We start from the raw sequence: 576,716 nt of genomic DNA, 5'->3' as shown, positions 1-576,716 counted from the left end.
AATCCTTAATTTGTTGGTTGAAATATTTGGGACTGTACGTTTATGGCATACAAGTGAATCATGGACTGTGGGAAAAAAAACAAAAACAAAAAAACAAAAAAAGTGTTTTAAATGTGGTGCTGCAGGAGGATACTGGAAATGATGACTGACAGGATAAGAAATGAGGAGATTCTCCGCAAAATCAGCTTAGGAAGGAATATGCAGGAAACATCGACAATCAGAAGCGACAGAGAGATAGGATTTGCATAAGACATCAGGGAGTAACTTCATTCGTACTAGAGGGATCTGTAGAGGTTAAAAACTACAGGAGAACACAAAAATAATCGAGGTCGTTGGGTTTAAGCGCTGCTTCGAGATGAAGCGGTTGCCACAGGGTAAGAAGTCTTGGCAAGCGGCATCAGACAATCAGAATAATAATCATCCATAAAAAATAATGAGAATCGGATGAGATCTTTAGTCTTCTACTCCTCCCGAACAGACCATGAAGGCGCAACGGTATCGCCCGGCCGCGGTGTCATCCTCAGCCGCAGGCGTCACTGGATGCGGATATGAAGGGGCGTGTGGTCAGCACAACCCTCCCCCGGCCGTATATCAGTTTCCGACACCGATGAATGCTCTTATACCATATGTGAATAAAAACAGGCGCAGGATCACTTTGTAAGTGAAAATAAATTAAACGACTGGTTAAGCTTTCGGTATCCATTCTGTGTTTTCACAGGACAGAAACCAAACGGCGCCTTGTCGAATCGGAGACTTCAACGCTTCATCAGAGCAGCGGCTCTTACGAGATAGACGCCAGAGTGACGGGACACTCGGTAGGCTCTCGCAACGCGTTATAAATAGCTCGAGTTGTGCCGGAGCCACTGGTAAGTGGTTCCCGACTTGGGACGCAAGAGCGCGACAGGTGAGTCGTGTTGCGACACGCGAGGCGCTGTCCGGTGATGGATGAGCCGGCCGCAGCCGCGGCTCGCTGACGGCTGGCTGCTCGGCACCTGCGCGCGGCGATACGGCGGCGTGTCACGGGCTCCGTGTCCGAAGTGCGCCTAGCCACACGCACTCGCCAGCCCCGAGTGATACTGTGTGACGCCATTCGAGTTAGAGTCAAAGAGGAGTTCTCTCCGTCTGTGTAAACACCTCCACCTCTATCACAGCATTTTCTCAGACAGGGACTGTGCGGCCGGTCCCGGCGGAGGTTCGAGTCCTCCCTCGGGCATGGCTGTGTGTGTCTGCCCTTAGGATAATTTAGGTTAAGTAGTGTGTAAGCTTAGGGACTGGTGACCTTAGCAGTTAAGTGCCATAAGATTTCACACACAGAGCATTTTCTGCCACATCGTGTACAGGCTAGGTTTGCTGCACTTCGTTTCTGTTTTTCCATTTCCGTCAGGAACAGCTGAAGAGCCCGGCTCAACAACCAGCCAACTCCAACTTTTGATCTGTCTGGTTCTTTTTGCTGTAAGCTACCACAAGTGCTCTAATGCCGGAGGAAGAACAGTAGGCGCAACACAGACAGCTCTTGGAGCTGTCTGTTTCTTGCAGCGGCAATGCTATAGCAGTCATAGACAGTGTTCATCTTCAAATGGTGATGACATCCAGGCAGATCCAGGAACGTCAAATGCTAGCTAGAACAACAACTCCACGCCTACTACGAAAAGAAAGAAGCGCCACAGAAGGGAAGCACCATGGAAAGATTAGGGTCTAATGCCTTGTCGACAACGAAGTCATTAGAGACGGATCACAAGCTCGGATTAGGGAAGGATGGAGAAAAATAACTTTATCTTAGAACTCTTCCATCTGGTCCATGTTTGCATAGAAAATAACCATTGTTATTTGTTCACTTTATTATTTTCCCAAACTAGTTTTGGCGACAAATATCACCACAATATGTGGGGTTTTTAATCTAAAACATGCAGAAAATGGCATAGTTATACAAAGACCGTGACACATTATTACATTTTTACTATTCGTTTTCTGAAATATAGTTTTCTATGGATTGTATTGTATTTCATTGTATGTTAACCGGGGGCCTAGAAACGACGGAGAGGCTCCGTCTCCGTCGCAGCCGCAGTAGTCCACAACCCCACGACGACCACCGCAGTCCACCCCTACGCCGCCCCACACCGAACCACTCTTTCAGGGTTATTGTGCGGTTCGGCCCCGGCGGACCTCCCCCTCTCCCCCCAAGGAACGTCTCACACCAGACGAGTGTAACCCCTATGTTTGCGTGCTATAGTAATGGTGGTGTACGAGTACGTAGAGAACTTGTTTGTGCAGCAGTCGCCGACATAGTGTAGCTGAGGCGGAATAAGGGGAACCAGCCCGCATTCGCCGAGGCAGATGGAAAATCGCATAAAAACAATCCACAGACTGGCCGGCTCACCGGACCTCGACACAAGTCCGCCGGGCGGATTCGTGTCGGGGACCAGGCGCTCCTGCCCAATCCGGAAAGCCGTGCATTAGACCGCACGGCTAACCGGACGGGCTTTCTGTCGATACTTTCGTACTACTTGAAAAAAGAGACAGCATTGGTCGTATATTTTTTTCTATTGCAAAATCGATTTTCTGTCACAGAGTGACCATCTTCAGTGCTATATTGTATAACAAATTGGGATGCACTGTTGTCACTAAGCTTACGGCGATCACATAGAGTCTATGTGACTGCCGTAAGCTTAGTGACAACAGTGCATCCCAATTTGTTATACAATATAGCACTGAAGATGGTCACTCTGTGACAGAAAATCGATTTTGCAATAGAAAAAAATATACGACCAATGCTGTCTCTTTTTTCAAGTATACCTGTTACCTGGTCGTAGTGCACAAGACAACATGGAGTCGCCAATCAATAACTTTCGTACTACCTTAGATATTGCGTGTTATAGCATGTTTTGGAGAAGTGTAAGGGATCCGTGATCCCATGAACATAGATGCTACTATCTGACACCCAGGTCGATAGTAGACAGGAGTCGATTGTCGAGTGCTGCAGTAGGCAGTGAGACTAGTTGTAAGTAGGCTGTTTATGTTTTCTTATTGGCAACGTTACGTAGCGCTCTGTATGAAAATCACTGGCTGTGCTGTGTGCAGTCTGTGGCTAGTTTGCATTGTTGTCTGCCATTGTAGTGTTGAGCAGCGGCAGCTGGATGTGAACAGCGCGTAGCGTTGCGCAGTTGGAAGTGAGCCGCCAGCAGTGGTGGATGTGTGGAAGGAAATGGCGGAGTTTTGAAATTACATATATTATGACTTTTGATGATATTAAGGTAAATACATTGTTTGTTCTCTATTAAAATCTTTCATTTGCTAACTATCCCTATCAGTAGTTAGTGCCTTCTGTAGTTTGAATCTTTTTTTTAGCTGACAGTAGTGGCGCTCGCTGTATTGCAGTAGTTCGAGTAATGAAGATTTTTGTGAGGTAAGTGATTTGTGAAAGGTATAGGTTAATGTTAGTCAGGGCCATTCTTTTGTAGGGATTTTTGAAAGTCAGATTGCGTTGCGCTAAAAATATTGTGTGTCACTTTAGTGAATGTTTGAGTACGTTCAGTTTTGCTCAGCTGTTTGAAAAGCAAATAGTGTAAGAGGTTTATCAGCACAGTCGTGTATAATTGTTCTAAGGGGACGTTTCATAGTGTCGAATGAGACGAGTGTCCAGTGCTGAGTAGTACGGGAGAGTGTCGAGTGAGAAGTAGTGCGGGAGAGACGGGCAAGAATGGTGGTCGAGTAAATTCACCGGAGTATGACGAGTGAGCACGTCCCCCTGATCGTCGTGGGGTTGACCCTCACTAATACCGATTCGCGAGTGATATGAAACCAAAACTGACAAGCGCCGAATTACGTGTTTCGCGTCAACCGCGTCGGCCAGCAACAACCATGGATTGCAGTGAGAATTGTTGTGAATGTTAACCATCAGCATTGCGTGTGACGAAGTACCTAAAATCAACAACTAATAAAAGACGTAACCGTAATTAAATGTGTAAGGAGAAGGTAGCAACTGCCTCAGTATTTGTGTGTTAGTAGAAAATATACAGTTTGTACATCGCAACTTTTGTGGTCCTTAATAATAGACAAACTTTCAATCATTCCACTATTTCAGTTGCATAACAGCCGCACTCGGTTGAAATACCCCCGAAACCACAGCAGAAAAACCGATAGCCTTTCATCCATTAAGCACACGGTCATATAATCATAATAATTAACTGTTTGGCGGCTTCGATAAATTACACAAAATCCAATAAGGAAATTTAAACGGGGGTGTTTCAGAAGGAAATCGGCTGGGCCCTTCAAAAGGAATCAAACCGCCATTTGCCTTAAGCGGTTTAGTAAAATCACGGAAGGCCTAAATCAGGACCGGCGGATGCGGGTTTGAACTATCGTACTCCCGAATGCGAGTCCAGTGTCGCGGAAGAGGAATGTATTAAAAAGACACATGCCAAGTGGTCGTCAACACACAAGTCCAGCTGGTGTTGTAGTAGTTGTTCTGTTACAGAGCCTGACTGTAAGTGCAAAGCGAAATGTTTTACCAAGGTGGTGGCTAATACTAAAACATAGTTAACACAGCACTTCAGTGCAGTAGAGGACAGAAACAAACAAGTTACATATTTAGGCGGAGTTTTGAGTTTTACTCTTATACAAAGACGTACCCCTAAAACCGGCAACGAACAAAATCGAGCTTACGCATGCAAGTGTAAAATAAAGCAAGGTGACTGTGAGGCTAAGGCGTGTAAATGGGATTTCTTTCCTTTGGACGGTGCGGGTTAAGGGAGCACTGAAAGAATAACCAAAAACCTACAAGACATAAGCCCGTTTGCTGTGAGCAACTGTGAAAAGCACAACAATAGTCCAAGCAAAATACCTGGCAATGATCTACAGACTATTGATGACAATATAACTAGCTTCGCCAAACAAAGTTCTCAATACAGGCGCGAAAGAAACGAAGAGAAATGCAATCTCTCACCGAAATAAAATTTGTCAAAAATGCTTAGGCTGTACTTGGAAAAATATAAAGGGACTGTCTATGAAAATAAGTTATTTAGGTTAGGTTAGGTTAGTCATTTCTCTGAGTACCACAACCTATCGTTTGGAGTGCCAAGAACTGGCAACTGCCGTTTGGACAATCAGATCACAGGGGAAAAAGATTCTGCTACTGTCAAGAATCTCAGGACTGAACTAGAGTTGCATACGCGGAAAAGTAAGGAACTTTACTCAGATTTTCAAGACAACACAAAGCAGGCTAAGGATATGAAAACACTGAAACGCTCTCTTTTGATTTTGAGTAAAATCTGCCACTGCCGGTAATAGCGAGTGGAGATATACACTCCTGGAAATTGAAATAAGAACACCGTGAATTCATTGTCCCAGGAAGGGGAAACTTTATTGACACATTCCTGGGGTCAGATACATCACATGATCACACTGACAGAACCACAGGCACATAGACACAGGCAACAGAGCATGCACAATGTCGGCACTAGTACAGTGTATATCCACCTTTCGCAGCAATGCAGGCTGCTATTCTCCCATGGAGACGATCGTAGAGATGCTTGATGTAGTCCTGTGGAACGGCTTGCCATGCCATTTCCACCTGGCGCCTCAGTTGGACCAGCGTTCGTGCTGGACGTGCAGACCGCGTGAGACGACGCTTCATCCAGTCCCAAACATGCTCAATGGGGGACAGATCCGGAGATCTTGCTGGCCAGGGTAGTTGACTTACACCTTCTAGAGCACGTTGGGTGGCACGGGATACATGCGGACGTGCATTGTCCTGTTGGAACAGCAAGTTCCCTTGCCGGTCTAGGAATGGTAGAACGATGGGTTCGATGACGGTTTGGATGTACCGTGCACTATTCAGTGTCCCCTCGACGATCACCAGTGGTGTACGGCCAGTGTAGGAGATCGCTCCCCACACCATGATGCCGGGTGTTGGCCCTGTGTGCCTCGGTCGTATGCAGTCCTGATTGTGGCGCTCACCTGCACGGCGCCAAACACGCATACGACCATCATTGGCACCAAGGCAGAAGCGACTCTCATCGCTGAAGACGACACGTCTCCATTCGTCCCTCCATTCACGCCTGTCGCGACACCACTGGAGGCGGGCTGCACGATGTTGGGGCGTGAGCGGAAGACGGCCTAACGGTGTGCGGGACCGTAGCCCAGCTTCATGGAGACGGTTGCGAATGGTCCTCGCCGATACCCCAGGAGCAGCAGTGTCCCTAATTTGCTGGGAAGTGGCGGTGCGGTCCCCTACGGCACTGCGTAGGATCCTACGGTCTTGGCGTGCATCTGTGCGTCGCTGCGGTCCGGTCCCAGGTCGACGGGCACGTGCACCTTCCGCCGACCACTGGCGACAACATCGATGTACTGTGGAGACCTCACGCCCCACGTGTTGAGCAATTCGGCGGTACGTCCACCCGGCCTCCCGCATACCCACTATACGCCCTCGCTCAAAGTCCGTCAACTGCACATACGGTTCACGTCCACGCTGTCGCGGCATGCTACCAGTGTTAAAGACTGCGATGGAGCTCCGTATGCCACGGCAAACTGGCTGACACTGACGGCGGCGGTGCACAAATGCTGCGCAGCTAGCGCCATTCGACGGCCAACACCGCGGTTCCTGGTGTGTCCGCTGTGCCGTGCGTGTGATCATTGCTTGTACAGACCTCTTGCAGTGTCCGGAGCAAGTATGGTGGGTCTGACACACCGGTGTCAATGTGTTCTTTTTTCCATTTCCAGGAGTGTATTTTACAAAAGACAGTTGTGGTTGTATAACTTTTGTATACAGTCTGGAAAGACAGGCAAATTATTTCGTTGTATCTATGCCGGCCGGAGTAGCCGAGCGGTTCTAGGCGCTGCAGTCTGGAACCGGGTGACCGCTACGGTCGCAGGTTCGAATCCTGCCTCGGGCATGGATGTGTGTGATGTCTTTCGGTTAGTTAGGTTTAAGTAGTTCTAAGTTCTACGGGACTGATGACCTCAGAAGTTAAGTCCCATAGTGATCAGAGCTATTTGAACCATCACGTTGTATCTACGATGGAACTAGTGGTAGGAAGAGTCAAAGTGAAGTAATTAGCATGCTTAATCATATTTTACAAAGTGAGGTAAGTGATGACATGACAGTATTGTATCTGTTCTCTGATAACAGTTCGGCACAGAACAAGAAGCTCGGTATTTTTCATTTTCTGGATATACTTGTCAAAAGACTTGGGAGATTGGAGCAAATAATACACTGGTATCCTCAGTACAGACACAGTCTCCCCCCCCCCCCCTACGACCGGAACTTTGATATAATCTTGAAGGAAAAACGAAATCGAGAGAGTATATATTTGCCACAAGATTATCTTACCCTGATACAGATTGCGAACAGTAAGTTCATTGCTTATGATGTAACTCGAACACACTACACAACTCACTTATAACTCATCCTCAAATCGATGGTCAGTCTTCGTGAAAGTTCAACGTTGACTGTGTCCAAATGCGGATATGTTGAGTATAACAGTAATGGTCTGTCGTGCAGTGTCAATGGGAGTACAACGACAAGGGATGCCTTTGTTTTAGAGAAAGCAGGAGCTATTCTTTCCTTACCAGACGCATCAAGTGCCCTACATCGCAATGTCTTAAACTTCAATGCAAATAAGGTGAAGGATGTTAAAGATATAGCTTCGAAATATGTTCAACCTGAATGTTTGTGGTTGTACAACCACGTAGTATCATTGGTGATGATGTTGGTGCTGAATAATGTCAGACTTCCTATGAACGTCGTTTCCTTGATTATTATATATATCTTATTGCATTGTAACGACATTTAGTCTCACTTAGTCTCACTGTAAGTCTCCTGTTTAACAAACTATCTCACTTTGATAACTCAGGTAAATAGTGCTGGTTATTGCATTCTCCACCGTAAACAAAACTTACTGGGGCATCAAATAGGACAGTTCTAGCGGATGTGCGAATAAACTGAGAGGAGTCCAGTAACACAACCCGTACCATCTCCACTTCAGTGTGTACGTTACTACCGCTTCTAGCTAGTGAACGTAGATAATCCTTACTTTTTCAACATATAATTATTTTAGAGGCTTTTACTGCCTCCTGAAATTTTTATATTCTGGAGCTGTCTGGCTCTCCAATTGTAGTACTTTAATTTGGTCATACAACGAAAGAGACTTCTAGATCGCATTATTTTTTAATTAATTTCCTTCACTGGGATTAGAGACAATTCCCATTCTTGAGATGCCGTGCTGCCTTAAATTCTAGGCACAAAATCTGTTTCACCGTGGATAATTTTCTTCTTTCACGCTTGTGCTCGATATCCTTAAACACTGGATGAAGGGCAACGGGAAGATTCCAAATTCCTAGAGCTCCAGAAAGCGTTTGTCACAGTGCCACTCGGCAGTCTGTTAACAAAGGTTCGAGCACACGGAATAGGTCCTCAAATTTGTGAGTGGCTCGAAGACTTGTTACATAACAGAACCCAGAAAGTTGGCGTGTGCGGTGAGCGTTCATCGGAGACAAAGGTAGAGTCAATCGTGCCCCAGCAAACTATGACTAGACCGCTGTCTTTGTCTGTAAACACTAACGGCCTGCCAGATAGAGTGAGAAGCAGCCTGCGACTGTTTGCTGGTGACGCTGCAGTGTACGGAACAGTACGTTTTAAGTGATTGAAGGTGGATACAGGATAACTTTGACAGAATTTCTGTCAATACGATGAATGGCAGTTTGCTCTAAATGTGGAAATATATAAATTAATGAAGACGAATAGAATAAATAATCCTATAATATTCAAATACAATATTAGTATTCCGCTGCTGGACACAGTCGCGTCGATTAACTAAGCTCACTGTAAACCGATGCCTCTTCTTTAGTCTTTTTCTTCTCCTTGTTTATCCTGGCTTCTTGAGATCTCTTGTGAGAGACACGATACAACAAGTTCCATAGTAGTGTAGGACAATCAATGAAGTTACACAACAGTTAATAATTTAACTTTTGAAACTGTCGGTTTATTGACATTTATGGAAAGAAAAACACTCTCATACTCTCATGCTGTCAGCAAACTTCTTGTAACATTTTGTGTGGGTAATTGGCCTTACTACGTCGCAAATCGTTCTAATGAATTAATTAAGCTGCTTTATAGTGTTGCTGGGCAACGTAATCAACAAGGTGATACAAGTCTCAATTAAAACTGGATCTCGATATTTGGAATAAACGTTGAGTTCATTTTTTTTTTTTTTTTGTCAAAAGCAGCACTTGTCTCAAAATTAATTTCCAACTTCGTGCATTAAGTCCAAACGCATTTGCAAATTTTATACGCGATTTACTGGACAGCTCGATCACGCACTGGCGTGTAACGTATTTGAAATCGAGCACGCAGATTTCGGTTTTCCCTAATGGGCTAAACGACTCTTTTGTTATAACGTGATGTGTCTATTTCATGTAAAGTTTAAATGTAACTAGATTTACTCTCCATTCGGGTGAAGATCACAAAATAAAATTCACCACATAGATCAACGAACTGTACACGCCCACTTTTAGCACTCTAAGTAATAACTCGTCTCAGAATAAAAATCGCACATAAATTCACACTTTTTTCTTATGCATACAAAATTCAAAACAGATTTATATTAAAAAAATATAATATGGCATGTAGTTACTTATTAAACATTTCCTATTCTGAATAAACTTCAAGAACTTATATTTCATGATCAATAAAATTTTATCGCCTGAGAGAAATTACTAGTTTACTAAAACGGATTCAGATTACAGTAAACTCGTGTCTTGGCGATGACGTAACGAATCGACACTTGCTCGAATGAACGAAATACCTATACTGAAAAATACTGCATGTTGAGTAATTTACTGACTTCTATAAGAAAAAATTGGTGTCCTTTGCATCGCCACAACTGGAAAAAAAGTAATCATCCATAGAGGAAACATGCAGGCATCATTTAATACCGTGTAATTCCGCCTCTGGACTTAATAACGGCCTGGATTCATTTAGGAAACGAGTCCACAAGATTGTGCAGGTACGTCGCATCTAAGTTAAGGAACTCGGTGACGGTTTGATCGCGAAATTACTCCAAATTCGCCGGTATGCTGATGTCGGCGATGTACGCGCTGTTCCAACATGTTCCACACACTTTCTATAGGTTTTAGGTCGTGTGATTTTGCACGCCAGTCGTTATGTAAAAGGGCAGGGAAGTGTTTAGAAAACCGTTCGTATGTTCTTCCAGGCGTATGAACTTCGCTGTTGTCTTCGTGTGCCTGTATAGGCAATGGCCTCTTGCGAGATGACCGACTCCAGATGTTAATTGCAAGCAGTCGCCGTCGCTAACATGCTGGAATGGACCTTCATTCACTGCCCGCCAGTGAGTCCTGTTGGGTGTGAAAGCGATTTTGATTCACAGGCCGTGAAACGCATCTGCAATACCTCTGTCAAGATCTTTTTCCGATCACATTTCTGACGTCGTCTTTTTTATGACCACGTCTGTTGCACCACTGCGTGTAGTCCCTCTGAACAGTTCGCGGCGAAACATCAGCAAATCTAGCAACTTCACACAGCGTATGGCTATGGGCACGGCCGAACACGATTGCTCCTCTTACCTACTCTGTCACTTCCTTTCGTGTACCCATGTTTACGAAAAATGTCCGCTTGAAAATAAATTGTCTGCCTGATCGCTACTGCCTTTCATTCACGTACAGGCGTGAACACGCGCTTCAGGGCGTTACTCGATCGGTGCGTCGTCTATAGAGACTCGACGATTAATCTGTGCATGTGCACTGAGTTGACTAAGCTTTTATAAATTAAAACTTCCGGGCTAAGAGGCCGTGTTCGAACAGTAGAAATTCTTCCTCCTGACGTTTCGTTGCCAACTGCTGACAACATCCTACTATGTGAGCCAACGACTGGCTGCTAAGCCGTGGAGGTCCCGTTTACATAGGGGGGGGCCACTACTCGTCACGTGCTGTCGACAGTGAAACTATCTCTGACTAACGTCGTTACTCTCGATCAAAGGTAATCGATTGTCACATCGGTGGTACAATGTCGACCACCATATCTTATATAACTTTAAGCCTTCTTGTTTCCTGTTGAAATTATTGTGATGTTTATAAATCTCTATGAGTGGCCAAGCAAGTGGTCCCGACAGTCGGGATACCAGTTACTTTGGAATAAGGCTGGGCATCTCGGACATATTCTGAGTCGTGGTCACCTTTGTGCTCATACGGCAAAGACTACCAAATCCACCGGTTAGTCCCTCAGCCGTTAGGGGTAAAACCCAATGGGACTCGGGGCAAGTAAGGCTAGCAACCTGCTTCCCTGGTACTTTAAATATGATGCTGGCAACAATCAGAACAAAATGCCTCGGACCTTTGGAGGTGACGGAGTCCCACCTCTAACTGACAAACCAGGGACTCCTAAGATACGACTTGGCAAGCAAATGGTAATGAGATGGGGAGCTATTAATATCAATGGGGGCTACTCTGGGAAGAAGGTAGAGCTGGCAGAGTCTGCAAGAAAGATGGGGCTGGACGTTTTAGCTGTTAGTGACATTCGGGTAAGGGGAGAGAAAGAAGAGGAAGTGGGAGAATACAAGGTCTACCTGTCAGGAGTCAAAGCAGGAATAGCACAATGGGGTGTAGGGCTTTACATCAGGAAAGAAATGGAACCCAGCGTAGTTGCAATGAGGTATGTAAACGAACGACTGATGTGGATAGATTTGACAGTGTCTAGCAAGAAAATTAGGATTGTGTCAGTATATTCGCATTGTGAAGGGACAGATCAAGATAAGATGGATAGTTTTTATGAGGCACTCAGTGATGTAGTTGTTAGAGTAAAGGACAAGGACAGTGTTCTGCTCATGGGTGATTTTAACGCCAGGATTGGAAATCGAACAAAAGGGTATGAAAAGGTTATGGGTAAATTTGGAGAGGATATGGAGGCCAACAGAAACGGGAAACAACTCTTGGATTTCTGTGCCAGTATGGGCTTAGTAATCACAAACTCCTTTTTAAAACATAAGAACATTCACCGGTATACTTGGGAAGGCAGGGGAACCAGATCTGTCATTGACTATATAATAACAGATCAGGAATTCAGGAAGGCTGTGAGGGACACACGTGTATTCAGGGGATTCTTTGATGACACTGATCATTATTTAATCTGCAGTGAAATTGGGATTGTGAGGCCGAAAGTGCAGGAGGTCAGGTCCATATGTAGGAGGATAAGAGTGGAGAAACTTCAGGATAAGGAAATCAGGCACAAGTACATAACAGCGATCTCAGAAAGGTACCAGTTAGTTGAATGTAGTCAATTACAGTCATTGGAAAAGGAATGGACAAGGTACAGGAACACAGTACTAGAAGTGGCTAAAGAATGTCTTGGAACAGTAGTGTGTAAAAGTAGGATGAAGCAAACAGCTTGGTGGAATGATACAGTCAAGGCAGCCTGTAAAAGGAAAAAGAAGGCGTATCAAAAATGGCTACATACCAGAACCCAGGTAGACAGAGAAAGTTATGTTGAAGAAAGAAACAAAGCTAAACAGATAATTGCAGCATCCAAGAAGAAATCGTGGGAAGACTTTGGAAACAGGTTGGAGACTATGGGTCAAGCTGCTGGAAAACCATTCTGGAGTGTAATTAGCAGTCTTCGAAAGGGAGGTAAGAAGGAAATGACAAGTATTTTGGACAGGTTAGGAAAACTGCTGGTGAATCCTGTGGATGCCTTGGGCAGATGGAGGGAGTATTTTGAAGAGTTGCTCAATGTAGGTGAAAATGCGATCAGTAATGTTTCAGATTTCGAGGTAGAATGGGATAGGAATGATGATAGAAATAGGATCACATTTAAGGAAGTGGAAAAAATGGTCAATAGATTGCAGTGCAATAAAGCGGCTGGGGTGGATGAAATTAAGTCGGAACTCATCAAATACAGTGGAATGTCAGGTCTTAAATGGCTACACAGGATAACTGAAATGGCCTGGGAGTCGGGGCAGGTTCCATCAGACTAGACAAAAGCAGTAATCACACCAATCTTTAAACATGGAAACAGAAAAGATTGTAACAGCCAGAAAGGTTTCTCTTTAATCAGCGTTGTGGGTAAAATCTTCTCAGGTATTGTTGAAAGGAAAGTGCGAGTATTAGTTGAGGACCAATTGGATGAAAATCAGTGTGGGTTTAGGCCTCTTAGAGGTTGTCAGGACCAGATCTTTAGCTTACGGCAAGTAATGGAGAAGTGTTATGAGTGGAACAGGGAACTGTATCTATGCTTTATAGATCTAGAAAAGGCATATGACCGGGTTCCTACGGGGATGTTATTGTCTGTTCTACAAGATTATGGAATAGGAGGCAAACTTTTGCAAGCAATTAAAGGTCTTTACATGGATAGTCAGGCAGCAGTTAGAGTTGACGGTAAATTGAGTTCATGGTTCAGAGTAGTTTCAGGGATAAGACAAGGCTGCAACCTGTCTCCACTGCTGTTCATATTATTTATGGATCATATGTTGAAAACAATAGACTGGCTGGGTGAGATTAAGATATGTGAACACAAAATAAGCAGTCTTGCATATGCGGATGACTTAGTTGTGATGGCAGATTCGATTGAAAGTTTGCAAAGTAATATTTCAGAGCTAGATCAAAAATGTAAGGACTATGGTATGAAGATTAGCATCTCCAAAACGAAAGTAATGTCAGTGGGAAAGAAATATAAACGGATTGAGTGCCAAATAGGAGGAACAAAGTTAGAACAGGTGGACGGTTTCAAGTACTTAGGATGCATATTCTCACAGGGTGGCAACATAGTGAAAGAACTGGAAGCGAGGTGTAGCAAAGCTAATGCAGTGAGCGCTCAGCTACGATCTACTCTCTTCTGCAAGAAGGAAGTCAGTACCAAGACTAAGTTATCTGTGCACCGTTCAATCTTTCGACCAACTTTGTTGTATGGGAGCGAAAGCTGGGTGGATTCAGGTTACCTTATCAACAAGGTTGAGGTTACGGATATGAAAGTAGCTAGGATGATTGCAGGTACTAGTAGATGGGAACAATGGCAGGAGGGTGTCCACAATGAGGAAATCAAAGAAAAACTGGGAATGAACTCTATAGATGTAGCAGTCAGGGCGAACAGGCTTAGATGGTGGGGTCATGTTACACGCATGGGAGAAACAAGGTTACCCAAGAGACTCATGGATTCAGCAGTAGAGGGTAGGAGGAGTCGGGGCATACCGAGGAGAAGGTACCTGGATTCGGTTAAGAATGATTTTGAAGTAATAGGTTTAACATCAGAAGAGGCACCAATGTTAGCACTGAATAGGGGATCATGGAGGAACTGTATAAGGGGGGCTATGCTCCAGACTGAACGCTGAAAGGCATAATCAGTCTTAAATGATGATGATGAAATGATGATGATGATGATAAATCTCTACGGCACATAAGTGTATAAAATGCGACGCCTTAGCTAGTACGCTCGTTTCACTGAATTTTATTTCATGGTTACCGTCTTGAAAAACATGTTCTGCTGCAGCCAAGTTTTCGATGTGTCCCAGACGGCAGTTCCTTTTGTGTTCGATTAGACGGTATTAACACTTCTTTTCGTTGTTCCAATATAAACCCTCCCACAACTACACGGAATGTTATACAACCCAGGTTTTGCAAAATAGTGCCATGCGCCTTTCGCCATTCGCTAATCTTCTCGGTGGGTCTGAAGATTGTTTCAGCTAGAAACTTGGCCGGAACTTTGGCAATATGATCCGTAATATTGTGGATAGATGGAAGAAAAACTTTCCCAGCGGACGCTTATTGACTAATTTTTTCCGGTGAGCTTACTAGGCGTAACGTTGCAAAGCAATTTGTGTAACGATCACGTGTGGCCGGTAGTAGGGAAAGCGTAAGATCGATCGGTTTATCGGGAGAATTGTAGGAAATTATAGCCTACCTATAAAGAGGATCGCTCACAGAACACTTGAGTGACCCATTCTTGAGTACTGTTTGTCTGGGACGATTAAAGGAAGACATCGAAGCAATCCACATGCTCGTTTCTAGATTTGAAACCAGTATGTTCGATGAAAGTGCGAGTATTGCGGAAATTCTAAGTGAAGTCAAGTAGCAATTTCTGGAGGGAAGAAGATGTTCCTTGTGCGAAATGCTATTGAGAAAGTATAGAGGACCGACATTTGCGATGGACTGTGGAATGATACTATTGGCACCAACTACACATCTCCCGTAAGGGCCGCGAGGACAAGAGAAATCAGGACTCGTACTAGTGCATATAGACAGTCATCCTTCCTTCGCCCCATCTGCGAGTGTAACAGAAAAGGGAATGACTTGCAGTAGCACTATAAGGTGCCTTGTGCGGCGTGTGAGTGCGTAAGTGTACGAGGTGTGCGGAAAAAGTAATGAGATTGACAACACTGCCAGCGATCTGACAACGCTGAGTTTTTCTGCATGTGTAGAAGACTGTGTTCATTCCTCCCAGATGCTCAGTCCGTACTGCCATCACGTGATTTTTGAGATCATCGGTGTAGTTGTGTTTTTATTGTGTGTTACGAAAAATGGAAAAATGGAATTTAGAGTAACATTATGCTATCAAACTTGAGAAATCCACTGAGATCAGACCGACGTCAACAGTAAGGATGATAACTGACCTGTTAAATACTTCAACCCTACATCACATTTTGGCCAAAGGTTTGCGCATGCTAAATGTTTGTTGTTAAATAGTACTGATAATCCTCACAATTGATCAGAAGGGCAATCGAAGAAATGTGTACGTTGATCTTTTTGAGAGGATTGCCACGAATGGTTCTGCTGAGTGATCACAGGTGATGAATCCTGGATTTTTTAGTATAATTCTGAGACAAAGCGAAGAAGTGAGGATTGGCACACTGAGATGTCTCCTAGACTGATGAAAGCTCGAGTGAGCAAATCAAAGATCGAAATAGTGCTGATTTCCTTTTTGACAGTAGGTGTAAACGTGCATAAATAATTTTTTCCTCCAGGACATACCGTCAACCAAGTGTTTTACAAAGATGTCCTTGTAAGGCTCCCTTGAAAGGCTCAGGAAAAGGATGAATCGCGCTAGACCGGACATTGCATACAAGAGGATTGTGTTTATTGTGTATTGAACCAGGGACCTAGAAACGATGAAGAGGCTTCGTCCCGCCGTAGCCCACAGTCGTCCACAACCCCACAACAGGCCACAGCAGTCCACCCACCCCATACACCAGAGGATGCTTCTACACGACGTTGCCAAATATCGCACGGCCACTTCCACCACGGAATTTTCACCTCAGAGGCATTCCTGTTGTTCCACAGACCCCTTTTTATCTGATCTGAATCCTTGTCACTTCTTCCTTTTCCCGAAACTGAAAAATATCTTAAAAGGACGTCGTTTTCGGACATTGTAGAATATTCAAAAGAATATGCCAGACATATTAAAGGTCCTATCAGTTGAAGCCCTTCAGTGCTGCTACCAAGACTGAGAACGACTCCGCCAGTGTATACCTGTCGAAGGGAACAACTTTGAAGGAGAAAAATGGTTATTTGGTAGATAAGAAAATCAGTCTCATTACTTTTCTCGCACACCTTGTGTATGTAAGCTGCTTTCCTTTCTGACATGCTAAACAAGACTATGAGTTCGTGGGCTGTTGCTCTAACGCCGGTTGAAAACCAGTTGCGAAACATCGTCAACCAAGTTCAAAGTCCTCACTACTATTAACCGCCCCATGCCAGTTCAGGACATGTCCGTTACTCACATGCAATGAAGCACAGCACTAAAGGTTTCGGCTACTGGTAGCCTTATGTGGCGGGAAATGTTCAGCATCCCATCTTCTCGCATCACATCCTGCTGCTTCTTAAGCAATGTAAATGCCGGCTCGCTTGTTGTTGGTGTACGTGTTCATTATGGCTCCGGCGTGGTGCTCCACACGACAGAAAGTGCAGATGAGCACAACAATTACAGCATTCCAAAGCGATAGTTCACTAGCACAAAACTGCGGTGCTATATACATCCTAGCATGTTCGCTTACTGTACAAACTTCAAAGTGCTCGTCACTGATTGTCTGTTGTTTCATGGCTGTAGCTGCACAACGGTACATTTTCGACGAAAGGTTGTTTGGAAAATTTTGCTGAATTCTCAGTGAAGTCCATTACCCTGCTCTGGCTATATTATCAGGTGCTTTTTTTCCATCCTGTATATTATGTCAAACGTAGGAAATACAGTGTAAAAAACGAATCATCATGAAGGAATTACCCGAATGGGATGGAAAAGCGGTAGATGTGATGCACGAAATTATTAAAATTTCAGAGAAACTGGATCATTTATCCAAGAGAAAGAGCTTCACAAATTTAGCAAGTCAAAACGTAATGCTCCGCCTCTGTCTCTTACGCAAGCAATTATTCGGTTTGGCACTGATAGACAGAGTTGTTGTAGCCCTTCTGAGGGATATCGTGCCAAATTCTCTCCAGCTGGCGCGTTACATCGTCATAATCCCGCGCTGGTTGGAGGGGCACGCCCATAATGCTCCAAAAGATCTCAATTGGGAGAGATCCGGCGCACTTGCTCGCCAAGGTATGGTGTGGCAGTCGCGAAGACAAGCACTATAATTACATTAAATATATTCGCTATTGTGAATATGGACAACCATCAGTTGCAGAATGAAATAACCACCGTAAAAAATTATGCCGGCAAACGACTCGAACCCGTATTTTCCGCTTATCGGTAGCGGTCGCCTTACCATTTTTTTTTCTTTGTTGATCTCATTTTGTTTTACATTGTTTGTTGAATTTGTTCGGGGCGGACGTCCGATGACACCCGTTCCGGTTGGGTCTTTGTGAACTTCTATTATCTCACTTTCAGAAAAGAATTCCTCGGTTTTCCTAATGTAGTTGTCTTCATATGTAAGGACAGCTGTATTACCATTATCTGCGCGAATGACCATTGTCTTTTCTTTTTGTAACTTTGTATAAAGATTTTTCAAGATACGACTCTCGTGACTGACGGCAGTAGAAGAGTTATACCGACTAGATAAAGCTTTATTAACTTTAACGGCTGTGTTGGCAAATTCTAGTTTTATCATCTTAGCAGCGTCATACGCCATTTTTGTTTCAACTATGACTCTTGTACAGGTCCCATCATTAGGTTCAAATGGGGCTTAACATCTGAGGTCATCAGTCCCCTAGAACTTAGAACTAATTAAACCTAACTAACCTAAGGACATCACACACATTCATGCCCGAGGCAAGATTCGAACCTGCGACCGTAGCGGTCGCGCGGTTCCAGACTCAAGCGCCTAGAACCGCTCGGCCACTATGGCCGGCTCCAACGCCACCCTTAGTTTTTACAACATTAACCTTCTGATGCTTTAGCAGTGTACCTAACTTTTTGTTATGCCTCTTTTCTATTCTTTCAAAATTAATCCTTACTCTGTTACAATTTTTTTGCCAAACAAATTGAAACCGAGTATTAGACAGTTCGTTACTTAATTGCAAATGTAAATCGCAAACTTCCTTACTTAACAAGTCTTTATGTTTATACGATTCACGTAATTTGGCCCTAATCCACTTCAACTCACTTTTGGCTTGAATTGACAAGGTGAGGACTGACCGCTGTTTAATTTTCGCTTTCGCATACTTCTGTGTGACACCTGCTGCAAGACACTGTTTATTGGATGTAATATTCATTACTTCAGTACAGCATTTCTGCTTCAGTTTACAGAGCCTTTTGACTCTGTCGTAAGCGAGACATGGCACTAGTTTCACCAGCTGCGACATAGTCGCGAATAGAAAGTGATCCGAGTACTGCCAAATGTTTTTTTTTTTTAATTCAATTCTTTGATCACAATATGAAGTCCTTCTACGATGACCAGTTTTAGTCAGTAATGACCATCCTCAGAGCTACAATATAAAAATATACACCTAGTGGGCAGTCTATCTTTGGCTATCTGTGCATTGCTCACGCCATCCTCACGCATGACCGTGAGTATCAGAATTCATTTCGTTATCATTCCCGGCACCCTTAGAGCACAGCGGTTTGTTGAAAATATTCTACTCCCCTTTTTGTTGCCCTTCATGTCAAGCCATCTTGGGCTTACACTCCAACAAGATAATGCCCACCCGCCCTACCTCGGCCAGCAAGATCGCCGGATCTCACACCAGTTGTGAACGTTTGGAGCGTCATAGCCACGGCTCCAAGCCAGCTCGGGGTTTTGACGGTCTAACGCGCCACATCGACAGAATTTGGCGCAATAGTCTTCAGAAGGACATCCAACAACTCTGTCGATGCTGAGTAGACGCTTGCTTAAGGGCCAGAGGTGGACCAATGCGGTATTGACTTGCCCCTTTTGTGAATCTCTTTCTCTTGAATAAGTCATCCATTCGTTTGTCTGTACATACACATCTCATCATCTCATGTATCGATTAACATCCCGTCCAGATAATTCCTCCCTGGTGCGCCGTCTCTAGTGGCTTTATAATAGCTGAGACCTTCAATCCCATCTTTCTTCTTCGTTTGTAGCTTTCCATTTGAGCCATAAGCATTTCAAATTTTCTTTGCAAAATTTCGCACGTCTTTCAGTCGGTAACCACGAAGTACTCGTAGAGAATAAGCAAAGATCAGATATAATATTGGCAGATTACTATAGATTATGTTTGAAAAGAATTGCTAAAGGTTATCACTTTCGTGTCACATCCCAGCGATATCCCCTCAAACCTTTTATGAGATTCATGAAAAATCTGATCAATAACAAATGAATTTGATCGTTGTCTAATACATTCAGCAAATTATCTATCTCTCATGACAGATATTACCTAAATAAGCAATAAATTTAAATGTTTCGTTTGATGCTGAAATTCGGTCTGTTCATTTGAGCAGATTCCCCTGTTCATAGTGAGGAGATAGTTGATGACGTGTTATATCCTGGTCCACTACATTTTGCTTTAGCCACTAGAAACAGCTCATGAAGTTTCATTGCTGGCCAATACACTGCTGGCCGTTGTGCTCGCTGTCCATACTGAATGCTGTCAAATCAGCAATTAATATTCACTGTGGGGCCCGTCAAACTGACAAGCGCACAATACTCCGCTAATTTTAATCACTTTATGCTTGCAAAACGCTATGTATTGTTGAGAGTGCCGGGTTTGCGCATGGTAATCCAGTTTCAGATCTCTTTAACTCGTCACGTGTTGAGACGTATTTGACAACTTACTCTACATCACATATTACCGGCACAGTAACCTGATTCTGTACATCGTAAAGAACTACTTAACAGACCATGAGCAATTCTACCCATTGAAAACAAAATTTATTGGCTAAATGAAGTGTGCACCTCACTTTGATAAAGGTAGTCAGCTCTTTTGGAGAATATTTATCAAAATTTTCTCAAAATATACTTAAAATCAAAACAAACCTAAGTTGTTGTTGTTGTTGTTGTTGTTGTTGTGGTCTTCAGTCCTGAGACTGGTCTGATGCAGCTCCCCATGCGACACCATCATGTGCAAGCTTCTTCATCTCCCAGTACCTACTGCAACCTACCTCCTTCTGAATCTACATAGTGTATTCGTCTCTTGGTCTCCCTCTACGATTTTTACCCTCCACGCTGCCCTCCAATACTAAATTGGTGATCCCTTGATGCCTCAGAACATGTCCTACTAACCGATCCCTTCTTCTAGTCAAGTTGTACCACAAATTTCTCTTCTCCCCAGTTCTATTCAATTCCTCCTCATTAGTTATGTGATCTATCCATCTAATCTTCAGCATTTTTCTATAGCACCACATTTCAAAAGCTTCTATCCTCTTCTTCTCCAAACTATTCATCGTCCATGTTTCACTTCCGTATATGGCTACACTCCATACAAATACTTCCAGACTTGACTTCCTGATACTTAAATCTATACTCGATTTTAACAAATTTCTCTTCTTCAGAAACGCTTTCCTTGCCATTTCCAGTATACATTTTATATCCTCTCTACTTCGACCATCATCAGTTATTTTGCTCCCCAAATAGCAAAACTCCTTTACTACTTTAAATGTCTCATTTCCTAATCTAATTTCCTCAGCATCTCCCGATTTAATTCGACTACATTCCATTATTCCTCTTTTTGCTTTTGTTGATGTTCATCTTATATCCTCCTATCAAGACACTGTCAATTCCGTTGAACTGCTCTTCCAAGTCGTTTGCAGTCTCTGACATAAATACAATGTCATCGGAGAACCTCAAAGTTCTTATTTCTTCTCCGTGGATTTTAATACCTACTCCGAATTTTTCTTTTGTTTCCTTTACTGCTTGCTCAATAAACAGATTGAATAACAACGGGGAGAGGCTACAGCCCTGTTTCTCTCCCTTCCCAATTACTGCTTCCCTATCATGTCCCTCCTCTCTTATAACTGCCATCTGGTTTCTGTACTAATTGTAAATAGCCTTTCGCTCCCTATATTTTAACCCGTCCATCCTCCATAATTTCAAAGAGAGTATTCCAGTCAACATTGGCAAAATCTTTCTCCAGGTCTGCAAATGCTAGAAACGTAGGTTTGCCTTTCCTTAATCTACCTTCTGAGGTAAGTCGTAGGATCAGTATTTCCTCACGTGTTCCAATATTTCTACGGAATCCAAACTGATCCTCCCCAAGGTCGGTTTCTACCTATTTTCGCATTCTTCTGCGAATAATTCGCATTATTATTTTGCAGCCGTGACTTATTAAACTGATAGTTGGTAATTTTCACGTCTGTCAACACCTGCTTTCTTTGGGATTTGAATTATTATATTCTTCTTGAAGTCTGAGGGTATTTCACCTGTCTCATACATCTTGCTCACCAGATGGTAGAGCTTTGTCAGGTCTGGCTCTCCCAAGGCTGTCAGTAGTTATAATGGAATTTTGTCTACTCCCGGGGCCTTATTTTCACTCATGTCTTTCAGTGCTCCGTCAGACTCTTCACGCAGTATCATATCTCCCATTTCATCTTCATATACATCCTCTTCCAGTTCCATAATATTGTCCTCAAGTCACTCTGTCATAGTGTACAATACAGTCGATTTTATACCGAACACGCGGAATTGACCGAGAGGTTTGTTGTTTACGATTGCAAGTAGGCAGTGCTCTAAGTCACACACAGACAAGCAGTTGTATGCCAGTCTAACGCAGGATATGTCACACAACTGATGCATCCCGACAGAACAACGGAAAAAATGATCAAATGACCTACAGTGACATGTCCCTCTCTCTCTCTCTAGAATGATCAGTCTACCATTAAATCCTACCTCGTTACAACTCCATCTCAATCGATCACTCAATCCGCTCTCTGTCATTATTTAACGCAGATGCAAGTAAGTTTATAGGCAGATGGTTCTCTTTTTTCCAGGAAAGCATCAAAGACAGCAGTCAACTCTCGCATGACACTATTACCTCATACATTAGAATGTTGCCTCGACGAAAAATAAAAGATTGTTTCCCCGGTTCCCGGTACTTCCCTCTCAACGTTTTCCTGTATTTTTCTTGCGGTTATATACTCGATCTAATGTACAAGAATTGTTCTGCACCAATCAGAATACATGCAAGTATTCCCTCAATTTCAGCCGGCCGCGGTGGCCGAGCGGTTCTAGGCACTTCAGATCGGAACCGCGCAACTGCTACGGTCGCAGGTTCGAAACCTGCTTCGGACATGGATGTGTGTGATGTCCTTAGGTTAGTTATTTTTAAGTAGTTCTAAGTTCCACGTGACTGATGACCTCAGAAGTTAAGTCCCATAGTGCTCAGAGCCATTTGAACCATTTTTGAACTCCTACAATTTCTCCGAATTTCTGCATGAAAATGCAACACTATCAGCGACCTGTTTGTGCCGCTGTAGACTCAATACCGCTTTTTATGCAGGGTCATGATAACATAGGAGTTATGATCGTGTTTTTAATAGCGCAGTCCTTACGCGAAATGTATATTGTGGCTGTCGAATCTCTATGTGGTCAGCTTCAGATGTCGTTTCTCAATTGTGTTACTTGAAAAGAACATCATGTTCCCTCCATGGATTCCGAGTTGTCCTACTTGGCGAGTATAATCCGACTGCCGAAAACAAAAATTACTCGCCATGCAAAGTGACTCTCATGATCAATTTAATTAATTAGCCTATCAAATTGAAATCAGTGACGTACCGCCGGGTGGATGGAAGAGATGGCTAGGGCACCACGGAATGATTCTTGACAAGTGTTTCTTTTTTTTCCGTTGTGGCGATATCTTGTAACGAAATTTCAGTCTCCCACCTACACAGGGCGATATGGGCTCTCACAATTTATTTCGTAAACGCTGGTATGATATAGCATTGCACTGATAAAACGGGACCTGTCATAGTGTACAATACAGTCGAAATTTATTTTTCGTTCTTTTACACAGGGTGGGCATGTCTCTTCTGATCATTTGTAATCGGTGGCGGTGAACTTCGCTGGACGTCACAAAATAATGAAATGCGATTTCACGCGGACGTAAAAATGTACCGATTTTGCTCATAAAACTAAAAGAAAAGGGACTTTGCCTATTTTAGTGGAAAGAGAACATATATTATGGTCACAATCGTGTTTTTCTCTTTTAATACACTACTGGCCATTAAAACTGCTATACCAAGAAGAAATGCAGATGATAAACGGGTATTCATTGGACAAATATATTATACTACAACTGACAAGTGATTACATTTTCACGCAATTTGGGTGCATAGATCCTGAGAAATCAGTACCCAGAACCACCACCTTTGGCCGTAATAACGGCCTTGATACGCCTGGACATTGAGTCAATCAGAGCTTGGATGGCGTGTACAGCTGCCCATGCAGCTTCATCACGATACCACAGTCCATCAAGAGTAGTGACTGGCGTATTGTGACAAGCCAGTTGCTCAGCCACCATTGACCAGATGTTTACAATTGGTGAGAGATCTGGAGAATGTGCTGTCCAGGGCAGCAGTCAAACATCTTCTGTATCCAGAAAGGACTGTACAGGACCTGCAACATGCGGTCCTGCATTATCCTGCTGAAATGTAGGGTTTCGCAGGGATCGAATGAAGGGTAGACCCACGGGTCGTAACAGTTCTGAAGTGTAACGTTCACTGTTCAAAGTACCGTCAATGCGAACAAGAGATGACCGAGACGTGTAACCAATGGCACCCCATACCATCACGCCGGGTGATACGCCAGTACGGCGATGACGAATACACGCATTCAATGTACTTTCACCTCGATGTCGCCAAACATGGGTGCGACCATCGTGATGCTGTAAACATAACCTGGATTCATCCGAAAAAATGACGTTTTGCCATTCGTGCACCCAGGTTCGTCGTTGAATACACCATCGCAGGCGCTCCTGTCTCTGATGCAGCGTCAAGGGTAACCGCAGCCATGTGCTCCGACCCGATAGTCCATGCTGCTGCAGACGTCATCGAACTGTTCGTGCAGATGGTTGTTGTCTTGCAAACGGCCCCATCTGTTGATTCAGGGATCGAGACGTGGGTGCAGTATCCATTACAGCCATGCGAATAAGATGCCTGTCATCTGGACTGCTTGTGATACTAGGCCGTTGGGATCCAGCACGGCGTTCCGTATTACCCTCCTGAACCCACCGGTTCCATATTCTGCTAACAGTCATTGGATCTCCATCAACGCCAGCAGCAATGTCGCGATACGATAAACCGCAATCGCGATAGGCTACAATCCGACCTTTATCAAAGTCGGAAACGTGATGGTACGCATTTCTCGTTTCCCCAGGCAACGCCGGTCAACTGCTGTTTGTGCATGAGAAATCGTTTGGAAACTTTCCTCATGTCAGCTCGTTGTAGGTGTCGCCACCGGCGCCAACCTTGTGTGAATGCTCTGAAAAGCTAATCATTTGTATATCACAGCACTTCTTCCTGTCGGTTAAATTTCGCGTCTGTAGCACGTCTTCTTCATAGTGTAGCAATTTTAATGGCCAGTAGTGTACTTGCTTTATAATAGGAATCGAGTTGACATTAAATAATCCAGTGCAGAATGATGGTCTGCGGCCGGCGAACTCCCTAACAGGCCACGGCTCTCTCTCTGTCGGGACAGTATTCATATATCACGATGCTGAGGGATGCCAGTGTGTGGATGCCCTCGCTTTATGCAACAGACCTGTTTCACTCGCAGTGGGGGCTCTGTCGGTATATTTTAGACAAACAAGTTGTACTTTATTGTGTTAGCATAGGAACATTGCCTCAAGATGGTGGAAAGCCGAATGCGGGCAGTGGCCTTAGAGGGGTAGTAGTGGAGGTGTGAGGCGCTCAGAAAAGCATCTGTCCGTTTCAGCCGGCCGGTGTGGCCGAGCGGTTCTAGGCGCTTCAGTCTGGAAACGCTCGACCGCTACGGTCGCAAGTTCGAATCCTGCCTCGGGCATGGATGTGTGTGATGTCCTTAGGTTAGTTAGGTTTAAGTAGTTCTAAGTTCTAGGGGACTGATGACCTCAGATGTTAAGTCCTGTAGTGCTCAGAGCCATTTGAACCATTTTTTCTGTCCGTTTCAAGAACCCTGTGTCACCACTGTAGGAGGGTGAAAGGTGTGGGGGTGGAAGGAGGGAGGAAGAGGGCCTCGATTTTCGGCAGTTTGTGAAGGCCTATTGAGGAGAATGCACATTCAACTACTGCAGCCTTTGCAGTCTTTTAGGACGACGATTTTCTCCATTACATGTGCTGCATTATGACCCATTCATTACGAGTGCTGGTTTTTTCACAACAATCTCGAAGTGAATTTAAAACTGTGACGCATTTTTTCCCCATCAGTTGTGGGATCATGTATTGGCTTCGATTGCCTGTGCTGTAGGATGGTTTTTGAGCAGGCATCTAAAGCGAACTCTGACGTTAAACAATGACCGATACTGCATGCTGACAGGTAACACACTTTTTAAACTCCTCTCCATCCAACTCCAGCATCTTGTCAACTGAATGTATTTCCTGCCAAACGAATAAAGATAGTACCTTACACACCAGCCTTTTTCCCACCAGCTTGTAGGTGTAGGGTTAAGTTTGAGTGTGTCTGTCGCTAGTTTCGAGTGGTATTGCGAAATTTTTTCCCAGCAAGATAATACCAGTTGTATCGCATCGTCAGTTTTTGTGTTGTATTGCGATTTTATGCCATCCTAGCGTAGCACTATGTATATGGTTGTGTAAGTAGGCCCGATATTTGTGATTAATTGCGTAATTAGGATCGATCTTTGCGTCAGCTTCGCGACCAAAATAAATAAAGTACACTAATCTAACATTCCTCTCCCCCATCTGGACAATTTCCATGTGTTACTGGGTGTACTCGGGCTTTCCATCCAGTAGAATCAGGCTTCCAATCGCACAAAGGGCACAGCCATTTCTAATTTCCCATCAGTTCATAGCTCCTCTGGTGGTTTAATTTTGTTAGGGGGGGGGGGGGGGGGGGTACACTTTGGTTCCACCCAGGAGGATCTGGGTTTAAGTCCTGGAAAGGGTACTGCCAATTTTAATTTTCCGTCAATTCCCTAGTGGGGGGGGGGGGGCGGGAGGGGGATGTCAGCACAGCCCTGGGACAAAGAAATACCCGCCAAAATTCGAAATTCCCGCCAAACTTCAAAATTTCCGCCAATAGGGTAGGTTGGGGGAGGGGGAGAAGTGAGGGAGGTGTGTGGACGGGGAGGGGGAGGGGCTGGGGCACACAAGCAGGCTGAGAAAACACATGACGTCATCTGAGGGTGGCGGCGGGCGTGGTTGGTGCAGGGGTGGGTGGGGTCAGGTGTGATTAATTGATCAATTTAATTAAATTTCAAATTAGTTTGATATCAAAATTGTGCTTGTAACCCTATTGCCCTACTACGTATGTGTATTTTTGTCAAATCTTACATTTTTCATGCTTCTAACCCGTGTTTTGTCACAATTTCTACTTTACCTTTTCTCGTGCAGGGAAGAATTTTAGCTACATCACAGTCAGATCATTTTATTTAAGGCCATTAACTAATAAAGCGTTGTGCGTGACTTAGTGGATTTGATATTGAGCCCCTAATGCGGGTGATCTCACCTGGACCGCAGTCAACGATCTTTCAGTTCTCCGGATAGGGGGATATGAGCAGACAGTTTTAAAAATACGTTTGAATCAACTCATTATATGTTGAGAGCCATACTGGAGATTTCACACAGGAAAAACACGACAACCCGTGTTCTCTTATAGTTATTGTGAACAATTCCTTACTGGATGAATCAACGGCAAGTTATAGTTACGCGCAAAGACAAAGAAGAGTCATGAACTGGGTTCCATGTGGTTGTGGAATTTTGTCATGCGACATTGGGTAAACGTACCTAAATTCCTGGTATTAAAGATTGTAAACGAAAAAGCAAAACATATATTCAATCTGTAAATTGTGTATTCTGATGTAAGAGACCAATACATTGTTCTACTAAACCATGGCAAAGAGTATTTAAAAAATTAAAAACTATTAAAGTTGTAATACGTAGTAAACAAAGCGGGCATGCTACTTAACTTCGTTATAGCATACCTAATTCTCTGACACTTTATACTTGACTTCATGATAATGTGCCTCATTACGTAATAATTATTTTGCACTGTTGAAGTTCACGTAATGCACCCTTCATTCATATTCAGAATCGATGTCATTGTCATTAGCATGCACACAAATACTGTAGCATGAGTTGACCAGAACCATCGCAGACAAAAACAACACCGAATCCAAGCACTTTTATTATTTCCACACCCGTAGTTCTCTTTACAGATGGTACAAATATCACCATTCAAAATGTCTCCGAGCACTATGGGACTTCTGAGGTCATCAGTCCCCTAGAACTTAAAACTACTTAAACCTACCTAACCTAAGGACATCACACACATCCATGCCCGAGGCACGATTCGAGCCTGCAACCGTAGCGCTCGCACAGTTCCAGACTGTAGCGCCTAGAACCGCTCGGTCACACCGGCCGGCTATCACCATTCCTTTTTTTTTTTTTTTACTTTTTTATCCCTTAGACACTGATTTAACTGTGCTATAATGGTTATGGATTACTCGGTTAATGATCAGGTCGAACCTTATTCCCTGTATTTAGACTATGAAATTAACTAACTTCCATTTCACTCATAAGGAAAAACGGTGTACCCATTTCCCTACGGTCCCATTGTCTGTGTCACCATCACTACGGTCTAGATAGCGTTTTAAAGTACTGTGTTATGCTTTGTATATCTACCACTTTTGCCGGCCGCGGTGGTCTCGCGGTTCTAGGCGCTCAGTCCGGAACCGCGCGACTGCTACGGTCGCAGGTTCGAATCCTGCCTCGGGCATGGATGTGTGTGATGTCCTTAGGTTAGTTAGGTTTAAGTAGTTCTAAGTTCTAGGGGACTGATGACCTAAGATGTTAAGTCCCATAGTGCTCAGAGCCATTTCAACCATCTACCACTTTTCCACCAAAATATTCTGAAGTGCTCCACGAAAATCATCAGTGGTGTGGTATTATCTTCTCTTGCTCACATAACCCATTTTTGGCTTGTCTTTCGCTCATTTGGTTAGAGATGGAGCCATTGTTCCATTGTTTCTGAAATGAGCAGAAAATTTTAAGAGTTGTTCTCGTTTTCCTGAGCTAATGATTCAGTAATAAGGAATTTAAATATATCATGATGCGTAAGATTATAATTATGTTCCATTGGTAACACAGTTGCATATTTCTGACTAATTACTTGAGCAGCTTACCTTGATGAATTTGTACTACAGGATCAGCGCACAGCGTTTGGTCCCGCCCGGAATGTATTTCCAGTGTGAGGACACTTCAATCATTTCTTGACGACAGTTGAAACTGTGCGTAGAAAACCTGCCTTACTTAAGGAGAAGACTGTGTCTGCTATTACGAAATAAATTATGTCACGGAGTTAGGTAGATTTACCCTATTACTGCCTCCCACATGCATTTCCCTGCCAGACCACGTCGATATAAATCATAGGAATTGGATATTATACTCAGTCTTTACGAAAGTTGTTCTTCATGCTCATCATACGTAAAAGGTGGAGATAAAACTGTCATCAGCTAGAAGATTGATCTGAACGCCTGATTGTTTTACATGGCATGAGGAGTTTGTATGCTCTTGGCCTCCTCCGACCTTTGAACTGAGGCACCTGTCTCTAATACGGAAACCCACGACATTTTTCACATTGGCGAGTGTGACCATAAGGGAAATGAGTGACGAGTGACAGATAAAACTGTTTCAAAACTGAACTCCAGACTTTCGCCGCTGAGCCACTGAGCAACCGAGCACACTCTATTAGCAAAAAGAAGAGGGGGAATGATAATACTCTAACAATAAGTCAAACAATGCACGACACAGAAATTACCCGAATAGGACGGAAATCAGTAGATGCATTTACATGTGCAGACAAACAAATGATTACAATTTCAGAAAAATTTGGATGATTTACTCAAGATAGAGAGAGAGCTTCATAAACTGAGTAAGTGCATAACGTGTTGGTCCACATAAAGCCTTTAAACAAGCATTTATTAGTCTTGATACTGATTAATAGTTTTGTTGGATGCCCTCCTGTGGGATATCCTGCGAAATTCTGTTCAACTGGTGCACAAGATCGTCAAAATCCAGAGATGATTGAAGAGACCTGCACATAATTCTCCAAAATTTCTCAGTTGGGGAGAGATCCAATGATCTTAGTGGCCAAAGTAGGCTTTGCGAAGCACGAAGGCAAGCAGTAGAAACTGTCACCCTCTGCAGGTGGGCATTATCTTGCTGGAAACTGAGCTCAGGTTGGCAGCATATCATCGGCGTACCGGTGAGCTGTAAGGGTTCCGTGGATAACAACCAGACTGGTCCTCACCATAACGTCTCCAGACAAGTCTTCAGTCGGTAATCTCTCAGACTGGGGGAGAACTGTCTTCAGGAATGAGACCAGCTTCGAGCTGGTCCCCGATAATCGGCGGAGACGTGTCTGGAGACGCCACAGACAGCGCTGAAATACCAACCTGACTATCACCCACCATACCACCTGAAAACCAGGAGTGATGGTCTGGGGTGCCACTTCTTTTCATTGAAGCACCCCTCTGGTTGTCATCCGCGACACCCTTACAGCACTGCAGTACGTCGACGATATTGTACACCCCGTTTTGTTGCCCTACATGGCAGTTCATCTTGTGCTTATATTTCAGCAAGATAATGTCCGTCCGCACATGGCGAGAGTTTCTAATGCTTGTCTTCGTAGTTGCAACACCCAGCCTTGGCCAGCAATTAAGAATGTTTGGAATATTACAGACAGGGCCGTCCCGCCATCTCGGGACTCTGACCGTCCAACGCGTCAATTGGACAGAATTTGGCACGATATCCCTCGGGAGGAGATACAACATCTCTATCAGTCGGTCCCTAGCCGAATAACTGCCTTCATAAGAGCCGGAACTGGTCCAATTTGTGAAGCTCTTCCTCTTGAATAAAACACCCAGTTTTTTATGAAATTGTAATCATTTGTTTGTCAGTACATGTACATCACATCTCCCGATTCCACGCCCATTCCTTAGTGGAGCGTCGTATTTTTCGTTTTTTTTTTGTGTTAGTGTATTAATTCTGAAACATCGCCATAGATAAATTCATGAATTACTGTGCTGGTTAACCTCTTACGTTATTTGATTTTCAAACATCTGAGCAAAACTGAACGTACTCAGATATTTCTCTCTTTACTTATTCTGATCATTACTAAACTGACACCCAATTTTTTTTCGGCGCAACGCAATCTGACTTTCAATAATCCCTACAAAAGAATGGCCCTGACTAACAATAACCTATACCTTTCATGAACCACACTTACCTCACAAAAATCTTCGTTACTCAAACTACTGCAATACAGCCTGCGCCAATACTGCCAGCTGAATAAACGATTCTAACTACTGAAGGCACTAACTATTGATAGGCATAGTTAGCAAATGAAAGATTTTGATAGAGAATAAACAGTATATATATATATATATATATATATATATATCAGTTTATGATATCCAGTATTACAAATTTACTCTTTCTGATGGACACACGTCCAGATTGTCCGCTCTCAAAATTCTGCCATCTCTCTCCCCACATCCATCACTGCTGGCGGCTCACCTCCAACTGCGCAACGCTACGCGCTGTTCACATCCAACTGCCCAACACTACAAAAGCGAATATTCTAACAATGCAAACCAGCCACATACTGCACCCAGCACAGTCAGTGATTTTCATACAGAGCACTACGTGGCGTTACCAACATAAAAACCTAAACAGCCTACTTACAATTCTACCAAAAATATCTTCCGTCATACACCGTTGACTTGCGAAGTGTAATTGTAGATGTGAGTACTTACAGATTCGTAACGGTAGCAGATTAAGTGGCTCCATCAGAAACTGATAGTCTATACAACTTCTGACTCACAGCAACAGGGGAGCAGTTCTCTTGTTGCGCATCCAGTTGGTCAGTACTATGCCGCCGACACACTGAGTGCCCAGTCTCGCAATTACACAGGCTTCCTATAAGAGTTTATCGTTGTATTTATGCATTCTAAAACAGGTAGCCACAATAGCAAAGCACTGCCTATTTTGCTAGACACCGTTATCTCCTTTGAGACATTGCTTCTCCGGCAGGACGGACGGGAGCATAACTTTCGCGTTATCGCAAATATCCAGTACTTTCCAAAAGAGGCCTGCTACCGAGTAGCACGCTAATGCGCCGTACACAGCAAAGCCTCGAAGCGTGCCTGGGCTGCGCTTCTGCATTCCTGGCGCCGTCTCATTACCGCCACGAACCTGTCTCTTTATACTCTTCCAGCGACGAACGTCGGCAGGCGGCTCTCCGCGAGGAACTATCAATATTCTCTTCATAACCGCTCCTGCAAGACTAGTTTTCCTCCTCATTATAAGGCTCGTTTGCACGCTTATTACAAGCTGAGGCTGCTTGAAATTGCCCGGTCTTCGGAGTGGCTGTATTCCCCTCGGTTCACTATCGGTTTCGGATGGTTAACCGCGATACGATACACCGCATTAATTGTGGTAAGAGGACGAGCATATTAGGGATGGCATTACCACCTCATTACCGTCCATCTGTACTCAATAGAGAATTTATTGCATTCCTGGCGTCAGTGAAGAGCTTTAGCATCCCTGAAGAATTATCTCCACTATTCGTCGCTCATGTTTGCTAAGGGAAATCACTGCTTATTAGCTTCTCCTTTTATTGTCATTTGAAAATGTCTTTCACTGCTAGTATGTCGAAGGGGTCGATATTTTTATAGGTGTTGAGTGTGAGTGCTTAAATGATTTGACTTTTTTGAAACTCTACCTGTTAACCTGCATGTATTGCAGTCAAATCTAGATAACAGAGACTTCAAGGAAACAGACAATTTTCATTATTCCCAATTTCACAGCTGTCATGGAACATCAGCCCTCACGCAAGGCAGACAGAAGTAGTGTAGCGCAGGAATGGAAAGCTTAACAAACACGCCAAAAACTAAGGTGATAAAGGATAGCAGAAAGGAGACCAGGAATTTGCTCAACATGAAAATTGCGACCGATACTGTAGAGAAAAAAGTGGAAGTATTCTTCTGTCTGAAAAGTAGGACGTGAAACAACGGCCGACGGGAGAAAGACATCAGAAGCTTATTAGCACAGACGAAGAAAACTTTTTCAATAAACGTACATTGTCTCATAATCAACATGAAACACTCACAAGGGGATGAGGAAGCGAAATGAAACTTCACGGGTTGAGAGGGTATGTGTGGTTATTTCTGTGATTACAAAATCGAGTCCAGTTAAAAAATCTGGCACTATAATCCCACTATAATCCCACTATAATCCCCCTGTTCTTGCCTGGTTCATGCAATAATTTCTTTGGGGAAGGTGTTATAAAGCCACTGTATCTTCTCGTAGGACTGTGGTAACTGGTTCTTCGTATCCTTCATACGGTCACTGAGATGGAATTGGCGTCCAGCTGACCCCACACGTATCCTGTCGGGGACAGATCTGGCTAAATTATTGGCCACGGGGCGCCTCAGCATCACGCAGCCACTCACAGACCCACGCGACATGGATGGACGAGAATTGTCATGTTGAAAAGTTGCCTCAGTCACAGCCAGCCGTGAACTGAAGTCATACCCAATCGCTCCACACACCGTGACGCCAGGAGTAATACCGCCACTCCAGAACATTCTAAGAAAGGGACCTCTTTCCAAGTCGTCACGATTGCCTGTCAACATACCTATCGATCATGGTCATCTGAGATAGTGCAGAACTGCGATTCATTTCTGAACACAATGCGACACCATTGATCAGCAGTCCACGCTTCCTAGTCACGGCACCACTACAAAAGCAACTTTCTTTGTGTGGCGTTCACGCCAGACTACACAAAGGACAATAATTTCCTAGTTCGGCTGCTGCTAGTCTAATGGTGCAGGATGACACGGAATATTTCAGGGCGTCCGTTATATGTTCTCGGATGGCAAGCGCAGATGTGAAGTAGTTACAATACGAGGGGCGTTTGAAAATCTGTGCAAAATCGGAGAGATGGCACCAACGGCGCGTATCGTGGTCATGTTTAATTAGTAACATCTTTGGAAAGAACGCACACCAAGTTTCAGCCATACTGGTCTATTTCTTTGTGTTTGGCATTCGTGTGAATCAACGAAGTCGAGTGATTGTCAAAAAATGGACGAAAAAGAATTTAGTGCGGTGATTAACCATTATTTATGAAATGCAAAACGCCTCGGGAGACTAAAGAGAAGATTGATAAACATTATGGTGACTTTCTGCCTTCGATTATAACAGTTTATAAGTGGTTTCAAAATTTTCAGAGTGGCCTTATGGGCACAAACGATGCTGAACGTTCTGGACGCCCTGTGGAGGTTACGACTCCATAAATCATTGATAAAATCCATGATATGGTGATGGATGACAGAAGAGTTCAGGTGCGTGACATTTCTAGTCCTGTGGGCATCTCGAATGAACGGGTATATAATATTTTGTGTAAACATTTGGACATGAGAAATCTCTCCGTAAGATGGGTTCCGCGATTGCTCACGCGTGACCAAAAACGGAATCGTGTGAAGTGTTGCAAGGATTATTTGTAGCTGTTCAGGAAGAATCCGCAGGACTTTAAGCGTCGTTTTGTCCCTGTGGATGAAACATGGGTACATTACTATACTGCTGAGACCAAACAACAATCTAAACAATGGTTTACCAAGGGAGAATCTGCACCAAAAAAGGCGAAGACCTTCCTTCGGCCGGAAAGGTTATGGCGATTGTCTTTTGGGATTCGCAAGGGATAATCCTCATCGTCTATGTGGAACAGGATAAAACTATTACAGGTGCATATTATTCATCGTTATTGGACTTTTTGAAAACCGAGCTGCAAGAAAAACGCCGGCGATTGGACCGCAAAAAAGTCCATTTCCATCACGACAATGTACCAGCACATATCTCAGCAATTGTGGTCGCAAAATTAATGAAAATAGGTTTCCAACTCGTTTCACATCCCCCTATAATCCAGACTTGGCTACTTCGGACTACTATTTGTTCCTCAATTTAAAGAAATGGCTGGCGGGCTAAAGATTTTATTCAAACTAGGAGGTGCCTGCAGCAACTAATAGTTATTTTGCAGACTTGGACAATTCCTATTATTCGGAAGAGATCAACAAATTAGAACAGCGTTGGACAAAGTGTATAAGTCTAAAAGGAGACTGTCGAAAAATAAAAAAGGTTTACCCCAAACACGTAAGCAGTTTTTTTTATTTTTGCACGGACTTTTCAAACGCCCCTCGTATGCTTGGTGCACAATACAACAGTTCTCCTTTGTGATGGTCACCCGTGGCCGACTGGAACCTGCGAACTCATTTTTATGTCCTGCGGTATAGACTACGGTGGAGTATGAACTTTCAGGTATCTAAAAGTGAAAAGTTGGTCACTACATAAATTTTCAAGTTGATTTCATTCGAAAGAGAATGTTGGATTTTACATGATATAGGAGTTAAATACAAGGAGGTGACAAACGTCATGGGATGGCGATTCACACATATAGAGGTGGTGATAGTATCGCGTACACAAGGTATAAAAGGGCAGTGCATTGGCAGAGGTGTCATTTGTACTGAGGTGATTCATGAGAAAAGATTTTCGACATGATTATGGCCGCACGACGGGAATTAACAGACTTTGGACGCGCAGTGGCAGGTTGAGCTAGACGCATTGGACATTCCGTTTCGAAAATCATTAAGGAATTCAATGTTCCAACAAACACAGTGTCAAGAGTGTGCCGAGAACAAATTTCAAGCATTACTTCTCACCACCTGCAATGCAGTAACACTTGGCCTTCACACAACGACCCAAAGCAGTGGCGTTGTCAGTGCTAACAGATAAGCAACAGATCGTGAAATAAGAGCAGAAACCAACGCAGGACCTACGATGAATTTGGCGTTAATGGGCAATGGCAGCAGACGAGTGACTTTGCTAAAGGCACGACATCGCCTACAGCACCTCCCCTGGGCTTGTGGCCACATCAGCTGGAACGTAGACTACTTGATGGTAGGGTTCGAGTGTGGCACAGACCCCACGAAGCAATGGACTCAAGTTGTCAACAAGACACTGTGTAAGCTGGTGGTGGCTCCATAATGGTGTGGGCTGCGTTTGCATGAAATGGATTGGGTCCTCTGGTCCAACTGAACCAATCAATGACTGGAAATGGTTATGTGCGGCTACTTGCAGACCATTTGTAACTATTCATGGGCTTCATGTTCCCAAACAATTTTTGTGGATGACAATGCGCCATGTCACCGGGTCACAACTGTTCGTGATTAGTTTGGAAGGCATTCTGGACAATTCGAACGAATGATGTGGCCGCCGCGATCACCCAACATGAATCCCATTGGAAATTTATGTAAAATAATCGAGACGTCAGTTCGTGCTCAAAATCCTACGCCCGCTACACTTCTGCAATTTTGGACGGCTACAGAGGCGCTACGGCTCAATATTTCTGCAGGGGAATCAAACAGCTTGTTGAGTTCGTTGCACGTCGAATTGCTGCACTACGCCGAGAAAAATGAGGACTGACAGGATATTAGGAGTTATCCGATGACTTCTGTCACCTCAGTGTGCGATTACAATTCTCATTGTGGAACTGTAATTTTGTGCTTACAGTATGTTGAAGAATATATTGATTGTAAATGACTTGGTGAACAGTCATTTCTAATCCTTTCACCTCGTTCATTAATATTTCGCCTAAACACAAAGTACACAGGCTGCTGCCATCCTGCCAAACTTAGTCTGGACAAATAGAGCCAGAAATAAATCAATCCGATTAATAGAACAATTTGCTATGAAATAAGGAAGGGCGCAGATAGTGTGATATGGCATAAAAACGGTTCAAATGGCTCTGAGCACTATGCGACTTAACTTCTGAGGTCATCAGTCTCCTAGAACTTAGAACTAATTAAACCTAACTAACCTAAGGACACCTCACACATCCATGCCCGAGGCAGGATTCGAACCTGCGACCGTAACGGTCGCGCGGTTCCAGACTGCAGCGCCTAGAAACGCACGGCCACTCCGGGATATGGCACAAACCTTACTCTTGTTAATTAGTCAGACATCAGACAAGGTAAGGCTACATCGGCTACTCTTGGTGAACATTGGATTCCTAAATGCGATAGCATTGAGTCACATTGTGGTATTCATTTTACGTACGAGCAGTGTGGAATGAGGCTGAATGATTCCTACGCATGTGCTTAATTATTTCAGTTACTGCGAAATGATGAACACAGACTACGGGAGGCGATCCCATTTCAGCGTTGATTGCTGTTGCGTGAAGCTAACACAGACTAGTAGTACCTACTGCTTTCATGAAGATGTTTGCATTCTTCATTATATTTTATAGTGAGGTCCGCTGGCCATTAATCAAACATTGTGCTTAATTGTATGAAAATGTGTGCTGTGTATTTGATTTTAAAGTTTTTTTTCGAATGAGACAGCCTTAATAACCTTTTCATGGTCATTAAAATTTTCTTTATGCACATCTGTTTAATAACAGCTCTTCTTCTCAGAGTAATTGACGCTTAATAACAAAGACACGCACCTATTACTCTTCCCAATGGGAAGACTTCGTACACGTACGTATCATTGACGGGAATGTAAATGATAAAAGCTGCAGTGCTCTGTAATAGGTAGAACAGCCACCAAAGCATATTAGTGCTGCTCGCGTTGAGTGTTGTTACCAAGTCTGGTAGGATACATAAGGGCCGCGGATAACGTCTGACGTTGAGTGATCACTGTGAAGGGCACGGAGATACTGTGCACTTGTATGAGACAGCGCTATCAGTATATTGTGCCTCACTATGGCCTCCTTATGGGGGGGGGCTGGTCGAATGGTGGAATATCCAGATTTGTGGGGTATTTAGACGTGACAATACCCTAATGCTGGACTGCAAGGATGCATGAGGTCAGTCGCTATGTCATTTACTTCACAAGGTAACACAGAATTCGCCACAGTAAATTAACTTTTTCCTCATAACACTCCTTATAATAAAGTAATGTTATCAAAGCAGTCCGTTGTTCAAATATGATTCCAGTACAAAGCAAGTCCCATGACTCCAAGATACCAAAACTTCTTGAAACAGATGAATAAATGATGAGAAAGTAAAAAAGCTAACAACAGGAATAGAAAACTTCAGATGTAAATAAAGGAAAATATTGTGGCTGGGTCCGACACCACATGCTTCTCTTTCCTTGGTTTCATAATAAGACAGTACCCCACAGAACTATCTCTACAATCACTCGGATCAGACTGAGTCACGGCAGCTTCCCTTCTCATTTGTAGCACCTGGAACCAAGAAATTCGCTCTTGTGACTGCAATAATTCAGACATTGGAAAAATGAATCATTTAATCTTCTCTTGTTCCAAGTTTTCCAGCGTCATGGAGACCAATTCCTCGCAGAACTAAGAAATGGTTGCATTCTCTTTAAATATTACTCTTGCTTTGCTAAAGAAAGATGAGGCAGTTCTTAGATGTCTGATAAGATTTATTTTGGTTAGCATTTTTAAAATCTGAGCACGAACTATAGAGAAGATATAATGAGCATTTTGTTTAGTAGTCAATTATATACTTGTTTGTATCTCAAAGAGTAGTGACTGTACAAACGTAACTGCAAACATTTTTTGTAAAGAAACATTTAATTATTACTTCTGTGCGTAGAAATTGAGAACTTTTCTTTTGCTAATAGAGAAGAAATATGTTGTAGTTTTTAAAATAGCCGCTTTTTGTTATTGTTGGTAGCTAAATATTGTAATTGTTGAAGGCTGAATGGTCTAACTATTGATGGCGACCAAAGTAACAAAAAAATCGCAGCGCCATCTCGCGTCAGTCCAAAACAGTTTCGAGCCTGGATTAACAAAAAAAAAAAAAAAGAGCAAAATTAAGATGATGGTTTTAATGCTTCTCGTGTTCTACTTATTTTCCCCCCTCCCAAAAAAAAAAAATGAGTGTTCGTACAACCATATGAAACTGTCCGAAAAGTCCAATGCAGATCATGTCGTGAAACCGTTTACCAGCTACGTGAATTTCTGCATTTTGTAGTTTTGTGGTAGGTTCGCATTGACAACTCCATTTATCGTCACCTGTGACGCTTTTTCTAGAAAAAAGTGAGTCGACGTGAAAGGGACAAACATTGCACATACTTTTCTCTTCTTAAAAACATCCTGGAGAATGTCTTGAACACTCGATTTAGAGATGTTGCTCCACTGCGATGCATGACACAACAGCGTTGACACGCTACGGGTAACTCACAACTGAGTGGCTAAATGCACATCTGTTCTTTACAGTTGCTCGTTGAAGCTGCCACCGCGGTACTATGCTAACGTCGCTTGCATGCCACGAGTAAAACCAGTCTCGGAACTTTTTGCCAGATGGTGTAAGCAGGAGACTGCTGCTGATTACCATGCTCTGTGTTCTCTCTTCGCATTTCAACCTAAATCCGACGGCACACTTAATGTGCTTTCGAAAGTAAACGCTGAGCGTACCGAGTTTTTGACCTGAAATGGAAAAATCATACTGGGGAGTCTTTCCGAATGTGCAAAGCAATATCTAACATCAGATGGTCTGAACGCTCGTTCGAACATAGACCAATGAGATGGAAGAACGCCACCTACGTTACACAACGCCATCTCTCTTAGCAACAGAGTCGAACGATGCTATATTGGCTTTCAGTTGAAGCCCATATTTGGTGGCTTTTATATGAATATACGCCGTTTCAAAGCACCAGAAAATTGAGGATCTCTCGAAAAATAGTCGTTAATTACACGATTTGTTGCAGAATAATTGTGGGAATCGTCATATTGGCAGGTAAAGAACGTTCGATTTCCAACCTGCGTGTTGAATTGAATTGAACTGGACTGGATTTGTTTGCCTGTGGACAACTGTTGTGCTGTATAAGACATCGTCGTTTGTTACATAATTATACAGTTGGTTATACAAATTAAACAAAAGGTAGATACATAATTCTACAGATGGTTATACAAATGATTACATAAAAGGTTAACATATATAGATATTATTACATAAGTACTGCATATCATGTTCTTACCCACAATTAGTTTTGTTACACCAGTTGCAGAGACAAATTTTGTTGTATGTCATAAGTTACAGTTTTGTTAGTTCACAATCACGTTTGTAATAGAAGAGTATAATTTTTTGTTACATAAAAGAGTATCATATTTTTCATTATATAAAAGAACATCGTATTTTTTCATCATGTATAAATTAATTTGTACTATAGAATACTTTCTCTTGCAGTCATGTCTCTCCCATCATGTTAAATTTATTTCCATGCAATTCCTTTGTTCCATATGATATAGTGTTAAAAATGTTTTGCCAGCATGTACAAAATTATTTTGGATTTTACTCAAACACATCCAAGGAATGTCTAATAAGTTTCTGTTTCTGGTTTCATATGAGTGCACATCTGACCTGCTTTCATACATGTGGGCATTCTATTTGGCTTGCATAAGTGCTCTGAGTGCGTGTAGTACTTTGAGTAATATCTGCAAGAGGTTAATTAGCTCAAACCAAAAATACATCTGATGGCTTTCTTCTGCCAGAGGATGACATCTTTTGCCCCAGCAGAGTTTCCCCAAAGAAGTGTTCCATAATGGAAACGTGTATGGAAAAAGGCATAGGATGCCATAAGCATGCACTCCTTAGTGTCACAATTCTTAAGTTTCCTAAGGAGATGTAAAAGTATTGCCAACTTAGTTCACAGCTCTTCTGCGTGGTTATTCCATCATAATTTAGTATCCAGATATGTGCCTAAAATTTTAATGAATGTCTGGGTTCACTATGTGATGTGATAAAAGTTGTGTCATCAGCATACATTACAGATTTAAATGGTAACTAGTTGGACAGTTCATTCACATACACAATAAATAAGCAAAGTTCCAGTACAGATTCTTGTGGGACTCCCTATTTCATCTTCAGGAGGCCATATTTGTTATTTGAATTTAAAACTACCATTTGGTTTCTGTTTGTCAAATAAGTTTTCAGCAATATTAGTTCTACATCAGTTATTCCATATTTTTCAAGTTTTTCAATTAAAATGCTATGTGGGACAGTGTCAAATGTCTTGGCTAAATCTGCCAAAGTTGCATAGGTGTGTTTTCTGTTTTCAAAACCATGTAATATTGATAATACAACTTCCTGAATTGCCTTTATCATATCCTATCCCACTTCGGAGTCCATATTGGGCCCTATTTAGGAGGTTGTAAGACTAAACAAAATCATTTAATTGGTCTCTCATTAACATTTTAATAATTTTGGATATTATCGGTACTATTGTAATGGGTCTATAATTTTGGGGTGAATTTCTGTCTTCTTTTTTGAATATGGGCAAGACAATTGTCAGTTTAAGGCAGTCTGAAAATGTTCCTTCCATAAACATCCTATTGATGGTAAGACAGTGGATTGCATATAGTGTCTCTTATTTTCTTTATGATAAAATTAGAAAAATCATCGACACCCTCAGTTCTGGAGATGTTCAATGATTTGACTACATTCAGTATATCCCTAGGATAAATAGTCTGCTGGCAACTCTGTTTCAGACAAACTGGGAAGTCTATCGTCATTGTCCTTTAAATTTCTTTCATCTGTCATAGTTAATTCCCAAGAATTTATGAAACTATTATTTAGTTCATCTGCACTTAAAGGGACATGTAAATTTTCTGTAATTAACCCTGTTTCTGCTTTAATGATTTTCCAAGCTGCTTTACATTTGTTACCGGCCTGTGATATATAGTTGTCATTTGCTTTTTTCTTTGTTTTCTGTACAGCGTTTTTAATTTGGCATATGAATTTCTACACTCATTATTCGAGCATGATTTTTCATAGTAAATTCTTAACGGAATTCCTAAATTATTTAAGTAAGGTGTATATCAGTCAGTTACATTTCTTTTCTGTTTTCTCCTTGCATTGAGTCTATTGTGTTTAATGATGAGGGGACAATATTCATTAAAGATAGTGGTAATGGATCTAAGAAATAATCAAAGGGATCACTTAAAGACCTATTCTCCATGACAGTATTCCATCAATCAATGGTCCAGTGTCTTTGTGTGAGATTTGTTAGATTTGATGGATTTATCTGCCTCGCTGTCCAGGGTTCTATAGGTTGAGCATGATTTTGTTCTGAACCCCATTAATTTTAGGAAACTTCTATCATGGTCAGAGAGTATTGGTTTAACAAAGATTTAAGACTACATCATCTTTGCCAATGTTTGATATAACATTATCTAGACAGGTGTTCTGCCTCGTAGGCTTATATTTAAGGCAACTGTAACTGTATGACTCGAGGATATCTAACAGTAATCTACTTTTAGAATTTTCCACCATCACATTTATATTAATTGCACCAAATATTAAAATTTTATGATTCTTATATCTAAATAAGTACATTAAGAGATTATCTACATATTGGACCACAATTTTGGCACCAGTTTTGGGCACACAGTACATAGATACTACAACGATCTTGCTTTCAGGGAAGTGAATGGCAGCAATTTCAATTTCTCCTTCATGCACTAAATCCTTGAGACCTATAATCTTAACTATATGTTTGAGATCACTTTTCATTAGTATTGATAGTCCTCCATTTTCCATAACTGATCTAAAGTAGCCAGTTAAAAATTTAAAATGAATAGGAGAATACATCTTGGATTCATGTTCTTTAAGCCAGTGCTCATTTAGGCACAGAATATCACAGTGCAAGTGTTCTAAGACAGGTTCAATCTCATATAGTATATTTCTCTTTGTGTGTATGTTTATATGAAAGAAGGACAGATGATCACAGTTTTCTTTTGACTGTAGCACAAGTTTCTCACAATCTAACTTTGTAGTTAATAGTGCTGGCTGAAGGTTAATAGGCCTAGACCAAGACATCTAAGAACAAGTCTTGGTCATCACTGCAAGTTTCCCTGTTGGAGATATTTATGTTCAAGACTGTGGACTGTGTTCTGGGATTTTAACTTATCACTTAAAACTTATTCAAAAGCCTGGCATAAAGTTGTTTTACCAGAGTAATGAAAGTGCTGTGTATGTTTTGTCTAATAGTCCCTTTTAAAAGTGCTTGCATTAATTACTGTCACATTATTAAAATGATCACAGATTTAGTTGTATCTAATATTAGTTTTTGATACTTCTTTGTTTACACATGAAACTTCAATCAAGTCATGTCGATGTGGTATGTTCACCATGATGCTCTTTGTGTGTGTGTGCTTCTAGCTAGGTGTTCTCTTGAGGGCAGAAGTTGCATCAGATGCTTGATTTTTGCTAACATCATTTGATCCTCCAATTACAACAACAAAATCTTTAGTAGACAATTGAGGGAAGTCAGTTTTATCCACGACATTGCACAGTGACACTCTAGGTTTCGTAAGCCCCTCCACTTCAAACTCGGTTGAGTCATTCAACACTGAACTTAGTATATTGGACACACCACTACCGTGGCTGTCTGAGAGAATCTTAATTTTGTGCTTGTTTACAGACTTTGACGCACTACTTTTTAAATTCAGAGAACTGGATTCTTGCGTTTCGTTTGTTTTGCAGTTGTTTCCATTGTCTGTTGATACTTTTGATTCGTTGTTTTCAGATTTAGTTAAATCTTCAAATCTGTTTGTTAAAGGGGGAAAGTTGCTTTCATAATCTTTTATCTTCCTTGGAATGTTCTTTTCTCAAAACATATTCCCTTGGCATAACATCGTTGCATGTTTGAACAGCTGTTTCACTGTTAAAAGTACGTTTGTTATACCTGATATTACAATTAGCAACATTAACCTGTTCCTTAAGTTTCGCGTTCTCTAACTGGAGAGCCTTAATATCCTCTTGTAACACTGAAAGTACGTCGTTTCAGTGGGACAGTTCAAATGTGTGTGAAATCTTATGGGTCTTAACTGCTAAGGTCATCGGTCCCTAAGCTTACACACTACTTAATCTAAATTATCCTAAGGACCAACACACACACCCATCCCCGAGGGAGGACTCAAACCTTCGCCGGAACCAGTCGCAGTGGGACATTGAGGATGTGTCAAAAACGCATTGTTCTTGGTAGAAGTTGTTATAATGAAATGTCAATTAATATCAGATCTACGGTTAAAGCTATCAGGAGACAGTAAGATGCAAATTATGATTGCAAATCATTCGTAGTCGATCTACTGTAGTGAGCAGAGACGGAGAATTATAAGTTAACAAGTGATTTGTTGCTGGTTCGCATCTCAGTAGATCCATTTTTTTTTCTCCTTCACTTTCTGTAATAGGTTCTGATACTTTCTTATTAATTTAATAAAAGTTAATTCTGTAATATATGAATATTATGTAAATATAAAGAGTGAGTTTGTTCAATTGGCTACATCTACAAGACATCTTACACTACCTGTAATAAAATATTTTGTACTTTATTGTATCAAGTGCTGTATTTCACTTGTTGTAAAGATTCTGCTACTGAAATGGAAGAGTGATCAAGTGAGACTGACGAAATTCTTATCTTACAGGAAGCACTATTATAAATTTATATCGTACTATTGGTAATGGAATTTTTGTAAACCGATGTCCTTATTGACTTAACATGGTACTTTTCTTTGTGCCTTATAACTTTTACATGGATTAAAACACAGTGGAATTATAGACGTTGGCAGCGAGCGGGCATTGATTTAAATCAATGGGCAAATTTGTACTGGACTGAGATTCGAATTCGGGTATCCTTCTTATTAGGCAGATGCGCTGGCCATTGCACCATCCAGACACAGGGGCCAGCGCAACTGCACGGTCTATCCTTAGGTGCCCCCATCAGGCCCAAATCCTCAACTTATCCACACACTACTGATTTAGTGCCCCTTGCTCATTATTCTCATTAATCGTGACATTTCGCCAATTTCCGCAAGAGTTCGAGCCTGGTGTGCATCTACATTTTTCCTTTTTCTATTAGGCATATGCTTTGATCTTTTTTCCTATTTTGTTTATTTTTTAATACTGAGTACGGAAGGAAGGAACAAACACAAATAAAGACTTCTAGAACTTGTCACATGCGGCGTCGATATTCCGCTAGCGCTGCAGCCTACTAACTTTTTCTTTTTTTTCCCTTTTTTTATGAAGGAGCACAGTCAGCGGCAGGCGGGAGGAGGCAAGACGGGCAGGGGTCGAATTCTGAGGCCTGGCCACGACGTCTCACCCCTCTCACCACCATGGATGCACCGTCACAATGTTTTGTTTTTATGACTTTAAAATCAACAATATAACGAAGTCATACGCCAAAAATTATGGCATCATGTGAACTAAAATAGCCGCCTTTCCTGCTGGGAACACCTTATCGAAGCAGGAACCAGTAAGAGGCGGTCGTCATTTCAACTGTCATGACCAGGTGTCAGTCATCGAAGTGTCCGGAACCGCAGCAAAAAGTCATAGACTGTTTCTGTTGCCGTGTGGCGATCTTGGAAACATAACGTTTGCAATTCAGCTTGTCCTCATACCCGGCACACCCGAGATTGGCGGTGGGTCCAAGAACGACGACCCCAAATAGTTAGCAAAAAGATTCCAGTATTGGGTTTCGTTTGTTAAGACCATCAACTCGTTCATCATGTATTGCCACAAATCGAGCAGATCCTTTTCGCCGTCGAGTTACATATAATGTATCGCCCTTCCCTTTACCTAACTGACCGCATGCATCCCGGTCATCGGGAAATAGACGGCGGCGGGATGAAGGAGGTCCATGGGCACAATCGAAACAAACGGGCGGCGTAGGAGGAAAGCCGACATCTGGAGGATGAGCTTCCAGCAATCGCGTGCAGGGCCACAGTTCAACCTTTGTTCGTCAGTGTCTATCGTCGCGCATGGGATCGTCATTGAAGGGAATGGGGTGGAGCCTTCGTCGGGTCGGAAATTTGCCGACCGCACAATAGAGGACAGGAAACCCGCGTCCAGACGACCCTGGGATATCGTCGTACAATGTCGTAGCCGGATTCCAGCGTTGGAGGACACTACAATAAAACTTTCCTGTAGGAAGCCGTGTTTCCGGTATAACTATCAGCATGTAGCTGTGATCCACGAAGAACGTTCTAATATGAGATAGCGGGGGCGACAAATGTCCAATACATACCTGTGTGGGACCATCTCTGCTATCAGGGTAACAGTAAGATTACCTGTTAGTGAAAGCCCTAGTCACCGCACTGAGCGAAGGTAGAGTTCCAGCGCTCTGTGCTTGACGTGACTTAGTCCAACATCTCCTTTGTGGGAGGGTAGAGTAGAGGAACAAAACGGATCATGAAAAAGGCACCAGCGTTCACCACGTGTCTGAACACTGCCTGTATCCTGGAAGCCATCGTGTTTGTCATGCAAAATACGCGGGCGTAATGGTTAAGCCATGTACACACGGACGTACCGAGCTCTTCGCATGAGATCCAACGATCTAAGTTTGTTGAGGTGAGCCTGTGTTCGGATACGTAAAAGCCGCCGTTGGCTGTATTTGTTGATGGAACGATATCCCTAAATATTGGTCATTGGGACCTTTGTCAAGGGTACATCCAGTTCCGCAGGCATACTTTGTCTCACCTCCATGTAGCGTGATTTCTGTATCATTCTACCCGCCACCGACCCATACTGTTGGAGCCAGGAAAGCGAAGTACGCATTTCGTCATCAGTCTGTGCTAACAACATCACATCATCGGCATACACGCCATGTCGAAAGGTCACGGAGTGGAGGTTAAATCCTTCCAAGCGTCGCCGCAGTCCGTGAACAGCTGGTTCGAGGACAATGGCGAATAACATGGCTGAGGCGGACCGATAGTAATTTACCATAATCCTCGCGAGCGCCCCATGGACAAACGAAGCACAACAGATCTCGTTACGCGCGGGATACCGATGTGTTCCATAACTGCACGCAGGAATCCATGAGCGACGCGATCGAAAGCATGGTCAAAATCCAGGACAAGAGCGCCGTGGTGTCGACATGTTTGCAACAGTGCCACTACGTCTCTATATGTGCTCAAAGTCGTAAACACTTAGCGTTGCGTACGCAGCTCGTGGTCGTGCGGTAGCGTTCTCGCTTCCCACGCCCGGGTTCCCGGGTTCGATTTCCGGCGGGGTCAGGGATTTTCTCTGCCTCGTGATGACTGGGTGTTGTGTGATGTCCTTAGGTTAGTTAGGTTTAAGTAGTTCTAAGTTCTAGGGGACTGATGACCATAGATGTAAAGTCCCATAGTGCTCAGAGCCATTTGAACCATTTTGAACTTAGCGTTGCCTCCGAGGCACGTTTTATCAGTGTGAATGGCCGCCGTTACCGTAGTTTTGAGCCTCTCGGGGATTATGCGTGTTAACAGGCTGCAGTCGGTGTTTATCATTGTGAATGGGCGAAAATTAAGCAGGCTACGGCCTCCGCCGGATTTGGTACCGGAATCAAGAGGCTCTCATTAAATTCAAATGGTACTTGAATAGCAGGATTCAGGAGTTCTCAGTACACCCTGACCCACGTTGGGCCCATAAGATCAAAAATTCATTTGTAAAATTGGCCTGGCGTCTCGTTGGCAGCACTGCGCAATATAGCCTCTCGTAGTTCTTCGAAAGTCACCTTCGACAAGAGCATAGCATCATCTTGTGGATTCTTAGAGGCGGGTAGGTCGGATAGAACTTGCCGAACTCCATCATCCTTTTTGTAATCTCGCTCGTAGGGAAGTGTATATGATTGTGTGAACCTCGGACGATATCCATTTGTGTTTCGGCGCATCATCAGTCCTTCGTCTCGACATCTTTAATGAGCTGCCTCTTGCGTCGTCTCTTGTATTGAATGAATGGTGGAAGGAAGGTCGTTTTTCATCAATATCATCACTTGTCCTGGCCCCTACCCGCATACACAGGAGTCGTGCCATGGTGATACGTAGCACGTGTGCTTTGACATAGTCTTCTGCCGGTTATAGTACCGGCGAGGACTGTTGCACAGCCAGATTACGGAGTGCGAAGTATTAGAAATCAGTGGTCGCGGTATACCAGCGCGCTCTATCACGTCCATAGCTTGGTAATGTACGGCATAACAAAGGTTTGACATACCTGTCCCCGCACTGCTAGACCCGTGGTCTAGGGGGCCGGCACGATAGCTCAGCGTGTTCGGTCAGAAGGTTACCTGCCCTCTGTAATAAAAAAAACTGAGTTAATCAATCAACAATGACTGACCCACGTCTTACGACGTCCGCCCCGAGCAGATGCAACGAACAAAAGTGAACAAAATGAGATTATATATATATATATATATATATATATATATATATATATATAAAGGGGGTAGCGTCTTTAATTCATAATCAAAACGTCCTCGGTCACGGGTTCAAACCCGCCATCGCATACATTTTGTTACCAATGGAGGCTGAAAACTTCCAGCACAAAAAGTCGCCCTCATTCTGCCAACGGCTTTGTCAAAAAGGGCGGAGGAGCGGACAGGGGGGAAACTGCACGTAAAGGCGGAATAATCAGCAATGATCAACGGCATGCGGATGCAGAAGGCAATGGAAACCACTGCATTAAAGACACATAGGGTTTATCCACAGGACATGTGGCCTGTAACTGAAAAACTGTCATGGTGATCTCTCCATTGGCAAAAGATTCCGGAATAGTCCCCCATTCGGATCTCGGGGAGGGGCCTGCCAATGGGGAGGTGACTATGAGAAAAATCGTGAATAATCAACCAAAGGATAACGTACTACGAGTCGGGGCGTGGAATGTCAGAAGAAAATCTGAAAAGGGAAACGCAAAGGCTCAATCTAGATATATAAGAGGTTAGTGAAGTAAAATGGAAAGTAGACAAGGGTTTCTAGTCAGATGAATATAGAGTGATATCAACGGCAGCGGAAAATGGCATAACAGGAGTAGGGTTCGTTATGAATAGGAAGGTAGGGCAGAGGGTGTGTTACTGTGAACAGTTCAGTGGTAGCGTTATTGTTATCAGAAGCGACAGCAAACCAACACCGACAACGAGAGTACAGGTATACATACCAACGTCGCAAGCTGAAGATGAAGAGAGAGAGAAAGTATATGAGGATATTGAAAGGCTGATACAATATCCAAAGGGAGATGAAAATCTAATAGTCATGGGGGACTGGAATGCAGTTGTAGAGAAAGGAGTAGAGGAAAAGTTTACAGGAGAATACGGGCATGGGACAATAATGAGAGAGGAGAAAGATTATTTGATTTTGGTAATTATAAACCACTAACACCGAATACTCTGTTCAAGAAGAGGAGAAGGTATAGTTGGGAAAGGCCGGGTGATACAAGAACATTTCAGTTAGATTACATCATGGTCAGACAAAGATTCCTAAATCAGGTTCTGGATTGTAAGATGTACCCAGGAGCAGATATAGACTCAGATCACAATGTAGTAGTGATAAAGAGGAGGCTGAGTTTAAGTGATTACTCAGGAAGAATACATACGAAAAAAGTGGGATACGAAAGTAATTAGGAATGACGAGACACACTTGAAGTTCTTTAAAGCTGCAGATACAGCAATAAATAATAGTCCACTAGGCAGTACAGTTGAAGAGGAATGGACATCTCTAGAAAGGGCAATCACAAAAGCTGGAAGGAAATACAGGTACAAAGAAGATAACTGTACAGAAACCATGGGTAACAGAAGAAATACTTCAGCTAATCGATGAAAGAAGGAAGTACAAAAATGTTCAGGGAAATTCAGGAATCCAAAAATACAAGCCGCTGAGAGTGAAATAAATAGGAAATGCAGAGAAGCTAAGAAGAAATGGCTTCATGAAAAACACGAAGAAATCAAAAAAGAAATGATAGTCGGAAGGACTGACTCAGCATATAGTAAGGTCAAAACAATCTTCGGTGAAATTAAAAGTAAGGGTGGTGACATTCAAAGTACAATCGGAATTCCACTTTTAAATGCAGAGGAGAGAGCAGATAGGTGGTAAGAGAACATTGAAGGCCTCTATGAGGGGGAAGATCTGTCTGATGTCATAGAAGAAGAAACAGGAGTCGATTTAGAAGAGATAGGGTATCCAATACTAAAATCAGAATTTAAAAGAGCTTTAGAGGAATTAAGATCAAATAAGGCAGAAAGGATCGATAACACCCATCAAAATTTCTAAAATCATTAGGAGAAGTGGCAACAAAACGGTTATTCAAGTTGGTGTGTAGAATGTACGAGTCTGGCGATGTACCGTCTGACTTTCGGAAAAATATCATCCACACAGTTCCGAAGTCTTCAAGAGCTGACAAGCGTGGTAATTATCGCACTGTCAGCTTAACAGCTGATGCATCCAAGTTGCTAACAATAATAATATACAAAAGGATGGAACATAAAATTGAGGATGTGTTAGATGACGATCAGTTTGGTTTTAGGAAAAGCAAAGGCGCCAGAGAAGCAATTCTGACGTTGCGGTTGATAATGGAAGCAAGACTAAAGAAAAATCAATACACGTTCGTAGGATTTGTCAACCTGGAAAAAGGGTTCGACAATGTAAAATGGTGCAAAATGTTCGAAATTCTGAGAAAAATTGAAGTAAGCTGTAGGGAGAGGCGGATAATATACAACGTGAGAGGGCGTAATAAGAATGGACGACGAACAACGAAATGCTCGAAATAATAAGGGTCTAAGACAGGGATGTACTCTTTCGCCCCTACAGTTCAATCTATACATCGAAGAAACAGTGCTGGAAATAAATAAAAAAGGTTCAGGAGTGGAATTAAAATTCAAGGTGAAAGGGTATCAACGATACGATTTGTTGATGACATTGCTATCCTGAGTGAAAGTGAAGAAGAATTTCATGATCTGCTCAACGGAATGATCAGTCTAATGAGTACAGAGTGTGCATTGAGAGTAATTCGTGGAATGATGAAGGTAATGAGAAGTAGCAGAAATGAGGACAGCGAGAAACTAAACATCACAATGGATGGTCACGAAGTAGTTGATGTTAAGGAATTCTGCTACCTAGGCAGCAAAATCACCCAAGACGGACGGAGCAAGGAGGACATCAAAAGCAAACTAGAACTGGCAAAAAGGGCATTCCTGGTCAAGACAAGTCTACTATCATCAAACATAGGCCTTAATTTGGGGAAGAAATTTCTAAGAATACACGTTTATTGCACAGAATTGTATGGCAGTGAAACATGGACTGTGAGAAAACCGGAACAGAAGAGACTCGAAGCATTTGAGATGTGGTGCTACAGACGAATGTTGAAAATGAGGTGGACTGATATGGTAAGGCATGAGGAGGTTCTGCGCGGAATCGGAGAATAGTAAAATGTGTAAAGCGTTGACAAGGAGGAGGGACAGGATGATAGAACATCTGTTAAGACATCAGGGACGGACTTCCATGGTACTAGAAGGAGCTGTAGAGGGTAAAATCTGTAGAGGAAGACAGAGATTGGAATACATCCAGCAGGTAACTGAGATGAAGAGGCTGGCACAAGAGAGAAATTCGTGGCGGGCCGCATCAAGCCAGTCAGAAGACATGACTCAAAAAGAAATCACACTGAAGTGCGGAACAGTAGGTGGGTAAACGCCGTTGGCATTTGATCCACGTGGACTCAGCTTCGCGTCAGCAATTTAACTCATCAAGAAGGGCCACATTGAGACACCAGGGACCACTACTGCGTCGGACGCCTTATCAGGGAAGGGTGAAAGAACACACGTACGCTAGGTGATCCGTGAAGGCTGTCGACCACATCTCAGCGTCGATAGCTGCCGACCCCAGGTCGCATGTGACGTAAACTATCCAAACGGCTCACGGGTTGGTTAGTAAAGTAGGTGTATTCCTGTCGATCGCCGTATTGTATGACCCATGTGTCCAACAAAGCCAAGTCCGCTACAAGCGCCTGAAGTGCTGGGCCCGTGATATAGTTCGGCATCTGGTCGGATAGTCTCCGCTTACTACCAAGTGGTCCGTATTGCCCTGGAAGAGCACTGCTATGTCTTCGAACCGAGCGATGTGGCGCAGTGGTTAGCACACTGGCCTCGCATTCGAGAGGACGACGGTTCAATCCCGTCTCCAGCCATTCTGATTTACGTTTTCCGTGATTTCCCTAAATCGTTTCAGGCAAATGCCGGGGTGGTTCCTTTGAAAGGGCACGGCCGATTTCCTTCCCCATCCTTCCCTAACCCGAGCTTGCGCTCCGTCTCTAATGACCTCGTTGTCGACGGGACGTTAAACACCACTAACCTAACCTATGTCTTCGACGTAAAAGGTGCGGTGTTCTCTACGTCTGTCAGCTTCGGAAGAAACCTACAAGTTCACCAGACAAATTGTGGATGCGACCCCTCGGGCCGAGGAGGATACATCAGTTGCCATAATCCTTTTTCTGGGCCCACATCTCGAGGCAGGGCGTAGGCGTCATAGCCATAGGCAGCTAGACGGAGTCCTGGACGAAGTTCTTGAAGGAATACAACATTCAGATCCACAGTTCGTAACGTATCCTGCAGCAAACGGGTTTTGAGAGCAGAAGTAATTCCGTTGACAAGGATCGTGGCGAGGCGGTATGCCTGTTCCCTCAAGTCGCGGGGACTAGCTTTGGTATTACAGGCGGACAGTATTCGCAGTGTGGAGCATCTTGAAGGCGAAGAGATAGGAAGCGACGGGTGTAGGTTATACCGGCCTAGGCGTCTGTCGCCGTCAACGTGGACGTGGCCAACGGCATGGTTCAAACGGCTCTGATGCGCACTATGGGACTTTGGGACTTACTTTCTTTTTTTTCCTTTTTTTTCACTATGGGTCTTAACTTCTAAGGTCATCAGTCCCCTAGAACTTAGAACTACTTAAACCTAACCAACCTAAGGACTTCACACACATCCATACCCGAGGCAGGATTCGAACCTGCGACTGTAGCGGTCGCGCGGCTCCAGACGGCATTGCTGGCATTCCGTAAGTACATTGAAGTACATGGCCTTCCTGTATACATCCGGAGCAGGTCCTCGGTTGTCCGTCGTAAATAATTATCGCCCGGCAACCAGCCATCGTGAGATATGAAGGTATATGGCGGCGCAACTCAATGCTCACCAGTCGCATCCCGTTAAGGACAAGGCTAAGTTTCGAAGTTCTATTTTTCGGCCTTACGGCCGAGGACTGTGCCGTAGGGTGGAAGAGCATGGGTGACAAAATCCGCTGGGACTGCAAATGGTAGCTCAAACAAGCGCACATTTTGTATTCTCGGTCCAGTGCGTTGAAGTGTTACCACATCCACGTTTCCGTCAGAACGGCAGAATCGGTAACCTGCGGCGAAGAAGTTTGTCGCAGGCCTTATTGTCAGCGCCAGCCTGAGTGGCCGAGCGGTTCTAGGCGCTACAATCTGGAAACGCGTGACCGCTACGGTCGCAGGTTCGAATTCTGACTCGGGCATGGATGTGTGTGAAGTCCTTAGGTTAGTTAGGTTTAAGTAGTTCTAAGTTCTAGGGGACTGATGACCTCAGAAGTTAAGTCCCAAAGTGCTCAGAGCCATTTGAACCAACCATATCGTCAGCGAACTTCAGACATATGTAATGCTGCTGCCATAGAGACATGGATACCCAGCAGCTCCTTCGGGTCAATGTTTCACGTCTCGTAAAAATCTCTCAAATTGGTGGGTCTTGAGTCTGGAGTACGTTGCGTCACACTGCGTTCCGAAACGAAACAGCCATCGGATGTCAGAAACGTAGCTATGACACTCGGCACTAGCGCAGTGGCACGGTAAACAACAACAGACCCGGGAATGCGACACGGAGCGGCCGGGACGCACCGCACTGCCCTACATCCTAAGGACGATTGCAGAGATCACTGACTGTCCACGCCTTAATTATGTACATGTGGTGTCTGTTCTTTCGGTCATGTCCGACAGAACAGACACCTTATGTATTTTCATGGATATTGAAGCTTTTATTTATGCATCCGTTTCAGTAGAACTAATGTAGGAACACGACGCCCGTCCGTTACGTAAACAATGTGATTTGTGAAACATAAGCAGCCGATAACTGCCGCTGGAGCGCGCTGCGACCACATATCCCACGTTGAGGCATAAGTACCGTATGCACAAGCCCCTTCGTTTCTGAGCCGTCAGCATCCTGGCGAACTCAGCACGTTCAGCGTCGACGTTCATATACACGGTCCTTGGGTGGACGTCTTAAGCCGTGTGAAAATCTTGTACTGGTTGCCCTCCGTTCTTCAAATCGACACTCATTGCGTCCTCTATCACGACAGTAGCCAGTTCTCGGCTTCACACTTCAGAATCACCCGCTCTCGTCTTTGCGATTTAGGAGGAGTGTTCATGAAAAACACACACTGTTTAAAAGATGCACCAGATCCACAGTTTTGTAGATACGACAGCAAAATTTTGTGCCATGCCTCACATGAAATTAACACATTTATTAGTAAGTTTCTTTGATCATATTTATTTAACTTTTTTATGAAATTTAAAATTTCATTTTTGATAAATAATGTGTGTACCTTTTTCTCAGAAACTATTCGAAAGATTCTTACAAAATTTCTCTGTTTAATCTCTGTGCCTATTGTTAGCTTCTCTCATGAAGTATTTTCAGTATATCGAATAAGAGGATTTTAATAATTTTTAATTGCTATTTTTAAGCATAACAAAATTCGTGCAAAATACCGAGCACTTTGCCCTTTACTCAGCTTACACTTAGATTTTCAAAATTTACTCTTGAGACATTTGTTGGCTTTACAGAAATAAGTGAACGGAATTCATAATTCTTGTCTTCATAGAATCTGAGATATAAGTGCATATACTTTATCAAATGCAATTTTCAGGAAATTCAATTTCAAGGTGAACCTAACGTTTTTTCTTACGTCACCCATTCAGAAGGCCGCTGATTTGTACTCAGGGTCCTCTTTCCCTTCACGGCGTCTCTTCTTGTTTTTTGTTTCCTGTCTTCTTCCGTTTTCCAGGTCCTCAACTGACGTTTCAGCCGCAGAGGCTGAGATGTCTAGAAAGAAATTTCCTATCTTAAAGGTCTCTAATACCTTCACCCTCCCAACGTTCACATCACTGTATACAAGAACTGCATCCTTACTTGTTTCACAAACAAAGCAGCTGGTCTGTTATTGTATCTAACACACGGAACAGTGTCGCAAATGATCTATAAAACCAAAGAGTATATATCACGACCTTCTAGATGCACCCCATGCAGCCGGCAAGGGTGGCCGAGCAGTTCTAGGCGCTACAGTCTGGAACCGCGAGACCGCTGCGGTCGCAGGTTCGAATCCTGCCTCGGGCATGGATGTGTGTGATGTCCTTAGGTTAGTTAGGTTTAAGTAGTTCTAAGTTCTAGGGGACTGATGACCTGAGCAGTTAAGTCCCATAGTGCTCAGAGCCATTTGCCGGCCACCCTGTGCAAGTTTGCTTGAAAGTAATCCAAGGGATCGTCGCTCACCGAGTTCCTAGATAACGGAACGCAGCGTATGAAGTCTTCCGAAGTAAGAGTGATTTTAGGTGTGCCGCAGGGGAGTGTCATGGGACCGTTGCTATTCACAATATACATAAATGACCTGGTGGATGACATCGGAAGTTCACTGAGGCTTTTTGCAGATGATGCTGTGGTGTATCGAGAGGTGGTAACAATGGAAAATTGTACTGAAATGCAGGAGGATCTGCAGCGAATTGACGCATGGTGCAGGGAATGGCAATTGAATCTCAATGTAGACAAGTGTAATGTGCTGCGAATACATAGAAAGATAGATCCCTTATCATTTAGCTACAATATAGCAGGTCAGCAACTGGAAGCAGTTAATTCCATAAATTATCTGGGAGGACGCAATAGAAGTGATTTAAAATGGAATGATCATATAAAGTTTATCGTCGGTAAAGCAGATGCCAGACTGAGATTCATTGGAAGAATCCTAAGGAAATGCAATCCGAAAACAAAGGAAGTAGGTTACAGTACGCTTGTTCGCCCACTGCTTGAATACTGCTTAGCAGTGTGGGATCCGTAGCAGATAGGGTTGATAGAAGAGATAGAGAAGATCCAACGGAGAGCAGCGCGCTTCGTAACAGGATCATTTAGTAATCGCGAAAGCGTTACGGAGATGATAGATAAACTCCAGTGGAAGACTCTACAGGAGAGACGCTCAGTAGCTCGGTACGGGCTTTTGTTAAAGTTTCGATAACATACCTTCACCGAAGAGTCAAGCAGTATATTGCTCCCTCCTACGTATATCTCGCGAAGAGACTATGAGGATAAAATCAGAGAGATTAGAGCCCACTCAGAAGCATACCGACAATCCTTCTTTCCACGAACAATACGAGACTGGAATAGAAGGGAGAACCGATAGAGGTACTCAGGGTACCCTCCGCCACACACCGTCAGGTGGCTTGCGGAATATTGATGTAGATGTAGATGTAGTAATGTTGCTTCAAAATGTGGGCGCATAACGCATTTAATTATTTTTCAGGCACTTCGGATCCAATTTCATCATTGAAAATTTTTTTGTGGTATGGTCTTATGGGGCCAAACAGCTGAGGTCATCGGTCTCTAAGCTTACACACTAGTTAATCTAAGTTAAACTAACTGACGCTAAGGGCAACACACACACACCCATGCCCGAGGAAGGACTCGAACCTCCGACGGGGAGAGCCGCACGGACCGTGACAAGGTATCCGAGACTTGAAACTTTGGAAACTTACTGTCCACGAGTTCTACTAATAAATGAAAAATGAAAATCGACGTTTTTGGTCAGGTTCATGAACGTCCCACCTAAACAGTCGTGTGCTGTGTGGAGTGTTTTCTCGTAACAGGAGATCACGACGATAGGGCGGTAGTCTCTTTGCAGCGGTAGCAGGCGTGGCACACTGGCAGACGCGCAGGTTGTGTGTGCCCGTTGCACGACCCTCGGAGAGGGCAGATTACTCACGGAGAGCGCCTATCCATTGCAGCTGCTCGGCTTTCTCGCCGTTAGCGTCCGCTCCCGTAAGGCCGCGTGGGGCGCCGCGTAATTGTGGGGGCCGTGTGTGGCAGCGCTACCGCCGCTGCGGCCGCTTCCTTTCACCGCCTCCGAGCGCAGGCAGCGCTCTTTTTACGAATATGGCCGTAATGCGTCACCTTAATGGAGAATATCTGTCCGTAGCGCCTGCCGGGCTGCGTGGGCCTAATGATTATTTAAAAGGGCCACCACAAGGCACGGCGTGGCGTGTACTCCGGCCAGAGCGTTGCTCTCTAGCAGCGGAACACTTGGTCCAGGTGCTGGCCTGCAACTCGCAGTCTGACAAGTCGACTACCTCCTCCCCTCCTTACCCCCCCCCCCTGGGGCACACCACACACACACACACACACACACACACACACACATACACTCAGGGCGCGGGATACGGGACGGACTCACGAATTCCTTACTTTGTCTTCAGGAAAACCAAAACCAACGTAGGAGCGAAAAGTTCCTAATGGCTGTAAAAAGGCGCACTTCACTCCCTTTTGCAAGAAGAACTGTAGAACAGAAGCGAAAAGGAGGTAGAGAAGATCCAAACAAGATCGGCGCGTTTCGTCACAGAGTTATTTGGTAAGCGTGATAGCGTTACAGAGATGTTTAGCAAACTCAAGTGGCAGACTCTGCAAGAGAGGCGCTCTGCATCGCGGTGTAGCTTGCTGTCCAGGTTTCGAGAAGCCGCGTTTCTGGTTGAGGTATCGAATATATTGCTTCCCCCTACTTATACCTCCAGAGGAGATCACGAATGTAAAATTAGAGAGGTTCGAGCGCCCACGGAGGCTTTCCGACAGTCGTTCTTCCTGCGAACCATACGGGAGTGGAACAGGAAATGGAGGTAGTGCAGTGGCACGTAAAGTGCCCTCCGCCACACACCGTTGGGTAGCTTGCGTAGTATAAATTTAGATTAGATGTAGAAAACCATAGCAGTCGTAAAATTTTGGAACATGATTTATGCCTGCGTATTGTGACATTTCTAGAGACCGAAAATCTCCACTGTAGGCTTCCGAAGATAACGATCGCGTGAAACCAGCTCGCTCTGTCGACAACAACACCCAGGAGACAGTAGATACCGGAGCCCAGGTTGCTACCTTGTTCCTTGACTTCCGGAAGGCTTTCGATATGAACAATATATGCGAGCGTTCATAACGTCAGATCAACTGTGGAGTGGATTTTAAGAGTTTCTAGGAAACACAAGACAGCATGAGAGAAATCTTCAGACATTAAAGTAGCTTCGGGCATAGCCCAATGCAGTGTTATTGAACTAATACTTTCCACAGTATATGTAAATAACGTAGTGGATAACCTTGGAAATTCCATGAGGCTTTCCGCAGATGATGCTGTTATATAAAGAGAAGTCGCAACATTATAAAATTGAAGCCAAGAAGATCTACCGACGATGGACGTTTGGTGCTGGGATTGGCAGCTGACCCTCAATGTAAGCAAATGTAACTTATTGCTTATAAATAGGCAGGAAGGCCCATTATTGTGTGGCAAGGAAAGCGTTTCTGAAGAAGAGGAAATCGAGTATAGATTTAAGTGTCAGGAAGTCATTTCTGAAAGTATTTGTATGGAGTGTAGCCATGTATGGAAGTGAAACATGGACGATAAATAGTTTGGACAAGAAGAGAACAGAAGCTTTCGAAATGTGGCGCTACAGAAGAATGCTGAAGATAATATGGGTAGATCACATAACTAATGAGGAGGTATTGAATAGAATAGGGGAGGAGTTTGTGGCACAACTTGACAAGAAGAAGGGACCGGTTGGTAGGGCATGTTCTGAGGCAACAAGGGATCACAAATTTAGCATTGGAGGGCAGCGTGGAGGGTAAAAATCATAGAGGGAGACCAAGAGATGAATACACTAAGCAGATTCAGAAGAACGTAGGTTGCAATAAGTACTGGGAGATGAAGAAGCTGGCACAGGATAGAGTAGCATGGAGAGCTGCATCAAACCAGTCTCAGGACTGAAGACCACAACAACAACACGTTTGGGGAACAATCACGCGAAACAGTCTTTCATAAAATATCTACGAGCATGCGCATGTAGCGGCTTCAAGTGTAACAACCATATAAAACCATTCACAGGTAACGCAGATGCCAGACTGAGATTCATTGGAAGAATCTTCATGAAATGTAATCAACCGAAAAAGGACGTATCTTACAAAACACTAGTTCGACTAATATTTAAATATTGCTCATCACTCTGTCATACGTACCATTTACGATTGATTAGAAAACACAGAAGACCGAAAGAAGAACAACGAGTTTCGTTAGAGTTTCATTTGGTAAGGACGACACTGTTGCGGGTGTGCCGAAATCAGCACCAATGTCAGTCAGAAGCTGCAGGCGTGGCGTTGTGCATCATGGTGCGGTTACATGTTAAATTTTCGAGAGCATACATTCCTACAATATCAACAAATATATCGCTTTCTCGAACATATACCTTGCGGAAAGACCATGGAGATTAATTTAGAGACATTCGGACACTCACGGAGGGACATTAGCAGTCGTTCTTATCGCGAACCATACGCGACTGTGACAGGTCAAGTGGAAGTGATAGTGGCACACAAAGCTTGCTCCGCCACATCCCGTAAGGTACATATATAGATGTAGTCATAGAGAGCCAGCTACGACTAGGGTCAAGGTGAAAGCATGAAAACTTATTGGTATCTATTACTTTTATCTCGATAAGGATACTTTTTTGCTTTATGCTTCCCACGCCAGTTCTTTATACCAGTCATCGTATCGATTTCTCCTAGTATTCATTTATGACACTTCTGTTCTTTAACCGAAATTTTGTCCAAATGTCTCAGTTTCAGCACTTTCAACAAATGAACGTCTGAGAACAAAGTCAACACACGAATTACCGGTGTGTGTGTGTGCGAGCTGCCTTGCGAGTGTAGGAAACATTTCTGACGCTACACCAACCATGGCAACGTTTCGTTTAAAGCTTGTTCTCTTGGATTCCCGCCAGTTTTCACGCCTCGACTTAGATGACTGATTTTGTACAGTTGCTTAAAACAGATTAAGTGCAGATATTGTGATGATTCGGCTACACAGGCCATATACACTACTGGACATTACAATTGCTACACTAAGAGAAATGCAGATGATAAATGGGTATTCATTGGACAAATATATTATACTAGAACTGACATGTGATTACATTTTCACGCAGTCTGGGTGCATAGATCCTGAGAAATTAGTACCCAGAACAACCACCTTTGGCCGTAATAACGGCCTTGATACGCCTGGGCATTGAGTCAAACACAGCTTGAATGGCGTGTACAGGTACAGCTGCCCATTCAGCTTCAAAACGATACCACAGTTCCTCAAGAGTGGTGACTGGCGTATTGTGACGAGCCAGTTGCTCGGCCACCATTGACCAGACGTTTTCAGTTGGTGAGAGATCTGGAGAATGTGCTGGCGAGGGCAGCAGTGGAACTTTTTCTGTATCCAGAAAGGCCCGTACAGGACCTGCAACATGCGGTCCTGCATTATCCTGCTGAAATGTAGGGTTTCGCAGGGATCGAATGAACGGTAGAACCACGGGTCGTAACACATCTGAAATGTAACGTCCACTGTTCAAAGTGCCGGCAATGCGAACAAGAGCTGACCGAGATGTGTAACCAAAGGCACCCTATACAATCACACCGGGTGATACGCCAGTACGGCGATGACGAATACACGCTTCCAATATGCGTTCACCGCGATGTCGCCAAACACGGATGCGACCATCATGAGGCTATAAACATAAACTGGGTTCATCCGAAAAAATGACGTTTTGCCATTCGTGCACCCAGGTTCGTCATTGAGTACACCACCGCAGGCGCTCCTGTCTGTGATGGAGCGTGAAGGGTAACTGCAGCCATGGTCTCCGAACTGATAATCCATGCTGCTGCAAACGTCGTCGAACTGTTCGTTCAGATGTTTGTTGTCTTGCAAACGTCCCCATCTGTTAACTCAGGGATCGAGACGTGGCTGCACGTTCCTTTACAGCCATGCGGGTAAGATGCCTGTCATCTCGACTGCTAGTGATACGAGCCGCTGGGATCCAGCACGGCGTTCCGTATTATCCTCCTGAACCCAACGATTCCATATTCTGCTAAGAATCATTGGATCTCGACCAACGCGAGCAGCAGTGTCGCTATACGATAAACCGCAATCGCGATAGGCTACAATCCGACCTTTATCAAAGTCGGAAACGTGATGGTACGCATTTCTCCTCCTTACATGAGGCATCACAACAACGTTTCACCAGGCAACGCCGGTCAACTGCTGTTTGTGTATGAGAAATCGGTTGGAAACTTTCCTCATGTCAGCACGTTGTAGGTGTCGCCACCTGCGCCCACCTTGTGTGATTGCTCTTAAAAGCTAATCGTTTGCATATCACAGCATCTTCTTGCTGTCTGTTAAATTTCGCGTTTGTAGCACGTCATCTTCGTGGTGTAGCAATTTTAATGGCCAATAGTGTAGGTGCCTTTCTATTTCTTCCTGCAAGGTTGTAAGCCTAGAGCGACGACGTAAAAATATTGACTGAGCGATGGAATTCAAGCTGTATGTTAGGAATTATCTTTGTATTATATTGCTTGAAAATTGCCACACCGTCCTGTTATTCAGCCAGACAGGGAATGGAGAACCTGTTGTAAGGCCGTCAGCACACGGACCGTGCAGTCGAACGTTAACGTTGAGCACGCCGAGTTTCTGATGTCATAGCGTGGAAAAAACACGCTGCGGTGTCTTTCTGAATGTATAGAGCAATTCAAGCGTGACAGAGGTTCTTAGCATGCTTCTAAACGTACACCAATAGGATGGAAGAAAGCTACCTACTTCACAGGCACGCCATCTCTTTTCAGTGAAAAGTCGGTAAATGCCACACTGGCATTTGGTGTGTTTCACATTATAATTTATCTCCAACGAAAATATGCCGTTTCAAAGCCGTATCAAATTGAACTCTGGAAAACCTGTGTGTTATTGGTACGATTCGTTGTGATAAAATTAGAAAAAATGGCGCTGAGCACTATGGGACTTAATATCTGAGGTCATCAGTCCCCTAGAACTTAGAACTACTTAGACCTAACTAACCTTAGGACATCACACATATCCATGCCCGAGGCAGGGTTGGAACCTGCGACCGTAGCGGTCGCGCGGTTCCAGACTAAAGCGCCTACAATGTGATAAAAGGAGAGGGAACTTCATATTGGTGTTTAAATAATTTCCGAATTGTAGCTTGTGTGTTATGAAACTATCGCGTTTCAAGGCAAAGGCACAATGAAGACCCATCAAAAACACATTTTTCTTTGTGCAATTTGCTATAATTAAAGTCAGTTATAAGTACATTTACTTTTATAGCCTTTGAATATAATATCAGAGAAGCCATGGTTCCTTTTTCTGAAAGTTCAGTGTAGCGTCATGAACAGACGCAGAGTCACAAGGTGTGGATGGCGTGTTGCAGGTTGCTGTCTCACTACTTCAAAATTTTCTTTACTCCACTTTGCGTTTTCTAATAGGTTCTGAAAGTTTCTTATTAATAATACAAGTACATTTTATAGTGTGTGTGTGTGGGTGTATGTGTGTGTGTGTGTGTGTGTGTGTGTGTGTGTGTGTGTGTGTGAGTGAGTGTGTGTGTGTGTGTGTGTGTGTGTGTGTGTGTGTGTTCGATTGACTTTATCTACAAGACAGCTTCCACTACTTTCAGTAGGTTATTTTGCACTTTTCGTTTAGTTTTGTATTGCACATATTCTAAAATTTCTGCTACTGAATAAAAACAGTTATCAAATAAGAATGACATTAGGATTTTGCTAAAAAATGAGAATGATTACCTCATGTGGAAGACTGTTGTAAATTTGTTTCGTAGTTTTTGCAATGGAATTTTTGTAAGCTGATGACCTTACTCGCTGTATATGGAACTTCCCTTCTTCCATATAACATGTTCATGGAAAACGAAATTTTTGTTTATGTATACTACAGAAAGAGCAACAGACTAGCACATGGACAAGGGAGGAACTGTACGTTTCAATAGACCAGAAGAAGCAGTTCTACATCTGTCCATTTAATAAATAACCTCTGTGATTTGCGGACCAGATACAGCCGACAACTGCCGCTGGAAAGCGCTGCGGTCGCTGAGATACGCCTACGATAATCACCAGTCGCATCGTTTCTTTGTGTTCAGTAGCATGATGAACACGGCACGCTCAACTTCGACGTTCGAATGCATGCTTCGTGTGTTGATGACTTAAGCGGCGTGAGTAGTTACGGCAATCTGACAATCAGCCGACCAGCAAAGAACGTCCGGAAATCATGGGAGATTAATTTTTGACCAGTCTGATGTGGCAATAGGTGATAGTAAAAGAAAAGCCAAAGTTTCAAATTTCTGCATTAAACAAATCGTTCATACACGACAATATAAGGCCAGGATGGATTGTCATGAAGGCCACAAAACGGGACATACAATATCGTCGGCGTACCGCTGTACTGCAAGAATGCGGTGAATGACAACCAAACAGCGCCCAGTTAGGAAGCGAAATTTCAGCCCAGACAGTCATCCTGGCTGTTGGGCAGTATGGTGGGCGACAGATAAGATAGAATCTCACCGCTGTCTACGGGGTCTCCAGGCACGTTTTCGGTCTGGAATCTCACTGACTGGAGTCTAATTGTTTTCAGTGATGAGTCCCGCTTCGCACAGGAATGAGATAGAAACCTGACCGTCGCCCACCATACGGCCAAAAAAACCAGGAGTGATGGTCTGGAGCGCTGTTTCATTTCATAGCAGGACCTCTTTGGTTATCATCCGCGCCAACCTTACAGCCAAGCGGTACGTCGACAATATTCTATGCCCTTTTTGGTGCTCTTCATGTAAAGCTATCCTGCGCTTACATTTCATCAAGAGGCAGGAGCTTCTACTGGTGGTCTTTGTGCATGCCAAACCCTACCTGGGCCAGCAAGGTCGTCGGATCTCTCCCCAACTGAGAATTTTTGGAGCACTATGGCAGGGTCCTCCGACCAGCTCGTGTTTTTGACGGTTTTTTTTTTTTTTGGTCATCAGTCTACTGACTGGTTTGATGCGGCCCGCCACGAATTCCTTTCCTCTGCTAACCTTGAAACGTCCCCTTTGAACAATTATACAAGACTGTGCTTAAACTGACACACAATATTTTTGGCGCAACGCAATCTGACTTTCAAAAATCCCTACAAAAGAATGGCCCTGACTAACATTAACCTATACCTTTCACAAATCACTTACCTCACCAAAAATCTTCGTTACTCGAACTACTGTAATACAGCGAGCGCCACTACTGCCAGCTAAATAAAAGATTCAAACTACTGAAGGCACTAACTACTGATAGGCATAGTTAGCAAATGAAATATTTTGATAGAGAACAAACAATGTATTTACCTTAATAGTGTTGAAAAATCATAATATACATAGCAGTTCATGACATCCAGTATTACAAATTTCAAAACTCCGCCATTTCTCTCCCCACATCCACCACTGCTGGCGGCTCACCTCCAACTGCGCAACGCTACGCGCTGTTCACATCCAGCTGCCCAACACTACAATGGCAGACAACAATGCAAACGAGCCACAGACTGCACATAGCATAGCCAGTGATTTTCATACAGAGCGCTACGTAACGTTACCAATAAGAAAACATAAACAGCCTACTTACAACCTCTTCATCTCAGAGTAGCGCTTGCAACCTACGTCCTCAATTATTTGCTTGACGTATCCCAATCTCTGTCTTCCTCTACAGTTTTTGCCCTCTACCGCTCCTTCTAGTACCGTAGAAGTCATTCCCTCATGTCTTAGCAGATGTCCTATCATCCTGTCCCGTCTCCTTATCAGCGTTTTCCACTTATTCCTTTCCTCTCCGATTCTGCGTAGAACCTCCTCATACCTTACCTTATCAGTCCACCTAATTTTCAACATTCGTCTGTAGCACCACATCTCAAATGCTTCGATTCTCTTCTGTTCCGGTGTTCCCACAGTCCATGTTTCACTACCATACAATGCTGTACTCCAGACGTACATCCTCAGAAATTTCTTCCTCAAATTAAGGCCGGAATTTGATATTAGTAGACTTCTCTTGGCCAGAAATGCCTTTTTTTGCCAGAGCGAGTCTGCTTTTGATGTCCTCCTTGCTCCGTCCGTCATTGGTTATTTTACTGCCTAGGTAGCAGAATTCCTTAAATTCATTGACTTCGTGACCATCAATCCTGATGTTAAGTTTCTCGCTGTTCTCATTTCTACTACTTCTCATTACCTTCGTCTTTCTCCGATTTACTCTCAAACCATACTGTGTACTCATTAGACTGTTCATTCCGTTCAGCAGATCATTTAATTCTTCTTCACTTTCACTCAGGATAGCAATGTCATCAGCGAATCGTATCATTGATATCCTTTCACCTTGTATTTTAATTCCACTCCTGAACCTTTCTTTTATTTCCTCATTGCTTCTTCGATGTACAGATTGGAAAGTAGAGGCAAAGGCTACAGCCTTGTCTTACACCCTTCTTAATACGAGCACTTCGTTCTTGATCGTCCACTCTTATTATTCCCTCTTGGTTGTTGTACATATTGTATATGACCCGTCTCTCCCTATAGCTTACCTCTACTTTTTTCAGAATCTCGAACAGCTTGCACCATTTTATACTGCCGAACGCTTTTTCCAGGTCGACAAATCCTATGAAAGTGTCTTGATTTTTCTTTAGCCTTGCTTCCATTATTAGCCGTAACGTAAGAATTGCCTCCCTCGTCCCTTTACTTTTCCTAAAGCCAAACTGATCGTCACCTAGCGCATGCTCAATTTTCTTTTCCGTTCTTCTGTATATTATTCTTGTAAGCAGCTTCGATGCATGAGCTGTTAAGCTGATTGTGCGATAATTCTCGCACTTGTCAGCTCTTGCCGTCTTCGGAATTGTGTGGATGATGCTTTTCCGAAAGTCAGATGGTATATCGCCAGACTCATATATTCCACACACCAATGTGAATAGTCGTTTTGTTGCCACTTCCCCCAATGATTTCAGAAATTCTGATGGAATGTTATCTATCCCTTCTGCCTTATTTGACCGTAAGTCCTCCAAATCTCTTTTAAATTCCGATTCTAATACTGGATCCCCTGTCTCTTCTAAATCGACTCCAGTTTCTTCTTCTATCACATCAGACAAATCTTCACCCTCATCGAGGCTTTCAATGTATTCTTTCCACCTATCTGCTCTCTCCTCTGCATTTAACAGTGGAATTCCCGTTGCACTCGTAATGTTACCACCGTTGCTTTTAATGTCACCAAAGTTTGTTTTGACTTTCCTGTATGCTGAGTCTGTCCTTCCGACAATCATATCTTTTTCGATGTCTTCACATTTTTCCTGCAGCCATTTCGTCTTAGCTTCCCTGCACTTCCTATTTATTTTATTCCTCAGTGACTTGTATTTCTGTATTCCTGATTTTCCCGGAACATGTTTGTACTTCCTCCTTTCATCAATCAACTGAAGTATTTCTTCTGTAACCCAAGGTTTATTCGCAGCTACCTTCTTTGTACCTATGTTTCCTTCCCAACTTCTGTGATGGCCCTTTTTAGAGATGTCCATTCCTCTTCAACTGTACTGCCTACTGCGCTATTCCTTATTGCTATATCTATAGCGTTAGAGAACTTCAAACGTATCTCGTCATTCCTTAGTACTTCCGTATCCCACTTCTTTGCGTATTGATTCTTCCTGACTAATGTGTTGAACTTCAGCCTACTCTTCATCGCTACTATATTGTGATCTGAGTCTATATCTGCTCCTGGGAACGCCTTACAACCCAGTATCTGATTTCGGAATCTCTGTCTGACCATGATGTAATCTAATTGAAATCTTCCCGTATCTCCCGGCCTTTTCCAAGTATATCTCCTCCTCTTGTGATTCTTGAACAGGGTATTCGCTCTTACTAGCTGAAACTTGTTACAGAACTCAATTAGTCTTTCTCCTCTTTCATTCCTTGTCCCAAGCCCATATTCTCCCGTAACCTTTTCTTCTACTCCTTCCCCTACAACTGCATTCCAGTCGCCCATGACTATTAGATTTTCGCCCCCCTTTACATACTGCATTACCCTTTCAATATCCTCATACACTTTCTCTATCTGTTCATCTTTAGCTTGCGACGTCGGCATGTATACCTGAACTATCGTTGTCAGTGTTGGTCTGCTGTCGATTCTGATTAGAACAACCCGGTCACTGAACTGTTCACAGTAACACACCCTCTGCCCTACCTTCTCATTCATAACGAATCCTACACCTGTTATACCGTTTTCTGCTGCTGTTGATATTACCCGATACTCATCTGACCAGAAATCCTTGTCTTCCTTCCACTTCACTTCACTGACCCCTACTATATCTAGATTGAGCCTTTGCATTTCCCTTTTCAGATTTTCTAGTTTCCCTACCACGTTCAAGCATCTGACATTCCATGCCCCGACTCGTACAACGTTATCCTTTCGTTGATTATTCAATCTTTTTCTCATGGTAACCTCCTCTTTGGCAGTCCCCTTCCGGAGATGCGAATGGGGGACTATTCCAGAATCTTTTGCCAGTGGAGAGATCATCATGACACTTCTTCAATTACAGGCCACATGTCCTGTGGATACACGTTACGTGTCTTTAATGCAGTGGTTTCTATTGCCTTCTGCATCCTCATGTCGTTGATCATTGCTGATTCTTCCGCCTTTAGGGGCAATTTCCCACCACTAGGACAAGAGAGTGCCCTGAACCTCTATCCGCTCCTCCGCCCTCTTTGACAAGGCCGTTGGCAGAATGAGACTGACTTCTTATGCCGGAAGTCTTCGGCCGCCAATGCTGATTATTTATCAAAATTTAGACAGTGGCGGGGATCGAACCCGGGACGGAAGACGTTTTGATTATGAATCAAAGACGCTACCCCTAGACCACAGGTACAATAACGATATAACGCGCTAATTGGACAGAAGTTTGTACGATACCCCTCAGGAGGACATCCAACAACTCTATCAATCAATGCTTGCATAAGTCGGCACAAGCATTTCGGCAACTGCACGACTTGTAGGGTGTTCGAGGAGTGCTGTGATGAGTGTCTTCAAAATATGGCGAAATCGAGGCGAAGCTGCATCCTGACGTCGTGGGGTTGTGCGGCCACGCCTTATTAGGGATGTTGGACGACATAGACTAGGCACGCTGGTAAAACTAACACCTGACTTTTATGATGGACAGAGTGCAAGTGTGTCTGAACACACAGTACACCGATCACTCCTAACGATGGGCCTCCACAGCTGAAGACCCAAGGATGTGCCAATTTTAAGAGCATGATATTGGCAGCTATGACTGAAATGCCCAGGTGACCATCGGCAATGGACGTTGGCGCAGTGACAGAACACTGCATGGCATGAAGAACCCCAAAACCTTCTTCATCCTGCTGATGAGCGGGCGCGAATCCGTCCTCTTTCAAGGAACCCGTACTGCCGGGATGGGGCAAACTGTTGGAGGCTCCATTATGCACTGGGGAACATTCACGTGGGCATCCATAGATCCAGTGGATTCATACCCCATTTATAGACGTATCAATCCTCTACTTTTTAATGGCCAACAACTCTACAAAACTTCTCTTCCTATCAACATAAATAATAGGAACGATCCTGTCCATTTCATCAAATTCCTGATTTGGAGTTTGAATAGGACTTGAGATCAACTTACTTTCATTTATTCCGCTTCTAAGGAGAAATAAAAATATAATGATAAATGAATCATCAATTAAATATTTTATTGTCGAAGCAATAGCATCAACAATACTATTATTTTCAGTTTTGTTGATTCAAATGAAGTATCCAATGCGTGCAAGGCACCTTGATGGCCAAAGCGCATCGTGCACTCGTTGCAGACCACGTATACTCCTTCATGACGATCATGTTTTCCCGACGGCAGTGGCATTTTTCACCAAGATAATTTGCCATGTCGCAAGGCCAGGAGTATGATCGTGCGGTTGGAGGAACACAGACCGCAACCCGATAGAACACATGTGGGATCTGATTGAATGTAGCGTCAGAGCTCATCGCCCCCCTTCCCGAAATTTACGGGAACTAGGTGACGTGCGTGTTGGTGTAGTACCAACTTCCTCCAACAACTTACCGAGGCCTGATTGTTTCCGTGCCGCTACGCGTTGCCACTTATGCGTTTTACCGGCTATTAGGTAGATGTTCTGGGTGATCAGTGTACCTAAGTGTAGGAAACAGGGTGGCATTCGAAGTAGCTTCCAGTCGTCTCGGTAAGTATAAATATAAGTCGTGTATGATTTTCAGGGGAACGTTCTGCCATACATTTTGAAAAATAGTGGCAAGTTCAGGCAACGATGATGAAGGTGGATCCCGCACCCTTCTCTCCGAAGTGCACCACAAAGGCGCCATAACACTGAGATCTGGTGACTGATATTGCCAGGTCAGAAGCGACAATTCATCCTCACGCTCACAGAATCAGTCCTGGACTATGTGAGCTGTATGAACAGGGGCCCTGTCGTCTCAGTACAAAGTAGCAATAGTGGTGAATAAATATTCTGCCATTGGTTGGACCTGATCAATCAAAATGGTCACACAAACCTTGGCAGCAATTCGACCTTGCAGAATAGCCATGGGGCCCATAGAACGCCACGGAATGGTTGCCCAAATTCGGATGGATAAAATTGTACTCGCTACAGCTCGTATAAAAGGCGTAGAAGTGGATATTCCTCCCACGCTACATCCGTGAATGGAACGGGACGAAACATTAATACATGGTACTGTTGTGAGGTGTACTACTACCGATAGTGGTGCGCTCACCTCACATGTCGCTGGTTCTCTGGAACTTTGGGAGCTGGGCGTGCCTAAGCCTGGCAGAGACTCCGGATTGTGGATCTTTTGCGCAATTTTGGGGAAAATATTTTTTTGGGAGCACATCTGGGGAAAGGGACTTGCCGAGAAAATGTTTGGGGAAGAAAGTTCCGGTACTGTCGATATCCGGGAAGTATATTATCTGCCTTGTCTTACGATTAATATCATCTCTGATATTGATGAGATTGACAGGAAGTGCAGAATGGCTAAGCAGGGATGGCTAGAGGACAAATGTAAGGATGTAGAGGCTTATCTCACTAGGGGTAAGGTAGATACTGCCTACAGGAAAATTAAAGAGACCTTTGGAGATAAGAGAACCACTTGTATGAACATCAAGATCTCAGATGGAAACCCAGTCCTAAGCAAAGAAGGGAAAGCAGAAAGGTGGAAGGAATATATAGAGGGTCTATACAAAGGCGATGTACTTGAGGTCAATATTATGGAAATGGAAGAGGATGTAGATGAAGATGAAATGGGAGATACGATACTGCGTGAAGAGTTTGACAGAGCACTGAAAGACCTGAGTCGAAACAAGGCCCCCGGAGTAGACAACATTCCAGTAGAACTACTGACGGCCTTGGGAGAGCCAGTCCTGACGAAACTCTACCATCTGGTGAGCAAGATGTATGAAACAGGCGAAATACCCTCAGACTTCAAGAAGAATATAGTCATTCCAATCCCAAAGAAAGCAGGTGTTGACAGATGTGAAAATTACCGAACAATCAGTTTAATAAGCCACAGCTGCAAAATACTAACACGAATTCTTTACAGACGAATGGAAAAACTAGTAGAAGCCGACCTCGGGGAAGATCAGTTTGGATTCCGTAGTAATACTGGAACACGTGAGGCAATACTGACCTTACGACGTAACTTAGAAGAAAGATTAAGGAAAGGCAAACCTACGTTTCTAGCATTTGTAGACTTAGAGAAAGCTTTTGACAATGTTGACTGGAATACTCTCTTTCAAATTCTAAAGGTGGCAGGGGTAAAATACAGGGAGCGAAAGGCTATTTACAATTTGTACAGAAACCAGATGGCAGTTATAAGAGTCGAGGGGCATGAGAGGGAAGCAGCGGTTGGGAAGGGAGTGAGACAGGGTTGTAGCCTCTCCCCAATGTTGTTCAATTTGTATATTGAGCAAGTAGTAAAGGAAACAAAAGAAAAATTTGGAGTAGGTATTAAAATCCATGGAGAAGAAATAAAAACTTTGAGGTTCGCCGATGACATTGTAATTCTGTCAGAGACAGCAAAGGACTTGGAAGAGCAGTTGAACGGAATGGACAGTGTCTTGAAAGGAGGATATAAGATGAACATCAACAAAAGCAAAACGAGGATAATGGAATGTAGTCGAATCAAGTCGGGTGATGCTGAGGGTATTAGATTAGGAAATGAGACACTTAAAGTAGTCAAGGAGTTTTGCTATTTGGGGAGCAAAATAACTGATGATGGTCGAAATAGAGAGGATATAAAATGTAGACTGGCAATGGTAAGGAAAGCGTTTCTGAAGAAGAGAAATTTGTTAACATCGAGTATGGATTTAAGTGTCAGGAAGTCATTTCTGAAAGTATTTGTATGGAGTGTAGCCATGTATGGAAGTGAAACACGGACGGTAAATAGTTTGGACAAGAAGAGAATAGAAGCTTTTGAAATGTGGTGCTACATAAGAATGCAGAAGATCAGATGGGTAGATCACATAACTAATGAGGAAGTATTGAAAAGGATTGGGGAGAAGAGAAGTTTGTGGCACAACCTGACCAGAAGAAGGGATCGGTTGGTAGGACATGTTCTGAGGCATCAAGGGATCACCAATTTAGTATTGGAAGGCAGCGTGGAGGGTAAAAATCGTAGGGGAGACCAAGAGATGAATACACTAAGCAGATTCAGAAGGATGTAGGTTGCAGTAGGTACTGGGAGATGAAGAAGCTTGCACAGGATAGAGTAGCATGGAGAGCTGCATCAAACCAGTCTCAGGACTGAAGACAACAACAACAACAACTGATATTTTAGTTCAGACAACACATACGTAGTTCTCTAGATATTTACAAAATGTCACACTCCCTCTTCACATCAATCGATATCCCGTTCCCTTTGTGGGAGACGTTAGGCTCATCGCTGTCATACTTCACCGTGGCATCACTGGGACGTGTACATGCCAAGTTTCGACCATTAGGGATGTCTATCGTCCTTCATTGTCGTATCGTGTTCTTAGGAGCCGCCATATTGCATTAAGTCGTTTTATTTGAAGCTTGTAATCGATGGATTTTATATTAAAAGATATGTCCTGTGAATATACGCTGTTTCCTGTACCGAGGATATCTCGGATAAGCGTCGGTATTCGTATGATGTGTTATAATTAAATGTAAGGTAATGAGAGATCAGCTTTTATGAGCCCTTCAGGCGTGTAAGTGAAAAGCACATCACGGATTTTACGTGTTTACAACAGGACAGGGAATAGAGATGTTGAGTTGCTAAGTTAGGTATACGAATAGGTGGTACGCTAATCGTGAATCAAAAATATGAAAATAGGACGAAGAAAGATATTGTGGCACCTCCAAAGCAAGGTTTTTTTTATTTTTCCGATCAGGTTATATGTTTTTGTTTACAAATTAGAAATTTCAGTTTATGTACTATAATTTTTTGTTATGTACGATAATTTTACGGCGCTGAACACACAATTCCACCTCTTCAAACTGCAGTTCTGATAATAAATAGTAGTCCCTGGAAATGGTAGATTTAAAATACCTGTGTAGAAGTTGCCGAAATGGTATCATTTCAGGGAGTCTTTCTTGTTGGCATGGGGGAGTTTCAAAAACAAAATCTCAAAACGCTGATTTAACGGGCCTTTCGTGCGAGGCTAGATCAGTCGCTGTTGTGGTTGCTCGTGAGACGTTAGCATACGGTCGAGTCACACCAAAAACTATGTGAACAGTTGGCAGATGTTGATAAAATAGCCCGCATCTCGTGGTCGTGCGGTAGCGTTCTCGCTTCCCACGCCCGGGTTCCCGGGTTCGGTTCCCGGCGGGGTCAGGGATTTTCTCTGCCTCGTGATGGCTGGGTGTTGTGTGCTGTCTTTAGGTTAGTTAGGTTTAAGTAGTTCTGCGTTCTAGGGGACTTATGACCACAGCAGTTGAGTCCCATAGTGCTCAGAGCCATTTGAACCATTTGATAAAATATGAATCTGGAAGTTTTCCGTCGAATCGTAAGGCAACAGCAAGTCGTTATTGGTTTCGTTAGCGAGGGCAGTGCGTAATTACGTACGAAATCAGTGAATAAATTGTCCGGACAATTTTAAGGGTACCGTGAACTGCTATGCGTGGTAGTTTAATTTGGAAGAGCAGTACAGCAATGGCAAACTTCAGTGTGAATGTGGAACGAAATTAAACTGCTAATATGAGCATGATTGGGTCTAACAATTGTTTGGAAGTGTGTTACAAACTCAGCAAATAAAGTAAAAGGTGTGAAGTGTTTTTACAACTTACGGAGTGTTTCCTTTTCAAAGCAACTCTAATAGTCGCAAAGACAAGAAATCAGTTTCCTCTGTGTTAATCATCTCTTACCAGTGTCCGATTGTCGCTAAGAAATCTGTTTCAATTAAGAGTCAGAAAAATACTGTGGGAGGGAAATTACACAATAAATAGTTATATCCGTCGGACATGTCAAAGTGATTCACGGAGTATAGGTTTAGATGTAGATTAACGAAATGAAATGTTGAAATGTGTGTGAATTCCTAAAGGACCAAACTGCTGAGGTCATCGGTCCCTAAACTTACACATTACTTAAACTAACTTATGCTAAGAACAACACACACACACACACACACACACACACACACACACACACACACATGCCCGAGGGAGGAGACGAACCTCCGGCGGGAGAGGACGCGCAATCAGTGACATGGCGACCCTAACCGCGCGGCCACTCCGCGCAGCGTAGATTAACGTTCTGATCGATAAAGACCATAGGTGCCTGAAGCTGTTCATGGTCGACATAGCTGTGTAAAGACAGATCACAACATTATAACCTAATTTGAAATGCAGGGAGACCGGAATTTTTAGTCATCGCCGAAATCAGTCATAATCCTTTCAGTGCCTGTCCTTAGCGGCATATGGTGGAACAACAATCAAAATCTTGTTTTTGGGAAGTCAGTAGCCAGACTGATTAACTAAAAGACTCACGTGGCAGAGTAACTCATCCACGAAGGAGATCGCTTATACAGCTACTGATGACACACACCGACTTCACACGGGTAGCACTTTGTACCTATGGTCAGATGATTTGTCTGGCGTTGCAATAATTTTGTTTATTGGTCATTGCATAAAGCAAAATTCAGATCACATTATTAGGTAACTGAATATCATTACATTCATAAAGGAAACGATTTAAGCAGGACCCCACCGACGAAGTTCTCAGAAGACACGAATGTTATCTGTTCCCTATTTAATTCGCTTTCGGAGTGAAATTTTATGTCTGTAGCGGGAGCTGCAAGCTACCATGCTGCCCAATCTACCCGACTGCAGTCGTACGTCCTGCATTGGTTTCTATGGTTATTTCACCCGTTGTTGCTTGTATATCAGCACCGATAACTCTACGCTAATGTCGCTGCTCTCGTTCATTAAGAGAAGACCAGTGGTCAGTGTGTGGGCCATGGTGAGAGGTAATGCCTGAAATGTAGTATTCTCGGCATCTAGGAATGCTGAATTTCCTAACGATTTCCTACATGGAATGTCCCATGTGTCTAGCTCCAATTACCATCCCGCGATCAGAGTCTGTTGATTCCCGTCGTGTGGCCACAATCATGTCGGAAGCCTTTTCACATGAATCACGTGAGTACAAATGACACCTCCGCCAAGGCACTGTCCTTTTATACCTTGTGTATGTGATAGTAGCACCGCCTGTATATGTGCATATCGCTATCCCATGACTTTTGTCTTCCTCAGTGTATTTGTAGTAGATAGAAGAAGACTGTCCAACTGACTGTTAATTGCTATTAGGCAGTCTAGGATCCTTACCAGGTTGGTTAAATGAGAAGAGTCAGAGATATGTGCACTTCATAGCAGGTTTATGTGTCAGCTTGAGAGTGTCACAGAAGATCTGTACAATCTCTACTGAAAGACATTTCGGAAAGACGTTGTGCATCAGAGACTTACGATTAAAGTTACTAGAGCGTAAACTCCAACGGTATTTAAACACTGCAATATACAGGTGGTACAAAACGTGTTTTGAGTGTCGGTAAAGCTATGTTCACTATCACCCCATTGTTCTACAGGAGTTTCTCCATTTGCCTGACGAAATATAATGCTCTCTGAGACCTGATAAGTATTTAGTACTGTGTGCTGATCTGCACTCTTGTGACCGAGCGAGGTGGCGTGTGGTGTAAGTACTGAACGTATATTCTCAACGAATGGACTTCAAGTTCGGGGTCGGTCACCCAGATGTACGTTTCCATTGATTTAGCAGGTGAATTACGGTGGATGGCAGGAGGGTCACTTTGGAAAGGACAAGGTTCTCGTTATTCCCCATTCCTGTCGTATTCCAGCTTGTGCTCTCTCTCTCTCTCTCTCTCTCTCTCTCTCTCTCTCTCTCTCTCTCTCTACTGACCCCGTCGTCGACTGGAAGTTTAGCCCTAAACATCGCTCTCTCCACCCTTTTTCGCTTTTCTGACACGTCCTGTTATATAAATCTCTGTTAAATTCATCCAATTTTTTTAGGGAGTTCCTCAAAGCCCTTTCTTCTCTATTGCATATGTTGTTGCTATTTCATTTCTTTTCTACTTTTTATATCATAGTCAAATTTTAGAGAATTTTTTCCAAATATTTCCTGCAACTACCACCACTGTGATACGAAAGATCTAGCGTCAGTCTAATCAGGCTAAGCAACATCCACATCAAACCAAACACAATAGGCTCTCCACAGGATTGAAAGGTTCCATCATTCAACTCATGGAAAATATTCACATATTTTGTGCAACATAAATAACAGGTCGCCCTGTCGCTTTGTTTGATAGCTGCTGTAAGCCTATTAAGCGCATGTTTCATCTTCACCTCGTTGATATGCTGACCAGTGGGCAGCAGCCATTGGTTCAGTTTCGTCAGACCAAGTGCCTTTCCTCGCTTTCTGAGTGTCACATTTTCACGCACTCCTACATCTTTTCGATGCGTTTCACAAAGCACAGATGTTTCCATAGCACACGTCTAAGCTTTTTTCATGAGTTTTTTCACCGGATATATTTCTCTCTCTTTTTTCTAGGATACTTCGACTAAAATCGTAAGAAAAGGGAGTATCGTAAATGTTAAACATATTACGCTGTGACTTGTATGCCTTCTGGACCCATCAATAATTACGGTACAGCAAACAAAAGCGTTACTAAAATGGTAATGAAAAACAAATTGATTTCCAGAAATTTACATAACGATAAGACTAATCAGATTACAACCGACGTAAAGAAAACAGTAAGACGAAGAGTCAGATAAGCGATTCATCTGGAATTCTGTTCCTTCTATCTGTATGTCGTCTGACTACAACTACTAAGCTGAAACGACGTATCATCAAATAATCGTCGCTGTTTTTCTGCTTCCATTTCTTTGAAAATTGACGTCTTCCCAGCAATTATTTCTTGACTATCTTATTGAGGCATCGGCCGCTGTGGCCGAGCGGTTCTAGGCTCTCAGTCTGGAAACGCGTGTCCGCTACGGTCGCAGGTTCGAATCTTGCCTAGGGAATGGATGTGTGTGATGTCCTTAGGTTAGTTAGGTTTAAGTAGTTCTAAGTTCTAGGGGACTGATGACCTCAGATGCTAAGTCCAACAGTGCTCAGAACCATTTTAACCATTTCCTGTTCAGGCGTTTAGCTACTAATGATATGGTAGTTTTCCTTTGGTTATAATCAAATGCTAGAAATGGAAATCCCCTTCAAAATACGAGGTCTATTCGGAAAGTAAAGTCCGATCGATCGAGAAATGAAAACCACAGTGAAAATCAAAAATGTTTTATTTGCAATAGTTTGCTACACATTCCAGCTACTGCTCCATACAGTCGCTGCTCCGATTTTGAAATTTGTCGTAGCCTTGTACCATCTTTCCAATACCCTCGTCATAGAAGGCAACCGCCTGTGCCTTCCGCCACTTCTCTAAGTTGGTCTGCAGTTCGTTGTCTGTGCCAAAATGATGTCTTCATAGCCAGAGTTTCATGTGAGCCGAAATGAACATCAGAGGAAACCAAGTCCGGGCTCTATGAGGGGTAACCAAATGGTTGTCATCGAAGACGCTGCAGGGAGCTCTCATTATCCCTGCCGTGTGCGGCGAAGAATTGTCTTGAAGAAGGATATGCCTAAAAGGTATGTTGCGTGGGGTTGCATGAAACAGGCGAAACCTCGCAATGGGCACCCATATGTGGCGGGAGACACTATTGTTCTACGCGTCTATACGTGCTCACTGGATGCTCAAACTGAAAAGGGCAACGTGACGCTATCGACACATATAGTAGAGATCCTGCTCAAACTTCTGTGCAAAGCTTCATCGGATTTTCACTGTCGTTTCCTTTTCGCAACCTATCGGACCTCACTTTCAGAATAGCCCTCGTTTATCGAACTGGGAACTACTTTGGCCGATCCCCAGATGTGTGAGATTTGGCTAATAATGACGGAAATTTACGATAGCCCGTCCTACGCTCTGGGTTATGACGTGGAACTCTAAAGAAAGGAAGAGACAGAAAAACGCACTTTTTTTTTCTCTGCCCAGCCCCAAAAAAAAAAATTAATCTTTATCACCAAATTCATACTAAACTGTCATCTATGTATCACTGTATAATGTTTGATCTACTTTGTGAAACTCACAAGCAATTCGCATTTGGAAATAACTGCATGGTATGAAACTTACTTGCAGATTAAAACTGCCGGACCGACTCTCGAACTCGGGACCTGTCTTTCGCGGACAAATGCTCTACGGATTGAGCTACCCAAGCACGACCCATGACCCATCCTCAAATCTTCACTTCCACAAGTACCTCGTCTTCTACCTTCAAAACTTCAGAGAAGCTCTCGTACTTACCTCACAAGACAACCACTCCAGAAAGAAAGGATACTGCGGCGAGATGGCTTAGCAACAGCATTGGTGATGTTTCTAGAATGAAATTTTTCACTCTGCTCGAGAGTATGCGCTGATATGAAACTTCTTGGTAAATTGAAATCTTTCTTCAAAGCCTGCAAGCCTTCCAAAGTTTCGCAGGGGAGCTTCTGTGAAGTTAGGAAAGTAGGAGACGAGGTGATGGCGGAAGTGAAGCCCTGAGGACGGAGCTTGCACTTTCCCGATAAGGCAAGAGTCTCGAGTTCGAGTGTCGGTCAAGCACGCAGTTTTAATCTGTCAGGGAGTTTCATATCAGTGCACACTCCGCTGCAGACTGATAATTTCATTCTCCCCAAATCCCCAACTATTAAATGTTTTATTTTTCCTTTTCATGTTAGATTTGTACAATTTTATTGCTAGTGCATGCACATTCATTCAAGAAGTAAATTACGTCTTACGCTACTATTCAGATGGTTTTGTTTTCGGCAACAAATACAATCTGCTTAATCAGGTGCGAATAGTGTCACATAATCGAGACCGGCCCAGAGGTATGGCTTTTTAAATGAACCGCGAAAAGGTCGTCAGAAAACCAAGATCAAGTTTTAGCGTCTGTTGTCTAGGAACAACCAGTCAGTGAAGGAGATTTTAATTCAACTCAAAAACTGTCACGCAGCTAACTGGTAGCAGACGGAAGAACGCTGAGTAACTCAACGGTCCGCTGCTCGTTCGCGGTTCGTCAGGGTCGAACGGCCTTTCGGTGCGCGGTTCTTCGCACGGAGGCGCATCTCAGTTAGCTATGCGAGTGAAGGGAAGGCGGTTTTGTAGGTCGAGCGCAGATGGGCGGGAACTGGAGGAGTCGGCCTGTTGATTCGTCCGTAAGAAACGACGCAACCATGACGAAGCCCAGACGCTGCTGAGCGACCAGTAGTCTTAACTAAAGTAGACCCCTTAAGTGAAAGACGCTCTTCAGAGCAGTCGCTCGTAGTACTTAAATGTTGAGGTGCTCGCACAGGAATTCGACTTTTATTCGTACACTATGTGATCAAAATTATCCGGTCACCTGGCTGAAAGTTCGTGGCGCCTCCATCGATAATTCTGGAATTCAATATGGTGTTGGTCCACCCTTAGCCTTGATGACACCTCCCACTTTCGCAGGCATACATTCAATCAGGTGATGGAAGGTTTCTTGGGGAATGGCAGCCCATTCTACACGGAGTGCTGCACTGAGGAGAGGCCGGTGAGGCCTGGCACGAAGTCGAGGATCCAAAACATCCCAAAGGTGTTCTATAGGATTCAGGTCAGGAATCTGTGCTGGCCAGTCCATTACAGGGATGTTATTGTCGTCTAATCACTCTACCACAGGCTGTGCATTGCGAACAGGCGCTCGATCGTGTTGAAAGATGCAATCACCATCCCCGAATTGCTCTTCAACAGTGGGAAGCAAGAAGGTGTTTTAAAACATCAATGCAGGCCTGTGCTTTGATAGCGCCACGTAAAACAACAAGGGATGCAAGCCCCCTCCATGAAAAACACGACCACACCATAACACCACTTCCTCCAAATTTAACTGTTGGCAGTTCACACGCTGGTAGATGACGTTCACCGGGCATTCGTCATACCCACACCCTGCCATCGGATCGCCACATTGTGTACAGTGATTCGTCACTCTACACAACCTTTCCCCACTGTTCAGTCGTCCACTGTTTACGCTCCTTACACCAAGCGAGGCGTCGCTTGGCATTTACCTGCGTGATGTGTGGCCTATGAGCAGCCGCTCGACCTCCACCTAACTTCCGTAGTACTTGCAGTGGATCCTGATGCAATTTGGAATTCCTGTGCGGTAGTCTGGATAGATGTCTGCCTATTACACATTACGACCCTCTTCAACTTTCAGCCGGCCGCGGTGGTCTAGCGGTTCTAGGCGCGCAGTCCGGAACCGCGCGACTGCTACGGTCGCAGGTTCGAATCCTGCCTCGGGCATGGATGTGTGTGATGTTCTTAGGTTAGTTAGGTTTAAGTAGATCTAAGTTCTAGGGGACTGATAACCTCAGATGTTAAGTCCCATAGTGCTCAGAGCCATTTGAACCATTTTTTTTTTTTTTTCAACTTTCAGCGGTCTCTGTCAGTCAACAGACGAGGTCGGCCTGTGCGCTTTTGTGCTGTACGTGTCCCTTCACGTTTCCACTTCACTGTCACATCGCAAGCAGAGGACCTATGGATGTTTAGGAGTGTGAAAATCTCGCATATAGACGTATGACACAAGTGACACCCAGTCATCTGACCACGTTCAAATCCGTGAATTCCACACAGCGCCCCATTCTGCTCTCTTACGATGTCTAATGACAGGTCGCTGGTGCGGAGTGTCTGGCAGTAGGTGGCAGCACAATGCACCTGCTATGAAAAACGTATGTTTTTGGGGGTGTCCGGATACTTTTGATCACACAGTGTATATACGCAGATATATTTTCGTACATAAAAGGCTGAATTTATTTCTTCTGGAACACATGGTTCTAAACACGGTAGTTTAAAACTGTGTGCCGGACCGAGTCTTGAACCTAGGAACTTTGCCTTTCGCGGGCAAGTGCTCTACTGACTGAACTATACAAGCACGACTCACGATTCGCCTTCACAGCCTTACTTCCGTCAGTACTTTATCTCTTATTGTCCAAACTTTACAGAATTCCTTCACACCTTGCGGGACTAGCACTCCTGAATGAAAAGATACTGCCGAAACATGGAGTAGCTATAACCTAGGAGACTGTTTCTGGAATGATTCGTGCTTGGATATCTCAGTCAGTGGAGCATTTGCCCGCGAAAGGCAAGATCGTAGGTTCGAGTCCCAGTCAAGCATACAGATTTAATCCACCAGGAAGTTTCAAATCATCGATCGCTATGCTGCAGATTGCAAGTTCATTCCAGAAATTAAAAATAGTTCGTGTCTCCAGCATTTACCATGGTTTTCTGGAGTAAATGCCATAGTTGGAAATCAGCTTCCAAACTTTCAAAACTAGGACTCTGCTCCCGCGGCAGGTTGCCTGGTATTTGGCTGAATGGCCGTGTTAGAAAAGCGCTACGTAAATGTAGAGCACTTCAACTCAGATTCAAGAGAAGTAAAAACCTAGCTGACAAACAAAAGCTTGTAAGAGGTCCATGACTAAGGAATTTATTGCTAGCGCACTCGAGCTGATGTAATTTCGATTGATTGCTCAAGCGCTGCCTGCGATATGTAAGCTACAATAGAATTGCAGACCAGATAGCAGTGTCGGCTGCAGTACGAGCAGTGTCGGCTGCAGTAGTAGTAGTAGTAGTAGTAGTAGTAGTAGCTGGCAGTCGGGCGTATGGAGTTGTCGGGGGTGGTCGTGGAGAGCGATGGCGGTGCCTGAGCGATGTAGCATAAGGTAAAAGCAGCCGCGCGCATATGTAATTTGTAACAACTGATTTTGCACTATTGTTACATCAATGTTTTTTAAAAAATCTTTTAATAATAATCTTTCTTATAAAAATAACTTTTGACAATCATTCGTTTGAATTTAAAGATTGTACTAATTTCTCCTATCCACGGTCATCCAGATTATCGTAAAGAAAAAACAGTTATTTTCTTTTATACATGACAAATCTAGCGGCTAGCATTGCACTGGGCTGTGCCAGAAAAATTTCTTATAGGAGCAGATATACACGCGTTATCCGGCGACTTCACTGAGGTAAGAATTTTCAATTTGTTCAGAATGATTTTTCAGGGCCTTGATGCAGCATTTCCGACGTCCAGATTTACCAGTTTAGGTTCACAGTCAGTTAATTATTGAAAGGTTATACATGACTCACATTTTCATTGGGAGGTGAGTCACATTTTATTATTCCGAGGTTACGGAAGTAAACTGTTGGGAGGTTACAAGCTGAACGAAGAAAAAATGAGCGTAAGGAGAGCAATGAGAGAAGTGTTCAATGATTTTGAGAGTAAGACATTGTCAACTGACCTGAGTAAAAACCCTAAGAGATTTTCGTCGTATGTAAAATCAGTGCTTGGGTCAAAATCATCTATTCACTCTCTCAGCGACCACACCTGCACCGAAACGGAAGATAATAGAGAGAAGGCCGAAATACTGAATTCGGTCTTCCGAAGCTGTTTCACCGCAGAAGGCCGTGACACTGTCTCTCCTTTCAATCGTCGTACGTACATCGGAATAGCACATATTGAGATAGCTGATCGCTGAATTGAAAAGCAGCTACAATCCCCTAGTAGCGGAAAGGCTTCAGGACCAGATGAGATACCTATAAGAATCTATAAAGATTATGTGAAAGAACTTGCTCCCCTTCTAGCAATAATTTATCGTCGACCGCTTGAGCAGCGAAAGGTACCTAACGAGTGGAAAAAAGCGCAGGTCATTCCCGTTTTTAAGAAAGGCCGTAAGACAAATCCACGCAATTGTAGACCTATATCGTTGACATTAATCTGTTTTAGAATTATGGAACATGTTTTAAGCTCAAGAATTATGACTTTTTGGAAAATGAACATCTCCTCTATAAAAATCAACATGGAATCCGTAAACTGAGATCATGCGAAACTCAGCTTGCTCTGTTCCTCCATGAGATCCACAGCGCAGTGGACAACGGCGCTCGGGTTGATGCCGTGTTCCTTGATTTCAGTAAGGCATTTGACACCGTCCCGCATTGCCATTTAATGAAAAAAATACGAGCTTACGGAGTATCGGAGCAGACCTGAGATTTGATTCAAGACTTTCTTCTAGATAGAACTCGACACGTCGCTCTTAACGGAACTAAATCGACAGATGTAAAGGTAGTAGCCGGAGTACCACAGGGAAATGTGGTAGGACCGTTGCTGTTTCCAATACATATAAATGATCAAGCAGAAAGCGTCGAATGCTCTTTAAGGCTATTCGCAGATGACGCAGTTGTCTATACCAGAGTAGCAACGCCAGATTATAGTAAGAATTTGCAACCGACCTGCAGAGAATTGATGAATGGTGCAGACTCTGGCAGTTGACCCTGAACGTAAATACATGTAACATATTGCGCATACATAGGAAAAGAAATCCCCTACTGTACATCTACGCTATTGATGACAAACAGCTGGACACAGCGTCAGCCGTAAAATATCTAAGCGTAACTATCCAGAGCGACCTTAAGTGGAATGACCGTATAACACAGATAGTGAAAAAAGCAGACACCAGACTCAGATTCATCGGAAGTATCTTAAGAAAATGTAGCTCACCCACGAAAGAGGTGGCTTATAAGGTGCTTGTTCGCTCGATTCTTGAGTGTTATTCATCTATTTGGGATTGCTATCAGGTAGGACTGATAGAGGAGATAGAGAATATCCAACAAAGAGCGGCGCGCTTCGTCACGGGATCGTTTAGCTGGCGAGAGAGCATTACGGAGATGCTAAACAAACTCCACTTGCAGACGTTACAAGAGCGGCATTGTGCATCACGGAGAGATTTACTATTGAAATTTCGGGACAGCACCTTTCAGGAGAAGTTGGACAACATATTACTTCCTCCCAAATACATCTCGCGCATTGACCACTAGGAGAAAATTAGAGAAATTAAAGGCAGTACAGAGGCTTACCGACAATCATTCTTCTCACGCACTATTCGCCAGTGGAACAGGGTTGGAGGGATCAGATAGTAGTATCGAAAGTACATTCCACCACACACGATTAGGTGGCTTGAGGAGTAAGATGTAGCTGCATGGTCCCAGATCCTACTAAGCGTCATTACTAAAACAGCTCACTCGTCCAAGAATGAAAAGAAAAAAGTGAGACCTAGAGACAGCTGACACTTTCATGGATGTACGGGGGCTGGACAAAAATGTGGAAAAACAGCGGGAAATGCATGCTTCAACATAAACGCAGATGCTATCCAAGCCTGCAGGTTGCACTGTTGTATTTGACCACGAACGGCAAGTGTCAGTCGCTGTCAGAAGAGTGACGTCTGTGGCTGATACTGCGTTATGTCGTAGTGAAGTGAATTCAAACGTTGGCGAATTGTTGGTGCTCTTATTGTAGGTGCTTCTGTGACCAAAGTATCCAAAGTGTTTGATGTTACAAGAGGCACTGTATCGAAGATTTGCACGGAATATGGGGAAAGCGGTAAAACATCATCCGTTAAGTCACAACGCAGAGATATGTTGTTGAATGATCGCGATAGACGATCATTGAAGAGAATGGTGACGAAAAATTAAGAGAACGACAGCTGCAAAAGTCACTGCAGAACCGAATGCAGCAGACGCAAACACTGTCAGCACCGAAACAACGCGAAGGGAGTTCCATAAGCTGGGAATTGCAGGGCCAGCAGTCATGCAAATGCCTTTAACAGGAAAACATGGTGCCGAAGCCATAAAGCCAGAGTCATGGAGCAATACAGGAAAATCATTTGGTCGGATGAGTCTTGCTTCACAGTATGCCTGCCGAGTTTACGTCTGGCGTAGGCCGTTCCATGCCTACAATGCAGACTGAATGCTGCCAAGAATGAAACACGGCGGGCGTTTCGTGATGATATGGGCAGATAAAATTGGTTAGGTAGTGTGTATGACTACGGGACTAATTCAAAACCTTGAAGTCGCTGTATAAGCAGCAATTGGAAGCGGAGGACTCGATCATCGGCTCTTTATAGCTCGCGTCGAACAAATGAAGCCTGTCACATAGTTTTTCATATTTGCTGTAAGTGTTCAGATGGAGCTCACTGTCTCGCTGGTGCTAGAGACGACTGTGGGCGTTTGTTGTTGAGCCGAGTGGAAGGACTATACCAGTGACTTCAATAATTCTATGACCACCTTGCTACTTTGCAATGTTTCGTCAAAGGTTGCGGATGGTAGAATCCCCCTAAATTGATCAGGGGTACGCTACACACCAGGGGCGACCACCAGTGTACTTGACTGTGTGTGAAGCGCATAGAAGATATTTTTTCAATAACTTATTTTTCATCCAGTTTGTATAAACTTCGTTGCATAGGGCTTCAAAATATTAATTTATCCGTTTTACTGTACAGTCCTGAAAAAATATAATATTAATTACGGATAAAAGGCAATACCTGTCTGTTCTCCATCCCAACCTGATTCCATCCGATATATGTAGTAACTCTCTACCATTTAAGTCATTTGCTCCACCTTTAATCACTCTAAATCGAAGTCCAGTATGTCAGTTTAGTAACTCTGGGGAAACACGTAATTATATTTTTATGTAAATTGTACTGTATTACTTTTGCAAAATTGAATATAATTTAGTTAATCATTGACTACCGCACTTGATTAATAACAATGCATGTCAGTAGCTAAACTTTTTTTAGGAAAGAGGTCTATAAAAGAAGCTAGAATGGCACAGTATATTGCATGCTAAGAAATTTTATTTTTAATCGCACAGAAACTTACATCAAATTTAAGATCAACAATATTTAAAGTGTTCAAAAATGCTTCAAATGGCTCTGAGCACTATGGGACTTAACTTCTGAGGTCATCAGTCCCCTAGAACTTAGAACTACTTAAACCTAACTAACCTAAGGACATCACACACATCCATGCCCGAGGCAGGATTCGAACCTGCGACCGTAGCGGTCGCGTGGTTCCAGACTGTAGCGCCTAGAACCGCTCGGCCACCCTGGCCGGCCTATTTAAAGTGTACACCCAATTGAATTCATCAGTGCTTTCAGAACTTGGAAGGAGGAGTAGCTTTGACTTTAGACGTAATGTCCGATGCAAACAAACATATCAGCCGGCAAGATAGAGAACGCTGCGCTATTTTCGTGCACTGGGCAAAGAAAATAAAGAGCTGAGGTTCCACACCGGCAAACAAATAATTACAGTTTCAGAAACACTGGATGTAAGGGTGTCGCGGATGACAACCAAAAGGGTCCAGCTAGGACAAGAAATGGCACTCCAAACCATCACTCATGGTTGTCGGCCAGTAGAGCGGGCGACAGTAAGGTGTCTCCAGACACATCTTCGGCCTGGAGTCTCACTGGAGCAGAATCGTCTTCAGTGATGAGTCCCGCTTCGAACTGAGCACCGATGACCGGCAAACAAGCGTCTGGAGACAGCTTGGACAGCGGTGGCTACCAATCCAGCAAACACATGCGATAACAGAACAGAAAGTAAGTGCAGAACGGAAAGTAAGTGTATCTAACGATTATTAAATTGTAAATATACAACTCCAGAAGTATGTAACCTCCCCCTCACTTATCGACCTTAATGACAGTGAAAAATTAAACCTCGTGTACCTAATGGAAATTTGAGAAAAGCAATCGTCACCGAAGTTAATCTGTCGGTAAAGAGGGAGGAAAGGGTTACATCGACATGAAAGGAAAAATGGAAACGAAATTGGTGGAAATTAATTTTGAAAAGGGGTAAAGTTAATAAAGTAAATGTGCGTTCGTTACGTTAACAATTAACTAGCGGTAATTACATATTTGAGATTTGGGGAAAATTACGGTCGCCAGTCCTATGGACAATTACTAAAGTAACTGAAAAAGAAAGGTTATCGCACATATAATTAGCACTAAAAGCGTGGCAACTGAAGGTTGATACGTGTTGTGTGAAAACTGAATGTTTGTCAGAAGTAATAAATTTCGCTACACTCTGACTTAATTTAACAAAAGAATTAATAAAATCGTAAAATTGAAAGTTAATTTAGTGACTGAAATTAATAGTGAGCTTTGTTTCTGTAGCACTACGAAATTAATTTAGTGACTGAAATTAATAGTGAGCTTTGTTTCTGAAGCACTACGAAATTCAATAAAATAAGGTTAGTCTTGGGCAACCTCAACAATCATTTCAAAAGCTACTTGAATCTACGCAATTTAGAAATAAGAGATTTAACTTTGAACTTGAATTAAATGATTCTGAACAATTAACAATAGCAAAATTTAGTACGTACCAAGCTGAGCTGCAGTCACAGGTAAGCTAAAATACGGTAACAAAACTCGCACTCTTAATTTGTGCTTGCGTAGTCTAAATATTGTAGCCAGCTATGAATACCTTAACTGAACTTTGAAATTAAAGCAGTGAAATCGAATGATATAACTTTAATGCTGGCGTTTGAATTTCAACGACACTCGGGTTCATTCCGGAAAAGGAAGGGACCCTGCTTAGTAATGCAATTGGGACAATGAGCAACAAAGGTTCATGCTACGTTGCTGTAATTTAGTGAGATAAATTTAACAGTTTGAAAAGCTGAGGTCTGCCATACAGTTCTAAAACTTTACGTGCTACCAGTCTTCCTTGTTGGTTGATTGAAGGTTTGAAGTCGTCGATCTAGGAGGTGGCGACAGTCACTCATTGTCGGCCGTCGCTGTTGCAGAAGCTGGATGTTGGCGCGCCTTCCCGACACGGTCTCCAGCCGAAGCGGGCTCTTGATGTGTGCCAGCTAACGCTTCCCGTCCGCGACACCGTGTCAGAAACTATCACAGCAATTCGAGCGCAATTACATGCTGTCAAACCCCGAAAGCGCGGCAACTCGCGGGAGCGTCACACAACACACCTGCTCCACTGCACTACTCCAGCCAGACTCTCCTCTGCCCGCGCTCCACGCGACAGAGTCAACACTACCAAAGATCCTAAACACTTTGGTTCTCCACACGACCTATCGATGTATTCGTTCGATAGCATAGTTTTCCCTAAGCCAGACCCACCGTATAAACACAAATAATATTCACAAAACAAACCAATTATACATCGACATAAATGCATATATATACAAATAGTAAAACAATTACAATATACAAAGACACAGAAATGTCATGTCTTTGGGTAACAAAATAAGGAAAAATCTATAGTACAATAGATGGAAATAGGAGAATATGCATTTCTGGCGTTACAAGTATAATAGCTAAACAAATGATTACTTTGCACACGGGAGCTTCAGCATCCAAAATACAGTCGATGTGTTAGTGAGGTGCTAATGAAGACTGTAATATGTATTACACCAACTGAAGATAGGCGAAAGCCCGAACCGCCCAATGGTATACGTAAACATATATAAAAAGTGACTGGTTGCTGTATTCCTTCAAGCATTAGGCTTAAAAATCCTTATATCAGACCTCAGTAATTACCCCAGGTAGCTGAGAATTTCGAGACATTAAGGATAAATGGTAGCAGCGTTAGCAAAAAAGTGCTTCAGTTGGAAGCAGTGCTGAAAAGCTGTGGGATTTACGAAATAGAAAGTCAGCTAAATCTATAAATTAATAACAGTGAGAGCTTCAATGGAAACCTAAGTGATAACCGGAAATACAAGATATGCGGGATGCTAGATAGCGTATTTGCAGCTGTAAAGCCGCGCGAGATTAGCCGAGCGGTCTAGGGCGCTACAGTCATGGACCGTGCGGCTGGTCCCGGCGGAGGTTCGAGTCCTCCCTCGGGCATGGGTGTGTGTTTGTCCTTAGGATAATTTAGGTTAAATAGTGTGTAAGCTTAGGGCCTGATGACCTTAGCAGTTAAGTCCCATAAGTCCCATAGGATTTCACACACATTTGAACATTTTTGCAGCTGTAAACAAGAATCTTAAATCAACTGAGGCACAAATTGAGTCTCAGATTCAGCTGCAAAGCAAACTTCTAACTTTAGAAAAAAGCTTCGTTCCCTGATACGTATGTTTCCCAGGTACACTATAGTAACTGGAGGAGATCTTAATCACGTCACCGTGGTTTGGCAGTGTTTGACAACTTCGTAAATGATAGAATATAAAAAATTCCTTAATAGTCATAAAACCCTTTCTCTTTTATATTTACAATCAAATGTCAAGTTTCTTGCCCACTCCTTGCACTTCTGACATGTTTCCATTAAAAATGATGTAGTGAGTCCATCAACTTGACTTCGTATTTTAAGGAGAAAAAAGCACGCTTTTAAGATATCAGTCCCAGTAATCTATTCCACACGACAATGTTGGTCATAATTCTGATACCACTAATTTGTTACCTGAGTGTACAGCTTTTAGACTTCGCGCGCATATTTTGTTCATCACTCACTCAGTTACATTGCAGCAGCGTAACTCCCGATAGCAAAGTAGTTTTCAGTGAGAGTGAGTAAGAGGTTTGTGTTAACAGAGTGGGCGAACGAACAAGTGATAGGCCACACATCCAGGAGTGGTACGGAATGACGATCAAGTTACAAAGTTTAAAAGTCACAGAACCAGGGCACCAGGAAGTCGTGACTGGTAAGCATCATTACTCGTAGCTATTTGACTATATTTTATACGTTATTGATGGTCACACTGTATAAACACAGACATTTAACCATGCTTTGATGGGCAAAAATGACATAAAATATTTGTGTGTGAGGATCACGAAATTTGTGAGCATAAATACTGTGGACTCCGTGACGTGTGGAAGCTCCGATCTGTCCTGGAGGCGCGCAAGGATAGCCGATGTGCTTAAACGTAACATATTTCGCGTAAACAAGTGAAGAGATCGATTATTGTTCGATTTTTATATTGGCGAAAAATCATAAGAAACATTAACAACCGGAAAATATATAGGAATAATAGTTTCGAGCTAACTGAATTTGAATTAACACATACAACTACCTGTAGGAAAAGTAGATGCCAGGTTGAGATTTACTGGATGAATCTTGAGGAAATGTAATTCACGGAAGAGGTGGCTTAGAAACACTTGTTCGGCTGTTTTTGAGTACTGTTCATCAGTCTGAGACCCTAGGCAGGTAAAAATAACAGCATAAATAGTGAATATACAACAAAGTGCTGCACATTTCTTCAAGGGATCGTTCAATACCCATCAGAGCGTTACGGATAAGCTAGACAAACACCAGGAGCGGTCGCTACTAGAAAGTCTTTCTGTAAGGTTACTGCTGAATCTCCGACAGCGTGCATCCGAAGAACAGTTGTGCAACATATCAGTCTCTCCCACAAATCTCTCGTGAATTGACCAAAACGAAAAAATAAGTGAAATTTGAGATCATACGGAAGTTTGTCAACAGTATTTCCTCCCACCCTCCCACCCACAGTTCGTGAAGGGAAGAGCGGGGGGAGCGAGGAGGAGCGGGTGGGGGGAGGGGGATGGAATTACCTTAAAGTAGCGTGCGGGAATATAGACGTGGACGTACGTTGTATGTCATTGCATAAGCACATAAGAACAGCAGAGAAGTGGATGTATCCAAGAGAAATCAAACGAATAAGATCAAAAGAACGACACAGTGATGAAAGAAAAGTGTGATTTCAAGAGATGGAGGAACATAGCAAGTGAGAAGAAGCGTAAGACAACAGATTTTAGTCAGTTGTCACGGTTTTTTTTTTCATTTTTTTTAACTGTATCCAGCGAACTCGAACTGAAATAAAACTGTCAAAACGATTTACTGTAATCGTCTCGTACTAAAACGCATCTCTGTTTTGCGTTCTCCCTCGTCTTGACCTCGACACCATAATAAGCACAAACTCGTGCTACCACGAACCACCACCTGCGACGCTCCAGCGTCGAATGCAAGTCTCCAGCGGCACGCGGCGCTCTCGCGAGCTGAAGACGACGGCGGCGGCCGAATGCTGCCGAGATGTGCCGACGCGGGCCGAGCGGCCGGCGCCGCGGCTTCAGGCCACTTTCCCCAGCAGATCTGCGCGCCGCGCCACCGGTGCAGGACGTGTCGCCCACAGCCACTGTGCGTCGGCTGCCGCGTGTGACGTGCCGCGAAGTGACGCGCCGGGACTTGACAGTGCCGACCGTCGAATCACAACCCAGGGGTTGCCACAGCTTAAGGCATTTGGTGCTTAGGGTGAGTATATCGCAGCGACTTCTCAGTTCGCTCGCCTTACCGCTTTGTTTACCTTACCGCTCTCTTATGTGCCACGCACTTTCTCCCTCACTTAAGTGAGGTACTCACGTTTCTCTCTGAGTTTCAACAAATGTCAGTGTTTCCGATGCCAAGCAGAAGTAAAACTGCGAATCATTGCTCCAGTGTAGTAGAATTATTTTCTTATTTTGACATGTGGAAGCTGTTTTGCTCCTTAAGTGATGGGTTATTTAATAGGAAAGGCAGATCTAAGGACAGACTGCTTGTAAATCTGATAACTGTCATGTGCGAAAAAAATGAGAACTAATTTCTTCCTGTGTTTTAATTATTACATTTTATCATTTACTCCCTTTCCGCAGTCTTGTTTTGGTTTGGCCTCCATCTGAAGGACAGTGATCGAACCCGAGTGAAAGTCGAATTGTAAAAGACACCGGTATGAAAAATTTTGTTATGATCCAGCAAGACTGAAGTGATTCAAGATTGAAACAATCCCTGCCTCCACCTATAATAAACTATAGAATATATTTCCGAATTTAACCAAATGAAAAGCAATGAGACAAAAATTTTCATTATTGCTATTACAATTTTTAGTTGTAAACCCAATAAACAATTTTTCCCCGACGTCTTTCCATCTTCTTTCAACTCTACAGCTTTCTGTGTTACTTCTCCATAGCTATGAGTCACAACATTGAATACTAGATCTGTAGCGCTACTTTCTTTTAAACCTCTCTGCTTTGCTTTTAGCATAGTGTCCGCTAATTTACCGCATCACTACCCGCACTTTCGTTTCATTAAACGCGGTCAATACACTGATATAATGGCCTTATTTCCCGTTTCCTTGAGTGCGTTAACAATGACACGTATGATCAATTGTTATGACACACTACATCTTATAGTACGCCATCCTACAGCAGTGAGTATGTTCTGCCACTCAGTGCTACAGCTACTAGAGGAGAATCGACGACACTCTCCTTCAAAATTAATTGCTGTCATAGTTCTTTCAGTGACAAAAGAAAACCCGCTGTGTACCGGGAAGTATTTACTCTTGGTTTGTATTGCGTTGTTCCCATTCCGATGACACCCTGTGTACACCGTGGTGATGTAGCAAAGTCGGAACGGGATACGATATGTACGAGTAGTCTAAATGTTTCACCTGATGTCCTTTTCTGCGATACCGTCTGCTGTAATTGATAACTGTGTCTGATATATTTCCCCCATTTAGTCCGTATTGTAGTAGTTAACCGTCTACGCATCGCCCTTAATCGTCGTCTCACATCGTGATTTCTCCAGAACTGCAAGTAAATTTTTAGTATGCACGCTAGTAAAAAACTCTAAGGAAGTGTTTCAGAATTTATGCGTCTGATACAGGAGTTCAAATATTGTGTTGAGGAATCGTAGTATACGTCTTCGATTGTATGGTTATGTAATATGCTGAGGTTAGGCGGTCAAAATGTTGCCCCTCTTCACTAGCAGAGCAGTAACGATGTAAAGAGAGTAAAATAATATGGGTTCTATGACGAGACCCAACTGAACGCGGACTGTGTGAAATGACAGCGACTGGTAGGAGGATTTGAGTAGTCTCTATGAATACTAGATTTTTGTGCTACACGAAATATTAATATCAACTTACAATTCACAGACACCTTTCTCCATCTTGTTGCTCATCCAATATCAGCGCCTCTAAAAATTTCACCCACTCTCTATGTTAACAGCGAGTGGTACAGGAAGCGGGTAGCGTTATTTCACACTGAGGGCAATCTTTTCGCATAAGTAAGTAAATGTCAGCTTCACACCTGGCGGTGGAACAGTTGTAGTACAGTACAAAGAGAGTGACAGGAAGAGAATGTGTACCTGTTTCAGCTATGACACTTGATATCTATGAGCTTGCGAAATCAGATGCTTCGAAAGGTGAACGACCTCATTTCGTTTTCATGCTTCCAGACGTACAGTTCTGATACGTGCAGTCTTCACATGTAAATAGCTCTCGCTGGATTGAGAGTACATCTTGCATTGGCTTTAGAATGGTTGCTGTACACGAAACTAATGGGTCTCACGCTGTCGAAGAGCTGTCGAAGTGTCATTGTGCTGTGGTACTGACATCATTTCAATAGACTTCATCATTGTACGTGCCTGTGTACGTATGATTCAAACTTTTTGAGAAATTGTGTACATAAATTCCAAATGCGATTAAAGGTAAATTGCGTTAAAAATAGAAAAAAAGTGTGTAATGAAACTGATATCAAGTTGTTATATCTCCTTTTCTTACAGCTGAATGCGCTAATAACGAGAGGAAAAACCAGTGGTGATCAAAGTATGTGATGAGAGGTAATAAACGAGAACCACCAGAAGTAATCGTTCACCAATAAATCGAAACTCTTCAAGTGGAAAAACTTTCTTAACTTTCAGTACGCATAAGACTGGAAAAACCAAACGATACCGGCTAATTTGTCAACTTCTCTAACTTAGCCATAGCAGCTGAATTGCAAATGTGCGCGTGTGGTATACCCGTTACTCCCGGTCTATCGAATGATTAGAAAAACGTGCTGCTCGAAGCCGTGAATACTGCTGTTAACTTACGGCACTGTGCAGTTTAGCATACTGAAACGTCACAACGCAGATGGATGCCGACGAAATGACTGTCAAGGGAAGAAAAGGAAGAAAATACAGTACGAAAATGTTATTTTTGTAAGAACTGATTTGTGCTTTTATTCGCTGAGGTATTCTGATTCTCTCACAGATATCTGTATGTCTGTAGATCGAAACTTGTTCTGCCGAGATGCGACAGTTTTAATATAGTTGTATTTTAATGTTTTTAAATAGTATGTAAATTTTGTTGAAAATTACTGTCTTAAATTATTAGCCTCTCAATGGCTCTGTCATAGAAAACTTACCACATCGATACAAAATGTAAGGAAAAATGACGGAAATTATAGAATTTGTGGTGTACGTCCCGTTAGCGTATAGGAAGGATGGTGTGATGTATCACGTCGGAGAGCTGTCATCAACATCAGCTGCGCTGCAGTTAGGGAACAGGAAGGCAGGGCTGGAGTTGTGTGTAATGCACGCCCACCACTGGGAGTCCGTTCCCCCACCTCAATCCCCCGTCCGCCAGTGGGTGTCGACCGCGACTGATGGCAGCGTCGGAGGCGGCTTGTGGCCGGGCGACACTGACCTAGGGCAAGCCGCCGGCGACCCGCGACAGCAGCAGCAGGGGGCGCGGCGCGGCGCAGAGCGAAGCGGCTGCGAGGAGCCGGCACACCGGTGCAGAGGCGGCGGCACTACAGGCTGGTCGGAAAGTCACACACATCATACGTAATCAGGTGTACTCAAGAATCTCGTTTGTAATGGCTACGTGAGACCGCTTGTAATCCGGATTATCGAAAATCAGGATAATCTTGAAATATTTTATGAAACGCTAAAACTCTTACATGTAGCGAAGTATATGGTTGGTTAAAACTCAGCTGAAAGCTCCCGAAAACGACTCACACACGGAAAACATACACTACTGGCCACTAAAATTGCTACACCACGAAGATGACGTGCTACAGACGCGAAATTTAACCGACAGAAAGAAGATGCTGTGATATGAAAATCATTAGCTTTTCAGAGCATTCACACAAGGTTGGCGCCGGTGGCGACACCTACAAAGTGCTGACATGAGGAAAGTTTCCAACCGGTTTCTCATACACAAACAGCAGTTGACCGGCGTTGCCTGGTGAAACGTTGTTGTGATGCCTCGTGTAAGGAGGAGACATGCATACCACCACGTTTCCGACTTAGATTAAGGTCGGATTGTCGCCTAACGCGATTGCAATTTATCATATCGCGACATTACTGCTCGCGATGGTCGAGATACAACGACTGATGGCAGAATATAGAAGCGGTGGGTTCAGGAGGGTAAAACGGAACGCCGTGCTGGATCCCCACGGCCTCGTATCACTAGCAGTCGAGATGAAAGGCATCTTATCCGCATGGCTGTAACGGATTGTGCAATCACATCTCGATCCCTGAGTCAACAGATGGGGACGTTTGCAAGACAACAACCATCTGCACGAACAGTTCGACGCCGTTTGCAGCAGCATGGACTATCGGGTCGGAGACCACGGCTGTGGTTACCCTGCATCACAGACAGGAGCGCCTGCGATGGTGTACTCAACGACGAACCTGGGTGCACAAATGGCAAAACGCCATTTTTTCGGATGAATCCAGGTTCTGTTTACAGCCTCATGATGGTCGCATCCGTGTTTGGCGACATCGCGGTCAACCCACATTGGAAGCGTGTATTCGTCATCGCCATACTGGCGTGTCACCTGGCCTGATGTTATGGGGTGCCATTGGTTACACGTCTCGGTCACCCCTTGTTCCCATTGACGGTACTTTGAACAGTGGACGCTACATTTCAGATGTTTTACGACCCGTGGCTCTACCCTCATTCGATCCCTGCGAAACCCTACATTTCAGCAGTATAATGCACGACCGCATGTTGTAGGTCCTGTACGGGCCTTTCTGGATACAGAATATGTTCCACTGCTGCCCTGGCCAGCACATTCTCCAGATCTCTCACCAACTGAAAATGTCTGGTCAATGGTGGCCGAGCAACTGGATCGTCACAATACGCCAGTACTACCCTTGATGAACTGTGGTATCGTGTTGAAGCTGCATGGGCAGCTGTACGTGTACACGCCATCCAAGCTCAGTTTGACTCAATCCCCTTGCGTATCAAGGCCGTTATTAAGGCCAGAGGTGGTTGTTCTGGGTACTGATTTCTCAGGGTCTATCCACCCAAATTGCGTGAAAATGTAATCACATGTCAGTTCTATATTTGTCCAATGAATACCCGTTTATCATCTGCATTGCTTCTTGGTGTAGCAATTTTAATGGCCAGTAGATTAAGTTATATATAACCTTTTATAGAGAAAATCAACAGACTACGATTAATAATTTATGACAAAGAAACTTGTGAATTTTGGAGAGTGTACTAAAAATAATGCGCAGTTTCAGATAGTACTGTTTTTAATTACGGATAGGATTATATCACAAGTAAAATTTAATATTTCGTTTGTATAGGAATTTTTTTTCATCAGAAATAGTAATTTTCAGATATTCCAGTTTGATTACAGTAATGACAACTTATAAATACATTGATGCTATCATTTACAGTTTTCGTATTTTTATGTCTTCCAGCCATGTTTCTCGGTCCCAGCACACAGTTCACGTACCCACCGCAAACGCCTTACACACATAATCGACACATTTCTCATTTGCACTGACCTCATCATCCGTCGAGACAAGAGAAACAGAACTTTGGAATCCTCAGTAGAATATAAATCCGAAGTCGATTTCTTTGTCAACTACTCATTTTAGACATCTTTGTATTCTTCTGTCGGACCTTTTGGGACTTGATGTTTTCCTCGAACAAACTCCTAGTTCTTCATAAACTGCCCTCTTGCATTTTAGCTTGTCTTGAGCCGAAGGCTCTTTCTAAAGCACTTTTTTTGCTACCCTACAGCTCAGTTTCTCTTCCAAGTTTCCTGGCTTTACATAATCTAAAAGTGTAAATTTTGGCGCTTGAAACGCTTTGGACATCTTTAATAATCCCATTTCTTTATTTCTAATGGCATCCATTGGCTTCCTCGTATTTGCCTCTGTCCAACATTTTTTTCTTCCCAGCCATCTCCCGAAACGAAACAAAAAGGGGAATTTTTACGGAAATTAGACACATGTACCACCTGAGAAACATGGCTGAACTACCGAAGCATGTAATGAATTATTGCATTTAAAAACTACTCACAAGTTTCATTAAATATGATATATCACTAATAAATAGGACTAAATCAAACAATGGAAACTCCTGGTAGAAATATCAACAAAGTATGAAGAGACAGATTTTTACTGAAGGTAAGAAGACACTTTTAAGTTGTAGACAGGCAAAATTAAAAGACACTTACATAAAGCATATGGCCACAACTTTCATCAAATGGTTCAAATGGCTCTGAGCACTATGGGACTTAACATCTATGGTCATCAGTCCCCTAGAACTTAGAACTACTTAAAGCTAACTAAACCTAAGGACAGCACACAACACCCAGCCATCACGAGGCAGAGAAAATCCCTGACCCCGCCGGGAATCGAACCCGGGAACCCGGGCGTGGGAAGCGAGAACGCTACCTCACGACCACGAGATGCGGGCAAACTTTCATCAGTAAAAGAGAACACGCAACATTCATACACAAAGCTTAGCTCAAGCACACAAGATCGCCACCTCCAACATCTTGTGTTTCACCTGCCTCGAGATGACTGGGTGTTTGTGTTGTCCTCATCATTTCATCCTCATTCATGAAAGTGGCGAGACTGGACTGAGCAAAGGTTGGGAATTTGTACGGGCGCTGATAACCACGCAGTTGAGCGCGCAACAAACCAAACATCATCATGCAACTATCAAGTGGGATGCAAGGATGCAAGCAGCAATCTGAAGGGGTCAGGGAAGGGAACGGATAATAGTGTACGGCGGGGGGAGGGGGGGGGAGAAGGAAGGAACACTGTCTGGCGGAGTGTGCAGGAACTAGGATGCCCGAAAGGTGCAGCGTCAGGAGGTTGTGCTTCAGGGTGGTGGGAGGGAGGAGCGAAAAGGAGAGAAGTGGGGAAAGATGGGTGGGTGCCTTGACAGAGGGCGGCAAACAACGAGGGTGGGAGACGAGAATGGGAAGGAGATGATAGGACAGAGGGGGCGTAAACTGTTGATTGGAAGGTGTGGGGACGGTATGCCACCGTACGTTGAGGCCGGGATAATTACGGGAACGGAGAGTGTGTTATAAGGATAACTCCCATCTGCACAGTTCAGAAAAGTTGGTGGTGGAGGGGAATGTCGGAGGATGGGAGGATCGGATGGTTTGATTTCAATGGCTGCTTCACTGCCCGATACATCTGGGTCTGTAACAAATTCTGCAGCCACCCATTAGGCCATCATATGTCGGTACAGTTAATTGAACGTACTGGAGGGGTGGTTATGGAGCCTTTGAAATGGGGGTCTTTTTAAATTAATTGCATGAATATATCTCCTCCTTTTAAACTAACTAAACCCCATTTTTTCACGTTTCTTTCGCTGAAATATGCTGAAACACGCGGAAGGAAGAAAATGACGACAGTTACCGTGCCGTGCAGTGCACAACAGCTGCCGGATAAATGTGAAACCGCAGCAGCGACATGACGTGGACACGGTGCCGTTTGGACGGCTGCTTGACAAGTGCAAAATTGGCGTTACAGTAACCATCGTATAGCTGAGCTTGGATGGCGTGATCGAGATTTAATCCACACTCCTCTCTCAGTACAAACTGCTGTTACTCCTTACATATCCATCCTTGTAAATGTCTAGACGACTCGAAACAATATTCTGAAGGGAAAGAGCATGGAACACCTAGTAACACTACAGCTAGAAAAGAATTGGCCACTGCCATTAGGACAGGTTCCTCTCCAATTTGGTAACTGTTCTAATATCGGAGTCATAAAATTACATCTTTAGGCACCTGTATTGGAAGTTCGGAAAAGTCCCGAAGTAACAAGCTAAAATTTGGTGAAGAAACCAGTAAAGATGAAGGTATCCCGTGAATTGGAACAACACTTGGCATGTACCAGGATCACCAGTAGTTTCAGTAATTAGTAGTTACCTTAATACCACTACGATTGCAAGTGCTATTTATGCTCACGAGTGTAGCAACAAGTCCAATGATTCTGAAATCGGTACAATTTTGGGTACTGGAGTAAATGACGTACTTGAGCGGAAAATATATTTCGCATAATACATACGAGGTGCATTAAAGTTCTAAGGCCTCCGATTTTTTTTCTAATTAACTACTCACCCGAAATCGATGAAACTGGCGTTACTTCTCGACGTAATCGCCCTGCAGACGTACACATGTTTCACAACGCTGACGCCATGATTCCATGGCAGCGGCGAAGGCTTCTTTAGGAGTCTGTTTTGACCACTGGAAAATCGCTGAGGCAAAATAGCAGCACGGCTGGTGAATGTGCGGGCACGGAGAGTGTCTTTCATTGTTGGAAAAAGCCAAAAGTCACTAGGAGCCAGGTCAGGTGAGTAGGGAGCATGAGGAATCACTTCAACGTTGTTATCACGAAGAAACTGTTGCCTAACGTTAGCTCGATGTGCGGGTGCGTTGTCTTGGTGAAACAGCACATGCGCGGCCCTTCGCGGACGTTTTTGTTGCAGTGCAGGAAGGAATTTGTTCTTCAAAACATTTTCGTAGGATGCACCTGTTACCGTAGTGCCCTTTGGAACGCAATGGGTAAGGATTACGCCCTCGCTGTCCCAGAACATGGACACCATAATTTTTTCAGCACTGGCGGTTACCCGAAATTTTTTTGGTGGCGGTGTATCTGTGTGCTTCCATTGAGCTGACTGGCGCTTTGTTTCTGGATTGAAAAATGGCATCCACGTCTCATCCATTGTCACAACCGACGAAAAGAAAGTCCCATTCATTCTGTCGTTGCGCGTCAACATTGCTTGGCAACATGCCACACGGACAGCCATGTGGTCGTCCGTCAGCATTCGTGGCACCCACCTGGATGACACTTTTCGCATTTTCAGGTCGTCATGCAGGATTGTGTGCACACAACCCACAGAAATGCCACCACGAATGTTTGCACGCTGTTCAAGTAAGGAAAACGTCGCCATTTTAAGTAGGTAAAACAGTTGTTATTCTCGCCGCAGGCGGTAAAATTCCATCTGCCGTACGGTGCTGCCATCTCTAGGACGTATTGACAATGAACGCGGCCTCATTTTAAAACAATGCGCATGTTTCTATCTCTTTCCAGTCCGGAGAAAAAAAATCGGAGGCCTTAGAACTTGAATGCACCTCGTATATTGGAAACTGTCAGCCCCAGAGCTTTCTCCGTAATTGCTTGAATCAACAAAATTCAAATATATTATTCTACTTGGCGTTTACGAGAAGATATCAGGCTAGTAAGCCCTAAAATGAATATGTCAATAATTTGAACAACGCTGACGTATCACAACCTCCAATACTGCCTACGTGTTTCATTCGGCATCTCTCGTGCTCGAAGGGTGAGCAGTGCCCGCTCATACGACTACTTTTGGAAATTTGTGGTAAGTTCCTATGGGACCAAAGTGCTGAGGTCATCGGTCCCTAGGCTTACGCACTACTTAACCTAACTTAAACTAACTTACGCTAAGGACAGCACACACTCCCATGCCCGAGGGAGGACTCGAACCTTCCGACAGGGGGAGCCGCGAGAACCGTGATAAGACGCCATAGACCGCACGGCTACCCCGCGCGGCCATACGATTACTGTAGACTCGTTCAGCCATCCCTTGTCAACCAATGAGTTGAACCGATAGTCTCGTAACAGTTTCCAGTCTAGTGTGGTCGAAAGTAATAAGTTTCTTGAATTCGCCTTGAAATTTTCTCTCTCGGAAATTTAGCAGTAGTCTTTGCATGAAGCGCAGAGTCTTTTTTCTAAGGCCGTTTGTGCACGATATTGTTGAGCATTTGTGTCAGGCTCTCGTACTGACTAGATATTCCCGTCACGACTCGTTCAATTGTACTTTTTACACATCCAGTCAAAGAAGTGGAGCACCCTGAAAGGGGAGGAAACGAGAACTCCCGAATCGAGATGTTACATGATGTTGTTTCAGTGATTACAAAATCGAGTCAAATTTACACAGAACTTGGCAGTAGATCCCACTAATCAGCATGATGTTGCACACTCTCAGGCTTCCATGCTTACACTGACTAGGTCGAGAAGGGTGTCATGAAGGCATCATATCCTCTCCTGAGACAAACTCGCTCGCAGGGGTTCTAGCTGGTCTTCGATAACCACGGTACTGGCGCTGGGACGAAACTGACGTCCGAGCTAGTTCCACACATGTTCTATGAGGGACAAATCTGGGAAGCTTGCTGGTTACGTGCGTCCCTCAACATCATACAGACAGTTCAAACACGCACCTGCATTTTCCTGTTGAAAAAGCGCTTGATGATGCTATCACATGAGAAATATCACTTGGGGACGCAGGTGTCCGTGACGTACTGTTGAGACGTCATAGTTCCCTCAGTCATCACCAGTCGTGTCGTGATGGCATACCCGATGCCTGGCCGCACCGTGACGCCAGTCGTAATACCGCTGAGCTCCTCCAAAACGTTGAAAGAATGGACCTCTCCCAAGGTCGCCAGCGACGGTCATCTGTGGTACTGCTGAAACCGCTCAGTGTGACGACTTTCATCATCAGTCCATACCGCGCCGACACAGCAGTACTACAAACACAGACGTTTGTGTTGTGGTGTTAACGGCAACCTGCGCACAGGACGGTAATTCCTTAATTTGGCTGTTGCTACCCTCTGACCAAAGGTGGGGGATGCCGCAGAATTTTTCAGATGATTTATTACTTGTTCTTCGAAAGCAGGCGCAAATGCGAAGGGGTTTATGATGTGCTTGGTTGGTAGAACAGTGATCCTACTTTGTTGTTGGGCGTCGACTACTGGGAGTTTGATGAGTATGTCTGTGCTCACGTTACCATGCAGTCCAACATCGCGACACTGTCAGGTCCGAACGCCCCATAAATCTGGGTATTGGGCGATTCGACCACTCGACTGAACGGAGACCGACAATGAGGCCCCTTTCCAACTCCGACAGTTGCTGATAACGCATCTCCATATCCTTCACAGTGTTTACTCAAAATCTGACTCTTTCTTGCCCCCTTATGTCCCCTACCTGGTCCGGTAACAACAGCAAAATCTAGCAACACTATTGCACACTGGTGACCGTCCTACCTGTCACAGACAACTGCAACTCTGTTGACTTACATAACCGGCGGTAGTTTTTAAGTGTACGAAGCTAGACTGACATCAGACAATGTGAAGTAGTTGCTTTACTTTTTTGTGACATCTTCCAGTAATCCATTTTCGTAATGGTCACTCATTGATTAACAATAACTGTTGAATGCTTGGCTCATAATTTTAAGCTCTAAATGTAGTATGCTGTACTCATTCACCCAGGCAACATGTGCCGAAAATCCATCATCCAGCAGAGCCTTCAGAGATGTGGAACGAGTTACATAATAGCACCCATTGCCGACCGCTTGGCCAAGATATACTGACAGAGAAAGCTGCTACTAGTGGAAGTCTATTCACACTGATAATTATGCAAATTTCTTATGCTTTATATTATGTATACAGAACGAGTTGCGCAACGCAACAACCTTGTTATTTTGTCTATGTTTCTAGTGGTTCGGCAAATGACAATACGGAGAGTTCGTGTAATTTTATTGTCCACAGTCAGCCACACACAAAACGCGACTGGATTTATATCCCGTAACTACCAATGCCATCTGTGAACGAATGCATGAAATGACTAACGTGATATTTCGACTACCTTCCATTTTAAATTTAACAGTGCTGGAGCACATTGCTCTTAATAACCGAAACTTTAATATTATATTTTGAACTTCGGTCGTGAAAGAAGCAATAAAGCAACGCTCGCTGTTTTGTTTTAAATAGCAACGCTCCCTGTTTTGTTTTAAATAGCGTAAAAGTGCCACAGACACTTTCGAAATGATACAATATGTTCACGGTAGTCAAGCAGTGAGTGGTGAAGACGTTTTTAAATGGTAGGCAAGGTTTTGTGATGGTAGAGAGACCGTCGAAGATGATGTACCTCCAGGAACATTATTGATAGTTCGAGTCGAGGGAAATGTTCAAAAAGTGGCTGAAATTCTGGAACTGGTCGTTGCGCATCTACCGAGCTAACTGGAATTTTTAAAACAACTGAGCATCTCATTTAATTTGGGCAAAAAGATGTCGCTTTGTGCACCGCTCACTCACTGATGATCAAGAAGATTGGTGTGTGGAACACATGTTATGTGAATGTGTATTATTAGTTTCTAACATATACATGAGTTAGATAGTTGTTCTTCTTTTATATTTGTTTTAAGGTAGGATGTGATATATGAAATCATTACACATGAATGTTGTCCATCCTGAATAGGTTCTTGTGGGAATTTTTCGTATATTCTACACCTGTTATCCTGGTTTCCCATATGCTAGAGTAAAAGTTCGTTGTGATATGCTACATACAGTTCTATGTTTGGTACGTGAGAATGCATCTGTTGGTTTTATCAAATGATTACTGCAAATTCACTTGTCTAGAATTGACCTTGACTCCTACTCTGTTTTTAATCTGTCTTTTGTATTTGCATGGTTGGTAAGTTGATGATAACCTCGTTATTGTTTATGCATTCAGGCCTGAAGGTTCTGTATTGAAACACCGAAACTGACAGCTATATCATAAATAACACCGAAAGGGCGGCTGCATGTTTCCCATTTTATTACACACACGAAAAGGTCGGCCACTAGGGACTCAGGCTTCGTGGTAACAGGTGATGAAACAAGCTCTTACAAAGCGCCAAAGCAGTGAATGGAAAGCACCGGAATTTTTTCAGTGAGATTTCTACTTGCCGAAATATCCACGGCTGTTACTAAAAATAAAGACGTCAGAAGAAAATACTTAAAACAGGTAAGGCTATCAATTTTAATAAACGATGCGAAGAAATGGGATTGCTACGAAACTGCGAAAATCCTTGCTCAATGTCAAGCAGTGTATGAAAGAACCAAGGAAATTTGGAAGTTCGGTTCAAAAAATTATTTCCGATAGACTCGTACATTACATAAAAAGAAAGACACTTTGATTGAGGAGACAAATTGCTCGTATTTAGAACTAACGGCTGTATTTTACCTGCATTTTAATTTTCAAGTAGATATGGTATGGGACTTAACTAGATGACTGCTTAATTAAGTGTAAAGACGTAATTTATGAAAGGTATGAAAAGAAATTAGTTAAGCTCAGAAGCATTATTCCAGTAGCAAATCATTTAAGGAGGTTGGCTTTCAAAATCTGGTCACAAATGTTAAATATATCACAGATGTTAAATAAAACACAGATGTATTGTACATATATTAGATGTTTATTTCATAACATGTTTGAATCATTATAGGTGAAATTCCCTCCAAAGAAGGTACTGTCAGTGGTACCGAAACCTGGTCGAGATTATTATAATAAACTTGCGCAAGCGGTTCACTGTGTATTTTACTTATTGATAATGCTTTCTTCTTGTTTTTTATCCATTATAAATAGTTGGTGATACCCTACAGCTATAAAAATGTCCTGGTTGTTTAGAAAATAACTTTTGCTGCTGCTAATCACGATTTATTTCTTGCATTATGTGTTTCGGGAAATAGTTCCCATTATCAAGTGTACTTTCCGGCCAATAGAACCTAATACTGGCATAACCCCTGTTAATTATGTTGAAGAAATATCTTCGTGACAGTCTTTTCTTGTGCGTTTGCTGTTTCTAATAATTATTGTGCACGGTAAATTATGTGAGAGATGTATAATATGTTGAGTTCCTTCGTCAGTGGCCTTCAAGAGACCATAAGTAAAATTTTTCAAAATAGATTGTGAACTATATACACTTCGTGATCAAAAGTTAGCGGATACCCCTATGTAATGCGGAGTTGACAACTAGATATCACAAGAGGTGAACTCGCCAGTACAAAAGGAGACGGAGAGCATTATGTTGCCAGTAGAGAAGCACTAACAGTCGGTCGGGGGAGCTCAAAGACTTCGAACTGGAATAGTCATTCAGTGGCACCTGAGTAACGAATATATCAAAATCCCCCTAAAGCTGTCCAAGTTGACTGTTGGTGATGTGACTGTGAAGTAGAAACGCTAAGGAGCAACAACAGCTAAAATAAACCAGGCAAATCTCATGTACTGAAGGACAGGGAGCCGGCCGCTGTGGCTGAGCAGTTCTAGGCGCTTCAGTATGGAACAGCGCTGCTGCTACGGTCGCAGGTTCGAATCCTGTCTCCGACATGGATGTGTGTGATGTCCTTAGGTTAGTTAGGTTTAAGTAGTTCTAAGTGTAGGGGTCTGATGACCTCAGATGTTAAGTTCCATAGCCCCTAGAGCCATCTGAACCATTTTTGAACCGGCAGGGACCGCCGAGCATTGCAGTCGCATGGAATCAGATGGGGGAATCACTTGCGAGATCCAAAATGCTACCAACAGTCCAGGTAACCCAGTGTGGGTAGGGATTTAGAAAGGATGTTCAGTGGTCAAGCAGCTCCTGACATTTCTCCAGTCAGTGCTCGGCGACGCTTGAAGTGGTGTAAATAGCGACGTCACTGGAAATTGGACGATTGAAAACGAATGATTTGGAATGCTGAATAACGTTGTACCCCATCAGGCATTCGCCAAACCCAAGACCATCTATTGGACTGTAGACCTTTACCTGCCATTATGTGTAGTGTCAACAGTGAAGTACGGAAGAGGTGGTGCTAAGGTATGGGGCAAGTGTGCGGTCCCATTATTGCGCATATAAAACCGGGAACTGCGGAAGGTTTAAGAACTGTGAACTGGGAACAGCTTGGGGATAGTGGTTGAATCATTATGACAGTGTAGTCTCGTACTATTTGTTACGCAATGTTATATGGAGAGTAACATTCTTGAAATGGCCTTGCCTGTCCAGAGCCCGACTTGAACCCAACGGAGCACCTATTGGATGAGTCAGAACTTCGACTTCGATCCATACCGCAACGTCCAACAGCGGCTCTTGAGGATGAATCTACTACCATTTCTTCACAAGACATTGGAAGTGTTCCCAGCAGAGTTGAAATCGTCACAAAGGCGAAGGGTGAACACACCCAAAATAATATCCACTAATAGATGTCCGGATAGAGTATAAAGATCCATGGTGAATTACGAATCTGCAGCTGTTTATATCGGGCGTCTCTCCTAAGAGCCGTCAGGCGCATTTTCTCTAGTGTTTCCGCAGATATTTTCAATTTCATTTTTGCATTGTGCAGTTGGAGTCATCTCAAACAGTTACTGATCGTCACATCATTCCTGCGATGCCCAGTGTCAACACGAAGCGTCGGATTCTTTCCCATTACAAATAAAATTATTTTTGAATCAGAATTATACGTGCCCATTGGATAGAGTGCTCCCAAATTAGTCTTATCCAATATTCGTTTTATCGATATGTATTACCAGGGACAGCAAAATACGAAGAATAAATAACAGTCCAACAGCGACGCTGTAGCCCTGGTGCATGACAATAGCAATCAGCGTGGGCCAGGATAGTGCTCACGCTTCTCGAGTACTGGCTATTCCTTCTGTTAACACCTGTCGATAAAATAAATATATCGAACTACACTCATTTGGTACCGTTATATCTAATGGTAACGCAACATTCCCCTTTAAAAATCATTTTGCTTGTAACTGTAAACAAATAAACACTTTCCTTCGGCACTAGGCGTCGCATGTAAGATGTAATAAGAACATTCTTCTGCGCTGACTCCAGCTACACAATACAAAACTAAGTTGCAGACATTTGCCGAAACCGCAGAGCAGGTGCTCCTGACGACTCTTAGGAGAGACACCATGTACCCTACTGGCCATTAAAATTGCTACACCAAGAAGAAATGCAGATGATAAACGGGTATTCATTGGGCAAATATATTATACTAGAACTGACATGTGATTACATTTTCACGCAATTTGGGTGCATAGATCCTGAGAAATCAGTACCCACAACAACCAACTCTGGCCCTAATAACGGCCTTGATACGCCTGGGAATTGAGTCAAACAGAGCTTGGATGGTGTGTACAGGTACAGCTGCCCATGCAGCTTCAACACGATACCACAGTTCATCAAGAGTAGTGACTGGCGTATTGTGACGAGCCAGTTTCTCGGCGACCATTGACCAGACGTTTTCAATTGGTGAGAGATCTGGAGAATGTGCTGGCCAGGGCAGCAGTGGAACATTTTCTGTATCCAGAAAGGCCCGTACAGGACCTGCAACAGGCGGTCGTGCATTATTCTGCTGAAATGTAGGGTTTCGCAGGGATCGAATGAAGGGTAGAGCCACGGGTCGTAACACATCTGAAATGTAGCGTCCACTGTTCAAAGTACCATCAATGGGAACAAGGGGTGACCGAGACGTGTAGCCAATGGCACCCCATACCATCACGCCGGGTGATACGCCAGTATGGCGATGACGAATACACGCTTCCAATGTGGGTTGACGGCGGTGTCGTCAAACACGGATGCGACCATCATGATGCTGTAAACCGAACCTGGATTCATCCGAAAAAATGGCGTTTTGCCATTTGTGCACCCAGGTTCGTCGTTGAGTACACCATCGCAGGCGCTCCTGTGTGTGATGCAGTGTCAAGGGTAACCGCAGCCATGGTCTGAGAAATCAGTACCCACAACAACCAACTCTGGCCCTAATAACGGCCTTGATACGCCTGGGAATTGAGTCAAACAGAGCTTGGATGGTGTGTACAGGTACAGCTGCCCATGCAGCTTCAACACGATACCACAGTTCATCAAGAGTAGTGACTGGCGTATTGTGACGAGCCAGTTTCTCGGCGACCATTGACCAGACGTTTTCAATTGGTGAGAGATCTGGAGAATGTGCTGGCCAGGGCAGCAGTGGAACATTTTCTGTATCCAGAAAGGCCCGTACAGGACCTGCAACAGGCGGTCGTGCATTATTCTGCTGAAATGTAGGGTTTCGCAGGGATCGAATGAAGGGTAGAGCCACGGGTCGTAACACATCTGAAATGTAGCGTCCACTGTTCAAAGTACCATCAATGGGAACAAGGGGTGACCGAGACGTGTAGCCAATGGCACCCCATACCATCACGCCGGGTGATACGCCAGTATGGCGATGACGAATACACGCTTCCAATGTGGGTTGACGGCGGTGTCGTCAAACACGGATGCGACCATCATGATGCTGTAAACCGAACCTGGATTCATCCGAAAAAATGGCGTTTTGCCATTTGTGCACCCAGGTTCGTCGTTGAGTACACCATCGCAGGCGCTCCTGTGTGTGATGCAGTGTCAAGGGTAACCGCAGCCATGGTCTCCGACCCGATAGTCCATGCTGCTGCAAACGCCGTCGAACTGTTCGTGCAGATGGTTGTTGTCTTGCAAACGTTCCCATCTGTTGACTCAGGGATCGAGATGAGATTGCACGATCCGTTACAGCCATGCGGATAAGATGCCTGTCATCTCGTCTGCTAGTGATACGAGGCCGTTGGGATCCGGCACGGCGTTCCGTATCACCCTCCTGAATCCACCGATTCCATATTCTGCTAACAGTCATTGGATCTCGACCAACGCGATCAGCAATGTAGCGATACGAATAACCGCAATAGCGATAGGCTACAATCTGACCTTTATCAAAGTCGGAAACGTGATGGTACGCATTTCTCCTCCTTACACGAGGCATCATAACAGCGTTTCACCAGGCAACGCCGGTCAACTGCTGTTTGTGTATGAGAAATCGGTTGGAAACATTCCTCATGTCAGCACGTTGTAGGTGTCGCCACCGGCGCCAACCTTGTGTGAATGCTCTGAAAAGCTAATCATTTGCGTATCACAGCATCTTCTTCCTGTCAGTTAAATTTCACGTCTGTAGCACATCATCTTCGTGGTGTAGCACTTTTAATGGCCAATAGCGTATATTAAAGTAAAGGCAACAGAATAATTCAGCACATCATACATCGAAAACCACAATACACGAAAAACCGGACTCATACCGTAATACACGAAAAAACGCACTAATTTCCCGGAAAACGCCTTACAACGCTGTAACTGGGAGCAGTAAAAGTTATTTTATAAATAAACCCGTTTGCCATTTTCTCTCGTCGATTCCAAAAATGGCATTCACTACTGCGAAAATAACGACACTGGTAGAGACCCGGTCGCTAAATTACCCCGAATCAGAAATATAACTTTGGCGCCTTCCTTTACGTGGTCCACCTCTGTTGTGGGGAAGCAACGTGCAGTTAATGAGTTTCCGGTACCCTAGGGTAATTACTTGTCGTTTGTAAGTGGAGAGCGCTTAGCCGTGTCCCGTAAGCAGTTCCGGGAATCCGCGGTCCGAAAAAGCTACAGCAACATTCCCTCCCCTCCTCTTACCCCTCCCACCACCTCCCCTAAGTACGTGGTGTCCCAACGGAAAAACTGCAGTCCCACATTACCTTGTAATTTATTCGGGCCTTAATGGTCTTGCAGCTGTGTAAAAAAGTCATTTATTCTCGAAATAAACGGGCGAGTGCGAGAGTGTTTTTCACCTGTAAGTTAGTGTAGTGACACGCACTGCGGGACAGGATTAGCTAACGCAGGCGCTCGCCCGCGGGTCTGGTTTCCATTTATTGCCGGCCTACTGCACCGTAATACTAGCCGATGAGCGAGTGGGCACAGCGCAACGCAACTTTCTCCCGACAGCGCGGCGCGCGCACGACGTCTTCCTCACTATCCGCCGAGAAATTACATCCCAGCCAACGACGGCGGCCGAGCAGCTGTTTCCCCCTAAAGCCTCGCCTAACGCCGCTGTAATGTTGTATTCTCTCGCCGGGGCAGAACAATAAAACTTGTCAAAGGACGGGCGGGCTTTTCAGCTCGTCGCGTACAACTGCACGCTGAACGCCTCTCCGCTTAAATGCGGTGAAACCGCGTTTCTGTACTAACGGCCGAGGCAGCTCTTCTTCTAAGAGCCGTACCGTGCTGTAACTTAGTACCCCATCCTCATATTTTCAATGGACGGTGATTCACAACTGCCATAAGGAACGAGCTCTTCTATTACGTCGTCGTGGAAATGGTTTCTGCTTTGCACAAGTATTCGCATACGCGAGCTGGACACATGCGTTGTGGATGTGGTAGGAGGGTCATAGAAGGCGAGGGAGGTAAGTGCAGTTTATTGCGTCTTGTGAAAACGAAGTGCGCAATTTTGCGTCTGCCAGTCTCTTTGGCTGCATTTAATATTACCCGTAATGGGGTTTCCACTTCACCTATACATCCAGGTCCACTGAATATTTGCCATCTGGTCCATATTTAGAGACTTCTTAAAAGAGCAGTTCACTTATACCGACGAACCAAACCATTACGAAAGCTACCTACCTCACGATGAATGCGTTCCGTTGGCACTGCGAGCACGCGACTTGGTAAGGGAAGTATAAAAGCAGAACAGAGTTGAACGGGGGATCTTTCTAGCGACTATATGTCCCTCGCAAAACTGGGAAGACCAATGACGTAAGACGCTCTCACAAAGGCAGACGCCTGAGAACGAACAACTCAGAAACGACGAATTTAGTCGGCATTTCGTGTGCTACTATCGTCAGCATCTGTGGTAAGTGGTTGAAGGACTGTGAAACCACGAGTACCTAACAAGCTGCTGCATGTCTAGGCCTCATCACAGCTTGCCTGCTCTGTATAGTAGGACAAGTGGTGATAAGTGGCTGACCTGTCGACAGAGTACGGAAGATTAATTTAATTTTAAGTTTGTGATCGGATGCCTTGTCTGTCACCACAGTCATCATGTAAACGAAGTGATCGAAATCTTGTGCTCCTTATCTCTGTGAATCGAGTAAACATTTTTGCGTATCATCGTTTTTTAACTGTTTAAGTCTTTTCTGAAGCAGGGACGTGACCATTCGCCCAAACGAGAGTGGGAAACAGTCTAAAACCCTACTCGGGCTGACCAGAACACCAGATCGTGGGTCAGTAGCACTCACTCTGGTCTATCTGTGGCTGGTTAACCTCCCCATCTCGTTAGCTAATGAACTGTGTGCAAAGCTACACGAGCTGGTGACAGTGAGCTTACATTCCAGTGGTATAATGGTCACAGGGCATGTTGCTTGTAATTGAAAAAATCTCATGACGATCTCTCAACTGGCAAATCGATTCCGAAATAGTCCCCCATTCGGATCTCCTGAAGAGGACTGCCAAAGGGGGAAGTGAGCATGAGAAATAAATGAACTAACCAACGAAAGGATAAAGCTCTACGAGTCGGGGCATGGAATGTGAGAAGTTTGAATGTGCTAGGGAAGCTAGAAAATCTCAAAAAGTGAAATGAAATGGCTCAGTCTAGATTTGGTAGGAGACAGTAATGTGAAATGCAAAGAAGACAAGGATGGTAATACCAACAGCAGCAAAAAATGCTATAAAGGGAGTAGGATTCGTTATGAATAGGAAGAGAGGACAAGTAATGTGTTACTGTGAACGGTTCACTGATAGGGTTGTTCTTATCAGAATCGACAGCAAACCAACGCCGACAACGATAGTTCAGGTATACATGCCGTCGTCTCAAGCTGAAGACATGGAGAAAGTATACGAGGATACTGAAAGTTGTAATACAGTACGTAAAGGGAGATGAAAATCTAATAGTCATGGAGAACTGGATTGCAGTTGTAGGGGAAAGAGTAGAGGAAAAGGTTACAGGAGAATATGGGCTTGGGACAAGGAATGAGAGAGGAGAAAGACTAATTGAGTTCTGTAATAAATTTCAGCTAGCAATAGCGAATACTCTGTTGGAGAATCACAGAAGGGGAAGGTATAATTGGAAAAGGCCGGGTGATATTGGGAGATTTCAGTTAGAATACATCTTGGTCAGGCAGAGATTCCGAAATCAAATACTGGATTGTAAGGCGTATCGAGGTGCAGATATAGACTCAGGTCACAATGTAGTGGTGATGAAGAGTAGGCGGACGTTTGAAAGACTAGTCAGGAAGAATCAATACCTAAATAAGTGGGATACGGAAGAACTAAGGAATGACGAGATACGCTTGAAGTTCTCTAAGGCTACCGATACAGCAATAAGGAGTAGCTGAGTGGGCAGCACAGTTGAAGAGGAATCGACATTTCTAAAAAGGGCGGAATTTAAGACAGCTTTGAAAGACTTAAGATCAAATAAGGCAGAAGGGATAAATTCCACCAGAATTTCTAAAATCATTGGAGGAACTGGCAATAAAACGATTACACACTTTGATGGGTAGAATGTATGAGTCTGGCAATATACCATCTCACTTTCGAAAAGATATCCGCACAATTCCGAAGACTGGAAGTGCTGAAAAGTGCGAGAATTATCGCACAATCAGCTTAATGGTTCATGCATCCAAGTTACTGACAAGAATAATATACAGAAGAATGGAAAAAGAAACTGAGGAGGTGTTAGATGAACACCAGTTTGGCTTTAGGGAAGGCAGAGGCACCAGAGAGGCTATTCTGAAAGTGCGGTTGATAATGGAAGCAAGGCTACAGAAAAATCAAGACACATTCATAGGATTTGTCGACCTGGAAAAAGCATTCGACAACGTAAATTGCTGCAAGATGTTCGAAATTTTGAGAAAAATAGGAGTAAACTGCAGGGAGAGAAGGGTAATACACAATATGTGCAACAGCCAAAAGGAAATAATAAAAGTGGACGACCAAGAACGAAGAGCTCGTATTAAAAAGTGTGTAACACAGTGATGGTCCACAGCTCGTGGTCTTGTACTAGCGTTCTCGCTTCCCGCGCTCGGGGTCCCGGGTTCGATTCCCGGCTGGGCAGGGATTTTCCCTGCCTCGAGATGACTGGGTGTTGTGGTGTCGCCTTCATCATCATCATTCATCCCACCAATCCCATTCAATCACCAGTTTTCTCCTCCAAATGTGAAAATATTATATTGGCAAACACCTACATAAGGAGAAATGATCATCATGACAAAATCTGAGAAAACAGGGCTCGCATAGAAAGATTTAAGTGCTCGTTTTTCCTGCGTGCCATTCGAGAATGGAATGGTAGAGGGACAGCTTGAAGGTGGTTCATTGAACACTCTGGCAGGCACTTTATTGTGAATAGCAGATTAATAACGTAGATGTAGATATAGATAAAGAAGAATTGCCTGATCTGCTAAATGGAATGAACCATCTAATAAGTACAGAATAAGGTCTGAGAGTAAATCAAAAAAAGGCGAAAGTAACGAGAAGAAGCAGAAATGAGAACAGCAAGAAACTTAACATCAGGATTAATGTTCACGAAGTAGATGAAGTTAAGGAAATCTACTATCTAGGCAGTGAAATAACCAATGAAGGACGGAGCAAGGATGACATCAGAAGCAGACTAGCTCTGGCAAAAAGGGCATTCCTGGCCAAGAGAAGTCTACTAGTATCAAACATAGGCCTTAATCTGAGGAAGAAATTTCTGAGAATGTACGTTTGGAGCACAGCATTGTATGGTGGAGAAACATGGACTGTGGGAAAACCGGAACAGAATGGAATTGAAGCATTTGAAATGTGGTGCTATAGACGAATGTCGAGAATTAGGTGAACTGATAAGTTAAGAAATGCGGATGTTGTATGTAGAACCTGAGAGGAAGGGAATATGTGGAAAATTCTGACGAGTAGAAGGGCCAGGATTATAGGACATATGTTAAGAGGAATTCGTGGCGGGCTGCATCAAACCAATCAGAACACTGATGACTCAAAAAAAAAAAAGATTAATACTTCGTTAAGCCATCTGGATTTAAGAGTTTCCTACAATGACTATAAATCACATTTTCAGGATGCGGAAACTGTTTCTTCAGTGTTACTCCTCAGACTGAATTAGCGGTCAGCTCTGAATACCATAAATTAAATACTGATTTTTCCTTGTATTGTTATAAATCATTAAGAACAGTTTCGCTTGTAGTTGCATCTGTAGTGGATATGTGTTAGCGTCATTATAACCAAGAAATTGTCTTACCTGTACAGGTTCTCCACATTTGATGATTCCTTCTATGGCGGAGTAAGTACCGTGGTTATTGGCTCATTTAGTAAGCCAAATATACGAGGATGATCAGAAGGTAAGGCAGAAAAGACTGAGAAGTAGCGTAACGGCTCACGAAAACTGAAAACGGCCGGGAGAACGGTGTGCTGACCACATGGTCCTTCGTATCCGCATTCGGTGACGCCTAGGGGCTAAGAATGACAGGGCGACTAGTCAGTACAATTGGGCCTTCAAGGCTTGTTCGGAAGGTGTTTGTTTTATACAGACTACGAGAGGCTGATCTAGGAGCCACTTAACAACTGCCTCAAATCATGTAAATATTTAACCCATGCCACGATACACCTGAATCAGTCCTTGTCATTCGAGGTGGACATGAGTGGCTGCTCTGACGTTTGCGCATCTCGTTCATCTGCCCTATTTTTCCTGTTACCAAAATCACGCCTTGTATTAAATAATGTTTGCTGCTTCTGTCACGTTTTTTTAAATATTTGTTATCAAATTGCGTTGCGGTAACATGATGCCGTCATCAGGTGCATTAGAGTTAAATGTTCGTTAACCAGAAATACATCAGCATTATTTGGTATGTGTGCTTGTCAGACTATGTACCAAAATTTAATCACTTTTGTTGGTGATTTATTTGTCTGGCACACAGAGCACAGTAATAAACACATTACTTAGATTTTTACATTGTAAACACAACCATTTACACAAACGCTATCTGAAAAAGAAACATTCAGTCAGTTTTCGCACAAACTAAAACAACATCAGTCAGAGACGAGATCCGTGCACTACATCCAAGTTAAGCCAGTTCACGGGACACAACTTTGGAAATTTATACAAGATTGCATTTCGCGAACAAATGAAATAGCCAGCTCAACAGCCCTAATATACAATGATCCTTGTAGTTCGCAACCCTTAACTACTTAGGGCCGTGCTCGGTAACTCTTATTCGGCTTGTAACTGATCAGTGTCTTGACAAATAAAAATCCACAACCTGAACAGCCTGTATTACCTGAGAGTGAACAAAAAGAGTGTGATATCGCTGTTATGATTGCGCCTAACATTAATTTGAAATCAATGCACTTGAATGAGTACCGGTAACGAACTAAAGTACATATAAAAACATAAAAGAAGCTGACATACTACTGGGTGGTGCAAGAAATGATCCAACATTTGTTTCTGTAAAAACTATGTTTATTTCAGCCAAAAGGAATAAATGTAAAATACAATGTGTTAACAATATACCTGAAGATTATGTTCTGCTTTTTACTTGTTCAGTATGACCACCATTACGTCAGGCAAATTGTTCAGTATGAATTCCTATATCCTGAATTACTCGCCGATACATATCCACGGTTATCTCGTTTCGCGCGTAATTTACCAGCAATCGCAGTTGCATCACTGTACGAGGATGTTTAGTGAAAGTCATTTATTTCCCATTGAAGAAAAAATGTCGTGTGACGAGGGCCTCCCGTCGGGTAGACCGTTCGCCTGGTGCAAGTCTTTCGTTTTGACGCCACTTCGGCGATGGGGATGAAATGATGATGATTTAGGACAACACAACACCCAGTCCCTGAGCGGAGAAAACCTCCGACCCAGCCGGTAATCGAACCCGGGCCCTTTGGATTGACATTCTGTCGCGCTGACCACTCAGCTACCGGGGGCGGACCCCATTGAAGAAAATCACATGTATTAAAATCAGGACTGTTCTTGGACCAGTTTTTTTTCCACACGCGAAACTATTAGGAAATCTGTGGGATAAGACATTTGCCTTAGAAGTTTAATGCAGTAAGTCTAAGACAAAATTATCTGTGCAGTTTGGCTCCATCCTGCATAGTGGTTTTCTAATTGAAACCCTTTTGCAATAGCATAAGGAACAGAACTATTACGCAGCATATTGAGATAGCGCTCACTATGTTAAAAAGAAAAAAAGAATGGCTCTGTTACCTATGACTTGAGATTGGGGAACTTATAATAGTTCTTGGAGCGTGATACATCTTTTCACGAAGCACTTTTGAATTCTCGGAAGCCCATGAGCGAACATTTTGCTTATTATCAACTACATCAAGGTGAAAATATGCCTCATCTGAAAACCAAATACTATTCAATAATACGCCTTGATTCACAGCCTATTCAACGATTGTCATTCTTCGATAATTTTGTCCGTCGTTAATTCAGGCAACACTGTTATTTTGTACGAATACAATTGCAAATCATTTCTTAAAAATTCGCTGTACAGTTTGTCTAGAAATTCCAAGCTGTGCTGCTTTTCTCCTGGTTGATTTGCCTGGGCTTCTCAGAAAAAGCTGCTCTGAAAGCTTCGACATTCTGTGGAGGATGAACATTGGCAGGCCGTTCGCGCTTCGTCTCGAGCACTGAACCATCACTACTAAATGTTTCATGATGTCTACACATTTTTTTTTAAATGAGGGCGGCCATCGAGTTTTAAAATATATCCGATTTCATCTGTGTGAAAGCACCGCGCTTCTCATTTCATGAAAAAAATAACAGTTTTAGCGCGCTTTTCAATAGCCATTCTTCCTTTGTCATCCACCTTGGAACAATACACAAACAGTGCATTCGCAAAAAAGAAAGTAATCTCCATGAGCTACTCCCACTTCTGACAACATAACACACACAACCGATAACATAAAAAATTTATGCCAAAACAAATGTTTGATCATTGCGTGCACCACCCTGTACATCCCAATGACTCTTCGCGCTACTGGATTTGTGCAGTGACCACATTCCCCTTTTATGAGGCAGTCAAACTACTATGGTACGCAAAAAACTCCGAGCGTTAACTGTGGAAAGCGAGAATCGGCACGTAGATTTAGACGCCGCTCTATGTACGCTGCCCGGTAAGCGTATCAGTACTGCAGTTTGCCTCTCATAAGGCGCCCATTTGAACTCGTCGAGTGTTTAACCCACGCGGCGTTTCCGCTCTTCGATCGTAAGGACGTACCAAACTTTTTTTTGCTGGCTTCAGGGCCAGCGTTCTCAAAACAGCCCCTAGTTGTGACTGTTTGTCTGTATACATCAGACACTTATGCACACTTTTCATTCTGCCTCATCTATTTACCGAACGAGATAACGAAGTAGTTAAGTCACTGAACTCGCACTCTCCTGGATGGGGTTTACTTTCCCCTCTAGCTATAAAGAATTAGACTTTCTGTGCTTTTCCCTAAGCAGGTGAAGACAAATGCCATAATGATCCATTTGATAAGCTTATGGTTGATTTCCTTCCTCATTCCGAGCTTGTACTCCGTCGCTAATGACTTCATCGTCTAGTGTGCGCTAAAGATTTGCCTTCCTTTTTCTTCAAATTTATATGCAAACTTAACTGTCCCCTTTTTGTGAGGAAGTTTCTGATACGGTCTCGGCCTCAGACATGGTTGCCATTTCCCGGTGACTTTCTTTTCATTTAGCCATCGTTCTGAAATTCTTTGTTACATGTCAACTTTTTCTCACACCTATTTTCTCTGCTGGTCGTTATAACAAGTGAATATCTGGGATCTTTTTCTGTCGTAGTGGCTTCTATGAAGCGTAAAAATACAAAAATATTTAATCTGGTGGTCGTAAACCAATACTGCATTTTACGTTATCTCAGTTCTTATTTTTCAAAGAATAAACCCATATTGCTGGAAATTTAGCATTCTCTTTGTACGTAACATTACGTTGGACGTATCATGATATCACATTACTCGTTATAAGTGCCATACATGAGCTCGTTTATTTCATGAGTCGGGGTTCGAGGATATATGTAGACGTCAACCCTAGGTTTTATTGTTCACGTAATATCTTTCTTACAATAAAATTGAAATTACCTTTCAAATGGCTACTTGCCAACGTACTCGGATAGTGTACTCTGATACGGACGAAATAACTGGAAATTATTAGAATCTTTTGAAATAAACATTTAAACTTTTGTCAAAGTAAGGTAATTCGGCAGTTGTCTTCTGATAATAACGGCTCCTCCGGCCGTATTCAAGCAAATTCCTACTGAATGCCGTAATGGCGGGCAACAATCCAATAATGCGAATACGCTAAAGGCGTTATTCTTTAGCGAACAGCGTGCAGTAATACAGGGCGCGAGATACACTTCCACATGAATGAAAAACATTTGCGTTTAACAGTAGTCAATTTATTTTCATATCAAGCTAAAGGTAATATACTTTAGAGACCTGAGCAGATAATGGCGACCGAATGCGTCGCACAGTGCTCAATAGAAAAATAATGAAGCTCATACTAGACAATTGATATCGCCGCTCTTTTCTTTATAGCGTCTTTGTATACTGACATTCTCTGTTAGACTGTTCGTTATCACCATTTGTCATTGGATCTTTGACCTCACGACACTTTGCGCTTGACGCCTTCCGACAGTCCTTTTTTTGTTGTTGTTGTTGTCATTTATGGTATTCCAAGATACGGTACACCGTAGTAGGGGTGTTTAACCCCACAAAATTTTTTCTCACGTTTTAAGCCACCTGTGTACTGAGTGTGGTTGAAATTGTTCCAGTAATTCCTAGGTTATCCTGTACAAATTCCTTCTTCCGGCCACCATATCCATCACTAGATATTAAATGTCATCGGGACAGTCATCAATCACCCCAACAATTCCAATAGCTATGGATTCGACACCAGTGCAGTCTATCGACAAGACTTTAAAAACAAATCTCCCTTCCTACCTACAAGTGTAGTTCGTTCTTAATTATTTTTATATTGATCACCTTGACGTCCCAAACACATCTATGGGATTCTAGGAGTATCTTACTTCGATAGTGCCTTATTTCAGACGGGAATATATGTAAGACATCTACTAAATTAGGTTTAAATTGCTCCTTACATTCATAACTGTAGAATCCAGGGGTGTAGCATGAGAAAGCTGCACGAAATATTATTCATCCAGGTCTCCGGGCTCTAAGCGTAAAGCTGCTGACGTATATTGGTGGTTTCCGCCCAGTCACACACAGATATATCTTATGTTTTCTCTGCGTTGTTAATTAATGGTGTTCTGTCTCGTCGTTGTTTACATTTGTGTACAATACTTCGACAACTCACCAATCCTATTTCTTTAGGTACTGAGAGTTGTGCTGTTACTATACTCGCTGTCTAGTCGTCAACTAGACTGTGAACTACTGCTGGCCTCGCTTCGCTATTTATATCCGACTTCGGTTCCTGACGGTTGCTAGGCCCTCTGATACTCTTCTGTTTTTCAGTCCGCACTGCTATTCCGTGAAACGCGCACTGCTGCGGCTTCTGGAACCACCCTCCATAGTCGCTGGATACCTCTTGAAACACCGCTCTGATAAGCATGGAATTCACACGCGCAGTATTCCAATACGAGCAATACATTTATTTTTTTGACAACTATAAATAATCTGCGATTTCACGGTTTCCACTTCTTTTAGGTACAGCTCCGTACCTCTACACATACTTTACGTCCTTAAATAGGATGCTTCCGTCTCAGAAAGCTACCCAAGCATGATCCTTTTTTCTCAAGTCTTTACACAGTTGTGTAGATTGTTTTTTGGTTCATCTCATTTTGTATATTCTTTTTTGCTCATCTCATCTCTTCCTTTCATTTGAAGGTTATAATTTTCTACATTTTCGTAGCCCATAACATAGTTTAGTTCTGGAACATTATTTCTTTGCAACTGCAAATTCCTTAACCTGTACTATAAAGGGAGTGGAAGGACTTGACCCATAGAGTGACCATTTCATTTCAATACATTTATTTGCATCATAGATAAATCATTAAGAGAATTACAATCATAAATCAGTTACTAATTTATTTAAGAAACGCCACTCAGGCAAACTTTACAAACTGCTTGTTATAAAGTCACATATGAATAAAATAGACAATAATAAAACTAATTTCATTCCTTTAAGCAGAACCACATACAATAATGATGCAAACGAAACTGGCTCACTAAAACCCAAGCATCACATGGGGCACCTTATGTGGGCCTGTAAGGTACAACACGGCAATCTTTAGACACAGAATATATATCGTTCGATAAGGCCGCGTACATGTAACATTTTTTTTATTTATTCAATTTTTTAAATTTTTTATTTTATTTATTTATTTATTTATTTTTACACTTGCCAGCTGAAGTAAGAAAATTACTATTAAGAAGCGAAGCACACACTTAATAAGAGGCATGAAATATCACATCACAGTCCTTGCAACACTTTGCTGCCTCAAGAGCAATCATTCTTATATTTCACTAATCGTTGGTAGGACTTGAATTACTTAACTTGATGCCAGCTGCTGGATCGATGTGGCGAAGACGCCAGACGTTGCTTAGTCCGATAGTAACAGCGTGTTCCTTCACGGAAGCGAGCACGTGCATAGCTTCACGAGGTTTCCAAGAACCCACACAGCCGGCCCACTGTTACTGACCCCAGTACGATCAAGCGCTAACTGCCGCCCGTACTCAGGCACACCGTGCTCGCTGTCGTCTATCCGACGTCTCGCTAATACGCGCCGTGCCCAACGTTGTTTCCGCCCCCCCCCCCCCCCTCACTCGGTACTGCCCGCTATATCCTCAGCCGGCCCAGGTTCCAAAGACAATCTTCTGCCAGACGGAATTGATAGTGCCTAAGCCAAAGATATCCCTGGCGCCAGTCCCGCCACGGTTTCAAGTTCCTTATGACCTACACGTGTTTAGGCGTTGCTGTGGTGTCACCAATGGCTGCGCAATTTATTCTTTTGTTTTATGGTATGGAGCGTGAGACACATTGCAGAGCTGTAGATCACTAGGGTATCTGTAGCAAAGGCCACAGTATTAACTTTGTGTCAAACACAGGAATAATTTTATTAAGGTTGTATAGCAACTCCTATACTGTATATCTTAACGATCTAGCATCAAAATTGTACATATTAACCGTGTGTAAAAGAACTTATAACAAACTTCCAAAGATGTCTAGAACAAACTATAGAAAAAAGAAAGGGAGATTTGGGCGTGACTTCCCACAGCCGATGAGATCACTAGGGAATGAGCACTGACGGTTTGCGGAAGGATAGGGAACGAACTAGACTATGTTTTTTTTGGTAAGGAATTATCCCTACATTCGCCTTAAGCAATTTAGAGAAATCGTAGAACCCTAAATCTGGTTGGCTGGACGGGAATATGCCAATAATAATCCATTGTCTTACCACAGTGCCACCGCGTTCAACAACAGACGATAGAGATAATACGGAAAATATTTTTATCCTCAAATGATGTCCTAGTATGTCACAAAGCCTTCCACGTCATACTATCATGCAATAAAAAAACGTTAACCACTCATCTTACCGCAGCGGTATCGAATTATGTTCGGAATAACAAGAAACCAAACTGTTTTCCGCATAACGCCAGACTTCTCTCCAGATACTGAGGGTGTGTCAGAAAACAAAGTTTAGGGTCACACCTTTATAACCGCAAGTAAATAATCCGTATGACTTATAGCCGGAAATCATCCGTTCTTTAATTGTTAATGGAAGACTTCAACTTTTCGAGATCAAAAGCCAACAACTGTAGTTTCTAAATAATAATTTAAATTAATTATATTATATAATCTACTGATACCATCGACACAGTAACCTGCTCAATGTAACCTCTGTAGCAGTATGCTACTATGTAAATGGGCTCACATTTGATATTCGTGTACATCTGTGGATTTTGTGTGCTGTCGTGCGAATGGTAACGCATAAAAGGCTCCACACCCTTATCAAAACACTTTTCGTGAGCTATCCAGCCTTTGATGCTGCTTGCCAAGTCGTTGCTAAAATAGGATTAAATGGATCAGCCGAAGAAGCAAGAGAAAAATATTAAAAACATCAATCCACAAAACTTTTAAGCAACTAGAAATAGCAGTAACATTCTGTTCTGACATTAACAGAATTCTAAAAATTCCAAAAAACAAAATCTCATATGGTTATTATGGAATTTCAGGCATAATTCTGAAAATGAGTTCTATCTTAAGAAGTAATGATCTTAGTGATGTACGCAACGCATTGTTTGCACAGGGAATTTTTCCTGGCACATGAAGATATGCAATTGTTAAACCTCTTTGTAAGAAAGATGACAAGAGGGACCGAAATGACTATCGGCCAATTTCTTAACTGACTTTTTTTTTTCAAACCATTCGAAAAAGAAATGTACTAATACTCAAGAGTAATCTCACATTCAAACAGAAGTAATTTAACTAGTGCATCACAGTTTGGATTCTAGAAGGCTGGTTCAGCTGAGAATATTGTTTATATCTTCAGTCACCAAAAATCACAAGCGTTAAATAAGAAAATAGCGTCAATTAGTATTTTTGCGTTATTTTCGAGGTCTTTGAGTAAATCATGTTGAAAGGAAGAAGTGAGGAAGACTGTGTTTAACGCCTTGTCGACATCGAGATCATAAGAGGGGGAGCACAAGCTCGGGTAGTGTCAAGGATGGGGAAGGATGTCGGTCGTGTACTGTCAAAGGAACCCTCGCGGCATTTACCTGGAGCGGTGTAGGGAAATCGTGGAAAAACTGAATTTGGATGGCCGAACGCCGGTTTGAATAGTCGCTTTCCCTAGAGCGAGTTGAATGTACGCAACGCATTGTTTGCACAGGGAATTTTTCCTGGCACATACCTCGTTCGGTATAGATCACGTTACTCTCCTTGAAAAATTTAACTTTAATGGAACTGATGACCTCATACATGTCTGGTTTGAATCACATGGAACAAACAGAATACAAAAAGTTGGGCTGAATGATTCCATGTTGGTAGGGCAGAAACTTTTAGTGACATGATAGAAATCACGAGGCAAGTGATCATCCGCGGCCGTCGTGTAGAACCCTCTTGAAAGTCTGAGACGTTTTAACTGGGCCAAGACAACACATGTGCTGGCTAACGATATTCCTCACACATTATCCATAAAATTTGAGAAGAATAGTCAGAAAATATCGTTCTTGTGAAACACATCTATCTCTTTATTCTCACGAAGTTATGAGTGCTATCGACGTGTGATGTCAAATTGATTCCATATTTTTAGATTTCCAGAAGGCTTTCGACACCGTTCCTCACAAGCGTCTTCCACTCAAATTGCGTGCCTTTGGAGTATCCCGCCAGCTGTGTGACTGGCTTCGTGATTTCCTGTCAAAAAGGTTACAGTTCATAGTAACTGATGGAAAGTCATCGAGTAAAACAGAAGTAAAGTTTAGCGTTCTCCATGGAAGTGTTGTAGGTCTCTGCTGTTTCTCATCTACGTAAACGACATAGAGGACAATCTGAGCAGCTCTCCTGGATTGTTTGCAGATGATGCAATGATTCACCGTCTTGCAAAGGCATTAGATGATCAAAACCAACTGCAAAAAGATTTAGACAAGATAACTGTATGGTGCGGAAATTGGCAATTGACTCTAAATAAGGAAAAATGTGAGGTAATCCACATGAGTACTGAGAGAAATCCGCTAAATTTCGGTTACACAACAAATCACACAACTCTGAGGGCGGCAAATTCAATTAAATACTTAGGGATTATAAGTACGAATAACTTAAATCGGAACGATCACATAGATAATGTTGTATGTAACGCAAACCAAAAATTGCGACTTATTGGCAGAGCACTTAGAAAGGTCTACTAAAGAGATACAGGTCTACTAAAAAGACTGGTTATACCAAACTTGTCCACCCTCTTCTGAAGTACTGCTGTGCGGTGTGGGATCCGTACCAGATGAGACTGACGGAGGACATCGAAAAAGTTCAGAAGAGATGAGCTCGTTTTGTATTGCCGCGAAATAGTGAATTGTCTCGAAATAGTGAAGAGAGTGCCATGGACATGATACGTGAATTGGAGTGCCAATCATTTTTCGTTGCGGCAGGATCTTTTTGTGAAATTTCAATCACGAACTTTCTCATCCTATTGCAAAAATATTGTGTTGACAGTCACCTACATACGTATAAATGGTCATCATGATAAAATCAGGGAAATCAGGGCTCGCACACAGACATTTAATCGCTCGTTTCTCCTGGGCGCCGTTCGAGGGTGGAACGGTAGATAAAAGTTTGAAAGTGGTTCGATGAACCCGATGAACCCTCTGTCAGGCACTTAATTGTGAATTGCACAGTAATCATGTATATGTATATGTAGAAAAATTCATAGATGTACGAAAACTTGGTTTTTAAGTGTATCTGTATGAATAGGAATAAAAAATATATTCATAAATGGTAATATCAGTCATATATAATTACCTACACATTTCTTCTAAAATGAATTGTTCCTCGTCATTTAGATAATAGTTCAAGTTATCTATGAAACATCTAATTAACTAACAAAGATATATCGCGCCTGGTTTACGTCACAGAACAACGTGGACGATGCTTGGCCGTCATTTCCTGTAGCTATATCATCTACAAAGGGTGCAAGATGTGTCACCTCCATATCAGTTGCCATGAAAGCATTTTGCCGGTGTTGTAATGAACAGACAGTAAACGCTTTAATGGTGTGCTTCCGGGTGAACCGCCGAATTGCTGCTTCCATTTACGTGCACGAAATTTCGATGCCCGACCACGTCGTCTTCTTCAGCTACATGCTGTGTTGTTATCGCACATTCTCTGGGCGTTTTACAACTCTGAACATGAAGGAAACGACCGACGAGATCATACCGAATTCCTTCAAATAATGGCAAGTATGCAGTTTATTCGTGAGTGACCCCATCATATTCCAGTCACATTGTTCGTGTTTGTCTCGATGATATCTGTCATGACTGGAGTAAGACTTAGGTAAGTAGATAGGAAACACAAAGTTCCATGGTCAGCTCGATCCCCTGACTTCATTATTATAGTTATTATCATCATCTGCGCGGCCACCTGAAATATTAGGGTACCGGAAATTGGTGTTTTTTATATTAAATTCAAATAGATAAATTGTTACCAAGTTTTAATTTTTTAACCAATGATGTAATCATCCCCGTTATCAACAATCTTTTTCCCTCTAGTATGCAAATCAATAAAAATCTGTTGGTTTTTGAGCAAAATATCAGGAGATGGCGTTTTTGACATCAACCATATTTTCACACTTTTTGCCACGCTCGAAATGTAGCGGCAAAAGTAGGATTAAATGGTTCAGCTGAAGTAGCAAGAGAAGGTATCTAAACTGCCAGTTCACAAAACTTTAAGCAACTAGAAGTAGCGCTAATCTCCGAAATGAATAGAGTTCTAAAAATTCCAAAAAACAAAAGCTCATATGGTGTTGATGGAATTTCAAGCATATTTTTGAAAATTTGTTATAGTTTAATAGGTAATTTTCTTTGTGATACACGTAATGCATTACTGGTACAGGGAATTTTTCCTGGTACATTAAAATATTTAGTCGTTAAACATCTTTGTAAGAAAGGTGACAAGAAGGACAAATGATTAACTGCCAGTTTCCTTACTGAAGGTTTTCTTTTCCAAAACAGTCGAAAAAGGAACGTACTCATACTGAAGACCAATCTCACATTTAAATAGAATAACTTACGTAGTACGTCTCAGTTGGGATTCCAAAAGGACTGCTCGACTTAGAATCCTGTTTATATTCACTCGATCCATTTGTTCACAATAAACATCTACACTCACATTTTGTCTTGGTTCCGTTTAGAGCGACGCGTTGGGTTACACACGCAAATAAATTCTGAATCATTGATGGACATTGCAGAACTATATCAAATGCCTGGCCACCGGTGTGTACGGCGCTCTGTATCTCAAGAACGAACAGAAGAAGCTGAGGTCCGCAAGGACTTTGTTAGCAGGATCCATGTTGTTTTTTGCGAAGGAGATTTTCTTTCTCCAAAGACGTTTTAATGCTTCAGGAAAAAACCACGATCCGTAATTTTACAAGTGACGTCAGCGATACAGGCCCCTACATAGGCCGCTCTGGCTCAAGTCTTTTGTTTACTCTCGTTCCTGTTACGAATTTTTCAAAGGACACAGTTGAATAGTAATAGGGATAGGTCATTCCTTTGTCGTACTCTTATAGCTATTTTAAATTATTTGCTCAGTTCTTCCACAAATTTTGCTTTTTATTATTTTTGTGAGTGTTATCACTGTGCAGTTTGTTGTCTTCTCATGTACTCCAAATTCAGATTGTCTTTCGAATTTTCGCATATATACGTTTAAATTTTTTCTCGGACTTTATGCCACGTCTTGTCTGAGTGAAAACTCTATCTTTCGAAGATGTTCGTCACGATCTTCGTCTGGAGATGACTTACCGTTGGGCCTTGTGAACTTGGGTCTGGAATGACATCATGTGGGAGCGGCATTTGTATGAACAAATTTTATACATGGATACCACCGCAAAAAATCGCAGCGGCTATGTATTTCTATTTGGTTTCTTTTTTTGTGTGAGGATACCGTACTCCAAATTTATAAACTTGTTTCTGATACATCCTGTATTCACACGCAAAAACGGTAAAAACTTAGTCTATAAGTACAACTACTGAAGATTGTTATAGATGTTCGATAGTTTGAAGTTACCAGCAAACTGCGCTTTGCTCTTGACCTCTAGCTATCTCCTCATCTTGTTTCTTTCCTTTCTCCGCAGTCTTGCTTTCACATGGTACATTTCTGATAAGCGACAGCGCTATCTTCATGCCAAGTTAGCGCGAGCATTAACCAGGAGCGGGAAAGCTACTCTCGGAGCAAGTTCTATTCCCGCTAAGGAGTCGCCTGACGCTGAAATGCTGAAGCTGTCGGAGAAGCGGCGGCGACCTCATGCTTTACTTCTGTCGTGGGCTGGGAACGCCAATCAGTGACGTACGAGCTCTGCGCTGCGCTGCGATAGCGCCTATCCGGGGCCATTAGCGAAGGCCATTGTGTGAACAGCACCTGTTCCACGCCCCTACAAGGGCCGTAATGCACTCGATTAGCGATTGCCAGGTGTGCGGATCCGGTGACGTAATAAATGAACCAGAGGTCAGACTGCTGAACCCAGCCGGATCTAACAGCAAGAATTGAGTTGTGTGGGCTCTTAAGCAGCCTGTCCGACATATGTTGTAGCGGCCGCAGACAATAGGGCTAATTGTTGAGCGTACTAGCTGCTGATAGCTGCGTACGTGAAACATAAGAAACATTCTTCGAGCGAAAATCATCGTCTTCTCTGTCTGTATTCCACTACTTACGCCATATTGTGCTTGCTGGACGGTACAGTCTATAACAGATATCCTTCGTTCAGTACATTTCGAATGTCTTCTATATACCGCATTCGACTGATCAACTGCACGTACGAGGTAGGGAACTGACTGACTGCTCCAGTTTTAAGTCATACTATAAATTTATGTAATATTTCAGTTGGATTTCTGTGACACAAAAGTTACACCACTGGCCATTAAAATTGCTACACCACGAAGATGACGTGCTACAGACTCGAAATTTAACCGACAGGAGGAAGATGCTGTGATATACAAATGATTAGCTTTTAAGAGCATTCACACAAGGTTGGCTACACCGACAACGTGCTGACATGAGGAAAGTTTCCAACCGATTTCGCATACACAAACAGCAGTTGACCGGCGTTGCCTGGTGAAACGTTGTTTCGATGCCTCGTGTAAGGAGGAGCAATGCGTACCATCACGTTTCCCACTTTGATAAAGGTTGTATTGTAGCCTATCGCGATTGCGGTTTATCTTATCGTGACATTACTGCTCGTGTTGGTCGAGATCCAATGACTGTTAGCAGAATATGGAATCGGTGGGGTCAGGAGGGTAATACGGAACGCCGTGCCGGATCCCAACGGCCTCGTATCACTAGCAGTCGAGATGACAGGCATCTTATCCGCATGACTCTAACGGATCGTGCAGCCACGTCTCGATCGCTGAGTCAACAAATGGGGACGTTTGCCAGACAACAACCATCTGGACGAACAGTTCGGCGACGTTTGCAGCAGCATGGGCTATCAGCTCGGAGACCATGGCTTCTGTTACCCTTGACGCTGCATCACGGACAGGAGCGCCTGCGATGGTGTACTCAACGACGAACCTGGGTGATCGAACGGCAAAACGTCATTTTTTCGGATGAATCCAGGTTCTTTTTACAGCATCATGATGGTCGCATCCGTGTTTGGTGACATCGCGGAGAACGCACATTGGGAGCGTGTATTCGTCATCGCCATACTGGCGTATCACCCAGCGTGATGGTACGGGGTGCCATTGGTTACATGTCTCTGTCACCTCTTCATGTCATTGACGACACTTCGAACAGTGGACGTTCCATTTCAGATGTGTTATGACCTGTGGCTCTATCCTTCATTCGATCCCTGCGAAACCCTACATTTCAGCAGGATAATGCACCACCGCATGTTGCAGGTCCTGTACGGGCCTTTCTGGAATCAGAAAATGTTCGACTACTGCCCTGGCCAGCACATTCTCCAGATCTCTCACCAGTTGTAGACGTATGGTTAATCGTGGCCGAGCGACTGGCTCATCACAATACGCCAGTCACTACTCTTGATGAACAGTGGTATCGTGTTGAAGTTGCATGGATAGCTGTACCTGTACACGCGATCCAAGCTCTGTTTGAATCAATTCCCAGGCGTATCAAGGCCGTTATTACGTCCAGAGGTGGTTTTTCTGGGTACTGGTTTCTGAGGATCTCTGCACACAAATTGCGTGAAAATGTAATCACATGTCAGTTCTAGTATAATATATTTGTCCAATGAACACCCGTTTATCATCTGCATTCCTTCTTGGTGTAGCAATTTTAACGGCCTTAATTTTACTCATAATTTTTGATTAATTTAATACCAGATAAATAAATTTACTCGTGTAGTTATTCGGGTGTGAATCCAGTTACGAGTGACTGTTCAACAAATAGAGATTAATTTTCAAACTTGATGAAAAGCCCATTGCACTTTCACCTACAGGCTGCCTCATGTACTACTAAGTATCCTCAATTGCCATCAGGCGCCACCCTTGTGTAATCCCAATCCTTCTCCGGAAGGAATGTCTTAAATGTGGTTGTAGCTTGAGCCGTCTCTAAAATTTATAATGAGAAGTAGCTGAAGCAACGTTATGGAATTAAGTTTATTGTTCTGCTGAAGATCACTGCTTCAGAAACGCTTCAAGATCTTCGTAGAACTTATGGTGAGTCTAAAATGTCTAGTGCTGTGTGTTTCAGATGCCATAAAGCTTTCAAAGACGTAAAATAGGGCTGTGAGCTGGAAGGAGGGGCGGGAACCTTCACCACTCTCCTAACTGACATCGCAAATAACTTTGCAGCAGCAATGACGCTTGAGAATTCTCGTGTAACTGTTAGACAACTCGCAAAAACGCCGGAAATTTCAGCGGGAAGTGCCCAAACCATTTTGAAGATCACTGAAGCATTCCATGAGCTTGAGCTCGTTGGAGTCTCAGACTAGTTCAAAATGGCTCTGAGCACTATGCGACTTAACTTCTGAGGTCATCAGTCGCCTAGAACTTAGAACTAATTAATCCTAACTAACCTACGGACATCACAAACATCCATGCCGAGGCAGGATTCGAACCTGCGACCGTAGCGGTCGCTCGGCTCCAGACTGTAGTGCCTAGAACCGCACGGCCACTCCGGCCGGCCTCTCAGACTAGTGATACCTTCTCAAAAACAGAGATGACAGTTGCAACTTATGAAGAAAACGTGTCCAGCATGAAGGGGACAATTGATTGAAAACAATCATCAATGCCGACAAATCTTTGGTCTGTTGTTATGACCCTGAAATGTAAAGTTGGTTCAAAAGGGACGGTCTCGCTCGAAAAAGTGTGCGTCCAGAAACGAGCCAATAAGATCTTAGTGATCATATGTCTTGATTATCGCGGTATGGTACACACACATCAAGTTCTCAGACGTCGGACTGTAAATGCAGAGTACTACAAGAATGTCCTTCAATAACTAGTGAAAGGTCATGTTTCAAAGAAACGGAAGTAGCTCCGCGGAAAGTGGAAACCCACAGCTTCTTGTTGAAGTCTCTGTTACGACGCTTTTAGCCAAGTATGGCATTCCGTAAATGACGCAGTGAAGGATTCAGAGGCGATTTTGAGGCCATTGTCAAAAACTGAATTTGATGATGTCTTTCAAAAGTGGTTGAGAAGATGGGACAAGTGTATTTCTGTCAATGGTGACTATACTGATGGGGAAAATGTTGATTTTTGATTAATTATTTCATAATAAATTGTTTTTGTAGCATCAGTCTAAGTCTTTGTTGAACGAGTCTCGCACACGCCTATCCAGCAGTTTCGTGTGCACTCCAAATAACAGGAATTTCGCAACAGAATGTGATTCCAGTGGATAATTTCCGCAGAATGTGTTACGAATAGAGCTAGTAGTGAACAAGTTAAAACGGCATGCCAGATGCTGCCGTTGTACTGCACGAACAACGAAAATGTAGCAAGCGACAAACTCTTTTTCCTTTCATAATTTTGTATGTGTATGTGTGTGTGTGTTTGTGGGTGTGTGTGTGTGTGTGTGTGTGTGTGTGTGTGTGTGTGTGTGTGTGTGTTTTGCGGGGGGAGGGGGTGCAGGAGGAGGAGGATGGTAACAGCGAGGAAGAGTTTTGTAAAGGATTGTAAATATGCGTAAAGTTTGTTGGAAGGCTCAAAGAGCTCTTATACTCAAATACTGGGGTAACATAGCCTGGATAATTTGCGCGCCGAGAGTTACGCTGTCTCAAGACAGTTTCCAACTGTAATATTTGGCTTATTGTGTTAAACTTTTAACATAAGATTGTTAAGGCTTTCGTGGCCACTTGTTGACAAACTGCCTATTGGCTTCTGTCTCGGGTTCTTCGGCCGACGTTCATCTAATGATTTTTCTGACGTTTCGTCAGCACGAGTGGCTGGCATTGTCAAAGCTTCACCCTCCATTGCCGGCAATGGCAAGGATGCCAGATTAACAAAAGGTTCCTGAAGAGAAGCAGCTGCCCTTCCAGTATTTGTAGGACAATCATAAGTTGCCCTTATAACGTTAGCCAGTGTGGTCTTGCATTGGCAAACAACAGACGTTATAATTATTTCCCCACGATTGTGAAGCTCTTCTTTGTGGTTTAATGATGATTGCATCCCTTGGGTAAAATATGCCTGAAGTAAAACACATACTCGGGTCTCTGGACAGGTACTGATTAGAAGGATGTTGTCATCTGATAAAAAGAAAAGTTATTGTTCGTCGGATAGGAATGTTGAGGAGAGTGAGGTACCATAGTTATGTGTGTAGGCTACAAACCTTAAAAGGAAATGTGAACAAGTTCATTTAGGTGTAGAGAGAACCAGTGAAAAGCAATGAGAAAAAGAGTTAAATTTCTGGTCAGGTGAATAATACAAGGTTACCAAATTCAATTTGGATAATACTGGACTATGTCTAACAATACACGATATAATAGGGTTGCGAGTGAACTTCTATGTATAGTATACCAAATAGTATATCACACTCAGTAAGTGCACAAAGCCGCGACCCACCGCAGAGGTATAAATACACATGCCTATTAGCTCCGCAGATGACGAAGAGATTGGGAAAATGGATGATTAGATAAAAGAAATTAATTCGATAGTGGGAAAAGAAAGAACAGCACAAGAAAATGGGCTGGGGATAAGGAATTAAGGTGAATCCGCTTAGCAAAATTATGCACAGAGCACAATGTAACCATTAGAAACGGTACGTTTAAGAATCATGCAAGGATGTCGTATACTTGCAAGAGGAAGGTTTCAAAGATACCGAAACCAAATTTAATACTGAAAAACATTTTCAGGAGCAGATATGGTCTCTCGCCATAAATTTTTGGTCATGAAATACAGAGAAAAACAGAAGAAATTTCAAAATAGACAAGATAAAGAGGGAATTAGATCTGGATAACAAGAAGCGGGTACAGATCCCGTGTTTCCAAGATAGCGTTACGTAGCGAATAACTGAAACAGGGGAGAGAAATACAGTCTACAAGTAATGGGTAGCGAGATTAAGTAACGAAGGCAGAGGCGAGGAAACGTAATATACACAGTCAACATCCAACCTTGTAAAACAAAGGAGATTATGCTTTATTGATAGAAGGAAAAAATACAAAATACAGAAAATCAAGTAAACATATCTGTAACATGTACAACATCTTTGAAGTGACAGTGTAAACATAACGTTCAATAGAGAAGAATAATTTACTGCCACAAATTCGTGCTCTTTAACTTTAAAGTGTCTTTTTTTAAAATAAAAAAAAACAATCATCAGCTAAAGCCGTAACATAAGCTATATTGACCCTGGCCTGCTGCTGTGAAAAGGCGTATGTGCTTTTGTCTAACATCAGCTATGTAACTAAACAGTTCTTCACCTGAAGGTAATGTTGTGATTCATCGAAACGCGTACTTGCAAAACAAATAAGCTTTATTTGTCTTTATCAACAGTCACAGCCCTGACGAAGCCGTCCTATATGGACGAAATATTCGATAAAGTGATGTTTATAACAAAATAAGCATTTCCAAAAAAAAAAGTAATTGTGTTAGCATCATAACTTATACGTTAGAGGGGTATTTTCAAAATGCATTTGTCTGGCATGTAATTTTATACGTAAGTGAGTCATGCCCAATAAAAATTAAGAGATGAATAGAATAGAAGAAAGTGAAATGAGATGCTTGAAAAGGATTTTGAAAAGAGGATGGGAGGTTCTAGTACATAATAAAGTGGTACTGAATCGAATTGAGGAGAAAATAAATTTATGACACACATACAATAACAGAAGGGATAGATTTATAGCACCAAGGTATAGTCAGTTTGCTAATGAGGGGAAGTTTGTATGTTGGCGTTTGTGGAGATAGATCAAAGTGTGACTGTATTAAGCGTGTGCAAATTAATCTTAGTTGTAGTAGTTACACCAATATGAAGGGAGTTGCACTGGAGAGACCAGCGTGGAGACGTGGTTCTGTCTTCGTACAGAAGACCAAAACATAAATGACGGCCCCCCGTACCTACCAGTGAGTCCTTGTGCCTAGTCAGCTGTCCTCCAAGCCGTCAAGATGACCAATACGAGGCGTTAAGCACTGCGGCCTGAAAGCAGAAAGCTGCTGCAGTTATCGGGTTTAGCACCGTGTGAACCAACGGGGCCCTGCCTATGTATGAGGAGCGGCGTAGCACAGTTCGGTCACGCGTGGGAGTCCGTTACAGGCAGCCCGCCCGTCAGCACGTCCCCGAGACAACGGGGGCTGCCCGGCTGCTCAGCATCCTAACACACACACACTAGCTTCACTTCCAGAAATCTTTTAAAATTTTATCTTCCTGTACGTGAGCGAGTTTATAACATTTGTCGCTAAGCCTCCGTTCTCTATCTTTTTCGTTGTTAGCAAAATGGTGTAGGTCCGGACAATACAGAACTTGGAACAAATAAAATCTTTCACTTTCATCATTTTGGTGACAGAAAATGGAAGCTGTGTGATTAAAATAAGGCTGAAAAGTTTTGAAGATCTGTAAGGTTTATTGACATGCAAAAACAATTCCGATAGCACTTACGGTGAGATTCACCAATTGTAGTGTTCTATGGCTGTGAATTGCGGACTGTCGAAGAGAAAGAGGATAGTTTTGAAATGAGGTCGAGGATAAGAATATTAAACGCGAAATGCACTGAAAGTATGAGGAATGAATAGGTACGTCTAAGCATACGACAAAAATGTTGTGGAAACCTTAAGTATGATGAAATCATCATGTCTGGGACAAGAAGCCTGCAACGAAGAGTCGCCGAAGAAAGATTACAAGGAAGAAAGGCAGACGAAGAAGATGGCTTAGGACTGTTTGATGATATTAAAAATGGACGATAGTACCAGCAAAAGGCAGACCTACATGACGCAGAAAGAGGAGAGCGTCCGTCCATACCTGTCGTAAGACCGATATACCAAACAAAGAAGATTGTTCTGCATAATTGGATATGGGCCCAGATTCTACAACGGACGTCTTATACCTAAATGGATTCCTTAACGTGCTACAATTCCGTTCAGTTCGATAGTAATTTTGTATAATGATTTGTACGACGGTACTGGTTTATACGCGAGTCCACACGGCAACATGAATTTTATGTACAATTTTCGAATCCAGTTGCATTTTCGGGAAAAGAGGTACAAGACATTGGTTGGCATACAATTTCAAATTTCCATGAATGCACACCTTACGGTTTTTCCACATCAGTTAGTACTTTAAGTATTTTGCAGTTTTCATTATACATTTATTTTTCGAGAGCGGAATGGTAGGAATGTTGTTTTCAAGTGTTGTCATATAGGCTAAGGAGGTATTAATAACCTTGGAATCAGTTTGGAAGCTCTTTGTATGTTTTTTCCCTGTCAGACAGAGCAGTACGTTTCAAACAAGACGTCTCCAGCTATCACATTCGAATGAACGCTATTTTTAGAGTTCGGAATCTCAATTGATAAAAATGGAACCCTTATAGGATCACTTTGTTTTCTATCTGTCTGTCTGTGCGATTGTTACGCCCCCTTTCTCTCAGAAACAGATGGAGGCATCGAGTTTAAATTTATGTCACATGCTAAGATCTACGGTCTCTCAGCGTAGTTAAACATTTAAGCTTTTAAGTCAATGCAATAAAAAGACACGGCAATTTTTGGTACTCTCGGACACATTCATCAAAACCTATAGGCTAGTTCCCGTTAATCAACAGTCATGAAAGGTGTCAAGAAGCAAGATTTCATAGCGCAAGTGAAGCAAAAATTCGAAAATTATTAATTTGTAACTATATCACATAAAGAAATACTTTTTGCCATTACAAACTTACATTGCATTCGTAAACTGTCAAAAAACTCAGGAATTGTTGTAGTGATTTTGATTGGTTTTCAGAAATAGGCAGAGAGATTCACGAGGCACGTTTGTGTACATAATTTACTGATATTTCCTGCTAGTTGGTTGATTTACGATGAAGTGCTGCCACATGCCTCTATGAAAACGGTGCCTTTGCCATCTAGCAGTAGTTGTCATAAAGCCAACCGATTATCGCGCCACGCCTGTGCTAACATCGCAGGTCCTTTACGACCTGCTCAATCTACACACAAACATACACTGACAGTCTAGTCCTACGATACGTATAGCATCTGTAATGTTTAAAAGCAATAATAACACAGGTAATTCATGAAAGATTGTACATCCATTGTTTGGGATGAAGTTCCGACGTCGCATAAAGTATCCGTTGAAGCAATCTGCAGAAAAATTCGACATTCGCTTAACAATAATTACCGGCTATATCATTTTCTTTTCTGGAGGTTTCTGTCAAATGTTACCACTAATCGCAACAGCGATGAGATCAGACGATGCCAACGCATTTACAATTGTCAATTCCTCGACATAGCACGTTAATATATCTCCAGAATTAATGAAATGAATTAGAAATTACAATAGCGATTGCAAAGTTACTCTAAAATTTTAAACGTAAAACTAAAACGTTCTCGAAAGCATCGGAACTCCTGTGATCGCTCTCTTGCCAGTATCGATATCGACAACAGGCCAACGTCGTCGATATTCTGAATTCCCTGGATGCATGAACTGTCTACATACATAATTTTGTACTTAACTCTCGGAGTGTGAGTCTTCCCCTCACTTGCCCGGTTTTTTCTTATAGGTTGTCAGGAGTGGTATTACCCTAATGTTTTCATTACAGAATTGCTGTTTATTATTATCAATTATTATTATTTAGTTGCTCACTTTATTCTGCATCACTAAGTTCAGTTAAGCTGTATTTGTTACGTTATATTGCGCAGCGCTGCAGTACCTGCATGTACTGTTGTTATGAATGCGCAGCCTGTCCATTGTTACAGAATCAGCTTTCTTGGAGCTAACTCTGGATTCTTTTTTAATACCATTTACCATTTGCCTGGCAGAACTATGACCTTTTTCACAATCATTGGGTTTTTTGTTGCTTTCTTTTTCTTGGCTATAGGAAAGCATTAAAAAACATGTTGCTTGAAGGAAAGTTATTTTCATTGAGCTAAGATTTAAAAACACACTTTAGTGTCCAGTGAAAATATATTATTAGACTGAACTAAAACTCAGAACCAAGGAAACTAAAGCTGTGTTGGTGTGTGTTCTGCGGTCGTCAGAATACACGTACACGAGAACAAAAAAACATGATTACCAAATATAAACATTTTAGAGAGTTACTGGAAATGTTGTTGCAGAATAGCTGGCGTAAGCAAAGTGTAGCAACTTCACAATGATGAAGGAAGCCGTTCTAAGCAAAGCTGACTTTGATTTACCCAGGATGAATCAGAAGTCGTACGCTTTACTGTACTGTCGCAACGAACGGTATGCCAGCAACTGAATTGAGGTCAGGATCAGCGAACTTCTATTCAGTGCAGTAGTCTGCGAAGGTGTCAACCCCACTACAACGTACTGATGATTTGAATTACGCAATACCAAATATAGGTTCTATGGTTACAAATTAATGTTTAAATTAACATGTACAGTGATGAATATCGTCCGCTTTCAACTCATAAAATGCGGGTCTATTTTTTCCGTATTAACGGGAATATGAAATTCAAATGGTGTTCTAGATTCACAGTTGTTTGTGTTACACTATGTCCAGCAGATGTCAAATTAATAAAATAAATATCGATTGATGGTAGTCTGTTACAAAGTATAATTACTGAAAAAATAAAACTGCACGTAAAACACCTTATTTTATTTGAGTTTTTTTCTAGCTTCTTTTTGTAGACACATTTAGCTTCTTTCGTTTTGGAGAGTTGGCAACACTGGGGAAACACACTCTAACTTCCGCTTCCGCGTCGGTAAGACGCATGCGCGCCAGTGCGCCCGTCACGGACATCGGCTATGCTTGAATTGAAATGGCAGAGGCCAAAGTATTAACAGAATCACTGCCATAACACATGGTGTATTCTGCAAAACATTTCAATAATCCGTGAAAGATTATGTTATTAGGTGTTGGTTTGTTGTTGTTGTGGTCTTCAGTCCAGAGACTGGTTTGATGCAGCTCTCCTTGCTACTCTATCCTGTGCAACCTTCTTCACCTCCGAGTAAGTACTGCAACCTACATCCCTCTGAATCTGTTTAGTGTATTCATCTCTTGGTCTCCCTCTACGATATTTACCCTCCACAGTTCCCTCTAATACTAAATTTGTGATCCCTTGATGCTCCAGAACGTATCCTACCAACCGATCCCTTCTAGTCACGTTGTGCCACAAATTCCTCGTCTCCCAATTCTATTCAGTACCTCCATTAGTTGCGTGATCTACTCATCAAATCTTTAGCATTCTTGTGTAGCATCACGTTTCGAAAATTTCTATTCTTTTCTTTTCTACCTATTTATCGTCCATGTTCCACTTACATACTCTCCATACACTCCATACAAATAATTTCAGAAGGGACTTCCCGACGCTTAAGTATACACCCGATGCTGAATAACATCGGGGAGAGGCTACAACCCTGTCTCACTCCCTTCTCAACCACTGCTTCCCTTTCATGCCCCTCGACTCTTATAACTGCAATCTGGTTCCTGTATAAATTGTAAATAGCCTTTCGCTCCCTGTGTTTTACCCCTGCCACCTTCAGAATTTGAAAGAGAGTATTCCAGTCAACATTGTCAAAAGCTTTCTCTAAGTCTACAAATGCTAGAAACGTAGGTGTGCCTTTCCTTAACCTATCCGCTAAAATAAGTCGTAGGGTCAATTTTACCTCGCGTTTTCCTACATTTCTACAGAATCAAAACTGATCTTCCGTGAGGTCGTCTTCCATCAGCTTTTCCATTCGTCTGTAGACAAATCGTGTTAGTCTTTTGCAAAAGTGACTTATTAAACTGATAGTTCGATAATTTTCACTCCTGTCAACATCTGCTTTTTTGGAATTGGAGTTTTTTCTTTGTGATTAAGTGTTGTGTGACAATAAATTGAAATATGTATTACTTAATACGTATGTCATTGTGAATGAACTTTGCACTCCATTATGGCTGCTGCCAGTCCCTGTAACCAGATGACAAAGTTCCTTTCTGCCCTGGAATACATTAACTGGATCATGTGAGTTTACCTACAGTGACCGTGAGAAGAACTAACGACCAGAAAGAGGTAGCTGTAAGCGGGACACCTATTACTTGATCGCTTCCTCTGATGAAACTATGTACCCGAAGGAAAGGAAGATTCCGGTTTAACGTCCGCCGACAACGAGGCTATTAGAAATGGAGAGTGTACCTAAAGGAAATGTCTCATTTTGCCACAGACATCAACAGGGTTACTTGCATAGTAAGGAGTCCAGACTAAAGCACCTTACGGTGGTGAAATGCAGGAAGACCTGCAGAGGATCGACAATTGGTCCCAGGGCTGATATTCGACCCTCAACGTAAATAAATGTAACAGTTTCAGCGTAACTATGCAGGGGGATCCATTATTGATCGATTGGTGATAAATCATTAAATGGTCAACATTGAATAACATCTAAGAGTAACCTTTCAGAAGGACCTAAAATGGGATAACCACATACAACTTGTAGGAAAAGCAAACGCCGATCTGAGGTTCTATGGAAGAATCCTGAGATTGGAAACATAATTCATCCATGAAATAAATGTCCTACAGAATGCACATACAACCGATTGCTAATAATTTATATATGGCGTCTGTTCTTTCGGACATGCCATCTCCATGACTTTTACCAGCTACGTCCACACTCCGCAAGCCACTTAGTGATATACGGTGGACGAAGCTATCGTTTCGCCCCTTCCCCCCTTTCCCGTTTCCTTTCAAGAATGAGGACACTGTCTGTAAACCTCCGTCTAAGCTCTAATTTATCTGATTTTCCCGTCGTGGCCATACGCAGTGCTATGTTTCCTGACTCAGGTTGGAACTTACACTTCGGAATTTTAACAGCAAACTTCTCTGCGATGCACGGCGCCTTTTCTCTAACGTCTGCCAATGAAGGTTTATGGGTATCTCCGGAACGCCGTTGCGCTTACTAAACGATACCCTGAGGAAGGGACCACTCCTCGTCAGATCTAATATCTTCTACTAATCTTACCTGTTAAGGATCCCAGGCTGACGAGCAATACTTAGTAACCGAGACGCAAAGAAATTAAAGACATTAGCTGCAAGTGAGTATTGATGTATGTCAATGTCCTAAAGAACAGACAGCACATATATATTTAAGGCGATGACAGCCAATGATCCCTTAAGTGCAGATGCACACCAAGATCGAAATCTTAAAAGAATCGGCGAGGTGCCGCGAGTAATGAGGCTAACAAACAGGGGCACTACATCAGTAGTGTGCGGTATAAGTTGAGAATTTTGGTCTGACGGGAGTCGCGCTAGGGTAGTCCACGTGGTTGTGGTGACCACTGTGTCCGGGTGGCGTAGTAGTCAGCGCATCAGGCTAGTAACCATGAGACCTGAGTTAGAATCCGAGTCCAGCACTAGTTTTCAGTTGCCCCACTGACGTAAATCAGTGCGCACTGGCAGTTAATGTCTTTAATTCCTTTGTGTCTCGGTTATTAAGTATTGCTCGTCAACCTGGGGTCCTTAACTGGTAAGATTAGTAGAATAGATAGAATGAAGAATTTATTAAGCGTGAGGGCGTCACGGAAATTCTTATAAACCTTCACTGGCAGACGCTACAGAAAAGGCGTTGTGCATCACAGAGAGCTTTGCTGTTGAAATTCCGTGAGTGTACGTTCCAGGCTCAGACAAGAAACATAGCACTTTCTCCCACATACATCTCGTGACATGGCCACGACGTGAAAAACAAATAAATTAGAGCTTAGACGGAGGCTTACGGACAGTCTCCTTATTCGTGGAAGTAAAAGGAGAAGGAGGGGGGGGGGGGGGGGGGCGGGCGACGAAATAACAGCTCCGTCCACCACATACCACAAGGTAGCTTGCGGAGTGTAGACGTAGCTTTTAAGTCATAGTGATAAAAAACATCAACCATTGGAGACGAGAAATAATGTTTGTCATTAACCGAGCAGTCGGCTCATTGTCAGCGATTTTATCAAATATAACATTCAAGTTACAGGAGATACTTTCTCAATATAGGTTACTGTAAAATTGAATTCGTTCAAAAGTAACTTTGCTCTAAACAGTATTGGTAGTCAGCATGAACGTAACGTACTGGAAGCTCTCACAATCTCGATCAAGATCTTATAGCCTACATATTTGATCACTTTCATAATAAGTCTGCCCTGGAGTATTAATTTTATATTCGGTTGAACCGCTGATGAAGAGCGACATACACGATACGGGTGCTGTTGAAGGCATTATTTCTTGCAGTTTCAGCGCCATGACGTTTATTAGAAACGTCCTACCTGCTAGACGTAAGTTTCTTAAAATTTTTCACGTAAGTCACAGCGAAAATAACATAGCCTGAAACTCCCAGAATTGTTGAGGTCGTCTTTCTTCCCATATTTTCAATATTGACACATCTGTCTTTATATTTCTGAACATAGAAACCTCTGCATACAATACACATTGACCATATGAAAAACGGAACCTGCAATAATAATTATAATAGTAATCATACAATAGCAAGAGTTTTATATTATCTGCCTAAATAGTTATGTTTATCCTCAGCTTATTCAGAGCATTAAGCAATTATTTCTTAATGATTTTGCATGTACGTTCGTCCATATCTCAATACATTTTTCAAATCATGATGTTGTACGTTATGGGCTGCACAATTTTTCAAATCTGAAAATTGTACAGTCTACAATGGACAATGTTTTCATTTTAAATATTCTATCATAACTTTGTTATATAATATATATATATACAGGGTGAGTCACCTAACGTTACCGCTGGATATATTTCGTAAACCACATCCCACGAACCGATTCCACAGACCGAACGTGAGGAGAGGGGCTAGTGTAATTGTTTAATACAAACCATAAAAAAATGCACGGAAGTATGTTTTTTAACACAAACCTACGTTTTTTAAATGGAACCACGTTAGTTTTGTCAGCACATCTGAACATATAAACAAATACGTAATCAGTGCCGTTTGTTGCATTGTAAAATGTTAATTACATCCGGAGATATTATAACCTAAAGTTGACGCTTGAGTACCACTCCTCCGCTGTTCGATCGTGTGTATCGGAAGGCACTGCAACATAAATCGCGTTTCTACAGAATGATCTGCCAACGTTGCTCGAAAATGTCCCACTGGAAACGCGTCGACGTATGTAGTATCAGCATAATGGTGCACCTGCACATTCCGCAATTAACACTAGGCTGACCCTCGACAGGATGTTCGACGGGTGTTTCATAGGACGTGGAGGACGCATAAATTGGCCAGCCCGTTCCGTTCTCCTGATCTTACAAAAAAATGGCTCTGAGCACTATGGGACTCAACATCTTAGGTCATAAGTCCCCTAGAACTTAGAACTACTTAAACCTAACTAACCTAAGGACATCACACACACCCATGCCCGAGGCAGGATTCGAACCTGCGACCGTAGCAGTCCTGCGGTTCCGGACTGCAGCGCTAGAACCTCTAGACCACCGCGGCCGGCCCCTGATCTTACACCTGTGGACTTCTTTCTGTGGGGTACGTTAAAGGAGAATGTGTATCGTGATGTGCCTACAACCCCAGAGGATATGAAACAACGCATTGTGGCAGCCTGCGGCGACATTACACCAGATGTACTGCGGCGTGTACGACATTCATTACGCCAGATATTGCAATTGTGTGCAGCAAATGATGGCTACCACATTGAACATCTATTGGCCTGACATGTCGGGACACACTCTATTCCACTCCGTAATTCAAAACGGAAACCACGTGTGTGCGTGTACCTCACCCCTCATGGTAATGTACATGTGCGTCAGTGAAAAAGACCAATAAAAAGGTGTTAGCATGTAGACGTAATGTGCTGTTCCAGTCTCTTCTGTACCTAAGGTCTATCACCGTTCCCTTTGGATACCTACGTAATTCGGTGCTCTCCGATACACACAATCGAACAGCGGAGGAGTGGTACTCAAGCGTCAACTTTAGGTTACAATATCTCCGGATGTAATTAACATTTTACAATGCAACAAACGGCACTGATTACGTATTTGTTTATATGTTCAGATGTGCTAACAAAACTAACGGGGTTCCATTTAAAAAAACGTAGGTTTGTGTTAAAAAACATACTTCCGTGCATTTTTTTTATGGTTTGTATTAAACAATTACACTAGCCCCTCTCCTCACGTTCGGTCTGTGGAATCGGTTCGTCAGTATTTGATGTGGTTTTCGAAATATATCCAGCGGTAACGTTAGGTGTCTCACCCTGTATATCCTTTCTATCTTTTCTTTCTGTGCTGTACGTTACATGTTTATTCCGTATTTAAGGTGTTTCTTTAAGGCGAGAAGTTCACGTCAAACACACACTATTTAAAAGATGAAGCAGATCCATAATTATGGAGATACAGCAATGAAATTTTGTACCATTCTTTACATGAAACTAACACATTTACTTTTAATTTTATTGGCTTACATATATGTAACTTTTTATGCAATTTAAAAATCTTATTTTCAAAAATAATATATTCTCCTTTTTCTCAGAAATTATTCAAGAGATTTCTACAAAATTTTCTTGTTTAATCTGTTTGCTTTTGGCAAGCATCTCTCATGACGTTTTTTTGAACATATCGAAAAGCAATAATATTTTTGAAATTTTGTATGTATAATATAAAATTCAAACAAATTTCCAAGCACTTTGCCCCATATGTAAGCATATAGAGCAGTTCAAGATTTACTCTTGATGTAACATTTATTGGGTTTATAGAATAAGTGTACAAAATGCCATAATTCTAGCGTTTTTAGATTATGAGAAAAGGGTACGTAAACTCTAAAAAACGAATTCCAGGAAATGCAATTTAAAGTTCAACATAACATTCTTTTTTATGTCACATCCTCAGAAGACCCCATATTTGTAATCAGAGCTCTCTTTCCCTTCAAGGCTTCTCTTCTCATTTCTTGTCTTCTGCCTTCTTGCGTCTATCAGGTCTTCAACTGACTCCTCAGGTGCAGAGAGGCGCTGCAAATCTATTTTCTCAAGAATTTTTCAGTGAAATTTCCTATCTTAAGCTCATTCTCTCTAATACCTTCATCCTCCCTACTTTCCATTATTAAGTACAAGAACTGCATCATAAGTTGCAATTCTGAGAATGTAGCAGATGAAAATGTCTTTTTAAGGCGTCGTTTCCATGTGAGTGAACTTACAGACTCATCTGGATTCTGGATTTTGCCTTGAACACAATCTAGAAGTTCAGGATTCACAGCCTTCTAAATGTATTCCGTGCAGATTTGCTTGAAAGTAATCCATGGAATCGTGGTCACGGAGCTAGTATTGAAGTGTTGCTTCAAAAAGTGGACTTGGTGGGAAGGTCGCGTCAAACATATTATTTTTCACGCATTTCGGCTGTGATTTCATCATTGAAACTTTGAGATCTTATTTTTGATGAGATCGACTAATAATTAGGTAAAAATTGATATTTTTGGTCAATTACATGAAAGTCCCCACTTAGTTTCGGTGAGAATAGATATTTCGAGACCTTGCAAGTATGTACTTAATCATTCTTGAAATTGTCCTGGGTAATAGGACGATCCATCAGTTTTTAATAGAATTACCCATCAGTGTTTCATACTAAGGCAGGGCCATCATTATCTCTGTTTTCCTATTTCAATCGTCATTCCAGATATTATAAAGGCGAGTCGGCGACTGATGCTCAATATCAGTCACATATTTTCTTCGGCTCTTTAAGACATTATCTATGTTGCATTACGCCACGTATTGTCTTCCACCTTCGACCGTTCCATTAAACGAAAGTTTTTCTGCCATCTGAAACTTCAGCTATTTCTTGTTCGTATGGTGCTGCATATTCTGTTCTACACAGATAACAACTACTCTTTATCATAACGTTTCCTAATGTTTCGTTCCCACGATGACGTAAGATCAACTTAGTACTTTTACGTGAGCTTACAAATCCTGTATTGAGCAAACCTGATTTCTCAATAAAGCTTCTGATTAGTCATGTAAACTACAGCCCCTGCGTATCGCTCCAGTATGCTACACGAAAACAAAGATTAAATACAGCACGTAAAGAGGAATTTTTGCAGTCATTATTCCCTTACTCCATACTCGAATGGAAAGGAAAGAAACTCTGATATGTGGTACGATGGAAAGGACCCTCTGCCATGTGCTTCAAAGTTGTTTAGAGTGTAAGGATGTAAATGAAGACGTAAACGATCCTCTAACATTGTGGAAGAGCTGCTTTTTCTGCCGGATTATACCTTCCACAGTCGATAACCTCTCTCAATTATTGCATTTATATTGTGATTGGGTTGTCAGGTTGCTACATGCGTTCCAAAAGCATACTGGTATTATGATTTTGTTTGGGTTAGTATCCTAATGTTGCTCTGATGTGGGTCTGCAGTCCTATCACTGGTAAGCTATCTTTTTCGTTTGAGAACAGCTATTGCAGAGAACCCTCTTGCTCAGATTGGTAGCCAGTGTTGCCAGCTTAGTGGATTATCCACTAAAACTGGTGATTTCTACCCTCCTTTTAGTAGCGAAATATTGCTTCTTGTGGCTGGTGGATTTTATAGTGGTTTAGTGTAATTCAGTTTCAGTTACTGAAAATGCGATCTTTCAACCACTAAGCCATGTATATGTTTCGAAATATGTTATTTCTAATTTATTTGATTTCAGGAATATTTAACTTTTACCACGAAGACAACACTTATTCATTACAATGTGACATCAAACGAACCATCACTCTCGATAGACTACATGTGAGGATTCCCTGTAGAGTGGACAGTATTTAGTAGCACCTAGTTATAGTTCATTTCACGAGCGAAGGCGATTTGGGCAAGTGCAAAATGAGTGCTCGTTTATTTCACTGTTGCTTTGAATAACCACTGAGGGTTTGTTGGCTCACGAAAATGCGCAGAAAAAATAACTCGACTGTTGTCGTTCGTGGTGTGCACTACACAATGGTGATTCTCAGTGTATGGTATTATTTCACGACTTCATAATATATAACTATACCGAAACCATAATATAAGCAAAAGTTATAGGATTCTTGCCTTCAAGACCCACATTTAAAAGATCCGCTTCAAGTTGTTGAAAGTATTGCGAGCCAGGTAGCGAAGTTCAAATTTTGTGGCACAGTTTTAAGGAGTCAGTATGGAGATTTGAATTCTCATGGGATGTCAAAGAAGCATCTACAAAATAAAAAGGTAATCAGCCTTTTTTTGATTGATTAGTCATTCATTGATCGGTTTTACATCTTTGAGCACTTTCTTACTAAGTAAATTGTTGCAGGTTGTAGCTATGCAGCCTAAAATATTTTATAAGTCAGAGTCCATTGGGAATAAAAAAAGGAAGAAACAAGACTTGGTTATTCACAGCCATGCCTAGTAGTATATGTGCAGTCGACCGTTTGGGAGAGGTAATTAATCACAGTCATGAAAAAAATATCGAAAAAAGTTCAGATGCATCGAATTAAGCACACCTCAGTTATAAGAAACGTATTCGCACCGCATTTCACTGACGTTCTAATATAAGATTGCAAAGATCAACCATTTAGCTTATGAACTACTGAATCTACTGATATTGCTGTACATAAAAACTTGGGATTGATTATAGTTGCCGGCCGGTGTGGCCGTGCGGTTCTATGCGCTTCAGTCTGGAACCGCGTGACCGCTACGGTCGCAGGTTCGAATCCTGCCTCGGGCATGGATGTGTGTGATGACCTTAGGTTAGTTAGGTTTAAGTAGTTCTAAGTTCTATGGGACTGATGACCACAGATGTTAAGTCCCATAGTGCTCAGATCCATTTTTTGATTATAGTTTATTACAGTAAATTATGCCAAGAAATAGTATGTACATATCTTGGCCTTGCTGAACTGCACGAGTGTAATGCTGAAGCTATTGTCTCTACTATAAAGAAGACATTACAACGATTCGATTAGCGACTTGAATGTTTAAAGGACATAGGTACAGATAATACCTCTGTCATGGTTGGAGTAAATAACGGAGTATTTACGAAATTTAAAGAAGAGGTACCATACCTGATTTTAGTACATTGCTTGAGCCATTCCTTGAAACTGGTTGTTTCAGCTGCTGCAAAAGAATTTTTACCTGGCACAGGGAGTTTTCCATTAAGGAGACATATGATTGGTTTAGTCGCTCCTCATCCAGACAATCTCTTTTTAAGGAGCTATACAAAACCATCAACTACGGACAGAAACCGGTAAAAATAATTCAGGCGTGCCAGACAAGGTGGTTATCGATAGAATCCGCTGTATCAAGAATATACACGCAAGGGCCAGAGTTAGAAACACATTTTTCTGTAGCTGAAGTGCGCGAAAGGTGTCACATGGCAGAGTTATTGCACGCTATGTATGTGAACGAGATTAGTTATGTGTATGTTTCATTTTTATATCCAATATTCCTTGAAATAAACAGAGTCAATAAAATGTTCGAGTCGAAAGATACAGATCATACCAAAATCTGATGAGTTGAACAACCTGATAGATATGCTTGTCAGCAAAGTTAATTTACCTGAAAATAAAGACGTTATCTGGGATTTCACTTGAAATAAGAGAAAAAGGATTACCACGGGAAGATGAGTAAATGTTTTGTAATCGGTGCATAACATTTATAGGAAGTCTGACTGAAGAAACAAAAAACAGGTTCCCAGAAAATTTGACGTTGATGAAAAAAAAATTCCAGAATAAGTGTTGAACAAGCACTTAATCACAACCAGGAAAATGTAACTGATATAATGGCTCAGTTCAATAAAATTTTAGAGTTTACAGGAACAGACGATGATCACTGGCGATGAATTCATTTGTTGAATTGGAAAGACACCAAAGATACAAAAAAAATTTGGTATGAAGGATTGCATTTCAAAGATGCTAAAGGGAATTCCAGATTTGAGGAATTAGTGACTTTTGTAATTACTCTCCTAACACTGCCTCATTCCAGTGCTGACGTTGAGAGACTATTTAGCAGTATGAATGTCATAAAAAGCAATCAGAGGAACAGAATGAAGTTAAATCTTTTAACTGCCATATTAAGAATACGCTGTGGTTTGAGGTTGGAAGGAAAATGCTGCAACGAATATGAAATCCTAATAAATGTTGTAAAACAAATGGGTACCAAAGAATAGTATCAATCTGAAATCACTGATAATAATGGTGCACACAAAAATGATTCATCTGAAGAAGACGAATTCGTTAAAATAATTAGCTGTTCTTATAGAACTTTTTGTATGTTCCTGACCTTGAATTGCTGATTTATTTATTGTATCTTCATTTAATGATGTTGGATATTTTATTACTTAATAATAAAAGAAACTCATTACAAATATATTTGTTGTTTCCTTAAATATTAATTTTAAAAAAATTTATTGGAATTTTAGCGATTATGAGAGTAGGAGCATTTTTGTTAGTGGTTTTTTCGTGGTTTTTTGCACTTGAAATTAGTGTGGAGCTAACTTCAATTGTTGGCAACACTGTTGGTAGATCCTCTTGACGCTTTTCTGTGTTTGAGATTTAAAATTTGATTTTCAATCCGTCTTATACAAAACACAACTTATTTCTTTTTTTCACCCAGACATGTTTTGAACCTATGTATCGTCTTCTGTGAGTAAATTTTTTTACTGTAGAGTATAATAAAAAATTCATGATCGTTTATCTATTGTATGCTTAAAAATTGTAACAGCTGCATTTAGTTTGGTTTGTTTCGTTTGCTCACCGGAATAATACATTGCTAGTGAACATGTATTTGTGCAGATCGATTCTTTGGATCCTTCCTTGTTGTCTTGACAACATGTCATCTGCAAATTAGTCACAAAGAAAAAATTTGTGCATTTTTGAATACTTTTTCTGGGAAGCGGTTTGGTATGACACTGTTCTTCCATTTTGCGTCCTGTTGTGTATCTCTGAGGGACATCTCTTTCTACTGCTACTGTGTACACTGTTTTCACACAGTTTTTTATATCATTTCACTCCCACCTTTCTTCACACGTGTTTTCCACAAAACATATTTGAGCAAACACTTATGCCACCATACACATTGGGGGATGCTATGTTATTGTCACTGTTCGCTTGTTCGACGTTTGGCTTATGTTTAGCGTCCCCCTAATTTTCCTGATGTGTTCATGAGTGAGTGTGTGTGTGTGAGAGAGAGAGATACAGAGACAGAAACAGAGAGAAGAGAGGTGTTTTTGGATATTTCAGGATATTCTGTTATTATGTTCTATGTGGGTAGGTGTCTTTGTATAGTTCATTGAGTGTTCCAAACAGTGTTTTGTTGCACAGTGTTGTACTATTTTTTTTTCAAGCCATTCCTTCCATATATGATTACCTTTGAAATGTGATAGTTCTCCTCTATTGTGCGTTTTTGATAGAGGCTATTTCTGTCTCCAAGGATCTTAAGATCAGTCAGCGCTGCTTAGATGGTGGTTTTGGTGGTTTTCTTGTGGAAGATGAGCTGCGAAAGTTGAGTATCTACTGTAACTTTTTAATCTGAGGTGATAAAAACATTTCCTATTGAAGTATCGAGTTTGACCTATGTAGACACACTGACGTTAACTGCAGGTTAACATATGGCATCTTTGGAGAATTTGTCTCTGGAGATGCTCTTAGTGTTCTCTACAGTGTCGTCTGCACGGAACGATATTTGTAGTCCTCGTTTCTTCAGCATGTTCCCCATCCTGTAGACGTTTTTGTTACTGTATATTGGTTTGGTAACTATTACATTTCAGATTATCAGCGGTACATCTCACATACCTAGAACTGCTAAATCGATTCTTTGTCTCTGCCACCCTTCAACTACAGGTTTCAGCCAAATGTTAAATCTCTTCGATTTAGTAATGTTCTTTAATAGGAATTTCATTTATCGGCGGAGTGCATTCCATCCTCAATCAATCCGTGGGATTTTCAACAGTCTCTAGCATCACCACATTTCAAAGCCTTCTAATGCCTTAAATTCAATCTTACCCACTGACAGTGCTTCACACCCACATTGGGAGTGCGGCCCACATTGATCATTTTCTCCTGTGAATGTGTCAACTGTTCCTTTTTGCGAAAAGGCTTTCCACCTTGTGAGATCCCTGCTACTATACCTTTTCCGCCCCTCATTCCCCACCCCTCCTCCCCCCCTCCGATCCAGTCGTGGTATGTATGTGCCCAGACAGCCGGCGCCGGCTGCGCCGACGCACATAATCCCTGTCTAGCGGCTCGGCGCCAGGGCTTTCACAGCCTCGTGGCTCTTATCCTTGTCTAGTCGCGGCAGGGGTTGGAGGTACGGGGGAGGGGGCAGTCCTGGAAACCCGCGCAAGGCGTGCCAGAGCGCTCACCTTTACACCCCCGCTGTGGCCACTTCCTGACTCGTAAACCCCATGAAACCGTTTGTTTCTCAAGAAAATTTAGGTTCTCAAATAGAATCAGAGCGTGATGTAAAACTCAATGCCAACACTCTGGATTGCTTTATATGCTCTGGGTCGACAAAAATAAAGTTTGAGTCCCCTTTCAATACACCATGCCACAAATCCAACTTGTTGTTTTCATTAATGTTATATGACGAATTGAATGCCTGCAGCTGAATACAGATGTCTGGTCCCAAAGTTCATATGCGCAATCGGTTTTTTGTTAATAATGATAAGCCAAAACATATATCCACAGCTCAGTATTTATTTCTTAAGCAGTTCACAAAAGACGCTCATAGTCACAACTGACATCGGACATGTTAGTGTATTGTTGCCAACCGACATTTGGTTGGCATTCAAGAAACTTATAGGTCACCGTGATCTACCACAGTGTCAACTCACCTTCAAGTGTCTTTTCGCATCTAGAAAAAATATATTTAAAGTCACTCTCCTCACTTGTTAATGGGCTCTCACGTCATAAAGCGAAGTACGGGGTGGTTATAATTGAGCTTCAGCTACTAGAGCTAGTGTTGAGATAAAACTATTTACCGTGAGGGTATCTAATTTCACTGCACTGCAGGGTTTGGGTTGTTTGTGGGAAGAGACCAAACTGCGAGGTCATCGGTCTCGTCGGATCAGGGAAGGACGGGGAAGGAAGTCGGCCGTGCCCTTTCAGAGGAACCATCCCGGCATTTGCCTGGAGCGATTTAGGGAAATCACGGAAAACCTAAATCAGAATGGCTGGACGCGGGATTGAACCGTCGTCCTTCCGAATGCGAGTCCAGTGCGCTAACCACTGCGCCACCTCGCTCGGTTGCACTGCAGGATTTGCGTTGTTAGTAGTGGTAGTGTCATGATTTCCCGTTAGAAATCAGTACTTGTACGTTGACGTAGGGTTGAAACACAAGCATCAGTGCGCTTTACGTTTGCAGACAGCCAAGGTGGGTCTCGACAAGCTTAGCAGGGCTTTACTCGGAAAGCTGTATCTTCAAAACAACAGAAATAGTGCTAGGTGCTACTCTTTCCGAGTATCGACGCAGTAACGGAATACAGAGAGATCCTCTTCCAGCACTGCGTTAAAGAACATGACTCAGATGTTTGAATTAACTGGTGATTTGGGAATTGCTCCTGGGAGAAGTCGACATTGAATTACGCCACAAATTGCTGAAGAAGTTACTGTTGCACTGTGTAAGTACTGTAACGACAGCTGAACATTCCATGGCACATCATTCGAAAAGTGCTGAGAACAGGTTTAAAACGGTATCTCTTGTGCAGTTCCAGGTTGTCGTCGACGCGTATGGTCGTCACATTGAGTAACATTTGTAACGTGGAACGTAAAAGTGGTGAACTGTTGACAAATGTTACCCTCTCTTGTGGCAACTGAAATGTGTTTTCTTCGATGTTTTATTCATTATTTCTCTTCCGCATTTCCGTAAAAATGTTTCCACAAAGTTCCGCTGCCCTAGGACCACTCGTTTTTAGAGGGGGTCCTCGCGAGTAGTGAAAGTTTAATTATAAAAAGCCTGTATAAACATGTATTTAATAGCAGAATTCAGCTTCCTGATTATATATTCCTGTTTTTATTTCATTTTAAATTTGTTTGATGTACAGGTATATTAACATGGTAGCAACCATATTTGAGTCCGCTATTAGTTCCATGTCTGCCATCTTAGAAAAATTAAATGAATGAATGAAATTTAAAACGACTGGGAACTAGTAAATTGTCTCATCTTAAAGGAATGTTCCTGCTGACACTTAAACTGTCCTTAAGTTTTCCAACTCTGCAATATTTCCGGCGTTAGGGAAAATTTAATATTGTGATTTATACACTCCTGGAAATTGAAATAAGAACACCGTGAATTCATTGTCCCAGGAAGGAGAAACTTTATTGACACATTCCTGGGGTCAGATACATCACATGATCACACTGACAGAACCACAGGCACATAGACACAGGCAACACAGCATGCACAATGTCGGCACTAGTACAGTGTATATCCACCTTTCGCAGCAATGCAGGCTGCTATTCTCCCATGGAGACGATCGTACAGATGCTGGATGTAGTCCTGTGGAACGGCTTGCCATGCCATTTCCACCTGGCGCCTCAGTTGGACCAGCGTTCGTGCTGGACGTGCAGACCGCGTGAGACGACGCTTCATCTAGTCCCAAACATGCTCAATGGGGGACAGATCCGGAGATCTTGCTGGCCAGGGTAGTTGACTTACACCTTCTAGAGCACGTTGGGTGGCACGGGATACATGCGGACGTGCATTGTCCTGTTGGAACAGCAAGTTCCCTTGCCGGTCTAGGAATGGTAGAACGATGGGTTCGATGACGGTTTGGATGTACCGTGCACTATTCAGTGTCCCCTCGACGATCACCAGTGGTGTACGGCCAGTGTAGGAGATCGCTCCCCACACCATGATGCCGGGTGTTGGCCCTGTGTGCCTCGGTCGTATGCAGTCCTGATTGTGGCGCTCACCTGCACGGCGCCAAACACGCATACGACCATCATTGGCACCAAGGCAGAAGCGACTCTCATCGCTGAAGACGACACGTCTCCATTCGTCCCTCCATTCACGCCTGTCGCGACACCACTGGAGGCGGGCTGCACGATGTTGGGGCGTGAGCGGAAGACGGCCTAACGGTGTGCGGGACCGTAGCCCAGCTTCATGGAGACGGTTGCGAATGGTCCTCGCCGATACCCCAGGAGCAACAGTGTCCCTAATTTGCTGGGAAGTGGCGGTGCGGTCCCCTACGGCACTGCGTAGGATCCTACGGTCTTGGCGTGCATCCGTGCGTCGCTGCGGTCCGGTCCCAGGTCGACGGGCACGTGCACCTTCCGCCGACCACTGGCGACAACATCGATGTACTGTGGAGACCTCACGCCCCACGTGTTGAGCAATTCGGCGGTACGTCCACCCGGCCTCCCGCATGCCCACTATACGCCCTCGCTCAAAGTCCGTCAACTGCACATACGGTTCACGTCCACGCTGTCGCGGCATGCTACCAGTGTTAAAGACTGCGATGGAGCTCCGTATGCCACGGCAAACTGGCTGACACTGACGGCGGCGGTGCACAAATGCTGCGCAGCTAGCGCCATTCGACGGCCAACACCGCGGTTCCTGGTGTGTCCGCTGTGCCGTGCGTGTGATCATTGCTTGTACAGCCCTCTCGCAGTGTCCGGAGCAAGTATGGTGGGTCTGACACACCGGTGTCAATGTGTTCTTTTTTCCATTTCCAGGAGTGTATTTTAGTAACATTAATTTATCTGATGCGTTTGATTTACATTTGTGTGTAAGATAATCTTTACAACTCCAGCATCTGAGAATAAATGTTACTTCCCAAAATAGTCTTGTGATTGAATTTTAATATTACACAACAGCTTCCTCTGTTAAGACATGATACAATTTTGGAAATAGTAAAATTAGATGGTCCCCCATCAGACTTGTTATCTTACTGTGTTCTCATTTCGTGACAGCAAAATATGGAGTTACGTTTTAAAGCCATTTCATATTCGAAATAAGCTTTTCTTAAAGGAATCCTAAAATACAATTTTAGATGGGTTGTGTGATATCTATGGAATAATCGAACAATCAGCAGTGTTATGCTGTTGTCATTATTAAGTGTAACGTTAAGGAAAATGGAACTCACTTGGTATAAATTTAGCCTGGGGTCAATAGCAGTGGTGTTAGGTGTAGCGATCGTGATTGCTTTGGTAATCGATTGTGAAATTATGTCACACATTTAGGTTCTGAATGGTTTCCCTATTTCACTCAAGGGATATGGCTGAATGGTTTCTTTGTAAAGGTCGCGACCTGTAATATCCCGCCACTCCAGTGATTTGAAGACAGTCTCGGAGAGTGGCAGCCATGATATTTGTGAAGCCCGGAGTTCCGCTTTCGGCTGCCGCAAGTCCAGGGTTCGCTCAAACACGCCGATGGCACGCTGCAGAAAATAAATGGCCGTCTCGACGATAGGATCGTCAGCTTGTACAATGCCACTGAAACCTTCGAAGCGCAGTTATCTAAATACAACTATTACCTCACTTTCCTGGACTTTCTCATGTATCTCTTACTTCTACCGTGTCAAAATATAACAAGTCAGCAAACCTCACTAGTCATTTCCATGAACATGTTTGCAAGATGTGATCTCCAAACATACAGAACAAATAAGAAATAAAATTAGAACTGTTCATCAAATAAGTTATAAATGAGTCTAGCAGTTTTTAACTTAACGTGCGTTCTTCATTTGAGGCTTCAGGTCGCCTCTGCTGTTGCCTCTGTAAATTCAGCAGCGTGAGATATCCTACCTACAGGATGACTTCCAAGCTTTAGATTACAATGTGAACGTGAACTCCGAAGAAAATGTTACAAACGTGGTTTTCTTTCACACAGAACTCTTAATTAATTAATATATTCTTTACAAATTTTTGACACTGCACAACTTACAATTTTCCAATTCGTTCCAACATGTCAGACCTTCCAAACACAACTAGACATACACTTTAAAGTGTTTTCCCGCAAACTCCTACGGACAGAAAAGGAACAATGATAACATATACAGCAAAGAGAATACACCAATGAAAAAAGAGAGAATACACCAAAGAGAAAATAGTTACTTTACGGCAATCTTTTCTTCAGTTAATTTGAAAGTTTTAACTAACAATAGCAATGACCATAAGTTCGAATGTAATTACATACTAGAAAAATTTCGATATAAATTAAGAATATGAAAAATATCTTTTTTTTGGAAAAAGACCAAATTAATATTATCCATATTCAGTTACTGTTAAAATGTACATTATTGACTTGTTATTCTTGTGGTCTTCAGCCCTGAGACTGGTTTGATGCAGCTCTCCATGCTAATCTACACTGTGCAAGCTCCTTCTTCTCCCAGTGCCTACTGCAACCTACATTCTTCTGAATCTGCTTAGTGTATTCATCTCTTGGTTTCTCTCTACGATTTTTACCCTCCACGCTGCCCTCCAATGCTAAATTTGTGATCCCTTGATGCCTCAGGACATGTCCTACCAACCGATCCCTTCTTCTAGTCAAGTTGTGCCACAAACTTCTCTTCTCCCCAATCCTATTCAATACCTCCTCATTAGTTATGTGATCTACCCACCTAATCTTCAACATTCTTCTGTAGCACCACATTTTGAAAGCTTCTATTCTCTTCTTGTCCAAACTATTATTATTCCTGACACTTAAATCTATCCTCGATGTTAACAAATTTCTCTGGTTCAGAAACGCTTTCCTTGCCATTGCCAGTCTACATTTTATATCCTCTCTACTTCGACCATCATCAGTTATTTTGCTCCCCAAATAGCAAAACTCCTTTACTACTTTAAGTGTCTCATTTCCTTATCTAATTCACTCAGCATCACCCGACCTAATTCGACTACATTCCATTATCCTTGTTTTGCTTTTGTTGATGTTCATCTTATATCCTCCTTTCAAGACACTATCCATTCCGTTCAACAGCTCTTCCAAGTCCTTTGTGTCTCTGACAGAATTACAATGTCATCGGCGAACCTCAAAGTTTTTATTTCTTCTCCCTGGATTTTAATACCTACTCCAAATTTTTCTTTTGTTTCCTTTATTGCTTGCTCAATATACAGATTGAATAACATCGGGGAGAGGCTACAACCCTGTCTCACTCCCTTCCCAACCACTGCTTCCCTTTCATGCCCCTCAACTCTTATAACTGCCATCTGGTTTCTGTACGAATTGTAAATAGCCTTTCGCTCCCTGTATTTTACCCCTGCCACATTTAGAATTTTAAAGAGAGTATTCCAGTCAACATTGTCAAAAGCTTTCTCTAAGTCTACAAATGCTAGAAACGTAGGTTTGCCTTTCCTTAATCTTTCTTCTAAGATAAGTCGTAAGGTCAGTATTGCCTCACGTGTTCCAACATTTTGCCGGAATCCAAACTGATCTTCCCCGAGGTCGGCTTCTACCAGTTTTTCCATTCGTCTGTAAATAATTGGCGTTAGTATTTTGCAGCCGTGGCTTATTAAACTGATAGTTCGGTAATTTTAACATCTGTCAACACCTACTTTCTTTGGGATTGGAATTATTATATTCTTCCTGAAGTCTGAGGGTATTTCGCCTGTCTCGTACATCTTGCTCACCAGATGGCAGAGTTTTGTCAGGACTGGCTCTCCCAAGTCTGTCAGTAGTTCTAATGGAATGTTGTCTACTCCCGGGGCCTTGTTTCGACTCAGGTCTTTCAGTGCTTTGTCAAATTCTTCACGCAGTATCGTATCTCCCATTTCATCTTCATCTACATCCTCTTCCATTTCCATAATATTGTCCTCAAGTACATCGCCCTTGTATAGACCCTCTATATACTCCTTCCACCTTTCTGCTTTCCCCTCTTTGCTTAGAACTGGGTTTCCATCTGAGCTCTTGATATTCATACAAGTGGCTCTCTTTTCTCCAAAGGACTCTTTAATTTTCCTGTAGGCTGCATCTATCTGACCCCTAGAGAGATAAGCCTCTACATCCTTACATTTGTCCTCTAACCATGCCTGCTTAGCCATTTTGCACTTCCTGTCGATCTCATTTTTGAGACGTTTGTATTCCTTTTTCCCTGCTTCATTTACTGCATTTTTATATTTTCTCCTTTCATCAATTAAATTCAATATTTCTTCTGTTACCCAAGGGTTTCTACTAGCCCTCGTCTTTTTACCTATTGATCCTCTGCTGCCTTCACTACTTCATCCCTCAGAGCTACCCATTCGTCTTCTACTGTAATTCTTTCCCCCATTCCTGTCAATTGTTTCCTTATGCTCTCCCTGAAACTCTGTACAACCTCTGGTTCTTTCAGTTTATCCAGGTCCCATCTCCTTAACTTCCCACCTTTTTGCAGTTTCTTCAGTTTTAATCTACAGTTCATAACCAATTGATTGTGGTGAGTCCTCATCTGCCCCTGGAAATGTCTTACAATTTGAAACCTGGTTCGTAAATCTCTGTCTTACCATTATATAATCTATCTGATACCTTTTAGTATCTCAGGGTTCTTCCATGTATTCAACCTTCTTTCATCATTCTTAAACCAAGTGTTAGCTATGATTAAGTTATGCTCTGTGCAAAATTCTACCAGACGGCTTCCTCTTTCATTTCTTAGCCCCAATCCATATTCATCTACCATGTTTCCTTCTCTCCCTTTTCCTACTGTCGAATTCCAGTCACCTATGACTATTAAATTTCCGTCTCCCTTCACTACCTGAATAATTTCTTTTATCTCATCATACGTTTCATCAATTTCTTCGTCATCTGCAGAGCTAGTTGGCATATAAACTTGTACTACTGTAGTAGGCATGGGCTTCGTGTCTATCTTGCCCACTATAATACGTTCACTATGCTGTTTGTAGTAGCTTACCCGCACTCCTATTTTTTACTCCTTATTAAACCTACTCCTGCATTACCCCTATTTGATTTTGTATTTATAACCCTGTGTTCACCTGACCAAAAGTCTTGTTCCTCGTGCCACCGAACTTCACTAATTCCCACTAAATCTAACTTTAACCTATCCATTTCCCCTTTTAAATTTTCTAACCTACCTGCTCGATTAAGGGATCTGACATTCCACGCTCCGATCCGTAGAATGCAAGTTTTGTTTCTCCTGATAACGACGTCCTCTTGAGTAGTCCCCGCCCGGAGATCCGAATGGGGGACTATTTTACCTCCGGAATATTTTACCCAAGAGGACGCCATCGTCACTTAACCATACAGTAAAGCTGCATGCCCTCGGGAAAAATTACGGCTGTAGTTTCCCCTTGCTTTCAGCCGTTCGCAGTACCAGCACAGCAAGGCCGTTTTGGTTATGTTACAAGGCCAGATCAGTCAATCATCCAGACTGTTGCCCCTGCAACTACTGAAAAGGCTGCTGCCCCTCTTTATTGACATAAATACACATAAACATTGTATTTGCGTGACTTAAACTACAAATAACTTGTATAAACGTGAAACTACAAATTGATTGTTGTTGGATTGCATAGTGATTTTATAGCATGCATTGCGTTCTTTACTAAGTACTAACAGTGTCCCACTGACTAGTCCAATTAGAACATGGGCTTCAATTTGGAGTACTGTGTGATTCTGTATTGCAGTTTAGGACGACGCTAGCTTCGTTAACTGATACTGATGTGAGCTCAGCAGCTGTAACGTTCGGGGTCTTCGGTCTCTACTGAGTTTTCGGCCATCGACGTAGGGTCGATCTTGGTTTGCACATAACAGGAAATGTTTGAATGTTCGTGACTAGCATAAAACATATATTCCATAGGAGATTCTTCACAGCGGTAGCAAATTTTATGAAAGTCATGTTAGAAAACACACCTAGATTGTGTTTTCTAACATATTTATTAGAGTATCAATTTCAGTCTACATCATCTGGTTCAAAATGGTTCTAATGGCTCTGACCATTATGGGACTTAACTGCTGAGGTCATCAGTCCCCTAGAACTTAGAACTACTTAAACCTAACTAACCTAAGGACATCACACACAGCCATGCCCGAGGCAGAATTCGAACGTGCGACCGTAGTGGTCGCGCGGTTCCAGACGGTAGCGACTAGAACCGCTTGGCCACTCCGGCCGGTTACATCATCTGGCCATAAAGTATCACTTATCAAAAGAACTTACACTGAGCTGATGAAAGTCACGGGATACCCCATAATATCGTGTCGGACCTCCTTTTACCTGGCTTAATGTAGCAACTCGACGTGGCATGGGCTTAACAAGTCGCTGCTTCCCCTGTAGAAATATTGAGCCACGATGCCTCTATACCCGTCCATAATTACGAAAATGTCAGAATTTTGTGCACAACTCTCTCGATTATATCACATAAATGTTCGATCGGATTCATGTCAAGCGATTTGGGTGGCCTAATCAGTTGCAAGAACTGCCCAGAATGTTCCTCAAATCACTCGCGAACAGTTGTGGCCCGGTGACATAGAGCATTGTCATCCATAAAAATTCTATCCTTATCTGGAAACATCAAGGCCATGAATGGCCGTAAGTGGTCTTCAAATGGTCAACATAACCATTTCCAGTCAATGACAAGTTCAATTTGACCAGAGGACCCAGTCCACTCCACGTAAACAAAGCCCGCGCCATCATGGATCCACCACCATCTTGTACAGTGCCTTCTTGACAACTTGGATCCACGGCTTCATGAGGAATGTGTCACACTCGAACCCTTCCATCGGCTCAAAACAACTGAAACTGGGGATCTTCTGATCAAGTCAGAGTTTTCCAGTCGTCTAGGGTCCAACCGGTACCGTCATGAGCTCAAGAGAGGCGCTGAATGCGATGTCCAGGAAAGTCACTCGCGTCAGTCATCTGCTGCCATAGCCATTAACGGCAAATTTCGTCGTACTGTCCTAACGAATACGTTCGTCGTACGTCCCACATTTATTTCTGTGGTTATTTCACGCAGTGTTACTTGTCTGCTGGCTCTGACAACTCTATGCAAACGCCGCTGCTCTCGCTCATTAAGTGATGGCCGTCAACCACTGTGATGTCCATGGTTAGAGGTAATGCCTGAAATTTGAAATTCTCGGCACACTCTTGACGCTGTGGATCTCAGAATGTTGAATTCCCTAATGATTTCCGAAAATGAATGGTCAATGCGTGCAGCTCCAACTCAAAGTCTGTTAATTCTCGTCATGAAGCCATAATCACATCAGAGACGGTTTCACGTGAATCACTTGAGTACAAAGGACTGCTCCGCCAACGCACTGTCCTTTTATGCCTCGTGTACACGATACTACGACCATCTGTATATGTGCATATCGCTACGAGTTTTGTCATCTCATTGTGTAGTACACCATGATTTTGATGCGACAAATATCACTCAAGTTTACAAATGTAGGCTTAATGTAAAATTTACTTTTAAATTTCTATCTCTGAAATGACTATATGAATAAAATTAAGGGTTGAACGAATTTGTTGGACTTCATTAGGCAGCTTAGTTTGGCAAGACAGTACCTTCTCAAACACTGATTTATGGCAGTTAATCACTGCCAGATGTAATTACCCTGTTATTTGTCATCTTAAGCACAGTAAAGGAAGGGGAGAACGTAAGTGTTACAGGTCCTCATCTATTATGTTGGTAAATGCTGAGTTGAACACAGATTTTAAATGTGATCTGACGTCTTATTTTTGAATTCTAAAGTTTTCAGGGTACGAGGGGATGTTGCTTTCTGATCTATTTTTAAATTCAGTTTCGGCTTCCGAAAATCAAGCCGGCTGCTGTGGCAGAGCGGTTGTAGGCGCTTCAGTCCGGAACCGCGCTGCTGCTACGGTCGCAGGTTCGAATCCTGCCTCGGGCGTGGATGTGTGTGATGTTCTCAGGTTAGTTAGGTTTAAGTAGTTCCAAGTCTATGGGACCTATGACCTCAGATGTTACGTCCCATAGTGCTTAGAGCTGTTTGAACCATCCAAAAGTCAACACTCCACATTTTATATGATTTTCCTTTCTCGGTATTTCTGGGCACACGAAATTAAACTGTGAAGTTAAATTGTGGCTGCTTAATTCTAATTAAACGATTCCCAGCTGAAAGATAAACAGACAGATATTACGTGGAGCGATCAGTAGCACACGCTACCCGTAATGCGCGTGCGCGCGTGCGCGCGTGCACACACACACACACACACACACACACACACACACACACACACACACAATCTAATTCTACATACATGAAACTGATTACAACTATCTTTCCTATACTCTATAGTTACACTTTTGTATTATGATGAACAGCTTTGTGTGTACTGCAACTCATCAAAAACGGGTAAGTAATAGTGATTTTTTTGCATCGGTCCAACTTCAGTGCATCCACTGCGAGTCGCGAATAACATGCCACAATCTTCAAACTACTCCGTGCTTTACATATGAAGTCGCCCTTACGGCAAGGGGACGCTACGTGTTACTGACAGTCAGCGCCAACATCAGAATTCAAGTGTATCGTATTACGCTAATGTTAAAATACTAGCGTTAAATACAGCACTGATATTTACTGGATGCAGGTATTTCGTATCTACAAAACTGCTTACGCTGTTCAGTGTAAAGGTCAGACTGGACGGTGAAAGTTCAAAGAAGACGTCAGCGCTTACTGCTACAGCACACTCGTCTGTACATATGACGCAAAGCTGATACAGTTGAAAGGACGTGATACTAGTCAACAGCATTTCAGAAGTCATGCTTTCCGAAAATAATGTTGTTCTTCTTCTTCCACTGTGCCTTTTCCCGTTTCACTACGGGGTCGCATTGTTATTTCGGTTCTGACGATGACGGTGGTAGCTGGTAGCCGGATACCCTTCATGACGCCACCATCTCCCCTGCCCGGGAGCAAGGAATCTGTGTACCCTGACTCTCTGTGTGTAGCATAGAGCTCATTTTGGAACTTCTCTGAGTGTTTTCGCATAGTGTAACTGAGGCAGAAAGTTGATACCAGCATGGAATTTACCTAGCTGGATGTGGAAAACAGCCTGAAAATCACATCTACTCGAGCCGTCTCGCCATCCCTCGTAGTTAATTAGCAACGCGGATTCGATGCGGGTCTGATTCGTCTGCCCATGTGCCGGAAGCGGCGCGTTAGCGTGCTTGGCTACCCGGACGAGTCCGAAAATAACGTAATTGGAAATTTATTGTTGCCAGCTCATGAATATTTTGGTAGTTCCTTTGTTTTAATTAACAATGAATGCAAACGTTCTTTGATATCTTGCTGTAACATGTGCCTACAGTCATATTTCGAAGCAGAACAAAAATTATGATCTTTATTATTTATGGCCATTATTGTTTATCAACATTTTCATTATTATTTTGCCAGAACTGTACTGCATTTTTAGTTTGTATAACTAATTTATAAAACTTTCTTAGGAACGTATATTTGGGTAACTCTGGTCTTTTCATTTTGGATATCATCTGAGGATGAGCACTGGAGTGAATAAAATTGTGTATCTTCGAGCAGTTTCGTTCTCTTGCTATGTTGGCCAGGTGCAATATTTGTGAGTTTAGTGCTACGTCTGTCAATCTAGAGCAAATATAGGGCAAAGATGGATTTGTTAATATGCTAGACTGGTGTAGATAAGTGCGATTATCGACATGATAGTGTGGTCGACTCGTGACGCAGTCTGAAGAGAAATGTTGTAAAAATATGTGTGACGATGGATGACATACCGTCATGAGAGATGCTGCGACAATATAAAGGGTGACTTAGCTGCCCCTACCTATCTGTTTTATGCAACCTGCGACGCATTCTAAAACCACACGTGATACTTTCATACTCTCTCGCTTACCACGTGCACTACAGAAGAAATGAGTAGCACCTTTATGTGGGCAGTTTAATGTAATCAGATGTTATAATGGGATACGTTTTGCTGGAAGCCACGATTTCCAAGTTATTTAAGAAAAACACATTTGAAGGTCACTTTTGCATGTTTTTCTTGAGTAATTCGAAAAGCACAGCCTCTAGCGAAAACTTATCTCAGTACAAAATTCAATCACACTAAATTTCCTGCAAAAGGAACCTGATCAGTTTTCTTGTAGTAGTTTTAATTTGTACATAGTGCGTGAAAGGATACAAAAATGGTGGATGTAGTATTAGATGTTGCGGGTTGCATAAAACCCGAAAGTAGCGGTAAATGAATCACACTGTACATATTTTCCAACGGCCTTGCCCCAGTGGTAATACCGGTTTCCGCCAGATCACCGAAGTTAAGCGCTGTCGGGCTTGTCTTGCACTTGGATGGGTGACCATCCCATTTGCCGAGCGCCTTTGGCAAGCGGGATGCACTCAGACCTTGTGAGGCAAACTGAGGAGCTCCTTGATTGAGAAGAAGTGGCTCCGGTCTCGTAAACTGACATACGGCCGGCAGAGCGGTGTGCTGACCACTTGCCCCTCCACATCCGCATTCAGTGACGCCTGTGGGCTAAGGATGACACGGCGGCCGGTCGGAATCGTTGAGCCTTCATGGCTTGTTCGGGCGGACTATATGTTACACAATCTCAGTTGCAGTTAGTCACACTTGATAACTAGTTTGATCATATTTAATGATCATCTTACGATCTAGTCAATCGGAAGTGGTGAAAAATCAAATTTCTTTAAAAGCTACATATTTATAAGCCGTAAAATGAAAGGAACAGCAGTACACTTTTGACCACATTCAATCTTCTTTTGTTGCCTTTAGCCCGTATGTATACGTGGGCGGAATGGTTGTTACCTCGTTTGACCTTGTTAGTGTTGGAGGATGACCGGATGCCGGTCCTGTTACCACCCTTCAACGCCTTGTACGGAGTTAGCGAACCTCGAACTGTCTGCGTGTAGTGTCACGCATTTGAAAATGTGCGAACGTTGCCTAAATGTTTGTGAATCGTGCAACAGGCGGTACGTGTGTATCATCACGGTATTCACCTGGATGTGGGTGGCCGCCTAAAGACGACAACCAGAGTGGCAGGCACATCTGCACTCGTCGTTAAGGAGGTAAGCAAGGGTATACATTTTTATAGCCTAATTTTCTATTGGCTTAAAATATTCCTTAGAGAGCCTATTTTTAAGATTCTTTCATATAAAGTGTGCATAAATATTGAAATATCTTAAAACCGCAATTTATTGCATGGTGATCTGAGGCATCGAAGCTGTAGAATGCAGCCGGTGTAATTCTGGAATAGTTACGGACGGAATAGTAGCCCTTTTAGTTTCGGATAGTATCACAGAGGGTGTTAGTATGAACTAAAATGCTATTCTCAACAAGCTTTCTCATCGTAACAAGATTCGATTATGGTAAACAGTTTGAAAGCATGTGCTTGTCTCTCGTCTACTCAACTTGTCATTTCGATTGTTTTTTATATGAAGCAAAATACGAGTCCTTGAAAATGACAAATAAACGTCTTTATACTGATAGAAAAGATTCGACTGGTAAGCGGAAGTGACTTAATCGATATAATTTCGTCAGAATGAGTGTGTTTCGGCATCGGCGAAAAATTTTCAGTCAGGTTTCAATGTAGAAAAATACAGGATGAAATTTTAAAGATTTTTCTCCTTTTTTTCAAAACAACGTTTTTTTCGAATTGGTGACCGAGCGGTTCTAGGCGCTACAGTCTGGAAACGCGCGACCGCTACGGTCGCAGGTTCGAATCCTGCCTCGGCCATGGATGTGTGTGATGTCCTTAGGTTAGACAGGTTTACGTAGTTCTAAGTTCTAGGGCACTGATAACCTCAGTTGTTAAGTCCCATAGCGCTCAGAGCCATTTGAACCATTTTTTTCGAATTGGCAGGATCTATAACACTTGAAATATACAAGCAGTTCCTTGTGAGTCGGCGTCTCTTCTTTTGTAGTACGGAGTATTTTTGCGATTATTTTAATTTAGAATTTGGTGCACATATTTATAACGATTCTTTTGTCGAAAAACGAACTTTTATCTCATAGTGCCACCACTCCGTTAAAAGCCATTTTTTAAAATATCCCTCTATTAGATAGTATCATCAGTTTGAAAGCGATTTTTGAAATTTTGTGCTAAACTGAAAATTGTGACCTTCAGAGCTCCCACCAAGCCTCATTCCGCGAAGGCCTTCCGTCGATTAGTGTCCTCTGGGTGTAATTCTTTTGCTCGAAATTTTAAGGCTGTGCAATTAAAGTATAAAGCCGGTTTTGTAATTCCTTTCTTATTTTATTGAAAAAATCATGAATGTCGGTTTCAAAGTCGAACTTCACTCTGGTCTATCCCTTTAATCTGCTGGTGCGACTACTCGAATTCGGAAGCGGCGTGCTAATACGCGCTACTGTCAGAGAGGGTTGTGATTATATTCAGTGGTATCTGGAAAAATAATGGATACCACGATGTGGTCACATGTGCACTATAGTGCTATTCCTTTCATTTTACATCTTATGACTGTCGCTTTTTAAAGACATTTGACTTTTCACCGGTTGTGATTAATCAGATCTGAAGATGACCACCAAATGTGGTTGAAGCTAATTATCGAGTGAGAGTGTTACAGTAAATATTAGGGGCTGGGAGACGAGTTGTGAGGACGGCAAGGTGGCGCCGCTGAAACGTGTAACAAAAGCAGACGGCGGGGGCGCCTCGCACTGAGGGGAGCGCCGAGACAAAAGCCGAGCGCCGGCCCACTCCAGCGGCCGCGTGTTGTAGCCGTCGCCGCAGCGCGCGGCGCGCGCCTAATTGTAGCGGCAGAGCCAGCGGCCTCGGCGGGCCTTTTAAAACAGGTCCGCCCCGCCCTGCCAGCAAGTGTTTGGCAGGCTGTCGCGCCGTAGCGGTCTGCGGCAGACCGCAGCTATGCAGACGGCCGGCTGGCGCCCCACCGATAACGGGCCGGCCAGACCCCTGCTCAGCCCCGTGTGTGTCCCACGTCTGCCTGCCTGGACGCGACAAGCCTCTCGCCAGTTACCCTGCGCCGCTGGCTGTGGGCGTTCCAAGAGAGGGCATTCGCAGAGTTTAAAAGCTGATCATGCCCAAGAACTACATTTGAAAAGGTGTTCGGATACCCCCTACCAGCCACAATTTTTTTTACTACTAAACTATTTATTTACCGACATGTGAGACCTCATCATCAGGCTATACTGACGTTACAAAAACCTTTGACGTAACAATGGAAAATTGTACTGAAATGCAAGGGGATCTGCAACGAATTGACCCATGGTGCAGGAAATGGCAATTGAATCTCAAAGTACACAAGTGTAATGCGCTGCAAATACATAGAAATAAAGATCCTTTATCATTTAGCTACACTATAGCAGGTCAGCAACTGGAAGCAGTTAAATCCATAAATTATCTGGGACTAGGCATTAGGAGTGATTTAAAATGGAATGACCATATAAAATTAATCGTCGTTAAAGAAGATGCCAGACTGAATGGTTCAAATGGCTCTGAGCACTATGGGACTTAACATCTGAGGTCATCAGTCTCCTAGAACTTAGAACTACTTAACCCTGACTAACCTAAGGGCATCACACACATCGATGCCCGAGGTAGGATTCGAACCTGCGACCGTAGCGGTCGCGCGGTTCCAGACTGAGGCGCCTAGCACCGCTCGGCCACCACGGCCGGCTGCCAGACTGAGATTCATTGAAAGAATCCTAAGGAAATGCAGTCCGAAAACAAAGGAAGTCGGTTACAGTACACTTGTTCGCCCACTGCTTGAATACTGCTCACCAGTGAGGGATCCGTATCAGATGGGGTTGATATAAGAGATAGAGAAGATCCAACGGAAAGCAGCGCGATTAGTTACAGGATCATTTAGTAATCGCGAAAACGTTACGGAGATGATAGATAAACTCCAGTGGAAGACTCTGCAAGAGAGACGCTCAGTAGATCGGTAAGGGCTTTTGAAGTTTCCAGAACATACCTTCACCGAGGAGTCAAGCAGTATATTGCTCCCTCCTACGTATATCTCGCGAAGAGAACATGAGAATAAAATCGGAGAGATTAGAGCCCACACAGAGACATACCGACAATCTTTCTTTCCACGAACAACACGAGACTGGAATAGAAGGGAGAACCGATAGAGGTACTCCAGGTAACCTCCTCCACACACCGTCAGGTGGCTTGCGGAGTATGGATGTAGATATAGATGTACTGTATACAGATAGTAGTTTCCTTACATGACTGCTGTGATCATCCTGTGGATAAGGATAAACTAGTATGCGGCAAAACAGTCACTCACGTTGTCCTTGTGGCTTTGCATTCTTCTTGTGATGTGCTGAGGTATCGCTGTTTCTAAGCGTTTTTGGATTTCTTCACCATTGTTCACAATCTTCACAAGATTGTCTTTATAACACGATAACACAAATCATAACAGCTGTGCAGGAAACAAGATGGCGGTCAAAACAAGGCTAGTTCCGATTTCACTATCGATACGTCGATCCTGGTGCTGTCAGTAACAATATCTTCCGCATGTCTTGCTGTCGTATTACTTACGTTTGTTGGCATAATATATTACAAAATGAAATTCTGTGACAGTTTTATAATACAAATGACAGCGTAAAACCTTTTTATTTTTAGAATTACATAGATATTTCTGGGGTCTATGCTCATATATAACCTCAATGTCATGTACATGCTGTTATTAGAGTACTGAACCGAAATTCGTGAAGAGGCACATCGCAATAAGAATGCCACGCCACAAGAACAGAGTGAGTGTCTGTTTCATGTGAACAACGGACCAATATACAAATACAAAGTGACATCGTCTCATAGTAGGTTAGCCTTCTCCCTCTCTTCACAGAATGACCACAACAGTCATATAAAGAAACTGTAATATCTGTATACGTTTACGTTATACGTTTTTTCAGTGTCACTATAGCTTGATGTTGAGGTATAAAAAAATGGCTCTGAGCACTATGGGACTCAACTGCTGAGGTCATAAGTCCCCTAGAACTTAGAACTAGTTAAACCTAACTAACCTAAGGACATCACAAACATCCATGCCCGAGGCAGGATTCGAACCTGCGACCGTAGCGGTCTTGCGGTTCCAGACTGCAGCGCCTTTAACCGCACGGCCACTTCGGCCGGCAATGAGGTATAATCTCGAAACATGTCGCTAAATAAATAATTTAGCGGTCAGTAAATTTTGTGACTGCTTGCGGTATCCAAAAAATTTCTCATATTTTGGAAGCAATCAGTATGGCTTCAAATTATAACTACGTTTGACGCTAAATACATAAAAATTTATCTCGAAAGACTACCTAGTATTTTTAACATTAACGTTACTGGTATCGTAGGTATCAGCCACTACCTTTGAACTGACTGAAGTATTTAGTGTTTTTAGTTAATATGTAGCTGTATTATCAAAACGTTTTTAGGTTTATTACACTTTCTGCTTCTAATCCACTCATATAGGTATTCCTAATGTTAAATCTTGAATAATGAAACTTCGGGTTAACAGTAATATTACAGACAATAATTGTAAACGGACCCAGTATTCGAGTATGTAAGCAAGCACGTAATCTTACGGATGAAATTGCCTTTAGAGCCACTGTAATCTAAAGAAACACATCAAACAGGTTCAAAGCAAAATTTTGCATTCATAGGGGAGTACAGTGTGATCCAAATTGAAACATGGAGAGATACAACAACATTATATTCACTGGGCTGTTACCAGGTTGGTTTGGTAGATCTCGTAAATTTCCACGAAAGAATGAAATACTTTTGTTGGACCTTCATGGCTGGTAAACTTGATTATTCCAACGTTCTTATAAAGAATTTCAACAATTTACAGCGTGCAGTTCATTGTTGACAGCCGTCTGAATTGGTCAGAGTGTCGACTGCGATTGAAAACGGACAAAATCGAGTTTAGTGCTGTTATGAAACATCTTCACTTAAAGGATTGGACTGCCGCACAAATCAAAATAGAACAGGATGAAGTTCACGCAGACTGACTAAGATTGAAGACTATTAAGACCATTCATATTTGGGTTAATGAATTGAAGCCTGGTCGGACAAGTGCCGAAGACGAATCGGCCTCCGCTCGTCCAACTGAGATCGCCACAAAGGAAACCACTGGCAAAATCAATGATATGTTAATGCATGACCGCCGAATAAAAATTCGTGAGGTTCCTGAGACTGTGGGTATCTCTGCTGAACGAGTGCATAATATCCTGCACAGGAGATTGGCTATGAAGAAGCTGTGTGAGAGGTTTGTGCCGTGATTGCTCACAGTATATCAGAAACGCATCCGGCACATCATTTCAGAACAATATTTGGCGATGTTTAACCGCACTGTGCAAGACTTTTTGTGCAGATTTGTGACTGCTGATGAAATCTGGATCTATCATCACAGTCAAAACAATGGACAAAGTCTGGTGAAAGTGCACTGAAGAAAACAACGACCATTTTGTAAGCTGGTAAAGTGATGGTCCCAGGTGTTTGGGATTCCGAAGGAATAATCCTTGCGGGTTATTTGGAAAAAGGCAGAATCATTATTGGACTCTGATATGCTTCGTTGTTGGATCGTTTGAAACTCGCGTGAGATGAAAAAAAACCATAGTTGGCATGCAGACAAGTGCTCTTTCACCATGATAATGCACCATACAACAGACAAGCAACAACAATGGCGAAAGTGCATGGACGGCGGTTTGAATTGGTTCCTCATCCACTCTATTCACCAGACTTAGCCCCAAAAGACTTCTTCCGGTTCCTTAACTTGAAACTTTAGCTTACTGGGAAGAAATTTTCATCAAATGGGAAAGAGATGATTGCAGTTAAAGAGTATTTTGCAGAATTTCACAGAACCTGTTTTTCCGATGTGGTGGAAAAACTGGAGGATCACTAGACCAATATCACTAGTATATATCCCTCGATTGAGACTATGTCGAGAAGTATGGTGAGTTGTTTACCAAACAAAAAATGTTCTTGCTTTTTTACGAGACGTTTCAAATCACTCTCGTATTCTCACATTCGTTTCCTGATGCGTCTGAAGGAGAATACTTCAGAAATGTGCAGCACCACATCTTAAAAAGAGTATACAATTACTACAATTTTCAGACGACGTGTAATCTGAATCATCATCAAAAACTTCGATTTCATCTTTTATAGGCCCGTCAAGGACTTTGTAAATCATTTTTTCCAAACGTTTCTCGTCTTCACTGCATAATCTGAACATAACAGCAACAGAAAAGCATGTAAAACGTCCGAAACAGAGAGAATTCGAAAATCGCAAAGCAAGAGACAATAACAAAACTTTCAAAAACGTTGAATTGTTCATGTGATACCGTTTCTGTCATCTACGAAGCCTACGGACCTCACAAATTATTCTGGAAGGCATCAAAGTACTTTAGAAACTGCGGAAAATCATCGTAACTGGCGTCACGTAATATTACGTCCGCCGCAAATTTTCATTTCCTGCAAGCGCCTTAGTATTATATCAGCCACACGTTACATGTTAAGGCAGATTACTTTGCTACATAAACGCTAAGCATATTTCAATAGTGTATGCAAAGCTTAGCTGCTTATGTTAGTAATATGAATGTAGATATGAATGTCATATTTTTGGTTCAACGAGATTACATCCTCATACGATTAAATGTAGGGCATAGAACGAGTTGTGAAATAAAGCTAAAAATATACATAAAAATAAAAAATAATTTACTCATATTCCTGTATTGTTACATTGAAACCAAAACTTAAAAGCCTGAAATAAGAAACAAAAGTCAGAACTGGTGAGAAAATCTTACTGGGTAGCAACAAAAAAATGCCATACTAATACTCCTCGAAGTGGAGAAACCGGGAATGAACTTTTATAAATGGTTTATTCAGTTACGATGTCATCCACAACACTTTGCCTACAGAATTCGTAACTTGTCACATTAACTGATTTATTGCATTACATTCAAGATTTCTATTTTTCAGTGTATACTGTCAAAATCGAAGCTTAATAAAACGTGTTTGGATTGGGTTGGTTAAATATAGTGTGGTCCAGAACCAGTATACGATTAGATGAATGTTGGAATCCTCCTTAAACCATCCTCGAATTCGCTAGTAGAAACAGTTTTTAGCAGCCACGACTGCACCAGTGTAATCCTCGTCTCTCCGGTTGGTCTCGTTATTGTGCTGCATGCCGACTAGAACACAGAATTCGTAGCTTTGTGACTGCATGTGGTGCTGTATTGTACCCATAGACTTTGAGAAGTTCCCAATACTGGAAATCACACACTTTTTCTCGAAATTTCACATTTTTTTCCTACTCCTGGCGTAGAAGATGGTGTTTTCTTTTTTCGGTCGATGTGTTGTGGATTAAGTTACATGAACACACCTGCTATATAGTTTTTCTGTTCTTTCGAGTGTACTACTACAGTAGCTCTGTCGCCTAAAACTGGATGCAGAATCTGCAAGCCATCATGGGCATTCCTTCTCCACAGACAAATGGTAAGGCACTGTTGTGATTTCATTATGCATAAGGGGGAGTGGGTGTCCTTATGGGAACTGTGGTCAGATGGCTGCCACGTGTACATAGCTGCATGTTTCTGTGTTGGGATTCGGCGAATCCGTGAACCAGGGTGACAGTCAGGCTCCCTTCTTCCCGCTAAGATCTTAATGAGAAAGCGACAGTGCAGGGATTCAAGTCACTATTTCGGCACGGTTCTACAAAGGTTCATATCAATCTTGACTGCACATCAGCGGCGAAATCAGAACCTTACCAATAAATCAGCATAATTTCCCGTGTACAGGGCGAGAACTAAGAAAACCCCAGAGACATTGTGATCTCAAAGTTGCAGTATCTCTCGCTGTGGTCGGCAATGTTAAACCCGCCGTTTATTCGAGTCAGACAGCGATTGCCAGAAATTCAATAGAATTCTGTAATCAATAAAAGCTACTGCCTAGAGACCAGCAGGAGCTCTTGCTACCCTCCCTCCCCACGCACACCCCCTTGCGTACGAGTATGGTGCTGGCCCGAACCGCCACGCATACGAAAATTCGGTCCACTCTTCGTGGTCTAGTCCTTAGCGTTGCTGCGTCTAGATCCTGGGGCGCCGGATTCTATTACTGGCCGGCTTCGGAATTTTTTCAGCTGGGGGACTGGGAGTCTGTGTTATCCTCATCATTATATCTCGTCATCATCAGCATCGTCGCACAAGTCGACAAAGTGGCTTGGAACAGAAAGAATTGCACTAAGTGACCAAACTATCCTACATCCTGGCCATTAATGCTGTGAGATCATCTCATCAACAAGATAACAAATATGCTGACCTTTGTGGACTTTACAACGCCCACAATAGTGACAATGGACGCAACCTCAAAAGATATGTGCAACAATATACACTCCTGGAAATTGAAATAAGAACACCGTGAATTCATTGTCCCAGGAAGGAGAAACTTTATTGACACATTCCTGGGGTCAGATACATCACATGATCACACTGACAGAACCACAGGCACATAGACACAGGCAACAGAGCATGCACAATGTCGGCACTAGTACAGTGTATATCCACCTTTCGCAGCAATGCAGGCTGCTATTCTCCCATGGAGACGATCGTAGAGATGCTGGATGTAGTCCTGTGGAACGGCTTGCCATGCCATTTCCACCTGGCGCCTCAGTTGGACCAGCGTTTGTGCTGGACGTGCAGACCGCGTGAGACGACGCTTCATCCAGTCCCAAACATGCTCAATGGGGGACAGATCCGGAGATCTTGCTGGCCAGGGTAGTTGACTTACACCTTCTAGAGCACGTTGGGTGGCACGGGATACATGCGGACGTGCATTGTCCTGTTGGAACAGCAAGTTCCCTTGCCGGTCTAGGAATGGTAGAACGATGGGTTCGATGACGGTTTGGATGTACCGTGCACTATTCAGTGTCCCCTCGACGATCACCAGTGGTGTACGGCCAGTGTAGGAGATCGCTCCCCACACCATGATGCCGGGTGTTGGCCCTGTGTGCCTCGGTCGTATGCAGTCCTGATTGTGGCGCTCACCTGCACGGCGCCAAACACGCATACGACCATCATTGGCACCAAGGCAGAAGCGACTCTCATCGCTGAAGACGACACGTCTCCATTCGTCCCTCCATTCACGCCTGTCGCGACACCACTGGAGGCGGGCTGCACGATGTTGGGGCGTGAGCGGAAGACGGCCTAACGGTGTGCGGGACCGTAGCCCAGCTTCATGGAGACGGTTGCGAATGGTCCTCGCCGATACCCCAGGAGCAACAGTGTCCCTAATTTGCTGGGAAGTGGCGGTGCGGTCCCCTACGGCACTGCGTAGGATCCTACGGTCTTGGCGTGCATCCGTGCGTCGCTGCGGTCCGGTCCCAGGTCGACGGGCACGTGCACCTTCCGCCGACCACTGGCGACAACATCGATGTACTGTGGAGACCTCACGCCCCACGTGTTGAGCAATTCGGCGGTACGTCCACCCGGCCTCCCGCATGCCCACTATACGCCCTCGCTCAAAGTCCGTCAACTGCACATACGGTTCACGTCCACGCTGTCGCGACATGCTACCAGTGTTAAAGACTGCGATGGAGCTCCGTATGCCACGGCAAACTGGCTGACACTGACGGCGGCGGTGCACAAATGCTGCGCAGCTAGCGCCATTCGACGGCCAGCACCGCGGTTCCTGGTGTGTCCGCTGTGCCGTGCGTGTGATCATTGCTTGTACAGCCCTCTCGCAGTGTCCGGAGCAAGTATGGTGGGTCTGACACACCGGTGTCAATGTGTTCTTTTTTCCATTTCCAGGAGTGTAGTTCTGCAACTATGCGGGTGCGTGATGCCTTCAGCACACAGAGGGACGGAGCATACCTTGCGGTGTCGCCATGCTCTCTGACTTTGGCTCATGCTACAAGCCCCAGCTGATTTCCGTTCTGGTGACGGGCAACGCTGTGGTAAGCGCCACAAGTGCCCACTGCTTCTGATTCTGACTGGTGCTAGATAAATTTAAATGCACAGAAAACTATCGTTGTCGCTTGTTAACGTACTACCTGTTGTGTCTGCTTTGTACAGTGGCTAAGTGCCATCACAATATTAAACTAGGATGAATATCAATACTACTACGCGCATCCATTAGTGCACGCTGCAGTCAAACATTATTGGATTATTGGCTGAGAGTCTCGTGGTGCTCTGCTCCTTAGGCCCGTATTATAATACACTGTTAGAGTTGTTACACAAATCTTTTACAAAAGCTCTAACTTTATAGAAGACTAGTTGATTACCTGAGATTTTCCACGTAAGTCTTTATTCCAATCTTCTATTAGTCCATCTCCTCCTTCCCCTCTCTCTGTCCATCTCCTTCTCCCCCTTCTCACTGTCAATGTGCTCCTCCCCCATCTGTCCTTCTGCGCCTCCCCCTCTTTCTATCTTCTGCTCCTCACTCCCCTTTGTCCAACCGCTCTTTCCCCCTCTGTTCTTTTACTTCTTCCCCACTCTAATTCCATTACCTCCTCCCCACTCTTTGTAAGACTCCGCCTCCGTCTCTCTCAGTCCATCTCCCTCCCCGTCTGTATACATCCCCTCCTCCGTCTCTCCCTGTTCCCTTCCTCCTCTTTTCTCTCTGTGCCCACTTCCTCATCTACTCTCTCCATCTATCTTTTCCTTTTCCCTTTCTGTGTCCATTTCCTCCTACCCCTGTGTCTATTCATCTCCTTCTCCCTCACATTGTCTTTTCCTTCCCTTTTCCTTGGTTTCCAGTTACCGAGAACTAGGCGTTATTTGTCTGGTGCGTTATAATTTATAGCATCATTAAAAGCGCCTCTGTGATGTTTCTGTGACCCATTTTATTTATAATTTTTAATCACACATTCCACAAAATAATAGGCAGTATTTTTTTCAAATCTTTTTTATCTCCAAGTTTTATTCAGAAAGAATGAATGTCAATCATCCTTTAATGTCATTAAGAAGTATATAGATCAAGAGGAAGCAGAGAAGATTCCATTTATGCTATTATTTGATATTTATTTTATTTTTTCTAACATGACCAAAAGAATTTTCCCTCAAACAACTAATTAAGTTTTTCTTTATTAACGTGATTGCTTTCAAGCAGTTAAACCTTCGTTTGAAAAAGTAGACCTGTTCTGGTCAGTTTGAGACTCCATTGATATTTTTCCACACTCCATTTGGCTACGAAAATTCAGACGAAAATTTTCCATTAAATCACTCTTCTGCTTCAATCATTATCGCAAATTAAGCTTTTCTTAATCACCCTGATTTCTTTCGAGCAATTACATCTTTTCTTACAAAACTAGACTTCATGTTGGTCACTTCAGTGCCCCATTTGCCCATTTCCCGCTCTTCGTTTGGCTACGAAAATTCGGAGAAAAACCAGCTGCGTAATTTCTAGGGAGTTTTGTTTTCCTTCCACTCAAACATTCCACCTCAAAAGGTGTCTACTTCACTTAAAAAGACGCCTCGTATTGCACGCAATAGTACATTATTAACGATAGTGACTTACAGAAACAACGAGCACGGTGGGAGCTTAATTAAGCAAGGGAACTGCGTACGTTACACAGAGATATATAAAACTCGGTCCGTCGCAGGCGAGGACAGAAGGTGGCGCGCTGTTCTCTTGGTCGTCCGGTGCCCATTGAGGCGGTTGCCGAGCTGGCAGTCGCCGCGTTCTTTCAGCCACCGAGAACGCAGTGAGCGCTGAAGGAAATGCGAGAGCCCATCCCAGGATGCTGAAAGCGCGTCCCGCCGCGCCCCACGGACTAATGAATAGAGACAGGCATCCGAACCCGGGCGGCCGCGGTTCCGCGGGGGCGCCCCGGTGCTGAAAGAAGTGCAAACAAGATTACCGCCGCGCGGGACTGCTCTCTCTCTCTCTCTCTCTCTCTCTCTCTCTCTCTCCCCCTCTCCCCCCTTCCCTCCCTCCCTCCCTCCCTCTTTGCCACTCTCTCCGGAGGGAATCTCCGCTGCGATGTCAGTCCGCGCCTTGAAGCTGATCTCTCGCTCTGTCTAACTGGAACTTTTCCTTACTATCCAGTTCAATGGACCAGCTAGCACTTCACAATTCCTTTTCTTTCAGCTACTCACTGAGTGGAAATTCCGTCTGCTTCTGACCCGAGAGAACTCCTCACTACTCCGAAGTCAATTATTAATAGCCCTGTGCTATCTAAATAAAAAGCGACCCGTAAAGAAAGCTATTTTTAAACTGAGCGCATATTTCAGTTTGTTAGGTTGCTGGACCCGAAATTCAAGCGACTGTCATCTGCTGATATTGCGATTTCCGATGGTCATTGTCACTTGGAATTTGTGCACATTGTTATCAGCTAAAATGGAACGATACACGAAGGATCAACGCATCCACATTTTGAAAGTGCATTTCAAGTACGGTGAATGCTATGCAGAGACCATTCGAAGACTTCGTGTAATTTTTGGTAGGCGAAATGCACCTAATATGTCAACATGAAACGTCCCCTTAGAAAATTAAGAATGACAGTGCTGGAAAAACTCTTACGTTATTTGATTTTCAAACAGCTGGGCAAAACTGAAAGTACTCAGACAGTTCTCTCTTTACTTATTCTAACCATTTCTAAACTGACACACAATATTTTAGTGCAACGCAATCTGACTTTTAATAATCCCTACAAAAGATTAGCCCTGGCTAGCAATAACCTATACCCTACATGAATTACTTACGTCATAAAAATCTTCGATACTCGAGCTACTGAAATACAGCGAGAGCCAGTATTGCCAGCTAAATAGCTAAATAATAGATTCTAACTACTGGAGGCACTAACTACTAAGAGGCATATAATTAGCAAATGAAAGATTTTGATAGAGAACAAACAATGTTCAAATGTCATTATATATATATATATATATATATATATATATATATATATATATATATATATATATCTATTTTGACAAATTTCCTTTTTCCGACGGACACACGTCCAGATCGTCGGCTCATATTAACATCTCAAAACTCTGGCATCTCTCTCCCTACATTCACCACTGCTAGCCGCTCACCTCCAACTGCCCAACGCTAAGAGCTGTTCACATCCAACTGCCCAACACTACACTAGCGAATAATCCAACAATGAGTCCAACCAGCCACAGACTGCACACAGCGCAGTCAGCGATTTTAATACAGGGTGCTACGTGGCGTCACCAACATAAAAACCTAAACAGACTACTTACAAACAGTGCAGAGAGTGGTAAGGAAAAGTGAAGATACGGTATCGACAGTGAACATTAAATCAGTAGGATGTCCTTGTCGATCCTTAGAGAGTGTCGCCCTCATCAGTGAGAGCGTCGCTAAGAGTCCAGTGAAGTCGATTTCCCGCCGTTCTCTACGGTCAGCCGTTCCGAGAAGCAGTTCGCATCGAATTTTAACAAAAGATCTGCAGTTGCATCCTTTACGATCCAACTAATAGAGCCGAAGCCGATGGATCATTTGAAGCGTCGAACATTTGCCGATTGCATATTCACAAAACAAGACAGTGATTTTCGTAAGAAAATAATCTTCAGTAGCGGGGAACGCTTCCAGCTTAATGGTTATGTGTGTGAATTCCTAAGGAACCGAACTGCTGGGGTCATCGGCCCCTAGATTTACACACTACTTAAACTAACTTATGCTAAGAACAACGCAAACACCCATGCCCGAGGGAGGATTGGAATCTCCGGCGGGAGAGTTTAATGGTTATGTGAATAAACAAAACTGCCGGATTTGGGGCGCAGAAAATCTTTGCATGATCATTCAGAAGTGTCGAGTCACTTTTTGGCGCGGGTTGTGGCCTGGAGGACTAATGGGCCACATTTTTTTGAAGACGAGACTGGAAAAGCAGTGACAGTGATTGCTGATCGTTATCGCCACTTGACAACACAGTTTTTATGACCGCAGTTGCAAGAATAGGTTGGGGACCACGTTTGTTTCTAACGGGATGGGGCAAACTGGTACACTGCTGTTGAAATAATAAGGTTGCAGAGAGAAAGACTCTCTGCTCGACTCTTCTCTCGTAATGGTGATCAGAACTGGCCACCGAGATCGCGTGACTTTTTTGTGGGGATATGTCAGATCTTGTGTTTTTGCGAACAATTCACGAATCACCTCTCGACTCAAGGTAGAAATCGCACGTATCATGGCTCTAATTCAAGCAGAACTTTGCACTGGAGTCGTTGAAAATTTTGTCCACGGAGTGGATGTGTGCAGACGAGGCCGTGGAGGACATTTGCCTAATATTTTGTTTCGTGTTAATCGTAGTCTTTGTGTTTCACATTGACATAATAGTACAAGCAATTTTCAAATAAATTATGGGTTTCATTATTAAATCAAAAATTGCGTTCTTTATGAGACACCTTGTACGCTCAGGAAGATTCGGAGATCCGAATATAGAACTGGAACTTGTACTCCGCCAACATTTCACACGGCTTCCAATTGGTTGCTAGCAACTTCCATCGATAATCTCCACAACAACGGAATACATAACAAACAGCAGGGGAAAAATCACACGAGAACACCACACCCAAATTTCCACGGAAACAAATGTAATTTATTGACTTCCTCCGCAAATCCGTCTCGTTCACTGAACATCACCGTCTTACCGTCTTGGCTCCACAACCATATTTGAGGTCTCTGCCCACTCTGTACAAGCATCACTCCCCTAGGAAACCAGAATGATTCAGTCAGAAATTCAAGTCCGATCAAACTCCATTAATTTTCCGTATTGCAAGAAATAACGTGCATAATCATAAAGCTCCTCCCGCTCTACGCAAATAGTCCAACGGAGAGCAGCGCGCTTCGTTACAGGATCATTTAGTAATCGCGAAAGCGTTATGGAGATGATAGATAAACTCCAGTGGAAGACTCTGCAGGAGAGACGCTCAGTAGCTCGGTACGGGCTTTTGTTAAAATACCTTCACCGAAGAGTCAAGCAGTATATTGCTCCCTCCTACGTATATCTCGCGAAGAGACCATGAGGATAAAATCAGAGCGATTAGAGCCCACACAGAAGCATACCGACAATCCTTCTTTCCACGAATAATACGAGACTGGAATAGAAGGGAGAACCGATAGAGGTACTCAAGGTACCCTCCGCCACACACCGTCAGGTGGCTTGCGGAGTATGGATGTAGATGTAGATGTAGATAGTTCCCCCCCCTCCCCCTCTCCCTCCCGACTTCTACACGGCTGTCGGCCGACCCCTCGATTTCATGAGCTACAAACCCCTCCATTAAACTGTCATAAAATCTAGCCCTTTCAGTCAGTCATAAACAGGAGGAGAATGTAGGCATCTTCACTGGCCCATTCTTGCTTCCACTTTCCCACCTACAGCACTTCTGTAATGACTGAGAGCACATGATGTTATTCTGAAATGAAGACGCAGGAGAGGAATTCGTGGCTTGCGCCGCATCAAACCATTCAGAAGACGGATAACAAAAGGAAAGATATTGCTTCCTGCGAGGATTTTTAGAAGTTTCCCTGCGATGGTTGTTGGCTAACACTGTTAGGGAGGTTATCTGCTGTCGCGTATTTTTACCTGTGAAGCAGACTATTCTGCATCTTAAACTTAATTAAAAAAATGCAGTAAGTATTTCTTTTAACATATTCTAGAGGCTCTAAATCGTGCGCTGTACAGTGGGAACGATATCGATAGATACGTTTGCATTTCCAGATCCATTCACGTTTTCCTCTTCGAACTTCCCTATCGTTCTGTTGTCAGTACGTGAGTGGAGCTTCGCAGGCTGCTCTGCCAATAGATTGGAGAACTCGCAGTTAATTACGACCAGCGAAGGAAACGTCCCTTTGCTCTAGTTCCCTTCAGTACCGCCAGATATGGGTTTAGGAGAGTAATTATGTGAGGACTTGGATATTGATCTGACCTTTGACGCCTCTGAACGCCACAGTTTCCTTCTGGCAACCTCTTTGTGTTCTGAACTTCCATCTGAAGGAGCAACTGCGGTTCCTGGTAACTGTTGAGTAATAGCCCAGACGGTTGAAAGAAAAAGTACTTCTACAATGCAGTGCTCTGAATGTGGATTCTCGGCAGCGTTTCAGTCATGAAACGTAGTAGCCGCTTTTCCACGTCTGTTTATCAGGCGAGGTTCAACATTATAGCAACATACCGGACTCGCATTCGTTGGGAGTGGGATTGAAATTCCCATGCGACATCCAGGTTGACCTAAATCATATCAGACGAATTTCGAGACAGTTCCCTTGAAAACAACACGGCCGATTTCTTACCTCCATCCGTATCCACTTGTATTCCGTCTCTAATGATCTCGTCTTTGGTGGGACGTAAAACCTTAACCTACCTACCTACCTTCCTTCCTTCCTTCCTTCCTTCCTTCCTTCCTTCCTTACTACAAGTTATTACAGCACCTCATTTCGTAACACTAAAATTATGTATCGTACTTAATTACAATGCTCATAAGTGCGGTACTTTGTAATAGGTTTACAAATTGTGACGAGCGTTAGCTAAACCATTATATTATTGGTAAGGTGGGTGCCAGGTTAAGATTCATTGGGAGAGTCCTTAGAAAATGTAGTCGATCAACAAAGGAGGTGACTTACAAAACACTCGTTAGACCTGTACTTGAGTATTGCTCATCCGTGTGGCATCCGTACCAGGTCGGGTTGACAGAGGAGATAGAGACGATCCAAAGAAGAGCGGCGCGTTTCGTCACAGGGTTATTTGGTAAGCGTGATGGCGTTACGGAGATTTTTAGCAAACTCAAGTGGCAGACTCTGCAAGAGAGGCGCTCTGCATCGCGGTGTATCTTGCTGTGCAGGTTTCGAGAGGGTGCGTTTCTGGATGAGGTATCGCATATATTGCTTCCCACTACTTACACCTCCCGAGGAGATCACGAATGTAAAAATAGAGAGATTCGAGCGCGCACAGATGCTTTCCGCAAATTCTTCCCGCGAACCATATGCGACTGGAACAGGAAAGGGAGGTAATGACAGTGACACGTAAAGTTCCCTCCGCCACACACCCTTGGGTGGCTTGCGGAGTATAAATGTAGATGTAGATGTGATATAGATTATAAACTTGTCTTTGATCTTCAATGCATTTCGTCTTTAGATTGGGTACGGTGGCTACTTTTGGATGTAGAAATAAGTACAGCATTTAGGTCGTGTGGTTATGCACGGATATTATCTTTAGTTTCGTGATCATCGATACTCTGAGACTGAGTATCCACCTAGAACAACTTTAAACCATCGTTCGACCTAGAAGAGCGAACACTTAAGAACACTGGATGTGTTCGTTGCTTACATTTCCTTAAATAAAATCTTTCGAAATTACGATATTAACTTAGCAGATAATTTCTGTGCATTTAAAATATTTCTTTCTATACTACATTGATATACTCTCCATGATTCATTTATTTTACTGTTATTTTACTGTTTGTTCCTCGCAGTCCCTATTTTGAGAAAGTTATTAGCAAAATGCACGAGGACATGCTGAAAATTTATGCCTCCGAATTTTTTTGTGTGAAAACTCATACCTTTTCAAGTAAAATAGTCTTTATTAACATTTAGCATCTTCATTCTTCATGTACAGATTTTTGCTTCTATACATAGTCACCAAAACGACGAACACGTTTCTCTCAACGAAAGACAATTTATTGATACCGTCAACGTAGACTGTTTGATTTCGTTAACAGAGCCACAAACTCGCCTCTGCTTGCACTGCTTCATCTCTATCAAAGTGAGTTTCTGGAAACAGATGAAATCGGATGGGGCCATATCGGCGAACCCAAGGTGTGGTATTGCTGCAGATGTCGCAGCGCCCGTTTGTGGTCTGGCGCTGTCGCCCTGAAAGAGAGGGTGCCCCATGTGCGGACGAACACTTCTAATTCGAAACTCGATTACAGGACGTTGTTTCTCACGCACCGACATAGTTACGTTACACGCCGCCACGCACCACGTACAATTCTCAGTCCTCTAGCGGCAAACGGCTGCGGATATGTAGACATGAAGAATAAAGGTGTAGGATATTAATAACATTTCTTTTATTTAAGGACCTTCGAATTTTCACATTAAAAAAATCGGAGGTATTACTTTTCAGCACTTCCGCGTATATAATTTGGTCCGAAAGATAGAACTCTCATATTACTTTTAAGTTCCAATTTTTTCATATGCGGCCATGGATGCGATCTTTTCAATGTTGCCTTGACTTCGTCTTTCGTCTCTCTTGAGAATACTGGAAAGATCTGACGGAGGTCTTTAGAGAATTCATATTGTTGTTATGCAAATCTCGCATTGTTTCGTATAATGCTTCAACGGATGTTTTATGGGACATGAAAACCTCGTCTCAAACTATCAAAGTGCATTTATGTATCACTTTACCAATATTACTAGCTTAGAAGCAGTACAGGCATTGTAGGTGTCGTCACCAAAAAATTTGAGGAAAGTTTGAGTGTAGAACGAGCAATTCGGCCGGCTTCTAGAAGTGTGACCAGCAGTGCCACAGGAAGGGAAATTTTTACACTAGATTTTACTTTTTCAAGAGATATATCAATTACAAATGTCCTGTCGGTGCCTCTAGGCGAATCTAAAAACATAATAATTACCTTTCGTTGTTGTTCAAAAATGGTTCAAATGGCTCTGAGCACTATGGGACTTAACATCTATGGTCATCAGTCCCCTAGAACTTAGAACTACTTAAACCTAACTAACCTAAGGACATCACACAACACCGAGTCATCACGAGGCAGAGAAAATCCCTGACCCCGCCGGGAATCGAACCCGGGAACCCGGACGCGGGAAGCGAGAACGCTACCGCACGACCACGAGCTGCGGACTTTCGTTGTTGTTGATTGATGACATTATCAGCCGGCCCTTGTGGCAGAGCGGTTCTAGGCGCTACAGTCTGGAACCGCGCGACCGCTACGGTCGCAGGTTCGAATCCTGCCACGGTCATGGATGTGTGTGATGTCCTTAGGTTAGTTAGGTTTAAGTTCTAGGGCACTGATGACCTCAGATGTTAAGTCCCATAGTGCTCATAGCCATTTGACATTATCAAGTATTCAACATTTTTTTTGCTCGTGATTCAAACGCCAGTCATTTTGAGCGGTGTGCAAATGTCGGTAATGATCGTATATTGTTTTTCGCAAATACTCTTCATTGGTTGATGTATTTATGTTGGAATTTATTGATAAAGAACTTCCAAAATGCGTTACAGTATTACGTGATAGATATTTAACCTTAGGTATTTAATCTCTTCACTCTGCTGAATAGAAGCTTCATCAAACCTATTGCAGTTGTTATCTGTATCATCTGACGACAGTTCTTGTCGTTGCAGTATGCCTTTAGCTATGCTTTCGTGATGATTTTGTCAAAGAAGCATAGTGTCAGTAATTGCTCAAAACGAAGTAGTGATACCACATAGATGTGTGAGTGATTTTGCAGTCGGTATATCGCAGCCTCGGATAGCGTGTTTTTTTCTTTTTTTTCAGTGAGAATCGTCTTCTAGTACACCCATGGCTTTAGACGCTCCTTGGAAGGTATTGTAAGTTGCCTGTCACAGCTAGATAGTAATTTTTACAAACTGTGGTAATAGTAATACCTTGTGGATGAGTGACCTGGTGCAAGTCTTTCAACTGGATGCCGCTTCAGGGTCTCCCTAGCCAGGAACAGGTACCTATGGTTTAACGCGGTATCTGAAACACATTTCGTTTCTGGTGAAAGTCCTCATCATTGAGAAATCAATGCTAGGTTAAAATAGAGAGTTAAAAGTTAATAGCCCGACCAGGTTTCGATTCTGCAACCTTTCAGTTTTCAGGTACGCGCTTTACAGCTCCTCCACCAGGCCCAACTCGAGTTCCAATCAAGATTCGCTCATCTCTAGTGATGTAGCAGCTGTATCGCTAGATGGCAATTCCTTAGTTTGCATAACGGCGGTAGACTAATGTTCCTCATATTCAGTCAGTTTCCATGAAGTATTTACGTAAATAGTATGAACAACCTATCTTGTGAATAAATCTATCTATTAGTCAAAAGCCGGCCGCGGTGGCGGAGCGGTTTTAGGCGCTTCAGTCCTGAACCGCGAAACTGCTACGGTCGCAGGTTCGAATCCTGCCTCGGGCATGGATGTGTGTGATGTCCTTAGGTTAGTTAGGTTTAAGTAGTTCTCAGTTCTAGGGGACTGGTGACCTCAGATGTTAAGTCCCATAGTGCTCAGAGCCATTTGAACTATTTTTATTAGTCAAAACCAGACCAAAATCTCTACAGTAGTTCCTGAGAATATTCCGAACATACTGACAGAAGCGAGCGTAGAATTTCTATTTATGTACTCGCTAAGACAAAAGGAAAACGACGCACCATGAAGAAATTATCCGAATGGGACGGAAATCGGTAAATGTGATGTACATGTATAGACAAAAAAATGATTACAATTTCAGCCAATTGGATGATTTATTCAAGATGAAGAGCTTCACAAACTGAGAAAATCAATAAGCAGTGGTCCACCTCTGGATGTTATGTAAGCAGTTATTCGACTTGCATTAACTGATTGACTCACAGAGCTGTTGGATGTCCTCCTGAGTGATATCTTGACAAATTCTGTTCAACTGGCGAGTTAGTTCGTCAATCTCCTGAGCTCGTTGGTGTCCCCGACCCATAACGCTCCACACGTTCTCAATTGCGGAGAGATCAGGTGACCTTGCTGGCCAAGGTAGGGTTTGGTAAACACTAAGACAAGCAATAGAAGCTCTTGCCTTGTGCCGAAGGAAAGTATCTTGCTGAAGTGTAGGCCCAGGATGGCTTGCCATGAAGGGCAACAAAATGGGGCGATGAATATCTTCGGCGTACCGCTATGGCGTAAGGCTGCCGCAGATGACAACCAAATGGGTCCTGCTATGAAGTGAAATAACGACTCAAAACTGGCTGTCGGACTGTATGGCGTGCGGCAGTCAGACTGGATCCCTACGGTGTCCAGTTTCACGCCGGATCGATGATAATCTTGAATCCGGTGCTCTGAGTGCCTCTGACGACTGCTCGGTCCCCACATTCTGGAGTCTCTCTAGGTGGACAGCTTCCTTACGCTGTGTTCTGCCATGGTTCACACATTCCTTCCAGCATCGTCGAATAGCATCATCCCTCCTATTGATATGTCAAACGATTCACCGATTACACCAAGCCGGCCGGTGTGACCGAGCGGTTAAAGGCGCTTCAGTCTGGAACTGTGCGACCTCTACGGTCGCAGGTTCGAATCCTGCCTCGGGCATGGATGTGTATGATGTCCTTAGGTTAGTTAGGTTTAAGTAGTTCTAAGTTCTAGGGGACGGATGACCTCAGCAGTTAAGTCCCATAGTGCTCAGAACCATTTGCACCATTTGATTACACCAACCGGCTCTCTCAAATGCTGACATCTGCGTGCGAGGCACAGTTACTGTCCAGCCGAGTACACACAATGAAATTCGCAATGGCTTTATGCCCTGGTATCGACATGTCCCCTGTTTACCATCCTTGTCAGCGGCACGGTGAAACTCCGCTGCAGCGTCACACATTCAGCAATAGGCCGCCAAAGTTTACTGTTTTCCACTTTTCGTCGATGCCTGTGTGAATATCATTCTGTGACAAATTTTTATAACTCAGTCGTGGTGCTTTGTTTGTTTTTGGCTTAGGGTGTATATAGAGAAGAGGACTGCATTCAAAACAGCTGTGTACAAATCAATTTAAATCGAATTACTGTCAGTTTCAGTTATGAAGCTAGAAACGCTGTACTTGTTATGGATGGATACAACATACTATACGTAATTAACTTTGTTTGTATGGTTGTTCTGGTGGAGAAATATTAATTTAAGTAAGGAATTCAACCGAGTAACTGTTTTTCTGCATACACAGCTCAACCCGTCCTCTAAACGACTAAGGACGAGATGTAAATCTGCTGGTGTCACAGAGTGACAAGCTTCCTCGATGCCCTGTCGTAAGCCCTGTTGTGTTAGATGTCTTCACACTGCCGCACACAAGGCAGGTCGGCATGCACAAACAAGATCCTGACTGCTATGGATATCGACGTGAGATAAACTTAGCCTAAACGTCCAACGAGTACAATGACATGTCGCTGATGCTCGGTAAATGTCGACATGATGCCTGTAAAGTAGCCATGGCTTGTGCAGTGGAATCCCCTGGCCCGCACGGCGTTTAGAAGGCGCATTCAGTGCATATTCAGGGAAATGTGCTCTCGTTTGAACAACTCAGATAAATGAACGTTCTGCCACCATAAAATCCATCTGAACACAGAAAATTATGTAGAGGATGTTTTGTAACCATCAGTGTTCTGAATGGTTTGATGCGAACCGCTATGAATTCTTGTCCTGCGCTATCCCCTCCATCTTAGAATAGCACACTTGCAGCCTATGTCCTCAGTTATTCCTTGCATGTAGTCCTATCTCCTCTTTCACCATCTGCAGCTCCCTCTAGTACCGTGGAAGTTACTCCCTGATGTCTAACACATGTCCTATATTCGTCTCCCTTCTTCTTTCCAGTGTTTTCCATATGTTCCTTTCTTGCCGGCCGAAGTGGCCGTGCGGTTAAAGGCGCTGCAGTCTGGAACCGCAAGGCCGCTACGGTCGCAGGTTCGAATCCTGCCTCGCGCATGGATGTTTGTGATGTCCTTAGGTTAGTTAGGTTTAACTAGTTCTAAGTTCTAGGGGACTAATGACCTCAGCAGTTGAGTCCCATAGTGCTCAGAGCCATTTGAACCATTTTGTTCCTTTCTTCGCCGATTATGAGGAGAACATCCTCATTCCTCACCTTGTCAATCCACATAATTTTTAACATTCTTCTGTAGCACCACACCTCAATCGCTTCGATTCTCTCCTGTTCCGGTTTTCCTACAACCCATGTCTCACCGTACAATGCTGTACTCCAAAAGTACATTCTCGGGAATTTATTCTTCCAATTAAGAAAGATACTAGCAAACTTCTCTTGGCCAGGAATGGGCTTTTTGCCTGAGCTAGTCTGCTTTTTATATCCTCCTTGCTTCTTCTGTCAAGCGTTATTTTGCTTCCAAGGTAGCAAAATTGCGTAACCTCATCTACTTCGTGATCATCAATGTCGAGAATATTTTATTATTCTCATTTCAGCTTCTTCTCATTACTTTCGTCTTTCTTTGGTTTATTCTGCATTAATTATCCTCTTCATTCTATTCAACAGATTCTGCAATTGTTTTTACCCTTTAATGAGGATAGCAATGTCACAAGCTAATCGTGTCACTGATATCATTTCATCCTGAATCGCACTCTTGAACGTTTCTTTTATTCCCGTCATTACTTCTTAACTGTATGGATTGAACAGTAGGCGCAAAAGACTGCATACCTGTATTATACCCTTTTTAATCCGAGAGCTTCGTTCATTGCCCTACAGTCTTATTATTCCATCTTGATTCTTGTTCGTATTGTATAGTACCCATTTTTTCCTATAGCTTGCTCCTATTTACTCAGAATTTCAAATATCTTACACCATTTTCCAGATCGACAAATCCTTGCTTCTAACAACAAGCGCAGGATTGCCTCTCCATTGCCTTTTCATGTGCTACTTGACACAAGAATATAATGTTCCATTCAAAAAGTTATGACTCGTTGCTTACCTCTATCGAAAATAAATGGACTATTTTCGAAACTCTCCAGAAACGCTAACGTCTCTTACGTTTATTTGTCAACAGAAATATTCATTTCCCTTATTTCAGTCCGGAACCGCGCTGCTGCTACAGTCGCAGGTTCGAATCCTGCCTCGGGCATGGATGTGTGTGATCTCGTTAGGCTAGTTAGGTTTAAATAGTTCTAAGTCAAGGGGACTGATGATCTCAGGTGTTAAGTCCCATAGTGATTGGAACCATTTGATACGAACCGTTTCCATTATTATTTTGTAAGTTACAGAGACAAACCTCTTATCTGAAACACCTTATATATGACAGAGGGCGTGAAGACCTATAATTTTGCCCGCTGAAATAAAGGCATAAATAAATAAAGACTTGATAAAACGTTTCGCATCGTATCGCAACAGAGGTGAGCATATCGGCCGTGATATGTGAAAAGTCAGCAGTCCCGTAGTATGGGGGTGTCGCGTCACAACCGACCCTTACTTTGCTGGCGGAGGCTACATGTTCCCGGCGCATGTCTGGCCGAGTGTGCTGAGCCGGACGCGAGCCGATCGCAGCTTGTGTGCATGCTCAGCCGAGCCAAAGCGCGAACGCATACACGCAGAAACGCCTGCAGTTGCTACGTGTAACGCACGGACATACATCATTTACGCTGCATTATAAATTCTATAAAGTACAAACGCGCGAAATGCTAACCGCTTTTGATATAGGCATCTGATAGCAAACATATAACTGCTTTGTTAACTCCTAAAGGTCACGCGATTTTAAATGGAAGTTTGTGGAACATTAAAACAGCGTTACTGCTGAGCTCGGATTTCTGCATTTCAAAAACATAACAGATTCAGCGATGCGAGGACATCTCACTCTCAGAAGGAAATAGTAGTGGAAGGGCTCGGTTCGAAGCCAGTCGACAAAAGCGGTGATGAACTCAGGAGCTTCCACAGCAGTGTTTTGGTCGGAACGGGGAGGACAGTTCGTAATTGCCAGATCATAATACGTTGTATAGTCAGAAATGTGAGTTATGGAGGGCGCGCTAAACATGCTGCTGGTGGCTGTTCGTCGTACAGATTTTTGTGTTCAATTGTTATTTACTTCTCGTGTCAGAAACACTGCATTACGTAGAAGAAACAAGTTATATACGGTATTGAGACCATTATAACTGCATGTTCCAAGTTTTTTTTAATATATGTTGGTGCCATCAGCATACATGATTTGTTCTCTAGTCGTCCGCAGCTCGTGGTCGTGCGGTAGCGTTCTCGCTTCCCACGCCCGGGTTCCCGGGTTCGATTCCCGACGGGGTCAGGGATTTTCTGTGCCTCGTGATGACTGGGTGTTGTGTGATGTCCTTAGGGTAGTTAGGTTTAAGTAGTTCTAAGTTCTAGGGGACTGATGACCATAGATGTTACGTCCCATAGTGCTCAGAGGCATTTGAACCATTGTTCTCTAGTTCGCTACAACTGGTCATACAGTAAGAACATAACTTCCTGTTTACACAGGGTGACAGCAGTCCCATATTCAGAAATTTACTGTCTTCTTTATCGTAATACAATATCAGTAATAATGATGATAAGAAAAAACACTATGAATGTTTTTTAAAATAGGAAAGTACCGTACGTTAACAAGATAAAGTCATCATTATTCCGAAAAATAATGCATATATAAATCTACACCAGATAACAATAAACTGTGAACTGAAACTATACTCGGTTCTATACATACATTTCGGAGTTCTGTTCAACATATGAAGCCCACTGGTTTTGTGTAACTCAGTAGGAGTCCAGTCACCGCGCCCCATGTGGGCTGCGAGTTTTCAGTTTTGTGATATGTAGTATGAACGGAAATTATTATATACACTCAACTTATTGGGCACCCACTGAGTCTGCCTGCACTAACAGTAAACAGAATATCAATTTCGACAAAACGCAATATAAGAAATAATAGAAGAATGCAAACAGCTGTCAAATGTACGTGTATAATTCATTCAGTACCAGTAACACGAAGGGAGCGTTACATGTTCTAACAATGTTAGCAGCTCCCTGTGAGGTATCTTGTAGACAATGTATTTAAATGTGCCTAGCAATCAGAATTCAACAACGCAGTGCGTAGGTACACATCTGCAGCTTCGTTGCATCACAAGTTTAAAGGACAGTAGCATAACATGACGTCGTTATCGTTATTTAGGACACAACACACAAATGTGAAGATTGCGTCCCACAATTTGTGTGTTGTGTGGTAAGTAACGCTAACGCTCATCTTCGCAGCCGCCACCTCCAATCCTTACGATGGATAACATTAGAAAACATGACCTGCTGTTATAACCTCATTAAAATGTGGATGTACTGCCGCTATCTTATGTTTGCTATCTTATTAAATAATTAAACTGGAAAAATTACTAAAATAACAGACGTTTCGGCTGTATTTCAACGGCCATTCTCAAGACATAAAGCCAGTAGGACTTTAATGAGATTGACAACTGCCGCGGGATTTTACCTACTTATATTGGATTATCGATGTCCCTGCATTCACGGTTGTCTAATTGTCTTTTATAACATTAGAAGCCAAGATCGCTTGAAGTGAAATGGTTTATTTCATGTCCGGTTTCGACAGTAACTAGCTGTCATCCTCAGGTTCTCAGATCTCCTCAGATGTCGTCGACCCATCTTCTTTACTAATGAACCTATTTTTTCTCCTGTGCTCCTTATTGATGCTATGGGTATTTTATTTAGCTTCTTTTATATATTTGAAGAACCAGTGTGCAACTGTATTATTATAACTGGATCACGTTCTCAGTATATCGGTGAGACTGCTGCGTAATTATATTTCTGGGATATCTGAGTATTTGAGGATGACAGCTGATTACTGTCGAAACTGCTCATCAAATAAACTATTTCACACCAGGTGATCTCAGCTTCTAATATCATAAATTATAACAATAGATCGCCCCAACGATGTGATTTATTATAAGTCTTTTGCTGCTTTTCTGCGTGTAGAGTAGGTACGGTCTATGTCCCACCATGGAATAGATCGTGCCTCTAATTAGGTTCATTCAGAACAGCTTCTTTCTTCCGCGAATGTCTGGCCTGCGTTCACGACGTAGAATTTTGTCACAATTTCGGTCCAGGCATCAGCGACCTGGAGTGCGTCTGCCGTTGGGTGGGTGGGGTCTCGATTAAATTCTTGCGCACGGCAGGGACTGTACTGATGTAGATCAGACGTCGTTTGTGGTAATCTGCAATTGCGCTTCGTTGACTTGAACTTCAAGCCCCACTTTTGCTGCCCGTAATAACCGGGTCGCCGTGGGAAGCAATTCCTCGGTGTAAGCACGTATCTGGAAGACTTAAATTTCACATGCTCTTTATTGGCTCGTGCTAGCTGAGATGTTTCTGTAAATGTGTCTGTTGTTCTGAGGATACTTTTTTTTCTTACTTTAGCCACACTGAACAGGAGCAAAAAGTATGTCTTCGGAAGGCAAGATCATGCATAAATTATGATCGCACTAAAACAGGTAGTACAAAGGAAATCAGGATTTAATCTGAAAACTTACCTAGCATTTTTGGATCATGGCAAAGCATTTGACAGCCGGTCGGTGTGGCCGAGCGGTTCTAGGCGCTTCAGTCTGGAACCGCGCGACCGCTACTGTCGCAGGTTCGAATCCTGCCTCGGGCATGGATGTGTGTGATGTCCTTAGGTTGGTTAGGTTTCAGTCTAAGTCTAGGGGACTGATGACCTCAGATGTTAAGTCCCATAGTGCTCAAAGCCATTTTTGATAGTGTTTGACAAAATTCTCAGAGATAAATTACGAATAATAACGGAGAAAAGAAGAAACTCTAGAGATCTGATGCAAGTAGCAAAATTCCTGTGAACACCGGCTGGTTTCAGGCCTTCTTCTCACATCTTTATCTTATTCCCAGACTTGTTTCCACATGAGATTCTTCTTACGTCATTTACCTTCAGATTCGGTTTTTATTTGCAGGAATATCACTTGTACTGCACGCCGCTTATATGAGTGGTTACGGCATAGCTTGTACCAATGTAGAGACCTCATCTCTCTGGACTTCTTTAACATATAGTACCTTATACAAGGTCCGGCAGAAAAACCTCCCCTTTAAGGAAAGCTAATAAAAACAAAACCAAATAAGGTAGAACAATTTTATTTATACTAAATAAAAGTACATATTATGCCATTTTAGAAAATACTCTTATGGTCTTAATTTTTAAATAAAACATCCCTTAAATGGCTTCCTGCACTGTCGACACACTGATTGAGTCTTTCCCTGAAGTTATTCATTACTCTTTGAGTCATTTCAGGTGGAATAGCTTCAACCTCTTGCGTAATTGCTTCTTTCAGGGCTCGTAAAGATTGTGGACGTTCTTCATAAACTTTTGCTTGTAAATAGCCCCAAAGAAAGAAATCACAGGGCGTTAAGTCCGGCGATCGTGGGGGCCAGCCGATGTCTCCACGCAACGAGATCACATGTCCAGGAAACATTTCCTTCACCAATGCCAGTGACTGCCGCGCTGTGTGGGCTGTAGCACCATCTTGCTGGAACCACACGTTCTCTATTTCACCAAAAAGCTCCCTTAGTTGCGGTTGGAGAAAGTCGCGGAGCATGGCACAATAGCGTTCACTGTTGACGGTTAAATTCCTGTCATTTTCTTCGAAAAAGTAAGGACCGATCACTCCGGAATTGTAAACAGCACACCATACTGTTACTTTAGGGCTATGAAGTGGTCGTTGATGAAGTTCTTGGGGATTGTGTTCACACCAGTACCTGCAGTTTTGGCTGTTCACTGTTCCGGCAAGGTGAAAGTGTGCTTCATCAGAAAAAATCACAATATCGTTGGGACGAATGTTCCGAAGAAGGTCTTGGCACAAACTTACACGGACACCACAGTCTCGTTCACTCAGTTCCTGCGTAGTTACAAGTTTGTAAGGATGCATTTTAAGATCTCGATGCAAGATTCTTCTCACACTTCGATCAGATATCCGTAATGCTGCCGCATGCTTTTTAGCGGATCGTCGAGGAGATTGTTGAACTGAAGCTCTAACTGCATCAACATTTCCGGGGCCTGTTGCAGTCCGTGGTCGTCCAGGTGGTTTCCTTTTTAATGCGGAACCTGTCTCACGAAAGTTAGCAACCCAAGAATAAATTGTTTTCTTATCGGGAACAGGGTCCCGTCGTCCGAGCGCAAAGCGAACGCGAAAAGCACGTTGAGTATTAATAGGCGATTCGCCATTTTGAATAAAATCTTCCACTACGAAGGCACGATGTTCACCAGACCACGCCATGGCGTACACTGAAAACGGCACGTAGGCAGCTACGTAACGACGCGCCCCCCACCACTCTGCTCCTTCTACTGTCCGCTGCACGTTACTTTGTAATCGGGGAGTTTTTTATGCCGGACCCTGTATATCTGGCTTTGGGACTACGGGAACTCCTTTCGCTTGTGACGGGCTACATGTGAAGAGTTCAAACGGTCTTGAGGATCCAGCCGTCACTCAAAGTGCGGTTTTCGCGGTAGCAGACCACACACACACAGCCAAGCGAGCCTTTCAGTGCTAATCTTGCTGGTACCCTGGACAATGGGACGGTAGGATGTTCGGGGGAGCGTCCTGCGCTTTCAATAGCCAAAGGGCAAACCGGTTGCTGTAGGGGTGAGAATTTCACCTGTTAGCAAACATTCGGTGGTGCTTTCCTCTGACCATTTGCCGATATTCTGCTGTGTTGGCTCATCAGACTGTGTTCCACAATCTAGATATTGGCCACACGTGTGTCTGTAAAATTTACCAAACGCAGGACAAAGTTCACACAAAAATTGCAATAATTTCAGACGTGGAACTTATATTTCAACTCCTTTCCTTATTTCTTAATCTGTTATTCGCTCCCTTCTGATTTTACAGTTTTATGTGTCTGAACACGACTTCAACTGCCACCAGCATTATTCAGTATCTGTGTAGATTGAAAAGGGATAGAACACAACCAGGCACAAAAAAGTACCGGGAGGAACAGACATATTAACACAATGTTATTCGCGAATGATCAAGTTATCATACAAGGTAGCTAAGACAAAATACGTTTGGCATTTCATACACTAAACAAGATCACAAGATAATATCTGACTATATAAATAAAACTAAAACAATGGCCGTTTTAGGTATTCATCAGTATGAAGGAAAATAATCCTCATTGATAAACCGGTAACACACGTAGCCCATTTCTAATATTTTGGATGTGACATATCATTTGATCAAGATATGGATATACAGTAAAAACTAATACTTACCTGTGCATATGTGGCACAGTAAGGAGAACACTTAATGATAAAACAACGAAAGAGACACAACTGAATTTTTATGAAATTATGACAGTTTCCACTATATTGTACTGACGGAAAAAAAATCACAACACCAAGAAGGAGTTGTGACACATAAACGAAAATTGGTAAGCGTTTTTCTACATCCGAAACATTATGTCTCTTCAAATTTTGTGCCAGTCACAAATCAGATTTTCTTTAACGTTCGTAGGTGTTAATTACTTTAAAATAGGCTTTAGTTACCTTTGAGACTGGACATGATGATGCCTTAAAGGTGACAAAGGCGCTGTTATCAACACGTCCTTGACTTTGAATGAGATCGTGTAATAGGACTATGATAAGATGGATGTTCCTGCTGCGATACTGCACGTAATTGCTGGAAGCGGAGGTCACGGGAATACGCTCTCGCAAAATACCGGGCATCGAACGTCCACGTGGCATTACCAACAGGCAACACCATCTTGTTCGGTGTATGGCTCTGGCGCATCGTACTGCATTTGCAACTGCAAATTGAACAGCAGTTGGCACCACCGTGACTCAACGAACTGTTACAAATTGGTCACTTCAGGGACAACATCCATCCACACACCCTGTAGAGTGCATTTCATTGACCCCAAACTACCGTCATTTGCAGCTTCGGTGGTGTCAAGCGAGAGTTCGTTAGAGAGCTGGGTGGGGGTCTGTTGTGTTTTCTGATGAAAGAAGGTTCTGACTCGGTGCTAGAGATGGCCCTGTGTTAGTTATATGGGTTCCAGTTGAGGGCTTGCAGCCAACCTGTCTGCGTGCTACGTATTTGTACCTACGCCTGAAGTTATGGTGTGGGGTGCCATTTCATAAGACAGCAGCAGTAGTCTCGTGGTTATTCCATGCGTCCTGACGGCATTTGTATGTCAGTCTGGTGATTCGACCGGCTGTGCTCCCATTCGTGAACAGCATTCAAGGTTTGTTTTCCAACAGGATAACGCTCGCCCCCATACCGCTGTTGTAACCCAACAAGCTCTACAGGGTGTCAGCATGTTGCCCTGGCTTCTTCGATCACCAGATCTGTCTCCAATCGAGCACATATGGGACTTCATCCCACGACAACTTCAGCGTCATCCGCAACCAGCATTAACAGTCCCTGTGTTGACCGACGAAGTGCAACAGGCATGGAACTGCAGCACACAAACTGACATCCGGCAGCTGTACAACATAATGGGTGCACATTTCCATGCTTGCATTCACCTTTCTGGCTGTTACACACGTTGTTAACGTAGTAGCATTTCACATTTGCAAAGGCTTATCTCGCGCTTGCTTATCCTGCAATCTTGCAATGTGAATCACTTAAATATTTGTTCCCGAAATTTCATTACTCTACATTAATCACTTTTGGTGTTGCCATTTATTTTCCGTCAGTTTACCTGCTAAATTCTGTATGTAGAAATAGCCAAAGTCACAAGATTCAGTTTTTCATTTACTTTACCATGTTCAAATTGTACATAAACATGCATCAGATTCAAGTTTTTCTACGAACAGTGGTAGGACAAACACTGAGAAACAGTGATATTCTAAAAAGTTTGGAAACTAGGAGACGTGGTACTGGAGGAAGTAAAGCTCTGAGGACGGGGCATGAGTCGCGCTTGAGTAGCTCAGATGGTAGAGCACTTGCCCGCGAAAGGCAAAGGTCCCGGTTCGAGTCTCGGTCCGGCACACAGTTTTAATCTGCCAGGAAGTTTCATATCAGCGCACACTCCGCTGCAGAGTGAAAATATCTTTCAGTGATATTCTACTTCCTACGCTGTCACAAGGAAACCACAGGTAGGGGATTGTGGCACCATTGGAAGTAGAGTATGTTCTGCACCGCTCATAGAAAAACTTGACGCTGATATACGTGTATTTAACTTGGTTTACATGCTATTACCAAAAATGCTGTTTTGTCTGTGTGGTATGTATATCCTGGCACGATATGCTCTCTATCATGTAATATGCACTCAGTTTTTGTAACAGACTGTAATTTTAACTTTCAGTCTCAAAGGATGGTTTGAAAATGGATTCAGGTAACTCTAAATTAGTCACATATTAAATAAAAAACTGTATCTTGCAACTTTGGCTTGTTTCTAAATCAGACAAGCAAGTTGATGTCCCGTTATTAACACAGCATGCTAAAAATCATAAAATAGTTTCCATTTTCAGACTGAATCACGTTTATATCTTTAGACCATCGGTTGCGCATCAAACGGTCATCTTGAATTCAACGCGTAGCGCAGAAGTATCACGCACTGTTGAGTACATCTTTCAACTCGTTACGGTATCATTATAATGGAGCGCCGCAGCTGATCAAAGGAAAGCCGCAGTAATGATACTGAGAGTCCTCAGCACGGAAGGACGGCTCTGCGGTCTAGAGAGGAATACGAATGTTGCGAAGCTTACGACTTCGTTTTGCTGCTTAGTCACACTGAAATGAAATACAGCAATTGGCTACATTTGAAATGGTCTGGTATATGCGACACGATCGATGCTGGATGAGCAGCTGGTCGGTAATTTTTCATACATTCTGCACTCCCACCACTGTCGTCTTTTTTCTTAGTCACAAATACGACTTCGTGCTTCACTTGGACCTAGTGCGTCATAATTATCAGGCCACTAAAGGCAACGTCTCGTTGATGTACCCATACTTCTCTGTCTGTCACCATCCGCATCACTTGGTTGAAGTTGCTGCGGCTCGTTCCACTAACACTTTGTAATATGGATGTTCTCGGCCTCTCTTTTGTTTCTTTCCCATAATTTTTCCTTCCAAGATGTTTTTTTATGAAATTGTTAATAATGTTCTTTTTCTTCAATTTCCTTTCAGTCCCGGAAGCTTTTATGGCTCTCCTCCATATCCACCTTTCTATAGATTTTAATTTGATCTTTGCATGTTTCCCTGGATTTCACCCGTCTTTAGTCATTGCAGTCGTTCTTTTAATTTCCACTATATTACTGTTGTCACCTGTTGTCGTACTTCCCTGGTAGCAATATTCATTTACTTGCATTAACATTTTATTTCGAATCTTAAAGTTTGTCTTTATTGGTCTATTCGATTTATCTATCACTTTTGTTTTCGCTTTGTCACTATCCAAGACATCGGACAACATTTTAAACAAACAGTTCTTGTTCTTTTCAGAATTTACTAAGACTGCCATATTTTCAGAAAATGAGTACAGTGATCTTGGTTGCTGTTTATAAATTTTTAATTCTTTAGCGCTGGTGTTCATTGTTTTTATTGCACTTTCTATAAATAATTAAAAAGAGAGAGACTAATCTTGGTCGACATCTTATACTATCCTCTTTCTTAGTGCCATTGACGTCTACTTCTATATTTTGATTTTTGTATAGACTGATTCTCAATCTTTTAACTCTGTGTAGTTCGTGATAGCCCAAAAACAATAGTAGAAAATTTTTTCAGGGTAAATAGTCTTTTGAGTGTCTTAATGATGTCCTCCATCTTCTCTCTACTTCTACTAATCTTTTCATGTCTATATAAACACTATACTCAGTAACCTCAATAACCTGTTCAGAATGTTGTAGTCTCGGTCTGCTGCTACTATCTTTTCCCCTCTGCTGCCCCTCCCAGCCCCAAGTTAACTGTTCCTGAATTCTGTAGCAGATACCCCCTGATAGGTGCTTCCCATAAACTTCTTTCCCCACCTACTCTTTTGAATACTTCTAATTTCTAAACTTTATTTTGCATCTATTTTTAAAAATCGAAATTCCCTTCCGGATGCTTTCATTTTCATACTCTCCGTATTTCCGGTAGTATTTTCACTTCCATAAAATGCTTTTCTTCAAACATGAAGTTTCAGGAACTTTTTCTTCATTTCCATACCAATATCTGACCGAGCGAGGTAGGAGAGTGGTCAGCCCACTGGACTCACATTCGGAAGGATGACGGTTCAAACCCGTGTCCAGCCATTCTGATTCAGGTTTTTCGTGATTTCGCTTCAAATGCCGGTTCCTTTGAAAGGATACGGCCGACTTCCTTCTTCATCTTACCCTAATCTGATGGGACAGATGACCTCACTATTTTGTCCCCCCACCCACCCACCATCCCCGAAATCAACTAACCAGTGTGTGATCCCAGTTGTGCTCTTTTATTAAAGAAAGACTTTTTCGCCTGTGACAGTCTAATTTTGATATCTTCCTTTGTTATCTTACTTCGTACGTAAGAGAATCATTCCATTCCTTACATTTTTGTGTCGTTTCGAATTTTAAATATGAGTGAGTCTTTATTCTCCTTTCCACTACTTTTCATTAACCTTGTCTTTGCTTCGTTGATCCTTAAGTATATTATCTGTCGTTTCCAAGATGTCTAAGTATTCATTACTAGCACGGTGTGAGCTGTAGGAAGTGGCAAGGTGCCGGACTACGATTACTGCAGACATGTTCTTAAACAAATTTATTAACAACAAATTTCTACTCAACATTTACAAAAAACACATTACCCAATAAAAAAGTAACCACTACAATGTCCTTCATTAAATAGTAACCATGATCCATAATTGAAAGCTAATTGCGGTGATAGAGTGATGTCAAATTTAAGCACAAGACAATTACAACGTCATCAATTAAAAGTTTCAGCTGAAACTAGGTAACTAATTGACATTAAAATTTATATCCGAATACCTCTCTTACAAATGCATATACTAAACCCTTAAACAAAATTTATAATGATAAAATGACATCAGTTCAATTTTAAAAACAATCTTCATATGAAATCAGTTTATCAGCACAACTTAAAAGACACAACAACAATCACAGCGGGACCCCTGTCCACAAGTTTAACGCACACCGGTTTCGCTCGTGGCACAATTTAAGATTTACTCAACCACTGTACGGAAGTGCGAGATAATTTTAAAATAAGCTTAGGCGCCGAGCGTCTTCAGATGAACGCCACATAAAGAGACACAAGTTGTTCAGTTACAAAAGTCGATAACTCAAAGATTGATCTGCTGCATTAGAATGGCTAATTCAGTGGCTATACCTCTTTTTGGCGATACATGTTACACATCATTAAGCTGGCCTGAAAAAATCTGAAACATACCACTGGTCTCTCTCTCTCTCTCTCTCTCTCTCTCTCTCTCTCACACACACACACACACACACACACACAACACATGTGGCTCCCACAGAGACAGACTCAACGACAATCCATAAAACATGAACAGATAAAATAAATAGGTCACAAGCTATTGAAAAGTAACACTACTCATCTTCGCTCAAAGCGAACAAGTACTGGTTCATACATGCAACCAGGCTGCGGTGACAGAGTAGTGAAGGATGCACAGACCTTACGGCTTTGCTTTGACCGATAGTCTCTTCCGCACAACAGATACGGGATACGACAGCGCACACGCCGTTCATTGCCAAAACGTTTACAAACACCAGCACAGTGCGACCAGTGAACACTTGAATCCAGAAGAGGTGGTTCTTTCTAAACAAACGGCCCCCAGCCCCAAAGAGACCATGTTATCGCTCCAGGTCCAGATAAGACGTTTTCCGACACAAACACGTGTCTATTCCCAGTACCGGCCCGGCCCGAGATCACCCCGCCGCTTCTTTTATTTTTCGAGTCATCAGTCTTCTGACTGGTTTGATGCCACCCGCCACGAATTCCTCTCCTGTGCCAACCTCTTCATCAGAGTAACACTTGTACCATACGTCCTCAAAAGTTTGCTGGGTGCATTCCAATCTGTGTCTTCCTCTACAGTTTTTACGCTCTATTTTTACGCTCTACAGCTCCCTCTGGTATCATGGAAGTCATTCCCTGATGTCTTAACAAATATCCTATCATTCTGTCTCTTCTCCTTTTCAGTATTTTCCACATATTCCTTTCTTCTCCGATTCTGCGCAGAACCTCCTCATTTCTTACCTTATCAGTCCACCTAATTTTCAGCGTTCACCATATCTCAGATACTTCGATTCTCCACTGTTCTAGTTTTCCCACAGTTCGTGTTTCACTACCGTACATTGCTGTGCTCCAAAGGTACATTCTCAGAAATTTCTTCTTCAAATTCAGACCTATGTTTGGAACTAGTAGACTTCTCTTGGCCAGGAATTCCCTTTTTTCCAGAGCTAGTCTGCTTTTGATGGCCTCGTTGATCCGTCCGTCACTGATTATTTTGATGCGTAGGTAGAATAATTCCTTAACTTCATCTACTTCGTGACCATTAACCCTGATGTTAAGTTTCTCGCTGTTCTCATTTCTGATACTTTTCATTACAGTCGTCTTTCTTCGATTTACTGTCAGTCCATATTCTATACTCATTAGACTATCCATTCCATTCAGCAGATCATGTAATTCTTCTTCATCTGTATCATCATCTACGTTATTACTCTGCTATTCACAATAAAGTCGTGGCAGAGGGTTCAATGAACCATCTTCAAGCTATCCCTCTACCGTTTCAATCTCGAACGGCGCGCAGGAAAAACGAGCACTTAATTTTTCTGTGCGAGAAATGATTTCTCTTATTTTATCGTGATGATCATTTCTCCCTATGTAGGTGGGTGCCAACAGAATGTTTTCACAGTCGGAAGAGAAAACTGGTGATTGAAATTTCATGAGAACATCCCGTCGCAACGAAAACGCCTTTGTTTAATGATTACCACTCCAATTCGCGTATGATGTCTGTGGCACTATCTCCCCTATTTTGCGATAATACAAAACGAGCTGCCCTTCTTTGAACTTCCCCCACCACCCCTCGAGGCGGATCTCACACCACACAGCACTACTCCAGAATAGGGTGGACAAGCGTGGTATAATCAGTCTGTGTAGTAGACTTTTTGCACTTTCTAGGTGTTCTGCCAAAGAATGCCAGTCTTTGGTTTGCTCTACCCACAACATTGTCTAAGTGACCGTTCCAATTTAGGTTATTTGTAATTGTAATCCCTAAGTATTTAGTTGTATTTAGAGCCATCAGATTTGAGTGACTTATCGCGTAATCGAAATTCAGTGGATTTCTTTTAGTACTCTGTTGAATAACTTCACACTTTTCTTTGTTCAGGGTAAATTGCCACTTTTCGCAACACACAGATATCGTATCTAAATCATTTTGAATGTGGTTTTGGTCATCTGATGACTTTACAAGACGGTAAATGACAGCATCATCTGCAAACACTCCAAGACGGCTACTTAGATTGTCTCCTATGTCGTTAATATAGATCAGGAACAATAGAGGGTCTATAACACTTCCTTGGGGAACGCCGGATATTACTTCTGTTTTACTCGATGACTTTCCATCTATTACTACGAACTGTGACCTTTCTGACAGCAAATCACGAATCCAGTCGCACAACTGAGGCGATATTCCATAGGCACGCAGTTTGGTTAGAAGACGCTTGTGAGGAACGGTGTCGAAAGCCTTCTGGAAATCTAAAAATACGGAATCAGTTTGACGTCCCATGCCGATAGCACTCATTACTTCAGGAGCATAAAGAGCTACTTGTGTTTCACAAGAACGATAATTCCTGAATCCGTGCTGACAGGGTATCAATAAATCGTTTTCTTCGAGCTACTTCACAATGTTCGAATACAGTATATGGTCCAAAATCCCACTGCAAATCGACATTAGTGATAGGGGCCTGTAATTCAGCGGATTACTCCTACTTATCTTTTTGGGTATTGGTGTGACTTGAGCAAATTTCCAGTCCTTAGGTACGGATCTTTCTGTGATCGATCGGTTGTATATAATTGCTAAATATGGAGCTATTGAAGCAGCATACTCTGAAAGGAACCTAACTGGTATACAATCGGGATCGGACGCCTTGCCTTTATTAAGTAATTTAAGCTGCTTTACTACACCGAGAATATCTGCTTCTGCGTTTCTCATCTTGGCATTTGTTCTTGACTGGAATTCAGGAATATTTACCTCGTCTTCTTTGGTGAAGAAGTTTCGGAAAACCGTGTTTAATAACTCTGCTTTAATGGCACTGTCAACAGTGGCTTCACCGTTGTTATCTCGTAGTGAAGGTATTGACTGCGTCTTGCCACTGGTGTGGTTTATGTATGACCAGAATCTCTGTGGGTATTCTGCCAGATTCCGAGACAGACTTTTCGTTGTGGAAATTATTAAAATCTTATCGCATTGAAGTACGCGCTATATGTCTAACTCTTGCAAAACTATGCCAATCTTGGGGATTTTGCGTTCATTTAAATTTTACATGCGTTTGTCGTTGCTTCTGCAATAGCGATCTGATCCACTTTCACTCAGGATAGCAATGTGAATAGTGACATTGATACCCTTTCACCTGAATTGTTCTTTTTAGAGATGTCCATTCCTCTTCAACTGTACTGCCTACTGAGCTATTTCTTATTGTTGTATATATAGCCTTTGAGAACTTCAAGAGTATCTCGTCATTCCATAGTACTTCCTTAGCCCACTTCTTTGCGTATTGATTCTTCCTGACTCATCTGTTAAACTTCAGCCTACTCTTCATCGCTAGTACATTGTGATGCGAGTCTGTATCTGCTCCTGGGTACGCCTTAAAATCCAGTATCTGATTTCCGAATCTCTGTCTGACCACGATGTAAGATTTTCATCTCCCTTTACGTATTGTATTATCCTTTCAATATCCTCATATACTTTCTCTGTGTCTCCATCTTCAGCTACCGACATCGACATGTATACCTGAACTGCCGTTGTTGCTGTTGGTTTGCTGTCGATTCTGATAAGAACAAGCTTGTCACAGAACTATTCACAGTAACACACTCACTGCCCTACCTTCTTACTCATAACGGATCGTACTCCCGTTGTACCATTTTCTGATGCTGTTGGTATTACCCTATCCTCACCTTTCTCATTGTCACCTAACTCTTGGCAGTCCCCTCCTGGAGATCCGAATGGGTGACTATTCTGGACTGTTGCCACTTTTTCAAATAACGGCTATATGTCCTGTGGATTCCCATTGCCTCCTGCGTCCTCAGGCCGTTGATCATTGCTGATTCTCCCGCCTTTACGGGCAGTTTCCCACCGCAAGGACAAGAGAGTGCCCCGAACCTCTGTCCACTCCTCCGCCCTCTGTGACAATGTCGTTGGTAGAATGGGGGTGACTTATTATGTCGGAAGTCTTCGGCCGTCAATCTGATTATTAATCAAAATTTAGGTGGTGGCGAGTTTCGAACACGGGGCAGACGATGATTTTGATTACTACACTACTAGCCATTAGAATTGCTACACCACGAAGATGACCTGATACAGACGTGAAATTTAACCGACAGGAAGAAGATGCTGTGATATGCAAATGATTAGCTTTTCAGAGCGTTCACAGAAGGTTGGCGCCGGTGGCGACGCCTACAACGTGCTGAGATGAGGAAAGTTTCCAACAGATTTCTCATACAGAAACAGCAGTTAACCGGCGTTGCCTGGTGAAACGTTGTTGTGATGCCTCGTGTAAGGAGGACAAATGCGCACCATCACGTTTCCGACTTTGATAAAGGTCGGATTGTAGCCTATCGCGATTGCAGTATATCGTATCGCGACATTGCTGCTCGCGTTGTTCGAGATCCAATGACTGTTAGCAGAATATGAAATCGGTAGGTTCAGGAAGGTAATACGGCACGCCGTGCTGGATCCCAACGGCCTCGTATCACTAGCAGTTGAGATGACAGGCATCTTATCCGCATGGCTGTAACGGATCGTGCAGTCACGTCTCGATCCCTGAGTCAACAGATGGGGACTTTTGCAAGACAACAACCATCTGCACAAACAGTTCGACAAAGTTTGCAGCAGCATGGACTATCAGCTCGGAGACCATGGCTGCGGTTACCCTTGACGCTGCATCGCAGACAGGAGCGCCTGCGGTGGTGTACTCAACGACGAACCTGGGTGCACGAATGGCAAAACGTCATTTTTTCGGATGAACCCAGGTTCTGTTTACAGCATCATGACGGACGCATCCGTGTTTGGCGACATCGGGGTAAACGCACATTCGAAGCGTGTATTCGTCATCGCCATACTGACGTATCACCCGGCGTGGTGGTATGGGGTGCCATTGGTTACACGTCTCGGTCACCTCATGTTCGCATTGACGGCATTTTGAACAGTGGACGTTACATTTCAGATGTGTTACGACCCGTGGCTCTACCCTTCATTCGATCCATGCGAAATCCTACATTTTAGCAGGATAATGCACGACCGCATGTTGTAGGTCCTGTACGGGACTTTCTGGATACAGAAAATGTTCGATTGCTGCCCTGGCCAGCACATTCTCCAGATCTCTCACCAATGGAAAACGTCTGGTCAATGGTGGCCGAGCAACGGGCTCGTCACAATACGCCAGTCACTACTCTTGATGAACTGTGGTATCGAGTTGAAGCTGCATGGGCAGCTGTACCTGTACACACCATTCAAGCTCTGTTTGACTCAATGTCCAGGCGTATCAAGGCCGTTATTACGGCCGGAGGTGGTTGTACTGGGTACTGATTTCTCAGGATCTATCCACCTAAATTGCGTGAAAATGTAATCACATGTCAGTTCTAGTACAATATATTTGTCCAATGAATACCCGTTTATCATCTGCATTTCTTCTTGGTGTAGCACTTTTAATGGCCAGTAGTGTAACTGAAGACCCTTGTGCTAGAGCACGGGTTCCGCTGCTCACCCAGAGGCTCTTGGCTGACCAGCAAGCACCAATCCGCGGTCCACGTCTACACAAAAAATTACTCTTTGGCAAAGTGTATCTGTACCACCACTGACTCCAACAAGGTTACAAAAAGAGGACAATATAAAACTACTTTCGGAAGGGTTGCACTCGCGACACACTTACGTCTTGCTACGTGATCTATGTCGTCTATGAATTATACTATTGATGTCTTCTTCCCTTTACTCTTCTTCTTCTTCTTCTTCAGAAACTTTCTTTCGCTTTTCTCATAAGCTGCAAGCCTGTCTCACGCCGTTCTTAATACGAACTTGTTTTCTCAATTTTTTCTGCTTTACTTTGAAGATGTTACAGATTGCTAGCGTGTCCCCGTGATTCAACAAAAATGTTGTAGGGATTGTGAACAGCTTGTCGAACCAGAACCCCATACCAGGCACTGTGTGCCGGGGCACAGTGGGGCTTCACCCAGACAGATCTCTCGTCCCGCTGGTCCTGCGCCACTTCGGCCTCCTCCTCAAGAGCCACCTGTAGCCTGTATCCTGAAGCCTGCAGCCTGACCTTCACGCATGGCGTCCTCCGCGCTGTCAGGCTTGACCGCTCAGCATCTTGACTGGAGTTGGGGACGTCCCTGCTGGAACGTGGAATCGAAAAGCATTTCGCTCCGTCAAGGCATCTCCATTTAGTGCAGTTTCAAATGATGGCCATACCTTTGGCGCCGTAGAGGACAACGCAAAATTTCAGCACTTCTCACGTCGCAGACGCCAGACGTCATAAATTGCCTGCAGTTCGTAAGTTCGCTAACTGGGTGAGGCAGCAGAAAATTTAAAGGCATCCAGACTATTTACTTGTAGATAGGATTCGTTTGACCCAATAAGGAACACTCGTTTTCAATGCCTTCATAGTTTTAGTGAAGCCTTCTTTCAGATTTTTCTTGTGATTATCGATCAGTCTTCTCGGCATTTTCGATCTACGCGTTCGTGAACCGTTGTGATGCACTTTCAGGAAATCGTTCGCAGGTGACTATTCCTGCGTGTTAATTCAAAAAATGTTCAAATGTGTGTGAAATCTTATGGGACTTAACTGCTAAGGTTATCAGTCCCTAAGCTTACACACTACGTAACCTAAATTATCCTAAGGACAAAGACACACACCCATGCCCGAGGGAGGACTCGAACCTCCGCCGGGACCAGCCGCACAGTCTATGACTGCAGCGCCTTAGACCTGCTGAGAATTGCTATCCACTTCCCAGCAAGAAACTGATGATTCATTGCTCCCGAAACGGCCGATCAGTTTTCTATCAGTGGGCAAAAGTCTAGGAGAAGTTAAATTGTCTGTGAGAAATCGCGGAATTGGATCTATCGAGTTTTCTCTTCCCAAAAAAAAAAAAAAAAGTTCAAATGTGTGTGAAATCTTATGGGACTTATCTGCTAAGGTCATCAGTCCCTAAGCTTACACACTACTTAACCTAAACTATCCTAAGGACAAACACACACACCCATGCCGGAGGGAGGACTCGAACCTCCGCCGGGACCAGCCGCACAGTCCATGACTGCAGCGCCTGAGACCGCTCGGCTAATCCCGCGCGGCAAGTTTTCACTTCCATTCTTTTGAAAACGTGTTTTCTTCTGAGTGTTTCATCGATCACTTTGTAATTCTCAAGTTACGTTTCTTTAGTAATACTTTTATCGCAAAAGTTTATATTACGACCGATCGAAGATAACGAGTCTTGAAAAGACGACATTTAGATCGCCTGTTTATGGATTTGTTTAGCTAGCGAGAGAGTGTTGTTATTTCACTCTTAATTGGCAGACACTCCAAGAAACAGGAAACATACCCTTCGACTATCCGCTTAGGGAATTACCAGAATCGTCTTTCAGGGCAGCAAATACGAATATTCTTGAAACTGATACGACAGATGTTGGACAAAAATATGGAAACCCCGCGAGAAATAAATGTTTCAAATGGCTCTAAGGCATGGGTCTTAACATCTGAGGTCATCAGTCCCCTAGACTTAGAACTACTTAAACCTAACTAACCTAAGGACTTTACAGACATCCATGCTCGAGGTAGGATTCGAACCTGCGACCGTAGCAACCGCGTGGTTCCGGACTGAAGTGCCTAGAACCCCTCGACCACAGCGGCCGGCCATCGCGAGAAATGCATGCTTGAAGATAAATGCTGTTGCATTTCACCACGAATAACACCTGTGGGATGTTCTCAATGTTGCAGTTGTCAGTCGGGGTCATAACAGTGTTCTGTGTAGTTGTGAGTACGTTATGTCGCAGCTAAGTGAATTCGAACATGGGCAAGTTGTTGGTGCTGGTAAGGTGGGTTCTTCTGTAACCAAGGTAGCAGAAGTGTTTGCTTTTTCAAGAGGCACCGTATCGAAGATTTATACCGCATACTGGGAAAATCGGAAAAACATCAGATAAGTCACACGCGGACGAAAGTGTATATTGAATGATCATGAGGGACGATCACTGAAGAGGATTGTGAAGAGAAAGTAAAGGACACGGCTGAAAAACTTGGTGCAGAACTGAATGTTGCACTTGCGGACCCCGCCAGCACCAAAACAACAACGTGGAAGTTCCAGAAACAGGGAACTGTAGAGATATTTGGAATTCTAAAACCATTCCTCATAGTCGGAAATGGCTGTAACAGGGAAAGAGTGGTGCCAAAGCCATAAAACCTGGATTATGAAGAATTGGGAGATTAGCATTTGGTCGGATTGGGTTTATTTCATTTTATTTCCAACTTCTGGCCGAATTGATACTCGAAGAATGAAAGATGTCGGTTGCTCTGTGAAGATTTGGGTAGCCACATTCATGGGCTTCGTGGCTTCTCTGCAGCGTCGCATTATTGCAAACTTTATGTGACCATTTTGGCTGATCAGGTCCATCCCATGGAACAGTGTTTGTTGCAGAACGGTAAAGCTGTCTTTCAAGGCTACAGAGCTCCCGTTCACACAGCTCGCATCGTCCACGACTGGTTTTGTCAGCACGAGGACCAAATGTTGCATCTCCGCTTGCCACCACGGCATGCAGAGCACGATATTATGGAGCCTCTGTGGTCTACTTTGGAGAGATGGGTTCGTGATGGCTATCCATATCCACCATCATTACCTGAACTCGCCACTATTTCGCAGGAAGAATGCTATAAGATTCCCGTGACAACCGTCTAGGGGCTACATTTATCCATTCCGAGACTACTGGGAGTCCGTTTTTAACTCCAGTGCATTTCATACATGATATTAGGCGTGGTAATGTTTTGTGACCTTTATCTGTCCATTGCAGATAAAAGTTAGACAAAAACCAGCTCTCACGAAAGAGTACAAGCAGACATTTTCCCCACACTCCCCCGAAGAAAACCCTTTGTCAAGCAATGCACAATGGTTCACAGAGAGTACCTGTATCTGCAGAACTTTGATCCGTTTGGGCCAGTCATTCCAGGTGTGCCCAATGCCATAAACCTTAATGTACTTGAGCGATTAAACGGCTAATAACAGTTTATTTGCAATGCACATTCCCAGAACCTCATACTGTTGATTTATCTTTTGGAAACAAAATTAACAGTTCGTCTGTAATTGTTGTTAACACACCAGCTTTATTTCCTGCACTAAGTAATATGGCTAGGAACTGAACCCTCTGCCAGGCACTTTATTGTGAATAGATGTCGCCAAGTGTAACCTCCCCACAGTAATATAATAATGAGAATGAACCAAGTGTAACCTCCCCACAAAAATATTATTAAAATATGAACCATGTGTAAACTCCCCACGGAAATAATAATAAAAAATTAATTTTAAATATTGTACCCTCGGAACAAAATTGGCTCCCATTTATTATCTCCGTGCAAAAATGCATTCACATTTACCGTACCCACAAAAATTCTTTTCTCATTTAACGTTAAGTTCGAAACAGAAAAATTCCTAAACACCAAAATAATAAAAAAATTCAGTAACCTGGTAAATTTTATGACGACAGCAGCGCTGCGCCTCGGCCCTGTATTCTGAATAAAAAAGCAAAAAATTCTTACCTCAATAAAAACTGCGAATATATCTGCTCTTACATAAAAAAATTTCGGCACAGCTCCGTGCAATGCTGGCCTATGCTTTGTGATTCATGAAAGGAAAGATAATCCATTGAATAAAATCTTTAAATTGAAATGAATGTTTTTTTTTTAAATTACTTTATATTATAAAAATTATTATTGGGCATTTTTTTTAAAGAAATTAGATGACAGTTAACATACATTACTAGATATGCGCAAGGCTGCTTCTTTACCTTCTACAATAATACTCATCCTCCAGAGTCCCGACCAGGGCAGACTGCCGACACGCGCCGACTACCGCCGGCTACTGCCGACTCACGCAGACTACTGTCGACTACTGCCGACTCACGCAGACTACTCAAGACTACTGCAGACTACAGAAGACTAATGCCGACTACTGCCGACTAGCGACAAGCAACAACTAACTACATACTGCTCTCTGGTCAGAGACTCTCCTATGCCTTGCCTATTGCAGGCAGTGCATACATCGCATACCTCTTACAACTTACTGTGGACTACATTTGATGTACCACTACTTACTTGCTGGGCGAGTTAACGAAACATTACTGTAGAACTCCACAAAAACACAAATTTAAAGGGATCGAATTGTTTCAGTTTATGATAACAAGAAGCAGTAATAAAGCAAAACAACCTTGAAAATTAACGTATGATTCAGCACAGTATAAAATTAATAAATTGTCGCCTTACTGCAGCATGTAAAAAATGTTAAGGAGGGGTCGTAACATTTCTGCCATCTCACTGTCACTTAAATTCACGTAAACTATGGTGAGGGACACAACATTGTTTACTTGCTTAAATATGTATTCACATTTCCTTGGTTATAAACCACGTTTGAAGCGCATTGGCTTTCAGGAACATATTCACATCGTTATCTGAGTCGTCGTTATCCACAGCATCCTCAGATTCGTACATGTCGTCCCTGAAAAGCAGTTAACTCCACACGTTACTGCTATTGGCAGCCATGTTTTGGCCATTGTTTAGATGGACACATACTGACGAAGTTGCCATTAGTGAGAATTTCAAAACAGAGATAGAGCTGAAATTTCGCGGTTTATCGTGCAACAATCATCTAATATGAATAAAGCCAGCCGTACACCATGTCTTAGATGCAGTAGCTCCGTCTCTCGTCGACTGTCGCTTACCGGTGTTTACAGTCGATGTCTGCGGTTAAGCTGCAAGTGTATTAACTGTTCAGAAAACTGTTGTTAGAACAATATGCTGCCACGCAATTGTCAGAAGCGCAGGGAAATTAAGTACCTGGCCTTAGTAGCGTGCGCGTGACAGATGTTCGGCAACGGACCGGCAGCCAAGGAGCGTCCACATACCACTCCAGCTATTGCAGAATTGTGTTAAAAATACATACCCGTCAGTCATTGCTTTGTATAACTAGCAGCCCGACGTACTGATCTATGTTGCGCCAGGTCAGATTATTTAAATGATTTTGTTGTAAATACTAAGTGAATTATTTAAAGAACAGATACGGAATTCCAGAATGAGATTTTCACTCTACAGCGGAGTGCGCACTGTTATGAAACTTCCTGGCAGATTAAAACTGTGTGCCGGGCCGAGACTCGAACTCGGGACCTTTGCCTTTCGCGGGCAAGTGCTCTACCACTGAGCTACCCAAGCACGACTCACGCCCCGTCCTCACAGCTTTACTTCTGCCAGTACCTTGGTAGAGCACTTGCCCGCGAAAGGCAAAGGTCCCGAGTTCGAGTCTCGGTCCGGCATACAGTTTTAATCTGCCAGGAAGTTTCAGATACGGAATTATTTGGCGCAGGGGCTGTAACCGATATTTACGGAATGTAGTGTGAATGCGATGTTCCGTATTTCGTTGTTCCTGCTAAAAGTTTGAAGATATCTGAGAGATTATATCGAAGTGTAGTAAATGACTTGATGCTTCATATACAGTCCAACCAGAGTCTAATACATACAGTCGCGACACTTTTTGCGGCAGTAGCTGTTACCGTTTGACAGCAGGAGCGATACTAGCGATGAGAAAGCAGACACATATGCATCGTAAGGACAAAGATTCTTATTAACCATTTTTATACTTAATTAACGAACAAATTATTATATTTGTGCGTTCTATGCATTTGCAAATTTACAAGTTATATGAATATCGTGAAATAAATGTAAAAATAGCAGAATCTCACTAATCCAGCAATGTAAGCTACAACTTATTCTTGAAGAAATACATTCGAATATTGGTATAACTGCAACTTACTCCGATGAAAGCAAGATAATGTTGTTGTTGTGGTCTTCAGTCCGAAGACTTATTTGATGCAACTCTCCATTCTTCTCTATCTTATGCAAGCCTCTTCATCTCCAAATAACTGCGGCAGCCTACATCCTTCTGAATCTGCGTACTGTATTTATCTCTTGGTTTACCTCTTCGATTTTTACCCCAAACACTTAACCTCCAATACTAAATTCGTGATCCCTTGATGCCGCAGAATGTGTCCAATCAACCGATCCCTTACTCTAGTGAGGTTGTCACAAAAATTTCTTTTCTCATCATTTCTGCTCAGTATCTCCTCATTGATTATGTAATCTACTTATCTAATCTTCAGCATTCTTCTATAGCACCACAAAAAGCCTCTAGTCTCATCTAGGCTAAACTGTTTGTCTCCACGCTTCATTTGCACAAATTGTTACACTCCAAACAAATACTTTCAATAAAGATTTCCTAACAGTTAAATCTATATTCCATGTTAACAAATTTCTCTTCTTCAGAAACACTTTTCTTGCCATTTACTGTCTACATTTTGTGTCCTCTATACTCTAGCCATCATCAGTCATTTCACTGCTCAAATAGAAAATCTGATCTACTACTGTTACTGTCTCATTTCCTAATCATTCCCTCATCATTGGCTGATTTAATTCGACAACGTTCCATTATATTTGTCTTGCTTTTTTCGATGTTCATCTTATGTCCTCCTTTCAAGATACTGTTCATTCCGCTCAACTGTTCTTCCAAGCCCTTTGATGTCTCCCGTTTTATTTCTACTCTAAATTTTTCTTTGGTTTCCTTTACTGCTTGCTCAACGCACAATTTGAATAACATCGGGGATAGTCTACAACCCTGTCTCACTCCCTTCTCAACCACTGTTTCCCTTTCATGCCTCTCGACTCTTGTAACTACTTTCTGGTTTCTGTGTAAGTTGCTAATAGTCTTTTGCTCCCTGTATTTTACCCCTTCTACCTTCAGAATTTCAAATAAAGTACTCGAGTCGACATGGTCAAAAGCTTTATCTAAGTCTGCTAACGATGTAAATGTAAGTTTGCCTTTCATTAACCTATCCAGTAAAGTAAGTCGTAGGGTCAGTATCGCTTCGCGTGTTCCTACAGTTCTTAGAAATCCAAACTGAGCTTCCCCGAGGTCGGCTTCTGTCAGTTTTTTCATTCATCAGTAAAGAATTTGTTTTAGTATTTTGCAAAGATGAGTTATAAAACTGACAGTTCGGAAATTTTCACATCTGTCAGCACCTGCTTTCTTTGTAATTGCAATTACTACATTCTTCTTGAAGTCTGAGGTTACTTCGCCCGTCTCATACATCTTGCATAGCAAATGGAAGAATTTTGCCACGGCTGGCTCTCCCACGCTGACTGAATGTTGTCTATTCCCGGGGCTTGTTTTCGACTTAGGTCTTTCACTGCTCTCAAATTCTTCTTACTTTCAAGGTCATATCTCTTCTACAGATGCTCTATATACTCCTTTCACCTTTCAGCTTCCCTTCTTTGGTTATGACTGATTACCCATCTGAGCTCGTGACATTCGTACAGCTGCTTCTCTTTCCAACTGCTTCTCGTTTTTCCAAAGGCCTCTTTAATTTTCCTGTAGGGAGTATCTATCTTTCCTCTAGTGACGTATGCTTCTAAATGTGGTGTCACCGCCAGACACCACACTTGCTAGGTGGTAGCTTAAATCGGCCGCGGTCCATTAGTACATGTTGGACCCGCGTGTCGCCACCGTCAGTACTAGCAGACCTAGCGCCACCACATGGCAGGTCTAGAAAGACGGACTAGGACTCGCCCAGTTGTACGGACGACATTGCTAGCGACTAGACGTACGAGGCCTTCCTCTCATTTGCCGAGAGACAGTTAGAATAGCCTTCAGCTAAGCACATGACTACGACCTAGCAAGGCGCCATTAGCCTTACCTACTTTGAGAGTTATAGTATAAATGTCTCAAGAAGAACGCTGTATTCATCAGAGAATAAAAGTTAAGTATAAAGCAACTACGTACTTTTCTTGCTACCATTCAATAGTTATCCTGTTTCAGACTTCACGATATTCTGGGGGAGCTGATAGCGTGCCTATTCGGCCCTTCTAAATAACACTGTGTCGGCATTTCTGTCGACACATAACACTAAATCCTTACATTCTCCCTCCACCCATCCTCGCTTAGCCATTTTGCACTTCCTGTCAATCGGATATTTTAGAAGTTCGTATTCCCTCTCACCTGCTTCATTTGCCACAGTTTTAAAATTTTCTCTTTTCGTCAATTAAATTCAATATCTGCTGTGTTATCTAATTTCTTCAGTTCGTAACCAATACATTGTGGTCCGAGTCCACATCTGCCCCTGGAAATGTCTCGCAGATTAAAATCTGGTTCCGAAATCTCTGCCTTATCATTACATGATCAATCTGAAACCTTCCGGTGTCTCGAGGTCTCTCCCACGTATACAACTATCCTTCATAATTCTTAAACCAAGTCTTAGCGATGATTAAATTATGTTCCGTACAAAATTCTAGCAGGCGGCTTCCTCTTTCATTCCTTTCCCGCAGTCCATATTCATCTTCTATTTTACCTTCACTTCTTATTCCTACTATCGAATTCCAGTCCCCATCACTATTAAATTTTCGTCTCCCTTAACTATTTGAATAGAATGTTTAATATTCTCTTACATTTCTTCAACATTTCCATCAACTGCGGAGCTAGTTGGCACATAAACTTGTACTCCTGTCGTGGCTGTTAGTTTTGTGTTATCTTGGTTGCAATAATGCGTTTATTACACTGTTCATAGTAGATTACGTGCGTTCCTATTTTCTTATTCATTGTTGAATTTGCTCCTGCATTACCCCTATTTGACTTTGTATGTATAATAATGTATTCACATGACGAGAAGTCCTGTCCCTCCCGCCACTTCAACCTGTCTATTTCCCTTTTTAAATTTTCTAACCTACCTGCGCGATTAAGTGATCTAACATTCCTCGCTCCGATCTGTATAATCCCAATTGTTTCTCCTGATGACTACATCCTCCTGAGTAGTCCTCGACCGGAGATCCGAATTGGGAACTATTTTACCTCCGGAATATTTTACCCAAAAAGATGCCATCGTCATTTAATCAGAAAATAGAGCTACATGTCCTCGGGAGAAATTACGGTTGTACTTTGCTCTCCCTTTCAGCCGTTCGCAGCATCAGCACAGCAATGCCATTTTGGTTGATGTTACAAGGCCAGACCAGTCAATCAACCAGACTGTTGTCCCTACAACTACTGAAAAAGACTGCTGCCCCTCTGCAGGAACCACACGTTTGTCTGACCTCTCAACAGAAACCCCTCTTTTACCGTTGAACGTACGGTACGGTTATGTGCATCAAATGGTTCAAATGGCTCTGAGCACTATGGGACTTAACATCTTAGGTCATCAGTCCCCTAGAACTTAGAACTACTTAAACCTAACTAACCTAAGGACATCACACACATCCATGCCCGAGGCAGGATTCGAACCTGCGACCGTAGCAGTCGCGCGGTTCCGGACTGAGCGCCTAGAACCGCGTGGTTATGTGCATCGCTGAGGCACACAAGCCGCCCCACCGATAACAAGTTTCGTCCATGGGGGGAGCGAGATAATGTAAACACATATGTCATGCAAGAGGAGCACATACTTCTATTGTTGTGTGGTTTTGCGACTTAACTGGTGCTTAAATACATTTCCCATAAGTTTCGTACGTTCCACATCCACTGATCTGGCTGGAAGAATAGGTTGTTCAGTAAATATACACGATCATTCTGCAAAAGAGCCGGTCTTCTGGTTTTTATTGGTAGTTCTTTGTTTTCAAAGGAAAACGGCATGTTTCAGTAAATATATGTACATCACAAGACAATCGTAAATAAACAGTCTGCTAGCGTACTGTTTAAGACCTCACGGAGAGCATAGGAAACTAAGGAAAGGCAAGTGTGGTGTCATTTTTTTTTGTTTTTATAACACTACATACGCTCTATACTGCAAAAACAACTATATTACAAAACAATGTAAATGATACTATTCGCGTTAATGCAATATCGTATTCACAAGTGTAGCTTGCTGCCCGCTTTGCGCTCTGCTGTTGCGAATGTTATGTTCGACTGCAGTGCAATTTTTATTTAAAATGAAGCATATTACGAGGAATAAGTAGAACAGCTATTCCTTGGAACTGATAGAAGCTCTTATGACTCTGAACTTTAGACTTTTCATATGGGAGAGTTTTATTCGACTTGCAGATTGTTCAGATGGTTCTAAGAACTATGGGACTTAACATCTAAGGACATCAGTCCTCTAGACTTACCGCGGCCGGCTTAACTTGCAGTCAGGTACATATTTAGGTCCATAAATTGACACCTTCGATTAAATATCCGTTGCGCGATATTGATGGACGTTTCAGTGGATAGGAAATGGAACATTTTTGGAGTCTCGAGGAACGGAAGTGTGGAACAGACAGGTAGACAGTTAATGATTCTAGCCTCCAAACAACAGAAGCCCCACAACGTGTAGGTCACTCATTTCTCGCCACCCGCCTACACCTGCCGTGACACAGCAGAAGACACCGCCGTACAGCGACGGGTGCAGCATCCAGTGGACGGGATTGTCTCCAAGTCTCCTCTCGCTGGCCAAAAGTTCCACCCGGCGCTGCTGTGAGAGGTGAGGGAACGCCAGCAGCACTGAGATCTGTCCGCCAGACCACGCCAGGCGGCCGGGCATTGTTTCTGTGCGGTGCTGTGCTTGGCGCGCAGCTGGACGGCCGGGCGCAGTGAACTCCCAAAAAGCGACCACGGAGAGCGCCTTCCGGTGGCCGTCCTCCGCTCCCAGCAGACGGGCGCACGTGGTCCTGCCGACTACCGACTGTTGCTTCTCTAGCTGCCCTGAGGGCGCCGTCAGCAGAACAAAGAAAACACTTCGGCGTTCGACGCGGCACAACCCTCGTTATCATCTCTGCGGTAAAGCTGTTTTCTCCTATGTGATTCAAGGCATCCCAATAAATCCACTTGTGGTACCCGACTGGTAGCTACAATAGAATTTAAATTCATTGCACGTCAATTGGAATTCGCCACTGTGTTCCTCGAACCACTCCATTACACTTCTGGCTTTGTGACATGGCGCGTAATCTTGTTGAAAAATGCCACTGAAGCCGGGAACAACATCGTCACGAAGGCGTGCAGAAGATCTGCAACCAGTGTACGACATTCATTGATCGTCATAGTGTCTTGCACGAGGTCCACCACCGCCAGCTTGCCTCCATCCCGTAGTACAGGTATCAAGTAGAAGACGACGGATTCGCGCCCTCCCATTGGCATGATGATGAAGGTATCGGGATTCATCAGACCATGAAACACTCTGCCACTGCACCAGCGTCTGGTGCCGATGGTCACGCTTCCATTTTCAGTCATAGTGTTAACACCGGCTCATGCATGGGTCGTCGGCTACGGAAGCCCATCGTTAGGAGTGGTCGGGGCACTGTATACTCAGATCCACTGTACTCTTTCCAGCGTTAAATTCTGACGTTATTTCCGCCACAGTTCGCCGCCTGTCCTGTTTTACCAGTCTGCCCAGCCTACGACTTCCGACATCTGTAACGAGGAGTGACCACCAAACCTCACGACGTCTGGATGTGATCTCACGTCGGTTTCACCAAGTATTGAAGACACTCACCGCAGCACTCCTCGAACACTCGACAAGTATTTTAGTTTTCGAAATGCTCGTGCCGAGCCTCCGCGCCATTACAATCTGCCCTCGGTCAAACTCAGATCGCACGCCTTCCCTAGTCTACACAATGGTACTACATGCAACGTGCACGTGTCTGATTAGCAGTCATTCCTCGCCACGTGAAGCTGCTATGGCCTTGGCGGGTTTATGTCAACAGTAGGGCCGGCCGCGGTGGCCGAGCGGTTGTAGCCGCTTCAGTCTGGAACCGCGCGACTGCTACGGTCGCAGGTTCGAATCCTGCCGCGGGCGTGGATGTCTGTGATGTCCTCAGGTTAGTTAGGTTTAAGTATTTCTAAGTTCTAGGGGACTGATAACCTCAGATGTTAAGTCCCATAGTGCTCAGAGCTATTTGAACCATTCTCAACAGTAGGTCGGTGGCCATGATATTCTGGATCACCAGTGTATATCTCTGTAAACACTTGTCACCGAAATGGAATAAAAAGAAGATGAATATAATCTCTCTTGGTGTATGACAATCCTGTAGAACGACGATAAATCTAGAAGTGCGTTTTTAACTGACTGAAATAATAGACGGGAGTTATTATAATATTTATGTTCCCTACGTCGCTGAAAATCCTAATCGTTTAAATTATATTACATGTAATAGCAGCAGCAGTTCATATTCAGTAAGAAGCGTGGAACTATATTAGAATAGCGATTTGGAAGGAATGGAGACAGATTTGAAGCTCATCACCGATATTATTCAATGTGTACACGAAGCGGACAGTAAAGTAAACTAAAAGAAGTTTGGAAATGGATTGTAAAAATGTATAAATGTCAATATAAATAGTTATTGGGTTTGGCGAAGACGCTGTATTTCTTTCGGAACGGTAAAGTACTTCGAAGATCAGTTGAGATAAACAGATAACTTCTCGTAAAGACATCATCAGGTTTATATTACTAAAACAAGGGTAATAGATTGTGGTATAATTAAGACAAGGGTTGCTGCGCGAATTACATCAGGAAATGAGACGCTAAAAGGTTTAAGCGATTTTGGATATTTGGGTAGCAAAGTAACTATTTACAGCAGCAGCAAAGAGGATATAAAATCTGACTGACAACTGCAAGAAAACCCTTTCTGAAAAAGGAAATTAGTTAATATAAAATATAAACAGAAGTGCTAGAGAGTCTTTTCTGAAAGCATTTGTTTGACAGAGTTTTCGAAGACTTGCAATCAACCACTCCAGAAGGTACAGACAGCACTGTTTCCAAATTTCTCAGATCATTAGAGGAACTTGCAACCAATCGATTGCACAAGTCAATATTTAGGATTTATAACACTAGACGCATACCAACGGATTCTCAGAAGAATAACATCCGCACAATCCCGAAGGTAGTTATGCTGAAACTGTGGCACTATCATGTTAACAGCTCATGCCTCCCGGTAGCTGACATAGTATACGGAAGTATGGAAAAGAAAATTCAGGACGTTAGGTGACGATTAGTTGAGTGTTAAATATGTTGAAGGCAGCAGAGAGGCAGAGCTGACGTAGCGCTTGGTAGCAAAGGTAGGGCACCCTCATAAGGTCTTTCGACTAAATAGACTGCTGCGAGGAAGAGTTATAGATTTTCTCCCCTACTTTTCGACCTGTGCATCGTAGAAGCAGTGACGAAATAAAAGAAAGGTTAAGGTACAGAATTGAAATTCAATGACAAGACTGGCTGATGGCATTATGATATTCAGTGAAAGTGAGAAAGTATTACAGAAGGGAACGACCTGGCAAGCACAGAATATGGGTTGAGAGTAAACCAAAGAAGAACAAACGAAATGAGAGGTAGTGGAAATGAATTTAACAATAAAAGTATTATCAAAGTATGGATCACGTAGCAGACGACTTGAAAAAAAATCTGCTACATTGGAAGCAAATAAAAGCGCGACGCCCATAAGCAATGAGGATATAAGAGGCAGGCAATAGGACATTCCGCGATAAAAGAATTCAATAATATTAAACAAAGGGCTTAGTCTGAGGATTATTTTTTTGAGAATGTATGTCTGGAGCACTTCGTTGATTGTAAGTCATTCATGGATTAACGACAAAAAAGCAAAAGAAGGGAAATATATCGTCTAAGATTTGGTTTTGCAGAAAGACACCGTAAGTGATGCGCTATTTTAGCGTTACACGAGAGTTAACAGTGACTCTTCCAAACGTATAAACGAGGCAAGTGTAGTTTTATGCATCTAATGAAATGTTGACATGCTCGGCACTATGTTGCAGGAATGCGATTTGGAGATGTGGAGTTCCAAATGTTTGGAATACTCGTTGTGCAACAGCCGGTGCAACAGCCGGCCCCTGTGCCCGAGCGGTTCTAAGCGCTTCAGTCTGGAACCGCGCGACCGCTACGGTCGCAGGTTCGAATCCTGCCTCGGGCATGGCTGTGTGTGATGTCCTTAGGTTAGTTAGGTTTAAGTAGTTCTAAGTTCTAGAGGATTGATGACCTCAAATGTTAAGTCCCATAGTGTTCTGAGACATTTGAACCATCCGGTGCAACATCCCCGATATTCCTTCGGAACTGACGCCATCCTCAACGTTTAAATAATATGAGCAGTATAATGTGCCCTTAGGACCGAGTAAGAGATAGTATCCAACGAACTTGCCGCAGTGCTAACACAGGTTCCCGTCAGATCACCGAAGTTTAGCGCTGTCGGGCTGGTCTTGCACTTGGATGGGTGACCATCGGGTCAGCCGAGAGCTGCTGGCAAGCGAGGTGCACTCAGCCCATGTGAGGCAAACCAAGGAGCTACGTGATTGAGAAGTAGCGGCTCCGGTCTCGTTGTGATGCACTTTCAGGAAATCGTTCGCAGGTGACTATTCCTGCGTGTTAATTCAAAAAATGTTCAAATGTGTGTGAAATCTTATGGGACTTAACTGCTAAGGTTATCAGTCCCTAAGCTTACACACTACGTAACCTAAATTATCCTAAGGACAAAGACACACACCCATGCCCGAGGGAGGACTCGAACCTCCGCCGGGACCAGCCGCACAGTCTATGACTGCAGCGCCTTAGACCTGCTGAGAATTGCTATCCACTTCCCAGCAAGAAACTGATGATTCATTGCTCCCGAAACGGCCGATCAGTTTTCTATCAGTGGGCAAAAGTCTAGGAGAAGTTAAATTGTCTGTGAGAAATCGCGGAATTGGATCTATCGAGTTTTCTCTTCCCAAAAAAAAAAAAAAAGTTCAAATGTGTGTGAAATCTTATGGGACTTATCTGCTAAGGTCATCAGTCCCTAAGCTTACACACTACTTAACCTAAACTATCCTAAGGACAAACACACACACCCATGCCGGAGGGAGGACTCGAACCTCCGCCGGGACCAGCCGCACAGTCCATGACTGCAGCGCCTGAGACCGCTCGGCTAATCCCGCGCGGCAAGTTTTCACTTCCATTCTTTTGAAAACGTGTTTTCTTCTGAGTGTTTCATCGATCACTTTGTAATTCTCAAGTTACGTTTCTTTAGTAATACTTTTATCGCAAAAGTTTATATTACGACCGATCGAAGATAACGAGTCTTGAAAAGACGACATTTAGATCGCCTGTTTACGGATTTGTTTAGCTACGTGATTGAGAAGTAGCGGCTCCGGTCTCGAAAACTGACACGCAGCCGGGAGAGCGGTGTGCTGACCACATGCCCCTCCATATCCGCATCCAGTGACGCCTGTGGGCTGAGGATGACAGGGCAGCCGGTCGGTACCGTTGGGCCTTCCTTGCCTGTTCTGGCGAAGTTTAGTTTTATGTAAGAGATGGTAGCAGTAGCTACCGCAGGATACCTAGACTTCCTTACGTTACTAGCGTGCTTGTTTTGTTCAAATGTAGTAAGATAAACGTCGACAGTTTAATTCAAATTGGCTTCTTCCTTTTTTGCGAACATCAGTATCTCGAACCCAAGTTTTGTTTCTTCAGCACAGTAACGGTAGCTCGCAGACGATTAAAGTGGTTCGTTTGCTGAGTGTGTTGCGGAGGTTTCAGCAATCCGATCGGCGGAAGTGGACCGTGAATGAATTTTCCGCCGGGTTGAACACCAGCGGAACATGATACGCGGGGCTGTAACGGCAGGCGCTGCTCGCAAAATGACGCTCGAATTCGAGTGGCTAACGCGTAAAAACTTTACTTCTGAGACCTCTGAAAACAACCCGTATGGCAACCAACACTGATTCTCGAAGACCGTTGAAAATACCCTCTATAGCAATCAACAAGGAATCCGCAAATAGAGACGTTGTGGAACTCGGCTCATTTTGTTTGCCAGTGAGATCCAGAGCGCAGCACTGACGCCGTTTCCCTGTCTTCCGTCAGGCACTTGATACGGTCACGGACTATTGCTCATTGAACAGAATAGGAGCTTACGGAATATCGGACCAGTTTTGTGATGACGTAAATGTAAAAGTAACTGCAGAAGCGCCCAAAGGAAATTTTGTGAAGTCGTTGGTGCTGGTGGGTAACGTAGTAGGTTCTGTGTTTGTGGATGCTCGTGTCGCGTACAAGGAAATTGCAGCCCAAACAGTCATTATTGAAACGCAGAGAATGACGCTGTGGTCTAACGCGTGGCGTTGGGACTGGTAACTGGCCAATAATGGAAGACAACTCTCTCATACTATGCATGTTGTACTCACCATGAGTTCGGTGGCCAATGTAAATGGTAGCAGGGAGCGAACCTCCTAACACAGGAAAGTAATTGTCGTATTTAGGTGGCGTGCTTGCAGTATTATAAACAGACTTCTCAAAGGTCGATCACTATTATAACATACACGACTGGCAACTCAATAATAATCCACTAATAAAAAGTTATTAAAACATAAAATATTAAAATACTTTTTCACATGGGAATGGTTGGCTTACAGTAGCCATTGTACGTGGAGGTACTGGAGTTCCCAACGTTCCTGGCCTGGAAAGTTTCGTCGACAGAGACATCATCGCCTACCGCACCTATCACATTGCAGAATTAGCCAATAAAGACTTTGGAAAATACGCATATATGTCTACCTCTTCCTTATCCTTGTATACGCGTAATAAAAGAAAAATTTCTGTAAATGAGTCTGTATTTATCTGGATGAAAGGTAAAGGTGTTTGTGAATATGTAAAGTTTGTTGGAGACTGTACTTTGTATTTTCATAAATAAAGTGATCTGTAGCGTAGCTGAGAACCGGACAATGGTACATCTAGAATCTGTCGGCATAGAGCGAGAACAGCATGTTACGTCAGCACACTTACCAGTGCTTCAACTGCACTTCTCGACGGACCTGCTGTATTCTGTGGATGTAGACTGAACTTTAGTATTGATCTTAATGATACTTTTTCACATGGGAATGGTTGGCTTACAGTAGCCATTGTACGTGGAGGTACTGGAGTTCCCAACGTTCCTGGCCTGGAAAGTTTCGTCGACAGAGACATCATCGCCTACCGCACCTATCACATTGCAGAATTAGCCAATAAAGACTTTGGAAAATACGCATATATGTCTACCTCTTCCTTATCCTTGTATACACGTAATAAAAGAAAAATTTCTGTAAATGAGTCTGTATTTATCTGGATGAAAGGTAAAGGTGTTTGTGAATATGTAAAGTTTGTTGGAGACTGACTGGAGTAGAATTGTCTTGAGTGATGAGTTCCAATTCTGAGTCCTGATGGCCAGTGGAGATGTGTCTGGAGATGCCCCAGACAGCGGTGGGATGCAGACTTGACTGTCACCCCCCATGAGGCTCAACTCCACAGATGATGGCCTGGGATGTCATTTCATTTCATAGCAGGATCCATTTTATTGTCATCCGAGGCACTTTCGGCGGTTCGCCGGCGACATTCTACCTCCCATTCTGTTGCCCATAGTGGCAAGCCATTCTGGGCTTACATTTCAGCATGATAATTCCCGTCCGCACACTGAGAGTATTTCTACTACTTATTCTCGTGTTTGGGATACCTTAAGTCGGCCAGCTAGGCCGCTGGACCACTCTCCAGTTGATAACATTTGGAGAATTATGGGCAAGGCCCTCGAATCGGCTTGGGATTTTGATGATCGAACGCGCATGATGGATAGAATTTGGCACGATATCTCTCAGGAGGACATTTAACAACTGTATCAATCAATGGCAAGCCGAATAACTCCTTACTTAATGACCAGATGTGGATCAGCATGTAATTGACTTGCTCAGTTTCTGAAGCTATTTCTCTTGAATAAATCATATATTTTGTTTGTGCATGCACATCACATTTAACGGTCTCCGTTCCTTTCGACCATTCTGTCGTTTTTTTGTCCTAGACCGTGTAACGTTAACAAACTTAAACGTTTGAAACTGGAAATGATTCATGCCCAATGAGGATGGGCCGCACGGAATCGGAGCTGTGAACGGCGAAAGAGAGGCCTCAGCAGCTGCCGGAACAAGAACTCGAGCTCTCTGTGGCACGTCTCAGACGCCGGTAAGAAACTTCGCCTCCGAAGGCGCTGCCAGTGGCCTGCAGAGAAACAGAGCGTCATTGACCGGCGATGGCGTGGGGCGGGAGGATTCACAGGGAGCAACGCAGGCGTCCCCGAAAGCTTCCTGGGCAGCAGACCGCACCAACTGTGTCCGCTGCGTTGTTCCGCCTCTGCCCAAATACCGAGATGCTGGACCACGTTCTGCTTCAAGCATCCCCGTCCCTCCCTAGTAAACACCTAGCTGAGGTTAGAAGCTCCTGCTGCCGTTTTCTCTCCTTATTCGCCAATTTAATAGAGTAATGGAAATAGGAAGATTTATAGCATGGACCATAAGACAGATAATATCAAATTTTTATGACGAGGTAAGGATGTAGAGGCTTAGATCTCTAGGGGTAAGATAGATACTGCCTACAGGAAAATTAAAGAGACCTTTGGAGAAAAAAATAACCACTTGCATGAATATCAAGAGCTCAGATGGAAACCCAGTTCTAAGCAAAGAAGGGAAAGCAGAAAGGTGGAAGGAGTATATAGAGGGTCCATACAAGAGCGATGTTCTTGAGGCCAATATTATGGAAATGGAAGAGGATGTAGATGAAGATGAAATGGGAGATATGATACTGCGTGAAGAGTTTGACAGAACACTGAAAGATCTAAGTAGAAACAAGACCCCGAGAGTAAACAATATTCCATTAGAACTACTACTAGCCTTGGGAGAGCCAGCCATGACAAAACCTACCATCTGGTGAGCAAAATGTATGAGGCACTTGAAATACCCTCAGACTTCAAGAAGAATATAATAATTCCAATCCCAAGGAAAGCGGGTGTCGACAGATCTGAAAATTACCGAACTATCAGTTCAGTCACGGCAGCAAAATACTAACACGAATTCTTTACAGGCGAATGGAAAAGCTAGTAGAGGCCGACCTCGAGGAAGAGCAGTTTGGATTCCGTAGAAATGTTCGAACACATGAGGCAATACTGACCCTACGACTTATCTTAGAAAATAGATTAAGGAAAGGCAAACCTACGTTTCTAGCATTTGTACACTTAGAGAAAGCTTTTGACAATGTTGACTGGAATCCTCTTTTTCAAATTCTGAAGGTGGCAGGGGTAAAATACAGGGAACGAAAGGCTATTTACAATTTGTACAGAAACCAAATGGCAGTTATAAGAGTCGAGGGGCATGGAAGGGAAGCAGTGGTTGGGAAGGGAGTGAGACAGGGTTGTAGCCTATCCCCGATGTTATTCAATCTGTATATTGAGCAAGCAGTAAAGGAAACAAAACAAAAAATCGGAGTAGGAATTAAAATCCATGGAGAGATAATTAAAAATTCGAGGTTCGCCGATGACATTGTAATTCTGTCAGAGACAGCACAGGACCTGGAAGAGCAGCTGAACGGAAGGGACAGTGTCTTGAAAGGAGGATATAAGTTGAACATCAACAAAAGCAAAACGAGGATAAGGGAATGTAGTCGAATTACATCGGATGATGCTGGGTATTAGATTGGGAAATGAGACGCTAAAAATAGTCAATGAGGTTTACTGTTTGGGGAGCAAAATAACTGAGGATGGTCAAGATAGAGGAGATATAAAATGTAGACTGGCAATGGCAAGAAAGCGTTTCTGAAGAAGAGAAATATGTTAACATCGAGTATAGATTTAAGTGTTAGGAAGTTATTTCTGAAAGTAGAAGTATGGAGTGTAGCCACGTATGGAAGTGAAACGTGGACGATAAATAGTTTAAGCAAAAAGAGAATAGAAGCTTTCGAAATGTGGTGCTACAGAAGGATCCTGAAGATTAGATGGGTAGATCACATAACTAACGAGGAGGTATTGAATAGGATTGGGGAGACGAGAAGTTTGTGGCACAGCTTGAATAGAAGGAGGGATCTATTGGTAGGACATGTTCTGAGGCATCAAGGGATCACATTTTAGTATTGAAGGGCAGCGTGGAGGCTAAAAATCGTAGAGGAAGACCAAGACATGAATACGCTAAACATATTCAGAAGGATGTAGGTTGCAGTAGGTACTGGGAGATGAAGAAGCTTGCACAGGATAGAGCACCATGGAGAGCTGCATCAAACCAGTCTCTGGACTGAAGACCACAACAACAACATGACGATGTTCGTCGTACAGCCACCACTAAATGATTAAACTTTTATTCCATTAAAAACTGATCTCAATCGTCAACATTAGTGTAGTACACAGACGGAAAAAAATCACAACACCATTGTGCAGTTGTGCGACATAAACGAAAGTTGGTACGCGTCCTTCAGCATCTGAATGATGATGTCTATTAAAATTTCGCACCAGTCGCATGAAGTGGGGCAACTAGCGCCATTATGAGGATGCAAATCAGGTTTGCTATAAATACATTCTATAATGGACGTGAGACTGGAGATGGTGAGTTGATGTTAGTGAAAAATGCCTTTAAAGCGAAAAAGACGTTATTATCGACACCTCATTGAATTTGAACAAAGTCGTGTAATATAGCTACGAGAAGATGGATCTTTCTTCTGCGATACCGCAGAATGGCTTGACAGGGGTGCATTCACTGTACATGACTGCTGGCAGCGGTAGGCATGAGAATGTCCTGTCGCAAGAAGACCTGTCTCTGGACGGCTAAGTGGCATTACAGAGAGGGAAGGCCATCGTGTTCATTGTATGGCTCTGGTGCATCGTATTACATCTGCAACTGCAATTTGAACAGCAGTTGGCACCACCGTGACTCAACGAACTGTTACAAATCGGTCACTTCAGGAACAACATCGATCCACACACCCTGTAGAGTGCATTTCATTGATCCCAAACTACCGTCATTTGCAGCTTCGGTGGTGTCAAGCGAGAGTTCATTACAGAGCAGGGTGGGTGTCTGTTGTGTTTTCTGATGTAAGAAGGTTCTGACTCGGTGCTAGAGATGGCCCTGTGTTAGTTATATGGGTTCCAGTTGAGGGCTTGCAACCAACTTGTCTGCGTGCTACGTATTTGTACCTACGCCTGGAGTTATCGTGTGGGGTGCCATTTCATAAGACAGCAGCAGTAGTCTCGTGGTTATTCCATGCGTCCTGACGGCATTTGTATGTCAGTCTGGTGACTCGACCTGCTGTGCTGACATTCGTGAACAGCATTCAAGGTTTGTTTTCCAACAGGATAACGCTCGCCCACATACCACTGTTGTAACCCAACAAGCTCTACAGGGTGTCAGCATGTTGCCTTGGCTTTTTCGATCACCAGGCTTGTCTCCAACAGAGCACATATGGGACTTCATCCGACGACAACTCCAACAGCATCATCCACAACCAGCGTTAACCACCCCTGTGTTGACCGACAAGTGCAAGAGGCATGGAACTGCAGCCCACAAGCTGACTTCAAAGACAGCTCCTTGCCAGATGCCCCGAAGCGCGCATTCCACTAACGCCAAACCACCGCCATTTCCAACTTCAGTGGCATCAAGCGAGAACTCACTGAAGGGCAGGGTGGAGGTTTGTTGTGTTTCCTGATTAAAGGTGGGCCTGCATCGGTGCCAGTAATTGCTGTGTATTGGTTATAGGATGCCAGTTGAAGGGCTGTAACCGACCTGTCTGCGTGCTAGACACTTGGAGCTGCGCCTAGAGGTATGGTCTGGGGTGCGATTGCGCATGACAGCAGAAGCAATCGTAGTTACGCCACACGCCCTTATTGTACGTCAATCTGGCGATTCGAGACATGTTGTGCTGCTATTCATGAACAGCATTCGGGGGTTGTTTTCCAACAGGATAATGCCCATCCAAATACCACTATTGTAGCCCAAACGGTCTACAGTGTATCCACATTTTGCCTTGGCCTGTTCAATCACCAGATCCGTCTCCAATCGAGCACATATGGGACATCATCTACCACAGCTCCAGCGTAATCCACAACAAGCAATAATCATCCCTGTACTGACCGACAAAGTGCAACCGGTATGAAACACAGACATCCGACACCTGCACAACACAATGCATGCGCGTTTGCATGCTTCCATTTAACATTCTGGCTCAGTTTCACATTTGCAATGTTTTACTTCAGACCGACTTTAACCTGTGATCTTGCAATGTTAATCACTTTCGTATGTTACATGGACAAATGTATTGTTAAAATTTCATTGCTCTGTATTAAGTATTTTTGGTGTTGTTATTTTTTCCTTCTGTATATGTGGCCCTCAGTGGCACGAATACGCTTTTCTATTCATTGCGGTATGGAACCAAATAGGTTCCCAAATTATCGTATGGAATTTCTTACCATGCCTGGAACACATGCCATGCCAGTTCACGAAAATTCCCGGTTGGAGGCTACTATATGTCTTCTCATCGCATTTTGACGTTCTCTATACGTGACAAATCGAGACAGGGCAGTCCAGTCAAGTAGACATACATTCCTCGACGTATTTGCGGTGTGAACTGCAGCGTGAGTTCTTCCACTATCCTGCTGAAATATGTCATTCTTGCATTATCCTGATGAAATATGCCATTTGGTTTCCTAGTCAAGAAGGGTATGCGGCAGCAAGGTTTGTCATTCTTGCCACATACTGCTGAGCATTCAGTCTCCTTCAGTAATTACCAGAGCAGTACTGTTATCATTTTCAGTGGCTCCACACACCACTGTTTCAGGTATTGCTTCTTTCGTCTGGTCTTTATAAAGTTACCGACAGGATTTACTATTTAATCACTATCTTCAGTTACGAAAAACGACCGGGACCCCCAGTGTCGTGCTACAACAGAAATTTCAAGTCCATGCAATAACAATGCACGCAATTTTACTTTTGTGTGCACAAAAATAAGAAACTGAAATTAAAAGGAAAGTAAATGTTGATAATAATTGGAAGACACCCTTAGATATTACTAGTGATGTAATATTTTATGCTACTGGATTGCGTAGAAACAATGTGGAATAATGATAATAAATAAGCACTCGCAGACCCATAGTTTATATAAGTGTAGTACCGAAATAATAAGTATCTCTACTTTATCCTTTGGAGTAATGACTGCGATGGTTTTGTAAATATCAGTTGTGAAGTAATTATCAACCAAAAGATATGTCATTAAGTGTATTTTAAATAAATTTATGTCGAAATAAGTACGGAAATAGTCATTGAGAAGCTGAATTTCCCAAATTGTCTCTGAAGTTATGTGGTTTGGTGCTGTATACAACGTGATTCTTATTGTCATTTGGTAATCTGGTCGACAAGGTTATGTGACAACAGGGTTTCGTCATTCTTACCACATACTGGTGAGCCTTCAGCCTCCTTCAATAATTACCAAATTCAATTTTTTATATGATAGAGCATTATCTCCACATCCTGTAGATAACGTTCTATTAAACTATTGATTTTGAGGTTGTTCTCACTCATTAGTGTATTAATATTTGTTGATGAGGGAATCTTCATTTTTGCAAGATTTTTACAAAATTTATTTTGACGTGAAGCGTACTTGGAACATCCCAAAATGATTAGTCAAGATCTCTGTTGTTTCCTAAATGCTTATTGCAAGTGAGAGAGTCTGTCACTCCAGACCTGTAGAAGCGTGCAGGGAAACATGCGTGTCCCAACCTTATTGTAGTAACTGATGTACCTCCTTGGGAGATTTTTCTGACTACCGCTGGACTGAAGCGGTCGAAAAGTCCATTTCCTGCTGTAATGTTTGCCATTGTTTGCTCCTATTTTTTTTTTTTTTTTTTCGGGGAGAAAGTCAGAATTGGAAGGGAGTGTAAATGTTGACTTCCCTTCTTTGATGCTGTCTTTTGCAGGACCATCTGCTAGTTTCTTATGCCGAATACCTGAGTGCCCCTTTATGCACGTTAGATGTATGGATTTTTTTTCGTTGTTGGCTTCCGTTATTATTTCCACCAAATCGCAGATACAACAGTTTTCAGTTTTCCACTTTCGATGCTCTAATTGCTCCAAAGCACTTCTACGGTCAGTCAGAATTAGTGTCTTGTTCACTTTTTCGGTTCCAAGCTTAACTGCTTCTTTAATAGCTGTTACTTCTGCTGTGTAAATACTTCTTAATGGCGGTAATAAAAACTTTTTAGCTATCAGCATGCTAGGGAAATAATAAACGGAACCAACTCGCTCATGAGTTTTGGACCCGTCTGCGTACAAATATGCAAAAAAATCTGGCCATTCGCATTCCTGTTAATTTATTACTTCCATATATGCTCTAAGCTGTTCACCCTATCGGTCTGGCAGATAAAAAAATTCAGGTTGGTTAACTGTTGTTCCATATTCTTTACTAAACGCTGGTAACATTCGGTCCTCCCATGTCAAAGAGAACGTAAATCTTAAACATCGGAAGTATTCGTTTGTATTCAGCTAGGTATCCTCTTTCTGCGAACCGCTTAACTTTAACTATAATGAGATGATTATTTACTCTGCCCCAATACTACACAGTCTACGTTTTGTAAGTTATCTGAACTTTTAAAAAATATGCCACACACACATAACAAGGAGCAAAATTACAATTTTGCACATAATAAACATACAATGGCTATTCAGGAAGTAAGGTCCGATTGGGCGCGAAATGAAAACCACATTGAAAATCCGACGAAGCTTTCAACATACGTTTTGGGCAGTGTCTCAAGTATGTCTGTCGATCGTACCACGTTGCTCTTTTCAGTTCTGAGCGCATAAAGATGCCCAGAAAATAGCGTCTCCCGCTAAGAATGGCTGTCTGCAGTGAGATTTCACCTGCTTTCATGCAGCCCACTTAACACAATTGTCACGCATTTCCTTCTTCATGATAATTCTCGGCAGCAAACTGCAGGAGAAACGAAGACGCTCTTGCAGCGCTTTCGGTGTGAAGTCTTTGATCATCCACCATAAAACCCTGACGGGGCTCCCTCTGATTTTCAACTCTGTTCGCACGAATCGCTGGCCATGAGGACAACATTTTGGCACAGACAACGAGCTGCAGACCGGCGTAGAGAATTGGCGGGAAACAAAGACGGCTGGCTTCTATGACTGCGGTACTCGAAAGTTGGTTCAACGCTACAACAAATATCTAACTCGGAGCAGCGAGTGTGTGGAGAAGTAGCTGGAAGATGTACCTACCTAATGCAAATAAAATATTTTTTTTATTTTTCACAGTGGTTTCCGTTTTGCAGCCAGTCGGATCTTGCTTTCCGAATGACCCTTGTATAGAACCTCTTACACAATTCCTCTCCAGACCCACTGTGGACCCGGGACAGCAGCTGGTCAGATATTTATCAAGGAAGATTGCCGAAGAGCCGTACTTATTTGAGAAGTTATTTTATTTTATTTTGACCATTAGTTTCGGCATTTCAGAATGCCATCTTCAGGCCCCAAATGCAGTTCATATTTAAATATTCAGCGATGTCAGTAATGGCATACTGGAGCCATCAGTGTTTGGATATCGTGAATTCATTATTCGAAAACTTGACAACAACTTAGTATACCTGCAGTCCGCACCTACTTGGACTGCAGATGTGCTCAATTATTGTCAATTTTTCGAAGGCAGCACTCGAATAACGAATTCACAATATCCAGACCCTTATGGCTCCAGAGTGCCAATATTAATACATCTGAATACCTATGTATTAAGTGCAATATGGTGCCTGAAGATGGCGTATTGAAATTCCGAAACTGGTAGTCAAAATAAAATACAGCTGTTTGGCTATCTTCCTTGATAAATATTCACGTAACTTATTTTCTGCGCCAGTAACAGATGGAATTACTTGTTAAATTTGCGGAGCATTTGTGTATACATCGAAATACTTCAAACTGAGTTATAAACCATATGGACAAATAGGAGAAGGAAAATATGTTGTGCCTTTGTTTTTTGAAAGTGTGCGTCTTAAATTTATGTCAATTTCTTGAATTAACTGTGACATTACGTCACATGTTGGAGATGATATGACTGCCACAAACAGAAGCGAGACTCAGCACAGCACTGAGCACCACAGAATGCCACTCCGTGTCTCATTTGACCCTAGATTTACATCGCGCAAGTTACTGCTGTCTGAGACATGCTGTTCCCAGTATACGATGCTCGGAAACTCGATATCTCAACCCAGCTTTCAGCAGTCTGGGTAAACAAGCAGCAGCGTTTGCTGACGACACTGTGGTGCACGGCAAGATATCGTCTTCGAGAGATTTAAAGTTTCTGACTGTTGAGATGAATGGCAGCTTGTTCTAAATGTAGAAAAATATAAGTTAATGGAGATGAGAAGGGAAAAATATTCTGCAACGCTCGAATACAGTATTGATGATGTGCTGCTTGACGTAGTCATGTAGATCAAATATGTAGTCGTAACGTTCAGAGTGATACGAAATGAAACGAGCACGCAAGATGATACGTGGATTGTGGGGCACTCAAATGCACGGTTATCAGCGCCTGTAGAAATTCCCTTTCTTTTCAGTGTCCGGTCTCACCACATCCCCCAGTGATGATGAAATGATGAGGACAACACAAACACCCAGTTCCTGGAAGAAGAAAATCCCCGACCCGGCCAGGAAGTAGACCGAGGGCCTCGTGATCCAGAGGCGGCAACGCTAGCCGCTAGACTACGAGCTGCGTACTGATTGGGAGAATTTTAGGAAAGTGTAGCTCATCTATAAGGGAATCCGCTTATAGAACTCAAGTGCGGCCAATTCTTGAGTACTGCTCGAGTGTTGGGATCCCCACTCAGTCATATTAAAGGAAGCTATCGCAATAATTCAAAGGCATGCTGCTACGTTTGTTACTGGTAAGTTCGATCAGCACGCGAGTATTGCGGAGATGCTTTGTGAACTCAAATGGGAATCCCTGGATGGAAGACTACGTTCTTTTCGTGAAACACAGTTGAGAAAATTTAGAGAACCGAAATTTGAAGCCGATTGCAGAACGATTATGCTGTCGCCAACGTACATTTCTGTAAGGACAACGAAGATAACAGAAATCAGGGCCCACAAAGATGCAAATAGGCAGTCGTTTTTCCCTTATCCTGTTTGCGACTGGAACAGGAAGTGAAATGCCTGTAGCGGCCGTCACGAAAATAGCCATCTCAGGGCCATCTCACCATCCTACCGCATTGCCACTTAGTGATGATTTAAGATGTTAGTAAAAATTCCGAAAAAATATTAGACATCTCTATTTTTAGTCTAGAACATGATGGAGTACTTTCCGAAAGAAAATTCTTTGCCAGCTGCAACAAACATAAATAAATAAGTAAAAACCAATATTACAAGAAATTTTGGAGAAAGACATTTGTTTACCTCAACGTGTGGAAAAAACCGAAACACTGACATATTTGGACTGAAAATGATATACGAAAATTCTCAAAGTCTTTTAGATGCGTGTGATACATATTTAATCGAGAAAATATAAAAGAATTCCGAGAAAAAAACAAAATACTGAAAGAGGTGTGGAACTGTTCCGCCTATGTAAAGACAAATGCGTCGTTGATGAGTTTATATTCTGTTGGACCTAGTAGATACCTCCAACGACAACATTGTTAAGGACACTATGAAATTAATTTTGGTGACATCCGCGACATTATTACTGCATTGCGTCACGTATGAAAGCATTTTATTTGCGAGAGATTCCGTGCGTGGCTGCGCAGGAGTACTTGTATGCCGTCACCTGCGTTTTTAGTTCCGACGGCTCAATTTAATACGACCGAGAATATTCCGTATACCCGTTTTTTTTCAGATCTTTCGTCACTGCGCCCACCATCCAGATCGCCGATATACGCTGTACAAAAGTAACTTTAGGTACATTGAGCCTATGATTTCCGTTACAGTTGAGGAAAATATATTTTTGCGTGTGGTTTTGTGAAACCCGAATCGTATCTAAGTAACCAGGACTATTGTCCTCAGAATTTTAGACAAAACTTCGTTCTTACTGCTGCAAAGCCTCCGCATTAAAACTTTTTGTCCACGTCTTTCTGAATCGAAAACCAAGTGAGGGGAGAAGGCAAAGAACGGAGATCTCTGTGCCAGAGTAATGAATTTGTTCACGGAGGTCGCTCTGTATCTTTCTAGCTGTCGGATACTCTCTTCTGTCGTAGTATCGAAGTACAGTTCAACGCACTAATTTTATGTCAAAATCGTCAAACTTCGTCATTTCTGTTTTCATTTATACTCCTACCTAGGAGAATCAAGCCGCGTCCTCAGATCTAGAGATTCTGCCGATGTTACTGCACTGTTAATACGGGATACGGTCAATTCGGAAACACCACAAATTTTTGTTGTCATTTTATGACATTCTGTAAAATTCATATTTTTCCTGGCTCGACTACCGCTTGGTCTTCAGGGGCTGACAGTGGGGTTTCACTGTTGGCCTCATCAGTACCTTAGATATGACAGTTTTAGATTGTTTACGAATGTCCTTACGCCCTTTATGCACACCGACCAGAGTAACACTACACGTAGGCCCCTGCTCCTGCTTTTCCGATACTATCAAACAGGCGTCAATGCACCGTTCCACACGTGAAACACGATATCGGTTGGAAACACAGAACATTCAGCTGGCGCTGCGCTGTTGACACTGTACATGTGGCTACAAGGCTACGAGGCGGGCGAATCAGAGCGCTTAGCACTGGCCGGCTGGAGGGGGCGGGTGTGACCTTGAGGTGTCTAATTTCGTGATGACCACTCTAGTAGAGATACAAAGTGCTTTCCGCCATGCACCGTACGCTGGTTTGCGAAATGTGTATATACATGTGGAACAATAAGGAAAAGAAAAACTTTTTTTTTTTTAATGTCACATTTCAGGACCGCCAGGAGTTGCTGATAAAATAAATCTTAATTAACTACCGGTTTCGATCACCTGATCACACACAGGAATCTTACAATTATTTACTGTAGCTTGTATGATAGTATACAGTCAACAGTAACATACAATGAATTTTTCAACTGTATCATTGTACTTTGCTGTAGACCGTATAGCACATTTTACATTGACGGTAGTGATGCTGGATGGTTTTTATTTTGTGACACAACGGTAAGAACGTTACTATACAGGTTACTATAAATAATAGTATGGTACCTGAACTTGTTCCAAACCGGTAGTTATCAAATATTTATCATTAGCTCCTAGTGCATCTGAAATGCCACTTTTTCTAATATTTACGAAGGAGCAACAGCTGCACGAAATGTATTGAAATCATTGTCTTTTGCAGAAGACTGTGGTTTATAACAATCAAGCCTCTCTAGCGCATATGGTATATTGTCACCAGTACAACTACCCCATGTTCAAACTGCTTCTAATGTCATCACATTAAACGCTGTTTGACCCTTGCAGATTTATTGATTCGCTTGATTTTCATTTAATTGTACATCTGCATCTGTGGTACAATGTCATAGAATATGTCAAAACAAACCCAGAACTTATTAAAAGACAAGAGATGTTGATCTTATAATACTAAGCTTTATAATTTCAGATGTAAGCTGTAATAAAGACAAGAAATATATTTATTAGTTGTAATAACATTTGACATTTGTTACTTATTTGCTGGCTTCACAGAACAACATACTGTTTAATTCTTCATAAAAGATTTCGCAAACCTACGTGATACAGAGCGCACAGACGGTCAAGAATTTCTACAAGAAACAAATGGAGTGATTACTGAATAGAACGGGGTTGAATATGTAATTATCATTGTAATGAAAAAACAGTGATCTGTTTGGGATTTGTACCCAGGTGAATGGATGCTGGATGGAACAAGGAGTTTATGTTCTAGATTACCAGATCTAAAGAAAGACAAAGACAAGGACCTAATAGAAGGTGCACAGGTGACATCCGAAAACTTTCGAGAGTAAAATTGATGGTTTTAACTTGAGAATGTAGTGCCAGGTTGGTTCTTTTGAAGAGTTTAGTGCCGGTTCCTTACCTGCTATTTGTCCTATCTGAGCGGGTAATCCTTTATTCCTTCCTTCTCCTAGCATTCCGTTCCGCCGAGCGGGAAGGGAGACTTCCTGGGGAGCCAGCAGCACAACTCTTACGTGGCCATCGACCGCCGTGTGACTTTCAGTTAGCTTGGTGTACGGCTTGTTCTAACCTAGACTTCATTACAAGCGATTATGCTATGCTTTACGATGAATTGCCACTTTTGCAGTGTCTCCTGATGTGGCATGGGTAGTTCCGTAAAGGTGTTTATGCAACGCTTACGCTTTAACGAATGTGTAATCCCATTTCAGTCATTGCCAGGGGAGTGGTTTGTTGTAGCACTTGTACGGACTTAAAAGAAGCAAACTCAGAGCATGAATCGGCCGAATGGACTTGCTAAGCGATCGAAGATTTTTGTGATAGCGTAATTCATCGTTTAATGTTCCAAAGTTAGATTTAATTCAGAATGGGGACGATCAGCCTTTCTCCTAATATTTTAGCTATGCACATTGCTATTGTTTTCGAATTGGGATGGGTTGTTAATAAAAAGATTTCATAACTGAATACATGTGTACTGTGAAGCTAATGTGCAATGAATACTTTTTCCCTTAATGATAAATTACTCCAAAATATGATTCTACACGAAAGGAGCGAACGAAAATAGGCGTAGTAAGCCAAAATAGTTCAAATGGTCCTGAGCACTATGGGACTTAACATCTGAGGTCATCAGTCCCCTAGAACTTAGAGCTACTTAAACCTAACTAACCTAAGGACATACCCACATCCATGCCCGAGGTAGGATTCGAACCTACGACCGTAGCAGCAGCGTGGTTCCGGACTGAAGCGCCTAGAACCGATAGGCCACTCCGGCCGGCGTAGTAAGCTAATTTACTAATATGTTTATCACCAGAATTTGCAATAATCCTGTAGCGTAAGTAGCTGAACTAAAATTTGCAAATAATTATAGTAGCATTAGTAACTGAACTCAACCGTTTCAGTAGATCTTCAATGTGTTTCTTCCAGTTCAATATCAAATCAGTTCATACAATCAAAAATTTGGAGTATTCTGCCTTAGCTATAGACTCCTGTTCGAACTCGATTTTTATTAATGGTGTTACGCCATTTACTGTACAGAACTGTACACACTGTGTTTTATTAAAATTTAATGAGAGTTCATTTGCAGAGAACCACTTAACAATTTTCTCAAAGACATTATTTACAATTTCCTTAGCTATTTCTTATTTGGTGGGTATGATTACTATACTTGGGCCGAGCCACCACCGGTAACGGGTCTACCCTAGTAAGGGACGTTGTGGAATAAGTGAAATTATATTTAGTCTACTGAAAATCGATAGTTTTTTATTTATTTGGATATTATGTATTTTAATAGAATCACTGCCATATTGTCTCTTTTTTTTTCACGAACAATGCCATATTTAAACAAATATTTTGTTCCTGACAGCTTCACTGACAAAGAGTACAACTGGAAGCGGGAGGCAATATGATAGACTACTCGTGGTGCAGAAGTAGCTGCTGCGACTATTTCTCTATCGTGATGTCATTGTTGTTGTTGGAACGTGATGTAAGTAGTGGTGATTTCATATAGTCACGAGGCAGATATTTCCCGATGACGCGGCTGCTACGATAATTACAGAAACCAAAACAAGTCTCCTATTTACTTCCTCCGTTGTATGCCTCTGAGTCAAAATGATTACCACAGGTAATGTTTATTTGAAAGAAGCTTTTTTTACCGTATCTAATAAAAAGTGTAATAAAGAAGAATACTCGTCTCTAATATGTATTTCGCTAAGTAAGCAGCCGTGGCAGGCACAGGACTCGCATTCGGAAGGAGTGGGGTTCAATTTTGAGTCCTGACATCCATATCTAGGTTTCGTGGTGCTTCCTTAAACAGATTAATGAAACTGCGTGCTGGTTTCTTCGAAAGCATTTCGACTGTTTCCCCTCCCGTGCCTCGTTCAGTCTGAGTTTCAGCTACACTTCAGTTACCATATCTTCCACGGAACTTCGAACTATAATCCTCCCTTCTTTCTCTGCGGCCATGCTGAACATTGTTAAGGTATAAAGTCTTATGTTATGCATTCTTGCTACCTGTTTGACCCTAAGAAACACGCAAACAGTTAACTAACAAAAACGAAACGTTTGTGGTGCTCCAAGCACAGTTATCCAACACAACGAAACAAAAACTGACGATTAAAAATACAGATGGTTAAAATTGCCAATATAGTAATTATATTACGCAAAAGATTAACAGATTTGCCGGCCGAAGTGGCCGAGCGGTTCTAGGCGCTACAGTCAGGAACGGCGTGGCTGCTACGGTCGCAGGTTCGAATCCTGCCTCGGGCATGGATGTGTGTGATGCCCTTAGGTTAGTTAGGTTTAAGTAGTTCTAAGTTCTAGGGGACTGATGACCACAGCAGTTAAGTCCCATAGTGCTCGGAGCCATTTGAACCATTAACAGATTCTCCAATTAGAAATCTTGCAGAAACTGTGCCTAAACAGTCACCTCCTCTTTTTCACTTAAGACTTTTGCTTTTATAAGCCCGATTAAGGTTCAGTTTGAGATATAATACAGTGCCTAATAGTAGGACAGACAGTCTGTTACAGACTGCCGATTACTTAAACATGCAAATCAGGTTATAGTATGTGAGTGAACCAGGTTCTTTTGGAGATAGTAACACAAGTAACATAACTAAACAAAAATTACTAAGCCTCGAAACGAGCCTAAGGCCAAATCAGTGAGTAATATGGTCGAAGCTATTACTAAAATAAAAACTGGAGCATTGCATATCAGATAATATCATTTTGTCTAAACAACACAAATCTGGAGTCTCATTTTTTCTATGTAACATGTTTTTACTGACTTTTAACATATGAGAGAAACGTTATGCATGACATTTAAAAGTAAACCGAAAGTGAAGACTGGATTCATATCCTGATATCTATTTGAATTAATGTGCGTAAAGCATAAGTTATCTAAATCACCTTTACTCTGTTTCGACTTAACTTAGAAAATCAAACAGCTTCTAATTTGACTCACTCGAACAATTACAGATTGTGTGCCCAATATCGATCTTACAGTATGGGAATCGGTGGATCCATGGGAACTGACTCACTTAAGAACATCATCTACGTCCGACTTTTCTCTATCAGGTGAACATTTATATGATTGTACACCTGACATCACTTGCTTGAAAAGATGTATTATAGTTTACATTAACACAATCTATCGTATTACAGACAAGGAAGAACTGTTATTGTGTTTCAATAATTGTAATGAGATCGACAAGAAGAGAAAAATGGCTAAGCAGGGATGGGTAGAGGACAGATGCAAGGATGTAGAGGCGTACATCACTAGGGATAAGATAGATACTACTTACATGAAAATTAGAGAGACCTTTGCAGAAAAGAGAACCACTTGTATGAATATCAAGATCTCAGATGGAAAACCAGTCCTAAGCAAAGAAGGGAAAGCAGAAAGGTGGAAGGAGTACGTAGAGGGTCTATACAAGGGCGATGTACTTGAGGACAGTAGTATGGAAATGGAAGAGAATGTAGATGAAGATGAAATGGGAAATACGATACTGCATGAAGAGTTTGGCAGAGTTCTGAAAGACCTGAGTCGAAACAAGGCCCCGGGAGTAGACAACATTCCATTAGAACTACTGACGGCCTTGTGAGAGCCAGTCCTGACAAAACTCTACCATCTGGTGAGCAAGATGTATGAGACACGCGAAATGCCCTCAGACTTCAAGAAGAATATAATAATTCCAATCCCAAAGAAAGCAGGTGTTGACAGATGTGAAAATTATCGTATTATCAGTTTAATAAGCCACGGCTGCAAAATGCTAACACGAATTCTTTACAGACGAATGGAGAAACTGGTAGAAGCCGACCTCGGGGAAGATCAGTTAGGATTTCGTAGAAATGTTGGATCACGTGAGGAAATACTGCCCTTCGATTTATCTTAGAAGGCAGATTAAGCCAATCCAAACCTACGTTGTTAGCATTTGTAGACTTAGAGAAAGCTTTTGACAATGTTGAGTGGAATACTCTCTTCTAGATTCTGAAGGTGGCAGGGATCAATACAGGGAACGAAAGGCTATTTATAATTTGTACAAAAACCAGATGGCAGTTATAAGAGTCGAGGGGTATGAAAGGGAAGCAGTGGTTGGGAAGGGAGTGAGACAGGGTTGTATCCTATCCCCGATGTTATCCAGTCAGTATATTGAGCAAGCAGTAAAGGAAACAAAAGAAAAATTTGGAGTAGAAATTAAAATCCATGGAGACGAAATAAAAACTTTGAGGTTTGTCGACGACATTGTTATTCTATCATGGACAGCAAAGGACCCGAAACAGCAGTTGAACGAAACGGAGTGTGTCTTGAAAGGAGGATATAAGATGAACATCAGCAAAAGGAAAATGAGGATAATGCAATGTAGTCGAATTAAATCAAGTGATGTTGAGGCAATTAGATCAGGAACTGAGACACTTAAAGTAGTAGATGAATTTTCTATTGGATAGCAAACTAACTGACGATGGTCGAAGTAGAGAGGATATAAAATGTAGAATGGCAATGGCAAGGAAAGCGTTTCTGAAGAAGAGAAAATTGTTAACATCGAGTATAGATTTAAGTGTCAGGAAGTCTTTTCTGAAAGTAGTAGTATGGAATGTAGCCATGTATGGAAGTGAAACATGGGCGATAAATAGTTTAGACAAGAAGAGAATAGAGGCTTCCGAAATTTGGTGATACAGAAGAATGCTGATGATTAGCTGAATAGACCACGTAACTAATGAGGAGGTACTGAACAGAATCTGAGAGAAGAGGAATTTGTGGCACAACTTTGCTAGAAGAAGGGATCGGTTGGTAGGACATATTCTGAGGCATCAAGGGATCGCAATTTAGTATTGAAGGGCATCGTGAAGGATAAAAATCGTAGAGGGAGTCCAAGAAATGAATACACTAAGCAGATTCACAAGGATGTAGGTTGCAGTAGGTACTTGGAGATGAAGTAGTTTTCACAGGATAGGGTAGCATGGAAAGTTGCATCAAAGCAGTCTCTGGACTGAAGACCACAACAACAACAATTATTAAATACGCTGCTTTATTATGACCTGACAGACTTTCAAATGTATGAAATCGAGTTCGATGCGATATGGAAGAAGATAAAGACCTTTGTGATTCGGAATTGATCCCAAATTACCAAAATCAGTTAGTACAACTGGCTGTAGATACAATAACGATAAACTGAGAGTTAGTTACCCTCATGTTCCATGAATCATCTTGCACGATAAATCTTCATGACGTGGAACCAGTCATTTTACATTTATATTTCAAATTAATATGTACATCTATTTGTACTCTACACATCATCATGTGTATACTTTTCTTCCCCCGAACTGAAAACAAGGTGTACAGATTGAGGATTGAGTTGGAAATTTCTACCCGCCATCTTTTACACATTACGAACAAAAAATATCTTCTGCGGAACAGAAGGAGTTGTCAAAGAGAAACTGTTTTAAGTTAAAACTTTTTTTTCTCCATTAAATATATGTAGCAACTTTCTGCTCCATTTTTTCCAGCACTACGGAAGCAACAAGATACACAGTCTCAGTAAATGTATTCGGACATCCCTATGTAATGCGGAACTGATGACTAAATGTGTCGATAGGTAGGCTCACCAGTAGAAAACGAAATGGGGAGCATTAAGTTGCCAGTAGGAAAGCTGTAAAGCAGAATAATTCAGTGACTTCGAACGTGGACTACTCGTTGTGCATCACCTGAGTACAAATCCATCAGTGACATTTCAATCCTTCTAAACCTGCTCATATCGACTGTGGACGATGTGACTGCGAAGTGGACATGCGAAGGAACAACCACAGCTAAACCAGACAAATTAGACCTCACGTTCTGACGGATGGTGGTTGTAAGAAATCGTCTGAAACCAGTGGGAGGAATCTCTCGTGAGTTTCAAATAGCTACCATCAGATCAGCAATGGCTGTGCGTAGGGAGTTAATGTGGTACGTCGGTCGAACAGCTCCTCATAAGCCACGCACCTCTTTTGTCAGTGCTAAGCGACGCTTGAGGTGGTGTAAAGGGCGAAGCCACAGGACAGTGGATGACTGAAAATGAGTAATTTGGAGCGCTGAATCACGCTATACCTTGTGGCGATGCAACGGAAAGATTTGGGTTTGGCGGATGCCTGGAGAACGCTACCTGCCATCAGGAGAAGTGGCAACATCGAAGTGCGGAGGAAGTGGTTGGAGTTACACGGTATGCGGATATTTTTCGTTGGTTAGGGTTTTGTCCCTTGTTGTGCTTACAAAAAAAAATAAATGCGGAAGGATTTTACAGCACTGTGTACTGAGTGCAGTAGAGGAACAATTCGGAGACGATGGTTGTGTCAGCATGACAAAGCAGCCATGGTTAGGCAATGGTTTGTGGACAACAACATTCCTGAAATGGACTGGTCTGCCCAACCTGGACGCTATGGAACACTTAAGGATGTGTTAGGGCGTCGCATTCGTATCATAGCCCGGCACCCAACGTCACTACCTTCTCTGGTTTCGGATCTTGAGTGATAATGGGCTCTCATTCCTCCAGACATTCGGACACTTCGTTGAAAGTCTCCCCAGCTGAGTTCAAGCTGTCATAAAGACGAACGATTGACATTACTCATATTAATGTCCACTAACTTGTGTCCCGATACTTCAAGAAAGGAATTAGGAATAACTCACTGAATTACAGATCCGTATCATTGACCTCAATTTGTAGTAGGATTTAGTGCATATACTGTACTCGAACATTATGAATCATCTTGAAGAAAATGACTTATTGATACATTAACCAACACGGATTCAGAAAATATCGTTCTTGAAGTAATGAGTGCTGTCGACAAGGGATCGATTCCATATTCCTAGATTTCCAGAAGGCTTTTGATACCGTTCCTCACAAGCGACTATTAATCAAATTGCGTGCACATGGAGTATCATCTTAGTTGTGTGACCGTATTCGAGATTTCCTCTCGGAGAGGTCACAGTTCGTAGTGATAGACGGTAAATCATCGAGTAGAACAGAGTGATATCTGTCGTTCCGCAAGATAGTGTAATAGGCTCTCTGCTGTTCCTAATTTACGTAATTGATCTAGGTGATAATCTGAGCAGCCCGCTTAGATTGTTTACAGGTGACGCTGTAATTTACCGCCTAGTAAAATCATCACGCGATCCAGAGAGAATTTTTGTATGGTGCGAAAAGTGGCAATTGGCACTAAACAAGGAAAAGTGCGAGGTGATCCACTTGGGTACTAAAAGAAATCCGATAAATTTTGGGCATACGATAAATCTCACAAATCTAAGGGCTGTCAATTCGACTACATACCTAGGAATTACAATTACGAGCAACTTAAATTGGAAAGACCACGTAGATAATGCTGTGGAGAAGGCGAAAAAAAGACTGCACTTTGTTGGCAGAACACTTAGAAGATGCGACAAACCCACGAAAGAGACAGCCTACATTACACTTGTCCGTCCTCCGCTGGAATATTGCTGCGCGGTATGGGATCCTTACCAGGTAGGATTGACGGAGGACATCGAAAAAGTGCAAAGAAGGGCAGCTCGTTTCGTGTTATCGCGCAGTAGGCGGTCACTGATATGATACGTGAGTTGGGGTGGCTGTCACTGAAACAAAGGCGGTTTTCTTTGCGGCGAAATCTATTTACGAAATTTCAATCGCCAACTTTCTCTTCCGAATATTTTGTTGACACCCACTTACGTAGGGAGAAATGATCATCATTGATCATCATAATAAGATAAATGAAATCAGAGATCGAACGGAAAGATTTAGGTGTTGCTTTTTCCCACGCGCCATTCGAGAGTGTAATGATAGAGAAGTAGTATGAGAATGGTTCGATGAATCCTTTGCCAGGCACTCAAATTTGAACTGCAGAGTAACCATGTAGATCTAGATGTAGATGTAGATATTGATCAGATACCGTAGATTATGTGTTCCACTTGTCATCGTGTTTGTAAAGCTCGTTAACGTCTCTTTGTCCACAGGGCAAAAATTGTACATGTAGCGCAGGATGCTGAACTCAGTATTTTGAGATAAGGGACTGATGAAAATAAGTATTTTTTGATTTATGTAACTTGTTCCTTATAGTAGCTGCTCGAAGTGACCCTGCGTTAAAGTGACGCATAAAATTCTAACACTGTGTCTCAAATACCTCTGCTGTCTGTTGTACAACAGGGAAATATACTCTCACTCTACCAGTCAGTTTCCCTTCCGTTACTGATGGGGTTGCACACATTAACGGCCTCTTGTAACCCATACAAAGAAATCCACCATGGACCCAAGACAGACGATTCTGTATTTTTACGCATTTAACTCTACCAAAGCCGATGCAGAAACATCAACAGGTTACTGACACTGCATCACACAGATTACTGCTTCGAAACTTCGTGCTTTCCTTCCTCATTTAAAAAAGATAAAAGTACAGTTTAGGACTGCACACGTTCTGTACAATTATGGCGTTAAGTGTCGACTGGAAGGACGGTCAAGTGCCCTACGAGAAAATAGACCCACTCCCTGAACGAGATGATGACAACCTGTGTCTTGGTTGGTATCATCCCTATCGCCGTTTTTCGGTTTTACTGTTCTGGTCCGTTACAATGCGTTACAAATTGCCTCTCCATGCATTCTGCTGCATGTTCTGATCGCTCTGTTTTGCTGAGAAATATAGTAACTAGTGCTGGGGTTCTTCAACATTTATATCGATACATTTATAACGATATATTTATATCTCGTTATGTGTTTTCATTGGTACTACATCACTTATAAAATCATGAAAGCATTGTAAAGTGTTACAGGAATAATGAGGCAATCGTTTCAAAGCATTCTTCCGCGGTTTTTTTTTCTGTTTTTCTAACTAAGTGAGAACATGTTCGTAGAGTGAGTCAGCTTATACTGCGTCAATGAAACTAGGCTGCATTCACCGAGCTTCAAAGAACTGGTGCAGAAACAAGTGAAAGCAGACATGCGTGCATAGGTATGTCGAACAATGCACGCGAATCTCGGCCGACAAAGGAATTTTTGATTTGGTAAAATTCACTGCACGTAACCAAAGTACTGGCTCGCGGCACCGAAACAAAAGAACGATGCAATATGCAACGCGAGCCACGACTCACGATGCAGGCAGCGCTTGTGGTTCACTTATCGTTGTATACGGAAAGTGGACTGAAATCAAAACGTCGCTGTGTTAAATTAACAAATAATCATTGACTAGCAGTTTGTTGCAGTTTGGAGAATATTTCTACAGCATAAATTTTTCGTGTTCCACGTAGAAAATTTGGAACGAGTGGAACCGTGACGTTTGTATATTTAATATGTGGACATTATCACTTCGTTTGATTCTCAGTTTTCTTACGTACCGTTTCACGTTACTGTTGCCACTAAAAACTTTCTTATTCTACAGTTCAGCCACGAGTTCCTAATCAGAAAAGTGCGAGGACTGTCTCCAATCATTTTAGCCTCATACAGTAACAAGTAGCTTCCTGTAGGGCTAAAGTGGGTGAATCAGTCGACTGCTGAAGACTCAGGGGCCGTTTTCGCTAACGTTGCAACCGCGGCGCGATAAAGAGAACTGATCGCTAGTCGAAGGAGCAGAGCAACACGTTGTACTCGTAGGTAATCGCCTGATACTTGTTATATCGATGGTCTTCGTTTCTTTTCTCCGTTTGATTAAGGACGCTCTCCCTCGGTACTTCAGTTAGCATGTTTTTCGTCAATCCTCAATGCCACAAGGAGTTTATTCCACCCCATTACACAAGTGGAAATATGGTTTGTATTCTACTCTCTCTATGTGAGTGCTACTTTCATAAACATTTTCGTTCACAGTTTAATCGATAGCCATTCCTTGTCTTTAGATGATGACATCATTGGGTCGTGATTGTCTCTCATATTCTTACCTGAAAAATATTATTGTTGATGGCCAGAGATATAAAAACATTCTGGGTTTAGAGGAAGTAACACAAAAGCATCGACCCCATAATAGTTTCATCCTTCTTACCTTCGTACTCTGCCGCACATCCTTCCAATGTCACACTAACGCACGCTACTCGTCTTATTCCAGGATAACTTTAATACGCTGCTCCTATGCGAATATTGGGTTGTTTGGAGGAGAAGACCAGACAGCTAGGTCTCATCGGATTAGGGAAGGTGAGGAAGGAAGTCGGCCGTGCCCTTTCAAAGGAACCATCCCGGCATTTGCCTGGAGCGATTTAGGGAAATAAATTATGCGAACATTAAAACGATTACCACATAACTTCAGACTTAAAAAAACCTTCTTTTTTAATCCATGTCAGAGTTTCTCACCTCCCTTCGTATTTCTTTTGCTCTCCAAGGTCTTAATTTGGAGTCATCTCCCCATCATTGTATCATTGTCATCTCACTTCCTTTGCCAAACACACTCCAACTAAAAACAAACATTTGTCAAATCCGAATGTACGCTTCACTTCATCGTTTTAACAAGGCTCACTACATATTAAAGTTTAGATTGAAATATCCCCGGAATATTCAGGATTTACTACTTAAGAAAAGATGGCAGCCAGACTCCACTTACCATACGTCAGTTGGACAGCCCCTTATAGACTAAGGACCGGGATCTCTACACGTAGGGACGCCATCGCGATACGTAGTTAGACAAACACTACTACGGAAAAACCCAGACTTTGGAAAATTTTCTCCTCTGCCCAAATTTAGACGATGTTGTGAGTCAACGAGATACGATTGAACTAAAAGACACAATCTAAGGAACCGTTGAATATTGGAAAGCAGAAATTTAGTGCACTCTAAAGTAGCTACTTGTCTTCCATCCATACTCTTTGATTGACTCTAAATCTTCATCAATAAGAATGCTAAACCTGGATGTAAAAATTAGGATTTGTTTATGCAGTCACCAAGGCTCCTGGGTTTGCCTTTCAAAAAAAGACTTTAGTCGACTAAAAAGTGTAGCTAGCCATTACTACTGAACATTATCCACTATGTGGGAGGAGTGAGAGGGATGAAATAATAATTAAGGGAAAAATCTGCTAACATCACAAATATTTCCATTTTTCTTTTTTTTTAGTCAACAGTCTTTTGAGTGGATTGATATGGCACGCCATGTATTCCAGTTTAACTCACGAATAATATCCCGCGGTGTACTGCTGTGGATCCTTTCTTCCCACTGCTCTGGAGACTGTTTGTACATGGCGCAGTGCTAAGAATTTTCAGATTATGGAGAATTTGTGAGCCGTGGAGAATTTGCAGACTTTGCAGGATTTGTGTACAGTGGAAAATTTGTGGACTGTTATGAATTTTTGGACTGTTATGCTTTCGTGGACTGTTCTGAATTTGTGGCCTGTTGTGAATTTGTGGCCTGTTGTGAATTTGTGGACTGTTGTGAATTTGTGAACTGTGGAGAATTTGTGGACTGTGGAGAATTTGTGGACTGTGGAGAATTTGTGGACTGTGGAGAATTTGTGGACTGTGGAGAATTTGGAGAGTGTGTGAAGCGTTCGGGTAGTCTGTGGAGACTTTGAGAAATATATGGGAAGTTTGGGGGTGTTTGGAGAGTTCGAGGAGTGTGTGGAGTGTTTGAACATTGTGTGGAGAGTTTGAAGATTGTATGGAGAGTTTGAAGATTGTGTGGAGAGTTTGAAGATTGTGTGGAGAGTTTGAGGAGTGTTGGATGATACGCCGGGAGGGGGGATGGGGAGGGGGGACTTTGAGGAGTATAGGGATAGTTTTTTTGGTGGTGTATGAGGTGAGTGTGGAGAGTTTGGGGACTTACAAAGACCGTCATGTGTTGCAGGCGGGTGCAGCATGCGCCTGTTCCGCGGCCGGCGCAGCTCGGAGACGCCGTCGCCGCAGCCGCAGCCGCCCCCAGCCGGAGGGCAGCAGAATGGCGCCGACAGCCCGCCCCCAGGCACCGACTTCCAGACCGTCAAGGCGGTGCCCGCGCTCGTTCTCGAGGAAGCTGGCCCCCGCGAGGTCAAGAAGAGTGAGTACACGCGAATAAATGTATTTTTTGCAATTATTGCATATAATGAGAAGTAATATGAATATTTTAAAACAATTTTTTACAGAAGCAATTAATAGATTATTAAGCAAGCAAATATATATATTTTTTTCGAGTTGTTAGCGGAAGACGGCGAAATTTTATTTTGGAAGTTACAGTGTTATCGCTTCCTAACCGAGGGTGACAGGTTTTGCACTTGCTGAAAGGTATTGGTTTGGCCACTCATAGCTCACAAGTAGCCAGTCGTCACAGCTATTTAAGATCCGCTACTCTGAAAAACAACGATGATTTCATAATTCCCCGACAGAAATTGTCACTGTAGAGTTAACAAATATTTCCTATAACCATAAAGGAACAGTTGGAAGTTTTGACAGTAAGTAATGTGCATACTGCACTGCAATAACAGAATCGATTACGGCTGGTTACATCTCTGTTGTATGCATACCACAGTATCTTCAGCGGTTTGCAGACAGGCTACTACATTTCATTTAACAACATCTGCTCACTATTTCACCAACAAGAAAATTTAAATTCTTATTCTTTTTTAAATATTCGATAAGACAATGTGTAACCTATTAATAATTAGGAGACGTGCGGAATTATTGTAGTTATGGAATTTGAGAAGTACTTTTAAACAAATGTTTTCCTTTCTCTTTTTCGCCGTTCGAGCCCAACATCGTACCACTCGTATTACGGTGGGTCGGTATGAGTGAACGTTATTACTTGTAATATAGTTAATTAACTACTGCCCATTACAGTGATAACTGTGAACTATTTTTCCAGTCTATACCCTGAATAGCACATTCAACTTGTGCAGTAGCATTTCCACTCACAGTAAATTTCTGTGTAACTTCGTTAATATTCTCCAGTAAGTTCTTTTTGCGAAGTCACAGCTCACATGACTAGACACGTTGGCGAGCGCACAAACTCTCCTCTTCACGTCTTATTTTCGACACCCAATGTCGACGGAAAGCGTCGATTTGTTTCCCCTTACGTACAAAATTATTTTTAAAGCGGAATTTTACGTGCACATACGATAGAGCGGTTTCAGATTAGTGTAGCGCAATATTCGTCTCATCGGCGTATATTAACAGCGACCTTAAAAAACGAAGAATTATCGGTACTCTAGCAACAACTCGAGTGCTGCTCTGGCCCACTCTGTTTGGTCCTGCCATGCTGAAGCGCTACTCAGTCGTTGCTGGAGTACTGGCTATTCTTCCTGTCTTAATGCGCATCTCAATACATTTCGATAAAATGATTATCACACTTCACTAATTTGGGATCGCTCTATCAAATGGGCACGTAAAATTCTACTTTAAAAATCATTTTGTTCATAATGGAAAACAAACCAGCGCTTTCGTCGACACTGGGCTTCGTATGAAAGTACTGATGAACAGTATTTGTTTGGGGTGCCTCCAGCTACACATTCCAAAAACTTAATTGCAAATACTTGCCAAAACACAAGGGAAAATGCGTCCGACGATTCTTAGAAAGGACACACTGTATACATCTTCTCACGACTCCCGATACAAATGCAGACAAGGGGCAACGAGCTTCAACAAATCCACGTCTCTCAAATACTACAAAAGTAAACGGAATTAAAGTGTACAGAATATTGTCTCGAATCATTTGACAATTAGTTGGTTACACAAACTAATGATTTTACATATATTAATTTCATAAGAGTGGAATTACGATCAGGAATCATTTGGTAATGTTATCAGTAAGTCAGCAAGTATCTCTAGTTTGTCTCCTAACGATCCACAGAAATAAAGTTTCATCACAAGATTTTACAAACATCCAACATGTCTTGTGTTCATCACTACGAAGTTTAAAACCGTTATGTGAAAATAGGTAAAAAGAGCCCCAAAGGTATTTTCGTTACAGTGTGGTTGGCAATATACCAAAACAATAATGGGAACAATTAAGACATATTTCTAATCACCGACGCATCAGAAATAATAATTCAAACCAGGTCAACAATAACTCCATACAGTCTAATTTAAGTAATGGTCGACAGCTATGATGAAATACACTCCTGGAAATGGAAAAAAGAACACATTGACACCGGTGTGTCAGACCCACCATACTTGCTCCGGACACTGCGGGAGGGCTGTACAAGCAATGATCACACGCACGGCACAGCGGACACACCAGGAACCGCGGTGTTGGCCGTCGAATGGCGCTAGCTGCGCAGCATTTGTGCACCGCCGCCGTCAGTGTCAGCCAGTTTGCCGTGGCATACGGAGCTCCATCGCAGTCTTTAACACTGGTAGCATGCCGCGACAGCGTGGACGTGAACCGTATGTGCAGTTGACGGACTTTGAGCGAGGGCGTATAGTGGGCATGCGGGAGGCCGGGTGGACGTACCGCCGAATTGCTCAACACGTGGGGCGTGAGGTCTCCACAGTACATCGATGTTGTCGCCAGTTGTCGGCGGAAGGTGCACGTGCCCGTCTCCCTGGGACCGGACCGCAGCGACGCACGGATGCACGCCAAGACCGCAGGATCCTACGCAGTGCCGTAGGGGACCGCACCGCCACTTCCCAGCTAATTAGGGACACTGTTGCTCCTGGGGTATCGGCGAGGACCATTCGCAACCGTCTCCATGAAGCTTGGCTATGGTCCCGCACGCCGTCAGGCCGTCTTCCGCTCACGCCCCAACATCGTGCAGCCCGCCTCCAGTGGTGTCGCGACAGGCGTGAATGGAGGGACGAATGGAGACGTGTCGTCTTCAGCGATGAGAGTCGCTTCTGCCTTGGTGCCAATGATGGTCGTATGCGTGTTTGGCGCCGTGCAGGTGAGCGCCACAATCAGGACTGCATACGACCGAGGCACACAGGGCCAACACCCGGCATCATGGTGTGGGGAGCGATCTCCTACACTGGCCGTACACCACTGGTGATCGTCGAGGGGACACTGAATAGTGCACGGTACATCCAAACCGTCATCACACCCATCGTTCTACCATTCCTAGACGGGCAAGGGAACTTGCTGTTCCAACAGGACAATGCACGTCCGCATGTATCCCGTGCCACCCAACGTGCTCTAGAAGGTGTAAGTCAACTACCCTGGCCAGCAAGATCTCCGGATCTGTCCCCCATTGAGCATGTTTGGGACTGGATGAAGCGTCGTCTCACGCGGTCTGCACGTCCAGCACGAACGCTGGTCCAACTGAGGCGCCAGGTGGAAATGGCACGGCAAGCCGTTCCACAGGACTACATCCAGCATCTCTACGATCGTCTCCATGGGAGAATAGCAGCCTGCATTGCTGCGAAAGGTGGATATACACTGTACTAGTGCCGACATTGTGCATGCTCTGTTGCCTCTGTCTATGTGCCTGTGGTTCTGTCAGTGTGATCATGTGATGTATCTGACCCCAGGAATGTGTCAATAAAGTTTCCCCTTCCTGGGACAATAAATTCACGGTGTTCTTATTTCAATTTCCAGGAGTATATATACGTTGTTGTTGTGGTCTTCAGTCCTGAGACTGGTTTGATGCAGATCTTCATGCTACTCTATCCAGTGCAAGCTTCTTCATCTCCCAGTACCTACTGCAGCCTACATCCTTCTGAATCTGCTTAGTGTATTCATCTCTTGGCCTCCCTCTACGATTTTTACCCTCCACGCTGCCCTCCAATGCTAAATTTGTGATCCCTTGATGCCTCAGAACATGTCCTACCGACCGATCCCTTCTTCTAGTCAAGTTGTGCCACAAGCTTCTCTTCTCCCCAATTCTATTTAATACCTCCTCATTAGTTATGTGATCTACCCATCTAATCTTCAGCATTCTTCTGTAGCACCACATTTCGGAAGCTTCTATTCTCTTCTTGTCTAAACTATTTATCGTCCACGTTTCACTTCCATACATGGCTACACTCCATACAAATACTTTCAGAAACGACTTCCTGACTTTTGAATCGATACTCGATGTTAACAAATTTTTCTTTTTCAGAAACACTTTCCTTGCCATTGCCAGTCTACATTTTATATCCTCTCTACTTCGACCATCATCAGTTATTTTGCGACACAAATAGCAAAACTCCTTTATTACTTTTAGTGTCTCATTTACTAATCTAATTCCCTCCGCACCACCCGCCTTAAATCGACTACATTCCATTATCCTCGTTTTGCTTTTGTTGATGTTCATCTTATACCCTCCTTTCAAGACGCTGTCCATTCCGTTTAACTGCTCTTCCAAGTCATTTGCTGTCTCTGACAGAATTACAATGTCATCGGCGAACCTCAAAGTTTTTATTTCCTCTCCATGGATTTTAATACCTACTCCGAACTTTTCTTTTTTTTTCCTTTATTGCTTGATCAATATACAGATTGAATAACATCGGGGATAGGCTACAACCCTGTCTCACTCCCTTCCCAACCACTGCTTCCCTTTCATACCCCTCGACTCTTATAACTGCCATCTGGTTTCTGTACAAATTGTAAATAGCCTTTCGCTTCCTGTATTTTACCCCTGCCACCTTTAGAATTTGGAAGAGAGTATTCCAATCAGCACTGTCAAAAGCTTTCTCTAAGTCTACAAATGCTAGAAACGTAGGTTTGCCTATCCTTAATCTTCCTTCTAAGATAAGTCGTAGGGTCCGTATTGTCTCACGTGTTCCAACTTTTCTAAGGAATCCAAACAGTTCTTCCTCGAGGTCAGCCTCTACCAGTTTTTCCATTCGTCTGTAAATAATTCGCGTTAGTATTTTGAAGATGTGACTTATTAAACTGATAGTTCGGTAAATTTCACATCTGTCAACACCTGCTTTCTTTGGGATTGGAATTATTATATTCTTCCTGAAGTCTGAGGGTATTTCGCCTGTCTCGTACATCTTGCTCACCAGATGGTAGAGTTTTGTCCCGGGGCCTTGTTAAGACTCAGGTCTTTCAGTGCTCTGTCAAACTCTTCACGCAATATCGTATCTCCCATTTCATCTTCATTTACATCGTCTTCCATTTCCATAATATTGTCCACAAGTACATCGCCCTTGTATAGACCCTCCATATACTCCTTCCACCTTTCTGCTTTCCCGTCTTCGCTTAGAACTGGGTTTGCATCTGAGCTCTTGATATTCATACAAGTGGCTCTCTTTTCTCCAAAAGTCTCTTTAATTTTCCTGTAGGCTGTATCTATCTTACCCCTAGTGAGATAAGCCTCTACATCCTTACATTTGTCCTCTAGCCATGCCTGCTTAGCCATTTTGCACTTCCTGACGATCTCATTTTTGAGACGTTTGTATTCCTTTTTGCCTGCTTCATTTACTGCATTTTTATATTTTCTCCTTTCATCAATTAAATTCAATATTTCTTCTGTTACCCAAGGGTTCCTACTAGCCCTCGTCTTTTTACCTGTTTGATCCTCTGCTGCTTTCACTATTCCATCCCTCAAATTCTACCCATTCTTCTTCTACTGAATTTCTTTCCCCCATTCCTGTCACTTGTTCCCTTATGCTCTCCCTGAAACTCTGCACAACCTCTGGTTTAGTCAGTTTATCCAGGTCCCATCTCCTTAAATTCCCACCTTTTTGCAGTTTCTTCAGTTTTAATCTACAGTTCATAACCAATAGATTCTGGTGAGAGTCCTCATCTGCCCCTGGAAATGTCTTACAATTTGAAACCTGGTTCGTAAATCTCTGTCTTACCATTATATAATCTATCTGATACCATTTAGTATCTCCAGGGTTCTTCCATGTATTCAATCTCCTTTCATGATTCTTAAACCAAGTGTTAGCTATGATTCAGTTATGCTCTGCGCAAAATTCTACCAGGCGGCTTCCTCTTTCATTTGTTAGCCCCAATCCATATTCACCTACTATGTTTCCTTCTCTCCCTTTTCCTACTCTTGAATTCCAGTCACTCATGACTATTAAATTTTCGTCTCCCTTCACTACCTGAATAATTTCTTTTATCTAATCATACATTTCATCAATTTCTTCGTCATCTGCAGAGCTAGTTGGCATATAAACTTGTACTACTGTAGTAGGCGTGGGCTTCGTGTCTATCTTGGCCACAATAATGCGTTCGCTATGCTGTTTGTAGTAGCTTACCCGTACTCATATTTTTTATTCATTATTAAACCTCCTCCTGCATTAGCCCTATTTGATTTTGTATTTATAACCCTGTATTCATCTGACCAAAAGTCTTGTTCCTCCTGCCACCGAACTTCACTAATTCCCACTATATCTAACTTTAAGCTATCCATTTCCCTTTTTAAATTTTCTAACCTACCTGCCCTCAAAACACGCAGCTAGTATCAGTCGCATAACGAACGAATACACAACCATATCAAATTATTAAAGGAACAAACTGGAGATGTTAGGTCAACTATAGATGTCAGACAGAATGTTCTACAGTAGTAATCTCATATTACTTTAACACTTCCATCAGGTCATTGCAAACTTGGATTTTATTCACGGGAATTCAGGTGCGCCGAAACAGATAAATAGATATGTATCTAAATAAACATGTGAGTCTGAAAATGTGGGACAAAATCGCTCCACATTTGCAAGTCTATAGGACGAGATAATCACAGCCATGATTGAGAAGGTGTCATGAAAGTAATCACAATAAAGAACAACAAAAAATTTAAAGTGAGAAGAAAATTATTTAATATGCAAAAAACCAAAGAAGGAAATGAGATCCCTTTAAATGGATAAGTAAACACGGAAAAGAGCTCACTGTTTGCATTAACACAAAAATTGGTAAAACAGTTCCCAACGGGTAACCATCAAAATAATACAACACTATCTCCTTTCCCCTTAAACTAATTTGACTCTCCAAATAACATACAATCATCATCTACTTTTCCCATCACTTAATTCCCCTCTTCCTTCTTTATCCACTGTCTCATATATATTCTAGCCATATCCAACATATTGTAACTACTTACCACTATCACTGTAACGCAACTCTCCAACCGTCTTAACAAGTGGCCCAGTAGTTAGCACACTGGACTCGCATTCGGGAGGACGACTGTTCAAACCCGCGTCGAACATCCTGAATTAGGTTTTCCGTGATTTCCCTAAATCGCTTCAGGCAAATGTTGGCATAGTTCCTTTGAAAAGACGCGGCCGACTTCCTTCCACATCCTTCCCTAATGTTTGGTCTCTTCCCCTGAATCAATCAACCGTCTAAACATCGTGTTTAATAATACGCAGTGTTTAATAAATAAGCTATTCTGTCTCCTCCCTCCATTCATTGAGGAGAACAAAACTGAAATGTATCAGACAAGGCGTTGGCCACACTTCTGTCACACGTCTTCTATCAAAACCGCCTCAGTTTACGTGATAACAATTTTACCTGACTGCCTGGAGTATTAATGAAATGTTGACATCATATGATACAAAACTCTCACAAAACTAGGTCTGCAAAGTATGGAAAATGAAAAATTTCGATGCTAGTACATGTCGAATTTTCTTAAATGAAACAGAACTACGTGTTTCAACCTGTGGCTACATACCAGCAAGCACAGTGATCGCCAATACGGACAAAACAGCTGCCATTGCTATTTTATTAGTGCAAAATGATGAGACCTTGAAATACACTTAGATGACAAAAGTCATGGGATAGTGATATGCACTGTTACAGATGGCGGTAGTATCGCGTACACATGGCATAAAAGGGCAGTACATCGGCGGAGCTGTCATTTGTGTTCAGGTTATGCTTGTGAAGAGGTTTCAGACGTGATTATGGCCGCACGATGGGAATTAACAAGTACGAACGCGGAATGGTGGCTGGAGTTAGACACCTGAGACATTCCATTTCGGAAATCGTTAGAGGAATCAGTATTCCGCTATCCACAACGTCAAGATTGTGCCGTGAATACCAGATTTGACACATTACCTCTCATCACGGACAACGCAGTGACCGACGGCCTTCACTTAAAGACTGTGTGTATCGGCGTTTGCGTAGAGTTGTCAGTGCTAACAGACAAGCAACATTGCATGCAAGAACCGTAGAAACCAGTACTGGACGTGCAACGAATGTATCCGTTTGGACGGTGCGGTGAAAAGTGACGTTAATGGGCTATGGCAGCAGTCTATGGACGCGAGTGCCTTTGCTAACAGCACGACATTGTCTGCAGCGCCTCTATTGGGCTCGTGTCCATATCAGCTGGACCCTAGATGATTGAAAAATGGTGGCCTGATTAGGTTAGTCCAGTTTTCAGTTGGTAAGAGTTGATGATGGGTTCGAGTGTGGTGCAGACCCTATGAAACCACGAACCCAACTTCTCAACAATGCACTCTGCAGGCTGGTGAATAGTGTGGGCTGGGTTTACATGGAATGGACTGGATCCCCTGGTCGAATTGAACAGATCGTTGACTGGGAACGGTTGTGTTCGGCCACTTGGATACATCATTCATGGACTTCATGATGCCAAACAACGATGTCACATCACTGGGGCACAATTGTTCATGATTTGTTTGAAGGGCATCTTGGGCACTGCGAGGAATCATTTGGCCATCCAGGTCACCCGACATGAACCCTTCCGAACATTGATGTGACGTAATCGAGAGGTCAGTTCGTGCACAACATCCTGCCCCTGCAACACTTTCGCAGTTAAGGACGGCTGTAGAGGCCGCGTGGCTCATAATTTTGCAGGGGATTTCCAACGACTTACTGAGTCTATGCCTCATTGAGTTGCTACACTACGCAGGGCAAAAGGTGGTCACCACTATATTAGAAGGTATCCAATGATTTCTGTCTCCTCACTGTATTTACAATTTATGGTAATCCACTGAAGGAGTACTTTATGTAAAAGGCGAACGAGTCTTGAAGATCAGACATCAAAATTGCATCAAGATAGAGGTCATCTAATTTGTAATCGCGTGTTTTACATGAAAATTGCGAAGTATGTGTCAGTCTGCGTACGGATGTGTGTGTGTGTGTGTGTGTGTGTGTGTGTGTAACTCGATGGCCGCTTGCGAGGAATAACTGAGCACGGACAGCCTCAATGTCAGTAGCGCTGGAGGAGATGACTGCAGCAGAGCAAAGTGACGCTGCTTTAAAGACCGCTTTAAAGGCCGTGAGTCTCGCTTGGCTTGGCCTCCAGCAAGGTCAGCCGGTGCGGACGGTAGCGGCTGGACTGGCGCACACCGCACACAGCAGACGGTAGACAGAAGTCGCTAGGTGGCACTTTGCCATCCCTCCCAGCGCACCAGGACATGAATAATTCGCAGGGAGCGCCCAGACATCGTGCTCGCACGCACCACGCCCTCTCGGAGATCATCGGCGTCGTGCCAGCTGCCGCCACACTTTGTCCTCGGCACGCCTGACGTCGCTCTGACCGCGGTGCCGGTGCTTTGTTGTCTGAGAGGCCACCTCCACAGCGTGGCGTAATCGCCGCGACACCTCGGCATCTCAGGAAACTATGCTTGGATTCGTAACCGCGTGAGGTGCAGGGGTGTGGAAGGGGGTTGTGGGTGGTGGTTGTGAAGAGCAATCTGTCAGTAATTTAGTCACGCTGGTCAGCGATCATTTCTCTCAATGGACGTAATTAGTGCTACAGTATTTCTGCTGAGGTCCTTCTGTTTGTCGTCGCTACTGCTGTCACCCTACAGACGTACTTTACTCCACTACTGGCCATTAAAATTGCTACACCACGAAGATGACGTGCTACAGACGCGAAATTTAACCGACAAGAATAAGATGCTGTGATATGCAAATGATCAGCTTTTCAGAGCATTCACACAAGGTTGGCGCCGGTGGCGACACTTACAACGTGCTGACACAAGGAAAGTATCCAACCGATTTCCCATGCACAAACAGCAGTTGACCGGTGTTGCCTGGTGAAACATTGTTGTGATGCCTCGTGTAAGGAGGACAAATGCATACTATCACGTTTCCGACTTTGATAAATGTCGGATTGTAACCTATCGCGATTGCCGTTTATCGTATCGCGACATTGCTGCTCGCGTTGGTCGAGATCCAATGATTGTTAGAAGAATATGGAATCGGTGGGTTCAGGAGGGTAATACGGAACGCCGTGTTGGATCCCAACGGTCTCGTATCACTAGAAGTCGAGATGACAGGCATTTTATCCGCGTGATGGTATGGGGTATCATTGGTTACACGTCTCGGTTACCTCTTGTTCGCATTAATGGCACTTTGAACATTTCAGATGTGCTACGAGCCATGGCTCTAGCCTTCAATCGATCCCTGCGAAACACTATATTTCAGCAGGATAATGCACGACCGCATGTTGGTACGGGCCTTTCTGGATACAGAAAATGTTCGACTGCTGCCCTGGCCAGCACATTCTCCAGATCTCTCACCAATTGAAAACGTCTGGTCAATGGTGGCCGAGCAACTGTCTCGTCAGAATACGCCAATCACTACTCTTGGTGAACTGTGGTATCGTGTTGAAGCTGCATTGGCAGCTGTACCTGTACTCGCCAGCCAAGCTCTGTTTGACTCAATGCCCAGGCGTATCAAGGCCGTTATTACGGCCATAGGTGGTTGTTCTGGGTACTGATTTCTCAGGATCTATGCACCTAAATTGCGTGAAAATGTAATCACTAGACCACGGATTTTTAGATCGTAAAAAAGTGTGCTGTAGGCACCTAAAATAGGCTCCTTCAGTAGTTCATTTAGACTATATAAAAACTAAAATAGGCTCTAATAAAAATGATGCAGAGAAAATAAAAATAAATTAAAATACACAGTGTTACAGTATGGACATCTTATTAGTCATTAAAACAAGGAGAATGAATATTTACACACTTACAGAGCACAGCAATCTACAACATTCATGTTGAACATAACTCCAAATATTTTTGCGTTCCTGCAAGATAAAGATCTCCGTAAAAACGATGTGGCAATGGTTTAATTAATACATTCGTAGTTTCACATATTCTGACCATAGTTGGCTTCACAATAAATAACCAAAATCTTTTCTAGGTTTTCTAGTGAAAAACTATGGCGCTTGTCAGTCAGAATCAATTTATACGCTGAAAAAGAACATTCTACATCAACAGATGTGACAGGGGCGTACTTCATTTTCGGCACATGTTGGACAGGAATGCTGCAGTCAGGAGTGCTGGATTTTCCACTAAGTATGCCGGCAGCTGCACATAACTCCTTCAGGCCAGTGTTCTTCTGCAAAACCGTTTGCATTTTTGACCGTACTTTTTCCCCTACTTCACCTGGAGCTTCATTAATTTTCATTTTGACTTCTTCAAGCTAAGAAATATTGTCGTAGATAGGTCTCCCTGAGCCTTCTAATTGTGAAATTATTCTTGCCATAAATGTGTAGTGGGCCCTAATGTAAGATAAGTCCCGTTGTAAAGAAGAATCTTTGAGTAACTCCATTGCTGCAGTTACGGATGCAGCATCCTCCAATATATTTTCAACCACTTTCTGGACAGCTGAGAGATGCGTACTATAGTATTCTGCTGCTATCAGCCACGTGCCCCAGCGGGTGACAACAGGCTCTGGCGGCAATGGGACATCTAGAAGCTGTTCTTTGAATGCCTGCATTCTTGATGGTGCTTTAACAAAAATTTTCTTCACCATAGATATTACTTTATGTACTTTAGGAAATTGTAGCCTTACTTGCTCTGCTATGCGGTTGATCCCATGCACTACACAACTTATGTGCAGCATCAATGGGTAGAATATTTTTAATAGTTGAAACGCTGCTATCATATATGCAGCAGCATCAGTGACGGCCAGAAGTACCTTATTCTCATCCACTCCATTTGGGTATAGCACCTTAAGCCCATTGTTCACAAACTGTGCTATTGTCTGTTAGTTAGTTTTTGCAAGTTGTTTTGAGTAAATCAAATGAGACCTGGATGGAGCATCTGGATCTAGCTTGCCAATAATCAAGTTTGCAAAGTAACGGCCAAGACTGTCAGTAGTTTCATCCACAGAAATCCATATAAAAGATTCTCCAACATATTCTCGGATTCTGTGCATTGCAGCATTGTAAGCTGAATCCACATAATTCTTACTTAAAGTTGACTCTGCAGGAATAGACTAATGGCAGTACTTCTCAAGAAAACCTCTGAAAATAGGGTTTTCTAGTTTCCGAAAGGGGATGTTTGGTGCCACCAAGTGCATGATACAAATCACTGCAGAACTTGTTTTTTTCGGAGGATTCACCAGATTTATTGGTTAAAAGAGTTTTCTTCAATTTTGACTTTCGTTAAACATTAGCTTTATGTGCGATTCCATCTGCATGCTGAGTTAAGTGAGATTTCTTACCACTCGAAACCTAATACGAGAGAAAAGGGAAATTCAATTTAGAATCGCATATAAAGAGTATTTCGTATTACTAAAGGATAGCGATAAAAAAGAATCCTAAGTGAGAGGAAAATAAGAAGTTTAAGAAAAACATCAACTAACCTCCTTGTTGCATGCTTGGCAGAAAATAATTTTCGCATCTGTTGTATAATGCGGAAAATCTTGCAGCCACTGCCTTATATGAGTAGACTTTGAACTAGTTGTTTCCGGCATGGCGTAGTATTCTCACACAGAAACTAGAATTTATTTTGCACTTAGAACGTCAGTAACAATTAACACGTCGGTCGCTACACAATGTACTGATTTGTTTTCGCTGGGAAAAAGTGAACGATGACCTGTTTTTTTTCTTCCTTTTACTGCGGTGCATGGGAGCGGTAGGGGAAGTACCGTACTCGTTGCTGGACATATTGCACCTGACAGATGGCCGCCCCTTCTGAACAAGCGAATGGAATCTACCGGTGCTTCAGATGAAAACATCTCACTACTGGCACATTATTTTTCGAACCGGAAAATTCACGTATAATACCTTTCACGAAACAGAGTAGCTTGATAGGACTGCCTGTAGACAGCAGCGAGAAAATGCGCGAAGGGCAGCAATTTAGCTATACAGGGCGTCTACGACTAACATTGTGATTTTTTTAATCCGTGCTCAGCTTAAGGCCTATGAAACCGTTTCTTTGCGAAAATACACAGCTGGCCAGAAACCTACGAACGAAATATTTTCAAATATAACATTTAGTACTCCCACGTTCGATTCTAATGTGTAACTCAAATCTTTGACCGGTTCCCATTCGCTCACCGCAGTTAAGCACTGTCACGCTCGGCGCGTACTTGGATGGATGACCATTTAACAGTGCCGAGTGCTGTAGGTAGTAAGGCAAGCAAAGGAATTGTAAACAGTCTCTAACGATCTTTGCCTTCGACGAGACGTAAAGCCCCAAGTTTACTTCCTTTTTCTAATCTTTGAAAACACAAGAACTCTATGTCAGATTAACGAAATAGGTACTTTTTAGGATTTTAATGCCGAAATAGGCAAAATTAGGCGTGTACGTCGAAATACGCAATTTTAGGTCCTACAGAACTGAGGGTATTCAGTTTACTTAGTCATGAAACGCATAAGTACCAACTTATATGCAAATTGGAGCTTAGGAAAAAAATAGGTTTTAATCTAAAGATCCGTGATCTTTTTTTACATATGAGTGATAAAACACCTATAAAGAGTATTTTGTGTTAACAGGGATAGCGATATAAAAAAATAAAAAAAGACCGAAGTGTTAGGCAAATACGAAGCATGAGCGCTTATCAACTAGCCACCTTGCTGCATGCTGGGCAGAAAATATACTTTCCATCTGTCGTATGGTGTGGAAAAACTTGGAGCCACTGTCTAATATGATGAAATAGGCACTTTTTAGGATATTAAAGCCGAAATAGGCAAAAATAGGCACTAACGTCGAAACAGGCTTTTTTAGGTCCTATAGAATTAACGCTATTAAGTGTAAATAGTCATGAAACGCATAAGTACAAATTTTTATGCAAATAGGAACTCAGGAACAAAATAGGTTTTTACCTAAAATCTGCGGTCCAGTAATCACACGTCAGTTGTAGCATAATATATTTGTCCAATGAATACCCGTTTATCAGCTGCATTTCTGCATTAGCAATTTTAATGGCCAGTAGTGCACTTCGGCGTGTCACTTCGGAACCAAGTGCCATACGCAATTTATGTTTAGTTTTGAGACATTCTCTAACTATTGCCAGTCGTACGTCTTCTAATCTCTGAATTTACCATTTTTTTCCCCTTTGTGTTGCCCTCTCATATCAAATAAATTACTGCCTCATATCGTAAAAAATCCACACGCGTATTCCGAAAGACACTGTACAACGCATGGTGGAGGGTATATTGAACCAACACTACCGAATCTACGCTGAGGTTTCATTACGTAAGTCGCACATGTCGTTACCCAAGGATTTCTACTAGCCCTCGTCTTTTTACCTACTTGATCCTCTGCTGCCTTCACTACTTCATCCCTCAGAGCTACCCATTCGTCTTCTACTGTATTTCTTTCCCCCATTCCTGTCAATTGTTCCCTTACTCTCTCCTTGAAACTCTGTACAACCTCTGGTTCAGTTTATCCAGGTCCCATCTCCTTAAATTACCACCTTTTTGCAGTTTCTTCAGTTTTAATCTACAGTTTATAACATCATACAGTTCATCATGCTGAAGATTTTAGCCATTAATGTGTTCATCATAAGAGAAGCAGATTAAATACCAAGGAAGCTGTCTCATCAAATGTAACCGGACATCCCCATGTAATGCAGAATAGACGACTAGACGCTACGAGAGATGAACCCACAATATGAAAGGAGGCGGGGAGTACAGTGTTGTTAGTAGATAATCAGTAACAACAAAATGTAACCATCAAGAGAACTCAACGACTTCGAAAAGCACTAGTCATTGGGTACACCTGAGTAGAAAATCCATCAGGGATATTTCAGCCCTACTAAAGCTTCAATATTTTGAACATCGTTCCACTTCAGCAAAGGTTACAAAATAGCAGGTTAACAAGATAGCCAACCCCGTTGCGATAAATTGTGGTATTCAGTTAACCTTAACGTGGTTTCAATGGATTTAAATCCGTCTTCTTCAGAAGGCGAAGAAACAGACTTCACATTAGCAAACAGTCAGTTAGTAAAGCAATCTGACGTCTCCACATAAAATGTGTCACCATGTAGCTCTTAACATGTCTGGCATTTTATGTGATCGATTTCACGAATGTGACAAGCCCTTGATATTAGACGCCTGGCCTTTTACAAATGCGTGTACAGATCGTTGCCGACGTTTTTCATGTGGGTCAGCCGAAGGAATCACGCGAGAGTTCCAGAGTGCTAAGAGCAGTCCAGCTAGTTCAGTGGTCGCTCTTAGGGAGATAAAAAGATTCGGGTACAGTGGCCGAGAAGCTTTTCGTAAGCCACACATTTCCGTAGTCAGTGCTAAGCGACACGTGAGGGCAAGTAAACAGCGACGCCGCTGGACGGTGGATGCATAGAAACGAATTATTTGGAGTGATGGATCACGCTATGCCCTGGGGCAGGATTTGGGTTTGGCGAATGTCTGGAGAACGTTACCTGTCATCAAGTCTAGAGCCGACAATGAAGTGTTGAGGAGGTGATTGGTGTTACGATAGGAGACGTTTCTGGCGGTACGCGTGTGGCCCTGTGATTGCGCTTAAGGAAACGCTAAACACTGAAAGATATGGACACTTTTTAGAACACTGATAGCGCTTGCAGTAGAGGAACAGTTCGAGAACGTTTCTATTGGAATGACAAAGGGCTCTGTCATGAAGCACAACACGCGAGGCAGTGATTTCTGGACAATAACATTCCTGAAATGGACTGGTCTGCCCAGGGCCTTGACCTGAACCCAATGGAACACCTTTAGGATGAGTTACAACGTCGACTCTCAAGGTAGAACGGGCTAGCATTCCTCTACAGACATTCAGAAACTTCACTGAAACTGTACCAAGCAGAGTTCAAATGGCTCTGAGCACTATGGGACTCAACTGCTGTGGTCATCAGTCCCCTAGAACTTAGAACTACTTAAACCTAACTAACCTAAGGACATCACACACACCCATGCCCGAGGCAGGATTCGAACCTGCGACCACAGCAGCAGCGCGGCTCCGGACTGGAGCGCCTAGAACCGCACGGCCACCGCGGCCGGCCAAGCAGAGTTCAAGCATTCACAAAGGCGAAGGGTGTACACGTAGTAATGTCCACTAACAGGTGTCTAGGTGTTTTTTATTAGATAGTTATTACGGTGAGATGTTACAGTGTGAGTTTTCCAAGCAAACATTTCTGGAAAGAGTCAGAGTAGAAACAGTGGTGCAATGAGGTGTTTACCCCAGCGTTGCCAGTTACCTGGGCAGGTAACCGCTGGTGCGCGTTGTGAGAGGTACAGGCAGAGAGGAAGAAGCCGAAAATTATTTTCCGTCTGTCTCTGTGCAGAACGCATCAAGCACCCACCTTTTTATCTGTACATCACGTACAACACTTCTTCCAAAACCGACACGCTACTCGTTGCTGCGCTTGGGAGTTGTCGTCGTCCAACATGGCAATGCATTCCTAACTTGCACAGCAAAGTCCATGTAGATTAGCGGAAATGTTGGTACGATTCGATTACTTCGTATGCCTGTCGTTACAGGTATCCCTACACAGGAACGAAGGTATCACTTATTTGAATCATTGGACCACGGATCTCGTTCACATGCTTCTGGTAATCTCGCTTTTTGAAAAACCCACTTGCGAAAAAGACCAAATGTTGTATGACCTAGGAAGCAAGGAATTGGGCCAACACTAACCAATGCAATGTTCTGGAAATTCAAAGTCCTTATATGCAGGGCTATTCCGTGGTGATATTTATATTAATCTGAGCTAAGGGAGCCCAGTCCGGAAACAGAGCGCCCAAACAAAGGGCCGCAGCTGCTGATCCCTGATCATGACGTAGGGAATTCGCACTAAATATTCCCCCAATACCCCCAGATACTTTTCTCTGTTGATGGACTAGTAACAACGCATTTAGCTTGGTGTCAGAGCGATTGAAAGTTATCTCTGATACAATAATAATGAAATCCATTTACCTGCAAAACTTCCACAAGAGTTTTTCAAAATTGCATCTCCCAGCATTAATGCACGCATGCCATCGTCACACAAAGTTCTGTCGTATCCGTTCTAATTTCCTTGGTGCCGTTCGAACAACGTCACAGAAGTCTCGTCAGGCGATTATCTTCAGTCTCGACAGGCGTCATGTACACAAGACTTTTCACATGGCCGCACAAGAAACTCTGATCCAGGTGTCCACGAACCATCAGTCCAAAGTGAGGCAGGGGTAAATCCTGTTGGAAACTAAGTGCTCGTCGGAAGCCCTCAGTCCAAAGTGAGGCGCGGCTTTTCAGAGCATTCACACAAGTTTGGCTCCGGTGGCGACACATACAACGTGCTGACATGAGAAAAGTTTCCAACCGATTTCTCATACACAAACAGCAGCTGACCGGCGTTGCCTGGTTAAATGTTGTTGTGATACCTCGTGTAAGGAGGCAAAATGCATATCATCACGTTTCCGTAAAGTTCGGATTGTAGCCTATCGCTATTCCGGTTTATCGTATCGCGACATTGCTGCTCGCGTTGGTCGAGATCCAATGACTGTTAGCAGAATATGGAATCGGTGCGTTCAGGATGGTAATACGGAACGCCGTGCTGGATCCCAACGGCCTTGTACCACTAGCAGCCGAGACGACAGCTATGTTATCCGCATGGCTGTAACGGATCGTGCAGCCACGTCTCGGTCCCTGAGTCAACAGAAGGGGACGTTTGCAAGACAATAACCATCTGCACGAACAGTTCGACGAATTTAGCAGCAGCACGGACTATCAGCTCAGAGACTATTGCTGCGGTTAACCTTGACGCTGCATCACAGACAGGTGCGCCTGCGATGGTGTACTCAACGACGAACATGGGTGCACGAATGGCTAAACGTCATTTTTTCGGATGAATCCAGGTTCTTTTTACAGCATCATGATGGTCGCATCCGTGTTTGGCGACATCGCGGTGAACGCACATTGGAAGCGTGTATTCGTCATCGCCATACTGGCGTATCAGCCGGCGTGATGGTATGGGGTGCCACTGGTTACACGTCTCGGTCACCTCTTGTTCGGATTGACAGCAATTTGAACAGTGGACGTTACATTTCAGATGTTTACGACCCGTGACTCTACCCTTCATTCGATCCCTGCGAAACCCTACATTTCAGCAGGATAATGCACGACCGCATGTTGCAGGTCCTGTACGGGCCTTTCTGGATACAGAAAATGTTCGACTGCTGCCCTGGCCAGCACATTCTCCAGAACTCTCACCAATTGAAAACGTCTGCTCAATGGAGGCCGAGCAACTGGCTCGTCACAATACGCCAGTCACTACTCTTGATGAACTGTGGTATCGTGTTGAATCTGCATGTACAGCTGTACCTGTACACTCCATCAAAGCTCTGTTTGACTCAACGGCCAGGAGTATCACGACCGTCATTACGGCCAGAGGTGGTTGTTCTGGGTACTGATTTCTCAGGATCTATGCACCCAAATTGCGTGAAAATGTAATCATATGATAGTTCTAGTATAATATATTTGTCCAATGAATACCCGTTTATCATCTGCATTTCTTCTTGGTGTAGCAATATTAACGGCCAGTAGTGTATATATGTGCCTATCACTATCCCATAACCTTCGCCGCCTCAGTGCAAATTTTACGTGCGAATGTTCTAAATATTGTTAGTTAGTGATACTTCTGGCATGAATGAATAAAAAAACTAGCGTGGAAAACTTAACATCTAAACAATGTAGTACATTTGTTACGCATTTGTTTTGGCCTTTGATAAAGTTTACGATCATCCTTCATAGATGGCCGCGTCATCTCTGTAGATCTTTACATTCTGACTTTCCATAAGGGTTCGGTGTGAGATGTGAGAATATGATGACTCTCTGTGCGGTCTGAACACACGTCCCTACTGTTCCGGTGCCGTCTGATGTGAATCTGGTCGAATGCTGAAACTGACCCCATGAACTTACGCGGCGCTGTTGCCATCGACGTAATGAGCAGCCAGACGGAAGCTGACTCCTTGCAGGCGCCGCGGCACAGTAGCAACAAGAATGAAACAAAACCGAGGGCAGGCGTCGCCCCGTCCGATTAATCTCGCCGTCGCGGCGGCCACTTCATAACTTTTCGTCTCCCCTTTTTTATCCCGCGGCGGCAAAACATACATAATCCGTGGCCGTAATTAATATCGGCTGCGCGGCTCGGTATTTCAGACCGCGTAATTGGCCACCGGGCGTGCTCCGCGGGGCGGTGCCCCCCTCCCCCTTCCCCTACTACTGTCGCCTTACTGCCGTCGCTTGTTCCGCCGACGGCCTGGACGTCGGACATGTTAAAATGACGGTGAAACCTCTGGCACGGCGACTTGTGCATGGGAGGACTTGGGAGCATTTTTCCAGGAATTGGTTCAAAAATGGCTCTGAGCACTATCGGACTTAACTTCTGAGGTCATCACTCCCCTAGAACTTAGAACTAGTTAATCCTAACTAACCTAAGGGCATCACACACATCCATGCCCGAGGCAGGATTCGAACCTGCGACAGTAGCGGTCGCGCGGTTCCAGACTGTAGCGCCTAGAACCGCTCGGCCACTGCAGCCGGCCAGGAATTGGTATTTCGACACTATATGTAGAGTAAGTCCGGGAGAGACGGACCGCTGGGTGAGACACACCAGCGGTATTTTTCACAGATGCGCCGCCCCTGTCATATGCGAGGGAAATCCTTTTGGTGAGTGAACTTGGTGCAAAGTGTTGCTGTTATTTTCGTGTTATTTCTGGAGAGAAACCACATTCATGTTCTGGTAAGCCGAAATGTTTTCTCGTGTAGTTTTTGGTAATGTCAATATTAAGGCTTAGTTCGCACAATGTCGATGTAGGCCTTTTGCTGTGAGTTTGACAAATTTGTAGGCATGAAACTAACCTAAGATCGCCAGTGAGTTAGCTACCTGCAGATAGAGTCGGTGTGTTCTGTTTCTCCCAGACAGTCGAGAGAGGTAGACCAATGTGATGGACCACTTGTTTTAATGAAGTCTCCCGAATACGGCCGCAGCACCAGGCTATACTTATTTGTCGGAAGATAAGTCTGCGCTAGCAAATGGAACAGTAGAATCTCATACACAGGCCAACCAACTACTTCAGAGCTTAACAGAAGACCTAGTGATCCCAGGCACATCAAAAGAGCAGAGATAGGTGCAGACGTTAAATTCTTTCACTAGCATAACTTGTACTCCACTCGTATTAAACATAAAATTTCCAAGATCATCACTTCCATACTTAGTAGGCCTAACCCAAAACAGACAAAACTTTTGTAAGAAATATCATCTGTGCCGCTGGGTACGAGGGGCCCTCTGATGGTCACGTTCCTCTAGCAACTTCTCGCCTATGCGTAATTCTTGGGTTAGCGCTAACAGAGGGCGCTGATTACGTGTAGCAGTATGTTTTCTCTCATTGTGACTTCTTTCGCTATTTGCTTTATAGTTTTTATATTATTCCGTGCACCATGAAAGCTGTTTATTACTTATGCCATTTTCTAGAATATTGGAATCATACATATATCTGATTGGCAATCCATATTTTCCTTCCTGTTAGTTAAATTGTGCACACAAAGAAGGATTTAGGGATTATTATTCGCTTTTAACGCAATTTTAGTAGTGTTTCATGTCTATATTATTATCTCTAAGAGTAACGGTTTGTCACCTAGACTTATATATACCCCTATTTAGTTCAAATGTCTGGTATTGGTCTATAATGATATAACCGTGTATATATAACCTCATTTGTACTTGTTTGTACCATGTAAATTGCTAATGTCTCACATTGTTTTATGCATGGTGTGTTGTATAGGGCCTGAAGATGGCGTCGACGCAACGTCTAAAATAGTAGCCAAATAAATATGAAATCTTAAGTACAGCTGGAGGAGTTTCATTTTTAATAAAAATTATACCAGTTTCTGTCCCACAATCATCCAAACTAAATATGGATGTATGAAGATAGTCATAATAATAGCTGCAGTCTTTTTTTCGGATGAGGAGAGTTAAGGTGGTGTGGGGAAGAGGGGGGGGGGAGGATTTAGTGCGTTTTCTAAATGGTTTAACGCGGCCCTACATGATTTACTCTCCTGTTCCAATTTCTTCGCCTGAGAATAGCAGTCATGTCAAATTCAACTTGACTGAATTCGAGATAACATCATCAGAATTCGAGGTCCTCGTAATCACCAAATGCTTCATGAAGTGACCCGATTAAGCTTATTCCCGTATCAGGACTACCGATGGAGGCAACACACTGGACCCGCATTTACGTTTTCCGCGGTTTAGTTAAATCGACGAATGAGAATACTGGCCCGGTTTCCTTTAAAATGTGTGTAGATAATTTCTATTACCAATGTCATCATATCAGAGCTTGTTCTCCTACGTCAACGACTTTGTCTTTGTCATGGCGTTAAACTGAATTCATTTTAATCAGAAAGCAGTGCAAAATTGAGAGAAATTATGTCAGTCGTCACGTCAGATGAGCACTACGTACCATAAGTCCCCTGGAGCTCTACAGATGCCGGGACACATCGTCTCTTTGGGCTGGAGCGAGCAGCCACCAAACGGCGCCTTCATTCGCCTCTCCAGGGGAGTTTCGAGGTCGATGAACCCTGTACGGCACGACAAAACCACAGGCACGCATTTGGTCTGTGGCGAACACACAACTCCTGTCCATCGCTACACGACCTGTCAACAGCCATTCCGCTACCTCACCGTATTCCTGCGCTTAAAACACGTAGCGAACCAGTCAACATCAACCAGACACCATTCTTAATCCGAATTTATCACGTCGTCGTCATCGTTGACAATACGGATTAGATTAAGGCCTGTTCCACCTCCGAATTGTTCACGCCATCTAAGATTGTACACGCTGTGTTCTTATATTGTCTAGTGCTTCCTATAATATTTTTCTTTTCATCCTGTAGTAAGTGGGTAAATTAACTCGTTCTGATAACAGTTATCTGTGCAAGTGTAAAAATAGTTTGAACATAGTCATCCTTTCTGAAGCCATGTTTGATGTCTGACATACTGTGAATCGACAATAGTGCCTAATCTTTTATTAACTACGTTGGCATATTCTTTGTAACAAGACTTTGGGATAATTATTCCTCTGTAATTTGTACAAACTGGTATCACATTTCTCATACAGTGTGTATATTGCAGCTCCATTCTAATCTTCTGGTGCATATATTGCCTGTCAAGAAGTGTTCATAACTCTCAGAAGCTTCGGTAACAAGCTGTGTGACGCATACTTGTTTTGTTTCATTCTGATAATGCCAGTGCGCGGTGATTACTTATTTTACGCATCTTTAATGGAATTCTTTTATTGATATCATTTGTACGTACTTTCATTTCGGTGTGTTCTTCGTTACTGGTCGATAAGGATTCAAAATAATTTGGCATTTTGTACAAGAGTTCCACCGAAGAGTGAAGTCCACGACGGTTACTGCGGCCTTTTCGACCCGTAAGACTATAGTTTGTACGCTAACGTCACTCATAAGCCAGGAATAAAATCAGTCTTGCAACTGTTTGGTCAGACGGCGTATGTGTAGGATTTTTATAAGTTAAGTGTTAGTGCGTCTCTCTATCAGTGGCCACAAAAGAAGAATGTAAACTTTATCACTGATGATACTTTTCTCATACACTACTGGCCGTTAAAATTGCTACACCAAGAAGAAATGCTCATGATAAACGGGTATTCGTTGTACAAATATATTATACTAGAACTGACATGTGATTACATTTTCACGCAATTTGGGTGCATAGATCCTGAGAAATCAGTACCCAGAACAACCACCTCTGGCCGTAATGACGGCCTTGATACGCCTGGGCATTGAGTCAAACAGAGCTTTGATGGCGTGTACAGGTACAGCTGCCCATGCAGCTTCAACACGATACCACAGTTCATCAAGAGTAGTGACTGGCGTTTTGTGACGAATCAGTTGCTCGGCCACAATTGACCAGACGTTTTCATTGGTGAAAGTACTGGAGAATGTTCTGGCCAGGGTAGCAGTCAAAAATTTTCTGTATCCAGAAAGGCCCGTACAGGACCTGCAACATGTGGTCGTGCATTATCCTGTTGAAATGTAGGGTTTCTTAGGGATCGAATGAAGGGTAGAGCCACGGGTCGTAACGTCCACTGTTCAAAGTGCCGTCAGTCCGAACAAGAGGTGACGGAGACGTGTAACCAAATGGCACCCCATACCATCACGCCGGGTGATACGCCAGTATGGCGATGACGAGTACACGCTTCCAGTGTACGTTCACTGCGATGTCCCAAACACGGATGCGACCATCATGATGCTGTAAACAGAACCTGGATTCATCCGAAAAAATGACCTTTTGCCATTCGTGCACCCAGGTTCGTCGTGAAGTACACCATCGCAGACGCTCCTGTCTTGTGATGAAGCGTCAAGGGTAACCGCAGCAATGGTCTCCGAGCTGATAGTCCATGCTGCTGCAAACGTCGTCTAATTGTTCGTGCAGATGGTTTTTGCCTAGCAAACGTCCCCATCTGTTGACTCAGGGATCGAGACGTGACTGCACGATCCGTTACAGCCATGCGGATAAGATGCCTGTCATCTCGACTGCTAGTGATACGAGGCTGTTGGGATCCAGCACGGCATTCCGTATTACCCTCCTGAGCCCACCGATTCCGTATTTTGCTAACAGTTATTAGATCTCGACCAACGCGAGCAGCAATGTCGCGATACGATAACCCGCAATCGCGATAGGCTGCTATCCGACCTTTATCAAAGTCGGAAGCCAGTTGGTACGGATTTCTCCTCCTTACACGAGGCATCACAACAACGTTTCACCAGGAAACGCAGGTCAACTGTTGTTTGTGCATGGGAAATCGGTTGGATACTTTCCTTGTGTCAGCACGTTGTAAGTGTCGCCACGGGCGCCAACCTTGTGTGAATGCTCTGAAAAGCTAATCATTTGCATATCACAGAATCTTCTTCCTGGCAGTTAAATTTCGCGTCTGTAGCACGTCATCTTCGTGGTGTAGCAGTTTTAATGGCCAGTAGCGTAAAAGGCGAAACGTGTGTGGGAAGTTAAACAGTAATACTGGAGTAAGAAACAAACAAATGTTTCAACCACATGCTCCAACCTAGCGCAGTTGGCACATCTGCCCACATGTAACAATTCGTCTGCCCAGGGAACTGCGGAGTCAAAGCGTAACGTGTGGACCGGCATCACTGCACTTGCGTCGAACCGGGTATGTGCTAGCGATAGCGGTTATCGCCGAAACATCGGGTTTTAGGTTATATCGGTTTTTTCCACGCTAGTTTAACCTTACTGTTAAAACTTCTCAAAATAACAGGTTTCCGAAATAACCGATTTTCGGTTTTTATTCTTATTAATTCCTGTAACAAACATAAAAATCGGAGAGAGATTGAAAAACTTTTACTCTCTCAGTTTCAAGATGCATAAAATCAAAATATTAAATTAAACAGGCAAATAAAAGAAAATTTGTCTATCCACTGTTCGCTGGTTTTCTCGAAAATTAGTAAGTGGTTGAATGTTACAAAAAATCGCCACTGTTGTGCTGTAGGGATGGTGCTGTTCTGTAATACAACTAATGCCTGACAATAACAGCGAAAAACTACCACATAGACCAGACAGTGCAAGTCGCGCACACCTCGTGAACATGCGTACAGTCGAGCACGCTACGCCACATGGTAACAGGTACATTATTGTCTCGGCAATGCTGTACCAGTTCTTATGTGATAGGTTTATCGATCGTTACTGTCGGCGTTGTTACTAAAACAACACTGATTGCTTCTATAATAACGCAATATTTCAATGCTATGTAAACTTTACGAATATAAACTACTCGTTCTTTAAAAAAATGTTTATTTAAAAACGAAAAATTTTAGCACTGCCACTATGGCTAGTTGATATTTCGGTTACTTTACATGTTAGGAACAAAAAAATGCAAAACATCTGTTACAACCTAGACCAAAGAAATACCAAAAAATACCGGTTATTTACAACTAAAATACCGGTGTAAGTTTTAGCCGGTCGGTTTTTCCCGTCCCCAGCTTATGATGCCCGGGTGTCAGACTGCTGAACAGAGATGCCAGAGAGCAAGCATTCGGCGTGCTGTGGGAGAAGTCTGGAGGTTCGCAAACCGGAAGCCGAGCTGGGCCGCCCTTCCCACGGGCCACGAGCCGCAGGTTCACGGCCGTCCCTCGCGGAGACGTCACTTCCAGAACGAAGCGCGGGAGCATCCCACGACGGAACACCTTAGCAGCGTGCTTCGCGCGAAACAGAGTTCTACAATTCCGGACCGTTTCCTCGCCCTCACAAATTTATCTGCTCTCTTGTACGCCTTGTTCATCTGTTATGATCTTATCAATACTCCAGGAATTTCTTTGAGGAATAACATCACCATTTCTCCAACAGCAGTAGCGCTTTTCAGTAGCCTACAAGGCGCTCGGAAAAATCTCTACCGACACACATTTAATCCCTGATATGTGTACATCCACACTATTGACTGTTAACACGTCGACTGCCACGACGCCACTGGCGGATACAGCAAGTATCACACCCCACTCTGTTTAGTACAGCATGTGGTGCATCAGCGTACATCAATTTGTATTTAGTCCGCTTCTCGCTTCCGCCACTCCAGTTCCCGGGTTCGATTCCCGGCGGGGTCAGGGATTTTTTATGCCTCGTGATGACTGGGTGTTGTGTGATGTCCTTAGGTTAGTTAGGTTTAAGTAGTTCTAAGTTCTAGGGGACTGATGACCGTAGATGTTAAGCCCCATAGTGCTCAGAGCCATTTGAATTTGTATTTATTGACTGAGATGACACCGTTGTACAGGGAATCAGGTGCAAAAACTTGATCGACGTATTGGAATTCGTTCTTTTGCACCATTATTGCCAACAGAGTTTTAGTTATTAATTTCTACGAAATTTCAAATTCGCACAACGTCCGTTATAAAGTTGACTGCTGATTCATATTTTGATGTGAATAGTGAAGTCTGCTGTTTTATATACACTGACGGTAAAAATCGCAACACCAAAATATAATTAATGTAGAGTAATGAAATTTGGCAATACACTTATAAGTGCGAGATCAGCCATTGCAAATGTTAAATGCTCATACATTGATAACCGATGTGACCGCCAGAATGTTGAATGCAAGCATGCATCCATTGTGTTCTGCAGGTACCGGATGTCACTTTGCGACATGGAGTTCCATGCCTGTTCCATTCTGTTCCTCAATACACGGACGGTTAGTGCTGGTTGTGGATGGCGATGGTGCTGTCGTCCGATGATATCCCATAAATGCTCGATTGGAGACAGATATGATGATCGAGCAGGCTAATGCATCATGTCGACACTCTGTAGAGCATGTTGGACTATAACAGCGGTATGTAGGCGAGCGTTATCTTGTTGGAAAACACGCCATGGAATGGCGTCCATGAATGGCATTACAACACCTCTCCAGATTGTCGTACAAATTTGCAGTCAGTGTCCTTAGGTAACTACGAGAGTGTTGCTGTTGTCATACGAAACCACCCGCCCCCCCCCCTCCCCCAAGTCATAACTCCTGGTGAAGGTCCAGTATGTTTACTATGCAGACAGGTTGGTTGCAGGCCCACAACTGGCCTCCTTCTAACAAACACACGGCCATCACTGGTACACAGGCAGAACCAGCTTTCATCATAAAACACAACAGACCTTCAACCTGCCCTCCAATGAGCTCTCGCTTGGCACCATTGAAGTCGCAAATGGCTGTGGACTGGGGTCAGTGCAAGGCACGCTACAGGGAGTCTGGCTCGGAGCTCCCCCTGAGGTAACCTGCTTTTAACAGTTTGTTGTGCCACTGTGGTTCTAACTGCTTCTAAAATTGCTGCTACAGACGTACCATGAGCCAGAGCCATAAGCCGAACACGGTGATCCTCCCTCTCGGCACTACCACGTGGCTGTCCGGAGCCCGGTCTACTTGCGGCTGTACATTCTCGTGACCAGTGCTGACAGCAGTAATGTACAGTGGCTACATTCCTGCCAAGTCTTTCTACATCTACATTTATACTCCGCAAGCCACCCAACTGTGTGTGGCGGGGGACACTTTACGTGCCACTGTCATTACTCCCTTTCCTGTTCCAGTCGCGTATGGTTCGCGCGAAGAACGACTGCCGGGAAGCCTCCGTGCGCGCTCCAATCTCTCTAATTTTACATTCGTGATCTCCCCGGGAGGTATCAGTAGGAAGAAGCAATATATTCGATACCTCATCCAGAAACGCACCCTCTCGAAACCTGGACAGCAAGCTACACCGCGATGCAGAGCGCCTCTCTTTCAGAGTCTGCCACGTGAGTTTGCTAAACATCTCCGTAACGCTATCACGCTTACCAAATAACCCTGTGACGAAACGCGCCGCTCTTCTTTGGATCTTCTCTATCTCCTCTGTCCACCCGACCTGGTACGGATTCCACACTGATGAGCAATACTCAAGTATAGGTCGAACGAGTGTTTTGTAAGCCACGTGCTTTGTTGATGGACTACATTTGCTAAGGACTCTCCCAATGAATCTCAACCTGGCACCTGCCTTACCAACAATTAATTTTATATGATCATTACACTTCAAATCGTTCCGTACGCATACTCCCAGATATTTTACAGAAGTAACTGCTACCAGTGTTTGTTCCGCTATCATTTAGTCATACAATAAAGGATCCTTCTTTCTATGTATTCGCAATACATTACACTTGTCTATGTTAAGGGTCAGTTGCCACTCCCTGCACCAAGTGCCTATCCGCTGCAGATCTTCCTGCATTTCGCTACAATTTGTGCAGTATAACAAAAGAAATATTTTCTCGTAGCCCTATAACACGACCTCGTTCAAACTAAGTGAGGTGTTGATAAAGGCGTTTTTCTCGCCTTAAAGGCACTCTTGACTGATATCAACTCTTCATGTCCAATTTGAAAGGTAACTAATGCTCACGATCGTTACAGAGTCTATGTACAGCAAACCTGCTTTGCATCGTCATAGTGGCGCTACTGGTGCGACTGGCGCGACTGGCGCGAAATCTGAATAGACATCGTCTTTCAGAAGTAGAAACACGCCTACCAACTTTCGTTTACGCTTCACATCTTCTTTTTTCCGTCAGTGTAATACGAGTGCAAATTAAAATTAGGAACTACCAGCCTCAGAGAAATGACATGAAAGGACTAGGCTCCTTTAACTGCCGTCATTTATTCTTGGACAACAATGTACATACTGGTAAGAACAGGTCCACTTTGAAAAACAGGGCCGCGCGGGATTAGCCAAGCGGTCTACGGCGCTGCAGTCATGGACTGTGCGGCTGGTCCCGGCGGAGGTTCGAGTCCTCCATCGGGCATGGATGTGTGTGTTTGTCCTTAGGATAATTTAGGTTAAGTAGTGTGTAAGCTTAGGGACTGATTACTTTAAAAGTTAAGACCCATACGATTTCACACACATTTGGACATTTTTGAAAAACAGGCAGGCAAATTGAAATTCATTTGCCGTTACAGACATAAATGCGTACAAAATGATGAATGACACAGCTGTTGGATTACAATAATAATAATAATAATAACCTGAAACAAATTCAATAAATAAGATCCTAAAAATATTGGCCCTTTAAAATTTTTTTAATTAAACATTTTTAAATAAACAGCCAATTAAAATAATTAAAACAGCTCTAGATAAATTCCTTCAAGCCAATTCAAATCCAAGATAGTAGGCAGACTCCAAGAAGACAAATATTAATTAAAATAACTCTTGGCCTTTAGTGGCTACTGAAAAAATTTACAATAAAACTTAGAACATGGATACAATGTGTATTAAACATTGAAGTGAACATATCTTATGTGAAGCCAGTTAATCAAAGGCCCCTTGGCCGACAGTAAAATTTCGTTTACAGTGCAAGTCAGGTAACAAGATACTCGGCTTGAGCGCAGGCAGCCAGGACGCGCGACTGGAATCAAATAGTAATGAAATTACAGTTAAATCAATACAATGAAATGAATTCCCTTATCTGCAAACAGGCGTTGATATACGTCAACGGGGACAGTTGAAGATGTGTGCCCTGACGGTGACTCGAACTCGGGATCTGCTGCTTACATGGCAGACGCTCTAACCAACCTTTTTTTTTCGTTTTTGATCGTTGTGACATCATTCGTTTGTTGAACATTCCACTCAGTTTTTTATTACAGAGGCCAACCAGCTCTCTGACCGAACACGCTGAGCTACCGTGCCGGCACCTGAGCCACAGAGAACACAGAGAATAGTGCGACTGCAGGGTTTTATCACTGGCAGACCTCCCGTAAGACCCACATCCCCAGCTTATTGTCCCGCACTATATTCGTAGTGCCCTTGCCCATTGCACTCACTACCCGCGGCTTTACCGATTCCCGTAAGAGTTCGGGCACTGTTTGTGCATTCGCACAGAAGATGGTCAAATAGTCGGTGAGCCTTAACTACATATAAGAAGATGGTATGTGTTCTTTCGGACATGTCCGAAAGAACAGATGTCATCTTCGTATATAAACAAATAGCAAGCCGTACTATGAAATACTCGAGAGCCGTGTACACGGCCGCAAGTAAGCCAGGCCCACGCGGCAACAAGCCGCCGATACGAAAAACTCTCCCAGCAACTTGGCAAGTGCTGTTAACACACAGGAAAGATAAGTGTCTTACTGGATTATGCTACAAGTACGGTTATGGTTTAACCATGATTGCACTTACAAAGCCTTTCAGATAAATTGATACGCCTTCGGAAATAAGCTTCACTAACAGAGATCTACTGAAATGGAGCTGCAGTCTCTTCCAGGAAGGAATATAACAACTGGCTGGGGTCTTACCATTATTCGTAGCTCACAACATGCTTAAAGAGCTGGATAATAGTGATACCAGAGAGCCCATCAGCTTCTAAAACATAGTGAAAACAAATTTAGACACTGCTGGCTCCCTTGCATAATTTTAAAATGAAGTTTTTTTAAAAAATAAGGAAAAGTAGACGAATCGTAGGTCCATAATAATATTATGTGTGACAACTGAGCACATTACATAACCAGAATAACATTAACTAAGACTTTTTTTTTTTTTGAGAGTAGAGAGAGAACGAACTCTGGCCAGCAGTGTAAGTTACTTAAAAAAAATCACGAATAACATAAAGGACAGCGCACTAGTCCTAGAACCACAGGGCCAGATAATAAGGCGTGTATCACTGCTCAATGAACATTAACATGAACATCTGCTGAAACAGCTTGTTGAGCGGTGAACACAGCTGAACAACTAGTTGCGCGTAACGTAAGCTAACCAGACCTTATGCCTCCTTCCCAGTCCTGACGGCGAAGAGTGAACAACGGCCCAGGAAAGGCGTCATGCCGATCCGTACCGCATTTAAGTTGCTCCAAGCACTGCTACTGCCCCTAGAGCACGGTGCGAAAACTACCCCCCAATTGCCTGCGCCGCGCTCTATGGAGGCCTCTCCCTAGACGCGAGTCTAGTGGCGACTTTTGAGGAATAGGCGAGCAGTGAAACTGCACAAGGAAGTGACCCGCGCCCCCCCGGGTGAGACGCTAACTAAAAGTTGTAGATAGTGGGAACGGGAAATGAGCCGCCACGACTCGACTTCCCCCACTCAAGCCAAGCCCCACTTCCTTTTAAGAGAAGGAGGAAATCACCTACCGTCAAGATTTTCCCAGTTACCAGGTTGCGCACTAGCAGATTAACGGGACTTAAGATGTTAACAAACCTAGGAACAAGCTTCCTGGCAATACCAGTACCCTCATTACCACTAATGCTACGATACCGAACATTAACTTTATCCCCAACTCAGCCGCAAAAGGCTGTACTTCGCTGATTATACCGTCTGTCTTGACAGCGATGGACTAGGTCGATGTTTTTCCTAGCTCTATCCCAGTTTTTCTCAATCAGAAAAGTGGTAATCCGCTCAGGTAATATATCACAAATTAGCCGGGAACATCAAAGCAGCATGAATTGCTTTAGAAGCCCTATGCTGTGCCAAATTGAAGGTACATTAATCCAAGGGGTAGAAACACCCCATTTGGTCTGATTCTTATCATCGTAAATAATTAAGGGGACCTTAAGATTACGATTAACCCTCTCCGAAAAGGAAGACTGAGGGTAATAGAGGGTGGTCGCAATGTGCTTAATGGCATTACCAAAACAAAACTGTGCAACTTCTCGTGGCGCAAAGGCGTGGGTACAGTCACTGACAAGAGCCTTTGGAGGACCGAACCAGGAAAATGTTTGATTTAAATGACGAATAGTTAGAGAGGCTGTAATCCCAATAATTTGTGCAAAAACTACACAAAACAAGAAAAGGCGTCCACGACAACTAATATATAACGTGACTTTTCATGCTTTCCGGACGGATCTGTTGCAAATACGCCTCTCGGGTTTGCCGCCGGATCGTATTGTGTAAATCGTACAATATTTCTTCGATGCAACTGCTCGACATCATCAGGTGGTGGTGGCTGCTGTTGTCACTGCTGCAAGGCGCGACTGATGATCACGCGGCGGCGTCGGAATTTATCATGACGGGAGCAGGCAATACACGTGCGCGAGAAGACGCTCATAGTTGGAGAAAGCAGCGCTCCTGGTGCCCCCTACTGGGGACTGCAGAAAGGCCATCCACGCGTGCGCTTTGGGCAATAACTGTGCTGCCGGACGCTCCTGCGGATAAAGTTTGAACTAAATCTCAGCTACGCGTTGCGTCACTTGAGGAAACGGAAGTTCTTATTTTCCCTGTTTTTGATTTAATGGCAGCCAGTGCTGGATTCCAGGCGGCGCTCAGTTGAAAACCTGCATCCTTGTTGATAAGATTGTCCGCCGTGCGAATATATATGGCCTCCTTAATAACACAGTCCCAGCAACGCTCCCAACACCTTCTCCAATCCCATCTTGACCGGTTCACCGCTTGGTGCAACCAGTGGTTGCTCAAGGTCAATCCCTCCAAAACCCAGGCGATCATTGTAGGCAAAACCACCCCTTCCTTCCGCCTCCTTGATTTCTATCTCACCATCTATGGCCGTCCTATCGCCCTCACTCCCACCCTTAAGTACCTTGGCGTCACCCCCGACCGTCGCCTCTCCTGGACTCCCCATCTGCAGACAATCCAAGCCAAGGCACGTTCCCGACTCCGTCTCCTCAAGCTCCTTTCCGGTCGCACGTGGGGTCTGGACCCATTCACAATCCTCCACACCTATAAATCCCTCATCCGCCCTATCCTTTGTTATGCCCATCCAGCCTGGATCTCCGCCCCCCCTCCCTTTTATAAATCCCTCCAAATCCTTTAATGCCATGCTCTCCGCCTTGCCTATCGCATCCGTCTCCCCTCCCCCACGCGGATCCTGTATGATCTCATCCCCTTCCCCCACCTCCTCCTTTTCCTTGAAAGGATACGGATCCTGTACACCTCCCGTAAACTTGATCCTCCTCACCCGCTCGTATCCCCGATCCTCTCCCATCCCCGCCCGCTGCCGCGCCTGTATTCCCACGTCCCACCCGGTCTCCATCTCTCCACCCTCCTTACCCTCTCCCAAGGTGGCTTCCGCCAGCTCCCCCTCCCTGATGATGTCCTCGTCCCCTCCATCTACCCCTCCTATCAACTTTGACCCTGCCCCACCCCCCACTTCCGGTGTCCTTTCCTTTCGGCACCCTCTCTCCCTTCTCTTCTCTTCCCTTCTCTTTCCTTTTCCCCCATCCCCTCCCTCCACCCCTCTTCCCCCGGGCTTCCCCTCCCCCTTCCTCCCTCCCCCTCTCTCCCCTGCCCATGGCATCCCTGCTCTCCCCTCTCGCTCTCCCACTCCCCTTCCTCCTCCTCCTCTCTTGGCAGGTCGCCGGACTCGCACACGCATAGTGATCATTCCCGCGCCGGAGATCATCGTCTTCTGTGTCTCGTGTGTGTGACGTCGTTTAGTGTTTTTGGTGTCCACCGTCCCGCTACTACGTTCACTTGTGCCGTCGGATTCATCAGTGTTCTGTGCGCCGTGTCAACGTGTTTTCAGTGTTGTTATCGTCACGTGTGTACGACTCCATGTTTTTTGTATCTCTGTGACCTCTCTCTTTTGCCCGTCACTAAGTTCATTATCATTCTCCGTTCTTATAGTATTGTAAACAATATGGCTGAAGAGCGGCGTAGTGTGCCGCTGCCAGCCTACCTGATTTGTACAGGTATTAAAATGACAATAAAGTAAAAAAAAAAAAAAGAACACAGTCCCAGAAAGATGACATTGGGGATAAAATTTCCGTCTGTTCGTAAAGCATACGATGTCCCGTGTCCAGGCAATGTTCCGCTACCGCTGATTTATCAGGTTTCCCCAGGCGTGTATGACGATGATGTTCGATGCAGCGTTCTTGCATATATAATATATAACGGTTCGCAGCTCTTGTTTGTGGCAGGGTACCCACATAATCAATTAACACTTTATCATAGGGCTTTGCTCCCGTTCGGAATGTAATAAGCCTTTATGTGAATTGGAATTGGGCTTCGCCATTTTGCAGGCTTCACAATCCTGAACCAATCGGCGAATATCTTTATACAAGGACGGCCATGTAAGATAAGCATCGATCTTAGCTAGGGTTTTATAGAGGTCCGATGCCCACCTAATCAGGAACTACAAAAATAACAAAATACGGATGTCACCAGTTCAACTAGTAAACAAATTTTAGGATAGGCGAATTTCCCAACTTTACCACAAACAATACCCTTTCTCAAGGAATAACCGGGAAGTTGCTCATCCACTAACAACCGCCTTTTTATAGGACCTAAATAAATGTCTCAGTCCCTCTTCTTCCTGAGATCAGAAAATAATTGAGCTATCTCAGTTAAGAAATTAAAAACGGAAGAGCTGATGACTGAACAACACTGCCCGGATTCGTGGGCACCCTCCTCAGACATGTGGCTGAGTGCATCGGCCACCTAGTTATCTCAACCGCTGATGCGACGAACCTTGAAAGACAGATATACGTATCGCTCACCTCGCAATCGTGCCTGCATTCTTGGGCGAGCCAAAATCCAACTTATAGCCTGTCAACCTCTAGGTCAAATTCTCTGTATTCAAGATAAACGTTTCAAGTTCTAACAGAATATCCAGAGCCTCACACTTATACATCGAATACTTAAGTTCAGGTCCCGCCAAGTTTCGCGAGGCAAAGGCTGTCTCTCACCTGAGTCTTCCTGTAAAAGGAATGCGGCCACCCCGGAATTCCACGCGTCAGCCTGGAGAATGAATCTCTTTTCAAAATTAGGAACCGCTAGTACTGGCGGGTTACTTAGAGCCATCATAATCGCCTCAAATGCGGAATGCTGGCTCTCAGCCAAAGAAATTCCCGTCCCTTCTTAAGAAGATCGCTAAGCCGGGCAGCTAACTGAGTCATGCGTGGATACCAGTTTTACAGCAAACAAGCCTCTTATCAGACTAAAGTATTGCGACGTGGCATGTACAATCTTGCTCGGACGAGTGAACAATGTGTTTGTTCTCTTGAGCGTTCCATCGATTTCACATTCGCGTGACTGTTATGGGACCCCGCCCAGTGGGAGGGTCTCTGGTAATCCATCAAGCAAAATGGGACAGCAGCCGGACTGAAGTACTTGAATAATGATAACAAAACCAACAGCTCTACTGGAATACAACGCTGTTTATTCTTTTTAACACATGCTACCAGTTTCGGCACCAAATGGTGTCATCTTCAGGCCCCAAGCACAACCTGCCGTCCACAACCACAATAACAAGAACTAAGGAAGTCTTCAAATGGCAACAGCTATGAAGAATGTACGCCAGGATGTTGATCGAGCTGAGTCGTATGCAGCGAGGCCAAAATTAACTGGATTCCGTAACTTCGTAGCTGTAACAATCCCCAAATGGTCAGACACGATCGTGCCACAAGGATTTCTGACAGGTGCCGGTGACGTTTCTCCTTCTTCCTCGCGGACAAAATGATTTTCTTACACGGAACTAACATTAAATAGTAATTTGTGAATGAGAAACCTGCTGCTTCATCTTTCTTTGAACACAGAATGAAGGTGGCGTTACTCGTATCTACTCTGTGTGGTTGCGTCGTAATGTTAATCAGTTACACATGCAAACATGCATTGCAATTCATACTAATGTGACATTTGTTGCATCTCATCTTCATATGCTGTAATTTCATGGCTAGCTGTGTATTTTGTCCAGCTCTTACGTATTGCCGGCCGGAGTGGCCGTGCGGTTCTAGGCGCTACAGTGTGGAACCGAGCGATCGCTACGGTCGCAGGTTCGAATCCTGCCTCGGGCATGGATGTGTGTGATGTCCTTAGGTTAGTTAGGTTTAATTAGTTCTAAGTTCTAGGCGGCTGATGCCCTCAGAGGTTAAGTCGCATAGTGCTCAGAGCCATTTTTTCTTTCAAGGATATCATACGAACAACTAATTTTCATAGTTTTATGTTTTGTTTTTATTTTTGCAATATGTTAGTCGAATTACTAGCTCCAGAGACGATCCAGATATCACTTTGGCAGGGCTTGGGTTCCAAGCAATCACTTTATTTATTTACCCTTTCGGGGTCAACTTAACTTGTGACGGCCAGGAACTTGGCCCCTGAGGTACCCCCTGCAATTTGTTTATTTTCTGAGTGTTATAATACTATGGAACGTGGTGCCTTGTACATATGCCACGCAAGACTTGCCGACAGTTTGGACGTTAAGAAGGAGTCCTTCAGATCGTCTATTCTCAGATGAAGTTTCGTCGTTCTTTTCCCTATACCTTCAGTGATAATGTCCACGTGCAGTTCGGCTTGGAGGTCGGCAGTGGGCGTGAGCCTACTGGCATCAAGTACTCAGAGAAGTACACTGACGAAAAAAAATTCTCATCACCAAGAAGCAATAATGCGACATAAACGACGGTTGGTAGGCGTGTTTCTTCACTTTAAAGATGACGTCTACTAAAAATTGGCGCCGGTAGCATAAGACTAGCATAAGTAACGCCACTATGAGGATGCAAATCAGGTTTGCTTTAAACATACGCTACAATGGTCTTGAGCGTTAGTTGGCTTTGAGATGGGACGTCGTGAGTTGACGTTAGTCGAGAATGCTTTTGAGACGACGAAGACGCCGTTATCATCACTTTATCACTTCACTGAAAGTAACTAAGGTCGTGTAATAGGGCTACGAGGAGTTGGATGTTCCTTCTGCGAAACTGCAGAAAGACTTGGCAGGAATGTAATCACTATAGATTACTGCTGGCAGCGAAGGTCACAAGAATGTACAGTCACAAGAAGACCGAACTCCGGGCGGTCACGTGGCACAAACGAGAAGGAACACCATCGCGTTCCGCTAATGGCTCTGGCACATCGTACTGCATGTGCAGCAGTAATCTGAGCAGCAGCTGGCACCACTGTGACACAACGAACTGTTACAAGTAGGTTACTTCAAGAACAACGCCGAGCCAGACGCCGTGTAGCGCGCATTCCTCTGAGCCCAAACCACCGCCATTTGCGACTTCAGTGGTTTCAGGCGAGAGCTAATTGGATGGCAGGGTGGAGGTCTGTTGTAGCATTGTCGCTACATACCGCTATTGTAACCCAACATGCTCTACAGAGTGTCGACATGTGGCCTTGGCCTGCTCGATCGCCAGAACTGTATCCGATCGAGCACGTATGGAACATCATCGGACAACTCCAGCAGCGTCCAGAACCAGCATTAACCGTCCTTGTACTGACCGACCTACTGCAACAGGAAGGAACTCCATCCCACAAACTAACATCCGGCACCTGTACAACACAATTCATGCACATTTGCAAGCTTGCATTCTACATTCTGGCGGTTACAGCGGTTGTTAATGTACCAGCATTTCACACTTGGAATGGCTTATCTCGCGTTTACATTAACCTGTGATCTTGCAATCTTAATCACTGAAATACGTTACCTAGAGAGACGTATTCCCGAAATTTCATTAGTCTACAATAATTATTTTTTGGCGTTGCACTTTTTTCCGTCGGTGTATATTGTTTTGGAGTATATGAATGCATTTGCTTTCATAGGTCTAAATCCCATACTGAGCTGCCATATACGAGGGTCACTCCAAAAGAAACGCCCACTTTTTTTAAAAAAATCCATCTTTTTTTCTACGTGTTTGAACGTTTTACAGAGTGTAGATACATCCTTTAGGAACAATATTTTCATTTCTCCACATAATTTCCATCTCTCTCAACTGCCTTACGCCATCTTGGAACCAGCGCCTGTATACCCGCACGCTAAAATTCTGGACCAACCTGTTGGAGCCACTGTTTGGCAGCGTGCACAAGGGAGTCATCATCTTCAAACCTTGTTCCACGAAGAGCATCTCTCAGTTTCCCAAAGAGATGATAGTCACATGGAGCCATGTCACGACTGTAAGGCGGGTCTTCCAGTGTTGTCCATCCGAGTTTTGTGATCGCTTCCATGGTTTTTTGACTGACATGTGGGCCGTGCATTGTCTTGCAACAGCAAAACATCCTGCTTTTGTCGATGTAGTGGAACACGACTCAGTCGAGCTTGAAGTTTCTTCAGTGTCATCATATATGCATCAGAATTTATAGTGGTTCCACTAGGCATGATGTCGACAAGCAAGAGTCCTTCGGAATCGGAAACACCGTAGCCATAACTTTTCCAGCAGAAGGTGTTTTGAATTTTTTTCTTGGATGAATTTGCATGCCACTCCACTGATTGCCTCTTCGTCTCTGGTGAAAAATGATGGAGCCATGTTTCATCACCTGTCACAATTCTTCCAAGAAATTCATCTCCACCATTTTCGTACTGTTCCAAAAGTTCGATGCATACCGTTTTTCTTGTTTCTTTGTGAGCCACTGTCAACATCCTGGGAACCCACCTGGCACAAACCTTTTATAAAGCCAACACTTTCAGTATTCTACAAACACTTCCTTCCCCTATCCCAGCGTAGCGTGACAATTCGTTCACTGTGATGCGCCTGTCAGCAGTCACCAATTATTCGTTAACTCTCTGCACATTGTCTGGACTGTGTACAATACGAGGCCTGCCGCTGCGAGGACAATCCTCAATATTGTCGTGCCCGCTTGCATCACGTAACCTGCTTGCCCACCGACTAACTGTACTACGATCGACAGCAGCATCTGCGTACACCTTTTTCAACCTCTTGTGGATGTTTCCCACTGTCTCGTTTTCATAGCACAGGAACTCTATGACAGCACGTTGCTTCTGACGAACGTCAAGTGTAGCAGCCATCTTGAAGACATGCTGTGACGGCGTCACTCACGGGAACAGGTTGAACTAAGTTTGGAAACAAGCGGAAAGGATGTATCCACACACTGTAAAGCTTTCACACATGCAGAATGAAAACTGTATTTTTACAAAAATAGTGTGCATTTCTTTTGGCATGACCCTCGTAAAATCTTTGAAATTACTGTTGTTTGTAGAATCACAGTTGGGCCAATGTATTTAAATGCGTGTTGACAAAAAATGGCTCTAGTTGCTTCGCCATGCCACACGCTTGTTCTTGAAAGACTCAAAGTGCCTATGGGGGAAGGAATGTCTGGTTGTTGTTATCCTAAATAGGTAACTGTTCTACTCCAAGAAAGTCTTGTCCATGCAATCTCAAGTTGATGGTAAACTGAGGTCGTTTTTTACTTAAATAAATCGACGTCGTCTTCGCCAGGTTCAATTGGACCTTGTCAGTTTTGCCCAAACAACTGTCGCATCCATTTTGGTTGTAATCGACAAATGTTGACCTGTATATATCACGCCCACTAGTGATGAAGACCGTTATCATCGGCAAATTGTGCAATATGAACCTCCTCGACTGTTGTCATGTCGTTAATATAAATACTGAAAATACTGGGGGCGGTGTGGACTCTTGGGGAAGTCGTTCTCTGGCCAGTCTTTCGTAAGATGACGGGCGCTCAATGGTAACTTGTTTTTGTGATTTCTTTCTTTATTTATAGAATGCAGTGCACCTTTGTAACGGTCCAGAACTTAAAGAACGCGGTCTGAGCTAGCGCGTCCTCACTTTGTTTACGTCCGCGCCATCTGGCGGCCGATGAGATGCGAGATAGGGCCGAGGCACGGTCGGCAGCTGCCGCCTGCGTGTGGTCCCAAGGCCTTCATCACCACCAGCGGCCAGCCGAGTTCCCACCCTGGACCTGTCTGCCTATACCTGGACGCCCGCCGCAGACCGCTGCTCCGTCTTCGCTTTTTAGCGAGCAAACATCTGTACTGTGCTCATCGCAAGAATAAACCTAAAGTAAACATTATACCAGGTATTCTCGTCGTTTGTTGGAGTCTCATTGGATTTCGTTCCACGTGGAGCAGACGCTAAGCTGTCTCGAGTGCAGTCAAGTACAGAGTGGCGCACGAAATGTGTTACCAATTGTTTCTTTCATAATTTACGACGCGCATTAGATATCCCGTTGGGATCTCTACAGCAGTACCAGCAGAGCTTGGAAAACAAATGAGTTACGAAATGACGTGTAATTCACGATATTGCCGCTAGGAGACTAGTAAGCAGCAGTGGATGACAATGGAAGACTGACGACACAGCAACGATCGGCAATTGAGTTGCTTTTTCATGAAACGAAAAGCCTCGTTGTGACTCAGAGGCGTTTTCGACAACAGTTTAACACACGATGGGTCCCTTGCAAGGAGACCATCCACAGGTTGTACGATAAATTTGTACAGGAAGGAACAGTATTGGAAGCGAAGCGACCTCGGCCTAAGCCTGTTTGTTCGCTGGAGAATATTGAAGCGGTACGAGTTGCTGTACGGAGAAGTCTCGGGAAATCGTGTAGAAAGGAAGCAGTGCGACTGGGAATATCGAGACGCTCCGTTCAACGCATTCTTAAAAGTGACATCCATATGTACCCCTACAAGATGACCTGTGCACAGAAGCTCACTGAAGAACATAAGCAGCAGAGACTACTGTTTGCTCAGTGGGCGGAGGATAGGGAAGAAACTCTCAACAACGTTTGGTTTTCAGACGAGGCGCATTTTCATTTAGACGGTGTGGTTAACAAACAAAATGTACGCTTCTGGGCCACTGAAAACTAGCAAGTGCTTTATGAACGACAACATTATGCTCCGAGCATTACAGCGACGGCAGCAATTTCCAGTCACGGACTCATTGGGCCGTTTTTCTTTGAAGAAACTGTGAACAGTGAGCGTTATTTGAGCATGCTTCGCAATAGCTTCATTCCACAGCTTCTTGCTTCTGCCTTGCCCTTCAACACGCACTGGTTCATGCAAGATGGAGCAAGGCCACATACTACAAACACTGTGTTGGAGTTTTTACACGAGCATTTCGACATGCGGATCATTCCACTCAGGTTTCCAGGTCGCTTCAATGACGGACAAAACTGTCCCCCCCCCCCCCCCCCCCCAGTAGCCCAGATCTCAATCCATATGATTTTTTTCTTTGGGGGTACCTAAAGGAAAAAATTTTCCCGAAACGTCTACGTGATTTAATGGAGTTCAGAAGGCTTATTCTTCAAGCTTGCAGTGAAATTACGGAAGACATGTGCCGTAGGGTAATCACTAACTTCAGTGTTCGTTTGAAGGAAGTTAGGAAACGAAATGGTGGACATATTGAGCATGTGCTGGGTTAGAACAAATCTCCATGGACGGCTCTTTATTGTAGTATATGTTCCTTTCAGATTGTATTGACAATAAAGTTTATATTCAAAAACAAAATGGCAACACATTTCGTGCGCCACCCTGTACGATAGTGAGAATGCATTTTATGCTGTGCGTTGCGCGCACATCGCCTCAAGAATAATACGGGACAACAGCTTTACCGGCACATTTAACTTGTACATCACTGGCTAGACAGATGGTCCACCTGATCTGCAGTGATGTCAGCAGTCGCAGTTACGACGTAAAAAGAGACGACCATAGAAACAACAGAGTGTAAGTCAAACAGGACTTTACAACTTCGGTATGATGTGGAAACTTACTGAGATAACTTGCAGAATCGGTAGATGTGTCATTTTGTAGCAAACAACCACAACTTTCACAAACAAGTTCATGTGTCATGTTGGTTTGACGTGACTACCATCTGTGGTGCGGCAAACGTCCTACCGGCAACCAGTTTCTTCCCACACTCGTTGCAGCAAATCGGGTGTAGTTTGTGCAACAGCAGCGTAGAACTGATTTTTCAGGTCGGCTAAATTGGTGGCGGGGGAAGAACATATACACGGTCTCTGATGAAACCCGAGGGAGAGAAATCCAGTGGTTTCAAGTCTGGGGAGAGAGGTGGCACCGAGCGATGTGGCGCAGTGGTTAGCACACTGGACTCGCATTCGGGAGGACGACGGTTCAATCCCGCGTCCGGCCACCCTCATTTAGGTTTTCCATGATTTCCCTAAATCGCTCCAGGCCAATGCCGGGATGGCTCCTTTGAAAGAGCACAGCCGGCTTCCTTCCCCGTCCTGCCCTAATCCGATGAGACCGATGACCTCGCAGTTTGGTCTCTTCCCCCAAACAACCCAGAGAGGTGGCCATGCAATTGGCCCTTCACGAGCAATTCACCGACCTGGCAAGCGATTATTGAGAAAACCTCGAACTTCCGAGAGGAAATGAGGTGGCACGCCGTCTTTCTGGTAGACAAACCATTCCACTCGGCCATCTTCATCGATCTGTGGAATTAAAAATTCATCAAATCAAAACAGTCAGCGAACACGCTCCGCACCAGTGAATAGCATAAAATTGGGACTGAATTCAGTATGTTTTAATTATTCACTTACCTATACATGTTTCAGTTAATAAAAATGTGCAGTGACATAGCAGGTTTCCGACGATGTGTTCACATTAAATTGGATACAGCTATCATCAGTCTGCAGATGTAGAAACTGCGGCCTTATGATCTCAGAAAGAAGTAGATGTTTTGTGGGGATGTTATGGCCATTGTGAACAAGTTATGCGTGTGCCGGGACGGAATGTAGAACAAACACTTCATTTATCTGAAAAAGCGTGGACGACGTTTGGTAATCAGATCGGGATAGCTAGAGTTTGATGTTTGCAGCCCAAGAAAGGAACATGCTAAATTAAGATTATGCATTATGATACTGCACATTAATATTAAATAAAATACCAACTACACTTATAAAATAATTCTTTATCTTCTTGAACCAGCTTTCTAAAGGGCGCCATACAAAATAAGCAATCTCATTCAGTGTAAACAATCCTAACAAGGGAACCTCCCCATCGCACCCCCCTCAGATTTAGTTATAAGTTGGCACAGTGGATAGGCCTTGAAAAACTGAACACAGATCAATCGAGAAAACAGGAAGAAGTTGTATGGAACTATGAAAAAAATAAGCAAAATATACAAACTGAGTAGTCCATGCGCAAGACAGGCAACATCAAGGATAGTATGAGGTACGCAGCGCCGTGGTCCCGTGGTTAGCGTGAGCTGCTGCGGAACGAGAGGTCTTTGGTTCAAGTCTTCCCTCGAGCGAAAAGTTTACTTCCTTTATTTTCACAAAGTTATGATCTGTCCGTTCGTTCATGACGTCTCTGTTCACTGTAATAAGTTTAGTGTCTGTGTTTTGCGACCGCACCGCAAAACCGTGCGATTAGTAGACGAAAGGACGTGCCTCTCCAATGGGAACCGAAAACATTTGCTCGCAAGGTCATAGGTCAACCGATTCCTCCACAGGAAAACACGTCTGATATATTCTATACGACACTGGTGACGGCACGTGCGTCACATGACAGGAATATGTTGTCGACCCACCTAACTTGTACAATTGGCGAATGGGTAAAAAGATTCTTCTACCTTGCCCGATTTAGGTTTTCTTGTGGATGTGATAATCACTCCCATAAAGTGATGGAAACATAAGAGTTTGTCACATAAACTGCAACAAATGAATGCAACAGTTTCACAGTCGCACAGCTTTCCCTGTGCTCTGTCAAAACATATGTTTTTAACGTTTTCCAATTTTTCCGTGTGTAGACCATCAAATCCTGCATATGTCCAAGCAAATCTGAACATGTCCTGGAATTTTGGAGAGCGAAGTTGATTATGTGTGAGTCCCTGAACTTTGATAATTGTCTGAAAATAAAAAATTAAACTTTTAACTCGAGGGAAGAATTGAACCAAGGACCTCTCGTTCAGCAGCTGCTCACGCTAACCACGGGACCACAACGCTCCTGAGCTCAGATTATCCTTGATATTGCATATCTTCGGCATGGACTAATCAGTTTGTATAATTTGCTTATTTTTTTCATAGTTCCACACAATTTCTTCCTGTTTTCCCGATTGATCTGTATTCAGTTTTTCAAGGCCTATCCACTGTGCCAACTTATAACTAAATCTGAGGGGGGTGCGATGGGGAGGTTCCCTTGTTAGGATTGTTTATACTGAATGAGATTGCTTATTTTGTATGGCGCCCTTTAGAAAGCTGGTTCAAGAAGATAAAGAATTATTTTATAAGTGTAGTTGGTATTTTATTTAATATTAATGTGTAGTATCATAATGCATAATCTTAATTTAGCAAGTTCCTTTCTTGGGCTGCAAACATCAAACTCTAGCTTTTCCGATCTGATTACCAGACGTCGTTCACGCTTTTTCAGATAAATGCAGTGTTTGTTCTACATTCCGTCCCGGCACACGCTCATCTTGTTCACAATGGCCATAACATCCCCACAAAACATCTGCTTCTTTCTGAGATCGTAAGGCCGCAGTTTCTACATCTGCAGACTGATGATAGCTGTATCCAGTTGTAATGTGAACACATCGTCGGAAACCTGCTATGTCACTGCACATTTTTATTAACTGAAACATCTATAGGTAAGTGAATAGTTAAATTCATACTGAATTCAGTCCCAATTTTTTGTAGAAGTTTGACGAGAGAAACGAAAATCTTTGGAAGAATATTGGAATTATCGGCAAATCATATGAAACCATGTGCCGCAATCTATGAAAAGCATATCGTGCGACACTAAGCGCAACACATAGGGCCATAGGACGCCCAGAGAGATAGACGTAAGACCGAACGACGGGGAAGAGACGGGAGAGCACTAGGAATTTGATATAATTAACAGTTTTTAGACAGAATACGAAGGACATAAGATCGGTGTAACTATTGAGTAAGAAAATTATCGAACAATTTTAGTTTTATGAAGTGGTGAATACAGCGAAATAATGTAGCCTGATCAATGGTAATGTATAGTTATAGTTGTAAATAGTTTTATTTATTTAATTGTATGGCTAGGGCCCCTCGTCGGGCAGGCCGTTCGCCGTGTTCCGGTCTTTCAATTTGACGCCACTTCGACGACCTGCAGTCGATGAGGATGATATGATGATGATGATGACAGCACAACAACCAATCCCTGGGCGGAGAAAATTACCCGACCCAGCCGGTAATCGAACCCTGGCCCAGAGGATTGACAATCCGTCACGCTGAACATTCAGCTACCGGGTGCGGACGAAGTGTAAGTGATAAGTCAGAAGGGATAATCGTTGGTCTTTTATTTCATTAACTAACTTACTTACAGATCAGTGGCAAGAAAACATCGACCCACTCAAGCAGAGCTTCTAATAATATAGACGGTAACACGTCGGAGGTTCTACGCGTGTATGGCAGAACACTTCTTCAAAGCAGATGATCCCTCACAACAATATTTCAAGATAAAGATTCGGGAATTTTAAATGACAAGATTAAAGTTTGCATCTCGCAGATTCTCACAATATTTAGTTTCAGTCGGATTACATCAAATGAACAGGTATAAAAAGCCGTTATGCAAATAAATAATTCAAAACTATCACTTAAAAGTTCAAAAACAGTAGAAACACAAGAGTAGACATACTATACTTGGCTGGTTATGCCAGAATTGTAACAGACAAAGCCAGTATAAACAGATATAAGGGAAGGGCACGTTATAAAGTTTACCCTAATGATCTCTGCAGATTCCGTTACAAAATTAATCGAACTTTTTCGTCTTTCCCTTAAATTAGGCTTAAAGTCGAAAAAACAGCCACGCACTTAATACGTCATGACGAATCGGTTGTTAGTATTGGGATATGGTTATTCCTTTGGTGTCGAGCTAGTAGAAATAAGCGAAAGCGATCCCAGCCCCAAAGCACAACACAACCACCACCGACCTGTTGCTTTCTTAAGCCGCATTACAAGGCTCAGAGAAATACACCATTCCTCGCAGACACGTTGGACAGTATGCTTTGATAAACCAACATATCAGGCAACTTCATTCACGGTATGGTGATGGGCACCTTCAAACACATTAACTCCCTTCTGCCAACCAGTCAAGTCTCCACTTCGAACCATCTTACTCGACAGATACCGAGCAACTGCTTCACCGCTGTGACTAACGTCAGCGGTGGAGAGTCACATGATCGACTGGCATACCATCTACAGCACACCAAACAGACTAGTTCAAATGGCTCTAATCACTATGGCACTTAACATCTGAGATCATCAGTCCCCTAGACTTAGAATTACTTAAACCTAACGAACCGAAAGGCATCACACACTTCCATGCCCGAGGCAGGATTCGAAACTGCGACCGTGGCAGCAGCGCGGTTCCGGACTGAAGCGCCTAGAACAGCTCGGCCACAGCGGCTGGAAAACGGACTAGTATACTCTTTGTAAAGTGATGAGTAATACGCTGTCCGTTGAGCTTACGTTGAGCTACGAAGTGCAGCGTGAGGACGTCGTTAACGTAGCCGTGAACGCCACGAAGCAGACACACACGTTACGTACCTCCTTGGTCTGCTGAGACTTGGGCGCTGTGGAGACGGGACGGCTGTGCTTCCGGCCCGCGGGCTCGTTGTGGGCTCGTTTGTCGGCGCCACAGACGAGGTGGAAGCGGCAGGTAGCTGCGCCGCGCGCCGCAGCGCTCATTACGGCGAATTGAGGGCGCGGGCCCGCCCCCACCACCCCCACACAACCCCCCCCTCCCCGCCCCTCCGCAGCACGGCAATTACGGCGGGGGGCGCGGCCGCTACCGCGGTGCGCTACGGACCGGCAAAAAACCCCCACAGGAATCCCGACTCCTGTCGCGGCCGATTCACTCCTCTCGCAGTCGACCAGCTGGCGCTTCTTCACACTTGTCCAAGACGTAGGGTACGTACATGACTTGCGCGTCAGAGCTAGAACGGCGTGCAAATTACGAAGCAGTTCCACGCTGAGGTGACGAAAGTCATGGGATAGCGATATGCACAAATACAGATGGCGCTAGTTTCGCTTACACGAGGAATAAAAGGGCAGCGCATTGGCGGAACTGTCGTTTGTGATTCATGTGAAAGGGTTTCCGGGTGATTATGGCAACATGACGGGAATTAACTGACTTTGAACACGGAATGGTAGTTGTACGAATGAGACATTCCATTTCTGAAATCGTTAGACAATTCAATATTCCGAGATACACACTGTCAAGATTGTGCCGACAATAATCTGCTACATTGTTTTAGCTCCCTCTACCACTTTCTTCTTGTGTTGTCCATGTTTTACTGCTGGCGGCATGCTTCGTCCCACGTTTCGGTGTGGGTAGGCACATATTTTTCCAACCTTGTTACGTATGTTTTACGTTCTGTTTTACCTTACTGGCCGGCCAGGGTGGCCGAGCGGTTCTAGGCGCTACAGTCTGGGACCGCGTGACCGCTACGGTCGCAGGTTCGAATCCTGCCTCGGGCATGGATGTTTGTGATGTCCTTAGGTTAGTTAGGTTTAAGTAGTTCTAAGTTCTAGTGGACTGATGACCTCAGAAGTTAAGTCCCATAGTGCTCAGAGCCATTTGAACCATTTTTACCTTATTGTTCTGAGTATTTTCTTGACACCCGTCTCAACCTGTTACTGAGCGGGCGCTGAAGACCTTGCCGTCGTGCGCCCATACAACCCTCTCCATCCATCCCAATACCAAATATCAGGCATTACCTTTCTCCACGGACAAGCAGTGACCGACAGCCATCACTTAACGACCGAGACAAGCGGAGTTTGTCTAGAGTTGTCAGTGTTAACAGAGAAGCAACAGTCCACGAAACAACCGCAGAAATCAATGTGAGACGTACGACGAACGTATTCCTTAGGACAGTACGGCGAAATTTGGCTTTAGTGGGCTATGGCAGCAGATGAGCGACTCGAGTGTCTTTACAAATAGCGCGATATGGCTTCCAGCGACTTTCCTGGGCTCTTGACCATGTCGGTTGGACCCTATACGGCTGGGAAACTGGTCAGATGAGTCGCGGCATCAATTGGTAGGATTCAAGTGTGGCACGGACCGCAAGAAACCGTGGACCCAGCTTGTCAACAAGGCACTGTTCTAGCTAATGGTGACTGCATGATGGTGGGGGTTGTGTTTACATGGAATGGTCCTGGTCCTCTGATCCAACTAAACCACTCATTGACTGTAAATGTTTATGTCTGGCCACATGGGGACCGTTTGCAGCCATTTGTGGACGTCACGTTCTCAAACAACGATGTCATGTTATTGAGCCACAATTGTTCGCGATTGGTTTGAAGAACATTCTGTACAATTAGAGTTAATGATTTCGCCACCCAGGTGGCCCGACATTAACATTTATGGGACGTAATGGAGAGGTCAATTCGTGCACAACATCATGCACAGGCAACACTTTCGCAGTTATGGACGGACATACAGGCAGCATGGCTCAATATTTCTGCAGGGAACTTCCAATGACTTCTTGAGCCCATGCCACGCCCGACCGATATAAGGAAGTATCCCACGACTTTTGTGAGCTCAGTGTAAGTCATGTGTTCTACGAGTAGACAGGTACATTGTGCGCGTGTCCGGTACGACGCTATTTTTCGCAGGAAATACCGTCATTTGCAGAACGAGTTTACGTTTTCTTTTTTGTTTCTTTTTTTTTAAGCGAGTTTAGTAAGTAATCTGCTTGTATCTTGCCAGTAAGTGAGCCAGCTATCTTCTTAGTACCCACACGAAATCATAACGTAGGTTAAGTTTTGTAAAAATGAAAGGAGTAAATTTTTTTTTTCCTCGTGGCAAAAGAAGTTTGTCGTACACTCTTGTGAAAGAGACGCTCAGTGGCAGGCGATGCGAGTGAGACCTGACTGTAGAACGTGAAAACTTGGAAGAGAAACAGTGACTAACGAGACGAATGCCATCTGGCTGTGAGTCACGGAAACCTGGAATAGGATAACGACAGACGATGCGAGTGCCGCTGCCGTCTGGCTCTGACTGGCAAAAGTTGAAAAAGACTCTGCGACAGTTTTAATTATACAGAATCTGTGACGTTATTTTAAAAAATGCGTTGTTCTTTGCTTTAGATATGTAACAACGTTATCTATATATTTTCTTTGATTTTTTAAAGACATCAGAATGTTTCAGACTACAATACAGTGTATATTATTGGAAGGAGCTGATTCTTAGTATCCAGACTGTCGAGTACATAATTTTCAAAAACATGCAGCTCCATATTGCACTTACGTGGTGCTGCTTATGACTTTGTTTTTGGAGAGCAATACAGTTTGCCACCACATCTCCATGTAAGCAAAGATGAAATCAGTTTCATGAGATTTGATGGATCTGTAACAAATTGTAGGGCAGCGATGATTTTGTATTCTTCTATTCTTATGAAATTACAGAAGAGAAAGAGGTGCTAGCTGGATATTTTCTGTTAGACATGCATCCACAATTCTTGTTTCAATGTTATGATTGACTCCTATTGTGTGTGACATCGGGAGGTGTGATTTTATATATATATATATATATATATATATATATATATATATATATATATATATATATATATATGTTTGCAATCTGTCGACTACAGCCTATTACTCTCTAAAGCCCCCACATTAGTATTACAAAAAAAGAAAGATATTTTTCGTGAAACATAAAGATCTACTAGCTTCACTGTTCATTAACATTCTAAGACCAGACTTGCTTTTATTTGCGGATACAGATCTATCAGTCATTAATATCTTGGCTATCAAATTCTCCATACAGTTTAGTTAAAACTATGCTCCGTTCACCTCGCAGATGAAGTTGGACTTGTATGGATACCATTGTGCTACTGGCGTAGTGGCCCATTATAAGTTGGTGTAATGAACTAAATTTGGAGAAATGTAAGATAATTTTTACAACAAAGAGAGTTTGTTATAAACTGAGTGCTGAAAATCTTGGGCACATCCATTATATAATACTAAGAAGTGATATGAAATGCAACATCACATACAATCAGCATTAGGAAAAGTGAATGAAGGATTTAAATTTGTTGGATAAATTCTCGGAACATGCAACTCATCTCGCAAGGAAATCACACGCAAGACACCAGTGTGACAAATCGTAAAGTATTGTTCCAGTGTTTGGAGTCTTTATCAAGTAGGCATGACAAAAAACAGCGAGTGAATTCATTAACGGTCCACAAGGGCTGTAACAGGTCAGTGTGGCCCACATTAAAATACTCGGGGAACCAAAATAGTAATCCCTGGGGAAAGACGAAGCAGTTATCGTCAAAATTTTTCGGCTTAATCTGGAGAATCCATACTTGAAGGAAACTGTGCGACCATCATACATCTCGCGAAGCAATCATGAGAGTAAAGCAAGAGAGATTATTGGGACGTACAGAGGTATATAGACTGCCATATTTCCCTCACTCAGTACGCGAATGTAATAAGAAAGGAAACTGATAATACTGGTACGATAGCACCCTACGCCGTGCAGCATACAGGGGCTTGCAGAATACACACACACTGCGGGAAAAAGTTAGTACACCGGGAAATATGACGTTGATTTTAATCCGATGACGGCATATGTCACCTGGGGGACAGTAAATGTACTGATAATGGTTTCAACATCGTCCGCCAATAGATAGCGTGTCTACCATTTAATAGGGAATGCTCACAATCAGAAGGTTCAATGTGGTGCAAATATGTGGAGCAAACAGGCAAGCATGCCACGGAATGTTCTCGTGCTTCCTACAGCCAACTGAATGAGTTTGGAAGGGGTCTCCTTTCGGAGAATTGCCACACACGTTGGCCGTGCTGCATCAGTTGTGCAACGATGCTGGTATCAGCGGTCACGTGAATATTCTCACACCCGTAGACAGGGTTCGGGACGTTCATGCTTCACAGATGCACGGTAGAATCGTCGTATTGCAAGGTCAGCAGTGGCAGTGGGTACGGTTGCCACAACACATATAAGAGGTTTTGTGAGCCCAGACATGTAAACACGAATTAAAGAGGGCTTGTGAGCCCAGACATGTCAACACGAATTAAAGAGGGCTTGTGAGCCCAGACATGTCAACACGAATTGTTGTGAGCCGATTGTTAGCAGTGGGACAACGAGAACGCACACCTCCAACCAGTCTTCCAATCATGCCACAGCTTCGCTGTGCATGGCTCGACTGGTGCTGCCAGAGGATCACTTGCAAGATGCTCTACAGCAGGGCTTAACAACTGGCCGGTTTTGAGCGCGAGTACTCGCGTCTGCTCAGGCACGTACTCGCGAGCAGGTGCAAGGTTGCGGAGTGGGAGCGAGGGGAGGGAGGGGAAATGCGCCCGCACGTTTGAATGTGATCTCACGTTCTTAGCAGATTTAACTAGCCATCTGAATGCTTTGAACATTGCACTACAAGGTAAAGATCTGCTAATTACTCATTTCATATATCGAATACGAGCTTTTAAAATGAAATTGACACTTTGGGTGAGTCAGCTGGAAACAGGAAACATAGCTCATTTTCCTAAATTATCATCCATGCAAGATGTTCACAAAGACTGTGAACGTTATTCACATAGTTTAGTTGATCAGCGCTTTCAAGATCTGACAGCACTAGACAGTGATTTTGATCTGTTCTCTCCATATTCAGCGAATATTTAAGAGATTCGACCTGAGCTGCAGCAAGAAATTATTGACCTGCAGTGTGACAGAGAATACAGAGACAAATTTCAGAACAAGAAAAACATTTTGGAATTCTACAGACACTTCCCTCAGGATAGATTTCCTCGTTTGCACAAACTGGCGGCTACAATAATATCAATGTTCGGTTCCACGTATGTTTGTGAACAACTGTTCTCTGCAATGAAATGTAACAAGACGCGCCTGAGAAACGCATTGTCTGATCGAAATTTAAACTGCACGCTGCGCCTAAAATGCAGAAGAACAATTACTCCGAACATAGACGCAATTGTAAAGGGCAAAAAGTACAAGATAACCGAGTATCCCACACTTCAGTGACACCTTTTATTATGTAACGGTTCACAAATTAATGCGAATGTAGAGGCATACACTAAGCTAATAAAATTATGTGGCATATGTACACTCTCCTTTATTTGTTTCATTTGTCGCAGTAATAATTCGTGAGTGAAATCCCTGCAGGTGGCCGCGGATTTACATTGACTGGCGGCAGCTGTTGTGTTCCCCACGTGACTTTCCGCACTCTCCGCCCTGGTCCGGTAGTGGGGGTAGCGTGCTCACGCTGCTCCGTGCTCGCGCCTTGCTGCTCACAGCTTGCTCCGCGAGCACATATGTTGTGAAGCCCTGCTCTACAGTGATGAAAGCAGATTCTGCCTGCACACAAGTAATGTCCGTCTGCGTGTACGACGTAGACCTGGTGAGCACTATTTCGAAGAGTACATTCGTCCAAGACGCACTGGCACCACACCAAGTCTTATGGTCGGATATGAAGGCCTGGGGTGCGATAATCTACAACTGTCGTTCACTCTTGGTGTTTCTGGAACAAAAGTTTCTTTTTCCATTTGGCCAGAGGAAGGTGAAGTTTTATTGTTCCAACGGGATAATGCTCGTTTACACGATGCCCATGACGCTCAAACGCGCTCTGCAAGATGTGCAGCCATTTACCTGGCCAGCACGATATGTGGACTTGTCTGCAGTCGAGCACATGTGTGACATATGGCGGGGCAAGGAGTAACTGGTGCGACTCGTTAACCAACAAATCTTACACAAATCTTACAGAAGTACGCGAACAGGTCGAGCAAGCGTGGAGTAACGGATAGTATTCGCCACCTGTACGATCTAATAGGTGGAGAGTAAGTGCTTGCATTACCACCCGTGGAGGCTATACCATGTACTTATATGGGTATTTCAGCATGAATCGATACATGGTACTTCATAATTGCTTGTGACATTGACCCTTAAATGTAATCATTTTATGTACTCCATATGCACTGTCACAACAATAAATCTTAAGTGAATTGTAAACGTCTGAAAGGGTGCGCTATTTTTTTTTTCAGCAGTGTATGTATGGATGCAGATGTGTGATGTAGCCAGTGTGCCCTCTGTCTCTGACTTGCAGCATAGGCTGAGCTGGCAAGTGACGGCCCTGGGTGGTGCTCTGCTTGGAGGCACTGTTTCCTTCTTATTCTAGCATTCCTCTCCCTCATATCCCCTTTCTCTCTCTATTTCTCTGTCTATCTATCTATCTGTCTTTCTCTCTAGAAAATTAAAATAACAGGAGAAATATCCCTGTTACCACACTGATATACGTGAGTCCTTCCCAACGATATTGGTTCCTGAGCATCTCTGATATTCACATTTTGTTTCTTGAGTCCATTTTTCATTCTGCAGCTGAGTGCGTTCTGCAGCAGTGCGTATGATGCTACGGAACCTCTTGGCAAATTAAAACTGTTTGCCGGGTCAGAAATCGAACGTGCGGACTTTGGCTTTCTCAGGAAATTGCTCTATCAGCCGAGCTGTCCAAGGACGAATCAGTCTGTGGACATCCCCCCATCGTTTGGCTAAGCCATGTTTCCTCAACATCTTTTCTTCCAGGAGTTCTAGTCCTGCAAGTTACACAGGAAAACTTCTGTGAATTTTGAAAGGCAACAGATGAGGTACCGACAGAAGTAGACCTGTGAGGGCGGGTTGTGAGTCGCGCTAGGGCAGCTGCTGTGGTAGGACACTTGCCTGCGAAAGGCAAAGGTTCCAGATAGACTCCCACTCCGGTGTACAATTTTATTTTGCCAGGAAGTTCCACATTTTGTTTCTCATTAAATTAAAGCAAATTATAAATAATGGAACTCTCGGATCGGGTAATAATAGAGTAGCAATATTGATAGCAGCAGTTGTCGTGATGCGATTTTTGAGTGTGGGGTGACTCCTCCCAACAATAAAGACGGTATGTTTTTATGGCTCTTTCTCCCCACTGCTTTTCACTCTCATTGTCATCTTTAGAAAGTGAACTATACCCTACGCTATTTTATTCCGTATCTCATTCAACATCATATCAGACCCTCCCCCCGTGTCACAGTCTTCACTGACACACCTGTCATCGTCTTCGCTTGAGATTAAACACTCCAACAAGAGTTTCTGAGTTACCTGAATTTTTTTTTTCTCTATGAGATTATTTATTTTACTCAATATCATTTTTATAAATAAATATATTTTTAAATACTTTTTACTTGTACGTGTATACTCCACAAGCTACTGTATAGTATGGGGGATGGCACACTACATCAATATTACCGATTTTCTTTCGTATAAAATTTACGTATCAACCGTGGGAAGACTCTGTAGGTGCACCAGCCCCCTCTTAGCTTATTCTGGTGATCCCTACGAGAAATATGCGACGGTGACATTACAGTGGTCACACAGCCTTCTTCGAATATAGTTTCTCTAAATTTACACAACACGGTTTCTCGAGAACTATGTTGTCTAACAATATACATTATACACGGAAGAGCCAAAGAAACTGCTACACCTGCCTAATATCGTGTAGGGCTTCCACAAACTCCCAGAAGTGCCGTAACACGACGTGGCTTGGACTCGACTAATATCTGAAGTAGTGATGGACGGAATTGACACCATTAATCCTGCAGGGCTGTCCATAAATCAGTAAGTGTATGAGCGGGTGGAAATCTCTTCTGGACAGCACGTTACAAGGCATCCCAGATATGCTCAATAATTTTCGTGTCTGGGGAGTTTAGTGGCCAGCGGAAGTGTTTAAACTCAGAAGAATGTTCCTCTAGTCACTCTGTAGCAATTCTGGATGTCTGGCGTGTCGCATTGTCCTGCTGGAATTTCCCAAGTCCGTCGGAATGCACAATGGACATGAATGGTTGCAGGTGATCAGACAGGATGCTTACGCACGTGTCACCTGTCGGAGTCGTACGGAGACGAATCAGGGATCCCATATCACTCCAACTGCACACACCCCTAGCCATTACAGAGCCCGCACAGACTTGAACAGTCCCCTGCTGACATGCAGGGTCATGGCTTCATGAGGTTGTCTCCATACCCGTACACGTCCATCCGCTCGATACAATTTGAAACGAGACTCGTTCGATCAGGCAACATGTGTCCAATAGTCCAGTTCGGTGTTGACGAGCCCAAGCGAGGCGTAAAGCTTTGTTTCGTGCAGTAATCAAGGGTACACGAATGGGCCTTCGGCTCCGAAAGCTCATATAGATGATGTTTCGCTGAATGGTTCGCATGCCGACACTTGTTGATGGCGCAGCATAGAAATCTGCAGCAGTTTGCGGAAGTGTTGCGCTTCTGTCACGTTGAACGATTCTCTTCAGTCGTCGTTGTTCCGTTCTTGCACTAACTTTTTCCGGTTGCAGCAATGTCGGAGATTTTGTGTCTTACCGGAGTCTTGATATTCACGGTGCACTGGTGAAATGGTCCTACGGGAAAATCCCAACTTCATCGCTATCTCGGAGATGCTGTGTACCATCGCTCATACGTTGACTATAACGCTACGTTCAAACTCACTTAAATCTTCATAATCTGCTATTATAGCACCTGTAACCGATGTAACAACTGCGCCAGACACTTGTAGTCTTATATAGGCGTTGCTGACCGCAGCGCCATCTTCTGTCTCATTACATATCTATGTATTTGAATACGCATGCCTATACCACACTTTTTATATGCGCGTCTGTGTACAGTATGCACATTATTAATGAATATGTGAAATCCATTCAAGGAAACAATAATATGTAGCGATCTAATGGACAAGGGTAACGAATGTGGTCCGGGACATCTTTCAACATGGAACGTTTTAACGAGTATCTGTCTAAAATACAATAAATGGAAATCCTTGTAAAAGCTAAAGCTAATGGATTGTTAGAAGAAAACTTATTTTCCTTGAAGCAAAAAACTTACACAATGGCTCACGTTTTCTCTCGTAAATTCAACTCAATTCTCATACCCGTAATAATGCTCACAATACGTTTACAAAACAATACTGACAAAATTTGGGGCAAAGACCTTCAACAAGCGCCCACCGGTCTTAACGCAATAAACTGCAAGTGCCTAAAACTTCAGTATCCACCAAGTTTCTGTGCATGATGAAAATCAAATACTTTCTCGCCAATGAATTGATGAAATTGTTGATGAATACCTTGCACATTACGGTTATGAGTTTACAGACGTCAGATTTCGTTTGTCTACTTCTATATCCGTTCTTTACAAGTAGAACATTAACAGAGTTATTTGATATGAAGCCATCGTACAGCTGTCTCATGAAATAGTATTGAGAAAGTTACGCACCACTTTTGACAACATCAGTACTGTTTTATAGCATTGTTCGTTGTTTGTGGATTTCCTCGTTCCGCAAATGTTCTGTCAAAAATTTTGCAAACTTGTTTATTACTCTTATTTGTGTTTGAAATCTTATGGGACTTAACTGCTAAGGTCATCAGACCCAAAGCTTACACACTACTTAACCTAAATTATCCTAAGGACAAACACACACATCCATGCCCGAGGGAGGACTCGAATCTCCGCCGGGACCAGCCGCACAGTCCGTGACTGCAGCGATTAAGACCGCTCGGCTAATCCCGCGCGGCTATTACTCTTATTCACGCTTCAGACAATGTAAATTCTGTCATCTTCATGCACAGAAGTTCTTCTTTTTTCACACCTCGAATGTCTCTACGCACTTGATCTGGCATTTCTTTCAGATTTCTCTACCAGATTTCGTTATCAGCTGTTTGTGTTTCTGATTTATTCCTGAACTACACAATCATTTATAGAAATCTTGAACTCCGTCTTCAATTTCCTGTGCATTTTTAGTTAATACGCCGTCTGTCATCTTAAGTGATGAAATCTATAATCTCTTTCGTCCCCTTCCCAATCTATTTCTGTTGGTTTCTGTAGTACCTTCTCATTTTCTCTGTTCATGCTACATTATTTACAAAAAATGTTTACCGCATGTGAGATGCGAGATAAAATGGAGGCCTTATTAACTAGCTCCAGATCGAGTCTTTGACTCTGCAGAGGAGCGTGTATTTTTGTGAAATTTTATGGCAGATTGATACTCTTGTGTTGAAACGGGTCTCGAACTCGGTAACTTGACATTCGCGGGAAGTGCCCTAACCGAGCTACCTTTTTTGTTTTCTTTTGAATTTTTGTAGTTTGTTATTCTGTTGATAGATTAAACCAATGAAATATTCTTATGATAAGGATTTTCTTGAAGAACTACAGTTTAAAAACTAAATTCTCCTTGTGACACGCAATGACTTCGAGAAAAATAAAGTCTTCTTGAAAATTAGGGACAAATTGTAGTTCCATCTACTATAATAGCTAAAGAAATTCTTACTGGTGATGAAAACAACGCGGTGATCAATTTATATAGAAAGTTTAAGAGAACACTCCCTTCTGTTTGTCTCTTAGTAAATTAAATAAGACATTAACTTCTTGATTGCCCTTCTTGACTGCTGTGCTGAACGAATGATAGCCGGCCGGTGTGGCGGAGCGGTTCTAGGCGCTTCAGTCTGGAACCGTGCGACCGCTACGGTCGCAGGTTCGAATCCTGCCTCGGGCGTGGGTGTGTGTGATGTCCTTAGGTTAGTTAGGTTTAAATAGTTCTAAGTTCTAGGGGACTGATGACCTCCGATGTTAAGTCTCATAGTGCACAGAGCCATTTGAACCATTTGAACGAATGATACTTTTCCTAAAGGAAAGCTTCCCCTCCTCGTGGCTGAAACACTTGTCGGTAGCAGGAGTGTGTAGGTTCCCTGTATTGAATTTGTATAGTCCTCGCTTCTTACGCGATGTTCCTGTGACTAGCACTGGATTACGGTAAGCAGCTTTCACGGTGGTGACAGCTCACGTGCTCCTTAGCTTCAGCAGTTATCTTGTGGCTTTCTAAGGGCTCTGATGCCATGGGCTATAGTTGTCCATCTCCCTTGTTCTGGTTTAAGTAGTTGCCTTCGGTTTGTTCCCGAGGTTCCAGAGCAGTAAGCGTAAGCATTCAAGTTATTACTGTACAAGTTCCTTTTTTTTTTTAATTATAAATTTCGGCTTCAAACTGACAAGAAGGCCACTGTGTTTGCCTAAGGCACTATGACTGGTCTGTGGTATCCTTCTGCACCTGCCACCTCCCCCCCCCCCCTCAACGTAATTGCACAATACATCGGTTTTTCTGTCAGTGAGACGCAAGGGTTAAGCTCTTCAGAGGGGAAAGGTGTACAATTTGATCTCCAGATATTGTCGTTGTCGATTTGTGGGTTGCGGTCGACTAGATAAACACAGCTTTTTACGGGTCCAATTCCAAATGGCAATGGTTTGCTTGCGTAGAAATATGTACGCAGCAATTCCCGACAAATGGCACCTATCGCGAATCGATTTTGGGAACAGACTGATTAGTTTTCAAAACTAAATATAACCAGATTATTGGTAACTCGCCCTCAGAACTCTAATTCTGGCTACATGTCTCTCCTAATTCCAAACGTCACAGAAGCTCTCCAGCGTACCTCGCTCGAATTAGCTGCCACATTAACAAAAAGTGTTATAAGCGTGAGGTTTAGGATTACTCTGCAGCTATAAAGTCAGCTTCATGCGGTGTGAAAGCGCAACCCCTGGATCGCCCACTGCAGGCTGCGGCTGAGAGAGCGTCCAGCGTCCAGCGGTCCAGCCGCCGGCCCATCCTTCGCCTCCCGTCACCCTGGTTTCCCCCCACCCTCCCCCCATCACCGCACCATAAATTATTCATCCCCGGCCGCCTACCGCCCGCTGAGCGCCACAAATGAAAGCTTTAGCCGCCACAGACACTCCTCTACACTCCATTGGCCCCATAGCAGGCTCGAGCGTCTGGTGTCTACCAGCCGACAGTGAAGAGACAAATCACCACCGTGGCGTCACCAGAGATTTGCAAAATACGAGGGTCATTCAGTAATTAAAGAGACAAATTGGTCTGGGGAAAAAACTGCTAGTAGGGTAAGTTTGGTACTTTTATGACTTGAAGTTGGCATCACTGGGATGAGAACAGATTAGCTGACGTATCAACATTGTTTTGTTTATAACCACAAAAATACATTTCTAGATGGCTACTCCGCTTGAAACGTCCACATTAGTTGAACAACGTTCTGTTATTCGTTTTTTACTTGCTGAAGGCGAGAAACCAGTAAATACATACAGTGGAATTTCTAAGGTTTATGGTGAAGATTGTATGAATCGTGCAAATTTTTGCAAGTGGGTAGAGTAGTTCAAAAATGTTCGCGACTCAGTGACTGACGAACACCGTTCTGGCCGACCAGTTGCAGTTTCAACTTCCTCACTTGAAAGTCGAATTGATGACATTATTCGCGGCGTGTGACTGTGGAAATGATAGTTGATAAGTTTCAAGTTAGTACTGGTTCAGCTCTTAACATCACCTGTAACAAGTCGAAGCACCGCAAAACATATGCAAGATAGTTCCCAAAAGATTTGACGCGGCTACACAAGGAAACAAGGTTGAGAGTGAAACTTCCTGGCAGATTAAAACTGTGTGCCGGACCGAGACTCGAACTCGGGACCTTTGCCTTTCGCGGGCAACTGCTCTACCAACTGAGCTACCCAAACACGACTCACGCCCTGTCCTCACAGCTTTACTTCTGCCAGTACCTTGGTAGAGCACTTGCCCGCGAATGGCAAAGGTCCCGAGTTCGAGTCTCGGTCCGGCATACAGTTTTAATCTGCCAGGAAGTTTCATATCAGCGCACACTCCGCTGCAGAGTGAAAATCTCATTCTGGAAGGTTGAGAGTGTGCACAGAGCTAAAGGGATGCTACGAAAAAGAAGGTGAGCACTTCCTCGACAAAAATTTGAACTTGTTTTGAAACTTGGTTTCACTATTATGAGCCAGAATCAAAAAGACAAAGCAAGGAGTGGAAGCACACCAACTCATCTGTCAATAAAAAATTCAGAACCCAAGCATCAGCAGGAAAAGTCATGTTGACGATGTTTTGGGATGCTGAAGGTCCATTTTATGCGATTATCCCGAGGAGCAGCGTACAATGAACAGCCAATACTACTCGGATTTGCGTTTAAACAAGGTGAAGCCAGCCATGAGAGAGAGTCGTCGTGGATCTCAGAGGAGAAATGTGATTCTCCAGAAAGACAACGCACGTCCTCATATTGTTCAACTAAACCGTGAAAACATCGACAAAATGGGCTGGGAAGTACTGCCTCATCCCCCTTGCAGGCCTTATTTAGCACCTAGTGATTTACCTTCGTTTGGTGCACTGAAGGAGGCATTACGTGGGAAGAGATTCTAGGACAACGAGGACTTGAAAACGTTGGTGGGAAATTGGTTCAAACATCAACATAAAGAGTTCTTTGCAGCCGGCAAAAAAGCTTCTAGCTCGTTGAAACAAGTGCATAAATGTTCAAGGGGATTATGTTGAAAAATAGAAAAGTATCGCTTTGTAAAAATAAACGTTTTTTTCTCCAGACCAATCTGTCTCTTTAATTACAGAGTGACCCTTGTAGTTTATCATAAGTATTTAAATCCAAAATACAAATACCTCATTTTTTTTCTATTTCAGATGTAAATACAAAATGGTTTTAAATAAAAGTATTTAAATATAAAATACCAACACTGATTTTAACACCAGTAATTGTTCAAATACTTCATCTTTCATGTTCCTTTACGTGGCCTCATTATTATACCACCAGAGGCAAAATAGTCATTCAGCAGAAGCAGAACTTGGTAAACTGTTACTATTTTTAGGGAACACTTTTTTACAGTTGGATATCTCTTGAAACAATCTAAACTATTGACACTGTCTTTTAAACATTGTAGTGTTTCCAGCGTAGCGTCACCACCATCACTGGCTACGGAAGAGTCAGAGTCCTTAACATACATATAATGAGATTCAACTTTTTCTATCAGAATGTTGCAAGTTCTTGGCATGTTCTTCTTTTTGTTTCCTCTTCCGCACTTCTGAACTAAGCAGTTCTTTAAGGTATTCTATACCAGCCTTCGGTACCCATTGCAGTTCGGAAATAGGGTAAGATACGGATGCTAACATCTCATCCTTTGCTTCTGGTTCCTCTAATTTACAGAATCTCTCAAAACGCCTATTAACACTTTCTTTAATAACTTCTATCCCCACACCACATACAAAGGTTTATCCATTGGCAAGCTGCTTGCATTCTCGTTAGTGCTGGTAGAAGATATGCATAATAGTTATCTTTGTTCTCTTATAAACTTCTAATGTCATCAGCAAAAGGCTTTCAATAGGTTATGTATTCATTAAGAAATTAAGTATTTCAGTTCCTTCAAAATATGCTAATCCAAGTTTCCTTGAAGTGTCATTTAGAGTGTCCTTAATAGAATATAGTATGTATTCTATCATGTTGGACATGGATAAGTAGGGGATTTTCCAGTTGATTTTAAATAAGTTTCACAAGCTTCAGGGGACCTTGACCGCAATTTGCATAGTGCTTGATATTTTGACATGGCTACGCCATAAACGTTATTTGTATTAATTACTGTGACATCTGGCCATGTGCATAGCTCTTGAAGCTAATAAATACAATGTGTATGGTCTCGCTCCCTCCTTTAATCCGATCCTTTGGCTTATTAGATGTTTTAGCTACGTTTTATATTACACAAACAATAACATCCCTTTCCTAATAATTAGGGCCATCCTCATATTCACTTAACAGAAGATTATTGCACTTCCGTCATAGAAGTACTTTTGTTGAAACAAATGGCTCATTAAATAAATGAAAACTCCCAAGTATGGAATAAAAGAAGTCAAGAGAAGCATTCTGCATTTTACAAATAAAAAATATCTGTAGTGTAAGTATTTTAAATAAAATAGTTTTCTGAAAAAAAGTATTTGAAATACAAAATCACAATATGTATTACTCATTTCATATTTGCATTTGAAGTACATGTATTTCACTTAATTCGCATCTCTGGACGTTATAAGTTGGTTGTATTCTTCCGCTCATAATACCAAGGAAGGAGTACTGGAAGCCGGATGTGAACTTACTTGTAGCCTGTTCCTCTCGTTTGTTGTCCATTCGCAAAACCATTGACGATATGTTCTTCATGTAATTACCTTACCTTCTGATGAAGTCACCCTTAGAGGTGACGAAGCCTGGTCAAGGTATATAGAAAACCTATGCAACCGGTTGTCGGATTTTTACATATTTTTCAAATTTGTGTATACGGTTGCTGCAAACCTCAGCCATGTTCAAAGTTGGATCTACAGCAGAGTGTTTTCGATAATTGTCTTGGGGATAATCATACGAATCGTGCTCTCGTGTTATACAAAGCCTCATTTCTGTTGCGGAACTTGGATGACCCTCAAGAGCTACGCTACTTGCTTCTAGAAAGAGACGGGTTTCAAAGAGACACTTCCGACTTCACAACGTTATCCACTGAGTCGAAAAAAAGTCATGGAACAGAGATATGCATAGATACAGAGAGCGCAGTAGTACCGCGTACACAAGGCATAAAAGGGCATTGCATTCACAGAGCTGTCATTTGTACTAAGGTGGTTCGTGTGAGTAGGTTTTCGACGTGATTATGGCCGCACAGCGGGAATTAACAAACTTTGAACGCGGAATGGTAGTTAGAGCTAGACACAAGGGACATTCTATTTCGGAAATTGTTAGGGAAGTCACTATTCTGAGATCCATAGCGTCAAGAGTGCGCCGAGAATACCATATTTCAAGCATTACGTCTCACCACAGACAACGCAGTGGCCGACGGTCTCCACTTAACGACAGAGAGCAGCGGCGTCTGCGTACTCAGTGCTAACACACAAGCAATACTCCCTGAAATATCCGCAGAAATCAATGCGGGCCGTACGTGGAGTGTGTCCATTAGGACAGTGCTGTGAAATTTGCCGTCAATGGGCAATGGCAGCAGACGACAAAAGCGAGTGTCTTTTCAAACAGCACATCACCTGGAGCACTTCTACTGGCCTCGTGAGCATATCGGTTGGATCCTAGACGACCGGAAAACCGTGATCTGGTCAGATGAGTTCCCCTTTCAATCGGTAAAAGTTGATGGTAGGGTTCGAATGTGGCGTAGACCCCACGACATGGACCCAATTTATCAACAAGGTACTATACAAGCTGGTGGTGGCTCCATAATTGTGTGGACTGTGTTTACATACAATGGTCGAACTAAACTGGTTATTGACGGGAAGCAGTTATATTCGACTACTTGGAGACCATTTGCAGCTATTCAAGAACTTCATATTCCTAAACAACGAAGGAATTTCATGAATGACAATGCTCCATGTTACAGGGACACAATTGATAGCGATTGGTTTGTAGAATATTCTGGACATTTCGAGCGAATGATTTGGCCGCCCTGATCGCCCGGCATGAATCTCATCGAATATTTATGATACATAATCGAGAATTTAGTACGTATACAAAATTCAACACCAGCAACACTTTCGCAATGATGGGCGGCTATAGCGGCAGCAGGGCTTCTGGAATCCACGCCACGTCGAGTTGCTGCACCACGCCGGACGATAGGAGATCCGACACGATATTAGGATTTATCCGACAACTTTTGTCACCTCAGTGTATCATGAGGATAGAAATTTGGGGTGAATTTTAGCTTATGCATAGGACTACAAAATTTTTATAAAAGTCTGTACAATTTTTCAAACTAGTTATATAACGTGTAGTCGTTTAAGCCACAATTCGTCATTCGGGCACCATCTTGCACCTTTAAACGGAAGGTCTGTTTACCACGAACACGTGATATTTGCAAATGAACTTAGTTTCATTAATGCTTTAACAATTTTCCCTGTCTCGAAACTGGGCATTTGTGTTATTTACCAAGAGCTTCTATTTCAAAACCTTTTTATCTTGTAAGTGATTCTTTATAATACTTTTTTCTTAATTTGATTTCATTTGTTGGTTGTTGCTATGTAGTGCAGCAAAAATGTAACAAATGGCTCTGAGGTCATCAGTCCCCTATATCATAGAACTACTTAAACCTAACTAACCTAAGGACATCACACACATCCACGCCCGAGGCAGTATTCGAACCTGCGCCCGTGGCGGTCGCGCGGTTCCAGACTGTAGCGCCTAGAACCGCTCGGCCACTCCGGCTGGCAATAATGTAACATACAGGCTATTAAATTTAATATTGACAAGATTTCCTCGTTTCCAACAGTTTTAAATTTGAATAGAATATTTGTTCCTAGACACATGACCATTGAAAGACCTGCGTTTATCGCACTCCTTTCATATTTTATATAATACTTAGTCCTGAAATGGTATCTTTACCATATTTGATCTGGAAATCTCATTCCCTGTTGGTTCTTCAATTTCTACACCTAAAATCATACTGATACTTGAAAGAGAATGTGAGCAAGGTATTTCTGTTTTTATTTTCCTAAAAAATACACACTCTCCCAAGTAGCCGTAACGGAGTCCTTTTCCCTCCTGGACCGTTTAGCTTAAAAGCATGGCTTGCTAGTTTGAATCTCTTGTATGAGCCAAAGAAGCCCCTTTATTCCCACCAATAGCAATACCAAACTTTGAAACTTTGCCTCTCTTGCATGTTTGGTGAAGCGAAGAGGTCCTCCCGCCTCAATTTTGCGAATCGCGAGCCACCTTGTTGCATTCTGGCTACTTTCCAGAACAGCATGTAGTTTACGCTGCAATCTTACGCAGCCTCATTGGCGAGAACGGCAAGCGGCACGTTCCGCCACCTCAGAGTCGGGTCTCCACTTTGAACGCGGGAGAATGGTAGACTTCGCTAGGGATGTTGTGTTCCTGCCGTCAATGGGTAAGGATGTGATCCTATTTGACACAGATAATTAGACTAAGTCCCTATGTGTGTATTAAGCGAGGGATCACGCAAACTTAAAAGCACCAGCGCTTTCTCTTTCTCTTATCTGCTATTACCCCAATTCTTTATCATTTTTCCTGTGAAATGCATTGAATGTCGTGTGGAGCTCAGTACTCTAGCTTTGTGCGTTGGATGGCATGCACGCGGAGACACTTGATAACCGCTTTAAATAAATTCATCCGACTTAAGGATTCGTCTCGCTCTGAGAGAGTTGTATGATTCACTACTTCTTGAGTGAAGTGAATATTTTTGGACATGATCTTGTTGCTTTGCTCTGATTTAAACACCACGTGGCAAGTAGTTGGTTTTAGTATTGCTTAACAATAATTATACGTGGCTGAGCAACACATCATGAGCACTGTAGTAAGTTACAGATCGTGTGATGAATGCTCCAGTAATTTACCTAACATGGGGCTGGGATCATCCTCTGCTATGCTACCTTCACTGTAGCGACTTATTATCCCGTTTCCGTATCTCCAATTTCTGTATGTTAATCCTCCCCATTTCTTTGTAACCACAAACGCGATTTTCCCGTTGTAACGGTCAGGCTCCGTCATTCTTCCCTTCTTCCCACTCGATTCTGTATTGAGAGACAAGACTCTTTTTGTTCGTGCAGATATAATGTTAAACTGTGGTAGGCTAATCATGTACCGCCAGTAACCAATACTGAGGTTCGCTGTAATAACTCCCTGTAATTCCTTCTTTTAATGATATACAACCCCAACAAAACCGTAGATGAAACACATGAAATTGCGAAGAACCTGTCATGGAGAACAAATAAGTTATAGAAATGGCATTTGGTTTTCGAACGTTCGTCATGGATCTCGCGTTGTCGTTGTGCTACTGTTTTCTTGAATTAAACCTGGAGGTCAGGGCGCCACATTTGAAGATCTGTTCCGACCACTGCGCTTAAGAAAGCCTAGTTGAATATCGTTCCTTCTAGTAAAGTAAGCTTCGTGTCTTCCTTTTTTTTTTTTTTTTTTTTGCGAGACACGAAATGAAAAATTGTAATTCATGTCGTGAAAGAGGATGCTTGGTTTTGTTCCTTGAAATTATTCTATGAAGTCAGTTTTCCTTACCTACCCTCCCGAATATCCCCGTTTATGACAATACATTATCTTCAAGGAATTATAACCTTTCCCTCTTGCTTTGTTGGGTTACGAATCCTAGTAAAACCTTATTTCACACCACCTGGCACCTCTTTTACCACGTTGTTCACATTTGGAAAAAAATTTATATTTCCGGAATAATTTTTGTAATTTCAGGAAAAGGGCTGCAGCGCACATGAAGTAAATGTTATAATTTCAGAATGGGATGAGAAATAATATTTTAAGCTTCTACTGAAGAGCTGGAGGGAAGCGACGTCCTGAGAAGTGTTCCAAGGTGTAACACTATCCCCTGTATATTTTTCATGAATCCCTTTGATTGCTTGTTACAATTACCGTTAGGTTCAAAGTTTTCAGTTACCTTCCACAAATGTTCATTGTGTCTTCCATTGTAAGCTTCTCGGGAGGTTAAAATCACAGTATCACCAATGCGGTTCCTGCACGGAGGCACATGGACCAGAATATTTAACGACCGTGTGCTTGTTTCCGTTCGTCTCTTGTATCCTTGATGCTCCAACCACCGATGAAGATTTGATCACATAGCTATTTATTAATCAGCTCCAGGTTGTGAGAGCATGCAGATAATGAGGACCACAAATACCTGGTAAAGGTTCAAATACAATCTACTAATAAAACACTATAATTTGGGTAGTACTGTTCACAACTGGGCTGATTACAGAATAGATGTAATAGTAATTAATACTTCAGCCACGTGGTCTACTTTCAGTACAATGAAACCTACTGAATTGCCGGTCACTCACGCTGTTCTATTACTAGCAAAGGAACCACACAAAAAGCAGGTAATTTGCTCTGGTTTTGATAGGCACAGTTCTCGCAGTTCTCATCAGTTCACCCTCACAGTGCTACCAATGATATCACGTATGGATGCGCAAGTGTTTAGCGACGCAGCTGACCTTAGATCTCACGACACTACATACGAACGAAAGTACGAGGGGCGTTCAGTGAGCAATGCAAGACTTGTTTTCTCAGCCAATTTCGGTTGAAAAAATGCCTAGTTTCATGAAGTTTCTATAGGTGACGACGCTATGCGTAGTCTTCAAAAGGAAGTCTGTAACAGAGATGTGTTCCAAGCAGAGAACTGTCACTGAGCTTCTTTTGGCGCAAAACCAGAGCATCGTGGATGGTCATAAGTGCTTGTAGTATTTCTGTGCAGACCTGAACAAAAGCACGGTGAGTATTTGGACGAGGTGTCTGTCGTCACCGCAGTTAAGTGGCTCAAATCTCTCCGATCTCACGCGTGCCGACTGGTTGCACACAGCTGTGACTCCTGCAATGTTGGAACGTGTGGACACTCTCATTCAAGATGATCGACAAATCACAATCAAACATCTCGCTGCTGAACTGGTAGTCTCTATTGGTACTGCTGACACACTCGTCCACCAGTCGGGGTATTCAAAGGTGTGTGTGCGCTGGGTTTCTCGTCGCCTGACAGAAGACCATGAGGAACAACGAAGGACCGTCTGTGCGAAACAGCTTGCACTGATCGTGAAAATTATTTGTCGATCATCGTCTTACGGGATGAAATGTGGCTTCATCACTTCGGACTGGAAACAAAACAGTAATCCATGGAGTGGCGACATACCACTTCTCCTCCGAAGAAAAAATTCGAAGCTGTACCCTCAACCGGTAAACTCATGGTGACGGTCTTCTGGAATTCTGAAGGAGTTATTCTGTTTGATGTCCTCCCTCATGGTGCAAGAGCATTTCGCTACAGTCAGGAAATGAAGAACGACAACCGCTTGTTCGTCGCCACAAAAATGCAAACGAACTTCTCTTTCTCCATGACAACGCAAGGGCTCACAGATGTCTGCGCACCCGAGTGGAATCCACAAAGGTCATTGCACTCTCCTTCCTCATGTATCCCACAACCCTGATCTCGCACATTCCGACTTTCGTCTGTCTGGCCCAGTGAAGGATGCAGCAAGACTTCGGCTCTAACATTGACCGCGTGGGCATACAGCCCCTCCAGTAGGGTGGTGTAAGTCCGTCGCACTGAAGTTGAAAAGCAGGGTTTCGTAAGCAAAAGAGTGGGGAATAAATCATGTATTGGAATGCTTAATAAAAATAATCTACTTTCAGAAATAAATGTGTTGCTTTTTTCTTATTGAACGCCACTCGAATCTGCACTCCTCAGTCTTAGTTACACAGATTATAAAATCTCTCTCAATTAGAATCATCGCTGAATTGCGATCAATACCATGTTTGTTAATTCCGTAACCGTCGTGACGCGCTTGACTGTTATCTCGACGACACGACACTCGAAAGCGGAAATCAGTGTTTTCGTGGTAATTCACTGACACTGCTTTTGTTGAAATGTATGTGAAATAAACAGCTTTTGCGGTGAAGGTCTTAACAGCTTTTTGTCAACGTAGTAATTTGCGTTTTTGAAGGCCACGTTCCCGACTCTACACGTGACGCTCCGCTCACCACGACTCGCTAAACACGACCTGCGCCCCCGAGAGACGATAGTCGATGTCGTGGCGGAACTGGCAGCGACGTTACCGTACGCTGCGCACGCCAGCACCTTACGAGCATGTCTGGAGTCAACTGCATTCACTGCTGTTGCTTTGATGCAGGGGGAGATCCGTACACCTATTACGGCTGATACATCGTTCAGTCAGCTCACTGTTAAGAAATGTTCCAAAGCCGCGCACACATTTGCCACTACAAACATGCTTACATCGCAAATTTTGTCGTGTTGTTTTCGTGTCGTTTGCTACGGTACGTCTAGAGACGAGGAAACTGTTGTGACATATGGTGTTGCATTATTAATAATCGAAGGTTCACGCGAACAAAACGAAAGGAGTCGTCGTCGTTGGTAGACGAAAACAAGCAACAGAAGAACTGGCAGGAATAATTTGCTACGAGAGCTGAATACGGGAGACGGCTCTGCTTTCCGAAACTTCACACGGTTGCATTTACCGATTTTTAATTTCTGGCAAATATGGCAGCATAGTTTATTTCAAAAGAAGACACTAATTTTGAGAAAGCAATTATAGTCGACCAATGTCTGTTATCGTTCGTTTTTCTACAACGATAGATTCGTTTCAGAACCTTGCATGTTTATTTCACCTTTCAAAGCATGCACTGCATCAAATAGCACCTGAAGTTTGTAGAATACTGGTGGAAGCCCTGAAGCATTATGTGAAGGTAAGTAAATGAAAAAACCTCGTTTGATATTAAATTGAATTTTTATTCATTTTGTATGATTTTACACAAATCATCGAAAATTACTTCCACAACAGTGTCGTCGGTTTCGGGGTTGTTTGTGAATGTGACAGAGGAATCAACACTACTTGCTGATGTCCCTGACACGTCCACGCCCAGTTAACGACGCCACACTCTCAAAATAGTAGAGTTTTTCTTGTATTAAAACAGCATAGTCTCGCCGTTGCCATTATTCTCTGCACCTTTGACAGTTTTCGTAGCATACATGCCACTTACTGACCGTGGGCACCGAAATTGTATACTATTCATCCTGTCTTTCCGAGACGAGTTTGCATATTTTTTTCTAAGCCCATAATGAAGTGTATCGTGGCAAAATAACTGTGTATGAATGTTACTGTACAGTATAAAATACAAATAAAGACAACCAAGCATAATTATTGTACCTCTTTGTCCACGTGTCTCTAGTTTCCTTCGTGTCGTGAGCATCATCAAGAAACTATAGGACTAGATAGCCGAAACAAGTTGGTTGGCAGACAGTGCCCGCAACACTGCCGAGTTTTGCTTTTCACCACCTTCTTCTTTTCCCGTCGATATGCGACGACGGGCGACCTTATTTTCTTTTCAATGCAGTAGCTGTCAGTACCAAACGTAGCAGCAATTCTGCGCAGAGCGTCTTGTTTGGCACTGCTGTTCTTGTACTGCTTCCTTCGTATATTCCACAAGTAGTTCTCAGCGTGGTGCAGCAGTAACAACTTGACAGAAACAGTAACTAGCATGCGGAAACACAACACGTAACAATTTTATACAATAGACGAAACAACTCCAGATATAAGCATACGCTTCCGCCGTGCAGCGATGACATGTGATAGTTGCTGGAAAACATGTTTCAAGTTCAGTGTGTACGCTGCTTAACATGCAGGTGGCAGTAGGTTGGTGCCCTTCCCTGTTCAGAAACGTTTCGGTGTGTTCTCGTAACTGCGAACAATGGCTCATCTCAAACATATCCACGTACGTGGTTTTTTGCTGCTGTGTTCCCCGTATCCTTGGATTATGTCGGTCCCCTTTTCCAGTCAAACGAAACTTAGCCTCATCACAAAACATAATTTATGAAAGAAAACAGATATCTCCAACTTCATGCTCAGAATTAAGTCGAAAAGCTCTACAAGTTGTTGTTTTTCATCACCATGAAACGCTTGTGCCAGCTGAATTCTGTATAGTTTGGAACGCATATGTTGCCAAAAAACAAACCACATGGGTTGGTTGGCTGCCATGTAACGTATATCAAAAATTAAACTTTCTCACGGGAGCAAAATGTTTGTTCCTCATAATTAAGACGAGATAATAACTTCTGAATGTAAACTATCTATCATAACACACAAATCTGCTAATGAAAGACTTTAAACAACACAGAATTGAAACACTCAAAATCTTTGTTTGGAAAGGGGAATGAGCTTAAATAAAAGTAGACGAACTACTTCAGAAACAGAACTAATATTGTATTTGCTGTCAAAAGATACTAAAACAAAGGAAAGTTCAAAAACACGGAATGAAATCTAGACAATGTCATTATTTTGTGTTTTCGTGGTACCACGAAACTGATTGTTACTGTTGGAGAAGTTGCCACGACCACATTGTAAAACTTGAAAGAAATGATACTGATTAGGATGTATAACGTTTAATAGAATTGCCATATTTTTTTCTTTTACGTCTGTGCCATCGCGGGAAGCTGTCTAAAACTGAGCCGTGCAAAGCTCAATGACAGGCGCCCAGGCAGAAGCATGTTCTTTTCTCGAATCAGCCCCCTGAAATTCACCCCTGTAATTCAGGGGTTGTCTACAAAAAGTAGATGTACCTTGCGCTTGATATGAGGCGTTTTCAGCCAACTGTTTTCATTTCCAGCAACATTTTTCAAGTTTTCATCTCTTCATGACACACTCTTGAAGCTCTCTGTCCGAAAATGTGAGCGTTGCATTATATAAACCACAAACTTATTCATCATCAGGCCATGGTAGCAGACCTCAGTGTCACGAGCATTTGGACGTACGTCACTCGACAGACAAGATGCTCAGCAGTTTCGTTCAGTGTGAGCGAACTACTGAACTAGGACCCATGCCACTGGGGGATATAAAGATCTGCCCGTACAATAATAATAAATGGCTCAGCGCATTTTCCAACTTTTGTATCGCACATGGCACCAATGTGGACTGTCTCTCACCTGCGACAACGAGCGGACTTCTGTGGATTAAGTGCAAAACTCTGCTGAATGCAGTCTCCTTCTTGAATGAACGCATGGGACGACCTGTGCATTTCCTCTTACATAAACAGCCAGTGTATCCAAAGTGCTGGGGCCATCGTCGAATACTTAGAGCTGTAGGAGGTGCAGTGCCGTACTTTCGATGAAAATCGCACAGTACAGTTGCAACCGAACTTAAGCTCTTAAAACGAAGAACGTAAAACGCCTTTTGTATCTCTGTTGTCATTCATTGGTTAATGAACCAGCGAACGAAAGAGCTACCTGCACCACGCAGAATACCAGCGACCACACGAACAGACAACAATATACAGCTGGCGCCGAAGTAAAGTTTGAGATTCAATGAAATCGGATGAATCTTTTTAAAAGACACTGTATCACCAGTGTTGTCTGAAAAGAACCCCCAGAATAACTGGCCAGACCAGAGTACTAACTCTAGTGTCCTATAAAAGCCTATATTACTAGCATCATGGTGACAACATCAGAGCCGCGCGGGATTAGCCGAGCGGTCTAGGGCGCTGCAGTCATGGACTGTGCGGCTGGTCCCGGCGGAAGTTCGAGTCCTGCCTCGGTATGTTTGTCCTTAGGTTAATTTAGGTTTAGTAGTGTGTAAGCTTAGGGACTGATGACCTCAGCAGTTAAGTCCCATAATATTTCACACACATTTGAACATTTTTGTCAACATCAGCTTCGGTGAACTGGTTATGTGCATCATATGAGCGATTTTCATCTCCCCAAACGAATCATGTAGGCTCAGGTTAAGAAGGGGCAGTTTACGGCGGGGAAGACAGCGTAAAACGTATAAAGATTCTCTGAAATCCAGTATGCAGACCTACTTGAACAGCCTATACTCGAAGGCTCACATACGTATTAATGGTTGTAAATCATGAATGAATACAACTCGAAGAAAAAATCTTCATTAGGTTATGACTGACGTAGACATTTGTGACACTGTGGAAGTGTATACGGCTAAGAATTCGTCACTAGAATAAGTAGACCCAAAAGAAGACATCATTACAGTTAGAATGCTACTGTGTTGGAACTTGTTGTTTTGTGCTTAAATAGGACACGTCGAGGGTGTGCATTAAGTCAGACAACGGAAAATAACGAGAAGCAACGAAGGTTCTTTCAGTCTATCCAATGTTTACATTTAATGACAGGAAAATAGTGTTGTATTAACATTGTTGTTTTGGATCTTAAATATGTGATGAGCCAGCTAAGACACGCCATCCAGTAACAGTAAATGTATCGAGATGCTGTGTTCTCTAAGATACATCTGTAGTGAACACTGTAGTCAAGTTTCTGAAGTTTATAGCAGCCGAATAATGACAACGATCCTGTTTCTTTTTTTATAGAACTACCTACATTTCGGAGTACGAGATTTTAAAGCGCTTACAAAGACGAGACACGCCTACTTGCTGTAACATGTCAAAAATGGGACCACACCTGTCGAAATTACCGGCTATGCGAACGAGAGGTCGTCATGTTGGGTACCCAGTGCACTCCTTACAATCTCGCCAACTGCTGGACCGTGGAACTGCTGTGACCTGTGGCCAATGTTGTCGTTGGGTAGAGAACAATCACTGGGTCTTCCTATGTTGCCACGTCGAGGGAACCCACAATTGTCACCATAATGACAGTCCGTCCAGACGTGGTCGCACTGTCCATGTCGATAGGTAATATATTCTCCCCTCGGGCGCTACTTGCGTGAACCTGTAGAGGTCCTGCATTGAGTTAGGGCGCTCCTAAAAAGATGACGTAGTAACACTCCTGTGTCTAGTGTTGTCGTTGGGCGATCACTAACAGTGAGCCTATCTATGCCGCCGCATCAAGGGAAGCCACAACTACGGTCGCCATGACGACATTCTTCCCAGTCTTGTCGCACTGTCCATGTGGATACATAATAAATTTCTCCTCGTGGTCGCTATCCGCATGGGCCGGCCGAGATCTGCATGGATCTGTAATGCTCCTGAACAGACGACATAGTGGCACTCCTGTGTCCTGTGTCCAGTGATGTCATTGGAGGCACCACTGTCAGTTGGTCTTTCATGCTGCCACGTCGGAAAAAGCCACATCTATGACAGTCCATCCAGAAGTCGTCGTACTGTCCATGTGGGTACTTAATATATTCTCCTCTGGTGCGCTAGTCACGTTGGCCTGCCGAAGTTCAGCATGGACTTACGGTGCTCCTGAAACGACAATGCTGTGACTCTCCCGTGTTGTCGTTGGGTACACCTCTATCAGTGGGTCTTACGATGCTGCCACAACTATGGTCGCTGTGATGGAAGTCCATCGACATGTCGTAGCACAGTCCATGTGGATAATCAACAGTCTTTTTCCCTTTCGGGTACTAGTCGCGTGGGCACGCCTGCATGGAGTTACGATGCTCCTGAAAAGACGACGCAGTGGCACTCCTGTGTCCAGTGTTGGCATTGGGCAACCACTGTCAGTGGGATTTTACATACCGTGACAAGGTAAGCCACAATTATGGTCTCCATGATGATACTCCTTCCAGGTGTTATTTCACTGCTCACGTGGCTACTTACTGTATTTCTCCTCTTGGGCACTAGTTATGTGGTCCTGCCGAGGTTCTGCAAGGAGCTATGGTGCAACTGAAAAGACGACACAGTGGCACTCCTGTGCCCTGCGCTCAGTGTTGTAGTTGGGAGACCACTATCACTGGATCTTTCTATGCTTCGACGTCAATGGAAGCCACAACTATGGTCAAACTGAAGCCACTCCACCCAGATGTCGACACACAGTCTGTGTGGGATTCACTACATCTCTTCCTCCCAAACGCCAGTTGCGTGGGCCTGCCGAGGTCCTGCATCGAGTTATGACGCTCCTGAACCCATCGTTTCCATATTTTCATGATAAGCGTGGAATCTCCACCAACATGGGCAACAATATAGAATAATGATAAAGTGCTGCCTCGATATGTTGTATGTCGCTTTCGAATCGCGACACGTGTTGATAACTGTCCCTCCTCCTTAAACATAATCTTCTAGAAACAAACAACTTTCAAATGGCATTCCTGATAGATAATTTTTCTTTATACGCAAAGTACATATGGTATAATTCCTACTTTCTATGGTTGCACTGATATGCTATTCATTTGTATATCCAAACGTGTAGTACATTTCATGTCAATTTGACGTTCTTTGCATGCCACTTTCATTCTGTTGCTATTTTAATTGCCGAAAAAGCAGTATACGATTGCCTGTATTAACGAAATCATTGCGAAATGCTGTGAATAATATCTCCTTTATTTGTAAGACTTGAAATCGTCTAGTGATAGAACCACAGTGATCTCTGTTATTTACTACAAATTTTAATAGTCTTGATCGCAATAAAGTGCAGAGTGTATTCCTCATAGCAGTTGCGAACACAGAAATGATCTGAGGATGCTGGCTCTTTATCCGAAACTGGTAGTCATCAAGTTTTAATTCATTTTATTGCGAGGAAGACTTAAAATTTGTAATCTGTTATTATTAGTGAGTTAAATATTACCGATAGTTAAAAGTTAAATAACTTTAGTGAAGTGAAATTATAAATTAAATGTGCCTACAGTAAAGACGTGGTTAATGATTAAGTCGGCTGCAACATTTATCTAGACTGCTCTTACACTTCTCAACAGTTGTTGTGAAGTGACAGGACTTCAGACTGTTACAATCCTAATGGAAATCAGTTTGTCGCTGTTACCCCTCTGAGCATATCGCGGTCACACTCGTTCTATCTGGAAGGAAATAAGGCATTTCTTCCGTTCTCCGTGCATCTAGATTCATTAGTGCAACGCCATAGGGTTGTTCTAGCTCACATCTAAATGTATTAGGCTCACCATCTTCGGTACCTGTACACCTGGGTACCGGTAACCTGAACACTTACTCCATAACATAAATCTGTTCGGCGCTCTTATTTTGCGTGACAATAGCGAAACCTTCATTCAAACAAACTCGTGCCTACCTCCCAAATACTTATTTACAGACTATTCGTTTTAATGGGCGGCCGGGGTGGCCGAGCGGTTCTAGGCGCTCCAGTCTGGACCCGCGCGACCGCTACGGTCGCAGGTTCGAATCCTGCCTCGGGCATGGGTGTGTGTGATGTCCTTACGTTAGTTAGGTTTAAGTAGTTCTAAGTTCTAGGGGACTGATGACCTCAGAAGTTAAGTCCCATAGTGATCAGAGCCATTTGAACCATTTGTTTTAATGGCTCTGAGCACTATGGGACTCAACATCTGAGGTCATCAGTCCCCTAGAACTTAGAACTACTGAAACCTAACTAACCTAAGGACACCACACACATCCATGCCCGAGGCAGAATTCGAACCTGAGACCGTAGCAGTCGCGCTGTTCCTGACTGAAGAGCCTAGAACCGCTCGGCCACCGCGATTTGTTTTAAAATGATAGAAGATATTTATGACGAAGGCTTTAAAATGAAGGCTTTAAAATGCAGTAATACAACATTTATGTTTTAATTTTATTTCACGATACGCGAATGTTCGTATAGTTGAGCCCTGTACATAAATTGAAAAAAATTTAATAAACACACGAAGATGTCCCATTAGTTTTTGATTTTATGAAGCATACAGGGCCCTATAGACAATCGTTTATCCTCCGTCCTATGCACGCAAGGAAAAAGACAGAAAATCTCTTCCATTGACACGAAGTGCTCTCCACAGCTTACAGTAGATCGCAGAGTATGTTTGTAGATGCAGAAAGGACGTACGCGTCATTTTGATGCCGAAATGTTAAAGACTGACTTACCATCATGAAGTACATTCATTACGCATTATGTAACGCATGATGCAACAGAATATAGGCAGACATGATAGTAAGATTTCAAAAGATCATCTCTTTGCTACTTTCTCCACTATTTCGTTTCCCTCGATCCCTATTCAATTAGAATACCATCTCTCATTCCTGTGTTTGCAAGACAAGGCTGCTGTTTAGTATCATTTGGAAAAACATATCTGCTTGGCACGTGTGCTGAATTCCTTGTAAGATACTAAGTAGATTGCAGAAGAGGAGGAACCTCCAACCACTTTGAAATCTCTTTTGTTACAACTTTTTCGACCGTCCATAGCCTAGAAAAGTACACGAAGCAGTTTATCTGTACGAAGATTCTGATGACTAAATCAGAGGAAAAGACATATCACCCAGTTTTATGCACCCTTCTTGTAATGAAAGTACATGTAAAGAAGGAATACTAGCTGGAATGTTTGGGGATCATCAGGAAAAAATGAATAAATATTGCCGGCAGCTGTGGCAGAGTGGTTCTAGGTGATACAGTCCAGAACCGCGCTCCTGCTACGGTCGCAGGTTCGAATCCTGCCTCGTGCATGGATCTGTGTGATGTCCTTACGTTAGTTAGATTTACGCAGTTCTAAGTCTAGGGGACTGAAGACCTCAGATGTTAAGTCCCATAGAGATTAGACACATTTTTGAATAAATATTCGCCCTACGAGAAAACTAGACTGTGATTTCAGACTATTGAGGCTTACTACCGTCCAGGAATCAGGTTTCAGGTTTTAACGTTCCGAGGTCAATAGTGGCGGAGCATCGGCTCGGAAGTATCTGGAACAGAGTGAGCTCATCCACGCCAACCAGTATCTATTCTGAAAATATAGATCACGTGAAACGCGCTTTTCTCATAAGACGTCATCAAAGCCATGGATCAAGGAACTCAGGTACTACGCCAACGTTTATTACAAACTTAAGATTGTATAGGGTATAAGAAAATAGTGATAGGCTTGAGGATATTTAGTAGGAAGGTCGCAGAGCGTTACCTTGGATGAAGTCCTTCAGTCCTTTAGTTTGATCGTGAAGACTACACACACAGAGGCATTCATCAGTCTTTTTTGTGTGCGCCTGGAACGCGATGAAACTGCAGCATGTGGCACCATGCTTAGTTGCATCTGCCAAGCATTTCACAGGTGTAGATACAAACTGGGGAAGCACGGGAAAGGAAACGGCTGTGTATTTTTCAAAGAAATCACTTCAGTGTTTGTCTTAAAGGGCCTAGTTAAACAACAAAAACAGAAATCTGAATAGCCTGTTGGTGACATGAACCACCGTTCTGCCAAATGCGAGTCCAATGTTCTAACCACTGCGCCCATTCTCTCACTATTTGAGGAATTCGTAGAAGGTGGAACGTACCGTGAGTGGCTGCCTAAAGGCACAGTGGTCGTGAGACGGCCAGACTCAGGTGGAAAGCTAGTCTCTCCGAAGGACGAGGAGAGCGTCCAAGCGTCCAACTGCGACCAATTTATTACCATTTACGCGGAAACGCACAGTAGCTGCAAACTGGCTGCTGGCTGTCGGCGGTGCTTTTAACGCTGAACACGTCACGAGGCTACTGAACAAGACTGTTCGGGAGAGGCAGAGGGAAAGAGGGGAAGAGAGAGAGACAGGATGAGAGAGAGAGAGAGAGAGAGAGAGGTCTTGATAGCTGGCAGAAGGCGCACGATTTCTCCGCAGTCAAGGGCGGCCGTTGGCGCATCTGTTAGCGTCCATTAGCGACCTAGCGGAGAAAAGCCACTGCACTTGCGAATAAGACTCTGTCTTCTGGTGCGGGTATGTTATCTCGCCTGAACCCTCCTCAAATAACGGTGCCGCATCTGAGGGCCGTATAGGAAGAAAAAGAGTAAATTCTTGCGTTTTATTTGCTGACAAAATAGTCAGGTGTGTAGATAAATTTTTGGTGCATTGCATCTTGCGGAGCGAAATAGATGTGCATTTGAGAGAAGCGTATCCATTATGTTGACTGTTAAGAGATTATTCCGACGGTGACAGTAAACTCCCATCAGTATAGACGACACTCCTATTGTGCAGTATCCCCTTCCAGTCTCGTAAGAGAAACGAAACAGGCCTCACCTGTCATCCTATTGTTACAGCAATAAGTGGACGCTGTGACTGAGCTAAACCAACCAGACCAAGCTGTGGTCAATTACTTCTATGCCTAAACTCTTACAGTTATATTTTCGTTTTTCGGAAGCGTTATGAACAAAATTTATACGCTACGTAGCTACAGTGGCCGCATGTCCCGGCGCCCAACGGTCCTGATAGAAATTGCTGATCTGCGAATGTTTTCGACAAGACAAAATTTAGAGATAAGGAAATCATAATCAGTAACTAAATTAGTCTTCGGAAGTCAGCATCAGCTTCAGATATTCACAAATTTAGACAGCATAATCTATGGAGAGCAGCGACCTGATGCTGTATATAAATTAAAATGAACATTATAAAATAGAGGCTACTGTGATCTCAACTGTTAATTTTAACTTAGCTACGTATATTGCTGTGTTGTGTTGTGTTAATGAACAGGAAAAAATGGCGTAAAAGGGAAAGAGTATCGTCATGAAATATCAAAACATGTGACATTGACGGCCGCCTGTGTCCTCATCTAATTCAGTTCTTTACCATAACCTACATCTATACCCGCAATTCGCAATCAAGTTTACGATGTATGGCAGAGGGTACTTCTAGTAGGATTACTTTTTTCCCTTTTCCATTCTATTCACGAATGGTACAAACAACGAGTGAACTTCGACGTATCTACGTAATAGATCTAATTTCTCTGATTTTTCCGTCGTCGTCGTTTCTTAAGATTTTTGATGTACTAAGTAATAAGTAGCGCTACTATCCTTGGAACGTACGCTCTCCGAATTTTAGTAGTTAAGCCTTCAGTACACGGAACGAGTTATTTAACGTTGAGGTGGTGCTTTACGAGTTTTGTGACATCATTTCCTGCTAGCTCACGTTGAGAAGCCATTTCCTCACATGAAACACAAAATAAGATCTGCGGTATTTCAGCAGCGTGCCACATGAAGTAGAACCAATAGGTAGCAATAACGCTCCCTACGTCACAAACAGAAAGCAAGATGACGTACTGTATTGACCGTGTTCAGTAGAAGCCCCTTTACGATGAGTTTTTGTGTCATACTCTACTCCTCGTGAATATACGCTGTTTCTACTCACCAGCATATTGAATTTCTCGCAAATAAATCGTTATTGGTATGATTTGTTGTAATAAAATAACGGGAAACGTCATATTGGTGGTTAAAGAATATTCGTATTTAATTATTTTCGCGTTATAGCTCGCGTATCAAGAGAGTAGGCAACGACCCATTGAAGATCGATGTAAAAGTGTCGTTCGTTTTAGGATTTGTTGTAATTAAGAATTAACGAAACAACATTTCGTCGATTAAAGATGAATGAAGAGATCGCTTGCAGTAGTTTCAGCATAGCATAGTTGGTTGAGACGCCGTGAAATGGAACCGAGGGAGATCGGTAGAGGACTCGCATCCTGCGGTATACTTTTTTTTTCACCTTCACGTTTTATAAGAGGTTTTGGTCGCTTCCGGTGAAATTAATAGAAAAAATTTCTGTACTATTTGATGTTATGTAGATACACTACTGACCATTAAAATTGCTACACCAAGAAGAAATGCGGATGATAAACGGGTATTCATTGGACAAATATATTGTACTAGAACTGACATGAGATTACATTTTCACGCACTTTGGGTGCATAGATCCTGAGAAATCAGTACCCAGAACAACCACCTCTGGCAGTAATAACGGCCTTGATACGCGCCTGGGCATTGAGTCAAACAGAGCTTGGATAGCGTATACAGGTACAGCTGCCCAGGACCTGCAACATGCAGTCGTGCATTATCCTGCTGAAATGTAGGTTTTTGCAGGGATCGTACAGGGTGTTTCAAAAATGACCGGTATATTTGAAACCTTACGACCTTACGACTTATCTTGGAAGAAAGATTAAGAAAAGGCAAACCTACATTTCTAGCATTTGTAGACTTAGAGAAAGCTTTTGACAATGTTGACTGGAATACTCTCTTTCAAATTCTGAAGGTGGCAGGGGTAAAATACAGGGAGCGAAAGGCTATTTACAATTTGTACAGAAACCAGATGGCAGTTATAAGAGTCGAGGGGCATGAAAGGGAAGCAGTGGTTGGGAAAGGGGTGAGCCAGGGTTGTAGCCTCTCCCCGATGTTATTCAATCTGTATATTGAGCAAGCAGTAAAGGAAACAAAAGAAAAATTCGGAGTAGGTATTAAAATTCATGGAGAAGAAGTAAAAACTTTGAGGTTCGCCGATGACATTGTAATTCTGTCAGAGACAGCAAAGGACTTGGAAGAGCAGTTGAACGGAATGGACAGTGTCTTGAAAGGAGGATATAAGATGAACATCAACAAAAGCAAAACGAGGATAATGGAATGTAGTCAAATTAAGTCGGGTGATGCTGAGGGAATTAATTAGGAAATGAGACACTTAAAGTAGTAAAGGAGTTTTGCTATTTAGGGAGTAAAATAACCGATGATGGTCGAAGTAGAGAGGATATAAAATGTAGACTGGCAATGGCAAGGAAAGCGTTTCTCAAGAAGAGAAATTTGTTAACATCGAATATAGATTTAGGTGTCAGGAAGTCGTTTCTGAAAGTATTTGTATGGAGTGTAGCCATGTATGGAAGTGAGACATGGACGATAACTAGTTTGGACAAGAAGAGAATAGAAGCTTTCGAAATGTGGTGCTACAGAAGAATGCTGAAGATAAGGTGGGTAGATCACGTAACTAATGAGGTGGTATTGAATAGGATTGGGGAGAAGAGAAGTTTGTGGCACAACTTGACTAGAAGAAGGGATCGGTTGGTAGGACATGTTCTGAGGCATCGAGGGATCACAAATTTAGCATTGGAGGGCAGCGTGGAGGGTAAAAATCGTAGAGGGAGACCAAGAGATGAATACACTAAGCAGATTCAGAAGGATGTAGGTTGCAGTAGGTACTGGGAGATGAAGAAGCTTGCACAGGATAGAGTAGCATGGAGAGCTGCATCAAACCAGTCTCAGGACTGAAGACCACAACAACAACAACAACAATATTTGAAACGGCAATAAAAACTAAACGAGCAGCGATATAAATACACCGTTTGTTGCAATATGCTTGGGACAACAGCACATTTTCAGGCAGACAAACTTTCGAAATTACAGTAGTTACAATTTTCAACAACAGATGGCGCTGCGGTCTGGGAAACTCTATAGTACGATATTTTCCACATATCCACCATGCGTAGCAATAATATGGCGTAGTCTCTGAATGAAATTACCCGAAACCTTTGACAACGTGTCTGGCGGAATGGCTTCACATGCAGATGAGATGTACTGCTTCAGCTGTTCAATTGTTTCTGGATTCTGGCGGTACACCTGGTCTTTCAAGTGTCCCCACAGAAGGAAGTCACAGGGGTTCATGTCTGGCGAATAGGGAGGCCAATCCATGCCGCCTCCTGTATGTTTCGGATAGCCCAAAGCAATCACACGATCATCGAAATATTCATTCAGGAAATTAAAGACGTCGGCCGTGCGATGTGACCGGGCACCATCTTGCATAAACCACGATGTGTTCGCAGTGTCGTCTAAGGCAGTTTGTACCGCCACAAATTCACGAAGAATGTCCAGATAGCGTGATGCAGTAATCGTTTCGGATCTGAAAAATGGGCCAATGATTCCTTTGGAAGAAATGGCGGCGGCCCAGACCAGTACTTTTTGAGCATGCAGGAACGATGGGACTGCAACATGGGACCTTTCGGTTCCCCATATGCGCCAGTTCTGTTTATTGACGAAGCCGTCCAGGTAAAAATAAACTTCGTCAGTAAACCAAATGCTACCCACATGCATATCGCCGTCATCAATCCTGTGCACTATATCGTTAGCGAATGTCTCTCGTGCAGCAATGGTAGCGGCGCTGAGGAGTTGCCGCATTTGAATTTTGTATGGATAAAGGTGTAAACTCTGGCGCATGAGACGATACGTGGACTTTGGCGTCATTTGGACCGCAGCTGCAACACGGCGAACGGAAACCCGAGGCCGCTGTTGGATCACCTGCTGCACTAGCTGCGCGTTGCCCTCTGTGGTTGCCGTACGCGGTCGCCCTACCTTTCCAGCACGTTCATCCGTCACGTTCCCAGTCCATTGAAATTTTTCAAACAGATCCTTTATTGTATTGCTTTTCGGTCCTTTGGTTACATTAAACCTCCGTTGAAAACTTCGTCTTGTTGCAACAACACTGTGTTCTAGGCGGTGGAATTCCAACACCAGAAAAATCCTGTGTTCTAAGGAATAAACCATGTTGTCTACAGCACACTTGCACGTTGTGAACAGCACACGCTTACAGCAGAAAGACGACGTACAGAATGGCGTACCCACAGACTGCGTTGTCTTCTAAATCGTTCACATCACTTACAGCGCCATCTGTTGTTGAAAATTGTAACTACTTTAATTTCGAAAGTTTGTCCGCTTGAAAATGTACTGTTGTCCCAAGCATATTGCAACAAACGGTGTATTTCTATTGCTGCTCGTTTAGTTTTTATTGCCGTTTCAAATATACCGGTCGTTTTTGAAACACCCTGTATGAAGGGTAGAGCCACGGGTCGTAACACATCTGAAGTGTAACGTCCACTGTTCAAAGTGCCGTCAATGCGAACAAGAGGTGACCGAGACGTGTAACCAATGGCACGCCACACCATCACGCCGGGTGATCCGCCAGTATGGCGATGACGAATACACGCTTCCAATGTACGTTCACCGCGATGTCGCCAAACACGGATGCGACCATCATGATGCTGTAAACAGAACCTGGATTCATCCGAAAAAATGACGCTTTGCCATTCGTGCACCCATATTCGTCGTTGAGTACACCATCGCAGGTGCTCCTGTCTGTGATGCAGCGTCAAGGGTAACTGCAGCCATGGTCTCCGAGCTGATAGTCCATGCTGGTGCAAATGCCGTCGAACTGTTCGTGCAGATGGTTGTTGTCTTGCAAACGTCCCCATCTGATGACTCAGGAATCGACACGTGGCTGCACGATCCGTTACAGCCATGCGGATAAGATGCCTATCATCTCGACTGCTAGTGATGCGAGGCCGTTGGGATCGAGCGCGGCGTTCCGTATTACCCTCCTGAACCAACCGAATCCAAATTCTGCTAACAGTCATTGGATCTCGACCAACGCGAGCAGCTATGTCGCCATACGATAAACCGCAATCGCGATAAGCTGCAATCCGACCTTTATCAAAGTCGAAAACGTGATGGTACGCATTTCTCCTCCTTACACGAGGCATCACAACAACGTATCACCAGGCAAAGCCGGTCAACTGTTGTTGGTGTATGAGAAATCTGTTGGAAACTTTCCTCATGTCAGCACGTTGTAGGTGTTGCCACCGGCGCAAACCTTGTGTGAATGCTCTGAAAAGCTAATAATTTGCATATCACAGCATCTTCTTCCTGTCGGTTAAATTTCGCGTCTGTAGCATGTCATCTTCGTGATGTAGCAATTTTAATGGCCAGTGGTGTATAAGTTTGTTGTCTTTGGTGAACTTTTACAGGCTGATGTCCTAACTGAGTGGACACGTATTTTTTATTTTTGTCTGATTGTACGTTCACGAAAATTGAAGGTTTTATTTCTGTGTTGCACAGACAGAACATTAATAGAGCTAACGTTCGAATTCTACGTGCGTGAACAAACTGTATGGTCTGCGAACCATGCAAAGCCGACAACTGCTGCTGGATAGCCCCGAGAGCGCAAAATCACGTTAACCGGCTCGTTCCGTGTGCCGACCATTCTGTGTCTCGTGATGACGCTGGATATCTCATTTGCATGCACGTCAGCGTTAGCTGCCTCGTCCCGCGTGCCGACGGCTCAACCCTCATCGTCATATGTATCGCTTCTCTTGCAGCGTCTGCCAATGTGGTTTGGCGAACGAACCCGTAACGCTCTTCCGCGGACTAAACAAGCCCGTGACGAAACGCGCCGCTCTTCGTTAGATCTTCTTTACCTCTCGCATTAATCCAACTTGATAATACCAAATGCGTACATGTAAGTCACCAAAGTAATGCGTTACGTTTACTGCCTTCGACAATAAAGGTGGCGGAAATGAGAACATGAACTGTGTTTTGCTTTGGTGCTCGGGGTTTTTAGTTCGGAGGGACAACTAAACACAGAAGACAAAAGTCTGTGCAGCCTGCCTATAGGTTTCGTCCTTTCGAAGCTGTTCACACAAATATTCCAGACATCGCCGGAGAGTCAGCATTTCTCTTTTAGTCTCCGGGCGCAATGTAGGTCGCCAGGCGCGCCGACTATAGTGAATGTTTGCCTCGTGCTACTAAACAGGTGCTCGCGTTGGGGGCCCAGTATTGATTCGTGTATGCTATTAAGCGCGAGGTTTTTCATTAGCCGGTAGAGTCGCATGATGGCTCGCATTACGGTAGCTGGCGGCGGCAATTCTCGTCAGCGGATAAATTGCGGACTCCCGCGTAACTGACATCACGTTTACGACGAACCCCCTCATTCATTTTCCAAGCGTCAGCAGAAGAGTCCAGCGTTCAGGTCCACCCACCCCACCCCTCCCTCTCATCTATACTAAAAGCACCACTTTTCTCTTTCCTTTCCGCCTACAGCTGGTGAGGCAGACAAAGCGCAGAGTTCAAACCTGAAAAACGTTTATTTTCTCTGACTCTTCGAGGCGAACCACAAATTATTTTTCTTCTATTTGTTGATTCGTTACTAATCCATTAACTTGGGAACTAGCGTACACAATACCAAGGAGGGGGAGGGGTAAGGGGTACGTTGTGCTCATCTTTCGAAACTATAGTAATCTCGTCAGTTACATCGAATTTTAAAATTTTGAGAAAACAAATTATTGTTTCTAATGAATTCTTCTACCTCATTCCACAGATGTTTTAAACTTAACCCAAAAATTTAAGTCTCACACATATATGTCAGCTCCCTATTGAACGTTATATTCAATGTATTCAGGTTCAGCACCTTACTTACACATCAATATCTCTTTAAAAAGTATGTTGTGAGTAAAATTCAACAGTTAACGAAACTTGCATGTTTTAATTTTTTTTAGTTTGGGCATAAAGTACCCCTCCCCTTCCCGCCGCCCCACTTGGTAGTACGCGTTACTGAAAATGTGTTGATGTTGCTAACAGCGTTCTAAAACATATTTTCATATTCTCGATCATAGTAACATATCAGTATCTCTTTAAAAAGTATGTTCGTAATATAAGTCAACAACAATTAACGAATCTAGTTTTTTTTTAATTTTTCTTAGGGTTGGCATAAAGTAGCCCTCTCCCTCAGTGTAATATGCGTGATGAAAAATGCGTTGGTACCGCTAGGGCGAAAGCGTACGATTACAGGCCACATTCACAGCTTTTCACCAAAGGAGGATGGTTACATTCTTAACTTCTTTTTATGTAGCCTGCCTCGAATTCCACTAGATTTTTCTCTAGTACATGGAAATTCTTCCCCCATGTCTTAATGGGACTAGTATTTGAGAAAAGTGTCGAAAGATACGTAGATTTTTAATTTTTGAGTTAAAAATTTCTCTGTAGTTTTCTGAACAAGAAAAAGTTTACTTCGAGGAAACTGCACCAAAGAATACCCCAAAATTCGAGGAATTCAAAAGTGCTCCACACATGACGACCAGCCATGTCACACAGACATCCCTGTTAAAAACAGAATTTTGATCTCCCTTGAAACTTCCTGGCAGATTATTAGAGTCTCGGTCTGGCACACAGTTTTAATCTGCCGGGAAGTTTTATATTAGCGCACACTCCACTGCAGAGGGAAAATTCCATTTTGATCGCACTTACTGGTTTTTATTGACTTTATTCTCTAACGTCTTAGTGACATAAGATTATTAGAGAAGTAATTAAATGGTGCGACTAAAAATCCGAATGTGTGCTTTAACAACTGTATATGGGGATGTATGCCAAAAACTGTTCTGATAAGACTAAATACTTTGAAAATAGATGTGTATTCACTGCTATGTTTCATTATTGGTGCAATGTCAAGGTTTAAGGGTATGGAATTGATGGGAGTGCCTGGTAGACTAAATATACAAAGAACTTTTAATTGCCGTTGAACGCAGAAGATTCTTCGAAGAAACCAAGGAAGTAATAACAATGAGAAGAAGTCTGAAACATAAAAGGGAGGGAAAAACACCAGAAACAAGACGGATAAGGATCTGGGACGCATCAGTGTTATGCAGAGTAAGTAGAGAAAGACGCTTTAACTTCAGTTTTTCGGAAGTTCACTTTTGCGATTTTCATATACACATTGGTTAAAAACTATTAAAGATAGAGGCTTGAAATTTTGCATACTATCTTAAAACATACTTAACTAAAAGGTAGAATATGCTTATGACATAGATCTGAAAATTCAAGCAACATATTTTTAAAGTCCGCAGCTCGTGGTCGTGCGGTAGCGTTCTCGCTTCCCGCGCCCGGGTTCCCGGGTTCGATTCCCGGCGGAGTCAGGGATTTTCTCTGCCTCGTGATGACTGGTTGTTGTGTGATGTCCTTTTTTAGTTAGGTTTAAGTAGTTCTAAGTTCTAGGGGACTGATGACCATAGCTGATAAGTCCCATAGCGCTCAGACCCATTTTTTTATTTTTAAAAATTTGAAAATAATTGTATAAAGAACATTCAGAAAAAATCAAGCTTCTACTTTTTTATGTATCTATGCTGTACATAAATAATTAACATGCTTTATTTCACTTGCAACACAACATACAATTCAGAAAAAACTGTGAAACCAAAAGCTGCATTTCTTGCTTCAAATTGTTCCCAAAAGACCTGTTAAGAGATGGTAAGCATAACATGGTTTTGCAGCTCTTATTCTTTGAGCTACACCATGTAGAAAAGAGAAAAAAATTTCAAGATTTCCCCTTAAGTCCACTAAACAGTCCCCTTAACCCACTTTCCATCATTCTATCCCTTCTTGTCGTTGGCCCTCAAAGTCATTTCTTTATTTCTTTATGCACTTATTCCGTCTGGCAATATTAGAGCCTTCGGGCCTTCTCTTATGTCTACCTAGACGTTCTCACTGAACAAACATTACAGTTCGTATGCTACATGATTAGCATATAACATCAACAACAATAATAATAATAGTAATAATACGTACGGAATATGTATAGTAATGCATATTGAAATTTAAGAAATTTCAGTCTTATTGACATATGTTCCGCTAAGTTACGTCACTATTAACGACTGTGCCACTGTAGCGTTCTGAAATTACTTCACAAATAAATTAGCCCAAGTAAAGTAAAATAAATCTTATTCATTGTAACTCACAGGTTATCTTCAGATGAACTTTAGTGCACAAGTATTCCAGTATGACATCTTTCAGTAGTCTATAGCAAATGCGGGTAACTTTTTAACTGTAGCTATTGGCTGTAGAACGCGACTGTTCACTGTAGTCTGTGACCTCAGAATATGACGGGCTCTGCAGGCATATCACCTCGCGGGTGGCTACGTTAGATCCGCATCATTGACTGTCGATGTTATAGATTAGTTCTCCTGGCCTGATGATGCCATCTTCGCCTGTGGTAGGTGCGGCAATGCAATTCTTCCGTCGAGGGTGACCTCCGCTGAACAGATGCCAGGACTTGAGTTGCTCTCCGCCTTGAATGAGGAGCGGGCAACCCGGAACACAGCGGTGTGGGAAGAGCTGTATCCAGCTCGAATAGCCAGAAAATCCAGCATACGTTAAACAATTTCCTGGTTATGTTCTTGTTGAATTTGAGTAGTGCCATCTAACAGAAAAGTATGAAAATAGTACAGGAGGAAACAATGTGAAGAAGTGAATTGGTCAGAGGAACAGCGAGTAATACTAGGATAAGATTAGCCGATGCAAAGGAAAGAAGAGAACAGAAATACAAAAGGGATGAGAGTACAGACAGTTTATAATGTGACAGTTTATAATGTTGGGCAGAAAAAAAAAACTGGGGAGCACCATGAAAGAAGCTTCGCTGACGAAAAAACATAATACTTTAATCTCCTCTAGAACACAGAATGGTTTTGAATGTGACGCAAATAACAGGATATAATTTCTCCCACAGCTCTATGGCTGAAGTGTGGAGGGAGACACAGAAAAATTTAGTGTTACGCGAAAGTATAGCCAAGATGCTGGACCCATCCGACATGACATTTCAGTTAATCAATGATGAAATGTATTTGATATGTGGGGTCAGATATTGAGGACATTAAGAAACAGATGAAGTAAACAGAGCCGCGCGGGGTAGTCGCACAGTCTTAGACGACTTGCCAAGGTTCGCGCGACTCCCCCCATCGGAGGTTAATGTCCTCCCTCGGGCATGGGTGTGTGTGTTGTTCTTAGAATCAGTTAGTTTAAGTTAGATTAAGTAGTGTGTAAGTCTAGGGAACTATGACATCAGCAGTTTGGTCTTATAGGAACTTACCACAAATTTGCAAGTAAACAGAGCGTGTGATAATCAAACTGCCCATTCGGTTGCTTCCAAATACAAGAAGGGCAGATACTATCAAACAGCGGACTGTTGCACATACAGCCTTCCCTCCCTGATCTTGCAGAGAACCTCTTCATTCCTTATCATTCACCCAAAATTTTCAACTCCTCCTGTAGCACCACATCCCAAACTCCTCAGTTCTCTTGTTTTCCGCTTTTACCTCTGCCACAACTGTATTGTTACTGTCACTACAGTACCTCTACTCTCTCTAGGATATTCTTCTGCCGCTCATTTCCACTTAGTGTCAGTTTTCTACTATTACCGGCTGATGCATCTGCTCCAGTACCAGTTTGTACGTATTAAGTAGTACACAGTTCCGTTTGCACAGCAAAATTTACTGAACAGCTGGTTTGGTGTGTCAAGTTCCCATTTTTAACACGTTTTTATTAGGTTGCTTTCTCGCCTGCTTGTCTGCACGGTACAAATTTTGCAGTTCAGTTTGAACTAACTTCCCGATGAGCTAGAGACTTGAAACTTTCAACATAGCTCACAATTGGACAACAACGCAACAGTAACTCACTTTCTTGTCTGGTGTGTGGCTAAGGGTACTCTGTGTACTAGTGTTGTTTTACCTTTTCCTGTTCGGTCACGAATGTTCGCGGTAAGAATTATTGCCGATAAGCCTACTTGTGAGCTCTACTCCCTCTAATTTGTACCTTCGTGTTCTTTTCGCGAGATGTGCGTAAGACAAAGCAGTATGTTGGCTGACTCAGGTGAAAAACACAAATAAACATAAGATTTAGCACTTGTCCCTGTTGGAATCTCATTAACATGTCTGAAATCGATTGAAAAGTTTCGCACACACAAGACTAAAAAGCAGAAAATAATTTTTTAAATAAAAGTCTTTTCAATAGAACACGTTTATACAAGTATAAAATAATTTCTCCTAGCCCCATACAGATTCCAAACGCCACCTTGAAAATTTGTCCTTGTGAATTTTTAGTAGCTACGACAATATTTGTAAAATTTAAAACGAAAAATGTGTGGTGCACCCAATACAAAATAGTAAGGAATGCAGAGAATAGCTGCCGTTGGGAAAAATTACACAACACGTCATATCATTTGCTCTACAAAAAAATTGTTTATGACTTAGGTGCTGGGGGCCGACGTCTTTCGTTTTACAAGTACTGTCATAGCTATTAAAAAGTCACAATAACGAATTTTCAGGATCATTTGTAATAAGTTAGATTTTTTTATGCTTTGTTCTCCGTTTTAAAAACGTGTTATACGAGAAAGGTTTTTCATTAAATAATTATTCTTTCAAGTCTCTAAAACTAACATTTTGTCACGTAGATTTTACTTCAAAAGTGTCCTTCACAAAGCATCACTACATAAAATGGAGCCCAACATGAGGCTGACAAACTGAAATATTGTTTTGCATGAGAGGCTAAGCACAGACACTTCATTGTTAAATGAACTCAATTACTGAGCCGAAACGGAAAAGCTTTTCAGTTTCAGTCCGACTCAAATATTCAGTTGTTAAAGGTGTGCAGGCAACTAATAAGTTGTGGGTATTTCCCAATAGGTGCTTGTGTGTACGCTTACTACTCACACTGTGATAAACAGAGAAGCACTCGAATCTCTATAAGTGAGAAAATTCTATAAGTGAGGCTAATTCCCATGCCCCGTCATTTTTATCCCCTAAAACCCAGTTTGTAAAAGCCTTTTTTCATGTTTCATCAGTAGGTGAAAATGCATCAAAAATACGAGAGTGATTTGATAAGTCTGGTAAAAAAGTAAGAAAGTGTGTGTTTCGTAAACAACTCATGTTGCTTCTTCACATAGTCCAGCAGTCATCTAGTTTTTTCATCCCGTCGGAAAAATAGGTTCTGTGAAACTCTGAGAAACACTCTTTGGCTGCAACTATCACATCTTCGTTTGATGAAAATTACTTCCAGCAAGCCAAAGTTGCAAGTTAGAGAACAAGAAGAAGTCACTCGGGCCAAGACTGGTGAACAGGGTGATGAGGAACTAGTTCAAAGTCCAATTCACGCACATTCACCATTGTTAACGCTAATGTGTGGTCGATGCATTATCCTGGTGAAAGAGCAATTTTTTTGTGTTACCCTTGTCCTTTTTTCAGCCAGCGACACTTTCGAACGATCAACAATTAAGCATAATGTGTCCTATTATGATTCTACATTTTTCCAAGTAATCTTTGAAAATTATTCCTTGGGAATCCCAAAAAACAGTGGTCATGATAACAGTGACTATCACCTTACCAGCTGGCAAAATAATCTTTACCTCATCGGTGCACTTTCACCGGCCTTTGTCATTGTTTTGACTACCGATTTGACTCACGTGTGTAATGATGGATCCAGGTTTCATCAACAGTCAGAAATCACTGTAAAATTTATAGTGGATTGCAATTAAACTTCGACAGACATTCCGCTGAAATGTGCCGGATGCGCTTTTGGTCGACTGTGAGCAATCGCGGCACCAACCACGCACACACCTTCTTCATAGCCAATTATCTGTGCAGTATATTATGCACTCGGTCAGTTGATATGCCTGCAGTCTCAGCAGTCTCACGAAATTTTAATCGGCGGTCTTGCGTTACCGTATTATTGATCTTGCCAATAGTTTCCTTTGTGATAGACGGCTGCAGCACGCTTCGCCTTCGATGCATGCCCGACCATGTTTAAATCAATTAATCCAAAAGCAAATGCTCCGCAATGACGGTACAGAGTCCGCGTGAACTCCATCCAATTCTGTTTTGATTTGTGCTGCAGGCCAACGCTTCAAAATAAAATGTTTAACAACAGCACTCTGTTTTCTCTATTTTTAAATGCAGTCAACACATTGATTAGTTCAGACAGCTATCAACAATGAACTACGCACTGTGCGTTGTTGAAATTATTTATAAGATCCTTGGAATAATCAAGTTTACCGACCATGAAAGCGCAACAAATATCTTCCGTTCTTTCATGGAAATTTACCAGACTTACCAAACCACCTTCGTAATGTGGTTTAGTATCCAGTTCAAGATTAACTCTACTTTGCTTAGTTATTCAAATAATTACGAACTTGTAGGTACCTCTCTTCAGTGTTGATTGCACGCTTTCTCATTATAGTAAAATGATGGTAAGTTACTTCAGAAAGATCAGTTCTAAACGTCGATGTCAGTTTCATTAAGTACGGAAAACTATTTGGACGAACGAAGAAAATCAGCTGACGCCTATTTGAAGGAATTCAAATTTCAAGAAATTTCGAACTCCATCGAAAACGAAATTAGATTTCCTCAATGGAGTCCTGGACCGCGCACCTTGCGAATAAGGGTGCAGTAGTATGCCAGCTGATTCAGTAATGGCATACGCCTAGATCAGAAAGAATGGACGCATATATGCACACCTTCGTAACTATGTTAGTGTGCACAAGAGAGGAAAATAGGAAATGGCTCACAGGTGAAAACGCTGACGTGAAAATGTGCAACGAAACCAGGAAAAAGTACGCATCAAGCGAGTAGCACTTTGCGATTCCACTGAATCCTTTTCTGAGACAGTTGCAGGCTTCAGACCGCTCGAACAAGTCGAGGTTGAACGTGGGAAGTCTGCTTCTCACGATTTGCAAACAATCAGATATAAGCGAATTCCAATGTCCGTGCTTTTTGGATGCGGCGATTATTGTGACGTGCTGCCTCTCGTGACAGCGGTAGATGGGCTATGTAACTGACCGTCGGCAAGGTGGCGACATATAAGGGCCGCAGTGTCGCCTGCACGGCAGCTCGCCTCGGCTCAGCTCAGCTCGCAGCTTATCGCCGCATCTGCAGCAGCCGCGTCAGCGCGCCGTCAGCCCACGCCGCTGTCTGGAGACCACTCCCATAAAGGTGACGGCGCTCTGCACACTGCGTGCCTCCCCTCCACATGTTGCCACATAGTAGAACATAGAAACAATGGCGGATGAATGTAATTTGTCATCAAGTATTGCGCAGATTCAACCACGATCGCCGAGACAGCTCTCCATTCCAATAAGAGTTGATCTGGAACCTCCCCCTTTGAATGTAAAGAATGAATGTGCTGGTAAGGCTTCTAAGTTACTTGATTTTCAAACTACAGAGTGAAACTGAACGTACTGGGACTGTTTTCTCTTTACTTTTTCTGATCATTTCTAAACTGACACACAATATTTTAGCGCAACTCAGTCTGACTTGTAATAATCCCTACAAAAGAATAGCCCTGACTAACAACAACCTGAACCCTTCATGAATCACTTACCTCACCAAAATCTTCGTAACTCGAACTACTGCAATACCGCGAGCGCCAATACTGCCAGCCAAATAAGAGATTCTAACTACTGAAGGCACTAACTACTGATATGCATATAGTTAGCAAATGAAAGATTTTGATAGAGAACAAACAACGTATTTACCTTAATAGTGTTCAAAAGTCATAATATATATAAATTCTTGACATCCAGTTTCACAAATTTCCTTTTTCTAAAGGACACACGTCCAGACCGTCCACTCATATTAACATCTCAGAACTCCGGCATCTCTCTCCCCACATCCACCACTGCTGGCGGCTCACTCCAACTGCTCAACGCCATGGGCTGTTCACATCCAACTGCCCAACACTGCACTGGCGAATTACTTCCAACAACGCGTCCAACCTTCCACAGACTGCAGACAGCGCAATCAGCGATTTTAGTACAGAGCGCTACATGACGCTACCAACATAAAAATCTAAACAGCCTACTTACAATACTTACAAGCTCTTGTTGGAACAGAAACGATTTCGAGTTAAGACAAAATCCCGAACTGGTTGGGGAGCCCACGCCATAATTCTCCAAATCTCTCAATTGTAGGGAGACCCGTAGACCTTTCTGGCCAAGCAGTAAAAACTCTCGCCCTGTCCGGGCGGCCACTTTCTCTCTGATATGTAAGTGGAGGATGGCTTGCCATGAAGGTAAATAAAACAGGGCTTAGAACATCGTTGACGTACCGCTCAGCTACAAGGGTGCCGCGGACGACATCCAAAAGGGAGCTGCCATGAAAAGAAATGACACGCAGACCGTTGCTCCTGATTGTCAGTCGTTTATTGGGCGACAGACAGGTTGGTACCCCACCGCTGTCTACGGCGTCTGCAGACACCTCTTCGCTGGTCATCATGACTCAGTTCAAGGCAGGAGTCATCGCTGAAGATAATTCTACTCCAGTCTGCCGAATGTGCACGACACCACTGCAAACGGGCTTCTAGGTGTACAGGAGTAAATGGTAGTCGGCGCAAGGGGCACCACGAGCTCAGCCCCGCTCTGTGACCCACCTGTTTTTTGTCTTTGAGATCATTGAAGCACCAGCCGCAAGTCGCATCGATGACGATGGCGAATCTGGGACTCTTGAGTGCCTCTCTCTGACATCACGTTCTGTCGTCTCTCTAGGTCGACTGCTTCCTTTTTGGCGCTGTACTCGGCCATGGTTCAGCCATTCCTGCCAACATCGTCGGACAGCGGCATCGTTCCTATTCAAATTTCAAATGACGAGCGATTCACCGATTACTCAAACAGCCTTCTTTGTGCCCAACTACACGTCGTCTGTCAAATGCAGACATGTGCGTATATTGTTCATGCGCCTGTCTGCCAGGCATAGTTACTGTTCAACTGAGTACGCGCAATGAAATTCACAAAGACTTTATATGCCTTGGTATCGACATGTCCCATGTTTACTATCCTTCGCAGCTGTGCGGTGCAAAGGCATTCATACATCGGCCGCCGAAGTTCACTTGTGTCTTCCGTGGACACCTGTATGAATGAAAATATGTGACCAATTTGCCTAACTCCTTCGTGGTGCGGTGTTTTTTCCTCTTAGTATATGCATCACTGCAGGGGAAAAAATGCCGCATCCTCAAGGACAAGGTCGTTTTACTGACAAGTGATGAGCTATGTAGTACATCATAGTAGGAGAATATGATAACAAATACAGACCATATGAAACACGCATGACACAATAATAAATGTCCAGAAAGTCGCATCAGTACACAGCGTACTTGCGTAAAGACAGACGCTGCTCTCATCACTGACGACAACAGAGCGCCATTCCAACTCCCAGTTGACTTTTTCATCGCACCAAATAGCCATGCTTCGTGTTCGGTCGGCCACTGCTGCTGGACATGCGCCTATGCTACGCGGATTTCCAGAACCAGATCTACGGGCTCGAGAATGTTCCACAGAGCACTGTTGCAAGCAGCGACGCAACACATATATATTGTATATGAAGACGGTATCCTTTCGGACATGTCCGAAAGAACAGATACCATTAGTGATCTCGCAGCTCTCGAAGAATGAAATTACAACGAAATCCATACCATTGGCTGCTTGCAGGCGTTGATAACTATCAACGGGGACAGTTGAAATTGTGTGCAGCGACCGGGACTCGAACCTGGGTTCTCTTGCTTACATGGCAGACGCTCTGTCCGACTGAGCAATCGAGGACACAGAGGATAGTGCGACTGCAGGGACTTATCTCTGAATTTCACAAACCTGTCGAAAAACGGACTGGTTCTATCAGAACTAAAGTATGCACCGCATTTAGCCACAACTATGAATATGGTAACAAGACAAACAGATGTTTGCTGCACACTGTATCCATCGACAAGAACAGAAAAGAGATTGCTGTAGAAGAGGTATGTTTCGCAGCAGCGAAAACGAAAAGGTGCTATGCATTTTTGAGCTCATGTTTACTGTACATTTTTGCTTTTTATGGTACATACTACCACCAAGCACAATACGTTATAAATTTTTTAACACGTTCGTATCCCATGTAACTTGAGAACCACAAATAACTTATTGTACAGAAACATAAAAAAAGCGTCAGGCAGATTTTGAAATGTTGTTTAGCTACCAGATGGGACACCCTCTCAGCAAGATCTGTACAAAAATGTAATACCAGGTACCGTTCACGTAAACATGACGTTATTAAAAACATAACAGATAACTGACTTCGAATCTCCTTTACTAGAAAACCTCTTGCTGGAGTCGATAGTAAACAACTAGAAACACAAGGAAAAGCACAACGGTCACTCGGTCAACCGAGTTCTGTGGAAGGCCTGTGTGAGCAAAACGTACACCAACGAAGACAATGTAGAAATGCAACTCGTCTGCTGAGAATGTAAGTCAACACAACAGTAATAATGTATTCTTACTTAGAACTAGCAAACTCGGCATCGCTTGGCAATTGCTGAATATGTGTGGGAATTGGATATGCGTCCTAACCACCTTATCCCCCCTCTTTCTCTATCTCTCTGTCCGCCCCGGTAGCTGAGTGGATCAGCGTGTTCGGTCAGAGAGGCGGTGGCCGTCTGTAATAAAAAAACTGAGAAAGGAATCAACGATCAACTTGAACGGATGTCTTGTGACGTCCGCCCAGACCAAACGCAACAAACAACAACGAACAAAATAAAGAGAAAAAAAAGGTGGTCAGCGCGACAGAATGTCAATCCTCAGGGCCCGAGTTTGATTCCCGGCTGGGTCGGAGATTTTCTCCGCTCAGGGACTGGGTGTTGTGTTGTCCTAATCATCATCATTTCATCCCTATCGACGCGCAAGTCGCCGAAGTGGCGTCAAATCGAAAAACTTGCACCCGGCGAACGGTCTACCCGACGGGAGGCTCTCGTCACACGACATGTTTTTTGTATCCCTCGCCTCCTCCCCTCCCTTTGTCCACCTCCTCCTCCTCTCCCTCAGTCCATCACTTTCCCCCAGCTCCCTTTAAATCTCTTATCCCACACTCTGTCTATCTATCTGCTTCTCTCTCATCTGTATGACCATATCCTCCTTCCCCTTCTTTACATCCATTTCCTCCCCCCTTCTCCGTTCATTTCCTCCTCCCCTCTCTCTCTGACATTAATTATTATTGCAAATGGAATCTTTATTGGGAATAGAAGTCAAAATCAATGAGTAAAGCGATTGAAATTATTAGTACATGGGGTACGAGAGAGACCTTGCTAGCTGCTGGATCTGTGATAGTAGTTTTAATAACAGTAGTTTGCATGGTTTTAATCTCCGAACAAGTATGAACTACACATTGATCTTGCCAAAAGCCGAGAAGCGATTCTTCTTGGTGTTTTAGCTCTCTGGGGCACCCTGGGATGCTCTCTGTGGCTCTCTGGGATGTTCTCTGGGGCTCTCTGGGATGCACAGCCATGCATTAGCCATAAACACAACTTTCCTGTTTTCTGTTAAAAATTACTGTGAAATGGAAAACAAAACCTCACATTCTTTCTCGCAGCTGGTGTTGATTCAAATGGCTATGAGCACTATGGGACTTAACATCTGAGGTCATCAGTCCCCTAGAACTTAGAACTACTTAAACCTAATTAACCTAAGGACATCGCACACATCCTTGCCGGAGGAAGGATTCTAACCTGCGAACGTAGCAGTCGCGCAGTTCCGGACTGAAGCACCTAGAACCGCTCGGCCACCGCGGCCGGCGCAGCTGGTGTAACAGAAGGTGTTTATTGTAATAACGTTATGAAAATGAAAGTTGCTACTCACCACCTAGCAGAGATGCTGAGTCGCAGATAGGGACAACAAAATAAACTCAACTCACACACACATGACTGCAGCCTCAGAAAACTGGTGTAGCTTCAGTTTCCTGAGACTGCAGTCATGTGTGTGTGTGTGTGTGTGTGTGTGTGTGTGTGTGTGTGTGTGTGCGTCTCCGTCTATTTTCGACGAATCCCGTACTGGCCTACAGCTTTATTTGTGACAGTGTTTTTGTTGCACGTATCTGCGACTCAGTATCTCCGCTATATGGTGAGTAGCAACTTTCCTTTTCGTAATATTATTACATTCCATCTTGGATTTTCCATTGTTTAAAGTGTTTATTGTGTAATTCTTATTCGATTTGCCTCCAAACGCTGTCTATGCTCTCCGTCAGTCTCACAGACTCGACGATCATGTAGCTGGCCTGCGTTGCATGTACGCCGACTGATATTTCGACACGTCATTGGTGCCATTTTTTCCAGTGAAATAATCCACGAACTGAAACCAATTCAATGTTTGCTATACCAAATTACAACAAACTGACATCAAGTCAATCTTAGTAACACACCAACGATAACACACTGAAGTATCTCTTTCATTTGTATTCCTTTATCTCAAAACATCAAAATTCAGTGCGGAATTTGTTCTTGTTATGAGAATATGCGGCAACAGGACTATCGTACTGAATGCCACTTTTTAAGAGAACATGTGACAGTAGAACTGTCTCAAACCGACCGTCATATTTATTTGATTGTGATTTTCATAAAAAATTCCACCAAAATTCCCGACTGCTCTGGTCGTTTTCCAGAAGTTTTCTTCATATAAACGTTGTCCTGACAGTCAAGAAAAATCAGCCAAATCGGTCAAGCCATTCTCAAGTGATGGTCTTTCATACAAGCGGCAATTGATTTCTTATTTATATAGATACAAGTGCAAGTAGTACAGTACTGTACAAATCTTCTTTGGTTTACATTGTACTCACATAACCCTCCAAGGGAAATAGGTTGCCTGAGTGACCGGTGTGCATTTTCATTTCAAGCTGTTTGCTGTCAACTCCATCAACTGGGTGAGATACAGGGATATTACAAATGATTGAAGCGATTTCACAGCTCTACAATAACTTTATTATTTGAGATATTTTCACAATGCTTTGCACACACATACAAAAACTCAAAAAGTTTTTTTAGGCATTCACAAATGTTCGATATGTGCCCCTTTAGTGATTCGGCAGACATCAAGCCGATAATCAAGTTCCTCCCACACTCGGCGCAGCATATCCCCATCAATGAGTTCGAAAGCATCGTTGATGCGAGCTCGCAGTTCTGGCACGTTTCTTGGTAGAGGAGGTTCAAACACTGAATCTTTCACATAACCCCACAGAAAGAAATCGCATGGGGTTAAGTGGGGAGAGCGTGGAGGCCATGACGTGAATTGCTGATCATGATCTCCACCACGACCGATCGGTTTTCCAATCTCCTGTTTAAGAAATGCCGAACATCATGATGGAAGTGCGGTGGAGCACCATCCTGTTGAAACATGAAGTCGGCGCTGTCGGTCTCCAGTTGTGGCATGAGCCAATTTTCCGCGGGCTACGCGTGAAACTTGCCCGCACGCGTTCAACCGTTTCTTCGCTCACTGCAGGCCGACCCGTTGATTTCCCCTTACAGAGGCATCCAGAAGCTTTAAACTGCGCATACCATCGCCGAATGGAGTTAGCAGTTGGTGGATCTTTGTTGAACTTCGTCCTGAAGTGTCGTTGCACTGTTATGACTGACTGATGTGAGTGCATTTCAAGTACGACATACGCTTTCTCGGCTCCTGTCGCCATTTTGCCTCACTGCGCTCTCGAGCGCTCTGACGACAGAAACCTGAAGTGCGGCTTCAGCCGAACAAAACTTTATGAGTTTTTCTACGTATCTGTAGTGTGTCGTGACCATATGTCAATGAATGGAGCTACAGTGAATTTATGAAATCGCTTCAATCATTTGTAATAGCTCTGTACGTTATCCCGGATACTTGCATTGCTTGCTAGTATATGAAGGTCAAAATCAGTATTGTATTACGGTTAATAAAGCCATGTTTACGTGAACCGTAGATTACGACACATTTTTGAACAGATCTTGAGGAGATGATGTCCCCCAGGTAGCTAAACAGTATTTGCTTCATACATTTTTTAATTTTGATTCTGGACAAACAGTTACTGGGATGTGTGTGTGTGTGTGTGTGTGTGTGTGTGTGTGTGTGTGTGTTTGTGTAACGTTAGAGATAAAATAGGATCGTTTTCTCCGGATTTTTGTGTCTAACTGCCAAACCTCCAGATGTCAGACACTCAGATCGGTACCAAATGTTGTACGTCGATAGAGTATCAGCCAAGACACCGATTTAGTTCGTGCTATGTGCTGTCATCCAGTGGACCGTGCGTAAACAGTACTTAAAAGTAACGCAAGAACTACGGAGTACTGCAAAAGCGTATCAGTGATGGAGTGGTTCGAAGATCTCTCGTAGGTCAATTGGTAGAGCGTGAGGTCGACATACTAAATGTTACGCAATAAAATCCCCTGATGATTATTAACTGTTTAAGTTTGAAATTATTATATGGGAAAACATTTTCATGACATGTTTAAGGGACTTTTTGAAGTTAGTAGCAATGTGCGATAGAACACCACACCTACAGTACAAATGTACTCTATAGGTTTGCTACTTTCAACTAACGAAGAGAAAGCAGACTGCCAAAAGAACATTGCTACTGACTCCGAAAAGTCCTTCCACATGTGAAGAAAATGTTCTCCCATATAACAGTTTCACGCGTAAGTATTTAAAAAAATCATCATCACTGGATTTTTACTGCTGGACCTTTGATACGATTACCTCACAACCTACCAACCTACCTACGTGACGTATTCAAAATTGTTTGCGCTCAGATATGGTTTTCCTATGCTCCGCAGTTCTGGTATTACTTTAGATTATAGTTAACGCATGTTCTACTGGACGACAGCAGGCAGCACGTACTACATTGGTGTTTTCGTTGATACTCTATCGTCATACAAAGTTTTGTAACGATCTGAGTGTCTGTCATCTGGAGGTTTCGATGTAAGGTTACAAGTGATTACCAGACCAAGGAACAAAATCGGTCGTGACACAATAAATGTGTATTTACCCAGCTGTGGTGGTTTCTCTTTCCTCTTTTTTTTTTTTTTTATTCGTTCGTTCGACTGGGCCGGCAGCATTGTACACGTGATAATTGGACATTTTGAAAAGGAGGTGTCTTCACTAGCTGCAATATGTTTAACATTTTTTATTTCTACAGTTGTTTCGATTTTATTTCTATTCTCAAGCAACCTGCGAATACAACATTGGTGAAATTATCTACACATACAGTGGTTGTTAATGTGAATTATTATACACTAGAGTTGTACATTGGCTTTTATGTCTAATTTCATTTGACGTCCATATGCATCCATAGTAAAATGTCATTGTCTAATTCGTAGAGATTAAGTGACATGTAGTAATTATATACTTGAGGAATACATTTTGTCAGTAGATAGTTCGTTTACTATAAAGTACGAGTTGGCATGTATTTTATAGTTTGTTTACTCCGATGCTACATGTTTACAAGGTATAGTTAGCTAAGCTACGACAATGTTATACACAACTAACTGGATTTTGCTGTGAATTATATTTTTCTTCTGAGTACGTTTTTCTATCCATATGCACTATCCCTTTTCCTGTTTGAGTATCAATAAAGTTTTCCAGATAATATTTATGTTTAAAGTGTGTGTGTTGGTGTAGTATTTCGTCTGGATAGCATTTTGTACGTATCGAGTTCTTGAAGTATATTCGTAGTGAGTCCTTTCGGTATTCTGCCTAGTATTTGCAATGCAGTTTGTTTCCTCAGCTGTGTGATATTGGTGTTTCTTGTATAAAAAGAAGCTACATTTATTACTGTCTCTGTTTCTGGTGTGTTCTTTGAATCTAATACTGAAATTTCGTCCTGTTTCGCCAATATAGAAATTATTGCAATGAACACATGTGATTTTGTATATTCTGGGATTCGAAGTTTCTGAGATTCTTGTCTTGCCTGAATGCAATTTCCTTACTAGATTGTTATTAGTAACGGAAGGCAGTTGGATGTTCGTGGTTTTGAATAGAGCATTTATTTTGTTTGATATGTGTCCTACGTAAATTGCAGGCACGTACATTGTTCTTTGTTTATCTGAGGTTCCTCTGGTTACACTTAAATTTATCCATGTTATATGGATGTTATTTGATGTGTGCGACTGTACCATACGATTTTTATGAAGTAATATATAGAGCAACAGTCACTTGTTGTTAATATTTTATTAGCATGAATCGTTCCAGCAGCATGCTGCCATCATCAGATGCATTAGTAGTTACTTTTTACGTTGTAATTATTGTAATTAATGTGAAGTGAGGGTAGATTTCTTCGCTGTGTGTGCCAGTGAAATTACGTGCCGAAAAAGAGCCTATTCAGGAAGATAAATACGTTATAGTGTGTACATTATGGAATTGGCGTGATTTGTCATTACGTTACTGCATTTATTTACATTTTGGACGGTCATTTTGTTGTCTGGCACACAGAGCACAGAAACAAGTACATTACAACTTAACATTTTCATGATCATTTATTTACATCAATCCAAAGAATGTTAAAAGCTAAGATAAGCTAGTTTATGTTACTAAAACAGTAGCATACAGTGAAGATGAATAATTTGTACCTAGATGTCTTTCTGCCATGTAAATATTAGGTGAGTAGTTGGTAAAGACAGTATCTTTTTCTTTTTTCAATGAAATAGGCATTCAGCATTGTAGAAGTTTTTAAAGAAGTTAATATTATTACTTTCAAGTTTATCAATTAGTAACTTGTCTCTGTGTACTGTGCTATGAATGACTATTTCCGATTCCTCATATTAAGTCCATTTGGTGTACCTTGTCCATTTTATTGTGCGCAATATCATTGAACGAATATGAAATTGTTAAGTTGTGATGTACTTGTTATATGCTCTGTGTACAAGACAACAGGTGCCTTTTTCAACACATAACCTCATTAGCACACACAGCAAAGGAAACTAATCTCACTTTATATTTCTTACAATGTAAAAAGTAACTGAGAAATGTACCTGATGATGGCAGAATGCTGCCGAACCACGTCGTGCTAATGAAATATCAGTAACAAGTGACTGTTGCAGTATATATTATTTCATAAAAATCTATCCCTAGTTAGATGTGAGTAGTATTGTATTGTGTTTGGGTTTCGTGTGTATTTTACATGTATGTGACGGAGGGTTTCAAGTTCTTTTTGTGTTGCTGGTTTTCCTCGTGATAAATTGATTAGTCTGTTGATCTTTGAGTGGAAGTACGAGTGCTTTTGTGATTTCGGATGACATGAGTTGGCGTTTGTTTGTTGTCAATCATTAAAATATTACTTTTGGGAAACGCCTCCCTTTTGAGCGAGCTACTGACTCCCCCTGCTCACCCACTCATTGATCTCCGCTTAACGCCTCCCCTCCCCTCCCCCCCTCCCTTCCACTCCCCCAATATGACCTTGCGAGGTCCTGACGCTGCGCCAGCCCAGTACGTAGCGGGGCCACGCGTCCTTTGAGCCAGCCACACTGTGAGCCAGCGGGCTCGTGTTTTCACAAATTGCTTGCACGGCGTTCCGGCAGCGCCGCTGGCTCACACAGACCCAGAGAGGGGGTCTGAGCGGAGGCTGTGGCGCGGTCCTGCCGAGCTCCGCATGCAATATTCAGGCCGCCAGATTGCAGGGGCGACAGCTATGGCGCCTTAAGCTCCAGGCGCGCGCCCCACTGACGTGACGATCTGGCGAGACCTGACAGTCTCTTTTTGGGAGGCAGTAACTTTGCTTTCTGATGAGTGCACGTCAAAGCCGAATGCAAAGCCTCACATTAATAATCTCTGAGAAAATACACAACGAACCAACGTCACTAAATTGTGGAGAATAATCACGACGTGTGTGCAGCAGGGCTCTGTTATTTCTGCAACACGTAAAATTGCTCTCATTGTGCACCAAAGAAGCTGAAATAGTTCTCTGCGCTCTCACTGCAAGTCTCGGATCCAGCCTAACGGTGAAACATGAATACTTGGAAATATAAATAAAATTTTCATCAAAATTACAAGGGGCGTTCAGTAAATAATGTAACACATTTGGCTTCTGAAAGCAAATTGGTTTTATTGAGGATTCCAATACACGATACTACTCTCCACTCTTTGGCCTACAGAACCATATTTTTCAACATAATCTTCGTTCAATGCGACAGTCTTACACCGCCTTACCAGGAGGACCTGTATGTCCGCATGGCAGTACTTTATTGGTAGACGTCGGAGCCAAAGTCTTGTGACATCAATAACTTCCCCGTCATCCACGTGCTGCTTCCCGCGGAATGCATCCTTTTTTGGGCTAAATAGATGGAAGTCGGAATATCATAGATGTATGGTAATTGAGGAAGAACAGTCCAATGAAGTTTTGTGAGTTCCTCTGGGGTGCACAGACTTGTGTGAGGCCTACACACTATAGTCACCTCTTCAGTTTCACAGCTATGTGTAGCTGGCCAGCACGCTGGAGATTGGACAGGTTTGCACAACCTTGCTGCGATGATGAAGAGACGCCTCGCACGACAACTCACCGGTCTTTTATTCTCTGCCGGGCCTTCGTAAACATTCAGCAAGCGCCTATGAATGTCTGCGATGTTCTGGTTTTCCACCAAAAGATATTCAATGACAGCTCTCTCCTTGGAATGGACCTCTGTTCTACAAGCCATATTGGAGACTACGTACAGCGTCGCAACCTGTTGTAAAATCGTGAAATTAAAGGGGCTGAAACGAGGATATTCCTCTATGTCCCAGAATAAATTCCGGATTGTTTCAACCGAAATTTGCTGAGAAAAAAATATATTGAATTACTTATTGAACGGCCCTTGGATTAACTGTTGTTGTTGTTGTTGTGGTCTTCAGTCCAGAGACTGGTTTGATGCAGCTCTCCATGCTACTCTATCCTGTGCAAGCTTCTTCATCTCCCAGTACTTACCGCAACCTACATCCTTCTGAATCTGTTTAGTGTATTCATCTCTTGGTCTCCCGCTACGGTTTTTACCCTCCGCGCTGCTCTCCAATACTAAACTGGTGATCCCTTGATGCCTCAGAATATGTCCTACCAAGTGATCACTTCTTCTAGTCAAGCAGTGCCACAACTTCCCAATTCTCCCAAATTCTATTCATTACCTCCTCATTAGTTATGTGATCTACCCATCTAACCTTCAGCATTCTTCTGTAACACCACATTTCGAAAACTTCTATTCTCTTCCTGTCCGAACTATTTATCGTCCATGTTTCACTTCCATACATGGCTACACTCCATACAAATCCTTTCAGAAAAGACTTCCTGACACTTAAATCTATACTCGATGTTAACAAATTTCTCTTCTTCAGAAACGCTTTCCGTGCCATTGCCAGTCTACATTTTATATCCCCTCTGCTTCGACCATCTTCAGTTATTTTGCTACCCAAATAGCAAAACTCATTTACTACTTTAAACGTCTAATTTCCCAATCTAATACTCTCAGCATCACCCGATTTGATTCGACTACATTCCATTATCCTCGTTTTGCTTTTGTTGATGTACATCTTACGATTATATCCTCCTTTCAAGATACTATCCATTCCGTTCAGCTGCTCTTCCAGGTCCTTTGCTGTTTCTGACAGAATTACAATGTCATCGGCGAACCTCAAAGTTTTAATTTCTTCTCCATGGATTTTAATTCCTACTCCGAATTTTTCTTCGTAAATGGATTGCTACTTAATATAGATAAAAACAGTACGTGAGCATAATTACTGGTCAACGCCTGAGTATACTATTTGAAATAATCCACTAGTAAAATTTAGTAAACCAAACGGAATAATGTAAATTATGGGTGTGTGTGTTGTCCTTAGCGTAAGTTAGGTTGTCAGATTAATTAGTGAGTAAGCCTAGGGACCGATGACCTCAGCAGTTTGGTCTCATAGTTCTTACCACAAATTTCCAATTTGAGTGCGTAACATTATAAGGGGACCGCGCTGTGTGTGTGTGTGTGTGTGTGTGTGTGTGGGTGGGTGGGTGTGTGTGTGTGGTAAAGAGAAAGAGAGAGAGAGACAGAGAAAGATTAATGTAGAACGGAAGGTAATCATGTAAACGATTTCCACTGGTGCCATATTTGTCCAGTTTTACAGTATATTACATTTGTAAACTAACTGACTCTTTTCACATCATAGCGATCAACCATAGAATATAGAACTGACGCAGTTGATTCTGCTAGGACACTCCACAGGCCACCTTCCGATATGCGTAATGTGTGCAGTTCTCTTCAGACGACTTGCTAAAATAAACTCCTACAGGAAATAGTCTGATTCCAGAATCGCTCTTAGTAAAAACGCAGGCAGCGCTTCTTAGCTCGTACACACATGTTTTTTAAAGACTATGTTGCTGTGCTGCTGGGCGATGATGTGCAGATGCAACGTTTCAAAACGACGAAAGCGGCGCTCGTTGCGTGATGGGTCTAGAGAGCAAGTACTCAACGTGAAGCCAAAACAGCGAGGGCGCTTTTTTCCTAAGAGAGAAACCAGTTGTGTGCCTGGAGAGAATGCATTGCAGTGTTCTACGTCCAGTTTACTCATCGTGTCTTTGTTAATCATTCTAGTGTTTATTTCCTGCGATTAACTGAACTATTACAGATTTAAAGCTGTATCCTCAGCCATTTGAAATCCACTTCAGAGTAAAAGCCTACCTCACACTCCTCGATGCGTTTCAGTATTGAGATATAGGTAAAACTTCTACTTCTACATATTTTAATAGTGTCTATGTAATTTCCATTAGGACGTCGAATCTGTCTTTTATTATCTCTCGACGTTCGGAAAAGAACTTTCATGGTCTATCTACTATCAGTGCCCCTGGCTACATTTTCTGTCCATTTCATTTTCATAGAAATTTTAATTACGTCCCACATTTCGGTCTCTTCGCTGATTTTACGTAATGTAATGTAATATTTATTGTATCTTTATACAACATGCGTTTATGTATCGAACAAAATCTGTACATGGAACAGTCTACGTATGTCTAATAACTATCATTTACTAAACTATAACTATGTAAATCTTTTATTCTATGCCTATGCCTGCATGAACCGATTTTCTGCACAAAATTCAAATATTTTCACGATATTATACATATCGAGACATAAGATAGCCGTGCCACAAGGAAACAGAACTTCTTCCACGAGCCCGGACACCGTACAAGCACATCCTATGCAGGAATAAATCTCCTAGTAAAAGCCGCTTCGAACTTGAGTGACATAAATGCTAAAAAGATTTTCAAAAAATCTCTCAAGACATTTTTGAAACAAAACTTTTTCTATGATTTTTGAGAAGGAGTGAAGTGGGGTGGCGATACAAATCCTACGCCTCTTGAATGGCAACGAAGAGGGCAGCTGATCTTAACGCCTGCATAGAATAGAGGTACCACTGTCAACAGTGTCACATGAGACACTGCAGAGGGGTTTCGAATATAATCAAGGACACAGGCGCAAAATATAGTAACAAAGAAATTCACGCAACCATCATCTCCTTCCTTTGCCTGCCAAATATTGCTGCTGAAAATTTCTTCGAACACTAGGATTCGAACTGGCTACCTGTGTCAAGCGTCACAGCGACGGGCCTGCTTTAGCAACCTCAGCCATAGAGCTGAGCGCAGTCTCGAAATTGAATGAGCTTAACATCATAACAGTTTATTACAGCTGCATAAGGAAATTTTCGCTGCTGCTGGAACAAATCAAACGGCAGGGTAGAAAACGCTCATTATGGAAGCCTTATCAACAATGGAGTCATTGGAGGAGAAAAAAGGAAACTGATATAATACGCTGACGGGAAACCTTGCAACACCAAGAAGTTGTTTGATATGAAAGTTGATAGGCATGTTTCTACATCTGAAAGATGATGCCTATTCAGATTTCGCGAATCACATTACAGTGGCGCTAGTAGTCGCCGTTATTAAGATGCAAATCAAGTTTTCTTTAAATAAACGCTGTAACGGCCGTGATCGTTAGTTACCTTTTAGACTGGACATGGTGAGTTTTTGTTAGTCAAGAAAGGTTTTAAGGTGACAAAGACACCATTTTCAACACCTCACTGTGTTTGAACGGGATCGTGTAATAGGGCTACGAGAAGCTGAATATTCCTTCTGCGATATTGCAGAAAGACGTGGCAGGAATATAGCCACTGTACATAATTGCTGGCAGCGATGATCGCGAGAATGTACGGTCGCAAGAACACCGGGCTCCGAAAGGCCACGTGGCACTACAGAGAGGGAAGACCGTCGTGTTCGGCGTATGGCTCTGATGCATCATACTGCATCTGCAGCAGCAATTTGAGCAGCAGTTGACACCACAGTGACACAACGAAGTATAACAAATCGGTTACTTCAAGGATAGCTTCGAACCAGACGACCTGAAGCGTGCATTCCCTTAATCCCAAACTACCACCATTTGCGATTTCAGAAGTGTCAAGCAATAACTCATTGGAAGGCGGGGTGGAACTCTGTTGTGTTTCTTGATTAAAGCTGGTTCTGCCTCGGGGACAGTGACAGCCCCGTGTTGGTTAGAAGCAGGCCAGTTGAGGGTCTGCAACCAACCGGTCTGCGTGCTAAATTCCTGGCCCTACACCTGGAGTTATGGTCTGGGATTCTGTTTCGTATGACAGCAGGAGCACTCTCGTGGTTATCTCACGCACCCCAACTGCAAAACTGTATATTAATCTCGTGATTCGACCTGTTGTGTTTATATGAACAGCATTCCAGGGGATGTTTTCCAACAGGATAACGCTCGCCCACATAGCTCTGTTGTAAACCAAGATACTCCATAGAGTGTAGGCATGTTGCCTTGGCCTGCTTAGTCGCCAGATTTGTCTCGAGTTGAGCTCAAATGGGACGTCATCGGAAGGCAATTCCAGCATAAACAGCATTATGTGCCCCTGTATTGGCTGACCAAGTGCAACAGGCGTGGAACTCTATCCTACAAACTGATATCTGGTACCCGTACAACAGAATGTAAAGACGTTTGCATGCTCGCGTTCCACACTCTTGTGTTTGCACCTATTGTTAATGTACGAGTATTTCAAATTTGCAATGGCTTATTTCGCGCTTACATTAACCAGTGATCTTGCAGTGTTAATCATTTAGCCGGCCGGGGTGGCCGAGCGGTTATAGGCGCTACAGTCTGGAACGGCGTGACTGCTAAGGTCGCAGGTACGCATCCTGCCTCGAGCATGGATGTGTGTGATGTCCTTAGGTTAGTTAGGTTTAAGTAGTTCTAAGTTCTAGGGGACTGATGACCTCAGAAGTTAAGTCGCATAGTGCTCAGAGCCATTTGAACCATTTTTGTTAATCGTTTAAATATGTTCCCTTGACAAATGTATTCCTGAAATTTCATTTCTCTGGGTTAATTATTTTTTGAGTTTGCAATTTTTTCCCGCCAGTATATTTTATCAGCTTTAAACCAATGCCAAACAATCAAACAAACAAACAAAGCGTTCAAAACTATGCAGATTCCGCGAAAGGAGCTGGGATAGTAAGGAACTGACGTTGAAGGACAACAGTGCAATTTCTCGATTGACTGTAAGCAGGAAGGGAGGCATCTGGATCTAGCGCGCAGTATTCCCGTTCTGACGTGGACGGGGCGTGGGCGTCAGCTGCGGGGGTGGAGTGCCGCCTGCTGTCGCTTCGCGACAGCCATAGAGCCTGGCTGCTGTTGCCGTCACCTCACCTGCTTGCTCACGCGGCTGCTTCCTCACGCCTCGCTTCCCACGCAGCACATTATAAGCAGCCTTGCGCACATACAAGCGCGCACGCAGAAAACTCAACCATGCGAGTTACTGCTGGCTTGCTTTATGAAGGCAGGTCCTATAACGAAGAGTCTCTGATTTAATGACTTCATTTCGAAATAAGTCACTAGTTATGAACGGAACCATCATTCATTAATGCAACTGAAACGTTAAACCTTAGTTTAGAAGGGCATCCGCAGCAGAACTTCATATTAGAGTCAGGTAATTAACCGCTCCATTTGTAAATACACTACTGTTTGGAGAAAGGGAAACACCGAGACCGAGAGATGTGATCACAATGAAGTTTGTCCCACCTATTAGGGACATGACACACCACAAATGATTAGATATACAAACCTTTACATGCACTGTGACTGCAGAAATTCAGTGCGAAGTAGTGTAAACTATGTATGTAGAACTGTAAACGGATCCTAGCCAAGGCTCGACATACGTCACGCACCAAGAATAACGGAGATGTAACCCTTGTGCGCAATTTCTGGTTAAGCCACCTCACAAGGACAGTTATAAATTTAAAAATTACAGGGCTGCCACCAGCACAAGCCCTTCCTAACACTTAAGAAAAGACCAAACTGGAAATTATCATTTAATTAAATTAAGAATTTGAATATCAAGAGCTCAGATGGCAACCCAGTTCTAAGCAAAGAAGGGAAAGCAGAAAGGTGGAAGGAGTATATAGAGGGTTTATACAAGGGCGATGTACTTGAGGACAATATTATGGAAATGGAAGAGGATGTAGATGAAGATGAAATGGGAGATAAGATACTGCGTGAAGAGTTTGACAGAGCACTGAAAGACCTGAGTCAAAACAAGGCCCCGGGAGTAGACAACATTCCATTAGAACTACTGATGGCCTCAGGAGAGCCAGTCATGACAAAACTCTACCATCTGGTGAGCACGATGTATGAGACAGGCGAAATACCCTCAGACTTCAAGAAGAATATAATAATTCCAATCCCAAAGAAAGCAGGTGTTGACAGATGTGAAAATTACCGAACTATCAGTTTAATAAGTCACAGCTGCAAAATACTAACGCGAATTCTTTACAGACGAATGGAAAAACTGGTAGAAACCGACCTCGGGGAAGATCAGTTTGGATTCCGTAGAAATGTTGGAACACGTGAGGCAATACTGACCTTACGACTTATCTTGGAAGAAAGATTAAGAAAAGGCAAACCTACGTTTCTAGCATTTGTAGACTTAGAGAAAGCTTTTGACAATGTTGACTGGAATACTCTCTTTCAAATTCTGAAGGTGGCAGGGGTAAAATACAGGGAGCGAAAGGCTATTTACAATTTGTACAGAAACCAGATGGCAGTTATAAGAGTCGAGGGGCATGAAAGGGAAGCAGTGGTTGGGAAAGGAGTGAGACAGGGTTGTAGCCTCTCCCCGATGTTATTCAATCTGTATATTGAGCAAGCAGTAAAGGAAACAAAAGAAAAATTCGGAGTAGGTATTAAAATTCATGGAGAAGAAGTAAAAACTTTGAGGTTCGCCGATGACATTGTAATTCTGTCAGAGACAGCAAAGGACTTGGAAGAGCAGTTGAACGGAATGGACAGTGTCTTGAAAGGAGGATATAAGATGAACATCAACAAAAGCAAAACGAGGATAATGGAATGTAGTCAAATTAAGTCGGGTGATGCTGAGGGAATTAGATTAGGAAATGAGACACTTAAAGTAGTAAAGGAGTTTTGCTATTTAGGGAGTAAAATAACCGATGATGGTCGAAGTAGAGAGGATATAAAATGTAGACTGGCAATGGCAAGGAAAGCGTTTCTCAAGAAGAGAAATTTGTTAACATCGAGTATAGATTTAGGTGTCAGGAAGTCGTTTCTGAAAGTATTTGTATGGAGTGTAGCCATGTATGGAAGTGAGACATGGACGATAACTAGTTTGGACAAGAAGAGAATAGAAGCTTTCGAAATGTGGTGCTACAGAAGAATGCTGAAGATAAGGTGGGTAGATCACGTAACTAATGAGGAGGTATTGAATAGGATTGGGGAGGAGAGAAGTTTGTGGCACAACTTGACTAGAAGAAGGGATCGGTTGGTAGGACATGTTCTGAGGCATCGAGGGATCACAAATTTAGCATTGGAGGGCAGCGTGGAGGGTAAAAATCGTAGAGGGAGACCAAGAGATCAATACACTAAGCAGATTCAGAATGATGTAGGTTGCAGTAGGTACTGGGAGATGAAGAAACTTGCACAGGATAGAGTAGCATGGAGAGCTGCATCAAACCAGTCTCAGGACTGAAGACCACAACAACAACAAGAATTTAATTATAAGAATGCAATTTTTTTAAAGAAACTAACCAGATGAACAGCATTCTATGTCGTATATCAATGATATTGTTTAATTAAATGTGATAATTTCTTAATTTTGAGACAGTACACTGTTCACTTTGATTTTTCCTCCCATTTTTGTTCATCACAAGCAAGCAGATTAACTTAAAAAAAATCAGGGAATAGAAAAGTAATTTGAATACTGGCATCAATGAGAAGGATAAAGGACGCAGAGTTTATCGTTTACGTAGCACATTTATTTCATTACTGAATTCGATGCACATCCTATGAATACACATGGCTGGTGCCTGAATAAAAAAGTTTAACTAAATAATTCTCAAAAAATTGTAGAATAGCGCAATTAAAATGGAAAAACACACAAAAGGCAAGTGGAACACAATAATTCAATCATTCCATCTACATACCCACGACTGTCCGAAAGGAACAAAGCAACTTCCACACTTTTAATTTCAACCACCATCATCGCCGATTTTTAACAAAATAATTATGCCATATTCCGAAAATATATGACTACACATGTTTCAGTTAAGCTGAAGTACTTAAATATGCCATGAATTTAACATAGGGAAGTTCTAATTCGATCTACTTCCTATCAGCAGAAACCCTCTCTAGGAGCTAGGAATTGTACTCATAAACCGCTAGCTGCAGAGTGTCCTTTCTGCACCGAGCTTCGCCTAACTACCGGTACAACGGAAGCTACCAAAGGAGTAGGCTACCGCCACCAACCTGAAAGACAAACCAACCTCAGACTAAAAGGGGTAAACCTCTCCGTCCAGGTACTGGGATCCTAAGTTGGTCATCCCGTGCTACCCTCCAAACGAGAAGCAAACATCACCTGCTCCTAGCAGACGACAACCAACAGCGTCCCCCACAAAAGAAACCCGAAACCATTCTTAAAAATACTCATTCAGTCACATCCAAGCACACATAGGGTAGGGTGAAGGGAAAAACGTAATAAATACAGGTCATGATTTCCTATGGAACACCAAAAAATCAAACATATTATCGTTTAATAAGCCTTAGTTTGATTGCTCAGTCTTTCTGGGAGAGTTAATAAATTAAACCGCAATCAGGCGGTGGACATAATAGGATGCACAGAATCCAGTGAGGCAAACGTCTACGAAACGACTCCACAGAGACGTTTCAGTTGCACCAACACGTGCTGCAATCAGAGCCGCTTGATGTCGCTATGTGGAATCAAAGACTGCCCGAATATGCTGCTGGGGAATACTCTGCCACGCGATTTGTGGACGCGTTCACACAGCATCAACTGTGGGTGCAGGAGGGTCTGAACGAGCAATTTGTCGACAAACCGTGTCACAGGCATGTTCGGTGGGCGACGTATCAGGCGGACGGGAAGGAGAGGGAACCAGTGGTACCCGTCTTTCTGCGATGAAGGTTTGCACATTCCTCGCCACATGCGGCTGGGCGTTGTCCTGCTGAAATATGGCATACGGACCGGCCTGCAGGGTGGGCAGTGTCTCAGACTATAAAACGTCCCTTATTTAGTGGCGATGATGATGATGATGATGAGGTCCCATACTCCGAGGAGCGTAGGGGATGATGCAGGAGACCCGCACCGCCGTACTAGACAAGGTCCTAGCGGAGGTGGTTTGTCATTGCCTTCCTCCGCCCGTAATGGGGATTAATGGTGATGAGGAAGATGACACAGCACCTAGTCATCTCGAGGCAGGAAAAGTCCCTGACCCCGCCGGGAATCGAAGCCGGGACCCCGTGCGCGGGAAGCGAGAATGCTACCGCAAGACCACGAGCTGCGAACCACGTAGTGGTAGTTGCTCGAATGGTCCTCATGAAGTATAAGGCGAGTTCGCGAGTTACAGGCAATGACACACCATACCATCATACTTAGCTTTTGTCCGCTATGCTGCTAACATTACAGTCCACCCAATTGCACTCACCAAGGTGGTGTCGAACGCGTATACGAAAATCACTGCCGGACAAGCTGAAGCTGGACTCGTTTTAAAACACTACATTTTGACGCTCAGCGCGCCAGTGTCGCTGTTCACGTGTCCATTGCAGTTTGTGGCGTTGGTGGTCTCTGGTCCGTGAAAGCCAGCGCAATGGCATGTGTGCCACCTGTCCAGCCCACAGGAGACAGCATCGAACCATCGACGTACGCTTGTCCACACACGTTGCAGTGCTCCAACATCGCGCCAACGCTATGGACAAAGCTGTTCTGTCCGTCATGGCCAAGCGGACAAGATGGCGGTCATCTCGAGCTGTGGTCACGTTTTATCGTCCAGTACCCCGTCGGCGATGTGGACGCCCCTCTCCTCTCCACTGGTTCCACAAGCGCCTCGCTGTTGAAGCAGCATGCCGTGTACGAGCTGCAACGTCACGGACCATCCTACTGAAAGCCATCATTCTACCCTATTCGAACGTACTCCCACGCAGACAATTCCACCCTGCAAGGTCGGCGAGGCATAGTGGCACTTGTTTACGCTTTTCCACTTCGTATGAGGCCTCCGCACCGACTGAGCGTTGTGTAACAGTGACCTGTCTGGCCACACAAAAGGCGGCGCTACTGAGCCTACATGCATGCCGCCTATCTACAATTTAAATAACTTATTACAGTTCCGCTGTTCTACATGTCCTCTTATCGTGGCGTGTTGCAGACCTTTGACAGTGTTTCACTTTTGAGAATTAGAAGTGTAGTTTTATTGGCTAAAAATCATGGCCGGTTTCGGGCGATCATAAGACTATCTTCAGGTGTACAGGACTGCAAAAGGGAAAATGAATCAATTATAACAAGAAACTGTACAAGACTTAACACCTACACATTCCGTGTAATCCATACAGTAACATACACCTACTCTGGTAGTGGGCTGATGGCTCAAAAAAAGCTAGTGTCACAGCGCGATTTTTTATACCAAGCAGGATTGGTCTACATTATGAAGCTAGGATCTGCAACCGCCACATGGGCTCATTCATTTATCAATCTAAGTGCAATGATTGTTAATGCCTCAACATCACTCAGCTGGGGATGCACTTTTAACATCCAGTTCAAGGAACATCAGCACCTTATCAACTCTAAGTCCACTTTACCTAGTCTTTTGAAAACTAATGGTCACTCTCTTGGAGACATAAGTACCAATCTGTGTATCCTTCATCGTCCCCACAAAGGCGCGTCCTTAATTTATTACGGGAAATAAAAATTATGCACAGCTTAAACAAGCACCCTTAAACCATCCTTAACGAGCAAACCACGCTAAAGCAAATCATATAAATAATTATTCATTTCTGAAATAGCACTCAAACCTCACCAATATCCCTTCAGACTTTGTTCTCAGAGGAATTTTATTTTTCTTTTTATCCCTTCAATTTTAGTCGCCTAATTGATACTACTATTCCTTCGTAGTTACTTGATGTCGTTATGTTTATTTTATTTTTGTGCAACCTCCCACTGCTGGCTCGTTAGCGTATTTCTTATATTTTATTTTGTATAGCATTTTTAACACTATTTATGCCCACATGCATTATTTTCACCTTACTTTTATGTTTTCATGATGAGCATTTAAGTATCTTTTGTTCACTTCTGTATTCACCAGTTGTTAACGCGGGCTAGACAGTCACCTCTTACACTGTTCGCCACTAGATGGCTTCACTGTCCTTTTTAATGTGACTGTCGCCAGTTTTCGTGCGCCGCTGCTTTCTGTCGCTATGTCATTCCATATCTCGGCTTCATGTGCCGGTGTCACCTGCCTGCAGCCTGGTGTTCACGGTCTGCGGAAACCATATATCTCATGGTCCAAGGTTTCTTACATTGTTCGGTGACGTTCTCTTAGTATTTCCCTCTCTTTTTTCTTCCTCTGACGGCTCAGTTTTCTTAGGTCATTTTGTGACTATCTGGTTTCACCAATGTTTTCATGCTGACTAACCCGACTTTATCAACCTCATATTTATAGTCTAACAGTGACTCCACATTACTATCATAACAAATAAGTGTTAAGTGTTATAGAATCTCTTATTATTGTTTCTTCATTTTCCCTTTCATTGTCTTGTACACCTGAAGACAGGCTTATAATTGTCTGAAACCGGCCTTGATTTTGAACCAATGAAACTATTTACAACTGAAGCGGTTAATTATATGATTCTGAGACGCTATGCACGAAAATGTAGACTTATCGGTAATTTTCGCTGTTGAAACCTTCTCTGGTTATCGGCTGAGTCGCAGTGGCCTCTTGAAGCACTGTTTCAAAAAGTTTCCCAGTCGTCAACTTAAGCTGTGGGTCTGAAGACGACGAGTAGGACACACGTTCAAACTTTGCGTCGAGACTATGCTTCCACTCAGCTTATAACCCGAGCTAATTTTATGATAAAAAGATGTTTCTAGAAACAATCTCCTCAGGTTGTGGCTAAGCCATGTCTCCGCAATGTCCTTACTTCCAAAAGCACTAATTCTTTAAGTTTCGTGGGAGAACTGTGAAGGTTGGAGGGCAGGGGATGTGATATTGACGAAGTAAAGCAATGAGGATGAGTCGTGAGTCGTGCTGTGGTAGCAGAGTCGACCGACACGGTAGCGCAGCGTGTCTGGTCAGGGGATCGCCCACCCTCTGTGACAAATACTGAATGAAGATCTCGATGCAGGAATTTCAAAGATGCCATGCGACATCAGCACAAAACTGCTGACGAAAAAACGGGGAGGAAACGTATCGAAAAAAGACAACAACAAAAAAATCTCAGTAGAGCAACTGCCTGCAAAAGATGAAGATCTCCTGTTCGAGTCCCGGTCCGGCACACTGTTTTAATCTGCCATTAAGTTTCATACCAGTGCACACTCCACTCATCATCAATACCATCATTTTCGTGGGCCTTTGTCCAGCTTCAACCTATGATAGGCCTTATTACTATAGACTTGGCGATGTTAGTGTCAGAGGGTAGCCAGATGCCCTTCCTGTCGCCAGCCTGTACCCCCTGGGATGGAACTAGTGTACCCCGGCTGTCTGCGTTTAGCGTAAGCCATGAAATAGTGCGAACGTTTTCAAATGCCTCAGGGTAATGTAACTGAGGCGGAACGTGGGGACCAGCCCAGTATTCACCTAATGCGATGTGGAAAACCGCCTAAAAACCGCATCCAAGCTGGCCAGCACACCGGCCCTCGTCGTTAATCCGCCAGGCAGATTCCATCTGAGGCCGGACCGCCTACCTGAGTCCAGGAAGCAGCACGTTAGCGCCCTCGGCTAACCTGGCGGGTGCCAGTGCACACACATTCCGCATGCAGCCCTTTGAATCTTTTGTATCTCTTGCATTAATCGAACTTGATAATGACCCTGACTGACTAACGACACGGCACAATTAATTGAAAGATGATTTTACAAGCGACTTTTATTTCCCGTTAATTTCATTTTGATATGCTCCTTTCCATAAACATGAGTCTGGCACCTGCATTCCCAGCTCTAGATTCATGTGCTCGTTCGACTGTAAATCGCTCTGAGTGGATTCCCCTAGCTATCTGAAATTTGGGTTGAGACTGATTTCATTGCTTCCATTGACTGATGCTCAGTGACATAGTAAAACAACGTTATACCCTTTGACTACTACTTGTATACATTACATTTATTAATTTCTAAGAGTCAGTTTTTGATATAGCTACATCTACATCTGTTTACCACGAGCTACCTTAACGTGTGAGTGGGGGGGGGGGGTATTTTCTGGTACCACTATCATTTCATATGTTTCCCATTCCTCCACGAAAGGTGCATATGAAGAACGGCTATGAAGTCATATCACTTTATATTTTCTGTTTTCTCATTGTATTCATTTCATTAGATGTGCAGTGCAATGGCAGCTCTACAAAAATAAACAGAAAACAAATTTACAAACAATGTAGTAAAATAAAAAAGCTGTGCTCAGTTCACAGGCCGCTGCCTTCAGCTGCAGAATTTATCTATAATTTTTGATATGAAACCCTAAACGTTCGTAACCATATTTTTCTTAATTCTTCTGCCTAACCACACACTCAGAATACACGACCTATTCAGATAAAACGGCCAAATATTCATGACAATGACAAACCCAAAGAAGGAAAAAAAGTAATGTTAGGATGCAACAGGATGTGACTCTAATTCTTTAGATTCTGTAGTTTGACATCTTTGTCCACATGGACTTAAAACACACACAATATTTGACAATGTTGTTATTTATGTTAGGATCTCTTGAAGGTTTGTACCGCTAATGTGTCATTAATTGACATTTAATTATAAGAATTCATACTAAGGGTGGTATATTTGTGGTAAATCTTCAATGCGTCAAACACCACGTTAGTAATGTAAACATAACCACAGATGAAACATAGCGCTTTTGATTGGCCTCCAGTTCTGATTTTTCATTGGTCGCTTGATCAGTGCTCAGATGGGGTTGTTTTCGTGGTGCTACACGGACTGTAGTACCGTCAACGCCGGCGGGGAAGGCGGCATATCAGAGCATGCACAGCCGCACACACACAGCTGCATTTTTTCTCTGAGTGTATCATAGCGTGACTGAAATCATTTCAGCACACGACACTGTTGTTTCAGGTTGACATCGAGGAAATGCTACAAAACATGTTTTTGTCCATTTTCTTAATATACCAGCATGCATTCGAAGAGAAATGGCGTAATTTCAGCGAAATTTCTGGTTCGTATTTGAACAAAAACGGCATAATTTTAGAGCGATATTTATAGTCTGCTGTAGTACATTAGCAATTGATCAACTGCTGCCACTGATGCAGGGTCTTTCAAACATACAAATAACTTTAAAAAAGTGTCACACATCCCTGTAGGAGGTAATATTGGTCAAAACTAGGAGATAAGTCCCTGTATTTATGTCTCTGGAAACGAATACTTGGAGATATGGGCCACTGAAGATCCACAGTTCACAGCCTGCATTTTATTTCCATATGAGGCAAGATTCACAAGAGATGACATAGTAAACTGGCACAATATGTACGTGAAGGCAGATGCCAATTATTGAACAGTCATAGAAATGAGGCATCATGATCGCTTCAGTATCAGTGTATGGTCAGGAATTTTCACTGACAGACTCATAGGGCCATACATCTTACTAAACAGGTTTGAATATGCTTTATATCACCGATTTCTGCACGATAAGTTAGAGTGCTATTGAACACATTACTCTTGCAGTATGCGAATGTGTTTTTTATACGGTGGGGTACTACCCCATTTTCTATGGATCATGCGACTGTTCCTCACTGCAACATTTCCTGGGCGAAGGATTTCTCGAGGATATCCTGTAGTGTGGCCTCCTCATTCACTAGACCTTAATCCGTTGAACTCCTGGCTTAAGGACATTTAAAGGCATTGGTGTTCATCCACCCAATTAACAATGTGCAGACGTTACAGGAGCATGTCACCAATGCATGTGAAGCAGTCATAATGGATCAAGGTGTATTTAAAAGAGTGCGTGATTAACTGCTAAGAATGGCTGAAGGAAATGACAGGACCACATACAGCACTGCCCGTAGTGATACTTCCACGTAACAGACAGATGGGAGTGAGAGGACGCATTGACCCATATCTCATTAGGTACTGTTTTCTGGATATATTATTATAGGAACATATATTAGCTTTGAATAAACCATAGTACCTCCTGTACGGATATGTGATACTTTCTTTTAAACTCTACGTATTCATCTGTTTCCACACGACTATAACGTCTGCATCAACGTCGATAGGAATGGTAGCTAACTTCAGCTTGCCTATGGGGCTAGAAAGATTTTCATTTACAGACGAGTCATACGATTTTACTAGGATATAATTGAGCCACTTTTTACAATTACTTTTAGGATCATTATTTTTATTTACCCGCCACAAATGTTCTAGATGCTCTCACCTGATGCACGACAAACATAACGACGACAATCAAACTTGTCCCTTACGTTCGTGACCATGTTTGGAGAATCTGCATTCTCTTCTGTTGCTATGCGACGTCACAGTACACTCGAAGTTGTTGGAAGAGAAGGCTCATCGACAAGAGTCTTACAAAACTCGTCATAAAAAGGCACATACTGTGATATCGAGCGACCTTGGATGCCTATGTTTCAATGCAAGCTCCGTGCGCTTCTTAAGCAGCAAGATGCGCAGTGGCGCACTCTCGACGAAAATAATAGAGCTCGTTTGTAACTGAACTGCACCTGTTGAAGACGAGACCGGAAATGGTCTTTTGTTGCGGTGTTATCGGCGTCTTGACTCGACTCTCGTTGGACAAAGAAGGAGCTAGTTGCTCAGGAAGACTCCTATCGTCAAACACGAGAACTGCCGGCTAACAACTGCCACCACGGTAAACGTCTAGTTTCAGTGCGTAAGTTGGTAATTTCCAAGAACGCTTGCAAGCGATGTATATCGTACGCTTGACTGTCTTGGAGCAAGATATCAATTTTTTTCAGCAATCGGAACTACTACAACAAAAGGCTAACGATGTGGATTTCGGTTATGGCGTTGCCAGCGACAAAAACGATACATGAAAATTGTCCAGATACGACATTAAATGTAATTTCACTTACCTTACTCGGTCATATCTTCGTCCTGGACAATTCCGCATAATACTTATGCTGCCGGTAGAAGTCCTTTCTTTTGACGCCGCGGCACACTCTAGCAGTATCTCTTAAGAAAATTGGCAAAGTCCCGCAGGGAGGTTTTATACCACGTAACCACAAATTGTGTAAGTAGATGTTTAAAAATATGCAGTTCATCTCGGCCTCCCGGGCGTCCTTCTCTTTTGATGAGTGATTTCAAGGATTTCCATAATCGTTTCATCTTCTGTGTGTGCGCAGATGGATCATCAGAAGACAAGAATTCGACAGAATGGTTTAGAGACTCTTGGTGAAATCCCTCTTCCTTCAAAGAGTTGTAAGAGTTCCATCCAGCTGTAACGACTTTGGTGCAGGACAAGATGAAGTTTTTAATAAGAGGCACTAAAGTTTGCTTAGTCCTAAAATTCACTTTCACAGTGAAACATTTTCTTGCGTCTCTTTCTATATCTCCCCATACCAAAACCTATTCAGTTTCGTTCTTGAGAAGTCGTCCTTTCCCGTATTTTCGAGTTATGTGTGACTCATCTATTTCCACAGTCTTGTTGACACCACCTCTCATTAGTTACAATTACGTAACACACTTCTCGATAAAAAACCGTAATGCTGACAAAGAGTATTAATCGACAGTCCAGTTTCGGATGCTGTGTTTTCCAGTACATAATCTCTACTCCAGCAAGAAATCAAGATAATGCTCTGCTGTATTGTCATTGTATACTTCTCAAACCATATATTTTTCCTTATACTTGTCGTTTTCGGACATTTGCTACAATACAATTCTAATGGAAACTCACAATCGCTACATTTTGAACCAAGTTTGGCGCAATTCTCACCATAAGAATCCACGCAATTTCTGGTGTCGTGATTCCGCAGAAAATGGCACTCCCAGCAGAAGTCTAAACAGTTTTCAACGGTACTCAACTTACGTGTAGGAATCAAATCACGTCTCGTGAGACTAACGCTATTGGAAACTGTAGCTGCTTCAGTCGTCCCTACGAGACTCCTGAAAATAAATATACTTTTCCACTTATTATGTGTCAATGCTGTCACCCGAAGCGAGATTCTTTGTCGCTGATTATGTTTCATCGCTGCAAACAAAATCAATATCTTGCTCCGCGACAGTCGCTCTCTCGCTATCGCTTGCAAGCGTTCTTGGAAATTACCCGTTAGTTAAAAATTCAACCCAAGTCTCTATCCTTAAACGCGTGGAAGAAATAGTGTTTTGAAATAGATGAATCTTTCTCAAACGCTCTACACATAGGAGGTAATAACGTACACTGTTATTTGTAAGCACCTCTGGGGTTCTATGTGTCGACTGCGCGAGAACTGCAAGACATATAAAAAAACGGCACATGTCAGTGGTCAGAGCATCTCGCCAAGTTTAGATTCGTAACAGACCCCTTGCGTAGCTGTACTACAGGGCAGAAGTGTCAGTACGTGTAGACAAAATACCCTCCCCTTAATGTCACATCCAGTTAATTCTCCCTGCAGATAGGCAACCCAGTGAACGGATTTCGAAAGGACACTGTTTTCACGCATTCGAGGCTATTTGTACCAGTGACGTCAATGAATTCCACGTAAGTACTGACATTTACTGCATCACAACCAGTGCCAAAGTGAGTTAAGAATTTGGAGAGGTACTCTATCCACAGACGTATGTCTGTGTTGTGCATATTTTGTAGTTTTTCCCCAGTTATGTTCTGAAACCCCACAGAATGACCCTGAGTTATCCGACACTAATCCTCTCTGTGAAGCCGGCCGGGGGGTCGAGCGGTTCTAGGCGCTTCAGTCTGGAACCGCGCGACCGCTACGGTCGCAGGTTCGTATCCTGCCTCGGGCATGGATGTGTGTGATGTCCTTAGCTTAGTTAGGTTTAAGTAGTTCTAAGTTCTAGGGCACTGGTGACCACAGCAGTTAAGTCCCATAGTGCTCAGAGCCTCTCCGTGAAGGCGGATGGCTCTCCTATAGCGTCTGCCTCTGGTGTTCTGGAGAGCACTTCCGTAACGATCTCGTAATTAATGGAAAGCGCCTTTCTTCTTTGAATCTTCTCTAGCTCGAACTTTAAGTCCACGTCGTAAGGTGTCAACTTGAAGAACGGCTCTCGAAAATCTGTCAAACTATCACTTTATGGCCAACGTCCTTACCGCAGTGGTAACACCGGTTGCCGTCAGATCACCGAAGTTAAGCGCTGTCAGGCTGGGCTAGTACTTGGACGGGTGACCATCCGGTGTGCCGAGCGCTGTTGTCAAGCGGGGTACACTCAGCCCTTGTGAGGCAAACTGAGGACCTACTTGACTGAGACGTAGCGGCTCCGGTCACGGAAATTGACATACGGCCGGGAGAGCGGTGTGCTAACCACATGCCCCTCCATATCCGTATTCACTGACCCCTGTGGGCTGAGGATGACATAGCGGCTGGTTGGTACCGTTGGGCCATCATGGCTTGTTCGCGGGGGAGTTCAGTATTTTTTATCACTTTCATTTGAGTAGGTCATTTTCTTCGACTCCTGTTTCTTGTGGTCATTCCACTTTAGGTCGCTCCAGGCTCTCAATCTCACATATTGCACGGTTGTTGCTATCTGCAAAAGGTTTACCATCAGTAGAATAATAGAGCAGTAAGTTGTCTTTCTGGTTATTAAGACGAATTACGTAACAATGATGTTCGCTGAACGTCACTGTCAGTCCCAACACCAACGGTCGATTCTCTGCAGATATTCCTGCATTTCACTACCGTTTTGCCGGCCGATGTGGCCGTGCGGTTCTAGGCGCTTTAGTCTGGAACCACGCGACCGCTACCGACGCAGGTTCGAATCCTGCCACGGTCATGGATGTGTGTGATGTCCTTAGGTTAGTTAGGTTTAAGTAGTTCTAAGTTCTAGGGGACTGATGCCCACAGATGTTAAGTCCCATAGGGCTCAGAGCCATTTGAACCATTTGAACTACCGTTTTCTGCCTTATATATGGGAGCATCAGCCGAGAACAACTTGACAGACATCAAACGTTATTCGGCAGGACATTTACACCGGGTTGCTTCACAATTCCTGTTATAGGCATCCTGTGGTCGTAACGAGGTCTTAGCAGACGAATTTTAATATACTCTTAGTGCAACATCCATAACAGTTGGTTGTTCATGGTCAGTAAAATCCGGTGCTTTAGTAATTTCAAATTTCTTTTATTTATATAATGTCACGCACTTTACCCGGATTTCAGGAGACTAATCCCACCTTCAGCTGCTATTGTAACAATTAATGAAGACTAAGTAGGATTGTAAACAAAACAAATTAACATTAGAAGTTCCATTAAGGCTGTAATCCACCAGTAGAATATGCCTTAATTGCGTACAACAAAACCGTATAACTCATGCAGAAAAATTAACAAATTTATCCAGTAGTATGAGAAATCCTGCGCGAGGGATTCATTGAAAATCTGGGTACAACCTATAAAATTTGAGGTAAGCAGGGTCAGCCCGAAAAGCCAGGAACAAACGCATAAGAATGCACTGCATTTCGATAGTTGGTATTTTGGTTATTTGTAACGGCATTTAGGCCCTGAAGTTGACTTCCTCAAGTCTGTGCCATATCTCGGCCGGTTCATAGTAGGACGTTATATTTTTCGTTGCATTTTTGCCGATTTAGTCCTGATCTTTTTTTTCGGGATGACCCTGTTTACGCCGAGTTTTACCGGTCGACTTTCCATTTTCCGCGCCTCACTCGCACAGGCTTTCTCATACTACTGGACAAATTTTGTAGGCGGACGAAAATGGTATGTAGTATCATAATTACAAAGGGGCTTAAGGATGGCGCCTTTGCCTTAGTGTGAATATTGTAGAGCAGGATATTTGAAAGTCATTCGACCTCCGAATCATTTTGTATTCAAACGGTACATTTCCAGATAGAGGTTCCCAATCAGATCCCCTCTACAGTCCCTTAGAAGCCCATATAAAGAATTGTGAAACTCCCTGCATATACTGTCAACAACTCCCGTTCCATACTGCCAAAGTTATTACACGGCGCAAAAAAAGCAAAAGTGATGGTCTCCAATTGCAACGTATAAGAGTGAACCCCTTCTTCGACACCCTTTAGGTGGGGTTGCCTGCCATCGGACGCTAAAGCAGCAGCAAGGCAAAAAATAGTTCAAATGGCTCTGAGCACTATGGGACCTTTGGTCATCAGTCCCCTAGAACTTAGAACTACTTAAACCTAACTAACCTAAGGACATCACACACATCCATGCCCGAGGCAGGATTCGAACCTGCGACCGTAGCAGTCGCGCGGTTCCGGACTGAGCGCCTAGAACCGCGAGACCACCGCGGCCGGCAGCAGCAAGGCAGCACTCAGCTGTAGGGGTGTCGAAGTCTGTGACAGATACCCTTCTAATGTGGTCAACAAAGGTGTATGGGTGGCACCTGAGAATGTTGCCGAAGCGGGGGGTCTTAGAGGGACTCATTGCCGTTTTATTGACGTGCGTGTCAACGTTGCATCCCTGCGTGATCATGCCACAGGAGGGTGCGAAACAGGAGGGCTGAAAAAGCATAAACAACATTTGTTGCTTCGGATCACGTACAAATTTCGTCGAACGGTTTTGAACGCTCCCTAGTGGTTCCACGATGTATATCAGAGCAAAAATTGGGGTGAGATTACGTCCAATGCGTCCAATCCGTGTCGTTAGAGTAGGGCTAAATGGTTTGGGGGCTGTCAGAGGAGTCGAACGTTTCCAAGAACCACGTCTAGTTATTCATCACACGGTGAACTGTCGTTCTCGACGGGGAAAGTGTGAATCAACGTCCTAAGGAAAAGGGTGGTTTCATTGTCGCCGTTTAAGCTACATACTGAGAGCTTTTCCTGTTAGTTGTGATTGCTAATGTGGCTGAAATGTTTTCGTCGTCCACCCATAATAAAATCGCATGATTTCAGCTCCTAGTGTCGCGGTTATGACCTCCACCGTGGAGGCGTCAAGAGAAGGGGTGGAATCTGGGTAAGAGGGGGTGTGACGACCTTCGAATCGTGAGATACGTCCACGATGGCAATGGGCAAAATTTTGGTGAAATTTGGTGCAAGAGTGACATCATTAACACACCTTACACCTCACATTAACTTCTTAGCTGTGGTCCTTTTTCTCACATGTGTCGACATCATGCTGTTCAAATTCAAGTGGTTCAAATGTCTCTAAGTACTATGGGACTTAACATCTGAGGTCATCAGTCCCCTAGACTTAGAACTACTTAAACCTAACTAACCTAAGGACATCACACACATCCATGCCCGAGGCAGGATTCGAACCAGCGACCGTAGCAGCAGCGCGGTTCCAGACTGAAGGGCCTAGAACCGCTCGGCCACAGCGGAGGGCTCATCATACTGGTCGAAGCGTCGCTGTGCCCGAGGGTGACGTCGGAGGGCGCCACGTTTCTGTATCATTAGAGGAAGGTTGTAGACACCTTTGAGCTACTTTTCATTTCTGATACTCTGCAATGGGAGACTATTACGGGTTTTCGAAAAAATTATACTTTTTTGTGTAGTGTATTACAGCTGGCGATTTCTTCCCTTTAGGAACGATGCGTTAGTTTCTATCCATCGGGAAGTCTCGAAACCAGTTACACAGCTGGGCTGATATTCCGAGCCGGCCGTTGTGGCCGAGCGGTTCTAGGCGCTTCAGTATGGAACAGCGCGACCGCTACGGTCGCAGGTTCGAATCCTGCCTCGGGCATGGATGTGCGTGATGTCTTTAGGTTTAATTAGTTCTAAGTTCTAGGGGACTGATGACCTCAGATGTTAAGTCCCATAGTGCTCAGAGCCACTTTCGATAGTCCGAAAGATTCTATTTTGATGAGATAAGTAGAAGCAGCAATTTAGTGTCGTACACTGAACTGCTGTTTTTTTTTTTTAAAAAAAAAGAAGAATATGGACGTCGATTCGAGGATGTAACCTAAGCTCCCACAATGAATACTACACTCCGCTACGAAAAAAGCGTTCTTCTGTAACTTTTTAGCAGATTAAAGCTGTACGCAGGAGCGGAATTCGAACCTGGAACCTTGCCTTTCGGCGGGCAATGCTCTAACTCATTGAGCTATCCTGAAGTAAGGTTGTCAGTGCGGGTCGTGGGTGTGGCTTGAATGACCTGTTTGTACTGATATCGCGTGTTTTAATAGCAAAGAAGAAAGCTGAATCGCTAATTAACCCTACAGCGGGCCGTGGGGGGATATACTTCCCACTAAATGTATTTCATTGCAGCTCCTGGCATCTAGTGGCAGTTGGCTGCACCAGCTTTAATTTATGTTTGTTGTGAAATTTAACCTTCAGGACTGCGGGAAGTATATATCCCACCAAACAACGGTGTTTTAAAGGTTCTTGGGAAGTATGGTTGCTACCAAAGTAGTTTCTGGAAGGGGCTTGTGAAGTATACTTAACACAAAGTTAATCTGTCATTTGTGGTCCTTGGGAAGCATACATACTACCAACTTAGGGGTATCCCAAAGCTTTTGGGAATACGTCCTACCATCTCTATCTATGCCTGACATCTTTTGGTAGTACACTGCACCAGGTGTACGAAAACTGCTACAACATCAGTTTCTGTTTGTCGTGAGATCAATTGTTATCGGATCACATTGTTTCGCTTCTGCATATACATTACTGTGACCTACATCAGCTCATACCTTTGTTGCGTGATAAAGTTTCTAGGATTCTTTTTCACGTTGCAGTAAGTAAACTAACATTGGTAAGAAAATATTTCTTTTAAATTAAGTAAAAAAACAAAATGAAACTGAAAACGCTGTTCATTATTTTTTATGTGTAATGGCAACGGACAGCACCTCACAAAAGGGAAGTGGGAAATCCATTTACCACCATAGTTTTAATACCTCATAATGGTGCCGTGGTGATATATTTACCACCATTGTTTTTGGTCGTAAATCACAAAAATAAAATTATCAAAAAATAAATATAGTCAGTTGATCACAATTCTAATAGCATAGCAAAAAGTTATCTTCGCCGAGCCCCTACAAAAAATGCGCCAGCGAAAAGATTAGATCGAAACAATGTTTTGATCGCTATGTTGTTTCTACTTCACAATAGAGCTGATTGTAATGTCGTGTTTTAAGGGTCCTCTGCAAATTTATGAACAGCGATTAACAAGGTTTTTGGTTTATTTATTAGGGTTAGAAGCCGTTAAAAACTTTATGTCACGAGACAGTTTTGTGGGACACTACTAAAACAATACTTTATATAATTTACATAATGAACTAAAAGATCTTCGCCCAGAACTGAGCAACAGCAACTGCGCCGCCTTCAGCCTTCATCAGCTTTTCATCATTGCGTAACTCAGAACAGCATGGACAGTGGTACAGTGATACATTGTCTGTTCTCCTCCGCATTCCTGATGTGTCGATAGTCTTGAAAGTTCCCATTTGACTAGGCTGCCCCTGGGTTTACCGACATCTGATCTTAGCCTGTCCAGTGAGCTCCATGTTGATCAGTCGACAGTACCCGCAAACGGTAGACACTCAGCAGGTTTCATCCACGCTTGAAGCTGGTTGCATATAGCTGCTTACAGCTGTTCTTTAGCCACTCGTGGAGACGACGTGAAATGAAATGATCGTATGGTACTGACAAGGGAACCTCTCCATCGCACCCCCCTCAGATTTAGTTATAAGCTGGAACAGTGGATAGGCCTTGATAAACTGAACACAGATCAATCGAGAAAACAGGAAGAAGTTGTGTGGAACTATGAAAAAAATAAGCAAAATATACAAACTGAGTAGTCCATGCGCAACATAGGCCGCATCAAGGATAGTATGACCTCAGGAGCGCCGTGGTCGGTTGGTTAGCATGAGCAGCTGCGGAATGAGAGGTCCTTGGTTCAAGTCTTCCGTCGAGTGAAGAGTCTATTTTTTTATTTTCAGACTATCACCACCACACGTACTGTTTATCAACAAATGTAGGAAATAATCATACAAATGTTCGACAATCGTTCGATCCCTTAAGGAACTTTCCGATTCCTTACAGTTCGGAAAATATTCATTGACCTCGTTATTGAAGTCGTGAGCTATATTTGCTGGATTCATATTGCCCACGGAATACATCTCACGTATTTAATGCACACTCGTCCAAAGTAGTGAACAGTCAACTGCCAGCCCGGGAGCCTCGTTAGCAGGAATACTCTCTCTTCCGTGCGCTGTAGTCGACTGACGTCGTATGTTTCGATGTTTGTTTAGGTGTAGCGTCCCCATACTACGGCACAGTTACCTCGCATCGGACGGACGGACAGATAATAATTGTCTGAAAATAAAAATTTAACCTTTTTACTATAGGGAAGACTTGAACCAAGGACCTCTCGTTCCGCAGCTGCTTACGCTAACCACACGACCACGGCGCTCTTTAGCTCATACTATCCTTAATGTTGCGTATCTTGCGCATGGGCTACTCAGTTTGCATACTTTGCTTATATTTGTCATAGTTCCACACAACTTCTTCCTGTTTTCTCGATTGATCTGTGTTCAGTTTTTCAAGGCCTATCCACTGTGCCAACTTATAAATAAATCTGAGGGGGGTGCGATGGGGAAGTTCCCTTGTGAGCGCCGGTAGTTCCCACGTGAGGAAATTCGGACCCCGAGTTGCAGGTTTTTTCAGTCGACGCCGCGATGGGCGACTTGGGCGTCGATGATGATGAAATGATGATGAGGACAACACAACACCCAGTCCCCGAGCGGAGTAAATTTCCGACCCTGCCGGGAATCGAACCCGGGCCCGCCGCATGGCACTCAGACTCCTGACCACTCAGCTTAGGCGGCGAACATATAGTTAGTGCTAACGCCGAATTAACGAAACTACTTATGGATTTCAACCTAGATATTAGTGGTTGATGGCCTTTGAACATCTGAAGCTACTTTACGACACATATTTACGTAATTTACGTTTCACAAAACAAGGGATGAGTAACGACACAGAAAACCTTAAGCGGGTGATAATTCGGAATTATAACACCATTATGGCGTGACACGCGTAATGCCGATGTTCCCCGAGGCCGCGGTTGCGATACATTGTAGCCAGCCAGCCACCTGCCGGAGACCGCGCTCTCAGCATTCGACAGTGGCAGTCGGTGATCCCGAAAACGCCGCAGCGGTTCTCATTACGCATTCCCGCGGCAAGCATTGCAGTAATCGCATTACCCGCTAGGCGGCAGTCGTGAATTAAGACCGGCGACCCCGCTAATGCTAAAGCAACAAGCGGCCGGGCAGTCCTCTTTTTCTGGTTGCCGGCGCAGCACTCTTCTGAGAAGCGTGGCGAATGTTTGACGAACGGAAGCCGAGCGCACGGGGCCAGGCCCCAGATTCGCTTTGTCATTTGTCAGGCAGGGAATTAAATTACCGGGGCCTCTTAGTGTCCATTACGGGCACGCTCTATATTGAGATAATCCGGCTCACGGCGATTTAATGAGGACATCGCTCCAGAGGGCTCCGTTGGAATAAGCGGAGCCCAGAAGCTCCCTCGGGAGGGAGGTATGGCGGCAGTGGGGAGGATGACGTAGTGAAGGAGGACGAGGAGGAGAGAGGATGAAAGGTGAAAAAGCGAATTGCCACCTTGCCCGCGCAAAGCGAAACACTCTGGGGTACTTCCCACTAGGCGAAGCGTTTGGGACACTCCACTGTTCCCGCGACAACACTGCAATTAGCCGCCGTGGCACATAGTAGATGGTACCAAAACAAGACCATAATGAACAAAGTCATTCACTGACTACAGTAGAACCTCGCTGATCCGTCCTCTACGGGAGTAGGAGCATGGTCGGAACGCGAAAGATCGTATTACCAGAGAAACACTTTTATTGACCCATAACACAACTTTAAATTTTCAGCTGGAAACACTATCTGAAACATTGTTCCTTGTTATAACAGAAACAAAACGAAAAGAAAACGGCAACTGATTAAAAAATCTTCCACGAATGTGTAATGTATAGTAGTTAGTGCCTGTGCTATGATATACGTCGGTATCGTATAGAGTTACCCTGAGTAAAAGTTTAACGTCCGTACATATCTTATTACAATACTGCATTGACACACAAGTGATTTCCGCTTAATTGTTAAAAACATGAGAAATCACACGGTAAAAAATGTTCTGTCCTTAAGCAGAACGAAAAAAATATTTTTCTTTTTAGCAGACGACGACTTTCATTGTGCCGCGATTTTCCGGCATTTCCAAATCCACAAAATGTCTATTGGGCTACACGTAGAGCTTGGTTCAGTGTACTGAAGATCTATACGAAATATATTTTTAGCATCAGTGTGTGATACTCGAGCCGTAGGTTCATTGTATTCGTTGTCGTTCTCATCGTTTGTTCGGGTTAGAGCGACTATGGTTCGATCGTCAGTTAATACTGCTTCCATTCCACAGTCAACGTCATCAGGGTCACATGTTTACGTTTAGTTGGTGTCATAATTTAGTTTTACACAATTTAATATGTAAAAAGAACATTGTCACTCATTTATAAAACAAATGCGTGCACAGTAACTGATCGATCCATAGCATCTAGCAGCGGTCGACTGCCTACTGATCCATTTCACTGACGATTAGTCGCCGACATGTACAGACCTGACTGTAGAAGCGGCGCGTGTACGTAAATAAACATCAGAAATGGGATGGTCGGACTAAGCGGGGAGTAAGACCATCTGAGGTCGGGTAAGTTACGTTCTACTGCACATCGAAATCAGTACACATATGAAGAAGTCTTTCAGAGGTTGTTACTAGTCACAAAGTTTGTTGACTTACTTAAATTATTTACTGAAGCAATTGTTTCGAGACACAAACCTCCTCTCCGGGCTGCAGTAGAAATACAGAAATATGTAAATAAAACTTATTATAGATATTTAAGTTGTTTTTTCCGGGCTTGGCATGTGCTGTGTTTATCTTGAAGGGAAACAGGATAGTCTAACATGAAGGAAGATTAACTTCTTTTGTTGATCTAATGTTAACGTAAACGTGTTTTAGATTATCTCATTTTATTCATATAAAATAATATCATCTTCTGGGATATATTACCCAGGGCAGCTGCTTTATGGCTCGTGCACTGTCGAATTCTTTAATAATCGCTTGACGGAAGCAGGTCCCCCAAACTAAAAAAAAAAAAAAGTAGTTGTCAACTCGAAAACTGAGGGAGAACCGCCCAACCCCAAAAAGTTATCGACCTATTTCACTCCTATGCTGTGGTTTCTTGGATCTTGTTAATCACTATTCATAAATTTGCAGAGAACCCTTAAAATACGACATCGCTGCTGTGCGGTTCAAACAACATGGCGGTCAAAACAAAGTTTGTATTTAACTATCGATTTTTCGACCTTTGTGTTATTCACGTGCACGTCTCTGATATTGGTTGACGAAGTATACTATAGTCAGACAGACTGTGATAATGTTAAAAATGACAGTATAAAATTATTTTAATGGATTACAAAGATCATAGATTCAAGAACTGACGGAAACAGAGGTAACTAAAGTTACAACGAGAAGACAGTTACTTCACATGAACCAAGTCAGTGATAATCTAAAAAAGTTTTGTGTGAACAGCAGATCAGCAAATGAAATGAGAGTTCCCCACATCAGGCTGCCCTCTCTCTTCGTAGGATAACCACAACATGTGCCCAAACTGGAAAGAACAACTTACGCTTCTACGTGAACTTCTTAAAAATGTTTTTCTATTGCCATTGTATTCTGAAGATGAGGCTTCTTTAAGTCAGTTAATTTCGCGACACGTAGCTGTCCATGAAAATCCTTCTCATTTTGTTAAAACAGTTACGGGCAATTAACCGTCAATATGACTTTAATGTGAAGTATACAGAGTCAACCCGAATTTCTCCGACAGCATTTCGAAGGGTTTTTAGGGAGATTTTTTGAATATTTTGGTGTAATGGATCCATGGTCTCAGTAGTTGGTTACAGTGAAATTTCATTTCGTTTCATTTTTTTATTCCTCGTTTATCTTTGTATCTGTGCTCAATGAAAACATCTGCAAACCTGTGTAAAAGTCAATGATCAGCGTTGCGTGTCTTGTCTGAAAACAAGCTTGTTCCCGTCACTCACGGTATTTGCTGCTGACAACAGTATCGCTCACTTTACTTATCGACATCAATGCTTCTTTCAAGTATTTCTCGGTGCTGCCTCTGATGTGTTTCTCCGGTATTGTTAGTTGTACATTAACAGTGATGCACTGAGTTTGAGTAGGTTTACCAGTGAAGAGCTGGCCGAAATGTAACTCGTGCAAAGGTTCGCTGTCCCTCAGCGACAGCAGCCACATCATAGTTTCATTTGAGAATTGTTATACTGCATTGTGTTTTGTGTTTCACGTATATTTCATTGTTCATTAATCTCATTTTCATTCTCGTGAAATCATTATCACAGAAATAAAGGTAAATGGTTTAAAAACGTAACAAATTATGATGTTACTATTTGTCTGTGACGTACCACCGGATACCACGGTCCCCTCTATACAAATACTCGGAAAGTATTCCTGAACAGCTTCCGAAGTTTTGTCGTTGTAGTTGAGATTCATCCTCTAGACTGAACAGTTATGACAGATATCAGTCGCATGTGATGAATGGACTTTACTTCGTTATACCATAAACTGTTTCACGCATTTCTTTCTCCACTAATTTCCCATCCTGGTACGTGGATGGCCCTTGGCCAATATATCCCACCTCTTGCAGCTTCACCCTTTCCATCGATGCAACACATGAACATGTATCTACATGCACTTCGCATCCTCTCCTGCACAATTTTAACATACCATTAATCCGAGGAATCTTCTTCACCGTCTATTCCTCTTACCAGTCTCGTTTATTCCAATTTACCACATCTTGCCTATCCTTCCACCTTTTCCTTTTCTCTGACGTCCACAACCATTGCCTCCCTCCTTCCTTCTTACGTATACCACAGGTTGTAAGCCATTCTACCATAAACTTTTGGGTATTACACTATCCGCAGCGTCTCTGCCTCCTAGCTCTATCAGTATTCCACGTATTACACTGACACAAAACCACTCATCTTTTCCTTTACCAATATTCCCCTCTCGGATCCTCCCTACTCAGTCAAGTGCATATCTTCCCTCTTTCTCTCCCATGTTCTGTGGTAACAGCCTTCGTTTTTTATGTATATCATGTACATTTTAATAATTTTGCAACACACGTAAATATTTCGCCTTCTTTGAGTGTTTAATGACTGTCTTTATACATTAAAATCGTGAAATGCGTCTGCCGAGTTTTAGGAGGGACATCTGGTATAGTTAACGTTGAACCCTCCCAGATAGCCGAGCGCGTTGACACACTGCTTTTGGGATTCATCGAGACGAACCTGAGGCTTAACGATGATGGCTGGTGAGTCGGCCACTCTGGATATGATTTGTAGGTGGTTTCCTACATCCAACCAGATAAATACCGGGCTGGTATCCACGTTCAGCCTTGGATACATATTATACAGACATTAGGAAAACGTTCTCACACTTGAGCGTAGATTTGCTCCAGCTGCACACAGAAAGGCTTCGTAGATTCCATACCTGGGGGAGTGGCGGCATCAGGAAGGGCATTCTGCCACCCACTGTCACTAACTGCTTCAACACAGATAATTATGGTGACAACGTATAAGGAACTTAATGATGTGGAAGATCCTAGTGACAGCTGTTTATTCGCCATCGAAATTTTAACATCAACCCGTACTTAATGAATAACGTCTCTACTACAGTGTCTGCTAAAAGGGTTTGATGAGCACCGCCATAACTGTCTCGCGCTTATTAGACGATCCCCTAACGAAAAGAGCCGCTCTTTTTTGGGTCTTCAACCTTTTATAAATTATGTTCGGTATGGGTCTCAGATTGACGAACAACATACCGTGGAAGTAGTGTTTTCTAAGCTACATCTTCCGAGGGTGAGTCGCGTATGTATAAGGAGCAATCAAAAAGAAACGACCCGGAAGTTGTAAATTTAAAGCCGCTGAAGGGACTGTAATTTCCTGCGGAAGAAGTTGTGATGAGGCCCCAAACTCGACTTTTGAGGGACATAGGCGCACACATACGTTAAGACAGAGCAAGCACATGGCTGCGTCAACCGTCCATTGCACCCAATCGTGCTTCAAAGAACAAAAGTGCAAAGGGATGTAGTGCGTTGCCTTAAAGCAGAAGGAATGCAGGGAACGGAAAGTCAGCGAAGAATGGCACAAGTGTACGGAGAGTACTGAATGTCCTTTGTAGTTCCGACGCTCGATTCCATTTCTGGGGCTATCGCAGCCACCGAAACTCGCCGATCTTCTATAATGAGAACACCCACCTGCTGCACAATGGTACCGATAATGCGGTGTGGTGTACCAGGTCGTGCGTCACCGGACAACGACATTCGTCCTTCCTTCAGTCGCTTGTCGAAGGCCTTGACCCTTGAAACGGACATGTTGTCCTCCTCGCACACTTGTACCATCCTTCAATGAATTACCGTTCCCCGCACCCTTTTCGCTATCAGGAAACGCACTACACCTGTTTGCTCTTCTTCTGAAACCTCTGTTTCAAAACGACTGAGTCTGATGATGTTCGATTTGCGGGGCGCTCAATTGCCGTACAAAGTCCCAATTTTTACGCAGTCCAATTTTTTCAGAATCGAATCTAGCCACTGCCACGAATGACGATGATGATGACGAAATGATGAGTACAGCACAAACATCCAGTTTCCGGCCACAGAAAATCCCCAACCCGGCAGGGAATCGAATCCGGGACCCCCTGATCCAGAGACAGCAACGCCAGCCAGTAGACCACGACCCGCGGACAACACGACCGAGTGCAGTGGATCGTCGACGCGCGAACGTGCTCATTCTGTCGTCACGTGAGTGTACCTCTGTCTCGTTTCTTTCTGATTGACCCTTAGAGTTGTTCGACTTTAGGTTGCTCTCATGGGTTAGTGATGTTACGAACAACCGACCTCAGGGTCGTGATGCGCTAGAATGACTGATAGATATAGTTCAGGAGAGAGGGGCGAGCAGAGGCACACAGACAAGTTTGGCACTGACTTTTATTCCGCCGGCGCGAGGTGTGTACGTGTATCCACGCAAACGCCAGCGCCGGAATTTGCTGCTGCGGAACCCCGTCGCTTCGTTCTCGTGAAGTAACGCATGGCGGCAACGTGCATCGGCTCGGCAACCAGTGTTGGTCGAGCCGGAAGCTGCGCGCCTGCCCTCCGAGGCGCAGATGGGTATTCCCCCACAAGCTTCTCGTGGTCACCCTGTAGAGTGAAGAAGGGTAACAGCCAGCAGCCGTCGTTGTAGTAAAGCCTCAGTAACTCCAGTCGTCCTGCAAGGGTGGCTCGGTCGGTGACTGAGGACAGCGTTTGACCCGAGGACCATGAAATTGCGCCTCTGTTCCACCCCCTGCAGACGGCACGTTGAAGTCCATTGGACGACGACAACCAGAGGGTCGAGGTTGGCCGCCACCATGATTCCCGCACCTGTGCAGAGCCAAGTTTCGGACCCGCCTCGCCATGCCTGAGGCGCCTCCATAGAACAGAGCTTGGTGGTTGTATCAGTAGGCCGGTTGGTCACCGGGATTCGTCCACATATGGTCGTCGTGGTTAGCCTGCAACTTAAACAATTGTCATTCTCCCTGGTTCCAGAGCAGACAGAATGGCGACACGACTGCCGGCCTTGAGCTTCTGGGTTCCCTTATTTAAACTCCTTTTCTTATGTCTCTGACGTAGTTCGTCTTGAGAAGAAAAGTGGATATTCATTAGTAATTACAACGCCAGCTTCTTCCAGCCCACTTCGGCCTCTACACACAATTGCTAGGCGCTGTTGTGTCTGCAACATACAGGTTTGTCATAGTACGTCAGTGCCCCGTGTTGCACCTGATTACTCCACACCTGTCTCCACATTTGTTTATAGTGCCCACCAGACCGTGTTTCCTCGTCTGTGGGTGGTATTGTGAACCTTCCTCTCAGAACCGTTAGCCTGTACCCCTTACCCGACGTGTCCATCGGTTCCTTAACTTCTACCTTCTGGTGACAGCTGCCCAATATATTCAAGAATTTCCCAAATCCATGTTTATACTTACTCACGGCGCATCAGTGCTAGATGTTTTATGCTTGTTACTGTTTCCTCTAATTTATGACCAATGGTGCAATCGAACACTTATGGGTTTTTCCGCCTTTCTGAAAAAAATGGTTCAAATGGCTCTGAGCACTATGGGACTCAACATCTTAGGTCATAAGTCCCCTAGAACTTAGAACTACTTAAACCTAACTAACCTAAGGACATCACACACACCCATGCCCGAGGCAGGATTCGAACCTGCGACCGTAGCAGTCCCGCGGTTCCGGACTGCAGCGCCAGAACCGCTAGACCACCGCGGCCGGCCCGCCTTTCTGAAAATCATGTATTAAATGCATGTTTGCCAGTTTAGAGAGTAGTGCCTCATCTTTGACAAATAGTCTTGAAACAGTAGTACACTCCACAGTGGACACATCACAAGCCGTAGTACCGACGGCTATAAAGACGTGCTTGCTCATTCAGAACTTTGTAACAATTAAAACAGTTATTTCCAGTCATTAGTTCCTGCAGTCAAAAGACGCAGTTGGAATCTGTTATCATCTGTATAGTTTTGGCTCTGTAGCTTTGAGACACCCTATATTATCGTTTCATCCAGCGTCTGTACAGACAAAGGAAAAGTTCGGAACTGTGAACTGTGAAGCAAGTTAATTTCGCGCCTCCTACGTGCATTTTAGAGTGCGCCACTCAGCCACGGACAAACAGCCTGACAGAGTGTAAACGCCGGCAGCGGCGGCGGCGCCTTGCATCAGTAATTTGCTCTGCGGTGGCCGACGTGTCGCAGAGCGTCGTCTTCCGCCTGACGAAAGCCCGCGTCACCGCGCGGAATTAATTAGGCCGCAGACAGCCCGTAGTCACGGCGTTTTGCGGCTCGCGGAGACGAGCGAGGAGAGAAAGAGCAGATGTCGCGACGCCGAGGGGGAAAGCAGATGCGGTTTCAGCAGCCGCGCCACTTGCTGGGCGTGCCGGGGCCCTCCTCGTCTCCAGGCGCACTCACTGTCTACCCAATCTGCTGCGCCCTTCGTACTGTCGGTCGTCACTGTCTACCTCCCGAGTTCAGTATCTGACCCAGTGAAAAGTAGAAGATAATACACTTCTGGCCATTAAAATTGTTACTCCACGAAGATGACGTGCTATAGACGCGAAATTTAACCGACAGAAAGAAGATGCTGCGATATGCAAATGCTTAGCTTTTCAGAGCATTCACACAAGGTTGGCGCCGGTGGCGACACCTACAACGTGCTGACATAAGGAAAGTTTCCAACCGATTTCTCATACACAAACAGCAGTTAACCGGCGTTGCCTGGTGAAACGTTGTTGTGATGCCTCGTGTAAGGAGGAAACTTTGATAAAGGTCCGACTTTGATAAAGGTCGGATTGTAGCCTATAGCCATTGCGGTTTATCGTATCGCGACATTGCTGCTCGCGTTGCTCGATATCCAATGACTGTTAGCAGAATATGGAATCGGTGGGTTGAGGAGGGAAATACGGAGCGCCGTGCTGGATCCCAGCGGCTTCGTATCTCTAGCAGTCGAGATGACAGGCATCTTATCCGCATAGCTGTAACGGATCGTGCAGCCACGTCTCGATCTCTGAGTCAACAGATGAGGACGTTTGCAAGACAATAACCATCTGCACGAACAGTTCGACGACGTTTGCAGCAGCATGGACTATCAGCTCGAAGACCATGGCTGCGGTTACCCTTGACGCTGCATCACAGGCAGGAGTGCCTGCGATGGTATACTCAACGACGAACCTGGGTGCAAGAATGGCAAAACGTCATTTTTTCTGATTAATCCAGGTTCTGTTTACAGCATCACGATGGTCACATCCGTCTTTGGCGACATCGAGGTGAACTCACATTGGAAGCGTGTATTCGTCATTGCCATACTGGCGTATCACCCGGTGGGATGGTATGGGGTGCCATTGGTTACACATCTCGGTCACCTCTTGTTCGCATTGACGGCACTTCAAACAGTGGTCGTTACATTTCAGATGTTTTATGACTCGTGCTCTAACCTTCATTCGATCCCTGCGAAACCCTACATTTCAGCAGGATAATGCACGACCGCATGTTGCAGGTCCTGTACGGGCCTTTCTGGGTACAGAAAATGTTCGACTGTTGCCCTGGCCAGCACATTCTCCAGATCTCTCACCAATTGAAAACGTCTGGTCAGTGGTGGCCGAGCAACTGGCAACAATACGCCAGTCAGTACTCTTGATAAACTGTGGTATCGTGTTGAAGCTGCATGGGCAGCTGTACCTGTAAACGCCATCCAAGCTCTGTTTGACTCAATGCCCAGGCGTATTAAGGCCGTTATTAAGACCAGAGGTGGTTGTTCTGGGTACTGATTTCTCAGGATCTATGCACCCAAATTTCTTAAAAATGTAATCACATGTCAGTTCTAGTATAACATATTTGTCCAATGAATACCCGTTTATCATCTGCATTTCTTCTTGGTGTAGCAATTTTAATGACCAGTAGTGTAATTAAAACAACGGGCTGTGAGAGAAATACGCTCGTACAGAGAAAAGAAAACGCCGCACCACGAAACAGTTACGCCAATAGATCACAAATTGATATCAATACAGCTGCCGACAGATAATGGAAAACTGTTAATTTTGGCAGACGATTGGATGAATGTCTGACGCTGTAGCACAATTTCACTGCGCAGCTGGCGCGGATAGTAACCAGGTGATATGCCGACACCAGTGTATGAAGTGTTTGCGAATTTCATTTCATGTACTAAATTCGAGAATAACTGTGCCACGCAGACTGGCCTTGAACAAGATATATGTCAGCATTTGAGAGAGGACGTGTTGTTGGGCTCATAGAAGCAAGCAGGAATAATCAGCGAATCTTTCGAAATTTGAATAGGAGCGATGTTGGCGGGAATGGCTGAACCATGGTCGAATAGAGCATCAAGAAGGAAGCGGCCGACCTAGAGAGACGGTAGAACGTGAAGACCCTACAATTGTCAGGGAGGCAGCCAGAGCACCGGATTCATTCAATAATTTTTTTTTTTTGGGTTTATGGGTACTGGCGCGCCTCGACCGGCGCTAGAAAGCAGGGAAATAACGCCACGTCATAGCTGCCTCCTGGTTTTACATTCGCCAATTTCCACCAATTACAAGCAGTATTGCAAACACCAATCAAAACGTTGGGTATCCACCAATGAAAAAAAATATTAAAAAAACCAATAAAGACTTCTAACATCTTTCCCCTTCATCCTTAACAGCCCATCAGAATTACATAACAGCCTTCTTCAGGGTGTTTTTGTTTACTGCTGAATGAGAAAACTTTATTTCTTATACAGGGTGGTCCATTAAATGTGACAGGGCCAAATATCTCTCGAAATGAGCTTCAAACGAAAAAAACTACAAAGAGCGAAAAAACAACAAAGAACGAAACTTGTACAACTTGAAGGGGGAAACCAGATGGCTCTGTGGTTGGCCCGCTAGATGGTGCTGCCATAGGTCAAAGGATATCAACTGCGTTTTTTTAAAAAATAGAAACCATCATTTTTATTACATATTCGTGTAGTATGTAAAGAAATATGAATATTTTAGTTGGACCACATTTTTCGCTTTGTGATAGATGGCGCTGTAATAGTCACAAACAAATGGCACACAATTTTAGACGAACACTTGTTAACAGGTAGATTTTTTAAATTGAAATACAGAACGTAGGTACGTTTAAACATTTTATTTCGGTTGTTCCAATGTGATACATGTACCTTTGTGAACTTATCATTTCTGAGAACACATGCTGTTACAGCGTGATTACCTGTAAATACCACATTAATGCAATAAATGATCAAAATGATGTCCGTCAACCTCAATGCATTTGGCAATACTTGTAACAACATTCCTCTTAACAGCGAGTAGTTCGCCTTCCGTAATGTTCGTAAATGCATTGACAAAGCGATGACGCATGTTGTCAGGCTTTGTCGGTGGATCACGATAGCAAATATCCTTCAACTATCCTCTCAGAAAGAAATCCGGGGACGTCAGATCCAGTGAACGTGCGGGCCATGGTATGGTGGTTCGACGACCAATCCACCTGTCATGAAATATGCTATTCAATACCGCTTAAACCGCACGCGAGCTATGTGCCGGACATCCATCATGATGGAAGTACATCGCCATTCTGTCATGCAGTGAAACATCTTGTAGTAACATCGGTAGAACATTACGTAGGAAATCAGCATAAATTGCACCATTTAGATTGCCATCGATAAATTGGCGGCCAATTCTCCTTCCTCCCATAATGCCGCACCATACATTAACCCGCCAAGGTCGCTGATGTTCCACTTCTCGCAGCCATCGTGGATTTTCCGTTGCCCAATAGTGCGTATTATGCCGGTTTACGTTACCGCTGTTGGTGAATGACGCTTCGTCGCTAAATAGAACGCGTGTGCAAAAAATCTGTCATCGTCTCGTAATTTCTCTTACGCCCAATGGCAGAATTGTACACGACGTTCAAAGTTGTAGCCATGCAATTCCTGGTGCATAGAAATATGGTACGGGTGCAATCGATTCTCAACACCGACGTAATTTGTCTGCTACTGATGTGCGGATTAGCCGCGACAGCAGCTAAAACACCTACTTGGGCATCATCATTTGTTGCAGGTCGTGGTTGACGTTGCACATGTGGCTGAACACTTCCTGTTTCCTTAAATAACGTAACTATCCGGCGAACAGTCCGTACACTTGGATGATGTCGTCCAGGATACCGAGCCGCATACATAGCACACGCGTGTTGGGCATTTTGATCACAATAGCCAGGCATCAGCACGATATTGACCTTTTCCGCAGTTGGTGAACGGTCCATTTCAACACGGGTAGTGTATCACGAAGCAAATACCGTCCGCACTGTTGGAATGTTACGTGGTATTGTGTGATGTCCTTAGGTTAGTTATGTTTAAGTAGTTCTAAGTTCTAGGGGACTGATGACCATAGATGTTCAGTCCCATAGTGCTCAGAGTCATTTGAACCATTATGTTACGTGATGCCGCGTACTTATACGTTTGTGACTATTACAGCGCCATCTGTCTGTATCAAAGCGAAAAAAGTGGTCCAACTAAATAAAACATTCATATTTCTTTACGTACTACACGAATGAGAAATAAAAAATGGTGGTTCCTATTTAAAAAAACACAGTTGGCAGTTGATATCCGTTTGACCTATGGCAGCGCCATCTAGCGGGCCAACCATAGCGCCATCGGGCTTCCCCCTTCAAGGTGGACGAGTTTCTTTCTTTGCAGTTTTTTCATTTGATGCTTATTTCGTGAGATATTTGGCCCGGTCACTATCAATGGACCACCCTGAATAAGAAACAAAGTTTTCTCATTCAGCAGTAAAGAAAAACACCCTGAAGAATGTCGCTTGTAACAGGGACCGAAACGTCGATTCCAATGCGGTCACAAACCCAGAAAAAAATTATTGTATGTGACAATGGCCGCGGAAGCCTACGTTTGTATTTCACCGGATTCATTATTATCATCAATTCGAAGTGCAATTGGTGTTCCAGCAACACAAGGACCATTAATAGGCGGCTTACAGAAAGGGGGCTGAACTCGCGGCGTCTCTAGCGCCCAGTACGACTGACCTCTGTACACCAATAAGCAGTTTGCAGTGGTATCGGGCACATTCGGCCTGGAATCTCTTTGACTGGAGTAGATTTCTCTTCAGTGATGAGACCCGCTTCGAACTGAGGCGCGACGACCAGCGAAGACACGTCTGGAGATGCCCCAGACAGTCGTGGGCTGTCAACCTGACTGTCGTTTGGTATGCGGCTCAACATCCAGGAGTTATATGGTCTGAGGGACCAATTCAGTTCACAGCAGGACCCCTTTGATTGTCATCCGCAGCATCCTTGCAACACAGCGGCGCGTCGACGATATTCTATGCCCCGCTTTTTGCACTTAAAGGCAAACCATCCTGGGCTCACATTTCTGCAAGACAGTGCCTGCCCGCACACGGCAAGTGTTTCTACTGTTTTGTAAAACCTACCTTGGCCAGCAAGGTCGCCTGATCCCTCCCCAATGGAGAACGTTTGGAGCATTATGGGCAAGGCCCTCCAGCAAGCTCCCTGGTGTTCATAAGATTTCAACCAGTTATACCTACCGATTTGTAGACCATCGCTCCCAAGAATACCAGAATACGGTATTATGAGGGTGAGTCAAATAAAAACCTTAAATATTTTTTAAAACATTATTTATTGTGCAGAAGTGATGCAAAGCTGTATGACTTTTCAACATAATCTCCCCTACGCTCAATGCAAGTCCTCCAGCACTTACAAAGTGCATAAATTCCTTTAGAAAAAAATTCTTTTGGTATTCCGCGCAACCACTCACGCACCGCGTGGCGTACTTCTTCATCAGAACAGAACTTTTTTTCCTCCCAGTGCGTCTTTGAGTGGTCCAAACATATGGAAATCACTTGAGGAAATGTCTGGTAAGTATGGTGGATGAGGAAGACTCAAAATGCAGGTCTGTGATTGTCGCAACTGTTGTACGGCCAGTGTGGGGCCTTGCATTGTCATGTTGCAAAAGGACACCTGCTGACAGCAATCCACGTCGCTTTGTTTGATTGCAGGCCGCTAATGATTTTTCAGGAGATCTGTGTATGATGCACTGGTGACACTGGTCCCTCTAGGCATGTAACGCTCCAAAATGACGCCTTTTTCGTCCCAAAAGAGAGTCAGCATAACCTTCCCTGCTGATGGTTCTGTTCGAAACTTCATTGGTTTTGCTGATGAAGAATGGCACCATTCCTTGCTCGCTCTCTTCGTTTCCGGTTGGTGGAAGTGAACCCAGGTTTCGTCCCCAGTATCGATTCTTGCAAGGAAGCTATCACCTTCTCGTTCAAAGTGCCGAAGAAGTTCTTCATAAGCATCAACACGTCGTTCTCTCATTTCAGGAGTCAGCTAGCGTGGCACCCATCTTGCAGACACTTTGTGAAACTGGAGCACATCATCCACAATGTGGTGTGGTGACCCATGACTAATCTGTAAACATGCTGCAATGTCATTCAGTGTCACGCGGTGGTTTTCCTTCACTATGGCTTCAACTGCTGCAATGTTCTGTGGAGTCACAACTCGTTGTGCATGGCCTGGACGAGGAGGATCTTCCACTGAAGTCACACTATTTGCAAACTTCCTACTCCATTCGTAGACTTGCTGCCGTGAGAAACATGCATCGCCGAACTGAACCTTGATTCGTGGATGAATTTCAATAGGTTTCAGACCTTCACTACGCAAAAACCGAATAACAGAACGCTGTTCTTCCCTAGTGCAAGTCTCAAGTGGGGCGGCCATCTTTATACTCATACTGCGAGGGTATGTGTGCATCTGCACAATGCTGCCACCTACAGGCCATTCTGCACGCTGTTTGTAGCACTCTTACCAACTTACAGGATAACGGAGCGAAATTTCGATTTGTTATTACAAATTTAAGGTTTTCATTTGACTCACCCTCGTAGTTGGTGTGATTTCGCTCACCTCTATCAACGGGTAACCGCCGAGGACGCCTGCGTGTTACCTTCAGCAAACATCTCGAATTGCCTGAACTCCCGTTACCCTACGACGATAGGAGCAGGGATAGAGTAGTTTGCCAGGATGGTTGCTGCAGCGTCGCCCGCATGCGTCAGCGAGTCGCGCTATCACCTGCCCCAAAAACCACCTGCCGCCTCCATCCAGTGACACACGCACTGGGAGTTACTTTTACCGACCGGATTCCGCATTTGGGGTCTGGAATAAACAAAACGAGTACTCACCTAAAGCGGCGCAGGGAGCCGGGCGCTGCAAACAGCTTGAATTTTTCCAGGGCAATTAGAAGGCGCAAACATGGAGACATGTGACGTATTTGAACAAATAATATTTCAGGTCCCACAGTTCCCCCATTCCCCGAAGTTTCTATGTGGCCTAGCGTATTATCCTGATGAAAAATACGGGGCGCGACTAAAATGATCTTACAGTTATTAGTTAATAATACTTCACTGAATAATTCTGCGAATGACGGTGTTTACTTTAGCCAAAACTTCCGGACTGAAAGGCATTGGTCTATTAATAAAAGTAGTTGCTAACGATTCATCCCCCAGCTGCGAGCGTGACTTTCACAAGTCTAACAGGTAACTTCGGTAACTTCATCGAAAGATAATAGGACCAAAATTTATAGGTGCATTATGAGCTATATAGAGTGCACCACCACTCGTCGTGATTGCCTCTGACCGGTGACCACGCTCAATTAATACTCATCGGTCGTTTGTCTCTTGCTACAAAATCGGCATCCATATTTTAGTAAATTCAATTCCTCCTTCCGTTCCGTTAAATTGTTACAGTGTTTACGAATTTCTATTGCCTCTCTATATATGAGCGCACGATAACGCGTTGTCTCAATTAAAAAGCTAATTTTACACTATATTGTATGTTCCGCTACCGTCGACTAATCACTTTGACCAAAGCAACGGTTTCTCTTACGATCTTCTAAGCGAGTGTTAATTCTTCTTTTTCTGGTTCCACTGTTACCGTACACTTCGTCACAAATGCACAGAACTTTATACACAGCAGCTATCGTGTTCATACAACATACTGGGGTACATAAGCCATTTAAAAATGATAAGAAATAAGGCTATAAACAAAGTCTTAGGATTTGGAAAATACGTCATCTAAGTGGTGTCAACTTTTCGCTACGCTCTCCTCAAGTCTGCTGTCAGAAACAAACCCAAAGTACTTAGTATGACAGAAATTTCTTGGCGAATGATTGTACGTTCGTTCAGTGTATATGGCTTGTTTACGTACTCCCTCGAAGTAAGATATTATTTTTATGCAATATTCTGCCTAGTGGCAGGTACGTGCCTTCGTAAGGAGTATTTATATCCTAAATGTACCCTGTCTTCAGCTTCTTCCTTTAGTCCGCTGTATCTCCTTCCATCTTTCATATTATCCAGATGCTAAATTCTTCTTCTTCCTCGTCCTGTTGTTTCTTTTATCGTCCCTTCGATGACTACGTGTATGCTCCCCTCTTGTCTAAGTATGTCTCTGATGCTGTTGGCCTTTCTCTGAAGAACTGTATCCAGAACAGTTTTCTTCCTTCCTACTCTTCTCAGTACATCGGCGTTTGTCACCCGATATGTCCATTTCATCTACTCTATTCTTCATTTCCCTCATGATCCAGTCTCTGCTCCGTACAGTGCAATGCTCCAGGTGTAGCATTTCACCAGTTTCGTCCATAATTACAATTCCGAGCGGGGTGGCGCAGTGGCTAGCACACTGGACTCGCATTCGGGAGGACGACGGTTCAATCCCGCGTCCTGCTATTCTAATTTAGGTTTTCCGTGATTTCCCTAAATCGCTACAGGAAAATGCCGGGATGGTTCCTTTGACAGGGCACGGCCGACTTTCTTCCCCCATCCTTCCCTAATCCGATGAGACCGATGACCTTGCTGTCTGGTCTCCTTCCCCAAAACAACCCAATCAACCCCAACCTTAATTCCAAGCTCAACTTACTGATCAGAAGAGCCCCCCCTCTCTTGGTGAATGCGACTTTGGCCATGGCAATTCTTGCTCGAATTTAATTTGTGCAGTGGGCATCCTTTGTCAGCAGGCTTCCCAAGTACCTGAACTACATCACATTGTCCATTTCTCGGCTGTCGACGGTTATTCCCAAAGAGGTCTCCTGTTTTGATATCCGCAACACTTTTTATGTCCCGATGTTGACTTCCATTCCCTATTTCCGTTCAGTTTCCACCAACAGGCTCATGGATATAATACGTGAATTGTGGTGGCAGCCATTAATACAAAGGCATTTTTCGTTCCGGCAGAATCTTCTCATGAAGTTTCAATCAGCAGCTTTCTTCTCAGTGTGCGAAAATATTTTTTTGCCACTCAACTACTAGGCACGAATGATCATCATAAAAAAATAAGAGATGTCAGAGCTCGCACAGAAAGATGTAAGTATTCGTTTTTCCCGAATTGTTCGAGAGTGAAGCGATAGAGAAATAGATTCAAGATAGTTCGATGAGCCCTCTGCCATGCACTTAATTGTTACCTGCGGAGTGATCACGATGCTGTAAATGTAGATCATATGTTAAAGTTTCTGTGATTTTTGGCGAACACTACAAGGTCATATAGGCAAAACCCATACATTTAAAAAAATTAAAGAAATGACATACACTGAAATCTGAGGAACGTGCAGGTCAGACATCATCATTACTAGAGATTATGCTACCGGAAAATTTATTCTCCCATTAATTCATCACACATTTTAACTGTGCGAGCGGTTTCCTCATTTTGTTAGAACCACATCTGATTGCGGTTTAAGCTTATTGTTCTTAATAGGATACCAGCAAATTTTCAAGTATTGTTACGTCAGTTTTCACAGTCACCGTAACAGTTTGTTCACCATTTATCTCTCTCTCTCTCTCTCTCTCTCTCTCTCTCTCTCTCTCTCTCTCTCCCTGCCTAAAAGAAATATGACTCAACTACTTCATTATCAAGATCACATTCTCACTTCGTCGCAGTCTTTGTATTTATCTCCCCGACAGCGGAGGTTTTGACTATTAACAGCACCAAATAATTGGAAAAGCGCTTCGTAGCCCATTATGAAAACGAAGTCGTCAGTCATCCTTCAAGCATTTGTTCTGGAAATATTAGGCTTTGCGTAAGCGTAAGTCTTTAGTTACTGAACAATGGCCTTTTTCTAAGGTTAAGAGCGTAAAGTATAATGAAGTATTCGCCTCACGCGGTTCTAGGCGCTACAGTCTGGAACCGCGCGACCGCTACGGTCGCAGGTTCGAATCCTGCCTAGGGCATGGATGTGTGTGATATCCTTAGGTTAGTTGGGTTTAAGTAGTTCTAAGTTCTAGGGACTGATGACCTTAGAAGTTAAGTGCTCAGAGCCATTTGAACCATTTGATCGCCGAACTTAACATCCCCATTCGACTTACGAACTACTATCAACAGAGTCTATGTGAGACACTACGAAGAGATTTGGAATTTAATCCAGGACCCGGACATAAAGTCTGGCAACAAGAAACTTTACGTTGCCATTTCTCCTCCCCTTACCGGCCAAATATTTCTGACGAAATTTCCTCCCTCTGCCAGTATTCAAAACGGCTATTAAATATCCTGATGCTTCTGTCTTTGTTTCTAATATTCAGACGTGCTTCCCGAGAAACATCTCTTAGAGAAGTTCTGTCCCGTTTGAACTCAGCCGTCCGTATCTTGACTGTCGAAATGAAGAGGTGAGTAGACTCCCCACAAATCTTCACTTACTATGAAGTTCCGTTAGAGACGAAACGGCCAAAAACAAAGAATATGATAACTACGATATCCAGGTTTATCTGTTTCAAAGAAACGCAAAACGACTAATTCGGACATCCACATAATGAAAATTATTAGTCATCAAGTTTAAATTTGCATGACAAACCAATAATATCACTGATTTCATCACCAACTTAGTGACAAGCTGAATAATTTCTACCTTGGGCTCATATCTGGGTAGCCGCTGTCTGTCTGCGTCATAAGAACTCAAAGAGAAAGAAAATAAAAGGAAAGACTACAGTTGCAATAAACCAGATAAAATTCTCAGTGCTACCGTAAAATGCGTGTAAATGAAGCAATAATGAAGTTACTTTCTTTAGTAGTTCTTTCATTTTTAGAAACAAATGATTTGTACAGCTGTAGCGGATTTTATGATTGACAATAAATAACAGTTATGAATGTCACGTGAAGAGAAACGTGTTTTTTTTTTGTGCCTGTTCATCCTGCAATCACGTCTTGAGCGTGGTCCTTTAGAAATTCACTTAATGCGATAGCTTCTTTGTTTAATCAGTTTTCCAGTTTGAAGAAACATTAATAGACGCTTTTGTAAGAAAAACAAGAACATACTGAGAGTGAAAGACGCTTTCGTCGCACAGTATTACGTGGTCGTTTTATGAGAAAGCCACAGCTGGATGTAGACAGACCCACGTGGCGGAACCGTGCGCTACTACCCTTCGGCCCCTCAACTTGGGTCGGAGTTTAATGGCACTTTGTGAAGTTCCGCCTTCTTCAGCCACCGCGGGAGCGGTAAACTCGCTTAATTAAGCACGATCAACTCCAAAATTTAGCTCCATTAATATGAACATACTTCGTTTCAATTGGTTATTGATTGAGATTAATACTGCATCTACTTCCCACTGTAATCCAGACTCACAATGTGTAATAATGTAATGTACTTGTATTTTCCATATCGTGGTGGATCATAACTAAATATCAAATTTATTTTCACAGCCGAAAACAAAGTTTACAGCTGTCACCAGTTTGGACGTTTGTCATCTTTAGACAGTGGATTCAACTGCGGCTCTCGATCCTCGATAATCTTCCGCAGCTGAAGTCCACCTGATGGTCAGCTCAAGCTGGACTTGACCAGCAGGAGCGAAAAATCACTGAAGACGACGTCTCCAGACAGATCAGGAGCAGCCATAGTACCGATTATCTCAAGACGACAAACGTCGAATCTGTTAATAGTTGGAATAGTTGATTGCGGCCTTGCCTTTAAACAATACAGTTTTTAATGTAATAAGGTCGACTTAATATCCTGTTCCTCTACTTTTTTATGTCGTTTTAAGGCAACCAAGAACAACATGAATATAACTCTTTATTTTTCTTTTCCTTCATTCTTCATCTTTCATTTTCTCAGAATCATAAATCTGACCTTTCGACTCTAGTTGTTTTTCTGTTTCTTTTATCTTCCTGAAAACCTGTGAGGCAATAAAGGCTGCGTAAATGATCTAGTGGAGAATTTCGGAAGTCCTGAAAGGTTGTTCCGAGATGGAGCTATTCTAGGTGTGAAAGACCTACATATAATAATAATTCCGTGTGGTTCAACGACCTGGCGCATGTTTCTCAATTGGAAACCATTTAGACGACTTGAGTGTCCTTAACCCCAGCAATTATCCACCAGATATAAAGTCCAAAATGGAATCTAAATCATCGTTCCGAGTCTTCGTATCCTTGAGAGATGAAGGTTAGGTTAAAGGCAGACTGAAAGTTCAGCAGTCCGAGCAGGATTCGATCCCACGACTTTCCGGATACCAGGACCGCGCATTACCACTAGAACGCTAGACAACTATAGCGTAATGCAAGAAGACCTGCAGAGGATTTACCACTGCTGCGGGGACTAGTAGTTGACGCTCAACGTAAAAAAAAAAGGACTCACTGTGCATAAACATGTGTAGTGACTCATTAAGTTGGCATGACACAATTGGCCATAAATCGCTGGAAACTCATAAAATATGTAGGAGTAACCGTTCGGATTTTCGTGAAGTGGAACGACCACAGAAAACAAATTTTGGGACTAGCAGAGGAGATAGAAGAGATCTAAAAAATAGCGGCGTGTTTCGTTCACGACTTCGTTTCGTAGTACGAGAGCATTAAGTAGGTGCTCATAAAATTACAGAGTCTGCCCCCCCCCCCCCCCCTCAAAAAAGAGTTATTAGATATCACGGAGTTATTTAGTGCTAAAATTCCGAGAGCGTACGTCCAATGAAGAGTCTGGCAACGTATTACTTGTTCCCTCGCACATCCCACGAAATCGCAGAAACGAGGAAATCGGGTACATTATTGCTGATACGGAAGCTAATGGACGAAGTTCTTCGGGTGCATAATTTGCGAAAGCAGCTGGAAAAGGGGAGACCATAGTATTCCGTCCACCACATAACTTAAGGTGGCCTACATCTACGTCTGCACCCCGCAATACCTTTTGGTATGTGAGGGAGGGTACTTTTTGTACAAACCTCACTTTCAGTCTTCTTTTGTAGTAGAAAATTATAAACGGAAAAAACCATTATTGTTAAGCCTCCGTGTGTGCTCAGATCCCTGTAGTTTTACCTTCATGGTGTTTTCGAGAGATATACGTAGAAGGAACTATTATATTAGCTGACTCTTCATGGAGAGTACCCCCTTGAAATTTTATCAGTAAACCATATGCGATGCACAATGCCTTTCTCGTACCACCTGACCGTACAGGCTTGATGAACATTTTCATGACTGTTTCACGCTTACTAAATTAAACTCTGACAAAACATGCACCTCTTCTTCGGATCTTTTCTATTTTCTCTTTTAATCCCATTTGGTACGTGCTCCAGACTGAAAAGCAATATTAAAGTATGTGTCGAACAAGGGTTTTTTATGCTATCTTCGCCGCGGGATCTTCCAGTGATCCTGAGCGTGGAATCTACCTTTCGTAGGACTAGTTTCAAGTGTCCATTTCACTCTAAATCGCTACATACGCATAGTCTCAGATATTCCATGGATTGACTTTTTCCAATGATAGTTCGCCAATTACGTAATCACACAACAATGGGCTTATTTCTGTGCAACATGTTACTTTAGTTTATGCTGCGTAGATGTAGACTAGGGAATCACACAATACACACTGTCTGATCAATTTATTCTGAGAGCTGTTAGTGAACATTTATATGAGGTGTTTCTACACTTCGACTTTACGACGGTTTGAACTCTGCTGGGACACTTTCAGTGAGGTGTCTGAATGACTGTGGAGGAATCCCGGCCCATCTTCATGGACGGTCCAGATGAGAGAAGGTAGCAGTGTTAGCCGCTGTGGTCTGAAGCGAAGTGACGTTCTCACTCATCCCATAGTTGTTCCACTAGTTCACGTCGGATCTCTGGGTAGGGCACTACATTTCAAGAATGTTACTCTCCACAAAACATTGCCCCACATACGCTGCTTTATGACAACACGCATTATCATACTGATGCTATCGTCACCAACTTTTTCTTCCAATACACACAGCACACAGAGCTCTAAATTGTTTACACATCCTTCCGAATTTAGTGTTTTCTTAAGCACAATAAGGGAACCACAACCTAACCACGTAAATCACTTTCGCATCCTACCGCCACGTCTTCTGTACTCCACTATGTATGATGTTCTCCACGCACTCGCGGAATCCATACATTTCCGTCGGATTTCCACAGTATATAGCTTGATTCAGCACTCCAACTCACCCATTCCAGTCACTCATTTTCCATTGGCGTCGCTCTTGACATCACCTCAAGCTTCGCTCGGCACTGGCTACAGAAATGAACGGCTCATGAGAAGCTACTCGGTCATTGTGTCCCATTCTTTTTAAACCTCTACGCGCAGCCATTGTGATACCTGGACTGCTGGCAGCACTCTGAAACATACGAGTGACTCCTTCCGCTGATTCTACGCGACTTTTTATAACCACCCTCCACAATGCTCGATACTGTCGGTCAGTGCACGAGGCCTGCGTGGTCATGGTATTGCTGTGGTTGTTCCATCGCGTTTCCACTTCACAATCACATCACCAACAGTTGATTTGGGCAGCTTCAAGAGAATTAAAATTTCCCTTCAAAAATGGTTCAAAGGGCTCTGAGAACTATGGGACTTAACAGCGGAGGTCATCAGTCCCCTATAACTTAGAACTACTTAAACCTAACTAACCTAAGGACGTCACACACATACATGCCCGAGGCAGGATTCGAACCTGCGACCGTAGTGGTCGCGCTGTTCCAGACTGAAAGCGCCTAGAACAGCTCGACCACTCAGGCCGGCAAAATTTCCCTGAAAGATCCAGTGACTAGACCACGTTCAGAGTTACTGATTTCTCCTGACCGACCCACTTCGCTGTTACTGCTTCTCTACTAACAGCACAATACTCCTTGTCTCCTCTTTTATGGGTTGGTTTGTTCTTCGTGACATCTAGTGGCCACACCGCGTTACGAGGGGTGTTCAATAAGTAATACTTTTTTTTATGGATGCAGATTGACTTTATTGAGGATTCCATTAGATCGTATTATTCCCCAATCTTTTGGCTACGAAACCGCATTTTTCAACATAATCTCCATTCAAAGTGATGGCGTTACGCCATCTTACTGGGGAGACCCGTATGCCCGCATGGTATCACTCTACTAGTCGACGTCGAAGCCAACGTCTTGATGCATCAATATCTTCTCCATCATCCACGTAGTGCTTCCCGCGATGCATCCTTTATTGGGACAAAGAGAGGGAAGTCGGAAAGCGAGAGTTCCGGGCTGTAGGATGGACGGGGAAGAGCAATCCAATGAACTTTTGTGATCTCCTCTCGGGTGCGCAGACGTGTGAGGCCTTGGGTTGTCAAGTATAAGGAAAAGTTCGTTTGCAATTTTGTGGCGACCAACACGCTGAATTCGTTTCTTTAGCTTCCTGAAGGTAGCACATTAAACTTCAGAGTTGATCGTTGCACTATTGGAGAGGACATCAAAAAGAATAACCCCTTCAGAGTCCCGCAAGATGGTCGCCATGACTTTACCAGTAGAGGTTGCTGCTTCGAACTTTTTCTTCGGAGGAGACTTGGTATGGTGCCTCTCCATGGATTACCGTTTCTGGTTCGAAGTGATGAGCCCATGTTCCATCGCCTGTGACGACGTTCGACAAAAACTTGTCACTATTAGCCCCGTAAGGCGCAAGCAATTCCGCACAGACAGTTCCTCGTTGCTCTCTATCGTTTCTGTTAGGTGATGACGACCCCAGCGGGCACACAGTTTTGGGTAGTCCAACTGGCGGACGAGTGTGTCGGCACTACCAACAGAGGCGTCCACTTGAGCAGGGAAGTGTTTGATAGTGATCCATCAATCACCTCGAATGAGAGTGTCCACACGTTCCAACACTGCACGAGTCACAGCTATGTACGGCCGAACAGCACGCGGGGAGATCGCACACGTTTGGGGGACCTTGTTGCGATGATGACAGAAGCCTCGACTAGCGACAAAAAGTGCTTTTGTTCATTGCCAGGCCTCCGTACAGATTCTGCCATCGCCTATTAATATGTGCGATTCTCTAGTTTACCGCCAAAAGAAACTCAATGACAGTTGTCTTCTTGGATCGCACCTCATTTACAGACGTCATTTTGAAGGCTACGTTTAGCGACACCACATATCGGAACGTCATGAGACTATAGGGACTGAAGTGGGAATATGCCACGATGTCTACGACAAATTCCGCATTTTTTCAACCGAAATTGCCCCTCGTACATAGGGTAGTCCGAATACTTTTGATGACGAGCCGTTCATTGTGGCTGCCCTGTAACGAGCACTCTCCCGGGTTTCATAGACTTCCGCTGCCATTTGTGGTGGCAGGCAGTGAACTGATGACGGAGGAAGAAACCAATTCAGGCCGGTTAATGAAGGACCGGGGAAGAGGAACTGCCTCTTGAACTGCCTGTTGAAGGCCAGGAGACGCGGCTCGCGGCGGCCGTGCTTGCGTTTCGCCGGCCTGCCATTAGGAAGCGCCGCGGTCCATTTGCAGATGGACACACCCGCGGGCTGGCGCTGGAGGGCCGCTAAGTGCCGCCGGCAGGTGAGATGAGAGGCCGGCGCGGCCGCCGCATTAGCGGGAACGCACAGTCACGCCGGTGGCTGGCGGAGACGGGCCACAGGCTAAGACACCTGCTGGGCGCCCAGGGCGCCGGTTGTTGGCCCTCCCAGGCAGCTCCTCGCTTCGTCGCTGCGAGTCAGCTCCTTAAGCCGTCCCCTTAAGGCTGGCCATGGAATACATCTTGATGGCCTTTTGGCAAGATGTAGGTGGGAGGAAGCAATACGTAGAGTACGATGTTACAGTGCCTGTTTTGTTTATAGTCAACGTCCTTGCCGCAGTGGTAACACCGATTCCAGTTAGATCACCGAAGTTAAGCGCTGTTGGGCTTGGCTACCACATGGCTGGTTGACCGCCCGGGTCTGCTGGCAAGTGGAATGCATTCAGACCTTGTGAAGCCAATTGAGGAGCTCCAGTTACGAAAACTGACAACGGCCGGGAGAGCGGTGTGCTGACACAATTCCCCTCCATATCTGCATCCAGTGTCGTCTATGGCTTGAGATGACACGGCGGTCGGTCGAAACCGTTGGACCTCTCGAGACCTGTTCGGATGGAAAAGAGGATTGTTGTTCAGAAGTACGACGCAATGTGGAAAGGGCACTGTAGCAATTACAGCCGTTACCTGTATTCGTATTTGCGAAAAAGGACTACCATCAGCTGTATGTCGGAGTGACGACAAAGAAAATTTGCGCCAGACCGGGACTCGAACCCGGATTTCCCGCTTATCACGAGCGGTCGCCTTGTCACTAACCTATCGGAGCACCCCTCACGGCCAGACCCAAACACTCGTGAATGGGCGACAAAAGGAAGTTTGGCGGTGAAGCGTGCTCAGTTAGCCTCATGGTAAGGCGACCGCTCGCAATAAGCGGGAAATCCGGGTTCAGGTCCTTGTCAGGCACAAATTTTCGTTGTCGTCATTCCATTATACAGCTGATGTAGTCCATATTCGTAACTGCGAATACATTTCATGTACAATATGTGGAGGCTGGTTCTGTGACAATGGAACAAAATTTCAGAGATGATGGAAAAGGGCAATGTATCAATTTGAGATAACGGACGCCCTGGTCCGGAAACGACCGAATCTAAACTTATAAGCGAAAGTCGTTCTGATACCTTCTTCTATTGCATGCTCTTTACTTTCCACACTTTTGGAGAAGGTAGTATAGAACAAAACATGTTCAGTTTCATGTCTCTTCAAATGTTCATATCTCGGCAGCCGCCAGTCACCTCTCTCGTGTATGGACCGTTGTGCACTACAGCTGCCTCGGCGCCGGTTTAGGACAGCGTCATTGTGCCATGGACGGTATACTTTAACCACGGCGGCACGTGAACGCTTCACCAACTTAGCCGTTTCGGAAACGCTTCCACCCTTGGACCGAAAGCCAATGATTATGCTCGTTTGAGCGTCAGATTTCCGCATTAACACGACTGCCTGTTTTCCAAGTCCCTCCAACGCGCTTTATATGTCCTCCACTGCTAGTACTGCCTCGTGCCATCTGTGAGTGGTTATTGCAAGTTGACATTGAACAGAGGCTGTGATCAGATTACTGTGACTGTGGCGTATATATCACACATACATCTAATACATTTCACACACATTTATACATGTATTTCATCCGTATCTCTAGCGAGTTTCGCCCCGCAGTTTCACCTAAATTCTGAGCAAGCCTGTAATTCTGCCAGTAACTCATCGCAGTTTCGAAGAAAGAACTGATGCTGGGAACTGTTTCATTCTCCGCTGAATTATACCATGTGACTCTAGAGAGGACGTTAAATTTATCAGTGGCATTGAGCCGTGTTGCATGATCTTTGGTCCCAAAAAACGCCAGCGAAATTATTGGATCACTCCAATGCTCATTCTCGCGATGTGGTTGATGCAATGACAATGCAAATAAATTCAAAGGCAACTAATTACAGGAAAGAAATCGCAGCACATAGATTTCGTACTTACCTACATGTCACCTCTGCTCGTCGCCATTCCCATCCCTAGCGCTAGTGGAATATGTTAACCCACAGCACTTTTATGCAAATAGTGAGTGATGTATAGAACAGTTTTGGTTGAAATTCCTCCAGGCATTCCTGGCTTACGCTTTTAGGTCACGCCATTCGAACGCAATACCTCAACCACGTGGTGCCGTACTGTCCCTGTAAATTTTTCCATATAGCAAGTGATACATGTGGCGAGTTCCGTATAAATTTTTCCAGGCGATGCAGAAATACGCTGATAGGTAGCGCGTTAGCAGCGTCGTCCCCCCCTCTCCCGCCTCCGCCCTCCCCCCCCCCCCCCCCCGCCCCGCTTTATTCACGACTCTAGGTGTAAAGTCATCGTGACTGTCCCCAATATTGCACCCAGCGACTCCGGAAACTATGGATTTAATACTAATATCGGTCGTTATATCATACTTTTACCTGTCACGTTTTCTCAGCCTCACCTCCAGCGCTAGGTGTGGTCGGGCTATATTACCGCACAATATTTTTTTGGAAGTTCTGTACAAATAGTGACGCAGGTATGTGTAAAATTTTGATTGAAATTGCTCCAAACGTATCTGAGTTAAGCGTACATGTTACCCTTTTTTCACCCCTACCCCTACGTGTTGTAAGTGGTTCTTATCCCCACAGAAGCCTTCGCGGGCATGCACGTAACGATTCACCAAAATTTCATCGTAATGGGATGAGTGGTGTAGGAACGCATAGAAGACAGATAAGCAAGTAGACTGTTCGTTTTTATAAATTGGAGTTTCCTTTACAACGCCATATTCAAGTTGTAGCTGAAAAACTACAGCTCGAAAATGGCATAATACCTGACCATCACTAGAAACTAAATAGTAAATGTCTAAGGCGAACAATATTGTCATTTCAGGAATTCTGTACGGCTGTAGCACTTTCCCGAAGAAAGATATTCAAATATAAATTCTGTCCGGATCGACTTCTGAATCCCTCCCACTGTAACACGACGATGACAGTTTCCAGTACAAAACAGGGTCATCAGCTAACTGCCTCAGATTACTGCCCAGCGTATGCAACAGCTGTTTATGCAGACGGAGAACATCAGCGCTGCTATTACGTATCCTCGCGTTACTTTTTTTCCCTCCATAGTTCTCCAGTGCGAATGGTCTCACGTTGTTGCTAACACTGTCTGTGTACAAGGAGACCGGGAGCTGTTCCGTGGCGCTGCCTCGCATTACCTGTGCTCTGCCGTGTTGTTGCAGTGCTGTCGACGTGGGGGCGGCGTATGGGCCGCAAGCTGGAGGCGATGCGGCGCCAGAGCGACGGCGGCGCGCCCGCCTCCGCGGACCGCGAGCCCAGCGTGCGCAGGAGGCCGGGCTGGCGCCTGGGCCGCGCCTCCGCCCCCGAGGTGTCGCCGCGCCGCCCCCTGCTGCCGCCCGCCTCCGGACCCACCCCCTCCCCCGCCCACGCACCTTCCGCCGGTCCGCCAGTACCCGCCCACGTGGCGGTGTCGCTGTCTGCGTCGTCGACTCCGCAGCCGTCGCCGCGGCACGAGCTGCTGCACGCCGCGCCCTCGCCCCTGCGCAATTTCTTCACTCGCATCGGCTCCACCGGCATGCTCTCTAGGAACCAGGTACATTTATCGACACGCTCTTCAGTAACCAGGTACATCCACCGACATGTTCTCCGGAAATCAGGTACATCTACTGATATGTTCCCCAAGAACCAGGTATCTATATCACTATGCTCTCCATGAACCAGGTACATCTGCCAACATGCTCTTCAGAAATCAGGTACACCTACTGATACGCTATGCAGGAACCAGGTACCTATATCAGCATCCTCTCCAGGAACCAGGTACTTCTGTTGGCATGCTCTCTAGGAACTAGGTACATCTACCAGTATGCTCTCCAGGAAACAAGTACCTCCACTTGCAACTCTCCAGGAACCAAATACATCTCAGGTACCTCTATCAGCGTGCTCTCCAGAATCTAGGTACCTCTGTGAACATGCTCACCAGGAATCAGGTAAGTCTACTTACATACTCTCTAGAAACCAGGTACCTCCACGAGTATTCTCTCCAGGAACCAGGTATCTCTATGAGCAGTCACTCCAGGAAACAGGTACATCTATCGACATGCTCCACAGGAACCAGGTGCCTCCAGCAGCATGCTCTCCAGAAACTAGGTACGTCTACTGGTATGCTCTCCAGGATTAAGATGCCTCTACCAGCATGCTCTCCAGGAACCAATGCGCTGTTACACCTAAACTGTCTGGCATTGTTCTTTTAATTCCAAGTGACGTAAACGTTAAGAAATTGCTCCAGTCTGTAAACGAGATAAATATTAATACTCCGCCGGCATTTCAGATTTATTTTCAACCCAGTATGTAACACGTCCGTATTTTATGTATCTTGCTCGATCGGGATCTAATAGCAGCCCAAATGAATAATTAAATAATGTGACCGTGTACCTAATGGGGCTGGCAATCGGAATGGACTGCTACGGAGTTGTTACATTCCATTTTGTCCTCAAATGCTGCAATAATGAAATGTCTGGTAACAAGAAGAACACCAACACAGCTTCACTTAATCAGGAACCTATATTCATCTAAAAAAAAACACAAAAAGAAGGAGACAGCCACTGCCTTCGTCATACACTTTTAATAACGGCTAATCTCAGCACAGGCTTCTTCGTTATTCATACTCGTCACACGCTGATACAATCACTGCAATCCAACACTGCAATCCAACACTGAAAATCCAAAATAATGCCGGCGCGGTAGACGCGAAATCAAAATAACGGCCCAGAAATATCACTGATCACTCTCGTAATTATACTTTATCACTTTCCCATATTATTCTAACACAAAGGGGTTAAACCGCGGCGATGGCCACTCCCTTTGCCGGTAAAACTTGCATTACAACAACTGCTGGCTTCCGCACAGCTCGGCCCGCCACATGGGACTGCTCAACTCTACAATCGCTCTCGCAACACGACACACTAATCGATAGTTTGCCCTGTCGACCTGTGCCGAGTGCAAACCTACAGTAAGGGGCCTACGGACCCCTTACAAGTATCAGACTGTGGAAGGCATGGACTATGTCCCTACTTGCATGAAACGTTAATTTGTGTGGATACAAGAGAAACGTAGTACGATTTTCAATACTAATATGAAAAAGATATGTTGGTGTTGTTATGTTCAGTCCAGAGACTGGTTTGATGCAGCTCTCCATGCTGCTCTATCCTGTGCAAGCCTCTTCATCTCCAAGTAACTACTGCACCTTTCATCCTTATGAATCTGTTTAGCGTATTCAACTCTTGGTCTCCTTCTAGGATTTTTACCCACCACGCTGCCCTCCAATACTAAATTGGTGATCCTTTGATGCCTCAGAACATGTCCTACCAACCGATCACGACTTCTAGACAAGTTGTGCAACAAAATTCTCTTCTCATCAGTTCTATTCAGTACCCGCTCATTAGTTATGTGATCTACCCATCTAATCTTCAGCATTATTCTGTAGTATCACATTTCAAAAGCTTCTATTCTCTTCTTGTCTAAATTATTTATCGCCCACGTTTCACATCCATACATGGCTATACTCCATACGAATATTTTGAGAAAAGACTTCCTGGCACTTAAATCTATACTCGATGTTAACAAATTTCTCTTCTTCAGTAACGCTTTTCTCTCCATTGCCAGTCTACATTTTATACCATCCCGACTTCGACCATTATCAGTTATTTTGCTCCCCATGTTGCAAAACTCAGCTACTGCTTTAAGTTCTCATTTACTAATTGAATTCCATCAGCGTCACCTGATTTAATTAGACTACATTCCATTATCCTCGTTTTGCTTCTGTTTATGTTCATCTTATAGTCTCCTTTCAAGAGACTGTCCATTCAGTTCAGCTGCTCTTCCAGGTCCTTTGCTGCCTCTGACAGAACTACAATGTCATCGGCAAACCTCAAAGTTTTTATTTCTTCTGAATGGATTTTAATTCCTACGCCAAATTTTTCTTTTGTTTCATTTGCTGCGTGCACAACGTATAGATTGAATAACATCGCGGATAGGGTACAACCCTGTCTCACTCCATTCCCAACCACTGCTGCCCTTTCATGTCCCTCGACTCTTGTAACTGCCATCTGGTTTCTACATAAATTGTAAATAGCCTTTCGCTCCCTGTATTTGACCCCTGTCACCTTCAGAATTAGAAAGAAAGTATTCCAGTCAACACTGTCTCTAAGTCTACAAATGCTAGAAACGTAGATTTGCCATTCCTTAATCTATCTTCTAAGGTAAGTCGTAGGGTCAGTATTGCCTCACGTGTTCCAACGTTTCTACGGAATCCAAACTGATCTTCCCCAAGATCGACTACTAACAGTTCTTCTGTAAAGAATTCGTGTCAGTTTTTTGCAACCGTGACTTATTAAACTGACAGTTCGGTAATTTTCACATCTGTCAACACCTGCTTTCTTTGGGGTTGGAATTATTATAGTCTTCTTGAAGTCTGATAGTATTTCGCCTGTCTCATACATTTTGCTCACCAGATCGTAGAGTTTTGTCAGGGCTGGCTTTCCCAAGGCTTTCGATAGTTCTAATGGAATGTTGTCTACTCCCGCGGCCGTCCTTCGACTTATTCAGTACTCTGTCAAACTCTTCAAGCAGTATCGTATCTCCCATTTCATCTTCACCCACGTCCTCTTCTACTTCCATAATATTGCCTTCAAATACATTGGCCTTGTATAGACCCTCTATGTACTCTTACTGCTTTTTTCTTTTCCCTTCTTTGCTTAGAGCTGGTTTTCCCCCTGAGCTCTTGATATTCGTACAAGTGGTTCTCTTTTCTCCAAAGGTCTCTTTGATTTTCCTGTAGGCAGTATCTATCTTATACTTAGTGATATCACTAGGGGTAAGAAAAGATACAGAAGTAATAAAAATGTAATTCTGAAACTGGAATAGAATAGGATGCTATTTACCTGAGGGCAGCCTTCACTGCCATTAGACAAGTACAAAAAGAAATAGAAGTCAATTACTGGACTATAGCACACGCATACAGCTGAGAACCCACCAGAGAGAAAATTCTGAACGATGAGAAGCAGATATAGGCGACAAAAGTGGGGAAGATTTCTACGAATCTTACTGCATGGCTGGCGCTGCTGCCCTGCTATTGTAACGTGAAATACCCGCGATCGCCAAGCAGACGAAACGACGATCGAGATTGAGAGACATTGCGAAGCTGAACTGCAGTAAACTATAGCAAGACGAGGCTCCTGCTGGTTCTTTCACGAAGATCTCAGAGAATGGGCTGATATGAAGATGACCAGACCTTCTAAAAGCCGACCACTGCCAAACACTGGTACTTCTATTCCTGTGTTCGCACTCATCTCTCGAACAAGAAGACGCTCCTTTCGATCTTGAATCGCTCTTAATCACTGCCATCTCAAGTAAATTATTAACTTAACTCAGAAGGATGGCAGTCGAAATCTAATTCCAGATTATGGTTCCTCTGTATGTCAGAAATTATTATTATAAAGCTTTTTTCTTCTGTGAAATTTCTTTCAAGCTTTAATTTTCCGTTAAATTTCTAAACACCTCGAAATAAGATTGGTACATAAACTATGACTACACCATCGGGTTGTTCTTCATCGAAAAATCCTCAATCTGTCAACTTATTTATTACTTACTATTTCTACTAGATTCACCCCGTGTTTTTGGTCTCATGCAGCCACCCACGCGAGCATCACGGCACGTGGCGCCCTTGAGGGAGTTCATAACAAGTGGAGCTATTCCAGGTACCTCTGCTTGCACTTATAGTGAGTATACTGCTGTTATGGTAGGCACCACTTTCAGAAATAGCATCGTCATGGAAAGCTCCTGTCCCACTACCTCACATCGTTTGTACAAAGTTGGGCAAATAAAAGTGAATTTGTAGCAGCATTAACGGAGGAGGAATATACCTACAGTTACTTCCAAAAAGATGGGGCAGCTACCCATACAGCCGACCGAACCTTGGAGCACATTTATACAAGCTGCACCCTTGACAGAGTTGTTAACAGAGGTTAACCGGCCGCCCAAGTCACCTGATCTGTCAGTGTGCAATTACCTTGTGTGAATAGCCCGCTGTCTAAGGTGTATCGCAACAACCGTCATAGTCTTCAAGAACTGCAGCAGAACAGTTCGGTTGAGAGCAATTCCAGCAGTCCAGCTTCCATCCACCTTCAGAAACCTCCTGACCAGGACCAAAAATCGGCAAGAGATGACTGGTGGTCTCATTCAATATCTGCTATAGTCAGGTTCGTACTGTATTTTCATATTCAACATCTGTTATATAGTCAGGTTAGTAGTATATTTCCTTTCCTCTATTATGTAGCTTTCTACTCCGGAACTCTGTTCCTCGGGCCAGTGTTACTAGTCCCGCCCTGTAATTATCCTTTACTGTGTCGGTGATGGATTGTTTCATCAGGAGTACTCTTTAATAATAGGTTGGGTAAAGTTCATAAAGCGTAATGGACTGAGGTGCCCCTATTCGTTTATTACATCCTTTGTTGTAAGGTATTATTGAATCAAAGTCATAAAATCATGCCACGAGATCCGAATAAAACTTTGACAAAATGAATGTTTCAATATGACCTATATTCTCTACTTGCGAATTGCTGTTCATTATTCTTTATACACGCCGCATTAAAATTTAGTACACAACTTGGCCTTCTCCGACCGCTAATTCGCGACCGACCAAATCTGAAGACTCCTCATTAATGAGTACGGCGCGGGCGTGGGCTCCAAGACAAGCAATCCTGAAACTCATTGCCGAGCACTGAGGTGCTTAACAGCGCGTTGTCGCAACTCACAAAGGTTGTGTTTGTTCTCATATCGATTGACTTGCAACAATCGTGACCTTACAAGCATACTGTCCAAGTACATTGCCCATTTATTTATTTATTTCTTACGGCGCAATGGGCTGAGGCAAGTCTTTTATTTGGACCCCAATTCGGCCACTTACGTGTCCCTCGTCTATCAGAGTCATTCAACCGGGGAAAGAGGATCTACATCTTAACGTGGAATCCATCGTTCCTGACGGCTCCTCACATCGTTGAAAGGTAAAGGCTAGATTAAAGAAGGACTAAAAGTTTTCGTGGTGCGGATGGGTTCGATTCCATGACCTCTTGGTTTCTAGGCAACGCTACCGACTAAACGACCACACGCTAGTAGCCAAATTAGCCAATAGGTAGCACTTCAGCCGAGAAAGACTGTGGACTTGGACTACCGATAGCACCGATGGATGTGTTACAGTCAGTGTATAAAGATCCTACGCAACTTTGTTCTCGTAATCTATTTGAGTAAACGAGTTCTTCATTAGCAAACGATTGTATGCGTATGATTAACTGGAAGGATCTGAGGCGTTTTGTGAATCAGTCAGTAAATACTGGAGTACTATCCAAAAGGTGTGTGATTTAGTCCTGTATCTGAGATTTCTTTTCATTTATCGCATCTTTCACATAGCAATTTGTTAAAATAAAAAATGCCAATTTGCAGCAAGTTGCCTCCAAGCTAAACTAGATAAGCCAATTCTATTGTAATGTCAATATCCCCCGTTAGTCCTATTTGTTATATATCCCATATGTCTGAGAAATTTTCAAAGATGTTAAGTACGAGTGTTTTGCATACAGTACCTTTGGACACTCCCCCTTAAAAAGTTCTTGGTCGTGCTGCTTCACAATTCTTTAAGTAGTTTCCATCCCAGTTTGGATCTTCCATTTATTCGAGGACTAGACGTCTGATCTCAAAGTCTTTGTCACATAGTAATCCCATGTTACTGGCAATCCTAAGGAGTGTTTTTATTATCTAATTAGCAGCCACAAACTGAGCACAATTCAATTCTTTCTCAGACGCTGTCCCTCTTGTGCACTTAAAAAACATGACGCTTCAAACAAATTGCATCGCGGAAACTTTTACGACGAACTATGCCCTGGGAGCAACGAGAAGTTTCGTGCATTCGTTTAATATGCACTTGTTTGAAAAATTGCTACACTTCGTTACAAAATACATTACCGTGAGCAGACTGCAGACATCTGACGTTCATACTTGACGACCAAGATAGCTTTCTTACGACGTTATGAAGGTTAGCCAAACAGCACAATATATACAGGGCACAAGATAGCAGATTAAGTACTGTACTGTTCATCATTCGGCTACCATGTGCAAGAGGGAGACACAATAAACTTCGCAAAGCTTGCTGGAAGCTGCTGAATATAACCGATACTACCTCGCCTACTGACATAGCAGCCTGACCATACAGATTTCATTTTTCACATAGGCTGTGTAGTTGCTAAGTGTGCAGGCTCGAAGTGCTGCTAACAGACCGTCTTGTTTCCCTATTTCCTAGGAAGAGCCATGCGCCATTCGGGTCGCTCTCGGCAAGCGCTCGCCCACGTGAAAGTGAGTGAGAGAATTGCCGCTTGAAGCGAGGTTACGTGGAAAGCAAGTGGTGAGAAACTAGTGCCCTTCAGTCGGCTTCCTCAGGCAGATACAGTGGTCTGTTAGTTGACATTTGCAGAACGTACAGTGACTCATTGAACTAAAGATACACCTGCTCTGTACAGTTTGCAAGCCATGTGCTTCTATGCAAGGACGCACTTGAGTGTGAACATAGTTTTGAAATTCACTTGCTGCATGTCTTCAGTGATGTGGTTCCGCTGGTGTCGACACCTACAAATATACCCATGCGTATTTGATTTCACTGACACACGTTAATACAAAAGATCAGCCACAAACAGTGGTGGGGATTGAAAGAAAGTACTCCGGAACTCACTCAGTTACGCATGGTGTTTCGCAGTTCCTATTACAGGCTTCTTAGGGGATAAAGTTTTCATAATGAACCCATGTCCGTAATTTACTGTCGGGTATAAAATATATTTGAAGATCACATCAATTTTAAATCTTCCTTACGTTAGTTCCTGTTCTAATTACGACATCGCACATCGTTTACGTCCGCCTAACAACATTTTCGAAAAACTGGTACATTTGCAAAGCTAGCTGTTGCTCTACAGACGCGCCGCACTCTCGACTTTGAAGAAGACGTACTTCCTCTCGTAGAGGAGAAACTCACGATGATTACTCGAAACATTGCCCATGCCAAGAGCACGTTTAAAACATAAATCAGAACTTACTGTCATCGCCGTGTACATATGACGACGCAGAAGATTTGAAGTCATCTTGTCATGAATCTTATTTTACATCCAAACGGTACATTTCTTAACATGGGTCCCTTACCAAAACTTTATCTACAAAATCGTCTCTACATCATTTAAAAGTCTCTAATAGTAATTGTAAAAGTCCTTGTATATGAAGAGCATTTTCTTACGAATCTGCAAAACACCTTATGTGTTGACCACGTGATGTGACGGACACCAATATATCCGTAAAGGACATTTTGTCGACAAAACAAAATTACGCCTCAGAATATTAACATAAAATCCTTTTTTAGTCATAACCTATCTGTAACAAACTGCATAAACATGATCGATAGCATTTCCCCACTCCTGCCCGCCTAAAACCAGTCTGAACTCCTGCCAAAAAGGGTCTCACACAAATTTACATGCTAGTTACGACGATAATATAATAAGATAATTACATTAATGTTACCAGCAAACGTCTGTATCATGTCCTACGATACCATTATTTCTAAGATGACACATATATAAAATTCAAGTCTTTAATAACTGCGATTATATCGAAAACTACTATTCGTGCAGTTGTATTAACTGATACTTCGACCAGACAATGATATGTTACGCAAACACTTTACAAAAACAAAGCACGCTGACAGGGACACCTGTCAATTTCTCTCGGCAACTGAAGACTGCTTGGGGGATATTCGCGCAGTATACATGACGATTAAGCTGTTTTCTAATATGCAGTTAGTTAGAGATGTGGCGAATTTGTAGGCTAGGGAAATACGGTAAAAGTTTTATTGTAGAGGTAAAAGAGAATTCCATTCACAATGTGATTCTTTTTGCGTGATCTTTTTTTTTTCAGCCAGCGATTCTAGATAGTGTTTGTCGTTTTATGCCACACAAATGTGATGGTACCTCACAAAACAGCATTCTGAAGATTTCATATTTTATTAAACTAGATCAAATATTCGCATAGAGTAAATCCATAATTACTTTATATGTTCCAGACGTTAATTAAATATCTCTAGCGAATGAAAATTTCTTCCAACTATGAAATTCGAAAGAAATCCCTCTGTATCGGGTGCAGTTGAACAAGCGAGGGTACAGAGGTGGCGTCGCCATGCCTTTGCTTGAGGAATAATATGAGCACCTGCTTTCGTGAAGCATTTTGTCAGTGCTACGGAAAGTTATACAGATCTCGAGTTTTCATGAAGTCTAGTCACCTAAAGGGTACTCATCTCAACTACTCTTGCAAGTTGTAGAAATATCTCAAACATGATCTTTGAGACCAAAGTACGCAAATAAAAATCAATCCTTAAATTTAATCGTCCAGTCATAGTAGCCCGAGGTAAAGGAAAATTAAAGATGATTGCCTTTTTTTTTTTTTTTTTTTTTTTTTTTTTTTTTTTGCCAAATGAACTTGGATTCTTGACTGCCCAGAAACAATAGAGCTCCTAAAACAAATTGAAGAAACACAATTTATTCGAAAAGACAGAATACATTATTTGCAACAAACACGTGTATGGAAAAAAAACAGCACAAACCACGCAAGTCCAAGAACTTAATATCTACGTCGAATAATTCAGGAAATTGGAACCGAAAGAAAGCTAACGATTTTAGATGAAAATCATGGAAACAGCATTGCGTTTTACTAGAAGAATTTAGTCTCGAAATAAGCAAAAGGGTAACATTGCAATTTCGTCATTAAATCAATATGTCTCTTTTTTCCCAGCAACACCACTTTTGAATAGGAACGGATATGTCTAAAAGATTGGAAAAGGAGAACAGAGAATGAAACGTAATATGAAAAATTCGTGACCAAAGTTCACAGGTAATCAGCTTACGGTAAGTGCAACCAACAGATCAAGCAGTACACAAACAGACGCAGCTGCATTAGAAGATGCAGATTAACATTTTGTTCCTGACAATTTCCTCTCATTTTTTTAATCGTGCAAATGCAAATTTACTATCTTAGAATTACATTACTCTGCACATGCATGACTTTGCTATATGATTAATTCAGTCATGTCACTGTGCTAGCATTTGCAATCTCTAGTAGAAGAGTGATTGACTTCCCCTTAAAGATAGCATAGAACTACGCACGTCCATTAGTAATGACTTATCGTGCTTATACACTGGTCAAAATGTTTCACCAACTACAACCAATTATTTAAGGTATGTTCACGTTTGATAATTGCATAATCCAGATACCTTGTGTATTAGACAGGTTATGACTAAGAATTTTGCCTTCTATCCTTTCTAGATCTTAAGTTATTTGTGTAAAAGTCTATCCCTGTAAACCGAATAATAATTAGCGATCAAAATAGATAAAACTTGTATTGAACAATCGCATCACGTACTCCCCAGCTTGGCTATGAGAAACTTCATTTCTGTATAATGTGTGCTCAGTATGGAACAGCTGTCTTTTGTTCTTCTCGTGCTGACGTAACAGTTTCTTTATTTGGTTCAACGGAAGCACTTTCCAGCGCTTCCGTCTCTGAAGTACCGGGTGATCAAAAAGTCAGTATAATTTTGAAAAATTATTAAACCATGGAATAATGTAGATAGAGAGGTAAACATTGACACACACGCTTGGAATGACATGGGGTTTTATTAGAACCACCCAATATTACTAGACGCGTGAAAGATCTCTTGCGCGCGTCGTATAGTGATGATCGTGTGCTCAGCCACCACTTTCATCATGCTTGGCCTCCCAGGTCCCCAGACCTCAGTCCGTGCGATTATTGGCTTTGGTGTTACCTGAAGTCGCAAGTGTATCGTGATCAACCGACATCTCTAGGGATGCTGAAAGACAACATCCAATGCCAGTGCACCACCATAACTCCGGACATGCTTTACAGTGCTGTTCACAACATTATTCCTCGACTACAGCTATTGTTGAGGAATGATGGTGGACATATTGAGCATTTCCTGTAAAGAACACCATCTTTGTTTGTCTTACTTTGTTATGCTAATTATTGCTATTCTGATCAGGTGAATCGCCACCATATGTAGGACATTCTTTTAACGTTTGTATTTTTTTGGTTCTAATAAAACCCCATGCCATTTCAAGCAAGTGTGTCAATTAGTACCTCTCTATCTACATTATTCCGTGATCTTTTCAGTTTTCAAATTTATACTGACTTTTTGATCACCCGGTATATTCGTAATAAGTATTATCTCCCACTGGCAAATAACGCCCGATGAACTCGCTTCCCTCTGTGAACAAAGCACGAGCGGGTGACATGTGGGTGTCCACCCCCTCCCCCTTCACCCTCCCCAAATACATACACACACACACACACACACACACACACACACACACACTGCACAATCGGTTCAATCGGCATTGAGCACTATGGGACTTAACTGCTGAGGTCATCAGTCCCCTAGAACTTAGAACTACTTAAACCTAACTAACCTAAGGACATCACACACATCCATGCCCGAGGCAGGATTCGAACCTGCGACCGTAGCGATCGCGCGGTTCCAGACTGTAGCGCCTAGAACCGCTCACTCTGCGCAAAGCACGAGGGTGTTGCATGTAAAAGTCAGGAGTAACTATAGTACTTACAGGTAATTATCATACTGGCGCAGTCCGCTAAAATGGTTCCATAAATAACTCATCATCATCTTCATCATCATATCCTCCAATGATTAGTCCATAAGCCATAAAAGATGTCGTTGGTTTGTTTTCACTTTTGATAATCTTTCTTAGGGAATAATCCCACATTTAATACACCTTTTTGCGTATCAGAATGTGGAATGATGAAGAGATGAACACGGTACTGGGCGAAAAATGAACACCCCCAGTGTAAATTTGTGAGTTTAAGTGTAACAAGAAAGTTTATGAATTAAAATTGGAGAGTAAATAGAAACCAAATGCAGTTCGAGGAAAAGTGCTCCTGAAAACTGGAACATGTTCCCAGTCAATGTGATGTGCAAGTATGCGACGTAACCTCTTCTGACAACGAAAAGAAAAACCAGTTGTCATTATAATATGTGAAGAAGAAACAAGCAGTGCACAGTAATTACCACAGAGGCTGCCTTACAAATAAGGCAAAATACCTCTCCTGATTTATTTTTCAATTTCTAGTACACTGAGGACAGGAAAGAAACGTATACAAATTCGTATTTTTTTTTCAAACACAACGTTAGCTATTTGTCTAAACGAACTGTTGAGAATTCCTGTTCTACAGCTGTGAAAAACAATCAACATTGATGTGGAGTGAATTCGTAAGTGGCCATAATCAGTAACTGGTGAATAGTCCCATTTTTGCGTCGTCACTCTAAAGTTGAGTTTCTGAGACACATACTGCCACTTCGTTAAAAGATATTCCATTTGATGGTCAGAAACACTTGTGATCCAACATAGTGGAACCCAGCCCACTGCGCGCACCTTGCTCTCATACACTTGCAGTAGGTGTTCCATGATAGGGAAAGGAGGCCACCGTTCGTAGCTGGTACGTTCAGCAATTGAGAACCTCACGTGTTTTGCTCTTGTCGAGTCATGGCAACAAGTCTTTTGCATGAGACACCTGCCCATAGTGTAGTAGATCTCGTGACGAAAATTACCGCTACCTGTGACGTTATTGGAACGACACTGAGTTCATACTATCTGGTATGATAGTACACTCCTGGAAATGGGAAAAAGAACACATTGACACCGGTGTGTCAGACCCACCATACTTGCTCCGGACACTGCGAGAGGGCTGTACAAGCAATGATCACACGCACGGCACAGCGGACACACCAGGAACCGCGGTGTTGGCCGTCGAATGGCGCTAGCTGCGCAGCATTTGTGCACCGCCGCCGTCAGTGTCAGCCAGTTTGCCGTGGCATACGGAGCTCCATCGCAGTCTTTAACACTGGTAGCATGCCGCGACAGCGTGGACGTGAACCGTATGTGCAGTTGACGGTCTTTGAGCGAGGGCGTATAGTGGGCATGCGGAAGGCCGGGTGGACGTACCGCCGAATTGCTCAACACGTGGGGCGTGAGGTCTCCACAGTACATCGATGTTGTCGCCAGTGGTCGGCGGAAGGTGCACGTGCCCGTCGACCTGGGACCGGACCGCAGCGACGCACGGATGCACGTCAAGACCGTAGGATCCTACACAGTGCTGTAGGGGACCGCATCGCCACTTCCCAGCAAATTAGGGACACTGTTGCTCCTGGGGTATCGGCGAGGACCATTCGCAACCGTCTCCATGAAGCTGGGCTACGGTCCCGCACACCGTTAGGCCGTCATCCGCTCACGCCCCAACATCGTGCAGCCCGCCTCCAGTGGTGTCGCGACAGGCGTGAATGGAGGGACGAATGGAGACGTGTCGTCTTCAGCGATGAGAGTCGCTTCTGCCTTGGTGCCAATGATGGTCGTATGCGTGTTTGGCGCCGTGCAGGTGAGCGCCACAATCAGGACTGCATACGACCGTGGCACACAGGGCCAACACCCGGCATCATGGTGTGGGGAGCGATCTCCTACACTGGCCGTACACCACTGGTGATCGTCGAGGGGACACTGAATAGTGCACGGTACATCCAAACCGTCATCGAACCCATCGAACTACCATTCCTAGACCGGCAAGGGAACTTGCTGTTCCAACAGTACAATGCACGTCCGCATGTATCCCGTGCCACCCAACGTGCTCTAGAAGGTGTAAGTCAACTACCCTGGCCAGCAAGATCTCCGGATCTGTCCCCCATTGAGCATGTTTGGGACTGGATGGAGCGTCGTCTCACGCGGTCTGCACGGCCCGCACGAATGCTGGTCCAACTGAGGCGCCAGGTGGAAATGGCATGGCAAGCCGTTCCACAGGACTACATCCAGCATCTCTACGATCGTCTCCATGGGAGAATAGCAGCCTGCATTGCTGCGAAAGGTGGATATACACTGTACTAGTGCCGACATTGTGCATGCTCTGTTGCCTGTGTCTATGTGCCTGTTGTTCTGTCAGTGTGATCATGTGATGTATCTGACCCCAGGAATATGTCAATAAAGTTTCCCCTTCCTGGGACAATGAATTCACGGTGTTCTTATTTCAATTTCCAGGAGTGTATATGGTGCGCAGTGTAATGACTCATAGAAGCTGAGAGACGCCACTTTCAACAACTATTATAGTGTAGCGCCTTATGCTAGTTGTACAGATAAATAAAATTCCAGTAGACCCACAATTATCTGAAAACATGGTGGTGAGAGGTGGCAAGGCCCGGTGGAGATGGAATAACAGTTCTGTTCCCTTTATTTGAACAAAGCCACTTGTTACCATCTTGTTATAGAAAACGTTATAATGTGGGCAACCACAGCCATGTTATGTCATCTTGAGAAATAAATCCGCTTCAGCTGTAAAACCCCATTATTCTTGGAATCAAATCATGATGTATGTAACATCTTATAGGAACATCCAGAATTCATAGTCAGTCCCATGGAATACATTATTCGCAAAAAAGACGAATATCCCAAGGTAACAAAACGCGGTGAAGAACACTCCCGTTAAACTGAACGTCGACATGTAAATAACCACTATCACGTGGTATTTAAACGAAAGTCCAATTGCTAAAAGGACTGCAGAGGTTCGCTCTAAAACCAGAAACATAGGTAGGCACCGATGCGGAAAGTGAAGACCAGAATGCCAGGGCATTACTGATTAGCCTGGAAGTAGTGCCATGGAATTCTGGTCTTCACTTTCCACATCGGTGCCTACCTATGTTTCTGGTTTTATTGGGAACCCCTCCACAGCAGTCCGTTTCCGACACACCTCTGTTACGGTGGCAATATATTTTTAGCAGGTGGAGCGTCACACACATTCCACGTGACAGTGGCTACACGTTGACGTTCGGTCTTACTAGCGAGAGTTCTCCCCCATATTTTGCTACCTTAGGACGTTTGCCTTTTTTTGCGGATAATCTGTTGCACAGGGCTGACTATGAACTTTGGGCCTTCCCGTAATATGTACATCATGACCTGATTGCAGTTTGCACCAGAAGATACAGCTGTAAGTGCTCTGGAACCGGTAGTACCTAAGAACAAAAAACGATTCGGCAGCTGAAGCGGTTTATTTCTCAACATTTCGGTATAGGAACAAAACTTGGCGCACAGTACCACATGAGGTGTTGTGCCGGTTGGACGGCACGCCTCCGGCCCCTTGAATTGGGCTCACCGTTACTGGCGGCTGAGGGAGCAAGTAAACAGTCGCACTATCTGAGCCGCTGGCTACAGTAGAGATAACTGATTTTTTGAATAACCAGTAATTTACGGAAGCGTGTCGTACCAGTGTTCACGGGGGTATGAAACAAAGAGACAATCGAACTAAACACAAAACAGTTATCTTGAGCATCCGAAATAACTTCTTTTTTCGAAAAGTAAAATAAAAAATGTATTAAGAACATGTTTGTTTGACAGGGGAACAAAAAAAGGGCATGGCACATTTTCTTCCTCATCTTTCCCCAACTCGGGCTAGTGCGCATCTTTAATAACCAAAACATGATCTATCTTTTCCCTTTTTTTTATCATCAGTTTTCTGACTGGTTTAATGCTACCCGCCACAGTTTCCTTCCCTGTGCCAACGTTTTCATGTCAGCACAGCACTTATATTCAGCATCTTCAATTATGTTGAACATATTGCAACATCTGTCTTTCACTACACTTTTTTGTATTCTACAGCTCCCTCTAGCATAACAGAAGACGTTCTCTGATATCTTTAACAGATATCCAACAGCTGTGAGCATGGGGATGGGTTGTGAAACGTGCTGGAGTCAACGAGGACAATTAACACTTTACAAAAATTATTAATAGCAACCAGATCTAGAATTTTACACCTAGTTCCAAAAAGACATTTTACAATAACAAAGATAGCACAACAAACCACAGTAATTAAACACGTAAATGACAGTTAAATTAATCTGAGACACATACTGCCACTTCGTTAAAAGATATTCCATTTGTTGGTCAGATATACGTGTGATTGCAATGTAGTGGAACCCAGCCCACTGCGGACATCTTGCTCTCAGACACGTGCAGTAGATGTTCCATGATAGGCGAAGGAGGCAAAAAAATTAAGCCTCAATTACATACTTTACGTTCTGAAATATATCATTATCCTGACATAACGGAATCTTGTTTCTTCAGAGCACATGAATAAAAGGACAAAATTTCAACTGAATTAATGTGCGGCGCCACCTGCAATCTAAATTCTTTGACAGAACAGTTATGTTTGGTCACCTTTCATGAACTAGTTTAAATATGCACCAAAATATATACTTATCAACGAGCGTAACCAATAAAATAAAAGTGTTAACGCTACATTGCCGAAAACAAGAACAGGGAAGAAAGTGTTACTCTTAGACAATCAGACAATCAACTTACACCAAAACGAAATTTAATGATCAGAAACAATAGGGACACAATATTCTGTTCTAGGTCGCAACCTAGTACCATTTGAATCGGTAGGGAACACAAAATCAAAATTTCTGCGAGACAGCGCCGTCCAGACGCTGCTTCAATGTACTCCTGGCTCCTGGTGTAGGGAAAAAAAAGACCTCCTCAAATGGCCTTTACCGAAATTTTGAGTTCACTGAACCGCTCACTCGCAAGAAAGTTCACGTCGGCCTCTGCTACAAGTTATGCCCTCTTCAGTCCGCTGCCTCAACAGCGGGACGAAACCATTCAGTCCTTATCGTGCAGTAGCTCACGACAGTGCATTGTCCTCGCTACACATCTCAGCGAGAGAGTAAGAGAAAGGGAGAGAGAGAGAGAGAGAGAGAGAGAGAGAGAGAGGAAGGAGGGAGGGTCGGACAGCATTGTATAGCAGGCACGTAGTATCCTCTTTGGGATCGATAGCCACAGACATTGCAGTAATGGCTCACAATCATCCAGTTCCTTCTTCCCGTCAGCATTTTCCAGTTATTTCTTTTCTCGCTGATTCTGCAGAGTACCTCTTAATTTTGTATTTTATCTTAATTTTCAAAATCCTTCTACGGAGCCACACCTCAATCGATTCGATTGTGCTCTACTCCGGTTTCCCTAATGTCCATAATTCGCTTCCTTATATCGTTGTGTTCCAAACGTCCATTCTCGGATACTTTTTTCTCAGATTAGGTTCTATGTTTGATACAAAAATACTCAGGGAAAAAACCGCAACACCAAGAGGGAGTTTTGCGGCATGGGGTGTTTCTACATCTGAATGGGAGTGTTTCTACATCTGAAAAGATAATATCTATTCAGATTTAGCACCAGACGCATAACAGTGACGATAGTCGCGCCACTATGAGGATAAAAATCAGATTTGCCTTAAATACACGCTGCAACGAAAAAATGGTTCAAATGGCTCTGAGCACTATGGGACTTAACTGCTGAGGTCATCAGTCCCCTACAACTTAGAACTACTTAAACCTAACTAACCTAAGGACATCACACACATCCATGCACGAGGCAGGATTCGAACCTGCGACCGTAGCGGTCGCGCGGTTCCAGCCTGTAGCGCCTAGAACCGCTCGGTCACCACGGCCGGCATACGCTGTAACGGTCGTGAGCGTTAGTTACCTTTGACGGTCGACCTTGTAAGTTGATGTTATTCTAGAACGCCTTTAAAGACGAGGAAGATGCCGTTATCAGCACGTTATTGAACGAAGCTGTATAACAGGGCTACGAGAAGGTGGATATTTCTTCTGCGATACTGCAGAAAGGCTTGGCAGCATTGTAGCCACTGTACATGACTAGTCGCAGCGGCAGTCATGAGAACGTGCGGTCGTAAGAAGACCAGTATCCGGATGGCCGCCTTGCACTACAGAGAAGACCATCGTGTGCGGCGTATGGCTCTGACAGGCACCGTACTGCATCTGCAGCAGCAATTTGAGTAGTATTTGGTACTACAGCGAGACACTGGTTGCTTCAAGGACAGCTCAGCTAGACGCTCTGCAGCGTGCGTTCCACTGACCCCAAACCATCGTCATTTGCGACTTCGGTGGTGCGAACCGAGATCTCTTGGAGGGCAGGTTGAAGACCTATTGTGATTTCTGATGAAACCTGGTTCTGCCTCGGAGCCAGTGAAGGCCGTGTGCTGGTTAAAAGGAGCCCAATTGGGGGCGTGCAAATCAACCCATCTGCGCTCTATACACAATGGATCTACATCTGGAGTTGTGGTCTTTAAATTGTACGTCAGTTTGGTGATTCGACATGTTGTGCTGCCATTCATGAACAGTATTTCAGGGAGTGTTTTAACAGTATAACGCTCGGCAACTTACCGCTATTGTAACCAAACGTGCTCCACAGAGCATCGGCGTTTCTTGTTGGCCAGCTCTGTCTCCAGCCGAGCGAATATGGCACATCATCGGACGATAACTGTAGTGTCATCCACAAACAGCATTCATCAGCCCTGGATTGACCGAACAAGTGCAACAGGCATGGAATTCTATCTCACTAACTGACATCCAACACCAGTACAGTATAATGCATGCACCTTTGCATGCTTGCATTCACCATTCTGGCGGTCGCACTGGTTATTAATTACCAGCATTTCAGGATTTCACAATTTCAATGGCTTGTCTCGCGTTTACATTAATCTGAGATCTTGCAATATTAATCGCTTAAATATCTTACCCGTTGTTGTTGCTGTGGTCTTCAGTCCTGAGACTGGTTTGATGCAGCTCTCCATGCTACTCTATCCTGTGCGAGCTTCTTCATCTCCCAGTACCTACTGCAGCCTACATCCTTCTGAATCTGCTTAGTGTATTCATTTCTTGGTCTCCCTCTAGGATTTTTACCCTCCACGCTGCCCTTCAGTACTAAATTGGTGATACCTTGATGCCTCAGAACATGTCCTACCAACCGATCCCTTCTTCTAGTCAAGTTGTGCCACAAACTCCTCTTCTCCCCAATTCTATTCAATACCTCCTCATTAGTTATGTGATCTACCCATCTACTCTTCAGCATTCTTCTGTAGCACCACATTTCGAAAGCTTCAATTCTCTTCTTGTCTAAACTATTTATCGTCCACGTTTCACTTCGATACATGGCTACACTCCATACAAATACTTTCAGAAACGACTTCCTGACACTTAAATCAATACTCGATGTTAACAAATTTCTCTTCTTCAGAAGCGCTTTCCTTGCCATTGCCGGTCTACATTTTATATCCTCTCTACTTCGACCATCATCAGTTATTTTGCTCCCCAAATAGCAAAACTTCTTTACTACTTTAAGTGTCTCATTTCCTAACCTAATTGCCTCAGCATCAACCGACTTAATTCGATTACATTCCATTATCCTCGTTTTGCTTTTGTTGATGTTCATCTTATACCCTCCTTTCAAGACACTGTCCACTTACCCACACAAACGTACTTTTTGGTGTTGCGATTCTTTTTTTTTATTTTTGTTAGTGTAGATTTCTCTCAGCCACACCATCTGTGGGTAGTTAAACCTCATTTTCCAAGATTCATATAGAGCTTATATGAATGGCACAGCTCTGCATACGCGTGAGGCTGCGTGGCAGCGTTTCTCTAACAGCTGCGCGTCCATCCTCAGGTGAGCCCGTTCCGCGGCGGCTCGGCATGCAGCAGTGCGGCCGGCTCGGCGTCGGACGTGAGCGCGGCGGCGCTGTACAAGAGCTGCAGCACGTCGCACCTGGTGCGCGACGACGGCCTGCGCTCGCTGGCCGCCTCCGTGGTGGGGGTGGCGGCGGGAGCGGCGTCGGACGCGGAGGACGCCGCCTCCACGGCGTCGGGCTGCACGGAGGCCGACCTGAGCGGCGGGGGCAGCAGCACCGGCGGCAGCCCCGCCAGGGACGCCTCCTCCGCCCCCACCGCCAGCAATGGCTACGTGCCCACCAAGGCCGTCTCCTGCGACAACATCAACTCCATAGGCACCGCCGGTGAGTCCCACCACGGCGAAAGATTAGCTTACATTAGACACCCTGTTCTATTCATTCCACATATTCCAAATGAGGAGATGCCCGAAAGTGTGGAGATGGAAAAAGATAAAACCATGTAAACAATCATCATTTTGAATCTTGATTTGCTCATTCGTGCTTTTTCAGCGCTTTGTGAAGCTGTGCCCTTCCATTGCACGGGCTGGCGCTTACACTGAGTCCAAAAAGTATTCGTATAGTTGTAATTTTTTAAAAAATAACTAAGTGTATGTCACGTGAAAGGAAGGGAACATAAAACGTGAACATCCAGTCATACGCAACGAACCTTGGAAGTCATTTTTATTGCTGGATAAGAAAATAACTACCTCCCGTAGAGATAACAAATTTGACAAAATGGAGAATTTATTCAAGGGCTACTTCAAAAAGTATTCTCCCACGCATTTTTTTTTTAAATTTACAACATGAAAATATGATTTCAGTTACAAAAATTAATATTTAGAGCGGTTTTCCTTTGCAGTAATCGTCTGGGCATCGACTTGACCAGGTGTGCCGTCAGGGAGGCTGGAATTTTGTCCCATTTGTCTTGAAGTGCTTCTTTTAGGTCTCTCGTTTTAGAAATGTGTCTTCTCCTCAGGCTATCTTCCAGTACTTTCCAAAGTTGTTCAATAGGATTAATGTCTGGGCTCTGAGGAGAAGTGTTAAGTCGTTTTGGGGTATTTTACAGGAGCCACAGCCTTGTATTTAGAGCCGTATACTTTGGGTCGTTATCTTGTTGAAAAATGTAATTTCCTTGCAGACCCAATTTTTCGGCGTTAGGATTCAGGTTGTCCTTTAAAATGTTGATATACATGTGGTGATCCATTGTACCTTCTATGAGATGTAATTTTCCAACACCTGCACCACTCATACAGCCCTACAGCATCAGGGAACCACCACTGTGTTTAACCATTGGCACGAGGTTGCATGGCAACATCTCCGCATTCTTCTTCGCCTACCATCCGACATGAATACCTTATTTTTACTTTCATTAGAAAATATTAATCTATTTCATAAGTCTTCTTTTTTGAATCTATGTTGCATCGCAAAATGAAGACGTTTCTTTCGATTCTGTTCATTGACCCAAAATTTATTGCACGCTACCCGGTCGTGATACCCATACGTATTGAAGGTATTTCTGATTGTGTTGGCACATACCTTCTTTCCCCTAGACTAACTCACCAGCCAACTTAGGAGCGCTGATTTTAGGTTTCTTCTTCATTTAAATCTCACGTCTGCATCAGTCAGAGTGTGAGGGCATCCGGTACATGGTTAGTTTCTTAGTGATTTTGTTGCGCAAAATAGAACTATTATCGACTGAACCGTCGATCTAGGTGTACCGACTACTTTAGCAATCTCGTAAGAAGATTTGCACTCATTATGTAAGCGCAGAATAAGTTTCCTTTCGATCAGCGTCGTCTCACTACCCTTACCGCCCATGGTGCTAATTGCACTGTATCAGCGCCTTTCAGAACCACACACAGGCGACAGAGTGGTTCTGCGCACGGTTGACTCTACTGTGTGCCGTGGGTCAACGTCAAAGTTTAATCACTGCGCGCAGAATTTCGGCATGTTCAGATGGTGGGTGAATACTTTATGAACTAGCTCTTGTATTACATTTTCTATTTTGTTAACCTTGTTGTCGATTTGGATGCATTTCTTTCCTTGCTTTTCAACAAAAATGACTTACGAGGTACTTCTTACATGACTGGGTCTTTAGATTTTGTATACATTTCTTTTCATGTTACACAGACTTTGTTTTCTAAAAGACATGCAGCTAGAAGAATACTTTTTGGACTCACTGTAGTTTCTGGATGACAAGTGAAAAACCAAGATTCTTCACATGTTATGACCCTTTCCAAGAAATTATAATCATTTTCAGTCGTATTCAAAGCTTCAGTACAAACTCTTACATGACCTTATTTTTGTTCGATCGTCAGAATTTTCGCCACCAGTTTTGCACACACTTTACTCGTGTTAAATTGGTGGTGTAAGAAATCCCACAATCACTCTTTGTCAATTACTTCAGTTTACTTCGCTCGATTGCTCAACTGACGGTCAGATCGAATCAAATTACCTCCCCTTTTCGACATTTTCATCCGTTTTTGACGTCGAAAGGCGTCCTGAACGTGAATCCGCATCAACGGCTTCTCGGTTATCTTGGAAACGCACGAAACACTCAAAAACTCGCGTACTGTACGTGATGAACAGTTCTGCCAGACACTTCTTTTCGTAAAAGGTGGGTTTCAGTAGCAGTTTTTCCAAGTTTCATGTGAAACTTCACGGCAGTTCGTTCCTCTATTATTACACTTATCATTTTTCCGGCAAAACAAAATAACAGCTCTTATACAAACGGAGGCCATGCCATAACGATTTTTCTGTAGACACCAAAGATTCCACATTCGACTGTTTAGGATTCACGTTTCACAGAAACTGGTCGTTCATATTTGGCGCATGCGTACTTACGCTGTGAAAGCATCAATCCAGTTATTTTATAGCCACGTTGTATTTTTTCATTTATTTAAAAATCTTTCGACAAACATATTAAACTTCATTAGATAATTCGTACGCTCAGCAATACGCGAATCGTAACAACAAATGATTGACAGCGAGCGCGGTTGAGCGTGGATCGTGGCAATATTGTCGGTTCGCCGGTTCGTGTGCCCCATTATGGCCATAGCAGCAACAGCTGTGCAGTTCCATACTGAATACCTTCTCACGCCGCCTTTCAACGTGCGGTATTGAGTTCGCTTTACAGGAGCGTAATATACTCGTCACTTAATTAACGCACTCATGTGTATAAAATGATACTGTGTTTCTATCGTTTGTAAATGTAATCAAAAGCATCAGGAAGAGAACTGTCTTCTGCTGAAATCAGAACGATTCACGTTCAGCCTAGTGTTCGATGCGAAAGGGATGCTAAGATGGGTCTGAATAGACCATGTAAATACATAACTAACAACACTAAGATAATCATTTAAAAGGAAAATTAGTACTTAAATATTTACATTAAGTTCTTAAGCACTTACCAGTCACTATAGTGTGCACACTTGTGCAGAGGAGTATTCCTTAATAATGAGATGAGATTTATTATACATCATTCAGTCAAAAGTATGAAACACAAACACAAAAAAGACGAATTACGGCAAAAATTAAACACCACTTAGTTCAGAATCGCTGTCTTCCTCGACTGTGTCGTTATCTGAGCTCTGGTCTGTGGAAGAGTCACTGGAGTTTCCCAAGAACATAACTGTATTTTCAATGTAACTTTCTATACTCACTCCAACTTTCCATGCTTCCTCAAAATCTGTGTGGCGTACAACATTACTCCTCTTCTCTGGCGTTATTTGTGCTACTGGCTCCTCTAACAGTTTTTGAATTTTTGTCAGAGTGAAGCTGTTATTTGTTACCACATAATGTTTCACCTGCGCCAAAACGTTTTCGATAGTAGCGGTAGTGGTGGAAGTCTAAGGACTCTGGCCATGTTCTGTTGATTTCCTCAATTTGTATACGAGGATACAGTTAGGTACGAAATCAGATGCAGCTCCAGCATTCAAGAAAATAATCCTTACGCCCTTCTCAATGGGAACAGCAGAACTTCAGCATATGTTATCATCTGTCCAGTCTTTTCTGACCGAATGACCGGCGTTTATCCTGGTTTCGTCGGGCCACACAGTGTCTTCAAACGGCATTCTAACGATATTTCTTAAAAATCGACAGCGCCACGCTATGATGTTACGTCTCCCCATTATTATTTTCCGTCCATTAACTTTTTTAATCACAAACCGAGGGCTCCGACAACCGTTAAAAAAAGTATTGCTGCCTCTGAATAACTCCGCCTCGCCAGGAGCAACGCACAGTTTTTCTATAATTGGATACTCTTTTCTCTCGTAATATTTATAGACACACATCAAAAAGTTTTGCATCAGCTCGGTTCTGAGAGTTCCGGAACCTATACAGGACATTGGAATAGAGATCAACATAAACATCAAAAAATGTTCAAATGTGTGTGAATTCCTAAGGGACCAAACTGCTAAGGTCATCGGTCCCTAAACTTACACACTACTTAAACTAACTTATGCTAAGAGCAACACACACACACACACACACACACCAATCCCCGGGTGAGGACTCGAACCTCCGGCGGGAAGGGCCGCGCTGTCCGTGACATGGCGCCTCAAACTGCGCGGCCACTCCGTGCGGCATAAACATCACTTCCGCCCTTTCTATTGCTCATGAAAACCAGAATTTGCATGTTGTACCATCAAACAGCGGGACCGTCAGAGGTGGTGGTCCAGATTGCTGTACACACTGGTACCTCTAATACCCAGAAGCATATCCCCTTGCATTGATGCATGCCTGTATTCGTCGTAGCATACTATCCACAAGTTCATCAAGGCACTTTGGTCCAAATTGTCCCACTCCTCAAAGGCGTTTCGGCGTAGATCCCTCAGAGTGGTTGGTGAGTCACGTCGTCTATAAACAGTCCTTTTCAATCGATCCCAGGCATGTTCGCTAGTGTTCATGGCTGGAGACCATGCTGGCCACTCTAGACGAGTAATGTCGTTATCCTGAAGGAAGTCATTCGCAAGATGTGCATGATGGGGCGCGAATTGTCCTCCATGAAAACAAATGCCTCGCCAATATGCTGCCGATACGGTTGAACTATTGGTCGGAGGATGGCATTCATGTATCGTAGAGCCACTACAGCGCCTTCCATGACTGTCAGCAGCTTACGTCGGCCCCACATAATGCCACCCAAAAACAGCAGGGAAAGTCCACCTTGCTGCACAGTGTGCCTATGACATTGAGCCTGACTGGATTACCTCCAAACACATCTCCGACAATTGTCTTGTTGAAGGCATATGTGACACTCATCGTTGAAGAGAACATGATGCAAATCCTGAGCAGTCCATTCGACATGTTGTTGGGCCCATCTGTACCGCGCTGCATGGTGTCGTGGTTGCAAAGATGGACCTAACCATGGACGTCGGGAGTGAATTTGCGCATCATGCAGCCTATTGCGCACAGTTTGAGTCGTAACACGATCTCCTGTGGTTGTACGAAAAGCATTATTGAACATGGTGGCTTTGCCGTCAGTGTTCCTCCGAGCCATAATCCGTAGGTAGCGGTCATCCATTGCTCATGAATGGTTGTTTACATCTTTAGGCGGGTTTAGTGACATCTCTGAACAGTCAAACGGACAGTGTTTGTGATACAATATCCACAGTCAACGTCTATCTTCAGCAGTCCTGGAACCGCGGTGGTGAAAATTCTTTTACGTGTGTATGTGGCTACGAACACCATGTTGTTGAAAGGAGTGCAAGTTTGTTACTCCTGATTCTGTCCTCTTACCGGGTGTCCGTACTCTAGGAGAACCAGACTCACCCCGCCACCCTCCTACCTTCTGCACCGTACCTTTCCTTACAAATTTTGACGACAGCGTTTTTAGCTTCGAAGCGCCTGCAGTTCTGTCGACTGCCTTCGTAAGAGGCTGGCACGGAGCACAAAAACTCACATGTCTGACCACGCGAAACATGAGCAGGTCGCTGAACTTTCCGTTTAGCGATCACACTTTTTTGAATACTTCCGCTGCAAGCTGCAGACATTCTGTAGCCCAAAATAAATTCGGCCCACAGTAAAACAAAGCACTCCACGATACGTACCACAACTGTCTATGTCATAGGGAGCGAGCATCGTTTACAACCGACTACAATAGCCGTTACCCGCAGTAGCAGAGAAATTTAACAACAGTGAACGGAACAGAAGGCGCGACCAAGCGCGTTCGCTCATTGGCTTTTGCTATGGTGGCAGCTCTGTAAACACTTTGTTATTCTGATATGGGTAGACTCAAAAATCGTCAAAAACAAAAACATTTTGTAAATCTTACCCACACGGATCTACATCTACATCTACATCTACATTTATACTCCGCAAGCCACCCAACGGTGTGTGGCGGAGGGCACTTTACGTGCCACTGTCATTACCTCCCTTTCCTGTTCCAGTCGCGTATGGTTCGCGGGAAAAACGACTGTCTGAAAGCCTCCGTGCGCGCTCTAATCTCTCTAATTTTACATTCGTGATCTCCTCGGGAGGCATAAGTAGAGGGAAGCAATATATTTGATACCTCATCCAGAAACGCACCCTCTCGAAACCTGGCGAGCAAGCTACACCGCGATGCAGAGCGCCTCTCTTGCAGAGTCTGCCACTTGAGTTTGTTAAACATCTTCGTAACGCTATCACGGTTACCAGATAACCCTGTGACGAAACGCGCCGCTCTTCTTTGGATCTTCTCTATCTCCTCCGTCAACCCGATCTGGTACGGATCGCACACTGATGAGCAATACTCAAGTATAGGTCGAACGAGTATTTTGTAAGCCACCTCCTTTGTTGATGGACTACAGTTTCTAAGGACTCTCCCAATGAATCTCAACCTGGTACCCGCCTTACCAACAATTAATTTTATATGATCATTCCACTTTAAATCGTTCCGCACGCATACTCCCAGATATTTTACAGAAGTAACTGCTACCAGTGTTTGTTCCGCTATCATATAATCATACAATAAAGGATCCTTCTTTCTATGTATTCGCAATACATTACATTTGTCTACGTTAAGAGTCAGTTGCCACTCCCTGCACCAACTGCCTATCCACTGCAGATCTTCCTGCATTTCGCTACAATTTTCTAATGCTGCAACTTCTCTGTATATTACAAAATCATCCGCGAAAAGCCGCATGGAACTTCCGACACTATCTACTAGGTCATTTATATATATTGTGAAAAGCAATGGTCCCATAACACTCCCCTGTGGCACGCCAGAGGTTACTTTAACGTCTGTAGACGTCTCTCCATTGATAACAACATGCTGTGTTCTGTTTTCTAAAAACTCTTCAATCCAGCCACACAGCTGGTCTGATATTCCGTAGGCTCTTACTTTGTTTATCAGGCGACAGTGCGGAACTGTATCGAACGCCTTCCGGAAGTCAAGAAAAATAGCATCTACCTGGGAGCCTGTATCTAATATTTTCTGGGTCTCATGAACAAATAAAGCGAGTTGGGTCTCACACGATCGCTGTTTCCGGAATCCATGTTGATTCCTACATAGTAGATTCTGGGTTTCCAAAAACAACATGATACTCGAGCAAAAAACTTGTTCTAAAATTCTACAACAGATCGACGTCAGATATATAGGTCTATAGTTTTGCGCATCTGCTCGACGACCCTTCTTGAAGACTGGGACTACCTGTGCTCTTTTCCAATCATTTGGAACCTTCCGTTCCTCTAGAGACTTGCGGTACACGGCTGTTAGAAGGGGGTCAAGTTCTTTCGCGTACTCTGTGTAGAATCGAATTGGTATCCCGTCAGGTCCAGTGGACTTTCCTCTGTTGAGTGATTCCAGTTGCTTTTCTATTCCTTGGACACTTATTTCGATGTCAGCCATTTTTTTTGTTTGTGCGAGGATTTAGAGAAGGAACTGCAGTGCGGTCCTCCTCTGTGAAACAGCTTTGGAAAAAGGTGTTTAGTATTTCAGCTTTACGCGTGTCATCCTCTGTTTCAATGCCTTCATCATCCCGGAGTGTCTGGATATGCTGTTTCGAGTCACTTACTGATCACTTCACTGCACTGAAATTTTGCCAGTCAGGTACTAGGCAGCATTCAACTCATGTGATGTACTTTATAATTAGCACTTCAGTTGCCTCTGCTATGAAATTCATCAATGTCGTAGAAGGAATTGGCCACTAATAAATGCTTTAGGCTCCTCCTCCTAAAATGTACTTTAGTGGTGGCTTCAAAAATGGTTCAAATGGCTCTGAGCACTATGGGGCTTAACTTCTGAGGTCATCAGTCCCCTAGAACTTAGAACTACCTACACCTAACTAACCTAAGGACATCACACACATCCATGCCCGAGGCAGGATTCGAACCTGCGACCGTAACGGTCGCGCGGTTCCAGACTGTATCGCCTAGAACCGCTCGGCCACCCCGGCCGGCTGCTAGTAACTTAACATCTTGTGTTTACCGACAAACTGCTTCCAATACACTATGTGATCATTAGTATCCAGATACCTGTAACGTAATGCACAGTTGACCACTAGATGTCATGGGATGCAGACCGGCAAGTATACAAGGAGGTGGGGAGTATTGAGTTGACAGCAGAGAAGCAGGAGCAGCAGATAGGGTCGATCAGGAGGGCCCGCTGGCTTCGAACGTAGACTAGTCACTGTACTCTAAAGCTGCCCAAGTAGATTGTTGACGATGTGATTCTGAAGTGGAGCCGTGGAAGAACAACAATATCGAAAACCAAGACCAGGCAGACGTCACGTAATGAATGACACTGACCGTCGAGCATTGCCGAGGTTGGTTGTAAAAAAATCGCATGAAATCAGCAAAAGGAATTACTCGTGAGTTACAAAGTGATAACAGCACTCTAGCTACCACAACGTTGTGCGCTGGTAGTTAAAAGTAATTACAATGGTCCAGCAGCTTCTCATAAGCCACGCGTTCCTGTAGTCGATTCTAAGCTTGAGGTGGTGTAAAGAGCGACGCCAGAGAACGATTGACGAAGCACGCTATTACCTGTGGTAAATCCGATGGAAGGATTTGGGCTAGGAAAATTGGTGGAGGACGTTACCTGCTAACATGTGTAGTGCCAACAAGGCACGTACAGTACAAATTCGGAGGAGCTGTTTTTACACTTTGGGGGCATTTTTCGTGGTTACAGTATGATATCCTTACTGTAGTTAAGATAACGTCAAATGCGTAAGGATGTGAACATGTTTTGCAGCACTGTGTATTGCTTACAGCAGAAGAACTGTTTAGAGATGATTATTGTTACTGTCAGCACGACAATGCACCCTGTCATAAAGTAGCGTCTATGAGCCAATGGTTTGTGGATTGTAACATTCCTTAAATGGATTGGCCTTCCCAGAGTCCCGACCTGAACACTCTGGGAGATCTTTGGAATGAGTTAGAACACAGAGTTCGCTCCAGGCCTCAGTGTCCAGCATCACTAACGTCTCTGTTTCGGGTCCTCAGGGAGAATGAACTGCCATTCCTCCATAGACATTCACACATCTCTTTAGGAGAATTTATGTGGTGAAATCTCGGCTTGCCAACCAAGTGACATCGTTATTCTCCGCTGATAATCCAAGATGTGAGCCCTGAAATAATCAAAGAATGCTTCCTTCTGGCTTTGGGAAAGGCAGTTCTGGCGTTAACATTGACAATGGAGCCGCTCAGGATAGCCGCCCGATCTAAGGCGCCTTGTCACGGTCCGTGCAGCTTCCCCCGTCGGAGGCTCGAGTCCTCCCTTGGGCATGGATGGTGTGTGTTGTCCATAGTGTAAGTTAGTTTAAGTTAGATTAAGTAGTGTGTAGGCGTAGGGACCGATGACCTCAGCAGTTTGGTACCATAAGACCTTACCACAAATTTCCCAAATTTAAAAAAAAAAGCCGCGCGGCGTAGCTGCGCTGTCTCAGGCGCCTTGTCACGGTCCGCGGCTCCCCCTGTCGGAGGTTCGAGTCCTCCCTCGGACCTGGGTGTGTGTGTTGTCCTTAGTGTAAGTTAGTTTAAGTTAGATTAAGTAGTGCGTAAGCTTAGGGACCTATGACCTCAGCAGTTTGATCCCATAAGACCTTACCACAAATTTCCAAAATTTCCTTGACAATGGATGAATGTTTCAAGAAACATTAAGACAGTTTCATACGATATGTCGACCTAGAAAAATTGGTGAACAGTATAAAGTATTAAAAGAAGTTTGAACTCGACGGAAAAATAAATATACACTAAAGGTACATCGATTAGTAGTAAAATATCTACTAGAGCCGATGATAAGAATGCATTAAAGGGGCTGCATGGAGACCCATAGGCTCATCGGCTATTCTGGATGCAAGAAATTATTCCTGTACCTATAGAAAGTCTGAAGATGATGGCTCAAACTTTCAGTAATTTGTGTAAAGTAGTTTACAGCTGGAACCTGCGAGGCTAGATTAAGGACTAGTAAGTTTTCCATGAAGCCAGGTGTATTTCAGCAGCTGTAGGAAATAAAATGGTTCAAATGGCTCTGAGTACTATGAGACTTAACATCTGAGGTCATCAGTCCCCTATAACTTAGAAATACTTAAACCTAACTAACCTAAGAACATCAAACACATCCATGCCCGAGGCAGTATTCTAACCTGCGACCATAGCAGTTGGACGGGTCCTGACTGAAGCGGCTAGAACCGCTCGGCCACCGCGGCCGGCAGGGAATAAAATTGTGACATATCTTGGCATGTAACAGCACTTTGCAGAGCTTAGTGGGAGAACGAAATGGCAAATGAAAGCTCTTGCGTATTGCTTCATAGTCTGAGTGGTTGAAAAGTCACAATGTTGGAAACTATTTCTTGGAGCTCCTCGGAGCTTCCCAAATTGAGGCAACTGCCGGCACTTGTAAGTGTAGAAGGCGAGTCGCGGGCGTTATGGCCGTTGTAGGTGATGTTTTAATTGGTTGTATATATCTTATTGAGATTGAGCAAATCTTCATGTTCCATAAAGTTAATCCTTAAATACAGGAAACTTTTGTGTGTATGTACCGATTTCAAATTAATATTTTTCCGGTTACCTAGGCTGATGTTGAGGTTTAGTGAGCACCCATGTGCTCTGAAGAAAGAAGCTTCATATCAGATTATGGAGGCAGCGCCTTGTTGGAGGTGGCATCTCATAAACAAGATGGACTTGGATCGGTCTCATGAAATTATATTTGTTTCTATAAGAAACTTTGTGGGGTGGCGGGTGGAATAAGATTTATTGCTCGCTGTCTTTTATTATAACCTGAAAACAATTTTCCGGTCAGCCAGAAAGCGATGGAGAACATACTGAGCATAGTTTCCAATCTGCAAGTCCACATTCTTTTTGTGATCACTGAAATAAATGCTTCTACTCTCTGTTTACTCAACGAGATCAGGAATTGCGACTGTAAATAAAAGTTTTGAGCTGTAACTAATTCACATATTCAATAAAGTTTCAGACGCGGAACATAGTAATATTCCTGATAATAATAATAATAATAATAATAATAATAATATCAATAATGTCTATCGTAAACAGCACTATAAGCAGTTCGGAGGCGACCTCTTCGGTAAGTTCCCATTAAATGGTTTTCCGCCCTGACCACTAGTAATGAAAATTTATTGCTCGCCACAAAAGTGGAAAATAATATCACCATCTGCCACGAGGTTTTGTTAACATTTCGGGCGGCACACAAACAATTACTCTCGGGAAATCAAAGGGAACCAGGAAGATGTACAGTCCTCGCGGATTCACTTCCTATATGTACCGAAAACATGCGTTTACCAGCAGCCTGGCTATGACGTCATCCGAGGCAGCGTGTAAGCCGGCGTTTGACAGACGCGGACCGATTGATAGTTGAGTGCAAAGTGCGTATGTTATTACCTCTCAGGCCGTACTTATATATGGCGCAGCGGACGGCCAAAGGGAACATCTGTCGTCATCTGCTGTATGCCCATGGTAGCAGCGTCTAAATGGCCGCTTTCTCGGACACATATATTTTAATAGCTCCGACATAAATCAGTTTACAAACTTCATAATTTTATATGAGTGGAGTTATGTTGGTCTTCATTAAAGAAAAAGTTTTAGTTCGACCGCATTTAAACTTTGCCAGCTAAAATTGTAGAACGGAACTGACAATAGAGCATGACTTCTGAGCCACTTCTTTAAGAGGCATTTATTTACATTAAGGTCTTGAAATCATTAATATAAATGATACTTAATCTATTACAAATAAGGACGTTTTTGTTCCAGATTTAGTTTTTAGTAAATTACTTGAAAACTATTAGAGGTAGCTTAATGGGATCACATAGTTAACGTTTTTTATCAAACTGAAGCTTCATAAGAATTTTCAAATTTCTGAGTCTAATATTTAGCGCCTTTTATTTTTCGTAAAAACGCCAATATTGACCGAATTTTGCTCCTATCAAGTTGAGACTTGTTGATTGCGACATACGTGTGCATATTCTGGACAATTTTTGACTTTCTGTCTTTATTATTTAGTGCCATTTGTTTTTATTTAAAACGTTGTATTGAGGGAAACATAATTATCTGGTCACCCTGAGTTTTAACAATTTTAACATTAATATATTGAAGCTTTTGTTGACAAAGTTTTTAAAAGCTACTTGAATTTTTAATTTCATTCTTAGAATATGGCGCAGTACTTTGTATGCTACGTACAGGCGCGTTATGAACAGCAGTGAATTGGGATAACTCCCGGTACATTCGCTCGCCTCTGTATCTCTCAAATGATACAGCGCTTGTTTCGTCACAAGTAGAAATGTGTTAGTATTGTGTGTCTTTTGACCAATTAATTTTGAACTGTATTCCAGTTTTTGTCTTTGTGGGTATAATCATAAGAGTCCGCCTGCTTAGCTGGCTGGTAACGTGCTTGCCTCCCGTGCAGTTGATCTGGGTTCGATTTCCAGCCGGGTTGGAGATTTTCTCCGCTCGTGGACTGGATGTTGTGTTGTCCTCATCATCATTTCATCCTCATCACCGGCCCTTAAGTCGCACAATGTGGCGTCAACTTAAATAACACTTGCACTTGGCGGCTGAACTTCCCCAGACGGGGCCTCCCGACCAACGATGCCATACGTTCATTTTATTTTTTATCGCAAGAAGTTGATAGGAGACAGAGGCATCTGATGAACTGCTAGCAGCGTACGTTTTCCAGTCCGCTGGTTTTATCCAGAATACTCCTGAATGCAGCTGTATAGTTACGGGACACCGATCACTAGTTTTTTAGTAGTGACGATTTTGATCTTGGCTGCTGGTTCAAAACATTTTCTTTTTGAGTTGTAATAGTCCTGAGCATTAAAATCCATTCCACCAGTAAATATTTCTCCTCTTAATGGGGGGATACATTTTCTTATTGAGTTATAGTAGCGCTGAGCATTAAAATCCGATCAGCCAGTAAACGTTTCCCCACCTAATCTTGGGATTCGTCTCGAACGCCCAGAACAACGGGATTCCGACCGCAGCTGCAACTGAACCTTATTGCGACGCGGCGGAGACGGCGAGGAAGACACGAAAGAAATGTTTCAATGTAGTTATAATCAACGACTTTAATATCCGTGAAAATGAAGAATGAAGCCTCCGCAGTTGGCAGCATTTAATGATGAGCATTGTGTCACAGACAGAATTTCATTTACCGCTTTCAATGAAACACAGTGGTGCGGGGCAGTGGTACGACAGCCGACTCGTAGTCGAAGACAGCAGTTCAAAGCCCCGTCTGGCCATACAGATTCAGGTATTGCGTAATTTCCCAAAACCGTTTGAGGCGAATGCCGGGATGTGTCACATGATCGGACACGATCAAATTCTACTTCACATCTCCCGATCTTTCCCCTATATGAAATTGTGCTCCGTATCTAATGTCCTCCTCTCTGAGGGAGCGTTGCGCCCTAATAATCCTTCCTTCGTTTTTAGATCTAATAAATGCCCAGGATACTTGCAAACATAGTTTCTTTACGTACACTATCTGATCAAAAGTATGCGGGCATCTGTTTCTGGACATTAATATGGGATGTGCCCACGTTTCTACTGCAAACTGCTTGAACTCTGCAGAGGACACACTGTGTGAGGCGTCGGATTCTCTGAGGAGGTATAGCAGCCCAGTCTTCCTCAAGAGCCGAAACCGGAGAAGGTAGTGATGTTGGACACTGGGGTCTGGAGCAAAGTTGACGTTGGAATTCACCCCAAAGGTGTTCCATTGTGTTCAGACCGGGACTCTCGGCAGGTCAGTCCATTTTGGGAACTTTATTGTCCACAAACCATTGCCCCACAGTTGCTGCTTTATGACGGGACGCATTGTTGTACTGATAAAAATAATCTCATCCCCGAACAACTACTACACTGGTAGTACACAGTACCGTAAAATGCATTCATATTCTCCCGCATTTAGCGTTTCCTCAAGTCCAATAAGGGAACCATAGTATAATCATGTAAAACATCACTGTACCTTAGCACCAGCTTCCCCGTACTTCACTGTTGGCACTAAACATGATGGCAAGTAACATTCTCCAAGCATTCGCCAAACCCAGTCCCTTACATCGTACTGCCACGGGCCTAAAGTGATTCAACATCTCCAAATCACTCGTTTCCAGTCATTCACCGTCCAGTGGCGTCGCTCTTTGCACAAACTCAATCTGGCTTAGCACTCTCTACGCTAATCTGCAGCACATGAAGACTGATATTGCCCGACCATCTTATCCCATTCTTTTTTATTCCCTAAGCACAGTCATTACGCCGGCTGGACTGCTGGCAGCACTTTTGAATTCAAGAGTAATTCCTTCCATTGCGCTCATGCTATTCTCTGTAATGCTTGACGGTCCCTGCTATCAGCACTTGAGCCCTGCCAGGTCTTGTTCTAGCTGTAGCTGTTTCTTCGCGTTTCCACTTCACAGTCCCATCACGAACAGTCGACTTGGGCGGCTTTTGAAATGTCTCTGCTGAATATGCGGTAGGGTGGGGCTTTCCTAATCATGGGGATATGTGGATAGAAATAAGAAAATGTTATACTGCTCGCCGGCCGGAGTGGCCGTGCGGTTCTGAGCGCTACAGTCTGGAGCCGAGCGACCGCTACGGTCACAGGTTCGAATCCTGCCTCGGGCATGGATGTGTGTGATGTCCTTAGGTTAGTTAGGTTTAATTAGTTCTAAGTTCTAGGCGACTAATGACCTCAGCAGTTGAGTCGCATAGTGCTCAGAGCCATTTGAACCATTTTTTGTTATACTGCTCAACGCGTGTGCACAGCTTGGATGCCTTTATGTTTCCGGGACCATCGCTAGACAAGTCGCACTCTTGCGCAAGAATCTTTTTACAGATATATTTAATCTAGACAGCAGTCATCCAAAAAGAAATACAAGAGATAAGACAATACCGCTTATAACAATCCGCAATCCAACATTAAACCTGTTTATAATAAGGTCTGTTGTTAAAGTTCACGAATGTTGGTCATAAATTTTTCCGCTGCCAGTTACATAGGATCCACCAGGTCGGCAATACTACAACAAGCGACGTCTGTTATAAACTTGAGTAACTGCTCACATCTAAAAATAGTAAGGAAATGGGGTGTGCGTCAGTCTTCGTGGAGCTTTGTGAATCGGAATATGTTATGTGTTATATCTTCTTTATGAAAGTATTCATGTAGCCTAATTATATAAAATAATTCCTCAGCCTCCGTTACAGAATTGGTTTTTGGCGAAATTTTCGACGTCACCTGGAGACGTGGAACTAATGTAAGAAATGCCGTAAAGGGATCTGAGTGCACGGGAATTTCCCCCTTCAGTCCCAACAAAATACCGTCAGACAAATTTCTTCCTTCAACCATATTCCTGAATGTGAGTCTTGTTCAGCTACCACAGAATCTGAAGTAAACCCAGAGCCTGCAACTCCTAATCCTACAATAAATTTGGAAAGTCAGAACTCAGAACCATCATCTTCATCATTTTTTTCTGTATCACCAACCGCTACGAAAATCATCGGTACCACAAGTGCGAGGAGAGAAAAACTCAGCTCTCCATCTGATTTCACCAACCACTGTTCAAAATAGGAAGAGAAAATTGCACTTTGAAAATTTTCAAAGAAAGAACGTGAAGGACTGCAGAAATGCACTGGACGTCAAGAGAACAAATCCGGAAGGGAGTTCATCTTCAGCATTACCTGAAGCTGTATCGAAGGAAGAAGATGTTGGTTGGTTGGTTTGTGTGATTGAAGGGATCAGACTGTTACGGTCATCGGTCCCGAAGAAGATGTACCCCGAGCTTTCTGCAACATCAAATATTACGATCATAGATCTGTGAAGAAAGGGTGATGGATCAGGTATGATAAGAGCAAGGAGTCATTTCACGAAATTTGTGTGGGGGCTGCTGCTCGTAAACATATCAGCTGTAGCAAATGCATGCAACAACTACTGGAACAGTTAAAAAGTGAAAACTGTCATATTGTGTAGCCCCACAAATTTTTAATTTTTTCGTTGTTTCAACATTTTAAATTTTGCTATTTACAATGAAGAAAAATAGATCTTGAAGAAATCTACCTTTATTATACATGACTTATAAATGTTATCTATTCACCATTACAATCAGACGTGTGTAATAAACTATTTTGGGGCGCAAAACGTTGAAGTAATTTGAACCCATCTTACCCTATTACTCAACGGGCATCTGTACTAACAACGCAGTATGCCCCCCCCCCCCCCCCGCTCCCCCCACCTCGTTTTGCACTGGCTGTCCGGCTCTGGTGACATCTATTGATCAATTCTGCATTACATAGAGGTGTCTGTATACTTCCGATCGGATAGTGTATGCGGTTCCTTGTTAACTCTGCCGAGAATTCAAACTGTCAGTGTGACATGGTTTCATTCCTGGTGCCACTGTGATTTTCTTCCTTCTTCTCTAGCATTCAGTGCATGCTTCAGTTGGATAGACGGCTATCAGGTCTTCCTACGTCGCAGGTGGCGCGGCGGCGCAGGGCGCTGCCGGTGCGAGGCGGACGTCGCATTTCCCGTACGCCTTCCTGCGTTCCAAGCTTTCGGTGCTGCCAGAGGAGAACGGCGCCGGGGGCGGAGGCCGGGGAGCGGCGTTCCGAGCTGCCATGGCCGCGGCGGCCGGCAGGGGCAGCGTTGGAGGCGGCGATGTGACGGCGGCGACGCTGCAGCCTCCCACTGTGGGCGACGCCCGCTGCGGGCTACGCGCGCGCGCCAGCTCCGAGGAGTGCGTGACGCGGCTTGCGGAGCGCGCGCGCAGCGCTAGTGACGCGGACGTGGAAGCCGCGCGGCGCCAGCTGCAGCTGTGCGGCACTTTGGGCCGCCCCGGCGCGGGGGCGGCGGCGGCGGCGGCAGCGGGGGTTGGAAGCAGGGAGCAGCGTCGCAGCTTCCCGCCCAACGTGGCTGCCGCCGCCGCCGCCTCTGTCTACCAGTAAGTTTCGCCAGCTGCACTCTGTCGTAGTCTCATTGTATATGCGGTCTGTCCAAAAGAAAAACGAAATCTGAAAGGGGCGCGGGGAGTGAGGGAAGTAAGCTCCGCCATTAGAGTTATGCCTGTTTATTGCGGTGAGAAACTTACCTTAAATAGCCAACCAGTACTGGTAGAACGAAAGCGATACAATATACATTACTTGATTATTGTAGCAATTATATTCTAAACAGTAATATTGACACTGATCAGCCATAACATTATGACTATCGCCCTACTATTGATAAGAAAATCCGTCCAGGAGACATCAGCGTCACCTGGCGAGGAATGACTGCTACTCACACACACGCACGGTGCATGTAGTATCAGAGAGCATGTGTCCGTTTGTAGAACGGGAAACGCGGTGAACTATCGAAATTTGACCGAGGGCAGATTATGATGTCATTTCTGAAACTGCACGACATGTCGGGTGTTCGAGGAGTGCTGTAGTGAGTGTCTTCAGTAAGTGGTGAAACCACGTCCAGACCTTGTGGGGTTGGGCGGCCAACCCTCATTACAGACATCGTACGTCGTGGGCCGAGCAGACTGATAAAGTGGCGAACTGTGGCGGAACCAACATCAGACTTTAATGCTGGGCAGATACGGGGGGCGTTTGAAAAGTCCGAGACATGGCACCACCGGTGCGTATCGAGGTCATGTTTAGTTAGTAGCATCTTTGGAAAGAACGCACATGATTTTTCAGCCATATTGGTCTATTTCTTTGTGTTTGACATTCGTGTCAGTCAAGGAAGTCGAGTGATTGTCAAAAAATGGACGTAAAATAATTTCGTGTGGTGATTAAACATTACTTTATGAAAGGCAAAACGCCTCAGAAGACTAAAGAGAAGCTTGATTAACATTACGGTGACTCTGCACCTTCAATTAGAACAGTTTATAAGTTGTTTCAATATTTTCGGAGTGCACAAGTGATGCTGAACGTTCTGGACGCCCTGTGGAGGTTACGACTCCCGAAATCATTGATAAAATCCATGATATGGTGGTGGATAGCAGAAGAGTTAAGGTGCGTGAGAAAGCTAGTGCTGTAGGAATCTCGAATGAACGAGTACATAATATTTTGCATAAACATTTGGGCATGAGAAAGCTATCCGTAAGATGGGTTCCGCGATTGCTCACGCTTGACCAGAAACAGAATCGTGTGAAGTATTGCAAGGATGGTTTGCAGCTGTTCAGGAAGAATCCGCAGGACCTTAAGCGTCGTTTCGTCACTGTGGATGAAACATGGATACATACATAACTATACTCCTGAGACCAAACAGCAATCTAAACAGTGGGTTACCAAGGGAGAATCTCCACCAAAAAAGGCGAAGACCATTCCTTTGGCCAGAAAGGTTATGGCGACCGTCTTTTGGGATTCGCAAGGGATAATCCTCATCGACTATCTGGAAAAGGGTAAAAATGTTACAGGTGCATATTATTCATCGTTATTGTACCGTTTGAAAACCGAGCTGCAAGAAAAACGCCGGCGATTGGACCGCAAAAAAGTCATTTTCCATCACGACAATGGACCAGCACACAGCTCAGCAGCTGCGATCGCAAAATTATTGGAAATAGGATTCCAACTCGTTTCACATCTCCCTATACTCCAGACTTGGCTCCCTTGGACTACTATTTTTTCCCCAATTTGAGGAAATGGCTGGCGGGACAAAGATTTTATTCAAACGAGGACGTGATTGCAGCAACTAACAGCTATTTTGCAGACTTGGTCAGTTCCTATCATTTGGAAGGGATCAACAAATTAGAACAGTGTTGGACGAAGTGTATATTTCTAAAAGGTGACTGTCTAATCATTAAAAAAGGTTTACCCCAAACACGTAAGTAGTTTTTATTTTTGCACGGACTTTTCAAACGCCCCTCGTACAAGTGTTTCTGAACACATAACGCACCGAACACTCCTAAGGATGAACCTCCACAGCCAACGACCCATGCACAGGCCAATGTTAACACTATGACATTGGCAAATACGACTGAAATGGATACATGACCAACGGCACTGGACATTGGCGCAGTGGCAGAGCATTGCATGGTCTAATGAATCCCGATACCTTCTTCATTGTGCTGATGGGAGGGAGCGAATCCGTCGTCTTCCAGGGGTACAACTCCTTGACACTTGTACTGCGGAACGGAGGCAAGCTGGCAGTGGCTCAATTATGCACTAGTGAACATTCACGTGGACGTCCATGGGTCCAGTGGAGCTCATGTAAGCGTCATGACGGCCAAGGAGTACCGTACACTGGTTGCAGACCACGTACACCCCTTCATGGCGATCATGTTTCCCAAAAGCAGTGCCATTTTTCAACAAGATAATGAACCATCTCACAAGGCCAGTAGTGTGATGGAGTGATTCGAGGAACACAGTGGAGAGCTAGAATTGATGAGTTGGCCCTCCAACTAGGCAGAGCTGGGCTCGATCGAACACATCTGGGATATGATTGAAGATGGCGTCAGAGTTCATGGCCCCTCCCCGGAATTTCCGGGAATTAGGTGACCTGTGTATGCAAATGCGGTACCAACGTCCTCCGGCGGCTTACCAAGGCCTCATTGCTTCCATGCCACGAGGCGTCGCCGCCTTTATCCGTGCCAAAAGTGAACATACCGACTATTAGGTAGATGGTTCGTAATTTTCCGGCTGATCAGTGAATTGTATGCAATACGAACTGCGTTCTTCAGACGAACTTCATTTGGAGTTAGTTGCGGAAAAGGAATTCTTATTAAAATGTCAAAGTTACGAAGGTATAATTTTGTTACGTAGTTACGAAGGGCGTTTGAAAAGTCCGTGCAAAAATAAGAACTAGTTACGTGTTTGGGGTAAACCTTTTTTATTTTTTGTCATAGTCTCCTTTTAGACTTACACATTTCATCCAACGCTGTTCTAATTTGTTGATTCCTTCCGAATAATAGGAATTGTCCAAGTCTGCAAAATAGCTACTAGTTGCTGCAATCACCTCCTTGTTTGAATAAAATATTTGACCCGCCAGCCATTTCTTCAAATTGGGGAATAAATAGTAGTCCGAGGGAGTCAAATGTGGAGAATAGGAGGAATTTGAAACGAGTTGGAATCCTGTTTCCATTAACTTTGCGACCACAACTGCTAAGGTGTGTGCTGGTGCATTGTCGTGATGGAGAAGGACTTTTCTGCGCTCCAATCGCCTGCGTTTTTCTTGCAGCTCGGTTTTCAAACGGTCCAGCAACTATGAATAATATGCAACTGTAATAGTTTTACCCTTTTCCAGATAGTCTATGAGAATTATCCCTTGCAAATCCCAAAAGACAGTCGCGATAATCTTTCCGGCCGAAGGAATGGTCTTCGCCTTTTTGGTGCAGATTCTCCCTTAGTAACTCATTGTTTAGATAATTGTTTGGTCTTAGGAGTATAGTAATGTATCCATCTTACATCCACAGTGACGAAACGACGCTTAAAGTTATGCGGATTCTAAGGGAACAGCTGCAAACCATTCTTGCAACACTTCACATGATTCCATTCTTCATCAAGCGTGAGCAATTGCGGAACCCATCTTGCGGATAGCTTTCTCATGTCCAAATGTTTATGCAAAGTATTATGTACCCATTTATTCGACATTCCCACAGCACTTGCAACCTCATGCACCTTAACTCTTCTGTCACCCATCACCATATCATGGATTTTATCAATGATTTCTGGAATCATAACCTCCACAGGGCATGCAGAATGTTCAGCATCACTGGTGCCCATATAGCCACTCCGAAAATTTAGAAACCTCTTATAAACAGTTCTCATCTAAGGTGCAGAGTCACCATAATGTTTATCAAGCTTCTCTTTAGTCTCCTGAGGCGTTTTGCCTTTCATAAAGTAACATTTAATTACCACATGAAATTCTTTTTCGTCGATTTTTTTACAATCACTCGACTTCCTTTATTCACACGAATGCCAAACACAAAGAAATAGATCAATATGGCTGAAACTTGGTGTGCGTTCTTTCCAGAGATGATACTAACCAAGCATGACCTCGATACGCAAAGGTGGTGCCATCTCTCGGACTTTGCACGGACTTTTCAAACGCCCCTCGTACTTACCATTGTAAATTGTGCATTTGAAATATGCAAGCGAATCCACCTATATTCATTTATATCTTAATAATGGGAAAACTCCACTGACACCACTCACGCCACTATGAGACATGCGTGAAGTGTCTCTGTAACTGTCACTGTTGTTACGAAATGAAATAATTATCTCCTCCATTGACACTCTGATGTTTGTCGACCTTCTTCCCGTCTTCAGACGTCCCTAGCAACTTCTTTTGTGAGTGCTTAGACTGCAGAAAAGATAAATTTATTTACATTTCTGGCAAAGTAACCTTTTAATTCGGGCACATTTCAACTGTTTGGTCGAAATGGCAGCGGTAAGGTGATAACCCAATTATTGCATGCTCGTATGTTCTTGCCAGCTCCTAGATTTCAGGTATGAAGAGCTTTGTTTTATGGAGAGATGTCCGTTCCATAAACTCCACCTCTCTGGGATTATCACTTCCATCCACGTTCCGACACTGAAGCCAAATCAATCATTCCCTCCTTTTGGTTTGTCATGGTAGGTGCCTTTTCAGTGACAGCTGAATGATGAGGAGCATTATCTAGAACTGTTGATGTTTTTCGCAAATTCTGAATTAGTGATTCTACGAAGCGCTTTGTTAAAGTAGCGGCGTTCGTTTTTTCATCAAAATCTCCTGCCCGCTTTGATTCAAAAATCGGGAGACGATTCGTAAGAAAACCTTCCGAGGTGCCTGAATGGCAAAGAATATCTCTCTCCCCTTGCCAGAAGGCATTGCCATATTGTCATTATTTGTTTACTTGCCTCATCTGTTCAGTCCTGCTTGATGACGTGACCGGAACTAACCTACGTCTCATCAAGTCATCCAACTTCGTCGATAATCTTACCACGGATCTGCTTTAAAAATCGGCGTCGCCATGCAGCTACATCGTTCCTCTCCATCAACACTTTACAGCCACAGAAAGGTCCATAGAAAAATCCTTTGCCGTGCTATGTTATGCCACTGCCTTGAAAAAGACCAGATTCCTTGAAGGGGACCAATAACTCGCGTGAGTGTCGGATTTTCGTTTCAGCGATAATAATAATCATAAACATGATCACGAATTGCATTCTCAGTAAATGAATCTATATTGGTAAACCGCTTATCCGTGTAACGTTTTCTCCACAAGAGCCTCAAACTTCGATGTTTTTCCAGCTTCCTCTTATCTCTCGAACATTCTTAGCCAATCTTCACAATAGTGTTTTTGTTGATATTCAGAGCCACAGCAGTTCTATCGATTACATTGTTGATAGAGAGCAGCGAGCGCCCATTAAGTTTTTAACAGCTATGTGTGTTTTAGGGCAATTGTAATATGAGACGTTTCGCCGATTATGTGTGGTTCACGGCTACTTTTTTTAAAACTGATGAAATTGGAAAAAAGTAGGAAATTAAGGATATTGGACCTGGATAAGCTGAAAGACAAGAAGTAGTTGGGAGTTTCAGAAGGAGCACTAGGCAACAACTGACTAGAACAGGGAAAAGGAATACAGTAGAAGACGAATGGGTAGCTTTACGAGATAAACTACCGAAGGCAGCAAAGGGTCGAGTAAGTAAAAAGACGAGGGTTAGTAAAAATCCTTCGATAAGATAAGAGATATTGAATTTAACTGATGAAAGGAGAAAATTTAAAAATGCAGCAAATGAAGCAGACGAAAGGGAATACAAACACCTAAAAAATGAGATTGACAGGAAGGGCAAAATACGTAAGCAAGAATGGCTGAAGGACAAATGTAAGAACTTAGAAGCACATTTCACTAGGGAAAAGACAGATACTGGCTACAGTAAAATTGAAGAGCCCTTTGGGAAAAGAAAAAGCAACTGTTGAATATCAAGAGCTCAGTTGACAATCCAGTGCTAAGCAAAGAAGGGAAAGCTGAAAGATGGAAGGAGTATATAAAGTGTCTATACAAGGGAGATGAACTTGAAATAAATATTATAGATAGGGAAGTGGACGTAGATGAAAATAAGATGGGAGATATCATGTTGCGAGAATAATTTGACTGAGCTCTGAAGGATCAAGTCGGAACAAGACTCCAGGTTTAGCCGACATTCCGTCAGAACTAATGATATCCTTGGGAGAGTCAGCCACGCCAAAATTCTTCCATCTCGTGTACAAAATGTATGAGACAGGTGAAATACCCTCAGACTACAAGAAGAATGTAGTAATTCCAGCTGTCCGGGGTGGCCGAGCGGTTCTAGGCGCTACAGTCTGGAACCGTGCGACCGCTACGGTCACAGGTTCGAATCCAGCCTCGGGCATGGATGTGTGTGATGTCCTTAGGTTAGTTAGGTTTAAGTAGTCCTAAGTTCTAGGGGACTGATAACCTAAGAAGTTAAGTCCCGTAGTGCTCAGAGCCATTTGAACCATAGTAATTCCAATTTCAAAGAAAGCAGCTGCTGACAGGTGAAAAAATTACCGAACTATTAGTTTAATAAGTCTTGAATGCAAAATACTGACACGAGTTCTTTACAGAAGAATGGAAGAACTGGTGAAAGCCAACTTCGAGGAACATTTCGTCGTGGTCATGCGCTGTTGGACACCGTGGCGTCCTTCAGAATCATTTACGGCACGGGAGCGATTCTCCACGATGTACAAAACGTTAACAGGGCGCAACCATCTTACACAAATTGCATACTGGGATTATACGACGATATGGATGCGCCTCGAAAATCTTAAAACGGGCGAGGGAGTAGATGCAGTACTACTATACACTTCGACTATACCGCACCGCACCAAACAGCAGTAAGGTGGGGTAGAAAAGAGACAAATCAACAACTGTTGCAAGGCAATCTCAGCAAAGGCTGTAAGAAAATATTTGGGACTTTAAACCCTTGGAAGAGCCACACCAAACCACAGAATGACGTCCCAAGCTAAATTATGAAAATACTATCGGCGATTTTGCCACGACGAGTAGAACCGTAAAATACCATAAGAAGTGAACTGCAATTAACACGATTCATGAGCTTCCGACTGCAAAACTCCACAGTCAATTTTTCCTTTGCTACAAACGCTTAACAGTACCTCCAAAGCTCACTCGCGGACACTACCAGAGTGTCAAATTACTCGTTAAAACTGAATAACTCACTTGGATCCACCTTCGATGCAGAACAGTCATTTACTTGAAAACAGCTAAATAGATGACAATTCCTATGTCAAAGCACTCGCGGTTTTTGCCCTCCAACACGGCAGAGCGTGAATTGGGACAAGCATGTGATGGCAGTAGTGGAGAAGGCGGATAGTCGTCTTCGGTTCATTGGTAGAATTTTGGGAAGATGTGGTTCATCTGTAAAGGAGACCACTTATAAAACACTAATACGACCTATTCTTGAGTACTTCTCGAGCGTTTGGGATCCCTATCAGGTCGGATTGAGGGAGGACTTAGAAGCAATTCAGAGGCGGGCTGCTAGATTTGTTGTTACTCGTAGGTTTGATCATCACGCGAGTGTTACGGAAATGCTTCAGGAACTCGGGTGGGAGTCTCTAGAGGAAAGGAGGCGTTCTTTTCGTGAATCGCTGCTGAGGAAATTTAGAGAACCAGCATTTGAGGCTGACTGCAGCACAATTTTACTGCCGCCAACTTACATTTCGCGGTTCAATAAGAGTTCCGTTGACCATGATGATGAACGTTCTGTTGAGTTGGTTCAAATGGCTCTGAGCACTATGGGACTTAACATCTGAGATCATCAGTCCGGTCACCACGTCCGGCTATGAATAACAGAAACATGTTTTATGTAAGTTCGTCGAAGCATTGAAGCGATTTTATATTTTTGTTTTGCTGTGTATTTTATTTTACCTTTTTAAAATTGTTTAATATGAAATCTTCTTGCAGAAACAATAAACAGCCAATCAGTTGCGAAATTGTTTCAAAATTTATGAAAACGTCTTCTTCAGAAGACTTACCATAATGACCTTTTTTCGAGGGTAACTTATTATTTGTTGCCATTTTATTAATTTTAAATATGTGCGCAGCTAATTATGATCTGTTTTTTAATGTCATAATATTAATTTTAAATTTTAAGAAACTTTAGTATGAGAGAGTTTAATTCACTATCGTGCACCCTCTTTGCGTATGCTAATAATGCCCTCTCTTGCCAAAAGCTTTACTTAGCCCAAGCGTTGCGTACGTGACTCTAGTCCACCAGCTGTACGTTGGTGAAGAAGTATCAAATGACGACAACCATGTTGTGCATGTCTTAATTATTATGGAGGTGAAATTTCATATTTGACTGACACCTTTCGGGTATAATTTAACGTACCTCTGTCATAACATGTAATCCAGTGACTCCGAATAGTTTTTTGCATTCGTAACGAGCGATTATTGTACCTGTATGTATATCTTAATATATTTTCACTGTAAACACCGCCCATCGCGTGGCTGTTTTAATCGTTCTGCGACTTGTTATGTTCCTGCCATACTGGGACTTATAGCTTTTAATTCTCACAGTGTGTGGTTCTTTTTGTGTAAAATACTTTTTTATTATCTCAATTTTATCTCAATTGTACCGTCTCAAGGCGCCTATGCTGCTGCCAGCCCACCCCGGCTGGGGAATTGTTAATACAATAAAGGGAAAAAAATCACTGTTAACTTACTTAGGTTGTCAATATTTCCTGCTGAAGACGATGTTCTTGTAAACGTTGAAACCACAGTAAAGGGGTCTCAATAAACCTTCCTTTTTGCAGCTAACTGACTATTTAGTATTCCTACAAGAAGATTTTATCTTTTTGTTGCGGAAATTTCATTTTCTAGCGCTTTATGGTAAATCTACAATATTCCTCTGTTTCACATTACGAATCAACGATTTTAGAATAAAACCTGAATTAAGGATTCACAGTTTCAGTTTTGCTGTAAACCCTTTTTATTCTTAAGTAACAGGAGGATAGTTATGTAGAAAGAAACTGTTCCTAAGTTAGCCTCCCCTTTATACATCTTCACTCGGTTTCTAGATAGTTCACCGCTTCCAGTTTTTAGGGGACGCTACTAAGACACTGATCGTATAGAGTGAATCGGAGAAGGTAGTATTCGCGTTATGGTGCTTATTTGCTCATGTTACTTCACTGTATCACGGGAGTACGAAACTCAGCCGTCCACTGCATCCTTGAGTCGAAGTCTCGAGCGGCACGAGGCAGGTGCAGGTGCAAAGGAAACTTTTCGTCTTTGAGAGCAAAGCAACGGTAGTACCTATTAAAGTATACGATTTGAATCGCTGATGTATTTAAAAACAATAGTAATGATTTCTATACGTTTTTATCACTTCTAATAATCTGTTTATACGTATTCTGTATCTTGTGGAGCGTGTTCGTCCAGTTACTTCCAGTTTGCTGCCGTATGAGAACACTTATTTCAACAAGGATCTCACAGCGATTTCTGGGAAAGACGCCATATTTTCTTTGGGATAGGGTGGACACTCGTAATAAGTTTTTTTTACCTATATTTCCAGACGCTGCTTAGAAATGATGAAACGACCACAAACAGAGATCAGTCGAGTAGGAAAGCCTCCAACTAACAATAGTGCACGTAAAACTGGTGGGATGAACTGTTTTCAAGTTTCTCAGGGTACGGGATTTCATATCGGAGGTATAGTGACTGTGCAGTAAAACAGTAAATATCAACTAAAGGATGGTCAGTAACTGCAACATAAAGTTTAATTTTGTAGTACTTGACAGTAAAATGTACATTCAAACTGGAGATGTACCACATTTATTTCGTCATCTTCCCTCGATCTTCGCGATGAGATGCCTGGTACTACAACCTGTTAAAAAATCAGTTACTCTAGGTCACAAAATTTATGATTCTGTCTTATACATCGCTTTTCAATTTGAAAAAACCATGCCAAACATGCGTGCTTAAACTTGTTTTGAAAATTTCATAATTTCCGACTACAATTTTATGTAGAAGCAAGAAGTATGACATCTTACCCCGATGCACTGTACGTAAAGAAGGCGATCGTTCTGAGGTAATGGTCGATAGGTGTGATGTCGTCAGTGATACGACCACACCGCCGCCTGAGAGATCGATCCGCAGGATGCGATTCTCTCGATAAACGGAACAGAAGAACGGCTGTGCTAGCCAAAGAGTACACAGCCAGTCGCAGTACTTAGCTCGCCGCGAGGCGCCGCTAGGCCACTTTAGGAGTGTAGTGGAGTTGTGCCAGTCTACAGTTCGTAGCCGCACTGAGTGGTCAGCCAGCGCCGATGTTAGTCAGTCATCGTCTGCTGCTCAGTCATTGCTGCCATCAAGTCTTTGTAGCCCAGTTGTAAAGTTCCGTAATAGTACCACAGTAAAGTTAACAGTACTAAGTTGGCAGTTATAAACAATTCTACGTTCTGTCATGTCGACAGCCAAGTTAGTCTTCAAGTTCACCAGATTAGACATTCAAGATTACGAGAGATTAATTCGTCACTGCAAGATTTGTGACTTGTAAATTATGTCGTTCTAGAGACGCTTAGTCTAGTCGCGTCTTCTATAATTGTCAACCAACAGACCATGGACTACAACAAAGTTAAGTAATAAATACGTTCTTATTTTGTACTCCTGCTAATTAACTGTGTTTTCCTGTTGTAGCTACCAAGCATCTTGGCATAGCAGAAACGACGTTTTCTCCTCCTTGGCTACCTCATATTTGCTATCTCATGTTGATGGACTCGGTTATGGTGGAAGATCGAGAGTCATCAATTGGTATGCGACGCACACAATGTACATGTAACGCGTGTACACCCGTAACTGACTTGGAAAGCCACCGTAGTCTACGCTAACTTACGGTAGTCTTTGGCAGCCTACGGTAGTTTTACAACCCCAGCTTCCCCTCCTACTTCCATCGCAGCCATCTATCCTAAAGTAATTTTGAACAGTATGTAACTGTCTACACAGCCGTGGCCACATTCACGGCAAGTGGCGGTTGTCCGCAGCGGGGAGAAGACGACGCTGCTGCTGCCGGGAAGCTGCGTGGGCGGCGGCGGCGTCAGCTCCAACGAGTCGGGCTACGACAGCGACGGCGCGGGCCGCGGCGGCGGTGCCACCGAGAGCTCCGACTCGGGCAGCCTGCACGAGGCGGACCCCTACGGCGGCGGCATGGGCGCCCTGGGCTCCACGCCGCCCCCACCGCCCCCGCCGGTGCCCGCGCGCTCCGCCGCCCACGCCCCCGTCCACGCCCCCGCCGCTCCTGGTGAGGAGACGCGCACGGCCTGGCCGCGGCGCGGACGCTGGGCCAGGTCGTCTTCGGCCAGCCTCCTACTGCCCTCCGCCAGCAGGTAGGCCTACACTCATTCCTCGCGGAGAACATTAGGTCAGTAACAGAAGAGTATGTAAGCAGCGGTCGTTTTGATGTTACTTTATTATATTGCAATCAGTTACAGTGACTCAATACTACATCTTCAGACACGAAATCGATTTTACAGTATTCTGCGGAAGCCAGTTCACAGATGTTGGCCACTGATGGGATCGTGCATACGAGTGGCGTTCACTCCGTCAGCGTCAGTTAAGGCCCGCAGATGGTGCACCTACTCACCGGAACTGGTTGCAATATAAAAAAATAACATTAAAATGACGGCTGTAGGTGTTTCATTTTGTTACGTGTGTGAACGGTCGAAGTCCCGCAGACCATCAGTGAGAAGGATTAAAAAAAAATAACAGAACAGCACTGCCTACGTTATGTCATTACTTATACTTGGTATCCGGATAAAAAACGAAAAGTACTTACAAATAAAATAGTCTACATGGCGCTCAGAGTAAACCTGTCTTACAAGAAGACCATACGGCAAGTCGATTTTTGCATATTATTTTTTTTTTGTTTTTATTGTATGTGAAACTCAGAACTCAAATATATGCCCTGCAAAACAGTTCGATGCAACTCTCAAAAATTCTATAGAAAATCGGCTTTGAAGTTTATTGCGCGTAATTAATACCCTAAACCAAGGACGATTCTTTCGATCGGAGGTGTGAACTGTGGTAGAACGTTCATGTACCAAATTCGATTGTTGGTCTATGCAAATTTTTAAACAAAGGTCTGGAACCGCGCGCCGCGGAATTTGAATCCCCGCCAGACGTCATGGACGTCGAAGAGCCATAGAGGTCTCTGCACCATCGCGCCGTAAGCTGTGGCGGCGCGCGCCTCCTGGCCCTCATTTAGAGTGAGGGCGCCACAGTGGAACACGTGGTCCCAGCGGCCAATAGCGGCGTCCCCGATAGAGTACTCAAGCGCCTGCCTGTCGCACAGCCGCGACCTGTGGAAAACCTCCCGTATCCTGATGTTCCTTAAACCTGGCAAACCGCCGTCCGCCGTCTCCTCCTACCGTCCCATCAGCCTTACCTCGGTCTTCAGCAAGGTCCTGGAATCTATCCTCACCCGCCGCATCCATCAGCATCTCCGCCAGCACCGCCTCCTTCCCGTTACCCAGTGTGGCTTTCGGCCGTCCTTCTCTTCCGACGATCTTCTCCTTCACCTCACTCATCTCCTTTCCGACCAGCTTAATTCCCGTCGCTCCGCAATCTTCCTCTCCCTGGACCTCGAACGCGCCTATGACCGCGTATGGCATTCCGGTCTCCTCTTCAAGCTCCAAACCTTCGCCCTTCCCATTAACTACGTCCGTCTGATCGGCTCCTTTCTCTCCCGCCGTCCTTCCTATGTCACCATCCATAACACAGATTCCTACACCTTTTTCCCCTCCGCCGGTGTGCCCCAAGGCTCCATCCTCTCACCCCTTCTGTACCTTTTGTACACGGCGGACATGCCGCCGCCGTCACCCCCCGTCCACCTTCTCCAGTTTGCCGATGACACCGCCTTCCTTGCCCTTGCCCCCACCCTGCAGCGCTCCCAACACCTTCTCCAATCCCATCTTGACCGGTTCACCGCTTGGTGCACCCAGTGGTTGCTCAAGGTCAATCCCTCCAAAACCCAGGCGATCATTGTAGGCAAAACCACCCCTTCCTTCCGCCTCCTTGATTTCTATCTCACCATCTATGGCCGTCCTATCGCCCTCACTCCCACCCTTAAGTACCTTGGTGTCACCCTCGACCGTCGCCTCTCCTGGACTCCCCATCTCCGGACAATCCAAGCCAAGGCACGCTCACGACTCCGTCTCCTCAAGCTCCTTTCCGGCCGTACGTGGGGTCTGGACCCCTCCACAATCCTCCACACCTATAAATCCCTCATCCGCCCTATCCTTTGTTACGCCCATCTGGCCTGGATCTCCGCCCCCCCTACCTTTTATAAATCCCTCCAAATCCTTGAACACCATGCTCTCCGCCTCGCCTATCGCATCCATCTCCCCTCCCCCACTCGGATCCTGTATGATCTCATCCCCTTCCCCCACCTCCTCCTTTTTCTTGAAAGGATGCGGATCCTGTACACCTCCCGCAAACTCGATCCTCCTCATCTGCTTGTCTCACCCATCCTCTCCCACCCCCGCCCGCTGCCGCGCCTGTATTCCCACGTCCCACCCAGTCTCCATCTCTCCACCCTCCTCACCCTCTCCCAAGGTGGCTTCCGCCAGCTCCCCCTCCCTGATGATGTCCTCCTCCCCTCCATCTAACCCTCCTACCAACTTTCATCCTCCCCCCCCAATTCCTGTGTCCTTTCCTTTCGGCACCCTCCCTCCCTTCTCTTCCCTTCCCTTCTCTTTCCTTTTCCCCTTTCTCCTCCCTCCTCCCCTCTTCCCCTGGGGTTCCCCTCCCCCTTTCTCCCTTCCCCCCGTCTCCCCTGCCCTTGGCATCTGCTCTCCCCTCTCCCTCTCCCTCTTACTCCCCCCCTCCTCCTTTCTTGGCAGGACCCCGGACTCGTACACGGTTAGTGAACATTCGCGCGCCGGAGATCTACGCCTCGTGTTCTGTGTATCGTCGTTTTGTGCTTACGTGGTTCAGTATTATTCGTTTTGTGCACCTCTGTTCACGTGTGACAATATTCGTCTCTTGGACTCTACGCCCGTGAACAGCTCCATGTATTTTAAATAGTGATTGTCTCCGTTTCTATGTCCACCATGTTTTTTCTCTCGATGTCTTCCTTTATATCTTGTGTGTTTCTCTGAGGCCAAAGAGCGGCGTAGCATGCTGCTGCTGGCCTGCCTGTACCCAGGTTTGAAAATAACAATAAAGAAAAAAAAAAGCACAGCCGCCAGGCTAACCTTGCATACCTCTCAGGACATATCGCCCCGCATTAGACAGCGTATTTACTTTCGTGTTTTCTTTACGAAGTGGACGTGGTTGTCTTGTTTGGTTTTCTTGACTCTGTTGTCCGTTCTTGTTGTTGTCGTAAGGTGCTTCGTTGGTCGTGTCCGTCCTCTCCCGTTGTGCTGATGTTCGCGGGCCGCTCTGCTGGTCCCGCCGCGTTTCCGTCACTTCAATCCCGCGACTGTTCCGGCCGCTGTTACAACAAGAGGTGCACGTTCAACGAGTATTTCCGTGAAGGGTAAAGATACATGAAGATGAAAACAAAATATTTGCAGTGGTTTTTATTTAAATAATCCTTATTAATAACCTTTTATAAATAGTCGATAATTTAGAAGTTACACTGAGGTGACAAAAGTCGTGGGATACACCCTAATCGCGTGTCGGCCCTGCTTTTTCCCGGCGTAGTGCAGAAACTCGTGCGGCATAGACGCATCAAGTCGCTGGAAGTCGCCTGCAGACATACTGAGCCATGCTGCCTCTATAGCCGTCCATAATTGCGAAGGTGTTGCCTGTGCAGGATTTTGTGCACGACCTGACCTCTCGATTACGGTCAATAAATTTTCGATGGGGTTCTTGTCGGGCGATCTGGGTGGCCAAATCACTCTCTCAAACAGTCCAGAATGTCCTTCAAACCCATGCGAACAACTGTGGCCCGTGACATGGCGCATTGTCATCTATAAAAATTCCATCGCAGTTTGGAAACTTCAAGTTCATGAATGGGTCCAACTGGTCTCCAAGTAGCCAAAGATAAACAGTTCTTTCCATATAAACACAGCCCAACTACTATGTAGCCACCACCCGCTTGCTCAGTGCCTTGTTCACAGCTTTGGTCCACGGCTGTGTCACACTCGAACCCTACCATCTACTCTTACCAAATGAAATCAGGTCTCATGTGACCAGGACACAGTTTCCCAGTCGTCTAGGGCGCAACCGATTTGGTTAAGAGCCCAGAAGAGCCGCTGAAGTCGATGTCACGCTGTTACCAAAGGCATTCGCGTTGGTCGTCTGCTTCCATAGCCCATTTCGCCGCAGTGTATTGACGGATACGTTCGTCGTATGTCACGCATTGATTTCTGCGGCCACTTCACGCTGTGCTGCTTGTCTGTTAGCACTAACAACTCTTCGCTGTTCTCGGTCGTTAAATGAAGGCCGTCGGTCAAAGCGTTGAAATTTGGTATTCTCAGCACACTCTTGACACTGTGAATATCGCAATATTGAATTACCTAACAATTTCCGAAATGGAGTGTCCCATACGTCTAACTCCAACCACCATTCCGCGTTCAAAGTCTGTTAATACCCGTCGTGCGGCCATAATCACGTTGGAAAACTCTCCACATGAATCACCTGAATACAAATAACAGCTACGACAAAGCACTGCCCTTTTATACCTTGTGTACGCGATACTACCGCCATCTGTATACGTGCATATTGGCCGCGCGGAGTGGCCGCATGGTTAGAGGCGCCATGACACTGACTGCGCAGCCCCTCCCGCCGGAAGTTCGAGTCCTCCCTCGGGTTTGGGTGTGTGTGTTGTTCTTATCGTAGGTTATTTTAAGTTAGTTTAAGTAGTGTGTAAGTCTAGGGACCGATGACCTCTGCAGTTTGGTCCCTTAAGAACTCACACACATTTATGTGCATATTGTTATACCACGACTTCTGTCGCTTTAGTGTATGACACTCCGATTTTGGTATTTTATTTTTTTTATTTTTATGGTACGTGCAGTTAAGAACTCAAACATCAACTCCACAAAGCAGTTCGATGCCAGTCTCAAAAATTCTCTACTTTGAAGTTTACCTAGCATAGTTATTACCCTAAACCAACAACGATTCTTTCGAGCTGATGTGTGGTTCTATGGTAGAATTTTCACGTGCCAAGTGGGGGTCGCCCAGCATCGATTGCTGGCTGATACATATTTTTAAACAAACAAACATCATTTCCGTTAAGGATAAAAGTAATTGGAGATGAAAAGATTTAATTCATATTTTTTATTTAAATAATGTTTATTAACAATCTCATATACGAGTTCGATAATTTAAAATTTATATTTGGAATGAAAACTGAATTCTTAATGTGTGATGGGCAGATAAAAATAAGAAGTGCTTCTTTCATACAAAAGACAAACATTTGTGTGTTAATTAGCACTCATTTCATGAATTTTATATTTAAATGATGTAGGTATTCTAACTGGACAGAAAAAGCAAAATAAAGAAAGATCCAAACAAAGCTCGACTCAGGGATTATCAGTTTCGAAGGATACCGACTTTTTTGGTATCTGTAGGTGTTTTACGCTTCACGGAAATCCTCATACAACGCGCACATTTTTAGAAAAAAAATTGTATTGGGCGGTAATGGTACCCACGCCTCCACGCAGCACATAAGCTTTCTACGACAGACCCACACTGCCTGCCGACAACTCGATCTTAGTTTACGGTATTAAAGAGGGTCGAAAAACTTCAAAGTCGATTTTCTCGAGAATTTTTGAAAGTTTCAACGAACTGCTCGGACTATTATTTGATCTCTGAACATCACACAGCATAATTATAAAAAACAAGACAAGACAAGACAAGACAAGAAATTCGACAATAATAACAAATAATAATTTTTTGAAGACATGGGTGGTGACAAGATACTTGGAGTCACACGTTGAAAAACAAAATTTTCGTATACGAATTGAAATTGTATGCCAGTGTGCTCTTAGTCGTTTGAACAAAATTGCAGCGGTTGGCCAAAGTAAGTTCAATATTCCCTACATGCCACGAGACTGTACCGTGATGCTGTACTTACCTTAGTTGTAGGTTACGCTGCATATATGTGGACTATAGAGGGAGAGTAACTAATCAGGCCCTACACAAAATGCAGAGGAGCATACTAGTGATATTTATATCTATATAAAGGATCACTTCTGTGGAAGCTATTTTTATAGTTTGTGGACTATGTCTGCTAGACGTGCGCTGTATTGATTACGAAGACGAGGTGCAAAAAAGTGACAAATAGTAGTACTAGAGCAAAGAGTAAACTCGAAGCAGAAAAGCTCTTCGTTTGTAATGAGAGAAAGGCATTAAGACGTCGGGTCGAAAAGATCTTTCTCAGTGTGAGGGAAAGACCTCAGAACAAGTGCATGCCACAGTCGAGACGTGTGAAACATTTCCTAAAAGAACATGGGAGTACCACACGTTTCTGAACAAAGTAGGAAGACTATTAAACGGTAACTGTGATTGTGGAGGAATGGGACGCCGGTAAACGTCGTTCGTCACTACATTTACTTCAGACAAATCATCAGATGCTAAAAAGCTGAACTATGGGTTGAAACATTACTCAACAGGGTATCGGACGAATCATTAAAGCATCGTTTAAACGAAATAGGTGAGAAAGTATCCAGAACAGAGACGAAGATTTTCCTTCAAGTAGAAGATAGGAGCATGTCTGAGTCACCACAAAAACTGATTACATAAATAACAGAAGACACGTGTCCAGCTGCATGTTCTGCGGTGGTAGGCGTTGGGGAGTGCCAAAAGTTACAACATCTGTGGATTCCGAGGCTTTCCTCCGCGACACGTTGCCAGTACTGTGATCAGGGCCATGGGAAGAATAACTGCGCGCTCGCTGTGGTACAGCGTCTGTCCTTCGTAGAGATAGGGAGGACACCTCCGTGCCAGAGAACGTACGGCGCTGATAGCAGTTGAAACTGAAACTGTTAAAACGAAAAATAAGGCTGTAAAGCCATTGTAGATCAGCATAAACTTTAATGAAAATGTTGAAATCGCGGGAGTTGTACTGTTTAGGTTGGTCAAAATCATCTGTCAGAGCTGCAAAAATGGCGGAATCTATTTTTGAACTACAATCCAATTAAAAAATTTTAAATTTGCTATGCAAAAGGTAATATTAATATTATAATTACCATTGCACATACATAGTCATGTGTAACCTAGTCCGCCCAGATAGCTGAATGGTCAACGTGACGGACTGCCGTCCTAAGGGGCCCAGGTTCTATTCCTGGCTGGGTCGGAGATTTTCTCCGTTCAGGGACTGGGTGTTGTGTTGTCTTCATCATCATTTCATCCTCATCCGGTGCGCAGGTCGCCCAATGTGGCGTCGAATGTAATAAGAGCTGCACCAAGGTGGCCGGATCTGCCCCGTAAGGGGCCTCCCGGCCAATGACGCCAAACGCTCATTTCCATTTCCATATGTAACCTAGATAACAAGAAAAAAATTAAACGACCAAGATCTTAGTTAGTAGTTCGTTAAAGTAGTACCTAGTTTAAATTTAACTAGTAAATGGTCTCGTAAAGGTCATTAGGGAATTAACCAGAAAATATAATTCCCTGAAAACCCTTATTAAATAAAATCATACAATAATACTTACGGTAGACAATTAAAATTTACGACCTGCTGCACTTTATAGGAGCAGACCCATGTGTGTACCACTAATAAATAAATAAGCATATATTGATACTACAGCAGACTCCATAATGGAATCACAGTGATGGTAAACTGTCTCAATGAGTTACTTGGAGATGAAGAAGCTTGCTCAGGATAGAGTAGCATGCAAAGCTGCATCAAACCAGTCTCTGGACTGAAGACCACAACAACAACGCTCAAAAAGTAACCGGGACGTTTCGATGGTAGGCAATAAAAGCCTCTTAACTCCATTTTGTTAAATTCTACAGAAGAAGCAAGATGGTTTCTTAAAAAATATATAATGTGATACAGACATTGATGAAACATGTATAATTATATAGTGGAAGCCTAGTTGTTCACAGATTAGTGAAATCAAAACACTTCAGTGTGCCTCTTTGATAATGTAGTTACTAGTTACGGCAGTTAAGAGTTTTCACAAACACATGGATTTACGAGGTTTTCAATGCCTACGATCGTTCTGTTTTTCTTAAAGTGTCTTTATTTATTCAACAACATCAATTTTGCCAGCTTCGAAACAATCCCCCTCAGATATAACATGCTTGTGACAGAGGTTTTTCCGGTTTTGGAAGCACTTGCAGAATTCAATTTTCGTTATGGTGTTCAGTTCCTTCGGCCATTCTGCTTTTATCTCATCAGTGGTGGTAAGGCGGCGTCCTTTCAAGGTTCTCTTCAGCCTAGGGAATAGAAAGAAGTCGCCGAGGGGCATGTACGATGAATACGATGGCTCAGGCGGCATAACGGTTTCGGTTTTTTGCCAAAATATCACGAACGAGCATTGAGATGTGAATGGGAGCGTTATCGTGATAATGTTTCCCGAGTGGTTTTGCCACAGTTCTGGCCGTTTCCTTCGGATTGCTTCACGCAAACCGCGTATAGCTTCCAGGCAGTATTCTTTACTGATCTTACTACCACAAGGCAGGAACTCATGATGACATACCCAATTTAAATCGAAGAAAACAGTTAGAACCTTCACATGTGATCGAACTTTCCGACGTCTGCGGTCTTGGCTCTTCAGGTAGTTTCGACTGGGACGTTTCGACCTTGGTTTCGACGTCATACCCGTATACCCATGTTTCGTCACCTGTTAACACCTGCTTTAAAAGTTCTGGATAGCTATCGGCTTCATACAGCAATCCCGGAGACACATCTACGCGATGTCGTTTTTGGTCTAAATTCAACAATTTCGAAACAATCTTTCTTGCTACACGTTTCATGCCTAAAACATCCGTAAAAACTGCTTGCGCGAGCCAAAGGATATGCCGACATCATCAGCAACCTCTCAGATGGTGATTCGCTGATTTTCCAGAACTATTTTCTTTACTGCTTGCACACTGTCGCCAGTAATTGATGTGCTAGGTCGTCTAGGACGGTCGTCGTCTTCAGTGTCTTCTCGACCGTCTTCGAAACGTTTATACCACTCGTAATCTCTTGTCTTACTCACAAGAGATTCGCCAAAAGCCACAGTCAACATTTCGAATGCGATGCTGGACTTTATTCCATTCTCTAGCAAACTTCAATGCAAATTCTTTGACTCATCTTTTTCGAAAGTAAAAGTTCCCCGATCATTCTCAAACACGTATAATATTTTCGACTGTTGACAATGAACTAAATATTCAAAACAGCTGAAAATGCAAAGATACATCAGGAACATGTGTACCAAAAAGATAAAAAAGTTTTGAAAACCAGATGCATAAACCTTGCGAAATTAAAAAAAAAAATCCCGTTACGTTTTGATCACACCTTGTATATCTCATTCCTACCCGTTCCCTGATGTTGTGGAGTAAGGTATAAACGCCCCTCCCCTTGTAACAGCTATTCAATTCCCGTTGCCAGCTGTCTGTCCGCTTGTCTCTTGTTTAGACCCTGATATGGCAGTGATCTTGTCCAGCCTTCCCATCTTGAGCCAGTAAACTGCGGCCCGATATCCGTAGGTGCAGTTACCGGGTGGATTCCAAAGATTTGAATAGACGAAGTGTGACTGAGCGACACACAGCATGACCTGACCCACTCATTTCACTACAGGCCGGCAGCGCCCACACCGGAAGGGACGCCGCCGACGCTGCGCAAGGCGTCCGCCCCCGCGGCTGCTCCCGCCTTCGTCGTTCGGAGATTGGTACAACAGTCTCCGCCCCCACCACCGCCGAGGAGAGGCTCTACTCCGCCGCCCACCACACCGCCGCCCCCACCGCCGCCCCCACTTCCACCTCCGCCTCCACCGCCGCAGCGCTACTACCTCCAGCAGCAGCAGCTGAGCCCGCTGCTAGAGGCTGCGCCTGCCCCCGGTCCGAGCATCCACAGGCCGCCGCCGCCGCCCCCACAGAATCCCTCCGCTGGACACCATCAGCATCACCATACGCCGACGCCCATTCCATCACCCGTAAGTCTCGTGCCCCAGAGACACACACGAAGTCGGAGTACCTAATGATTAGCTTAGGGGTTTATGTGAACTGACAACGTTAATCACTAATCAATGTTGTTACAATACTCATTTTGCCACACATGTGAGCCCTGTAACAACATTATGTTAGTGGTTAAAGTTGTCAGTTTAGATGACCAACTGTGTGATTTGTTATTTAACTAGGGCGACTTAGCTCTAAAACATATGAAGATGTGTAATGAGTATCACACACTGAACTACATTTTAGAGTGATCTGAAGAAGCTTCGGTAATGAGCTGAAACTGGTAATACGATCTTGACGAAGGTTTTTTTATCCAAATACGTTTTAAATCAACAGTTCGCGTATCTCCACCCTTTGACAATTTCAGAAAAAAGGCCTGATTTTTGTTCTTAATGTAGCCAGTAGCCTTTACCGTTAAGCGTTTGTTGAAGATTCTGGTAAAAGTTGTGATACTTATGTTAGGCTACTAGTTTCAAATCTTACAGGTTCATTTTCAAGCATGGCCTACTAAGACTGCACTGATAGCACCTGGTCTTAATAGTAAGTGGCAACACATGCTTTATAAGTATTTTGCAGAATTAGTGTCACGAACCACTCGTACCTCTTGGTAAAGCTTCAAGAAATTTAATAGAGTTGCTGGTTCCCCGTCAGCAAAATGTGCAACTGAAAGATTTCTCATAGTTTTTTAATCCAGCCAGTGGTTCGTCCTGTTAGTGTATACCTTAGCCCTTAGTGTATCTCTGACTTTTACTGTTTGTGTAACCATCGAACTTTCCTATTGGTGTATCGCGTGGACTTTATTGTTAGTGCGCCCTTAGGCCTGCGCTACTAGCACAGCCCTAGCCATTGCTGTCAGTGCAGCCCTTGGCCCTTACTGTTTGTGCAGGTCCACCCACTGCCACCCGCGCCTTCACCTTCACCGTCGCCGACTCCACTGAGCTACTCGCGGACTTTGCAACCATCCCCTCCACCCCCGGTGACGCCCCGTAGTTCGACGCCTCCGGCGCTGCCCCCACGCCCCCACACGCCTCCCACGCCTCCCCCTCGCGGCCAGACTGACGCCCGCCGCCAGCAGTTCCTTACGTCGCAGCTGCAGGGTACAAAATCTCCCACCACCACCGCCACTACCACTACCGCTGCCGCTGCAGACGACGAAGAGGCAGCGGAGGCCAGGGACACCTTCCAGGTGCGTCTCTTCGTGCAGTGTTGTTACTTACTTATTTTGATAATTATTATTGTTTTTTTGTCCTGTATTAACCGACGGGAGTAACATACAACCTTCACTTCCATTTCTTTATTCATTGCAGCATATTCAAATTTCTTATATGTTCTCTGATTTTCTTTATTGCGTCCATCCTATTCCTGGCGTTAGTTTTCCTTTATTTACATTAGTATCGTAAAATTATTATTTAATTCGTAATATCTTTTTAATCTGCCAATTACTATTCTTAAGTATTGTTTCTTTCCAGACTGTTCTTTTATTACTCAAACCATAGGTGGTTTCTTTCTCTAAAAATACTGAGATATGTGTTTTGTAAATCCACTGTTAATCATTCATGAAAGGAAACTAAATGACAAGGCGAACTTGCACGGCGAATCTGCAGCAGAAGATAGGTCGTATCACAGATGTGCAAGAATAATGTTTCTTTTATGAAATCAAAGGAATACACGCTACTAACCAATGGATCGAAAATAAAGAGTCCGAGTCCTTTTGTGGATGAGGACAGTTTGCGTCTAGGTTTCCGTCTGCTATAAGCCAAATGAACCGTTGAGGAACGACATCTTCTTATCGTGAACGGAAACAATCATTTAATGTGGTTTTTAATTCTACATACAAAGATCCGTTTACATCGTCTTGGGTTCAGAATTATGCTCAGTTTCCACCAAGTGAGGATGCAAGATCAGTGAAAATCCATGTTGGTGACGTCGTCCTTCTGCAAAAAGTACTTCACCCATAGCACATACGGAAGAAGGCAGAGATGGAGTCCCATGCACAGCCATCCTTGTCACTGCCGGTGGAAGACTCCTTGCCATGCTCGTCCAGATGGTCATATTCTAAAGGAAGACCACGGCGGGGAGGAGTATCATTAAATGACAACTCTGCATTTGTATCTGTATTCAGCATCTGTAACTAAAAGTGTTATGTAACTTCGATGATCTGAAATTTGTGTGCAAATAAGTTCGGATGTTAACATAAAATCACTTTCTTATTGCTCCCACAGGCGATTTCCCAGGAAAAAACTCAGGGCTCTTCGATTACTTTCCTTGGCATTTGTAAGTTTTAATTGGAAGTCAAAGAGTTCGACGCCTTGCGATCTTTCAAAGATAGAGATGAGTTAATGATTTTTAGCATTGTAATAGTAATCGTTGTACCTAAAACGCGCTACATAGCTCATTTCAGACATATCATCCTTGGTTCTGCCGATTCCACTAACGTAGCAGTGCTCATCAACACGTCTTAAGACATCTCGTGCAGGATGAGAGAGCGACAGATGAGTGGACGATAGAGAGATTATGGATGCGGGGTTGAGAGAGCGACAGTTAAGCATGGGAGATAGACGGCAGAAACATTCCATGATGTTAAACATTATAAGGTGTTACTGTGCAGAACAACAAACAAAAAAACTATTTCGCTACTGATGAATGGGCCACCTACAGTCTGGAGATGAGTTTTGCCATTCAGCGTTATTCTAGTAAGACATACGGAAGAAGTCTAATTCTCGTCAACCATCAGCAGTTCACAGAGGGGAATGCGGAGGATGTTACAGAAGTGACCTGGCTTCGCTGAGACGCCTGCTGTAGTGTACCTGTCACCGCCTACTGTGTAGACTATTTGCCGTGCACTGGTGACGGTTGGGTTGCCTGCTCGCAGGAGGACCCGACGCGCTGTCCGTCGCCGCGGAGGCAATCCCAGCAGCAGGTTCAGCAGCAGCTGCAGCTGCAGGCGCAGCAGCAGGCGGCGAGCCGGCGGCGTTTCCGACTGGTGCGGCTGCTGCGCGAGACGGCGCCCGGCCGCGCCGCGGAGCTCGGCATCTCGCTGCGACAGCTGATCGAGCCGCCGTCGGCAACGCCGCGCTACCTCGTAACGCACATCGCGCCCGGCAGCGTGGCCGACAGGTACCTGCAGAGAGCCACCTAGTGCATCTGTTTTCTCCAAAACATTGAAAGATTACTGTCAAACCTCCTTGCCTAGAGACGCCAGATGTAAGTTGATTTCGTCAAACCCTGAATGAAAATTGCGCAACGGGTAACTGGAGAGGGGAGCTTGAGAGCGTTACCTAGAGAGCGTGCCCTTTCTGTACGATACTAGGCAAGGGGGCTGGAGGGCTCACACGCTGATGTGTGAGGCCCTGCATTCTATATCTTCGATTTTTAAATTAATACCTTTAACTGGACTCCTATGTGATTTTTTAAAGGTATGTTAAAGATTGATGACAATTGATTACCTATATATTTTAAACATTATCACTCGATTTTACAGCGATTGAAGCAATTTTCCAGTTTACAGATATTACAATTTTACAACTTGTAGCTCGGGTACATTATATACTAATCTGCACGCACATTTCTACGGGCAAGACGGAATTGCGTTGGCCAAATGTATACCACCAAAGTCTCCCAATATTTTACATGGGACATCCACTATGTGAGGAGGATAACGGGAAAACCGCTTAGGGCCGGATGTGTGATTTGCCCTGATCGTCATTTCATCATCATCGACTTGAAAGTCACCGAAATGGTGACAAATAAAGACCTGCACCAGGCGAGCGAACTCCCTGGAAGGAACTCCCAAACAAATATCAAATTAATATATTTTACGTTTTTGGGAATCGTCGGTTTAGTACTAGAAATAAGTGTGTGTGTGCGCTTGGGGGAAGGGGGGGGGGGGGTTAAACTGCAGCGGGAACCCACGGCTTCAATACCCTAAGCAAGTTCAAATGGGTGTAGGATGGAGTAATTACACAGAGATGAAGAGGCTTCCACGGAATAGACTAGTGTGGAAAACAGCTTCAAACCAGTCCTCAGACTGTAAATCACATAACACATAATTCTGACCTGCTAAGCATAACTAATAGCTAACACATGAGTACGTTAGTTAATGTACCTCGATATAGTTTTTCAACTAGAGAAGTAAATAGGATTTAAATGCATGTCCATGTGTATCTGGATTTGCAGGAGTGGTGGTCTCAATTTAATCAAGAGAAGTACCTTATATGTAAATGTGTTAGATTCGAAATCGGTCTTCTGTATAATTTTTAAAATATAAATGGAGTTGAAGGGAACGTTATCATAATGAACGATAAGTAAGAGTCTACCATGGAACAGTGTACGCAGAAGGTATCACATATCAAAGAATGAAATAAAGCACAAGGGAGCAATTTTACTTAGGAAAATGCGTAGTAAACTTCTTTCCTTTTCTATATTTTAGTCTCAGCACTCACAATTGCTGTCATTACCTGTTTACAAGTATGCCTCCATATTTCCCTAAGGCGGTCTGCCTAATCTGTGTTCTCACCAAACCATACTTTGTAAACAGTTAGTAAGGGTAAATGCGGGAATTAGAGTTGATTGTATGAACAAAACGCTTTATCAGAAAACTCGAATTAACCACTTCTCACTGACAACACTGTCCATAGATCGTCTGATGATATCTCATTAAGAAGTCGAAACCAGTTATGATATAGTTTGTGTGATTCGAGACTGAAAAATTAAATAAAACAATCTGCTTTTCTTTTGAGGCATCTGCAGTCGATACCGTAGCAGATGTCTCACTTACCTTTCCTTTCTTCTGGTTCTTAGAGTTCCATGTGCTTCTTTCTACGACGTTTCTCTTTAATATTTCTTCATTTAGTTTTCTGTCTGTCAACTTAATTTTTCATATGCTTCTGTAACACCATATTTAAAATGCAACTAAAATGAACAGCAATTAATAATTCCGCATATTAAACATTTGCAGTTATTGTCTGAGAGAGCACACGGTTCTGGAAATGTCACATACGATTTAATTCCAACTGTTACATTTCTTTGGCACCCGGCTGCCGGGATCTGTTAGGTTATGTGACACGTATTCCATAGGTCGGATAATACCGTTAATCTCAGCAGCACTGGACCAGTGTTTGTATGAGAGACATAGACACTTTGAGACACGAGCATGTGCGTTACAGGGTGGCTATTCCGTATTTGCATTACAATACCTTTCGCTTTATCCCGGGCGGTACAAGACACATTATTGTTCAGCAGAGTTACAGAAACAGAATTTGGATCAAACACCTATATACACGCATATACTTCCTTCCGACGGATTTCAAAGATAGACCGCCTTTGCCGTACAATGGCTAGTGACCTTCCATCTCTCCTTTAAAGCACTGTGCTCTGAACATCTTTGCTGCCTCGAAAGGATACCACTGAATTATCGATTGGCTGCTGTCAGTTACGAGTCTCTTGAACGTTTCTGATTGCAGTGCATCACAGGGAAACATAAATCCATTTTGCACCGAGTAAGATTCGCTGTAAACTTGCTTGCTGGTTCACGTAACAGCTCCCAAGCGGGCTTCCATCGACGATGAAACTACTTCCCTGCAGAGAGCTTCATCTACTTTCGCGTGAGAGCTTTTACACTTGCGGGATGCTGTGAATGCTACCTGTTTTGGCAGTCAGTAGTGCTGTCTACGTCTCGAAGGCGCGGCCTCATCGCAAGTGCATTCACGCCAGGGAGGCACTCGTCTAGGAAATAACCTCAAAGTGCGTCTTAGTTACCATAGATATCTCCACAGTGGAAGATAAAAAGATCTGTTGTTTTAAATGATACATATAGGGGAGAGTCTTTACGTTTTGAGAAACCTCCCAGTTCTAACAAACAACAGTAATTGAAGCGGACATTTTAAAGCGAAACTATTTTCATTAGGCCTTACATAATGAGTCTCCTTTGCCATGCGAGCTGGCCGTCGCAGCTTACTACTAGACAACAATCAAGCACGTCAACTTGAAAACTTACGGCGAATCTCACTCAATGTGAGACGGATTCAAGGTAACTGTTTCATTGTGTGAAAGAAAAGATAGGACGAAGGACGATTATGGCTGAATGTCATTGACGGGACGTATTACACTATTATACGTAGTACCTCTCTTCTTCCTTTTTTTCCTTCGTTCCTTCCTTTCTTCATACAATGCACAGAAGACCAACTGATCCATAATTGTATCTCTCGCTAGCGCAGTGCGGATTGTAATTAATAATACAATAGCACTAAAAAAGAGCGAAGCACCTGGAAGGGGAGGAGGAAGGGATATAAATCTTCATTGCTTTAGAGAGTATGTGATGTTATTCCGGTGATTACAATATCGAGTCAAATTTACGAAACTCATGGCATTATGAAACAATTTATCAGTGTGACCTTGAGTCCCTCAGGCCTGAGGCCTGAATGCGTGCACTGACTATCTTATGAAGGGTGTCATAAAGTCGTTGTATGCTCTCCTGAGGCTAACAGGCCCAACTGCTTTAATTGGTTTTTGATGTCCTAGATACTGGCACTGTGTTATAGTCTACCTCCGAGCTCGCCCACACATGTTCTAAATGAGTACACATCTGCCGGGACGTAAATAACGGTTAAATCATTCGAACTTTACACACAAATGGAGCATCTATATTTTTTATTTGCGTTTACTTACATGTAGGGCGAGGAATCTACTGACCGATCTGCGGACTTTGGAAGTCACGGGAGTACCTCAACATCACGCAGACAGCTTATAAAGACACGTGCCATTTGTCGATGACCATAGTCCTTTTGGCAAGATGCACATGAAGTACAGTCTTGCTCTCAGTTTTCCCTAAATCACTATCAGCCATGACGTGAAGTCATACCCGATGGCTCCCTCCCCACAACATAACGCCAGGAGTTACACGGATGCGCCTCTCCAGAACATGGGAAGAATATGATATCTCCCCATATAGCCGCCATACTAGTCGACGATAGTATTCGGATTAACACAGAACCGTGATTTATCGCTGACCACAATGCGACGCCATTCATCAGCATTCCATGATTCCCAGTCACGGCACCACTCCAAATACAATACTCATGGGTCATTATTCCCTAGTCCTGCTGCTGCTAGTCTCTGACCAAGGGTGAGGGAGGACACAAAATGTTGCAGGATCCATTACTTGTTCTTGGATGACAGACGCTGATTTTAAAGGGTTACGACGTCCTTGGTACATTGTACAGCGATTCTCCCTCGTGGCAGTCAGACATAGTCAACTGGAACACTAACGATGAGTTTGTCTGCCCTCACGTTCCCATAGAGTCACACGTCAGGCCATTTTTACAACGAAACGCCCCACAAAATGCCCCACAAAACTGAATGCTGCACGATTCGATCTGCCCACCAAATGGAGACCCACAGTAAGGCTGCTTCAAACTCTGTCACCTGCTGATAACGCTGCCTCACCCGAGTAGAGTGCATCGTCGTGTCCTTTAAAGTGATTACACAACATCTGATGCCTTCACGCTAGTTATACAATGTGAGTCACTAACTATTGCCACCTAGAATAACTCCGAAAGAATGATAGTAGCTGAAAAGTTTGTGGGACAAATATTGCAATGGACAACGGGGGCCATAATACGACGTTAGTTTTTTGTTGCTAGATGGGGTCTCGTCAGATATATGAAAGTCAACTTTTTTTTTAATGGGATGTTATATTTTGGTACTTATTTTCTGACAGCGGCTATCGAGACTAATGCAATGATGTGTAACAGTAAGGTCTTTGAAGGTCAACGGAGTTCAAAAAGGTGGCATGAACGTCCGTTTACAGAAGGTGTTCGAAGTGATGACCATTGGCATCAATGCAGTGTTGCAATCTTCTTATCATGTATTGAGTGGTATTTCTTATCACTTCAGCACTTATCGAAGCACATGCTCTGACAATTATCTCTCGCATATCGTGCAGATAGTAAATATTTTCCAAATACGGCGTATCCATCTCACACCAAAAAAATGTTCAAATGTGTGTCATCAGTCCCTAAGCTTACACACTACTTATCCTAAATTATCCTAAGGACAAACACAAACACCCATGCCCGAGGGAGGACTCGAACCTCCGCCGGGACCAGCCACACAGTCCATGACTGCAGCGCCTTAGACCGCTCGGCCATCTCACACCATTGACATATAAACACCATTCGACGGTTTCGCAATACAACACTAATAGGAACGGTAAGACTAGTGTCGTCGAATCAAGCGAATGTGAATGATGTATCCCTTCGAAGAACAAGTCGATATGCTTCTCATTTACGGAGTATGCCAACGAAATTCAGTGAGAGCTAGAGACTTAAACGCTCAAGGATGTCCTCAGCGTACTCACCCTACAAGTCGTACATTTAAAAATGTGTTTGATAAATTGAAAACAACTGTATGTTTAAGGCATCGTAAACATATTCGGCAAAGGAAACGAGGAAACGGTAATTGGTACTCTTGCCACTGGTTCTAGATCCTTGTGTTAGTTCGCGTCAAATCGCAAGGGTATCTGGCATGAGCCAGAGTAGTATTGTTCGTGTTCTGCATCGACATAAATATCATCCTTATCATATCAGTCTCCACCAAGAATTAACTGGTACGGATAGTATGCATCTCACTGAATTCTGCCGATGGGCTCAACTTCAGATTCAGGGGGATGACACATTTATTAATTTGATTTTATTTACTGACGAGGCTACATCACGAACCATGGAAATGTTAATTTGCATAACATGTATTATTGGGCAACCGAAAATCCATGTTGACTGCGCCAAGTTGCACGCCAAAAACCGTGGTCGGTGTGTGTATGGTGCGGTATTCCGGAGAACAGAATTATAAGCCCCTATTCCATGGAAGCAGATCTTAATGGTAGGAAGTGCACCACATTCCTGCAAGAAACATCAGGTCTCTTATTGGAAGAAATGCCTTTAGGAACAAGGAACAGAATGTAGTATCAATACGATGGATGTCCGGCACATTTTTCGCTGATGGCTAGAAATGAGTTGAGAGACAATTCTTAAATCGTTGGATTGGACGCGGAGTAGATGTGTCGTGGCCGGCTCGTTCGCCAGATTTGACGCCTCTGAATTTTTTCTTGTGGGGATTCGTAAAAGTCATTGTTTATAGAGACGTTCCAACTACGCCAGAAGATATGCGAGATAGAATTGCCAGAGCATGTGCTTCGATAAGTGCCGATGTGATGAGGAATACCACTCAATCCATGGTAAGAAGATAGCAACACTGCACTGATACCAATGGTCATCGCTTCGAACACCATCTGAAAATGGACGTTCATGCCACCTTTGTGACCTTGTTGACCCTCAAAAACCTTATTGTTACACATCATTGGATTCGGCTCGATAGATCAGAAAATAAGCACCAAACTATAGAATCCCATTAAAAAAAAGTTGACCTTCATACCTCTGAAACGACCGCACTTAGCACCAAAAAACCAACGTCGTATTATGGCCCCCGCTGTCTCATGCAACTTTTGTCCCACAAACTTTTCAACTCCTTTCATACTTTCGGAGTTATTCTCGCTGGCAACAATGATCTGTTCATTTTTACCGGGGGACCCGTACATTTCATATAAACACAACCCACACCATTATGGAGCCATCACCAGCCTGCATAGTGCTTTGTTGACAACTTAGGTCCATGGCTTCGTGGGGTCTGTGTCACACTCGAACACTACCATCAGCTCTTACCAACTGAAATCAGGATTCATCTGACCAGGCCAAGGTTTTTGACTCGTCTAGGGCCCAACCGATATGGTCTCGAGCCCGGGCGATGTCGTGCTGTCAGAAAAGGCACTCGCGTCGGTTGTCTGCTGCCATAGCCCATTAACGCCACATTTTACAACACTGTCCTAAAGGGTACGTTCGTCGTACTTCCCACATTGATTTCTGCAATTATTTCAAGCAGTGTTGTTTGTCTGTTACCACTGACAACGCAAACCCACTGTTCTCGGTCGTTATCTGAAAGCCATCGGCCATGCATTATACGTGGTGAGACTTAATGCCTGAAGTGTCGTGTTCTCAGCACACTTTTGGCACTTTGGATCTCGTAATATTGAATTATCTCACGATTTGCGAAACGGAATGTCCCACGTATCTAGCTTCAACTACCATCCAAATTCTGTAATATTGAATTATCTCACGATTTGCGAAATGGAATGTCCCACGTATCTAGCTCCAACTACCATCCAAATTCTGTTAAACCCCTTCTTGCGGCCATATTCACGTCGGAGACCTTTCCACATGAGTCACTTGTGTACAAATGACAGATTTTACACCTTGTGTTCGCGATACTACCGCCGTCTGCATATCCGTATTACTTGATTCCGCCATCTCAATGTAGTAAAAGATTTCCAGTTATGTAAAGAGAATGTAAGGAATGTAGCAGTAAAAGATAGTCGTGAGGTATGATAGTCGTGAGGTATTTTACTCACTCTCTGAAGAAGTTGCGCTTCGTATTGGCTATAATTATAACTACGAAGTGCATTCATGTTCTAAGGCCTCTGACTTTTTTTCTCCGGACTGGAAAGAGATGGAAATATGCGCATTGTTTTAAATGAGGCCGCGTTCATTGTCAATACGTCCCAGAGATGGCAGCACCGTACGGCAGATGGAATTTTACCGCCAGCGGCGAGAATGAGAACTGTTTTAAATACTTAAAATGGCGACGTTTTCCTTACTTGAACAGCGTGCAATCATTCGTTTCTGAATTTGCGTGGTGTGAAACTAATTGAAATTCATCGACAGTTAAAGGAGACATGTGGTGATGGAGTTATGGATGTGTCAAAAGTGCGTTCGTGGGTGCGACAGTTTAATGAAGGCAGAACATCGTGTGACAACAAACCGAAACAACCTCGGGCTCGCACAAGCCGGTCTGACGACATGATCGAGAAAGTGGAGAGAATTGTTTTGGGGGATCGCCGAATGACTGTTGAACAGATCGCCTCCAGAGTTGGCATTTCTGTGGGTTCTGGGCACACAATCCTGCATGACGACCTGAAAATGCGAAAAGTGTCATCCAGGTGGGTGCCACGAATGCTGACGGACGACCACATGGCTGCCCATGTGGCATGTTGCCAAGCAATGTTGACGCACAACGACAGCATGAAAGGGACTTTCTTTTCGTCGGTTGTGGCAATGGATGAGACGTGGATGCCATTTTTCAATCCAGAAACAAAGCGCCAGTCAGCTCAATGGAAGCACACAGATTCACCGCCACCAAAAAAATTTCGGGTAACCGCCAGTGCTGAAAAAATGGTGTCCATGTTCTGGGACAGCGAGGGCGTAATCCTTACCCATTGCGTTCCAAAGGGCACTACGGTAACAGGTGCATCCTACGAAAATGTTTTGAAGAACAAATTCCTTCCCGCACTGCAACAAAAACGTCCGGGAAGGGCTGTGCGTGTGCTGTTTCACCAAGACAACGCACCCGCACATCGAGCTAACGTTACGCAACAGTTTCTTCGTGATAACTTTGAAGTGATTCCTCATGCTCCCTACTCACCTGACCTGGCTCCTAGTGACTTTTGGCTTTTTCCAACAATGAAAGACACTCTCCGTGGCCGCACATTCACCAGCCGTGCTGCTATTGCCTCAGCGATTTTCCAGTGGTCGAAACAGACTCCTAAAGAAGCCTTCGCCGCTGCCATGGAATCATGGCGTCAGCGTTGTGAAAAATGTGTACGTCTACAGGGCGATTACGTCTAGAAGTAACGCCAGTTTCATCGATTTCGGGTGAGTAGTGAATTAGAAAAAAAATCATAGGCCTTAGAACTTGAATGCACTTCGTATATATAGACCTTACACAGCATGGCAGGGGATGCAGTGGCTGCTTGACTGGTGAGGCAGTGACGTTCGCCAGACACAGACGTGCACGTGCGCCGCTTTGTGTAGGGACGGCCGGCTGCGCGTGGACGACGAGGTGGTGAACGTGGACGGGCGGCTGGTGCGCGGCCTCGCCACGCTGTCCGAGGCGCGGGCGCTGCTGGCGGACGCACGCCTGCCGGAGGTGGAGCTGGTGGTGGCGCGCGACGAGCAGCCGCCCCCGCCGCCTCCACCCGCCCCCGGGCAGCCGCCCAGCCCGCCCCCTCGCGCCGCCAGTCCTTGTCCCAGCGGGCGCATCAGCCCGGCGCACTCTGAACACCACAGGGCACCTGGTGAGTACAGCCAGACAGTCTTTGGCGCTGCTAGAGCTACACTGGCAAATACACACTGGAGTACGCAGGGTCCTCTTCTCGCAGGAGGACGGAACCTCAGAACAGACACTGTACAAAGATAAATCGTTATGATATGGAATGAGTCATTTTACGTTCACATTGCAAATTAATTTGTACATAACGTTACAATCCGAACGCATTTTTATATTTATATTTTTAAAGAAGAATGGAAAGATGACGTACATACGTGAGTTAGTAATACCTACCCACCACCTTTTAAGCATTACAATGATATAAATTCATCATCGGAATAGAAGTTGTCCAGGAGAAACTTTCTCAGTTTGTTTTCAAATTTTACTTTCCTGTCTGTCAGACATTTTATATCACTGGGTAAATCATCAAAAATTTTGGTTTCAGCATTGAGCACCTCTTTTTGTGCTAAAGTCAACCTTAATGTGGAAGTAATCAATGTCTTTTTCCTTCTTGTATTACAATTGTATACAGCATTACTCCATTTGAACTGTACTGGATTGTTTACAACAAACCTTATGAGAGAATAAATATATTGTGAAGCAGTAGACAGAATGCCCAACTCCTTGGACAGATGTCTACAAGATGATAGTGGATGAGTACCATATATTATTGTTACAGCACATTTTTGAGCAACGAAGACTCTTTTTTTGAAGATGGTCTACCCCAGAACATTATTGAATGAAAATAAGCAAAATTTGTTAACCTACTGCTTTGCCTCTCCCCAAGATATGCAATGATCCTAAGAACAAATGTGGCTGAAATAAGTTGTTTTAGGAGTTCCAAAATGTGCTTTAAATCCTCATCACAATGAACACCTGAGAATTTTGAAGTTTCCACCTTATCAGTTATTTCCTCAGCATGTGCTACACTCATTACTGGTGTAGTACCCCTATATGTTGAGACCTGAATGTTCTGAATCTCCATTAAAATTCAGGATGAGATCATTCGCAGAATATCTGACAATGATGCTTTTAAGAATTTTGTTTACCATTACTTCTTTTTCTAAGTGTATGTTTGGGTCGATTCAATACTAGTGTCATCCGCAAAAAGAAGTAATTCTGCTCGTATATAAGACGGAGGTTCCTTTACAGCTATGACGAATAATATTGGACCTAACACTGAACCTTGGGGAACACCATACATGATTTCTCACCAGTCAGACTTACGTCCCCGGACAATATTAGGCGAATAATTAAGTACAACTTTCGCATTCTTTTGGTTAGATATGACAACCATCTGCATCCATGACACCCTGAACCGAACTAGAGATATCATTTCATAATTGTTATCAGCACTTTTCGAATATGGAATATGGAATGATCAGCTGTTGTGACATAGTTCGTACACAATATGTTCAGTATTCTCAGCCCTGAAAACAGTAACTTCTTCAACTATTTGTGGCGAAATCGGTGTTTCCCAGAAGCAACTCCCAAAAAAATGGTTCAAATGGCTCTGAGCACTATGGGACTTAACATCTATGGTCATCAGTCCCCTAGAACTTAGAACTACTTAAACCTAACTAACCTAAGGACAGCACACAACACCCAGCCATCACGAGGCAGAGAAAATCCCTGACCCCACCGGGAATCGAACCCGGGAACCCGGGCGTGGGAAGCGAGAACGCTACCGCACGACCACGAGATGCGGGCAACTCCCAAATCGTCAGTTGATTCGAATTTCGATTTATGTTCTTCAATCCCAGTGCGGAAAGAGGACCACTCTGTATTCCTTTAATGTGCGAAGAGCAGTAGCACTATTACCCTCCAGCCCCCCCCCCCCCCCCCCCCCCCCCCGTCGAGCGTTTGAGACGGGACGTCAAAAATTTTTTAAAATTAAATTTTCAAAAATATGTTCATTTTGTAGCGCATATCTTTCTGAAGAATTTGACACCTAAAACATATATGTTCGAGGAAATATAAGACATTGTATTTGGTCTTAATGTGCCAAAGTCCCACACCTATTCACACAGCATTCTTCTATCGCTCTATCGCTATTTTGTAATAGAAGCCATCAAACCTGTATTCAGAACGGTGGAAATTGAAACGTCCTGCGGTACGTCTGCTGCTCCCAGTCGGCCTGTTGGCCGCCGTTTAAAAAACTCACCATTAATACTGGCAGGACAATAAGCACTCTTCAGAAAATTTGCATCCTTCATTGCGTATTAGCTAATAACTTTCTATTTTTTGTGGCATAAAATTAGATATAGGAAAACATAAAACCAGTAAAGACAAGATTCAAGCAAGACAGTACCTATTTCTTCAATTTTTTACCCTCTAATCTTGCTATAGTTTCATTATGGCATGCTTTCCTTTCTGCGAAAGAATCTATTACCTCACCAAAATTTGTTCCACGTTTTACCATATAATATTCAGAAAGTGGTTGCCTAATACTGAAAAAGCTGTTAATACGAATATTACCCATGACAGGTGTGGTATGCCGATTTGATTACGTCTATTTTGTCGCCGTCTGCTAGATAAAACGAAATTGGCCTTTCTAATATTGCAGCAAATGTAACACGTTCCAAATAAGCGAGACTGTTTTGGCATAAATGGCCATTTTTATCTAGCTCATACGTTAATAATACTATAGCATGTAATTCACGAAGTACCAATATCAAATGCCTATTGGGCCTACTTCAAGCAAAAAGTTATATGTTAGGAAATAGTTTCACATTTCATTCATACTCTCCAGTTTCTCAAGCACGAGATCGGAAAGTAATAGTACGAAATTCATATACACTACTGGCCATTAAAATTGCTACACCACGAAGATGACCTCCTTCAGAAGCGAAATTTAACCGACAGGAAGAAGATGCTGGGAGATGCAAATGACCGGCAACAGCAGTTGACCGGCGTTGCCTGGTGAAACGTTGTTGTGATGCCTCGTGTAAGGAGGAGAAATGCGTACCATCAAATTTCCGACTTTGATAAAGGTCGGATTGTAGCCTATCGCGATTGCAGTTTATCGTATCGCGACATTGCTGCTCACGTTGGTCGAAATCAGATGACTATTAGCAGAATATGGAATCACTGGGTTCAAGAGGGTAATACGGAACGCCGTGCTGGATCCCAACGGCCTCGTATCACTAGCAGTCGAGATGACAGGCATCTTATCCGCATGGCTGTAACGGATCGTGCAGCCACGTCTCGATCCCTGAGTCAACAGATGGGTACGTTTGCAAGACAACAACCATCTGCACCAACAGTTCGACGACCATACAATGTAAGCTTTCACGGCCGGTATTGTCTTCTGTTTGACTCAATGCCCAGACGCATTAAGGCCGTTATTACGGCCAGAGGTGGTTGTTCTAGGTACTGATTTCTCAGGATCTATGCACCCAAATTTCGTGAAAATGTAATCAAATGTCAGTTCTAGTATAATATATTTGTCCAATGAATACCCGTTTATCATCCGCATTTCTTCTTGGTGTAGCAATCTTAATGGCCAATTAAATTTGTAATCGTCTTATTCTTCCATATAATTTGTGTGCTGTCCTTCCTCGTTCTAACAAACAGTCTAGTTATCATTAATTCTGTAACTTTACCTGCCATTCTCAAAACACCGAGCGAGGTGGCACAGTGATTAGCACACTGGACGACGGTTCAGACCCGCATCTGGCCATCCTGGTTCAGGTTTCCAGTGATTTCCCTAAATCGCTTCAGTCAAATGCCGGGATGGTTCCTTTGAAAGGGCACAGCCGACTTCCTTCCCCACCCTTCCCTAATCCGATGGGTCCGACTACCTTGCTATCTGGTTCGCTCCTCTAAATCAACCAGTCAACCAACCATTCTCAAAACATTTTTTTTTTTATTTTTTGGTCATCAGTCTACTGACTGGTTTGATGCGGCCCGCCACGAATTCCTTTCCTGTGCTAACCTCTTCATCTCAGAGTAGCACTTGCAACCTACGTCCTCAATTATTTGCTTGACGTATTCCAATCTCTGTCTTCCTCTATAGTTTTTGCCCTCTACAGCTCCCTCTAGTACCATGGAAGTCATTCCCTCATGTCTTAGCAGATGTCCTATCATCCCGTCCCTTCTCCTTATCAGTGTTTTCCACATATTCCTTTCCTCTCCGATTCTGCGAAGAACCTCCTCATTCCTTACCTTATCAGTCCACCTAATTTTCAACATTCGTCTATAGCACCACATCTCAAATGCTTCGATTCTCTTCTGTTCCGGTTTTCCCACAGTCCATGTTTCATGCTGTACTCCAGACGTACATCCTCAGAAATTTCTTCCTCAAATTAAGGCCGGTATTTGATATTAGTAGACTTCTCTTGGCCAGAAATGCCTTTTTTGCCATAGCGAGTCTGCTTTTGATGTCCTCCTTGCTCCGTCCGTCATTGGTTATTTTACTGCCTAGGTCGCAGAATTCCTTAACTTCATTGACTTCGTGACCATCAATCCTGATGTTAAGTTTCTCGCTGTTCTCATTTCTACTACTTCTCATTACCTTCGTCTTTCTCCGATTTACTCTCAAACCATACTGTGTACTCATTAGACTGTTCATTCCGTTCAGCAGATCATTTAATTCTTCTTCACTTTCACTCAGGATATCAATGTCATCAGCGAATCGTATCATTGATATCCTTTCACCTTGTATTTTAATTCCACTGCTGAACCTTTCTTTTATTTCCATCATTGCTTCCTCGATGTACAGATTGAAGAACGCTTTTTCCAGGTCGACAAATCCTATGAAAGTGTCTTGATTTTTCTTTAGCCTTGCTTCCATTATCAGCCGTAACGTCAGAATTGCCTCTCTCGTCCCTTTACTTTTCCTAAAGCCAAACTGATCGTCACCTAGCGCATTCTCAATTTTCTTTTCCATTCTTCTGTATATTATTCTTTTAAGCAGCTTCGATGCATGAGCTGTTAAGCTGATTGTGCGATAATTCTCGCACTTGTCAGCTCTTGCCGTCTTCGGAATTGTGTGGATGATGCTTTTCCGAAAGTCGGATGGTATATCGCCAGACTCATATATTCTACACACCAACGTGAATAGTCGTTTTGTTGCCACTTCCCCCAATGATTTTAGAAATTCTGATGGAATGTTATCTATCCCTTCTGCCTTATTTGACCGTAAGTCCTCCAAAGCTCTTTTAAATTCCGATCCGAATACTGGATCCCCTGTCTCTTCTAAATCGACTCCTGTTTCTTCTTCTATCACATCAGACAAATCTTCACCCTCATAGAGGCTTTCAATGTATTCTTTCCACCTATCTGCTCTCTCCTCTGCATTTGACAGTGGAATTCCCGTTGCACTCTTAATGTTACCACCGTTGCTTTTAATGTCACCAAAGGTTGTTTTGACTTTCCTGTATGCTGAGTCTGTCCTTCCGACAATCATATCTTTTTCGATGTCTTCACATTTTTCCTGCAGCCATTTCGTCTTAGCTTCCCTGCACTTCCTATTTATTTCATTCCTCAGCGACTTGTATTTCTGTATTCCTGATTTTCCCGGAACATGTTTGTACTTCCTCCTTTCATCAATCAACTGAAGTATTTCTTCTGTTAGCCATGGTTTCTTCGCAGCTACCTTCTTTGTACCTATGTTTTCCTTCCCAACTTCTGTGATGGCCCTTTTTAGAGATGTCCATTCCTCTTCAACTGTACTGCCTACTGCGCTATTCCTTATTGCTGTATCTATAGCGTTAGAGAATTTCAAACGTATCTCGTCATTCCTTAGTACTTCCGTATCCCACTTCTTTGAGTATTGATTCTTCCTGACTAATGTCTTGAACTTCAGCCTACTCTTCATCACTACTATATTGTGCCCTGAGTCTATATCTGCTCCTGGGTACGCCTTACAATCCAGTATCTGATTTCGGAATATCTGTCTGACCATGATGTAATCTAATTGAAATCTTCCCGTACCTCCCGGCCTTTTCCAAGAATACCTCCTCCTCTTGTGATTCTTGAACAGGGTATTCGCTATTACTAGCTGAAACTTGTTACAGAACTCAATTAGTCTTTCTCCTCTTTCATTCCATGTCCCAAGCCCATATTCTCCTGTAACCTTTTCTTCTACTCCTTCCCCTACAACTGCATTCCAGTCGCCCATGACTATTAGATTTTCGTCCCCCTTTACATACTGCATTACCCTTTCAATATCCTCATACACTTTCTCTATCTGTTTATCTTCAGCTTGCACGTCGGCATGTATTCTCTGGTTAACTTCACTAAACTTGCCACAATCACCATTGTAGTTATCCCGTGTTTATTCCCCGGTTAGGCATTATTACGTGTTCATATAACGCTTCTTCCGCGCTATTCCGAGAATAGAACTTCAGCCGCTGCTAACCAGGGACTGTACAACAGGCTCTTAGTAATGTAGCGATATGGCAAAAATTTCTGTCAAAATTTCATTTTCTTGGATACAAAGAGAAGATTAATATCTAATCTTTCTTACCGGTTATTCCTGTTAGTCGTTTATTCATTCTGGTAGTCTTAATCTACGGATTTCGCTAATAATTATAACATAGCTGATCATTCGCACACCCAATAAACCATGTAAACAAACAGGTATTGGCATTTACTCGTTGGGATTTATCCGTCTCAGGTCGGAAAGCCCCCCCCCCCCCAATTTCGTCTGCGGGAAAGTTTTTTGTTCGTATATGCGACGGGGATTCCCCTGGCAAATGCATAACGTACACTATACACGCATTCAAGAATCAACTTATGATTCGTTCAGAAATCAACTTAGAATGTGTTCAAAAATGTTCAAAATCATATGAATAATCGATAGATCAACGTGCGCGTGATGTTAGGTGCTTTATGAAACAAGGTTCTTTTCTTCACGATTAAGAATTTGGCGCCCCCTGAAATTATCATCCTGGGCAGATACACTGTTTCCCTCCCCCCAGATGCAGGCTTATTCTTACTAGTGCAGCCACACGCTACACGTCTGTTCACGCCACTGAATGAAGTGCCCATCTAGAGCTTGAACAAAAACAGAACGTATAGCATAGGTCACATTGGCTGCTCAAGACGCTTCACTGGCAGTAGCTTAAAACTCCTTTCCCCGGTGATACGGTCATTTTCGTCGTTTGCTGCTTCAGCCGCAAATGATGACTACCGCCTGATTTGTTTCCCCGTCCGTCAAAGTACGTCGCTCCAATCATCATCAAACACATTTTTGGTGTGATACCTCACTGAATCCTAATATCACGCCAATAAAATAAACCCCACTGCATTAGTGGCTAGCGGTTTTTGCTAGTAGCATCAAGGTCCAGGTTCAACTCCCGGAGACATTTTCTCCGGTAGAAAGGTCTGGAGTGGGTCTCTCAGCAATTGGAGGCCAACTGAGAAGCTATGTGAACAGAGAACCAGCGAAAGTGGTGCTCAAGTCGCCGAGTAGTGTTTTACGTGGAAGGATTTCCACGAGGCTAGGTGACGAACGAGGTTTATATAGTAAGAGAAAAAGCATCAGCCTTTTTCGGGATAGAGTACGAGACTCCTGACGTTTTGTGACTATTGGTGTTATTCTTTGCAAGACTCCAGGAAAGTTCTATAGGAATTTAGGTCCAGATTGTACGGCGCAAATAGGAAGGGAATCATTTTCTTCATAAGTTTTGTCAGTGGAATAAGCAGAAGAGGGTTGATGGTCCTTAATTAATGCCAAAAATTCGGTTTTCCTTCTCTTTACGAGTTTTAATTCTTTTTCTCTCCATTCCTAAACGATAGTCTGACTTTTTTTTATTGTAGCCACAGAAGAGAAGTGAATACAAACCGATACTCAGCTTTCACAACAATGAAACGTTGACCGGCACTTTTTTTTTATTGGCAGTACTCTTCATACACTGTCACTTCGCAACCTTTATTCACAGTTTAGTCTGTATTAATCCTAGGTTCCTCTAAATAAACTTCTGGCCACTTTTTGCTTCATTTTTTGTGAAAATGTAATGTAGCTTGCTCATTTTCTCCTGCAGAAAATGACGTATTCATTCTGACATCTTTTAATATCAAATACTATATATGGAACAGTATTTTTTCTCAAGGTTTCTTTGCTACCATGGAATTCCAGTTCTGTCTAACAAAACCTGCGAAGTTTTTACAAAGATGATATTTCTTTGTACTGTTCATAATATCGCAGATATTACTGGCTAATAACATATTTATCTATATCGTCAAAGAAATCTTTATATATTTTTGTATGCATTTCACTTACTCTGCTTTGTCTATCTTTCTATAATTTGAACATCACGGACTTACTTTAACTTTTGTGTGTTAACATTCGTTTGTACCTTCCGTCGCCTTCTCTGTCAGCACTATCATAACATTCTCGTTCTCATTGTCAGTGAAGTTAATAACGTCAACAGCAAGCGGTCGCTGCTTAGCGCGACCGTTTTTTCTGCTATCATCTTTCGTGTTCGTACTGCGGGTTAAATAATACACCCCAGTTTGAATTACAGCGCGACCGTACGTCATCACGTGACCAAGTTATTCCACGCAATAGCTGCCTTGCTGAGTGTTAGTTTTTATTGCTGCACTTGTGTTTTCTTTATAGATACTGCATACAGTTTAATGTTCATTAAAATAGCAGTGTCTGTGGGTACTCCCAGTACTGATATACTGATAATTGTTACGATGCTATGAAGTTATCAAACTCCTGGTATCAATGCCAATGCCATAAGTATCTATACAACAGTATCGACACTTAGATATATCAATAATGTCCAATCGTTCCTAAACACACGATACCTACTTAACGCATGTTAAAAAGCAAACGGATCAAAGAGATTGATATTTTACAGCTTGCGCTACTCGCTGAATGGCCAATTATTATGATTACAGCTTAACTGAAGTGATTTAATTGATTGCTGGGAACCAGATACAGGTGTGCGCTGTCGATACTTAAGAACCTTCTGAAATAAGAAATAGACACAGACAAAACTACTGGATGCTGGGGAACGATTTAATTCAGACGACCAGAGATTTTTTTTTTAGGAATTAACTCTCGCGATGCAATGGATTAACTGTAATTCAAAGAACTGTAACACCCAACTCTCGAAGGACGCTTTACAGGAGATTAGCCTCGAGTGAGTTTAAAGGGATGAATTGGAATGTGGTTGTAAGTCAACTCTAGCTTTAGGCGTCCCTGGCCTCAGAGAAACCTTGTCTTGTGTTTATAAAATGTGTACAGAGCCATCTCAGAAAAGGATGACTCAGATCTTACAGCGCTGGAATTCACTGTTAACCGAATACTGTACGTTCTTGCAATAACAGCTTGTGTCTTGAAATTCGTCAACAACAAATGCATTTTTATAAGGCTTCTTGTGTCCATAAAATTCTTCGGTATGGCCAGTTCAAATAGTAGACAGTGTGTTTCTCTGACCACCCATGTTTCAGTCCTTGGATCTACCTACAGTCCCGGTATTGATGTTCACTCTGCAAGTAGGATCTACCTGACTCCTTTTGATTTACAATATACCTGTGAATACTACTACGGTAAATTTGAGCTGTTACTCTTTCGACATCGTCGACTAAGATTAATGAACCATGGGCTGTTAATTAATCTCAGCTAGATACTGAGAGGGATGCTACCACAACCAGAGAACTTCCAGAACTTCCCACTGTCTACTTCTGACTGGTAATAGTTGTAGGTCTTCACAATTTCTGCCGGCCGCGGTTGCCGTGCGGTTCTAGGCGCTGCAGTCCGGAACCGCGGGACTGCTACGGTCGCAGGTTCGAATCCTGCCTCGGGCATGAATGTGTGTGATGTCCTTAGGTTAGTTAGGTTTCAGTAGTTCTAAGTTCTAGGGGACTGATGACCTAAGATGTTAAGTCCCATAGTGCTCAGAGCCATTTGAACCATTTTTTTCACAATTTCTAGGCACATTAGATAAAACACATGTGGTACTGTTTTTCAGTTTCATCCAAAACCAAATTTAAAAAAGGAAAGGAAGGTTAGGATTTAATATTATGGTAGTGAAAGTCAATGCAGAAGTATGATTGGACGAGAGGGAGTGGGAAGCAGGTTGTGTGTGAATTTTAAAGGAAAGCATTTTTTAATTCCAGGTCTGTGGTACACATGCAGGATGATGAGTCATCACAGAATGCCAGAGCACTAGGAAAGTGTCACTATCGCTTGTGGTGACAGTACTGTTCATGGAGCGAGCACCATAGCCTGCACACGTGACTCGTGATGGCTGGGTGTTGTGTGCTGTCCTTAGGTTAGTTAGGTTTAAGTAGTTCTAAGTTCTAGGGGACTTATGACCACAGCAGTTGAGTCCCATAGTGCTCAGAGCCATTTGAACCATTTGAACCATTTGCACACGTGACAATAATTAGGGAAACCAGGGGAAACGCAAATGTCGGCTTTTCGACAGGCAACTGAACGCTGATGCTCCCAAATATAAGCCCAGGGCCTAATCATCGTACAACTTCACCGTGTCTAACAGAAAAGGATTATTAAAAAGAAGTCTTCATTTTGTCGAGCTCATGTTATAATTTTTTTGACACAAAACTTTCATTTGAAGCAATGCTTAATTACGGCCTGTTATTGACGGCACACCGCTGAAGTCTGGGACCCAGTTGTTGGCATTTTGTTTGTATGTCAGTACGTAAGGCAAAACGTGTCAGGGAGATTGAGCAATGGTTATCTGCGCTTCCAGGTGGCAGCCCTGAACACCGCGTGGCTGTCGCGGCTACAGCTGCTGCGCCGGTGAGCCGGCGCGACAGCGACGTCGTGGTACCGTCGCCATTCGGCAGCCCGGAGCACCGCGGCAGTCTGTCCGCGCGGCGGGACAGCATGGGGCTGTCGCGGCGAGACAGCAGCGGCAGCGCCGGCAGCCCAGCGCTGGGGCGGCGCGACAGCACGACGAGTCAGCGTAGGCTCGGCCACCGGGACAGCGTCTCGAGCACGCGCCGCGACAGCACGGCTCAAGGTGCGTGCACCGCAGCTGCTGCTTGTCGCTACAGTACAGCACAGCGATCGTACGTTGCAGATACAGCATAGGTGAAGGTGCACACACTGTAAATAGTGCATATCGTGACAGAGTGGCTCAAGCTGTGGACACTATTGTTAGCGCATGTCCTGAAGGCACTGCGAAAGGTGCACATGTTGGAACGGGCTCACACTGTGACAACACAGTTCGAGGTGTGCACGGCGACAGTACATCTCAAGATATGCACACTGCATCTAGCAAGCACTTTGACAGCACCGTGCAAACAGCGTGCATCCTGGTGGCACAGCTTAAGGTGCACTGACTGCAGCTGCATTAATTCTGACAATGTGGCTCAAGATGCAATGCATACAGGGCAGCTAGGACTCATTGTTGCAGAGCAACCACCTCAATATGTTTGCATTCGACTGCAGTAGGAGGAGGAGGAGGAGGAGGAGATTAGTGTTTAACGTCCCTTCGACAACGAGTTCATTAGAGACGGAGCACAAGCGCGGATTACGGAAAGCTGGGGAAGAAAATCGGCCGTGCCCTTTCAAAGGAACCATCCTGGCATTTGCCTGAAGCCACTGTATACTGACCACTCACAATTATTTAAATAAAAATATATTTTTAAAATAACACGTTTTTATATCCGACTTTAAAACATCCAATAATTTTTCCTACCTGCATGCAGATTTCTAACCCCATAATGTAGTCCTGAAAATTTTTGCTTGTGAGTTTTTAATAGCTACTAAGGTAGTTGTAAGATTACAACGAAACACGTGGACCCCATGTATTACACGACTGATGCATGCATAGTTCACCGCCCAACTACTATCTGTTGCATGCACCTCACTTTTGTCGTTAATAACACTACAGGTTTCGGCATAGCTATTAAGAATTCAGAAGCACAGATTTTCAGGACTATCTGTATGGGTTTAGACTCTGTAAAGAGGTAGGAAAATTTATTTTGGACGCTAGCACATTTAGTTCAATCCAAAAATGAGTTATATTAAAAATTTATTTGTATTTAAGTAATTATTTGCTGAATTTTAGCCTTGCATGTGTGAATTTTCTCAGTTGATCTTAAACATTTCGATGATATTATATTTTTTGTTTAATCATTGATTTGTGCAAATGTACTAGCTTTCTACCCATATCTTCGCCTGTGTATGCATATGTCACATCAATTGCACACAACTCCTTCTCCCCCTCTCTCTGTCCCTCTCTTCTTCCCCACTGTCTTTGTTCAACCATGCCGATTGACTGACGTACTACGTGCAATGTATATTCCTACAGGGTAACTGAGATGTCAGGCGTTAAGAAACTTCTTCACTCGCACCCCCACCCTTACTGCACAGAGAGCGAATTAATACTGCATTGTCATCCAGTTCTGAACTATGTTTAAAATTTTAAAGTCACTAGCTCAATGGGAAGTTATTTTAAAATCCATTGCAAAATTTGTACAGAACAGACTGACAGACAAGAAATCCACCTAATAAAAATATATAAGAAATACAAGACATGTGCGACCATCAAGTAAGTCCGAGAGAATGTACAGCCCAATTAAAATGTCTCCGACCTCTCGTGGCGTTTGCGACCCTATGTGATTATTTATCCTTGTTGTATTCCCTATGTCCCACGCCAATTTGTAACTTTTTTAACTTTTTTTAATCTCTCTGTATAGTAAAAGCATGTTAAAATGGCCCATATCTCAACAACTATTTGTTAGCAGACTTACTTCTATAGCACTTTGTACTAGCCTCCACCTGTACTATCCCGCGTAATACGAGACGTGTCCCGCGTCCGGCCATCCTGATTTAGGTTTTCCGTGATTACCCTAAATCGCTCCAGGCAAATGCCGGGATGGTTCCTTTGAAAGGGCACGGCCGACTTCCTTCCCCATCCTTCCCTAATCCGATGAGACCGATGACCTCGCTGTCTGGTCTCCTTCCCCAAACAACCAACCAACCGTGACGTGTTTTTTAAGTAAGTACCATTTTTGAAATTAAGAAAGACGAGCTATCTCAATAATTTTATTTTTACATGAAAGCCTGTACCTTAATCTACTTTTATACATAATTTCCGTCAATATTGACCCACTTGTCATAATGTTGTACCAGTTTTTGAATACCCTCCTCATAGAAGTCTGACGCCTGACTTGTTAACCACTGCATCACCACTATTTTGACTTTGCCATTGTCTTGAAGACGCTGACCGCCCAGGTGTTTCTTCAAGTGCAGGAACAGATGCAAATCACTGGGCGCAAGATCGGGGCTGTACGGAGGATGATCTAGAGTTTACCGTCGCTAAGATGTGAAGAGATCTTTGGTCTGATTCGCCACATGCGGACGGGCATTGTCTTGCACCATAACGATGCCCTTGCTCTATTTCCATGGACTGTTGCTTTGATTCTGGTGTGACGTATGCCACCAATGTTTCATCGCCCGTAACAGTTTGGCTTAAGAAATCATCACCGTCGTTGTGGTACCGCTCAAGGAAAGTCTAAGCGTTTGCTTTTGTGCACATCCGTCAACATTTTCCGTACCCAACGTGCGCACAATTTTCGGTAATTCAAGTGCTCGGTCACAATGCCGTACAAAACACTACGAGAAATATTAGGAAAGTCATCCCGCAAGGAGGAAATGGTAGAGCGTCTTTTTTCTCTCACCTTATTGTCCACTTCCTGCATCAAACTTTCATTAAAGACCGAAGGACGCCCACTCGCCGGCCAGTGTGGCCGAGCGGTTCTAGGCGCTTCAGTCTGGAACCGCGTGACCGCTACGGTCGCAGGTTCGAATCCTGCCTCGGGCATGGATGTGAGTGCTGTCCTTACGTTAGTTAGGTTTAAGTAGTTCTAAGTTCTAGGGGACTGATGACCTCAGATGTTAAGTCCCAAAGTGCTCAGAGCCATTTGAACCATTTGAACGCCCACTCCGTTGTTCATCATGCACATTTGTGCGGCCATCTTTAAGTGATCTCACCCACTTTCTTACCATTCCATCACTCATAATGTTTTCTCCGTAGACTGCACAGATGTTGTTGTTGTGGTCTTCAGTCCTGAGACTGGTTTGATGCAGCTCGCCATGCTACTCTATCCTGTGCAAGCTTCTTCATCTCCTAGTACCTACTGCAGCCTACATCTTTCTGAATCTGCTTAGTGTATTCATCTCTTGGTCTCCCTCTACGATTTTTACCCTCCACCCTGCCCTCCAATACTAAATTGGTGATCGCTCGATGTCTCAGAACATGTCCTACCAACCGATCCCTTCTTCTAGTCAAGTTGTGCCTAAATTCCTCTTCTCCCCAATTCTATTCAATACCTCCTCATTACTTACGTGATCTACCCATCTAATCTTCAGCATTCTTCTGTAGCACCACATTTCGAAAGCTTCAATTCTCTTCTTGTCCAAACTATTTATCGTCCACGTTTCACTTCCATACATGGCTACACTCCATACAAATACTTTCAGAAACGACTTTCTGACACTTAAATCTATACTCGACGTTAAATTTTTCTTCTTCAGAAACGCTTTCCTTGCCATTGCCATTCTACATTTTATATCCTGCACAGACATTACGATGAATATCGATCACTTTTAGGCCTTTAGCACTAAGAAATCTTATAACACCCCGCACTTCACAGTCGGCGGAACTGACTATAATCGGAGGCATCTTAAACACTCAATACAGAACGTCAACCAGGAAATATGGCGTCAGTGCGTAGATTAAGGTACAGGCTTTCATGTAAAAATAAAATTATTGAGATATCATAGCACGCCTTTTTTTAATTGCAAAACGGTACTATTGAAAAAACACGCCTCTTAGTATAGGACACTTCCTTTTAAAGAAAACTGTATAATCTAAGTCAACAAATATCAGTGAGCTGGCCGCGCTCGGCCTGTGACGACGTGCGGCCTGTGCAATGTGGCAGGCCTGGGCCACCGCGACAGCCTGGCGGCGCCGGTGGTGCCGGAGCCGTGGCGGCGCCACAGCGACAACCTGTGCCTGCTGAACCACCGCGCGCGCCTCTTCGTCACGTCGCGCAACGTGGCCTCCTGCGACGAGGCGACGACCATCGTGCCGGTGCTGGCCGCCGTGACGCCGCCGCTGCTGCGCGAGCGCACCGAGAGCCACGACCTCGACTCCTCGCAGGAGGACGTCTCCGGGGAACCCCCGCCGCCGCCGGCGCCCAGGTCAGCACCTGCATCTCCTTATCTTCTCTGCATTCACACCCACACCACTGGGAAGTGCAAAGCAGAGGGTACTTCCCACTGTACCAGTTATTACGGCTCCCCATCGTTCCAGTTTTCAGTTTGGATTCCGTAGAAATGTTGGAACACGTGAGGCAATACTGACCCTACGACTTATCTTAGAAGAAAGATTAAAGAAAGGCAAAACTACGTTGCTAGCATTTGTAGATGTGGAGAAAGCTTTTGACAATGTTGACTGGAATACTCGCTTTCAAATTCTGAAGGTGGCAAAGGTAAAATACAGGGAGCGAAAGGCTACTTACAATTTGTACAGAAACCAGATGGCAGTTACAAGAGACGAGGGGCATGAAAGGGAAGCAGTGATTGGGAAGGGAGTGAGACAGGGTTGTAGCCTCTCCCCGATGATATTCAATCTGTATATTGACCAAGCAGTAAAGGAAACAAAAGAAAAGTTCGGAGTAGGTATTAAAATCCATGGAGAAGAAATTAAAACTTTGAGGTTCGCCGATGACATTGTAATTCTGTCAGAGACAGCAAAGGACGTGGAAGAGCAGTTGAACGGAATGGACAGTGTCTTGAAAGGAGGGTATAAGATGAACATCAACAAAAGCAAAACGAGGATAATGGAATGTAGTCGAATTAAGTCGGGTGATGCTGAGGGAATTAGATTAGGAAATGAGACACTTAAAGTAGTAAAGGAGTTTTGCTATTTGGGGAGCAAAATAACTGATGATGGTCGAAGTAGAGAGGATATAAAATGTAGACTGGCAATGGCAAGGAAAGCGTTTCTGAAGAAAAGAAATTTGTTAACATCGCGTATAGATTTAAGTGTCAGGAAGTCGTTTCTGAAAGTATTTGTATAAAGTGTAGCCATGTATGGAAGTGAAACATGGACGATAAATAGCTTAGACAAGAAGAGAATAGAAGCTTTCGAAATGTGGTGCTACAGAAGAATGATGAAGATTAGATGGGTAGATCACATAACCAATGAGTAGGTATTGGGGAGAAGAGGAGTTTGTGGCACAACTTGACTAGAAGAAGGGATAGGTTGGTAGGACATGTTCTGAGGCATCAAGGGATCACCAATTTAGTACTGGAGGGCAGGGTGGAGGGTAAAAATCGTATAGGGAGACCAAGAGATGAATACACTAAGCAGATTCAGAAGGATGTAGGTTGCAGTAGGTACTGGGAGATGAAGAAGCTTGCACAGGATAGAGTAGCATGGAGAGCTGCATCAAACCAGTCTCAGGACTGAAGACCACAACAACAACAACGTTCCATTCAAGAATGTAGTGTGAGAAGAATGACTGCCTAAATGCTAATTTACAGGTTGTAATTAATCTAACCTTGTGAGATCTGAGTTTCTCCCGGATTACACGACTTTCAAATAACTTCCCGGAATTTAGCCAGGTAACACTTTCAGCGGCCGCCGATATTTCGGCGGGAGAACACCCCACCATTTTCAAGGTAACTGCAACGGACAGGCGACGTACACGCAAAATTAAAACGTCGGTTCTCAGACTGATGCAGGAAAGATAACACACACACTGAACACCAGTGCCACTAAAGATGACCAAAGTCAGAGCTATCGATAGTGAGACTACGAACTCGCAGGTGATGTAGCATTGACTCTGTCCCTCTGTTTTTTTGACAAGAGAGGGAGCCGGATTCCAAACATAGTTTAAGCAAAAACCTCCATTCCTGTTAACGTGGTTGCTCGCTAATTTAATCTCAACTGCCTCCTTAATAACACTGTCCCAATAGCTGGACGTGCATGCCAATATCTCGGTGTTATTATATAACATGGGGTGACCAGTATCCAAGCAATCTTCGGCAATAGCAGATCTATTTGGCTGCTGTAATCGTGTGTGCCGTTTATGCTCAGTACATTGGTCTTCCACGGTCCTGATAGTTTGACCAATATATGCCATGCCGCAGCTACAAGGAATGCGATATACACCGGCCTTACGCAGACCAAGATGATCCTTAACAGAACTCAAAAACGCTCTAATTTTAGATGGAGGTCGGAAAACACATTTCACATCGTATTTCCGTAAAGTCTTGTTGGAAGTGTTTCCTACGTAAGGCAAAAAGGCAGTAGACTTAGGTGTCGACTCAGAATTATCATTAATCACCCGCTGTACAGTTGGTTGATAGCTCAACGAACGTTCAGTTTATCATTATAACCATTTTGACGAAATGGAACTTCAAGATGGGACAGCTCAGCTGGCAACGTCAGAAACGACATGTGCGCTGTGTACCAATATACGAAGTACCCCTTCACACTGAGCTGGATGGTGACAACTATTAGCCTGTAAGTGCAAGTCGGTGTGAGCACATTTCCTGTAGACTGCGTTGCGCTATCGACCAACTGTACATCAAGTGACTGATGATAATTCTGAGTCGACACCTAAGTCTACTGCCTTTTTGCCTTACGTAGGAAACACTTCCAACAAGACTTTACGGAAATAAGATGTGAAATGTGTTTTCCGACCTCCATCTAAAATTAGAGCGTTTTTGAGTTCTTTTAAGGATCATCTTGGTCTGCGTAAGGCCGGTGTATATCGCATTCCTTGTAGCTGTGGCATGGCATATATTGGTCAAAATATCAGGACCGTGGAGGACCGATGTACTGAGCATAAACGGCACACACGATTACAGCAGCCAAGTAGATCTGCTATTGCCGAACATGGCTTGGATACTAGTCACCCCATGTTATATAATAACACCGATGATGATCTTGGTCTGCGTAAGGCGGGTGTATATCGCATTCCTTGTAGCTGCGGCATGGTATATATTGGTCAAACTATCAGGACCGTGGAGGACCAATGTACTGAGCATAAACGGCACACACGATTACAGCAGCCAAGTAGATCTGCTATTGCCGAACATGGCTTGGATACTGGTCATCCCATGTTATATAATAACACAGAGATATTGGCATGCACGTCCAGCTATTGGGACAGTTTTATTAAGGAGGCAGTTGAGATTAAATTAGCGAGCAACCTCGTTAACAGGAATGGAGGTTTTTGTTTAAACTCTGTTTGGAATCCGGCTCTCTCCCTTGTCAAATGCCCGCATCTCGTGGTCGTGCGGTAGCGTTCTCGCTTCCCATGCCCGGGTTCCCGGGTTCGATTCCCGGCGGGGTTAGAGATTTTCTCTGCCTCGTGATGGCTGGGTGTTGTGTGCTGTCCTTAGGTTAGTTAGGTTTAAGTAGTTCTAAGTTCTAGGGGACTGATGACCATAGATGTTAAGTCCCATAGTGCTCAGAGCCATTTCATTTCAACCTTGTCAAAAAAACAGAGGGACAGAGTCAACGATACATCACCTTCAAGTTCGTAGTCTCACTATCGATAGCTCTGACTTTGGTCATCTTTAGTGGCACTAGTGTTCAGTGTGTGTGTTATCTTTCCTGCATCAGTCCGAGATCCGACGTTTTAAATATACATGTACGTCGCCTGTCTATAGCAGTTTGCCTTGAAAATGGCGGGGTGTTCTCCCACCGAAATATCGGCGGTCGCTGAAAGTGTTACCTGGCCGAATTTCCGGAAGTTATTTGAAATCTAACCTTGTCCTCGCAATCCCTAACGGAGCGGTATCTGTGTGGTCATAGTATATTCCTACAGCCATCATTGAAAACCAGTGCTTGAATCTAAGTGGTCTGTTGTGGGATCTTCAAATGTCTGCCAGTTAAGTTCTTGTAGTATCTCTGTGACACTCTTGCTGCCTCTGGATCACAGGGGCCCGGGTTCGCTCTCCGGAAGGGCTGGGAATTTTCTCTTGCTGGGGCTGGGTGTTTGTGTTGTCCTCATCATTTTATCACCATCATTCGTGACAATGGCTTGATTGGATTGTGTATAAATTGGACTGTGTAAAAATTGGGACAATTTACGGGCGCTGATGACGGCGCAGTTGAGCGCCCCACAAATCAAACATCATATTCATCTGTCACACTCTCCTGCAGGTCATACACACCTAGGACTACTCATGCTGCCCTTCTCTGTGTATCTACAATACCCCCTATTAGCCCTACCTACCTGGTATAGGTCCCATACATTTGAACGATATTCTAGGGTGGGTCGCGTGAGTGATTTGTAAGCAGTCTTCTTTGTAGACTGATTTCATTTCCCTAGTATTTCGCCAATAAGCCGAAGCCTGCCACTTACTTTACCTGCAATTGAGCCTATGTGATCTTCCCATTTCATATCCCTACAAAGTGTTACATTCTGATACTTGTATGAGTTGACCTACTCCAACAGTGGTTCGCTGATGCTGTAGTCCTAGGATACAACTTTCTTAATTTTGTAAAGTGCACAATTTTACGATTTTGAATATTTAAAGCCACTTCCCCATCTTGGCTCCACTTTGAAATTTTATCGTATCTGACAAAATAATTGTGCAACTTTTTTCAGACAGTACTTCGTTATACATAGCTCCATATCTACAAAAAATCAAACATTGTAATTAATATTGTCCGCAAGGTCATTAATAATAACATGAACAGAAGGTGCCCTAACGTACTTCCCTATAGCACACTGGAAGTTACTTGTACACCTCTCGATGAATATCTGAGATGACATGTTGCATCCTCCATACAAAAAAAAAAAAAAAAAATCCTCAATCCAATCGAAGTTTTAGCTTGATAACCAATATAAGTGTGCTTTTGATGATGAGCATAGATGTGGTACTGAGTCAGATACTTTCCGGAAATCGAGAAATATTGCATGTACTGCGTGCTCTGATCGATGGCTTTGGGGATGTCATCTGAGAAAACTGCAATTTCGGTTTCACATGATCGATGATTTGGGGATCGATTCCAGTTGGTATGGAGGAAGTCACTCTGTTCGAGATAACTCATTGCGTTAGAGCCCAGAATATGTTCTAAGATTAATGAATGTCAAGAATATTGGGATGTAGTTTTGTGAATCACTTCTGTTACCCTTCTTTTAGACAGGCGGTATCTGCTTTTTCTTCCAATTACTAGATATGGTTTATTATTCGAGGGATCTACGGTAAATTATAGTTAAAACAGGGGCTACCTGAGCCGTAAATTCGGTACAGAATCTCATAGGGATTCCATCGGCCCCTGTGGCTTTGTTCACTTTCAGGGATTTCAGCTGTTTCTCAACACCCCTTTCGAGAGGTACTAGAATTAAGTAGAGACAATACCACTGGCTTTTCATTTGTAAATGAGTATTTGAAAATTGAGATCAGCGTTTCTACTTTTGTTTTACTCCCCACAGTTTCCTCTCACCCCTCCTCTGTCCATTCTTTCTCGCCTTAACCCTCGTTTATTGTTATTGCAAACGAAGCCTTGATGGAGAATTTAATGAATGGGTAAATCAGTTGGGGTCATTTGTATATGAGATGTGAGAGAAACCACATCAGCTGCGGTTCTGTGATGATATTGCCTTCTATGATAGCATAGTTTTAACGTGCCAGAGGGTGGGATTACAAAGTTCTCGAGGGTTCAGATACCACAGTAGTATTCTAATCATATGCCGATAAGTCATATACCAAGTTTCCCGTTTCCTGTTGAAACCGACTAAGAGGAAAACAACGGAAAAGTACATTGTTGTGTATATAATTATAAATAAGGGGAAAGAATATGCATGGGAGAAACAATTTTTCCAATGATTCAAATTTTCTGCCGTAATATTTAAAATTGGGTGTGAGAAAGAAAACGAAACCATACATTTTCACAGAGCAGTATTTTCTTCCTCGCATTCAGTTTTTGAAGAAAATCTGTACACTGTTGTTTAAAAAATGTGTATCCTATGTCTTCCTGAGTGCTTATTAGAGTAACATGTGAAAATTTGAAGTAAATGAGTCAAAAACTTTTCGAGAGTTTTGCTAACAACATTTCCCCTTCGTACAGTGATGGAAAAAAGTTACAACACCAAGAAAGACTTTTGCGCCATAAACTAAAGTTGGTAGGTGTGTTTATACGACTGAAAGAAGATATCTATTCGAATTTCACGCCAGTCGCTTGAGAGTGGTGCTAGTAGCGCCACTATGAGCAAGCAAATCATATTTGCTTTAAGTACAAGCTGTAACAGTCAAGAGTGTTAGTTAATTTTGAGACTGCACGTGGTGAGTTGATGTAGTCAAGAACGCCTTTAAGGCGACAAAGACGCCATTATCAACACCTCACTGAGCTTGTGTAATGGGGATGTACGAAGCTGGATGTTGCTTCTGCAGAAAGACCTGGCAAGAATGTAGCCGCTGAATACATGATTACTGACAGCGGTAGTCATGAGATTCTACGTGCGGACGGCTGGGAAGTCTTTCGCCGCCTGCTTCGCCCCGGGGCGACCTCCACTCGACCACAGGTGAGGGATCAGCCTCAGTGCGAGCAGTAACTGGGTTGGCCACCGGTGAGGACCGATCGGAGGACTCGACCGTGCTGGACTTCCGTTGGATCCCCACGGCCGGCCCACAACTGTGGTGCCCATCCACTGCAGCCTCAAGCTGTATAACCGAAGCCATCACAGCCTGAAGCTGAGAGCGAAGTTTCACCAACTCGGCTCGCATCCGCACGCAACAATTGCAGTCCCTGTCAATATTAAAGACCGTGGAAAACTAAACTATGCAGGTAAACGAACTATCGGCACGTGCCGCGCAACTTTACTGTAGACCCTGACGAAAGCGTAATAACTGTATCTCATAAATTAGATTAATATGCAACTAACTACCGAAGCACTCAGATGACACTAAATAATTCGCCCCTCATTGGGAACTTGTAGTATGTCACAAAATCGGTTTACTTTCCGAAGCAAACGGAAACAAAAGAACTGTGGCTATTAGATATTAAATGAACACCCAGAAACTCAAGAAACTAAACTATTAAAGCACACAGATGATATAAAATTCGCTCCTGGTTAGGAACTAGTGAAAGCCAGAAAATCGGTTACTTCCCTGTTGCTGCTTGTGTCTCGGCCGGCTGCTACAGTCTAACTGAAATCTTGCCGTATCTCCAGGCCTTTTACAAGTATACCTCTTTCTCTTGTGATTCTTGAACACAGTATTCCCTATTACTAGCTGAAATTTATTGCAGAACACAATTAATCTTTCTTCTCTCTGATTCCTAGTACCAAACCCATATTCTTCCGTAACCTTTCTTCTACGCCTGTCCCTATAATCACATTCAAATGTCTCATCACCCTTGACGTACAAAATTGCCCGTTCAATATCCTCATATACTGTCTATCTCTTCTTCTTCCTCTTGCGACGTCGGCACGTATACCTGCAGGTGTTGGTTTGTTCTCGATTCTGATGAGGACCACCCTATCACTGAGCTGTTCACAGTAACTTCTTCTCTACCCTGCCTTCCTATTCATAAAGAATCCTACTCCCGCTATACCATTTTCTGCCGCTGTTGATATTACCCTATATTCATCTGACCAGAAATCGTTGTCTTCTTTCCATTTCTCTTCACTGAACCCCACTCTGCTGTATCTAGATCGAGCCTTAGCATTTCGCTGCTGAGATCTTCTAGCTTCGTTACCACGTTCAGACTTCTGACATTCTACACACCGACTCACAGAACGTTATCCTTTCGTTTGTTATTCATTTTTTTTTTTTCTCATGGTCACCTCGGCATTGGCAGTTCCCATCCCTAGATCCGAATCGGGGACTAATCCGGAATCTTTTGCCAATGGGGAGATCATCATGATACTTTTCAACTACAGACCACGCGTCCTGCGGAAACACATTATGTGTCATTAACGCAGTGGTCTCCATTGCCTTTTGCTTCCTCATGTCGTTGATCATTGCTGATTCTTCCGCCCTTAGAAGCAGTTTGCCTCCCCAAGGACAAGAGAGTGCCTTGAACTTCTATCCGCTCCTCCACCCTCTTTGAAAAGGCAATTGGCTGAATGAGGCGTGACTTCTTATGCTGGAAGTCTTCGCCAGCCATTGCTGATGATTTTTGTTCAAAATTCAAGTGATGGCAGGGTTCAAACGCAGGACGGAGGACATTTTGATTACTAATCAAACTTGCTACCTGTAGACTACGGTGGAATTGCAATGTTAACCACTAAAATGTGTTACCTAGACAAACATATCCATAAATTTCATTGCACTACATGCATTATCTTTTGGTGTTCCGATTTTTCCCATCAGAGTATATTACACACATATTTATGTATTAGAAATATATACAACCTACCTCTGTCCGAATTTTGATTAAAGTATGATGTAAAGATTAGAAGCGAGTCGGTCTGAACGTTTGGAGATGTTTGCTAAAAAGATTTCTACGTTATATGTTACACACATATTTATATATTATATACATTTTAAAATTATATAACCTACGTCAGTCCGAATGTTTATAGAAACTGATGTAAAAATCTGAAGTAAATCTGTCAAAAACATAAAGAGATTTCTGTTAACAGCGTTGCCTCTTTATATACCCGTGTGGAAATATGTCTTACTGAAGAATTCTTGAATCAGTATAATTACTATCCCAGTCTAATGTTCCCTGAGTCAGTTCCTCAGACTACAGCAAGTCCATGAATAATTCCATTAGAACTGAATGATGACCAAGGCAAGTTTCACAACACAAGTAAGTCGTATGAGTTCTGTACTATAAAACATCATCTTTGACACACCCCACTCGATATGCAGAATAGTTTGCTGTGAAGTGCATTTTGTCTGTATATCACACATCACACTGATAGATGTACACTACCGGCCATAAAAATTGCTACACCACGAAGATGACGTGCTACAGACGCGAAATTTAATCGCCAGGAAAAAGATGCTGTGATATGCAAATGATTAGCTTTTCAGAGCATTCGCACAAGGTTGGCGCCGGTGGCGACACCTACAACGTGCTGACATGAGGAAAGTTTCCAACCGATTTCTAATACACAAACAGCAGTTGACCGGCGTTGCCTGGTGAAACGTTGTTGTGATGCCTCGTGTAAGGAGGAGAAATGCGTACCATCACGTTTCCGACTTTGATAAAGGTCGGATTGTAGCCTATCGCGAGTGCAGTATATCGTATCGCGACATTGCTGCTAGCGTTGGTCGAGATCCAATGACTGTTAGCAGAATATGGAATCGGTGGGTTCAGGAGGGTAATACGGAACGCCGTGCTGGATCCCAACGGCCTCGTATGACTAGCAGTGGAGATGACAGGCATCTTATCCGCATGGCTGTAACGGATCGTGCAGCCACGTCTCGACCTCTGAGTCAACAGATGGGGACGTTTGCAAAACAACAACCATATGCACGTACAGTTCGACGACGTTTGCAGCAGCATGGACTATCAGCTCGGGGACCATGGCTGCGGTTGCCCATGACGCTGCATCACAGAAAGGAGGGTCTGCGATGGTGTACTCAACGACGAACCTGGATGCACGAATGGCAAAACGTCATTTTTTCGGATGAAGCCAGGTTCTGTTTACAGCATCATGATGGTCGCATCCGTGTGTGGCGGCATCGAGGTGAACGCACATTGGAAGCGTGTATTCGTCATCACCGTACTGGCGTATCACCCGGCTTGATGGTGTGGGGTGCCATTGGTTACACGTCTCGGTCACCTCTTGTTCGCATTGACGGCACTTTGAACAGTAGACGTTACATTTCAGATGTGTTACGACCCGTGGCTCTACCCTTCATTCGATCCCTGCGAAACCCCACATTTCAGCAGGATAATGCACGACCGCATGTTGCAGGTCATGTACGGGTCTTTCTGGATACAGAAAATGTTCTACTGCTGCCCTGGCTAGCACACTCTCCAGATCTCTCACCAATTAAAAACGTCTGGTCAATGGCGGCCGACCAACTGGCTCGTCATAATACGCCAGTCGCTACTCTTGATGAACTGTGGTATCGTGTTGTAGCTGCATGGGCAGCTGTACCGGTGTAGCAATTTCAATGGCCAGTAGTGTAACTGGCTATGATGAGGGGGATTAAGTACTGGATCCACAGTCCAAGTAAAATTAACGGCTAGTACCATATAATTTATCATGCTGTAACATATTATTCCTGGCAGCGCCGGTGTGTTTGTCCTGTTGGATATTGTGAACGCCAGAGGCGGTTTCCGGTACCCAGTGGTATAGACTTATGGGTGAGATTTTCCGTAATCTTTCTAATTGGGTTGTGGCTGGGGCTTATTAGGCTGGCTTAAGGACTGTCTACTTTCTAATAACAGCAGGTGTTTTCCATCGGTCGTTGAAAAGTCGTAGTGGGAAACAGCACCATCCACTGAAGTTCTATTAGAGGGAGTAGAAGCTGACGAATGAAATGCCTGCAATTTAGGTCCTTAGTTCTGACTGGCGGGAAGTATTTTAAAATTACTTGTATTCGGGTTTTGTTGTTGAAGGTGAGTACTTCCCTTGTAAGAGCGCTGCACCACTAGATAGCTACGGGTTCCCCTCGCCGGCAGGCCGATCATACCGCCGGTGTCGCTGACGAACCGGCGCGACCCGTACCTGGCGACGCGGCGGGCGTCGCGCGCGGCGCTGCACGTGGCGGCCGTGGCGAGCGCCGGCGGCGTCGGCGTCGGCGTCTGCAACAGCGCCAGCGGGCTGCTCTCCGCCGGCGGCGACGCCGCGCAGAAGCGCACCCTCAGCGACAGCACGGGCGCCCGCTCGCCGCTCGCCGAGATGGTCGACGACGTCTTCGTGTCGACGCCCGCGCTGCGCGGCGCCTCCCCGGAGACAAAGCAGCGCCAGCAGCAGCACCCCATGACGGTGAGTCGCGCCTCGCCGGTCTTAGCACCGACAACTGACTTCTGTGTTTGGCAAGTAAAGGAGCCACCATCTTCTCCCTCTTCTTTTTTCTTTTGTTGCGACCTCTGTACGACAAGGGCAGCCACTTAATGGCTTCTGTTTTCTTCTTCTCCCGCCACAACCTCTTCATCCAACCGTCCTTCCGAGAACCTCAACGTCCTCTTGTCTCCTCCACTGGTGACTCTCTTTCTCTCCCTCCCTCCCTCTCTCTCTCTCTCTCTCTCTCTCTCTCTCTCTCTCTCTCCCTCTCCCCCCCTCTCTCTCTCTCCCTCTCTCTCTCTCTCTGTCTCCATTTCCTGTATCCTTCTCTTTTGTTGCTCTCTAACGTATTGCTAGGTGTGTACTTTCTTCTCTAGTTCTCCTTGTTCCCCAATTCCGACCAATCCTTTCAGAATTAAACAAATCACTTGGTTGCTCTATCCATTATTTCTCAGAGTCTTTTGATCGTTCAATTCATTCAGATCAAATAACCCATGACCTCTTACCAACAATCAACTGAAATTTCAGAACGTCGTGTAATATTTGATTATTTATATCACTAACAGAAAAAAAACAGGCTGGAAACTCAAAACGCCTGAAATCAATGTCGAAACTACAAATTTATGTCACACCAGTACCATGGTCTAAGATGTGTGACATATGTTGCGTTTCCACTTTCTTTTTACAATGGCTCCAAGCAATGCGCATTTCCGCTCTTTCTACTCGAGCAGCTTCTTTTAGCATAGTGGCTAGTGACGCCCTTGTTAGGGCTATACACGGAAGGGATAAAAGTCATGGGGGCTCCTAGTATCGTGTCGGACCTCATTTTGCCCGGAGTTGTCAGCAACTCGACGTGGCATGGACTCAACAAGTCATTGAAAGTCCCCTGTGATTAATTTTGACCCATGCTGCCTGTGGTGTCACCGCCAGACACCACACTTGCTAGGTGATAGCCTTTAAATCGGCCGCGGTCCGCTGTCAGTGATTGCAGACCGAGCGCCGCCACACGGCAGGTCTAGAGAAACGTCCTAGCACTCGCCCCAGTTGTACAGCAGACTTTGCTAGCGTTGCTACACTGACAAATACGCTCTCATTTGCCGAGACGATACTTAGCATAGCCTTCAGCTACGTCATTTGCTACGACCTAGCAAGGAGCCATTACCAGTTTATATTGAGATTGTTAGCAAATGTATCAACAAGAGCGATCTTCACCAATTATGGAATAAAGTTAAGTATTACATCAACTACGTACTTTATTTGCTATATTCATTACATTGTAATGTTCCAGACCTCACGCCATTCTGCGTGAGCTTAACGCGTGCCTTTTGGCCTCCTCTAGCAACACGGTGTTGGCTCTTCTGCCAACACACCACTGCCTCTAAAGCCGTCCATAACTACAAAGTGTTGTCAGTACAAGATTTTGTGCAAGAACTGACCTCTTGATTATGTCCCATAAATGCTCGATGGGATTCATGTCGCGAGATATTGGTGGCCACATCATTCACTCGGACTGGCCAGAGTATTCTTCAAACCAATCACGAATAATTGTGGCCCGGTGACACTGGACATTGTCATCCATAAAAATTCCATCGTTGTTTGAGAACATCAAGTCCATGAATGACTGAAAGTGGTCTCCAGGTAGCCGAACATACACATTTCCAATCAATGATCGGTGCAGTTGGACCAAAAGCCCCAGCCCATTCCATGTAAACACAGCCCACACCATTATGGAGCAACCACCAGCTTGCACAGAGCCATGTTGACAACATGGCTCCATTGCTTCGTGGGGTCTGCGACACACCCAAAGCTTACCATCAGCTCTTACCAACTGAGATCGGGATCCGTCTACCACGCCAAGGCTTTCCAATAGTCTAGCGTGCAACCAATATGGTAACGAGCCCAGGAGAGGCGCTGTAGGGCATGTCGTGCTGTTAGCAAAGGCACTTGCGTCGATCATTTACTGTCATAGCCCATTAACCTGAAATTTCGCCGCACCTTTCTAACGCATACGTTCGTCGTATAGCCCACACTCATTTCTGATGTTATTTCACGCACTGTTGCTTGTCTGTTAGCAATGACAACTCTACGCAAACGGCTCTGCTCTCAGCGGCCGTTAAGTGGAGCTCGTCGGCCCCTGCGTTATCCATAGTGAGAGGTAATGCCTGATAATTTGATATTCTCGCCACACACTTTACACTGTGGATCTCGCAATATTGAATTCCCTAACGAATCGAGAAATGGAATGTCCCATGCGTCTATCTCTAACTCAGTCTGTTAATTCCCGTCGTTCAGCTGTGATTACGTGGGGACAACTCAGACATTGCACTGCCCTTTTATACCTTGTAGACGTGGTACTACTGCCATGAGTGTATGTGCATATATATTGTTTGAGGCTGAAGGTTAATTTTGTGTATAACTCAGAAATGGCTGCCCGCCACGCAGTTTCTTGACGCTTACGAGAATTACCGTACCTATGGACATCTGTCAAAAGTTAATGACAACCCATTTGCCTTGATGTACATGTTGCTATTTAAATGTATATCGGTAACTACTCAAGGAGATTAATCCATACGTCTTGGTTCCTGTGTGGGTATGATTGTGTCATTAGAGGAAAGTGATGCTATTGACGTAGGGGTACCTTTTTACCAGTTGTGACGTGCTCGTCAGTGTCAGAGTATCCTGTCGGTGTGTGCAGGTTCATACCGTGCTGTTCGAGAAGGGCCCTGGCAAGAAATCTCTGGGCTTCAGCATCGTGGGCGGCCGTGACTCACCCAGAGGCCACATGGGCATCTACGTGAAGACCATCTTTCCCACGGGACAGGCCGCCGAGACCAAGACACTCCAGGAAGGTGAGCACACTCTAACGTACAGCGCTTTATGATCGAACCCCTCCAGTATCTTCGTTTGTGTCGCCACTTACCAAAGTCACTGTTGGTAGTGGTGTTGCAGAATTGTAAAAAATGGTCTACATGTAATTTCTGACAGTGCTCTTTTTTTGTACTCGAGGTCTTCTATAGCCTTCTTTTCAGGACATCGTCAGTGATGTTTCTCTCTGTTATTCTAAATCTACATACAATGATCAGCCAAAACATTTTGACCACCTCCTTAATAGCTTCTATGTCCGTCTTTGGTACTAAATACATCGTTGATTCTGCGTATCAGGGATCCGACACTTTGTTGGTAGGTTTGTGGAGGTATGTGGCATTAGACGTCTACACACAGGTCTCGTAATTCGCATAAATAACGAGCCGCTGATTTGCGTACGAGGTGATGGTGCCCGATGGCGACCCAGATGGGTTCTACTGATTTGCATCAGGCGAATTTCGTCGCCGAGACATCACCATGAGCCCACTACAATGCACCTCAAACCACTGTGGCACGGATCGGGTTCCGAGGCACGGACAGTTATACTGCTGAAAGATAACACCGCAGTCGGGGAAGACATCAAGCACGAATGGATGCAGGTGGTTCGTAGCTGTCAGCATGTCTTCGGTTACTACCACAGGTCCCATGCAAGCGTAGGATAATATCTCTCATAGCCTGCGTCCGTGGTGCGCTGCACGTTTCGAGCCGCTGTTCACCTCGATGACGGTATATGAGGAGACGACCATCGACCTAGTGTAGCAAAAATGTGATTCACCCGAAGAGCCGACACGTTTCCATTGATTGCCGGTCGAACCCCGATGCTCCCGTGCCTACTGCAATCGTAACTGACGATCTCGTTGGGTCAACATGTGAACACGTACGGATGATTTGCTGCAGTGCTCCATGTTCCACAATGTATGATGAACGGTGCGCTACGAAACACTTGTGCGTGCACCAGCACTGTGCTCTTTCGGAAGAGATGCCACAAATCGCCATCTATCCTACATTATACGCCAGAGAAGCCTGCGAACGCCACGTTCTGTGAAGAGTCGTGGACGTCCAATCATTTAGCGGCTAAGGGTAGTTTCATTGTCCTTCTACCTGTTTCCGTAGATGCTCAACAGTAGCGCGTGAACATTCAACCAGATTCACCGTTTTCGAGATACTCGTTCAAGGGCTCTGCGTAATAATAATCTGCCCTTTGTCGAAGTCGCTTATGTCAATGGATTCCTCCAGATGGACACCATATCTTCGCTAGGGTAATCCCCCATCCGTGTGTGCACCACTATCATACTTCAGTTACCGCGTCACGTGTCGCAACGCCACCAGGTGGCATCCAACGTCGCGGTGGGCAGTGGTCATAATGTTTTGGCTGATCAGTGTATGTATTATGCAAGCCACCTTACGACGTACCTCTGGTACCACTGTTTCCAGTGTGAAAGGAACGGTTTTCGATGAACTCCTGCACAAGATCTAATTTCTTTGGTTTCCTCGGCATGGTTATTTCATGAGACATACACTATACGGTCTGAAGTATCCGGACACTCCTATCTAATGGAGAATTCGCTACTAGATGTCACTAGGGGCGGACCCGCAGTTAAAAGGAGGCGGTGAGTATTGTGTTGTCAGCAAAGAAGCGGTAACAGCGGAATGGACCGGTCAGTATAGCTCAGTTTCTTCAAATGAGGGCTAGTCGTTGGATGTCATATGAGTGTCCTATCCAACACTGACATTTAAATCCTCTTAGAGCTACCCAAGTCGACTCTTGGTGGTGTGACTCTGGAGAGAAAACGCGAAGGAAGGACCACAGCTAAACCAAGATCAGGCAGACCTTAAGTACTGACGGACAGGGACCGTCGAACATTGGAAGGATGGCTGTAAAAAATCGTATAAAATGAGCAGGAAGAGTCACTCGTCAGTTCCAAAATGCTACTAGCAGTCCAGGTAGCACAGCAATTGTGGATAGTGAAGCATCACCAACCCTCTTGTGGTTCCCTTTTTAGGTACTCCACGTCGACGTCTGCTCGTAGATACGTATCGTCGGTAGGTTTTCCGGCTTTACTTCCCGACGTGACAGCGACGACTCTCCGATGAGATGCGAGACTTGTGTTTTGCTATTACTGCGAGTCTTGTAAATATCGCTTTTATTTAGTAATTTGTCCGGCTAAAACTCTCCCCTTTTATGATTAAGACAGCCTGTGCCATCTTTCGGAGGGAGTGGGGACGTCAAATAGACAAAAAGGTTCATATTAAGCAGTCTATAAAACACGTAAAGATTCACTCCAGTTAGCGTGATAGTTAATGCCTACGCTTTCCGCTAGATGGTGCTGACTTACTGCTGAATAGCTTTGGTTCCGTAAAACCTTCACTGATTAGTACTAGGTAAATGAAATAAATACAACACTCTTGCATTTCACTTTCACTCTATGTTCAAGGATTAAGATGGTGATGGATGATGGTCTATTTAAAAGGTTCCTAGCCTGGAGGAATCTAAATAGTCCGCAAATGCCTATATGCACGCGCTCTACGTCCAGATTCCCAACTAACGGCACACGACACTTTCAAAAGTCCACACGTTAATATCTGAATACTGGTACCTCTGCATTCACTCGTATCAGCAGATAATTTGAGTTTCTGTCGTCTATATGTCCTTAAAGTTCCAATCTAGAACTAAAGTCCTAAAATCCCCTTAATACTCCGTTGCTACCAACAGTCATAGATCGTGCACTACATCACTTTTAATCTCCGTAATATTCTAACAGTTTATCGTGAATCTTAACACGCTTAAGTCCAATCTACTTATTGCCTCGCTGACTGACACGGGTCCCCCGCACTTAAACGAAACAATCAAGGAAAAAAGGCGGCAATAATGACGATCAGGCCTTTTTGTAGGTTTCTCATCACAAGAGTTTAACGTCACTGCCTTCTCCATGGCGGAGCTACCGTGGCTTCGCTGTACTTAGACGTTAAATTACTTGCTGATATACTATAATTTTGACCTGCAATTACCGAACTCTCATTCTACACTATTTTCCACTCTAAAAATTCTATTCTTAATTTTAAATTATTCTTTTGATAGCTTTTATCACTGTAAACTGAACCGAGGTGTTACAATAGCGAATTAGAAAGAATGAGATAAATTTGTCGAGCAGCTCCTCGTAAGCCACAAATTTTCATAGCCAATGCCATGTGACAATTGAAGTGGTGCAAAAAGCGACGCTACTGAATAGTGAATGACAAGCAACGAGTGATCTGGCTGGATGAATCACGCTATACCAAGTATCTATCCGATAGAAGTATTTGGGTTTGGCGAATGTGTGGAGAACATATTCATATGTACCTATCTGCTACGAGATTTTAGTATACAAAATGAAAATGTCACTGGAATTAAGGTAAAACAGAAAAGCAGCAGTCTACTTAAATGAAGCCGTCGAATAATTCGAAGAACGCTTTTCCTCGGAAATCCGCCTGTTCATTCAACAGGTTTAACGGATTATTTTTGAAATACACACATATTTCTACTTTCTCCAGAGTGTTCATGACTAAACCTTTTGGAATAGTATGCAGAATTTTGAGGTTATTCATGATATCTCCTTCTGAATGATTATTATAAATCATATGTTGTCCAAAGACTGATTTTTTTACCTTCTGTATCCGAGATATGTGCTTTGAACCGTGTTGTAAAACTACGTCCAGTTTGACGAGTATACAGGGTGAGTCACCTAACATTACCGCTGGATATACACTGCTGGAAATGAAAAAAAGAACACATTGACACCGGTGTGTCAGACCCACCATACTTGCTCCGGACACTGCGAGAGGGCTGTACAAGCAATGATCACACGCACGGCACAGCGGACACACCAGGAACCGCGGTGTTGGCCGTCGAATGGCGCTAGCTGCGCAGCATTTGTGCACCGCCGCCGTCAGTGTCAGCCAGTTTGCCGTGGCATACGGAGCTCCATCGCAGTCTTTAACACTGGTAGCATGCCGCGACAGCGTGGACGTGAACCGTATGTGCAGTTGACGGACTTTGAGCGAGGGCGTATAGTGGGCATGCGGGAGGCCGGGTGGACGTACCGCCGAATTGCTCAACACGTGGGGCGTGAGGTCTCCACAGTACATCGATGTTGTCGCCAGTGGTCGGCGGAAGGTGCACGTGCCCGTCGACCTGGGACCGGACCGCAGCGACGCACGGATGCACGCCAAGACCGTAGGATCCTACGCAGTGCCGTAGGGGACCGCACCGCCACTTCCCAGCAAATTAGGGACACTGTTGCTCCTGGGGTATCGGCGAGGACCATTCGCAACCGTCTCCATGAAGCTGGGCTACGGTCCCGCACACCGTTAGGCCGTCTTCCGCTCACGCCCCAACATCGTGCAGCCCGCCTCCAGTGGTGTCGCGACAGGCGTGAATGAAGGGACGAATGGAGACGTGTCGTCTTCAGCGATGAGAGTCGCTTCTGCCTTGGTGCCAATGATGGTCGTATGCGTGTTTGGCGCCGTGCAGGTGAGCGCCACAATCAGGACTGCATACGACCGAGGCACACAGGGCCAACACCCGGCATCATGGTGTGGGGAGCGATCTCCTACACTGGCCGTACACCACTGGTGATCGTCGAGGGGACAGTGAATAGTGCACGGTACATCCAAACCGTCATCGAACCCATCGTTCTACCATTCCTAGACCGGCAAGGGAACTTGCTGTTCCAACAGGACAATGCACGTCCACATGTATCCCGTGCCACCCAACGTGCTCTAGAAGGTGTAAGTCAACTACCCTGGCCAGCAAGATCTCCCGATCTGTCCCCCATTGAGCATGTTTGGGACTGGATGAAGCGTCGTCTCACGCGGTCTGCACGTCCAGCACGAACGCTGGTCCAACTGAGGCGCCAGGTGGAAATGGCATGGCAAGCCGTTCCACAGGACTACATCCAGCATCTCTACGATCGTCTCCATGGGAGAATAGCAGCCTGCATTGCTGCGAAAGGTGGATATACACTGTACTAGTGCCGACATTGTGCATGCTCTGTTGCCTGTGTCTATGTGCCTGTGGTTCTGTCAGTGTGATCATGTGATGTATCTGACCCCAGGAATGTGTCAATAAAGTTTCCCCTTCCTGGGACAATGAATTCACGGTGTTCTTATTTCAATTTCCAGGAGTGTATTTCGTAAACCACATCAAATACTGACGAATCGATTCCACAGTCCGAACGTGAGGAGAGGGGCTAGTGTAATTGGTTAATACAAACCATAAAAAAAATGCACGGAAGTATGTTTTTTAACACAAACCTACGTTTTTTTAAATGGAACCCCGTTAGTTTTGTTAGCACATCTGAACATATAAGCAAATACGTAATCAGTGCCGTTTGTTGCACTGTAAAATGTTAATTACATCCGGAGATATTGTAACCTAAAGTTGACGCTTGAGTACCACTCCTCCGCTGTTCGATAGTGTGCATCGGAGAGCACCGAATTACGTAGGGATCCAAAGGGAACGGTGATGGACCTTAGGTACAGAAGAGACTGGAACAGCAAATTACGTCCACATGGTAACTCTTTTTTATTGGTATTTTTCACTGACGCACGTGTACATTACCATGAGGGGTGAGGTACACGTACACACGTAGTTCCCGTTTTCAATTACGGAGTGGAATAGTGTGTGTCCCGACATGTCAGGCCAATAGATGTTTAATGTGGTGGCCATCATTTGCTGCACACAATTGCAATCTCTGGCGTAATGAATGTCGTACACGCCGCAGTACATCTGGTGTAATGTCGCCGCAGGCTGCCACAATACGTTGTTTCATATCCTCTGGGGTTGTAGGCACATCACGGTACACATTCTCCTTTAACGTACCCCACAGAAAGAAGTCCAGAGGTGTAAGATCAGGAGAACGGGCCGGCCAATTTGTGCGTCCTCCACGTCCTATGAAACGCCCGTCGAACATCCTGTCAAGGGTCAGCCTAGTGTTAATTGCGGAATGTGCAGGTGCACCATCATGCTGATACCACATACGTCGACGCGTTTCCAGTGGGACACACTCTATTCCACTTCGTAATTGAAAACGGAAACTACGTGTGTACGTTTACCTCACCCCTCATGGTAATGTACATGTGCGTCAGTGAAAAAGACCAATAAAAAGGTGTTAGCATGTGGACGTAATGTGCTGCTCCAGTCTCTTCTGTACCTAAGGTCCATCACCGTTCCCTTTGGATCCCTACGTAATTCGGTGCTCTCCGATACACACGATCGAACAGCAGAGGAGTGGTACTCAAGCGTCAACTTTAGGTTACAATATCTCCGGATGTAATTAACAACTTACAGTGCAACAAACGGCACTGATTACGTATTTGTTTATATGTTCAAATGTACTAACAAAACTAGCGGGGTTCCATTTTAAAAAACGTAGGTTTGTGTTAAAAAACATACTTCCGAGCATTTTTTTATGGTTTGTATTAACCAATTACACTAGCCCCTCTCCTCACGTTCGGACTGTGGAATCGATTCGTCAGTATTTGATGTGGTTTACGAAATATATCCAGCGGTAACGTTAGGTGACTCACCCTGTATATTTTGTCACAATCACTGCACATTAATTTATAAACTCCTGATCTACAATGGCGATTATTAGTACTGCCAGTCACACTATAGAGTAAAAAACCGTTATGAATTAGCAACAAAAATTCATAGCAAAAGTATTCCGCCAGGGGCTAGATTTGCCTCACTCGATATAAAAAACTTATAAACCAAGATTCCAATAGGAGAAACTATAGATATTATTAAAAACAATTTTGTAACACCTAAAATGTTAGCCCTAAGTACATGTTAATCCGTTTACTACGTCGTACGAACGACAATTCATTCATTCCTGCATTTCTCTGGTAGAGCTCCCGCACAGCACATTTCTCTTATTACTATCCGAATCACCCATTTCGGGAGCTGGGTTCTTCATCTACGTTGACTTTCAAAGTCGGCATAGCCGACGGACGTTACAGAAGAACAGGCTCCCTCAAGGAAGAGTACTGGTGTCAATACCGTTTAATATATTTACTGATGACCAACGTCTGGCCTCCAGTACCAGAGTTCCTTGTATACCGATCATCTCGCCCTAGCAAAACACTTTGAATCGGTAGAAAACGTACTCACTAATGCTCTTGTAAGGAGTGTCAAGAGATTACAGGGCAAATCAACTTAAACCAAATCCATCGAAGACACAGGCATGTGCTTTCCATTTAAGAAACCGGGAAGTCACTCGCAAATTAAAGGTTGTCAGGTCAGGGGTTGAATTTAAACAACGTGATACTGCAGAATACCTAGGAACGACACTCGAAATCTCCCTTACACGCAAGAACCATTACATGAACACCAAGCTAAGAGTTTCTGTCAGGAACAGTCTCCTCAGAAAACTGATTCACGATGGCGTAGTGGAGCCGAAACAGTTCAAACATCTGTAATGGCACTGCGGTATTTTGCTGCAGAGTGTGATGTTCTGTTTGATATAAATGAAGTCATACATTTGAATGTAGGGGTCAACAACAAACGCAGATTTATTACAATATGTTCAAAACCTACTCCAGTCGTTTGACTTTAGCACCTAAAGTTCGAAGAAAAATAGCTGCGAACGAGAAAAGGAAGAAAATGGAGCCGGAGGTAACACATCCATTACGCGACATGAAATGCATGCGTAAAGAGTAAAATCTGGGAGTAGCTCTCTCAAAACATCAGATGAACTGAGCATCAAAGATCAAAGCTAAAGACCCCTTCGCCCTGGCTGGAAAAATGTATCTGAAATTCTACCATCAGGTATGGCAAGGGACGGCTGACATGGAAGTCCTTGACTAGATTGATTTCAGCATTGGGTAGGTTCAGGGTTAATATGGCAAGACTGGTCGACAACAAAGAAGTAAACTTCAAGTGCGATGGTGGAGAAGATCAGACAGTTACAAAGATGTTTCGATGTCGTCTGTGTCCGATATCTTGCATGGAAGATGACTTGTATCAAGCCTCGGAGAATGCACTAGATATAGCCAAGTTTTTATCAAATGTAATGTTTGTTAAGTGTGTAAATCTGCATATTTATGACACGAGAATAATAACAATGTCAAACCGATACATTTTCCATTTTCTGTCGGTCCTGAAAATTTGCATCATCAGGTAAACATTCAGTGGGTAGGGGAGAGAAGCTGTTGGTGTTTAGATCCTCCATTTCCTCGGCTGTTCATTTTGGTGACACGGAGAATCCGCCACATAGCACATTGAGGTCTTACTTCCTTAATATGCCAAGACTGAAACATGGGATGCGAAGTGGAACTTAAGATATTTATTTATAGAGTGACAGGCGCCAATGAGACGAGTCTAATCGCAGAAACACTAGTTACTGTTGCAGCAGAATTGGCAGACATTCCCAAACACAGAAACTCCACATGAGCGCCGTTTGTTCATGCTGCTCTTAAAAAAGAAAATAGAGAGAGAGAGAAAACACCATTCGCTTTTGGGTGCCTCGTGCTCTGTTTTGCGTGTGGCAATCAGCTGTACTTCAAAGTTCAACTGAAATTGGATTCTAAAACTGAATGCTGGTCCAACAAGTTATTCTTGTGTCGTCAGAGCACAGCCCGCCATCAGGCAATCACCGTGTTGCGTGTGTGTGTGTGTGTGTGTGTGTGTGTTGGAGGAGGGGGCAGAGGTGTGGATGGGTGGATCCCCCACCCCCAGGCCTGAGTAATAAATTGGACAGCGACGGGCGACGCCGCTAGGGAGCCAGGGGCGCCGAAATGGAGTAAAGTTTGTTGATCGGCAGGCCACATCTCAGGTATTAGCGCTTCATTCATCACCGACGCATTCCTGTAAAACGTGACGGCGAAAACCCTCTACCCCGTCGTTGTTTGACTCATGCCCATACTTCTCGGCTTATTTTAGCTGTATTTCTCCAAATTCTGTTAATGGTTCACTGTAATCCACAAGTTTTGGTCATTTACAGTTGTTTGCAGATCGCAGTCTAGCCGTCCGCATCCTCTCTCTACTTGCAGACGGGAGTTACTGGAAACGAAATGATCAGCGTAACCTTCCTTTAGACCAGGGCTTCACAACATACGTGCTCGCGGAGCAAGCTGTGATCAGCAAGACGCGAGCACGGAGCAGCGCGAGCACGCTACCCCCCCCCCCCCCCCCCCCCCCACACACACACTACCGGACCAGAGCGGAGAGTGGGGAAAATCACGTGGGGCACACAACAGCTGCCGCCAGTCAATGTAAATCCGCGGCTACCTGCAGGGATATCACTCACGAATTATTACTGCGACAAATGAAACAAATAAAGGAGAATGTACACATGCCACATAATTTTATTAGCTTAGTGTATGCCTCTATATTCGCATTGGATGAATAAAGCTACTACTACATTCGCATTAATTTGTGAACTGTTACACAATAAAAGGCGTCACTGAAGTGTGGGATTCTCGGTTATCTTGTACTTTTTACCCTTTACAATTGCGTCTATGTTCGGAGTAATTGTTCTTGTGCATTTTAGGCGCAGCGTGCAGTTTAAATTTCGATCAGACAATGCGTTTCTCAGGTGCGTCTTGTTACATTTCATTGCAGAGAACAGTTGTTCACAAACATACGTGGAACCGAACATTGATATTATTGTAGCTGTCAGTTTGTGCAAACGAGGAAATCTATCCTGAGGGAAGTGTCTGTAGATTTCCAAAATGTTTTTCTTGTTCTGAAATTTGTCTCTGTATTCTCTGTCACACTGCAGGTCAATAATTTCTTGCTGCAGCTTAGGACGAATCTCTTAAATATTTAAATATTCGCTGAATATGGAGAGAACAGATCAAAATCACTGTCTAGCGCTGTCAGATCTTGAAAGCGCTGATCAACTACACTATGTTGAGATTCATTGGGAGAGTCCTTAGAAAATGTAGTCCATCAATAAAGGAGGTGGCTTACAAAACACTCGTTCGACCTATACTTGAGTATTGCTCATCAGTGTGGGATCCGTACCAGATCGGGTTGACGGAGGAGATAGAGAAGATTCAAAGAAGAGCGGCGCGTTTCGTCACAGGGTTATTTGGTAACCGTGATAGCGTTACGGAGATGTTTAACAAACTCAAGTGGCAGACTCTGCAAGAGAGGCGCTCTGCATCGCGGTGTACCTTGCTCGCCAGGTTTCGAGAGGGTGCGTTTCTGGATGAGGTATCGAATATATTGCTTCCCCCTACTTATACCTCCCGAGGAGATCACGAATGTAAAATTAGAGAGATTAGAGCGTGCACAGAGGCCTTCAGACAGTCGTTCTTCCCGCGAACCATATGCGACTGGAACAGGAAAGGGAGGTAATGACAGTGGCACGTAAAGTGCCCTCCGCCCAACACCGTTGGGTGGCTTGCGGAGTATAAATGTAGATGTAGATGTAGATGATAATTTAGGAAAATGAGCTAGGTTTCCTGTTTCCAGCTGACTCACCCAAAGTGTCAATTTCATTTTAAAAGCTCGTATTAGATCTATGAAATGAGTAATTAGCAGATCTTTACTTTGGGTAGTAAAACGTTCAAAGCATTCAGATGGGTAGTTAAATCTGCTAAGAACGCGAGATCACATTCAAACGTGCGCGCGCATTTCCCCTCCCTCCCCTCCCGCACCACCCCTCCCTACTCCGCGAACCTTGCAACTGCTCGCGAGCACGTGCCTGAGCAGACGCGAGTACTCGCACTCAAAACCGACCAGTTGTTAAGCCCTGCTCTAGACATTTACATGTTAGCGTGTTACTACATCCCACTCAATGTAGATGGTTGGGATATGGACCACCTGTTAATATGAGTACCATGCCCCGAGTAGGAGAGTTGTGCTTTGTCGAAGTGTCTCTCTTTACCTTTTAAAAAATTTCCTTTTGTTTCTGAATTACAGTCTTTTGTTTAACAGTATTCAGATTCATTATGTTATGATACAACTGGTAGGATACTAACAGGTGGAAACTTACAGTGCAGCTACTCACAGAGGTCCAATGTGGGCTGTAATTATCGAATAGCAGCAACACTTAGTGCATATTCTAATACGTTAATGTGGAACCGATTCGAGCTGAAAAAAAATTGATTCCAACGTTGACCACCAGGTGCAAACCTGACGCTTGAATGCAAGAAACGCCTCTAGAAATATTTCCATATGCAATGGATTAGTAACGGGAATGGGCAGAAAACGTCAAACAAGGAGAAAGAGATAACCTCGCTGCTTTCAAAGTTTGTTCAGTAAGACCACCGGGAATGTCGAAGAGGTGCTGCATACGTAAACCGACGCGATCAACAGTTGCTCCCAACAGTTCTGTTGGAATCTGAGTACCGTGTTCTTGAACAGTGGCCTTCAAATCATGTAGAGACTGAACGCGTCCCTAGTATCTTTTAGATATGCGTAGAGTCACATGAATTCAGATCACGTGATCTTGTAGGCCATACAACTGGAAAACGTCCGGAGGTGATTATAAAACATCCAACATTCCATATAACACCTTCACTTTATGTTTTTTTCCTTCTTTTTTCCTTTCTAGAAATACTTTCCCCCAAGCTATCCATAGCCCAATACTAACACCTCCTCCTCTTTCTGAGCTCAGCATCTCACTCATTATGGAGGGATGCTGACTCAGTTTTTCAGAATAGCAAATGGGAAGTTGCGGTACAGAAAATGGCCCAGAGATCATCAGTGTGTGTGCGTGGTTTGTGTGTGTAGTGAGTGGAGTGTTATGAAACAATGTGTGTATAGTGTGTGCAGTGACTGATAGTGAGATGAGTGAACGGTGTGGCATTACATTATTTAATAAGTTATTTGTAAAAAAGTATTGTATATCAGGAGTAAATCTAATGATTGTGTCTAACTAGAAGTCAGTAAATGTATGTGTATACGAATTAGCTTATTTTAAATTGGCCTAAACTTGTAAATACTTTGACATGTCCTATATCCTTGTACAAAGACATCTATGGATGAATAAAGCTACTACTACTACTACTACTGCTGCTGCTGCTGCTGCTGCTGCTGCCGGCCGGAGTGGCCGAGCGGTTCTAGGCGCTACAGTCTGGAACCGCGCGACCGCTACGGTCGCAGGTTCGAATCCTGCCTCGGGTATGGTTGTGTGTGATGTCCTTAGGTTAGTTAGGTTTAAGTAGTTCTAAGTTCTAGGGGACTGATGACCTCAGAAGTTGTCCCCTAGTGCTCAGAGCCATTTGAACTACTACTACTACTACACAACACATTCACCGGGCGAGCGACATGAGGTGCTGCCACATCTTGCATGAAAACAGTGATTTTCATACAGTTGCGCTCTTTCAAAGCAGGAATCACATGTTGTACAAGGGGGTCTCGATAACGTGCAGACATCACTGTACACTGACAGACCCTCTGAGTGTATTCTCTTAAAAGAAGAACAGTCCAAGAATAAAGGTGCTTGTGAATTCACACCACACAGTGACATACGGTAAGTTCAGTTTCACTTTGTGTACAACATGTGGTTTGACAATACCCCAAATTCGGCTATTCTAAGCATTCTAGCGTAAAATGCACCTCGTCAGTCCATAGAATATTTCACGTCCACATGTCATCAACTTGTATCCCTGTCAGCAATCGAAGAGTAGATTCAGAACTTTGCTGCGAATCAGGACGCTTCAGTTGCTGCATGGTCTGGATATTGTACGGGTAGCAGTGTAATATATGCTGCAAAGCTTCCGTACTTGACCAGGGGCTGGACAAGTGTCGTGACACTGCATGAACACTAGTTCTATCCGGGGTACGGTCTGCAAGGTCAGTTAGAGCAACAGCAAACTCGTCGATAGTTTCCACCAGGACAGAACGCCATCCTCTTCCAGGTGCCACATCAAGCTCACCCGTGTTTTTGAATTCCATTATCATCTCCTTTAAACCATTTAATGACATTGGGCCTCTCTTCAGATCTTTCAGTCGGCGATACTTTCTCAATGCAACACTGTAAACGCTGCCGTTCACATAAAACAGTTTCACTAACCGTGCACTGTCTCTCTTGTCGACAGCAATACTGTTCCCACACATTAGAGCTGATATGATAATTAAATCAATGCCTTAAGCTGTCAACAGGCGTGTATATACGTCAACGGGGACAGTTGAAAATGTGTGCCCCGACCGAGACTCGAACCCGTGATCTCCTGCTTACATGGCAGGCGCTCTCTCCATCTTTTTTTTATCTCATTTTGTTCGTTTTCGTTCGTTGAATATGCTCGGGGCGGACGTCGTAAGACATCCATTTAAGTTCGTTGTTGATCGATTAGCTCAGTTTTTTTATTACAGAGGGCTGCTAACCCTCTGACCGAACACGCTGAGCTACCGTGCCGGCTGTCCATCTGAGCCACCGAGCGCACAGAGGATAGTGCAACTGCAGGGACTTATCCCTCGCACGCTCCGCGTGAGACCCATATTCCCAACTTAATGTCCACACACTACATTCGTAGTGCCCCTGCCCACTACACTCATTACTCGTAGCAGACAACCTTACCGAGACCCGTAAGAGTTTGGGCACTTGTCCGAAAGAACAGATACCACCTCCATACACATTATAGCTTGTCGAATGGGAATTTAATACCGTCATACAAACTGTACAGCGCTAGATTTGCACCTGGTGGCCAGAACTTAAACTATTTTTCTTTCCGGTCTAAATCGGATCCACATGACCGCATTAGCATATCTACCAAGTTGCACTGGCATATGATAATTACAGCCCACACTGGACCTAAGTGATTAACCTAAGTGATTAGCTGCAATATAATTATAACCACTCGGTATATCGCTAAACCTGGAAATTTTTATAGTAATAGTAAGCAGTTCCGTACATCAAAACATGTGAAAATGAGTAGTAATAATGGGTTCCAAGCTGCAATTTGCAGATCTTTACTGCCACCTCATAACTTTCCCATATGTTCGTAGTTAGAAGAAAGGTTCATAATGAAACGTTATCTTTTTTCTTGTCAGTCTACGGTTTTTCCTTCATGTTAAATATCATCGTACTGTGAAAACTACGTTGCTTTTTGATGAAATATACTTCTTTTAAATATAAAAATGTTTAATCTCCGTTAAACTGCCTTGGTGAGGAAGTTGTTGGTCCACTTCTTATTTTTTTCATTATTCTGCATAATTCTGGGTTGTTGTGTGATGTGATACATATATTCTTGGAGTGACGGACTGTTTTTGTTAGAATGTACTATCCGCAATTCCCGATGAGCCAAATGCAACTGTTGTTTTTCGTCTCTGACAATAATCTCCAATCCTTTTTTGTGATTTATAGCGCTGTTATGGCGTTCTGTTTATTACTGCCGATAACTGATAATATTTTCCTGGTCCATGTCCAAATCTGAGTCTGATTCCGACAAGTAAAGATATGTTGCAGGGTTCCAATTATTTGGCATTTCGTGTACTGCGGTGAAGATCTTAGTTTTATTTTGTGTGCGTTTCCTCTGTTGGTACGAGCTTGTTTACTATGTCATACCATACAGTCCTGACTGTTATGTAGAATTTGATTTACCTGTAGATACTTGCGCTCGATTGGGTTTCGTGTAAATCCCACTGTGGGCACTGTATAGCTTGGCCGTGGTGACAGGACATGGATCGGAATTTATCGCTTGTACATAACTCAATCATAAGCTGACCTCAAGTACAAGGCTAATGATTTATAGTGGCGACATTTATTGGAATTGCCTTATCTGGCGGCTTGGACAGGTAAACAATTTGCCCATCACTGCTGTTGAGTTGTTATGTACTACATACTCCAGTTAAATTAATGTGACCACCGTCTATGTTAGCTGTCAACATGCGGTAACCACACACAGACATCAGTTGGCAGCATTGGCAGTGGAGGATCTGAAAACCACGTCGGGAGGATGCAGAAAAGCACAGTCTTTGTTACGATTAGCTTTCGGTCCAAGGATGGAAGCATTTCATCACAGGTCATAGATGACATGGGGTCAACGATGGCTGCGGAAATGTGTACAGGCAAATCGACATGCAACCTTTGAGGAACTAACTGCCCAGATGAACCAAGGAGCTGCCAGCCATACCTTCTTAATGACCATTCAGTGAACATAGCTGCGTATGGCCCTCCGCACAAGGCGCCTGTTTCATGCACCCATGCTGAGTGATGATCATCGACGACGAAGGCTAGAATTTGCACGACAATGATGGACGCAACTGCACGTCCACTGAGTGGCGACGGGTGACCTTTTCAGATGAATCACGTTTTATGCTCAATTGTACAGGTGGCCAGTGGCTTGTACGGCGTTAAACGTCTGAAAACAAAGACCCTACAAACAGGTGGGAGCGTTGTGGTCTGGGGACTGTTTTAGTGGCATAGTCTGGATTATCTCGCCATTGTGGATGGCACAATGGATCAACACAACTATGCATCTATCTTTGGGGACCATGTCCACAACTACATGCAGTTTGTTTTTCCTCGGCACAGTGGCATCTACAAGCAGGACAATGCGACGTGTGACACAGCTCGCAGTGTATATATGTGGTTCAAAGAGCATCAGGATGAGTTTACCATACTCCTCTGCTCACGAAACCCACTGGATTTTATCCCAATCGAGAATTGGGACTACCTATCTCGGTCTCTTCATGCCATAATCCTCAACCGAGGAACCTAGCACATATGGCCATGGCACTGGGGCTCCACACCTCTGTTGGTACCTTGCAGAACCTCATTAACTATCTTTCTGCCCGTCTCGCACTGCAAAAGGTGATACATCAGAATTCTGACAAGTGTCACATTAATGTGACTGGACAGTGTATTTTAGTGGGTCTGCTGACGAATAAAGCTTTGCATAGCAGTTGGATATTTTTAAGCCCAGTCCTTCTTATGGGCATCCTTTTGAAGGCACCATAAGAATATATTACCTTGCTAGAAATACCGACCATCGCAACCTAGGAACGTCGTGCCATATTGTACACGGTTCAGGCTACTGGTGATATGTTCTTCGAAGGTTGTTCTTGTTATATTGAGCTTCTCATTCCAGTTGGCGTTCGTCATTTCTTTGGGGTTTGCAGTGATCAGGAACATGCTGCATGCCCGCCTTGCAGTGGTTCAAGTGTCCCAGTCAGACTGCCATTCATCTAAATTCCAGGCTCGTAAGTGTCTTTTACTGGTAATATGAGCTGCTGTGTGCTCGTACACACGATCATATTGTTCATGTCCCAGTAATACTCAGTTTCCCAGTAATATGCCACGACTCATTGGCCATATCACGAGGATCACCAGTGAACCTTCGACAGATGTACTGCGAAACGCACAGGCGAGCCTCAGAAGTACGCACCTCTAAATTCGTCGCACTATTTCTCTGTAGGTCTCCAGACGAAGGCGATGCGCCCGGAAGCTGGCTGCGAAGCCCACAATGACGTTAAAAATAGCCTCGCGATATGACCACGCCACTTGCAATGACAGTTTATAGTCGCTAGTAACTGCACGGGCAGTCTGGCGCATAATTTTAGCCGCTTTGCTTATCGAACATCTAAGAAACAACTGCTCAGGTTTCAACCTTTGAGATTCAGTTGATGTTCTGAATATCAAGTTCAAAAGAAGTGTTTCCTCCGTTACAAAGAATGCTTGGCACTAATGAAATATAGTTAAGAGAAACTATTAAAATACAATAACACAAAAAATTAAATAAAAATGCGGTGGCCAAGCACATGGGTATGCGCAGACTCGAAGATGGCTGAGGCACGCAAATACCAAAGGTGTAATAGAGAATAGTATAGCAAGAATAGGTCTAGGAGTAGTTATAGTTGAGGTTATTCGGAAAACCTCGAGTCCTTCCGAGACTGCCAGTAACAGGTCTAGTAATATAAGCTGGAATTTATTCAGTTAGCACTTTGAAACGTCCCCTTGGAACAATTTATACAAGACTGTGCTTAAACTGACACACAATATTTTTAGCGCAACGAAATCTGACTATCACAGATCCCTGCAAAAGAATGGCCCTGAGTAACATTAAACTATACCTTTCAGAAATCACTTACCTCACCAAAAATCTCCGTTACTCGAACTACTGCAATACAGCGAGCACCACTACTGCCAGCTAAATTAAAGATTCAAACTACGGAAGGCACTAACTACTGATAGGGATAGTTAGCAAATGAAAGATATTAATAGAGAACAAACAATGTATTTACCTTAATAGTCATAATATATATAGCAGTTCATGACAAATTTCAAAACTCCGCCATCTCTCTCCTCACATCCACCACTGCTGGCGGCTCACCTCCAACTGCGCAACGCTACGCGCTGTTCACATCCAGCTGCCGCTGCCTAACACTACAATGGCAGACAACAATGCAAACTAGCACACAGGCTGCACACAGCACAGCCAGTGATTTTCATACAGAGCGCTACGTAACGTTGCCAATAAGAAAATATAAACAGCCTACTTACAACTTGAATAAAATTCCTATTTTTTATATTATCATCATTTCATTGCTAACATAGTTTATAACTATATATAATACCTATGTCGCCATGAGTATCGATTACGTACGGCCTACTCAGGTTTCAAGATAACATTTCTAAAATTCATGGCAATAAACTGAACTGAATTGAATTGAATTGTTTCACATTGAAAAACATTTGATTGGCGTTACGAACGGTACATGCAGTGAGCTGATTGCAAAATTTCTCAGAATTAGTTTAATGGATTTTTGGTATACTAGCCACTTCATTAGGCTGATGCATAAATTCGCAGCGTTTTGTTCTGCATGTTGATATTCTGGTTGTTATGGGCTTCTTTGTCAACTTTCATTTTTTGTTTGTAGTTCACTGTTGCTATTTGAGCTTACATATTGTCATTTTGTCATCTGGATTTAGTGCGTCGAGCTGTGAACGCTACAGAACGGAGTGCCAAGTAGAGAAATCGAAACGTTTTCCATATATTCTGTTGTTTGAGTTCAGTGGAGGAGTTACGGCATCGAAGGCAGCCAGAAACATTTGTGCCGTGGTTTTAAGGAATATTGTGTTGACGTTAGTGCCACTCCATTTTCGGGAAAATCTTCGGAGTGTGACGAAGATCGTTTAAAAGCATTAATCCACAATTATTCACGTCAATGTATTCGAGAACTGGCAAATGTGTGAACTGTGATCATACTAAAAAAATGCGACATTTGTATGGAATGGGGAAGGTTCCAACATCGCGTGTACTGGTACCGCAGGCTCTAAGCCAAAAATCAGCTCGGTCATATGTGCATCTCTGCTCGCTCGTTTTCAGTTTACTTGAGAATAATATCGACTGTTCCTATCCTGCCGCTACTGACGACGAGTGATGGTGTTTTATGCTAACATAAGGGAAATAAAGGAATGGTTGAGCTCAAACAGAGCAGCAACTCCCCGTACAAAGAGCTGCGCACAGCCACAAATGATAATGTTATGCCTCTGGTGGAGCAGCGACGGTGTGGCGACTTCCTTCCCCGAGGTGTAACCATCACTGCTGACATTTATTGTCAACAACTGAGACGTGTTGCAGCCGTAGTCCAAGAACAACGACCAGTAAGATTGCGTGAAGACATGCTGCGCCACGATAACGCCCGCCCCTATTCTGCTAGACTGACAAAAAACGCTACACGCGAGTCGTGTTGGGAAGTCATTCTACACCGGCCTTATTCACATGATCTTGCGTCCTTAGATTTTAAGCTTATCCTCGCTCTATGGAACAACTTTCAAAAAACTTCCTTTCGATCTAACAGGAAAGTGTATGTAAAGGCACCACCTGCTCCGTACTGAAGAGGGAACACAGAATATAGGTGGCACCAGTGCCGACACGGCACACCGGGTGAAAACGCGCTCCGAATGTGACTCGACGAGTTCTTCGTCTCAATACCGCGTAATTTCTACAGTCGAGGAATCGAAAAGCTTATCCGGCGTGGGCAGACAGTTGTAAACAGTGGAGAATATATTATTGATGACTAAAGTCTCTGTGCCGCGCGGGATTAGCCTAGCGGTCTAAGGCGCTGCAGTCAGGGACTGTGTGGCTGGTCCCGGCCTGAGGTTCGGGTCCTCCCTCGGGCATGGGTGTGTGTGTTTGTCCTTAGCATAATTTGGGTTAAGTAGTGTGTACCCTTAGGGACTGAGCAGTTAAGTCCCATAAGATTTCACACACATTTTTTTAGATTATCTGTTATGTGTATCTGTTGTGTTTATTTACCTTATGGGAAAACGTTATGAACTTATGCACCAAGCCAATATTATGAAATTCTGAAGTCCCCCCCCCCCCCCCCCGCAAAAAATCCGTGTTTTCCAGGTTTTTTTAAAAAGTAAATTATATCGCTTCTATATCGAGAAGATTTTATTCGTGAGTCTACTTGCACCCAAATAACCTATGTGATCACCCTTCATGTATAGTTCTGTAAACGGAGAGAGAGAGAGAGAGATACGCACTGTAATGTTTGCCAAGCTCACCCCAACTTTACACTCTTTTCTCTTGGTTTTTCATTACGAGTGTAACCGGTACAAACTTCCGTCAGAGTTTTGCTGACTGATGTAATCAAAAGTCATTCGGAGTCATTCCTACATACAGAAACTGCCGTCAAGGCCAAGGTTGCCGTTCCTTCCTTCACCCTGTTACGAAATTTCATTTACGCATCTCTGTCTTGCGGATGATTGCGATGAGTGCTTGTACGGTGTAGTGTTATGTTTGTGTTGCTATAGTGAAGGGAAATGAGAGGTTTGGAATTCATTTGAACGTCTTTGTACAATGTCTTGTTATTATGAGCACTGCGCTACCTCTTCTCCTCGCCGGCCAAATACTGGAGATGAAAATATATTCCACCAGCGGTATTCAGAGCGACGACAACCGAATCGAGCACCCCAATCAGGTGTATTCAGTCCTGGACAAATGCAAGACAATGACTATAACAAGAAGAGAGATCCGGACTGCATACGGGGGGTTACAAGATTACTACTATACATATAAATTAAATACGAAGCAGTAATAAAGTGTAAAGGTGTAAAAATATCAAATGGAAAGACCTCACTAAATAAGTAGCAGCGAGGACGAATGGAAGACAGATTTGTAACAAAGATTTCAGAAAGTACAGTTCACCTGTAGGCCGGCCGGTCTGGTCGAGCGGTTCTAGGCGCTTCAGTCTGGAACCGCGCGGAATCCTTCCTCGAGAATGGATGTGTGTGATGTCCTTAGGTTAGTTAGGTTTAAGTAGTTCTAAGTTCCAGGGGACATGATTTCAGATGTTAAGTCCCATACTGCTCAGAGCCATTTGAGCCAGTTCACCTGTATAGGAACTCGCAGTTCCAGAAAGTTGCTCACATGGTCTTAAAATATTACTAACATGCGATATAAAATGAAATGAACACAGTCTGTAGTAGGGAAGCAAATTGGCAGATTTAGATTTGTTGGAAGGGTTCTGGGAAGAAGCTGTGCATCACTTAAAAAATCGCTTACAAGAGGTTAATGCGACCAATTCTAGGACACTGCTCCATGCTTTGGAGTTCTTTGAAGGAGATGTGACAGAAGACATCTAAAGAACTGAGATACACGCTGTAACGATCGTAACAGGTCGGTTTAGACCATGCGACAGTACGACCAAGATGCTCGGACAACTTAAAAGATGTCTGTGGAAGAAAAGTAACTTGTTCTCGCGAAACCCAGCTGGATATATGTAAGCGATCTGTTACCAAGGAAAACTGTACAATAGTCCAACAGCCATCAACGTGTATCTCGAGTAACCATCATTGTGATAATAAGAGAGAGATTAAGTTGCATACAGAGAAATAAACAGTTACTTTTCTCTCACGCAATTCGTCGATGTAATAGAACATAAAATCGCTAATACTGATGCTAAGTATCTTCCACCACGTTCTTCACCCTAACTTGGTAGTACGTGTAGACGTAGGAGCGTACGTTGTGACATCACTCACGGACGCTAACATTTTTTATCCAGAATCAAAATAAGAAATTGTTGAGTTCGACAATGCATGACCATTTCCGCGCGAAATGCCACCTATAGGATCAGAAGATGGTCACTGTGAGCCGAACCGATTATGATTGTCTCATAAAGTGATCGTGTCAGTAATAAACAGAACTTTTTAATAAGTCAGTCAGTCTCCTTAAACGAAATGTTTTTTTCCAAAGCCCTTTTTCCAAAGCCCATCATGCTCGTTAATGCCTCTCTGGTCCCTAAACAACATCTTCTTGATACATTTTGTACTTTCTTTCTGGACAAAAAATTATTTGGGGTAGCGGTGACACCCTCCATACGATACAAATTGAAGAATAAATTGCAGCTGAAGAGAATAGGGCCTGTCTAATATGTGTCTATGGTGTTTTTAGTTTGCCACATAACTGACGTGGTAGAGTATAGGCGCCAACTGCGTTGTCACAATGCGATTCATGTCAGATCACCGGAGTTAAGTTCTTTCTGTCTGTCATGGGATGCACTTGGATTGGTGACTGTCCTGGTCTGCCGAGTGCTGGTGGCAAGTCGCGTGCACTCAGCACTCGGGGGGGGGGGGGGGGGCAGTTGAGGAGCTACTTGAGTGAGAAGTAGAAGCTCTGGAGACGAAAACTAGCACCGGCCAGGAGAGAGTGTGCTGACCACATGCCTCTCCATATTCACATCCAGTGACGCCTATTGACTCAGGATGACACGGCGGTTGGTCGGTACCGTTTGGCCTTGCGAGGCTACTTCGGACGGAGTTTAGTTTTAGAGCCTAGGTATTTTACAGAAAATGCATGGCTATATACTTAGAAAGATCAGTTGACTGTATTCGTGTAAGATTCTCTGTACATCTCAGGCTATTTCTCGTCTCAAAAAAATGGTTCAAATGGCTCTGAGCACTGTGGGACTTAACATCGCAGTTCATCAGTCCCGTAGGACTTAGAACTACTTAAACCTAACAAACCTAAGGACATCACACACATCCATTCCCGAGGCAGAATTCGAACCTACGACCGTAGCAGGCGCGCGATTCCGGATTGAAGCGCCTAGAGCCCCTTGGCCACAGCGGCCGGCTTTCTCGTCTCAGTCCGCTGATATTTGTGCACCGTTTATCAATTTCTGTTTCTTCATTTCTGATGAAATATACTTGTAGAACTTTATGGTCTTCGTTGAGTAGTGTCAGTAACGATCCCATGTTGTGATGGATTTGTCCTTGGATGGAAAAACCATAACCGATTTATTCTCCGTTAGTGTTGATCGAAGTGACATCGAAAGAAGTCATTTGGAAGCAAGAGTCGTACACTTTTATATTTTGAAGAAAGTGTTTTGATTATGAAGTTTACCCGATCACATATTGTAAAAATTCCCGCAGAGGTAATTCTAGTGGTGGCAATCGAATTTTTCCGTTCATGCAACAGAGTCCTGGTGTTTCTCCACTGAATTTTTTCGCTTTGAAAAATTGGCAGATGTTATCCATTTTTCCGATTAATGTTTTTGTGTTTGTTATATTCTTTCATCGGGTCGTAGTGGAATGCTTCATTTGTTACGTTGTACTGTTTACTTGTCCGCGTTCGCACTTCTCGTAGGCTTGAGTTCGCATTCTTTTATTATCATCTTTTATTATAAGAATCTGTCGCAATTCTTGATTCTTCAATCCGTTCATTTCGTTGTTCTTCGGTTTCTCTGCTTCTCACGGTGCTCATTCTCGTTCGTTCGGAACTTAAACGTGCTTCACGCTCTTCGTCTGTTTCGTTTTCTCGCTGTTCTCTGTATTTTCGTCGTTTTGTTTCAGAAATGGCAAGATCTCCTCCTCTTTTACGTTTCGGCATTGGCTAGAATATAAATCACATCAACTTTTTACTAACAAATACACTTTACACTCTTTTCACACTTTATTTTCGACTTGTTTTCAGTCACCTTATCACTTTTATTCGTGAGTGTTCTGGATCGTTCTACAGTGATCTGGGATGTTACTGGACGTTCCCAAACATTCTGGAGTCTTCTCGAATGTTCCAGATTATTCCAGAGCATTCCACGACATCCTGGATCATTGTGGAATATTCCGGAACATTGTGAAGTCTTGTGGAATGCTCTCGAATACTCTCGAATGTTCTGGAATGATCTCGAACACTCTGAATTTTTCTAGAAATTTCTAGAGGGCGAAACTTCCCAGGTCTCATATTTTCAAAAGCACGCCCTTCAGGTAAAAACGGGAACCTCCTTCGTGGATGAAGGATAGAGGGCTACCACGTCATATAACTCTCTCGATCGTAGGGGGACTTGTTTCTGAGTTTTATGTGCACGCAATTTTTACATTTATTTTGATGATATATATTGATTTAAAAGCTACGTAATCAAAAATATAAAAAAGTTTTCCTTTCCCATCCTTCACTCTCTCGCTCTGTCTCACTCATCTTTCCCGAGATCTTCAACTCCTACTCCTTCAATTTTCGTACACATTAAGTAAATGCATTGTAACTTATTCAAACGATGTAACGCACATGTGAAAATCGCAGAGGAAGAGCACAGTTTTAGACCAAACGAAAAGCTAACTGTTAAGTTGGTAACACTACTCACACAAACGCATAAAAACAAGTCAGAAAAATGCAAACAAACAGTAGCTGTGCTACATTGTGTTGTGTTTTATATTAATAAAGGCATAGTTCTCCAAACCAATACGCGATTAAGCTGTAAACAACAGTGCCAATATCTCAAGAAAGTGCTAGCAGACGGCGTTTCCTGATGTGAGCGAAAATTACGCACATAACATCCTATGTCAACTTTACATCTTTTGCAGCGAACTGTTTTTCGGTCATAAAGCAAGCCAAATTGTAAGTATATAACAGACCTCTGATGAAGTTTTATTTCACTGAAACGAAACTTCTTTAGTGACAAAAATATGCCTTTTCGTGTAGTTGCAAAGATAGATTTAAAATGTCTTCAATAAAGAAATACGTTATGTTCAATTTAGAATACGATCTCAAATATAATACGCGTATATAACTCCCTGTTTAATTTATAGCACAGAGGAAGGTGAAAGGAGAGTCTTATGCACTGGTACACCGTGTCCCACACGATGAAGAGTGTGGTGGCTTGCAGAAAGTGACGTAGAAGTAAAGGACATCCGAGCAGCTAATAGCAATGCAGCGCGCAGTGGCACGCACGTGTTGAAGCAGCGTTGTTAAAGCGACAAGACAAATCAATTAAGAGGGGTCGCGAGACCTCAAGGTCGTGCAGCCGACTGCCGCGGACACGCGTCCCATGAGAAGCTGGCCGCCGCCTCCGGTGTGTGCGCAGCCGGGCCACTGACATTCCGATGCAGCCGCGGCCACCGCCGCATTCTCGGCACGCGCCCGGCGCCCGCCGTCTCCTCATGCCTACGCAAGGAAGCACGCAGCCGCCACGCATCGCCGTGTGTCCTCTACCACCACTCCCCCCCACCCCCTCTCAGTGACTTTTCATGAAGGAATCCACGCAAGGCCGCCCAACATCCTTTACGATCTTCCGATAACAACCCTGACATGGCAACGAACTGCACGGGATACAAAGTCGATACTAACTGACGCCATCACCAACTGCGTAGACAGAAATAATTCATTTTAAACAGGCAAAGGAACAGGCCGATTTTAAAAGTGTATATCGCACTGCAGAAAACTGACATGTCACGAATGGGATTATAAGCTCACCGGAGAAAATATTAGCCACTTGCTTATAAAGGCTAACTGGTCACTGTGGAGCTTTGTAAGATGGCTTAGAACTGATACCAGGCGGTTCACGTGACCTTCTGCCGTTGACATAAGTCCAAGCAGTGAAATGGTGTACAGGGTGGTCCATTGATAGTGACCGGGCCAAATACCTCACGAAATAAGCATCAAACGAAAAAACTGCAGAGAACGAAACTCGTCTAGCATGAAGGGGGAAACCAGATGGCGCTATGGTTGTCCCGCTAGATGGCGCTGCCATAGGTCAAACGGATATCAACTGCGTTTTTTTTTTTCAAATAGGAAACCCAATTTTTATTACATATTCGTGTAGTACGTAAAGAAATATGAATGGTTTAGTTGGACCACTTTTTTCGCTTTGTGATAGATGGTTTATAGATGGCAATACGTGTAACGGCATTCCTCTCAACAGCGAGTAGTTCGCCTTCCGTAATATTCGCACATGCATTGAAAATGCGATGACGCATGTTGTCAGGTGTTGTCGGTGGATCACGATAGCAAATATCCTTCAACTTTCCCCACAGAAAGAAATCCGGGGACGTCAGATCCGCTGAACGTGCGGGCCATGGTATGGTGCTTCGACGACCAGCACACCTGTCATGAAATATGCTATTCAATACCGCTTCAACAGCACGCAAGCTACGTGCTGGACATCCATCATGTTGGAAGTACATCGCCATTCTGTAATGCAGTGAAACATCTTTTAGTAACTTCGGTAGAACATTACGTAGGAAATCAGCATACATTGCACCATTTAGATTGTCATCGATAAAATGGGGTCCAGTTATCCTTCCTTCCATAATGCTGCACCATACACTAACCCGCCAAGGTCGCTAATGTTCCACTTGTCGCAGCCATCGTGGATTTTCGTTGCCCAGTAGTGCATACTCACTGGAATGGCAAAATTTTGCTTGCCTTACATGATCGGAAACCAAAAGAAGAACATCTTCCGATAGTTATTTCATATGGAAATAAAGAATAACTTATTGCTACGCCAAGCTCTTCAGAAGGCGAACAGACGAAGGCTGCTTAGCACGCGATTGTAGGCTGGAATCTCGATGATAAAGTGTAGTTTCTATGTTGTGATTCTATGGATTCAAATACAGGTCAATTGTGCCTGTGTGCTCCTCGGTCAAAAAGTTAAAAGAAATCTGATTATTTTTGCTTGCCGCCATCAAGTGTATGAAATGGTGTTCAAAAGTGCGCTCGGAGCAAAAATCTGTCAAGTGACAACAAATCCTGATATTCCACTCTTCAAAAAGTTCCGAGATAACTGGAAAAATGTCGATCCAAATAAAATACAGTGCTGTAAAGAAAAGTTCACATTGCACCTGCCTGTTTCCGAAATTAATAATCTGCTTGAATTTTACCGAACTGACCTGACCAAACAAATAGTCAGAGATGACTATCGAAAGTTGAGAGAGCTTTCTGTGATTTTTTAGACGAAGATACAATCAGAAAAGTTGAGATTCGACCTCCATGTGCCATGCACCAATCTCGATGGACGGTGAGTCAACAAAGCGCTGTTAGACATTTGCCTGTTCATTGTGACATCGTACGTCAAGCCATGGATCCAGTATAATTTCGCAGCAAAAGCACGCTACCACGCTTTACGCCTTTTGAAGGCCATGAAGGATTACGAAAAAAAAATGAGAAAAGCACCTCACAAGTAGGTTTACAGAAGATAAGCCAGCTTTTATGATATTCAACTAATGAAATTTATGTCTTGCCACTGTTTGACGAATATATGGATCTAGGGATTAAAGTAAAAATGGTTTAATATTTAACGAAAGACAATTTACCATCTCATGGTAAACGTTACATTCCTCTGAAGGAAGAACCTTTCCGTCCATCGTATGGTAAGTTAAATAAGTAAATATAGAAGTTGTTTCTTTAGTTTTCCATTCACATCACAATTTTATTAACACTCTTTTACTTTTTTTCTCTTTTTCAATTACAGAGAAAAAATCTACGACTTGATTTCAGTAAGAAGCAAGTTATTGTAAGATCATCCTAAACTCGATGACATTTTTTTCCTCGAATGTCCTACCATATGTCAAATAATGCTTCATTTCAAGAATCCAGAAAGAAGAGTTCAACGCTGAGGGCAGTGAACGATACAGCGGAAAGGGCGGTCAATTTGATGAAGGACTTTCATGGTTTAGTCACTGTTGAGGAGGAGCAAAAGCAATTTTTGTTACATTGTGTCCAAGAACACAGAAACATTTATCCTGACTAACTTTGTTACATGTTAAACAGTATATGAAAGCGATTTGGGCGTATTGGTGTTTTATGTACCACATAAACATTAAGTTCCAATATACTTCCATACTCACTCTGAACATATTTTCATCTCTCACATTTAGAATCGATTCGGCACATGTTGCCATAATTTAATCGTAATAATATTTAGTATGAGTTATTAAGGCCAAACAGAAAAAATAGGGGGTATGAGTATTTGATTTTCCGAAAAAAAGTCTCCCTTATGTCTTGGGACATGCTATACTGCACACAGTCCTGATCTAAACAACACTCATGTACCGTATAACACCCTAGTGGTCCGTTAACTTACCCTGTCTCAATCCCATTTACAGTATGGTATCTAAGATTATTTGGTACGATATACATGCAGCAATCAACTTCGAAGCAATTTAGTGGCCCCACGAGATACAGTCATCAATCAAAGACTTCTCCTTAATATGGCATACCTGAAGAAACTCGTGAACCTTCTTCCTTGCTGAATTGAGGCTATTATCAAGGCGGTGTTACACGGTATTAACATGGTGTTTCCTGGGGGACGGGGTGGGGGCTCATGTTTTGACCAGCGCGCATAGAAAGGAGCAGTGAATGTGAAGTATCAATCTGCCTGGGAATTGAAGATTTTAAGAAATCTTTTCAAATTTTTCTTGTTGTAGGCAACATGACTACTAATAAACATACAAAACCAACGCTTCGGCCACTGTTCCCGTGTCGCCCACCAAACCTAATTATGGACTGCTGATTTAAAACTCAGTTTCCTGTGATCATGGCAGAAATGTCGGTTTTGTCCACCTATTGACTGTCATTGCACAACAATCCACGGCTTCCACCCAATAATTATTTTATGTCAGCTAACTCCAGCCACGGAATCCTGTACACATACTTTTCATCCTCTTTCAATAAAATTGTACTGACAAGTTTTTTGAAACAAGGTATTGGTTTACCATATGTTACTGTAATCAACAATATGTACAATGGTGTGCAAAAGTTAAGGCGTACTGATTTGAAAAAAAAAGTCCACTTTTTCGGCCGATGTCGGTACTATTGTGGCAGCAGCCTCACTAAATAAACCCGTGATGAAACGCTCTTCTCTTCTTTGGATATCTACCTCCTCCGTTAATCTTACCTGCATATCAGACTGACGAGCAATATTCATGGAGATGCGAACGAGACCTTTTGTAGGTCACGTCTTTTTTTGGGTGGGCTGCTTTTTCTTAGCATTCTTCAGTGAACCTATTTGCATCTGCTTCATGTACATATTGTTTTGCTAATGCGTTCCACTTCAGATCACTCTGGATGAATAGTTCTAGATGCTTTACAGTTGTCTTACAGCGTAATACAGATAGACTGAAATACGCTATTGTCAAACCACTGCATAAAAAAGGGGGTAGATCTGATGCTAACAATTACCGCCCAATCTTGCTTCCGACAGCTTTATCCAAAATTCTCGAAAAAGTAATGTATTCAAGAGTAGCATCACATATTTGTAAAAATGAAGTACTAACAATATGTCAATTTGGTTTTCAAAAATCCTTCTCAACAGAAAATACTATATATTCTTTCACTGATCAAATATTAAATGCATTGAATAACCGAACATCACCCATTGGGATATTTTGTGATATCTAAAGGCTTTTGATTGTGTGAATCATGAAAGTATTGTGGTATAAATGGGACAGTGCACAGATGGTTTAATTCATATTTAACTGGACGAATGTAGAAGGCTGAAATTAAGAGTATAGATAGTCTGCAAAAACCAGCAGAGTCCTATACCTGGGGAAGTATCAAGAATGGCGTCCCACAGAGTTCAGTCTTGGGTCCCCTACTGTTCTTGATATACATGAACGACTTGCCGCTCTATATTCATGAAGATGCAAAGCTACTTCTTTTTGCTGATAATATAAGTATAGTAATTACACCCAAGAAACAAGAATCAGCTGAGGAAATAGCATATTCGATGATGATTTATGGCGGAGTGCGCTAAACAGCAAAGTCATCAGCGCCCTTGCATTAATGATATACTGACGAAGATTGTGAAAGACCATGGAAAAGGATCGATAAACTGAAAAACTAAGTTTCATCGCACCACAAGAATCGTAAAGGAACCATAAGAAAGTGAGCTTCTGAAAAGCCTGTAATAAAATCCCAATGAGAGACATCAGAATAACTAAATAAAATCATGTACAAAACACCTTCAAAGACTCTGTTAAAAAAAGGGACAGGTATAAGTGGCTGTATGTCGATACGTGAACCAGCCACTTTGTGACACATTAAGGTCTCACACCCAGTATTTTTGGAAGAATTCCGGACACCACGCAATCCGACAGAACAGACTCCACTCATATCTGTGCTTCTATGGGCGCGACAGCAGTTTGATGAAAAAGTTTCAACGCAGATGAACAACCAACGTCCGAATTTCTACGGGAGTTAGAAATCTGCGAGTAGTGGGTTAATGGGAAAGGGGGGGGGGGGGGTCTTTGCGGTGCAGCGAGCCAGAAGTTGGCAATTTGGGTCTGACCGGGAGCGTGTCCGGATGACCGAGGCGGTTAAGTCAATCGTTCTAAAGAAGCAGAGTATCCGGGCTCGAGTCCTGACCGGCACAAATTTTCAGCTCTCGCCGTCGCATTGCCGCAGTGCCCTGGAAGTCATTATTTCCTCCCTATCTCCCTGCCATCCCGTTGCCTTCCCATTCCTTGCACCCCACTCATTCACTGTACCGAATGCCTTACGGAAGTCAACGAACACGCCATGAAACTGGGCGGTGTTGTAGTCTGTCTGCAAACTAAAAAGTGAACAGGTGAGCCACCACCCAGCTGCGTCAGATAAGCAATTAGAGGCTGTTTCATAGGTTATACCAACCCTTAAGTAATTCGCGTTTTAAGTCAGTGTTCAGGCGCACAGCCAGTTTGTTTACTTGCCATTAAATACCATAACAATGCACGAAATGTAGAAATCAGTAACTAATATAACTAACGCAATAAACGCTCATGAACAGGATCTACGTAAACCAGCACAGACTCTACTACACTGCCAGAAGAGAACCTAATGCGATAGTTATATCTTTTTCCAGGGAAGGTCACATCCCCAGCGATTGTTCACAGACAGACATACATGTCTTGTCTTCTGGAGGTGATAAAACAACACAGAAAGAGCCGTTCAACAAGATCACTGTTTACAGAACACTTGTTTTCTATAGAGGAGATTTTCAAACCTCAAAAAATTCATTTTACTTGAAAATTACAGCGCAGTAGATGGGTATTTTTAGTAGAAGATACTACAAACAATTGTGTTTAGTGATTTTGTTTGCGCGGTCTTTCCTTGCCTCTCAGCTTCAACACAATGAGGTCTAAAGACACGTGCAGAATGATTTTTCCCATTTTGTTACTGTTTATTACAAAAAAACGGAAGGATATCTAAACATAGGAGCGATTTGGTGAAATTCCATACAAATAGAAGCTCCACATGAATTTAATTTTACTGCATAAGCTCTATCAGCTTGTAACGACGGGAACTTGTTTAAGCTTTCATTACACAACAGCTAAATTCCTCATTTATTTTGCATTTCGTACGTTTAGGCTGATGAAATTAAATCTCTGCAAATGTCGATTCGTTATAATTTTATTTTATTATCTTCACGTTCTTTTTATGTCGGAAACGGACTGAAATGCGTACTTAATCATGATGAAAACGCGAAACCTATGTCTATGTCAGATATAAATCTACTTGACGTCCTACTAACTTCTAATTCTTCATAAAATCTGTGTCCCGCGCACAAAACAGTGGTTTCGTAATATAAAGCTCCTATGCGTGTAAAGATCAGACGTTAGTTCAGTTAACGAGACCCGTATCATAAAAGCGGGTTCATTTCTGTAGCGGCTAATGAGGCGACAGGCGCTGCAGTAAAGACATTCTCAAACTAGCAGCAGTAAAATGTATAGAAAGCCCCTTAACAACGGCTTTATTTATTTATTTATCTACTTACCTGTCGGGTTCTGTGGGACCAAGCAACCAACGGATGTGGTGCAGTGGTTAACATACTACATTGGCATTCGAGAGGATGCTGCGGAGTTCCTTCCCCATTCTTGACACAATCCGAGCCTGTGCTCCTCCTCTCATAGCCTCGATGACGACGTGGCGGTTAAACTCTAATCTTCCTTCCTTGGGATCAGGCTACCAGTCAGTTTACAATTCTGATTACAAAATTTATAAGCAGAAGAATTGAATAATTAATAAAACGAGAAAAAATTGTGAAAGACTATACGAATGAATAGCACATTCTACATCTACATGTACATACATACTCCGCCAGCCTCCATACGGTGCGTGACCGTGGATACCCACACACTACTAGTCCTTTCCTATTCCACTCGCAAACAGAGCGAGGGAAAAAGGCAAAAGGATTGTCTATATGCCTCAGTACAAGCCCTAATTTCTCAAATCTTATTTTCTTGCTCCTTACGCTAAACGTACATTGGTGGCAGTAGAATCGTTCTGCAGTCAGCTTCGAATGCCGGTTCTCTAAACTTTCTCAGTAGTGTTCCTCGAAACGAACGTGTCTTGCATCCAGGGATTCCCATCTGAGTTTCCGAAGCATCCCTGTAATACTTGCATGTTGTTCGAATCTATCGCTAGCAAATCTAGCAGAATTATAGAGATGATGTCTCTACTGTTTCGAAGAACTTCTGTAGAGAATAGAAGGCGTCACAAGGAACCCTTTCAACTTGGATTAAAATACTTGGAGTTTATTATTCATCTTTTTTTCAGTTCTGCAGCAAGACTACTGAAAACTAAACCTGCTGAAAAATCCAAACATTTATGTGCACTGCTTAAGGAAGTTTTATCCAAATGCGTATCGTTTTCCCGCCTAGCTGTTCCCGTTTCTTCTGAATGAGTCAATATTGTCAACATGATGAAATATACAGGCAGATTCAGCTCCCTCTATAGATAGATTTTACGCACCCCGCAACATTTTCAAAAACTCTTTGCAAGGTTTTCATACTCTCTCATTCCTACGAGTAAAGTATTAGTCCTACAGAAAAAATGAACGGGAGCTTTTTGTAGGGAATTTAATGTAGTTAAATTTTTTTACTGTGATATGTTTCTGCTGGAGGCCACAGTTTTCGAGCTATTCAAGAAAAAGTGTTTGAGGGTAACTTTTGTACGTTTTCACTGAATAATTCGAAAACTATATCTAGCGAAAACATACTCCAGTACAAAATTGAACTGCATTAAATTTCCTACAGAAAGGTCCTGTTCATTTTTTTCTGTAGTGCTAATAGCTTGCACTTAGTGAACGAAAGGATATGAATATCTTGCACACGGTGAGTGAAGCTGTTGCAACTTGCACAATGCCCATCGGAATGGGTAGCTGAATCCCGATGTATGTTCAGCGATGTCAGAGCTAGAATTCCGAGATACCTAAACAGTGGCCCCACAAAATTTGCGAACTAATACCACAGATCAGTATGACAGCCGTTTTCTGAGCTAACAGTGTTCTTGATTAGTGCACAGACTTTCCACAAAATGTGACACCATATGGGACATCAGAGTGAAAGAAGGCTGCCCTCGATATGAAGGTTGGTTTGAACTCCTCAATAACTTATTAGATATGGTCTTATAGGAGCGGGTTTATACACAGGGTGAGGAAAAGATTATATGCCATAATAACGCCATGTTGGAATCGCCCAACTCTTACAAATACCTAGGTGCAACACTTTGTAGGGATATGAAATGGAATGAGTGCATAGGTTCGGTCGTGGATAAAGCAGGTGGTAGACTTCGGTTTATTGATAGAATAATGGGAAAGTGCAATCGTCTACAGAAGAGATCTACATCTACATCTACATGGATAATCTGCAAATCACATTTAAGTGCCTGGTAGACGGTTCATCGAATCACCTTCACAATTCTCTATTATTCCAATCTTGTATAGCGCGCGGAAAGAACGAACACCTATATCTTCCCGTACGAGCTCTGATTTCCCTTATTTTATCGTGGTGATCGTTCGTTCCTATGTAGGTCGGTGTCAACAAAATATTTTCGCACTCGGAGGAGAAAGTTGATGATTGGAATTTCGTGAGAAGATTCCGTCGCAACGAAAAACGCCTTTCTTTTAATGATATCCAGCCCAAATCCTGTATCATTTCTGTGACACTCTCTCCCATATTTCGCGATAATACAAAACGTGCTGCCTTTCTTTGAACTTTTTCGATGTACTCCGTCAGTGCTATCGGGTAAGGATCCCAAACCGCGCAGCAGTATTCTATAAGAGAACGGACAAGCGTAGTGTAGGCAGTCTCCGTAGTAGGTCTGTTACATTTTCTAAGTGTCCTGCCAATAAAACGCAGTCTTTGGTTAGCCTTTCCCACAACATTTTCTATGTGTTCCTTCCAATTTAAGTTGTTCGTAATTGTAACACCTAAGTATTTAGTTCAATTTACGGCTTTTCGATTAGACTGATTTATCGTGTAACCGAAGTTTGAGTTCCTTTTAGCACTCATGTGGATGACCTCACACTTTTCGTTATTTAGGGTCAACTGCCACTTTTCGCACCATTCAGATACCTTTTCTAAATCGTTTTGCAGTTGTTTTGATCTTCTGATGACTTCATTAGTCGATAAACGACAGCGTCATCTCCAAACAACCGAAGACGGCTGCTCAGATTGTCTCCCAAATCGTTTATATAGATAAGCAACAGCAAAGGGCCTATTACACTACCTTGGGGAACGCCAGAAATCACCTCTGTTTTACTCGATGACTCTCTGTCAGTTACTACGTACTGTGACCTCTCCGACAGGAAATCACAAATCCAGTCACATAAATGAGACGATATTCCATAAGCAAGCAATTTCACTACCAGCCGCTTGTGTGGTAAAGTGTCAAAAGTGCTTGCAAAATTGCTTGCAAATCACTCATGTGATCGGTTATAGAATATTGCTGAAGTGTGTGGGACCCAAAGCAAATAGGACAAGCAAGGGATACTGAGTGTATACAGAGAAGGACGCCACGAAAGGTCACAGGTTTGTTTAATCCGTGGGAGAGTGTCACAAAGATAGTGAAGGAACTGAATTTGCACACCCTTGAAGACAGAGGTAAGCTATTCCGAGAAAGTCTATAAACAAAGCTTCAAGAATTGGCATTAAATGATTACCCTAGGGATACACGACATCTCCCTACATATCGCTCACATACGGGTCGTGAGGTTAAGACTAGAATAATTACTGCATGCACGGAAGCATTCAAACAATTGTTCTTCCATCGCTCCATACGTGACTGGAACAGGAAGAAACCTTAATAACTGGTACAATGGACGTACCCTCTACCATTCATCTCAAGGTGTTTGGCAGATTATAGATGTAGATGTAGTAAGCCCGCTAAGCTCTCCTATTTTCACAGACCTGTGGGAAATATACGACGGAGGCAAAATACGTATTTCACAGCCCATCTCGAATATATATTCTTTAAATTTCAGGGGAGTTGCACCGCCTTCCCTTCAAAGATTATTCACTCCCGTATGGGTTGTGCCAACCTATTGTGATCCAAGTAACTCTGAGTTCATGTCATGCCTGCTGTTGTAATGCTTCCAAATGCTGTAACATTATTTTAGAGGTGTTTACACTAGCGCCTTGTAATAAGATTTACTTTGCAGATGCACAGCATTTTCTCAAATATCTTCCAACAACTCTAAGTCTTTATTTGCTTTCTCCAAAATGGATTTCACGCGAGTAAGAAGTTTGTCGCTAAAACATTCTTGTGTTAAATAATCACTGTTTTCTTGCCGCATCAAATCTAAATAAAACCTCAGTCCTTCGACTGACACCTCCATAATCTTCGTCAGAAGCTCTTAGCAGTCATGATCAAAAGTGACTTTCGAAAGACTGGATGTTCACGCAGGTTTCACGTGCCAAGAAAAACAATATGTTTTATACTTGAATTTTACGATTTCATCTGATTTCCTATATTTTTATAGCGATACTCGAGGTAACGATGTGTCATCTTAAAAACGTTTCACGACTTGTCTTATAATGGCTTCTTTCAGTTTATTATGAACATTATCTTCAGTTATTCCATATTTCAAGTGAGTTGCCGTTCATTGCACCAAAAGGAAATACCGTCAAACTCGTCTTATATTTTCTTGTGGTCATTGATAAGTCGTTTACCTGTATTGAAAACGTTAGTGGTAGTATAAAGCTTCCCTCTATCATATCTGACATTATTGTCTCTTCTTTCGAACATTCGTTGTCCGGTATAACGTATATCGTTCAGTCACTCAAAAATTCTTCGACCAGTTATGTATTTGTGAAAATAGCAAGACCGTATCTTAGTTAACAATCGATACTCATCAAATGCCTTTTGGAAATTTAGGGACCTACCTTTTCATGTACATCTGCTATTTGCAAGATATAGTGTGTGAAAAAAGGAATAAGTTTTTCACAGGAGTGGTTTTCCTTGAACGCGATCTGATTATTTCACAGAAAGTCCTTTTTCCCCAGGAATATCAAAATATCAGAGCCTAGGACACGCTCTGATCCTGCGAGAGACGGAAGTTAGCGATATTGGTCCGCAATTCTACGCATCCGTTTTCAATTATTTTATAATCGGAAGTGACCTACGGTCTATTTTCACAATCATCTGGAACTTCTAGCTGTTTGAGAAATTCTCAATATATATGAGCTGGAAAAAATGCTAATTCTGCGGCATAGACCTATTCAATGTATATTTTAATAGAAATATCGTCATGGCCTGATACCTTGTTCATTTCAAGTAATTTCGGTTGTATTTCAACCTCACGAGTGTTAATTTCAGTACCTTTTGAGTTTTTGAGAGTGCAATAAAACTCACAGTAGCAACACCTATCCCGAGAAAACTTCCTAGTGGGAAACCTCGTCTTCCGATCTTCTAGAGAGACCTCTCCTTAAACTTTTCCTTCAGACGTTCTTGTGCAACTAGTAGTAGTGGCTTCTCTTCTTGGTTGTCATTTCTGTCCTGTCTGTATCGATCTGAAACACACGAGAAAAACCGAGAGAGGTAGAGCAGTGGTTAGCACACTGGACTCCCATTTGGGTGGGCGAAGGTTCAATCCCGCGTCCGGTCATCGTGATTTAGGTTTTCCGTGACTTTCATAAATCGCTTCAGGCAAATGCCGGGACGGTTCCTTTGAAAGGAAACGGTCGACTTCCTTCCCTAATCGGATGAGACCGATGACCTCGCTGTTTGGTCTCCTCCACCAACTCAACCCAACCCCTCCCCTCCCCCCCCCCTCACACACACACACTTGAGAAAAGTTACATCAGAATCCTGGAAAAACAATAATACTCCATCAGCAGGTGTGACCACCTAGGAGCGTTGTGGCACAGCAGCCTGATGCCCAGGTTGCGGATCAGTCGGTCCTCTGACTTTTACACATCTCTTAGAAGTCACCAGCCGATCTATCCCGGAGATAAGGTATCCCATCTACCTGATGGGATGCCGTTGTCGGGAAATGCCGTAGTAACTGAAACGCGAGTTTGGGAACTCAGCTTTGTACCTTCTACAGGAAACCAACATGTGTATCGGATGCGTTTCCCCAGCCAACTGCCACATACTCTAAAATGAGACATTGCAGCGTCTTCTACAGGACAACTCCGTGGTCCTGTGAGAGAGTTGACATCGAGTTTAGCAGTGGGCAGACTTGGCGCAGCTTTCCCGTCGTTTTGGGCCGCATTTCTTTGGCATAATGGCACAACGCTGGCACCTGTCGAGTGACGCCAAGGTACTTGTCAGTGCTTCTTCAATGCACAACTGCACCTGTGATGTCCATCCACCACAAATCCACGGAGACTGGGCGTCACGCAACGACGAGTGCTTGGCTCTTCTTTGCATTGAAGGCCAATCATCATTACGCTGCACGTGACACAAGGGTTCCGTAGCAGATTGTAGTTTGCGCTGCATGAGCTGGGCGTCCATGCTACGCATTTTAACGCTATATCACCCTCGTAAAGCGCAAGCTAAACGCGTGGACATGGTGACAAATCCACTGCTATACAGAGTGTATGACATGGGACCAAGAACCGAACTTAGTGGGACTCTCGCTAGAATACGGCGCTGTTAGATCAGGCCATCCTGTACCCTGACAGAATCTCCCAAATAGGTTTTCTCGAGACATTCTGGTATCTCCTGCACAAAGAGTTTCTGCAAGAGACCCTGCGCCACACGGAGTTGAATACATGTGATTCGTGTAGGAACACCGGCCCTAAGTCTTCCCAACGAGAGAGTTGGCGCAGTGGTTAAGACACTGGATTCATGTTTGGGAGGACGATGGTTCAAAATCCATCCAGATTTTGATTTTTCGTGGTTACCCTAAATCACTTAAAACGAGTTCCGGCAGGGTTCCTTTCAGAAGGCAAGGCCTTTCCTAACCCATCCTACCTCAACCTGAGCTTGTGCTCCGTCGGTAATGGCTTCGTCGTACCGATTTGCACTTGCCTCTATTGCTTCTTCGCCAAGTAACAGTTGTTCAGATCACGCACGGATCCAAGGGAGAGGCGAAGCGTCAAGAAGGGGACCAGAGCACCATCCTTCCCCCCCTCCCCCCCCCCCCCACACACACACACCGACACACATACAAAAAAATCACGTGTAAGACAATGCCTGTGGGAGAGAGTGCGTTATTACAAAATTAGCTGTGAACAACTATCTTATGCGTATTTAGTGGTAACACGAAGAAGCTTTATGAGATGTACAGATACGAGTGGTGTTCAATAAATAATACAACGCTTTTCTTTCTCAGCCAATTTCGGTTGAAAAAATTGGGAATTTGTGTGGGTTGTAGTGGAATATTCCTACGTCAGCCCCTATAGTTTCCAATAGGTGGCAACGCTACAAGTAGCGTTCAAAATCGTCTGTAGCAGAGGTGTGTTTCAAGCAGACAGCTGTTATTGGGTTTCTTTTCGTGAAAACCAGAGCATCTCTGATATTAAAAGGCACTTGCAGAATTTCTACGGAGATCTGGCAGTGAAGAAAAGCACGGCGAGTTGTTGTGCGAGGAGTCTGTCATCATCGCAACAAGGTCGCGGAAACCCTTCCGATCTCCCACGTGCCGGCCGGTAGCACACAGCTATGACTCCTGCAATGTTGGAAAGTGCGAACTCTCTCATTCGAGGTGATCGACGGATCACAAACAAACACCTCGCTACACAACTGAACGTCCCTGTTGTGCTGACGTGTTTGCCCACCAGTAGGGTACTCCAAGCTGTGTGCCTACTGGCTTCCCCGTCGTCTAAGAGAAGACCAAACAGAGCAATGAAGGGCCATCTGTGCGCACCTGCGCAACGAAGGGCCATCTGTGAGCAATTGCTCATGCTTTACGAGGCTGATCATGACAAATTTTTGTCGAACATCGTCACAGGTGACGAAAGACTGGTTTCTCATTCCGAACCGTAAACAAAGCGGCAATCCATGGTGTGACACTAAACCACCTCTCCTCCGAAGAAAATGTCCAAAGCTGCGCCCTCAGCCGGTAAAGTCATGGCGACGGTCTTCTGGGATTCTGAAGTGACTATTCTGTTTTATATCCTCCTTCGTGGTGCAACAATCAACTCTGACGTGTACTGTGCTACCCTCAGGAAACTGAAATAATTACTTCAGTGTGTTCGTCGCCAAAAAAGTGCAAATGAACTTCTGCTTCTCCATGACAACGCGAGGCCTCACACATGTCTTGCCCACCTGAGAGCAGCTCAGATAACTTCGTTGGACTATTCTTCCTCGGCATCCCTACACTCCGGATCTGTACAGTCCGACTTCCATCTCTTTGACCCAATGAAGGATGCTCTCCTCGGGAAGCAGTACGTGGATGATGGGGAGGTTACTGATTCAGCAAGAAGTTGGTCCCGACCTCGAATAGTAGAGTGGTACCATGAGGGCATATAAACCCTCCCAGTGAGGTGGCGTAAGGCCGTCACGTTGAACGGAGATTATGTTGAAAAATGGTGTTTTGTAGACAAATTGTGTAATGGAATTCTGAATAAAACCAACCCGCTTTTAGCACTCCTTATTCAACGCCCCTCGTAAAATCAGATTTAGAGAAACTGAATGGAAAACGTAAATTAGTTGGAATGACTTTGAACAAATATACTGCATCTATAAAGGAAATCGCGTACAAGACACTTGTATGACTAATTATAGAGCATGGTTACAGTGTTTGGACTCTTTATCAAGTAGATATGACAGAAGAATTCGGAGACTCACTGCCAGGATCGTAACAGGTTACTTTGGCCCATTCGAAAGTGTATGAGAAAGTCTCGAGAAACTTAAATCGAAATCCTTGCAAGAAAAACGACATAGTTCTTGTGAAACCCTGTTAGGTACCTTTAGAGAACATGTATTAGAAGAAGATTGTGCTACTGGTACGCTGCATTATACTCGCTTTATTTCGTTTTGTGTCATCAGTCTTCTCACTGATTTGATGCGACCCACCAAGAATTGCTCTCCTGCGCTAACCTCTTCATCTCAGAATAGTACTTACCCCTGTGTCGAGTTACCTGTTGAATGTTTTCCAATCTCTGTCTTCTCCTACAATCTTCACTTTCTGTAGCTCACTCTGGTATCATGGAGGCTATTTCCTGATGTCTTAACACATGTTATATCATCCTGTCCCTTCTTCTTGTGATTGATTTACATATGTTCCTTTCTTCGCCGATACTGCAGAGAACCTCCTTATTTCTTATTTTATCACTCCATCTAATTTTCAACATTTTTTTGTTGCACCACGTATCAAACGCTTCGATTCTCTTCCCTTCCGGTTTTCCCACTAATCATAATTCCCTACCATACAGTGCTGTGCTCCAATAGTACGTTCTCACAAATTTCTTCCTCGAATTAGGGCCTATATTTGAACGTAGTAGACTTCCCTTGGCCAGAAATTCCCTCTTTGGTTGTGCTAGTGTGCTTTTTATGTCCTCCTTTCTTATTTCCCTTTCAAGGTAGTGGAATTCCTCCACTTCGTCTATTTCGTGATCACCAAGCCCTACGTTAAGTTCCTCTCTGTTCTCATTTCTGCTACTTCTCGTTACTTTTGTCTTTTTTCCAGTATACTCTTAAGCCACGTTCTGTACTGATTAGACAGTTCATTCCATTCACCAAATCCTGTATTTTTCTTAACTTTCGCTAATGGTAGCAATATCATCAGCGAGTATTGTCATTTTAATCATTTCACCCTGAATTTTAATTCCACTCTTGAACCTCTCTTTTAATTCTATCACTGTTTTTCAGATGTATAGATTGAACAACATGGGCGAAAGACTGCATCCCTCTCTTAAACCCTCTTTATTCCCAGCACTTCATTCTTGGTCCCATGTACGTATTGTATATCACGTCTTTTTCTAAAGCTTACTCTTATTTTTCTCCGAATTTCGAACTTCTGCACTGTTTTACATTGTCGAACGCTTTTCTGGATCGATGAATTCTATAAGCGTGTCTTGCTTCAATTATCAAATGCAACTTCAGAATTGCCTCTCTATCACCTTTAGTTTTCTTAAACCCAAAATTATCCTCATCTAACAGATTTTCAGTTTTCTTTGTATATTACTCTTGCCTGACCAGTTAAGCTGATTGTGCGATAGCTCTCGTACTTATCAGCTCTTGCTATCTTCGGCATTGTGTGGATGACATTTTTTCCGAAAGTCTGGTGGTACATTACCAGTCTCAGATTCTTTACACTTCCGCCAGTCATTTTAGAAATTGCGATTGAATGTTACCTATCCCTTCTGCCTTACTTGATCTGAAGTCTTCCAGAGCGCTTTTAAATTCTGAGTCTAATTCTGCATCACCCATCTCTTCCATATCAATTCCAATTTCTTCTTCTACCACCTTACCAGACAAGTCCTCCCCCTCATGTACTCTTTCCACTTATCCGCTCTCTCGTATGCGTTTAACTGTGGAATTCCCATTGCAGTCTTAATAGTATCACCCTTACCAACTTTTCTGTATACCGAGTGAGACCTTTCATCCATCACTTCTTTCTCGATTTCTTCACATCTTTCCTGTAGCTATTTCGTCTTGGCTGCCCTGAATTTAGTATTGGTTTCATTCCTAGGTGGTTTACGTGGCTGTATTCTTATCTTTCCCCAAACATTTTTGTTATTTCTTTCATCGATAAGCTGAGGTATTACTTCTGTTACCCTAGGTTTCTTAGCTGCTACTTCCCCAGAACCTATGTTTATCTGTCCAACACTTGAAACTGCCCTTTTTAGAGGTCTTCTCTCCCCTCTACTCTTCAACGTAACTGCCCACTCCACATCCTTTGCGAACTTCAAACGCGTCTCATCTTTCCTCAGTACTTGGTATCCCACTTTCTTCAAGACTGATTTTTCTGTACGATTATCTTAAGCTTCATACTACTACTCTTCTTCATTCTTAAGTTGTGGTCTGAATCTATAACTGCATCTGGGTACGCTTTACAATTCAACATCTGATTTAGGAATCCATGTCTGAGCATGATGTAATCCAACTGGAATCATCCCGTATCTCCAGATCTTTTCCAAGTAAACCGCCTCCTCTTACGATACTTGAACAGAGGATTTGCTATTGATACTTGAAATTTACAGCAGAACTCAATTAGACTTTTGCTGTGTCATTCCTACTGCCAATCCCACATTCCCCTGTAACCCTGTTATTCCTTCCCCCACAACCGCGCTCTGGTCTCCCGTGATTATTAGATTTCATCTGCCTTTACATACTTAGTTGCCCATTAAATTTCCTCATACACTTTCTCTCTCTCTTCATCTTATGCTTGCAATGCTGGCATGTATACCTGAACTATCACTGCTGGCGTCGATTTGTTGTCAAATATGATAAAAAAAGTCCTATAACTGAATTATTCACAGTTGCTCACTCTCTGCCCTAATGTCCTATTCATAACGAATCCTACCTCCGTTATACCATTTCGTCTACATCTGCATACTGTTACGGCGTAAAGTCAAGCGCCGGCACGCCAGTCGGGAACGACAGAGCAGAGAGGGCTGTGAGAAGACGTCAGCCAATTGCACAGTGACCGACCCCTCTCCAGAACGACAACGCGACTGCAGCGGCCTCTATGCAAAGAGGACGTAGGCACTGCGCCCGACTGATCGCGGCCCAGTTGAAGTGCAGCTTCAAGATTAGAGGCACTTGTATCGCAGCGACTTGGAATTGTTCTACTGAAGAAACGTGATTATTTCGCATGTCGCCCTTTGCTTGCAACACATCTGTGTAACACAAAGTATTGTAATTGCTCATTTCGTAATGAAACTCATTAATACGATTTGTTTGATGTTGTCTAGCGATCCGAAAAGCAGGTTTCCTAGACACCTCATATTTGACGACTAGGCTGGATTCATACTACCCAAGCCACCGTAAGGTGCGTGGCGGAATGTACCCTGTACCTAGTCGCTTCCTTTCCTGTTCCACTAGCAGATTGTTGTTGTGGTCTTCAGTTCAAATGGTTCAAATGGCTCTGAGCACTATGCGGCTTAACTTCTGAGATCATCAGTCGCCTAGAACTTAGAACTAATTAAACCTAACTAACCTAAGGACATCATACACATCCATGCTCGAAGCAGGATTCGAACCTGCGACCGTAGCGGTCGCTCGGCTCCAGACTGCAGCGCCTAGAACCGCACGGCCACTCCGGCCGGCGTGGTCTTCAGTCCTGAGACTGGTTTGATGCAGCTCTCCACGCTGCTCTATCCTGTGCAAGCTTCTTCATCTCCCAGTACTTACTGCAACCTACATCCTTCTGAATCTGGATAGTGTATTCATCTCTTGGTCTCCCCCTACGATTTTTACCCTCCATGCTGCCTCCAATGCTAAATTTGTGATCCCTTGATGCCTCAGAAAATGCCCTAACAATCGGTCCCTTTTTCTTGTCAAGTTGTGCCACAAACTCCTCTTCTCCCCTATTCTATTCAATACCTCCTCATTAGTTACGTGATCTACCAATCTAATCTTCAGCATTCTTCTGTAGCACAACATTTCGAAAGCTTCTATTCTCTTCTTGTCCAAACTATTTATCGTCCATGTTTCACTTCCATACATGGCTACACTCCATACAAATACTTTCAGAAATGACTTCCTGACACTTTAATCTATACTCGATGTTAACAAATTTCTCTTCTTCAGAAACGCTTTCCTTGCCATTGCCAGTCTACATTTTATATCCTCTCTACTTCGACCATCATCAATTTTTTGCTCTCCAAATAGCAAAACTCCTTTACTACTTTAAGTGTCTCATTTCCTAATCTAATTCCCTCAGCATCACCCGACTTAATTCGACTAGCAGATAGAGCGAGGAAAAAACGACTGTCTACATGCCTCCGTATGAGCCTTAATTTCTCGTATCTTATTTCCGTGGTCCTTACACGAAATGTATTTGGTGATAGCAGGATCGTTCTGCAGTCAGCTTGAAACGCAAGTTCTCTGAGTTTCCTCAACAGTGTTCCTCCAGATTTCCAAGGATTCCCATGAGAGTTCCCGAAGCATCTCCGTAACACTTGCCTGTTGTTGAAACCTACCGGTAACAAATCTTGTAGCCCGTCTCTGAACTGCTTCGATGTCTGCCTCTAATCAGACCTGGTGTCCGTCCCATGTACTCCAACAGTACTCGATAATAGCGTCCTATATAAGGTCTCCTTTACAAATGAACCACACTTTCCCAAGATTCTCCCAATAAACCGAAGTCGACAATTCGCCTTCGCTACCCCAATCCTCACATGCTCATTCCATTTCATACGCTTTTCAACGTTACACCCAAATGCTTAAACGACGTGACTGTGTCAAGCAGGACAACAGTAATGCTGTACCCGAACATTACGTGTTTATTCTTCCTACTCATACATATTGACTTACATTTTTGTAGTTGTAGAGCCATTGTAGTAAGAGAGATAAGAGCGCGTACTGAAGCATAAAGCCATTTTCCCCTCGCTCAATACACAAATGGAATAGGAGCGGAAATCGACAATACTGGTGCGATGTACGCTCTGCCATTCACTGTTCAGTCACTTGCGGAGTTTGTGTAGGTGGAAATGCGGTAGTCGGACCCACATTTCTAGAACCGATGTTCCAGTGTTTACATAACCAACCAAAAGCAGTACCGATATTGGGATATTTGTTTACGAAAACCGGGTTTTGGGGGCCCCTATGTAAACGCAGTGAACGAGGTACATGGGTAAAGAAGGTGGGAAATCGTGTACTCGCTCTACTGTTGCCGACCGTCTACAAATGCGTGCCGTACTCGTGCAGTACATAGCCATCATACGAATCATTGAGACTGTCCGCGTGGCCGGAAGGCGTAGCCACAGAGGCACAAACCACAGCACAGCCGGCGTGTCTGCGGGGGCAGCGCCGCTGAGTTCCTGCGCGTCCGCAATGTCGCCGCGAGGCCGCAGACCCCCATCCCTTACCCCCACCCCTTAACCTCCCACCCCTACATGCCGACGCCCAGGCATCCGCCGGACGCGCTGGTACCCCGTGCGCCCCCGCACCTGGCGGCTGGACTCGACAAAGAAACAAATGCCAGCCACCTGAGTGTATTACGTGAAGCGACGAGTGTCGAGGTCCGATATTGTTTGACTCCACATATGGCCCCCCAAATACGGTTTCCCAATACTGTGTGTTGCCGGTCGTGTAAACACTCCAAATGCTGATTCGGCTGCCAGATTTCAGCTCACACAATCGATTTCCGCTGCAGTATTTGAGTCGTGGCTACGTCATCAGGTTCTTACTTGCTTTCCAAAATGTTGCTTGATGTGGACGAAGTGATTGTGTGTGCAAAAAATATATTTAAGTGAATCGATCTACATGTCATCTTTAGTACGTACAAAGAGATACATAAATTTAGCGAGCGCAGGCATTCCCTAAATGGCAATACCGACCATCAGAAATTAAAACCGTAGAGCAGCCACAAACCGAATGATTTTATTTTGACACGTTTCACTCTACGAACGTGGACATCTTCGGAACTGTGGAAATAAAATGTATTACAACAACATACAATGAAATAAAATCATACATTCAGATTACAACTTGATAACGTACATTACGTAGCCGAGGGCCACATGTTAAAAATACCGTGAAATGTATTCGCAGTTGAGCCGGCCGCGGTGGTCTTGCGGTTCTAGGCGCTGCAGTCCGGAACCGCGTGACTGCTACGGTCGCAGGTTCGAATCCTGCCTCGGGCATGGATGTGTGTGATGTCCTTAGGTTAGTTAGGTTTAATTAGTTCTAAGTTCTAGGGGACTGATGACCACAGATGTTAAGTCCCATAGTGCTCAGAGCCATTTGAACCATTTTTTTTTTGTATTCGCAGTTGCGACTACGGACAACCATCAACTATACAACGGTATGACGACGATAAAAATTTGTGTCGGACCAGGAGCCAGACGTTGTACGCTTTGGGTAACCGTGTACGACTCAATGCCAGATTCAAACTTACATATGTTGTCGTTCATGCGCCACAACTTGCACTCGTGTAATATTACATATTATGTAATTCTCGTACAGGAGTGCTGGTTGTGACACATGAACGACGACATATGCGATGATGTCCAACCAAATCTGATGATGTGTTCCCGAGTTCCGAGTCTTTTGTGTAAGAGTGCATTGTCAAGATGGAGCAAGATTTCTTTTGGATACTTGTCAGATCGTACGCGTCGGAAACGGTTCTTGAGTTTGTTCAAAGCCTGCACATACGCCTCTGAAGTAACAGTTGACCCTTTTGGCAACACATCTATGTGAATGACGCCATCACTATCCCAAAATGCCATCATCGCGACTTTGTCAGTAGAGGGAACCGCCTGGAATTTCTTTCTTTTTGCTGAGTGTAGGTGGTGCCATTTCAATGGCCTTCTCTTCTGTTCTGGTTCAAAGTGTTGCATCCAGGTTTCGTCACCTGTAACGATACGTGAGAGAAAGGCCATTCCTCACACTGCTCCAGCAGATCAGATGAACTGCTTTTTCCTCGAATCTTGTGGTCTGTTGTTGGCATTCGTCAAAGCCATCTTGAGCATACGTTTGACTATCCAAAAGTGCCAATCACTGCACATGCGTTTTCAATGCTGACCAATAGCTACAGAGCCAGTTTTCGAGTTGAGATGCGCCGATCAACACTAACAAATGTATTCGTGCGATTCGCCATGTCAGCGGCAGTCGCAATGAAAGGACGTCCTGAACGTAGCTTGTTGTTGGGCTCAGTTTCTGCACGTCCTGGCGTTTTCTTTCTATTTATTGATCACCGAACAGTACACCAATTACCTACGTCATTACCTTACACTGCACACAAACGTTTATGGATGTTCACCACGATTTCTTTTCCCGCTCCCAAGAACTCAACTACAGTGTTCTGGTTCAAAGTGTCTTGCAATAACGCCATTTTGATGGTTCACTCCGGCTTTGCCATCTGTCGGAATTGTTCAGAAATTCACACATGTGCAAAAGAAACGTCAAATTTGAAGCACCTAAAGGGGCATTTTCCTACTTACAGAAATGGCTTAAATTGCTGTTACCCGCTGCTTCGTTCGCATGTCAGTAGTTTTGTTATAATGAGTGTTGGTAAGTAAGAAGCTGATTTTATGAGATGTCTGTGTATACAGTGGTATACAGTCGTATGTATAAAACTATATGCAGTGCTGGTATGTAGATACATAATGTTTGGCTGTATGTGGAATCTGAAAGCATGCATTATATTTTCTAATGATATTTAAAATAATACCTAGATTCGTAACATTCGTGGAAGAGTAGAGTTTTTAGGGATTTCTCTGGCATACCTAGTACTGGTTGTGAGATTTTGCCGCCAGAGCAACGCTTAACAACCGTTTATCCCTTACATTTTAATGCGTTATGGTGCCTACATTTTTAATATGTTCCCCTATGACAAAAAATTTATGATTAACATAGTTAATATATCATAATCAAATGCAGGCTCATCAGAAGCCTCCCATGTTCCATATGTAAAGGTATCACACTCTGTACGTCGTACAGCCTCCAAATACCAGCGTCGTTGTGGGTCTTCAAGAGTCTTGGAAGTTGTAAGAGACGCGTGAAGCACAGCGTCTAAAATGCGACGGGCTAATGTCTCTATAGCTCTTAAGGCCGCTTGACTTTCCGCATCCAAGTTCAGACGGGAATGAGATTGCTCTGAGGTTTGCTGGATTCGTGTAACTTTCGCATCTTGAGTTCTCTTAGAACTATGCGCTAAGTCAGCCTTCCGTTTGCGAGGCTTATAGTAATAGTTTTAAAAAATGATTCCTGGCTTATGATCAGATTTTATTGTTCTACCCCCGTTAAAACTCTCCAGCTATGCCAGGTGGTGAAGGAACTCAATATCATAGACCGTGTGCACAATAACAGTTTATTTTCACTGTCATGGAATAATCTACAGACACTAAGAGTCGCCGACCATTTTGCCAGGGTACAACTTCCTAGTAGCGTATGTTCTTCCTCAGTGTTCAAGATCTCCCCATATCAAATACCATCGGAATCGATTGAGTGGGAGAGTCGTGAAAACGTGAGAGAGTGAGTTACCTTTCAATTAATAATACTGGTTTAGTATGGATTAAACACGTTAAGAACTGAATAAGCGTTGTATTGATTACTTTGACATGTTACGTAGAAAATATTAACCAGTAAAAGCGTTTTTACAGATATGATAAAGTTCAAAAGTGAAAGAGTAAATAGCTTTTCCGGAGAGTAAATTTTTTCCATAATTTGCGTAATATTCTTCAAAGTAATAAATAACTTTAACTACACACTTGGTAAAGCAGCCTATCTTCACCAGGGTTCAAGCTATATCACGCTAGACCTCATGGATACCAGTTCAGCGGTTAAATCATGAAAATTTAGCAGAGAGGGTTACTTTTGCACTTATAAGTGTTATTATGAAAGTATAGATTGGCACGAACTAAACACGTTGAGGATTATTTACACTATGTGATCAAAAGTATCAGGACACCCCCCCCCCCCAAAACATACTGTTTTCATATTAGGTGCATTGTGCTGCCACCTACTGCCAGGTACTCCATAACAGCGACCTTAGTAGTCATTAGACATCGTGAGAGAGCAGAATGGGGCGCTCCGCGGAACTCACGGACGTCGAACGTGGTGATGATGATGTATGATTTCTGGGGTGCTCAACTGCGCGGTCATCAGCGCCCGTACAAAGTCCCAATTGTTACACAGTCCATATTATTTTACACAGTCCAATCTATCCACTGCCACGAATGATGAAGAAGATGATGATGATGATTAAATGATTGGGACGACACAATCACCCAGACCCCGGGCAGAGAAAGTACCTAATCCGGCCGGGAATCGAACCCTTGACCCCGTGATCCAGAAGCAGCAACGCAAGCCACTAGAACATGAAGTGCACACGACTTCGAAGGTGGTCAGGTGATTGGATGTCACTTATGTCATACGTCTGTAGCGAGATTTCCACACTCCTAAACGCCCCTAGGTGTGATAGTGAAGTGGAAACATGAAGGGACAGCACAAAAGCGTACAGGCCGACCTCGTCTGTTGACTGACAGAGACCGCCGACAGTTGAAGAGATTCGTAATGTGTAATAGGCAGACATCTATCCAGACCATCACACAGGAATTCCAAAGAGTATCAGGACCTACTGCAAGTACTATGACAGTTAGGTGGGTGAAGAGAAAACTTGGATTTCATGGTCGAGCGGTTGCTCATAAGCCACACATCACGCCGGTAAATGCTAAACGACGCCTCGCTTGGTATAAGAAGCGTAACACTGGACGGTTGAACAATGGACAAATGTTGTCCGGAGTGACGAATCACGCTACACAATGTGGCGATCCGATGGCGAATGCCCAGTGAAAGCTATCTGCCATCGTGTGTAGTGCCAACAGTAAAATTCGGAGGTGGTGGTGTTATGGTGTGGTCGTTTTTTTCATGGAGGGGGCTTGTACCCCTTGCTGTTTTGCATGGTACTACCACAGCACAAGCATACATTGATGTTTTAAGCAACTTCTTGTTTCCCATTGTCGAAGAGCAATTCGGGGATGGTCATTGCATCTTACAAAACGATCGAGCATCTGTTCATAATGCACGGCCTGTGGCGGAGTGGTTACACGACAATAACATACATGTAATGGACTGGCCTGTACAGAGTCCTGACCTGTATACTGTAGAACACCTTCGGGATGTTTTGGAACGCCGACTTCGTGTCAGGCTTCGTCGACCGACATCGATACCTCTCTTCAGCGCAGCCCTCCGTGAAGAATGGGCTGCCATTCCACAAGAAACCTTCCAGCACCAGACTGAACGTGTGCCTGAGAGAGTGGAAGCTGTCTTCAAGGCTAAGGGTGGGCCAACACCATATTGAATTCCAGCATTATCAATGGAGGGCGCCACGAAGTTGTAAGTCATTTTCAGCCCCGTGTCCGGATACTTTTGATCACATAGTGTAAACATTGGCTCCTAGCTGTTTCCGACGGCTGCGCTCACGTACCAGTAAAATGAAATTACATGAAATACGCGTTTGGCTTTATTGGCCAGGAGACTGCTTTTGGGATGTCTATATCGGTGCAAGTCTTTTTATTTGACGCCACTTCGGTGTCTTGGACGCGGTGATGATAAAATGGTGATGAGGACAACGCACACATCCGTCGCGAGCAGAAAACGGACCGGGGCAGGAATTGAATCCACGTACCCACGTTCATAAAACTGCAACGCTAACCGTATGTACAGGTAAGTATGGGTGCAACTAATGAGTTATAAGAGAAACATGACGCTCAGCGGCTAAATTGTAACGTGTTTGTGTCTGAGATTAGAATGGAAGCGTGGATGAAAAACTGAGAGCATTGTTTAACTATTTTATTCATCACAATGAATCGTACTACGCAAAACTTATCAAACAATAAAAGTATTTTCACAAATATAAAATCCAAAAGTCAAAGAGTAAATAGCTTTTCAAAAACTAAGTATTGTTTCATGTTTCGCGTTGTACTCTTCAAATCATAAAATATGCAGTACTACGCACTTTATAAAGTCGCCTATGTTCTTCCTCAGCTTTCAGTCTACCTCCACACTAAATTTTATCAGAATCGGTTTAGTCGCGAAAGTGTAACAGGTAGAGTTACTTTCGCATTTATAATATTAGTATGGATTGGGGAGATGCGTACAAGTCGCACGCTCATTAAGTGAACCAAGGCCTAAACAACTCGTTGTCCAACTTATATATACACTCCTGGAAATTGAAATAAGAACACCGTGAATTCATTGTCCCAGGAAGGGGAAACTTTATTGACACATTCCTGGGGTCAGATACATCACATGATCACACTGACAGAACCACAGGCACATAGACACAGGCTACAGAGCATGCACAATGTCGGCACTAGTACAGTGTATATCCACCTTTCGCAGCAATGCAGGCTGCTATTCTCCCATGGAGACGATCGTAGAGATGCTGGATGTAGTCCTGTGGAACGGCTTGCCATGCCATTTCCACCTGGCGCCTCAGTTGGACCAGCGTTCGTGCTGGACGTGCAGACCGCGTGAGACGACGCTTCATCCAGTCCCAAACATGCTCAATGGGGGACAGATCCGGAGATCTTGCTGGCCAGGGTAGTTGACTTACACCTTCTAGAGCACGTTGGGTGGCACGGGATACATGCGGACGTGCATTGTCCTGTTGGAACAGCAAGTTCCCTTGCCGGTCTAGGAATGGTAGAACGATGGGTTCGATGACGGTTTGGATGTACCGTGCACTATTCAGTGTCCCCTCGACGATCACCAGTGGTGTACGGCCAGTGTAGGAGATCGCTCCCCACACCATGATGCCGGGTGTTGGCCCTGTGTGCCTCGGTCGTATGCAGTCCTGATTGTGGCGCTCACCTGCACGGCGCCAAACACGCATACGACCATCATTGGCACCAAGGCAGAAGCGACTCTCATCGCTGAAGACGACACGTCTCCATTCGTCCCTCCATTCACGCCTGTCACGACACCACTGGAGGCGGGCTGCACGATGTTGGGGCGTGAGCGGAAGACGGCCTAACGGTGTGCGGGACCGTAGCCCAGCTTCATGGAGACGGTTGCGAATGGTCCTCGCCGATACCCCAGGAGCAACAGTGTCCCTAATTTGCTGGGAAGTGGCGGTGCGGTCCCCTACGGCACTGCGTAGGATCCTACGGTCTTAGCGTGCATCCGTGCGTCGCTGCGGTCCGGTCCCAGGTCGACGGGCACGTGCACCTTCCGCCGACCACTGGCGACAACATCGATGTACTGTGGAGACCTCACGCCCCACGTGTTGAGCAATTCGGCGGTACGTCCACCCGGCCTCCCGCATGCCGCTCAAAGTCCGTCAATTGCACATACGGTTCACGTCCACGCTGTCGCGACATGCTACCAGTGTTAAAGACTGCGATGGAGCTCCGTATGCCACGGCAAACTGGCTGCCACTGACGGCGGCGGTGCACAAATGCTGCGCAGCTAGCGCCATTCGACGGCCAACACCGCGGTTCCTGGTGTGTCCGCTGTGCCGTGCGTGTGATCATTGCTTGTACAGCCCTCTCGCAGTGTCCGGAGCAAGTATGGTGGGTCTGACACACCGGTGTCAATGTGTTCTTTTTTCCATTTCCAGGAGAGTAGAAGAGAAGCCCAGTTAAAGGGGTGCTAAGGTAATAAACGGAAATTAAATCAAAGTAAAATAGGTATATTCACACTCCATTGTTTGCTGATTATCATGTTATTTACGAAAGAGAAATTGACGTCAAGGTGAAACCATCTTCTACTCGCTATGGTGAAACTGATACATTGTGTTTGTGTGGTTTGTGGACAATTATTCTGAAGTTGTGTCAGTTGACTATTATGCCATGTACAACTGTGGCTGGTACTCTATTTCTGTTGTATGCATACTGATTACGAGTACGATGTGTCCACATCCACAGTGTACTTGAAAATGAGCACAAACTCGAAGCCAGCTATTAGTGCTGAATAAAATACTCATTTAAACTGGTAGCCTCGTAGAAATGATGTCGTTCTTTAAGTTACAGTATTGTTTCAGTCTTAGTTGCCTGCCTCTTCAGACATCCTGTTAACAATTTTTCATATTTCTTTTGTATTACTCTACTTTCAGCCTGAATGATTTTTCGACAACAGCATCATCTCCAATATGACCTGTATAACCACTACATTATTTTACGAAGCGTAACTTATTCTCTGGCTACTAAATTAGACACGCCCATATAGAGCAAGGGAAGAGCTGAACAAGAGTCTTGTATGAACTGCTCGTACAAGAGTGGTTATTCAAAATGGCTGTTTCCTTTGTAGGTGACGAGATACTGGCGCTGAATGGAGAGCTGATGACGAGCTTGTCACACGCGGAGGCCATCGCTGCTTTCAAGAGGATCCGCTCGGGACCCGTGGCACTGCGCGTCGCCCGCCGTACTGGACACGGCGCCAGGTGAGAAGGCCTCAGCCATGTCGTAACACCAAATTACAAGAAGGGGAAGTTCCATGTTACGATACGGAAGCAGAGCACGAGAGCAGCGCTCCTAGTGGCCTGGCAGTGAACTTCGAACGTGAGAAAATATGAGGCGAAAATCCACATTTTTAATACGAAATACGATATTTAGATGACAATATTTTTCATTTATACTTTATGGGTCGGGCCTCGTAGGCCAGGAGTAAAGTGTGTGCCTAGAAACTAAAAGGTATTTTTTTGTCATCTTGCAGAGTAGCGTATTCGTAGAAATCTCAATCGAAACTTAGATTATGTTATCGTAGCTGGGGTACACAGTCATACAAAATTATGTAAATAATATTGTGGTCGTCTTTTGACCGTAAAATCGTTTATTTGTAAAACCCAATATCGCAGTTTCGATCGTTTGGACATTATCAAGTGGAATAATTGCGTCTTAGCAGATATCAAGACACTCTGACATGACATGATACGGAAGCTGGTTCCATCGAATTTTGTTTCTGATTATGGCTTCTTGTGTGCATTACACTCTTTGAGTTCCACTCTGAATATGTTGCTCGTAATCTGCTTTATTTTTGCATGCATCTACAACACCGTGTGTGGAGTGGATGATTCCATATTTGTTTTTCTTTCGTATGAAACAGAAGCTATTATCGGCACATAGCGTTCTGTGGGCTCATATACACTTGTCCCTGCTTACAAATCCGTGCGTGAACTGCTCGATTTAAATACTTTGTAAGTATATTGTTAGTATTCTACTTTATTTTAGTTTATATCAATTTTTCATACTTTCACGCATTTAATGGAGATCTCCATATTAGCTGTTTTCGACAGAATTGTCATTCAGATTTCTTAGATCTTGTCATGAAATAAGAATGTATTTCTGCTCGGAACGTTGTTGCTTTTGCCACTGAGTATGGTTTGTAGTATTACTAACTAAGGCATTCTTCCTTGAGAAAGCTAAAACTGCAGCAGTAGTAACGCAAATGTGTTTCTGCGTTAGAGCGGTACTGCAAACAATGCGTTTTAGCGGAAGTCAGAAATTTGAATACAAATAATACACATTCTCATATTTTCATCACTGGATCTTCTAGTGAATTCTGTATAACTATTGTTTGGTAAACGCAGTAGCATAAAGTACGGCGGAAGTACAGGGTGTATCAAAAAGAATCATCCGATTTCGCACGTCTATATTTTTGAAACTAATAAACATATACAATCAATTTTATTTTTTTATGAACGGGAAACTCAGAAAGTTATTTTCATAACTTTTCATAGGTGTTCAATATGCCCCCTTGAGATGCACGGTTTATGTCAACGCGGTATTCAGATTGTTCCCAGACTGCAGCGAGCATGTCCTGAGTTACAGCTTTCACAGCTGCTTTTATGCGATGTCTCGGTTCATTCATTGTTGTTGGTAACTGAGGCACATAAACAGAGTCTTCCATAAACCCCCACAAGAAATAATCACATACAGTCAGATCCGGTGACCTTGGAAGCCAGTAATAGATGGCTAAATCATTTGGTCCAGTGCAACCGATCCATCGTTCAGTAATCCTTTGATTTAAAAATTCCACACTTCCAGGTGCTGCTACCTAGCGGGAACTATGTAAAACTCGAGAGTTTGCTTTTTCTAACAATACATTATTCACGCACCTATCTCAAATAACATAATAGTTAAGACTTTTTTGATAATCGAATGATTCTTTTTGATACACCCTGTACTCGTACTTTCACGCTATACCACACAGTCCCATGTACAATAATATGCATTATGATGTAGACTGTTATTGCTGCATAATAATACCTGGCACAATAACTACGTACTCTGTCACTAATACTACAAAGCATACTGAGTGGCAAGAGGTAATACCATTCAAAGCAGAAACACATACTCATCCGTAGCAAGAGGTAATAAAGGTGAAAACCAATTCTGTCAAATGCTGCTAACATGGAATTTTCCACTAAATATGAGAAAGTACGAAAAACAGATGCGAACAAAAATAAGGCAGAATATGAGCAATATACCTACAATGCATTTACATCAAGAAGTTCACACTCAGATATGTATGCAGGAACAAATGACCTTAGAACACCATGTCACAAAACCAAATTCTGTTTCACACTGTCTAGTCACATTGATGTGATCACTTGTGAAAAGTCTGAGTAACCGCCTTTGCAGTATGGACCATTACGAGACGTGAAGGAGGAGTTTCAATGAGGTTCTGGTAGGTACCTACAGGGATGTGGAGCCATGCTTCCTCCAGTTCCGTGGCCAGCTGCAATAGCTTTCTCGATTATGAATCGATGACTCGTACAGGTCCAGCCTAGGTGGTCCCACAGATTCTCGATTGGTTTTAAGACCAGCGAGTTTGGTGACCAAGGGAGTACGGTAAACTCATCCTGTGAGATCTGTAACACATTGCACTGTCCTGGTAGTAGATGCCGTCGAACCAAAGAAAAACAAACAGCGTATCCATAAGGATAGGTGCATACTTGCGTTGATAGATTGTGGCTTCCAGAACGACAAGATTATCCAGGGAATGCCACAAAAACATTCCACAGACCATAACGCTCCCTCCTCCGGCCTGGACCCTTCCAAGGGTTGTTGCGGCGTATCTGCTTCCAGATGTTTCACACCATGCATGCCAACAGCCTTCTGTCCTATGGAGCATAAAACGTGATGCATCTACAAAGACCACCTGTCACCACTTAGTTGATTTCCAGTTGCAGTATTGGCTTGCAAATTACAGATTTCGTCACCAATGAACAGCAATCAGCATGGGTGCATTAACCAGGTGCCTACTCCAGAGGCCCATACACAGCAACAATCGTTGAATGGTCGTTGAGGAGATACTGTTGATAGCCCCTTGGTTTATCTGGGTGATCAGTTGCTCAACAGCTGCACGTTTGTTCACCCATACATATCTCTACAGCCGTCATTCACCCCTGTCATCTATGACCCGTGATGTAACATATTTACCTTGGCACCAGTTTTGGACAGCGACATTTCGCCCTGCACCGTATACTTTAAACATGGTGGCATGCAAACTGTTCATAAACCTACTCGTTTAGAAAATACTTCCATACTTTGCCCGAAAGGCAATTACCATGCCATTTTGGACTCTGTTTCTGCATTGCGACGATTGCACTGTTTCCCGCGTCCCAACAACACACTTTATATACCTTCTGCCGCTAATGCTGCTATCTGTGAGTTGTTATTGCGCGTTGGCATAGGCAGTAGCCATATTAACGTGACTGGATTATGTATGTGACGCAAAAACAAGCATGGAATCGTTTACTGCACACAGTATTACGGATTTGAGAATAATTCAAGCAAAATACGAGTAATATATTCACACCTAAATACACGCACGAAATCGTAATCAGGAACACTATGCTGTGACTCCACTTCTGTTTTGAATGATACCAAAACAAATACGGAAGACTTTAAACTACCCTATAAGAAACTGAGATGAGGCATTGATACACTTGCAGTGCTCCAAGGGCCTAGCAGTGAAATAAGGCTTTATTACTGGAAGTTCCTGTATGAGCTTCACCTATTGCATAGCATGCTACCGTCACTCTTGCTGTCTCTCCAAACATCTCAGGGCCTCACTAGTGTTCTCCCCAATGATGGCAGCCAAATAACTTTGGTAAAGTCTGGGAACTCCATTTGTTACTGTGGATTTTACTCCGAGATGGGGAAACGTAACGTGCAGTAATGATACACATACATATAATATGCACTTTATCCCCCCATCCACATGGGGTAAGGTCGAAATGATGTCGATCCCACTCCATGGCGTATAAATGGTATTCGTTAAGGTGAGGTGGATGTCGGCCATAACGAGAATTAACGATGATGGATGTCGACAGTGTGGGGCTAGTGCGTGAATATAAGAAAGCAGCGGAGGTAGTGAGGCCAGGATCTGTAGTGTAGGTTGCAGGCCCTTGTGATGTCCTGGGTCCAGGATGATGATGACGAAGCCCTCAGACAAGAGCTATGAAGTGATTGCGGCTTTGTCCAAATTGCTCAGAATTTTGTAATTATGAGAGAAATGTCAGGTGACAAATTCATTCTCGACTTTACACTTCTCACGCCACTCCTGAACCATGTAATGTGATGTCTGACACATGTGATGAGGGTGGGGAGTTCTAAAGTATTCATCGATAGTACTTGTAGCATAAAGCCTGCAGGCAGAGCGATCAATTCACTGTAAAGAACTTCTACGAGGCAGTTATGGAGATCATTGAGATCATTTTTGTGAGTGGTGTGTATACGTAATAGCACCATAGGAAATGCTTCTGTCCAGCGACTTCCTTGAGACATAAAAATGGCTTTAAATATACAGTGCCGTCATTCCTTGAGAGCATCGCTTTGTGGATGGTAGTTCATTGTGCGGAAACTTTGTACACTGCAGAGATCACATAGTTTGCTAGATAGGAGCAACTAAAACTGTCATCCTTGATCAGTGGTTATAGAGATCGGGCACCCAAAACAGGATATTCATATGTTAAGAAATACTCTCGTTGTCGTTTCTGCCACAATGTCCTTGAGGGGAATGGCTTCCACCCAGTATGTCAAATTTTCAATGACAAAGAGTATATAACAATACCCTTCAGATTCAGGGAAAGGACCTACCTGGTCGAGGTGGACATGCTGAAATCGACCTTTTGGAATCCCAAAAACGACTGAATGGCGGCTGCGCGTGACAACCCACTTGGCTGTGGTGGCAAACTGTGCTCATATGTACCCACTCTCGGCAATCATTTTTGATGTTAGACCATATAAAACAGTAAACGACGAGTCACGCCAATGGGCATATACAGGGACGCAACATTTTGTGGAGTTAGTTAAATATGATCTTCCTCATTTATGTGATCGTGATGTCAAATTCGATTTTGTGGAACATCACGCATTACTTGCTTGGTTGATCCAGGGAAGAGATGACGTTATATACTTAAAGTGATTGTAGAATCTTGAAGGAAGTCCATAATTTGTCGGTCTTGCAACTGTGATTCTGCTAAGTTGCCGGCCTGAGTGCCCGTGCGGTTCTAGGCGCTACAGTCTGGAACCGAGCGACCGCTACGGTCGCAGGTTCGAATCCTGCCTCGGGCATTGATGTGTGTGATGTCCTTAGGTTAGTTAGGTTTAATTAGTTCTAAGTTCTAGGCGACTGATGACCTCAGAAGTTAAGTCGCATAGTGCTCAGAGCCATTTGAATCAATCTGCTAAGTTGTTGTAGTTGACATGTGTGGAGAGATTGTTTATTCTTAACAGACGGTCTGCGATGACACTGTCTGCTCCGCGGAGATGTCTAACATCAGCTGTGAATCGTGCTATGTAGTCTAAGTGACGGAACCATCGAGGATAGGAAGCTTTCAAAGGCTGCACATCAAGCCCACCAAAGCTCAGTGCTCTGTATAAATGATGAAAGGTCTGCTCTCTACATCATCTTTAAACTGGCGGACTGCCTCACACACAGCAAGTGATTCACGATTGTGGGCAGGCCACTTGCACAGAGAATCCGTCACTTTATGAGAAAATGGGCGGTAGCTGTTGTATGCCCATCACTTCTTGCTGCAGTACCGCCCCAATGGCAAAGTCACTCGTGTCCAACACAATCGTCAGCTGGGCATTAGGTAGTGGTTGCACAAAGTCATGGCTTGTGCAAGACACTTTTATTATGTCAAAGACGTACTGCTTACGTGGAGTCTACTCAACCTTGCGTCTCCTGTTCGTGCTTTTGCCAGTTAGATCTTCTGTGTGCGATGCCTGTATGGTGGCAGCATTAAGGAGATGCCAACGATAGGAGTTAATCATGCCGAGTCAGTGACATATTTCAGGGAAATCTTGCAGTCAAGGTAGTTGTTTAACAAACTCGGTTGGTTGTGGCATAGAGCGGATTCCAGTGGCATTAACCAGGTGGCCGCAGAAGACTACTTCTAGCTGATGAAGATGTCATGAATGACGACACTTGTCAGCAAGCGCATCGAGAACTTGTTTGTAGCTCATGCTCTTCTCATGAAGGGAAGACAATTAGAATGTCGTCCAAATACACATAGCAGAAAAGGAACTTAAACAGTGCACTATCAGTAAATTGCTGCCAGGCCTGGGTCGCGATTTCGAGACCGTAAGGGAAGTGCAGAAATTCATATAAACTGATGATTACTATCTTTGGAATGTCCTCCTCACTCGCTAGTATCTGCAGGTATGGCTCTTTGCAATCAAAGACACTGAAAACCGATGCTCACGCAAGGTCTTGGGTGAAGTCCTGAATGTCAGGGGTCAGGTAGCCACCAGTGACTGTTGTGGCGTAGGACGGATTCCAGCGTCTTAACCAGGTGGCTGAAGAAGACTATTTCAGGCTGATGAAGATGACATTGTCATCATAAATGATGTAGCCTAATTGTACCATCTTTCTTGGGTACAAATTTCATAGAGATAAGCCCATGAACTATCTGAAAGTTACACAATTCTGGCTTGTAGTAGCCATTCTGGCTGCGTAGAGCTCGCCTGGCAGTAACCACCATAGTCTGTGGCAGACAGGGTAGCCCAGGATGGTGATAATCTTGTGAATCCTCCCTCTGCATATAGCAATTTGCATAAACAGGAACTCACAGCTGTGTGGTGGGCGTGGTAATACACTGAGTCAAAACAGAAAGATCATGAAAATGACGCACATTACTAACCTGGGTTGTATGTACAGGTACTGTTGTCACTCACAATGCAGTGGTAGGTGTCCCATTTGTGCAGAGTTCTAGCTGAGATGCCACTTTGGGTTTTTCATATGGCTTCATTTCCATCCCACAGGCACAATGATTGTGTCGAAGTAACTTTGTTGCAGTTGGGCCAGTGATGCGAAGCAGTTGTGCAATTATCGTTGACGTTCATCAGTCATGTCATGATACTCATGCCTTTCGAGAGAGCAGTAGTAGAAGCCTGCCGTGGCAGTAGGGACCTGCAACTGACGACACTAGGAATGAAGTGATTGTTGTCTTGATGTTCTAGTCTGATGCATGCTAAATCTGGTGATACATGGAAGTGTCTGAGCAAGTCAGTTCAGTGACATCTGCAATGAGACCAAAGGTACGAGATGCGTATTTGTATATGATAATAGAGAAGCCATTCGCCATGTGGAGCTGGACGGCAGGTAATCGCTTATCTACATCTACATCTACATTTATACTCCGCAAGCCACCCAACGGTGTGTGGCGGAGGGCACTTTACGTGCCACTGTCATTACCTCCCTTTCCTGTTCCAGTCGCGTATGGTTCGCGGGAAGAACGACTGTCTGAAAGCCTCTGTGCGCGCTCTAATCTCTCTAATTTTACATTCGTGGTCTCCTCGGGAGGTATAAGTAGGGGGAAGCAATATATTCGATACCTCATCCAGAAACGCACCCTCTCGAAACCTGGCGAGCAAGCTACACCGCGATGCAGAGCGCCTCTCTTGCAGAGTCTGCCACTCGAGTTTGTTAAACATCTCCGTAACGCTATCACGGTTACCAAATAACCCTGTGACGAAACGCGCCGCTCTTCTTTGGATCTTCTCTATCTCCTCCGTCAACCCGATCTGGTACGGATCCCACACTGATGAGCAATACTCGAGTATAGGTCGAACGAGTGTTTTGTAAGCCACCTCCTTTGTTGATGGACTATATTTTCTAAGGACTCTCCCAATGAATCTCAACCTTGTACCCGCCTTACCAACAATTAATTTTATATGATCATTCCACTTCAAATCGTTCCGCACGCATACTCCCAGATATTTTACAGAAGTAACTGCTACCAGTGTTTGTTCCGCTATCATATAATCGTACAATAAAGGATCCTTCTTTCTATGTATTCGCAATACATTACATTTGTCAATGTTAAGGGTCAGTTGCCACTCCCTGCACCAACTGCCTATCCGCTGCAGATCTTCCTGCATTTCGCTACAATTTTCTAATGCTGCAACTTCTCTGTATACTACAGCATCATCCGCGAAAAGCCGCATGGAACTTCCGACACTATCTACTAGGTCATTTATATATATTGTGAAAAGCAATGGTCCCATAACACTCCCCTGTGGCACGCCAGAGGTTACTTTAACGTCTGTAGACGTCTCTCCGTTGATAACAACATGCTGTGTTCTGTTTGCTAAAAACTCTTCAATCCAGCCACACAGCTGGTCTGATATTCCGTAGGCTCTTACTTTGTTTATCAGGCGACAGTGCGGAACTGTATCGAACGCCTTCCGGAAGTCAAGGAAAATAGCATCTACCTGGGAGCCTGTATCTAATATTTTCTGGGTCTCATGAACAAATAAAGCGAGTTGGGTCTCACACGATCGCTGTTTCCGGAATCCATGTTGATTCCTACATAGTAGATTCTGAGTTTCCAAAAACGACATGATACTCGAGCAAAAAACATGTTCTAAAATTCTACAACAGATCGACGTCAGAGATATAGGTCTATAGTTTTGCGCATCTGCTCGACGACCCTTCTTGAAGACTGGGACTACCTGTGCTCTTTTCCAATCATTTGGAACCTTCCGTTCCTCTAGAGACTTGCGGTACACGGCTGTTAGAAGGGGGTCAAGTTCTTTCGCGTACTCTTTGTAGAATCGAATTGGTATCCCGTCAGGTCCAGTGGATTTTCCTCTGTTGAGTGATCCCAGTTGCTTTTCTATTCCTTGGACACTTATTTCGATGTCAGCCATTTTTTCGTTTGTGCGAGGATTTAGAGAAGGAACTGCAGTGCGGTCTTCCTCTGTGAAACAGCTTTGGAAATAGGTGTTTAGTATTTCAGCTTTACGCTTGTCATCCTCTGTTTCAATGCCATCATCATCCCGGAGTGTCTGGACATGCTGTTTCGAGCCACTTATTGATTTAACGTAAGACCAGAACTTCCTAGGATTTTCTGTCAAGTCGGTACCTAGTATTTTACTTTCGAATTCACTGAACGCTTCACGCATAGCCCTCCTTACGCTAACTTTGACATCGTTTAGCTTCTGTTTGTCTGAGAGGTTTTGGCTGCGTTTAAACTTGCAGTGAAGCTCTCTTTGCTTTCGCAGTAGTTTCCTAACTTTGTTGTTGTACCACGGTGGGTTTTTCCCGTCCCTCATAGTTTTACTCGGCACGTACCTGTCTAAAACGTATTTCACGATTGCCTTGAAATTTTTCCATAAACAATCAACATTGTCAGTGTCGGAACAGAAATTTTCGTTTTGATCTGTTAGGTAGTCTGAAATCTGCCTTCTATTACTCTTGCTAAACAGATAAACCTTCCTCCCTTTTTTTATATTCCTATTAACTTCCATATTCAGGGATACTGCAACGGCCTTATGATCACTGATTCCCTGTTCTGCACTTACAGAGTCGAAAAGTTCGGGTCTGTTTGTTATCAGTAGGTCCAAGATGTTATCTCCACGAGTCGGTTCTCTGTTTAATTGCTCGAGGTAATTTTCGGATAGTGCACTCAGTATAATGTCACTCGATGCTCTGTCCCTACCACCCGTCCTAAACATCTGAGTGTCCCAGTCTATATCTGGTAAATCGAAATCTCCACCTAAGACTATAACATGCTGAGAAAATTTATGTGAAATGTATTCCAAATTTTCTCTCAGTTGTTCTGCCACTAATGCTGCTGAGTCGGGAGGTCGGTAAAAGGAGTCAATTATTAACCTAGCTCGGTTGTTGAGTGTAACCTCCACCCATAATAATTCACAGGAACTATCCACTTCTACTTCACTACAGGATAAACTATTACTAACAGCGACGAACACTCCACCACCGGTTGCATGCAATCTATCCTTTCTAAACACCGTCTGTACCTTTGTAAAAATTTCGGCAGAATTTATCTCTGGCTTCAGCCAGCTTTCTGTACCTATAACGATTTCAGCTTCGGTGCTTTCTATCAGCGCTTGAAGTTCCGGTACTTTACCAACGCAGCTTCGACAGTTTACAATTACAATACCGATTGCTGCTTGGTCCCCGCATGTCCTGACTTTGCCCCGCACCCGTTGAGGCTGTTGCCCTTTCTGTACTTGCCCGAGGCCATCTAACCTAAAAAACCGCCCAGCCCACGCCACACAACCCCTGCTACCCGTGTAGCCGCTTGTTGCGTGTAGTGGACTCCTGACCTATCCAGCGGAACCCGAAACCCCACAACCCTATGGCGCAAGTCGAGGAATCTGCAGCCCACACAGTCGCAGAACCGTCTCAGCCTCTGATTCAGACCCTCCACTCGGCTCTGTACCAAAGGTCCGCAGTCAGTCCTGTCGACGATGCTGCAGATGGTGAGCTCTGCTTTCATCCCGCTAGCGAGACTGGCAGTCTTCACCAAATCAGATAGCCGCCGGAAGCCAGAGAGGATTTCCTCCGATCCATAGCGACACACATCATTGGTGCCGACATGAGCGACCACCTGCAGATGGGTGCACCCTGTAGCCTTCATGGCATCCGGAAGGACCCTTTCCACATCTGGAATGACTCCTCCCGGTATGCACACGGAGTGCACTTTGGTTTTCTTCCCCTCCCATGCTACCATATCCCTAAGGGGCCCCATTACGCGCCTGACGTTGGAGCTCCCAACTACCAGTAAGCCCACCCTCTGCGACCGCCCGGATCTTGCAGACTGAGGGGCAACCTCTGGAACAGGACAAGCAGCCATGTCAGATCAGTATCAGCCTGAGACAGAGCCTGAAACCGGTTTGTCAGACAAACTGGAGAGACCTTCCGTTCAGCCCTCCGGAATGTCTTTCGCCCCCTCCCACACCTTGAGACGACCTGCCACTCTACAACAGGTGAGGGATCAGCCTCAATGCGGGCAGTATCCCGGGCAACCACAGTCGTAGTCCGATCGGGGGATGCGTGGGACGAGCTGGCCGTCCCCGACAAACCCCCATCCGGACCCCCACAGTGATGCCCATTGGCAACAGCCTCAAGGTGTGTGACCGAAGCCAACACTGCCTGAAGCTGGGAGCGAAGGGATGCCAACTCAGCCTGCATCCGAACACAGCAGTTGCAGTCCCTATCCATGGTAAATACTGGAGAATGTCCAGGGGGTGGGGTACTTATGTCCAAACCCAGGTCAATGAAAAAATATCGTCTATGTATGCAACCGAGCATGTACTGTCTGCCACTTTGCTAAAGGGGTGACGTGTTGATATGTTGCAATGTGAGGTAACTTGAATTGGCACCACAATCCGTTATACTTATTCTGGATCGTGCTTATCTTTTTGGCAGTCACATGGTGGCTGAAAATTGTGCACCACATCGCCAAACAGTGTGTGTAACCAGCAGAGCTGTCCCCATACAGTAATGTGAACGCACATGGCATGTTTGCTCGCGAATTTTTATTGTGGTAGGCTGAAGGTCACCATCGCCTATGGTGGAGATGACGTCACACTTGGCTTCTTTTTGGCATGATTAGTCTGGTTCAACTGTGCCTAGGCAGTTTGCACAGCATAGTACCTGCGATTCAAAGTGAGGGACATTTGTATCTGTGACGTTTATGCATTCTCGTTGTTGTAAAAAAGTAAAAATCCTGTCTGCCAGTATGAATTTGGTTTCCAGTGATTCACAGTCGTGTGAATTCATAGCCAGTTGTACCTGAGGCAGGAGCTTGACGATCCACAGAGTCCATTGTGTATGATCAGACATGGGGTTAATATCCACCAGTGTACATAATCGGCGCCAAAGTTGTGAAGGCATCCTGTTCCCCAGGCATTCATCTTAGATGAATTGTTTTAATGGCTTCCCCAAACATCTGCGAAAGAAGTTGGAGCAGAGCAGACTTTGCAGCATTGTATTTATTTCTATCTGGGGGAGGGAGAAGGGGAGGCATAATAATATCATTGATTACGTCAACATGTCCACCGAGGTGCCTGAGCAAAGTGACGAATTGTGTACTGTCCTCCAAGAGGCTTTGTGTGGCCAGAATGCACTCAGTGACCGCAATTGCTGACCCATATTACTGTGTACTCAGCTCATCTGAATGCTCATACGTTCCCAGTTTGGATACTGTGTGTTGACAATGGAGCCATATTGCAACATCACTGAACTAGTGCACGTTGGTTTGAATGGAAATGACGCAGGTTAAGTTGTCAAGCAAAACAGGTGGTAGATTTATTGGTGCATGGTTGTTCTGATAGCCAAGATGACATCTGGAGAGGCACAACAGACATGTTCACAGTACCTGTACACAACGTGGATTTATGTTCAATAGCAACATCCAAAAACTGTCCAACCAGTTAGACCACATGTTGCAGTATAAATGGGTTGATTGAGGTAGGATGTGGCGTGGCAGGCAAGTCAACATCAGTAAACATTCGAGAACTTGCTTGTCCAAGAAGCTGGTGTACAGTATTGGAATGGCATTCATGCAAAACAAATTGGGGAATGAAAGAACCCAATAGATTGTCTGTAGAAACACAATGTTGGTATCATAGGTAGCGTTGTCAGCACTGGTGACACTTTATTGAGAATGATCATTTTCATGCTTGAACAGAAACAGTTGCTGAGTATTCCACTGTGAAGCACTAAGCATGTTTGTCCAAAAGGCATTGTCTTGTAGGAAATTCAGTGCTCTACAGTTGCAAGATGGCTCGATTGTCGACTCACAGTATCCAAACTGGGAATGTAGGAGCATTCAAATGAGCTGTTCACAGTCATCATAGGTCACAAATGTAAATTTTACCCCAACATGAGATAGGGATAACATATAGCAACAACGCAGTTGGTTATAATATGCAGATTATTCTATAATCAACACAGGACAAACACACATTGAAGTACATGGCAGGTATAAAGCACATCAAATCATAGCCCCTCAGATATTCCACATCAGGCCATTGTCATTTCTCAGAAAGTTTCCTCTCTGCAGCAGCCACTGTCACTGATGTAGTGCCCACATTACTATATCACACCTTGCCTAAGATAAAAATGTCCTTGCATCAATAAAACAAACATTCAGACATAGAAAAACATTGGTTTACTTAAGATCACAAAATAATTTTAAAAATACAGCAATTCAAATATTATAGAATATAATGAAAATGATTCCTCTGTGCCTCTATGTTGTTTTTTGTTCATGAAATCGCATTCATACTAACTTTAAGCACAACTGTTACATCAACTGTTTCAGTAGTATGGCTGAACAATTCCTTCACTTGGGCTACCATCTCAGTGGCATAATCATATACTTTTCCTTTTAAATTTCCCCATAAATAAAAACCACAAGCAGATGAGGCAGCCACAACTTTTTGTATATTTCTCTGTGAATGTTCGATGAATAGGAGATGGCAATTTATGAGACATGTGGCACATTGTTCCATCTTACTGAAAAAAAGGTTAGTGCCTTTCAAATTCTTTTTACTGATAATAGCAGTTCGTGAAAATCTGAAGATAAACTTCTACATCAGCAGTGGTCTCAAAGAACATCAGGCTGATAACTTGACTACCAGAAACTGCATAACAAACTTAATGTTATTTATCATTTAGAGGTATCTGATGAACAATGTGAAGTTTTTCGGTGGACCAGTAGAGATTAGTCTGTCTGTTGGAGTAATCAGAAAGGTGGACTCAAGTTTTTCACTCATAAAATACTGTGTCAGGTCAAGTTCACCATCTACAACCCTTTTAAGTAACCACTCACAATTCTTAACCTTCTTTTCCTTGTCAGCTGGCAAGCATGCATGAATGCACTGAATGCCATTAGATTTCAGGTATATGGATACAAGTACAGATGACAAGATGTATATTTAACAGCTGTCTGACTCACTTTTTTGGGTAGGCAGTAATTTTCTACAAAATGCTTGCACCTACTTCCAGAAATCAAACTCAAGACTTACGTTTATTCTTACAATTAGAGATAATGCCATGGTGCCACCATTTTTGTGTCAACTTCTTAACATTATTATTTGCAAGAATACTAGAGATAAGAATCTGCAAGCAAAAATTTTCAATGATCTTTTAATGGACCAGTATGTTTGTGAGATTCAACCATACAAATCCTTTCATTCAGAGAATATGGCATACTTTACTTGAACAACTCTGTCAGTAAAGAAAAGTGCAAAAGACACTTACAGCACTTTTGAACAACAAGCAACAACTAAATCTGTGATAGTGATTCATGCCTGTTACTTGATTACAAGATCAGGAGATAGAGGAAAGTAAAATCACATTTTTTTCTTATGGTACTACAGTGTTTGATATTTGTTGGAGACTTTCCACTAAGTTCTCATGTGCTGAAGGTTGAATTTGTATCCATTTACCCTAGAACTTGGCCAACAATTGCATCCCCATTATCATTTTAACATCTCCTAACCTCCTACATTACTGCAGAAATCTTCAATTAGTTGGAAGTTACCATCTGCCAGTAACTTTCTCACTCACTGTTTCCTACACAAATTCATTCCACAGATACCGTTTTCCAGTGTCTATCTATAAAATATCCAGGACTATTCCCACACCAACACCTACAGTAGCTCCCTTAATACCCAAATATAAGCCACCCCATGATCACTCTTATTATATCCCTCACACTGCATCATTTCTGCAGCAGAGTTTTGTGAAGATTTATCTGCCACCACCCCCAAAAATTCCATCCTTCCTTACTGACTCACACTTTATCCGTGATCCCTATCCTACTCCTCCTCCACAAGTTCCACCAGATATACCACCACCTTTTGTATATTTCTGACCAGTTACATTCATACACCCATAACAAATACAGACACATACTGTAAAATTATTCAGTGTGACATTATGGCAGGACTGGCCCAAACATGTATCAACTGGAAGTCTCTAAGCGTAGGATTGCTTTCTGTTGTCTCACAGTTAAAAACTGCTTCCAGTGCTCGCTTCTGCACAATAATCCTCTTTTGTCTGTTAAATAAGCATTGCTACCCTACATTGTTGTTACCTCTATAATTCCTGTACACCCTCATTTTGATTATTATTTTTTTCCTGACTGTCCATAAACTCATTTGTAACTTTTCCCCTGTCTTGTTACCCATTCCAGTACATAGGCACCATACTAAACACAGGAGTTAACTCACCAATTACAGTACAGTGCATCAAACAGATACATCATAAAAAAAATGAATTCTCTTGGCCATGACTATAGACACCTGAAAGAATCTTCTTCTTTCTTCCTATACTGATCTCTGGAAAATCTATAGAACTGTACCTTTCCTTATATGCAAAAACCCCTCCCTCTTCCCTCCCAGTGGGACCTCCTCCTACTGACCCATCAGTCCCATTTTATGATTCAGTACAGCCTTGTTCAACACTTTGCCTATGTTTCAACCTTTCTCGTGAGGGAAAAATTCCTGTACCACTCATACCTCTTGTGCCATCAACCTAATAATAAAAAACCCATCCTTTAAATGAACATTCAATTGAGAGAGAGCCTTTAACCCTGCATGACATCCAGTTACCTCTTCATGCTCCAGAACACATCTGCAAACTATGTCTGCCTAACTGCATCCTTTCTGTTGAATTACTAATCCCTTATCACCATTAACAACAGAAATTGCTGTGCTGTCCATGCCATTGCAGTTGGGTGAAAATGCTTTTTTCATCTCTTCTCTTGCATATACCCTTTTTACACTGCCAATATGCCAAAATCACTTTATTCTGTTCATCTCAAATAGTATACCAATGTCACCACTTTCCTAGCTCTCTATCTGTGCTCCGTAGCTCTTCACAGTCACTCTGACTCAATTTTGATCAGTATGCCTCCCAGCAAAACTGATGGCTGCCCAAAAGATATCCTTATAAAACCCAAGCAATAATTATTTGACAGACAAACCAGCTGGCATCCCCATGAGTTCTATCTAATCAACCTTCCATCATTTTCCACACTTACAAAGCCTTGATCTGACAAAAGTGCTGAAGTCACCTGACTATCCATTCTACCCATATTCTGTCAGCTCCTCTAATTCTCTGAACATCTTTACCAAGTTTTACAGTGGGAAATCTAGGATGGAATGTAACAATATTAGCGAAGGAAAGTGTGGTTTCAGATGTCTGAGACTGCAAACATATGTGCAAGATGCATTTGTGTGAGTGTGTGTGTGTGTGTGTGCATGTGTCTCTTGCTGACAAAGGCCTTAATGGCCAAAAGCTATAATTGTGTGAATATTTTGTTGTGCCTATTGTTACTCAGCATCTCCACTATATAGTGTTTACCAAGTCTTCTTTTATTTGTGAGTAATGTGTCTTGAAAATGTGAATGTACTTTTTTTGTTATGCTCTTTATGTAATAATAATTTTTCATAATATTTTGATATTTACAATTTAGTGCCTGCCTCTTTATCCCTCCTACTAACAGAAATTTTTTGTTACACTGCGTACTGCTGGGGTCAATATGACCCCAAGTAATTAACATGGGATATATTGGCAATATTGAAAACAAGTAAACTATGTATATAAGCGATTATAGATCCTTTCATCTAAAACAAAGCAACTCTTTAAATTTAAAACAAAGAATCTCTTAATGTTGTTTACAGACAAAAGAAAAGCATCTTCTGCATGTTTCTGAATGTTTTTTATCCATTGAACGTTCACATAGAGAGCACCATCCATGTTTTGCCCCCGTATGCACTTCTGCTGAAGGAGGAAGATAAGGAAGAGAAGTTCTGCTGTGTCAACTTCTGTTTTTCTGTACTAGACTTGTTCCCAGTGCCAGAAGAAATTCACTTCCTTTGTAGTGGTTTCTCTATTCCAGTTAGGATTTAAGTCCAGCCAAATTATGAAAGCATTTAGGTCACTAACATCCAAAATATCATAAAAATAACCATGGGCCATCTTCTTGTCATACATTTTGTGGTGTAGGTCCTGACTAACTTGTCCATTGTGTCTACACATGATTTAGTTGCATTATTGTCTAGGATTATAACAGGTTTTACTGCTTCGCCATCACCTATTTTCTCTCTGAAATGCGTGGTACTCAGAAATGTCACTATCTTACCCTTTTTTTGGCAATAGGAGACTATTGTAGCTGATTCCTAGAATCTGAAGAGACATGAAGCTGTAGTTCTTCCTCTTGCTTCAATGAATTCTGCAGGTAGTTCACAATGACTTTTTCTTAGTGTTCCTAGCAGAGTCATTTGTTTTCATTGTAGTTCCTTTGCCAACTCCAACTTGTAAAGAAATTATCTGTTGTGATATTTCTACCACCCCAGGATAAATGTTCTGCCAATCCTAACACTACTCTTTTTCCCTGCTTTATTTCTTTAGGCTGGCCTTCCCCCTTACCTGTGCACACTTGCAGGTGTGTGACATAGTAATTAGTGCTGCCACATGCAGCCCATATCTTTATACCATACTTTCCAGGTTTTGAGGGGATGTAATGGTGAAATGGACACCTACCCCTAAAAGTTACCAATTGTTCATCAACTGTAATATTCTCATGTGGTTCATATGCATAATGTAGTGTGCTTACCCACTGTTCAAATTAATCCCTTATAGGAGTCAATTTATCAGGGCTACGATTCTGTCGCCGATGCTGAGCGTCATCAAACCGAATACAGCATGATATTTCTGTAAACCGGTCCTAGCCATAGAACTATTGAAAATAGGTTAGCCATGCCCTTCATTCCATAAATTCACTATGCCCTCATTGTGACCTTCTCATGCTCCTGCAAGAATAAACAGTCCAAGAAAGCATTCAAATCCTTCTCTATCAAGATCTGTCCATTTGTTACCAAAAGTAATTTTAGCTTCTCTGTTGGTCCACTTCAAAATAATCTGGAAAATGCTGGGCTTCATAAATAATTCAAATGCTGACTGCACAGTATTTATGTTCCTTACAGTATGCCTTGTGGGACCTGGAGTCATCTTCCATATATTTCATGCTGGCTGCTTCCCATGTAATCTAACAGGATTTTCCCCCATGTTTCATTTTCATTTCTCAACCTGAAAAAAATGGGATTACTATTTTACATATGTACCTACATTTTATTATTATTAGTACTATCACTAAAGTTTTTGCAAACATATAGTAGATTATATATATATTTACTTGAAAACATTCTGATTTGAGATGTCAGCAACTTCAGGAAATAGAGTTTCCAAATCTGTATCATCTTCATCAGAATCTTCAGTTGATTCACTAACTCCAGAAATAATAGCATTAATCTCTTCATTGTCATCAGATGGTATATCTCCTAATTCCTCCTCTTCTTTTAAAACTGCTTGTATTTCACCACCAATCAAATGTTTTCTAGTCACAATGCAGTTATTGCACACAGCAGGTGAGGCTAGAAACAGCAACAATGGGTATAAATAATAAGTGGGAAATGTAAGTTAACTATTGTAAGTGATTCATATAACATCTGTTCAACGTAACATTTGTCATTCTGTTTTCATTATGTTACATTCAAGAAACAAAACAAAAACTTAGATAGGGTTCATGCTGACCCCAGTGGTACTCAGTACATAGCCCTTGAATAAATTTTACTACATTGTAAAGGTAAAACTGAACAATATGCCATTGCATACAAGCAACTTCGAGAGACAGTCATAAATTTTTAAAATAATCGCTTTGAAAACAAGGGAGATATATATATTTCAAACGTGCTTATGGGGTCTTATTGATCCCAGTGGTACTAGGAGGGTTACTTTATGGATGTCCTCTCTTGTCGTGATTGTGCATGTTATTTAAAGTGTTTCAAATTACACCTAATTGCTAATTTTGTCCTGTTTCTAGATCCAGCAAGTCCAAATCTTGTGAAAACCTGGAGTGAATAATACACTGCTGCTGCTGCAGGAAGAGAAACTTCCACATTACTTGCAAGTCAGCATGGTGTTTGCAAGAACAAAAGTCCCACTAGTCACAGAGATCAGAACAACAATATATTGGGAAGTGGTATCAAATTCTTCATCTGTCAACTGTAATCTCTTTTGAACATTTAAAGTACAGGTTATTCATTCTTCAGTAAGAAGACAGTCTGTTATTTACAACATATGCAAAATTATTTGAAATTTCACTTCTGGGTTTTTTTACCTGTTGTTGAAAGGAAGATATTTTATATTCATATATTCCTATTAGTTGTAACTGTTTATGCCTTGTCACATACTATGCACATTTCCTAGTTGTAACTGTTGATATGGCATGATGATGAAATAATTAGTTCCCATTTTGAATAAAAGACTGCAATGAAGAGCAGATGTGCTTGTCAAATACTCATTTATGGCACCAGTAATACAACATTGGTGGAAACATAGAAACAAGTTCTTCATCCAGGCCCTGAGGGCCCAGGGGATGTCAATCAGCTGCTGTGTCATCTGCTGCCATGTGGCATCAAGCAGACGCAGTATGAAGTGGCATGTGGTCAGTACACCACTCTCCCAGCCATTTTGCCAACTTTTCAGACCTTGGAGCCTCTGCTTCTCACTTCTCAATCAGGTAACTCCTCAAGTGGCTCCACAATGCTGAGTGTAACCTATACCAATTCTCCCATCAAGGGAAAATCCTTGGCAGTAGTGGGAATCAAATCCAGATCCTCCACATGGCAGCCATCTATGCAGACCACTCAGCTAAGATGGTGGATGCAAACCTATAATGGAAGGAATAAATGTAATGACTTGATGTATAGTTGAGGTATTTGGGTGGTCAGCAGATACATAAAAAAAATCCTAGAAATTCTGCTAAGTTTTTGGACAGGGTCTTTCCTCAGAGCTCTGTAGGGTGAGGACAATATAGGTAGCCAGAAAATGTCACCTTATGAAGTATATGTGTGTATATTTTTGTTAATCATTTAACTCTGAAGAAGCAGTCCAAAAGCTTAGCAACAGTTTCAACATTTTTGTGTGCCTATTAAGTGTTCACTGCCTCAACTGTATGATGAGAGGCTTCCTGAACTCCTTCCATCATTTATAGCACCATTTGTTCACTGCATTTCATAGAGCAACTGTGAAGGAGAACTTTCAGGAAAATGAAACAAATAATGGTACATGAGTGGACCCAATGAGGGCCATTGACATGTGGTTGCCTTTGCCTTCCCCCCTCCCCCACCACCAAGAAAAAAAGAAATTCAGTATCAGTTTGAAGAAATCTGGAAAGATTAAAGGATACTGATTGGTAGTAAGTGTACTCAGAGCCATTTGTAATAAAATCTCAAAACCATTTATCATTCACTGTGATACCACCATGAATTGTCTGCTCACCTTAGCTGACATCTGGATATACATTTGTCAAGGTATGTCTTTACTAAGAAACCACTTTTATCAAACAGAACTTAATTCTTTGCAAAAAATGTTAGAAACTACATTAGCAATTATATAATGTCCAACTGCTACAAACTAGCTGTACATGCTGATACTAAATTAAGTTCTAGGTTAAATTTTTATATTCAGTCTTTAAGTAATTGATCCATTCTCAACATTAACACATATGAAATGTGCATTGTGCTTGTGTTATTACCATACATTCACATACCACTAAAATTGAAAATTATTCAAATTTTTCTCTGTAGTTTTGGAGTTTGTCATAAACTATATAAGAATTTTGACTACAGATATCTTCAAAGTTGTATACAATTTCCCTGAGACCACTTCTCCTCTTGCATTCTACATTTGCTGTCTGATTACAAAATGTGCTTGTGTGTCATGTGCCAAAGTTTGATAAGCATTTTTCATTTTTTAAATGTGCTGTTTGACATAACACTAAGAAACTGACAATTCGGTTGGAATTGTGTAAACCTTTAACAAATTTCTAAGCTGGTATTATCTCCAGTAGAGTTTTAATTAAGTATTATTTTCACATGTTAGTATGTCTTTGTTTATATACTGGATGTTTTTCCTTCACATCTATGATCATTGAAAAAACAGTGATGATAATACTGTTGCATATATCTCTCTCTAATATTCATATTCAAACTATTATACTGTACAAAATACCCATGTTGGTGTAAATAATAGTTTACATTCCAAAGATATTACTGCTGTTGCTGTCAGTGTCATGTTGTTTGCATATTTGTATGTCACATTATTTAATTTTTATGTAATTTAATGAGATATGTGAATTGAAGTCTTGTGTCATAATGACATGGAAAAACAAAATTTTGAAATAAAAGAGAAAGGAATATGTGGATTCGAAAGTACAACATATATTTATCAGTGTCATTTAAGTGAAAGTGTTTGTTGTAAATAAAATTACTGGTTACAGCTCAAAACTGCTTTCATCAAAAATTACCTCGTAGGTTTGTTGCTTCTGCCTATTTTTCATATGGCAAAATTCTCAATGTTTTCATTTACAATATAAAATGTACCACAAAAAATTTCTTACAATTCAAATTTATGAAAAACTTGGTTTATTTAAATCATTTGGTTTGTTTATTAAAAAATACTGTCACTGCATTAGGCTTCTATAACATGTACAAGTGCTACGGGTGGTTTCTCTTACTCCTGAAAAGTTGGTACACACTATCTTAGAAGCAAAATATGGATTTTTAAGAGATTGACATAACAAATCACATGAATGTTTATCCTACTGCAAAGAATATTCACTTGAGAACATTATTAAATCACAATAAGACTGAATGACTTGTCAGTACTTGCCACCAAAAAGCAAAATTCTGGAATTGATGAGAGACAAATGTAAAGTGGAAGAAACTTTCTGGCTTTCATGATGAGAGACAAATGTAAAGTGGAAAAAACTGTTTCTGGGTTTCAGAACCCTTAGTTCATTTGTCAGGGGAAAATGAAAAATGGGTTGGGAAAAGTCAGAATGGAGGGCAGGTAGCTCAGACCCTCAAATGAGAGGGCCTCACTTGTCGTGAGTGAGGGGAAACTTGTTACTATGTAACCAACCAGTATATATCTGAAGATAGCATGCAGTGGCTGAAACTGAATGACTTTTATTTATTTGTTCCTTATTGAAAAATAAAGACTTAGTTTTGGATTGTGCGCATGTTTTATGATTCTTGTCATAGCTTTTTGGGAACAATTACAAACCATAAGAAAACACATTATATCCTGATTATTGGTATTTATGAGTACTATCGGCACCATTGAAAGAAAATTCCTCAATACTGTTAAAACATTTATTGATAAGAAGCTCCTTCAAGGGCATTTCTGTATGATCTTCATTTGAGCTTTATAAATTTTTTTGAAGTCTGTTATAAAATCTACATCTCACGTAAATGGACTACTGTCTTCACTTTTTGTGGTATGCCTTTCCAGATGACAATCATGGTCTCTCCTAGCACTGCGAAGGTGTACATCTTTATTTACATTATGTACTGCCTGTATTTTAAAATTATTTGAACAGTTTTATAAAAATAAATTGATATCAATGCTGTAAATTCTTTCTTTTGGACATCCTAATGCAAGACTCATTATAACTAAGCTTGTACAGAGTCTTACTGCCTTTTTTTGATGGATGAATACTCTATTTATATGTTTGTCCATAGCACATGAGCACATGCTCATATTTCAGTTTCTTATGTGAGGCATGGATACACTACGACATAGTATATCACACTCATCAGCTCATAATTCTGAACTTGTGACACTGTTCTCATTGCATAAATTGATTTTCTTAATTTTTGGTATAAAAGATCAATGCTACGTTCACAACAGAGAAGCTTGTCTAACAGTACACTATAGGAGGCAGTTGTATCGTCCAATTTTCTTTCTGTACTATCATCAGACATAACATTCCAATGCATGCCATCAGGTTAGTAGTGTATTTCAAAGTCCATTACACATGTTTTCCTAAGGTTTAAGCTACCACAATTATTTTGGAAGTAAGTCTTCAAGGAAAATAAGACACAAGAGCAGTTCAGGGCAAGAGCATTCTAGCTGAGTCTCCAGTTAAGAGTTGTTGTGTCATATGCCTAGTTAAGTACCTTTCTATTGTGCACTGTGGGTAGATCATTAATATAAAAGGTGGTTTTGTTAATGGGCCAAATCTGAAGGGGATAACATAAGAGATGCACTGTGCTACAAAAGTCTTTCATGCATAAACTGTTGTGGGAGGCGTTCTATTTCTCCATGAGTGGTTGTGATACTACCTCCGCTCTGTTTGGACGGGGTGAAACTAAATTTTGTGCCATACTTCAAACTGATGCTTCCCACAGTAAAAGTGTTTGTATTTTCAAAGATCCAGCTACAGTGAAAACAGAAGATCATGGAAGCAACTGAAAGTTTCCTTGTGGTGCTTTATGGAGTTGTCTGGAACACTTCTATAGATGAGTTGTGATATCTTTGCTTTTCTAAAGCTGCTTCAGACACAAAATTCGATTTGGTATGACTACCTCCAACAAAGAATGCAGTTCAGTATCATGCATATAGAACTTGTCCGCAGTAACTAACGCGGACTGCGTATGAAAAAGATGCCCTCAAGTGGGATTGGAAGCAATATTTGTTGTCTAACCATAGTGCTAATGAATAAATAACCAGCTCCACAGGCATTGTTGAACACGATTTCATGCCAATGCAAAAAGACTTGTGGCAATAGAAGCAGCTGCAAAAAATCAGGACTTCGATGCTCCATTGTCTACTCGAATCATGTGGTAATTCACCAGAAGTTGAACTCAACGTGGATGAAGACGAGCCAGATGATCCACTGCCTATTGGTCAAAGTGATGAATTGTACACATCAACCATATCTGGGCCAAAACAACAGAAATTGATGAATTTTTAGCTGAAAATTTTGTATATACCATTAAAATAATATTTAAATGTATTTCTGAACTCTATTTTGTTGAAATATAAGTATGTGGGAAAGTGTTGAAAATTTATGTTTTCCTTTTTCAAAAACACTTATTCCCCAGAAATTATATTAGTCGCATGAATTACATCTATATATATTGAACACACAAAGGTTTAAAAATGATATTGCATTCAGAACACTTCTACTGTCTGACAATTGTATTTTTACTTTCGAGACGAATTTCTCTAAGATTATCATCTTGAGAGTGAAGCTCTTCTGTCTATATTTAAATAGCAAATAGATCTGTTTTTGGAGAGGGTCCACCTTCAGTAAGACACAATTTTTATTTTTATTTTCCAGACACATTTCACTGAAGTTTCAGGATCATCAGCTTTTTTTTTACTATCTTCCCTAAAAACAAGAAAAATGCTTTTACCTACCTGTACACATATAAATTTGAGTTTTTAAGACAGTATTTACATATTTGAGGAACAGACAAAATTTTGTATACATACACTATGTGATCAAAAGTATCCGGACACCCCCAAAAACATACGTTTTTCATATTAGGTGCATTGTGCTGCCACCTACTGCCAGGTACTCCATATCAGCAACCTCAGTAGTCATTAGACATCGTGAGAGAGCAGAATGGGACACTCTACAGAACTCATGGACTTTGAAAGTGGTCTGGTGATTGGGCATCATTTGTGTCATATGTCTGTACACAAGATTTTCACACTCCTAAACATCCCTAGGTCCACTGTTTCTGATGTGATAATGAAGTGGAAACGTGAAGGGACATGTACACCACAAAAGCATACAGGCCAACCTCGACTGTTGACTGACACAGACCACCGACAGTTGAGGAGAGTCATAATGTGTAATAGGCAGACATTTATCTAGACCATCAAACAAGAATTTCAAACTGCATCAGGATCCACTGCAAGTATTATGACAGTTAGGCGGGAGGAGAGAAAACTTTGATGTCATGGTGGAGATGCTGCTCATAAACCACACATCATGGCGGCAAATGATGATGATGCCTCGCTTGGTGTACGGAGCATAAACATTGGATGATTGAACTGTAGAAAAACATTGTGTGGAGTGACAGTACACAATTTGGTGATCCGATGACAGGCTGTGGGTATGGTGAATGCCTGGTGTATATCGTCTGCCAGCATGTGTAGTGCCAACAGTAAATTTCAGAGATGGTGATGTGGTGTGTTCGTGTTTTTCATGGAGGGAGCTTGCACCCTTTGTTGTTTTATGTGGCGCTAGCACAGCACAGGCCTACACTGATGTTTTAAGCAACTTCTTGCTTCCCACCGTTGAGGAGCAGTACGGAGATGGCAACTGGATCTTTCAACATGATCGAGCACCTTTTCATAGTGCACGGCCTGTGGCGGAGTGGTTACATGACAATAACATTTCTGTAATGGACTGGCCTGCACAGAGTCTTGACCTGAATCCTATAGAACACCTTTAGGATGTTATGGAATGCCGACTTCGTGCCCAGGCCTCATCGACCAATATCGGTACCTCTCCTCAGTGCAGCACTCCTTGAAGAATGAGCTGCCATTCCCCAAGAAACATTACAGCACCTGATTGAACATATGTCATCAAGGTGGGCCAACACCATACTGAATTCCAGCATTACCGAAGGAGGGTGTCTTGAACTTGTAAGTCATTTTCAGCCAGGTGTCCAGATACTTTTGAACACATGGTGTACCTCGTTACCACATAGTGTGGGTTTCCTGGATTTTATATTATTTAATGCAGTTGTTTTGTTTCACAATTTGTCATCTGCTATAATACAGAAGTGTTATTTACTTTGATACTTTGCAACTGGGCATTTTTTGTTATG

The 576,716-nt window shown here is 43.3% G+C and overlaps 1 protein-coding gene and 2 non-coding genes across 3 annotated transcripts; 1 reads left to right on the top strand and 2 right to left on the bottom strand.

Moving 5' to 3' along the window:
- The first annotated feature begins 89,908 nt into the window (after window positions 1-89,908).
- Window positions 89,909-573,458, top strand: LOC126088381 (uncharacterized protein KIAA1522-like). Its single transcript, XM_049906520.1, has 18 exons — window positions 89,909-90,053; window positions 244,150-244,338; window positions 400,037-400,407; window positions 419,469-419,814; window positions 436,358-436,820; window positions 447,927-448,187; window positions 457,544-457,898; window positions 458,807-459,106; window positions 460,793-461,037; window positions 469,839-470,004; window positions 480,154-480,160; window positions 480,750-481,022; window positions 484,954-485,215; window positions 495,630-495,702; window positions 495,760-495,936; window positions 498,650-498,803; window positions 551,047-551,179; window positions 569,903-573,458. Exons 2-18 carry the CDS (start codon window positions 244,161-244,163, stop codon window positions 569,937-569,939), a joined length of 3,801 nt encoding a protein of 1,266 aa, XP_049762477.1. The 5' UTR covers window positions 89,909-90,053; window positions 244,150-244,160; the 3' UTR covers window positions 569,940-573,458.
- Window positions 207,619-207,692, bottom strand: Trnas-cga (transfer RNA serine (anticodon CGA)). The gene has a single exon. It is a non-coding gene; the product is annotated as a tRNA-Ser (tRNA).
- Trnas-cga (transfer RNA serine (anticodon CGA)) lies at window positions 302,942-303,016 on the bottom strand. The gene has a single exon. It is a non-coding gene; the product is annotated as a tRNA-Ser (tRNA).
- Window positions 573,459-576,716: the final 3,258 nt, after the last annotated feature.

This window comes from Schistocerca cancellata, chromosome 6 (genome assembly GCF_023864275.1).
Source record: "Schistocerca cancellata isolate TAMUIC-IGC-003103 chromosome 6, iqSchCanc2.1, whole genome shotgun sequence".
In the NCBI taxonomy this organism is placed as follows: domain Eukaryota; kingdom Metazoa; phylum Arthropoda; class Insecta; order Orthoptera; family Acrididae; genus Schistocerca; species Schistocerca cancellata.
The sequence above is the reverse complement of the archived record's forward strand: the minus strand, read 5'-3'. Positions and strand labels throughout refer to the sequence as shown.

Bases quoted from the DNA above. Each gene is read 5' to 3' on its own strand.
- LOC126088381 (XM_049906520.1), top strand. From the start codon at position 244,161: ATGCGCCTGTTCCGCGGCCGGCGCAGCTCGGAGACGCCGTCGCCGCAG. The intron at 481,023-484,953 runs GTGCGTGCACCG...GCAATGTGGCAG, and splicing joins CCGCGACAGCACGGCTCAAG to GCCTGGGCCACCGCGACAGC. The intron at 551,180-569,902 runs GTGAGAAGGCCT...TCCTGTTTCTAG, and splicing joins CGTACTGGACACGGCGCCAG to ATCCAGCAAGTCCAAATCTT.